A 576260-nucleotide genomic window follows, 5' to 3' on the forward strand; every position below is an offset into this window, starting at 1 on the left:
TTATGTAATTCATGTACTCTGAAGTCTTATGTAATGTAACTGGTTCTATTGTAAAGTGCTCTGACACCTCCGGGTAAAGTACGGGCTATATAAAAATGCATACATAGATAAATAAATACCCAAAGCAGTACCCCCATCTGCTCAATGATGATCTCTAGTGAAACATTCCAAAAACTTAAAGAGGGCTTAGTGCAGGCCCATTGCCTAACTTTTGTTGCTTTTGTTGTCCCTCTTGTTTGCTTACTTCTTGTTCAATAGCTTTTCTTTCTCTTGCGTTTTTACTCCCCCACCCGAAGCAGAGGTTTCTTATCATACTTTTAACTGGATGACTTGTATCCTTCAACTGTTCACGTTCAAGGAACGACTTTTTCGTATCCTTTCAGAACTCTTTGAGAGTGCCTGTGTTTTCTAGCAACCTCCTCATACCCACACCCAGCTCATCTGTTGCTTTCCCCACCACAAGCCTCGCTTATTATTATTTTTTTCTGCCATCTCCAGCCTATCCTCATGCAATGCTCCCTCACCACCTGCCTGTTTCCCCCCTCCCTCTCCCCAGTGCTTAGTTTGTAAAATAAAAAGTGCTAGGGCCCTGTCAGGAGTCCATTTCCGCTGGCAGCGCTCATTGGTGCAGTCAGCACTGCCAATTACAGTTTCAACACAACTACTAACCCTCACACTCCTCCAAGTGTGACAATTCTGACTATATTAAAATAAATTACACAAACAGCGCCACCATGTGACAACCTATCACTGGCTCAAATTAAGCACTGCCTCTCCTGTGACAATCTTTAAACTAAGAAAAATAGTTTCTTTTTAATTCTTTTGTGCAACCTGGAAACTGCTGTAGGGCCACTTCTTTTTTTAAAGGTATTTCTTCTCTGGCCCCTACAGCCAAGCAGAGCCATTGCACCCCTCTCCCACCTCCCATTTCACGTTGCTACCCCTATTCTTGTTGCTGCTCTCCCACATCTCACTTGGCAGTCTTTAGAAAATAAAACAATGCAGAAGTTATATTTTATATCTTTGTATGTCCCAGCAGCTTCCATTTCCAGCCTACAGTTGCTTTTCCCGATGCTCTTTTGTACATTTTAATGTTGTTTTTTTATTTTATTTACCGCTATAAGATTGGCTTCAACTATTTGGGAGCAGTAAATTAATTTTTTTTTTAGCAAAATGGCACACACATCATTACGTAGAAACAGACGTGCGTGGTGATGCATGTGCATGCACCCATCATGTCACCGGCTGCCATCATGAAGCATATGAATGCATGCATTATGATGAATGCACGTTAAAAACATCATGCTTCCTTATTCTTTCTCTTTTTGCCAGTGTTAATCATCAGCAAATAACATTGGCAAAGCTGCTAGGCAACCTCTATTGGCTTTGAAAATTCCTGTTAATTTGACTTTGTCTACGGCCTCTCCATTTCATCTCCAATTGCTGCATCAACTATGTAGATAAGGAGTCATGGAAAGACTAAACATAACATGGCCTCACCAGAACCAGCCTTGCTCTTATTAAACCTAGTATCCTGCTATTCACAGCCCTATGGCCATCACTACCACCACCACACAAATATAAAAAAGTAACACGGCATCCACCACACCCCTCCACCATTCTTAACATTACCCTCCCACCCAAACCCACAATATAAATAAAATGCACCAGGTCTCCTGCCACCCAGCCACAAAACACTCTCATTCCAATTCCATTGCTTCCTGTATAATTATTTAAAAAAAAATAAACTGGCGACCCGTCACATACACCAATCACCATCTGTATTTACCCTTCTTATGTGCCTACATTGAAAACAACTGGTGTCCTTTCACCCAATTATACCCCTCTCACCTTAATCTACACTCCCAGCCCGAAATATATTAAAATAATGCCTGGTTTCCAGCCTCTCACCCCAACCACCCTCTGTGCCTTCTCCTCTCCATATATATACCCGTGCCCTCTGCTGTCCATTGGAGCAGAGAGGAGGTGCTCACGAGCTCTTAAAGAGTCTTATTAGCTTGTTTTTTAATTCCTAAATAACATAGCAACAGTGCAAAACAACTGCCCCCCCCCCATTAATATCATAGCAGTGAATAGCAAGATTTAGAATCCAGTACTCACGCTGAGAGCTCTCCATGCCATATATTAAAGAGAATAGGTCGAAGCTTTGGAAAGGCTACCAAAGCAGGGAAAGAGAAAGCCACATGTCTAGCTCCGGGTATAACATGTGACTGACCAATCCTGCAGTCCTTTCAGAAGCACCAATCTGTAAAAAAAGAGTTTCTGTGTACCCTTAACCTTGGCTCCATTTATAAACAGCAAAGTTTGTTGATCCTAGACCGCAGGCTCTAAAGACAGCTGTAGTCCCCCCATCAGACTTCAGCCTAACCTCCTTGCGAAGCTGCCCCCCCCCTTGCCAACTGACACCTGGGGTGGGCGCTCATCTCATTTGAGATTCTGGGGGTTGTTTGGGTCTGTGACCAGGGTTGGACTGGCCTATAGGGCAATTAGGCAGTGCCCTAAGGCCTGTTCTGACAGGTCAGTGTTTGGATTGGTTTTATGATCTGGAGGGCTGGTTTATACTTTTGATTTCCCTAATATTAACACAAACATTATTTGTAGCAAGCACAAATCCATGAAGCAGACACAGTCGCATCACCGGAGAAGAGTGTCCCCGCGCAGCCGCTGTCGTTGCATCACTGAAGAAGGGTGTCACCACTGCCGCTGTCGCATCGCCGAAGAGCCTCGCATCCCCGGAGAAGAGTGTCACCGTCTATGCAGACACTGTCGCATCACCGGAGAAGCGTGTCACAGGACCTGTCGCGGCTCAGAAGATTCACTGAGTCGCCACATGGCCGTCGGGCGTGCACGCATCGTTGTCGCATCATGAAGAAGACGCCATTTTGTTTCATTGCACCGGATCTTCATAGCATCACGCCGTTGCGGATCGCATCACCACGGAAGCGCAGTAAGAAACCGACGCAGCACCGTCCCCTGCGCAGCAGTAGGGAACCGACGCATCACTGTTCTTGCGTGTAAGGAACAAACGCATCACCTTCCCTGCAACACTTTTGTTGTATAGTGTTAAGCATCCAAAGGTACATTGAGTATAAAGTGTCACATTTAACATCTAAAGAGAACTAAGCTATTTCTACCATTTTTAAAGTACAGTATTGTGGATCTTTGTCGTTTGTGGTCTTGTGTGAAGTATATGTATACTACAACTTGTGTGGTGACCATCTGTAGTGTTGTCACTGGGTTACTGTATGTGTTCACAAATGCTTTACACACTGCCTCTGAGATAAGCCTGCCTGCTCGTGCCAAGCAGTGAGCAGGGGGTTATTTTAGGAGTGTACCCCCTTACCCTGACTAGACACAAGGGTCTCTATTTGGTCAAAGGTACCTACCTCTGCCAACTAGAGACTCCCAAATCTAACAACTGGTATAAGAGAAATCAAGCGCATGTCTTTGTGTCACATCTATAGACAGAAACTGAACATCTAGATATGCAGTTGTTAGCAAGTGCCCAATCCTGTAGCTGGTTTATTTGTAAGTTATTATGTTTTGAGAAAAGAACATTTTCAGTATAAAGCATTGGCTGCACAGTTGATTTATTAAGAGTTAGTTTGTAATTTACTGAGTTCTGAGTCTCTAATCCCACGCCGCCTCCTTGTAGGAGCCTTGGACTGCTCATCCCCTCAGCACCCTGACAGTAAAGTGCGAACAGGGTGTACTTGGTGCTCTGGTTTTGGATCACACAGCAGGTCAGCCCAGGACATCCCAGATAAATAGACCACATCCCCACAATTGTAGCCCAGTGAGCCCATGTTTCTCCTTTGACTCCCAAACTGGTTTCATAATTACCCCTAGTCCCAAACATTAGTCCTAGTATGCCTGTTGTAGCTATTATTTTAAAAACTCTCTGTAGCCGACCAGACATTTCATGGACATTTACCTAGTCTCTAATCTGGGCCTCCTGTTTAAAGTCTTAGAGAGAGACTTGTAGACTTTATTCAAATGGTACAATGAGGAAAATGTTGTACATGATTAAACTCATCTGGCAGGCTTTATATCAAGTTGCAGCGCTAAGACTGTAGCAATCCAATTACTTGATGACACTCTGTATCTTAAACAAAGGTAACTCCTGCATCCAATAATTATCAGCTGACTTAAACACTGTGAACCATACCACTGTCCTGAAAATCAACAAAGAGAGAATAAGTCCAACATTTACATTAATCATTAGGTTGAAATGATACTTCAAAATTTCAACTTTCCCTCCTCTCTAACCTGTGTCAATGTATTCTCTCAGCTATCCTCTTTAATCTTCACATGGCGCTTCCATTATTGGTAGCTGTAAAAGCTAATACTGCTTTTACGCATTTGATACCTAAGCTCTATCGAAAATATATTCCCCTAAAGATATGAGTGGCGGAGTTCTTGAAGATATTCATGGTAATATCACCAACTACAGCTTAACCCACTCAAAACAGACGTCCTCCTTTTATCTCTCCCTAACTGCCCTATCCCGTTAAACCATGCTTCAATTTACGATATTAATCACTGACCCATCAGTCTCGGAGTCAGCCATATCACTTGGCCTCTACTTGGACAAAAACCATGACCTACATGCTCAAATTGATGCAATGGAAACAGGGTACAATTTCAACTCCGACATCCTCACTGAATCAAACTTTTGATCCTGGATCCGGATTTTGAACAAGTTGCCCAAACCTTTGTCTAGACTGGAATATGGAAACTCTCAACTCATTGGAAGTTCCAAATTGCACGAAGCGCGTTACTTAAAGAAATCCTTCCTAGAGCAGTTAAGCCAGCCACAGGCCCAAGACATTTCAACCACATTTCACCTATTTTGATATCCTTGAAGTTGCTCCCTATAGAAGTGAGGATCATTTTTAAACTACCTTGCGTCACACATAAAGTCATGTTCTCGGGAACCCTCGATTAACTAGCCCACAAACGATCAACTTTGGCAGTCAGCATATACACTAGACCAGAAACAACCTTCTCCTTGAAACACCAGAATTTTGGAAGACAAAAAGCGATTCCAGTCTTGAGGTACACGAGGGTGTGAAACTCCAACCAACCAAACATTAAGACAGTCACATCCAAGGATGCCTCTAAAAACCTAAAAACCCTGCTCTATCGGCAATTCTTTCAAATGTGAAGGTTGTTTGTTCTATGGTTCTATGGTCCCTCAATCTAAAAGTCCGTTCAGCATGGCCCCTCAATCTAAAAATGTTTTTGATCACACTGTATACTATTCACCCAGCATCCTTTATTCTTTTTTTTTAAATAAATATGATTCATCTGTTTTACACATTTTACTATAGTATGGAATTATATAATATATTGGGCAGTGTATTATATTCTACATTATACCTTTTATTGGATATTTTACAAAATTTCCCATTTGTGGTTTTAAGTTCACTGCCACCCTTTGGGTCTTGTCCGTGCAGCATACCACTGCTAATAAATAAATACTTATTTTTTTTAACTCTCCTGTACTTTCTTTAGGTGTTCTTCTTCTGTTGTGTGCTCACTTTCTCTTTTGTTCCTACGCCCTCTCATGCCATATAGATGCAGTGGTCTCAAAGACGCACTGTAAGATTAAACATTTCTGTACCTGTGCATTACTGTTGGCCTAATCCTAATCAATTTATGCTAGTATTCTCTTTTATAGATGTCTTCTTTGCAATATTCTCATAAAGCCACTCTCCACCTTTTTCTGTTTTGTTTTCTCTAAGATTACTTGCTATTTTCCCTCTCAGTTGGCCATTAATGTTATTCTCCTAAAGCATTTTTATATTATAAATAATTTCTTTGTAATCTGCATTTTCTGTTCCTCTCATTTACCACCAAATGCATAAGCTGTATTTAATATAGCAATTTTCCTCCATTTTCTATTACTCATCTTCTTTGCTCCATAGGCTTTAAATCTAATATGTGCAGTCAAATGTTTTTGCCTTTAATAATTTTATTTTTATACAGGGGTTATGCTTTAATTCTTCAACAGTTCTATATAAGGCACTCATATGCCGGTTTGGTCTGGTTTGCGCTTAACAAAAATGACAAATTAAATAAAAATAAAGGAATCTGTGCGTTTAACCCAAGTGAATAGGAATGCAGATTTATTTCTTATGATGATAAGTTATTCTGCTTTTTTTCTCCATCCTAAAGGATACTACGAATAGTTCAAGGCACCAAGGGGCCCAACTATCACTTTTTATCTCAATTACCTGAAGCAAATTCTTAAATGCACCTTAAATAGTAGATCAGCCTAAATATTTTTACATACTGCTCATTTTCAGCTGAGGCTAAGTCTCGGTCGTTCTTAAATCCTTTATGGAAATTTATGGGGAAATTAAACCAGTCATACAGGGGCATTCGAATGGGCAGTTCTACTTCAATATAATTTAAGTTACCAACATTCTTGCTTCTGAACAACTGGCTATGACATATTTTGTTATTTAAATGTGCAAGGTCATTTTTGGTTTAGAGAGGATCAGGTACCAAACAAAGGAGGAAGGCCATTCAAGTCAGATGTTTTTGCATTCTTGTTCAGCCAAGTTCCATATGGAACACCTCAGGCTGGAGATGCTTTAGATATTTTGTTTCCTCTTTATGACTAGGCTAGCTCTCTAGTGGCCTCAGATGCTATTCCTGTAGAGTCAGAGTCTTTAGATTTGACATTATACATTTCAGTCACAATTTGATAGTTTACCCTCCTGCCTTTTGCATGGTCCTCATTGCTGCTCCATTAAATTGGACCATTGGCTAGCTGCTTTCTCTATTTATGCACCCACATTCTAGGTTAGGAAAGAAGAAGGGAAAGATAATGCCGAAAAGGATGCACGTGGATCTTCTTTTTGCCATCTATAAGGAATGAACGCCTGGAGTTCCCCCAGTGAACATATGGCATCAACCAATATTGACTTGGAGCTTTTGGCCAAAAGTGTAGACCACACAGACATCAATCAATGTTTGTAAGGACCGCTGACCTTTGCTAGCAATGGAAAGCTCTCCCCAATCCCTTTCTCAGACATGTTGCAGCCATAAAAAATGTCAATTCTTCCACTGTTTCCATTTCTGTTTAATACACTACCTTGTTATTTACAATCTCATTTGTTCTCAAAAGCAGATAGCGTAATTACCAGTTTCATCTGGGCAGGGGAAAACCACAGTTTAGTATGAAATATCTCCTTAGCAGTGAGTTTTAAGAAATCGAGTTTCAAAACAAATCCCCTCATCCAATTCCCTTTCCAAAGCAACCAACACTAACAGGATAAAATATTGTAAGTAAGGAAATCAAAAATAAAACCGTGTCTGTACTGTACACTAAAATACCAGACTATACTCTCAGAGCTCAAACTATCAGATTGTGCCGCAGTCTTTCACTTTATCTTCCAACCCTGGGTTTCAGCTTGGGTCAAATATGGCCTAAATATGGCATAATCTGCAAAGGTTCTCATGACAGACTGCCAACTAGGGACGCTATTGCAGGAGCCTGGTTGCTGGTGGCTCAGCGAAGACCGCAAGGTCCAGGAGCCACTTCGCCTCAGGGAGCCTGGAGGAGGAGCTTGCTCCTTGAAATCAGTGCCAGAAACCCTCTGTCACAGGACGCTATAGCAGGAGCCTGTTTGCTGGTGGTCAGCGAGGACTGCAAGGTCCGGGAGTCACTTTGCCCCAGGGAGCCTGTAGAAGGGGCTTGCTCCTTGAACCCACCGTTGAGACCTGCGGGTGCAGGATGCGCCCTGGCCAAGATGGGCTTGTCTTAGCCCATCATTGCCCGAATGAGGCTAGGCTAACTACCCCTCTTGGCCTTTTGCTCCTCTGCAGTTGTTTCTTCGCTTTGAAGTCCTCCTTGATCCTGAAGGTACCGTGTGACATATCCTCTTAAAAAAAAAATCTGCGGTTCTTCTGATCATAATGGCGGGAAAAAAGGAAGGTCATTCAGTGGTTATTACTGGCCTTCCAGTCCAACCTCGTACAACAATTGATAATTTTTTGATGAGGACCGTTGATGTTATTTCAAATGAGATCAAGTTGGCTGAATGGCAGCTTTCCCTTACAGCCGGGGTCATTGTTCCACCCTCACTACCTATGTGGCTCCACCCTGCTGACTCCCATAGTGACGCCCTGGCTGATGGCTATCCTAGTGTGCCAACTCATCCTGAAGGGATTGGCGGTGGTTGTAGTACTGCAGATGGTCCGATGGAAGGGGAGGGCCTACATAGTGATGCATCAGTCGTGCTTTCACCAGACTCTGTGGCCAAACTACGGAAAAGGTTATCGAAATCCAAGCCAGGAAACCCAAAACCCTTTTTGGCTCCGTAAAAGCAATGTACATCGCCCAGTCCCTCAATGCCAGATTTTGCCCTTTGAGATAGTAGAAGTGGACGTCTCAGCAACTTGCTTGATATGAAATTACAGCCCGTTCTAAATTGCCTCCACACCATTGAGTCTAGCTTGAAAGGTTTGACTGACAACATTAAGAGGGCTCCTGTAGGCCCCACAAGCCCTCCGCAGGAGCAGCTTAGTGCAGATGGAGGGCCAATTTAAACAGTAAATGCCACACAAAACATGCTAAAGGGGCTACGACGGTGTCCAGAGATTTAATGCAACCACAGGAGCTGCCCCAGACCCCAATATCGGGGGCTTAAGTATTCTCCTCCCTCGCCACGAAATAGCAATCAACTAGATGGGAGGCAAGCCAGTTCAGATCCTCTTCCTGTGATTAACCTTCCCCCAGCCTCTTGGCCATACATAGCTATTTTAGATAATGTGCCAAGTTTGCGTGCAGGTGCAACTGAGTCGACAATGGAATTAAAAACAAGGTCTCACTCACACTGGCTGAACACCAAGGTGAGATGCTACTGGGATTTGTACAAAGAAACCCTCCTTTTGCTTCGAGTTGGGGAGGACATAGGACCTTTCGCTAGACAACTTCCTGGATACTACATAATCATTCATTTTTGAAGATCTTTGATTGCAGGGGAAATTCTGGCTTAAACCAGGGCTGATACTGTTAAATCCAGCTTATTACAAAGTCTGCGTCAGGGTTTCTATTAGAGACACCTAGTCCCCATTAACCTTGTTTATAATGGAATCCAAGCTTCTACCCATCCTCCTAATATGTTTCAAACTGCAGAGCATCCAATGGCTGGGAACAGACTTCTGGCATGGAAAACAATGATTAACAGTATGATTGTGACTGTGCCGCTGGTGTGGGTAGCAGGGCCACCGCACCTATGATTATAAGATCCTCAATCTCTACGTTCACCCTCCCAACCCTGGAAATCTGGGACACTTCTGGTCTACACCTAGGTCTCTTAGACCCCCCTGCCGGGTCCTCCATGCGTACCACTATGCACGAGGGACTCTTGGAGAAAACTTTAATGCTGATCTCGACCATAGTTCTCCTACAGTCACGCAAGAATCAACCCCTTGGGGAACCTATGATCTGGATCCTGGCCGCTTTATTCTTGTAGACAGGCAAGAGCTAACTTATGGGGGAGCCAGGGCTCATTTATTAATCCTTCTGCTCATGTAGCCTGCAAGAGAGAGATGTGGGTGCAGCTCCATCTGGTGATGGGTGTACAAAGTTAAGCTTCCTAAGCTGGAATATTGCTGGTTTGGCTTCTAAGCATCACACTAAGGAATGGCATTCTCTAATCAATACCTACGATATTGTCTTCTCTCGGGAACCTAGGGTGGTGAATAATATATCCTTTGATGGGTACTCATACTACAACCTCCCTGCAACCCAGTCCCCTGTGGGCCAGGCAAAGGGGTGCTTGGCAGTCTGGTTTGAAGTGGATGATGGTTGTAAAATACTGGCAATCCTGATGGAGAAGCAATCTGTGCAGGTCTTTGACTGAAGGAGGGGGGGGCTCATACATTCGCGATACTATTGGTCAATTTTTATACCAACGATTTCTCAATCGGGCAAAACCAGAAATTCCAGGATTGCTTTCCTTGATAGGAGCATTAGCTAAGAAGGAAGTATATCAGGGAGGGTTTTTCAACCTACTTCTGGCTGGTGACTTCAATGCTTAAGTGGGCGCTATGCCAGCTCTCTCACTGCTAACTTTTGATCCCTCCTCAGATGAAGTTGCCTAGGGTTGACATGGACTCAAGCGGGCGGTTTCTGTACACCTTTTTGGTAACTCATGACTTAGAGAGTGCTGTCTCAACTGGCTCGTCTACAACCACCCCATCATATATTGGGCGGTCTGGTGGTTAGATTATTGTTTATGTGTTGGTTTCCTAGAACCTGCACCTGTTTATCCGGGGGAGGGAGGGTCCTCACCACCATATATAGCGACCATAATCCATTAGTCCTCCAGATTACAATACCTGCAGAGGTCCTGGGGTCTTCTGGGGGAACGCGTCTGGTATTAACCATGAAAGATGCAGGGCATAGACTGGTTTGGAAATGTACAGATATGAAACGAATAATGAACCAGGTCTCCAATGGGTGTGAGGGTTTGGTGCTTTGCTGTTCTTCGGAGACTGCAGGCCCCAATGCCGTTCTAAGCAGCTTTATAGAACTAACTTCCTGCATAAAAGATAGGCGGACTTCGCCCATAAAGAGAAATGCAACACATAACAAGTCAAGGTTTGATAAAGACTGTAGAGCGGCCAATGAATTATAATAAATCCCTAGGAACCAGTATGCAAGCATTGTGGGTAGGAAAGCCTACACTTTGGAGGTTATAAAAAGGAAGACAGAGCTTAAAGATGAGAAAGGGGAATCTCTTGTAGCTGCCTGCCACAATAAAGATCAACAGGCTTTCTGGAAGGCTGTACGAATAGGTTTTATCATAGGCCCCCCCTAACAAAGTGAGTGCGCATTTTGGCCCTGATGCCTCGATAGATACTTCTCCGTAATGTACCACTCCAGTGCTTCAAGCCCTGAGAGTGGGTTGGCAGATTTCCCTTCACCTCTAAATATATACTTCTTCATAGAGGAATTCTCCAAAGCTATCCATAATAGCTCCCCTAAGAAGGCTCACGGGCTGGATGGGATCACTATCCATATTTTTCTGGAAAACCCCGGTTTTTGGTCACACTACTTACTAACCATATTAACTCTGCTTGTAAAGTAGGGGTTCCGCCTACCTGGCGTGCGTGTATAATTGTACCAATCTTCAAGAAGGGAAATGTACATGACCCAAAATGTTTACGCCCAATTTCACTTCTCGACTCCACCACAAATAACTGGCAGGGTCATTCTGGACCGTCTGCTTCGGATGATAACTGAAATATTCTCTCTCCCACACAATATGGGTTCAGGAAGGGCTTTGGCACCACAGATCAGTGCTTAAATCTACATCTCCTTGTGTCCACATATAAATTTGCATAGGGCAGTTCTATGCAGCTGGCATTCATGGACTTGGCGAGAGCTTCTGCCCTTGCGATGAACAGTCCCCTCAGACCATCCTACATTTTGTCTTTTTTTGCAAGTATTATCTTCCCCTTACTAGACATCATTTATTGCTCCTGCTTCGGAAAAAAAAGGTAAGTAAATGTAGAGTGGCTCTGTTGTTTTTACGAGAGTAAGAAGAAAACGAGGCTTGTTTTATTTACAGTTTTGAAAAGTGCACTACACTTTCGAAAAATCAATGATGTTTTAATGATGATTCTTATGGTTTGAAAAAAACTTATTTATGATTTTAATGGGTTTTAACCTTTTTATATGCAACAGGTAATAGGATCCCCATTTTAAAGAAATACTCTTATTGTAAACCTTCTTTTTAACTTTGGCTAATCTATCGTGAATTCATGGTTTTTAACAATTTTATGTTGTCTTATCTGTAGACACTGGAATCGACATAAAGCTCAACATCTGTTGAAGCTAAGCATGTTGAATAAGTCTAGCAATTCTGAATAGGATACAGTTCAATGCAAAATGCCAATGACCATATTTCAGATAAATACCCAAAATGAGAAAATGGGTGATTGGAACCATGTGGTACGGGCATAACCCTCAATCCCTGCTTTAGTGGTGTTAAAAGTGCAGGAATGTGCTCATGTCTACGAACAGCTGCAGAGTCCAGCCCCCCTTCCCAAGTAATCAGTTTGTTGGGATACCCGGGAGATACTACTACAGGCGGGACCTAAATCAACGCAAAATCTGCACATCGTCCCCAAGTCAGGGCATGATGGTATGAAATTATTAGAATTTGTATATATGAATCCTTATATACTATGAGGAACAGACAGGTGAAACAAATTAAGATGATATGGTCTAGATTTGAAATTGTATCAAAGGAATATACATTTTGAAATTTCCAAGCAAAACATGGCAGTGTAAGTGTTAGTTATGGATAGTTGTATTGTTTTGTATGTTGTAAATGCATTCCATTTTCTAACAAATGCAAATAGTAATAAGTATAAAAAAAATCTTTAAAAAAATATTTGCAAGTACCTTGTTCATACTAAGAGTGCTGCATCATTCCATAGATGCAGTTGAATCCGGCAAATCCGTGCAATACTCCATCCCCTAAGAAAGCCAGTGAAACCCATTAATGTACAAATTGAAGAGGCCTTGTGCTAGAATTTACCCTGTCTCATCCCAAAGAGTGAGCTAAAAAAGACTTCCTTGCTTTTCCAGAACCTAGATTTCCAGTGAACTGCTGCAGCACGGCCAACTTTCAATTTAAGTAACGGCCTGAGAGAATATTTGTTTAGTTCCAAACTTCTTGAGTGTGGTATGCAGGGAAAATGAGTCCACTTGATCAGAGACTGCATTAATCTGCATTGTTCTGCATTTTCCTTACTTTTTCATGATCAAGAATACATATTCCTGCCCCTTCGCACCATGCCCTTCTTCAGAGCCCAACAACACATCTGTGAGTATAAGCAAACCTGAGCCAATTGCTTTGCTACTGAACAAGAACGGTGCTGGCCTGTTCCAGCACTCCACTGTGGGAAACAACCTTTACAATGCAACTTTTACATCGCACGACCATTACAACGCAGTCATTGCATCGCAACATCCCTTACATCGCATGCCATTACAACGCAACCATTACATCGCATGACACTACAACGCATACCATTACAACGCATACCATTACAACGCATGTCATTACAAAGCAGTCATTACAACACATACCATTACAACGCATACCATTGCAACGCATAGTACCCTTACACTATCCAATACTTACCCTACTGTTGCACCCCCTGGAGTTATAATAGTACATTTTACCCCTACACTATCCAACACTTACCCTACGGTTGCACCCCCTGGAGTTATAATAGTAAATTTTACCCCTACACTATCCAACACTTACCCTACGGTTGCACCCCCTGGAGTTATAATAGTAAATTTTACCCCTACACTATCCAACACTTACCCTACTGTTGCACCCCCTGGAGTTAGAATAGTGATTTTTACCCCTATACTATCCAATACTTACCATAAATGCAATGTAATGGTATGCGATGTAATGGAATGTATTGTAAAGGTAGTTTCTTAAAATGCAATATCATGTCATTCGATGTAATGGAATGCGTTGTAAAGGATGTTGCAATGTGAAAACTGTGTTGCAAAGGCATGCATTGTACAAGTATGCGTTGTAATGTCATACAACCCTCCGCTGCCATTTTTTGCTATAGAAATACTGCACACACACATAGATTTCTGGCTTGTGAAAGATTCTGGGGATTAAAAGCTAGTCCTTTCTTCTCGAATGAGGTTTTGAAATTCAGCAACGGTAGAAGCTGTGCTTTAAATGTTAAAGTACTGTCATGAGGTAAGTACATGCACCTCTTTTCTGCTGAAGGAACAGGACCAGATTATAGTACTTTGAAGAGAAGAATGCTGGCAAAGAAAGAAAGCTACTTCGATAAAGCGACTTCCTGCACTTCTGCTACTCCTTTTCAGCAATGTGAGGCGATTTAAACTTCCTTGTTTGGTTGGACCTCTTAATAAATAGCAGGGCCTGTGGTTCTATTTTTAGACAGGATCAGAAGACCAAAAAAATCAAAATTTGCTTTGCTTGCCCTGTTACTATTACTAAGTTATTGTATCTGCCCCATACCCTGTGTAGAGTCTGGCGGATCACAGAAATCCAAGGGGTTCAGTGATGGATAAAGGGGTTCAGTGATGGATAAAGCTTGAAGACAGCTGAAAGGTGGCGGATGTGAGGCATACTTATGTAATCGTGTGCAGTACGGAGACATCAGTAACCATGAGTGAAATTCAGAAAAGTCTGCCTGCACGCCCAAAGCTGTACCCTAACATGGAAACCTAAGAACTGTTAAACATGTTTAACAATCAGTCAATATTTCCAGCACAATTTAGTAACTCTATAGTACTCCTCAAAACCAATTTTATTAGACGCGATACATATCACTGCACAACTAAAGCTTGCCTTTGAGCTTACTCTACAAAATGGATCCTAAAAGAACCCCGTTCGAAAACAGAAGGGCACCATTCGCCCTAGAGAAGACGGTACTCTGCACACGTCTTTAGGATATAAAACCACCACCAGCCTCACCAGATAACATACTCGGATGTTATGCGAGCTGCTGAGTTGAACACGGATACTTGCCATCGGACAGTACCTTTCTCCTGTAAATAAGCGCCGGTACTAGCCCAGTAACATGACTGCAGTAGCGTTGAGCGGCGCCAAGAACATCCTCTCAAAACGCAGGACCAGGCTGTACTGTGCTGTTGGACGCCTTGTGGCTGGTTTTCAAACAGGGCTTCCTCTGATGTCATAGTTAAGGTGTTTATGATGTATTCATTTGTTGTTGTTATAGCAACAAGGCTCTGGCGCTATGACAACTAAAGAATTTGAAAAGTGCCCCATTTCGCCTCAGGAGAACCACGACATCCTCATAATATGAGCGAGATTAGTGGTTTATTCTAATGGCGAGTTTCCTTTATTGTATTTGAAAAAAAAACTTTTATGTAACAAAAACAAGAAAAGGCTCAGCATTACGGGTAGAAATTCGACAACAGTCAGTTACATCACAGCTGTTCATTACAATAGGCATAACAGTTCGATAAAAATATTGTATAAAAAAAATATAATAGCACTGCTATTATAATGAAAAACAGAAGCACTATATTTAAAGGGCAATAAAAAGAAGGGGGGAGAGAGTAAGTGGGCACTGCTGCTTTGGTTACTGTTGGCCGATATTGCAGCACCGCTACAACCCCCCCCCCCATCCCCCCAGTAATGAATGAAGCCCCACGTGCGATATTAAAAAAAAAAAGCGCACCACACCCTTCCAGCCTCCCGGGAAAACACCCGATGCCCGCTAGGCTAGTCCAGCATGGACCATGCAGAGAAGAACTGCTGCATTCCCTCCTGTCCCCATGTGCTCTCCTGCTGGTTCTTGAAGACTGAGATACCAGACGTTCCTTTTGTGAGTGCCCTTGTGCCAGCAGATGTTCTGACACTGTGTAGGCCACCTAAATTCAACATTAGTGAATGTTAACGTTTTGGACACAGGTGGGCTGATGGCTGAAGCTATTGGAGTTCTCCGTAACTTCCTGAAGGAGAAGGGTCAAATGATTCTCCGACATGCGATGAAGAGTTGGTGGTATGGATGGTGGGGTAGTATTGAAGGGGAGGGAATAGCCCCTCTGGGCTATCTGCAAAACCCACCTGTCTGACGTGATGTTGTGCCAGTGGGTGAGGTGATGGCGAATCCTGACGTCCACTGGCAACTGGTGGCCCTGAAAAGTTGGACTAGGAATGTTTGGAGGCAGCTGGAGGAGGGGGGGTTGGTGGACGGACCAGCCCTCTGGCCCCCTGATCCACAATGCTGTATCCCACATCCCCGGTTGTGCAGAGGCTGGGTGGCTTGTGCAGCCCTGTGGCTATGGGCAGCACGTGGCAGGGCACCCCTTCCGTGGCCACGAAAGGGGCGAAAGGCAGACTGCATAGGGCGAGAAGTCACTGCAAGGCCCAGGGACCTGGCCATAGCCCAAGAGTCCTTGAAGTGCTTGAGCACGTTGTCTGCCTTGTTGCCAAACAGGCGACGGCCATCAAAGGGCATGTCCAAAAGGGTAGATTGGACAACCCCCAGAGAAGCCAGAGGTTATCAGCAAGGCATAGCTACAGACATGGAAATCATCCTACCCAGCGAGTCAGCAGTGTCCAGCCCACACCGGTTGGTGAACTTCAAAGCATCTCGACCCTCTGCAAGAGCGCGGGTGAGCACGGCCCAGGCCTCCTCCGGGCACTGTGACAGCACTTGCGCAACCGTGCCCCACACAGAATGTGTGTAACGACCCAAGAGATAGTGGTGTTCACTGACCGCAGCCCTAAGCTGGCGGAAGAAAACATCTTCTTTCCAAATGGTCCAGCTTCTTGGATTCCCTATCTTGAGGAGCTGTAGGGAAAGCACTTACTTTTGAAGATGAGGCTTGGACCACCAAGCTCCCGGGGGTAGAGTGTTGGGAGAAGAAAAGTGGGTCACCCAATGCCAGGCGGTGGCCTCGGGCGATCATCCTATCCACAGTAGCCCCTGTGCTGGACTTGGACCAGGAACCCAGAAGGATGTCAGTGAGGGCCTCATTGAAAGGTAACAAGGTCTCCAAAGAGGCTGCTGCTGGCTGAAGCACCTCAGTTAGGAGGTCAGTCCTGACCGCCACCGTAGGAAGCTCGAGGCCCAAGGCCTCAGCAGCCCTACACAACACCACAGCGTAGGACGCTCCCTCCTCCACAACCACGATAGGGGGAGAAAGCATACCAAGGTCTGGGGAAGTATCCAGGCCACTGGCATCACCCAACTCCTCTATCCAGTCCGGCTCTTTTAGCTGGTCTTCCCGTGGGTCAACAGACCCCTCCCAGTCCTCCTCACCCTCCTCTGGCCGCCACTCAGGGCAATAAGAAACGCCAGGGTAGAATAGCGGTACAAAAGTACCCTCCAGCGTCGACCTATGCCGCTCCGGCTCAGTCTCCAAGTCGAGGGGGAGGCCTGGGGTCAACGCCAGTCGGGGACACAACCGGCATCGGAGGCGTCATCAGAGGAATATGTTTCAGGGGAGGTGTTGTGAGGTCGACCGGCACTGATCCGGATCCAGTCCTGGATTCCTGGGGGCCCTGCAGCGCCGAGGAAGGAGCCATCAGCATCGAAGGCCTAGAGCCCCCCCAGACGAGTCTGTGGGGCCGACATCAACTTGTGACAGGAGTCACAAGGCTTGAAGCCGGTCCGACGATGGTACATCCCTACGTGCACGGGAGTCGATCGACTCGAAAAAGATGTCAACAAAAGTCGAAAAAGTGTTAGTCAAAAAGTGACTAACGGTGCTGCTCTCTCCGGGTCTGAGCTGGCTGGTGCGAAAAAAAGAAAGAACTAACCTCAGCCCACAGGGGCGACCTCTAAGTAGACACTGCAACGTAATTCTGACAACCACGACGCCAATGACGGATGGGGAGTTGACCGACGCCACCTACCGACGCGCAGGGGTACTACATAAAGAAAAAATCTCCAGATCCAGTCTGACGCCTGGAGGTAAGGAATCTATAACTAATAGTCTTTCAGATTTCCTCTTTCTATGTGTGCTGCATTTTGCAGCACGCATAGTAAAACAAAAATGACATTTACGATTATTTTTGTGCCGGAATGTGTCCCTTCCTGCACAAAAACAATTATCCCCTCAACACACACACCCTTGCAACATGAAGCAAGGGTGCCTGCGCAGGAGCATGGCAGCCAATTGTGCCCCAGCATATGGGAAAGCACAGGTATGAGTCGTATTGATGTTAATACGACACATCCCTGTGTTATGAAAATAACACAGCATGGTGCAGCACAATGGCTTGCAGTGCGGTCTCATTTTCTTGTAGATAAGGCCCAAAGTCTGGAATCTTAAGTTGAAAACTGGTAGTTCAGGGGTGAATCGCAATTGGGTGACTAGAGGTGAATTTTACTGCTGACAGGATGGGGAGCCATTGATTGCCACTTAACTGCTGCCAGGTCAGCAGAAAGGAGCTAGGCAATCACTATGGCACAGCTGGGCGGGGGAAGTAGGACCCTCCCAAAAACTTTGGGCAGAAAAGAAGGACGGGTCCTTAACATCACCTTGTTCGGATGAACAGAAAGGAAAAGAGGGTTAGAAGAAAGAGCCTGGAGCTCACTCACTCTTCTGGCAGAGGTGATAGCAACCAGGAAAGCAGTCTTTTAGGTGAGAAGACGTAAAGGGCAGTTGTGAAGTGGCTCAAAGGGAGCACACATCAAATAAGTCAACACAGGATTCAAGTCCCACTGAGGCATTATAGAGGGGACCGGAGGGAACGTGTGTGTAATGCCTCTCAAGAAACGACTAACAGAGGATTTGAAAAGAGAAGGCTGATCTGGATGCCTTACAAAGGGGGAAATGGCCAAGAGATAGCCCTTGATAGTTCCCAGAGCAGAGCCCTGCTGGGCCAGAGAAAGGAGGTACAGAAGAACTTCTGAAAGATGGGCAGAAACAGGATCCACAGCCTACGCTGGGCACCATGCCACAAATGTATTCCACCTGCAGGCGTATACCATCTTAGTGGAGGGACGCCTGGCTGCCAAGTTAACATCACAGACTTCGGCAGGAAGGTCAAAAGCTGTCAACTGTCGCTGCTCAATCTTCACGCATGGAGGTGGAGGCTGGACAGGTTCGGGTGAAGGACCGTCCCCTGCTGCTGCAACGGAAGATCCTCCCGAAGAGGCAGGCGGATCGGAGGACAGATTGCTAGACTGAGTAGTTCGGGATACCATACCAGTCTTGCCCAATCCGGAGCAACAAGAATGACTTGGGACCGGTTGCGCCTGATCTTCTTTATCACTCTGAGCAGAAGTGGTATGGGTGGAAATGCGTACAACAGACCGCAACTCCACTCACAGCGAAAAGTGTCTCTGAACGAGTGCCGCCTTGGAAATTCCAACACACAGAATTGATGACATTGCACGTTCTCTTCGGTGGCGAATAGATCTAACCAAGGCTCTCCCCACTGTAGAAAGAGACCTTGCACCACGTCTGAGGTCAGACGCCATTCGTGATCCAACATCCATCTGCGGCTGAGTTCGTCCGCCCTGGCGTTCAGGGAGCCTGCCAGGTGTTGAACCATCAGAGACATGCCCTGATGTTCCAGCCTTGATCGGAGGCGCAGAGCCTACTGACATAGGGTCCACGACCCCACCCCGCCCTGTTTGTTGCAATACCGCATGGGGGTGGTGTTGTCTGTGAACACCTGCACTACCTGTCCCAGGACAGAAGAAAGAAAGGCTTTCAGAGCAAGTCATATTGCAGATAGCTCCAGAATGTTGATATGGAGCTGGAAATCCGCCGGAGACCAGAGGCCCCTGATCTCCACCTCTCCCATGTGGCCACCCCATCCCAGGAGGGATGCAGCTGTCACCACTGTGAGCTGCGGTTGGGGAAGGGATCTGCCATGGACCCAATCGTGGTTCGTGAGCCACCACTGTAAATGTCGTGCAGTGCCCTCCGAGATCTGGACGTGGTCGGACAGGTTGCCCTGATGCTGTGTCCGCTGGAACTTTAGGTCCCACGGCAGAGCCAGCATATGCCACCTGGCATGATGTATCAGCAAGATGCAAGAGGCCATCAGACCCAGGAGTCGGCGGGTCATCCTGACTGAAACCCGGGATAGAGGCTGAAGGAGTAGTTTCTGTCCTGTAACTCCAGTTCTGTAGTAGGGGTATCTCTGTTATAGTCATAATCTAGTGAATAGTCCCGCCCATGTGCGTGGACCCCGGAGCAATCAAAAATAATCTCTTAAGGTGTCAAAAAATGCAGCACTGCACAGACACTTAAGAGAGAATTAAAGACAGATAATGCAGCCTATAAAACCAGGCTACGCTGTCCAGTACTTCAACTAGAAATTCCACCAAAAATCCACAAACAGCAAAGTCTGTCCAGATTTCCCTTGCCTCAGCAGCAAAACCCCTCTGGAATGATAGAGAGGAAGACCTGGACAGACAAGCCCCATAGGCTGCCATTATGTGGCTCAGAACAGGATACTGTGCCTTTAAGAGAACTTTCCAGAACTTCAAAGTATCCCAGAATGCACTACAGGTCCCTTTTACTTTCAGTTCTTTTTGAAGGCGTAACACTCCAGACCTGTATCATTCCTTACATGAATATCTCTCTCCACCGGGGAGGAGGGCGGGCGCTAATGACTATAACAGAGATACCCCTACTACAGAACTGGAGTTACAGGACAGAAACTACTCCTTCTGTAGTAGGGGATCTCTGTGTATAGTCATAATCTATTGAATAGAATGGCAACTCCCATCCCCACACCAAAGCGGCGGTGGAGAACGAGAATTAACACCACTATTGTGCGAACAGATTTTGCAGCAAAGCCTGCCCAACCTGAGCATCTGCCCTGGCATCAGTGTCAGGCAGTAATGCTTAGCAAAGGTATGGACCGACTTCCAAGTGGCCGCCTTGCAGATTTCTGCAATTGGAACATTACGGAGCAAAGCCGTCGTGGCAGCTTTGCCACTGGTGGAATGAGCCTTAGGTTTACCCCCTAAGGCAGGGGTCTTCAAACTGTGGGGCGCGACCCCCAGGGGGGCCGTGGAACGATGCAAAGGGGGTCGCGCCTTCACAGTGTCACTTCTGCCTCCAGGGCTTCAGCCCCCCTCCTCCCCCATCCTGTCTCTCAGCCCGGGCTGCTGCAGTGCAGCTCGCGCTCCTGGGGCCTCGGCTGGGCAGTGTCTGGAGTCTTATCTCCGGCTGAGTTTTCACAGGTCCTTAAAGACCATTAGCATATTTACATGCCTTTGTTAACTGATTACTAAAGATTCGTTTTTTTATGGTTTCAGTACCCCCTGGGCCCCCACTCTGCCTATTTCTTACATTTGTATTTTTACACTTACTGCTGCAGTGTGAGAATGCATTTAATGAAAAGAAATATAAGGTTGGGTTGCCAAAAGAAACATGCCTGCTATGTGTTGTTTAAAAATCCTGCAGAGACCTGCTCTTGACACTAAATTGAGTTATAAATAAAAAAGTATGTATTAATTAGTGATGTGACTTTTCTGTCTTTATTTTCTTTAACTATCAGTCATGGATCATTGAGGCATCCCTAGAACACAATTAAAAGTGCTTTCTATTTATATTTGCTGTTCTAAGTATTCACAGATAAGTGCAAAAAATACAGCTGTAGGTGACTGCTTATTTCTGGGCCATCAAAATAATGAGCTGGTAACCCTAATCATTAGACTGGAAGTTTGTTGCAGGATCAGCACATTATTTATTTCCTCCTCCCTCGAACCCTGATTAATGCCATTATAGCAATAATTTAACTTATATCTGAAACCCTACGTTTCAAGTTTTTGGGAATGCACCCTGCTTTCAGACTACTCACTTCTCATTCTCGCCTTCACGTTCACGTCACCCTGCACTCCCAACGATCACAATGCACTCACACTGATCACCATGCAGTCATAGCGATCACCATGCACTCACACTGATCACCATGCACTCACACTATTCACCCGCTCACCCTGCACTCACACTATTCACCCGCTCACCTTGCACTCACACTATTCACCCGCTCCCCCTGCACTCACACTGATCACCATGCACTCACACTGATCACCATGCACTCACACTGATCACCATGCACTCACACTGATCACCATGCACTTACACTGATCACCATGCACTTACACTGATCACCATGCACTCACACTGATCACCATGCACTCACACTGATCACCATGCACTCACACCGATCACCATGCACTCACACCAATCACCATGCACTCACACCAATCACCATGCACTCACACCAATCACCATGTACTCACACAATTCACCCGCTCACCCTGCACTCACACTGATCACCATGCACTCACACTAATCACCATGCACTCCCCCCTGCTGCTCCCGGCCATGGCCAGGTGAGCTTCTAATGTGGCAGTGCGTATTCCTGTGGATTGGGAGGCCCTTCACAGAGGTTGACTAGACATCTTTCTGATGTTAATTGCTGTATTTTGGTTATAAACTGGTACTGATGGGGTGAAATCTTTCCTCAGTATTACTTTGTTTAAAACAATTCTAAATAATAAAGCAATGCTACCCCAAAATACGCAGCATCAGAGAACATTATTTACATTTTCTACTCACACAATTTAGTCAAGTCTGTCGCGTAATTTGGTCCTCACCTTCCTCATAACCTAGAGGTTTCGAAATTTTTGTCAGGAGGGGGTCCTTACGCTTGAAAATGTTGACAGGGGGGTCTCTGCATCCAAAAGTTTGAAGACCTCTGCCCTAAGGTCTTATTAGCTTTTTGGTAACACAGCTGTATGCAGGACACAATCCACCTAGAGATGGACTGTTTAGAGGTAGCAAGACCCGTCCTGACTGATCCATAATTGATAAACAATTGGTCTGACCTATGAATATCTTTGGTCTTATCCAGATAAAATGTCAACACCCTTCTAACATCCAGGGAATGTAAAGACCTTTCCGCTGGAGATGAAGGATTCTGAAAAAACGCAGGCAAAGTTATGGTCTGGTTGACATGAAAATCAGAAATAACTTTGGGAAGAAATTTAGGGTGAGTATGCATAACAACCTTAGCAGCATGAAATACAGTATAAGGTTCTTGGCAACACAACGCCTGAATTTCACTCACCCTGCGGGCCGATGTAATGGCCACGAGGAACGCGGCCTTCCAGGACAGGTGCTGTAACGAAGCCTTATGAATAGGTTCAAAAGGCTCCTTCATCAATCTGGACAGCACCACATTCAATTCCCATGAAGGCGAAGAAAGCCGGACAGGAGGGAATACTTTCTTCAAGCCTTCCCAAAAATCTTTGCTCACAGGGATCTGGAAGAAGGAAGTCTGTGAAGGGCATTTCCTGTAGGCAGTCAATGCAGCGATATGCACCTTAATGGAATGAACATTAAAGCCAGACTGCGCCAAATGTAGAAGGTAAGGAAGGATGACGTCTTCCTTGCACTTCATTGGGTCATAGTTCTTGGACTTGCACCAGATACAGAACCTCTTCCACTTGTAAGCATAGGAAGTCCGAGTGGAAGGTCGCTTAGCCTCCTTCAGTATGTCCATGCAATCTTCGGGTAGATTCAAAAGGCCATATTGCACTACCTCAGGAGCCATGCCGCCAAACTCAAATACGAGAGGTTGGGGTGCAACATCTGCCCCCCCGAACTTCGTGAGAAAGTCCGGCCTGCACGGCAGCCGTATGTGCGGAAGGAGAGACCGGTGAAGCAGGTCCGTGAACCACCACTACCTGGGCCATTCTGGGGCAATCAGGATCATCCGCGCCCTGGACTGGGAGAGCTTGATGAGCACCGCCGGAATCAGGGGAATGGGTGGAAAAGCGTACAGAAAGCTGTTCGACCAGTTGATCCATAGCGCATTCCCCAGCGTCCCCTGTTGGTAGTACCTGGAGGCGAAGTCTTGGCATTTGCTGTTTTCGGCGGTGGCGAACAGATCTGCGTCTGGAGCCCCCCACCTTGCGAAGACTTCTCCTAGTACTTCGTCATTTATTACCCATTCGCGGTTTTCCTAAATCAGTCTGCTCAGTGCGTCCGCCTGAACATTCTGCACACCTGGCAGATGGGTAGCCGTTATCGTCAGTCCTCTGGCCAGAAGCCAGTGCCAGATCGCCTGTGCCTCCTGCGACAGAGTGCGCGATCTCGAGCCCCCCTGCTTGTTGAGGTAATACATCGTGGTCGTATTGTCCGTCTGTACAAGCAGAGAGTTGGTCTGGAAGGATGGATGAAAGGCCTTCAGTGCCAAGTGAACAGCTCTGAGTTCCAGGAAATTGATGTGATACGTGGACTCCATCGGGGACCACGTTCCTTGAATCTGTAAGTCTCCGGAGTGCGCCCCCCAGCCGTGGAGAGAAGCATCCGTCACAATAGTTTGAGTGGGAATGTCCTTGTGGAAGTGAACACCTCTGAGGAGATTCTTCGCTGAACACCACCATTTCGGAGACTGAAGAGCAAGCAGAGACAGTCGTATCTTGTCGTCCCAAGACCCTTTCCTCTGATCCCACTGATCCTCCAAGCACTCCTGCAACAGTCTCTTGTGCATTCCTGCGTGTGGCGTTAGGAAGATACAAGAGGCCATCGATCCCAGTAGAGAAGACACCGTCCTCACTGTTGTAGATGGAGTGGTCATAAGAGCCTGAGCCTTCCGAAGGAGTGATAATCATCGCTCCTCCGAAGGAGACACGCTTGCTGACAGCTTATTGATGGAGGCTCCCAAGTACTAAATGCACTGGACCGGAGTCGGGACAGACTTGGACATGTTAATGTGCAACCCCAGCCTGTTCAAGAAAACGCACGTCTTCTGGAAGTGTGCTTGAGCTTCCGAGAAGGAGGAGGCCTTGATCAACCAATCGTCAGGTACGGGTAGACAAACACCTTGTTCTTCCTGAGGTGTGCTGCTACCACTGCCATGCACTTCGAGAATGTTCTTGGCCCAGACTTCAGTTCGAATGGCAGTACTGTGTACTGATAATGATTGGCGCCGACTTGGAATTGCAGGAACTTCCTGTGTTTGTGTGCAATGGGCACATGGAAGTACGCATCTTGTAGGTCTATAGCACATAGCCAGTCTCCCTGTTGCAACTGAGAATAAATCTGATGCAACGACAGCATGCAAAACTTCTCTCTGCGAATCCACTTGTTTGCCTGTCGCAAATCCAGACTGGGCCTGAACTCGTTCTTGTCCTTCTTGCGAACCAGAACAACCGGGAGTACAGACCTCTTCCTCTTTGAGACAGAGGTACGTCTTCTATCGCCCTTTTCCTTAACAGGATATCGGCCTCCACCTGGCGCTCGCGCAGCTGACACTGCGCGCTGACCGGAGGAATTGATGGAGGCGGGCTGGTGAACCGAAGACTGTATCCATTGCAAACAATATTCAGCACCCACTTGTCCTGAGTAATTTTTCTCCACTCTGCCAGAAAAAGTTGAACGCTTCCCCCCACCGGAGTGGGTAACGGATGCAGGAGAAGTAAACGCTCAGGGCCTAGACCCGGCCGGGCCTTTGGTCGCTGCTGCCGACTGTTGGCCGCCTCTGCCTTTCTGGCGCTTCGGGAAAGGTCTTCGGAACTGCTGCTGTTGTTGCTGCTGCTGCTGTCCCGAAGCCTGGCCACGCCCTCTGCCATGTCCACGAACCGTCTCTGGAACGGGGGGTAAGATTTCTTGGTATCCTTGGGCTTTTCCAGACCCACAGCCGTTAGCGTTTCGGCCTCCGCCTCCATGCGGGCCATTTCGTCATCTGCATGTTTTCCAAACAGGGTTTCGCCAGAGAATGGTAAATTGGCAACCCTTTGTTGTGCGTCAGGCTTCAGCGACGTGAGGCGGAGCCAGGTGTGTCTTCGCTGGTTAACTCCATGGCAGTAACCATGCGTCGCCAGGAGGGAAGAATCGGCTGCAGCACTGATGACCTGATTCGCCACCAACATCCCCTCATTCAACACCTCTTGGAAATCTTCTCTCTCGTCACGAGGCAGGTGTTCTACAAACTGCTGAAGGGATTCCCAGAGGGCTCAGTCATACCGCCCTAACAAGGCCGTGGCACTCGCCGCTTTCATGGAAGTAGCCGATGTCCCACAAACCTTCGTCCCGCCAAATCCAGCTATCTAGATTCCTTATCTGGTGGGACTGTGGATGACGGAGTGGTGGCATGCTGCTTCCGAGCCGCCGTCACTATCACTGAGTCTGGCGGAGGGTCCACCCTCAGAAAAGCCGGATCCGAGTCAGGAGCCCGGTATTTCTTCTGGAGTCTAGAGGGGGCCGCATTAGTCACCGTTGGATACTCGTTTTTGTAAATTCCACACCTGATTGAAAACGGTGTGTTGAGACCCCCCAGCGCTTAGTAGCGCCTTAGAATCACCTTCACCCCCTCCCTGTAGCTCCGGTCCCGCTCTCGGCCGAGTACGGACGCCGAGGACCGGGCGCCGGTTTTTGGTGGCCATCTTGGGTCGGGCTGGGTTGGTGAGGCCATTGATAGCACTATAAAAACAGACAGCAATGGCTCCGCGCAGCGTGCGCGAACAGCGGACGCGCCGGACCTGCGCCGGAGTCGTGCCAGAGTCCTGCCCGTCTGCGCCCGTCCGCGCTCGACCGGGCTTAGGGCTTAGGGACTCTGGCACACGTACCTGCTATACTCCATCTGATCTCCTAGCACTGAAGTCTGACAGGTATTGTCTGTCTCCTACCACATGTGCTATCATCAAAAGGAACAATATCCTCCGTATCCCCAACCCTGTGATTTCGAGTCAGTCACCCCCTCTAAAGTTAGCTACCCTTAACACTAGGTCTTTACAGAAACACCATCTAGAAATATTTACCCTCCTACAGGACGAGACCATTGATGTCCTGACACTCACCGAAACCTGGCTGAGTGACACCTCCTCCCCGGATATCATAGCCGCCCTTCCTAGCGGGTATGACATGGTCTGGCACAACCGACCAGAGGGGACCCAAGGTGGTGGTGTAGCAACGATTTTTAAAAGTCAGCTCATGGTAACTAAAATTTTAACTGAGACCATAAATGCTGCGGACCTACTAGGGATAAAAATCACTATGAATAATTCCTGTCTTATCATCCTAACAATATATTGCCCACCTCAAAGCACCTCAACGTTCAATGACTCTTTTCTCCCTATAATATCGGATCTATGTACACGTTATAAAAACATCTTGGTGACCGGTGATTTTAACATCCACTGGGATAAAAGGGACAGAGATTTGTTAGCTCAGAAATTGCAGACCTCTATGACCGCTCTGGGACTGGTACCGCTTGTGGAATCTCCAACTCACACAAAGGGCCATATTCTCGACCTTATTTGGTCCTCTATGCCAAAGGCGGTCATTGCAAATATTACACCTTGTATTTGGTCAGACCACCATCTAATCTCGTACAGCATACCGTATCATAATCCCCAGACCAAACTTCCACTAAAAACTAAAAAAGTGCGGCAGTGGAAAAAAGTCAACGCTGATACCCTGATCAAAGCTTTGTCCAAACACAAACAGATATCCATAACTCCATCAGATGCCATTGACTTAGATTCAAACCACGGTAGGATAATAACTACCCTCAGGCAATCCATTGAGGAGATAGCCCCTGAAAAAACACAAAAAATAAAGGGTGCAGAAAAAGGAGCCCCTTGGTTCACCCAGTGCCTACGAGACCAAAAAAGAAAGCTCCGTTATCTCGAAAGATGCTGGAGGAAATCTAAAAAGGACACCGATAGGGAATTATACAGAACATCGTTTCAATCATATAAAAAGCTCATCATCTCAGCTAAGAAGGACTACTTCGAAACACGCATGAACAACGCCACAAATATCCAGAAAAAGACCTTTCAAATTCTGAAGGAGCTAAGTAAGAAGGAGGAAAAGGTAGATATACTGATTAACTGTGACACCTTTCAGGGATACTTCCTTGAAAAAGTAGCTACCATACTGTCCGATATCAAGAAGGACAACGCGGTTTTACACACCCTGCCACTGTCCCCTTTATACTCCTCAACCCCTATCGTCACTAGGTTTCCTGAAATCGATGCTACCTCCCTTAGACATCTAGGAGCATCCACCAAGTCAGGTTCCCCTGCCAATCCTTGTCCCCCCGATATTTTCCGATTGGCAATCCCGATCTTAGAGGACCAGATCTTAGACCTCTTGAACACCTCATTAGCTACTGGATCATTGCCAGCTACCTTCAAAGAGGCACGCGTCAAACCATTGTTAAAAAAACCTGGGGCAGACCCAACTAGCCTGAAGAATTACAGGCCAATCTCCCAGCTGCCATTCTTATCAAAAGTACTAGAACAACATGTACTGAAATCCCTGTCATCCCTCCTGGAATCTCACCAGCTTCTCCAGGAACGGCAAGCTGGGTTTCGTGCCCACCATAGCACGGAACTAGTAATGCTGTCAGTATTGGATGAGCTCAGATGCATGGCCGACAGTAAAAAGCCAAGCGCCCTGATATTATTAGACCTATCAGCGGCGTTTGATACTGTCGACCATGCACTGCTCCTGGACAGACTAGCCAGGGCCGGGATAAGAGAACAAGCTCTCCAGTGGCTGACAGCCTTCTTATCAGGGAGGACACAGAGGATCCAGGTAGCAGATCAGGTCTCTGAAGTAGGTACCTTAGTTTGTGGAGTCCCGCAAGGGTCCGCGCTATCCCCACTTTTATTCAACCTATACCTACAACCATTGATAGAATCCCTGGCAAACATGGGCTGTAAAGTTTTTAATTATGCCGATGATACTCAGCTATTGCTGAGCATCGACAACACAATTTCGGCTCAATCTTTGGCCCAAGACATACTACGGTTCACAGTGAACTGGATGTCGTCCAACCTATTGAAAATAAATCCAGACAAAACGGAGGTTCTTGTAGTCTCAACTTCTACCTCTCCCTGGAATGATTTGTTCTGGCCACAAGAACTTGGACCTACCCCAAAACCGTGCTCTAATGTAAAGAGCCTTGGAATGAAAATTGACCAGGAACTATCAATGACCAACCAAGTGTCCGCTGTGGTTGGCTCATGCACTAATCTGATCAGGCAGCTACGCAAGCTTGCCCCTTTACTTTCAAGGAGCATGCTTCAAACCATCGTCTCAGCTACGATTGTGTCTAGAATTGATTATGGCAACGCACTATACCTAGGCCTCCCTAAAAATTCCATCAATCGTCTACAGGTCATCTTGAATGACGCAGATCGTCTGATATTTGGAGTACCTAGGAGGACGCATGCCTCTCCCTTACTTTATAGACTGCATTGGCTCCCCATGAAACAAAGAGTCGAATTTAAGAGCATGTGCATCTGCCATAAAGCAATCCATGGTCAGGTGCCAGCCTACATAAAAGATAGGCTCAGAATCTATGAACCTAAGCGCACCCTTAGATCCTCCGATTCCCTCCTGCTATCCTGCCCACGTTTCAAACTGGCAACAAAAGGAGGCAGAGCTTTTTCAGTTCAAGCCCCCACTATCTGGAATAAGCTACCGGAGGCGCTCCGTAGAGAGGTCAACCTCCTTCGGTTTAGGAAAACCCTGAAAACTTTACTCTTCAAGGACGCGTTTACATCTCCATAGTTAGGTTAACATCCTTTATCTTCACTCCGTTTCTTGTTGCTGTACTTTGTCAGTAGCGCTTTGAGACCTGTCGGTGAGTTGGCGCGATACAAAACTCAGTTACAAATTACAAATTACAAATTACCGCCGGGGTGAGGAACAGGTCCATGGCCGGATCCTCCAGGCCTGGCACCAGTGGTAGTAATGGCCGAGACAGATGTTTCTGGTGCAGCCTCTCTAAGATCACAGATGTTTTGGGCGTGGGCACCGTCAACGAGATGCCCAACTTCGCTGCACCCCTCAACAGGACATCCTGGAAGGACACAAGATCGTCAACCGGTGACACCCTTGTCTCCGGCGAACCCGACAACGTCGGTGAATAGTCCCTGGTCTCTGAAGACCCCGTATGCGAATGGGACCTGCGCCTCCTGTGGCGTCCTCTCGACCGCGTGGATGACCTGTTGTGACTCCGCGATCGCTCCCTCCTCCTGGAACGAGAGCGTGACCTCCCAGTTCGTGGAAGCTCCACAGGTGTCCGCGGAGGCGTCTTCCGCGGCCTATCCGGAGGTTTCGGCTTAGGCGTCCGCTTAGGCGGTGTAGGGAGGCAAGGCTGCGACACCGACCTCGGCGGCACAACAGGAGGTACCTCCGGCCGAGGGACGGACTGAGGAGGCGGAAGTAGTGGTGGCCGTGGTGGCGGAAGCGGTGGAAGAGTAGGATTGCTGGGAGGAGCCTCCTTAGGTAGAGGTGGAGGAGGTGGGGGAGTCTTCGGCCGAGGTGGTGTATAAACCACCGAGTACACCGAGCCTGGTGACTTCTTCGTGGGAGGGGACTGCGAACCAGCCCCTCCAGTCGGTGATCGCCGTCCTCCCCCAGATCCAGCGTGACTTCTGGAGCCAGAACTCCTTCTGCGCCGCTTAGGAGAGTTGGAAAGTCTCCGAGACGCTGATCTCTTTCTTCTCGACGCCGAGCCTCGCTTCTCCGGCGTCGAATGTCGCCTCCGCGACTCCGGCATCGAACGCCGCCTCCGCGACGTCGAACGCTTCTTCCTCGACGCCGAACGCCACCTCCGCAACGTCGAACTTTCAGTCCTCGACGACTCCTTCTCGACGCCGACCGCTTTCTCGAGGTCCTTGCCGTCGAGGATCCCCTCGATGCCGACCGTCTTCACGACGGCGACCACTCTTTCTTCGATGTCGATGGCTGGACGCTGACGTGGATGACGACGAACACTCCGTCGACGGTGATCTAGACGGCGGACTACCCAGGCCCTTCGACGGCGATCCTTCACGCCATCTCGACCCGGAGCCCCGGGGAGATGGGGAACACACCGTCGTCATCCCTCTCGACGTCGTCGTCGATGAAATCGACGCCGACGGAGACCGGGACCTTTTGCTAGGCTTCCTGCCTCTGGGGAGCCCCCCAGAGGCCTCAGCAGAGGCAGAGGGAGCCTTCCCAGCCTGCCCAGACCCACCTGCTGCCTGCAGTCGTCTCTCCTCTAGGCCTTGCAGCCTGCTCTTCTTCCTTTCCCTCAGGGTCCTTGCTGAAAAGTTCTGGAAGATATCACATTCTTCAGGGGCATGTGCAGTAGGGAGACAGAGGATGCAGACGTCGTGTGGATCCGACTTGGACTTCTTCCTTCCACATTCTGGGCACTTGTCGAAGAGAGCAGGCATTTTAGAGCCCTAAAAAGCCTGAACAAATACACAGAAGTGAAGAAAAACACCAAGCACACAAACTGAAACACCAAAAGTGCACAAAATTCCAATAAACCCTTGAAAAGGGAGAGCTCAATGCTCCAGGGTCCTGCTAGCAGGAGCCGGAAAAAAGAACTGAAAGTAAAAGGGACCTGCAGTGCATTCTGGGATACTGTGAAGTTCTGGAAAGTTCTCTTAAAGGCACAGTATCCTGTTCTGAGCCACATAATGGCAGCCTATGGGGCTTGTCTGTCCAGGTCTTCCTCTCTATCCTTCCAGAGGGGTTTTGCTGCTGAGGCAAGGGAAATCTGGAAAGACTTTGCCGTTTGTGCATTTTTGGTGGAATTTCTAGTTGAAGTACTGGACAGTGTAGCCTGGTTTTATAGGCTCCATTATCTGTCTTTAATTCTCTCTTAAGTGTCTGTGCAGGGCTGCTACTTTCAACACCTTAAGAGATTATTTTTGATTGCTCCGGGGTCCACACACATGGGCGGGACTATTCACTAGATTATGACTATACACAGAGATCCCCTACTACAGAAAGATCGGAATCATAGCCTGAATATTCCGGATCAGCTGTTCGGGAGGATAGAACCGAAACTGCGCCGAATCTAGAACCGCTCCGATGAAGTGTAGCTTCTGAGAGGGACTTAGGTGCGACTTCGGCACATTGATGGAAAACACCAGCAAATGCAGGAGGTCGGCCGTAGTATGGAGGTGGGAGATGACCGTTTGGGGTGAGCCCGCCTTCAACACCAGTCGTCTAGATAAGGGAAGACTGAGATCCCCGATCTGCGCAGATGAGCTGCAACCACAGCCATCACTTTAGTGAACACCCGAGGGGCACTGGTAAGTTCAAAGTGGAGCACGGTAAACTGAAAGTGCTCGTGGCCTACCATGAACCGCAGGTAATGCCGGTAGTCTGGCAGGACGGAAACATGAAAATAGGCGTCCTGCTAGTCGAACGCTACCATCCAGTCGCTGGATCGAGAGTAGACAAGACCTGAGCCAAAGTCAACATTTTTAACTTCTCCTTCCGGATGAAGCGGTTGACATCCGGAGGTCAAAGATGGGACGCAGACCCCCTTTGTCCTTCTTAGGGACCAGAAAGTAGTGGGAATAACAACCACTCCCTACTTCTGGCCCAGGAACACACTCGATGGCCCGCTTGGCCAAGAGGGCCGTAACTTCCTGCTGGAGAAGTGCCAAGTGTTCCCCCGACATTCGGCGGTACTGAGGTGGCATGGCTGGAGAGATGGACTGAAAGGGAAGGGAGTAACCCTTGTGGATGATCTGCAACACCCACTTGTACGATGTGATAGCGTGCCAGTGGGGGAGGTGATGGCGAATCATGCCACCCACTGGTGTGGAGTGACCCCCAAAAGCTCATATTAGGAAGGTTTGGAGGTAGAAGCAGGGGGGGCAGAGGTGGTCTGACACCCACGCTGATTTCCAGATCCCCTCCTCCGGAAACCGCGTCCACGAAAGGAACGAAAACCAGGAGTGGCTGGGCTTTTGGTGGAAAGACCTAGGGACTTGGACGTGGCCCGGGAGTCCTTAAAACGCTCTAGCGTACTGTCGGCTGTACCGCCAAACAGGCGAGTGCCATCAAAGGGCATGTCCATGAGTGAGCTTTGGACATCTGGCGAGAACCCGGTAGAGCTCAACCAGGCGTGGCGACGGAACGCCACAGTTGTAGAAATTGCCCTACCCAGTGAGTCTGTGGTGTCCAAACCACACCCAATGGCGAACTTAGCCGCACCTTAACCCTCAGCAACAGCTTGGGACAACAGAGCTTGGATCTCTTCAGGACACTGAGGCAACACCTGTGCAACTGTATCCCACACCGTGTGGGAATAGCGGCCTAATAGGCATGCGGTGTTCACTGACCACAGCCCTAAGCTGGCCGAAGAGAACAACCGCTTGCTGAACTGCTGCAGATTTTTAGAGTCCTTATCCAGCGGAGCCGCGGGAAAAGGCACTCTGGGACTTCGAAGCTTGGATGACCAGGCTCTTTGGCGTAGGATGAGTGGTCAGAAAGGCAGGGTCAATTGGGCCGGGCGATGACCCCTGGCGACGTTCTTATCCACATGGGCCCCTATGGCTGGCCGCAACCAAGTGCCCAGTAAGAAGGCAGTGAGGGCGTCATTAACTGGCAGCAGGGGCTTCGACGAAGTGGACGCCGTCTGGAGCACCTCAGTGAGGAGATTAGTTTTTAGGGCCACCGTAGGGAGATCAAGGTTGAGGACCTCAGCTGCCGACGGAGCACCACTGTGTAAGAAGCTCCCTCCTCCATAGTAGGCGGGGAGAGGCAAATGCCCAGTCCTGTTCAGAGTCACACTGATGAGCAAGAGGGTCCTCGGACGCCCTCCCAGTCATCCTCCACCTCCGCCGTATGTGGTACAGACCGCAGCGGCAGGGCAGGGACCGGGGAAGGAACAAACGGCGCCGGGAACGGCACAGGACGGGGCCAAACCGGCGTCGTGTCCCATGCGGATCCCAGGTAAGGGACAACATTGTCCTGGAACCTGGGCAGGGGCGGAACAAATGGCATGCACTGCGGCGCCGGAGGCAGAGCGGTGGGTGGCGCTGGGTCCGAAGCCAGCAGCGCAGGATCCTGTGGTGCCGGAGCCGCCGGCGCAACAGAATCCGGTCATGGGACCACGGGGTCAAAGGGCGCGCCGGCGGGAGCCCGCGGTCTAAACAGGCGGTCCATGTTAGCAAGAAATTCTTGCACCTGTGAGGGGCAGAACACCTGTGCCCCTCATCCACATCTGGGGACCAAGGGGGGACATCGGAGAGCGACAACGCTTCTACGACTTCTTTTTGTGTCGTCTCTTACCCGAATCGAGGGTTAAGACTTGGAGCCAGAGGAGCGACAATGGTGGCCCGCGAGCGTTCTCTGGAGCGGCCCCTGGACGTGAACAGCGCTGGGACGAGTGCTGGACCTCAAGCAGCTTCCGGCGCTGCTCCCTCAAGGCCTTCGGGGCAATGGCCAGACAGTGCATACAGGACCGAGAGTCCTGGTTTCTCTCCAGGCAGTAGAGAGAGACGTTGTGGGGGTCCGCATTTTGCGACGGCAGGCCCCACAAGATTTAAAACCAGGCATCCCTACGTGCACCAGAGTAGACTTACAGGAGCCAAAAGTCACAAAAAGATAGTCAAAAAGTGACTAAGGGGCATGGCTAAGATGGCGGCGTGATCGGTCGCAGGTCCCGGAGGCTCCCTACCCGATCCCGCTACATAGCGCTCTGTTACACAGCCTGATCTCCCTATCATGCCCAAATCGATTGCTGCTGTTGCCGGACTCTTGCTGTGTCGTCCGGTGCCCTGCTTGTTGCCTCTGGTGCCGCGCCGGAGCCTAGGGGAGCCGCTAACCGCCCGCCGCCGCCACATCATGGCGGCCGCTGCAGCCTTGTGAGAGCCGGCGTGCTCCGCCCCTGGAGTCCTGTGGAGCTCCTGCAGCCTCTTGAGACCCGAATCGGAGGGTACCCAGCACACCCGTGCCCGCCTGCAACGTCCCGACTCCAGCCCGAGGGACCCCCCCCGGCTCGGAGACACGCCGAGCGGAGTACCGTGCGCAAGCCGGGAGTCACGAAAATCGACTCCCCGGCTTTTGGGCCTGCACGCAGATTTGAAGGGCTGCCCGCCCCGTGCCTCGCGCCTCTGGACGAGGGCGCGTCTGCCTGCTGCGGCAACTCCCCCCGGCTTGCATCTTGCCGGCCCTGTCCGGGCCCTGCCTATCATCGCCTCCGCCGGGGGACGCCTGGAACCATCCGGGGCGCTACACAGCACTGGGACTGTTGCTGTAACGCTGTTGCTGTAGCGCTGAACCGGTGGCGCTGACCCTGCGGGAGCCGGCGTGCTCTGCCCCCTGGCCCACAGCATCCACGGCCCAGCGGTCCTGAGGCCTGAACCCTGCCGGCGGCGTGTCTCCGGTTCTGCGACCTGCCCGGCACACACCACGCTGCTTCAGCCCTGGGCCCTGGGCCTTGGGCCTACCGGGGTCACCCCGGGGGGTAAGCTGTGACAGACTGCACACCCTTGGCGGCACGACCACTGAGGCACCGGGGGGCGATGTGACGGCGCCTCCTGCTGCAGAGAGCTGAGCGGCCGGAGGGAACAAACGGACCGGGCCGAAGCTGCCGGCCCGCATTTGTGCCACCACAGAATATAGCTCTACACAGGTGAGGAGTGCGGTGGGTGGGTCTCGGGGGGCACACTCGAGCCCCCGGCGCTTGGCCACTACAACCGTCCATTTCCGTCCATCTCATCACGAATTGCTAACCACGAGGGGCACGGACCCACAATTGCCCTGGTCCCCGCCGACGGACGCTGCCGCTGGGCTCGTCGCATCCTCACACTAGGATACCCGCCTCCCATATTGCTCCACGGCCAGGTTCCTCCCTACACAGGTCCTTTGCGCCACTACCTACTCGTTGCGACAAATAGACCTCGCCACACTACCCCGACTTCTAAGAGGCCTACCCACCGAGACCTGCTGGCCACACACCTACGCTCCGCCACAGAGCTCCGATGCCAGGGGAAAGTACGACCCTACAGGCAAGATGGCGGGACAGCGGTCAAAGAAAGGGTCACAAACACTCCCGGAGCTCCTGGCCAAAACACAGTCTAAGCCCGGTAAGGACCCTCCTCCCCCCCCCACTGCAAAGCAGTTGTCTGCACCGACGGAAGACCAATCTCCCATCACTAGAACTTTCTTAGAAACACTTTTTAACTCCCTGAGGGATGACTTCCGATCCCTGAAGCAGGAGGTGGCAGGCGAGGTTCGGGAGCTCCGCCGAGACATGGAGGGCCTAGGGGAACGCGTGGCAACAGTTGAGGAAGCGGATCAATCCAGGAGCTTGGAAATAACACACCTCCAACAGGAAATTGTACGCCTCACTGACCAGCAGCTAGACCTCCAGACCCATACGGAGGATCTCGAGAACCGTTCCCGCCGGAACAACATACGGGTCCGGGGGTCCCTCAAAAATCAGAAGGTTCCGATGTCACAGGCTACCTACAGGCTCTCTTCCGGTCCGTACTGGGCGAAACGGCAGACTTCGAGATACGCATTGACAGAGCCCACAGGATGGGACTGCCCAGGCGGTCCTCTGCGCCTCCACCGGACATACTGGCCTTTCTGCCTGACTTCCCCTTAAAGGAGCGAATCCTCAGGGAGGTGCGACGAGCCCAGCCTCTTCAGTTCCAGGGCCACTCCATAGCCCTCTACCAGGACCTATCTGCTATCACCCTGCAGAAACGCAAGAAATTCCGTAAAGGGACGGACTTCCTTCGACAACATGAAACTCCATACGCTTGGGGCCACCCGTTCCGTCTCATCTTCAAATGGGGCGGAAAATTACACCAGCTGCGCTCGCTTAAAGACACATGCGCCCTCCTGGGCCTTGAGCATGAGGTGGATGAACCGACCCTAAGCCCATCCAGAGGATCCCGCGACGATGGATGGCAAACTGTGCATCGTAGACGTTCATCCCCACGACACCTGAGGCCGGACGCCTCTACTATAACTCAGGAGCGCGCTACGGCAGTGGCAGAGGTGGCCAAGGAAACCTCCTCCTCAGGCTAACAGCGGCCACACCAGGGAGATCACTACTAGCTGATTTCCCCCCTACACGGGGGTTGGGTTTCGGGCGGGGGGCCGGAGTGTCCGCCACGAGCCATGACCCGAATGGAAGACTTCACCACAGCCCTGTGCGACTTGACAGGACTGGGACTGTGCCCACATACTCGTGGGAGTTGGGGTTTTGGGGGGGAGCGGGAGTTGGGGGGAAATGTTAGCAATATCCTTATCTCATGGAGAACAGTTGTGGATACAATGGGGGGGGGGGGAATGGTTGGGGGGGGGAGTTAGGGGGGAACCAGTGTGCCAGGGGGGATTGACTATTAATGGACTGATGAGACTCTATCTCTTTGCCTTACTGTTCATCCTCAGACCACAGTTGTTTCCACGACACCGTGCATCTAGGCCGAGGACACACACACGTTATACCGCGCATAGACCCACCCTCTACGGCGATGGTTAACCCCACATTGAAGATACTGACACTTAACGTCAAAGGCCTAAATAACCCCATTAAAAGGCGGGCGATACTCTCTTATCTGGAACACTCTGGGGCAGACCTGAGCCTACTCCAAAAGACCCACCTGTTGCCCAAAGATTGGCATCGACTTCGCTCACGTGCCTTTCCCCAACAATTTTTCTCTTCCCTTCCCACCAAGAAAGCTGGGGTAGCCATCCTAGTTTCTAGGCACTTTAGGGGGAAGGTGGGGGCCAAGTCAGGGGAAGTTAAGGGCCGTCTCCTCGCACACTCTTTTCAACTTGGAGACCTACACCTCACGATCGGGTCAGTCTACGCTCCCAACACAGGCCAGGAAACCTTTCTGAAGAACGCCCTTTCTGAATCCCTTCAGTCATCTAACTCACTCTTACTTGTCGGGGGGGACCTTAACCTAGTCATGGACACCACCAAAGATAGATCAGGACACCGCTATGGGGACTCAGGCGCTATTTCCGCCGCTGCGGCGGAATGGTTGCGGGGCCGCGACGTGATAGACATATGGCGTGCTGCGCACCCTACCACAGCACAATTCACCTTCTATTCCCATGTCCACCGCACCTATGCCAGACTAGACCACTTCATTGGATCATCTGAGCTGTTGCCTAAGGTGACCAGTGTTGACATTATCCCTGCGGCGCTCTCTGACCATGACGCCGTAGAGCTCACGATCGCTGCCCCTGTCGCCTCCCGCCCTCGCGGCACGTGGAGGCTTCGAGAAACCATGCTGCAACGGCCGGCGATCCATGAGCGCCTGACCACCTGTATCACCGAATACCTGACACACAATGACACTCCGGAAGTGTCACTGCCGTCCTTGTCGGGAGCCCTGAAATCAGTGGTCCGTGGGGAGCTTATTGCTATGGCTGCCGAGGAAGCTAGGGATCGCAAGGAAAAAAGATCCGAACTCACAACCCAGGTCGAGGAACTGGATAGAATCCACAGTCGCACTGGAGCCCCACGTGTCTGACGACAGCTGAAAGCGGCCAGGGCCCAACTGGCCTCCCTTGACACAGATAGGGCGTAATTTGCAGCACTTCGCCTCCGACATACATATTACGTTAGGGGCAACAAAACTGGACGTTTACTGGCCAGCGCCCTTAAAGCCAAAACCCACCGCACAAAAATCACAGACCTCACAGACAGCGCTGGGAACACTCTCACTGAGGACTCCCAGATAGCCAACGAATTCCGGACCTACTATGCCTCCTTGTATAAAGCTGATACACCACCCCTTAAGGAAATGGGCACGTACTTATCCTCGGCGGCCATTACGGAGTTGTCCCAATCCAGCGCGGATGCGCTGGATGCCCCCATTCGATTAGAAGAAGTCACTGCTGCTATATCCCGACTTCGCCCACTGAAGTCCCAGGGCCCAGATGGCTTCTCAGCGGGGTTTTACAAACTGTTCAGCCACCTAGTGGCCCCGGTCCTTACCGAACTCTTCAATTCCTTTGAAGGTCCGGGCTCTATTCCCCCGATATGTTAGCGGCTGAGGTGATCGTCCTGCCCAAACCGGGCAAGAAACCGACTCATTGTTCGCCATTCCGCCCGATTTCCTTACTAAATTTGGATCTCAAGCTTTTCACTGGAGTATTGGCGGCTCGCTTGGGCCCGCTCCTACCCGGAATCCTGGAACCTGACCAATCGGGCTTCGTGCCCAACCGCCAATGTAGTGACAACACTAAAAGAATGCTACATCTAATTGACAAAACACACTTCCAGGACTCCGACGCAGCACTCGTTGCCATCGACGCGGAGAAGGCTTTCGACCGCGTCGACTGGGCGTACCTGCAACAGGTACTGCTCCGCTTCGGACTCGGTGACCGCTTTCGATCCTGGATAGCCAGCTGTTACCACGGGCCACAGGCCCGAGCCCGATTGGGAGGGACGCGCTCGGACACTTTCGACATCCAACGCGGGACGCGACAGGGTTGCCCACTTTCTCCCCTTTTATTTGCCCTTTACATTGAATCCCTTGCGCAGAAGGTCCGAGACAACCCCGACATTACTGGAATCACCTTCGGGGGCGAACCACACACCATCAGTCTCTACGCTGATGACATCATACCTGCTCTTGCCCGTCCCACACACTTGATACCCACCTTTCTACTGGAGTTAGAGACGTTCGGTGTGGTCGCAGGCTTCAAGGTCAACAGGGGAAAGTCCCTCATTTTGCCACTGGGGCGTAACGCCCACCCAAACACCCCAGCTTCTGACTATGGCTGCGACCTCCAGGTCACCTCGGCACTCCTTTACTTAGGGGTCACCCTCACCCACTCGACCACGTCGACAGCGGCTCTCAACTACAAGTCTCTTACCACCCAGATCAAGGCAGACCTCACGCGCTGGTCTAAGCAGCCTCTGTCCCTCCTGGGCAGAGTGGCGGCGGTGAAGATGTCGGCCCTACCCAAAATCCTATACGTCTTTCAGACTCTCCCAGTATTCCCTCCAAAAGGCACCATATCCGATCTCCAAACAGCACTGCACTACTTTATCTGGGAGGGTAAGAAGGCGCGCCTTCACAAACATCTGGTCCACCGGCGCACAGATGAGGGAGGTCTGGGGGTCCCCAACTTGCTACAATACTTCTATGCCACGCAGCTCCGATATCTAGTGGAGTGGTATAGGCCTGAGTCAGAGAAGAGGTGGCTATTCCAGGACAGAGCCATGGCCCGGCGATCCCTGTGGGCAATCCCCTTTCTACCTAACAAGCACAGGCCAGCATACCTCACCAATTCTCCCATTACTCGCACGGTCACCAAGGTTTGGGACGCCGTGGCTGTTAAACGCGGCCTCACCACCTTTCCTTCTCCATTTACCCCACTCCTAGACAACCCAGACTTCCCTCCGGGTAACGACCCCCGGGCCTTCACACAATGGCGGGGTACTGCATGCAGGTGCGCCGGGGATCTCTTTGACCTGCATGGCTTCCTCACTCTCTCAAACATCAAACAAAATTATGATATCACTGACCCACACCTTTTCCAATACTTTCAATTGCGACACTGGCTTACTGACGCTGCGATCATCACCATGGTGGGGCGCCCCATGACTCCTTTCAAGAAATGTCTCCTGACCAGGGACACTGATCGCCATCTGATCTCTGATATATATAAAATGCTTACACCTCCAGCGGAGTTACACAAAACCGCTGGTCAGAAACGTTGGGAAACCGAGCTGGGCAGGACACTATCACCTAATGAATGGGGCCAAGTGTATTATAGAGCATCACACACCACACGCAACACAGCAGGCAAAGAATCAGCGGTGAAATTGGCGACTTACTGGCACCTTACACCAGCCAGGCTTCATAAGAGGAGAAGTGTGGCTCACTGGTTAGAGCAGGCAGACCCTGAAGCAGAGGTCAGACCCGGGACCAGGGTTCGATTCCCGACGCGGCAGGGTGTTGAGCTCATATGTCCACGGACTCGATAATTCTCGCTTCGGTGCCTGACCTAATCATGGGTTCACACTCTGCAACTCTGGGCATTAAGCTTGCTTAATCTCCACAATGGCCCCCCCGCGGCGGGATGCCTGGCTTTCACCTTGGGGATGCCCTGTAGGGGCTATCTCACAGGGAAAAACCAGGACGGGTTCCCAAGGCAAGCGCGGAGATACCCCTTCGGGGGTCAATTCTGGTGCTATATAAGAAATGTAATAATAATAATAATAATAATAAGGGGAACCCATCTAGGAGTGACCTGTGTTGGAGAGGGTGCGGGGAAAAGGGCACTTTGACACACATCCTTTGGGACTGCAGGGAGGTCCGGGGCTATTGGGACTCAGTTTTAGATGACATTGATGCGACCTTTGATACCGAGATCCCTTGATTTCCCGCATACGCCACCCTGGGGCTCCCCAACTCACTTACCTTCCCCTTGAAATCAATCCGTGGCCGCCAGATGGGCATCGCCATGCAAGCTGCCACGCAACATATCCTCTCACTATGGGGGTCCACGTCTAAACCTACTCACACAGGGTGGCTACACAAACTCTGGTTCACCTTGGGCATGGAACAGATTCAGGCCACTTTCTCCCAAACTACAACCATGTTTCAAAAGGTCTGGCAACCACTCATCTCGCTGCTGTCCAAGGAATTTAACGAAATTACATGTCCGAAATATTTACGGCTGTTACGCCTTACGGAACCGGCGACTGGCACCTAATCACTTCAAGGGTCTGCAGGGCAGGTCTCTCTCTGCTCCATAGGCAATGGACCTCTAACATATGGCACACTGGTTGGGGAGGGGGGTGGGGGGCTGGTTGGGGGGGTTTTGTGGGGTTGGTTAGTTCTAAATTGTTGGCCAAAACTGCCTGTCACGTGTCTCATCAGCATCACATCGCTCTTATCGAATGCTCACCTTCTTTGTCATCTTTCCTTTAGCACTAAATGGACACGTGTTTACAGTCTGCGGCTGATTTACCTGTTGCACATACTTTGTATTGCGATGCTGTGCTACGCTTTATTTTGGCTCAATAAAAAACCATTTAAAACTAAAAAGTGACTAAGGTACGAGCTCTAACTGAATCTGCGCTTACTGGCGCGGAAAAAGAAGGAACTGACGTCAGCGTACATGGGTGGTGCCTAAGTAGTCTCCGTAACGTCATCTCGGTGCATACGATGCCAGCGACGAACGCGGAGCCGCACAACGCCACCTACTGACGCGCAGAGGTATTGCTAGTGAAAACTTCCGGATCCAGTCTGTCGCCTGGGGATATTCTAAGGTAAGGAATCTAACACTAACGTGTTTCTTTCAGATGGGTGTTTCTTGCTTGGCCCATTGTTGTTTTCCCTATGTTAGCCTAATTGTGCATGCTGTACGCCGCTTTTATTTTGCACACAATACTACCTAGGGTGCTTGTTTTCTGTGCCATGTTGTATTTCCACGTTTTCAGACGTTATTCTTTTTTCTGGCATTTAGTCTGAACACGCTTGACAAGAGCAAACAACAATGCCACTCGTTATTCTCTCTGGTCAGACACAAGCACCTAGACATAATGAGAGTATGTAACAGCTGGTTGTGAACACATGTCTTGTCATCAAACTGAGGACAGGAATTCTGAAAAAACACACTGAGCGAAGCTCCTAATGCAAGAGTGCTTCGTCAACTGCGATGTAGAACATCTATCTATGTAGGATAAGGTACAGGGTCCACCACTAATCCCATAGATCTTTTATATTACCTACAGGCGGTCGCCAGTAGGTAGTTCTAGTTAGGACCTCGTTTCTATTCAAAAAGCGTTTTTTCTTTTGCCAATAACTTTGGCGCCAGTTGACGAATCTTCGCGAAAATTTCAAAACTAACGGGGTGCTCCGGTCAGCTCCTGTCTTGAATGTTTTGGGCTGATTCATCAAGCGGGGACTGAGAAAAAAGAGGGTCCCAAAACACGTTTCCCCCATGTTAATTTCCATAGGAACTTTAGACAAAGTTACAGCCCGAACTGCTGAACGGAATTACACCAAATTTGGCAAAATGGTAGATCTTGACTCAGAAAGAGCCCTTTTTTTAAATGGTGTAAATCCGTTCAGTAGTTCCAGAGAAATTAGAATTTTTTTTTATATCTGAACACAGAGGAGGATTTGTGACCCCCCACCCCCATCCCCGGGGACCGCCACCTCCACGGGGCTCTGTTTTTCTTTAAACAAAAGTAATGTGTAGGGGGCACGAGCCTCCCTCATCTTTTTGTGACATTTGTAATAAAGCTTAAAACATTGAGAGAACATATTTGAACCAGTGATGCTGTGGTGGTGCTGAGTGATGCTGTGGTTGCGCTGAGTGATGCTGTGGCTGCACTGAGTGATGCTGTGGTTGCGCTGAATGATGCTGTGGTTGTGCTGAGTGATGCTGTGGTGGTGCCGAGTGGTGCCGAGTGGTGCTGTGGTAGTGCTGAGTGATGCTGTGGTGGTGCTGAGTGGTGCTGTGCTGGAGCGGAGTGGTGGTGTGGTGGTGCTGAGTGGTGGTGCTGAGTGGTGCTGTGGCGGTGCTGAGTGGTGCTGTGGTGGTGCTGAATGATGCTGTGGTGGTGCAGAGTGGTGCTGTGGTGGTGCTGAGTGATAATGTGGTGGTGCTGAGTGATGCTGTGGTGGTGCTGAGTGATAATGTGGTGGTGCTGAGTGATAATGTGGTGGTGCTGAGTGATAATGGGGTGGTGCTGAGTGATAATGTGGTGGTGCTGCTGAGTGATGTTGTGGTGGTGCTGTGGTGGTGCTGTGGTGGTGCTGAGTGATAATGTGGTGGTGCTGAGTGATAATGTGGTGGTGCTGAGTGATAATGTGGTGGTGCGGAGTGATAATGTGGTGGTGCTTAGTGATGCTGGGGTAGCGCTGAGTGATGATGTGGTAATGCAGAGGGCAGAAAGGCACAAACAAGAAAATACACTAAGATTACTTGAAAGGAGTGTGGTGAAATTGAAGACTACATTTTTTCTAAAATAAGCCGTCGGAGAAACTTAATAAATAAATCTGTCAAAGCACGCTGCAAATGTGTGCATTCGTTGTGGGAGAAAGTCTACAAAATATATTTTGTGACGTTTTGAATCATTTACGGTCACATTACTAAAAAGTAGTTATTACACACTAAAACCTAATGGATAACATAGCTCTTAAAATTGTTGACAATGCGTGCTAAGAAAAGAACATAAAACCTTGTCTCGTTTTGGTTTTCCCTTTAAAGCAAAAGAATCTCTCGGCATTGCTGTGTGTGTGTGGGGGGGGGGGGGGAGGGAGCGGGTGAGCAGCAGCCTTTGATGTGATGTGCGGAGCAGGGGAGTGAGCGAGTGGGAGGGACAGGGACAGGAATGAAGCCCTCGGTACCTGACAGAGTGAATACGGGTGGGAGATATCTAACATGCCAAGCATAAGTCGTGCATTTTTTGTATTTTTCACGTGTCACATGAATGCTACATGTGTGTCATGTCGTTTCCGGGTTTGGAGCCAACACAGGATATGTTGGAAAAAGATGGAACACTATAACACGAATGTTCAGACGTGTCCACGGGTGAATGCGCAACTCGGAAAAGAGCTGTCTGTTGGTCTTGCTCTCTAATAAGGGGCATTTCAAAAGTTGAATCCTTAATAAGGACAGCAAAACAGGTTTGCAAACAATTGGGAATAATCATCCACCTCCTCAGATTCTCAGACATTGTGGGTTCGAATATTATTTCATCTGGATCTGTTGCTGGGTCAGCACATTTCTCCCATAGCAGGATAATTTCATTTTTCATTTAAGCACCTTTTCAAGTTCCTGGCTTATTGCTTTAATGCTGTCCTTGTTGGTGCCTACTCTGTCGCCCGGTTCATGGATGTCATTGGTGACATCGGATGGGCCAGAGGCCGGAGCTTATCAGGTGAACAGGATTTAGTCACCTACAGGAAGTAGTCGTGCTAATGCGTGTGGTTGTCATAGCCCAGTATGCAAAGCAAAGCCGGCTGGGCATGATGCTGCCTCAACCAAGGGATAAAATAATCGCGTGCACTAAATTGACGACGTAATCCACTACAGGAACATGTATTGGGTGCTACAGAGAGGGAAGTACTGGCTTTCGAGCACTAGTGATAGAGACCTATTGCAGGGAGAATAGAGGTAGATTAAGCCCTTGCTGTGGGATTGTGTCATTGGAAGTCCCCCAGACTGGTCCGACAATGTGGTTTGTTGACAGCTTAAGCCAACACATTTATTCTCTACCAGATGGTCCCTCACTCCGCCAGATATGCGCAGCACTCCCGGGTTGCCCGCTATTGTACGTCTTGAGTGTGAAAAAGGGATTGGAGTGTCAGCACAATTAAAATTAACCGCACTACAGAAAATTGAAAACATAGAGACCGTGTAGTGAGTGTGAAAGTGTGAAAGTGAAAACCTGAATTAATTAACAAGTTTAAACGAGACCCAGAGGAGGCTATCTTAAAAAAAAAAAAGAAAAAATTGGGCAGGCTGGTGGCCTGAGAAGCGTCCGTGAAACAGGAGGCGGGGAGACGAACCCTTTGATGTAGCTCACGGCCTGGCGGCCGTGAAAAAAAGCAATTAGGGGGGAGGAGAAGTGAGGCCAGCGCGCACTGCGCACGCTGGGGAAGCCTGTGGGAGGGAGGCTAAGATTCAGCAGGTAAAGACGTTATGGCACTGTTGATAGGAACCAGCTGCCACTTTGCCCTGGGGGCCAATAGTCCACGGCCAGGATAGCATGGAGATTGAAATTAGGCTGATAATACTGCTAGTAGCCTGGCTTTCATGCTTTTATTAGAGATTTCCCGGAGACCCGGGAGACACCAAACATGAACAAAGTTTGGAAAATAAGGATATGTTCACCGAGGCTTAAAAAAAGTCCATGATTTAAGCGAGAGTGAGGAGGTAGCCAGGACTCGTTTAATCGATAGAATCACTGGTCCAATTATCCCGAGATTTACCTGCTTGGGCAGTTTTTGTTCAAATTTGTTTAAGAATTTCATATAGTGACAGGATGATATGGGGTCGTCTGGGCCTCAACAGAGTATCATGGCATGCCTACATGTGCAGATTCCTTTGCTTTGAAATAAAGGCTTGAGGAGACGCCTCCTCTCTATAGCCAACTCGGAGCAAATGCAGGGTAAGTGTAGAAGATTCTCTTTGCTGCCCCCGAATAAGCGGCACCCTCCATTCTCGGTGTATTTCCATGCTGGTTTTTCCGCTAAGGATGGGGGCAGCCCAGGCGATGCTGCAGTAGTTTAAGTTTCAGTTGGTGCAGGCTAGATACGATCACCGCGGGGGTAAGAGTGGAGTTGAGTCAAAAACAGCTGAATGTTCCCCCCTCCCCCAATAAAACGGCCCCATAGGAGGCGGGAACCCCTTGTCTAGTAAGGGCGATGTAGCATGTTACATAGTGCCACAAGAGAATTGTAGCAGCTGTTGATGACCGCCCAGGCTTGACTTTTTTTGGGCGAACTTTTTTTTGGCGAACTCTTCTGTGTCCTTTAAGAAAGATTTTAGCCGTTGCGGAGTTCACTAGATTTTTAAAGACATTATATGAAGATGGCAATGCTCAGAGGTTTTCAAGATGCAGGTTATTTAGCGATTGGTCCAAGAATTCTTTAAGACTATTACTGCAGCCATCTTTAATAATTGCAAATCACATTGTTTGACATTGTTCAGCTGTGGTGGCTGGTAATTTAGCAGGGAAGGGGCTGATGGGACACACATAAACACTCACAGCCAAAAAAAGCACTAAACAACAAACTTTCTGGCCCTTCTCTAAAACCTCTGGTACAAGTTATCCGCGCCAAATTGTTGCCAACAATTACCTACGGGAGTGAGGTGCAGCGAGGCAGAGACACAACATCACTTGATAGCACGATCACAGCTGCATATAGAATCATCTTCAGTCTTCCCAAGCGAACTTCTCCATCGCAGATCAGGCTGGAGTTTGGCATTCAACGACAGCTCCTGGCAAGACAGGGGGCCTACATTTGCGCCTGGGACAAAGTGAGGAAATCCGCACAAGGAACACTGAACGACTATCTATGGAAGGAGCTAGAGCAGCATCCAACCTCACCAGCAGCCAAGTATCTGGCAAACAGTCTTGTAAACACTGGGTTGGAACAGCTCTGGGCACCTCCACAAATCACACAACGCTCAAATATTTGGTCAAGAAGTCAATCAAACAACTGTCATGGGTTCAAGACAAACCGGACTTCTCAAAAAGAACGCACGCCTGGATGATTCTGAACTTGTATTTGGCAAAAGCTCCTCAGAACTATCTTGGCCTGGGCTACGCCAAAACTACCAAAATGTGCTTCCTAAGGTACCGGTTAGATCTGCTACTCTGCATTCAGCAGTTTCCACACTGGTTAAAAGAGAAAGTAGGCACGCTATGCCGGCTATGTGGCGTTATGCAAGAGGACATGCTACACTTGCTATGCTCCTGTGAGAAACTGCTAGATGAGTGGAAACTCCTGCTGAAGCGCCATTTCATCCGATATGAGACACGCACACGAAGGAGTGCAGTTCTCACCTGTTTTTCATCTCAGGACCCCCAGCTGAGCTGCAGCCTGGTAAAATTGATAAAGGCAGTGGAAAAAAAATAGCCCAGAACCGATTTTTAACCCGCTTTTAAAATAAAAACTATTTCCACTGCCAAAGTACTTTTTGCGTGAAAATGAAAGGACAATACACCTTATTACCAGCACGAAATTGAACAGCAATGTCCATGTTATGTCGGTTTTACAATACATGTCATTTTATATTCTTGTTTTATATATTCTGCTTTTGTACTGCATTAGTTTTAATTAACTGTGCTAATAAAATACTTACTTACTTACTTACACTCACAACCATGCATTCATGCATGCGTACACACACACACACACACACACATCCATTCACAACCCTAATTACTAACTATTCAAACAAACACGCACGCACCCACCAAACATGAATACAAACAAGAGAGGCCAAGAAGCTCATCTCAGTAGGCGGCTGAGCGCTGTGAAAGCAACGGGTCTGAGCGGGGGGCCGTGCCTCTTTCTGCATCACTCGAAGCACACGGAAAAGGAGGGGGTGGGGGAGGGCAATGCTGCGTTTGTTCTCGGAGGGTAGGGGAAGGGCTCCAAATGTGAAGCGGGAGGGGGAATACCCAGAAATACTAGTGACGTACATGAAATTAAGTGTTGTAAAATAAAGAGTGTGCAGTGCACTCTGATGTACATACAGCACTGTGAATTATATCATGAATTGCACGTTAGGTTGCACTGGGCTGTGAAAGTCCACCCATCCAAAGTGGAGAGATACGGAGCCCTGCTACAGTGTGGTGGCAAACTGGGGAATGGAAAGCAACCAACAGAGTTGCACATCGCCAAGCAGAAGTAAAGGCCCATGTGTTAAAGGGCGGTGCTTGACGAGCCGCATAAACAAGGATGTTAATTAGGGGGAGGAGAAGTGAGGCCGAGTGCGCTGGGGAAGCAACAGATGGCTTTGATGTGGAGCTCTTGGAGGCAGGCAGCTCGGACAAAAGCTTGTGCACGAGAGCACATGCACTCGTGCAAATCCGCTTGGGAGAGCTTAGTTTAACTCTTGGTTTCACCGAAATAGACTTGTCCTATTCATTCCTGCGGAATGGAATAGGCCGAGACCTAAAAAGGGAGAGTGCGGCCCGGGAGGATGGGGCCCCGGGGCTATAATTGGCCTGAGGAGGGGGGCCCGCTGCCCCCTCTAATTATGACTTTTTTCAAAAAAAGTCTGGTCATGCCCCGGGGGATGGGGCTCCCAGGGCCCCAAAAACATAAAGAAGGGGGGCCACACAACCCCCCTTGTAAAAAAATATATTTAAAAAAGCTGACATGTAGCCGGAGGCCCCGGCCCCTTTCTCCACCACTCTGCAAACGCACACCCTGACGCGTTGTTGGTTGGAGAATTAATTCCCCTTGAACATGGAGGGTCCCAGGGGGCCGACCGGGTACCTCCACTATGCACCTCTGAGCTGCATTGCAGCGAGGTGTTCGGAGGCAACGCCCCTTTTTACACCACTCTGCAATCACGCCTCTTGGTGGGGCGATGCGGTCGTCTTGTGTCCTGAGGACCTCAGGACACAAGTGAACTTCATCCCCTGAGCAGCAGTGCGCCAGGAGCTGCGATTGGTGTAAAAAGGGGGCATGGCCTCTCATCAATCCAGATGTGTGGCGCTTACTGGAGGTACCTGGTGGGCTATTTGGCCCCCAGGGACCCTCAGGAATGAAGGGGACTTAATACCCCAACTTAGAATGCGCCAGAAGGTGCGTTTGCAGAGTGGTGGAGAAAGGGGGCGTTGCCTTTGTCCACGTCTCAGCAATCCCACTGTGTGGGGCTTACTGGAGTTAAGAGGTAGGCTTGTTGGCCCCTAAAGGACCCCCAGCAGCGAAGGGGACTTCAATCCCCATCCATGAGCGTGCCAGGGAGCGCGTTTACAGAGTGGTGGGCAAAGGGGAGTGTGACAGCTATGAAAACTTAGTAATCCAGGGATGGGGGATGAAGTCCAATTTACTCCAGAGGGACTTTGGGGGCCAAGAAGCCCTACTGGTACCTCCTGTAAGCCCTATGCAGCGGAATTCCTGAGCGCTGTTTGGAGGCCCAGCACCCTTTCTCCACCACTCTGCAAACGTGACTACTAGTTAAAGAAGTGTTTGCAATGTAATAGGTTTCGCATTTACGAGAAATAGAGCTATTGGAGTTGTAAATGCAAAAGTTTTTTACACATTTTTTTGAAGTGGAGTGGATGTACGTTGTGTGTACTGGAATTATGTGGTATGTTGTGTAGTGGAATTAATTGGTATGTTGTGCAGAGAAATTATGTGGTATTTAGTGTATAGGAATTATTCATAGAAGCTCAACTATGAACTCAGTGAGACAAAAAAAGATGGAATCACTGAGGAGCACTTGTGGACCTAGTCAGAAGTATAAGCATGGCCACTGGAATTATGTTACTGTTTGGCTGCACCAACTTTCGCACAATTATACATTTTCTGCATTAGCCACATAATTCATCATCTGCACCCTAATCTGCAGATTTGAACAAAAAAAGCCTTGTTTCTAGCTCAAACAGTACCAAAAATGCAGCGACAAGTGTTACAGCGTGGTGGAAGGCCTTTTGCAAACCTACAATGGTCACCTGTTACTTATTGGTAAATGTGGGTGTTAAATTGGTAGTAATGGTGTGCAAGCCACTCTTGCTTCCCTCTGCGCCTCTCTCTGCATTTCTACATGTTTCTTTCTTTTTCTGCACTTCTCTTGACCTCATTCTGCAAATCTCTTGTACTTTCTACACCTCTCTTCCCTCTTTCTGCAAGTCTGTTGCCTCTTTCTGCACCTCATTTGCTTCTTTCTGCACTTGTTTTGTTTCTTTCTGCACCGGTCTTGCTTCTTTCTGCACCCCTTGCCTCTCCCTGTCCATCCCTCTTCCCTCTTTCCGGACTTCTGTTGCTTCTTTCTGCACTTATCTTGCTTCTTTCTGCACCTCACTTGCCTCTTTCTGCACCTCTATTGCCTCTTTCTGCACCTCTATTGCCTCTTTCAGCACCTCTCTTCCCTCTTTCTGCACCTCTGTTCCTTCCTTCTTCGCCTGTCTCGTCTCTTCCTGCACCCTTTGTGCCTCTTTCAGCACCGGTTGCTTCTTTCTGCACTTCTCTTCCTCTTTCTGCACCCTCCAGTCTCTTTCTGTACCCCTCTTGCCTCTTTGTACACCTCTCCTACCCCTTTCTGCTCCCCTCTTGCCTCTTTTTCCGCCTTTGTTGGCTCTTTCAGTACCTCTTTTGCTTTGTTCTGCACTTCACTTGCCTCTTTCTGTAACCCTCTAGCCTCTTTCTGCATCACTGTTGGTTCTTTCTGCACTGTGCTGGCTTCGTCCTGCACCTCTGTTCCAAATTTCTTCATCCCTTTTTCTGCACCTTTCTTGCCTCAGTCTGCCCAACAGTTCCCTCTTTCTGTACCATTTGCCTGTTTCTGCAGTTCTCTTGCCTCCTTCTGTACCTCACTTGCCTCTTTTTGCACCTGCTGATTCTTTTGCCCTGCTCTTGTTCTTTCTGCAATGCTCTTGCAAATTTCTGCATCCCTTTTACCTGTTTCTGCGCCTCTCTTGTTTCTGTCTACACCTCTGGTACCCCATCTGTACCTCTTTGGCCTGTTTCTGCAACTCTCTTGCCTCTTTCTGGAGTTCTCTTGCCTTCTTCTGCACCTCTGTTGTAGCTTTTTGCACTTCTCTTTCCTCTTTCTGCACCCCTGTTGCTTCATCCTGCACTTTCCATGCTTCTTTCTGCACCCCTGCTGTCCCTTTCTGCACTTGTCTTCCCTCTTTCTGTACCTTTCTTGCCTGTTTCTGCATCTCAGTTGCCTCATTCCGCACTTTTCTTGCTTCTTTCTACACCTCTGTGGCTTCTTTCAGCAATTCTCTTACCTGTTTCAGCACCTCTCTTGCCTCTTTCTGCACCCGTCTTCCCTCTTTCTGTACCACTCTTACCTCTTTTTGTACCTCTGTTGCTTCTTTCTGCACTTCTCTTGCCTCTTTCTACACCCTTCTTGCCTCTTTCAGCACCTCTGCTGCTTCTTTCTGCACTCCTCGTGCCTACTTCTGCACCTATGTTGCTTCTTTCTGCACTTCTCTTGGTTCTTTCTTTACTGCTGTTGCCTCTTGCCTCTTAGAGCACCACTATTTGCACTTCTCTCTCTTTTTTCTGCACCCCTCTTGCCTCTTTGTGCCCTTCTGATGCTTCTTTCTGCACTTCCATTGCTTCTTTCTGCACTTCCATTGCCTCTTTCTGCAGCTGACTTGCCTCTTTCATCCCCTCTGTTGTTTTTGTCTGTCAATCTCTAGCCTCTTTCTGCACCTCACTTGCCTGTTTCAGCACCTCTGTTGCTTTTTTCTGCAGATCTCTTGCATCTTTCAGCACCTCTCTTGCCTCCTTCTGCACCCATCCCCTCTTTCTGTACTGCTGTTGCCTTTTTCTGCACTTCTCTTGCTCTTTCTGCAACCTTTGCACCTTTCAGCACCCCTGTGTCAGGATTATGGGCACTGTTCAGGGCTCTAGGTCAAAATCGGTGGCAAAGCCAATCCGGCGCAAGAAGGTACCAGCAGTTCCACGAGGAAAGAAAAGATTCCTGGTGTCCAATCTGATGTGGAAACTATGTTTACGGGCGCTATGCAATCCACATCAGTATGGCCGCCTGAAGTTCCGTGATCGCTGTCCAGCGCCAGCGGTCTAGTGTTTGGGAGCTCGCGCTGGTGATTCAGCTGAAGGGTTGATTTGAACTTCGGAATGACGCACTTCAACTGAACTCGCACCGCGACGGTTGCGTTATCTGTGAAGTCCGCCGTTTCCAGAATTTGTTTCTTGTCAAGTCCTTTCAGTTGTCAGAGTATTCAGCAGCCATCAGGATAATCTACAGTCAAGCCGCATGTGCTACGTGGGAGCACCAACAGCTACAGGGCAGAGTCAAGTAAGACGTCTTCGAAGCCAGCTTTGAGGCACAGGATTTAGTGCCATCTTCAGGTACTTTTGAGAAAGACAGTTTTGATAAAGACTTGTGTTAGTTATTTTCTTTCGAAGGAACATTCTAAATATAAAGGTTTTTGGACACAGTCAAGAATACTGACATTAACGCCAGGACTTGGTGTGGCGTATCTAGGTCACCATTCTCCTGAGCATCAGCTTATTTACGGGACTTTCATTTTCCACAGTTGAAGTATAACTGGGAACTATCTAAAACTTCCTGGTGATTAAGGTGGCAGCTACATATTGAATTGGTGAGTAGGGGTTCAGGTATATCACCCATTTAGTGGCAGTGAGACTACATAAAACGCCATAGTGAATAAAAGCTAATATATATGTGCTATATGTTTTTCAGACACAGTGCAGTCAGAACTAATAGTAGCAGTCAACCACCCAACATATAAGAGAGAAGCAAATAGCCAGGTCTTCCAGGTAACAATAGTAATTGTAGGATTGTAGTTCATTAAAGTTGTAAAAGAGTTTTACAGAGAAGATTAAGTGCGTGTTTTACTGCAGGTGCCAGTGTTAATCTACTACGTTGGCAGAAGACCAGAGAAGAATATTCTTCAACCAGGCTGTCTCTCTTTTTCTGTCCACTTCCCCTTTCCCTGCTGCTTCAGAGGTGGCTTAGTGGTTTCTGGCCGTCACTGAGGTGGTGGGGCATTGGGAGCATCGTCGGCTTCGATGGACTTGGAGTGAGCCTTCTGACAGATTGAAGTGCCAACTTTCCATCTGAGCCACGATGGCAGAGGGTTTAGATTTGAAAACTCTGGCAGGAATTTTGGACGGACTGCAAAGTCAGTTGACTCAGTCCGTCGAAGATAATAGAACTTTAAGAGAAGAAATAAAAAGGTCCCAACAAGAGAACCATGTAATTAGGTCAAAAATGGAGGAACTCCTAGCAGGAGGGTCTTCGGATTCAAGTAGAAATTCAGCTTCAGAAGCTGCTACTCAGGTAATTCATTCCATTGCGCCAGTGGTTCCATTGGCTAATCCAGAGAGATTTGGGGGGGACCCACACAAGGCCCAGATATTTCTTACGCAGTGTTCGCTGCACTTTCTTTGTCGACCTGTTGTGTTCAAAGATGATAAAGTGAAGGTTGCGTTCATGCTGTCCTACATGAGCGGCGATGCAGCAGCATGGTCGATGCCATTAATTTCAAGAGATGATCCAGCCCTGTACAACTTCGATGTTTTTAAAAGAGAATTTTTGCGAATTTTTGACCGCAGAACTGCAGAGCAGGCCACAGACAATGAACTCTTAGACCTCAAGCAAGGGAACCGGGAGCTAATTGCTTATATTGCTCAATTTAATAAACTAATTGTTGAGACTGAGTGGCCAGAAAGTAAGCGATCCGCCATTTTCTACAGAGGCTTGAGGGACGAGCTAAAAGATGCATTGGCGCAGATACCCAAGAGACCTCGTGAGATATCAGAATTAATAGACCTGGTCTTACAACTGGAACACCGACTTTCAGAAAGAAAGTCAGAGAAGAAAAAAGACTTTCGAACCTATTTTCCACGTCTCGACCGGGCCAAGAGCGAAACTAGTCGATCTGAAAGCAGTACAGGAGAGGAACCTATGCAGATTGGCTCCATCAGGGGACCATTGTCTAAAGAAGAAAAAGAAAAAAGGCGAGCCAACAATTTGTGCTTGTACTGTGGAGTGTCGGGTCATTTCGTAAGAGACTGTTTGAAAAAACCCAAGGTTGGTGTAAGTTTAAAAGCCAAATCCCATCAGTAGAAGGAGTTGTCCTGGTGGGAAAAGAACAAAATTCAACTTCAGAGGTGCAGCAGGTCATAAACACTCTACAGTCGGCAGCTCCACATTTGACCGCTTCCTTCGTTGTAAGATTTGGCACTAAGGAAATTTCGGGGGTATCTGTCATGATTGACTCCGGAGCAACTGGTAACTTTTGTGACTTGTCTTATGCAAAAGAAATGGGCATTCAAGCTGTGAATAAGAGACAACCGGAGGTGGTTAAGGCAGTGGATGGCACCAACCTCACTTCGGGCCCTATCACTAAGGAGACGGAAACTTTGGAGTTGGTGGGATTGCAGGGTCATTGGGAATTTCTGCGTTTCAATCTAATAGATGCTCCACAATTCCAATTAATATTGGGATTGCCCTGGCTCACCGAGCATAATCCAAAAATCAATTGGGAACAGAGATCAGTGGAAATGACCTCAGAACATTGTCGTCGGTTTTGCTTTACCCCTTCTCATCAGAAAATTATGGGTTCACCAGCTTGGGAATTGGCTCAACTCACACATCAGGTATGTGCACTGGAAACCACGGAAATTCCTCCGGAGTATCAGGATTTGGCTAGTGTGTTCGATAAAGGGAATGCCGAAAAACTCCCACCTCATCGCGAGTACGATTGCAAAATTGAACTCGAACCAGGAGCCAGATTGCCGTGCAGTCGAATCTACGCCCTTACCGAAGCAGAGAATAAGTTCTTAAAAAAGTATCTGGATGATTATTTAAAGATTGGTTTTATAAGACCCTCCCAATCACCCGTTTCTTCACCTCTGTTTTTCCGGCCGAAGAAGGATGGTACATTACGCACATGCATAGACTACAGAGCTTTGAATTCGGTGACCGTAAAAAATCGTTATCCTTTACCACTCATCTCGCAGCTACTAGACCAAGTGAAGGGAGCGAAAATATATACCAAATTGGACCTCCGAGGGGCGTACCATCTGGTTAGAGTCGCTGAGGGAGAGGAGTGGAAGACAGCCTTTCGCACTAAGTATGGTCTGTACGAATACCAAGTAATGCCTTTTGGATTAAGTAATGCTCCGGCAGCATTCCAACATTTTGTGAACGACGTTCTGAGGGAATTTTTGGACCGAGTAGCCGTCGTCTACATTGATGACATCCTTATTTTTTCGGACAGCATTGAGGATCATGTTCTCCAGGTGCGAGCAATTTTAAAAAAATTGTTAGAAAACCAGTTGTATGTTAAGCTGGAGAAGTGTTCTTTTCATGTGGAGAAAGTGGAGTTCCTTGGATTCATTTTGTCGGCTGAAGGGGTGGCCATGGACCCTTCCAAGGTACAAGCCATTCAGGATTGGTCATCTCCTAAGAGCGTCAAGGAAATACAGAGTTTCTTAGGCTTCTCCAATTTCTACAGGAGGTTTATTCCAAATTTTTCGGCCAAGGTTCAACCCATTACTCAACTCCTTAAGAAAGGGAAGGAGTTCTTTTGGTCTCCTGAAGCTGAAGAGGCTTTTCAGTTTCTTAAGAGGACGTTTGTCACTGCACCTATTTTGATGCATCCAGACCCTACGCAGGAATTTTTTGTGGAAACAGATGCTTCCGATTTTGCTACGGGGGGAATTTTGTCACAAAGAAACAAGCTTACTGGACAACTCCATCCTGTGGCTTATCGGTCGAGAAAATTGTCTGAAACGGAATTTAATGACACAATTGCTGATAAGGAGTTACTAGCAGTAAAGGAAGCATTTCAGGATTGGCGTCATTATCTGCTTAGGGCCAAACACAAGATAACGGTGTACACAGATCATCGAAATTTGCAATTTTTAAAGTCTGCCAAGACCTTGACTCCTCGTCAATTGAGATGGTCGTTATATTTTTCAGAGTTTGATTTTGTCATAACTTTCAAACCAGGAGTGAAGAACGGTAAAGCTGACGCTTTATCACGAATGAATTGCTCTGAAGAGAAAAGAATTCCTGGCAATGAACCAATCATTCCACAAGAGAGAATAGTTGGAGTTATTCAGTTAGAAGACTTCACCAAGGAGATATTGGAAAAATGTTCACCGCACGAATTGGAAAAATGGGCAGCGGACAATGAGAAAAAATCTATAAGGCACTCTTTACCATACTATGAAGAAGCTTTGTATTTGCCCACCAGGGATTTGCAGGAAAAGGCAATGGCTAGTTGTCATGACGATCCGCTGGCTGGTCACAAGGGAAGTAAGAAGACCTTGTAGTTGTTACAGAGGCATTTTTGGTGGCCAGGTATGGCAGTTCAAGTGGGACAGTATGTCGCAACCTGTGAACTGTGTATAAAAGGAAAGCCCTCTAGACAGTGTCCACAGGGGTTATTACAACCTCTCCCCAATGCTCCAGGTCCTTGGCATACAGTATCATTAGATCTAATTGTAGACTTGCCACTTAGTCAGGGGTACACAGCCATTTTGGTGTTAGTGGACACCTTTTCTAAAATGGGTCATTTTGTTCCTTTGGAAAAGGTTCCATCTGCCCCACAGTTGGTTAAATTATTTAACCAACATGTGGTGCGAGCTCATGGTATTCTTCAGATTCTAATCTCGGACAGAGGTGCTCAATTTGTGTCTCGATTCTGGAGGAATTACATGCACAGTTTGGGCATTGACACTCGATACTCAACCAGTTTCCATCCAGAGACAGATGGACAGACTGAACGAGTTAACCAGGAGTTGGAGCAATACCTGAGGTTATATCTAATGGAGCAAGAAGGCAATTGGTCAGACCTGCTTTGGTCGGCTGAGTTCGCTTATAATAACGCAGTTCATGCCTCTACAGGTTTTATCCCATTCTATTTAAATTATGGCCGTCACCCTAAGATAACTGTGGGGAAACTCATTGAGGAAAATCCAACTGTGGTTGAGTGGATAGCTAACTTGAAAAAATCCTATCAACAGGCTCAGCTAAATCTCACCAAAGCTAAGATTTCATATAAACTGCAGGCAGATAAAAAGAGAAGGGCAGGAGAAAAATTTGAGGTAGGCGATCAGGTTTGGTTATCTACTAGACATCTTAGATTGAAAGGTAACCGAAAGTTTCAACCTAGGTTTATTGGCCCCTTTAAAATACAGAAAAAGATAAACCCGGTGGTAGTCAAATTGCAGCTTCCCCGCAGTCTAAAAGTGCATCCTGCATTTCAACTATCTTTGCTAAAGAAAAATCCTCTTAAGGTTCGACACAAAAATAAACCCACCCCAATCAGAGTAGAGTCAGAAGAGGAATTTGAGGTCAGTAGAATCTTAGATTCTAAAATCTCCAGGAAAAAATTGTTCTATCTAGTGGATTGGAAGGGGTTTGGTCCTGAGGAGAGATCATGGGAGCCTTCCAGTAATGTCCATGCACCTAAGTTAATTAGACAATTTCACCAGATAAATCCCTTGAAGCCAAAATTGGGAGGGTTCCCTTTGGAGGGAGGTACTGTCAGGATTATGGGCACTGTTCAGGGCTCTAGGTCAAAATCAGTGGCAAAGCCAATCCGGCGCAAGAAGGTACCAGCAGTTCCACGAGGAAAGAAAAGATTCCTGGTGTCCAATCTGATGTGGAAACTATGTTTACGGGCGCTATGCAATCCACATCAGTATGGCCGCCTGAAGTTCCGTGATCGCTGTCCAGCGCCAGCGGTCTAGTGTTTGGGAGCTCGCGCTGGTGATTCAGCTGAAGGGTTGATTGGAGCTTCGGAATGACGCACTTCAACTGAACTCGCACCGCGACGGTTGCGTTATCTGTGAAGTCCGCCGTTTCCAGAATTTGTTTCTTGTCAAGTCCTTTCAGTTGTCAGAGTATTCAGCAGCCATCAGGATAATCTACAGTCAAGCCGCATGCGCTACGTGGGAGCACCAACAGCTACAGGGCAGAGTCAAGTAAGACGTCTTCGAAGCCAGCTTTGAGGCACAGGATTTAGTGCCATCTTCAGGTACTTTTGAGAAAGACAGTTTTGATAAAGACTTGTGTTAGTTATTTTCTTTTGAAGGGACATTCTAAATATAAAGGTTTTTGGACACAGTCAAGAATACTGACATTAACGCCAGGACTTGGTGTGGCGTATCTAGGTCACCATTCTCCTGAGCATCAGCTTATTTACGGGACTTTCATTTTCCACAGTTGAAGTATAACTGGGAACTATCTAAAACTTCCTGGTGATTAAGGTGGCAGCTACATATTGAATTGGTGAGTAGGGGTTCAGGTATATCACCCATTTAGTGGCAGTGAGACTACATAAAACGCCATAGTGAATAAAAGCTAATATATATGTGCTATATGTTTTTCAGACACAGTGCAGTCAGAACTAATAGTAGCAGTCAACCACCCAACATATAAGAGAGAAGCAAATAGCCAGGTCTTCCAGGTAACAATAGTAATTGTAGGATTGTAGTTCATTAAAGTTGTAAAAGAGTTTTACAGAGAAGATTAAGTGCGTGTTTTACTGCAGGTGCCAGTGTTAATCTACTACGTTGGCAGAAGACCAGAGAAGAATATTCTTCAACCAGGCTGTCTCTCTTTTTCTGTCCACTTCCCCTTTCCCTGCTGCTTCAGAGGTGGCTTAGTGGTTTCTGGCCGTCACTGAGGTGGTGGGGCATTGGGAGCATCGTCGGCTTCGATGGACTTGGAGTGAGCCTTCTGACAGATTGAAGTGCCAACTTTCCATCTGAGCCACGATGGCAGAGGGTTTAGATTTGAAAACTCTGGCAGGAATTTTGGACGGACTGCAAAGTCAGTTGACTCAGTCCGTCGAAGATAATAGAACTTTAAGAGAAGAAATAAAAAGGTCCCAACAAGAGAACCATGTAATTAGGTCAAAAATGGAGGAACTCCTAGCAGGAGGGTCTTCGGATTCAAGTAGAAATTCAGCTTCAGAAGCTGCTACTCAGGTAATTCATTCCATTGCGCCAGTGGTTCCATTGGCTAATCCAGAGAGATTTGGGGGGGACCCACACAAGGCCCAGATATTTCTTACGCAGTGTTCGCTGCACTTTCTTTGTCGACCTGTTGTGTTCAAAGATGATAAAGTGAAGGTTGCGTTCATGCTGTCCTACATGAGCGGCGATGCAGCAGCATGGTCGATGCCATTAATTTCAAGAGATGATCCAGCCCTGTACAACTTCGATGTTTTTAAAAGAGAATTTTTGCGAATTTTTGACCGCAGAACTGCAGAGCAGGCCACAGACAATGAACTCTTAGACCTCAAGCAAGGGAACCGGGAGCTAATTGCTTATATTGCTCAATTTAATAAACTAATTGTTGAGACTGAGTGGCCAGAAAGTAAGCGATCCGCCATTTTCTACAGAGGCTTGAGGGACGAGCTAAAAGATGCATTGGCGCAGATACCCAAGAGACCTCGTGAGATATCAGAATTAATAGACCTGGTCTTACAACTGGAACACCGACTTTCAGAAAGAAAGTCAGAGAAGAAAAAAGACTTTCGAACCTATTTTCCACGTCTCGACCGGGCCAAGAGCGAAACTAGTCGATCTGAAAGCAGTACAGGAGAGGAACCTATGCAGATTGGCTCCATCAGGGGACCATTGTCTAAAGAAGAAAAAGAAAAAAGGCGAGCCAACAATTTGTGCTTGTACTGTGGAGTGTCGGGTCATTTCGTAAGAGACTGTTTGAAAAAACCCAAGGTTGGTGTAAGTTTAAAAGCCAAATCCCATCAGTAGAAGGAGTTGTCCTGGTGGGAAAAGAACAAAATTCAACTTCAGAGGTGCAGCAGGTCATAAACACTCTACAGTCGGCAGCTCCACATTTGACCGCTTCCTTCGTTGTAAGATTTGGCACTAAGGAAATTTCGGGGGTATCTGTCATGATTGACTCCGGAGCAACTGGTAACTTTTGTGACTTGTCTTATGCAAAAGAAATGGGCATTCAAGCTGTGAATAAGAGACAACCGGAGGTGGTTAAGGCAGTGGATGGCACCAACCTCACTTCGGGCCCTATCACTAAGGAGACGGAAACTTTGGAGTTGGTGGGATTGCAGGGTCATTGGGAATTTCTGCGTTTCAATCTAATAGATGCTCCACAATTCCAATTAATATTGGGATTGCCCTGGCTCACCGAGCATAATCCAAAAATCAATTGGGAACAGAGATCAGTGGAAATGACCTCAGAACATTGTCGTCGGTTTTGCTTTACCCCTTCTCATCAGAAAATTATGGGTTCACCAGCTTGGGAATTGGCTCAACTCACACATCAGGTATGTGCACTGGAAACCACGGAAATTCCTCCGGAGTATCAGGATTTGGCTAGTGTGTTCGATAAAGGGAATGCCGAAAAACTCCCACCTCATCGCGAGTACGATTGCAAAATTGAACTCGAACCAGGAGCCAGATTGCCGTGCAGTCGAATCTACGCCCTTACCGAAGCAGAGAATAAGTTCTTAAAAAAGTATCTGGATGATTATTTAAAGATTGGTTTTATAAGACCCTCCCAATCACCCGTTTCTTCACCTCTGTTTTTCCGGCCGAAGAAGGATGGTACATTACGCACATGCATAGACTACAGAGCTTTGAATTCGGTGACCGTAAAAAATCGTTATCCTTTACCACTCATCTCGCAGCTACTAGACCAAGTGAAGGGAGCGAAAATATATACCAAATTGGACCTCCGAGGGGCGTACCATCTGGTTAGAGTCGCTGAGGGAGAGGAGTGGAAGACAGCCTTTCGCACTAAGTATGGTCTGTACGAATACCAAGTAATGCCTTTTGGATTAAGTAATGCTCCGGCAGCATTCCAACATTTTGTGAACGACGTTCTGAGGGAATTTTTGGACCGAGTAGCCGTCGTCTACATTGATGACATCCTTATTTTTTCGGACAGCATTGAGGATCATGTTCTCCAGGTGCGAGCAATTTTAAAAAAATTGTTAGAAAACCAGTTGTATGTTAAGCTGGAGAAGTGTTCTTTTCATGTGGAGAAAGTGGAGTTCCTTGGATTCATTTTGTCGGCTGAAGGGGTGGCCATGGACCCTTCCAAGGTACAAGCCATTCAGGATTGGTCATCTCCTAAGAGCGTCAAGGAAATACAGAGTTTCTTAGGCTTCTCCAATTTCTACAGGAGGTTTATTCCAAATTTTTCGGCCAAGGTTCAACCCATTACTCAACTCCTTAAGAAAGGGAAGGAGTTCTTTTGGTCTCCTGAAGCTGAAGAGGCTTTTCAGTTTCTTAAGAGGACGTTTGTCACTGCACCTATTTTGATGCATCCAGACCCTACGCAGGAATTTTTTGTGGAAACAGATGCTTCCGATTTTGCTACGGGGGGAATTTTGTCACAAAGAAACAAGCTTACTGGACAACTCCATCCTGTGGCTTATCGGTCGAGAAAATTGTCTGAAACGGAATTTAATGACACAATTGCTGATAAGGAGTTACTAGCAGTAAAGGAAGCATTTCAGGATTGGCGTCATTATCTGCTTAGGGCCAAACACAAGATAACGGTGTACACAGATCATCGAAATTTGCAATTTTTAAAGTCTGCCAAGACCTTGACTCCTCGTCAATTGAGATGGTCGTTATATTTTTCAGAGTTTGATTTTGTCATAACTTTCAAACCAGGAGTGAAGAACGGTAAAGCTGACGCTGTATCACGAATGAATTGCTCTGAAGAGAAAAGAATTCCTGGCAATGAACCAATCATTCCACAAGAGAGAATAGTTGGAGTTATTCAGTTAGAAGACTTCACCAAGGAGATATTGGAAAAATGTTCACCGCAGGAATTGGAAAAATGGGCAGCGGACAATGAGAAAAAATCTATAAGGCACTCTTTACCATACTATGAAGAAGCTTTGTATTTGCCCACCAGGGATTTGCAGGAAAAGGCAATGGCTAGTTGTCATGACGATCCGCTGGCTGGTCACAAGGGAAGTAAGAAGACCTTGTAGTTGTTACAGAGGCATTTTTGGTGGCCAGGTATGGCAGTTCAAGTGGGACAGTATGTCGCAACCTGTGAACTGTGTATAAAAGGAAAGCCCTCTAGACAGTGTCCACAGGGGTTATTACAACCTCTCCCCAATGCTCCAGGTCCTTGGCATACAGTATCATTAGATCTAATTGTAGACTTGCCACTTAGTCAGGGGTACACAGCCATTTTGGTGTTAGTGGACACCTTTTCTAAAATGGGTCATTTTGTTCCTTTGGAAAAGGTTCCATCTGCCCCACAGTTGGTTAAATTATTTAACCAACATGTGGTGCGAGCTCATGGTATTCTTCAGATTCTAATCTCGGACAGAGGTGCTCAATTTGTGTCTCGATTCTGGAGGAATTACATGCACAGTTTGGGCATTGACACTCGATACTCAACCAGTTTCCATCCAGAGACAGATGGACAGACTGAACGAGTTAACCAGGAGTTGGAGCAATACTTGAGGTTATATCTAATGGAGCAAGAAGGCAATTGGTCAGACCTGCTTTGGTCGGCTGAGTTCGCTTATAATAACGCAGTTCATGCCTCTACAGGTTTTATCCCATTCTATTTAAATTATGGCCGTCACCCTAAGATAACTGTGGGGAAACTCATTGAGGAAAATCCAACTGTGGTTGAGTGGATAGCTAACTTGAAAAAATCCTATCAACAGGCTCAGCTAAATCTCACCAAAGCTAAGATTTCATATAAACTGCAGGCAGATAAAAAGAGAAGGGCAGGAGAAAAATTTGAGGTAGGCGATCAGGTTTGGTTATCTACTAGACATCTTAGATTGAAAGGTAACCGAAAGTTTCAACCTAGGTTTATTGGCCCCTTTAAAATACAGAAAAAGATAAACCCGGTGGTAGTCAAATTGCAGCTTCCCCGCAGTCTAAAAGTGCATCCTGCATTTCAACTATCTTTGCTAAAGAAAAATCCTCCTAAGGTTCGACACAAAAATAAACCCACCCCAATCAGAGTAGAGTCAGAAGAGGAATTTGAGGTCAGTAGAATCTTAGATTCTAAAATCTCCAGGAAAAAATTGTTCTATCTAGTGGATTGGAAGGGGTTTGGTCCTGAGGAGAGATCATGGGAGCCTTCCAGTAATGTCCATGCACCTAAGTTAATTAGACAATTTCACCAGATAAATCCCTTGAAGCCAAAATTGGGAGGGTTCCCTTTGGAGGGAGGTACTGTCAGGATTATGGGCACTGTTCAGGGCTCTAGGTCAAAATCAGTGGCAAAGCCAATCCGGCGCAAGAAGGTACCAGCAGTTCCACGAGGAAAGAAAAGATTCCTGGTGTCCAATCTGATGTGGAAACTATGTTTACGGGCGCTATGCAATCCACATCAGTATGGCCGCCTGAAGTTCCGTGATCGCTGTCCAGCGCCAGCGGTCTAGTGTTTGGGAGCTCGCGCTGGTGATTCAGCTGAAGGGTTGATTGGAACTTCGGAATGACGCACTTCAACTGAACTCGCACCGCGACGGTTGCGTTATCTGTGAAGTCCGCCGTTTCCAGAATTTGTTTCTTGTCAAGTCCTTTCAGTTGTCAGAGTATTCAGCAGCCATCAGGATAATCTACAGTCAAGCCGCATGCGCTACGTGGGAGCACCAACAGCTACAGGGCAGAGTCAAGTAAGACGTCTTCGAAGCCAGCTTTGAGGCACAGGATTTAGTGCCATCTTCAGGTACTTTTGAGAAAGACAGTTTTGATAAAGACTTGTGTTAGTTATTTTCTTTTGAAGGGACATTCTAAATATAAAGGTTTTTGGACACAGTCAAGAATACTGACATTAACGCCAGGACTTGGTGTGGCGTATCTAGGTCACCATTCTCCTGAGCATCAGCTTATTTACGGGACTTTCATTTTCCACAGTTGAAGTATAACTGGGAACTATCTAAAACTTCCTGGTGATTAAGGTGGCAGCTACATATTGAATTGGTGAGTAGGGGTTCAGGTATATCACCCATTTAGTGGCAGTGAGACTACATAAAACGCCATAGTGAATAAAAGCTAATATATATGTGCTATATGTTTTTCAGACACAGTGCAGTCAGAACTAATAGTAGCAGTCAACCACCCAACATATAAGAGAGAAGCAAATAGCCAGGTCTTCCAGGTAACAATAGTAATTGTAGGATTGTAGTTCATTAAAGTTGTAAAAGAGTTTTACAGAGAAGATTAAGTGCGCGTTTTACTGCAGGTGCCAGTGTTAATCTACTACGTTGGCAGAAGACCAGAGAAGAATATTCTTCAACCAGGCTGTCTCTCTTTTTCTGTCCACTTCCCCTTTCCCTGCTGCTTCAGAGGTGGCTTAGTGGTTTCTGGCCGTCACTGAGGTGGTGGGGCATTGGGAGCATCGTCGGCTTCGATGGACTTGGAGTGAGCCTTCTGACACCCTGTTACTTCTTTCTGCACCCTCGCGCCTATTTCAGCACCTCTGTTGCTTCTTTCTGCAATCCTCTTCCTTCTTTCTGCATCCCTCGTGACTCCTTCTGCACTTCTGTTGTTTCTTTCTGCACTGCTCTTGCTTCTTTCTGCACTGCTCTTGCTTCTTTCTGCACTGCTCTTGCTTCTTTCTGCACTTCTCTTGCTTCTTTCTACACATCTGTTGCTTCTTTCAGCAATTGTCTTGCCTCTTTCTGCACTTCCCTTCCTTCTGTTTGCACCCCTCCTGCCTCTTTCTGTAGCTCTCTTGCCTCTTTGTGCACCTCTCCTACCTCTTTCTTTACCCACCTGGCCTCTTTTTGCACCTCTATTGGTTCTTTCTGTACCTCACTTGCCTCTTTCTGCACTTATCTTGCTTCTTTTGAACCCTCTTGCTTCTTTCAGCATTTCTCTTTCTCTTGCCTCTTTCTGCACGTCTATTCCTTCTTTCTGCACCCCTCCTGCCTCTTTTAGTACCTCTCTTGCCTCTTTCTGCACTCCTACCTTTTTCTACACCCCTCTTGCCTCTTTTTGCCCCTCTGTTGGTTCTTTCTGCACTACTCTTACTTCTTTCTGCATCTCACTTGCCTCTTACTGCACCCCTTTTCCCGGTTTCTGCACCTTTCCTGCCCGTTTATGCTTTTCTCTTGCCTCTTTCTGCACCTCCGAGTTAGAAGTATTTTTAATCCCCCTGCCCTATTACGTACTAGGGCCTTACAGGGGAGGTCATACCAATCACAGGGGAACCACAACCCATAGTGTACCCTAGTGTGTGTAGGTGTTTTCACTGCATTCTAAGAGTCTTTCAGCATAGCACTGGCTCCGGGCCTGGTTAGTCAGAGTCAGTTACCACCAGTACCAGCCAGTAAAATGTTGGGGGCACAGGATGACTTTGTAACAAGGCCTTTTTCTTCGCCTCTGTGGTACCTTCTGCATAGCTCTTTCTTCTTCCTGCACTTTGTCATCTTTCTGGACTTCTGTTGCCTCTTTCTGCATTTCTCTTGCTTCTTTCTGTGCCTTTCTTCCTCTTTCTTCATATGTCCTACCTCTGTAGGCATAGTTAAAAATTATCATTTAACAAACCTTCGAAATTCACTGGAAAAAAACATAGGTTTCAGTGACATTCTAGTTAGAAACTATCATTTAAAAAACCTTCAAAATTCACTGGAAAAAACATAGGTTTCAGGGACATTATAGTTAGAAATTAGCATTTAAAAAACCTTTGAAATTCACTGAAAACCCCATAGGTTTCAGGGACATTGTAGTTAGAAATTATCATTTAAAAAACCATAGAAATTCACAGAAAAAAACATAGGTTTCTGGGATGTTATAGTTAGTTGGACATTTCACTCATCCAAAACCTGAGAAATTCGGCCGTTCTACTTAGTTGAGCTAACTATAACTCGCGGCCGCAATGCCGTGCTGATGACGTCACATACTACATCATTCATGACATGGTCAGTGACATCACCAATGACATCTCAAATGACATCACTGAAGACATCATCCATATGATAATCTGATGTACCTCAAACCGTAATATAACCTTTGATACACCCGCTCTAAAATACAGACTACCATTTTCAAAACCATAGACACACCAATACCAGTTACTACATACCCACTCACTGATTCCTAGGTCTACACACACGTCCACTCATACAGTCATTCATACATGCAGTCACTTATCAATACAGCACTATCATTTGCACTCATACACCTATACAGACACTAACATCACCATTCATCCATAGTTACTCACACACCTAGTCAATCATGCAAAGAATCATTCACACTCCCATTTACTCACCTATAGTTATACACACACCACCTTACATATTCATACAGATACTAAGACATACTTACTCTCTTTTACAATCACTGATACAAGCTCACAGCCACTCTCACAATCACTCACTCTCGCATAGTCATTTATATACTCCAACACTCACATATACTGCCTTTCACATATATAGTTATTCACACATGCACAACTGAGCCATATATTCACTCACCAACACACCCATATCCACACTCACCCACCCATACAGCCCCTCACAGACGCACTCTTGAACCCATACACCTAGTGAATCACCCCCTCATACATCCATGCAGTGAGTTAAACACCCCCCACCCACCCACACAGACACTCAGGCACCCATATAGATACGCAGACAAGCAATCAATAACCCATATAGACACTCATGTAGCTACTCACCAACCCATGCAACCGGGTACACCCCAACAGAGAGACTGATACAGATATTCACACAGTTTAGTCACTAACCCATGCATTCAGTAGGACACGTTTAATCACTCACTTATACAGTGAGAAACGCACCTACTTAATCATCCATTCAGCCATTTATACATACACTCATTCTTCAATACATCTTGGCACATATATATACACATATATATATATATTTTTTTTTTCACTGAAAAAAACATAGGTTTCTGGGGCGTTATAGTTAGTTGGACATTTCACTCGTACAAAACCATAGAAATTCCCCCGTTATAGTTAGATTAGCTAACTTTAACTTGCGCACCCGCTATGTACTGCTGATGACGTCACATATTACATAACTCATAACATGGTCAGTGACATCACTGATGACATCTCAAATGACATCACTGATGACATGATGACATCATCCTTGTGATAGAGTGGCAGACCTCCTCTCACCCTAATATAACCTTTGATACACACTCAAAAATAAAAACTACCCTTTTCAAAATAATGGCCATACCAATACCAGCTATAACACATATTCAGTAATTCCAAGATCTACACACCCATCCACTCATTCACCAAAAGTCCCTATACAGTCACCCATCATATGTACTCATACACCTACACATCCTGTTACACACCGCCACTCATCCATAGAGATACTCACACACAGTCACACATGCAAACAAAGTATCAAACATCCATTTACTTGCATAGTTATACACACACTACCACACTTATGTCTACAGAAACTTACACATACTTACTCTTTTAAACAATCACTTATAGAAACACCTACTTATTTGTACAGGAACTCTTCCAATCTCTCTCACATATACTCTCTTATATACACCAATACTCACATATACTAGTTTAAAACATATATAGTTACTCATAAAGACACTATTGAGACAGTCATTCACTCACTAACACAACCATACACACTCATCCACCTATACAGTCCTGCACACATGCGGTCTTCAACACATACAAACAGTGAGTCACTCATTCATGCATCTATGTACTAAGTAATACCCCCCACCGAACCATACAGACACTCATACTGATACTCAAAAAACCAACTAATAACCCATATAGACACTCATGTAGCTACTCACCAACCCATGCAGCCACTTATACACAAAGTGATAGACTGATACAGGTATTTACATATTTAAACATTACTCACTAACCCATGTATTCACTAAGATACACTTAAACAGTCAGTTATACAATCAATTTTACAACAAAAAAATCATCCATTTAGACACTTATATACCCATTTATTCTTCCATCGACCTTGAGATATACATATATAAAACATTTAATTTTCATAAAAACATACACTCACTGGATGCAAGTTGAATATGGAGTCTTATAATACTATTCTCTTTACTAGCATACCGGATGTCACTTTACCTTTGCTTTCATTAAATACTGCTGTCTCGGACTGACTAACCAATGCCATTGACATCTGTCTGCCCCCTGTACCCAAACGCAGCTTTACTCATCATCCCCCTGCCCCATGGTTTACAAACGATCTTAAAGTTATTAAGTCTAAATGTAAAGCACTAGAAAGAAGATGGAGGAGATCGTACTCCTTAAATTGTAAAGATGCTTACAAAGCTGCTCTTAAAAGTTATCTTTCAGCGTGTAAAGAGGCACGCATTTTTTACGTTGCTAACACAATAACTAAGGCATCTAATAGTCCTCGGGCTCTATTTTCGGTAGTGAAGAAGTTAGCTGGCTTTGATACTATCCGTCCTCCTCTTGTCCTTGATGAAAATCAATGCAACAACATTGCTGACTTTTTATTCAGAAGGTTGAATTTATTTACAAGTCACTCTCTGCTCCTTCCCCTTCCTTGTGTAGTATGGCTTCTGCATTTGACCCTACATATCACAGTAATTGTAACCAGAAAGCCAAGATTTCTTACTGGCACCCATTTGAAGAGGCGTCTTTCCAAAATTGTTTAAACAGTATTAAATCTGGGTCTCCTCTAGATCCTTTGCCATTTAACATCCTTGGTCAGCTCTCTGCCACATCTAAAGGCATCCTTATCGATCTTCTTAACGCCTCAATGGGCGAGGCCTTGATACCCCCTGAGTGGAAGCGAGCCATGGCCATCCCTTTTTTGAAAAAGGTCAGAGCAGATCCTTCTGTACTATCTAACTTTAGACCTATATCTCTGCTTCCGGCTTTCTCCAAAATTTTTGAGAAACATATCAATACTCAACTGACACAACACATAGATAAAGTTGGCTTTCTTCATTATTCACAATCCGGGTTCAGAGCCAACATTTCAACTGAAACCGCTCTGCTTGGGGTTACTGAGAAACTGCGCCAGCATTTAGATCAAGGGGAAACTGCGGCACTCATTCTATTAGATTTGAGTGCCGTATTTGACACTGTGTCACATAACATCTTGCTTAACGCCCTTAGGTCTCTTGGGCTGGATGGCACTGCCCTATCATGGTTTGCTTCATTCCTTGAGGATCGCACTTTTCAAGTCTTTTCTGCTAAGGCCTCATCTAAGATCTGCGTATCAGTACATGGAGTCCCACAGGGATCCATTTTAAGCCCTCTGCTCTTCAACATCTATGTCAGACCTCTGGCAGAGATTGTGGAAGAGGCGGGTCTTTCCCTATATTCGTATGCGGATGATACGCAGATTGTCTTCTTACTTTCCACCACTAAAGACGCTACGACATCTGCCCTTCAGTGCGGCCTACGGCAAGTGACAGTGTTTTGAAGTTAAATGGGGATAAGACTGAGGTCCTTATCCTGGGCAAGCACAAGGACCTATGGGGCCCTCACCATTGGCTTCAGGAAATGGGTTCCTGTCCCCAACCTGTCACCCATGTCCGTAATCTGGGCATCATTATTGATGATAGTCTCTCTATGAGACAACAGGTGGCGAGTGTTGCTGCCATCTGTTTTACGATCTTGAGGTGGCTTCGTAAGATCATTTGGATGCTTCCTGCCTTAACCCAAAGCACGGTAGTCTAGGCATTCATCACCTCTCCCCTCGATTACGGCAATGTTCTCAATCTCAGTAGCTGCCAAACGGTACTGAGAAAGCTACAGGTAGTTCAGAACTCTGCAGTACGCCTTCTTTGTCAAGTTCCTAGACAGGCTTCCAGCTCGCCGTATTTACGTGACATTCACTGGCTTCCGATTGATCAAAGAATTACATTTCAAACCCTGTGTTACATCTTTAAAATCAAAAAAGGTGTGGCACCAGCGTATCTGCAAGAGCTCATACATCCTTACATTCTTTCTCGTCCCCAGCTCTCTACAGCTCACGGAGACTTCGTGATTCCCAGATTTAAACTTGCACGAATGGGAGGCCGTTCCTTTTCTGGTCTTGGCCCCAAAATCTGGAATTCTCTTCCGGTGTCCTTGAAGAATGACCCGTCCTGTCTCAGCTTTCGAAGAAATCTTAAAACTTGGCTCTTTTAGTAGCAAATGGTTCTTGTCTGCTCCTTTTCTAGCAATTTGTGTGCTAGGCGCCGGGAAACCCTTTATGGGTAGCTGTGCGAGTTACAAAATTAATATAATAATAATAATGTCACCAGTGATGTCAGTTGAGATGTCATCAATGATGTCATGAGTGATGTCACTGACCATGTCATGAGTGATGTAATATGTGACATCATAAGCAGTGCATTGCGGGCACGTGAGTTGTAGTTAGCTGAACTAACTATAACGGGGGAATTTCTATGGTTTTGCACGAGTGATATGTCCAACTAACTATAACGCCCCTGAAACATATGTTTTTTTCAGTGAATTTCTAAGGTTTTTTTAAATGCTAATTTCTAACTATAATGTGCCTGAAACCTATGGTTTTTTCAGTGAATTTCTAAGGTTTTTAATTGCTAATTTCTAACTATAAAGTGCCTGAAACCTATTGTTTTTTCAGTGAATACATATATATTTATTATACTATTTATACATGTAAAAATGTCTGTCCGCCTGTTTGCCTTGGTGGCACAGAAAAATGGGTGGAACTGACGTCAGCATGCCGACGAGGTCCTCTTATGGCTGCGATGATGTCATACAGTGTCGCGAGCGGAGCCGTGCTATTATGACGTCCTCGTGACGTGGGAGAGCTAGGAAAGAATTTCCGTGGAATGCTGGTGCAGGGGATATTCACCTAAGAGTTCAGGCTAGTACTGTGGGGGCAACTGTCTATGTTGCCACTCCAGAAACCAAAACCAGTGATCCGAGGGCAGAGACCCTGCAGATGGCACACGGAGTGGGGTGCCCAGTCGTGTGCACCGGCGGGGCAGCGAAGTGACAAGCACCACAACCCACAAAAAAGGTAATGAGGGCACTGAATAACACACGATCTTCTCTTTGTATCTGGCAGGATACCCTGGAGCCGGCACATGGGTCACACGGTACGGTCATACTGCGGAGGGACGCACACTTGTCGACCTCTCATGGCACTGCTCCACACTTCAGGGAGGACGCTTTCCATTAGCTATGTTTTCTGATGACGTGTCACGCGGGCCCTGTCCAAAAACAGAACTCCTTTAGATCCAAACAGACTCTTCCACTCTCTCAACGGAAGTGAAACCAGGCCAGCGGTCACTTTCACAATACAACAGCCGGGAATGCACTTTGATAAAAAAAAAAAACACATTCCTTCTTCCTAATTAATCAAATAAACGTCTCACTAAAAAACAGGGGCCAGCTTCGATCGGTAAACAGTCATTACAATTACTTTTTTACTTCGCGATACCAATACAACGCACGCATTACCACGCATGCGTTGTACATCGCAAAGTCATTACTACACATATTTTTAGAACGCATGGTCATTTAACACACATGCCTTCACAACAAATTTTGTTGTAAAGGTATGTATGGTAAATGACCATGCGTTCTAAAAAACATGTAGATGATCCACGTCATTGTAGGGAAACAGAGGCTGTTCCGTTTCCTCACAATTACGTGCACCGCCCCTCAGAGACGATGTGAAGCAGGAACCACGAGGAGAGAGGAACCACGAGGAGTGAGACGTAAGGGGGATTGGACATGCGGTGGGGTTTTCTTTTTTAGGGTAGGGCAGTAGTGTTTGGATAGTGTAGGGGGTCATGCTGGGGGTAGTGGTTTAGGGTAGTGCAGTAGTGTAGGGGGTCGTGCTGGGGGTAATATTTTAGGGTTTAGGGTAGTGCAGTGGTGTATGGGTAGTGTAGGGGGGTCATGCTGGTGGTAGTGTTTTAGGGTTTAGGGTAGTGCAGTGGTGTTTGGGTAGAGTAGGGGGTAGTGTTTTAGGGTTTAGGGTAGTGCAGTGGTGTTTGGGTAGTGTTTTAGGTTAGTGCAGTGGTGTTTGGGTAGTGCTGGAGGTGGTGTTTTAGGTTTTGGGTAGTGCAGTAGTGTCTGGGTAGTGTAGGGGTTCATGCTGGGGTAGTGTTTTAGGGTTTAGGGTAGTGCAGTTATGTTTGTGAAGTGTAGGGGGTAGTGCTGGAGGTGGTGTTTTAGGGTTTAGGGTAGTGCAGTGGTGTCTGGGTAGTGAAGGGGTTCATGCTGGGGTAGTGTTTTAGGGTAGTGCAGTGGTGTTTGTGTAGTGTAGGGGGTTGTGCTGAGGGTGGGTTTAGGGTAGTGCAGTGGTGTTTGGGTAGTGTAGGGAGTCGTGCTGGTGGTAGTGTTTTAGGGTTTAGGGTAGTGCAGTTATGTTTGGGTACAGAACGGTGTCGTGCTGGGGGTAGTGTTTTAGGGTTTAGTGTAGTACAGTGGTGTTTGGGTAGTGGTTTACGGTTGTGCGCCCAGCAGCCACAATATCCGTGGACAAAGTGGATCCTGACTCTTTCGAACGCTCCACCAATTGAATAACCACGTCCAAGACCTATCAATTCCTTTCCAGGGATCCCTCATATACTTGGAGAAAAAGGTACATAGTTTCTCATCAATTTCAGGCGTGTGTGCCACCTTCCCCTTCTGTGAGGGCCTGGGGCATTCTCCCCTCATCCTAGTCCTGACCTCCCTTTCAAGGGGTGATGGATTTTCCCCACCACATACTCTGACACTTTGGCGTCAGGGGTTCACTCCGCCGACCTAGGATGGTAAATTTGGGTAGGCTCGAATATGTTCAAGTGAACCCCGTCCCCAACCGGGGACTGAGAGGAGTGGGACTCTGGACGCCAGGGAAGCCCGAGTCCTTATCCTCATTGGAGGAAAAATCGTCCTCCGATACACCCTCTCCCTCTAAGGGAAACCTGCCGTCGGGGTCTACAATAGTGGTGATAGCGTCGCAATTTTCTCCAGGCTCCTCTTCCCCCGGCAGGGTGCATGTTTTAGAGTTTGCGCACTCTTGAGGAAGGCCTCCTTAAGTTTATCAAATCCTTCCAAGTGCCCCACGTTATGCTTAACAGCCCTTTTATTCTCCATCTGGAAGCTACTGGGACCCGCCACCACCAGATCTGGGTCACTGAACACCCCAGGGATACTTTTCGCCAGCTTATCAACCTGATCCCTAAGAGGAGCCAGCGCCCTATGAATAGCCAGAGAGAGGGCTTGGTCCACTGCTGGAGGGAGAAGTTGGGGGCCATTCCTCCTCCACTTCCTGGTAGGAGAAGTAAAAATGGTCTTCTGGAGAAGACATGATAGCAGAGGGTGTGAGCACAGAACAAATGTCCTTAAAATCCTCAAAGCAGCCCCCTCGCCGGTGCTCCAACAGCTGGGCTTTCCCCGAAGCAGTTATAAGAATAGACTGAGGCGCAATACCAATTACCACCACCAGGTGGCACTGGTCACTAACGTGGCAGTGTGGGGAAATCACAGCGTAGCAGTGTCAAAATTAGGCGAGGGTTGGTCGGGAATTAAGCGGACACTAAAGGAGTGACCGGATTCCAAAACGTGGGTAAAGACCAGCAGGAGCGCTCGACGGAGCTGCCTCGCTCGGACCAGACGCGCCTGAGAGGATCTCACCATGCGCACAGTGGGAGAAACTGCGAGGGGGAGAACGCACTTGGGCAAGAGCCTGCTGCGCATGGAATATGAAACAATACCAAGGCAATTATGCTAATAACGTGCACAAGAAACCGCTACACAAACAGCAACAACGTCAGATTAAGCCAAGAACGTAAGGAATGCACTTAACTGACAAGCAGTGAAGAAAGCAGAAGGGAAGTCACAATATTATACACGATGGACTGTGATATGATTGGACTATAGTTGCCTTGGGGAATAACCCCCTAATGGTTCATGGGTTGTGTAGTCTTTTGTTTAATGATTGTTGTGTTATGTTTTCTTTGAACTGCTATGCGAATAAAGTGAGGAAAGATATGCATAATCCTCGCCTCAGTGTTGCCATAGAATTCATGAAACTTTATTTGATCTGATTTAGAAACATAGATCATAAAAGTGTACATAAAAACAGTAAATCCTCTTTCCGAATACAATACAGTGAGACTTAATTAAAACCAGTAGGTAAAAACATGTGTTACAAAGCCCGGTTCAGAGCAACTTCAGGTTAACAGAATCTTAAAGTTCAATGTTTCGCAAGATCAATCTCGTGTACTTCGTGCAAAATATGCAGTAAGGGGTCCAAGTAACACTCTAATACCTGACCAGACTGCACTATATAAAACTGCAGAAAAACTAAAAATAAAAAGTGTTTTGCACACTTCTGTCATTGGGCTATATGTGGGCTACATCTGCGTGATATTTGTGCTACATTTGGGCTCTTTTTTCTCTGGTGGCCATCTTGGGAGACTTATTTGTTATGAAGTTTCCTAATTTACTGCAGTCTCCTCAGTAGGAAATGCTTTCAGTTTTTTACATTGATTCCATCAAGAAGGCATTCAGATGTGTCACATATTTGCCATAAATTCAGAATGTTAGCACTCTAGTTGTTCATTAGATCACTGTAGTAAAGCTACTGCTCACCAGGGAGTTAACTGGAAGTCTACTGCTGGTATTGAAAGTGATTGTTTCAGTCTGCATGTCAGAATGTCTAATGAAATAGAAGAGGATTTGAGATCTCACTTAAAACATGCCCTAAATTTTCTTTCAGCAGCACTAACCATACTTTCTATGACAAAATGAACCCCCTCATTTTGTTCCTTTTTAAATTAAATGTTTTAAGAGTTACCCGTTTATTCCAATCAAGATGGCTTCAGGTGTGCCATAACTTTGTCATAAGTAAGACTGTTAGCGCTCTAGTTGTTCTTTAGAACACTCTGGGAACCTGCAGTAGAACACAAAGGCATCAACTGACAGGCTGCTCCTGTTGAAATATAACAGGAAGATATTTGAGATCACACTTGAAACATTTCCTAATTTTTCTTTCTACAGTACTAACCATTATTTCTATGACAAAATGAACCCCATCATTTTGTTCCTTTTTAAATTAATTGCTTTAAGTGTAACCAGTTTATTCCAATCAAAATGGCTTCAGGTGTGCCATACTTTTGCCATAAGTAAGGCTGTTAGCTCTCTAGTTGTTCTTTAGAACACTCTGGGAAGCTGCAGTAGAACACAAAGGAATCAACAGACAGTCTCTGCCCTTGTTGGATGTACGTGTTTTACTGAGAATGAGGGACTTCATTCTCACATGACTGAGAAAGATAATGTGAATTTACAGAAAATATGCTCTCATTTTAGCTTCTGAAGCACCTTCCAAAAATCTATGGGTCAAGCATGTGAAAATAGTTTTCTCTCAAACATGATTCATGATATCCCAGCAGAAGGTTTTTCACAGGGTAAAATCACCTTAGAACACACCACAATTCCTGAAATTTGTATGGTACCATCAACAAATGAATTCTAATGTAACTAAAGTCGGTTATCACCCTTTATAGTTCTCCTTTTGGTAACCCTCAAAATCTTCGATTCACTACAATGCATTTCAATCGGGTACTATCATGTATATTGGTCCCAAGATGGCTGCCAGCAATTCCAGGATGAAGTGCTGACAGCCAATCAAATCTCACGATGACATGTGTGGTTAGGCTTCGCCCAGATATCAATATTTTTCTTTTTCAAATTTCTCAGGAACTACTGAACAGATTTACACCACTTCTCAAAAATAGTTCTTTCTGAACGAAGGGCTACCCTTTTGCCAAATTTGGTGTAATTCCGCTGAGCAGTTCGGGCTGTAGCCGTGCCTAAAGTTTCCTACGGGAATTAACATGGAGAAAACACATTTTGGGACCCCCCTTCTTTCTCGGCCCCCGCTTGCCGAATCACCTCGAAACTTTCAAGATAGGAGCAGACCTGAGCGCCCCACGAGTTTTGAAAATTTCTCAAAGATTCGTCAATCACCACCAAAGTTATTGGGAATAGAATGTTGCGATTTTCCTATGGTAACTAGGTCCTAACTATAACTACCTACTGGCGACCGCCAGTAGGTAATATAATACATTTAAACTTTACAGAAACACACAGTCACTGGATGATGTCATCCGTGATGTCACTGACAATGTCATGAATTATGTAATATGTGACGTCATCAGCAGTGCATTGCGGGGGCGCGAGTTATAGTTAGCTCAACTAACTATAATGGCCGAATTTCTCAGGTTTTGTACGAGCGAAATGTCCAACTAACTATAACGTCCCTGAAACCTATGTTTTTTCAGTGAATGTCTGTTTTTTTTTAAATGCTAATTTCTAACTATAACGTCCCTGAAACCTATGGTTTTTTCACTGAATATATACACACACACACATATATAGATATATATATATATATATACATACACATGCACATGTATATATATATATATGTATGTATATATATATATGTATGTATATATATATATATATATATATATATATATATATATATATATATATATATATATATAATCATTTGGCTTCAGCAGAAGGGGGGGTTAAGCTAACCTGTCTTATAAACATGACAGGGCTTTTTATGATTATATGGTCCGATAACCATGCTAATTATATTTTTGGTAGGCATTTGCTTTGTAGTTGTGGCGCAAATACTGCATCTTAGAGCACAATAGTTTAACGAAATATTATAAACTTCCTCTGCGTCTCTTGTTCATCTTATTGTGAACAAGTATGAGTGAGAGAACAAAAGGGTGTGTCCGGTTACTGCGGTGTTGTGTCCTGGGGTGCCAACTTGCTGGTTATTCTCGAAAGTTTGGGAGAACAAGTGAGGCACTAAAGCTAGTGGTACTCTGGCTCACAGATACCGAGTTGGTATGGTGACTCTGTCCTTTCATGCTCATGTTCTATGGTCCAAGCATAGTTCTGTTCCCAAGCAGAATCCCTGCAACATGGTGCCGACAATGTTTTGGTCAGGTACTTATTTGCGGGAACCCTGAGTAGTGCTCGGCTTGTCCACAATACCGTTGCACCCTTTGCCAGAGAGGTTTGTGGAGTTAGTGATTAATCCTCCACAGTTTTTAGGGGACACCTAGTTCTGTTGGTTTTTCAAGCTTGAATATTAAATGGTTACAACCTTCTTTGTGTTACACTTTGAAACAAGTATTAATTAGTTATGGCGCAACCTATTGATACTGCCGACCGGCAGTGTATTCTCATTCAGCATAGCATGGAGTACCTAATGCGGGAGCTCCTGTAATTTCAGTTATAGAAGCAGATGCTGCATTCCGCTTTGACGTTTTTTTATTTTTGGGTCACGTTTCCAGCTGTAGATAGATAAGCTATTCATGAATACACTACACCACCTGCACCTGCTGCATATAGACATTATGCACTTGTCGAAATTCCTCGTACAGTCTGGGAACACCATATTTGGTTTAATGGTGCCCTTCCCAGTGTCCCTGGGACAGTTTGAATGGGTCCTCTCAGTAATGAGGGGGCTACTTGGCCGGCGTTAACTGGATATACACCATATCCAGCTTTAGGCAAGCCAGTCAGTCATGCCTTATTCTAAGTCCTCTAGGCAGTGCTGCAGCTGTGTCTCTGTTCCAGTGGTAATTCCCCATTCTTAGACCTCTAGGGACTGCTGCAGCTGCTTCTCTGTTCCCAGCGGTTAATCCTTATACTTAGTCCTCTAAGCTGTGCTATTAGCTGCTTCTCTTGTCTCATTGGTAATTCTTCTTTCTAAATCCTCTAGTAAGTGTTGCTAGCTGCTTCTCTAGTCCCGTCGGTAATTCCACATTCTTAATCCTCTAGCCAGTGCGGCTAGCTGCTTCTCTGGTCTCATCGATAATTTCTCATTCTTAGACTTCTGGGAAGCTCTGCTAGCTGCTACTCTGGTCCCGTCAGTAATTCCTCATTCTAAGTCGTCTAGGCAGTGCTGGAGCGGAGTCTCTGTTCCCAATGGTTATTCCTCAATGCAAGTCCTCCAGACAGTGCTGCAAGCTGCTTCTCAGGTCTCATCAGTAATTCCTCTTTCCAAGTCATCTACACAATGCTGCTGTTTCTGCCTCTTTGGTCCTGTCAGTAATTCCTCCATTCTAAGTCCTCTAGACAGTGCTGCAGCTGTGTCTCTGTTCGAGTGGTAATTCCTCATTCTAAGTCCTCTATAGAGTGCTGCAGCTGTGTCATGGTACCAGTGGTAATTCCTCGTTCTTAGTCCTCTATGCAGTGCTGCTAGCTGCTTCTCTTGTCCCGCCAGTTTGAATGTGTCCTCTCAGTAATGAGGGGGCTACTTGGCCGGCATTATCTGGGTATACACCATATCCAGATTTAGGCAATCCAGTTAGTAATTTCTTATTCTAAATCCTCTAGGCAGTGCTGCAGCTGTCTCTGTTCATGCATCCCCTACACTCCAAACTAATTCACATAGATAAAAGACATTGTCATCTACAATGCCAATAGCTCTAACCGACAAATGCAAGACCTATTGCATCGTAACTGCCTGTTTTTATTTTGTTGAGAAGGTGTTGACTATTTGGTGCTATGTACCTCCTTTATGATTTACGATGTACACCCAGGCACCTCCATTGCATGGTTGCCATGTTCATATATATTTTTTTTTTTTACCCTACGACAGTGTCAGTTAGCTTTCTTTGGGTTTAAAATTTCTCTCCTCCCTATTGCAAGTTTCTGGACTCATTTTCAGGTAGAGGAGGCAGGGTCGCATATGAATCTAGAAAGTATTCAAGCTACATAACTATCTCTAGGGGTAAGTAACCATTTTGTTTTGCGACGTAAATCTTTCTACATTCGCATGTTCTCCATTCCATTATGTAGTAGTTTTCTCTTGTCCTGTGTGAGGATGAGTAGAGAAGGATTTTCTTTTGTTACAAAAAGGTGTTTAAGTACTTTTCGTCCCACCTGTGCTTCCCCGCATGCTTTGATGATGACACAATAATGTCTGATGAAAGGGTGCATGGAGCAATATGTGGCAGCCCTACAGATGTTGTTGATTGATAGATTAGCTATGAAGGCGAGAGCTGCCCACTTCTTCCCTGTGGAAAGTGCACTGGGTCTTTCCTCCAGCGCACCCCAACTGCTGTATAAAATATCTTTGTAGTGTCCGAACTATCCATCTTACTGAAGTTCCCTTTGTGATTTGGTTACTGGAGCGAATGAAATGAAATGGTCTTCTTGATTACCTTATTTTTCCTGTATGTAGTACATCACAACACTCCAGAAGTCAAGGGTGTTCAGAGTGCAAAATGTGGGGGATTTTAGGTGCCGGGAGAAACCTGCCAGTTGTTTTACTTGGTTGATATGGAAATGTAATATCACCTTCGGCAGAAAATTAAGCTTAGTTCTCATAACTATCCTGTCCTTATGGGTTTTAAAATATGGTTACTGCACTGTTGGTGCTTGTAGCTCACTCACTCTGCACAGAGATTTTATGGCTACTTGGAAGGCAGTTTTCAAGGTGAGAAACTTTGCACCGGTCCAAAGGGTGGCTTCATAAGTTGTGCAAATACTAGATTGAGGTTCCATGTGGGTGTGGGCTCCACTTTGCGTGGTGCTAGTCTTTTTACTCCCCCCAGGAGCCTTTTGACTACCTCTTGTATACACAATGGCTGCTAAGTGTATGTTTAGTGTGACACAGGAAAGCCCTTTGTTCAATAGGTCCATCATATTTTAGAGCTCTTGTATCCTCTGTTCAAGTTGTGCCCCATTTTCTCAGGTACTACATTTCAGAAATCTATATTTTTGGAGTAGCTCCTTCCTGTTGCTGGCATTCCTGCTTCTTTCAAAACTTCCATGATAATTTTGGGTAGATGGACATGTCCAAACTTTATTTCCTCAGGAGCCATGCAACCAATATTAGAATTTTGGTTTCCAAGTAGAGCACTTTGCTCCCTGCATGCTCAAAACGTGATAGCAGCGTAATCTTTCCACATGACAGTTCTATTTAAGTCAGAGAACGATGCTTGTCTGGCCCATTGAGGAGCGACAAGGATGAGGGTCATGGTTGCTTGTTTGTACATCTCTAATACAGGGGGAACTAGAGGAAAAGCGTATGCAAATTTGTCTGACCATTCTACTGATGAGGCTTTCCCCAGGGACTGGTAATTTCCGTACTGTAGTATCCCTTTAACTGTGTGCTACTGCCTTCGCTCTAGAATTGTTATGCTCAGTATGTGCATTCTACATTCTCTGTGTGCTGGTTGACCATATCTCCTGAGGTTTACCTACAAGTGGTTGTACAAGCTGTTTCCTTGGTACTGAATAAAGTACTCTTCTTCCAAACCGTGTTTCAGTTTACTTCATAAACTGGCGACGATCGGGATCATATGAAGAAGGACTCATCATATGAAGAAGGACTCATCCGCTATTTAAAAGAAGAAGTACTATTTTCCTTTTTATTATTAAAAAAAAAAGAAACCAAGGATCAGCGTTCACACGTTTACAAAGGTATTTCATTTTTTTTTTTTCTTCTTCTTCTCGTCTATGTGTAATATGATAGCACCAGCGGCTGTAATTTAATATAGTGCTTTGATTGCACCTGCGGCAGTGTACCATAACGTGTGCACCGAAACCGACTGTTTTTTTTATCTACTTAGTGGGCATACCCCCGTACTGCAGTGCGTTGTGACCTTACGCTCCTTGACATTGTCTAATTTTATTTCTCTACGCTGTTGTTTTTTTTTTTCTCAACGTTTTTGGGACTCTAAGACAAGAAATAACAGCTCTAACCTGTTTATTTTTGAAGCCGACCTGACATTCTACCGCGTGCTTCTTGGCGAGCCTTCCACGAGCTTCAGGTTCGCGTCGATGACTGCATTCCAGCTTTGTGTCTGTTCTTCATGACGTATTGCACGCATTAACCCTGCGTTCTCAACACGCAAAGGTCAAAGGCAAAGCGCCGCGCAGCGGCCATCTTTTACAACTATTTTTTTTTGTTTTGTTCTGATTTACTTCGTGTGTGTTTACCTTACACACACTATTTGGAAATACCAAACGGAGGCATTTTCCTCTCCGTTTTAAAGCTGCACAAACGCTCAACTATATTTAAGGAAACTGATTTATTACTTCCTTCACCTTGTTGAGTAAAGAACACGATTGACTTCATCGCAATTACCAAGAAACGAAGTTGACTACGGTGACTACGTTTATTTTATTAATTTATTATTTTCATTTTCCATCCAAACATTTAACCAACCTACCTACATTGTTTTTTTTTTAGTTGTTTTACTCTAGTTTTCAACTGTTTTCACTTGTGCAAGCTTACCATTCATTACCAGAAATGTCTAACAATATTGCTGCTCCCTCTCATTTCCTACCCACTGCTGGGGATCCTAAGGTTGAATGGGACTTGTGGTATCCCACATTTCTGGCCTATGTGGATGTAGTAGAAGAGGACGGATGTTCTGCTAAAAGAAAATTAGCCTTGTTAAAGAATTGTTTGGGTGGCGCAGGTCTTAAGGAATTGGAAAACTTACCTCCCATCGATGGAGCAGGTGATTTTAACATTTTTGAGATCGTTGTAAAACAGTTGGCCACTAGATTTGGTAGGAGAATAAACGTAGTTATGGAAAGGTTCAAATTTTATTCCCGTGCGCAGAAAGACGATGAGTCAATTGAGAATTACGTAGCTGTGTTACGAACTTTGGCTGCCTCCTGTGCATTTGAAACAATTAATTTCGAGCAGGTATTAAGAGACCAGTTGATGATGAAGACCAAAAGCAAAAAAATACAAGAACGGCTGTGGATGGGTACCGAGTCTTCCCTAAATGCTGTCATTAATATAGCTAAAGGGATTGAACAATCGGAACTCTTTGTAACTGAGATCAGAAGTCATGATGTTAAAAGTAAAGTAGTAATCCCAGAGGTTGCTTTAGTAAAGGAGTTCCATAACCAAAGAAAATTTCCCATTCCTCAGACTAGGTATTTTCCTAGAGACAATAGAGCCCCTGGTAAGAAAAATCCTATTATTTGTTATAGGTGCGGTGCGAATGACCACGTTGGCAATTATAAGGGTTGTCCAGCGTGGAATAAAATCTGTGTTAAATGTAAAAAAACGGGGCATTTCAGTAAAATGTGTAGATCCCCACAGAAAGTGAATTTGTTAACTGATCTCGACTATGAAGTCTCTGAAGAAATCCAAGAAATCAACACTCTGCTATGTGTTGGTGATTCTACTTGTCCAGGTTTTCCCAAGGATAAGGTTCTTATCAATGGTATAGAAATCACTATGCTTATAGATTCATGTGCTTGGTACAGCATAATTGGTAGTGACATTTTTAACAGGCATTGGAATTCCTCATGCTTACTACCATCAGATATCTGTCCAGGTGGATACACTGGTCGGAAGATTGATTTGTTAGGATACATGTGGGCAGATATAGGATTTAAAAGTAATAGCATCAAAGGGAAAGTTTATGTAGCATCCAAGGGTGCTTCTCTTTTGAGTTGGCCACACCAACATGAGTTGAAAATCAAATTAGATCCTAATGCTTCCCCACCTGTATATATTGTATCTCCTGTTGAGGATGAATTTACTGGGTTGGTCAAGAACAAATTCCCTGAGATTTTCTCCGATGTCTTGGGTGAATTTGTAAATTTTAAACACAAAATCATCTTGAAAGAAAATGCAACACCAGTCCGACACAGGGTCAGGAATGTCCCATTGGCATATCGAGATAAATTAAAAATTATTCTTTCGGATTTGGTGACTCGTGGCATCATTGAACCAACCGTGTCTTCCCCCTGGGTTTCCCCTGTAGTTTTGTCAATTAAAAGTAATGGGGAACTTCGTCTCTGTGTAGACCTCCGCAGTCTTAACACTGAAATTTGGGTGGACAGACATCCTTTACCTAACATTCATGAGCTAATTTCCACTCTTTCTGGTGCTTGCGTTTTCTCAACCCTAGATTTAGCCAGTGCTTATCACCAGGTTCTCCTCCATGAGGACTCTAAATTTCTTACCACTTTCATAACCCCTGAGGGCATGTTCCAGTTCCGTCGCATGCCATTTGGCTTAGCCAGCGCAGCGTCGGTTTTCCAACGCCTCATGAAAGAGGTTTTGGAGGGTTGTAATAGTGCTATTGCCTTCCAAGACGACATCTTGATATATGGTAAAGATCACGAGGACCATGACAGGAATTTGGACAAAGTACTGATGTCTGTCAAAGCTAAGGGCTTGACTTTGAAGCTTTCTAAGTGCAAATTTAGACAGAGCACTGTGGAGTATTTGGGACACGAAATCTCCGCTCAGGGTATCAAACCAAAACTCAACCACATTTTGAGCATAACTAAGGCGCCTTCCCCTAGCAACAAAGAACAATTGGTGTCTTTTCTAGGTCTCACCGAGTTTTATAGCAAATTTGTTTCAGATTATTCCTCCAAAGTTCATGTTTTGAGACTGTTATTGAAAAAAGATGCAAAATTTGTTTGGAAGGATGAACACCAAACTGCTTTTGAGTTACTTAAAAAGGAGATCATCAATGCCCCTTTCTTGAGACCTTTTGACTTGGGTAGAGAATGCATTGTGTGTGTGGACACAAGCAACGTGGGACTTGGTTCTGTGTTGATGCAAAAGTGTCAAGGTGAGGAATATGTGGTCTCCTATGCCTCCCGTACCCTTCGTGGGGCAGAATTTAACTATTCCACTATAGAGAAGGAACTGTTGGCGTGCACCTGGGCTGTTGAGCACTTCAGGCAATTTATTTGGGGAACAAGATTCCGTTTGCGAACGGACCACAAACCCTTGATAAGCATGTTGACCGCTGGCGGTGGTCGTACTTTGACTGCACGCTTGGCGCGCCTGGCTGCTAAGTTACAAGAGTTTCAATGTGTGGTGGAATATGTCCCTGGTCGTCTAAACGTCCATGCTGACTGTATGTCCAGATTGCCTTGTGTCTCCTTAGTTGCCACGGACTACCTTTGCGATGTGGATGTAGTTTTAACTGTTGATGATGTAAACGATGCCAGATGCAATACCACGTCCAGTGTCATCTCTGAGTCGAATTGGCGGGATGCCATGTCTAAGGATGTTTCCTTGTCCAGTGTGGTGGATTTTCTGAAGCAAGGGTGGCCTGAAGAGAGGAAACTTTCTGGCGATATCCTCTCTTTCAGCAAAATAAAGGAAGAACTCATGTTTGACCAGGGTTTTGTAACCAGGTGTGATAAAATAGTACCTCCTTCCGGTCTACGTGAAAAAATAATTTCTATGGCTCATGAAGGTCACATGGGGATGTCTAATACTAAAAGACGTATCTGTGAGTTCTACTGGTGGCCTGGCGTTGACAGGATGGTAGACAAATGGGTTAGTTCCTGTTCTCCTTGCTCCAGTAGTGATAAATCTGCCAAACCTCTGGCTGCCAAATCTGATGTTTCACCTATTGAGTACTCCATGTCCCCTTGGAAAAAACTTGGAATTGATATTGTTGGCCCTTTGGACTTGTCTGACAATAAATCTGTTTTTATTTTAGTTTTAATTGATTACTTCTCCAAGTGGCCGGAGATCAAGGTTGTGGACAAGACCGGTTCTTCTCAGATTGTTGAATTTCTTGATGAAGTTTTCTGCAGGGAAGGAATTCCAGCTGAGCTGGTTTCAGACAATGGTCCACAATTCATTAGTAGTGAATTTTCATCCTTTCTCGACAGGTGTGGAGTTGTTCATAAAAGGGTGTCAAACTACAACCCTCAAGCCAATGGCCTTACTGAGCGCTTTAACAGGGTCATTAAAGAGTCGTTACAACTTGCTATTAAAAGCAAATTGGATTGGAGGAAGTCCCTTCGTGCTTCTCTTCTTTCATATCGTACTTCCCCTAACTCAGTTACGGGGTTTTCCCCTTTTGAGCTGTTAAAGGGTCGCAAACCTGGTTCCAAACTTCTACCTTGGTGGATGAAAGTAAAGATCCCTCCCTTGCCTAGTGCCGATCCTTCCTTGGTTAGAGACAAGGTGTTGAAATATCAAGAGAAGATGAGATGTAATTCCACTCGCCTTTCTAAACCTGGTATCAAGATTGGTGATTTGGTGCGAGTCAAGTTTGGTAGATCTTGTGGTTCTAGGTGGAACAAATGGTCTGATCCGTGTAAAGTTACTGAGGTCTTTAGTAAGGCTGTCAGAGTGGATGGTGGCAAGGTGTGGAATTTTCGCAGAGTCTCTCTGTGTAGAATACCCAATGTGCTAATGAATTCTCTACCCTCCTCAAATTTTCCTCTTGGCGCTGATTGCCACCCCTCTGATGACTGTCACCCTGCTTTGTTGGATACCTTTTGCAGTGATGTTCAATCTTCCTCGAGAAACAGTGATGTTATTGTTCCCAACATTGTTGTTCCTCCTCCCAATATTTTTGTTCATTCTGAACAGTTTTCCCCTGACAATTCTGTTCCTTCGCATGTTATACAATCTTCTGATGTACCCATAAGAAGAAGTTCTCGCATCAGGTCAACTCCTGTTAAGTTACGTGATTTTGTGCACTAGTTTTCTTTTCTGATTTCTTTTATTTATCTTGTTTTTGGTTATGTTTCTTTTTGTTTTTTTTAAGGGGGGGGGGGGGGGGGTGTGTAGTATCCCTTTAACTGTGTGCTACTGCCTTCGCTCTAGAATTGTTATGCTCAGTATGTGCATTCTACATTCTCTGTGTGCTGGTTGACCATATCTCCTGAGGTTTACCTACAAGTGGTTGTACAAGCTGTTTCCTTGGTACTGAATAAAGTACTCTTCTTCCAAACCGTGTTTCAGTTTACTTCACGTACCTGGACACGAAGCCTTGCATTTTCATTGTCTTGAGTTGTGAACAGGTCCACCTGCACGGTTTTCCACTTTATGACGATCCAGTGAGTGTTTGTGAGTTTGACTCGCGCTCATTGGAAGAGTTGTTTTGCCTGCTCAGTCTGCCTACCCCAGTGTTTTACATTCCCAGTAGATGGAGCGTACTAGTGTTCTGTTCCTTCAGATTGCCCATGACTATATCCCCTGTGCCAGAATGTATAGTATGTGTGATTTAGAACACTCCTCACACCGCTGCCTGTTGAGGTAGAACATAGCAGTAGTGTTTTCTGTTTGTATTCATACCACTTTCCCTTCAACTTGTGATTGGAAAGCACTGAGGCCTAGAAACACTGTTTCGAGTTACAAGAAATGTATAAATCTCACTGCGTCCTCCAGGCTCCACAGGCACCCAATGTTCTGTTTGTTCATGTGTGCCCCCCACCAATGTGGCAAGTGTCTGTTATGGCAAAAGTGTGTGTTGGTTATCTGGCTAGTCTGCCTACTGTGATGTTCCTAATGTTCCAACATTGTATCTTAATGTGTACTTTTTCTGTTGCAACTACTAGATTCTCCCAGCTCCCTTTTGAGTTATCTGTGCAGCCACTCTTGGATTGGTCTCACGTGGACTACGGGATTTAGCATGAGCACTATGCATGTTGCCATCATGCCGATGAGTGTCCCCATCTTCCTCACTGTTAGAGCTTGCCCATTCTGGTAGAAGCAAACCTGACAGAGAACCCAAGGCTGTACAGTTTTTCCATTACCTTGTCCTTAATGTCTCAGATAAATGCCAGGTCATAACAGCATTTCAACCAGGCCAGACACAGGCAGGTGTGAATTCCCCTCACAGTGGCCTGCTAGCACTGTGAGCTGGTAGTTTAGTTCACCTGGTCTACCATGAATCTTAAAAACTTTGTGTCCTTTTTAGGTCTTGCCTTGAAAACACAGCACATGCACTCCTTCGCCTTGGCAAGACTATTGTTGTCGGTTTGGTGCGCGAAGGGAGACAAACCATGTGCGCTCACTGACAGGCGATGTGCACATGCATGGCGTCTGCTCTCTGCTCCCACCACGCGCTTGATTTAGCTTTCCCACGCACTCCCACCGCGCACTTGCCTCCCCGTGCCTGTCCCGCTGCCATGCATTATGCTTTAGCACATATCTTCATGTTAACAACTCGTTTTCTAATCTTAGTCGTTCTCGTTGTCTTCTCTGTTGCTTCTTCCTGTGTCTTCGCAATTTGTGTTCTCCATGTTTCTGTTGGCTCTGCGTTCTCTCCTCAGCCTCGCATGCTGTTTCCTCTCTCGCCTTATCTGCGCACCCTGTCTCTATTGCCTGTCGTTCTGTCTGTATGTCTGACCTTGGCGGGGTGTCTGTGTCCCTCCATCACACCTCTCTAGCGTGGAAAGGCACCAGATTGTGTGCTGTGGGAGGCAGCAGGCTTCTTCCATGGCAGGGGTAACTAGCCCCTCCCCCTTGCCCGAGATGCAGCTTTTACCACATCTCCTGTCCACAGGCAAAAAGAGCACTCAGGAACCAGCACACCTGAAAAATAATAGAGAGACTGAGAGACGGGGGAAGAGGGCACGCAGGAGGGTGGGTGGGGTTAGTGGTTTAGAGGAAAGAGGGAAACTTCTGATAGAGAGCTGGCTCAGAATGAAGAGAGGTCCTCAGTGCTTAGAAGAGGGCCTGGAGGGAGGTGTGCTGTGGAGAGGTGTGCTATGGAGAGAGGTGCTGGAGAGGGGGCCTGGAGAGGAGAGGGGAGCTTTGGAGAGACTTGCTAAAGATGAGAGGCGCTAAGGAGAGAGGAGCTGGGGAGGGGATGGGAGTTGTGGAGAAAGGTGATGGAGAGCAGTGAAGAGAGATACTGGAGCTGTGAAAAGAGGTTACAGAGCAGTGAAGAGAGATGCTGGAGAGGGGAGCTGAGGAGAGGTGCTGGAGAGGAGAGCTGTGGGCAGAGGTGCTACAGCAGCTAACTTCTGTGATGCCCAATCATGAAAATGCCACCCTGGTACAAAAAGATTATCACGGCCATCTTTAACGTGTTAGCACAGGATGTACTTGTGCGGCTACTAAACCAATATCAAGCTGAAGCTATCTGGACCTTATAGAAGGTATATTTAGCCAGGTGAACAATGAAGTGGAATCTATTAAAGGCTAACCAGGTTATGTCCATAAGCTGCCTTCGACTACACCAGAATTCTTTCTTCAGCCGTTTTCACCCTTAGCCCCACCACCACTCGGACTAATCCAACTATTCCCCCTGCAGTACAGCACAGCCATAGCCACTCACTTAACACCACAGCCACAGTCAGATTTTGTACTCTCGCATGCCGCTGACATGGTCGTTGTGCCTCTCCTTTATAGCACTGCTTATATCTCTCTGCTACAGTAACACACTTTTGTTGCAAAAACCAATAAAGAACACTGCAAAAAAAACTATTATTTCAAACACTGCACAGCTCTACAAGCAAATCGGGAACTTCACTACACACCACATACACTGCGTAATATGGATAAAAGACTCATCTACAACGCCAATAGCTCTAACTTAAGTAAATGCGAGTCCTATTGCATTTCCAATGTTTGTTTTCAACGGCATGTGTAGAATCACGTCCTTGAAGTCTATTGCTGTATGTAATTCCCTTCCCTAAGGAGTGGGATGAGTTCTTGACTTGTTGGGATATAGTATGCGCGATAAGGAGAGGTCTGTTTTTAGTACTAGGAAGGAAAGGGAGTACACTGCTCGTTTCCTTTCGGTTATTAGGACTCTTTCTATAGCCTTTTCTATAGGTTGGAGACTTTCTTTCTCAAGTGAATGGAGTCTTGGCTGCTTTGGAGACTAGTTATTTGTTTGCTATTGGGCAGTGGTTTTTAGAGCTCTAACAATAACCGTGACAAACTATATTGAGTATCCAATTGTCAAAGGTGATGTGCCATTCCCTGAAGAATCCTGGGATTTTCGCCCCTACCAGGCTTTACATGGCGAAGTCACTTGCCAGTGTGTCCAGTGCCACTTGGCGCTGTACCTCTTCCATGTGCCTTCCTCGAAAAGACTGCCTTCATGGTCCGATGTACTTTCACTGTGTCGAGGCTTAGCTCTTTTGCACCAAAGCCTAATGCAGGCTGTAACCCCTCTCAGAACACCATTCTCTTTTGTGGAACAGCTCTTTCCCTGAACTGTAGTGAACCCATTGATTTTGCTCTATCATTGTCCTTCTTCATCCTCTGAAGTGACTCGTCCACTGCTGTTCTGAAGAGAGTCTCTCTTGAAGGGCGCGTTTTCTACTGCCATCTGCATCTCCTGTTCTAATCCGGACACCCTTAGCAAGGCGTGCCTCCTCAGCGTGGTGCCGGTGCAGAGCTGTCTGCTCAGGGTGTCTGCTGAGTAAAGGTGTTGGCAATTGCCTTCTCCATTTGAAGCTTTTTCTCCTCCGAGATAATGCTCTGTGAGGTGAAGTAGAAGACTCCCTATCCCCCCCACTGCTAATGGGCGTACTGATTAAGGAGTGTGTTTAAATCGCCCATTCTCCATTAGACTGATGATGAGCGTTTCATCTTTCTGCCAACTATTTTTACCCATTTGCTATCTCGTTTTCGAGCAGTGGACGCAATGACAGAATCGGTAGCCACCAAACCCCTGATGTAGGCGTGATTTTGTGTATGATGCCTGTATTTTCTCTCCACAGGTGAAGTTACTGTCTTCCTGTAGCTGGTTCTTTGAAGGCTTCCCTTCCCTTGTCGAGCACACTTGGGAACATCGGTAGGAACTGGCTTTTCCTCTGCAATGGCAGCAGGGTTTCTAGCAGGAAGCAGGATTCTCCCTGTTCCTCCTCTAGATTGGTGCCATGGGTGTCTGCTATCCTCTTCACAAACACACTGAATACTGATGTCGTCTTGAGGGGTATGCGTTTATACCTTCCTCTGGTCAGTCAGCTTCAACACCCGGTCTGTCAACCGAAGTATCTTCCTTGAACATCCCCTCCTGCAAGGAGCTTTCCTCAAAATAGTTTTTGAAGTTAAAGGTTTCCTCCTGTTGTTCCTCTGCCGGATCCATTGTTGTAGTCCTGTTCTCTCCTTGGGTATGTTTTTGAAGCTTCACTATGACACAATACTCAACTTTTGTTTTTCCCTTTCCTTGGCGGTCTTTTGCTGGAACTCTGTGCACAGCCTTCTGACATGTGGACCTTAGGCAAACACAAGTTGCAGACTTGGAGATTATCCTTCTCCGCAAACTTGTGATGCCAATTAGGGCACAACCCGGCAAATGCTCGATATCCCAAATTAATTGTCCAGGCCAAGCGATTGATGACCTTGTGGTACGCTAGTTAGGGTTGAAAACCACAAGAGATGTCATTATGAACTGGTGTTTCTCTTTGGTATCTTTCAATGTGCAAAGTCTTCATCAGACTGTTCTATAATTTTCCTAAAAAAAAAACCTCCTACCTCTACTGCTTTCAGACCCCATGGCAGAAAAGAAAAATACTTAAGACCGCACCTACGCAATGGAGCTTTCTTGGTGTGCGTCTGATGTCTTCGAGGAAGACCGTAGCACTAGATGGTCTACAACCAGGCCCACTCAAAAAGAAACAAGCATTGAAAATGCAATAGGTCTCGCCTTTGAATAAGTTAAAGCCATTTGCTTTGCTAATGGTATTGTATAGCAAAGCAAATGGCTTTAACTTAAAGAAAGGTGAGACCTAATGTTAGTCAGTGTCTGTCCGTCCGCGTCAGCCAGTCAGCGTGTGTCAGCCAGTCAGCGTGTGTCAGCCAGTCAGCGTGTGTCAGTCAGTGTCAGTCAGTCAGTCAGTCAGTCAGTCAGTCAGTCAGAGTCAGTGTCAGTCAGAGTCAGTCAGAGTCAGTGTCAGTCAGTGTCAGTCAGAGTCAGAGTCAGTCAGAGTCAGTCAGAGTCAGAGTCAGTCAGAGTCAGTGTCAGTCAGAGTCAGTGTCAGTCAGAGTCAGTGTCAGTCAGAGTCAGTGTCAGTCAGAGTCAGTGTCAGTCAGAGTCAGTGTCAGTCAGAGTCAGTGTCAGTCAGTGTCAGTCAGAGTCAGAGTCAGTCAGAGTCAGTCAGAGTCAGAGTCAGTGTCAGTCAGAGTCAGAGTCAGTGTCAGTCAGAGTCAGAGTCAGAGTCAGTGTCAGTCAGAGTCAGTGTCAGTCAGAGTCAGTGTCAGTCAGAGTCAGTGTCAGTCAGAGTCAGTGTCAGTCAGAGTCAGTGTCAGTCAGAGTCAGAGTCAGTGTCAGTCAGAGTCAGTGTCAGTCAGAGTCAGAGTCAGTGTCAGTCAGAGTCAGAGTCAGTGTCAGTCAGAGTCAGAGTCAGTCAGAGTCAGAGTCAGTCAGAGTCAGAGTCAGTCAGAGTCAGAGTCAGTCAGAGTCAGAGTCAGAGTCAGTCAGAGTCAGAGTCAGTCAGAGTCAGAGTCAGTCAGAGTCAGAGTCAGAGTCAGTCAGAGTCAGTCAGAGTCAGAGTCAGTCAGAGTCAGAGTCAGTCAGAGTCAGAGTCAGTCAGAGTCAGAGTCAGTCAGAGTCAGAGTCAGTCAGAGTCAGAGTCAGTCAGAGTCAGAGTCAGTCAGAGTCAGCGTCCGTGAGTGTCAGTCAGAGTCAGTCAGTCAGAGTCCGTGTCAGTCAGAGTCCGTGTCAGTCAGAGTCCGTGTCAGTCAGAGTCCGTGTCAGTCAGAGTCCGTGTCAGTCAGAGTCCGTGTCAGTCAGAGTCCGTGTCAGTCAGAGTCCGTGTCAGTCAGAGTCCGTGTCAGTCAGAGTCCGTGTCAGTCAGAGTCCGTGTCAGTCAGAGTCCGTGTCAGTCAGAGTCCGTGTCAGTCAGAGTCCGTGTCAGTCAGAGTCCGTGTCAGTCAGAGTCCGTGTCAGTCAGAGTCCGTGTCAGTCAGAGTCCGTGTCAGTCAGAGTCCGTGTCAGTCAGAGTCCGTGTCAGTCAGAGTCCGTGTCAGTCAGAGTCCGTGTCAGTCAGAGTCCGTGTCAGTCAGAGTCCGTGTCAGTCAGAGTCCGTGTCAGTCAGAGTCCGTGTCAGTCAGAGTCCGTGTCAGTCAGAGTCCGTGTCAGTCAGAGTCCGTGTCAGTCAGAGTCAGAGTGAGTGTCAGGCAGAGTGAGTGTCAGGCAGAGTGAGTGTCAGGCAGAGTGAGTGTCAGGCAGAGTGAGTGTCAGGCAGAGTGAGTGTCAGGCAGAGTGAGTGTCAGGCAGAGTGAGTGTCAGGCAGAGTGAGTGTCAGGCAGAGTGAGTGTCAGGCAGAGTGAGTGTCAGGCAGAGTGAGTGTCAGGCAGAGTGAGTGTCAGGCAGAGTGAGTGTCAGGCAGAGTGAGTGTCAGGCAGAGTGAGTGTCAGGCAGAGTGAGTGTCAGGCAGAGTGAGTGTCAGGCAGAGTGAGTGTCAGGCAGAGTGAGTGTCAGGCAGAGTGAGTGTCAGGCAGAGTGAGTGTCAGGCAGAGTGAGTGTCAGGCAGAGTGAGTGTCAGGCAGAGTGAGTGTCAGTCAGTGAGTGTCAGTCAGTGAGTGTCAGTCAGTCAGTGAGTGAGTGTCAGTCAGTCAGTCAGTGAGTGTCAGTCAGTCAGTCAGTGAGTGTCAGTCAGTCAGTCAGTGAGTGTCAGTCAGTCAGTGAGTGAGTGTCAGTCAGTCAGTGAGTGAGTGTCAGTCAGTCAGTCAGTGAGTGTCAGTCAGTGAGTGAGTGTCAGTCAGTGAGTGAGTGTCAGTCAGTGAGTGAGTGTCAGTCAGTGAGTGAGTGTCAGTCAGTCAGTGAGTGAGTGTCAGTCAGTCAGTCAGTGAGTGTCAGTCAGTCAGTCAGTGAGTGTCAGTCAGTCAGTCAGTGAGTGTCAGTCAGTCAGTGAGTGTCAGTCAGTGAGTGTCAGTCAGTGAGTGTCAGTCAGTGAGTGTCAGTCAGTGAGTGTCAGTCAGTGAGTGTCAGTCAGTGAGTGTCAGTCAGTCATCAAAGCTTTATTCGACAAATTGTCATAAAAGCGAATCCAATACATATTGAATATCCAATTATAAAAAACTGTTAAAAAGAAAATGATCCCTTAGGTATAAAAACAATCCATAAAAAAGTATAAAAACAGTGATAAAACTCATATACGCCTCTTAGAATCATTACCCTATATACAAGTAATAAAGGATGCAGCATACAATCTGAATTCATTAGAGTGACACAATCACATAAGATATTAACTGTATACATATATAGAAGATTAAGAAAATACAATGGAGTAGTTTCTGTCCTGTAACTCCAGTTCTGTAGTAGGGGTATCTCTGTTATAGTCATAATCTAGTGAATAATCCCGCCCGTGTGCGTGGACCCTGGAGCAATCAAAAATAATCTCTTAAGGTGTCGAAAAATGCAGCACTGCACAGACACGTAAGAGAGAATTAAATCCAGATAATGCAGCCTATAAAACCAGGCTACACTGTCCAGTACTTCAACTAGAAATTCCACCAAAAATCCACAAACAGCAAAGTCTGTCCAGATTTCCCTTGCCTCAGCAGCAAAACCCCTCTGGAATGATAGAGAGGAAGACCTGGACAGACAAGCCCCATTATCTGCCATTATGTGGCTCAGACCAGGATACTGTGCCTTTAAGAGAACTTTCCAGAACTTCATAGTATCCCAGAATGCACTGCAGGTCCTTTTTACTTTCAGTTCTTTTTGAAGGCGTAACACGCCAGACCTGTAGCATTCCTTACATGAATATCTCTCTCCACCGGGGAGGAGGGCGGGCGCTTATGACTAACAGAGATTCCCCTACTACAGAACTGGAGTAACAGGACAGAAATTACTCCTTCTGTAGTAGGGGATCTCTGTGTATAGTCGTAATCTAGTGAATAGAATGGCAAGCCCATCCCCACACCAAAGCGGCGGTGGAGAACGAGAATTAACACCACTATTGTGCGAACAGATTTCGCAGCAAAGCCTGCCCAACCTGAGCGTCTGCCCTGGCATCAGTGTCCAGGCAGTAATGCTTAGCAAAAGTATGGACCGACTTCCAAGTGGCCGCCTTGCAGATTTCTGCAATTGGAACATTACGGAGCAAAACCGTCGTGGCAGCTTTGCCCCAGGTGGAATGAGCCTTAGGTTTACCCCTAAGGTCTTATTAGCTTTTTGGTAACACAGCTGTATGCAGGACACAATCCACCTAGAGATGGACTGTTTAGAGGTAGCAAGACCCGTCCTGACTGATCCATAATTGATAAACAATTGGTCTGACCTACGAATATCTTTGGTCTTATCCAGATAAAATTTCAACACCCTCCTAACATCCAGGGAATGTAAAGACCTTTCCGCTGGAGATGAAGGATTCTTAAAAAACATAGGCAAAGGTATGGTCTGGTTGACATGAAAATCAGAAATAACTCTGGGAAGAAATTTAGGGCGAGTACGCATAACAACCTTAGCAGCATGAAATACAGTATAACGTTCTTGGCAACACAACGCCTGAATTTCACTCACCCTGCGGGCCGATGTAATGGCCACGAGGAACGCCGCCTTCCAGGACAGGTGCTGCAACGAAGCCTTATGAATAGGTTCAAAAGGCTCCTTCATCAATCTGGACAGCACCACATTCAATTCCCATGAAGGCGAAGGAAGCCGGACAGGAGGGAATACTTTCTTCAAGCTTTCCAAAAAATCTTTGACCACAGGGATCTGGAAGAAGGAAGTCTCAAGGGCATTTCCTGTAGGCAGTCAATGCAGCGAGATGAACCTTAATGGAATGAACATAAAGGCCAAACTGCGCCAACCGTAGAAGGTAAGGAAGGATGACGTCTTCCTTGCACGTCGTCGGGTCATAGTTCTTGGACTTGCACCAGATACAGAACCTCTTCCACTTGTAAGCATAGGAAGTCCGAGTGGAAGGTCGCTTAGCCTCCTTCAGTATGTCCATGCAATCTTAGGGTAGATTCAAATGGCCATATTGCACTAGCTCAGGAGCCATGCCGCCAAACTCAAAGACGAGAGGTTGGGGTGCAACATCTGCCCCCCCGAACTTCGCGAGAATGTCCGGCTTGCACGGCAGCCGTATGTGCTGAAGGAGAGACCGGTGAAGCAGGTCCGTGAATCACCACTGCCTGGGCCATTCCGGGGCAATCAGGATCATCCGCGCCCTGGACTGGGACAGCTTGATGAGCACCGCCGGAATAAGGGGAATGGGTGGAAAAGCGTACAGAAAGCTGTTCGACCAGTTGATCCATAGCGCATTCCCCAGCGTCCCCTGCTGGTAGTACCTGGAGGCGAAGTCTCGGCATTTGCTGTTTTCGGCGGTGGCGAGCAGATCTACGCCTGGAGTCCCCCACCTTGCAAATACGTCTCCTAGTACTTTGTTGTTTATGACCCATTCGTGGTTTTCCTGAATCAGTCTGCTCAGTGCGTCCGCCTGAACATTCTGCACACCTGGCAGATGGGTAACCGTTATCGTCAGTCCTCTGGTCAGAAGCCAGTGCCAGATCGCCTGCGCCTCCTGCGACAGAGTGCATGATCTCTAGCCCCCCTGCTTGTTGAGGTAATACATCGTGGTCGTATTGTCCGTCTGTACAAGCAGAGAGTTGGTCTGGAAGAACGGATGAAAGGCCTTCAGTGCCAAGTGAACAGCTCTGAGTTCCAGGAAATTTATGTGATACGTGGACTCCATCGGGGACCACGTTCCTTGAATCTGTAAGTCTCCGGAGTGCGCCTCCCAACCGAGGAGAGAAGCATCCGTCACAATAGTCTGAGTGGGAATGTCCTTGTGGAAGGGAACCCCTCTGAGGAGATTCTCCGCTGAACACCACCACCTCAGAGACTGAAGAGCATGCAGAGACAGTCGTATCTTGTCGTCCCAAGACCCTTTCCTCTGATCCCACTGATCCTCCAAGCACTCCTGCAACGGTCTCATGTGCAGTCGTGCGTGTGGCGTTAGGAAGATACAAGAGGCCATCGATCTCAGTAGAGAAGACACCGTCCTCACTGTTGTAGATGGAGTGGTCATAAGAGCCTGAGCCTTCCGAAGGAGTGATAATCGTCGCTCCTCCGAAGGAGACACGCTTGCTGACAGCGTATTGATGGAGGCTCCCAAGTACTGAATGCACTGGACCGGAGTCGGGACAGACTTGGACATGTTGATGTGCAACCCCATCCTGTTCAAGTGAACGCACGTCTTCTGGAAGTGTGCTTGAGCTTCCGAGAAGGAGGAGGCCTTGATCAACTAATCATCCAGGTACGGGTAGACAAACACCTTGTTCTTCCTGAGGTGTGCTGCTACCACTGACATGCACTTCGAGAATGTTCTTGGCGCAGACTTCAGTCCGAATGGCAGTACTGTGTACTGATAATGATTGGCGCCGACTTGGAATCGCAGGAACTTCCTGTGTTTATGTGCAATGGGCACATGGAAGTACGCATCTTGTAGGTCTATAGCACATAGCCAGTCTCCCTGTTGCAACTGAGGATAAATCTGATGCACCGACAGCATGCAAAACTTCTCTCTGCGAATCCACTTGTTTGCCTGTTGCAAATCCAGACTGGGCCTGAACTCGTTCTTGTCCTTCTTGCTAACCAGGAAGAGCCGGGAGTACAGACCTCTTCCTCTTCCTCTTTGAGACAGAGGTACGTCTTCTATTGCCCTTTTCCTTAACAGGATATCGGCCTCCACCTGGCGCTCGCGCAGCTGACACTGCGCGATGACCGGAGGAATTGATGGAGGCGGGCTGGTGAACCGAAGACTGTATCCATTGCAAACAATATTCAGCACCCACTTGTCCCGAGTAAATTTTCTCCACTCTGCCAGAAAAAGTTGAACGCTCCCCCCCCCACCGGAGTGGGTAACGGATGCAGGGGAAGTAAACGCTCAGGGCCTAGACCCGGCCGGGCCTTAGGTCGCCGCTGCCGACTGTTGGCCGCCTCTGCCTTTCTGGCGCTTCTGGAAAGGTCTTCGGAACTGCTGCTGTTGTTGCTGCTGCTGTCCTGAAGCCTGGCCACGCCCTCTGCCCTGTCCACCGAACCGTCTCTGGAACGGGCGGTAAGAATTCTTGGTATCCTTGGGCTTTTCCAGACCAACAGCCGTGAGCGTTTCAGCCTCCGCCTTCATGCGGGCCATTTCGTCATCTGCATGTTTTCCAAACAGGGTTTCGCCAGAGAATGGTAAATTGGCAAACCTTTGTTGTGCGTCAGGCTTCAACGACGTGAGGCGGAGCCAGGCGTGTCTTCGCTGGTTAACTCCATGGCAGTAACCATGTGCCGCCAGGAGGGAAGAATCGGCTGCTGCACTGATGACTTGATTCGCCACCAACATCCCCTCATTCAACACCTCTTGGAAATCTTCTCTTGTCACGAGGCAGGTGTTCTATAAACTGCTGGAGGGATTCCCAGAGGGCTCGGTCATACCGCCCTAACAAGGCCGTGGCACTCGCCGCTTTCATGGAAGTCGCCGATGTCCCACATATCTTCCTCCCCGCAGAGTCCAGCCATCTAGATTCCTTATCTGGTGGGACTGTGGATGACGGAGTGGTGGCATGCTGCTTCCGAGCCGCCGTCACTATCACCGAGACTGGCGGAGGGTTCACCCTCAGAAAAGCCGGATCCGAGTCAGGAGCCCGGTATTTCTCTCGGAGTCTCGAGGGGGCCGCCTTAGTCACCGCCGGGGTGAGGAACAGGTCCATGGCCGGATCCTCCAGGCCCGGCACCAGTGGTAGTAATGGCCGAGACAGATGTTTCTGGTGCAGCGTCTCGAAGATCACCGATGTTTTGGGCGTGGGCACCGTCAACGAGATGCCCAACTTCGCTGCACCCCTCAACAGGACATCATGGAAGGACACAAGATAGTCAACCGGTGACACCCTTGTCTCCGGCGACCCCGACAACGTCGGTGAATAGTCCCTGGTCTCTGAAGACCCCGTATGCGAACGGGACCTGCGCCTCCTGTGGCGTCGTCTCAACCGCGTGAATGACCTGTTGTGACTCCGCGATCGCTCCCTCCTCCTGGAACGAGATCGCGACCTCCCAGTTTGTGGACGCTCCACAGGTCTCCGCGGAGGCGTCTTCCGTGGCCTATCCAGGGGGTTCGGCTTAGGCGTCCCCTTAGGCTGTGTAGGGAGGCGACGCAGCGACACCGACCTCGGAGGAACAACAGGAGGTACCTCCGGCCGAGGGACGGGCTGAGGAGGCAGAGGTGGTGGTGGTGGCCATGATAGCGGAAGCGGTAGAAGAGGATTGCTGGGAGGAGCCTCCTTAGGTAGAGGTGGAGGAAGTGGGGCCGTCTTCGGCCGAGGTAGTGTATAAACCACCGAGTACACCGAGCCCGGTGACTTCTTCGGGGGAGGGGACTGCGAACCAGCCCCTCCAGTCGGTTATCGCCGTCTCCGACGTCCTCCCCCCGATCCAGCGTGACTTCTGGCGCCGGAACTCCTTCTGCGCCGCTTAGGAGATTTGGAAAGTCTCCAATACGCTGATCTCTTTCTTCTCGACGCCGAGCGCCGCGACTCCGGCGTCGAACGCCGCCTCCGCGACGTCGAACGCTTCTTCCTCGACGCTGAACGCCACCTCCGCGACGTCGAACGTTCAGTCCTCGACGACGAGCGTAGACTCCTTCTCGACGCCGGCCGCTTTCTCGAGGTCCTGCCGCTCTTTCTTCGACGTCGATGGCTCGACGCTGACGTCGACGACGAAGAATCCGTGGACGGTGATCTCGACGGCGGCCTACCCAAGCCCTTCACGCCGTCTCGACCCGGAGCCCCGGGGAGCTGGGGAACACACCGTAGTCAGCCCTCTCAACGTCGTCGTCGATGCAATAGACGCCGACGGAGACCGGGACCTTTTGCTGGGCTTCCTGCCTCTGGGGAGCCCCCCAGAGGCCTCAGCAGGGGCAGAGGGAGCCTTCCCAGCCTGCCCAGACCCACCTGCAGCCTGCAGTCGTCTCTCCTCTAGGCCTTGAAGCCTGCTCTTCAGCCTTTCCCTCAGGGTCCTTGCTGAAAAGTTCTGGCAGATGTCACATTCTTCAGGGGCATGTGCAGCAGGGAGACCGAGGATGCAGACGTCGGGTGGATCAGACTTGGACTTCTTCCTTCCACATTCTGGGCACTTGTCGAAGAGAGCAGGCATTTTAGAGCCCTAAAAAGCCTGAACAAATACACAGAAGTGAAGAAACCACCAAGCACACAAACGGAAACACTTTTAAACACCAAAAGTGCACAAAATTTCAATAAACCCTTGAAAAGGGAGAGCTCAATGCTCCAGGGTCCTGCTAGCAGGAGCCGGAAAAAAGAACTGAAAGTAAAAGGGACCTGCAGTGCATTCTGGGATACTGTGAAGTTCTGGAAAGTTCTCTTAAAGGCACAGTATCCTGTTCTGAGCCACATAATGGCAGCCTATGGGGCTTGTCTGTCCAGGTCTTCCTCTCTATCCTTCCAGAGGGGGTTTGCTGCTGAGGCAATGGAAATCTGGACAGACTTTGCTGTTTGTGGATTTTTGGTGGAATTTCTAGTTGAAGTACTGGACAGTGTAGCCTGGTTTTATAGGCTGCATTATCTGTCTTTAATTCTCTCTTACGTGTCTGTGCAGTGCTGCATTTTTCGACACCTTAAGAGATTATTTTTGATTGCTCCGGGGTCCACGCACATGGGCGGGCCTATTCACTAAATTATGACTATACACAGAGATCCCCTACTACAGAAAGATCGGAATCATAGCCTGAATATTCCGGATCAGCTGTTCCAGGCAAGATGCAGTAAGTCAGCAATCTGTGCATTGCACCGCTCGCATTTCGGGGATTCTCTCAGCTTGTACCTATATAGCCTCTCTGGAGTATAGTAAGATCTGTTCAAAAACTTAAAGTGTAGGAATCTATGACGCCCGTTCAAGGAAATCTTTCTGGTGCTAATACAGCAATACTGCCACATTTCCTCCCGGAGCTTAATTTGCAGATCAAGTTGCCTTGCCAATCTCGGTTTCGCATACTCCATCGTTCTCTCAGAGATGGCGATGCGGTATAAATTAGTTATTAATTTAACGGGGGACTTGGCGTTGATCACGTAATCATATGTCATGAACGTCGGGGTTCCTCCATATCATCCCCCAGGAGATTACGTAGAGCACGTCCCACCCTGTGGAACTGTAAACGAACCAGCAGCGAGAAAGGCGCATCACCTGATACAATCCCCTCCCATGTACGCGCCACCCACAAACAGGTCCCCCATAGTGTGTAGTTTCAACAGATGCATCGCCGATAGCACTCCCTTCTCTCTACACGGCGCCAGCCAGGAGCACCACTCTATCGCCGCATTCGGGGCATATAACAGGGAGCACGCCTGGATATCCATCATGTAGTGCAAGGCGTGTGTGACTGAGTTCAAGAAGTCCAGAATACCCGTACAGCGGTCTCGCTGCCGCACTAATAGTGCAGGCAACGGGGTCGGATCTGCGACAATCGTTTTGATACGTAAGTGGGGGATATCCTTCGGGCCATGTATCCAATAGTAGGCATGAGCACTTTGCGCCGCTCGGTAGTAGAGTTCCAGATCCGGGGCGTTGAGGCCGCCCGCAGCGTACGGACAAATTAAGATATTCCACGCAACCCTAGGTTGCTTCCCCGCCCATGCAAGGTGCACCATTAGCGCCTGCAAGCGCTGGAAAAAGTGAGACGATAAGACCATAGGTACATTACTAAACAAGAATTAGAAGCGCGGAAGTACTATCATTTTCATGAGCGAAATGCACCCCAGGAGCGATAACAGGAGGGCGATCCATTTCTCGACGTTGTCCTCAAATTTAGATATAGCTCTGCCATAGTTTTCCCTGAGAACTATCTCCGAATCCGTATGAAGGCGAATCCCGAGATAGTGCACAGAATCCATCGTCCACTGTAGCGGGTACTCTGGGTCAAATTTCTCCGTGGCAGGCGTCAGAGGAAACATAATAGATTTGTTCCAGTTAACACGGATACCCGAGAGGGAGCTAAACAAAACCAGTTTGCGGAGAACCGGAGAGAGATGCGTCACTGGGTCCCGGACATATAAAAGAGTGTTGTCCGCATACGTGGAAACAATTAAATTGTATGCCGGGAAACGAATACCCCTATGACTGTGGTATTCCCGTAAGGCGCAGGCAAGGGACTCAGCCGCAAGCGCATACAGGATCGGGGAAAGGGGACAGCCTTGCCTCGTCCCCCTGCTAATCCGAATAGGATCTGTGATAAGCGAACCAATACGTACTCTAGCAGTAGGGGAAGTATATAAAACTGTCAAAAGCTGCAGGAACAGCTGTCCTACACCCATCCGACCCAGGACATGGTGAAGGAAAGGCCACTCAGAGTCAAAGGCCTTTTCCATGTCCAAAAAAACGGCCACCGCCACAGCCTCCGCACGTGTATGTTGAAAAGCCGCAAAGACCGTTCGGATATTGTACGTGAGGTTACGAGTGGGAACGAAACCGGCCTGTTCCGGAGCCACCAGAGTGGTGTCCAAAGGTTGAAGACGGTAAGAAAGGAGTTTGGCAAATATCTTTGCGTCCACATTCATAAGGAACAAGGGGCGATACGACGCACAGTCCCCCGGGTCCTTGCCAGGTTCAAGAATCACAACAATTATCGCCTCTCTCATAGTGGGCGGCATTGATCCTAAGTTAGCCATGTCATCAAACAAAGTGAGCGGATGTGGTATCAAGAGGTCTGAGAATGTCTTATAGAAGGCCACAGTGAGGCCATCGCTGCCAGGCGCGCTCCCCCCCCCTTCATCGCAGTAAGCGAAAGGACAACTTCCTCCCGATCGAATGGCCGGGCCAGGAATTCACGGTGTAGATTGGAGAGCCACGGAAGCTCAGTATGGGAAAGATATTCGTTGATGCTTTCCTCCGAGGCTAGACCACGCGCGCATACAGCTGCGAATAATATTCCCGGAAGCGCACGGCTACTTGCGCGTTTGTGAGAGGTTCTTCCGTCGTCTCAGACCTCAATACAGGAATGCTTGTCCTATTCGTGCTGCGCTTAGCGAGCCGCGCGAGAACCAAGCCTGGACGTTCTCCCTCACAATAGGACCGAGCAGTGGCATATTTGCCCAGATGCTGGACCTCAGCATCCGCTTCCTAATTATACTCCTGTAAGACACCAGCAATCGTTTGGGTCAGGGCATCGTCGTTCGTCTGGAGCCGCTGAAGCTCCAAGTCCCTGAGCTTAGATTCTAAGGATTGTAGCCTGCCCCTGATCGATTTCAGTACTTCTGCGTGTTTAGAGATAGTGACACCCCTGACAAAGTGCTTAATCGCCTCCCAGACAGATTGGAAGGAATCAACAGAGCCCACATTAGTCTCAAAAAAAGTAACAATAGCCGTCGTCAGTTCCTCCTTAAAGAGGGCATCCAGCAAAGAAAACGGAGGGAAGCTCCAAGCAAAAGGGGGAATCTGTTGCGTAGGCGTGGTGAGTGCCATCAAAATTGGAGAGTGGTCCGAGTAAGTGCGTGGTAGGATAGTGCAAGACTGTATGCTGGGAAGGAAATGGGATATAACAAATCAGTAATCTATTAGTGTATGAATATTATGCAGGGCCGAATAGTGTGTGTACCCTCCCAGTGTTGGGTGCCTGTGCCTCCAGACGTCAGTCAAGTCCAGATTGGCGAGATGCGCAGTTAGCGTCCGAGCAGAAGCAGATGGCAACCGAGTCGGGCCATCCGACCTGTCTAGCCCCGGGTGTCTCGTCAAGTTAAAATCCCCACCCCCAACAGACCAGCTTCTCTGAGTGTGGTGCAATCTTCGCAGTAAGTGCAGTGTAAAAGTCCTGGTGGACGTAGTTGGGGCCATAAGTGTTCACTACACACATCCATGCCCTTGCCGTAGCAGCTAGTGATCGTGTACCTCCCATCACTATCCATCAACAGAGGGGCCCACCTCAGCGAGGACTTTGGGTTGAACCACGTGAGGACGCCTCTAGCGTGCGTCGTGAACCCAGCCGCGTGGACATTACCCCCAAGGCCCCGGTATCGGAGAATCAGGCTGCCTATGGGGAGGTGAGTTTCTTGCAATACAGCTATGTCGACCCTGTGCCTAGCAAGGTATTGTAAGATCTTGCGTACCTTGCAATGGTCATTTAGACCCTGGACGTTCCATATCATGAATCTTAAAGTATCAGGGGTTTCCTCCCCAAATGTCATCCCGTATGCCAAAGTGTGTATGTGTCATCCACCAAAGTCAAGGTGAACCTTCTCGAACTAATGTGGTCTGTCACTGCCGCACCCATAAACTTCAAAAGCGTATCTAAATAACGCAACGTAACCTGCCTCAGTATATTACAAATGCCATTCCCTCCAAACACTCCCCCCCCACGCCCCCCGCCACAAACACCCACCCACGCCTGCCCTACCCCAACTAGGCCGCGTACACCCTTCCATCCCCCCAATTCCTGTCCCAATCCCCCGGCCCAGCACCATTGCAACAAGGCTCAAAGCCAGAACAACAAGATCAAACATCCCATCCCATCCCATAACGCACATTAGAACTCAGTGATTATCACACAAGGGCAGAGGTAGCCCGCAAATGCAGTCTGCAGTCAACAAGAAGAAATAAGTAACATCGCCACCCGCCGCCCCCGTGTAAAAAGAAAAAAATGATTAGGAGTTGAAAATACATTACAATCAGAACTAGTTACCCCCCACAGCAAAAATAATAGGTCAATGAGTCCCCGCAGCAGCAGCTAGAAACCAAGTTAAGCACAGACCCCTTAGAGAATGTCAAAACACCTATGCCATCGTCCCAAATCTTTTTTCAGTCATTTCCCGATGGACAGTAGAACAGGCCTCACATCGCATAGCAGCCCCCCCTACGCATCTGATCAGTATACATTATAAATCGTGCAGCTTATCTGTACAAGGTCCATTCAGTCCTGATCCTCCAGGGAGCCATCCGCAGCATCACCCTCCCCGTTTCTATGTGATCGGGTCTCTCTCTGCCATTCCTTTAGGGTTTTCTGTAACACCTTGGGATCCGTGAATATCATAGACCTCCCTTGCTGTTAATCCTCAGCTTCGCTGGGTAGAGCATTGCGTAGTCGGCTCCCATCTCCCGTAGCTGACGCTTCATTGGGGCAAACTGCTTTCTGGCCTCCTGCACTTTAGCGGTAAAATCCGGGTACAATGAGAGCACGAGCCTTCATACTGCAAAGGTTGCTTGCCCCTAGCCAACTTCAGAGCCTCGTCGCGGTCACGGTAATTAAGCAGTTTAGCGATTATGGGTCGGGGGGGGGGGGCGGCTTAGGTCGTGGTCCCAGCGAACGGTGAGCCCTCTCGACCACAAACATGGCAGAAAAAGCTGTGCCCCAAGAAGTTTCTTTAGTAGGCTCTCAACAAAAAGTACCATGCTCCCGGTCTGTGTGGTCTCTGGAAGGCCCGTGATGCGGAGGTTGCACTGCCGCGATCGTGCTTCCAAATCCTCGGTTTTATCAAGTAGAGACTGCATAGCTCTGCTGATCTTATTCTCAGTGTCCACGGAGGTCTGCGCCTCCTCCACTTCAGTAATTCGTCTCTCCGACATATCAAGTTGCTCCTCATGTTTGTCCAGCCATTCAGCCATACGGTCCATGCGGTACGTGAGAGCATCAAGTTTGGTTCCCAAAGTGGTCATTCCCCCCTGCAGGTTCTTCTCCATGGCAATGAGCAAGCCACGCAAGTCTTGTTGCTGAGCCTCCTCCGTCGTGTCGCGCTCTGCATTACCGCTGCTGCCCACTTCATTCACCGGTCTGGGAGCCCTGGGGCCAAAAGATATCTTGGGCTCTGTCCTGTCTGAGCGACCCATGTTAGCAAGCAATGCACACTCTCAAGGCGGAAGACAGAACAGGGACCGCCAATAGCTGCAGAACAGGCCCCTACACCAGCACACCCACCGCAAAAGTTAAATTGCACAGGATATAGGCGTCGAAATTCCAAAGATAGAGTCTCACTCCAGGGACTGTAGATAGTGGATTTAGGCTGATCACGGCAGGACAGCTCCAGCACCGCTGAATCTCCCTCTGTAGGGTCTATCCACCCAACGACACTGGCGGATGGGGCACTGCAATCCAAGTAGGCCAATACGGGAGAGTGCAGGAGAGCCCCGTCGTAAAGCGAGCGCCCAATGCCCCTGCTCAAGCTGCCAGCACCGGCCCCCGCAGAAGGAATGCCAGAGATCGCCAAGCCTGGCTGTGGGCACCGCACCAGATCAACAGCGCGTGACGTCGCCCCCAGGGCCACGCCCCGAAGAGGGAACACTGGTCAGGCCACCCCACAGGGCAGGAAAGCTATTCACTAAGCTGGGAGCCTGCCTGCCGTCCAGCACGAGGGGTATAGTCCAAAATGGCGGTAGCAAAGCTTCCACGCCTCCAGCGCCCCCAGCCCTGCAAATCAAGTCTGCATAGGGCGTAGCAGCAGTCGAGGAATTCTCACCCCCCTCTCACTGCTCAGTGCAGCGAGCAATGCAAACGAGCGCCCCAGGGCATCGGGGGGCGCCTTGTGTCCAGTCGCGGAGCTGCGGGACCGACCATGCACACGGCACCTCCAAGACGGATCTGAGAGGGGGGCCCACAGGCAGTCACAACCCCCAGGCAGCGGAGGGAACCAGCCGCAAGTCCCAGCGGCCACAGGAGACTTCACGCTGCACTCTACACACGCGGCTCCAGCGTGCCGCCGAGGTGAGTGGTCCTCTCCGTGGGGGGGGGGGGGATGGGGGTAAAAGGGGTGGGAGGACCCGAGAGTAGAGCCCCCACCACCGCTATCCCGCACCCCCAAGCAACTGCCACCGCTCACCACTGGATCGTCGCGGCACCACCAGGATCGCTCTGTAGCCATGGGCGTCACCAGGTGCAGCAACGCAAGGGAATCCCAGCACCATCCGCGGGGGTCACGCCATCCAGGTCGCTGCTCCACTAGGCCGCAGCGCGGTCCAGGCCTCAACGAGTTTCGTGGCATCCGCTGGGCAAACCACCATGGCAATCGGCAGGACAAAAGTGTCCACCGCCGAGTCCCTCTCCCAGGCGTCACGGAGTAGCAAAAGTGGGGCTCAACTCGCAGGATAAATGGAGGATAGAGGTAAGAGACGGAGGAGCTCTGGAATTAGGCAGCCATCACGGTTGCAGGCTAGCCCCGCCCCTTGATAACAAATAATTGCCTTCAATTTAAACCAGATAGTCATAGTAAACTGTTCAGTAATCAACTTTAAACCATCTTTTTCATAATTTTTGTCTGTGAATCCACATGTGGATCATATTGCAATTTTTTACGTTTCTTATATTCCAACTGTTCCCATCTGGACCTCTTGTAAGAATATGACTGATGCTGTACGTGTCAGTAAGTCAGTGTCAGCTAGAGCAGCTCTGCTGACCTGGGTCTCTGGCCCTAAAGCAGCTCTGCTAACCTGGTTCTCTGGCTCTAAAGCAACTCTGCTGACCTGGTTCTCTGGCTCTAAAGCAGTTCTGCTGACCTGGTTCTCATGCCTTAGAGCGGCTCTGCTGACTTGGTTCTCTGGCTCTAAAGCAGCTCTGCGGACCTGGTTCTTTGGCTCTAAAGCAGATCTGCTGATTTGGTTCTCTGACCCTAAAGCAGCTCTGCTAACCTGGTTCTCTGGCTCTAAGCAGCTCTGCTGACCTGGTTCTTTGGCTCTAAAGGAGATCTGCCGACCTTGTTCTCGAGCAGCTCTGCTGATCTGGTTCTCTTGTCCTAGAGCGGCTCTGCTGATGTGGTTCTCTGCCTCTAGAGCAGCTCTGCTGCCCTGGTTCTCTGGCTCTAAAGTAGCTCTGCTGACCTGGTTCTCTGGCTCTACAGCAGCTCTGCTGGCCTGGTTCTCAGGTTCTAAAGTAGCTCTGCTGACCTGGTTCTCTGGCTCTACAGCAGCTCTGCTGCCCTGGTTTTCTGGCTCTAAAGTAGCTCTGCTGACCTGTTTTTTAGGCTCTACAGCAGCTCAGCTGACCTGGTTTCTCTGGCTCTAGAGCAGCTCTGCCAACCTGGTTCTCTGGCTCGAGAGCAGCTCTGCTGACCTGTTCTATGGCTCTAAAGCAGTTCTGCTGACCTGGCTCTCTGGCTCTAAAGCAGTTCTGCTGACCTGGTTCTATGGCTCTAAATCCGCTCTGCTGACCTGGTTCAATGGCTCTAAATCCGCTCTGCTGCCCTGGTTCTCTGGCTCTAAGGCAGCTCTGCTGACATGGTTCTTAGGCTCTAAAGCAGCTCTGCTGCCCTGGTTCTTAGGCTCTAAAGCAGCTCTGCTGACCTGGTTCTCTGGCTCTAAAGCAGCTCTGCTGCCCTGGTTCTCAGGCTCTAAAGCAGCTCTGCTGCCCTGGTTCTTTGCCTCTAGAGCAGATCTGCTGACCTTGTTCTCTGGCTCTAGAGCAGCTCTGCTGACCTGGTTCTCTGGCTCTACAGCTCTGCTGAACTGGTTCTCTGGCTCTAAAGCAGCTTTGCTGACCTGGTTCTCAGTCTGTAAAGCAGCTCTGCTGACCTGGCTCTCTGGCTATAGAGCAGCTCTGCGACCTGGTTCTTTGGCTCTAAAGGAGCTCTTCTGACCTGGTTCTCTGGCTCTAGAGCAGCTCTGCTGACCTGGTTCTCTGGCTCTAGAGCAGCTCTGCTGACCTGTTCCCTGGCTCTACAACGGCTCTGCTGACCTGGTTCTCTGGCTCTAAAGCAACTCTGCTGATCTGATTCTCTGGCTCTAAAGCAGCTCTGCTGACCTAGTTCTCTGGCTCTAAAGGCTCTGATCAGTCCAACATACTTCTGTAGTCCAACCCCACCTCACACGAAATATACTCGTCAGCTCATCATAATGCGCTAACAAATGCATTAATAGATTGCTTTAAAAAGCTAAACACCAGAGAGATAAGGTGCATTGATGATGCAGCAGAATTCCACATTTTGCAAGGGTGGGGGGCTGAAGCAGGAGAGGCTGTCAGCGGCCATTACAAGCCTGTGGACGGCGCTGCAAATTAGAAAAAAAGAGTGGTTCGAGTCCTTTAAAGGAAAGAGTGTAAATCCGCCCGTAAACGATCCAATCCCAATGGGAGTACCTAAAAGGAGACAGGGTGACAACAAGGAATGATTGGCATGCCTTCAGTCCAATCATTGCACTGCTTTAGGCATAATTTGTGACGCCAAACGACGCGTACGAATGAAAGCTGAAGCAGAGCTGGGACGAGGCTTCTGGAATCTTATCGATTCCAAGAAGCGCATACGCTGCTAACGTCAGGCCGAGACCTAAAAATGTGGAAAAACAGACATTCCAGACCCAACCAGTAGATGGCGGAATAATGAAAGCATTTGATTCTAGAAAGGTTTACACTGTAACACTATACATTGCACACAGATGAGGACGATCCTAATCCAAATAGCATTCTGGCAAACTGGTTAGTGCTAAAGGATAACCACGATTACGTTTCTTGACTGTAGCTTAATTTGGTGGCATCCTGATGCAAGGTCAAGGGTGGTGGAAAACCTCACACCTGTTAAAGAAGAAATAATTTCAGAGATCTTGGGAAAAGTGATCCAGAATCACACATATTTGGGGCCCACAAGTCAATTTAAGCCAGAACAGTTCTGTGGCACAAAAACATCCCGCTATCCTTGCTCATCACAGGTATGAATCCAACTTTAGAATTAATTGTATGCACGTACCCTTTCAAGCATCCCACATAGGTAATTGGATACCTCAGAATCTATTAGATCTTGCTCAGACAAAGCAATCATAACACATACATCATTCCCAAGTTTAACCAGTTTCAGTGAACCAGGATCAAGTTGCATGTCCAGGTCACTCTGATGCGGTCAACTGAGAATGCTGTGACCAACCTTGGGAACGGACACATTAACACCAAGAACTTCAACAAAAGTTGATATTAGCCTAAATTAAACACAATAGCTCAATGTGCCAACGATCACAACTTTGTGGTGTTAGGTCGGGGCTTAACAAATATACCACATCTTGAAAATCCTTGTTATAAACATCATGTGAAATTAATATTGACAATGCCCCAGAGTTCATTGCTACCTCCACAGATTGGACATGAAATTTAACAATATCCTTAGGATGCAGTCTCCTCTGCTTGGTTCTTCACTCTGGGAATGCTGCGGAATGCTGCGGAAGATCTTCATATGAGACGCACCATGACCTAGGCCCTCATCACCAGCCAAATGGACTAAGCCAATGCTTTCTATGTAGGAATCGCTGCACACCTCGTACAGAGACTTCAAACTATACAGAACGCTGTAGCCAGACTCTTCCTCGACGTCCAGCGACACACCCACAAAACACCCCACCACAGGCAAGTCCACTGGCTCCCAGTACAGAAGAAATGCCAATTCAAGCTGCTGCCCATGCACACAAGGCTCTACATAACCAAGTACTGGCCTACATCAACCACCACCTGAACTTCCACCTAATACTGAGAAGATTATGCTCTGCCTCCCGATCACTTGCCCACACACCCGCATCCACTGTAGCATAAGTGGAGGACGCTCATTCTCCAACTTCGCAACAAACACCGGGAACAGCCTAGCCTCCCCATGCAGCTCCAGACCATCACCTCGCTTCCGGAATTCTGAAATGCCCTCAAGACCAGGCTGTACGGATGGGTCTTCCAGGACCTGCAAGCGCCTGGACACGGGGTGATTAGAAGTGCTATAAAAATCCTGATTGATTAGATTTCCTTTCACCAACCCCCAATATGCCGTACTTTAGGTTTCATTAGAATCAGTTACTTCAGAGATCTGTGCTTCCCCACTGCTTGATATGCAGCTCTTACTGAAATACCTCCTTTTAATGCAACTGTTTCAAATAAATTTCAAAGGAGGACATCCTTTATATTTTGTAAATCTCCAAAATCTGAAACCTCATCTGAAAAAAGAATCTACAATTTACTTTTAGTCACTGCTCACAATCTTTCTTTTTAACTCCCACCTGAGGAACTTTTGTGCGTTTTGAAAATTCCTTTTTAGCTGGTCTACAAATCTCAATGAGTGTTCTTTTCTTTTAGCGGTTTCTTAAACCTCAGATAGCAGGGTATCATCTTTTAGCCAAATTGACTCACACGTTTTGTCCAAATGACAAACTATATGCTGGGCCCTTACATGTTTTTCTAGATACTGACTTAAGTTACATATGGCAACTCATTTTCTTAATTCAGTTAAGTAGTCATCTATAGATTATCCTTCATGTTGAATGCAAATGCCAAAATGGTAATTTTAAAAGACAATAATTTGATCAAATAGTGCAAATCAAACGTTTCCATGCATATCCAAATTTCCTCACATTTTAGGATTCCTGCTCTGAAAATGATGATGCATTATTAAAAAATCTCTTGCCCCTCTGGAGCCAAACAGTGCATCAAAAGACAGGTTTTATTTTCACAGAAAAAGGATTATAACACACGAGTGTTGTGGCCAAAACCTTTTCCCCGTTTTAACTCATTTGATAGGGGGCTCACCACGGAAACATAAAAAGAATAGAGGTGCGAAGACACTTATCCCGTCTGTATTTCTTAGCCACCTGTGTAAATACAAAGATTCCAGTAAGCATTTTACAAAATTGAAAAAAAAATCTTTTCACCGAGTAAATAATCACAGTAAAGATGGAACGATGCAAATTAAGACAAAATCATATTTATCAGAACAAATAACATAAGCAGGTGTGCGAATTACCAGGGGGTTATGCTCCTGAACAACAGAATGGTTGGCTAACAACCCGGAACCCATGAGTGCATATCAGAAGATTTGATGAAACCTACACATAAAGTGCTTAACGTCAAGGTTTATAAGGTGTGTAGTTGCACATTAACAAAATGTTTACTTCATTCAGTGTTCCCCTTGTTTGTACAATAACAGGTATGTGGGCCAGCATCAATACTTCAGAAGAATACAACGTATTAAGATTGGGATGAGCAGGTGCACGTGTGACCGAGGGGTACTCTTTCAACAAGACAGCACAAGGTGGTCATGGTCCAAGCATTAAGACATCATCATGCTCCCGTGTGATGATGATTGGTCAGGCCAGGATGAGCTATGAAATTTGGAAAGCAATGCACCATGAAATCTTCACGCTGTTATGCGATGACGCAATAGAAAACGGAGGCCCAACAAGTATCCACCGCTTGAAGACGCAAGGATGTACCAGGCAGCCCAATTCAAAGTTCACAACACCCAAAATTAAGGACATGACCAATTATCCAGCCCCAGAATTAAAGAAGAGAAAAGGCGATAGGCCAGAAGAAGCAGCATTCACATGGTGGCTGTCGAGCAGGAAAAGCTGCAACAATGAAGGGTGGAGGAATGACTAAGGAAAGAAAGCCTGAAACAGTGAGTCTTCTGTATGATGCAGACAAGTCGCCTAAGGCAGAAGAAGGTAGAAAACAAATAGCAACAAACTATGAACAAGCCAGTGCTACTGTTGCTAGGGCAGTATTTAGTTCTCACATCAATTATGTTGGGGTTCTGTTCATGTGATATCTGGAAGACTAATCAGAAGACTTCAAAAAATGCAGCCACAATAATTTTTGGTGATCCAAAATTTGTACATTTGCTGTACTTGCCACACTGGCTTTCAATTCATGCCAGAATGAAGCTCCATACTTTGGTTGTTTACGCATTGGTCTCTTTCATGGGTTGTCCCCACTCACTACAAGGGGTAAATGAATGCAGCTGGTATATTTCAACAAAATATTTATTCTTTATTGGAAGCAACATCTTTCAAACCCACAAGCAATTGTGCAGAAAATACAGATCAACCTTAGGCTCTATCCTATGAAATAAGCTTCAACTTGGTATTAGACTGACTAAATATAAGACACTGTTCATGCCTACCTCAAGACCTAACTTTATCCAACAACTTAAAGATGCTCAACTGTGGGGTCTAAAGTGGGCAAACAGTGCAAAGGACTGCACATCTCTCTATGCAGACAATGTCCTGGTATTCCTGCAGAAGCTGGAGGCCTGGATTCCCCGATTGACACACATGTTGTGGGTCTATGGGTGACGTGTCAGGACTTGGGGTGAATTGGGACAAATCGAGACTGGTCCCCTTGACTACTCCCACCTGCCGGTCACTCATACCAGCACCTCGATCTCCATCAGGTGCAGGACCCGTTAATGTACTTGGGAGATACAGATATCAGCCGACCCTGAAACCTGCTGGGAGAACAATATAGCACTCCTCAAGCACAAAGTCAGGGGCGACATGTCACAATGGAGTTCCCTCCCCATCAATCTCCTGGGTCGCACTGCACTATTTAAATTGATTTCGCTTTCTGAATTGTTGTGTACCCATCAAACGTACCCATATAGAATACCACCTAAGCGGTTCCGTAGATTGCAATCCGAGATTAACGGCTATATTGGGGGTGACTTCCAACCAAGGGTGGCGCGGACGAAGTGTATTCAATTGGCACTCGATGGGAAGTTGGGGGCCGTAGACATACAATTATACTACTGGGCCGCACAGATGATTCTCATAAATGACTGGGTGTTTGGTGACATGGGAGACCCAACCATTAGACTAGAGGTGGCTAATTTCCAAGATTCTGCCCTGTAGTCCTGGCTGTATGGCACAACTATTCCCTCATGGATGTCATCAGTCACAGCTATCCCTGGGGAGTGCTGGCACAGAGCAAAGGAAAAGTATGAGGGAAACACCACTGTGGTTGGGTAAATTGGCTTGTGTGGACTCCACGCCCGCAAGGGTTTCATAAATTGGATAAGATAGGTATCTCAAAGTTAGGGGATGTGTGGGCACAATGGCACACACTTTCGTTTGAACAACTGATCTCAGAATACGATCTAAACTGATCACCATTCTTCCAATAGCTACAGCTGAGACACACCCTGAAACGCGTGGGGAATGGATCCGATCCTCTTCTAGATTACTAACCCATGGAGCCTAAACTCAAGATGGGGCTCATTGGTGGCAGGGGCGTTTCTCAGTTGTACAGGATGCTTGTGAATAACACGCCTCATACCATGGCAGCCCTAAGAGACCAATGGCCACCAACACTGGAAAGTAGGATGTGGAAGATTGGGTGGAAGCTAAAATGGCAGTCAGGCAATTGGTGATTCCAGCATGCATCAGCCTCATCCAATTTAAATTCTTGCACAGGGTTTACTTTACACCCCACAGGTTATAGCAGATGGGTAGGGTCCAAACTTAGAGCCCCAATTGTGAACTGGATACATACCGTGTGGGAACACCCCCTCCTACATAAATACTAGGACAGCATTTTTTAGGGGAGGTGATAGATTTCCCAATAGAGCAAGATCACAATGTAGGATTTTTGAGAGTATACCCCAGGTGCGACGGCCTCAAGGCACAGCAGATACTAGTGGGAATTGGGTGAATACTCGCCAAACAGGTCAAAGCCAAGCACTGGAGGTTCACAGCGCCACCATTGATCGAAGAGTGGCTTATTTGCTATCTTGGAGTTACAAGGGAGGGGCACTGCTTTTTGGTACCACACAGCCACGCTTGAATCGGTCGACTGGTCCAAGAGGATCATTTTTTTTGTGACATTGGGGAGAGGATCCATTTTTTTGTGACATTGGGGAGAGGATGTAGCCTAACGGCTTGGACGGTTGATCTCAAATCTGGGGAACTAGATTCGGGTCTCGGCAATAACGCTCAACATCCTGTGATTCAGGGCATATCACTTAATGTCCCCATGCCTGACAAAAATTAATGTGTCCTTGTGTAAGCAACTGGTGCTTGTGTAAAGTGCTCAGACACCCAATACATTTGACTCAAGTTTACGCTATATAAAACTCTGAAGAAAAAAAAAGTATAGCATTCTTATCAAGAGGTACTCACATGCAGGCTTGTCAAAACCTCCCATCAGCTTAATGGAGGTACCTAAAAAGGGAAGAGCTGCAATTCTGATTCATCGTAATAGAGAATGCTGAATCGGTGATGGCACCTGGTACCAAATATTCTTACCCAAGTGTAAACCGCTTCTTTCCCACTGGGAAGTCCAGGGTTTTTCTTTGGTAAGGGGCCCTTTGAGGAATTCTGTAAAAGATTCTCGTAGACCTCTGGTGAATTTCAGCATGGTAAGACATTGTTCCGTAGGGAGAAAATGCAGAATTTTGAAAGCCAGAAGCTATCGAAAACTGTTTACCGCAAGTGATACACAGTTTGAACTACATGGTTAATGGTTTTGCAGCAGAGAGAGGCAAGAGCTTTAAAATCAAAAATGGCAACAAAATATTCCTCTCCCCAGAACATGAGACGGTCACAACGATTCATCTACCAATCATGGCTATTTCACCATTTCTAATAAAGCCCAGATTAGAATTAGTCCATTTTGTGTACAGAATATCATGATGCAAATAGTATATGTTCCTTTACAGACTGACCAAAATCCATATGGATACTTACTTTATATTTCACTTTATGTGGTACGTACCCCTTTTAATACTGCAACTATATTTTTGAAAAAACAATGAACTTAAGCCAATCAATAGGCAAACATCATCACCAATGTAACTGGAGAGATGGTAAGAATTATGTGTGAGGGCAAAGTGAGGAAACCCTGCCAAAGTGAGAGCAGGCAACTAGCACACACAAAAAACCTACTATAAAAAACTGGATTATCTCAATGTGAAAAATGTGTGTCTTTATTTTTCGGTTGTAAGTCAAACAAAATCTCATCAGAAATTAAACATTTAGCTCACGATATTTACACTTGTCACTCATACTACAAGGCAATATGAAAACAAACTAAACAGACTTGAAATCTGTTGCCTGGTTAGTACCTCGCCCTGTTGTATCCTGCACACACACAATGCAACCTTCCATATTAACAAGGTTACGCTCCCACAGCAATGCCCCTTCAGTACGCTGAAGGAAAAAAAGAGGGGTGTGCTGCTAACAGGTGACCACACACACATGCACTTGGGTACATTGTATACGTACTAAATTCAAAATATGAATTATCTGACCTTTATGTTTATAAAAAACCTTTTAAGAGTGTGTTTCCATGTGTGTTTGGGTGTCCCTGTTTACTCAACAAGACTACTTCTCCAAACATACTGTATAGAATACAAATTGAAAGAGGTACAAAATGCCAATCAACAGAGCAATAAAGAAGTACAATATACATATACAGAGAATAGACATACATCAACATTATAACTCAAATGCCCTATATCCGATTTATTTTATACACAACTGTGCCCCCTGAGTAAACCTGCAAGCAAAGAAGAGGTTGCTCCAGATTTGTCAAATAGCTTACTCTGTTGCTTCACTGATTATATATCACCTTACAGGATGCTGCAGATATTGGTGTGGTACAGTGGAAAGGTTCACCTTGGAGGAAATGGCAGTTCAAGAATCACATCACTTCCACCAAAGCATGTTTGATCACTGAAGAATAACGCTAGCCATGCAGATGCACTGGGTAAGAAGACCAACAATCCAAAATGTATATATCTAGGAAAAAATACTAATTCGTACCACCAGTGGGCACAACCCGATTTTTCAGACCCAATACGACTCCTTCATTGGGAAAGTGTAATCAAACCTTTAATCCCCTCTCCATCGGATTCTCTATGGCATTGCGCCCCCTCACTTAGGATCCAGAACATATTAAATCATTTATGGATCAGTTCATAAAGGATATTGGCCTTACTTTGTAATGGACTACACTTGCCCAAGGAAATACATACACTTAATCACCAATAACCTGCTTCAACAAATTAATTTAAATGGACCACACTGTGTTGTCAAAAGTTCACTCATATCAATTTGTTTTTTCAAAGTTAACAACGGTGTGTCTAGAACTTTAGAACCCCTGCGTTTTTTGGCCGAATGGCAGATCACGGACAAAATCACTTTGCATCTCAAAGGCAACAACAGCTCTCAATTTGAGTCAGCCAAATTGAAAAAGCAGAGATTCTACATTTCCAAAAGAATGGTAAGACCTCTTGCATGCCCAGTTTCATAGGTTTCCCTTTGTTCTATGTTTTACTGAGAATCTCTCATGTGTCTAACAATTGCACATACATTTTGGCATGTTCGATTTATTAAGTCTTCGTATGATCAAGAAATAACAGGTACTTCTTACATCTCTCACCCTTAATTTGAACCAATTAAAAGACCATCATCGTCAAAATATAATTATTCACTATCTCCCAAGAAGTAGAACTACAATGGGAGCCTTAATGAAAGAAAAATGAATTAAAAAAATACGGTCACATTTTGTTTTTAGGCAAAGAACATAAAATGTCCCAGACAGTGGAACAGATATGGTTTCTATAAAACAAATATGGAGCAGAAAGAGTATATAAAAAAAACAACTTAGCATAAAAAACATTTGAATAAAATTAATACTCTGGCACACACCGATTTCAGATGCCGCTCTCTAGGTATGGACACAGAAAGAAGTACAGGTACTAATGTTTAAAACATAAAGGAGTACAAAAATGGTACACAGAAAAATATTTGATAAAAAAAGGGGTGGGAAGAGGAAGCTCCATGAGCAGGGACTAGGCTTTGCCACAAGAGAAAGGAGTCTAGCTAACAGAATCATCCTCAACTTCACACTGATAAAACACACAGTGGAAAAACATGGGGCAGAATGTAGCTTTGGAAGGCCTTTGAGGATTGAAAACAACTAAACAAAATGAAAAACTCTGGAGCATGTGCTAAACACAGGGACCGAGGTACCTTGGTTTCCTTTGAGCCTCAAACTCAAAGGACAGTCGCGAGGGAAATCATTTGTCATTTCAATCCGAGAATGAGTACTATGGATAACGTTAAAATGGGGAGCTGTTACGTTTCTGTGATGCAGTCCAGGCAGGTCTATAAAAATCTCTTACAAGTTTCAGTATCAAAAGCACACCTCAAGCATCTATTCTGTGACAACTGGACCATTCTGGCTTTAGCAAGGGAATCCATCCCCCAAGAAGACAGTGAAATTCCGGACGTTTGTTTTGTGCAGAAATGGAGATGCTACTAGATTTAAAGTTGCATGTCATGTTTCAGCCTGCATGCCAGAGAAGCCACCGTGTGTTTCATTGGGCAAACAAGCCAACGCGAGAATAAAAAGGATTGTTCTTTTAAGGTTTCACCCTTGAACCTATAGTCCCGAGTTGCACTCTGGCTTTTTTGGAACAGGTGATCAATCTTCATTGCAAGGAATTGAAAGCAGAGTTCATCGTCGACTCAACTATTTGAGGATGATGTGATAGCTATCATTGGTCTCAGCTGTGAACAAAAGAAACAAACAGTTAGTAGTCATGACACCCAGGATAACGTAATATACAGTATTTTTCTAAAATGTAAACTATAGAGATGCTTAATTACAAAGAACTGTTTAGGTCAAACCGCCTACGCTTTGTGTACCATAGCTTTTAATATAACATATGACACGGTTTATCACAAAAAGTCTGGGATAAAAGAACTATAAATCAGAAGGAATATGCTACTTACCAGTATGCATCTGTTCTTGGCATGTAGGGCTGCTGACATTCATATCTGTGCATAGATCGCCGCCTAGTGTTGGGTCCGGATGATTGCACATTGTTGTCCTGGAAGAGTCTTCGAAGTATCACGAGATAGGTGGCTCCTCCCCTGGACTACAGTGCGCATGGGCATCCTCTCCATCCTCAGATTGTTTTTAGCCATTGTGGCAGAGATGGAGTGTTGTACAGTAAGAGATGTCCATGCAAGAAAGTGAGAATTAGAATGAATGAATGCTACAGCTGCGACAGGCACCGAGGAGGAGGATGGGCGAGATGAATGTCAGCAGCCCTACATGCCAAGAACAGATGCATACTGGTAAGTAGCATATTCCGTTCGAGGCATGTGGGCTGCTGAATTCATATCTGTGCATAGAATGTATAGCAGTCTATCCCTTAGCGGTGGCTACCTGTGCCAGCTGCAGCAGTCTGAAACAGAGTTTTTAGAACAGCCTGTCCTACAGCAGCTTGCTGTTTGGAATGTACATCTACACAATAGTGTTTTGTGCAAGTATGTATGGTAGTCCATGTGGCTGCTTTACATATTTCCTCTAGAGGAATGTTTCCTAGGAAAGCCATGGATGCCCCCATTTTGCGTGTAGAATGTGCTCTTGGGGGAACTGTTAAAGTGCGTTTTGCCTTAAGATAACATATTTGAATGCACTTAACTATCCATCTGGCTAACCCAGATTTAGAAATGGGGTTGCCTTTGTGTTGTGGTGAAAAAGCAACAAACAACTGTTTTGTCTTCCTGAAATCTTTTGTCCTGTCTATGTACTATAGGAGAGCCCTTTTAACATCTAGTGTGTGCAGAGCCCTTTCAGGTACTGACTGTGGATTTGGGAAGAACACTGGTAGTTCTATTGTTTGATTGATGTGGAAGTGGGATACCACTTTTGGCATGAATTTAGGGTTTGTCCTAAGCACGACCCTATTTGCGTGAATTTGGAAGAATGGCTCTTGAATAGTTAGGGCTTGCAGCTCGCTAACTCTTCTAAGCAAAGTAATCTCTACGAGAAAAGCCACCTTCCGTGTTAAAAATTGTATTTCAGGGGGCGTGGCCAACTGCCAAGCATGGCGGCAGCTTGAAGCGGGAGCTCCCCACGGCATACCGGCCCGCAGTACAATCCGACCATTTATCCGTACCATCGCCCGCCCGAAGTAGCGGTATCGGCTCGGGGACCCGAGCGACGCTTCCTGATCCAGTCCCGGCGGAGATCGGGAGCCGGGAACTGCTCCATCCTGCAGTGACGCACTGTGGCCTACGACTGCCTGGCCGCACCGACCTTGCGTGCCTGGCGAGCCCAGGCGGAAGTGCATCCTGTCCGGCACTGGCGCGGTGACATCGGCCGACCCCTTCAGAGAACGGAAGCGAGGGTTGCTCCGGAGTTGCGCACTGCTGGCGCGAGCCCCCGGGGGGGGGGGCAAGAAGACCTGACACATCGGAGCCGGCTGCCTAGAACCGAGGTCTACAGTGCACGCAGATGGAGGTGCCCCCAAGTCTCAGTCGTGCGCCATGTTGAGAGTAAAGACTATCTAGCGCACACATTGCGAGGTGAGACCGATCGCAACGGGGGCCCTGGCATCCTCCCGCAGTGACAATAATATCCAAGCCCCACTCATGGCTAACGGAGGGGCGGGACTGCACCCCTAGAACCTGGCACAGTGGTCTGCAACAAGGGAAGAACATCCCCGGGAAGCGTCCTGACGGCGCTGGGCACGCCGGGGGACAGTATCGCGGTGGACATCCCGGCGGGAAGCGCTTCCATTAAATGAACAGTGACATCCTAGCGCTGCAACCGTGGGGTGCCCTCCTGCTGCATAGAGGGGGTCTAAACACCAGTAAGATGGGTGAACCTTATCAAGAGGTCGACGCCGCGGAGATCGCAGGGCACCGAGACAAGACACAGTATATTGAACACGAAGAGGCGGGGTGGCCACGCGGCCGGCCGCTCAGGTGCACGCCGGTGAGGAGTTACAGGACTGGAAACGTGGAGGGGAGGCTGGAGTGGCTGCACCGGGATTGACGCACTGCACATTGAAACGGTTGCGGTGGCTGCGACTCCGCCACCGCCTAGAGCCAACCCAGGCCCTGTGTGGAGCAGACTAAGATCCTGGAACCAGTGCGGCACTCACCTGATTGCGTTCCCCCTGACCCACAAAGGAACCACACAGCTCATTGACGTGTGGTGCTAGGGTACCACTAGGAGCAAGCTATAAGTCCACGAGCACCGCGCCATGGCAGGCAAAGGTACTAGGAGTGCCTCGACGCAGGCCAAACTCGACAAATTTGCTTATAGTCAACACGGGCACTCTCAGGTCGGTGGGCGAAACTCCACAGGCGCAGCTCCGGACAAAGAGGGGACGAAAAAGGTGACTTTGGAGGACATTATGAAGACCCTCTCCGAGGTGCAAACAACAGTGGGCTCCATCTCTTCCGAAGTTACTCTGCTGCGGGCGGACTTTAAGAAAATGTCAGAAAGGGTGTCTCAGGTAGAGGTGGTTACAAAATCGCTCATTGAGGACACTTCAGACCTGCGAATAGCGATGGAGCAAATGGAAAAAGTCACTAAGCAACTACAGGAAAAGCTTGACGATCAAGAAGGGCGCTCCCGAAGAAATAACGTACGCATCCTTGGCCTGCCGGAAACGGAAGGAAAAGGTGCAATGGATTTATACGTCGAGGACCTCATAAAAACTAAGCTGCAACCTAAAGGCCTGTCACACTTTTTCTCAGTTGAAAGGGCGCACCGGGTACCTGGCGGGAGACCCAAGCCAGGAGCCACACCGCGACCTGTACTGGCTAGACTCTTTAACTTTAGGGACAGGGACGCAATCCTGCAAGCGGCAAGGGTCTCACCACCTGTCAAGATCCAGAACTCGACTCTGGCCTTCTTTCCGGACTACACGGCGGAGGTGGCCAGGCGCCGGAAGTCATTCACTGAGATAAAAAAGACGCTTCGGGACAGGGGCCTACCATACTCGATGTTGTTCCCCGCCAAATTGCGGATTGTTGCCGATGGGAAAACGTGGTTCTTTGATACGCCGGAGGTGGCACGGGAATGGCTTGACGGATGGAGACAGGTGGGACAGCCCCAGCGCCCACACAGAGAACGCCAGAACCATCGCAACGGCAGGCCAGCGGAGCAGTCGTCCAGTAGTCCTTTGCGCAGAGAAGACGCTGCAGGTCTGGAATCTGATCTTGAAAGGGACCCACTTGACTCAGGACAGCCGGTTCGGATTGGATTAGTACGCTGTATGTGGGACAATACAATTGCAGCATTTGGGAACCTGAAGCTGATGGAGCTGAGTAGGGTGGGCATTGGCCGGTGCCTGTGGGGGGGATCACCAACCCCACGAGCAAGTAAGATAGTTGGGGATGGGATTAAGCACTCTGCCAAGTTGGGGATGCGGGCAGGAATCAGTCCGTGGCGCAGGGGAGCAGGGAGGGGGTGGGGGGAGTTGGAATGTTAATGTTCTTGTTTTCAGTCATCACTAACTTCCTATGGTACATGGTCCTATCAAATGCCACACAGTTCTGGTACCCTAGCACACGACGCTGCGTATGCGTTACACCCCACTGCCAATCATCAGTAACACCGCTCACGCGCCCTAATGACCCAGCAGATACACGATGCACCCGCTGAGGGCGCCCCTGCAGGGGCTGCGGTAGTGCCCCCTCTGCGACTGCTCACATGGAACGTTAGAGGCCTGGGGGACAAGATTAAAAGAGGTTTGGTCATGCAGGCCATTAAATGCCATGGGCCTGACTTAGTGATGCTTCAAGAAACACACCTGGCAGGGAGTACATGTAAAGCACTTGACAGACGTGGGTATGCCATGGCAGTACATGCAGAATTCACTACGGGCTCTAGGGGCACTGGGATACTCCTGAAAAAGAACTCGTCTTTCATGGTAGAATGCCGCAAAACAGACGATCAGGGTCGCTTTGCTGCGCTACATAGCCAATGGGAGGGAAGACCCCTCAGTGTGATATCCGTGTACATCCCCCCGGCACTCCAATCTACGGCATTGCCGGCACTTGAGCAGTTTCTCCTTGACCTCCCAGAGGGTGATATGATCATTGGGGGGGATTTCAATGCAATAGCGGACCCCTCACTAGACACCTTTCCCATACGAGACCGCCCGAGGGGGACTGCCACGCTTCCTGGTTTTCTGGACGCAATGGGCCTCACGGATGTGTGGCGTCAGTTAAACCCGACAGCGACCCAGTACACATATTACTCCGCTGCACATAACAGCCTTTCACGTATAGACTATTTTTTATTTTTAGGGGTGGGACTGGGGTCGGTGGACAAAATGGAAATTCTGCCCAGAGGCATATCTGATCATTCCCCAGTGTCACTCCTTACTACCAAAGAAAGGAAGCGCGCTAGATTATATCCGATATACCCCAACTATTTAAAAGTCCCTGGGATCAGAAAGAAACTCAAACTAGCGACAACACACTACTTTACCAAAAATGAAGGGACAGTGTCCTCACCCTCGGTGCTTTGGGAGGCGTACAAAACAGTCCTACGCGGCGCAGCTATAGCGGCGATAACAGGGCATAAACGGGATTCCAGACGTGAACTCGCAGAATTAGAACTGGCACTTCACAACGCTAACACTCACATGTCAGACCCCACCCCAGAAACATCACACTTACTGCAGCTTCGACAGCAGCAACACCAGGCTCACCTCACAACGACTGTCAGGGGGCATCTGGCAAACACCGCACATAGAATATATGACGTGGGTGACAAAGCTGGGAGGATGCTGGCTTGGTTAGACAGAAGGGGAGGCAGTCAAAGAGGAATACAAAGACTTTACACGCATGATGGGCAGCTACAGACACACCCTGAACAGATAGTGCGCACCTTGGCGCGTCACTATCAGGAGATATACACCCCGGTGCGGACCGTCACTGCACAGGAGGCGGCGGCTTCACTCGAACACATTGCTATCCCCGTGCTTACGCAAGAAGCACAGCAAGAACTAGAAATTGACCTGACGGAAGACTAAATCCAATTGGCTATACAAGCGTGGCAATCCGGCAAGGCACTGGGGCCCAACGGGCTACCCATAGAATGGTATAAGGCAACGGCTTCTGTACTGAGTAAACCCCTGCTAAATATGTATGCTGAGAGTGTGGAGCGGGCGGAACTCCCGCTCGACCAGCGCACGGCCACAATCGTAGCCATTCCTAAACTGAATAAGCCACTGACTGCATGTACCTCATACCGACCCATTTCCTTGCTCAACGTTGATCCTGGCGAAACTCCTGGCCAATCGTTTGACTCAGCACCTACACACTTTGATACACCCCAATCAGTCGGGATTCATGCCCCACAGGAGTACAGCACTGAATCTCAGGAGGGTCCATGGGGTGCTGGCACGTGCACATCTCCTTTCCGAACAAGCAGTGATCCTATCCCTTGACGCCAAAATGGCATTCGACTTAGTAGAATGGGAATATCTGTTTGCAGTCCTTGCTCGTATGGGCTTTGGGCCAAAATATATTGCCTGGGTGCGGTTACTATACACGTCACCGGTGGCACAGGTGGTTGCGAACGGTCACATTTCGCCAACGTTCCCATTGGGACGCGGGACTAGACAAGGGTGCCCGTTGTCGCCCCTACTCTTTGCACTGGTGCTAGAACCACTGGCCATCCTGCTCAGAGCAACGCCACTGTTCGGGAGCATCACTTGGGAGGAGGGCTGGGAGGATAAGATCTCCCTGTATGCAGATGATATGCTTATTTACATGGTTGACCCTAACGACGGGATCCCTGCCCTGTTGCGTCTCTGTGATGAGCACGGGAAATCGTCAGGGTACACCCTGAATTGGTCTAAGTCGATAGTATACGTGCTTAATGGCCCGGCACCACTGTTACAAGACGACTGCCCCCTGACATTGGCGACCACCTCCTTTAATACCTGGGTATTTTCATCACGAATAATGCCGCGGACTTCTATGCCGAAAATGTAATGCCACCCATGGTTCGCCTACGTGCGGACGTTAAACATTGGGCGACCTTGCCACTGACCCTCCTTGGGCGGGCGGCATTATATAAAATGATGGCTCTCCCCAGATTTCTCTATGTGCTGGAAAATACCCCTTACATGGTTTCACCGCGTTACTTCAAACAGGTCGCGGCACTGGTCTCCAACCTACTGTGGAACAATGGTCCGGCTCGAATAGCACATGATAAATTAGTGAAAAGTTGGTATGAAGGGGGGATCGCGCTACCCAATATTCATTGTACTATTGGGCGTCCCAACTTAAGATAATTAATCAATGGATCCACGTCCCACGAGGAGACCCAGCGTACAAGGCGGATTGGTCGCAGTTGGGGACGGACGGTATGCTCTCCGTGTTGTATAATTTGTCACAAGTCAAAAACCTGCTCGGACCGACCCGTCATACGGCGGCCTTGTGGCATGCAGCACAAACTCGGCTGGGTTGGAAGGGGAAAATTACCAAGATGACACCGTTGTGGGACACGAAATCACTGGGAAACTTAAGGGCATGCAAGGGGTTCGCACAATGGGATTGCATAGGAATTTCCACGGTAGGGGACCTTTGGGACAAAGGCGCGGTAATTGCGTTTCCACAGCTCCAGCAACAATATTGTCTGGGCCCCACTGAAACATTTAGATATGTGCAGATACGTCATGCACTGCTACAAGCGATCCCGCCTAACACCACAATACCAGAGTCATCACCACTAGAAGACAGACTGCTGACGGATTTTATGGAACAGAAGGCAACCTCTCTCACATATAAAAAGCTGGTTAACAACCTGGAAGACCCCACACAAAAACTTAGAGAGAAATGGTTGGGGAAATAGGAGAAGTGGATGAATCAGAATGGAACGAGGCACTTGCCTCACCGAGGGAAGTAGGCATCTCAGCTAGATTCAGGTTAGTGCAACTCAAGATTCTACATCGCACTTACTACACCAGAACACTAATTCACAGAATTCAGAGGGCTCCACACCCCTTCTGCCTCAGAGGTTGCGGAGAGGAGGGGACTTTGTTCCACACATTGTGGGAATGCCCCCGGATCCAAGAATTTTGGAAGCAAATTATACGCACTGTCTCCCAGGCCCTTAAACTTTCAGTCCTGCCTGAACCCCGTAAGTGCCTATTGAACATTTGGGACCCTAATGACCTGGACAGATATGGACTGATATGGGCCACGCTGGCCGTGACAGTGGCCAAGCGAGACATTGCACAAAAATGGGGCGCCCCAGAACGGCCTACGGCGGCTAGGTGGATCAGGAATATGGATTTTCTGATGGTGAAGGAAAGGGCGGTTTACGTGCTACGGGCTTGCCCCCGTAAATGGAACAAGGTTTGGGCACCCTGGAACATCTGCAGGGGAGAACCATGTGCACCTTTACCGGAAGACGAAGACTTGGACTCAGAGGAGGAGGAGGAATAAGGGGGGCGGGCCTAGGTGAAGGGCTCCTGTTAATGCCGGGGTGGCGCATGAATGCAGCTATACCATTGACCACATTTCAGTCCTGTGTAGTGGCTAATGACTGGACTTGTGCAGATGATACCTACTGATAAGTGATGACATTAGTTGGGTTTTCTTGTCTCTTAGTTAGTATTTAGTAGAAACAGTAAAACGTACTGAAGGTCGACAGGTCACAGAGTGAATAATGGGTTACTTATGTTGTGATCCACAAACTGCACTGAATGGTCACTAGAGGCACCCATCCGTGTCTCTGTTAGGTCAATACTTGCACCATACCAGAATGTGATTTATCTACCCGTTCCGCTTGACAGTAACTGCAAGAAATGTGATATTGACCTCTGAGTGTGATATTGTGGATATATTTCTGCCTTCATGTTAATAAAGATTTTCAAAAAAAAAAAAATTGTATTTCACACAAGTGTAAAGGTTCAAAAGGTGGTCCCATTAGTCTGGTTAAAACAACATTTAGGTTCCAGACAGGTGAAGGTGGGTGTCTTGGGGGGGATGGGGGATCACTCGTTTGAGCCCCTCCATGAATGCTTTAATTGCAGGCACTCTGAATAGCGGAAGGTGTTGCCTGTTCTGAAGGTAAGCTGCTATGGCAGCTAAGTGTATCCTTATGGATGTATAGGCTAGATTGCAGCGGTGTAGGTGCAAAAGATAGCATATGATATTTTGAGTTGATGCGTCTAGTGGGTTTATGTCATTGTTGTTACAATAAATGACAAAACGTTTCCACTTTGCCACATAGCATGCTCTTGTGGTAGGTCTTCTTGCCTCTTTGATAATGTTCATGCAGTCAGGAGGTAAGTTTAGGTAGCCAAACTATGACTTCAGGAGCCAGATTGCAAGGTTCAGCTGCTGCGGATCTGGGTGCTGAATGTCTCCATGGCTCTGCGTTAAGAGACTGGGTGTTAGTTTTAGTCTTTGATGAAGCACCACGGAAAGTTCTAGGAACGTGGTGTACCACGGTTGCCTCGCCCATGTTGGAGCAACCAGTATTAGCGTCATGGAGTGCTGGTGCAGTTTGCGTGCCACTAGCGATATCAACGGTGCAGGTGGGAAAGCGTAGGCAAATTTGCCTGACCAGTTCATCCATATCGCATTGCCCTGAGACTGCCGGTGTGGGAACCTTGCTGCGAAGTACCAGCATTTTGCGTTTTGTTGCGAACAGGTCTATCTCTGGTTGTCCCCACTGTTGGAAGTATGGTTGAAGCACTGTGGGTGAATCTCCCACTCGTGCACCTGTTGGCTGTGTCTGCTGAGCAGATCCGCTATTTGATTGTCCTTGCCTGGGAGGTGTTCCGCCTTGAGAAAAATGTTTCTTTGAATGGCCCACTTCCACATGCTCTGAGCTAGATGTGACAGCTGTGGAGAGTGTGTTCCTCCCTGTTTCTGTATGTAGTAAATCGCAGTCATGATGTCCGTCCGGATCAACACGGTCTTGTTGCACAGATGTACTTTGAAAGCTTTCATTGCCATAAAAATTGCCATCAGCTCCAGTAGGTTGATGTGCATTTTCTTCTGTTGCGTGGCCCTGCACTGTGTGGTGGAGGACATGGGCTGGGAGAGATTGTTGGGGCCTGAACCTTTGGATTAGCATCTGAATGCTGTTTATTCTGACAGAATTTGGCTGTGCTTTCCCTGCCAGAGTTTCTATAGTCGCTCCCAGGTACTGTTGTACGTGGGCAGGCTGAAGATGGGACTTTGGGTAGTTCAGCGAGAAACCTAAATTGTGCAGGAGGTTAATAGTGTGTGACATGTGGCAGGCACATTGCTGGGCTGATTGTGCTTGTATTAGCCAGTCGTCCAGATATGGATAGACATGAATATGCTGTCTTCTCAGATGTGCAGCTACTATCGCTAGGCACTTGGTGAATACTCTTGGGGCTGTTGTCACCCCGAAAGGAAGGACTTTGAATTGGTAGTGCTGATTTTGTATTGTAAACCGGAGCATTTCCTGTGTGCTGGGTGTACTGGTATATAGAAACATGCGTCTTGAGGTCTAGTATTGCTAGGAAGTCTCCTTGACGCAACAGTGGCAATACCTGCTGTAGAGTGAGCATGTGGAAATGCTCTGATAAAATGTATTGGTTTAGGGGCCTGAGGTCCAAAATTGGCCTGAGACCCGTCCTTCTTGGGGATTAGGAAGTACAGTGAGTCCACCCCTGTACCCTGGTGTTCTAAGGGTACTAGTTCTATGGCCCCTTTTTGTAGCATGCTGATGACTTCTTGCTGCAATAAGTGTAGGTGTTCTGCGGACATAAGACGGTGTCTTGGAGGTATGTTGGGTGGTGTGGAGGTTAATTCTAGGCAATAGCCATGCTGGATAATTTGCCTCACCCACCTGTCTGTAGTTATGTTTTCCCAGACTTGCAGGAACTGCTGTAATCTTCCCCCGACCGGTGTTACATGGTCTGGGGGTAGTGACAAGAAGTCACTGTTTGGTATTGGTAGAGGATCTGGTAGTGTTATTCCCTCGTCCTCTACCCTTGCTGTTATTGCCATGATATCCACCTCTACTGTTTTTGTTGTAGGTGTTTTGTGTGTTCCCTTGTTGTATGAGGTTTGCTGTGTTGAGCCTCCTCTTGCAGCTCCTCTGTTGCCGGAGCGATGAAAGGAGCCGCCTCTGTATTGTTGTGACTGCAAGGCTCCCATAGACTTGCCTGTCTCGGTATCCTTCTTCATTTTGTCTAATATTGTGTCCACATTAGGGCCAAACAAATAATCAGGGTTCACAGGTTGATTGAGTAAAGTGCTCTGAACCTCATTTTTAAACCCAGATATGCGGAGCCAAGCATGTCGCCTAAGCATGACACTGGTATTGATAGCCCTGGCTGCTATGCCTGCCGCATCCAGCGCACACTTGATGGAGGCGTTAGATATTCGCTTTCCCTCTTGGATTAGGAACTCTGCCTGTTCCTTATAAAGGTCAGGTAGATGCTGGAGAATTTGCTCTAGTGTGTCGTAGTGGGCCCTGTTATACCTGGCTAACAGGGCTTGTGTGTTTGAAATTCTCCATATGTTTTTGCCTGAAGCCTCCAAAATTTTAGACTCCTTGTCTGGAGGTGGAGCCTCTCCAGTAGTCTGAGAATTAGCACATTTACGTGCATTGGATACTACCAAATCGTCTAAAGGCAGCTGTCCCTTAATGTATGTAGGGTCCACTGGCGCTGGCCTATATTTCTTCTCTATTCTGGGGTTAATGACTTGTGCCCTGGTTGTTTCCTTAAATATGTCCCCTGCGTGTTTAAGCACCCCCTTTACCATTGCCAATGTTTTGACTGATCTTTCAGAAGTGTTGAAAGTGTCAAAGAGGAAGTCTTCCTCAATGGGGTCTGCATGCATTTCCATGTGGTGGTTGTATGCTGCTCTTTCTATCAATGCATTGAAAGCAGCTGTGTCCTCTGTAGGCGAAGTTTTAACAGGGTATGCAGTATTGTCTTGAATGGGCTGAGAGTCTCCAGGATCTACAGGGTCAGGCCATGGTTGATTTTGGTTGTCCTGGTCATTGTCCACAGGATAATTGTACAGTTCATTATCCTCATATTCCACATCCTCATCTGTGCGTGTGGGAGAGCATGTATAAGTCTCTTGCACATGTGGCCTGATGGGCTCAAAGAGAGTTGGAGATGTCTCTTTTCTTTTTTAGTGGTATTTTATAGGTCTCTGCATAAGTGTCTGGTCTGATTTTCCTTTTTAATAGGGTAACTCTGCCAGTATCGGGGTCAACATACAGTTTTGACTGCTCCTCTGTCGAGGGCTCTTGCTCTTCAGGTGCTTGAGCTCTGCTCCCCGTTATTGCCCTTTTTGTTTGTGTCGGTTCGATTTCCGTTGTCGGTTCGACCGTTCTTGGCTTCATGTGTGTTGGAGGCCCAAATTTTATCGGTCCGAGGGACTTTTGTGCATCAACAGTCTTTTTAGGCTGTATGAACTTCTTCGGTGCCGTAATTGTTATCGACCCGACTGTGCTTGTTTGTTCGATAACCACTTTTTGGCCTTGTGTCGTCTTCGGAGCTTGGTGCTTCGGAGCGATGTTTTGCTGCCTCGGCTCGACCGAACCCTTCGCTTCGATCCTTGCCTTCGGCTCGAGTGTCTTTGTTTGCACCGTCTTTGGCTTGTCGACTTTCTGTTTCGGTTCGACAACCATCTTTTGCTGGAGTGCTTTGTTTGTGTTGTCTGGTGTCGACATCGATCTCGTCGGTTCGACGGACTTTAGCTTAGGCATGTCCCTGGGTGTACTTGCTCTCGGCTCGACAACCATTTTGTGTTTGGTCGACGCCAATGGATCCACACCTTTCGGTCCGAAGACTGTAAAGTCTATCAGTTTCGGTTTAGCTTCCTTTACTTTCGGTTTTGATATTACCAAGGAATGGTAATGGTGCACTGATGGCTCTTGTCTTATATTCTTAGCTGGGCTGAATTGCGGGGCTATAGAATCGATGTTAGGATCTTGGCTAAGGCCTTCCGGCGATGCCTCGACCCGAGCCCCTGGAAGCGTATCAGTTAATGTACTGGGCTCAATACTCACGGTTGGCCCCGTGTCCTCGCCGGAGTCGTCTTCGACGGCTCCGATGCCTGGATCGTCGTCCCCTACCTCGACGATGTCGTCTTCTTCGTCGACGTAGTAGTTGGAGTCATGTTCCGACCCCTGCTCAGACTGCTGGTCTGAGTCCTCAGCTTCGATGACCTCTTCGTCGTCTTCAAAGATGTTTTCCGGGTCAGGCGCTGGCTTCTGCATCGTCTGCCTCGCTGCTCTTCGAATCCGAAGTGTCTTCTTTGATAAAAACTGTGCACAAGCTAAGCAGTCGGCTTCATTGTGCTCCGGAGATAAACACTTGTTACACACAGGGTGTTTATCTATGTGTGGAAATTTCGAGTTACAGTTGAGGCATCTTTTGAATGGACTTCGTTCCATCGACGATCGGTCCCTTGGTGTCAAAAAGGCCATGCGGCCCGATTCGACGTTCTGAGTAGAAAACAACAGAAATAAAGTTGTCAGCACCGATCGAATAACAATACCGACGACCCCGAAGGCCTCTTGGCCTTTTAGAAAAGTTTTTTATCAATTCCAAACTCCGAGTTGGAAATCACATCCGAACCCAATGGCGGAAAAAAACAATCTGAGGATGGAGAGGATGCCCATGCGCACTGTAGTCCAGGGGAGGAGCCACCTATCTCGTGATACTTCGAAGACTCTTCCAGGACAACAATGTGCAATCATCCGGACCCAACACTAGGCGGCGATCTATGCACAGATATGAATTCAGCAGCCCACATGCCTCGAACAGTGAAGTTATTCCAACCCTACATCTACTTTGTGTCCAGAGTCTAATAATTTGATCACATTTCCATCATGTGAACTTTTGAGTCAGTCTAAGACACCAAATTATTGATTAATGGTTAACGTGCCTTGGTTTACTACATAGTTCAAAGCTGAGAAATCAGCTTGTAAAAACTTAGAAAGAAGATGGTGCAGAACCAAAATTCAGCAGGACAAAGAAGCCTAGAAATAAGCTTTGTCTAGATACGATAGTAATAACAGATCCACGTGTAAGCTTTTTATCTCCAACCAAATTGAACAGGTAGGAGATGCACCAAATGTTCTCATTAAAACTATTCATGATTTCACCAGCCCTCAGGACTGTGCACCAACCGACCTGTGCGACTCTTGAGCTACTTTTTTTCCAGGATAAAACCTACCATTGACACCTGCATACCCCGCACAGAATCAGACTACCAGGAGCTGTTGAGACCCCCGAAATAATTACGTTTGAACCATTCTCTCTGGAAGAGGTCCTGCCGGTCTCTGGTTTCAGCTAATTCAGGCTCCCCTTCAGATATCTGCCCTCCCAAAACGATGGAGTCTCTAGCTAGACATCTTGCTCTGGAGATTCAATCTATATTCAACCTCACAATGGAAACGAGCACTATTCCCTGTGATTGGGAAGCAGTGTTGGTTATACCGAAAACAAACCTGGACCCTAACATCCTACCTAACTATCGTCCCATATCATTGCTTCATCTTTTGGGTAAAGTGCTAGAAGGGTTAATTAATAACCAACTAACAGCTTATTTAGAAAATAATAAAATTCTGGACTCTTCACAGTCCGGATTTAGACCAGGCCATAACACTGAAACAGCATTGTTGGCATTTATCAACTCTCTGAAACTCGCTCTGGGCGTAGGAACCCCTTCCACACTAGTGCTGTTGGATCTCTCTTCAGCTTTTAATCCGGTCTCTCATTCTAGACTATTGAAGAGGCTGCATGAGATTGACATTTGAAGGACTGTGCTCAAATGGCTTCATAACTTCTAGGTTGATAGATCCCAAACTATCACTCTGGGCCCCTACACCTCCTGTAAGATGTGTTTGAATATGGGTTTCCACAGAACTCATGCTTGAGCCCCACTCTGTTTAACATATATAAGGCACCCCTTGCTAAGATTGTTGAGCCTTTTGGTTTTGGAATTATATTCTATGCTGATGACACGCAGCTGACTCACTTTTGAAGCTGCTTTAGATTCAACTAAAGATCGTTTTGCGAAACGAATGTTCGCCATCTCTGGGTGGATGACTGACAACTACCTACAACTGGATTATGATAAGAACGGGATCATGCTGTTTGGCAAAGCCAACATTCTGTGGTCAAATGAGTAGTGGCCTTCCACCTAGGATCAGCTTCAACTCGTAAACAATCTGTGAAGAATCTTGGTATAAAAAATTATCAAGCCCTCTCTATGAAAGCCCATATTCTGGATACCACTGGTAGGTGCTTCCATAATATACAATTGCTACGTAATCTTAATCCAATTCTACAGCTCTCTGTGAGAACATCAGTCCAAGCTCTAGTAGTGAGTCGACTAGATTATGGGACCACTCTATTGGCCGCAGCTAATGAGACACTTGGGCCAAGCTCCAAGTGGTACAGAAATGGCAGCCAGACTCATTTTTAATCTTCCCCAGGTACTCAGTCGGCTCCTTCATTGAAATCTCTGCACTGGCTACCAGTGATGAAAAGGAGCATCTTTAAGATGTGCTTTACATATAATGCTATCAGGGGCAATGGCCCCAGCTGTCTCCAAAAGAAAGTTAAACGTTATGTACCCATCAGAATTATAAGATCCATGGACAAATCCTTGTTGTGTGTCCAGATGCGGAAGGAGGTCTTTTTCTTACCTGGCCCGGTCTACTGGAACAACCTCCCAGTGCATAATCATGCCTGTTCGAATTATTGCCAATTTAGGAAAGTAGTGAAAGCCTTCCTCTTCCAATAAATTCTCTTGTGTAGATGCCTTCCTGCTACGGTGTGCAGCACCAAGATGCCCCAGGGCGATTCGAGTGTTTTATTAAATTTAATTAACATAACAATGTAACAGTAATAACTGAACACCTACTGATTAATGTGGACTAGCTATACCAGCTGTTCTATAATATATTTGTGGTGTTCATACTCTGAAAGATAAGGTGATTAATTTATCTCCTGCGATTTCTTTGCTTCAATTGCTGTTGCAACTTCAGACGATGCTCCTTGCCAAGTAACAATCCGGTAACATTGAGCCAATCCAGCTTAGAGATTGGCTGATTTGAACATTTTTAACATGTTGCAACAGAGTGCTTTCAAGGATAGAAAACGTGCACTCATATGTCAAGGAACTTTCTCAATCAACTGAAAAAGCGTGAAAGAAGGTGGGCAGATAAACAGCTGAACTTTATAGAAAGAAAAGAAGCACAGTGCTTTTAGGCCACCTAAGAGTATCTGCAATCAAAGAGGGCCTAATCGGCAGCTCACTGTGAAACTCCAGTACGGTCTTGAGATTTTAATGGAAGGCAGTCCACCCAGTGGGGAAAGATTCCCATTACACAGAACTAACTATGAATAAAAGTAACTAACATTTCCTTGTCCACCATGGGATCTTCATGAACAAAGATTAAAATCCCAAGTTTATTTCCAACTCTTCTAGGAGTAAACACTAGGCAAAGATAGTGTAAAAGGATAAACAGCCAAAGGAAAAATGCCAACTAACCAAACAAGGTTCAAATTGAAGACAGCGTAACTTAGGCATTCTCTCTAAAATTCACGCCTAGGTAATACATCGCACTACTGGTGGACTTATTTCGTCATATTTGACCTGCAGATTTCAGCAACGGGCAGTTTCTGAGGAATACAGTGCTTTTTACCTTTCTCCTCATCAAATGAACCCGAGGTTTTCAACAAATGATTTAATTTACCTTGTGGAAGCACCTTAGAATGCAGAATACAATAAAGCAAGTTATGGCCAGCTCATATGCTGCAATCTGGATACAGCCATAATTAGGAAACAGTTGGGTAGACTCTCTTTCCCACTAATCACACATGAGAGCAATGGTGACCAGGAAGGAAAATGCTACTTACCAGTATGCATCGGTTCTTGGCATGTAGAGCTGCAGAGTTACACACTGTGCATAGATGGCCACCTAGTGTTGGTCCCGGATGTTTGCAGTTTGTTTTGTTGTAGAAAAGTCTTTGGAAGTCACGGGATAGGTGACTCCTCCTTTGGATGATACTGCGCATGGGCATCGGCTTTATTCCCAGATTGTTTTTCGCCATTAGGGAAGTGATGGAGCTGTACAAGTAGTGATGTCCATGTGATTTGTAGCTAATTAAGATAATACTGGAACAGATACAGATAGCCGGGGAGGCGGGTGGGCGTGTGTAACTCTGCAGCTCTACATGCCAAGAACAGATGCATACTGGTAAGTAGCATTTTCCGTTTGAGGCATATGAGCTGCAGATTACACACGGTTATTGATTGTATAGCAGTACCCACACCTAGCGGCCACCACCAGTATCCGTTGCAGTAGTTTGAAACAGAGTTTTTAGTAGAGCCTGGCCCGCAGTGGCTTGTTCTTTAGTTTGCACATCTACACAATAGTGTTCTGTGAATGTGTGCGGTGTAGACCATGTAGCTGCTTTACATATATCATCTAGGGGAATGTTCCCTAAGAATGCCATTAAAGCCCCTATTTTCCTTGTAGAATGGGCTTGTGGAGGAATTGTTAACATACGTTTGGCTTTCTGGTACCATATTTGTATGCATTTAACAATCCACCTAGCTATCCCTGATTTTGATATGGGGTTGCCTTTATGTGGTGGTGAAAAAGACATAAAAAGTTGTTTAGTTTTACGAAAAGTTTGTGTCCTTTCGATGTAGTACAGTAATGCTCTTCTGACGTCTAAGGTGTGTAGAGCTCTTTCTGCGACTGTTTGTGGCTGCGCGAAAAAACGGACAGTTTAACAGATTGATTTAGATGAAATGGTGAAATGACTTTTGGAAGGAATTTAGGATTAGTACTTAGAACGACTTTGTTATGATGCATTTGCAAAAAGGGTTCTTGAATGGTAAATGGTTGTAGTTCACTGACTTTTCTGAGAGAAGTAATAGCTACTAAGAAAGCTACTTTCCAAGTTAGGAATTGTAATTTGCATTTATGTAACGGTTCAAAGGGAGATCCCATTAACCGTGTAAGAATAATGTTTAAGTTCCACACTGGTGAAGGTGGTGTTCTGGGAGGGATTATTCTTTTGAGTCCTTCCATGAAAGCTTTTATAGGAGGTAACCTGAACAGAGATAGATGTTGTCTATTTTGTAAATATGCTGCAATGGCAGCAAGGTGTAGTCTGATAGATGTGTAAGCTAAATTACACTTTTGAAGGTGTAATAGGTATCCTATGATGTGCTGAATAGACACATCTAAAGGATTTATGTGGTTGTTTTGACAGTATCTTACAAATCGCTTCCACTTAGCAGCAAAACATGCTCTCGTAGTGGGACGTCTGGCTGCTTTAATGATGTTCATGCATTCTGGAGGAAGGTTGAGGTAACCAAACTCTATGACTTCAGGAGCCAGATCGCTAGGTTGAGCTGAGCTGGGTCTGGGTGTCTGATCTCTCCATGGTTCTGTGTCAAGAGACGTGGAGATAGGCTTAGTTTTTGGTGTGGTACCACAGATAGTTGCAGCAGTGTGGTGTACCACGGTTGTCTGGCCCAAGTTGGAGTTACTAGAATGAGTGTTAGGGAATGTTGCTGTAGCTTGCGTATCTCTAATGGAAGTAGTGGGAGAGGAGGAAAAGCATACGCAAATTTTCCGGACCAGTTCATCCATATGGCATTGCCTTTGGACAGCGGGTGTGGATATCTGGCGGCGAAGTTAGGGCATTTTGCGTTTCCGTGGGTTGCGAAGAGGTCTATCTGAGGTTGTCCCCACATTTGAAAGAACGGTTGAAGAACTTGTGGATGAAGTTCGTGGATCTGCTGTGTCTATCGACTTTGTACTCCTGGAACGTGTTGGGCAAAGAGGAAGATTTTTAGTGGAATAGCCCATCTCCATATCTGCTGTGCTAACTGAGAGAGCTGCAGAGAGTGTGTTCCCCCTGGTTTGTTTATGTAGTACATGGCTGTCATATTGTCTGTGCGGACTAAGACAGCTTTGCCTGATACTTGTTTTTGGAATGCTTTAGGGCTAGGAAAACAGCTAGTAACTCCAAGTGGTTAATGTGGAGTAACTTTTGTTGCGGTGTCCACCTGCCTTGCATGGTGTGATGCAGTAGGTGAGCTCCCCAGCCGTAGAGCGATGCGTCCGCTGTCAAGATTATCTGAGGAACTGGCTCTAGGAACGGTCGGCCCTTTGAAAGATTTTTGGTGCTCCACCATTGCAGAGAGCGATGAGTCCGACTGTCTACCAACACTATGTCTGTTAATTTACCACGAGCCTGGTTCCATTGGTTTGCTAGGCACTCTTTAAGTGGACGCATTTGTAGTTTTGCGTGAGGTACTATAAATATCCACGATGCCATCATTCCTATGAGCTGCATGAACACTCGAGCTGGAAGCGAGTGTTGCAGTCTGAATTTTGTTAGGACAGTTTGTACACTTGTTATCCTGTTTGGAGAGGCCTATGCTAGTGTTAGTTGGGTGTTTATTGTAACCCCGAGATATTGTTGTATATGTGAAGTTTGCAGATGTGACTTGGTGTGATTTACTGTGAATCCCAAGTCGTGGAGCAGTTGAATAGTAGCGTGAGTGTGTTGTACACACTGGCTGCATGAGCTGGCTTTTATGAGCCAATCGTCTACGTATGGGATGACGTGAATCTGTTGTCTTCTTAAGTGTGCTGCTACTACTGATAAGCATTTGGTAAACACCCTTGGCGCTGTTGTGACTCCGAATGGGAGCACTTTGAACTGGTAGTGCTACCCGTCTAGCACAAATCTGAGATATTTTCTGTGCGCTGTGAGGATGGGAATGTGGAAGTAGGCGTCCTTGAGATCTAGAGTGACAAGGAAGTCGTTTTGTAACAGGAGTGGAAGGACTTGTTGGAGTATGACCATATGAAAATGATCCTACTGTATGTAAATGTATAGAGGTCTGAGGTCTAGGATAGGTCTTAGAGATCCGTCCTTCTTTGGGATTAGAAAATATAGGGAGTATACTCCTTTGTTTTGCTGATGCTTTGGGGCAATTTCTATAGCATTTTTCTGCAGGAGGGATATTACTTCCTGTCTGAGCAGTGTTAAATGTTCTTGTGACATTGGACGCTGCTTGGGTGGTATGTTTGGAGGGGTGGATGTTCGCTCTAGACAGTAACCTGATTGAATTATTTGAAGCACCCACCTTGTCTGATGTGATGTTTTCCCAGGCTGGTAGGTATTGTTGTAGTCTTCCCCCGACAGGAGTGGAATGGGACGGGGGAAGGGAAGGGGAGTCATTGGGCAGGGGTAGAGGCAGAGAGGGAGTTGTTGCTTTTACCTCTGCCTTTGTTATTGTTACCCCTGTAACCTCCCCTTTGGTAGCCCTTACTATATTTGGATTGTGTAGGGGCTTTGTATGAGGTAGAAGGTGTGTCTGAGGAGTATCCACTGGTGGCGCCTCGATAAGATGAGCATCAAAATGAACGTCTGGGAGCCAGCGACTGCAGGGCTCCTGTAGATTTGGCGGTATCTGTATCCTTTTTCATTTTTTCAAGTGATACATCTACATTGGGTACGAATATGTGCTGCTCATCGAAGGGTTGATTAAGTATAGCACTTTGGACTTCAGGTTTGAACCCTGATATGCAAAGCCAGGCATGTCTACGTAATAAAACACTGGTGTTAACTGCCCTGGAGGCGGTGCCTGCTGAATCAAGTGCACACCGAATAGAGGTGTTTGTAATATTTTTCCCTTCTTGAATAAGTTCATTTGCTCTATCTTTGTATTTATCAGGGAGGTGTTGCATTAGTGATTCTATAATTCGTCATAATGTGCCCCGCTATATCTGGCCAATAATTCTTGTGTATTGTAATACGCAACATGTTTGCTGCTTGAGATGCAGTTCTTTTCCCTGATGCGTCAAGTAGCTTAGACTCTTTATCTGGTGGGGCAGCTTCACCTGATGTTTGTGAGTTTGCTCTCTTGTGTGCGTTGGAAACTACAAGTGAGTCTAGTGGTACTGGACCTTTAATATAAGCTGGGTCTGAAGGGGCAGCTTTATACTTTTTCTCTATTCGCAGGTTAATGACCTGAGTTCTGACTGGGTCTCTGAAGACTTCAGGAGCATGCTTAATCACTCCTTTAAGCATTGGTAAAATGGATGAGGACCTTTGTGCATTATCAAAGGTATCCATTAGAAAGTCTTCATCGACAGGGTCTGTATGCATATCAACTCCATGATATTGCGCAGCTCTGTGTATCAACCGATTAAAACCCATAGTGTCTTCTGGTGGGGAAGGCCTTGAGGGGTATATGTCATCTTGGGGGACATTTGGGAAGTCTGGGGTGTTATAATCATCCCACGGGTCAGGTGAGCCTGGAGGAATAGATGGATCATCTATGTTAGCCCCTATAACAGAGCTATCATCCCTATTGTCATCGTCTGGTATGATAAGAGGATGCAGGGGAATGTTGTGGTAGGGGAGCAGGTGGGGATGGTATATGTGGAGGAGGAGGAGAAGGAAGTCTTAAAGGCGAGGTAGACATGTCCTTTCTTCTTTAAAGGAGGAGCTGGCGCTGGTGTATCCAGTGGTCGCTTTTTTGAAGCTAAAGTTAGCTGCCCAGTGATTGGGTCTTTAGCTAGAGTCTTTTGTGCAGGGTCTGGATGAAATAAGTACTCTGCAGGAGGTCGAACTTTTGGTGCGGAGGGAGGCTTCGGCACCGAAGCGGTCTCTTATGGTTTTTTGGCAATGTCCTTAACTGTAGAAGCAGGTGTCTTTTTCGGCTCCGAAGATTTTTTCAGCTCCGATGTTTTTTCCGGCTCCGGTATGTTTTTTGGATCCAATGTTTTTTTCGTTTCCGGTGGTCTTTTTGAATCTGGAGCGGGTTTGCTTGGTTCCGACCTGGGTTTTGGTGCCGAAGGAGTAGCGGTAGGCTTTGGCGCCGGTGGTTTGGATGTCGACAGAGCCGGTGATGTTGTCTTTTTCGGTGCCAGTAGGTGTGTGCCGGCACCATGGGAAGGCCGACTCAAGCCCGAGTCGCCTGAAGGCTTAGTTAGCTTCTTAGCCGGGCCCAAAGGTGGGGCAGTAGAAGCAGTGTGTCGGTGTGCACCCGAGCCCGAGGGCGTGACAGGGGCACTCTTTGGATGTGTCGAGGAAGGATCCGGGTCGGCGGTCTTACTTACGACCCGCTGTGCTGGAGTGATGTCCTCTACATCTGAATCTTCTGCCTCGGAGTTGCTGTGGACGTCGTGTTGTTCTGGGACGTCGACGCCTTCTTCAAAGATGTCCTGTGGAATCTGAGCTGGAGATCGAGCCATTGTTCTCCTAGCTCTTCGGTCTCGGATAGTCTTTTTGGAGCGGAAAGAGGCACAAGCGGAACAGTCTCTGGCCTTGTGCTCCGTGTAGAGGCAAAGGTTACACACTTCATGAAGGTCGGTGTGGGGAAACTTTGACCCACATTGAGGACACTTTTTAAATGGCGCCCTTTCCATGAGCTGGAGTCGAGGCCTAGTTAGGCCCGAAGGCCGTCGACGATGACCGGAATCTTCGTTGTTGAAGAGTAGCGTCGACTGGGAAAGCGTTCGAAACTGATTTTTTGTAAGTTGGTGAGGATTGCCCGCCGAAGAAAATCAGTTCCAACACGGAGCGCTGGAAACACTTCCGAGTCTGGTGGCGGAAAAAAACAATCGGGGGTTGGAGCCGATGCCCATGCGCAGTATCATCCAAAGGAGGAGTCACCTATCCTGTGACTTCCAAAGACTTTTCTACAACAAAACAAACTGCAAACATCCGGGCCCAACACTAGGTGGCCATCTATGCACAGTGTGTAATCTGCAGCTCATAAGCCTCGAACAATATCTTTCCAATAAAAATTAAAAATATAAATCTAAAAAACATTTAATTAATAGAATAATAAAGAAAGCAGTTTGGGAAGGTTTCTTTCTATACTCAGTGTAGCTACCACGGGTACGTTTATAGAATGAACTTGTAGACCCATCACAGCCAGATTTAGGAAGAACGGAACAATTCATCCTAGTGTTATGGCCTTCAGTGCAAAGATTGCCATCTTATTTGTAGCGTGATTATGTGATACAAACACTTCTTCTGGTAACACTTCCTCTGACTCTTCAGAACGTTGAAGTATGCTCCCCATCCTAGCCACAAGGCATCCACCACTACTGTCTGAAACACGACCAGAGGTAGGAACATTACTCTCTTAATCGTGTTCCTCTCCAAATTTCTGCAAAGAAACGATTCTAAAGCTCCCTCTGGAAAAACCAGCATGTCTTCTTAGTTTCTTGAGCACGTACTTCGATAATCTCATGCAGTCCCACAAGCATCCACCACTACTGTCTGAAACAGGACCAGAGGTAGGAACATTACTCTCTTATTCATGTTCCTCTCCAAATTTCTGCAAAGAAACGATTCTAAAGCTCCCTCTGGAATAACCAGCATGTCTTCTCAGTTTCTTGAGCACGGACTTCGATAATCTCATGCAGTCTTGCAGAGACCTTGTATGAAATCTCATCCTCTGCATCTGAATATACAAAAGGTCAGCAAACTGTAGAGGGATCAAATATGACAATACACTGGATGAGGCTTTATAGGAAGTGATTAACGCTTTTGAATAGAATGTTTCTCATTGAAACAAGCTTTCACTCTGTTTTCGTCTTCCTATGCATTAGAACAGTGATTTTGCTTGTCCTGGAGAATCAGCTGAATTCTCAAAGGCAATGTGTATAGCTATACTTTAAACAGTTGTAACTATGTTGACGCTATTTAAAACTTCATAAGGGGAATGTTACTTACCCAGTAAACATCTGTTCTTGGCATGTAGAGCTGTAGATTCACATGCTTTGCATACTCCTGCCATCTAGTGTTGGTACGGATGTTTGCAAGTTGTTTTTCTACGAAGAAGTCTTTCCAGTCTCGAGGTAGGTGACTCCTGCTTTCGATGATAGTGCGCGTGGGCATGGACTCCATTCTTAGATTGTTTTCCCGCAAAGGGTGAGAATGAAGTTAGTAAAGGTAGAATAGAGATGTCCATGCGTATGTATGTAAAGTAAGAACACTGAAACATGTATAGGTACCCGGGGAGGCAGGTGGGTGAATGTGCATCTATAGCTATACATGCCAAGAACATATGCTTCCTGAGTAAGTAACATTAATCGTTTGAGGCATGTGAGTTGTAGATCACATGCTTTGCATAGACTATACAGCAGTAACTCCCAAAGCAGAGGCTACCCTCTAACTGTTGCAGCTGTTTGAAAAAGTGTTTTAAGTACTGCCTGGCCTAGATTAGTTTGTTGCCTTGCTAACACATCTACACAATAGTGTTTGGTGAATGTGTGCGGTGTAGACCATGTTCCTGCCTTACAGATGTCAGCTAGGGGAAGGTTCCCTAAGAAGGACATGGTAGCCCCTATTATGTGGAAGAAATGCGCTCTAGTGGGTATTAGCAATGTACTTTTCACTTTTAAATAACAAGTTTGGATATTTTTCACGATCCATCTTGCAATGCTCGATTTTAAAATGGTATTGCCCTTGTGTGGTGACAAAAAACCCAACAAAGAGCGGTTTTGTTTTACGAAAATCCTTTGTTCTTTCTAAGTAATATACTAGAGCTCGTCTAACATCCAGTGTGTGTAGAGCTTGTTCCGCTACAGAATCAGGCTGAGGAAAGAACATGCTGTAGGAAGCTGGCTCTGTATATACTATACCGAAGAAAGGTATAGTGTGCACAGAGTGTAGTGGAACCCCCAAAGGTAGGCAGACGTAAAGTTGGATAGAACCTTACCTTATTTATTGTACACACTCAGTCAGCAACTGAATTCACACATTCAAAGACTGAACTTCAGACCAATTGTTTTTGTATAAAAATATTCTTGTAGTGATTTTTTTTTCTTTCTATAACCAAGCAAACCTGGCACAGGTAAGCAGTAAGTACTTTACAGTAGTAGTGCAATTGAAATACAGTTTGAATGATAATTGTATATGCACTTTGATTTGATTTACAGTACAGATGCAGAGAAATGCAATACTTAGTAAATGCAGTATATAGACTTGAATAGGCTTTTCAGTAAAATAGGTTTATGTAGGTGGTTGCAGTTTAATTGGAACATAAAACGTGACATAGAACATAAAATTGACGGGCGGTTGTTTAGTGTCAGGTCGGCAGGTCGCTCTGGAATTTTGTTTGGCTGGTTTGGTTCTGGATTTTTGTTCTTCATGGCGTTTTGAAAGGGTTTGGGAATGTGTCTAGTTTCGCCCACATTCCTCTATTGGGGTTCTTCTAGTTTCGCCCACATTCCTCTATTGGGGTTCTTCCATGGTGTGTGTCTGAGTGCAGTGTTGTCCTCTCCTCTGAGAAATGTCACCCAGTTCAGCCACCCTTTGAATGTGACTTTGGAAGTATCTTTCCATTTGGCTAAAACGGTTTTGACTGCCGTCGTCAGGAGGAAGTCTAAGAGGAGTCTGTCCTGTTGGGTGGCTACGTCAGTTGTGATATGGGCAGTGGTAGATGTGGCGAATGTTCGGCCAAGAGTGCAGCCTATGGTTTTGTTGATGAAGTTGAATACCTTCCCCCAGAATTTGCTGACCTTACTGCAGTGATAGATGAGGTGTGCAAGGTCGCCCTTTTCTGTTTTGTAGTTCCAGCATCTATCGTTCTCTCTCAGTCCTATCGATGCTAGACGCGCTGGTGTCCAGTATGTTTGGTATAGTAGCCAGAATGTCGTTTGTGCTAGTAACGGTGATATCATGTTTTTCGATGGGTCTGCCCAAAAGGTTTGTAGTTCCTGTTTAGTGAGTTTGGTACCTAGCTGTGTTTCCCAGTAGATGGTGCTTTTGGTGTTGAGTCTGGTGAATGTGGGGAGAAGGAATTTGTACATGTGTGAGACCTGGTGGCTAGTCTGGTTTATTGTTTCCATATAATGAAAGATTGATGGTTTCTGCTTAGTTAGCTTTGATTTTGTTATGGCTGTTTTGATAGCCAGGAAATTGTATAGAGTGCGTGTTGAGCTTTCAGGTGGTTGAAAGTGTGGGGAGACCCTTCTGCTTCTAGCTGCGCTAGGTAAGAGAAGCCTAGCTTTCTCCATGACTTTATGTCCAGGGGCTTCCCCTGTATTTAATCTTGGGGTTTGCTCACAGTGTTTCCCAGTGTGAGTTTCTAATGCTGTGCTTGAGCTTCTGGTCAACTTTGAGCAGCGCATGTCTTGTGATCTTAAAGATCGGGTTGTTCAAAGTCAAAGTCAAAGTCAAAAGCCAGCTTTATTCGATTACTTAAAATCATAAAAGCAACAAGACAATACAGTTTATACAATTTAAATTTTTTTTTTTACATATCATGTAATTCATATGGTTAAAAGCAATTAAAAAATCAGTCCCAAAGATATACAAGTCCAATCAATAATTTAGAAGTTGGTACAAAAACAATACATTCGCAATGTGATAATAAGAAGAATGATTGATTTAAAAATGTTAACAGAGTCTGCAATATAGTAAGGTCACCCTTCCAAGTCCTTCGGGGATAGCTTCCTGGTTTTCGTACGCATAGCTGCGACCAGAAAGCTAGCAACCCGAAGATTATCCTGGTGCTACCTAGTAACTGTAAATAAAGTAGTGCTGGGCGTACTTGCATAAAACCTGCTTCCCTTAGAATAGGGACCAAGTACAGTTTTCTGCTCTTCTTAAAACGTTCACAAAACATTACAAAGTGTATAAGGGACTGCTCTGAGAAGTTATGGCAGCTACATGGAATTGACTCATCTGGGACCCCCATACAGGGAAGACTCCTAAAGAGTACTGTATAATGTTGAACCTAAATCTAATAAGAAGATGTTGATGGTATGGGCGGCTTAAATTATTAGATAAGGTTCAATCGAGGGCGTAGTCAGGAGGAGGAAATTGGCTCTAGCTCTAGGTTTGGTCAACTCCTCGCTCTCCCGCTTTAGCGATGCCCTCCTCGGGAAGTTATCCTTAATCCATTTCACGTCCCCCTTGCAGATTGTGTTTGGGTGGCTGAAAAGGTTGGGCTTGCCAAGACTTGCCAGAGCGCCCTTTACGTAAGCTAACCACGGGATCTTTGAGACATTATCCAGCGCCATGCAGTCCCTAAGAATGGTGTGGTTAAGTCTAATATCGTTATTCAGCCAGATTTTGGCCCAACACACCAGTGGTGCTAAGAGGAGCTGGTCAGTGATAAAACCTAAACCTAACTCTGAGTGCAAGGAAAAAACTGGAGTGGATTGTGGAACACTTAATAGGGTTCTGAGAAACTGGTTTTCCACGATCTGCAAGTCACCAGTTGAGTAGTAACCCCACAGCGATGCGCCGTAGGTGGCTATGGATAGGCATTTCGTTTTATAGACTTTCAATAATGCCTCCATTGGTCGTGAGCCTAGTCGCTTTGCAAAACTTAGCAAAGCTGAGGTTGAACGAGTTACAGCCAGTGATTTTGCGCACACCTGTGGTTTCCATGAGCCATTCTCCTCAAAAATCACACCCAGATAGGTAAAGACTTGTACCCTTGAGACCTCCTCTCCACAACAAGTAAAAGTTTTTAGCTTTTTCGGCCTTTGCCGCCTCCCAGTCACCATGACATGTGATTTTTTATTATTGATCAGGAGGTCAAGCTTTGCCATAAAATCACCAAACGCGTCCAGAAGTCTTTGTAGCCCCACTCCCGTGCGGGCTAGGAGGACCGCATCGTCCGCATATAGCAGAACAGGCACTGCGGAACCCCCCACGTACGGGATGTCAGGTGTGGACCCCTCCAGGGCTTTATCCAGAGAGTTAATGTATAAAGTGAACAAGAGTGGGGCTAAAATACAGCCCTGCCTGACACCTCTTCTGGATTTAAAAGGTCTGGTGGTGTTGCCATCATGGGTTATTCTGATGGATGCTGATAGGTCTTCATGGAGTGCGGCCAGGAAATCTAAAAGAGGAGGATCAAACCCGATACCAGCCAGTATGGCCCATAACTTGGTCCTGTTGACCAAGTCATTGGGTTGTTCATTTGTGCCTGCTTGTTGGCGGTGAGGAGAGTTAGGGGGATCAGTGTCGTTTAGAATGGCCCTCTCAATAGAGAGACATGTTGGTGTGTTGGGTTGGTTAAGAAATACCCAGTGCATTCCTTGTCTAGCTATAAAGGCTGTCTGGAAGGTTCTTAGGTAAGCCACGTTGAGCCCCCCATGCTTCTTCTCTAGTCTAAGTTTTTGTAGACCTATTCTAGGTTTCTTATCTCTCCATATAAATTTGTTTAGCATTTTTTTCTATCTTTCTGTGGAATTTGTTCGTGAATGGCATGGGTAGCATTCCTGCTAGATAGTTCACAATGGGCGTAATCATCATCTTCACTGTGTCTATCCTGCCCCACCAGGTGATGAACTTGGGTGACCAGGATCGTAGTAGTCCTTTGATCTTATCCAGTGTGGCTTTCGCATTCTGTTCTAGGGTGATTCTCAGGCTTTTTCCAAATTGGATGCCTAGATATTTTACAAACCCGGGTTGCCAGGCCAGCCCTGAGTCTCCTATTATCTCTTTGGTTGTGTGCATGTTGAGAGGGATGCATTCCGATTTGTCTCTATTGAGCTTGTACCCTGAGTGTTTGGCGTACGTTTAGATTGTGTGCATAAGTGCTGGTATGGAATGAGTAGGATTTTCCGTTATTATGAGCAGGTCATCTGCGTAGACTGCGGTGTGGTTAATGGTTACGCCCACTATATTACTGTTAGCTAGAATGTCCCTAATCAGGGGTTCGAGTGACAGAAGGAATAGCAACGGTAATATCGGGCAGCCTTATCTCGTTCCTCTTTCGAGTTTAAAATGAGCCGATGCTGTTCCGTTTATAGCTACCTGTGCTTTTGTACAGTACCATGACTTTCTTTGTGAAGCTATGTCCTAGGTTGTATGCTTGCATGCGCTTCTCTAGGAATCGCCAGGATACTCTTTCGAAAGCCTTTTCTGCATCTAGCGTGATTGCTACCGCTGATTCATATGATTTGGAGTGCTCTATTATCTGGCAGAGGAGTCTAGTGTTATCGGGAGCCATGCGTGTTATGAGGTAGCCTACCTGAGTACTGCCGATTAACTGAGGGAGCACTTTGTTTAGTCTTGTGGCTAGGACTTTGGCGTATAGTTTGCAGTCTAAGTTTGATAGTGATATGGGTCGGTAGTTTTTGGGCCATTGTGGGTCTTTGCCTTCCTTGGGTATTACAACTATGTTGGCTTGTGAGAAATTCGGTTACTTACCCTTCTGTGCCGCAGTAGTCGAAAACTTTCGTCAAGACTGGCAGTAGCTGGTCTTGGAACGTTTTGTAGAAGGGCGCAGAATATCCATCCGGTCCTGGGGCTTTGCTGTCTTTTAGTGACATAATGGCTGTGTTGATCTTGCTAATTTTTATGTTTTGGCCTAGTATCTTAGCTTCCTCTGTCATTATCTTGGGTAGGTTCGTGTTGTCAAGATAAGCTGGGTAGCCCTTCGGGTCTAGGTTGTCGTCCCTTTTGTATAGTTCTTTATAAAATTCCATGAACGTGTGTAGGATGTCTTTGTGCCTGGTGTGTGTTTTATTGTGAGCATCTGTGATTGTGGAGATACAGTGTTGCCTTTGTTTGTGTTTAAGATATGACGCTAGGATTTTCCCCGCCTTGTTTGCTTCGCAGAGGTTGATTTGTTTGTATTTTCTTATCCATAGACAGGCTTGTTCGCTTAGAATCCGGTTGAGTTCGTATTTTTTACCTGTGAGTTCCGCCAGAGCGACTGTGTCCGAAGTCTCTCTAATGTGTTTAGTTTCTAGTTGTTTGATGTCGCTTTCTAGCTGGTCTAGCTGTGCTTTTGTTTCGCTGTCCCTTCTGGCTTTGATTTCTATTAGTGTGTCCCTGATGGTCACCTTAAGGGCATCCCACAGGCATTTTGGGTCTATGCCTGGTGTGTCATTTTCTTTGATGTAGTCTTTGATGGCTTTTTCAATTCTGTTTGTCTACTTGTTTTGTCATGGTAATGTTATTAAGGTGCCATCTGCGGGTGATGTGCTTGTTGTGTTGGCCCGTCAGCTGCAGCTTGATGCAAGAGTGGTCTGAGAATGTTCTTGCAGCAATATCTGTGTGTTCTATCAGGTGTGTGTGGGAGCATGAGATGAGGATATAGTCTATTCTACTATAGGAGTTGTGTGGGTTGGAGTAGAATGTGGAATCTCTGGTGTCTGGTTGTTGCAGGCGCCATGGGTCTTTTAAGTTGAATCTGGTGCATATGTTTTTTAGAGTGTTGTGGGAGGTGGGAGGTTGTGCCTGGGATCCTGTTTGTCTGTCTTGGGTGTGGTCCAGTACTAGGTTGAAGTCGCCTGCCATGACTGTCATTTGGTTCGTTTTTTCCCTCCATTTCTTTAGTCACTCCCTCCCAGAATTTTGTGTTATCGGTGTTAGGTACGTATATGTTTGCTACTAGTATGGTTTCTAGGACTCTTTTTAGCTGTGTGATCAGTATCCTGCTCTCGTTATTGTACTGCTCTTTCTCGATGGTTATGTTGGATTTGCTATTTATCAGGGTGATAACACCTCGTTTTTTGCCTACGGCTGGTGAGCAGGCTGACTGAACTATCCATCTTCCTCTAAGCTTTCTCGCGTCGTCCATGGAGAGTTTTGTTTCCTGTAGTAGGATAACGTCGCCTTTCGTCTTTGCTAGATAGTCTAGTACTTTCTTTCTCTTAATGTCGTGGTTTAGACCTTTGACGTTAAGGGAGACAATTTTTAGGTCAGCCTGTATTGCGTTATTTTTATTCAGGCTCTGTGTTACCAATCGCGGGCCAATTTGGGTCTCTACATGGGATTGCAGTACCGCAAGTTTTTCTGAGCCTCTATGCCCTGCCTTCGTGGGCCAGAGTGGTTACTTGAGGTGATTTCTTTGACCTGAACGACCTGTCTGAAATTTTAGTTTGGACATGGACAGGGACGTGGACATAGACGTGGACGGGACATACTGGGAGCACAGGACACATGTAACAAACATAACAGACAGGAAATCCTGTCCCTTCCCTCTCCTCCTCCACTCCCTCCTTCCCCCAGCTAATAGTTCGTGCTGTAGACGTGCGACAGCAAGGTCCCTCCCGCCCGCTACACCCCCGGGATTGATTATCACGTTGCTCTATTTTGCTTCTACTAAGCGCCACCCCCTCCAAAGGTAGTCCTGACTATCGCAATTGTTGTGATCATTGATCGTTCATGCTTAAAAGTTAACCCCTTCCCTGCTCATGACGAGCTCAGCTCGTCATGAGGCACACTGGAGCTGTGCTTATGACGAGCTGAGCTCGTCATGAATAAAGCCAAATAGCAATTTCCAGCACAGGAGGGGAATTGCCTTAGCAGCCAAGGTGTTAAAGGATATAGGCGGATATATGGCTGGCTACTTCTCTGAATCTTTTTCTTGCTTGAGGTAGGTTTGTCGTGCGCGCCTGCCGTCTCCGGCATTCCCAGGATCTTATGTTCCCTTTTCTTTGTCGGTCTTCAAACTCAGCTGCCTGCTTCCGGAGGTCTATGGTTGCTTTGGCAATGGTGCCTACTGCCTTGCCTGTGAGCTGTGATCTGTCTTCCATATCACTGACTCTTTGTTCTACAGTTGATAGTCTATTATTTGTTGTGTGGATGTCCGCTCTGACTGCTGCCAGTTCCAGTTTTATGGCATACGTAGTTTTCTTAGTGGATTTGGCTAAACCGTGGACTTCAGCCAGCTTTTTAAGTATACTGTCCAGGGTGCTGCTGATGTCCGCCTTTGTTTGAAGGGGGATTCTGGTTGGCCCTCCGGCTTGGTTTTCTTAGGTTGTTGCGCCGGCTTGCCTTTGCTCCTGGCCATTATGTTTCTCCCCAGTCCTCTTTTCTCCTGCAAGAGTTCGTATCTTTTGTTACTGCTCTGTGGTATGGGATGGGATGTCCGCTCTGGTAGGTCGTTCGCGTTTGGTTTTGGACTGGCGCTTCGTTTGGTGCTCGCTTGCTGGGTATTAGTTGCGACTTTTGGTTTGCTGACTCTCTTGTTTGTTTGGTACTTCCGGGTCTTTTTGTCTGCCACGTTGGGCTCCTTTTAGTGGGCGAGAGCCGAGTCTCTCGCAGTTCTTATTCTGTTTGATTGCTTGTAGCCGCTCTTTTTACTCCTCGTCTGCTCTTATAAGCCACCTTTTGCTTTCTTGCACTTTTGGCCCTGGTGCATGGATGGTCAATCTCCTCTACTTGCACCTTTGGGTGATTGTGGTTGGCCCCGTTATCACCTTCCCCCGACCTGCTTCTTGTCTGCTTTTCAATCCGATCCCTGTGGTGGTTAGTGTGAGCGGTTATTGGGGTTGTTCACTCCCCGTGCTTCACTGGAGCCTCGGAGCACCATAGCCCAGTTCCCCTAGCCCAGTGATCGGTCTGCCGAGAGAGTCTGTCGAGAGGGTGAGTAGCTCTGCTCTTAGATTGTGCCGTTATTGCCTATCCATGGGCTTTTGGCTTCTGTTCGCACTGATCTCTGTGAGCATAGTCCGCCGGCCGATCTTGTACTTGTTTTTCGGGGTTTTAATTTCTGTTGTCTCGCCTCCCGGTAGTCGCACTGCACCCTCCATGCTTTAGCTGGCGGCCTTTATGCTTAAGCAGTCAGTCCTCTTGTTGTTCGTTACTGCCGGTCTCCTCTGTGCGCAAGATGTCTGCCCCGCTTTACGCCAATCCTTTACCAATGCGCCACCCGTTCTGTTTTCCCTGCTCCACCCTCGCTTTGTGCAAGATGGCTGCCCCCTTTAGTTAAGGGGTTTCGGTTTCGTTTTTCCACCTGCTGTGGAGAGCTTCGGAGGCTTTTGGAGTTTTTGTTGGAGGCCGTCTTTAGATCCGGGTGGTTAGCGCTCTGGTGTATTGGTGATGAGTGCCGGCCGTGTTGCTGCAAAGCGGTTTTTCTGCCCTTCATTGCGCTAGCTGCCCGGATCCCTTTGTTTTCCTGGTTTGCCCTGCCCTTATGTGCAAGGTGGTACAAAAGGGGGTGGTGATGGACGGAGCATTTGAATCAATCAAACACTCACACCCAGTCAAAAGATCTGGGTTTAATCCACCCAGTTCTTTAGCCCATTTTGCCACCCCAGTTCAGACATGGCTTTATGCAAATCAGTCTGACCCTGTGCCTCATGGGAACAGTCCAGCCCGTACTGCCAAGCCATGTCTTCCCTGGACCGGAAACAAGCTTCCGAGGACCGGTTTCCGGCAGGTTCAGGGGTGCCCCTAAAAGGCAGAGACCAATGGGTGCCTTCCCTGGGGTGGGTACACCCACATATAATGCCAACCTCCAGTGGGAGGGGAGAATGAGCCATTCCATGGTTGGCTGAGTCCGCCATCTTTAGGATGGCGTGGACTGAGAGTTGTGCTTCGCCTTGCTTCCCCCCCCTTAGGGGTGGAGTTGGCAGAGGCGGGCACACCTCTCTTCCTCACCTGTTTTTCCCGCCCGTTCTCCCACCCAAAGTGGGGGTCAGAACCAGTTGGGACCAGTTGCTGAGAGCAGCAAGTGGCCTGGAGAAGCTCACAAAGGCGGCAAGCCTTTCAAGCTTCCTCTTCGTGAATCCTGCCCATTCTGGGGGAGGAGGCTTGGCACCTCGTCTTAGGATGTGCATTGATTCAGGCACCAGAGAGCAGCAGGCTCTCGACCCAGGGGTCCAGAAACATGTCTGGTGGTGGCAGCAGAAAGCCTGGACACTAGTGGTAGGTTAGTTTTCAGGGCGCATCTCTAAGATGCCCCCTGAGTGCATTTTTCATGAAATCCCATACAGGCATCAGTGTGGATTAAATGTGCTGAAAAGTTTGATACCAAACTTCTCAGTTTTTAGTGTAGCCATTATGGTGCTGTGGAGTTCGTAATGACAAACTCACAGCATCATATACTCTTAATGGCAGCACTGCACTTACAATGTCTAAGAATGTACTTACAAACAAATGGACAAATGATATACGATGCCTCCTTTAAATTAGAATACAAGGAATATACATTTACAATTGAGATTATCATATGTTTTTTAAATTAGTGATCACGAAACTCTTAATCAGGTATCTGAATAAAAATGTTTTTATAAATCAGTCGGTTACACTTTCACAACAAGCATTGTTTTTTGTTTATGTTCATGCAGCAATTGTAAATGTATATTCCTTGTATTGTATTTCAAATGAGGCATTGTGTATGATTTGTCCATACTACTACACAATTAATGTTCTGTTTCACTATTGAGCCGAAAAGGGAATTTGTTTGTTGTTCTACACACTTTCCCTTTTTGCTAAGATCAGGGTATCCTCCTCATAGTTACGCATTAAGGATGGACTTAGACACTGTAGGGGCACAGGGCTCATGCACCGGTACCCTCACCACTGGTATAGTGCACCTAGCTAGAGGGGTGACTGACCTATGCCAGGGCAGTGGGTTGTAGGCATGGCACACAGATGTGTGCCATATCGACTCTTCACTTTGTTCAACACCTCAACATGCAGCCTGCAAAGGCAGTGTGTGTGTGTGTAAAGGTACAGGGCCTCCAAGGGTGGCACAATAATTGCTGCAGCCCTCAGAGGTCTTCCCTGGTCACAGTGCCCTGGGTACCAGTGGTACCATTTACCTGGGGCTGACCTGTGGCTAGAGATGCCAATTGGGTTAGTTTTGGGGAAAGAACACAGGCCCTGGGAACCTGATTGGCAGGGACCCAGGGCACATCCACTCAAAATGCATCAGTAGTCTGGCAAAAAGTGTGGGGGGGGGGTTACTGCAACAGAAACCCACTTTTCTACACACGAGTAACTCAAGTGATTGATGTGAAAAGCAGAAACTACTTTAGGAAGAAGTGCGGGATTGGTTTTAAGAACCAGTTTGTCTTTGTGAAGTTGAAAGAAAGGCTCTTGTATAGTTAATGCCTGGAGTTTACCAACTCTCCTTAAGGAAGTGATTGCGATAAGAAAAGCAACCTTCCATGAGAGAAATTGTAGATGACACTTGTGCATTGGTTTAAAGGTGGGCCCATTAGTCTGAAAAGGACTATGTTCAAGTTCCATGCTGGTGCAGGTAGAGCTCTTGGTGGTATTACTCTTTTTAGTCCTTCCATAAAAGCTTTAATCACTGGTACCTTGAATAAAGGTAAGTGTTGGCTGTTTTGGAAGTATGCAGCTCCTGCTGCTAGATGCAATTGAATGGATGTGTAGGCCAATTCAGATTTTTGTAAGTGTCAAAGATAACAGACTATGTTTTGCACTGAAGCATCAAGGGGATTGATATTGTTATTGTTACAGTATATAACAAACCTTTTCCACTTGCTGCATAAAATGCCCTAGTAGTAGGTTTCCTAGCTTGTTTTCGGATAGTCATCGAGTTTGTAAATAACCAAACTCGATGACCTCAGGAGCCAAATAGCCAGGTAGAGTTCCTCGGGATTTGGACGCCTGATTTTTCCATGGTTCTGAGTGAGGAGACCGGAGTTGAGATGCAGCTTTTGATGTGGAACTACAGAGAGTACTAACAGGGTGGTGAACCAAGTTTGGCGTGCCCATGTGGGAGCTATAAGAATCAGTTGGAAGGATATTTGTGTGTGCTTCCCAACTACCAGCGGGAATGAGTGGGAGAGGCGGAAAAGCGTAAGCAAATATCCCTGACCAGTTCATCCATAGAGCATTGCCTTTGGAGAGCTGGTGTGGGAACCTGGAGGTAAAGCTTCGGCATTTTGAGTTTTGAGCTGTGGCGAACAGGTCTATGTGTGGAAATCCTCATTCCTGAAAGTAGGGAAGAAGAACCTGGGGATGAAGTTCCCAGTAGTGGATTTGCTGCCTCTGTGTCACGCCTGCCAGCATTCCGGCCAGTCGGCGCTGCATGACAAAGATGGCCGCCCAGTAACGCGCATGCGCGAGGGAGTCAGGCAAGAGTCTAAAGCCTGACTTCCCCACTACTCTGGGCTTCGCGTTCTAGTGTTCTCGCTTGTTTGCGGCGCGTCACTTTCATAGAGCCCTTTCTCGTCGTTTCACTGTTGTCCTGTTTGGCGTTCTCCGTCTGAATTACCTCCCGTGCCTGTTTCTGCTGCGGTAGCTCCGTGAGTTCTAGCATTGTTGGGAGTACTTAGAGGTGTCTCCTTATTGCCTCCGTCCTCAGTGCTGTTTAGACGGTCCTCAGTCCCCTCAGCCTATTTTGACGGGCCCAATCTTTTCCCTATTTACCTGACCTCCTGAGCCGGCTGTCTTCTCTCCTTTTCCCTTGGGAGAATCTGTGCCCATGTTACGCGGTTCAGTCTATCGGCCGGACACATAGTTCCGTCGATCGGCCGGACTTGCAAGGCGTGTGTTGTGGAGTCCTCCCAGGGGTTTGTGGGAGTCGTGGTCCGCCAGGTAGTTCCTTCCTATATTTTACTGTCTTTTGAACTCTCTGGTATTTACAAAGAAGCTGGCATTCGTCACAGTGCAGGGGCAAGAAGATATGGTAAGGTACATTTGGGTCTACTTCGTTACATCTGCCCAGACATGCGATAGTGCTAACTTTTACATGGCTGTGTTGTAGATAGGCCAGTCAGAAGACCCGCATGTAAAATAAACCTGAGATCCAGTTCGCCCATGTACACTGCAGGGTAAGAAGAGGATAGACACTTCACCCTTTTTGACACATACATGTAGAGACTGGTGGAATAATTTCCTTCTCGTTTTCATAGGCTGACATCAGGCTTTTCCATTTGGTGGCATGGTTCAGTAGACACACTTGTTTCTAATCAACTGGCTGATCCAAGAGACTACTTGTCTTCTTTTAGGTAAGAAGAGACATCTGGGTATCCAGTGCTTGATGATGATTTATTGTTGTTTTGTATTAACCTAACCCATTCCTGCTAGCACCAGCTGTCGCCTTGAGGTAGACCAGTCAGAGGAGTCATGTGTTACAGGGGAGTCTAGTGGTGCGGGCCCCTAATACAGACTGGATCTGTAGGTGCAGCTTCATATTTTTTCTCAATTCAGGGGTTGAGGACACGAGCTCCGACTGGATTTTTAAAAATCTCTGGTGCATGCTTAATAACCCCCTTAAGCATGGGTAGAATTGGAGTGGACCTTTGTGTAGAGTCGAAAGTGTCCATTAAAAAATCTTCCTCCACTGTGTCTGTGTGTAGGTCAACTCCATGGTATTGGGACGCCCTATGGACAAGTTGGTTAAAGCCTATAGTGTCATCTGGGGGGGGGGAAGGCCTAGAGAGATATATATATCATCCTGGGGAACATAAGGGGGTCAGGGGTGTTATAATCAACCCATGGGTTAGGGGAGTGAGGAGGACTGGCGTTCCCTAATGGATCATCCGCACCTCCCCCTGTATCATCAGAATCGGTATCCAAATCATATTCATCACATCCTACTGGGGTACGGGATGGTGTAGGAGAGTGATGTGGAGGAGGAGGAGGAGAAAGGATCCTTGATGGAGAGGTTGCAATGTCTCTCTTTTTAGGAGGAGGAGCCGGTGTAGGCGCCTCTAGTGGTCGCTTCTTGGAGCTAAGAGTCAATTGACCAGTCTTTGGATCTTTCACAAGAGTCTTTTGGGTAAGATCTGGTTGAAAAAGTTCCTCTGTATAAGGCAGATCCTTCAGTGTCGAAGTTTTTGGTTCCGGAGGCTTTTTCGGCACCGACTCGGTAGCTGTTCTAGGTTCTTTTGGCTTGGAACTTTGACCGAAACATGGTGTTTTTTCGGTTCAAAGGTCTTTTTCGGCTGCGAAACATGGGAGTCTGGCCCTTAGGTGGCAGTTTTTTCGTCGGCTCAGAGTGTGCTTTCGGCGTCGATGAGCCGGTGCAAGTCTTCGGCGCAGAGTTCTTGGATGTCGAAGCAGCGGTCGGGGTGGATAATGAAGAAGATGGCTTCTTTTTCGGTGCCGGTAGGTGTGTGTCGGCACCGGGGGTAGGCTGACTCGAGCCCGAGTCGCCTGAAGGCTTAGTAGGCTTCTTTACCGAGCCCGAAGGCGGGGCATGGGAAGCAGTCTCTCTGTGTGCACCCGGGCCAGAAGGTGAGGGTTTGACCGAAGACTTTTTGGAGGGTGTCGAGGAATGGTCAGGGTCAACGTGTGTACTTACGACCCGCTGTGATGGAGTGATGTCCTCAACGTCTGAGTCCTCGGTGTCTGAGTAGCTGAAGCCTTCTTCGGCCCGCTGCTGTTCTGGCACATCGATGCCCTCTTCAAACATGTCGTCGGGGATCGAAGCGGACGAGCGAGCCATGGTACTTCGAGCTCGTTGGTCCCGAATTGTCTTTTTGGAGCGGAAGGAGCCACAAGCCGAACAGTCCCTGGCCTCTTGCTCTGGTGAGAGGCAAAGATTGCACACCTCATGGAGATCGGTGTGGGGAAACTTCGACCCACATTGAGGACACTTCCTGAATTGCGTCCTTTCCATTAGCCAGAAGATAAGGCCTAGGTAGACCGAAGGCCTTCGTTGACGACCGGAATCAAAGACTTCGAAGTTGTCGATAGTCGCGTCGAGAGGGAAACGCGTTCGAGACAATACCGTCGGAAACGGGTGAGGGATTGCGCGGCGAACGGAAACTCTGTTCAAAACCGGAGCGCAGGAAACCCATCCGAACCCGATGGCGGGAAAAAACAATCTGAGGATGGAGCCGATGCCCATGCGCAATGTGATCCAAAGGAGGAGTCACCTATCTCGTGACTTCCCAAAAACTTTTCAGGACAAAAACAAGTGCAAACATCCAGGTCCAACACTAGATGGCGATCTATGAGTCAGTGTGTAATCTACAGCCCATATGCCTCGAACCAACCCAACTCAATGGTACTCATTTTATCGGCATCAGATGGATGAAAAGATAAGTGGACCCGCCGGGATTCGAAGATGTGACCATGAGGTCAAACGCAGGCCCCTGCAGTGGAAGCATTAGTGGAGCCACTAGACCCTGTTATGACTGGTGGGGTTGGGATTGAGTGAGAATGGACTGCTGAAAATTGTGAATCCTGGCTGCATTGGGAGATGCTAGAGCTTTGTGAGCGTTTATTGTGGCTCCCAGATAAGTGTGTGTGCTGGAAGGCTATAGCTGAGACTTTAATGCATGTACTGTAAACCCTAGTTGGTGAAGTAAGTGAATAGTAGCTCGAGTGTGTTGAAGACACATTTGGTAATTGCTGGCTTTGATGAGCCAGTCGTCCAGGTATGGGAAGACATTAATGTGTTGTCTTCTTAGATGTGCTGCGACTACTGCCAGACATTTGGTAAATACTCTGGGAGCAGTGGTGACTCGAAACGGAAGTACTTTGAATTGTTAATGATGCCCCGCTATGATGAATCTGGGGTATTTGCGTGAGCGGGATGAATTGGAATGTGGAAATAATGTGTGTTTTAAGTCTAGAGTGGACATAAAATCGCCCTGCTGTAAAAATGGAAGCACTTCGTGTTACCATGTGAAAATGCTCTGATAGTATGCAGAGGTTTAGTTCTCTGAAAACTAGAATAGATCTGAGGGAGCCATCCTCTTTGGGTATGAGAAAGTACAGGGAGTACACACCTGTTCCTTTATTTTGTAACGGCACAGGTTCTATGGCTCCTTTGGACAGGAGAGTCTGGACCTCTTGCTGAAGTAGATGTAAATGTTCTGGTGACATTTTGTGAAAACGTTGCGGAATGTTTGGAGGATTGGTGGTAAGCTCCAGGCAATAACCATGTTGGATAATTCCTAGCACCCATTTGTCTGTAGTTATGGATTGCCAGATGGGGAAGAATTGCAAAAGATGTCCCCCGACAGGTGTTAGATGATCGGGGGAAGTGTAGGTAAGTCACTGTTTGCTAGGAGAGGGCGAGGTACGTTGTGTAGAACCTGTACCTCTAACCTTGCCATTGTTACCTCTGTACCCTCCTCTAAAGAAGCCTCTGGAAGAGGAAGATTGATTGTTGCATTTGTAGGGTGCAGCAGTAGTGTCTGAAGATATGACTTTGGACAGCCACGATAGAAGGAGCAACCAAAGGAGCCTGATTAGAAAGACTGTAAGGCTCCCGTACATTTGGCTACTTCCGTATCCTTTTTCATCTTTTCTAAGGACAGATCTACTACAGGTTCAAAGAGATGTTCTTTATCGAATGGTATATTTAAAATGGATTGCTGAACTTCAGGTTTGAATCCAGAGATCCTTAACCATGCATGCCTCCTTAATAGCACACTAGTATTGACTGCTCTAGCTGCAGTGTCAGCAGAGTCAAAGCACACTGAATTGATACATTTGAGATGAGCTTTCCCTCTTGGACTAGGTATTGAGCTTTAGCCTTCTGCTCATCTGGTAGAAAATGGAGCTATTGCTCCATCTCGTCCCAGTGTGCCAGATCATACCTGGCTAAAAGGGCCTGTGTGTTGGTGATACGCCAGTGACTTGCTGCTCGTGTGGCTACCCTTTTACTAGATTGTACTCTTTGTCTGGAGGAGGTGCGTCCCCTGACGTTTGTGAATTAGCCCGTTTACGGGCATTAGAAACGACTAATGAGTCCAGTGGTAACTGCCCTTTAATAAAAGCTGGATCTGATGGTGCAAGCTTGTACTTTTTGTCTATCCTGGGGTGAGAATGCGAGCTCGAACAGGATCTTTAAATATATATGGCCTGAATGTCTCATCATGCCTTTGAGCATGGGGAGTGTGAGTGGACCTTTGTGTGCCACTAAGGGTATCAAATAAGAAGTCCTCTTCTAGGGATTCTTTATGCAATTGTACCCCATGATACTCTGCAGCTCTAGATAGTAATTCTGTGCACCCTACATTGTCGTCCGTAGGGGGAAGGCTTTGTAGGGTAAAGGTCTGGGTCATTATCTGTGGGCGAGTCGGTGTTTTAGAACTTCCAGGGATCTGCTGGCAAAGGATCATCCCCACCATTCCCATCATCAGGTTGTTGAGGAGAGCTAGTTGGTGTAATTAGCAAGTGATGTAACTGTGGGGTAGGAGGTGATGGAGGAGGAGGTGGAGGGTGGTACCAACATGCTTCCTCTTCAAAGGAATATGATAAGTGTCCTCAGTTTCTGGTTTATGTTTGTGAGGCAATTTGGTAGAAAGATGTCCTGTCTGAGGATCAACACAGAGTTCTCGTTGTTTTCCGTGCTTAAGGTTTAGGTTCAGAAGCTGGTTTTGATTTTTGGCGTCAAATGTTTCAGCTCCGAAGCGGTTTTTGCTTTCGAGCCTGAAGGTTTTGGTTCGGTGCTCGACTTTGGCAGACTCCATCCCGAGCTGGAAGGCTATGGTGCAGGTTTCAGTGCAGAGCCAGAAGGCGGAGCATTGGAAACCTCTTGTAGGCTGACCATGGCCCAAAGGCTGAGGTGGGACAGGAGCCTTTTGCTTGGGCTGAACAGATGTTTGGGGGAAGGGGCGTTTGGTACTCACGATACCATGACCTTGCAGCACGTCTTCTTCCATGTATGAGTCTGATCCCGAAATAGATGCAGGTTCTTCCTGTACTTCTTCGGCCCCTTGCACCTCGTAATCTTCCTGCTCTGAAGATGTCTGGCATGGATTTAATGTTTTGGCTCTGCATTTCACGACGTTGAGCCAGACGATCGCGGTGCGTTTTCTTTGAATGGAAAGATTTACACGTGTTGCAGCTCTGTTTGTTTTGCCCTGGAGATGAGCACAAGGTGCACACTTCGTGTCAGTCAGTGCAAGGGTACTCCAAGTGGCACTGAAGACAGAATTTGAATGGAGTCCGTTCCTTACTGCGAGTTGGACTGATGCAGTGAGGCCAGACGACCTTCCACGGGTTTTCCAAATGAAATAGAAGTTTTTGTCGACCGAGTCGAAACATAGAGAAGTGGGAAATGAGTAGGTGGATTGCGCACCCAGGGGAACCCGAAGAACAGTTTAGAACCGGAGAACAGCAATACACTTCTGAACTTGAAGGCAGAAAAAACAATCTACCAATGGAGTCGATGCCCATGCTCACTATCACCAAAAGGAGGAGTCACCTGCCTCGTGAATATAAAGACTTCTTCGAAGAAAAACAACTTGGAAACATCCAGACCTAACACTAGGTGTCAGGAGTATGCAAAGCATGTGATCTACAGTTCACATGCCTCGAACATGTATTTAAGGAGCTTTAAATACAACTGCAGGTCGCCTAGTGCCATTGCAGATGTAGGGAGCAGGCTCTGTATATACTATACAAAAAAAAGGTATAGTGTACACAGAGTCTAGTGGGTCCCCAAAGGTATGGCAGAGGTTAAAGCAGAGAATACCTTACTCTCAATTCAGTGTTAGCTGGGCTGAGGAGTTAGGCTATTCAGAGGGTAGTGTGAATGCACTTGTACCAATTCATGCAAGCCAGGAACACACACACTCAATGACTAACTCCAAACCAATGTTTTGCAAAAATACTACTTTAATTACTTTTATTTTTGGAACAAAGTTGTCCTGAGTTACAGGAAAGTAGACTTTTGCGGTAGGTAATATTTTCACAACGGCAGTGAAATACCTTTTGGTCTTGGAAATGCTTTGGTATAGTTAATCCGAAACAATAACATTTATTACTTGAAAAAGATAGACAGTTGTATGCAATAGATACAATGCAATGCAATCCTAAGGAAGGAAAACTGAGTTATACATCAGGAGGTAAGTACACAACATACTTTTCCAGTATTTGGGTTTTTTAGACTGGCCCTGGGCAAGGGTCAGTTTAAGGCAGGCACTGCACCGCCAGCAGCACTGGGGGGCCGGATGCAGAGTTTGCCAATCCCAAGGCTAGACTGGAGGCACCCGGAAAGGTGCGGGGTTCAGTACCTACATTATGGTGATCCATACTGGCAATGATGTTTGCGCTCGCTGTCGGTGGAGGACAATGAGGATGAATGGGAGTCAGTGGGTTGCCAACGCCAGTACCGTCTCAGTCGTCATCAGCAAATCACTGTAGGTCGAAGGGAGGCACCGCCAGCCGAGCAGTTGGGGTCGTGGAAATTAAGATGCACAGGAGATGGAGGAGTTCTGCTAATATTGGCCCATCTCGGAGAGGCCACCATCCAGCTGCGATGCTTTCTTCTGGCAGGGCAGAGTCGCGTCGACACAAGTGCCGGTCCTCTACGGTTTTGGGTTTCTGTTTGCAGGCGTGAGTTGCGCTGACATGAGTGTCGTTCCTCAACGACCTAGCGCCTCCAGCCCAAAGGGAGGTTCTTGAAGATTGTTCGGTGGAAGGTCCCTAGGGTTTCTTGGAAGCCTGGAAGGGTTTTTTGGAAGGACAGATAGTCCAGTTGTCGAACTGGCTACAAGCAGCGAGGTTCTTGCTGGGTTCTTTCTGCAGCAGTTCAGTTCCTGGTCCGGCAGCGGTCTTCCTCAGTCTTCTTTTTTTGGTCCGTCAAATCTAAGGGACATGGTTCAGGGGAGCAGTAGCCAATGGCCGTCCCCTAGGGTGACCACACCCTTTGGGGGCCCCCTCCCTTTGGGGAGAGGGGCACATCCCTGTTCCTATTGGGCCAAATTCTCCAATTCAAGATAGAGAATTTCTAAGAGAAGGATTCCCCATAGCTCTTGTGGAACCTAGGGGTGTGCCAGGTTGAGCTGGATACTCCTACTCTGCTTACAAATGTTCCCGCCTGTCATGCTGCCAAACATGGGGTGTGGACAGGGGAGGGGGCTTCTCCACTAGTTGGAGCTGCCTAAATCAACACATGACAAGGTGAGAGACTTTGAGGCTTACTGCCAAGTGTTGCTGTTCCTGCCAGGAGGAGGTGTGAAGTACCTCCAGTCAGAACAAGCTTTGTTCCTGACCTCAGAGAGCACACAGGCTCTCACCCCATGAGATCAGAACCTGTCTGGTGGTGGCTGGCTTATGGGGACCAGTCAGCCAATACACCAAAAGTTGGTTGCGTTTCAAGGGACATCTCTAAGATGCCCTCTGAGTGTTTTTTATAATGAATCCAACACTGGCATCAGTGTGGGTTTATTACCCTGAGACGTTTGGTACCAAACTTCCAAGTTTTCAGTAAAGCACTCATGGTGCTGGGGAGTTCGTAATGACAGCCTCCTAGCCCTTGTACTCAAAATGCTTCACTGCACTTACAATGTCTGTGAATGGCATGGACGCTGTAGGTGCATATTGCTCATGTAGCTATGCCCTCACCTGAGATCTGGTGCACTCTGCTTTATGGCTGTAAGGCCTGCCAGAGGGTTAACTTACCCAAGCCACAGGCAGCGTTGGCGGGCATAGCAAACAGGGAGGTGTGTCATGTCGACTCTTCAGTTTGGTCTGCACCAAAACATGCAGGCTGCAGTGGCGGTGTTAAGGTTAGGGGTCTCTGAGGATGGCATACTACATGCAGAGGCCCTCTCTGGTCAAAAAGTCCTTGGTAACATGGGTACCTTTTACAAGAGACTTTTTTATAGCACAAACTAGACCCAAAGATATCCATTATCAGATCGCTTTTCTTGAGCACAAGTTTTTGTTAGGCACGGGGCGATGAAGTGCTTTGCCCAGAATCACAGGATGTTGAGCGTCATTGCCGAGACTCGAAACAAGTTTCCTTCGAGGTCGACCGCTCTAGCTGTATGGCTTCATCCTCTCCCCACTTACATGTGGCCCAGAGTTGGGCCAATTGTGGGAACAAAGGTATCGTTCCAATTTGAGTATATGTAATGCCGAAGCAAGCACATGGAAACAAAGGTAGAGTTTGGGGAAAGAACACAGGTGTTTGGGCCCGGTTAGCAGGGTCCCAGTACACACACCGTCAAGTTGGCATCAGATATCCGGTAAAAAGTTACGGCGTAACCATGCAAAACGGGGCCCTTTTCCATAGTAGAGAACATGGAGGAGCAGGGGGTGAATGCTAAACGGAAGAAAATGTAGAAAATGTAAATGGAACAGATCCTGATGGTCAAAGGTAAGATAACTGGAAGGAGGCAATCATCTAGGTTAAGGGAGCTTTGGATTAAGGTCCAGTTGGGGATAGGCTTCCTATCCAGGATGAGGAAAGTTGGAAGCATTTCAACTATTTTCTGTAAATTCCCCAATTTAGTGTTAAGATCTTTTAGAGGTTCGTAACAAGAAACTTCAAGGTTCTACCTTTGTGTCTTTTTCTTTTGTTCTTTCTTCTGACTGGAATCATGTTCGATTCAAGTCAGAGAGGTGGCGGCTGGAAGTTGCAGTTAAATGCACGTAGGGGGATTACAGACATGACAAGTTACTACTTTGTTCGTTTTTTTTTTCTGTTAGAGACTATTAAACTGAGTGAGCAAACTCCAGGCCTCGACTGTACAACATATAACAGAAAGGGAGGAACCCCACTATTATGAAAATAGGGACAGGGTAAGAATAGTTATAACCTCCAAAAAAGTCCCTACACACTAATACTCAAATATTGGTAAAAACAGGGCATACATAACAATTTAACAAATGATCACCATGAGACTAATAATATTAATATTAAGAGGTCCAACCAACAACAAGTAATAATAATAATAATAATAATAAAAATAATTGCCAATAAGGAAAATTTCAAAACACAATTTATTACATAAATTGAATTATAAAAACAGTACATATTTAACTTATGTTTTCTCAAAATTGTGACTTGTAAAAAACTGCTTACTTGTGTCATTGTGATATGTTTTTAACCTGATGTACTGTTTATAATTCAATTGATGTAATAAATTGTGTTTTTACATTTTCCTTATTGGGAATTATTTTTATTTTTATTATTACTTGTTGTTGGTTTGCCCCCTTAATATTAATATTATTAGTCTCATGGTGATCATTTGTGAAATTGTTATGTATGCCCTGTTTTTACCGATATTTGAGTATTACTGTGTAGGGACTTTTTTTTAGAGGTTATAACTCGATTGTACAACAGCCATGTACATTCTTTCCGGGCAAACTGATCCTCTGGACAAAGTGGCATTCCATTCCTGATGAAAGTAATGACGCCCTTCCATGTAAGTCAGCTTTCTACGCTCTGATTCAGGGGGAACAGCTCCATAGTCTTGACTCCAAGAGGGCCCGCTGTTTCCACATCGATCAAACCAGAAACAATCCATTGAATACTAATCAATGTGTGGGCTTCTCTGGGGAGAAAAAGGGAAAAGCAGTCCAAAAAAGAACCATTTTCTGACGAGCAGTTCTATGCATTAGGATCTGCTATGGGCTAGCCAAGGAACAAGCCACAGAAGGCTTGCATGCTCATTGCACCAGAGCAAAGTTTGCTACCACTGAGCTGGCATGCGGCGTGCCAATCTTGGCCATCTGCCAGGCTGCTACATGAGCGTCCCTCCACATGTTCACAAAGCATTAATGCCTTGATAGTCAGGTCTGGCGTGAAGGGTGCGTCACATGATCTGTCCTCCAGAATTTCATGGTCTAAGCCATTCCACAAGCCCACCACCTGGGGCGGCACGGCTTTGGTATCTTCACAAGGTGAGAAATCTGCAATTAAAAGTTTCTATCAGAGGAACAAGATACTTATCTTTGGTAACGTATTTTCTGGTACGGACCATCTAACCACAGATTCCTCACCGAAACTCCCTCCTCACCATTCTGTGAAATTGACTCACATGGTCCATTAATAAGATCCCCACCTACTGACACGTTCTGATTTCTATGGGCTCTGTAACTGATGGCGCAGACAGAGATCAGAAAGAAACATGTCAGTGTAAGGACGTCATGTAGATATAGTGGCCCAGACATAACATCCGTTGCGGGACTTATCAGACACGGAACCACAAGATGCTACCTATCTACTTGTAAGGCAATTGCAATGAAAATTGTCCTGCTCCAGTCTGGCACCAGGGGGTATTTGTAAAATGAGGAATCTTCATTAACAAGTGTCCATCAGAAACATTTGTTTCAAAGGAACAATAGATGAAAGTTGGTTTATAACAAAGGCAGGAGACACAAGTTTGAGATTTTACAGAGGGCAGTAAACCTAGAGTTGAATAAAAAATGGATCCAATCAGAAAGAGCTTCTGTTTAATGATGCTATATAGTCTGTGCCAGAGGAAGGAGGACATTTCGAAAGATGAATATTGGTCCCTATCTGGAGTTGGAAGTGGTAAAAAAGGGTTCTATGGTGGAAAGCATATGAAAAAGATGAAACATTTGGAAAGAATGGAAAGGAAGCCAAAGGGAAAAACAGACAGTATGGCTTTTATGCCAAAAGAAAGAAAGATGTTCTTTGTGACATACATGGAAAGCTGGAGTCAGAGTTTGATAAAGATGATTTTGGTGGCATACAAAATAAAAATGATTTTCAGGAATTTGATGAGTATGTTTTAGACCTCCAACAGGATGATATTAGTAATGATACTCTGGTACATGATTAACCATATCCTTCAGCAAAAAAATGTGTTAAAGGATCCTCTGGGCGAGAAAACGTTTACACCTTATGGCATGAGGTGCTTGAGAAGTGCACTGGTGGCCATTGCAGCATGTTGAAAAAGTTACAAAAGAATGGAGCAGGAAGTCTCTAGAAAGGGAAGTGAGGAATGTTAGGAGGGCTGCGTGCTCAAGGACCACGATAACTCATCTTCAATCCAGAGCGGATACCTTTTCTCGTTAAGTTGGGAAAAGACCATTGGAAAGGTCTGGAACAGTCACTGAAACAAGATCCACAAAGGCTTTTGGAAGCTTTGAGTACTTTGCAGCAAATAATGGATATGAGCAGGAGAAGTGCACATTTCAGAGGCAAGAGTCAGACACCAATTGGCTTCCTGGGAAATGCAAACACTGAGCTCATAGCTGAGAGGCAGCACTATATGAAAACTAAAAACTGGGTGCTATGGCTGGCAGGTAAATGGTGAAGATGCATAGGGTCTTCTATTTTACAAGAATGCCTGGTTAGGAGTTTAGGGAAATAGGTTTTAATATTTAAGATGCTGGACAAAGCAACAAGTAATATGAGAAAAGTACTTGGTGGAAGTGTTTTTGGTAGGGCCTTGCAGGATGCAACTGATTACCAGCTGTGGAGCATCCATGTTTCAATTATACGATCAGTCCAGGGGATTAGGAAGAGGTCTTCAAGTCATAACGGGCTTCTTTCCCTTAACGAGAAGAGTAGAGAGAAGCATGGGTTTGTGTGGAAGAGCACAAGTTGGCAGAGGTTACCAAGATGAGTGTACTGGTCTATTTCGAGTTTTCCTTCCAGAAGGTAATTTGAAAACTTTTTACAAGAAATGGCAAGGGCTCACACGGAATCAGTGGGTGTTGCAAACTATTTTAGGTTCATAACAGATTTTGTGTTAGTCCCACAGGAGGAAAATCAAACCAGGGAATTAATGTTACGTCAAGAACATAGATTTGGCAGATACTAAATTCAAGCAAATGTTGGAGAAAAGGGATCAATTTTTCAAGTAGGAGAGGAGTACAGGAAATTTGTACTTTTTTGGGTGACAAAAATCACATGTTGGCGCCTCGTAACAAATTTCAGGGAATTAAACTCATTTTTAGTTCAAATGCATTTCAAAAGTTCATCTACTGAGAGATGTTATAAGAGGGCGGTTGGCTAGTTAAATTAGACTTAAAGGAAGTCTATTTCATGGTACTTCTGGAGCAAGAGTCATTTTCTGCTTTTCAGATGGAAAGGTCACTCGTACCAGTTTTGGTGTGTGCCTTTCGGTCTTTTGTCAGCACCCTTGTGTTTACAGAAGTCGAGACCAGTAAGAGATTTTAAAGAAAGAAAAGCTAGTTTCATTTTTATTTTGAAAATAGTTTGATAATGTTGCAAAGTCAAGAAGAATTGGTGGATTATCTGCAAATGGTTAGATGTCTTCTCAAAAGTCTGAGTTTCAGTCAATTAGTAAAAACTGGTGGTGAGCTCTTCAAGGGTATATGAATTTCTGTTCTTTTCAGGTTGACAAGGTTCATGTGAGGCTAATGTTGCCAGGAAGGAAGATAAACTTCATAATGCTAGGGATTCGATATGTCCTGACCAAAAGAGGGATCTCTTTGAGGGATTTGGCCAGAGCGATATAATGGGCCTGCTTCCATCATCAATTAAGGCAATTTTTTACCCAGACCATTGCATTATGGGGCATGCTGGCCTAGCTCTTGCAGCCTGCAGTCTTTCCGTCCGAGCCCTTGCAGGTGCAGAGCGCTGGTGAGATTATTTATCGATATTTTATATGGGTCTCTTTGAATTAGTAACTCAGTAATTAGAAACTGGTATCTCGTACGCCTATCTGAAGAAGTGAGATTTCGTGGACTAGCTAAGTGTCTCTTACTGGGTGCCTCAGCTGGCGGAAGAGAAGTAAAGTGCCTTTTATTGGATGTGTTCTTTGTAGGAGGCACAGATTTCCTCATTCAATGGACCCTTTTTACCTCTGTCTGAAGAACACAGTTGTTGCTCGACGCAATGTGATCAACATAAAAAATATATATATCTGGATTGGTAAAGAACGTTTATAACGTAACTTTTAGTACGCAGGGAATCACAACGCGATTATTACAACGGCCGTGTTGTGATTCCGCATACCATTACTCCGCAAGTCGAAAGGCAGAGGGGGGGAAGTGGGGGGGGGGAGGTGTCGGATTTAAAATCTAACACCTTCCCTAGTGTCCGCACAGACTAGAGTTGGAATAGTAAATTATACTATTCCAACATCCAGCGCCCCCCTCGGCAAGTCGTTGTTACAACTTGCGGTATAATGGTATGCGGAATCACAACGCAGTCGTTACAACGACCGCGTTGTGATTCCCTGCATACTAAAAGACTGCGGAATAAGGAGGCATATTCATCCGTATTATTGCAGTGAGGGGCTTTGGCTGTGCTCTCCTATTGGTAGGCATTAGCACGTTTTGAATGAGCAGAAGTTTTGTGCTTCCAAAGAAAATAGTGCTTCCAGTGCACTGCATGAGTATTTTGTTGATGTATTCAGCTGCCTGAGCAGTGTGGGACTTTTGGGAGAAAACACATGGCGTTGTAAAGCCTTTAATGTTTTAGACAACTACATCATTTACTGTGTCTTTGGCAGATGCACAGATGGGAGGAATGCAGTCACGAGGAATGTAGTGCAGTCCCAGCACTTTTCCCTTCCATCAATAACTTTGGAGTACAGTTTTGGGTTTAAAATAAGTATCGGCTATACTAAACTACAAGGATTTTTAGGTCTGGCTTTACCGTGTATCTGTTATTTGACCTTATGTCATAACACAAAAGAGCTTTTAGAGCACTACTGAAAGGGGGGAATTGGCTCTACCCACATGCTGGTTCCCCCACGTATGGGGCTCGAAGGAAGCAAATTTGTTTGCTTTCACTAAGAAGACGTATTGCTCTTTTTGACTTACACTTGATACAGCAGGGCTGAGTTAATCATGGGGGCAAGACAATTATCATGGCCATAGGACAGGTCGGTTTATTATGCAATGCTGTGATAAAGGCCTTAGGCTTCACATTTATTGTGAAAAGCAAATGTTAAAAAGTCAATAGACATTTAAGATCAGCTAGTTATTACTCTACTTTAAAGCTCAAGATGGATATTATGTCACATGGAATCTCACAGATTACCCTAGCAGGCAAGAATTTTATTGTTGGTTACTCTGTGTGATACGCCATGGATATTACAGGGTTTTCTCAGTGAGAGTACCTGTTAGGCCCTCTTAGGCAATTAGCCAACTGTAATTTTGTACATCGTTTTAATTTTAAGACTGTGTCTGATGGGTGCTTTGTGTAAAAGTTTACACTCAATAAAGCATGCCTGAACAGGCGCATCGTTGCAGTTTCTACTCTCTTCGCAAAAAGGGCGGTTGCGCAGTGCTGACTTTCTCGATTTTTATCACTTTGTATTATTGAATGTTTTTATCACTTTGAAATCGATAAATGCATTTTTTTTAATAAAAAATAAATAAAGCAGGCCTGAGTTGATTAGAGTGACCAGCTCGAGGCCTGATTGGTGCACTGGGAAATGTTCCGTCCAATGCGATAGATATGGTCTGCTTATTATGAAAAGTCATGACAAAGTCGGTTGGTCTAGTTTATTTAGTGTGCATAGCATTTGTTAAAGCCAATAAGCATTTAACACTGGTTATCACACTGGGTAACAAGCTATCGACAGGGTTTTTGTTACATGCCATCTCACAGATTTCTGTAGTAGGCAAACGTTTTGTTGACTGCCACCCACTCTGACAAACCCTGTGATGATTCTTGTGAAGGCCTGTTAAGAGGAGTTGTACATTGTTTGCAAGAAGCATTATTTTTATTTTTTATTTTACAAATTTGCAATTCTATAACCTTTTGCATTTAGTTTGGAAGTTTGCGTGCACTTGAATAGGCCGATGTAAAGTAAAGGGTATATGCTACATCTGTTCACTGGGAAGTCATGCCTGATTTAATGGGTTTGATCAATTTATTATGAGACATTAAGAATTGAAGTAGGCCTGACCATGATCACCTGGGAGTTGTAGGACTTCTTCAACCTCTGTGGAATTTGAAGAATAGGTGACTGGAATAGAAGTCCTAAATAATTTCACCTACTAGTTGAAGAGAGAAGCCTCCCCTAGATATCTTTTCTCCCTAGAGACATTGTTCCAGATAAATGGTTAACTTGGGAAACTATGAGACAAAAGAAAGCCAATTTCCTGAACATGCTACATACTAAGAACCACAACATATAGTATTTAGTGGAAACCTGTAAAGTTGAAACAAAGCTATCATGCATATTGGCATACAAGGAATGATCACGGACATAGGTCAAAGACTTGCACACTGCAATCCTGTGCCTAAGCATTTATAATAGTCATCATGGTTATGTTTTAATACAGCACAGCAGCACACTGGTCACGGATTTGTGCCAACTTTACCACTCTCAGTCCTGCTAGTTTTCAAAAAGAACCAGGCTTAACACCACCTTTACATTAAACCGATTGAGAAGATAACAAGGTTGGTGTCATTCACAGTAACTGTGAAAGAGATTAGCTGTTATAGGGTCCATATATATTAAAGATTCAATTTACTTCTTTCTTACCTTTCATTGTGTCAAGAACAAAACACGTTTCATCCTGAAAATTCTGTATCATCTGAAATATTTAAAAAAAATTGCTTTAAATGCATGGCAGTGAGAATGGTTATTAATGTATCTGCAAGAAACAAAAACATGTGAAAGGGAATAATTTTCCTGGATTATTTCCAAGAATATCAGTATTAACAGGACAACACACACAATCAATTTTGCAAAATTTGGTTTTAAACATCTGAATGTGCATTTGTCCATTTTTGGGAATATATGGAAAATGCTACTTACCAGTATGCATCTGTTCTTGGCATGTAGAGCTGCAGAGTTACACACTGTGCATAGATTGCCACCTAGCGTTGGTCCCGGATGTTTGCAGTTTTTTGTCCTGAAAAGTCATTGGAAGTTACGAGATAGGTGGCTCCTCCTTTGGACAATAGTGCGTATGGGCATCGGCTCCATCCTTAGATTGGTTTTCGCTAGCAGGGAAATGATGTAATTTTGTAAGAAACAAAAGGATGCTTAAGATAATACTGGAACAGATAAAGGTAGCCGGGTGGGCGTGTGTAACTCTGCAGCTCTACATGCCAAGGACAGATGCATACTGGTAAGTAGCATTTTCCGTTCAAGGCATATGAGCTGCAGATTACACACAGTTCATAGATTGTATAGCAGTACCCACTCTTAGCGGTGACCACCAGTATCTGTTGCAGTAGTTTGAAACAGTGTTTTAAGTACAGCCTGGCCCACAGTAGCTTGTTGTTTAGTTTGCACATCTACACAATAGTGTTTTGTGAATGTGTGCGGTGTAGACCACGTAGCTGCTTTGCAGATGTCATCTAAGGGAATGTTCCCTAAAAATGCCATTGAAGCCCCTATCTTTCTAGTAGAATGGGCTTTAGGAGGAACAGATAATGTACGTTTAGCTTTGTGGTAGCAAATTTGTATACATTTGACAATCCACCTAGCTATCCCAGATTTTGATATGGGGTTGCCTTTGTGTGGTGGTGAGAAAGACACAAAAAAATCGGTTTAGTTTTACGAAAAGGTTGTGCTCTTTCAATGTAGTAAAGCAATGCTCTTTTGATATCTAAGGTATGAAGATCTCTTTCTGCGACCGTTTGTGGCTGTGAGACGAATAAGGGCAGCTCTACAGATTGATTGAGATGGAAGGGTGAAATGACTTTTGGAAGGAATTTAGGATTGGTACAGGGAACAACCTTATTATGATGCATTTGCAGAAAAGGTTCCTGAATGGTCAATGTTTGTAGCTCACTAACTCTTCTTAGAGATGTAATAGCTACTAGGAAAGCAACTTTCCAAGTTAGGAATTGCAGTTCACATTTATGTAAAGGTTCAAAGGAGGGTCCCATTAACCATGTGAGAACAATGTTTAAATTCCACACATGTGAAGGTGGTGTTTTGGGAGGAATTATTCTTTTGAGGCCCTCCATAAAAGCTTTTATGGCAGGTACTCTAAAAAATTATAGATGTTGTCTATTTTGTAGATATGCTGCAATGGCAGCAAGATGCAGTCTAATAGATGTGTACGCTAAGTTACATCTTTGAAGGTGTAGTAAGTTTCCTATGATGTGTCGAATAGACACATCTAGAGGATTGATGTCGTTGTTATGGCAGTATATTACAAAATGTTTCCACTTGGCTGCATAACATGCTCTAGTGGTAGGACGTCTAGCTTTTTTTAATGACGTTTTTACAGTCAGGAGAAAGGTTAAGATAACCGAACTCTAGGACCTCAGGAGCCAGATTGAGTTGAGCTGGGTCTGGGTGTCTGATCTCTCCATGGTTCTGGGTTAGGAAGTGTGGAGACAGGTATAGCTTTTAGTGCAGTACCACAGAAAGTTGCAGCAGTGTGGTGTATCACGGTTGTCTGGCCCAAGTTGGAGCAACTAGAATGAGAGTGAGGGAATGTTGCTGAAGTTTGCGCACCACTAATGGAAGCAGTGGGAGAGGTGGAAAAGCGTACGCAAATTTGTCGGACCAGTTTATCCATATCGCATTGCCTTTGGACAGCGGGTGTGGATACCTGGCGGCGAAGCTTGGGCATTTGGCGTTTTCGCGAGTGGAAAAGAGGTCTATCTGAGGTTGTCCCCACATCTGAAAGAACGGTTGAAGAACTTGTAGATGAAGTTCCCACTCGTGGATCTGTTGTGTCTGACGGCTTAACAGATCGGCTATGGTGTTTTGTACTCCTGGAACATGTTGGGCTAAGAGGAAGATGTTGAGAGGTATAGCCCATCTCCATATCTGCTGCGCTAATGCACAAGTTACTTACCTTCGGTAACGATATATCTGTAAGAAACAGTAGTTAGTGTTAGATTCCTTACCGTAGAATATCCCCAGGCGTCAGACTGGATCCGGAAAATTTAGCGTAGCAGTACCCCTGAGCGTCGGTAGGCGTCGTCTGCGGCTCCGAGTCCGTCGTTGGCATCGTTGGCGCCGGGATGACGTCGTCTGAGTACTTAGACGCCGCCAACGCGCGCTGATGTCAGTTCTTATACATAGCTGTTCTGCGCCAGGAACGCAGAGCCATGATAAAGACCAACACTGGTGCCATGAAACTAGGGTCCTGAAAGGGGATGACCGTAACCATAGATATCGGTTTGCAGAACGGGGAGGATGTCCAGGCAGTAGTGTCTTGCGAACGTGTGCAGCGAGGGCCACGTAGCTGCCTGAAAGATGTCCTGCAAGGGGACTCCCCGACCCAGGGCAGTAGTAGCCGCCGTGGCCCGAGTAGAATGGGCCCTCAGCCCAACAGGAGGCTCCTTTTTAGCCAAAGAGTAGCATACATTGATGCACAACACGACCCACTGAGAGATGGTCCGCTTGTGCACCGCCGACCTTTCTTAGCGCCCACGTAACCAACAAAGAGTTGGTCATCCACCCGGAACTGGCGTGTGTGATCCAGATAGAATGAGCGTGCATGTTTTGGGTCCAGACGGTGGAGCCTCTCTTCCTCTTTCGAGGGATGTGGAGGCGGAAAGAAGGTCGGCAAGATGATGGACTACCCGATGTGGAAGGCTGTGACTACCTTGGGCAGGAAAGAGGGTTGCGTCCGCAACACAACTTTGTCCGGATGAACCGAAAGGAAAGGAGGTTTAGAGGAAAGAGCCTGGAGCTCACTCACCCTCCTGGCAGAGGTGTTGGCAACCAGGAATGCAGTCTTGAGAGTAAGGAGACGAAGAGGACAGTTACGAAGTAGCTCTAAAGGAGCGCACATCAGATAAGTCAGAACAAGGTTCAAGTCCCACTGAGGCATCACGAAAGGAACAGGAGGAAACATATGAGTGATGCCCTTCAAAAACCTATTTACAACTGGGGACTTGAACAAAGCGGGCTGATCAGGGAGCTTAAGAAGGCAGAAATGGCAGAGAGGTAGCCCTTTAGAGTGCCCAGAGCAGAGCCCTGCTTGGCAAGAGAAAGAAGAAAGAGGAGAACCTCTGAAAGAGGGGCAGAAAGGGGATCCATAGCCTTTGATTTGCACCATGCCACAAATTTGTTCCACCTGCAGGCGTATACCGATTTTGTGGAGGGACGCCTGGCTGCCAGAATAACATCACAGACTTCAGGAGGCAAGTCAAATGGCTTCAACTGCCGCCACTCAATCTCCACGCATGTAAGTGGAGACTGGACAGGTTCGGGTGGAGGACCGTCTGCTGCCGAGACAGAAGGTCCTCCTGAAGAGGCAGACTAATCGGGGGATCGACAGACATGCTGAGTAGCTCGGGATACCAGTATCTTCGTGCCCAGTCCGGAGCCACAAGGATGACTTGGGCCCGGTCGCGTCTGATCTTCTTCAGCACTCTGGGCAGAAGTGGTATAGGCGGAAAGGCGTACAACAGACCGCAACTCCACTCGTGACGAAAAGCATCTCCGAGCGAGTGCCGCCTTGGAAATTCCAACGCGCAGAACTGATAACATTGTGCGTTCTCTTCTGTGGCGAATAGATCTAACCAAGGCTCTCCCCACTGCTGAAAGAGGCCTTGCACCACGTCCGAGTTCAGACGCCATTAGTGATCCATCATACACCGACGGCTGAGTTCCTCCGCCCTGGCTTTCAGGGACCCTGCCAGGTGTTGAACCACCAGGGTCACGCCCTGATGTTCCAGCCACTGCCAGAGGTGCAGAGCCTCCTGGCATAGGGTCCACGACCCTGCCCTGTTTGTTGCAGTACCACATGGCGGTGGAGTTGTCCGTGAACACCTGCACTTCACTCCCCCGGACAGAGGGGAGGAATGCCTTCAGTGCAAGCCGGATCGCCCGCAGCTCCAGAAGGTTGATGTGGAGCCGGGACTCCGCCGGAGACCAGAGGCCTCTGATCTCCGCCTCTCCCATGTGGCCCTCCCAAGCCCTGGAGGGACGCGTCCGTCACAACTACATGCTCCGGTTGGGGTAGGGAGAGGGATCTGCCGCTGACCCAATCGCGGTCCGTGAGCCACCACTGCAACTGTCTAGCAGTGCCCTCCGAGATCAAGACATGGTCAGGCAAGTTGCCCTGATGCTGGCCCACTGAAACTTCAGGTCCCACTACAGAGCCCGCATCCGCCACCTGGCGTGATGCACCAGAAGGATGCAGCGTCAACCTGACCGAGACTCGGGATAACGGCTGAAAGATCGGAATCAGAGCCTGAATATCCCGAACCGCTGTTCTGGAGGATAAACGCGAAACTGCGCCGAGTCTAGAACCGCTCCGATGAAGAGGAGCTTCTGAGAGGGACACAGGTGTGACTTTGGCACATTGATGGAGAACCCCAGCAGGTGCAGGAGGTCGGCCGTAGTCTGGAGTTGGCTGACAACTGTCTGGAGCGAGCCTGCCTTCAACAACCAGTCGTCGAGGTAGGGGAAGACTGAAACCCCTAACCTGCACAGATGAGCTGCGACCACCACCATCACTTTTGTGAACACCCGTGGGGCGCTGGTAAGGCCAAAGGGGAGCACGGTAAACTGAAAGTGCTCATGGCTTACTATGAACCACAGGTAACGCTGATGGGCCGGCAGGACGGGGATGTGAAAATAAGCGTCCTGCAAGTCCAATGCTACCATCCAGTCTCCCGGGTCCAGGGCAACTAAGACCTGAGCCAGTGTCAGCATCTTGAACTTCTCCTTCCGGAGGAAGCCGTTGACGTTCCGCAGGTCCAAGATAGGGCCCTTTGCCCTTCTTGGGAACCTGAAAGTAGTGGGAGTAACAACCACAAGCTACTTCTGGCCCAGGAACGCGCTCAATGGCCCCCTTGGCCAAGAGGGCCGTAACTTCCTCTCGCAGAAGATTCATGAGACCCCAGACACGCGGTGGTACTGCGGTGGCATGGCTGGGGGGGTCGCCTCGAAGGGGAGGGAGTAGCCCCTTCGGACGATTTGCAGCACCCACCTGTCCGATGTGACAGTGCGCCAGTGGAGGTGGTGATGGAAAACCCTGCCCCCCACTGGCGTCACATGGGCCTGAAAGCTCGGACTAGGAGGGTTTTGAGGCGGATGCTGCAGGAGCAGGTGTGGACTGGCCTTGCCTTTGTCCCCGACCGCCGCCACTGCAGTTTCCATGTCCGCCACCGCGCTGGATGGTAGTCTGCAGTCCGTGGCTGGCAGGACATGTGGGGGTGCCCCTTCCTTGGCCACGAAAGGAGCGAAAAGCAGCCATTTGCTGGTGCGGGCCGAGAGGCCCAAGGACTTGGCCGTAGCCCTGGAGTCCTTAAAGCGCATGGTCTGCTTTGTCACCAAAGAGGCGACGGCCATCAAACGGCATGTTCATAAGGGTATTTTGGACATCTGCCGAAAAGTTGGCGGACCTCAACCAGGCGTAGCGACGAATTACCACCGTCGTTGCCATCGCTCTGCCTAGTGAGTCCGGGGTATCCAGCCCACACCAGATGGAGTACCGTGTCACCTCGACCCTCCGCAAGGGCTTGGGTGAGTTTAGTCTGGACCTCCACCGGACATTGTGGCAGCACGTCCGTGACCGTGTCCCACAGAAAGTGGGTGTAACGGCCCAAGAGGCACGCGGTGTTGACTGACCGCAGCCCTAAACTCAGGGATGAGAATACCTTTTTCCTGTATTGCTCGTACCTCTTGGCTTCCCGATCGGGGTAAGCCGTTGGGAATGCGGTCTAGAGGCCTGGATGACCAGGCTCTCGAGGGTGGGGTGGGTGGACAGGAAGCAAGGGTCGCCTGGAGCCGGGCGGTGGCATCTGGCCACGTTCCTATCTACAGGCTGACCTGTAGCGGGCTTGGACCAAGTGCCCAGAAGAATGTCAGACAAGGCCTCATTAAATGGCAGCAGAGGCTCGGCCGAGCTTGCCTGAGGTTTATTGACCTCAGTGAGGAGGTTAGTCCTCACGGCCGCGACGGGGAGCTTCAGGCCCAAGGCCTTGGCCGCCCGCTTCAGCACCACACTGTTAGCAGCCCCCTCCTCCGTCGCCACACTAGGAGGGGAGACAAAGCCAGTGTCCGGCGAGGTGTCCAGACCACTGACGTCCCCTAGCTCACCTGTCCAGTCCTGATAAGACTGGGTCCTCCCAATCCGCCTCGCCACCCATCACCTGAGACTCAGGATCAAAGGATGGGGCCGGGTCACAGAAGTAGAAATCTCCCATCGGTGTCAAGAAGAAGTTCCCGAATCGAGGGAGGGATCGGGGACGGCGCCGCCTTGCGAGGTCGTAAAATCGACCGGCGACGACCCAGATCGACCGGCGACGACCCGGATCCGGACCCGGATCCTGTGGGGGCCTGCGGCGCCGGGATCGAAGTCACGGCGGCGTCGGGACCGAAGCACCCGGCAGCGTCGGGGCCAAAGCACCCGGCAGCGTCGGGGCCAAAGCACCCGGCAGCGTCGGGGCCAAAGCACCCGGCAGCGTCGGGGCCAAAGCACCCGGCAGCGTCGGGGCCAAAGCACCCGGCAGCGTCGGGGCCAAAGCACCCGGCAGCGTCGGGGCCAAAGCACCCGGCAGCGTCGGGGCCAAAGCACCCGGCAGCGTCGGGGCCAAAGCACCCGGCAGCGTCGGGGCCAAAGCACCCGGCAGCGTCGGGGCCAAAGCACCCGGCAGCGTCGGGGCCAAAGCACCCGGCAGCGTCGGGGCCAAAGCACCCGGCAGCGTCGGGGCCAAAGCACCCGGCAGCGTCGGGGCCAAAGCACCCGGCAGCGTCGGGGCCAAAGCACCCGGCAGCGTCGGGGCCAAAGCACCCGGCAGCGTCGGGGCCAAAGCACCCGGCAGCGTCGGGGCCAAAGCACCCCGCAGCGTCGGGGCCAAAGCACCCCGCAGCGTCGAGGCCAAAGCGCTCGACCCGCTGGGGCCCCTTAGTCGGGCCGCTGGGCCCAAAGTCGCCGCGGAGCCAGACAGAGGAGTGAGCGGCCTCATGGCCGTGAGGAAGGCCTCAATCTCCTCCGGCGTCGCGTTCTGCCCACGGACCGACAGGTATGAAGCAGGCCGCGACGCCCGCAGCTCCATCGGAGCCGCGTGGGCGGTGTCGCCCCAAACCCCCGGCCGCATCACGCGAGCGTCGGGGGGGAGTCGGAAGAGCGATGACGTCTCTTCGACTTCTTGTGCTTACCTGAGGACTTCAAGCCCGAAGACAGAGGACGACTCCCGGAGCTATGGTGTCTCTGACCCTGCGACCGGTCCCTCGACATCCTTGCGGACCGGGACCTCGAGCGGCGCGGGCCGACTGCCAGAGCTCGAGTCGCTTGCAGGACCGCTCCCACCTAGCTTTAGACAACAGGGCCCGGCAGTTGGAGTAGGACTTGTCGTCGTGGTTGAGGCCCAGGCAATGAAGACACCGGCGTTGGGGGTCTGTAATCGACAGTCCGTCGCAGTCGGCGCAGGGCTTAAACCTGGGCCTCCCTACCGGCACCATCGCAGTCGATAGACTTCGAAAAGGATCAAAAATGATCGAAAAAGTTTAGGCAAAAATTGACTACGGGGTACCACTTTTTTCGGATCTGCGCTAGATGGCGTGGAAAAAAGAAGAACGGACGTCAGCGCGTGAGGGCGGCGTCTAAATACTCCGGCGACATCATTCCGGCGCCAACGACGCCGACGACTGACGCGGAGCCGCAGACTATGCCTACCGACGTGCTGGGGTACTGCTACGCAAAAGTTTCTGGATCCAGTCTGACTCCTGGGGATATTCTAAGGTAAGGAATCTAATACTAACCTGTTTCTTTCAGATAATGCTGGTTTATATTCTACAGGGAGATGTTGGATTTTATCCCAATGCGCCCTGTCGAACAAGTTACTTACCTTCGGTAACAATGTATTTGTAGATTCCTTACCTATAGAATTACCCCCAGGCGTCAGACTGGATCCAGAGATTTTTCGTTTAGCAGTACCCCTGCATATCGGTAGGTGGCGTCCGTCGACTCCACGTCAGTCGTTGGCGTCATGTTTGCCGGGATCTGTTTCAGCTTAGCTTTCAGTGTCGAGCCCTGGGCGGGGTGTAGGTAGAGGATGATCAGTGCCTACCATGGCAATCTACCAGTGGTGTCTTAGATGCCAAAGAATTGGTCAAAAACAAATATTTCTTGGGAGGTGGAAAAGGGGCAGGTGTACTCACAGTATGCGGGCCCGAAAGAAAATTGTGTATCTGAAGTCCAGAGTGGAGGTCGGAATCAGAGATGAAGTCCGATTCAGAGTCAAGAATGGAGAAGGCCACTTCCTCCGCTGCAGAGGCCTCATGAAGTTCTTCTTGTTACTGTTCAACATCTTGACCGATGTCCGGTATCTCTTCGGTCTCTTTGTGCTGCATTCTCCGCAACGGGCCCTACAGTCCCATAATGTCTTTTTCTATCAAACGCTTCACAGTCTGCTTCCTAATGGTCCGGAGACAGAAATAAGTTGCAAACCTGATGGAGGTCGGTTCTCGGGTACTTTGTGTGGGGCAGAAAACAAATGGAGTTTGTTCCCTTAACAGTACATTCTCGGTCGAAGTTGGCTAAAACAAAGAGTAGGCCCGAAAGGGCGAGGCGGAGCAGGATGAATAGACGGTCAGAATTTCTCAGATTTTCCAGACACAAGGATAGAAATCACGACCTAAACAATAAAGACGAGGGTGGAAATTAACAATGAACCGAAAGGAGACAGTCTCTAACCAGAGTGCCACAAAACAAGTCCGAACTCAACGCCAGAAAGAAAACAATCTAACAATGGAGTTGATGCCCATGCGCATTATCACCGAGAGGAGGAGTATCTTTGTCTTGTGACTAGAAAGACTTCTTTTTTCTTTGAAAACCTTTATTTAACATTTGCAATCAAATACAGACACTGGCCTACAACCCCCAGGGCTGGCCGCTAGGCATTTCAGTACCTTATTACAATCCAACGTCAGACCCATCCTCCCTGGGGAGCATAGGAACTCCATCCACAAAGCACATCGGTTGCAAAAGCAGTTCAACTCGGAAACAGGATAAGAGGTTTTCATTTTACATATAAAAAGTTGAAAGGATCAGGTGTCGTAAGGTGTCTCGGATCACAAAAGGGGGCGAGCAAAAGAACGTGTCCAAAGTAAGTTCGCTATCATGTAGGTCAGCGGCGTTAAGACATACGACATCAGGATAAGTAGCACACTATTATTCGTCTACGCCATCATTATTGTTCGCCCCACAGCACCAGAACCTCAGAAAACTCAAGGTACAGATGTAGAAACAAGGATGTAAGGAAAGCCGAACCCACTACACTAACCCGGAAAAGGCAAAAGAAAGAAAAGGCAAGGGAAGAGAAGGAAGAAAAGAGGCCATAGAACAAAAATAAAAACGAAACACCCACCCCCACACCCTGCACCCCTGCTGATGACTACGGCCACCCCCCTCGCAGCGTGCCTGTCGCCCAGTAACCAGAACCCGAAATATAGTAGAAAGGGAAAGAAAAGAAAAGGCAAAGAACCCCACACAATGAGGGAAATCGGAGGAGGGCATAGTTCTACGGGCTCCCGGTCTCCCTCCCCCGTCGTAGCCAGCCCCACCCCGGACTCCGTTAGGTCAATAATAAACAATCCAGTTAAACATAGTGCCACAATGAGAGACTCGGAGAAGAACCTCAACCCTGGCCCCGATCAAATTCACTGAAGTCATCAATTAAGGAAAGCACTTCCCACAAAGTACTGTCAAAGTCTACCGAACAGGAGTACACAGATAAGAAAATAACGGCAGGGCCCGATGTAGTTGGCTGGTACCAATGTTGACCCTCCCCGCCTCCGAAGCCAATTTTTACCCCATCCGCCATCTTGAAAGACCGACAGGGGAGGGGAGTCGACACGGTCCAAAACAGCAAAGGATAGAAAGTGGAAGGATCCAAAATGGAGACGACATGTAAATGTTCCGGGGGATACACAATCGGGGGTTCTAACGGTTCCGTGGGGTGACCAGGCACAGTACAGTCAGCTAGATCTACTTCAATAGGGGCAAACACTGCTTCAATCGCCGGGTCAAGATACACCTCCGAGACATCCATTGAAAAGCGGGCTGGCTGCCGGGTCGCGGGCGGTCGAGTCAGGATCCGGTCTCATGCTTGTGAGTCCGTCCGTCGCAGACAACAAACTGCAAATCTGGACTTCAATAGTTCCCTTAAGTGCCATGAGTGCCTCCAGCACCGTACGCAGTGACGGGCCATTTCAAGCCTGGTCCGCTAGATTCGTTTCGTCCTCCAACATGGTGGACCCCACGGAGAGGCGCCTTCTCCGGGGCAAAATTAGGCGGAGCAGGAGGAAGCCATGAGGGACTGACGGTTAGCGAGCAGTAGTACGCAGCGAGGCACCGACCCGGGGAAACGGCGATATGAATGCCGGACCCCCGGTCAGGTGCCCCCGCGACACAGCACCGTGCGTCACTCGTCACCTCACCTTCTGTAGGGCACCATGCAGCTGATGGTGGCAAAACAATCAAAAAAGTCTGAGTGTTCCAGAGACCGGACCCAACCACCTTCAGCAGTCAGTTGTTATTCAACTCGGACCCGGCAGAGCCAGCACTCGAGACCCCGGCTTCTCTGCTGGGTTAGGCCTCAATGCGACCATCGACGTAGCTCCGCTCCACAACGGCGGAGAAACTCCGGGATTGCACCACTGGAGTGCGGGTCGGATCACACACACAGATCCGGTGCAGGTACTCAGGATAAGCAACAGGATGATAGAGCAAAGGACGGAGGTCAGCGGAGCCGGGAGACTATGCGGCCATCTTGATTGGTGTCGTAGCTCCTCCCCTAGAAAGACTTCTTTGAAGAAAAACAACTTGCACACATCCGGGCCCAACACCAGATGGTGGAAGTATGTAGAGCATGTGTATCTACAGCCAAACATGCCTCGAACAAAGAGTTTCTGAAGGTAAGTAACTTGTTCTTCTGATAGAGACTTATAGGTGCAGATTCCTCATCTTCTGAATAGACACCAAAGCAGTATCTATTGGGAGGTGGGTCTGTGGATGGGTTTAAACAAGAAAGTCCTGTGCAAAATGCCCCGCTCTGCAGACTTGACTATCCTGACAATAGGGCTTCATGAACATATGCAGGGATGTCAACCTAGCTGGCAAGCAAATGCCTTGGACAGGTACTCTGCATGCAAACGCAGTGGCAGCAGCTTTGCTCCTGGTGGAGTGAGCATGTAGTCCTTCAGGTGGCAGCTTCCTAACCAAAGAATGGCAGATCTTAATGAAAAGCACGATCCAGCCAGAGATCGTTCTCTTCTGGAAAGCATAGCCTTTTTTCTCTCCAGAGAATCCCACAAAGTGCTGATAGTTCACCAGGTGTTCTTTGGTACAATCAATGTAAATATGCAAAAGCTCAATGCTATTTTGAGATCAAGATGAGCAGTGTCTTCTCCTTACATGACTGAGGAGGAACAATGAATGTCCACAAGGTGATGCTAAGTGACCTGGAACAGTGTCACAACTTTAGTCAAGAAAGATCCGCAAAACCAGATTTGTCTGGGAAGAAGGTGGTGTGTGGCAGGTTGACACAAAGAGCTTGAAGCTCACTCTCACACCGCGCTGATGTTATGGCAACGTAGAACACCGTCTTGAGGGTGAGGAGCGACAGAAACAGCTGTGAAGTGTCAGAAATGGAGTGCAGATGACAAATATGAGGAGTTAGTCAAAGTACCACTGTGGCATGACAAAGGGAGAGCGGGGAAACCAATGGTGCAAACCTTTCAAAAAGCGCATAACAAGTGGAGACTTAAACTAAGAGGGCTGATCCAGTGACTTAAAAAAGGCAGAAGGAGCCAAAAGATACCCTTTAACCTTATGCAGAGCAAGGCCTTACCGGGCTGGCAACAAAATGTCAGATAACTGTGCCTGGAGGGTTTCTAGCTGCAGAGTATCAAACAAAGCTACAAATATATCCCAACAACAGTTTTTGTCAAGGGGCACCTGGCTGCCAAGATTACATCAACCACCCCCAGAGGAAGGGTCTAAGATAATCAGCTGTCGCTGCCCAGACTCCAAGCATGAAGGTGGATATTGCGAATGCCCAGGAACAGAACCCTGCCTAGCTGCTGTGACAGCTAATCCACTCAGAGGGGCAGCCTGTTTGGAGGACAGATGCTCATAACCAGGAGTTCTGGAGATCAAACTCTTTGTTCCTAGTCCAGGGCCAATAAGATTACTAGGGTCCGGTCAGTCTTTTTGAGAACTCAGAGCAGGAGTGGTACCAGTGAAAAGGCATACAAGAGTCCAGAGTTCCACTCTAGGCAGAACAAGGCTCTTGTGTGAGAGACAAATTGGAAACTCCAATGCGCAGAAATGCGGATATGGACAAACGGATCGAGCCAAGTTCCCCCTCCCAAAATCTTGCAACAGACCTCAGGCCGCGCCTGGCCATAACTGCAACTTTTGAAACATTAGGTGCCGATGGCTGAGCTTGTTCACTTGACTCCACCGCAGATAGTAACCACCAATACAGATATTTTGCAGTCTCCTCTGAAATATTAATGTGTTCAGAGATGCATCTTGATGTTGGACCCATGTAGTCTTCAGATCCCACTGCAGAGCCTGCATATGCTACCTGGGGTGCGTGACCTGCAGGAGGCCATCAGACCCAGCAAACTCAAGAATTGACCTCACTGAAATCCAGAGCCAAGAACAAAAGATTGGGATCATAGCCTTAAAGTTCAGGACTCTTTTTCCTCAGGGGAAAGACACGAAACCGAACCTTGTTCAGATTGGCTCTGATGAAAGGGAGCCAGGTAGCGTTCGATATTTGATATTTATTGATTTGTAAAGCGCTGAATCACCCGTGAGGGTATCTCGGCGCTTCGGACAGAGGAACATCAGACCTGGAGGGAGGAATTAGAGGAGGTGGGTTTTTAGCATTTTTCTAAATTGAGCCAAATTCTGTCCTGAGCGTAACGGAGAAGGCAGACTATTCCAGAATAGGGGGGCAAGATCAGAAAAGGATTTGCCACCACTACAAGCTTTTTTGATTCTGGGGATGGTTAGCAAATGCTCGTTACTGGACCTGAGATTACGTGTCGGTGCATAGAAGGAGAGCTTGTTAGTGAGATACTTGGGGCCCTTGCCATTACGAGCCTTGTAAATAATACAGCCTATTTTGAACTTTACCCTTTTCTTTATGGGGAGCCAGTGGAGTTGATTGAGGAGTGGTCCGGAGGGTGTTCTGGAAGGGGCGTTGTTGGTGAGTCGGGCAGCAGTATTCTGTACCACCTGGAGTTTATTAATGGCGCTTTCGTTGGCCGAAAACAGCCGGGCATTGCAGTAATCAAGTCTACTCAATATTAGGGCCTGTATTAGGTTTTTTTTTAGTGGAGGAAGGTAAGTGTGGAAAAATCCTACGCAGGAGGCCCATAATATAGTAGCAGGAACCTGCAATAGTGTTGGCATGTGTGTTATGTGTGAGTCTGTGATCAATATTGACACCCAAGTTCTTAACCACTTCGTTGGGAGTGGGGGCACTTCCCAGCTCTTCAGGCCACCAAGTAGGTGACCAGTGAGTGGTAGCTCCTCCAAACAACATGATCTCTGATTTGCCCCCGTTAAGTTGTAGATAGTGTTATGCATCCCAGCAGCGATAGATTTCATACCCTCGGAGAACAAATCGATGTTGGGTGTGTTTTTGTAAAATGTTAGAAGGAGCTGGGTGTCGTCAGCGTATGAGACTAGAGTGAATCCCAAAGATCTCATGAGTCTGGCCCGAGGGGTTACATATATATTGAAAAGAGTTGGGCTTAGGCAGGATCCCTGCGGGACTCCCTTGCTTACTTTGGTAGTGGCAGATGTAAAGGATCCCATGGTGACTCTTTGTGTTCTATCTGTAAAAAATGTTGGCAATCCAACTCAGCGCTTGCCCCTGAATGCCTAGGTCTTGGAGCCTTTCCAGAAGGATGTGATAGTGTCAAATGCTGCTGACAGGTCAAGCAGCACCAAAAGTGCTGCTTGTCCCTTGTCAGCAGCAATGCGTATATTATCGGTGACCTTAATAAGGGCGGACTCGGTGTTATGTTTAGCCCAAAATCCTGATTGGGAGATATCTAGTAATTGATGAGTTTCCAGATAATTAGACAGGTGTCTATTAATGTGTTTCTCAATGAGTTTTGACTGTAAGGGTAGAACAACTGATGGGCCAACAAGATGGATATATTGAAATAGGAGTCTTACAAGCCCGACACCATCCTGTCTCAAGGGTCAAGGGGAGAAAATACATGGGCCAGCATGAGCATTTTGAATTTTTCCTTCCAGAGGAAGGCGTTGAGAGTGCATGTCTAAAATCGAATAAAGGCGCCTCTGTCCTTCTTGGGCACCAGAAAATAGTAGGAATAACAACCACGTCCTATTTCTGGCAAGGGCACTCTCTCACTAGCCCCTTTGACCAAAAGAGCATGCACCTCCTCTCGCAAAATGTACAGGTGGTTCTCTGTCAGTCACTGGGGATGAACAGTGGAAGGTACTGCGTTGTGAAAGAAAGGGGTGTGAAAGGAAGGGTAGGGCTAATGTGATTGGCAAATTGAGGCAGATAAGCCCAGTGAGTGTGACATTGCCCTGCACTCATTGAACCACTCAAGAGAATTGAGTCTGTCTTGTCCCCAGTCTGGTGAATCCAATGGAATGACATGTTCAGCAGACTGCTGACATTTACTGACCGAAGCACCAAACTGGGGGGACGAGAAGACATCTCGAATGTCTCCACCTGTTTTGACTCACTATTCAAGGTAAAGTCTGATAAGTGTTGGGGTCAGTTTTGCCGGCGGACACCTGCACCACCAAGCTTTCAAGTGAATGTTGCAGAGACAGAAATGCAGAACCGCTCAAGGCAGGGCGGTTACACCGCACAATTTTTAGTCACCGAAGATCTTAGAGTTGTGATTCAACCCCAGGCATCACAAGCAAATTTGATGAGGATCGGCCTTCGATGGTTGTTTATGTCAGTCCTTGGGGGGGGGGGGGGGGGGGGGGGGGGGGAGAGAAGATGTCCTTTGAACACTGAAAAAGTGAATTTTGATTGAGGTACGGGTCTTAAAGAGATGAGAGGTAGCTCCAGACCGCATCTGGTGGTGCGGAAATAAAGAAAATGATGCTAGGGAGTAGCGCCTATATAGGGTCTGTACGTCATTTTCAGAGTGGAGCCGTCTACGGATGCAAAGAGGTATTGCTAAAAAGTTTCCATATCCAGTTTGACGCTTCAGGAATATTCAGGAATATTCAAAAGGTGAGGGATATGCAACTAGAGGTTTATCAGAAATTTGTATGTGTATACAGCCAGAAAAGGTATGGGCCCCATACACAACCCCTTCAGATTATCTTCGACACACAAGGAAATCAAAGTCTGCCAAAGTATGCCCTAATAAATAGAAGGAACCCAGTTTACAGTCCATGGAAGCCAAGTGCATCCCCTTTTTTTCTACAACATATTTGTCACCATCCAGATCCCAACTTAAACACTGGTGGCTAAAAGCAAAGGGCAATATTTAACCCTGAATGGGAGATTATTCATTTACAGAGAGTGGAAGAGCAAGACAAAAAGCAAGAGTTAAGCTCCTTATCACAGCATAATTCTGTTCCAGTTAGTCCTCACACATATAAAACTTGGTTATGCTGAAATTCAAGATCCAGCACTTACAAAATTAGGGGACAGTTCGCTGACAAAAAGTCAGTTCATAAAAAAGCAAACGAAAAGCAGTCAGCTCATCATCACTCAGTTTTACGACTAATGCTCGCATATGCTTCTATGCAACCCTTACCTCATCACTAATTAGTACATGTATGCCCGTTGGCCCTTGTTTGTAGATCTGGTTGATCTGCCGAGGTGAAATGCTGAAGAGTTGAGCAATTTTTTCAGTAAGTTCCACAGACGTCAGCTCTTCCATGTATATTGCATGGTACACTGCACAAATAAGAGATTATATTGTTGATCGAAATTAGGTGATGAACACTAACAATACATATGTTTATTTGCAACCAAAAAAACAATAGAGCACAGACAAGATCTACTGTAACTCAATTTTCACAAACATTAAAAAGGTAGCTTGCATGATTGACAATTCATGATTCTCAAAAGTACATCTGTAATTCCTAAAGGCTCACGCCCCATTTCTTTAGAAGCCACATTTCTACCTCTTTGGGAATGTAAGGCTTTGGGAAATCTGAATTGGTTATATATGTTTAACAATAAAGAAATTAGCCCAGCTCTAGAGAAACAATGGTTTTGCTTTGGATTCCAATTCTATACTGAAAAAAGTTCATTTAGATAATCTAATATTAGCCTAAGCATAGTTGTACTCTGCTAAAAGTTTGTCAAAGACCTCTTTTAAATTTACTAACATACATACTAGTCAGTAAGGAATTAACAGCCATTTACATTACTTTGTTTTTGTTAGCTGTACTAAATTTAAAACAGAAGGTAGTGTAAAAAAACAAGTTCGGATGAAAATATGCAAACAAAAACTAGCACCCAATCAGGGGTTGAAAGTAAACTTTGTAACATGGTACACGTAAACAAATATGTAAATAGTGCTTCAGGTACTTTAATTTTGAATGGCGAGATGAGGTATGATTATACAGACTATGAATAAAACAATTATTGAATAAAGTCCTGAACAGTTGATTTTCTCGTCGGGGAATTGCCCTATAAGCTTAGGTACCCAACGTGGATAAATTCAGATACAAAAAAATACCAGAAATGCACATTTCAAACAGAAAACATACTTTAAAAAAACCCAGAATAAAACATTGCCTAGCTAAATACATGTACTGTGTTTTAAGTCAGAATTAAAAATAAATGCTATTAAGATGATACAATTTCATTATATTATCGTTTTCAAAATAATTTTTTCAAAAAAGGTCTACAGGCAGCAGTCTTGCTAAAGAACTATGGGATGCACACCACAAGGTTGCCCTCTATCGCCACTTTTTATCCGCTCTCATGCTAGAACCACTGGCGTGTGTGATAAGACAGCGTCATAGGGAATCAGGACTAAACTTCAAGCATCGCCTTGTTAGTATAGCCCTGTATGCGGACAATGTGGCGCTTTTCATCCGAGAACCGCACAGATATGTGTACCCTGTTCTGCAGGAATATATTCGTTTTTGCCTGTTTTCTTGTCTCACGATCAACTGGGCCAAGTCAGTGATAATACCCTTGACCGCGAATACTACCCCGCCACCTATGGAATATCCGTTTGTATGGTCAACTGAACCAATGAAATATCTGGGGGTGTGGGTGCATCGTGACCCGGAGGTCGTTCTAAGAGAAAATTATGAAAAGGCCTGCACAATGCTTGAGCACCAGGTGGATAGATGGTGGCCTCTCCTGCGTTCCCTGGTAGATCGCATTGTCATCATTGTCACAATCAGTGACAGAGGAGGCTGGCCCAACGCATTCGCTTAGGGAGGCTAGTCTCGACTGCATGCAGGACCTATACCCAGATGTGAACTTCATTACATCTGAGGAACTTGCATACATCACTAACCAGACTCCTCTCTTTCAATTCAGTCTACACCGTATGAAGCTCGCAGTCAAGACGCACTACACGTCTTTTCCTGTGGAACCGCCCCCGCCTACATTCCCTACAGCTTTCATAGGTTGCCCTTACTCGGCGCATGCTGGCCACCAAACTATACAAAGCAGTGCGAAATGAAACAGTGAGGGAGGTGGATAGAAGTCTAGCTCGATGAAATGATGAAGTCTAGCTCGATGGAAGGATAAACTAAATCCTCTACTGATACTAATGGAAACATCTGCAAACTGACCGGCCAACACACTCCCAATGGTAATTTACGAATTATTCATTTTAAATACATTTATCAAATATATCACATGCCTCTCAAACTACACAAACTTGGTCTCCGAGACACGAGTAATTGTAAGAGGTGTGATTCGAAAACTTAAGAGGGACCCTGAAATCTCAAAGGGGAGGAAGAGAGCAGGGGTAAGGAGTAGTTTCTGTCCTGTAACTCCAGTTCTGTAGTAGGGGTATCTCTGTTATAGTCATAATCTAGTGAATAGTCCCGCCCATGTGCGCGGACCCCGGAGCAATCAAAAATAATCTCTTAAGCTGTCAAAACATGCAGACCTGCATAGACACTTGAGAGAATTTAAAGACAGATAATGCAGCCTATATCCACAGGCTACACTGTCCAATACTTCAACTAGAAATTTCACCAAAACCCACAAACAGCACAGCCTGTCCAGGGTTTTCCACAGAGAAAACCTTGCCTTTAACAGCAAAACTCTCTGGAATGATAGAGAGGAAGGAGTGGACAGACAAGCCCCATAGGCTGCCATTATGTGGCTCAAAACAGGATACTGTGCCTTTAAGAGAACTTTCCAGAAGCCTCACAGTATCCCAGAATGCAGTGCAGGTCCCTTTCACCTTCAGTTCTTTTTGAAGGCGTAACACGCCAGACCTGTAGCATTTCTTACATGAATATCTCTCTCCACCGTGGAGGAGGGCGAGCGCTTATGACTATAACAGAGATACCCCTACTACAGAACTGGAGTTACAGGACAGAAACTACTCCTTCTGTAGTAGGGGATCTCTGTGTATAGTCATAATCTAGTGAATAGAATGGCAAGCCCATCCCCACACCAAAGCGGCGGTGGAGAACCGAGAAATATCACCACCACTGTGCGAACCGATTTCGCAGCGAAGCCTGCCCAACCTGAGCATCTGCCTTGGCATCAGTGTCCAGACAGTAATGCTTAACAAAGGTATGGACCGACTTCCAAGTGGCGGCCTTGCAGATTTCTGCAATTGGAACATTAAGTAGCAAAGCAGTCGTGGCAGCTTTGCCCCTGGTGGAATGAGCCTTAGGTTTACCTCCTAAGGTCGTATTAGCCTTTTGGTAACACAATTGTATACAGGACACAATCCACCAAGAGATGGACTGTTTTGAGGTAGCAAGACCGGTCCTGACTGATCCATAATTGACAAACAATTGATCTGAACCACGAATATCTCTGGTTTTATCCAGATAAAATTCCAACACCCTCCTAACATCCAGGGAATGTAGGGACCTTTCCGCTGGAGATGCAGGATTCTGAACAAACGTAGGCAAAGTTATTGCCTGGTTGACATGAAAATCAGAAATAACCTTTGGAAGAAATTTAGGTTGAGTATGCGTAACAACCTTAGCAGCATGAAATACAGTATAAGGTTCTTGGCAACACAACGCCTGAATATCACTCCCCCTGCGGACCGATGTGATGGCCACGAGGAACGCCGCCTTCCAGGACAGGTGCTGCAACGAAGCCTTATGAATAGGTTCAAAAGGCTCCTTCATGAATCTGGACAGCACCACATTCAATCCCCATGAAGGCGAAGGAAGCTAGACCGGAGGGAATGCTTTCTTCCAGCCTTCCAAAAAGTCTTTGATCACAGGGATCTGGAAGAAGGAAGTCTAAAGGGCATTTGCTGTAGACAGTCAGCGCAGCAAGATGAACCGTAATGGATTGGACATTAAGGCCCGACTGCGCCAGGTGTAGAAGATACGGAAGGATGACATCTTCCTTACACGTCGTCAGGTCATGGTCCTTGGACTTGCACCAGATGCAAAACCTCTTCCACTTGTAAGCATAAGAAGTCCTAGTGGAAGGTTGCTTAGCCTCCTTCAGTATGTCCATACAAACTTCTGGTAGATGCAAATGGCCATATTGCACTCAGGAGCCATGCAGCCAAACTCAAAGACAAGAGGTTGGGGTGCAACATCTGCCCCCTGAACTTTGTGAGAAGGTCCGGCCTGCAAGGCCGCCGTATGTGAGGACGGAGAAACCGGTGAAGCAGGTCCGTGAACCACCACTGCCTGGGCCAGTCCGGGGACATCAGGATCATCCGCGCCCTGGACTGGGACAGCTTGATGAACAGCGCCGGAATCAGGGGAAAGGGTGGAAAAGCGTACAGAAAGCTGTTCGACCAGTTAATCCAGAACGCATTCCCCAGCTTCCCCGCAGGTAGTACCTGGAGGCGAAGTCTCGGCATTTGCCGAAGACTTCTCCCAGTACTTCGTCGTTTATGACCCATTCGTGGTTTTCCTGAATCAGTCTGCTCAGCACGTCTGCCTGAACATTCTGCACACCTGGCAGATGGGTAGCCGTTATCATCAGTCCTCTGGCTAGAAACCAGCGCCAGATCGCCCGCGCCTCCTGCGACAGAGTGCGCGATCTTGAACCCCCCCTGCTTGTTGAGGTAATACATTGTGGTCGTATTGTCCGTCTGTACAAGCAGAGAGTTGGTCTGGAAGGACGGAAGAAACGCCTTCAGTGCCAAGTGAACAGTTCTGAGTTCCCGGAAAATGATCTGATACGTGGACTCCATCAGGGACCACGTTCCTTGAATCTGCAAGTCTCCGGAAAGCGCCCCCCAGGGAGACGCATCCGTCACGATAGTCTGTGTGGAAATGTTCTTGTGAAAGGGAACCCCTCTGAGAAGAGTCTCCGCTGAACACTACCACTTCAGAGACTGAAGAGCACGCAGAGACAGTCGTATCTTGTCGCCCCAAGACCCTTTCCTCTAATCCCACTGATCCTCCACACACTCCTTGCAAAGGTCTCATGAGCAGCCGTGCGTGTGGCGTGAGGAAGATACAAGAGGCCATCGACCCCAGTAGAGAAGACACCGTCCTCACTGTTGTAGATGGAGCGGTCACAAGAGCCTGAGCCTTCCTAAGGAGTGATAATCGTCTCTTCTCCGAAGGAGACACGCTTGCTGACAGCGTATCGGTGGAGGCTCCCAAGTACTGTATGCGCTGGACCGGAATCGGGACAGACTTGGACATGTTGATGTGCAACCCCAGCTTGTTCAAGAGAACGCACGTCCTCTGGAAGTGTGCCTGAGCTTCCGAGAAGGAGGAGGCCTTGATCAACCAATCGTCCAGGTACGGGTAGAGAAAACACCTAGTTTTTCCTCAGGCGTGCAGCTACCACTGCCATGCACTTCGAGAATGTTCTGGGCGCAGACTTCAGCCCGACTGGCAGTACTGTGTACTGATAATGATGGGCGTCGACTTGGAATCGCAGGAACTTCCTGTGTTTGTGTGCAATGAGCACATGGAAGTACACCTCCTGTAGATCTATGGCACAGAGCCACTCTCCCTGTTGCAGCTGAGTACAAACCTGATGCAACGACAGCATGCAAAATTCCTCTCTGCGAATCCACTTGTTTGCTTGTCGCAAATCCAGAATGGGCCTGAACTCGTTCTTGTCCTTCTTGCGAACCAGAACGAACCGGGAGTACAGACCTCTTCCCCTTTGAGACAGAGGTACGCCCTCTATCGCCCTTTTCCTTAACAGGATATTGGCCTCTGCTTGGAGCTCGCGCAGCTGAAACCGCGAGCTGACCGGAGGAATTGCTGGAGGAGGGCCGATGAACCGAAGACTGACTTAGACCCGGCCGGCCTTTGTTCGCCGAGGAGCAACAAGCTCTCCCGCGTATGCGCACAATATACTTGTAAAGCAATAAATGGCGGCCCGGGACCACAGGCAAATCCTGGAGGAAAAAACACCGCTAGAAAGGGCAGAAGGCATCAAGCCGTTCTCCACGCCCCAAACCTACAGCCGTCCAAAAGTCTCCGATTCAGACTTCATGCGAGCCACTCACTACTCTCATGGCAGCCCAAGGGTTGCCCAAAGAACGGGAGAGCAGAAGCACACTGCTGAGCCGCAGGCTGCAGAGACGTCAGACAAATAAAGGTATGGCAACGTAGGACAAACCCACAATACCTGGGGGTCGGCAGGAGAGAAAACTCCTCTCCGACTCCGATGCCTAGATCCGAAACTATCAGGCCCATTAGACCATCTCTTGTAAGGCTTTCCTCCTGTCTCTCGGCAGGGGAACCATAAATCGGTGAAGAAAACACCCCCACAGAGGGATCTTACCACAATGGTCAAGCAACAGCGGGCCACAGCATGATGTCTACATGCCGCCACCCCTGCGACCAAGTCAGGAGCACGGTCGGAGCCAGAACCTCCTGTCAGGTGGTAGTGGACGAAAGTTAAGTCCCGCCAACCAGTTAAGAGTCGGAGAGAGACTCCCCGTACTCATGGAAGACGCATACCTGGCATCAAGGCACGGGGGTTGCAGACTGAGGGGCCAAAGGCCCCTGGGGTGGTGGGCGGGAGAGGGAACCGAGAGAATTCCGAAACATCCCCGGTAGTCTCACCAGTGGTGGTTGAGCAGGAGGCAACCCAGTCGATGAGTAGGTATGCAAATACTCAAAACTAAGCAAAAGGACCAACGTCCCTCGCTTACACGTGGTGAGTAGCCACAAACTCCCCATCAGAAGGGTTCCTCGACGCTGATCAACTGCTCTGCATCGTGAGTGGACGGTGCCAGGAACACAAAGAAGAGAGGCACACCACGGAGCGAGGCCTGGAACAAGACCCAGGCGTCAAGAGCCGGCAGAATTCTGCGGCTGTAACCCATGACGTCGACCTCACTACGACGTCACCATCACTAAGACAGTGACTGTCTCTACGACAACCAACACTCAGACGTCAAAATGTCACTAAGGTGTCAAACACAGAGACGCCGAGCCATCCCTAACGGTGACGTCCGGACCCAACGGAAGAAAGCGGAGCCCAAGCGACCAACACCCCAAAAGGAGCATCACTGCTCCATGACGTCGAGCCTCACGTCCCAAGACGTCGAGCCTCACGTCCCAAGACGTCGAGCCTCACGTCCCAAGACGTCGAGCATCCCTGCTCCATGACGTCGAGCATCCCTGCTCCATGACGTCGAGCATCCCTGCTCCATGACGTCGAGCATCCCTGCTCCATGACGTCGAGCATCCCTGCTCCATGACGTCGAGCATCCCTGCTCCATGACGTCGAGCATCCCTGCTCCATGACGTCGAGCATCCCTGCTCCATGACGTCGAGCATCCCTGCTCCATGACGTCGAGCATCCCTGCTCCATGACGTCGAGCATCCCTGCTCCATGACGTCGAGCATCCCTGCTCCATGACGTCGAGCATCACTGCTCCAGGACGTCGAGCATCACTGCTCCAGGACGTCGAGCATCACTGCTCCAGGACGTCGAGCATCACTGCTCCAGGACGTCGAGCATCACTGCTCCAGGACGTCGAGCATCACTGCTCCAGGACGTCGAGCATCACTGCTCCAGGACGTCGAGCATCACTGCTCCAGGACGTCGAGCATCACTGCTCCAGGACGTCGAGCATCACTGCTCCAGGACGTCGAGCATCACTGCTCCATGACGTCGAGCATCACTGCTCCATGACGTCGAGCATCACTGCTCCATGACGTCGAGCATCACTGCTCCATGACGTCGAGCATCACTGCTCCATGACGTCGAGCATCACTGCTCCATGACGTCGAGCATCACTGCTCCATGACGTCGAGCATCACTGCTCCATGACGTCGAGCATCACTGCTCCATGACGTCGAGCATCACTGCTCCATGACGTCGAGCATCACTGCTCCATGACGTCGAGCATCACTGCTCCATGACGTCGCGCATCACTGCTCCATGACGTCGAGGCACCCCATGACGTCGAGGCACCCCATGACGTCGAGGCACCCCATGACGTCGAGGCACCCCATGACGTCGAGGCACCCCATGACGTCGAGGCACCCCATGACGTCGAGGCACCCCATGACGTCGAGGCACCCCATGACGTCGAGGCACTCCATGACGTCGAGGCACTCCATGACGTCGAGGCACTCCATGACGTCGAGGCACTCCATGACGTCGAGGCACTCCATGACGTCGAGGCACTCCATGACGTCGAGGCACTCCATGACGTCGAGGCACTCCATGACGTCGAGGCACTCCATGACGTCGAGGCACTCCATGACGTCGAGGCACTCCATGACGTCGAGGCACTCCATGACGTCGAGGCACTCCATGACGTCGAGGCACTCCATGACGTCGAGGCACTCCATGACGTCAAGGCACTCCATGACGTCGAGGCACTCCATGACGTCGAGGCACTCCATGACGTCGAGGCACTCCATGACGTCGAGGCACTCCATGACGTCGAGGCACTCCATGACGTCGAGGCCCTCCATGACATCGAGGCCCTCCATGACTGCCCGACGCAGACCGGAACCGCGTCATAACTCAGACGTGCCCTTACTGGGGAGAACCCCAGAGATCACAGCATGGGACTCGGTGGAGGCCCTACCCTCTCCTAAACCAGAGGCTGAAGATGCCTTCAAACTCCTCTGCTTGAAACCTGGGAGCCGAAGCCTCCTAGAAAAGAAGGTACAGAGAAGACAGGTGTCAAAAGACACAGGCAAGCACAGAGTACAAACCCTGTGAGCTTCAGCTTTGGTCTTTAGTTCAGCTGCAGACAAAGCACTTGCCAGGCTAGAAATAGTCTAAAGACAAGAAGACTGCAGAAATTCTGCCAAAAAAACACAGCACAATGTAGATAAAGGCCAAAGACGTCGAGTGAAGCTACAAAAAAACAAAATTATCACAAAAATAGTATAGAAAAAACTCAAAAAAGAAGAGCTAATGCTCCAGGGTCCTGCTAGCAGGAGCCGGAAAAAAGAACTGAAGGTGAAAGGGACCTGCACTGCATTCTGGGATACTGTGAGGCTTCTGGAAAGTTCTCTTAAAGGCACAGTATCCTGTTTTGAGCCACATAATGGCAGCCTATGGGGCTTGTCTGTCCACTCCTTCCTCTCTATCATTCCAGAGAGTTTTGCTGTTAAAGGCAAGGTTTTCTCGATGGAAAACCCTGGACAGGCTGTGCTGTTTGTGGTTTTTGGTGGAATTTCTAGTTGAAGTATTGGACAGTGTAGCCTGTGGATATAGGCTGCATTATCTGTCTTCAAATTCTCTCCTAAGTGTCTATGCAGGTCTGCATGTTTTGACATCTTAAGAGATTATTTTTGATTGCTCCGGGGTCCGCGCACATGGGCGGGACTATTCACTAGATTATGACTATTCACAGAGATCCCCTACTACAGAAACACAGGTTACAAAACAGAGTCTTCCTCCATAGAATTAAACTCTAGTGGGTAATTACTCCACATATAATAATTTGTTGTCTCGCAGATTATGAAACATTACACCATGTTGTCAATTCACATTTATTAGTATCAAAAAGTTAAATACAGGTAAACACTAAAAAACACATTAAAAATACTTTTTTTACATGCAGTATAAACTGTACAAAAACAGTGGCCCTTAAAAGAAACACTAAACAACATGCACAATGTTACATACCTGACATGGACCTGAAAGAAATAATTAACAATAATAAACACCTAACAAAGACATATATATATCAAATGTGATAAACAACAATACAGATACACAGACTAAACTATGAAAAAACCTACGAGCGTTTTGGAACGCAAAACAAACATATACACTGCTCCTTCTTCAGGGCGAAAAGACAGTAGCAGGAGTTTCGAGGGCCTTCTGTATACAACTGGAGCAACGACCAGATATGTGGTATCATAAGCTCACAAGCCGTTAATTCTAGAGAAAAATGCCATAGTTGTCCTTGGATTCAAGAAGGGAAGTATCAAAAAAACATCCACATAGAAGTCAGATAATCTGATGACCAAGGTGGCTGGGCATAGAATACAGCTTTAAGGAGCCCAAATTCAAACAGGTAGGACGGGAGAGGAAGGCGATAATCTCTGCCTCAATATGCAGCTAGAAATGCGGAGTCCTAATAGCCATGGACGAACCATAAATAAAATGAAAGTCCGGAAAAGTGATCTTTCGTGTCGAGTGATAGATGAAGCTTCCTGATAGCGTTCTGCAAGCAGATGCAAAATGTTCGTAGCGGTCTCACCGATCCTGCCGTGGTAGATCACATGCCTCTCAAACTACACGAACTTGGCCTCCGAGACACGAGTAATTGTAAGAGGTGCGACCAACCAGATGCCGACTTCTGGCACCTAGCTTGGAGCTGCAGGCTTGTATTCCAATACTGAGAAGATGTATTGACGCGTATACATGCTATGTCGAATATTTCTTCGCAATGTACACCTCTGATATGCTTGCTCTGTTATGTGCCCCAGATAAAAGTTACATTAGAGAAATAGGTGAGAATCACTCTTATTGGCAAAGAGGCGCATAGCATTAACATGGGAGAACGTTTTGGCAACCCGCGCTGACAGGTGGATCAAAGATATGGTGTACTGCAGGGAAAACCTTGAATTGTATGCAGAAGAACTGTTGACAAATGGTAATTGGGTATCAGGTGTTTCGTCCTGAGTATGGGTACCGATATGGGCTATCAAGGGTCAGGTGCAGCTATACCGCGAGAAGTTCGTGATTTTCTTCTTTTTATTACTGCATGGCGGCAATGATGATGGTCTATTTTGAAAATTCAATAAAAAGAAGAAAAAATAATAACTTTGGGACATTGCCACTCTCAGATAGAGGCTGATCTCCACCAACTCCCAATTCAATTGAATCATTTTTATATAAATTCCAATTTTCATGTGCAAAACTGCCACACCGGTAACGTTGAGAAGCAGATTACTTTTTCGGAGTCTGTTAGCAACACATTTCTTAATCCTCTTACTCTTGTGCTTATTTATAAAATTGATACAAGCAGTGCTCTGATTTGCTCTAAACTCATGCACAAAATATTTTGACTGATCAGCCCCTTAGCTATATCAGTAGTGGCATTGAGAGAGGAGTCCATACCTACCCATTTCTGTTCCTCAAACTCGTGCCTATTAGTCTTTATTAGAACCTGATGTTCATAATCTGTATGTTCGATATCACAAGTTACAGGTAAAGATATAAGAGCGCCAATACTGTTTGAATAAAACTTTACTCCCTCTGCTGGCCAGGGGACGAAGTGCACGGTCCCTAGTGAACACAGTTTTGGCAGCTCGCGGAGGCACCCTCTGATGTGGAGTATCCCTGTTGCTGGGGTGGCGGGCAGGGGGGCTGGTTTCGCTGGCTTGTGAACATGGGGTGGTGACTGGGGGTACACTGTTTTGGAGTGCAGGTCTTGGCACAGAGCAAAGGAGAAATTTGTCTATCGCCCTCACTCTGTCTATTTGTCGCCCTCACTATATCTATCTATTGCCCTCACTCTATGCATTTTTAATACAACAACCATTCCGATTTTGAGAGGAGTAAACACCTCAATGCCCATTAGATTCCCCATGTTGGACTAATGTTCTGATTTGTTACCTTTGCCTCAAATTGTAAAGCACTCTGATATCCTTTGGGATCAAGTTTGTGCTTTATAAAACTTGATAAATAAAAATAAATAAATAAATGTTTGTTTTTTTAGTTAATTTTGACTGGCAAGCGATAACTCCATGATATTCCCATGCTTATCTGGGCAGGTCTGACAACAAGGGTGAAAAGCTAAAGACTGTCACTGAAGTAAGTGTTCTCATGCACTGCATTTACAATGATGCACTGGAGCTAACTGAGTGCTGGGGTGTGAGGCTGTGTGCTCCAACCCTCTTTTTGTTTGAGAAGGCTCACATGAGCTAATGAGCTGGAAAGCTCTGACAGATGCACATGTGCCTAGTAACTGGTACAGAGTCCTGATTTGACTTTGGGCTGCATTTCCAGAACCCCCAAAATAATGTGTTGCTCTCTCCTGAAGAAGGACAACTAGCCTGAAACATGTTGTAGAGCTGCGCAGCACTGGATGCACAAAAAAGAGTGAAAACTAAAGATTTTCCCTAAAGTAAATGTTATAATGCACTGCAATATGTATAATGTATGGAGCGAACTGAGCGCTGGGATGTGAGGCAGTGTGTTCCCATCCTCTTTGTTTTAAGAAGTCTAGCAGGTTGTTTAGGAATGTAATAAAGATTCTAATGATGGCACATTATGATTAAATGTCAGTAACTGTTTCCTCTCCATCATGAGATTTTCAATAATATTTAAAAACACAAGAGATTGCCCAAGAAAACAACATGCTCTAGAAAATTCAGTAGCTAAAAGTTTCACAAATTTTTTAGGGCATATTTGAATCGCCAAATTCAGCACACATTTTAGTGAAGGAGAAAAGTGGAAGCCACATTCAGAAAAAAATGTGTTTAGTGGATATTCTAACTGTGGATTCCTCACCTCTTGAATCTCCTCCAGGTGACAAACTTAATCTGGAAAAATAAAAAAAACTCATGCACCTGTAAGTGGCATTTCGGCTTCAACAAGACTTGGGTGGTCCACAAGATGCAATGTCACAGAGTCACATTTGGCACCACTCCTAAGTACTGACATCAGCCCACCCCCTCCCCATTAGGCGAATAAGAGATTAACAAAAGTGACCGAAAGGTAGTGCACAAAACTTATGTGGAACCTTATTAAGTATACAACGATTCTCAGAACAGAGAGAAGGCAGGCGGGACAGTGAGTTGTCTGCAGGTAGATAAATAATCCACCAGAAACAATGTTACTGAAAGTAACGTTCTCCTAATGGCTACAAGTGACTGCAGATTCCTCAACTCTTGACTTAATAGCAAAAGTAATAACTCCAGGATGAGAGACTTATGAAATGCAAGAACAGTGCCATTCAGACCCATACAAAAAATCATCTTCAGAAGTCCAAGCTGGGGATAAAACTCTGACAAGAAAGGAAGATATTTTGTGCCGTTATCCAACACATGCACTTGTTAGTAATTCACAAAGAGAGAAATTAATGCATACTATCCAACAGAAAACATTATGAAGTTCTACAAAACAACTAAAGATATCCACAACAAACAGGATGAAATCTGTATCATGCGAGTTCTAAGAAAACCTATTATTCCAACTTCTAATTGTAATAGAAACCTATTTTGCAATCAAGTTTTTGTTCTCTTTTGTTGGAGAAAAGAGGCTGGACAACGGCCAGAAGCGGAACATTACATGTTGATAGAATGTCACAAGTCAGGCAATGCCTTGTACCATGCCAATGAACTGCAACATCTCTAACTTCCTTGTGATAGAGCTCACAAGAATCCTTACTATCAACAAGACCACAATAGCACAACATCGTGAAAATAAGATAAAATACCAAGCAAAAACCGCCCAGAAAAAAAGCTCCGTGTTTCAGGAGCCTAAAACCAATTGACCAACTAACAGGGTGAAACAGCCCTCCGCATAGGAACAGGACGAGGAAACGCAAGAATATGCAGGTAGATTGAGCATTTACCAGAAAGATCGTGACTGAAGGTAAGAAAGGAAATGGTTTCTTACCTGTAATCCTAGTTCTCCCTCAGGGGAATCTCCATTGAAGTCATAAGAGCTGAATAGTCCAACCCATGTGCGTGGCTCCAAGAGCACTTTCCCAAAGTATATCTTCTTAAAGGTTGAATGTTGGAACCAAGTATGCATTTACAACGCGATTTTAAAAAATGTGGTTTTAACAACAAATGCGTCTGCACCACACAAGTCGTTACAATAACTTACGCGTTAGGGAAAGTGCTGGACTTCGAATAGTATAATTTACTAATACAACTCCAGTCTAACACACACTAGGGAGGGTGTTGGACTTTAAGTCCAACAACAGTCCAACAACGGGTTCTCTAAAGCAAGTTGTTGTAAACACTTGCATGTAAAGGAGTGCGTGGTAAACACTATTTCCCATTCTTAAGTGTAGATGTTTGCCTTTCTTCAGGGAGGCCTGTAGAAACACTTACAAGAAGAACATTATGTAGCCCATAAGAAGGCAACATTGGGCCAAATTCTGCCAATTGCACTTAAAAAAGGGTATAGAAACCCATACACATCTATATTTAAAGCCACTACTTTTGAATAACAGCTTAAATCTCTTTCGCAAACCCTTTTGGTAAAATTAGAAAGATAAAGGATAGGTGGACAATGTAGCCCTATAGGCTGTTGATATGCGAGTGTAAAAACAGCATCTATGCCTTTAAGGTCCTAGAGAACACCAGTATCCCATCATGACCAGCAGGCGGCAGTTGCTTCAGTTCTTTTAAACGAGATGTGGCAGTGATAGATAGGTCCCGTAATCATCGCCTCGTTTCTACTGGGGAGGTTGGAGGATTTCTTATGACTTCAATGGAAATTCCCCTGAGAGAGAACTGGGATTACAGGTAAGAAACCATTCCTTTTCTCTCAGGGGATCTCCATTGATAGTGATAAGCACTGAATAGAGTAGCAAGCATCCCCACCAAGGGCGGTGAAAAAGACAGAGGAATGACCAAATCAAGCAAATACATTTCTCAGGAAGGCCTGTCCTACTTGAGCATCTGCTCTATCATCCGAGTCCAAGCAGTGTTTGGTAAACGTGTGTGAACAGATCTCCTTGTAGCTGCTTTGCACATTTCAGCAATAGGGGCATTTCTCATCTAAGCGGCAGTAGATGCTTTGCCCCTAAGAAGAATGGGCTTTAGGTCTAGCGGATAAAGTCTTACTGGCTTTTTGGTAGCATAAAAGGTTGCAAGGTACTACCCATTGGAAGATGGATTGTTTGGAAGTGGCTAGACCAGTACGGACCAGGCCATAATTTATAAACAATTGACCCTATCTACGTAATTCTAGAGTTTTGTCTAGATAAAACTTTAAGGCTTGTCTAATGTCAAGGGAATTGAGAGCTCATTCAGCCGCAGTGGAAGGATGCTGAAAGAGGTTTGGTAAGTAAATTTTCTGAATGATGTGACAATCTGACCGACTTTTGGAAGGAATTCCGGGTGAGTCCTCACAATTGACTTACTGGAGCGAAACAGTGTAAGGTTCTTGAGAACACAATGCCTGGATGCCACTAACCCGATGTGCTGATGTGTTTACTACGAGGAAAGCAGTCTTCCATGAGAGATGTTGTAAGGATGATTTGTAAAAGGTTTCAAAAGAGTCCTGCATGAGGTGTGACAGAACTATGTTGAGCTTCCAGGTAGAAGGACGCCTAATAGGAAACCTTTTTCAACCCTTTTAAAAAGTCTTTGATAGCGGGGATTTTGAAAAAGAAATTTGTAAAGGATATTTTCTGTAGGCAATAAGAGCTGCCAAATGAAACTTCATGGAAGAGAATTCTTATTAGAACACCAAATGCAAAAGCTCTCCATTTGAAGGAATAGACTGAAAGTTGAGGTCTGTTGAGCCTCCTTAAGATTGTTCATGCAGTTTTACAGAAGGTTCAAGGGTCCATACTGAACTAGTTCATGAGCTATGCTGCTAAATTCAAGGAGGAGAGGTTGGGGTGAACCATCTGGCCTCCGAATTTTGTTAGATCCGGTCTGCAAGTCAGCTTGAGATGTGGATGCTCCGACTGGTAAAGGTCTGTGAACCACCATGGACATGGTCACTCTGGAGCAATAAGGATCATTCTGGCTCTCGAGTAAGACAGTTTGATGAGGATCGACAGGATCAGGGGAATTTATTTGAAAAGTTTTATAAGCGCGAACAAGACCCAGATCGGGTATCAGAGCGCTGTACAAAAAAGACAATTAGCGTTGCCCTGAGGAGACAGTAAAAGTACAATACAAAAAAGGTAGCATAGGAGGAACCAGGTGAAGGCCCTACTAGACTAGGCTGTGCAGTTTAAGCAGCTCCCTATGCCCCAAGAATGAAACAGTACATTTCGTATAGAGTACATATTTCAAAACATATAGAGAAAATGATTGTCAGGCATACTTTACAATACACAAAGTAGAAATGATTGTCAAGCACTTGAAGGAAGTGATTATCACATGGCATAGAAGCTATTGCTGCTGAGGTTCTTCCAAGAATAGCCATTAGACTTGTTTCTTGAATGAAGTCGTTGAGGGGCTGGTTCCGATTTCTGTTGGTAGGGCATTCCAGATTCTTGGAGCCATCCCTGAAAAGGTGCGATTGTAAGTCCGTTTTTTGTTGAATTTGGGTGGTTTCAGGAGTAAGGTACTGGAGCTTCTTAAGTTTTGACTGGAAACAGAGAGCTAGAGTTTCTTTGCCAGATAGACGGGGATATTGCAGTGTATAACGTTATGTGTCAGATAGGCTATCTTGAAGCAGATCCTTGCTTCAATGGTAAACCAGTTAAGTTGAATTAGGTCAGGTGTAATATGATCATGTTTTCAGGAGCTTGTGATTAGTATGGCAGAAGCGTTCAGATTAGCTCTTAGCGGAACTAACCTTGCTTTAGGAAGCCTTGCTAGGGTTACCAAGCCAAATTCTACTCGCGAGATAACAAGGGATTGGACTGCTGGTTTGATTTTCCTAAGTGTTGAACTGATGATTGGCACCCTCAGTAGTGGCACTGATGTGTCCTTGCCTGTTTAGATATTTGTCCAGGGTGACACTTAAAGAGCGAGCAGAGTTCACCACGTGCGGGGAGCAGTTGAGTGCAGAGATATTTTTTATCCAATTTTGCATTGGGGTCTCTTGGTTGCCGGGTGTAATCAGGAGAAATTCTGTTTTGAGGAAGTTTAGAAACCGATAGGTATGTGTTAGCCATTCTTGAGTTTTTTGGAGCACTCTATTTTGAGTTTTAATGTCATCTGGAGAGAAAATCTTCAAATACAGTTGGGTATCGTCCGTTTACATATGGTATTGAATGATTGACCCGTTCAGAATAGCAGTTAGCGGTTCCATGAAGAGATTGAAGAGCGTGGGCGAGAGTGCAAATCCCTAAGGTACCCAATAATGACCTGGGTGCTTGCAGCCAAAGATTGGTTGACTTTGATTCTCTGTGTTCGCTTGTGCAGGAAGGAGGAGAACCAGTTTAAGACAGGGCCAGATAGCCCCTTCCTACATTGCAGAAGGTTAATCAAGTTATCATGTTTAATAGTGTCAAAAGTAGAGGACAAGTCCAGAAGAATTAGAAGACAAGGCGTATCTTGGTCCAGAGCTCTCAAGGCATCATCAACAATGTGCTTTGGGGCTGTTTCTGTACTATGACCTGGTATAAAGCCGGACTGATGTCGGTCTAGCGGCTGAAATTTCTCAATGTGTTTGCATAGCTGTGTGAACGCATTTCACGAGAAACTTCGCTAAAGACATTATGCTGGTTATTGGCCGGTAGTTATTGGGGTCTGTTAGGTCTGCATTGGGCTTCTTGGGGATAGGTGTGACTTGCCCCATTTTAAGGCAGTCGGGAATCCTCCCCTGTAAGAGAGATTGTTGGATGATCTTGGACCAGAGAGGCAAAATTGCCGGGTTGAGGTCTTTGAGCAGCATAGCGGTGAGTGGATCACTGAAAGATTGGAGGATTTAAGAGATGCCGATGAATGTGATACCTCCTCCAAGTCCGGGAGTATGAAGGTGTTCCAACAGGCATTGTTTTTGGATGTGTACTCTGTGGGGTAAGGCAGAGCACTCATTGCTGCAGGTACTGTCAAACCCAGGGAGCTCACCAATAGCAGGTTAGCGGCGGCACGTTGCAGTTCCTGATCAATACTCCTAGACTTTTCAGAAAGGTGCACTGAGAAGTTTTTTTACTGGGACCAATGGATTAGCCTGTTTGAGATTATATCAAACAGTTTTTAGGATGGTTTTAAGCGCTGTTAATCTGAGCTTTGAAATTATCTGATTTAGCAATGAGAATGTGTTTGTTATAAGAGCTTCTCTTCTTCCTTAAATGTTTGAGACTAGAAGTGGAGGGGACATTTCTCCAATGTCTCTCAGAGAGCCTTAACTTGCGTCTTTCATCATTAAGGGCACCAGTGAACCAAGGTTTGGATTGTTTGCAAGGAATCCTTTTGAGTTGCTTTGGGGTGCAGAGTATAGAATGTTTGTCATGGCATTGATGTAGTGATCTGTCAAATCTTCTTCCAAATTATTCATCTTAGTGGGAGGTTCTAGAAGATTCTTGCTCAAGTTGGTGAGGTTAGGGATGTTGAGGTCTCTCATGTTACGAGACAGTTGCTTGCTTTTGAGCAGTTGACCTTGTCTGAGCTAAACCTTTTCCTGGATGTGAAAGTAGATTTGGTGATGATCTGACCAATCGCATGGTACTATGTCTTCCAGTTGAATGATGTGATCTCTAGCTATGATAAGGTTGAGGGTAGCACCCTTGGAGTGGGTCTGTTGCAAGCATGTATATAGTTGAGGTCGGAAGGTGATCCTGTCCTCCCAATTGCCTGTGAGTTGGTTCCACTGACCCTCAAGACATTCCTGAAGAGGACGAATGTGGAGATGGGCATTCAGCATTTGGAAGATACATGAAGCCCTCGAACCAAGCAGATGAGAAGCTATCATGAGAAAGTGACACTTCCGACAGACTGATAACAGTTTTTCCTCTGCAGGCCACACTCTTGCCTGACTGGTGTTCATGGAGGCCCCTAAACAATGCAGTGTCTGAACAGGAGTAGACATTGACTTGCTGAGATGGATATGTAACCCTGATCTTTGAAGGACACAACTAGTTCACTGGTAATGGAGACAGGCTTCCTGAGGAGTTAACGCCTTGATGAGCCAGCTACCACTGCCATACACTCTGAGGAAGTTCTGGGGATTGACTTGATATATTGTAATCAACATAAGAGTGTCAAACAAACTCAAACAACTAGTAAAGGATGAAACACAAAACCAGTTAGCGAAAGTAGACAGGGTAGAAAATTATACCAGCTAAGAGTTCTGAAATTTAGAAAACAGGTAGGGTGCACGTGCTTAGTGTAGAAAAAGGACCCTCAGGCACCAACTGTAAAAGTCGGTAGCCAGTTGTCTTCATTGGGTCCCCAAGAGTAGAAAAAGAAACTCAGATGGTGATTAGAAACGTGATTTAAAAAGAGTGTGGGCTACTCATCAGACAATAATTTTATTGAGAAGGTAGCTCTAACTCTAATAAAAACAGTGAAAAACAATGGACTAGTGATTGGTTGGGTTAGCTTGAACCAATAAGTCCTCACAAAGGTGACAAATAAACAAAGATGGTCAACATGTTTCTGCTAAGGAGCCCAAGGTCAGCTCAGCATTCGTCAGGACCAAAAACACTCATTCATACTCCTTGGTGGGCACTCACTAAGGTGTCCAAACCTAAGGTGTAGAAAAGGAGAAACTAATACAACCTGGTGACTGTAAGGGTTCCTAAGATGGATGAATCTCCATGGGGTCTCGCCTCATTAAGGGAGACTAAAATTCTGAAAAATAAAAGACACAAACAAATCTGTTTTGCTTCTAATTGTACTAAACTTAATAGAGTTCAGTTTATCTAAGCCAACGTGCACAATATTTACCAGTTAATAAAATGACCACAGAAATTTGTACTGTAGAAAATACAGAGTACAGTGCCCAAGAGAAGGCCGTCTCATGTTATGAGTTCCCAGACAAGTATTTACTCGTTATTTAACCAATATCAGAGAAAACACGCAAATAATATTATATCTGCATGTTTTAAGGGTAGATACTTTATTAATGAAAGTGCTCGTCAAAAACGACCTAAGGTCGGGATTGTGAAATTGCAAAAACGCCCTTTAAAAAAAAAAAATGATTGACTTGATATACCACATTGTGGTAGTATTGTCTGTTAAGACCTGAACTGACTGACGCAAAGGGGAGGGAGGAAGGCCTTGAGAGCCAAACGTATCGCTCGCAATTCCAAATGACTGATGTGCAACAATCTTTCCTCTGGAGACCAAAGACCTTTGACCCCCAAATGAGCTTCCCACCTTAGAGTAGAGGCATCCGTTATCACTGTGGAACCAGAGGAGGAGGGTGAGGGGGAAAAGGCTTCCCTTGAGACAGGTCAGGTTGCCAGACACACCACACCATTGCAGATCCGCTCCACTGTCTCTAAAGATCCCAACTAACTATGGGGAAATTACGGCCCAATTAGCATGCAGTGCTCACAGACAGCAATGCAAGGCTGGGGCAGAAAGCGTTTTCTTTTCCCGGCTGTCCAACATCTTGGATTCCGTGTGCGAGGAAGCAGCAGGAACAGTCATGGGAAGTAGAGGCTTGGACTACTAAGATCTCTGGGGTGCGGTGTGTAGTGAGGACGTTTGAACAGCAAATGTGACAAGATAAGAACAAAATGTAAAGACCTGTTTACAGGAAGCGAGCACTTGTGGCAGAATGCAAGGAGCGATGGTGAACAGAAGATGTTCCACGGGAGGGACAAAAACATGCTGGACAGCCTAAAACAAATGAAGCCAGCACACAGAAAGGACGCAAATGTGACGTACAAACCACCAAGTTAATAGTAAGCAACAGGCTGAATGCTTTCACAGGGAAACTTTCAGAATGTCCCAAGATGTGTTTGCAAACCAGACCTTTATTCAGTCTGGTAGGCTTCGACCTAAACATGAATACTAAACAATGCAACATGTAAAGTTTTACACTGAGACAACAAAAACACTTTTTAAAAATTACCTGCTACATTTCCGTTAAACTGGAGCGATTTGGAGAGCACTAACAGCTCATGAAGTTATGCACCTCCTTTCAAATAACTCTACATTAAAAATACAATTATTGAGACCTGAATATGAATCTGCTTTCTGAATGAAACAGATGCAAGCATGAAACAGTGGTTGTTATATATGGAATTAATGAACAATCATCAATATCAATTATTTCACAACTATCATGCTTAGTAATAAATGAAAACCATGAGGTTAATAAAGCATTTGGAATCCTGTGGATGACTCAATGTTGGTCTATTTCAATTAGATGAATTTGATCATCTCCTGTAGCCAGTCTTTTTTCCTGGGGTGCAGTTTTTCAACCAGCATACCACTACCATTTGTAAAGGAATAAGGCAACTCCTATAAAATGCCTGAGCATTTTGGAATGTTTTTTTTTTTTTCAAAACCTTTATTGCACTTTGCATAGCACACAGCCGAATGCCTACAACCCAGAGGGCCGGCCGCTATTGGAGGATCATTGCAGATAAAGATCTTCAGCAAAAAGGACAGTCATAACACAGTAATAGTAAAGTTCTTGACATAGAGTGCTGAATAAATAAAAGTGCCAGTTGAGCAATTGTTCAATGCAAGAATTGAGGTTTTGATGGAGTTTTTGTTTCGTTTTTTGAAAAATAACAAACTCATAACAACAACAGTTAGGAATGACAGTGTGGTCAGACACGAATCAGTGCTTTCTAGGTCTCTAGTGTCTCTTTGGAGCATGGGAGCCCGAACGTCCTCCCCATTATGTACATGCCTCTATTCTCCCCAACCGCCCCTATCCCCTTTGACTCCTCTGTCTAGGCTCTAAGAGGCGACCTCCTACAGCAGCCCAGTCCCTCCCCACACTCCCCCCCCCCCCGCCCAGGTTTAGCCCTCCTCGCTCTCCTCGTCAGATTCATCCAAATCATCCTCTCGCAAGGGTTCGCAGATGTCCCCCCTGTACTCATTCCACCTCAGCCATATCCTATTCCATTTCCCGGGGCAGGCTCGGTTGATGTACACTGCTCGCTCGGTCAACATCACTCGATCCATGTTCAAGCACCACTGGGACTTGGTTGGGAGTTCCGCTGCCCCCCAGCGCTGTGCTATGTCGCGTTTCGCTACCATTAGCCCCACTGTGACCCATAGTTGCTCGTATCGGGTCAAGTCAGTAGGTTCCCATATATTTAGCAAGCACCTCCGTGGGTCAGGTAGTATGGAGTGATCTAATGCCTGTGAGAGTGTGCGGAGTATTTGCCTCCAGTATTCTTGGATCTTAGGGCAGTCCCATACGGTATGGAAAAACGTGCCCTCCTCCCCACACCCGCGCAGACAATAGGGATGGGGTGCCCTTTGTATACGATGCAACATCGTCCTCGTATAGTAAACCCTGTGCAGGATCTTAAATTGCACCAGTCGCATGCGTGCCGAGATGCCTATTTCTTTAGGAGACCCAAGAGCTGCGTTCCATTCATGTTCATCCATGTCGTTAACCTCCCCTTCCCACTTCTCCTTCAGGTGTGATGTTGGTTCAGGGCTGTTGTTGAGGAGCTTACGGTAAGTGAGGGATGTTGCCCGTTCTAACATGCAATCTGTGAGTAGGCGATCTTCTAAGGGTGAGGACTCTGGGAGCAGTGTGTCTGCTGGAATGGCTGCAAGCAGTGCGTGGCGTACCTGAATGTACCTATAGAGCTCCCTATCGTTGAGCTCATAGAGTTCTTTTAGCCGGGCAAAGGGGATCACTTCATTCCTCTCCCATAGGTCCCCCACCACGGAGATGCCTATTGTGTCCCATTGCGTGAATCCTCTGGTGTTCCTCAGGTTGCCCAGTGCGCGAGAGTCCCACAGCGGAGTCATCCCTGTTATTCTCCCCTTCCAGCCTAGAGCTGCCGTAGCTGCGTGCCATATCTGTACCGTTAATTTGGTGGGGCCGACCAGCGTACGTACCTTGCGGTGATCATACAGTGGACCCAACATACTATCAGCTCCCAGCTGTTCCCTATCTGCGTGAAATGCTGGCTCGGTGTATGGTGCGTGCACCCATTGATTAATATGCCTCAATTGTGCAGCCCAATAGTACAATTTCAGATTCGGTAGCGCGATGCCCCCACTATACCAGTCTCTGTGTAGCTTGGATTGTGCCACTCGCGCCGGGAGGTTGCCCCACAGTAGGTTAGAAACTAGAGCCGCTACTTTCTGGAAGAATTTGGGTGGCACAGGATAGGGCGAGTTGTCGAGGACGTACAAGAATCGTGGTAGTGCCATCATCTTGTAAAGCGCTGCCCTGCCGAGGAGTGTTAGCGGCAGGCCGGACCAAAACTCCACATCCCGCTTGAGTCTATCCAGGGGCGGTTTCAGATTCTTATCCATGAATTCGACCGGGTCCTTAGTGACGTGTATGCCTAAGTATTTGAAGGATGATTCCGCCAGACGGAGCGGGCAAGTATCGTCGAGGTCTGGGGCCGGACCCTGGAGGACATACATCTCTGACTTGGACCAATTTAGCGTGTAGCCGGAAATCCTGCCGTACGTGTCGCAAATGCTTAACAGGGCCGGTATTCCCTCCTCGGGGTCTGTTAGATATAGCAGCATGTCGTCTGCGTAGAGGGACAGACGGTCTTCCCAACCCCCGGTCCCTGGTATACCCTTGAGGAGGGGGGAGGCTCGTATAAGAGTCGCAAGTGGTTCCAAGGAGATGGCAAACAACAGGGGCGACAAAGGGCACCCCTGCCGCGTACCCCGGCCCAGCGGGAAAGTGCGGGAAATGTGGCCGTTCGCCACCACATGAGCCATCGGGGCTGCGTATAGCAGTTTAACCCACGCTAGAAAGCGAGGTCCGAACCCCATATGCGTCAGTGTTTCGAACAGGTACTCCCACTCCACCAGGTCAAATGCCATTTTGGCGTCAAGCGCCAGGACTACTGCCGGCGTGGTGATGGTGTCAGCTCTGGCCAGGATACCATGCAGTCGCCGCAAGTTCAAAGCTGTGTTCCTGTGCGGCATGAATCCGGACTGATCCGGGTGTATAATCGAGGACAGATGGGGCAGGATCCTCTGTGCCAAAAGCTTGGCCAAGATTTTTACTTCCGCGTTCAGTAGTGAAATTGGCCGGTAGGAGGAGCAGTCCTCCGTGGGTTTGCCCGGCTTAGGGATTGGTATTATAGTGGCCTCACGCTGGTCTAGTGGAAGGGATCCCTTCTCAAGGCAGTCCTTGTACATCCCCAGCAGATGCGTGCTAAGGGTGTCTGGCATCACTTGATACCATTCTACGGGTATCCCATTTGGTCCCAATGCCTTGCCCGGGTTCAGTGCCTTAATGGCCAGCTGAATTTCGTCGGCTGTGATGTCTGCCTCCAGTTCGGTCGATGCCTCCGGTGAGAGGGTCCGAACCTCAATCGGTGCCAAGAGTGCCCTGGCACTCTCCGGTGTAATTGTACGAGCCGGGGTGTACACTCGCTCAAAGTGGGACGCAAGTAGTTCTGTGATGTGCCTGGGATCGGTGTGTGTCACTCCCTGTTCATCTCTCAAACGTTGGACCCCCCTGGAGCTACCCTCACGTCTATCGAGCCACGCCAGCATTTTCCCCGCTTTGTCCCCCACTTCATAGATCCTGTTCTGAGTGTCGGTTAAAAGACCCTTGACCACCAACCGCAGGTGATCATTGTACAGCTGTTGCTGGAGAGTGAGTGCGTGTAGGGCAGCTGGAGAAGGGTGAGACTCATGCGCCGCTGTTCGCTCCCGCAACGTAATCTCCAGGTCGGCTAGTTCCTGAGATTGTTGTTTCTTATGTCCGGTTATAGTGTTAATGGCCTGTCCCCGCAGAACTGTTTTATAGGCCTCCCAGAGCGTTGCCGGAGAGCGTACTGAGTGGGTATTTTCGAGAAAGTAGTGTTGCGTGGCGCGTTTGAGTGCTTTACGAACCTGTGGGATTTTAAAATATGATGCGTGCATGGGGTAAATGCGCTTACGTGCTCTCGTCTGTAGGGAGAGCGTCAGTGTGAGCGGTGAGTGGTCCGAAATACCACGAGGGTGAATCTCTAGAGTATCTACATGACAAAGGGCCTCCCCCAGTGACAGGAAATAATCGATGCGGGATAGGCTGCCATGTACCGCGGAGTGAAACGTGTATCGTTTTGTGCCCGGGTGCAGGTGTCTCCAAACGTCTGTCATGCCCATGGCCGTGGTAAATCGCCTAAAGTATGTCTCCCCCCCTGTCTGGTTGGGTGAGGGGTGCTTATCCAGTTGGGGGTCTATGACCGCGTTAAAGTCCCCCCCGAGTATGGTCTCACCCTCGGGGAGAGTTAAGAGGAAATCCCCTAGCCTTGGGAGGTGGACCGAGTGTAAAGCCGGTGGCACATACACCGATACCAGATTAAAGAGTTTCCCCTCCCACTGTCCCTGCACGGCCGCAAAGCAGCCCTGATCATCCGTTTTAATTGATAGGGGCATGAAGCGTGAGTTCTTCTGTATTAGAATACCCGACCCCCTAGAGCCGGACGTGAAAGCCGAGTGTGCCCACATTTTGTAGCCTCGCCTATCCAAGGCCTTCGTGGCCCCCCCCACCAGGTGTGTCTCTTGCAACAGGGCCACAGTAGGTCGCAAGCGCTTAATAGCCGTCCAATACCAATCCCGCTTAACCTTGTCCCCCAAACCTCTCACATTCCAGGACAGCAAGGTCATCGGTGGGCATTGTGCGTCGGAGTGGGCCACCCCCTCTGCTGGTATGGGATTGTTAGCCATCGGGCGGGACTAGGGACATGGTGCAGTGCCCCCGAGACGTAACCGGGTTAGCGGCTGCGTCGTTGCGCAGCAAAGCGTTTGGAGGCATCATGGGGGCATAATGTCACTGTTCAGTCCAATCAGTGTGTTCCGATCCCCATACGTACTGAAACATTGTCTTTGATCCATAATGCACATTCCTAACATTAACAATCCTGAACAAACCCCCCTCCCTGCCCCCCTGCTTAACGGACCTCCAACTGCCCGCCACCCCAACTTAGCAGAGTGCTTTACCCATCCCAAAACCAGAGTACTTGCTTGTAGGGGGGAGAGTGTCTCCCCAGGCAGGCGGCTTCCCTGAAGGCGTTTGGGGCAGCCATGCCGGCGTCTACGTGTAGCTGTGGAAAGTATAGGTTAGTTCGGCGTTCGGCGATTGCTCAGTGTCCAGAGTCCAAGGTCGGGTTCATTCTTTCTCGCCTCCTCCTTCAAACCCATGGGATGGTGAGTGGTCCGGTCCCTCCGCTCGACCCGATGTTTGCGAGTCCGCTCCGCTACCTCCTCCACGGTCTCGATCCGGTCTGTGTGTTTTGCGCTGTCGTCCAACGGTGTGCCAACCCTCCAGCCAGTCCCGGGCTGCTCCAGGGGAGTCGAAGATCCACACTTTCTTGTCTGCCACCACCCGTAGTTTAGCCGGGAAGATCATTGAGTACGGCAGTTCCTTATCTCTCAAGGACTTTTTGACTTCCAAGAACGTTTTCCTTCTCCTAGATACCTCAGCCGTATAGTCCGGGAAGAAAGCAATCTTCGAGTTCTGGATCTGGATGGTCGGTGCCACCCTAGCGGCCTGGAGAATGGCATCCCGATCCCGGAAATTGAACAACCGAGCCAGTATCGGTCGCGGTGTGGCCCCCGACTTGGGCTTGCCTCCTGGTACGCGGTGCGCCCTCTCGACGGAGAAGAAATTGGAGAGTCCCTTGGGCTTAAGCCGAGTCTTGACCAGGTCCTCCACGTAGAGGTCCATAGCCCCCGTGTCCTCTGATTCTGGCACACCTAAAATTCGGACATTATTGCGCCGGGAGCGCCCTTCCTGGTCGTCCAGTTTGTCCCTCAGCAGTCTGTTATCGGTTTGCAGCCGTTCCACTGCTATTTGCAATTCGGATACATCCTCAACCAGCGACTTAGTGACCACCTCGACTTGCTTGACCCTCTCGTTCATTTTTTGGAGATCCGCCCTTATCAAGGTGACTTCCGTTGCTGTGGCACCCACCGTCGTTTGAACTTGGGCCAGCGCTGCCAGGACGTCATCAAGCGTGGCCTTCTTCGCCCCCTCGGTTTCAGCCGCCTTTCCGGCGGCCTTGCGTTGATCTTGGGGCGGTGATTGCCTCTCAAATGCGAATTTGTCCAGTTTGGCCTGGGTTGAGTTGTTTCTAGGGCCCCTATGGGACATGGCGCTGCCGTGGATCTAACTGCCTGGTGTAGAAAATGACCGTGTGTGGATTCACAGGGCCTCTTCCTTGCGCTCCGGCGGTAGTGTGCGCGCAGGTAGAAGGTCACCGTAGTGGGTGGTGGCGTCTCCTCTCTGTCACGCAGTGGTGCAACGCTCTCCTAGTGAATGTGCACAGGCCAGGCGCTGAGCCTCCTCCTAGCGCTGGATTGAAAGGGAAGTGTGGCGGTGCGCTGTAAGTTGCGTCACCCACCGCTGCGTTACGGATCTCTTCAGTGCCCCCTTGATGTGGGTGTTGCCCAGACTCTTGCCCCACTGGTGACCCCTGGTGATTTCGGTGAGAGGGCTGCAGTGTCTTTAACCCTCGCCCGCTGTGGCCGCCGTGTAGCGTTGCCGGTGATTAGGTGGTTTTGGCGGCCGCGGCCGGGGTCCAGCGTCTGCAGTCGTTCCGGCCGGGTAATGGCGGCACTGGGTTGGCCCTGCGCAGCTCCCGTCTCGCTGCTGGAAGCTGCGTGCGAGACCGGGGAGCGCAGCCGGGTTGTCGCGGTGGGCGTCTGTGTGCCTGGCTGGACGGGAGGGTAGCTTTGCGGTGCTGTCGGGGTGACGCGCTCGGGAGGCCGGCGCTTCCTTCCACTCACCCCCGCTTGCTGGACATTTCCGGCCGGATCCGATGACACTGATAGTCCGCGGCTCCTCTGTTGCAGCCAGGCCCAGCTCCTCCTCCGCCTCTCGAGGGTATGACTTTGCCCGTTCTGGCCGCCGCCGCTCTCATGGACTGTCGCGCTGCTCGCCACACGGACACCGGGTCTGGTCCGCCCCTGTCCGCCAGTAATGGTCAGGATATTACTACGGATTAACGCGGAAAGCCGCCTCTGCCTAGGAGCCTCCCTAAGCTGCGGCCGCCATCGGTGGTTGCTAGCCACGCCCCCCCATTTTGGAATGTTTTGCCAATCCTGTCAACATCACCGAGCTTCCATGGCTACTTGAAGCACTTGGCCTCAATCAGGTTGGATGGTGTTCTAGTACTTCTGACAAGCCAAGTGCACATAGTTTGCTTACAGACAAAATGTAAAGGTAGATTTGTTCAGCTTGTTCGGGGAGTGATAAACTTATGCAAAATTCTAGGCTGAAGCAATCACAACTATAAGAGATCAGATTTATCAGTACATATTAATATTAGAAGTCTTTATCTGGAATTTTAGACTTTGGTATATCGCCCCAGTTAGTCTTGATAACAACTTCTACTTCTGAGTCGGCTCAGGAGCAATTTAAGTTACGCTGGCTTAATCTAGTATAATTTTGCATTATTCTTGTCAAGTGAAATTCACAAAATGTCCTTAATACTCCATCTCGCACAAGTACAAGCTGTTAGCAGTAAAAATGTATTGAACAAAAGAATGCAAACGGTTGCTGTTCACAGTGCTTCTGCTTTTTGGACAATTTATTTGCATGCAATCCATTCTTACTTTTGAAGTTGATGCATTTTGCACACCAATACATTGCCAAATGCCAGTTTTGAATTTTACGTAATTATGTTTATGTTCATTTTTTCAAGAATTTCACAAAATTAGGCAGAAGCAAATTACACAAATTTCGCACACCCCTACTACTGAGCAAGTTTAAACTGCACCTTTACAGATATTCATGACTTACATGCCTAAACCCTGTATACGCATGGTTGCATCAAGTAATTTAAAAGTCTTAAGCAGAGTCCGGAAATTCTCCAGTAGACCGAACAATGCATGTCTAAACTTGTATTAGGTAAATATTTTAAGTACATTCAATATTTTCCCTATTTTACCTTCTATAATTTTTCAAATTTATTATCATAAATGAAATCTCTCTATATTTGAATATTCTCCTATTTATTTATTGCTTTGTACCATTTCTTCTGTCACTAGTCTACCTAGAATATCTATATGTAGAAGTAAGGTTGAGTAGGTCAGGTTTAGCACACACCACTTTGTCTCTTCCAATTCCATTCTACCGTCTCCAAAATATTAATCACTTTGAGACTTTCCATCATATTAACCAGAAAAATGTGACTTGAAAGAATGAGTTACTTTCTGCAATGTAATTCCTGATTCATTTAATGACATCAATAGATTTCTTATTTGAATCTCTTACACACCCCGGACCACATCCAGTATTTTCTCTTAGCCATCATTCACCCCTGGTGTCATATGAAACTGATCAGAGATGCTAAATATATCCTGGGATTCCAGGGGAAATTACATGTTGCCCATCATATCATACACTACATGCACCAGTGATATCAATTCAGTCCATTTTCAAGACTTTCATAGTTAAAGGCAAAGACAGAGCAAAAATTCTACAAAAAACATGAGCATCTGCAAATGGGGAAGCTGAGAGGACAAAAGCAAATCAGCGGCACTCATTCATCTGAAAGTGTTTTCAGGTAATTGTTACTAAAATGGATATAAGTTTCTAGAAATTCCTTACTTGAACAATACCAAATAAACCCAAAATTAGGCAGTTTGAGGATATATCCTTCTTTACATAAGACAAGATTGCAGCACCTCACTATTGAATTGAGACTCATCACAACTCCCCATCTCTCTAGTGCCCACAGAACCCAATCACACTTTTCAGGCGGAAGGATATTGGTATTACCATCAGCAAAGCCCTCTGCTCGAATACTGTTTGAGGCGACACCTTGTACTCCTCTCTTACCTGTGGATGAAGTTTCTCTGCAAGGTACTTGGTTAGTGGATGCAGGACAAGGTACTGTTGCCTGATGCCTGGGGGCTCCCTTGAAAAGGGTAAACTGGTGCTTAATATCTTTATAAAGGTTCAGCCTGGTAAAGACTGGAACCTTCCGTGGCACCCCATTCTAAGATGGCAACTGCCAATTTATATTACTAAGTTTTCCAATGAAATCATGGTAGTTATTCTTCCTTTTTCTTGCAGGAGAGTATTTCACTCATGAAAATTTTGTACGCTATGTGTTTAAAAGCAACGAAGATTGTTTGGGCTCATCGTCCCCTTTCAATTTGGATCCCTTGCTCACTTTGCCACTGGATTCAAGCTAGCCTGGCTGATGTAATGTAATGTAATATGTAATATGCTGTTTTGTAGCGTGCTCAATTACTACCGGAGTATCCTGGCGCGGAAGACCGCTGGGGAACCCGTCCTGGCTTTCCCTGTGAGATGGTCCCTTTCTGGGTATCTCCAAGGTGAAACCAGGCATCCCCGGGTCTGTGGGGGGCCGTTGTAGAGATGAGGCAAGCTTAATGCCCAGAGTTGCCGAGTGTGATCCCTGGTTAGAGTAGGCACCGAGGCGAGAATTATCGAGTACGTTGACCCTGGTCCACGACCCTGCCGCGTCGGGAATTGAGCCCTGGTCCCGGGCCGTTCTCTGCTTCCGGGTCTGCCTCCTCTAACCAGTGAGCCACACCACTCCACTACCAGTGAGCCACACCACTCCGCTGATGAGGGGTGTTACCCAGAAACCGGTCCCATGATGTTTGTTTCCGGTCCAGGGAAGACCTGGCTTGGCAGTTTGAGTTGGACTGTTCCCAGGGTCCAGACTGATTAACATATAGCTGGGTCTGAACTGGGGTGGCGAACTGAGCTATAAAACAATGTTGGATTCAACCCAGATCTGGGACTGGGGGTGAGCATCTGAAAAGTTTCAGCACTCCGTCCATTATCTCCTCGTGTTAACAATTAACTGTTATCACAGTACTGGACATATAATGAAGCATGAAATCCCATATCAGAGTTGGATCGTCTTGACTCCTCAGATGAATAATCCCTCATGCAATATCACTGACAAAGTGAGCGGTCATTGGTGGCATAAAAATTGGATTCTGGAACTCCCATTTTCTGAAATATACAAAAAACCTATGAATAAAGATGCCACTTGCGGCAGGAAACTCTGCTTAGAAAGTCTGTTCTCTTATTTGCCTACACCTTGAGATGAGCTGCTCACAAACCAGTTTCTCCATCAATGAACAATTCACAGAGCTCTAAATGCTCCATACTCCAAGGAAGAGAGCCCAACTGACCAGCTTGCTTAGAAACAGCCTCATCAGGCCGATTCATCAGCGGCGGCTCCTCTGCAATGGTGGTGGAGCATCGCCAATCTGCACAAAGCCATAAAACAAAAAATAAAATGATAAAACAACACCAACTCATGTAGTGTCTTTTACAATTATACGCTATCCAGTTAGTCAATTTTGGGCATCTGGACTACAGCTATAATCAGTCCATAAAGCCATATACTGTGCATGAGGCATTTTCTCAGCCCTTTAGTTCTGCCACATGTGTGCCATTCCTCCGTTATATTCAATCCTTCGTCTATGAATCATTTATTCCACTTCACTTCCATCTTTCGGAGAGTACTCATGAGGTTACCGCCTCTCGACGGAATATCAGAAGGGTTGTATTGAGATTTATGTGTAAACAAAATTGAGGTTGTTTGTTGTGATTTTTGAAACCCTTTCTTTTCGTTTCTGTTTTATCTAATACTGTAAATTGTTGTTTTATAAAAATCCTTTTATGTCTTATGGTTCTGTCTCACATGGGACACTTTGTAATGTGTATATGTTTTTTGACAATATATATTAAATAAAATCATATAGATCTCCAGGTATGGCATTATTGTGTAAGTGCTATCATTGTGGAGCTCTCCTTGACTACGTACAACTACAGTTTCATTTATGCAATTGTGCTCTTGTTAATTCAAGTATACAGATATCTTTCCAATAAGAACAGCTGTTGTGTGTAGAACGAGGGGTAGTTGAAGTGGCATCACGCGTTCTTTGACCTTCAATTTCACTCACACGCAGATTTTTACAAATACACACATATACTCTCTAAAAACACACACTCACTCACAAGCACTAACACAGCATACATTTTAAAGCTTTTTTTTTTTTTAGGTGGAGCCTAGCAGCACGCATGCACTGCTCTGCGAGGCATGGTGTATTCAGTACATGGGCTTCAAGGCAACCCATCACTTATCATTGGTTGTTCTGGGTGCCTCTCTAAATTCCTTACATTTGAATGGTAAATCGTGCCCATCTGACCTCCTTTTGGTCGGTCGTTCCCTTCCATAGCAACTGGCCCCGTTACAGGGCTCATTTTCCTTGTGTCCAGTTCTGTTAGTTTCAGGCACTATTTTGTCCGATTGTCTGACTCCTCTTCAGGACATGTTGCAAACACATGCAGCTGACCAGTGTTAATACTTTCCCCTCCCACCCACTGTCAGTTTCTCCATGTGCTCTCCCCTTCGCACCACCCCCTACCCCATCATGGTTATTAAATAATGTTTTTCTATTTAGTTTAGTGGTTGGGCTTTTTTAGAAGCATTTGCAGCAGTGTTTTCAAACTAAATTTGGTGAGCATTGGTGCACATTACATGTTGGTTAAGTGGTTTGTGTGTTGCAAAGAACACATAGCTTGGCGACAATGGCGTCTTGGACATATTCTTCTAAAAGGTGAGCTGCTTTCCACCAGTGCAGGCTTTCCTTCCACCGCTGTACCCAGCTTAGGCTCATGAACTTCTATCGCCCCTTTCACAGAATGACTCCACACCCTCATGCTTTGCTTTAAGGTTATCCCTAAGCCCGGTTTTAAATATGCAAAAGGCTCAGTGTTGTGATAGGATGTGATTCATCAGTGCAAGCGCAAAACTAAAGCATAAGAAGCACTGAATTGTATGAATTGGTTGCCTTAGGACATACTTAGCTTGCCAGTGCTTCATTTGTAAATCAATAAGTGCTGGGGCTCTCGTCGGGAGACCACTGCAACTTGCACCACACATTGCCCCTGCCAGCTGGCAATGACAGTACAAACACAGCTACTAACCATCACACGCAGCTGTAGTTGTGCTAATTTTTTTTTGTTTGAATATATTTTATTAGTTTTACAAAACATGAATATAACATCGGTTGCTGACTCAAGCCAGGACAATGCATTTGATCTCCACAAATCTATATTGCAATCACATGGTATCATTGTACTTTAGATCAGCTGTAGTTGTGCTAATACCCAAATTAGCCAAACAACGCCACCATGTGGCAGACTGTCATAAGCCTTGGTGCGGCAAACCACCAGCTCAAATTAAGCACTGGCTTTCACTAATGATCTACATGGGGAAGAGGTCACTGAAGATCGAGCTGAGCAGTCACAAAGTTAGAAAGTTAGAATGTTAGAAATGGGAGTTTATTCGACAGCTTCCGTTTACCCAAACTTTCGTTTTTAGTATAAATTATAATCCACTCGCTCGGAGCTCCGTTGCACCGAGCGAGTGACTGTACACTGTACAGCCCAGTGTACAGACTTGTTACTGTACACGAGGCTGTAAATCTGGTTCTTCATCTAGTCACAAATGTGGCAGCAATAGGAAATCAGATTTGTGCCAGATATCTGATCTGTTTGCTTTTACTTTTGAAACACTGCAACTAGCAAGGGGTGCAGCGTTTTAACTTTATTGGAATGGGGCTGTTTTTAGGTCTCACATAGCGAACACAGCGCATGCGTTGCATCGCCTTGGCAAGACTATTGTTGTCGGTTTGGTGCTGGAAGGGAGACAAACCAGGTGCACGCAAGGACAGGCGATTTGCACGCGCATGGCGTCTCCTCTCTGGCAACTCCTCTGAAGGGGACAGGGGATTGCACGCATACAGACAGGAGATGTGCACTCCATACGCGTGCACATCTTCTGTCCCCGCGTTACATGCAGGACATCATTACATCGTTATCTTGAAAATGTACAGTGTACGCCTGAATGTACCTTTCTTTAGGTGGTTCTTAAACTTACCAAATATTATCCACATAGCTGTGCAACAGGACAGAATATCCGAACAACGTGCATATTCCGCCCTAAGTGCGCTGGGGATGCCCAGACGTGGGTCCCAGGCACTCCACACCACTGGATTCAAGCTAGCCGGGCTGATGAGAGGTGTTACCTCGAAACCGGTCCGGTCCTCGGATGCTTGATTCCGTTCTGGGAAGGACATGGCTTTTGTAGTTCGGACTGGACTGTTTCCATGGGGCACAGGGTCAGAGCTGATTTGCATATCGCCATTGTCTAACCCAGGGTGGTGTGGAGTGCAAAAAAACGATGGATTTGGGCCCAGATCTTTGGACTGGGGTGAGTGTGTGACATTGATCCACATTCGGTCCATCACCTGTTGTGTTTGCATATTCCGCCCTAAGTGCGCTGGGGATGCCCAGACGTGGGTCCCAGGCACTCCACACCACTGGATTCAAGCTAGCCGGGCTGATGAGAGGTGTTACCTCGAAACCGGTCCGGTTCTCGGATGCTGGATTCCGTTCTGGGAAGGACATGGCTTTTGTAGTTCGGACTGGACTGTTCCCATGGGGCACAGGGTCAGAGCTGATTTGCATATCGCCATTGTCTAACCCAGGGTGGTGTGGAGTGCAAAAAAACGATGGATTTGGGCCCAGATCTTTGGACTGGGGTGAGTGTGTGACATTGATCCACATTCGGTCCATCACCTGTTGTGTTTGCATATTCCGCCCTAAGTGCGCTGGGGATGCCCAGACGTGGGTCCCAGGCACTCCACACCACTGGATTCAAGCTAGCTGGGCTGATGAGAGGTGTTACCTCGAAACCGGTCCGGTCTTCGGATGCTTGATTCCGTTCTGGGAAGGACATGGCTTTTGTAGTTCGGACTGGACTGTTCCCATGGGGCACAGGGTCAGAGCTGATTTGCATATCGCCATTGTCTAACCCAGGGTGGTGTGGAGTGCAAAAAAACGATGGATTTGGGCCCAGATCTTTGGACTGGGGTGAGTGTGTGACATTGATCCACATTCGGTCCATCACCTGTTGTGTTTGCATATTCCGCCCTAAGTGCGCTGGGGATGCCCAGACGTGGGTCCCAGGCACTCCACACCACTGGATTCAAGCTAGCCGGGCTGATGAGAGGTGTTACCTCGAAACCGGTCCGGTCCTCGGATGCTTGATTCCGTTCTGGGAAGGACATGGCTTTTGTAGTTCGGACTGGACTGTTCCCATGGGGCACAGGGTCAGAGCTGATTTGCATATCGCCATTGTCTAACCCAGGGTGGTGTGGAGTGCAAAAAAACGATGGATTTGAGCCCAGATCTTTGGACTGGGGTGAGTGTGTGACATTGATCCACATTCGGTCCATCACCTGTTGTGTTTGCATATTCCGCCCTAAGTGCGCTGGGGATGCCCAGACGTGGGTCCCAGGCACTCCACACCACTGGATTCAAGCTAGCCGGGCTGATGAGGTGTTACCTCGAAACCGGTCCGGTCCTCGGATGCTTGATTCCGTTCTGGGAAGGACATGGCTTTTGTAGTTCGGACTGGACTGTTCCCATGGGGCACAGGGTCAGAGCTGATTTGCATATCGCCATTGTCTAACCCAGGGTGGTGTGGAGTGCAAAAAAACGATGGATTTGGGCCCAGATCTTTGGCCTGGGGTGAGTGTGTGACATTGATCCACATTCGGTCCATCACCTGTTGTGTTTGCATATTCTGTCCCATGGCAGTATCATTTACAATGCCAATACCTCAAACTCTCACAAATGCGAGACCTATTACATTGCAAATGCTAGTTCAGTGCTTACAGCTGGGGACATGTCCTCCAACTGCAGCTAGGAGCTATTTGAGACTTTGGCTTCCGTTTCAGCTTGCTGCTGCAGTGCTCACATTACCTACTTCAGTTGCCTGCATCTGACAGAAGCCCAAGCGGGTCACTCTTTCTCTATTTGCGGCTCACAGAACTTGATGTTAAGACAGCACATAATATATATATATTTTTTAGCAGAGTGGCACGCTCCGCTTTTTTAAAAGCAACGAAGCACATCACGTAGACCCCCTTCCCTGCTTCTTTTTACTCCCCCACCCCGTACTGAAATATTCACACATTGTCCTGGTTCCTAAAAGATGTGCTAACAGCAGATAGTGTGCAGCAGGAATTCTCGCGAGCTGCTGTTGAAGTCTCCGTCACTAGCGCCTGGAAGGCTCCAGCTTCACCCAGAACACTTCGAGTGGCATAATCAGGGCCCAGGAGTGACTCGTGCTAGTACCGAGCCTCTGCTGCCTCGTTTGGCAGTGTCGCACAAGTTACTACTTGTGTAATAATATATCTGTAAGAGACATTAGTTAGTGATAGATTCCTTACCTTAGAATATCCCCAGGCGTCAGACTGGATCCGGAAATTTTTGCGTAGCAATACCCCTGCGCGTCAGTAGGCGTCGTCTGCGACTCCGCGTCCGTGGTCGGCGTCGTTAGCGCCGGAATGACGTCGTCTGAGTACTTAGACGCCGCCCATGCGCGCTGACGTCAGTTCTGATACGCAGCTTTTCCGCGTCGGATACGCAGAGCCATGATAGAACCAACACGGGTGCCATGAAACTAGGGCCCTGAAAGGGGATGACCTTAACCCTAGATATCGGTTCCCAGAACGGGGAGGATGGGTGGGTCGGTAAGGAATCTATCACTAACTAATGTCGCTTACAGATATATCGTTACACAAGTAGTAACTTGTGCATCTGAAAGAGACACGTTAGTGATAGATTCCTTACCTTAGAATAGATACCCCAGCAATACCAACCCCGGTGGTGGGTCTGCGAACCAATAATCACACCAGAAAGTCCTGGAGGACGGAACGGCCAAAGAAGCCATCCCTCTGGACTTGACTGTCCAGGCAGTAGTGTCTTGCGAACGTGTGCAGCGAGGCTCACGTAGCTGCCTGGCAAATGTCCTGTAAGGGGACTCCTCGGCCCAGGGCAGTTGTTGACGTGGATCGAGTGGAATGAGCCCGCAATCCAGCAGGGGGCTCCTTTTTGGCCATGGAGTAACATTCCTGAATACACAAGATGATCCACCGCGAAATGGTCCTCTTGTGTACCGCCTTTCCCTTCTTCGCGCCCACGTAACCAACAAAGAGTTGGTCATCCACCAGGAACTGGCGTGTGCGATCTAGTTAATAAGAGAGCGCACGTTTTGGGTCCCGACGGTGGAGCCTCTTCCTCTTTCGAGGGATGCGGAGTCAGAAAGAAGGTGGGCAACGTAATAGACTGCCCGATGTGGAAGGCCGTGACAACCTTGGGCAGAAAGGAAGGTCTTGTCCTCAACACAACCTTGACCGGATGAACAGAGAGGAAAGGTGGAGTAGAAGAAAGAGCCTGAAGCTCACTCACTCTCTTGGCAGAGGTGATGGCAACCACACCGGATGGAATGCCGTGCTGCATCCCGGCCCTCCACCAGGGCTTTGCCGAGTCTATCTCGTACCTCCAACAGGCAGTGTGCCAGCACGTCCGCGACCGTGTCCCACAGAGAGTGGGTGTAGCGGCCTAAGAGGCATGCGGTATTAACGGACCGCAATCCCAAACTTAGGGAGGAGAATATCTTTTTTCCGTAATTCTCGTACCTCTTAGATTCCCGGTCGGGGGGAGCCGACTGGAATGCGGTCTGGGAATTGGAGGCCTGGATAACCAGGCTCTCAGGGGTGGGATGGGTAGACAAAAAGCAAGGGTCACCCGGAGCCGGGAGGTGGCGTCTGGCCACGTTCCTATCCACAGGCTGTCCTGTGGCGGGCCTGGACCAAGTGCCCAAAAGAACATCTGGCAAGGTCTCATTAAACTGCAGCAGAGGCTCGGGCGAGCTGGACTGCGGTTTAAGGACCTCAGTGAGGAGGTTAGTTCTCCCGGCCGCGACAGGGAGCTCAAGGTCCAGGGCCTTGGCCGCCCTCATTAGCACCACGCTATAAGCAGCCCCTTCCTCCGTAGCCACGCTAAGAGGGGAGACAAAGCCAGTGTCGGGCGAATTGTCCAGCACACTGGCCTCCCCAAGCTCTCCTGTCCAGGCCACAGAAGACTGACACTCACGTGCCAGAGGGTCCTCAGACCCCTCCCAATCGTCCTCATCACCCACAGCCTGGTACTCAGGCTCAAAGGATGGGGCCCGGTCATTGAAATAAAAATCTCCCAGCGGCGTCGAGAGCGGCGCCGGACCCGAAACGAGGACAGGACCAGGGGCGACGTCGTCCAGGGACGGCGCCGGGGACGACACCCATGGGGCCGGCGTCGGAGAGGTCGTTAGGTCGACCGGCGACGACCCGGATCCGGACCCAGTGGGACCCTGCGGCGTCGGGACCGAAGTCGCCGACGGCGCCGAGGCCGAAGCCCTGGACAGCGTCGGTGCCGAAGCACCCGGCCCGCGTGGGGACCTAGTCGGAACCGCTTGGCCCGAAGGCGCCGCGGAACCCGACAGAGGAGCGAGCGATCTCATGGCCATGAGGAAGTCAGCAATCTCCCCCAGCGTCGCGTCCTGCCCAGGGACCGGCGGGTGTGGGGCAGGACGCGACACCGCGTGGGCGATGTCGCCGGAACCCCCGGCTGCGGCGCGCGAGGTTTGGGGGGGGAGTCAGCAGAGCAATGGTGCCTCTTCGACTTCTTGTGCCTCTTACCTGAGGACTTCGAGCCCGAAGACAGATGACGACTACCGGAACTGTGGGGGCTCCGGCCCCGCGACCGGTCCCTCGCCCTCCTTTCGGACCGGGACCTTGAGCGGCGCGGGGCAGACTGCCGAAGCTCGAGTCGCTTACGGGACCGCTCCAGTCTAGCCTTAGACGTCAGGGCCCGGCAGTCGGAGCAGGACTGGTTGTTGTGGTCCAGGCCCAAACAGTGCAGGCACCGGCGATGGGGGTCAGTAACCGACATTAGTCGGTTGCAGTCGGTGCAGGGCTTGAACCCGGGAATCCCTACCGGCACAGTCAGAGTCGATAGACTTCTAAAAATGGATCAAAAAGGATCTCAAAAGGTTAGTCAAAAAGTGACTTGGGTACAACTTTTTCCAGATCTGCGCTAGCTGGCGCGAAAAAAAGAAGAACTAACGTCAGCACGCGGAGGCGGCGTCTAAGTACTACGACAACGTGATCACGGCGCCCACGACGCCGACGACTGACGCGGAACTGCAGACGACACCTACCGACGCGCAAGGGTACTGCTACGCAAAAATTTCCGGATCCAGTCTGACGCCTGGGGATATTCTAAGGTAAGGAATCTATCACTAATGTGTCTCTTTCAGATGTATGAATATAATACCTCTTTACCAGGGTCACATATCGCTTAGATGCCTTGCGAATAATTATGCTCTAGAACATAGTTTAACGGTCCTACAAATGTATGTGTTTAAAACCTAAAAGCATACAACACTTGAAAATATTGTGGTTACATGTTTGTGCATACAGGGAAGTGTAGCACTTCGAAGCCTTGCGAATAATTATTTTCTAGAACATAGTTTAAAGGCCCTACAAACGCATGTGTTTAAATCCTAAAAGTATACAACACTTGAAAACATGTTGATTACATATTTTTGAGCATACCGGAGAAGTGTAGCGCTTAGAAGCCTTGCGAATAATTATTCTCTAGAACATAGTTTAAAAGTGCTACAAAGGTATGTGTTTAAAACCTAAAAGCATACAACACGTGAAAACATTGTGGTTACATGTTTGTGCATACCGGGAAGTGTAGCGCTTCGAAGCCTTGCAAATAATTATTCTCTAGAACATAGTTTAAAGGTCCTACAAACGCATCTGTTCAAATCCTAAAAGTATACAACACATGAAAACATGTTGATTACATATTTTTGTGCATACCGGAGAAGTGTAATGCTTAGAAGTCTTGTGAACAACGTACTCAAGGCGTTGAGCGCTTCGAAACCGTATGAATACCGAATGTACACACATTTGGAGTATAGGTCTTGGATATCTGACTGGTGAATACATCATGTGGATACAGACGAGAATAGTGCCCAGCAGCGAGGCAACACAGTAAACGTAAAGCAAAGGAATATATCACTTGTAAGTCTAGTATATTAGACGTATATTTGAGGAGAATAGTGCTTGGAAGCCTTGCATAGACACAATGTGTACATATGGAGCACAGTATAATAGCAGGAAGATTTGTAAACACAGTGTGCATATATCGGAGGAGGGCAGCCTATGAAAACTTTGTAAATACATTGTAAATAGCTGAGGATTAAACTGCTTAGAAGCCTTTCGAACGCTGACATGTGACGTGTGTATTTGAGGAGTAAAGCGCCTCGATGCTCCATGAATATATTACGTATATACACGAGGGGTGTCTTTAGGAGCGATAACCGTTGACCCACCATGTAAAAGCTGTGATGGAATAGCGCCTAGACATGGGTCTCAGAGCTGTAGGGAGGTTGTGGCCAGCCGCGCATTCGTGGTGCCCGACACAGGCGGAGTTCATGGAAACTGCAGTGTGACTGCTCTTATCCCTGTATCTCTGGCACTTCCTGCCCTGAATGTTTGCTCAATTTGAAACTTCCCAGTGAAATAAGTCTCTCCCCGCTGGCGCAGCGAAGGACCTGCTTCTATCCGCACTCAGTGGGAGGGTGGGCCGTAGAGGGGGCAGCAGCGCCCGCTTGGCATCAACAGGACTGTCAGAACGAAGGGGGGACAGGGTCAGATTCAGGTGTTTTTTTTTTTTTATATCAGATATATATAGCGCAAGCTCGACCCGAAGGTATTGGAGCGCTTTACATGAGACAGAGAGTAGGGAGAGGCTGGCTCTATGAAAAGTGACGGGCCTAACCGGAATACGGCGCAGTTACATAAGGAGATAGACTTATAAGGTAGAAAGGGCGTGGAAGAAAAATAAAAAGGAGGTGGTATAAAGCAGAGGGATGGTTAATGTAGAAAACAGCCGGGAAAGTGGATGGCACAAACTATTCGGGACATCTCATGGCAGTGGTGCGCGTAACAGACACCAATAGGCCATGAGCGGAGCAATGAGCCCGCCTTTAGCCAATTGCGTGCTGTCTTTGATAAAAAGACGCACGCAAAGGCCAATAGCGTGGCCCAAAAGGAAAAGCACACGCACGAGCGTGTGCGATTCCTAGGTCTGTTTTCAAACCCCCATGAGGTCTCTCGCTGCGCGAGCAGTGCTGCGCTGCAACACTAGGCGCGAGGCCTAAAAACCAGTAAACTTTTTTATATTAATTCTTTTTTAAATAAGGCCTTCATGACTGCCATGACCAATGTCAAGAATAGTAATGCAGGAATGAACTGAATGGCAGAACAGTGAATTTTCAAAGTGGCGACCCCTACAGTGAATCATACCAATATTCTTTGCAAGCTAACCGAAAATGCGGAAATGGGCATCTTGGAGATGTAGTGATATTATCAAATATGGTCCCTGTTAAGGCAAAAAATCTTGGGGCAAAGTCAACATGAAACCACAGCTGGTTGGTCTTTAGTGTGCAAATCGCTGTGGGTAGACTTTAAACCAGTTCTTTAACATTACAATAGTTTGAGCTATCGTTTGGGTCAAGTAGAAAAGCTCATCATGTTGACAGTGTACCAAGTTTTACTAGTCCCAAACGATAGCTCAAACTATTGCAATGTGTAAGTACTCGTTAAAACTCTGCCAACAGGGATCTGCACACAAAACACACATCAGCGATAGATGGTATTGTCCATGAATGTCAATATACCAAAATGCCTGGGGTAGCAGAAGTGACATAAGACGCCCTTTGACCTTCAATTTCCCTCACCCATACACATGCCCTCTCCCTCTCTCACATAAACACACGCTCACTTGCAAAAACACACACAACATACATTTAAAAGCTTCTTTTTTTTTTACGTACCTCAGCTGTCAGGGAAGGTTACATTCCAACTAATTGTACTCCATTATTTATTTACACTAATAAGGAATAGTGAAACATTCTTCCCTATTATTGTAATAAAGAAATTGACAGAAAACAAAGAGCAGAGCCTTAACCGTAGTCCATAAGGACGAGCTGCCACTAACTTCCTGCCATTCATTTTGGCACCTTTAAAGGCAGGAGTCGCAAAGGCAGTGCCAGGAGTTGCAAGGAGCAAGTTGGAGGTTGCAGCTGCGACACCTAAATGTAATCCCTTTTTTGCCACAGTCCCACTCAATTCAATACCTTAAACTAAACAAATCCAATGTCTTCTGGGGAAACGACATCAATGGCTGGGTAACTTGGGTCTCTAACTCTTCTGTTGAGCTGATGGATGCTTAATTATCCTGAAATTGAAACGGCCTGATCAGGCAAATTCAACAGTGGCTTTAGTCAGATCAATCTATAACTTAGAACACTGCTAGAATCCTGCAATCAAATGGCATTACTGATAGAGGCTATCTGACCCCCAAGAATTTGTCGTTTTCCTGGTTTGAGAAGATTTATGTTTAAGGAAAGATGCAATTAAATGGCAAGAGAAAGAAGGCAGATCTAAAAAGCACTGTTAAAAATGCTTGAAAAGTGAATCCCTCTGGAACTCTGGAGAGATTGCCAGACAAAAATCAAAGAACACATGGAATAGTTCACCAGTTCATAATGCAATACCGCACATTTTCTCAATGATCTTGTCCATGGAACAACTAAGTAAGAGTCCCAAATCTCCTAATCAATCCTAAATGCCGTTGAAAAGTCACATTTTCATCAAATAATCTGGGCAGGAATGTCAATTTTGCCACAGGCATTAAAACGTTGTTCTGCTTGTGGTCTTAGCTTGGTTTAACAGACAGAACAATTTCACTGATGTATTGGAGCAAAATAACATAACACAGGGCAAGTTCTTATGCACTTTTCTCAACAGAAAAGCTGTAAGACTAGGCTCGGTCGAATAGTTAATTCATTTTTTTGATTGGGTAAAACAACCTTTTCTGACCTCGCAATCTTTAGTCAGCTGCATCTTGAAATTCCTTTTTTCTTAAAAAAATGCTGTTTTTCCACTTCCAAGCAAGTCACCTGCAGTTCACAGCCCAGGGGCAGAAATGCTCAGAACACCACATATCTTTTGCGGAAAGTAAAGAATGGTGCATGCTTCGCCTGTAGAGTGGGACGCAAGAGGAGGAATCAAGCCTTCTTAGTTACAACAACTGGAACTGACAAACAAAGTTTCTTTTACTTGCAGATTTTAAGAACACAGAAGGTCAGGGTGGAAATGACAGACAACACAAGGTAGTTCCCAGCAAATGATTATGGTAGCCCTTCTATAGTGCATCCAGAGTATTGTGATATTCATCTGAAGATACCTCGAAAGTAGAGGCACAACTTGCAGTGAGTGTCCTTTTATAACTGATGATTCACGTCTTCATAGGACGCATTACTAATCACAGTTCACACTAGCTCCTGTTAACTACCGGACTGCCATGCAGGACACAATATATAAAGCATTGAGCCTATCGGCAGAGCTGGAACCCTTCAGATCTGGCCAACAAAAAGTGAATGGGCCTCAATGTTAATTTCTGGCACTTAAAGGCTAAGTACCGGATGTCGAAAATAAGAGAGAAAACTGGACAGTGTCACTTGTCATTATCTGGCTTCTGGTCTCTGTTAATGACATTTATATGCCTTAGAAGTATAGGCAAGAAGAAACACAAAGTCAGGCAAACAGAAGGGAAAAAAAGGCAAAGGTCGCATGGAGGTACATATCAACAACCCTGAGCCTGGAATAGATGTTTCTACAACAGCTGAAAGCATAAATACCAACTGCATAAATTTTTTTTTAAAAAAATACCTGGCCGTTCTTTTCCAAATAATGACAACATACTCTATTTATTAAACCGAGGTTTTATACAGACCACACGGTAGCTAGAAGGCCACACTTTACTATTTCACAAGAGAAAGCTAAAAATGATGCCTACATGAGCTAAACTTATTTATTTAAATCGGAGAGTTTAACAAAAATAGTGTGCATGACAAACTACAACCAAATAAATGTCATCTTTTAAAGCAAAAGTTGATGTTGTGAATACATACCCACATGAGCAAACAGGATATACTAGTCTTCCTCTTATAATTTTGGGATTTCCCCAAAAGACTGCAAGCATGTTAAAACAAGAGACATCATTTTGAAAAGCAACAGACACAGCTAACTCACCAAAAAAGGTACTGCTTGACGGCTCCCCATTCTCATGTTTCTGCTGCTGCTGTTGCTCCCGCACGGGCTGGGACTCTTGGCAAACATAAATGGTAAGACGTGGCCTCACCACCCTAGAGAGAAAAGATGGTTGGTCACCTACTATCATAAGCATTGACAAACAATTACTTTCTGTGTTGCAAATTCAACTAATGCACGTTCTGACCCTTGGAACAGTTGATTTACCATCTAAAGCAAACATGAAAATCCTAAATATATATATTTTTTCTTTTTTTAAATGATCATGTTTGAAGGGCACAGTAACATCATCAAAGAGAATAGTGAAAGTAGACCGTGACTTAGCTAACAAGTTCTGCACATAATAACATCCTGTCACGAGGGATCCTGCCCTGCCGCAGGGACATTCTTTGGATATGTAGGGTTAAAGAGGCAAAAGGTAATTTTACAGACTTAATGAGTTTGGCAAGTAGCCTGTCTAAAAGCGAAGGTCTAGGATAACTAATTAAGTGAAGAAAGACTCTGAGCAAGACAGAGGATACCAGAAAAAAGAAGGACCGACAGGAAGCGGACGCCAAGAGGAGCAAAGGTGAAAGAGCAATAAGAAACAGAGATGCGATGCAGTCAGAGACTGTAGGGTTTTTCTAGAGTGCAAAGATGAGGCAGAGAAAGCGTCAGAAGCACGTCACCTACGTCACTAGGAGTGTTAAGAGTTTCAGTGGAAGTTAAAAAATGGTGATCAGCGAGGATGCTGAAGAATGGGCAAAACAAGAGAAGCCTGAGTTTTGAATAAAAGTTTGGGAATAAGCCCGATTAAAGTACGAGACAGACGCTGCCCAACAGCTGTGCAGAGGAGTGAAACAAGTCATCTAGGTGCCCAATAATGCAAGCGTAGCCATAGTTTGGAGTTTTCATGTACTAGGAGAATGTGGACTATTCTGCAAGACACATCGTACTCCAAGATTGCAAATAAATGAGGCTTCCTATTTGGGGGTCATGAAACGCAACATTTTTGTACAAATATGCCGTTAACAAAATCTATGTGCTAATACCAGAAATGGGACACTCACTGATCCTAACCTAAAAATGTTTTCTTTTTTTTAAAAAAGTGTTTAAGAATTAAATTCTTGTAACTGGCTGAGCGGAGGACTAAACAGATGAAATACTTTCATTAATGGCTGAACTTTACCATTTATTTGCCCTCTTTCCAGGTCTAGATGTTAGAAATGTTAATTTTAGAAAGTGCTTTGCTGCAAAAAGCGAAGGGCTAGCAGCATTGGAGGCCTACCTTCAGGATATATATTTGTATACGGTGTCATTGTTTGCCTAATGCTCTTGATAATATAGCACAAACTAAGAAATGTGGTTCATCACCTCCGGCCAATTGTAAAGGTACGATTTCTAGACTAATAAGCTCCACTGAAACTCTGTTCGAACAACTACTTCACCAACTTAGGTATGCACATTAGGTAAGGTTGCCTTTGAAACGTTAACATTTCATGCACTGACCATGTCAAAAGCATTAAAACTGCATTTAGAGCTACGCACCGGCCTTTCAAAGCGTTGAACAGCCGTATTCCATCAGCAGGCCCACAGATCTGGATGACATCATCTCTGGTTAACTTTAGTAAATCTGCTCCTGTATTGAATTAAAGCAACTTTTTAAACTAAATACAAACACATGGCACACTTATCGATGTCACAAAGCCGCAGATGAAAGAGGAATAATCAGATGATAAATAACAGAAGGTACTGCCAAATAAAATGATTTTAAATCACAAGTTATTAACTCTTCATGTCGAGGTTTATAGAAAAACATTACATTGGACAAGCAGAGAAAGTGACATGCTTTCACAAGGACGTCCACCCTTCTAAAGATTCACAGAAAAATAATTTTTCAGCCTGGCACCCACACAGGCATTTGGATAATTTATCCACTTAAACAATGGATTGTCATCAAGAAAATCATGTAGGAAAACTTGTATCTATGTTTTATGACTTGGTGCATCCATGGAGAAAAATGTATTTCACAATGACACTCTCCGGAAAGATACTTTCTGTGCTTTGGAGGCGCTGTAATGTGGACAAACAGTTCCTTAAGTACACTGATGCCAAATGTTGGTCTTTCTGCAGCACTGGTATAACACCTTGTAATATAAGACTGACTGCTGCTGTTCTGCAATACTTGATGACTGGATGCAAATCCAGGATTTCAAAGTTTGTTCTTTGGGATGAGAGAAAATACTGAAAACATTTCTGATATTGTTCTATGGATTGCACTTTCTCTCCTTCATCCTTTTCTAAGCACCTGCAACACTTTCACTAACAGTGGACTGTACACATAAGACAATTACTGTTATGCTTGGTGGTTTTGATCAGATTGCAGTGTGCAATGTAGAGCCTTACTATTCATAGGCCAGCAACGCTCAGAGGCTATTTAGGTTTACTTGTCTCCTGTCAGTGAAATAAACCCTCAAAACCTCCCGTCAGGTCTGGCTTGTCTCGGGGAGAAAATAGATTGCCATTTGGAAGCTTTGTTCCTTCCCACTTCCTCTAGCATGAAATGGCCATTGCATCTGCTATGTTATCCTTACTAACTTGAGGCCGATGAAGAAAGCAGCCGATACTGAAACCGCTGCAGGCCATGCCCCTGTTGAGTATATTTGAATATCCACTGGCCTCCTTTGAGCTGGGGCATGTGCCTTTTCTTTGCAAAGCACCCACTGCCTTTGCAAGTTAAACCTTTTTAGGTCTCGTGCCTAGCAGTGCAGTGCGAGACTTTTTGTAGGAGGTTTGAAAACAACCCTAGGAATCGCACAATCTCGTGTGTGGGCTTTTCCTTTTGGGCCACGTTATTGGCTTTTGTGTGCGTCTTTATATAAAAGACAGCACGCAATGGCCAAAGGCGGGCGCATTGCTCCGCCCAAGGCCTATTGGTGTCTATTACGCGCACCGCTGCCATGTGATTTCAATTATTGTGCCCAGACATGGGCGTGATAATTGAAACCACATTGTTCGTGTGGCGCGCGTGCACCACTCGCAGCCTTGTACTTTTTTGGATCCATTTCACAGGGAAGCAGCTAAATGAAAGAAGGAAAGAGGTGGGCTGCTTCCGCGCACCACTCGTAGGCTTATTTATTATTGAAGCTGGCTTGATAGGATTGTGTGTTAAATCAGTGATGTATTTAATCAAAGTGCTGGTTGGCGCCCGTTTGTGTTAAATAGCTCAAATAAAAGTATGCGGGAGAAAGTCTGTCATCCTTCTCTGTAGACTGAGCTCTGGGTCATGTGAACCTGAACGCCAGTCTGTACCTGAGTGGGTATTAACATATCCAATCAACGTACTTAATGAGCCTAGTAGCTCTTAATGAGCGCGCAAATAGATTTGCGGGTTGCGACAAGGTGATGCATAATAATTCCTCTCCTCGCATCAGCTCTCAGTTCGCATGGTTTTAGAAGATCCTGTGTAGGGAGTCACACTTACGGGTTGAATAGTTACTCCTGAATAGTTACTCCTGGTGCTTGTTAAAATCACTGGTCTGTGAATATCTACCTACTTAAGGTAGTGTCAACAAACGACAAATGCAAATCGTGGTCTGAAAAAGCAATTTTAACTGCTTTGTTAAGCATGCGTCCAGCCTGAAAAGACACTTCATATACTTTAACAAACACGGAGAATAATAAAAGGCATATTCCTTTTAGTCTTGGTAAACAAAACCCGTGCTCGGTTCGCTTGTTGATCTAGTTATCTAAACATACCTTGTTTTATATGTCCATACCCAGACCTATGGAACCTGCAGCGGGTTAGGGAGAATACTTACTGGGTAGTATCGTCCCATGTCCAATATTGCATGGTTCTGATGTCAGCCTAAAATGCCCACAGCGAAGATCCAGTGTTTGCAAATGTCACAAAGACCTCAAGATGGCACAGGAGAAACGTAGGACACAGTGACTAAATAAACCTATTTTTAATTCCAAAAGTGTTTTTTTTCCATTACTGTGTGTGTGTGTTTTTTAATAGTTTCATGTGAAACACACACTGATGAAATCAACACTTACTATTGGTCTAATAGTTGCTAACCATGGGATAGAAGACAGCAACTGTATTAGATGGCCTATATATACTGGGCTCGTATCTCGCTGGCACTCTGTGTGACCTTGCTCAGGAGACAGCAAATGGATGGGGACTCGCACAATATTATCTACCTGCCACAGATAATCTAGGTATTCATTCATCTGTACACAATGTTAGGACTCCAGCTGCAAATGCATCCTTTTCAAGTCTCGTCTACAGACAGCTTTAAGCTGTGTATTGACAAAAAGACCTATCGTAAACAACAGTATAGTTTACAGTGAGATTTGGGCCAGCCCACTGATTACCACTGGCTGACGACAAACTAATATGCATGCTTCTTACAGAGGGCTTCCATTCCATGAGAATTATGTCTTTACCATTCATTTTATTAGAGGGTGTGTATCCTTTCACTGCTCACATTCATTCATTCAGGGAATTACTTTTTTTCTATTAACGCTGCATGACAGTGAATGAATGCATTGGATTGTTCTATCTTCTTTGGGGCTTCTCCCCCAGGTCTGTTGTTTCCCACAAACTCCTGCCATTTTTTCCATGAATTTTGTCCTCTTCCCGACTTAAGCACCTCCGTTGTTCGCCCTCCCCAAACTCACAACTGCTCATCCTATTTCTCCCCACCCACTCCTCCGTTGTGCTGCTGTCCCTCCTATCACAGTCCTAAAAAAATATAAATACACTTTTAAGAGGGGTGTCTTTTCTTATATTTAACTTTGTTTTTATTTACTGCCACAAGATTGGTGTCCTCCGTCTTAAACTGCTAGTTATCAATGTTCTGGCATCGATAAAGTACATTTATGTGTTATATGTTTAAATAGTGTGTGCAAGTAGAACAAGCATTTGCATTGCAATAGGTCTCGCATTTGCGAGAGTTTAAGCTATTGGCATTGTTAAATGCCTTTTATTTAAGTTTTAAAAATCAACACATAAATAAAAGGAATCGTCATTTACAATGCCAATAGCTCTAACTCTTGTAAATGCGAGACCTGTTGCATTGCAAATGCTTGTTTCATTTGGTTCAGCATTTCATCAGTTGGTTTTTAGTTTCACAAATGTTCACCTTCCAATAATATATTTATGACACAAGTTTTAACCCTGAAGTACACAGCCAGGCATATCTTCTAATGATCGACAAGGTACTAAGCTAAAAGCATAATGTAGCTGCACAATGATGATCTAAAATTAACCATTCTTCGTAGATCATCTTCCTTTCCTGGTCCTAAGAAGCAACTCTCTTTGTATGTCTTTCAAGAAGGTGTTGCATTAATTGGTGAGGTCTACATGGCTAAGGAGAAAAGCAGAATTTGCAATTCTCCTTTCTGTAGAGACGGATACATCAAATTTCCGACCCGGTGCCTCCTATCTTTTACACTCCTTGTCAAGTGAGGGAAGGGACTGGTTGGTTCAGCACCCTCTTTCTTGCCGTGACGACCCATTATAAAATGTGGAGCTATACGAGGATAGTTGTATACAGACTCTCTTGGAGAAGCCTTACATTTTTGCTCCACTTTATATGGGACTGCCTTAGATGTTGCATGATTTATGAATGGTACTTTCACTATAGAACAAGATGTGTCAGCATAATCACAAACTGCCTTTCCTTTAGCAAAGACTGAGTGTCTTCAATGGACAACAATACTCTTCGTTACCCTCTCTTCATCGTACAATAGAACGACTCATATTTCGGATACCTTCAATATCACACTGTGATCTATAGACAATTCCTCAGGAGAGGACGGACTAGTGAGGCATTGTCTCTGCCACATAATCTGGTGACTATATAGTGATATATATTTTCAGATCACCCATTTAAATCTGCATCTCAATGCTCCTTTCCTGAGTACTCCGGTTCCCCAGGCTCACATCTACACGGGGGGCTAGTGACACCTCCATAATAGGAAAATATTCCGGAGTTTATTCACATTCACTACTTTCACCTCTCGTAACTTTATTGCTTCTCTAAAATCTTTCTTCTTTTCCTCCAAATGTTTTTTAAAATGGTATTCAGGGGATCATGGATGTGGGTGCATGTATTCTAATGTTTATGTAAATCAGAGAGACTCATGACAGAGAAAAGGTAGTAGATAAAACTGCTTTACACAAACTCAGAATGTGTATAGAGAAAAATATCACATGTACATCAAACCTGAGAAATTTGTGAAGAGCCTTGCAAAAGCTGCAAATCTGTTTCGCTGTAACCATAGCTGAGCATCCTGAGGAGTTGCTGTTGGCAGGAGGTTCTGAAAGAAGCCAAACATGTTGTAGATGGATGGAATTAATCTTAGAATGATTGCCCTTAAAGCTCAAAAACCACATTAAAGGAACTCAAAAACATAGACAAGATTCATTGATATCACATATCACTGTTCATCACAAGTGAGCTAGAAAAGTGCTAGTTGTTTATGCATTTTCTTTCCCACAGTTAGCATAGCTAATTCACCTCAGTCTAGAACATTACAAAAAACAAATGCTGATGCTACAGAACATTTTAAAAGTAATACATGCTTTTGAAAGTACCAGGCCTTAGAAAGTACAAACATAGACAAAAAGGTATTCGTAAAAGGTGCCTGTGTAAAAAAAATACTCATTTCAACAAGCGTGCAAAATCATAAATTCACATGACTTAAAATATATGCTGCAGTAACACACAATGTACAATAGCATACACCAGGCAAAGATATCCAAGAAAATTCATTTAAATAGAGAGGATGTAATCAGGCTAAACTATCCTTACAAAAAAAGTGCATCTGTGCAAAGAACAGGTTATTAAAAATTAAATGCGACTGCCCATTGTTAAGATATGGATAAAAGAAAGAAGAATATATTTAAGCCATTTTAACATTTTTCATGCACAGTGATCCTGAAATGTATATCGTTAGCACATACCTGCATCGTACTCATGCTAGCATTCACATCTATAATTGGAGCTGCCGGCTCCGGCTGATGGTTGGGAGAGCCATTCCTAATTTAAAAGATAAAATGGTTCCGAATCACAAAAATGGTTTGCCAAGCCTCTCTGTGACTTCTGCGCTATTAATAACTTTACGTGCTAGTGAACAATGCAGAAAAATGGCAGCTCAAGGCCTCATGGTCAGTAGAAGTTTTCATCTAACTAAATGACGAGAGTTCAAGAAAGAAAATATGTAAAGCATTTTATCCACTGCAACCCAAACACATAAGAATTGGATATCATCCAACGCTCTGTAGAAACCAGGCTGTGGACAAAGGTTGAATGGTGTAGAAGAGGTTCTAGATCACATAGAAACAGAGAACCCCAAAAGGTGGAAATGATGGGGACAATTGAAGAGTGCAAACAGAACAACACAGAAGACATAGGAGCAGACTGGGTGAAGATAAAGTGGCAGCCTGAAGCAACATAGTAGGAGCAGAGGCACAGGGAGATGGGAAATTAAAGAAGAACCTAATGATTACATTGCAGACTGCTTACACTTTAACAGAAAGCAAACGTTTGGTGGCAAAATGTACCTGAAAGGGAGATAGTACCCTAAAGTATTGTATTCATGGAACTGGCCAGGGACATTAACAGAAGCAAGTTCAATGGATTGCTTCCCTTTCTCCGGTGCACACCTCAGAAAGTGAGAATTTGTTTGTGGGAGCAGTCATGCAGGCCAGTATGTATTTAGATACCCCTCCAAACAGCAAGTTTGAGAATTCACCACATGTGGCTCACAATCAAAGCTACTTTTAAGATATTACACATAAAGCATTTGACTGAGTCCGATCAGTTGTAGAAATGACCATGCATTGTCTACCCTACCACACCCAACTATAAATACACCTGCACAGATAACATGTTTAAAAATACACATCTTTTTAAATAATGGAATATTAGACCAGAAAATGTGAACATTGTATATTGGAATATGTTAAGGGAAAAGTTATTAATGCAAGCAAAAAATTGTTTCAGTTTCAATTCTTGCATTTTGGCTAAAGCACATCATCATCACAGTCTCACCCCAAGATGAAGATCCTGTTGTAGTCCTGGGGCTCTGCAGGCGTCTGCTTCCATTCTCGGAGTGGCTTGACAGTCTCAGCTTCACTGTGTAGAGGGAGAAAATAGACTAAGCACATGATGCTGGGGCACAACTAGACAATGCTCAATTTTCTCCCCTAAACTGTTTATGTTTGTTATAAATTTCAGATAGGCCCTAAGTTTCAGTCATTCAAGTATACTGTTTTTTGTGAACATTACAAATGCAGAAATGAAATCAGGAAATCAAGAAATGAAATGCCATTTCTACAACTGAAAGTCACATCTATCACCCAATATCAATTAGAGACAAAGACAAGCAAGGTAGACACACAGAAAAGGTTTATTAAATAAAAGCAGAGTAAGTTCCTGGGATAAGAAGTACTTCATGCAATATTATTTGTCCCAACTACTCTTGCAGCCCTTGCAAAGTACCAAACAAGTTGACTTAGAGTCAAGTTAGGTTTTGAAATGGTTCCCAAAAGAACCAAACTCTCTGCTTAGTCTAAGGCTGGTATAATGGAGAAAACGTGAAAGCAATTGTAGGAAGCTGGACCTCTATATAGTGCACCAAAATGAGATACACTGTGCAGAGAGTCCAAGCAAATCCCAAAGTAATCACCGAGCAACAAATGACACCCTGGTGCTCTCTTTTGTGGTAGTGTGGGTGAGCAGTTCGGAATATCAGAGGGTAGTGCTAAGCATTTATTTCACACACAAAGGCAGATACACACAATAAATCCAAGGCCAATTTATAAAAGTAACACGTGCTTTTATATAAATTTGAGGTACCAAGATCATTGGAATCGGGTAAGTACTTTTCGAGTTATACATTTTTACAGTTTTCAGAAACAGACATGGTGCATTTTCTGGACGGGCAATGTCATCTAAGGAGGAAAAACATGTATTGCATTTGGGCACTTGTCAGCGACTTGCGGGACTGATCTTCTGGACTTAAGGTGAGTGTGGGGCAAGGTCAAAGACCACACCAACAGGTCACCTCGGGGTCCTCTGGGGCATCCAGGTGCAGAGGTTTGTCACGGCGTCGGGTGTCCCATTCACTTCAATCGGAGAATAGTCCGATTACAAAGTGGAAGCAAGCAGGGACTGGGGATTCAGTGCGGGTGAACCCACAGGAGGGCTTGATCCTTGAGATCCTCGGCACACAGGGACACCCTTGGTCCATTTCTCCTCTGGCTGTGGGGCTCGGGTGCAGTGGTGTCTTTTGGGGCTTGATTCCAGTGCAGGAGTCAGTTGCGGTTGGAGGGGGCCTGAAGAAAGAGGTTGCAGGCAGCGACTGGAAATCCGGTCTCGGCACTCCCAAGCATGGGCTTAGCTCTTGTTAGTTTGTGGACCCCATTGGCACAGTCTCCTCCCTTGGACACAGGCTCTAGAGCACTAGTGTATAGGTGCTTTGAGTTGTAGGGATGCTTCGGTCACGGACTCATGTCTTTGTCTGTGTGTTGCAGAAGAGGGGCAAACAGGATAGCAGGGCCACTCTCAAAGTGAGTCTCTGTGGTGCTGAAGTCTCTCGACGGTTGCTCGGTCTTGGAGTCTCGATAAGACACTAACAGGCTTTGGTTGCTGCAAGGGGCCCGGTACCCTGGGTATTGGTGCTATCGTCTCTGGGTGGTCCCGGCATCTTCTTACTAGGTGGGGAGATAAATCTGACCTTATGGAGCACAGAAACCTCTTCCTAGGTGGCTGCTGTGCCGGTGAAACTGGGGCTACGGACGGCCGAACGGGGACCGGACTTTGCTGTTTGGTGCCTGCAAGCTCCAGGGGATTAGCTCCTCTACTTCATGGGAGATTGCTGGAAATTTGAAAAGGGCTGGCAGTCCACCGGGGTTCTTGGCAGATGCATAGCCTCTCAACGAGTCTGTTTGTCACGGTTGTCGGGACAGTTGCAGCTAGGCAGGGTTTGGTGGCAGAAAGTCAGCATCTGGTCTTGGTTCCCTATTCTTTGCTCTTCTTTGTCCTCTTTTTTGTCTGTCGAATCTGGGTTCCTGGTCTCAGGTGTGTCACCTAAATTCTCAGTTTAGGGGCATTAAGTGGAGTGTAAGGTAGTAGCCAATGGGCTACTTAGCTTTGGGGTCCCTACACCCCCTATATGTCCACTTCCTGTGGGGAGTGGGCAAAACCCTGACCTAGCGTATCTAATTTCACAAAAGACCAAATGGAGGAATTCTGCTTTTTGTGTTCCCTTCAGGTAGCCCACCATAGGGGTGTAACTATCCTGATAGTGAGCACACCTCCTGACGGGCTAAGTTTCTCACGTCTCCTGGTGCCAAATGGGCCCTGGGTGGCATTTCCCCTGTCTGGGGTTAGCCGGGGTCACATATTAAATGTGACAGAGCCTTTGAAGCCTCCTGCCTTGATATGCTGATTACTATCCATCCTGCTTGGAGGAGGTGACAACACCTTCGGTCAGAGCAGGCATTGTTTTGGACCTCAAAAAGCATGAGATTTCAATTCCAGGGGGTCAGAAACGCACCTGTGGTGGCAGGATGGTCAATACCAGTCAGTCCGCACACTAAACGTTGGTAAATTTTCAGGGAGCACCTTTGAAGTGCCCTCTGGGAGCATGTCATAATCTAGTACTGGCATCAGTTCAGATTTATTGAGATGGGGTGTTTGATACCAAACACCATAGGTTTCAGTGAAGCCATCATATAGTTGTGGCACTCGTAATGACCAGTGCCCAGTACATGTACTCAAGTTAGATTTCCTGTTCACTTGTACTACCTAGCAATTGAACTAGACAGCACAGGGGCATATCTGCTCATGCAGATATGACCAAACATGAAATATAAAGCACCCTGCTTTAGGGCTGTAAGGCCCGCTGTAGGGGTGACTTACATATATTTCATACAGTGTCTGGGGACATGGTAGAAAGGGTGTCTGTCAGGTCACATTTTCACTTTTGTCTTCATCATTTCAGGCAGCTTGCAATGGTAGTCTGCAGAAGTTTGGTGGTGGGTCCCTTAGGGTGGCACAACACACGCAGCGGCTCTTACGTACTCTCTTTAGGACCTATGCCCTATGTACCAGAGGTGCCATTCATTAGTGACTTACAGGGGTGCTAAAGAGAGTGCCAATTGTGGAACAATTGCACAGTTACCTTGTTTTTGGGAAAGAACACTGGCACTGAGGACCTGCCCAAAATCACGCATTGGCGCCAAAGGGAGAAATTGACGGATGTAGGGCATAACAGAGAGACTCTGATACGTTTGCACTGGCTCTAAAGGGTAGGCAGGTAAAGTGAGTAGGAAAATGACTAAGTAAAGCACATAGTGTTACAGTCTTGAAGTTTTGTTTTGTCTGGCATTAAAACATGACCTTCTCTCCCCTCTGTATATTCATTTAAGTGACCAAACGTATTGAGTCAGCTCAGGAGATTTGGATTGTTGGCTCAAAGTAGGAAGCCATAGTTGTGCCACGCTATCACCACAGAAAAAAGCAATCTAGATAAGCTTACTTTCTCGTGGAACTCTGCTCAGCTGACTTCCATAGATCACATAGTTTAACTGCCACACAGACCATGAGGACAGGGACATCTCTAACGTTCGATAGAGTAAGAAGATGGCTCATGCCAGTACCCTGAATTGTCAGTCTCAAAAACAGGAAACACAGTCATTCTCAACTCTTGAAAATCGAAGAATAAATAACCATCTGTTAAGTTCCATACCAGACACAAATCGACAGTGCTTGGCATCTGATGCCCGACAAACCGAGGGCCAAACCAGAACCACCTAGAAATTCAGGTGAGGTGTTTGAAGAGCAGGGTATTTTCTGAACTTTTATTCTACCTCACGGTCCAGCCAAGAAATAGTCTTGATGCTGCAGATGCAGGAAGCTGAAGATGTCGAGGATGCTGAAGAGATGCGGTGAGTGTTCCTGGGGCCTCCATGGTATCCACGAGCATAAAGGGTCGTGTCCGGCCTCAGGTCTCAATCTCCCACGATGCAGCAGAGGAGTTCAGTGCAGGTCCACGCGCCACTGGGTAACTGGTCTCCCGTTTACAGATTTTGCAATGGTTACTTAGATTGCTCAGTCGATTACAGGAGGTGGGGGTGGGGGACTTGGCACGGACCTGGTTGAGGAGTTTTCTATCTGGTCGGACACAGAGTTAGTATGGGCGCGTTTCGTTGAACACCTGTGGAGCTTACCAAGGGGGTGCCACAGGGCTTGCGTCTGAGCCCAACACTTTTTAACATATATGTGGCCCCCTAGCAGGCCTCATAAGATCTTATGGATTCATCCCCGTGTGGTACGCTGATGACACCCAGCTTCTCTTCCCCTTCCAGACACGGACTATGGCCATTAAACTGTCCTTCTCAGAGGGTATGAGTGCTGTATCTCAATGGATGGCCTCGAATTTCCTGCAGTGTAATGTAGGGAAAACTGAGGTAATGCTCTTCGGGGAGGCCACACTGTTGTGGACCCGGGACTGGTGGCCACTAGATCTGGGCCCCGTCCCCAGCCCCAAGCAGGTAGTAAAAAACCTGGGTGTCCGGTTGGACCAAGGTTTGTCCTTAAACGAACATGTAAATCAAACAGCTGGGTCCTGTTTTCATGTAATTGGATTACTCAGAAGAGTGTTTCCGTTACTTCCAGACTCTTCTAGAGAAAGACCCTCGTTCAGGCCCTGGTGCTTAGTCTCCTGGACTATGGTAACGGGTTATTGATATCAGCAAACAACAGTTTACTTAGTAGGCTCCAGGTGGTTCAAAACACCGCCGCAAGGTTAGTTTTGAATGCCCCGCCTAGATCCCCCTCACGCCCCCTACTAGGAAAGCTTCATTGGCTATCAAGTCAAATTCAAAACTTGTTGTATTATCCATAAGGGTATACACAGCTTGGGCCCCATGTATTTGGCGGAGAAGTTTGTTCCCTACAATCCTACACGTGCCCTCCGCTCCAGTAATCAATCTCTACGTCAAATCCCCCCTATTAGAAGGGCGAGACAGGGGGGGGGGGATTGGAGGGGAGGGGTGCTCTTTCTTACTTAGGCCCTTGCCTCTGTTACCCTCAGGCTTTGTACTAATCATCTAGCATTTAGGAAATTGCTGAAAACTTTGTTTCAAATGTAGCTCCTTCATTAGACCTTGGAGCATTGCTTTCTACCTGCTGGGTGAATTGAGCCCAGAGATACTCCTTTGGGAGTCGATTCTAGCGCTGTACAAGCCTGTAAATAAATAAATAAATGACAAGTTGGCAGTTTTAATGCCGTCCAACAAGGCTGCAGTGGCAGGCCTAGACTCACGTTCTCACCTTTGTCACTGAAGCAGTGGCACAATTAAGTGCTGGAATCCACTTGTGACATTTAACTTACTAGCCCTGGGTACCTTTTATACCACATACTAGGGACTTAAAGTTAAGTGCACTACAGAGTTGAAAAACCAGCAGCATCAGTCCAAAAATGTTGGGGGACGGGGCTGGGGTTGTTCAGGGGATGGCAATAAGAAAAGAAAAAAAGGGAGGTACTTATCGGCTTTTAAACTCTATTGAAGTGCTAAAGCCCCCACTCCAGAAAAGTTACATTCCTAATGTGGTACAGAGGGGTTTGAAAAGCAAATTTCGGTAGATGGAGTTGTCTAGCAGAAAATCTCACCAGGAGTTTCAACCATTTGGCCGATTTCCTTTCTTTGTGGGTTTGTGAGAAGGTGAACTCGGGAGTCCCGTTCTTACCTGCATATAGGGACCATATCAGTAGACCCAGGGGTTTCCGCGACACCCGATCATCGAGAGGTGTAGTCCGGAAGATTAAAAGCAACGCAAAACCACGAAACACGCCCACCTCTTCTGTCTCTCCGCAGCGGGACTACAATCCGAGACCGGAAGAGGGAGGAGTTGAACCAGGAAGTCATTGCCAGGATCTAATGAAAAGAGAGCGGCACGAATAGGAGGAGTCTTGGACCAACTACGGAGTGAAACCAAGCGGGAAAACAGACAAAGGAGCGAGAAGATGGCGACTGCAGGAGAGAAGACTAGGACAGATCGAGGAATGACAACGCCACTAGAGCAGCTAAAGACCCCGACGAGCGGTGAAGTGAGGAGTGGTGGTGCCCACCGGAGGAGGCAGGAGAGCGGCCACAACTCAGGAGAGTTGCGGCGGAGCCGGTGAGTGACTGCATCACAGGGACAGGGAGGGAAGGTTAGAGGGAGGTAAACATAGTAACGGGCACGGGTAGAATAAGTACGGACTCACACACCCTAAAATCGCGGGCATGTGACACATCTTTATGCCTTTTGCGTGTTTTCACACATCCTGACTCTGGTCGTCTCAATGAAATCCTCTTTATACCATGGTAGCATTAATCCTGATTAAGTTCCATCTAAGTTCGCTCTTCCCTTCACCTACCACGTACCCCGACACTCCCTGAAAGGGGTTGGCAAGAGTTGTCGACTACCGAAACAAACAAGCACTTCTTGGTGTGGTGATGGCTAAGATTTAACGGACTTCCCCATCAGATTAATTGACGGCTCTCCTTTCTCCTCTCTATGAGACTCCGGGGTGACACCAACGAGATGGAAAGCCGGGACTAACCATCTCTACTTCCCAACCAAGCTCCGCGAGGACGGAATCAAGAGAAGAGAGAGAAGAAACACCGGTTATAACATATGATACTCCTGCCACTGAAATTAAAAAAATCACTTTTGCAAAGTATATTCAGCCTTCTCGTCTGTTTATCGACCTGCCCTCCCACAAATGGTGTCAGAAGTGGGATCCAAAGGAGACATGGAGGCTGCCTTAGCTAAAATGGCGGAAAACCAGGAACACCTGGGAAAAGTAATGGAACACTTCCTAACAGTGGTTGAAGAGTTTTTGGGTAAACCCCAACAAGTGCTCACAGGACAGAGCCAGACACATGGAGCGGCTATGGATAAGATTACAGAGGCCATTGGTCATCAGAGGACCCACCACTCTTCCCTCTGTAGTCTTACAACCATACGTGTGTGGTGATGATCCGGACTATTTTTTCAACAACTTTGAAAGGATGGCTACCGCAGCTTCATGGCCAGCCGATAAATGGGGTCAGTACCTGGGACATCTCCTGTCCGGTGACTTGCAGGCAGCCTCTCAGGCCACCACGGTTCAAGGGGTGGTTTCCTATGCCGATATAAAGCGGTGTATCATGGAGCGGTTGGGTGTAGATGAGACCTACCGACTGAAGTTACGACAAATAAAAGAGGGACCACACGAGACACCTCTAGCCCTCTACTTCAGGGTAAAAGACTTGGCCGATCGTTTGTTAAAACCAGCTACGACTGATAAAGATGGAATCGTGGCCAAAATATATCTGGAACAATATTTATCCTCACTTCATCTACCCATTCAGAGATGGGTGCGACAACAGGCTCATCTAACCCTCAAAACTGCAGTGGAAATAGCCAGTGCATACAGCAGAGCCCAGGAGATCCAAAAAGGGTGGGAGGAACCGACTGGGAAGTCTGGGGGTACGGGGATACACCGGCCATCCCGTCCACTTTGGGTGAAAAAACCTGAACCCGTAACCATCATACCCAGAACTCCGATCATTCGCCCCCTTCGATGGGACCCCAAGGCTTCCAGTGTGGAGGGATGGGACATATTGCTCGGTTTTGTCCCAAGAAGGAAGAACCGCAACTACTATTGTTCTCCCCCGGAGAAAAAACTACCGCCCTACCGTTGTAGAGTGGCAGTAAATGGACACGCGGTTACAGCGTTGGCTGACACCAGCTGCCTACACAGCGTGGTTAGGCCCAAAGACCATGGATCCAGAATCGGTCCAGTCGATGGGACTGTCGCCATACGTTGCGATGATTGTGATACTAAACCATACCCCATGCCACAAGTGAAGCTACACCTCCATGACTCAGGAGCTACTCTGACTGTGGGACTCATACCCAGTTTACCCGAACAAGCCATTCTGGGAAACAATTACCCTAACTTGTCTCAGTTGTTACAAGGTACCACCGACAAGGAAGAAGAATGATCGTCCACAGCGCCTTTTTCCTAAAAAACCCAAGAAAAGCAGAAAACAAAGGAGGGCCGAAAAAGGGAAAAACACGTTGGTTTTACCTGTCCTACAAGATGAGAATCCTTGGGAAACCGATAGAAGTTTCTGTGCTGCCCAACGAGAAGACCCTGTACTCCAAGAAGCATGGAATAAGGCCCTAGAGGACGAAGACACCCACCATGTAGGTCCGTACTTCTTCAATAGAAATGGGTTATTATATAGAAAAGGGAACCCCACACAAAAACCCCAGCTATTGATACCAGGCCCATTCAGAGAGAAAGTGTTATATCTGGCTCACAGCCACCTATTGGGGGAGCACTTTGGTACAGAGAAAACCGAAAAACAGACTGTGGAGCGGGTTTATTGGCCCGGCATATATCAGCACGTGAAAAAGTACTGTAGGCAATGCCCCGATATGCCAAAGAAATAACAGGTATCCTCCTCCCTGAACACCCCTTCAACCGCTTCCCACCATAGGTGAGCCATTCAGTTGAATAAGAATGGACATTATTCGGTCCTTTGTTACCTTCCCAAAGTGGGTGTCATTATCTTCTTGTTATGATCGATTATGCCACCTGCTTTCCGGAAGCTATTCCCTTGTGTTGACCGGATGCACCTAATATAGCCAAGGCTATGATTACCGTTTTCTCACGGGTTGGATTCCCAAAGGAGATTTTAACAGATCAGGGGACTCCTTTTGTATCTCAACTAATGAAGCAGGTTTGTGTGCAGCTAGGGGTTAAACAGAGAAGGACTGCAGCATACCATCCCAAGACCGATGGGTTAGTCGAGCGATACAATGCCACCCTCAAAGCCACGCTCAAGAAGCTCCTAACTAGGAAATGGGAAGACATTTTACCCTTGGCATTATTTGCCATCAGGTGCAAAGAACAAAAAAGTACAGGGTATTCCCCTTTCGAGTTACTATATGGTCATCAACCTAGTACATTTCTATACATGGCCCAAGAGAAATGGTAATCAGAACCAAATGACTCAAAACCTCTGGTAGAGTATGTCTCTAATCTACGTACCCACCTGGGAAAAATCAGGGCTATAGTTAGGAATAACTTGAAGGAAGGACAGATGGCACAAAAGAAGCAATACGATAAAGGGGCAAAAGCAAGATCCTTCGATGTAGGCGACTCGGTGCTGCTAATGTTGGCTTTATCAGATCATAAGTTGCTAGGGCAGTGGCAGGGTCCTTATACTATAGTTCAGAAGGTAACTCCTGTGACCTACCGTGTCTAGGCAGACCCAACCAGGCATACCTCCCAGGTCTATCATGTCAATCTGTTGAAGAAATGGGAGGGCCCCTTCCCGGCGCTTGTGAGTGTAGCGGAAACACAGCTTCCCTTATTCCACCAGTGTGTAGACCCAGATCTTCCTTCAGAATTGCGATGTAATCTATCAGCAATTCTCAATCTCCTTTGAGATATCTTCTCCACTTCCCCAGGTAGAACCACACTCTTTGAGCATACCATAAAAACTCCCCTTGGGAAAAGGTTACGACTTAGACATTACCATATCCCTGAGGCTTGCAGTCAAACCATTAGAGATGAAGTACCAAAGATGGTAGAGATGAATATAATCAAACCCTCTGTAAGTGAGTGGAACTCATCCATTTGTCCTAGTACAGAAGCTTTTTATTTTATTTTAGTGTTTTATGGAGCGTGAACTTGACCCGTGAGGCTATCAGAGTGCTTTAAATGATATACAGAGGTGCACAAACAAAGTCTAAAGTGTAGAAATACACAAACTATACAAAAGGTTGGCAAGGGGCAGAGGTGTTGAGAACATAGGGGAAAAGGGGGTATACAAATGTATGATTGCAATCATAGTTAAAGTCAGTAAACAAAGGCCTCACATATTCTCTGCGGGGAGAGTTGCTGATCTGGGGAAGAAGCAATAGTCTTAGATTCATCAGGGACTGTGTGGTGGTTGAGGGCAGGCATTAGACGAGGAATTTACCCATGAGGAAGGTTTTGGCCTTCTTCTTGAAACGTGCTAGAGAAGGGATTCTTCTGATGGCGGGTGGGAAAGAGTTCCAAATTCTTGGTGCTGCCCCGGTGAACGTCCTGTTGTAGGTTCTTTTTTTTCAGAAAAAAGGCGGGTTGGAGTAAAGGTTTCTGGCGGACCACGAGTTCCTGCTTCCTCCAGATATCACTAGTTTCTGTGCCAGATAAGCAGGGGAGTTTGAGTATAGAGCCTTGTGTGTAATGCATGCCAGTTTCAACTGAATGACAAGTTACTTACCTTCGGTAATGATATATCTGTAAGAAATAGAAACAATTTAACCAGTGCACATCCCTGCTCGTAACTTTTATCCAATTGTTTTTCAATACAATCAGTTCAGTACTTCAATTCTTTTCCAGTCCACACAAGTATTAGATCGTACAGAGTCCATTGGTTCTCAACGTTCTTATTTATTGATTATTTTCTTGCCACATTGTCACAGCCGACGCGCGTTTCGCCCTCCACGGGCTTTTTCAAGGCAAAAAATAGTATGGTGAGTGGCGTATTTTCATATAACTCAATAAAAACCGTAAAAGTCCTTTGTCATTGGTCCTTAAAAGCCTATGTTAATGACAGTGAAAATTGTTCCTGTGGATTCTTGTACTTCTCTATTCATTTGTCACTCAGTGGTCTGTGATTTAGTAAAGGACAGCAGGAGCCATGATAAGTTCCATCGCCATCGCGAAACCGGTCGCGTCTCAGCAAGGCGTCTCTCTTCCGCGTTCGTCTAGCAGGAATTTACCCATGAGGAAGGTTTTGGCCTTCTTCTTGAAACGTGCTAGAGAAGGGATTCTTCTGATGGCGGGTGGGAAAGAGTTCCAAATTCTTGGTGCTGCCCCAGTGAACGTCCTGTTGTAGGTTCTTTTTTTTCAGAAAAAAGGCGGGTTGGAGTAAAGGTTTCTGGCGGATCGCGAGTTCCTGCTTCCTCCAGATATCACTAGTTTCTGTGCCAGATAAGCAGGGGAGTTTGAGTATAGAGCCTTGTGTGTAATGCATGCCAGTTTCAACTGAATGACAAGTTACTTACCTTCGGTAATGATATATCTGTAAGAAACATTAGTTAACGTTAGATTCCTTACCTTAGAATATCCCCATGCGTCAAACTGGATCCGGAAAGTTTTCGTCAGCAGTACCCCTGCGTGTTGGTAGGCATCGTCTGCGGCTCCGCATCCGTCGTCGGCGTCGTGATAGCCGGGATGACGTCGCTGGAGTACTTAAGACGCCGCCCTTGCGTGCCGACGTCAGTTCTATACATAGCTTTCTGCTCCAGGAATGCAGAGCCATGCAAGAACGACACTGGTGCCATGAAACTAGGGCCCTGAAAGGGATGTCCATAACCCTAGATATCTGTTCCCAGAACGGGGAGGATGGGTGGGGCGGTAAGGAACCCAACACTAGCTAATGTTTCTTACAGATATATTTTTACCGAAGGTAAGTAACTTGTGCATCTGAAAGAAACACGTTAGTGTTGGATTCCTTACCTTAGAACAGATACCCCAGCAATACCAACCCCGGTCGTGGGTCTGAGAACCAAAATCACACCAGAAAGTCCTGGAGCAGTCAAACGGCCAAAGAAGCCGTCTCTCTGTATTTGGCTGTCCAGGCAGTAATGCTTGGTGAACGTGTGCAGCGAGGCCCACGTAGCTGCCTGACAAATGTCCTGCAAAGGAACTCCCCGTCCCAAGGCAGTAGTAGACGCCGTGGCCCGAGTGGAATGGGAGCTCAGCCCCTCAGGAGGATCCTTTTTAGCCAAGGAATAACAGATCTTGATGCACAAAACGACCCACCGAGAAATGGTCCGTTTGTGCACCACCCGTCCCTTCTTAGCGTCCACATAGCCAACAAAAAGTTGGTCATCCACCCGGAACTGCTGTGTGCAGTTTAGGTAAAAGGAAAGCGCACGTTTTGGGTCCAGGTGGTGGAGCCTCTCTTCCTCTTTCGAAGGATGCGGAGGCGGACAGAAGGTGGGCAAGGTAATGGTCTGGCCGACGTGAAAGGCAGTAACCACCTTGGGTGGTGGCCTTGGCCGCCTTGATAAAGCACCACAGCATAAGTAGCTCCCTCCTCCATAGCCACGGAAGGAGGAGAGAGAAAACCACTGTCAGGCGAAGTGTCTAGACCTCTGGCCTCCCCTAGCTCATCTGCCCAGTCCCGACTTAACTGGCACAGCTGTGCCAGAGGGTCCTCAGACCCCTCCCAGTCCTCCCCTTCATCCGTGTCCTGATAAACAGGCAGAAATGACAGAGCCGGGGCATAGGTGAACAACTCACCAGTCGGAGCCGGTCCAATGCCGAACCCGGGCCAGGGATGAAACCGGGCCCGCCGTAGCCAGAGGACTGTGCGGTGGCGGCTCAGCGGGGTTTGACGCCTGCGGAGGGATTTTGAGGTCAACCGGTGTCGACCGGGATCCAGGCCTAGATCCCACAGGGTCCTACGGCGCCAGGACCGAAGTCACTGGCGGCGCCGAAGCCGCCGCCAACACAGGGCTAGGAACCCCCCCAGTCGGATACGTGGCGCGCCGTAGGGTCTCGACGACGGAAAGAGAGTCCTCATGGCCACAAGGAAGTCTTGAATCTGCTCCGGAGTCGCATTGAGCCCAGGGACCGGAGGCTGTGGGGCTGGATGCGACTGCTCAAGCTCTGCCAAAGCCGAGAGGGCGGCGCCACCTGAACCCTCAGCAGAGTAGCACGATCGGAGATGGGAGGTCGAAGAACTATGGTGTTTCTTCAACTTCTTTTTGCCATGCCTCGACTTTCCCCGAGTGCAAGGACTTGGATCCAGACGATCGGCGATGACTGCGACTCCGCGACCGGTACCTCTACTTCCTCCTCGACCAGAACCTCGAGCGGCGCGGAGCAGACTGCCGGAGCTCGAGGAGCTTACGGGAACGCTCCTGCCTCGCCTTCTACATCAAGGCCAGGCAGTCAGGACACGACTTGTCATCGTGGTCGGCCCCCAAACAATAGAGACACCGGCGGTGGGGGTCGGTTACCGACATTAGTCGGTGACGAATATATGACGTTATCCCGCAGACAAACAACCCGCATACCATCAGTCCGCAAAAATAATCCCGCATGTACTATTAGGCCGCAAATTAAAAGAACAAAAACTTTTAGAACGAATATGCCTTTAGCACGCATGCCTTTACAACGTAAAGGCATGCATGTTAAAGGAATACTCATTGTAAAAGTTGTAAAGGTAAGTAAAAGTACACTACCCTACCCTACACTACCCTACACTCTAATGTAGTACCCCTGCACCACCCACCCTTGACACACAGTCCTTTTTCTACATTTACACTACCCAGCACTACCATAAAGCACTTTACTTCCCTACACAAACACTACAACAGTACATTAATACACTACCCCCAGCATGACCCTACACAAACACTACAATACTACACTAAACCACTACACCCCAGCATGACCCTACACTACACAAACACTACAACACTACCCTAAACCCTAAACCACTACACCCCAGCATGACCCTACACTACAACACTACCCAAACCCTAAACCACTACACCCCAGCATGACCCTACACTACAACACTACCCAAACCCTAAACCACTACACCCCAGCATGACCCTACACTACACAAACACTACCCTAAACCACTACACCCCAGCATGCCCCTACACTACACAAACACTACAACACTACCTAAACCCTAAACCACTACACCCCAGCATGACCCTACACTACACAAACACTACAACCCTACCCTAAACCCTAAAACACTACCCCCAGCATGACCCTACACTACAACACTACCCTAAACCCTAAACCACTACACCCCAGCATGACCCTACACTACACAAACACTACAACACTACCTAAACCCTAAACCACTACACCCCAGCATGACCCTACACTACACAAACACTACAACCCTACCCTAAACCCTAAAACACTACCCCCAGCATGACCCTACACTACAACACTACCCTAAACCCTAAACCACTACACCCCAGCATGACCCTACACTACACAAACACTACAACACTACCCTAAACTCTAAAACACTACCCCCAGCATGACCCTACACTACAACACTACCCAAACCCTAAACCACTACACCCCAGCATGACCCTACACTACACAAACACTACAACACTACCCTAAACCCTAAACCACTACACCCCAGCATGACCATACACTACACAAACACTTCAACACTACCTAAACCCCTACACCCCAGCATGACCCTACACTACACAAACACTACAACCCTACCCTAAACCCTAAAACACTACCCCCAGCATGGCCCTACACTACACAAACACTACAACACTACCCAAACCCTAAACCACTACACCCCAGCATGACCCTACACTACACAAACACTACAACACTACCCTAAACCCTAAACCACTACACCCCAGCATGACCCTACACTACACAAACACTACAACACTACCCTAAACCCTAAAACACTACACCCCAGCATGACCCTACACTACACAAACACTACAACACTACCCTAAACCCTAAAACACTACACCCCAGCATGACCCTACACTACACAAACACTAAAACACTACCCTAAACCCTAAAACACTACCCCCAGCATGACCCTACACTACAACACTACCCAAACCCTAAACCACTACACCCAGCCTGACCCAATACTACAACACTACCCAAAACCCTAAAACACTACCCTCAGCATGACCCTACACTACACAAACACTACAACACTACCCTGAACGCTAAAACACTACCCCCAGCATGACCCTACACTACACAAACACTACAACACTACCCTAACCCCTATTACACTTCCCCAGCAGGACCCTACACTAAAGAACCACCATAACTCTACTCTACACTACACTAACACAACACTACACTACACAATCACTACCCCAGCATGACTCCCACCCTTAAAAATTAACCCAAACCCCCTTACCTCTCTGGTCATTGTCATCGTTTACAACGCAAATGCATTTACCATACATGCCTTTACAACGTATTTCGTTGTAAAGGCATGCGTGATAAAAGCACATGCGTTGTAAAAAAATGCGGGATAATGGTATGCAGGATGAATGACATTGTGGATTAATAGTATGCGGCCTGAAAGTCCGCGGGAAAAAAAATGCGGGATAAAGGTTGATTACCGTCGGTGACAGACGTCACACGGCTTGAACCCTGGCATCCATCCCGGCACAAGGAGTCGAGTCGACTCGAAAAAGATAGACAAAAATGTCCAAAAAGTTAGCCAAAAAATGACTAAGGGTACGCTCTTCCCGGATCTGCGCTTGCTGGAGCGAAAAAAAAAAAAAAAAAAAAAGAACTGACGTCAGCACCCAAGGGCGGCGTCAAAGTACTTCAGAGAAGTCATCCCGGCGATCACGACGATGGTCGCGGAGCTGCAGACTACGCCTACCGATGTGCAGGCGTACTGCTGAAGAAAACTTTCCGGGTCCAGTCTGACGCCTGGGGATATTCTAAGGTAAGGAATCTAACACTAACATGTTTCTTTCAGATTCTGGCCTCTAGAGGAAGCCAGTTGAGCGCTTTCATATGTGAGAGATGTGGTTGTATTTCCTGGTGCCGGTGAGTAGTCTGGTGGCCGCGTTGAGGCAAGCTTTTAAAGGTGCTAGGGAGATCTTGGGTAAACCAGTAAGGGTGGAACATCCATATTCCAGTGTAGAGATGACTAGTGCTTGAACTGCCATTTTAAAGTCAGGAGAATCGATGAAATGTTTCCGCTTCCATAGGTAGCTCAGGTGGAATCTAGCTGCTTTAGCCATCGAGTTAATGTGGTCTCACATGTTCAGGTTACAGTCGAGGATTATGCCCAGGGATTTGGCTGAGTCCACAATGGTCGGCGGGCAGTTTAGGGCTGTGATGGCCTTGATCCACATCTGAATCTCTGGGTTGGCTTTTGAAGGGGAGATTAGGAGAAATTCAGTTTTCTTTGCGTTGAGTTCGAGTTGGTTAGCGGCTAGTAAGTAAAGATTAAAGAGGGTGGGGGGCGCTAGAGGGCGCACGACAGAATGGCCGCCCTTTGGTGAGGCTCCTGTAGCCTGGAAAGCGATCCGGCATTTATCCTGGTTAACCGGCTTGTGTACTGGCTGGAACTACGCTGAGTTATAGATAAAAGCTGTCCCCAGCATCGGTGAAATTCTGGCGAGGCTCGGACGCTGTGAGCTCCCGCGGCGAGGCACTAAATTCTCGCCGGGCTAAACATCGGACGGCCGAGGTGAGGTGCGGGCGGCAGCCGTACCTAGGCAAGACCGCGCGCCCTGGGAAAAAGACAACCGTTGATCCGATCCGCCGCCCACGGAGCACCGTGAGACCAGGTGGAGGTAAGGCAGTAAGCTGAAGCAGCGGGGAGGCAAACGAAGTGCCCAAACGGGACCCTCGGCCACGCACTAGCCGACTGTACGCTTGAGACTGCAAGTAATGGCAGCCTAAGACATGGCACGTCGTAACGGTAACTGGTGGCCCTATGCACTGAGCATTACAGCGGCTACAGGAGGCCATCACAGAGTGAACGGTGGCGCACTCAGCGAACCCTGGCAGAGAGGAATAGGCAAGCAGTGGCGGCTCGCCCTATGTAGACATACGATGCAGGCCAGCGGGGTAGTGCTGAACATATGGTGGGGAATTGCAGTGCCTGGTGTCACCTCAAGTTTGATCCTGGGATATAATAGTCACAGCGCAGGAAAACACGAGGGTGATCGACAGGAGCGTGGACACTGGCACCTGCATGCTTTGCATGGCCCTGCTGCTTGGAAGAGTGGGCGAGTTGATATCTGGCTATACAGCGCGGTGGGCCTAGGAAAACAGAGGCCGCATCCCTTGCCATTAGTAGTACATTATTAAGGGCCAAAAGTGAGGTGAGCTCGGAGTCCATGCTTGCGGACTAATTTAGAGCGCAGAACACCCCCCGCGAAGAGATCCGGCAGTAGCTACGGTTGGAGGTCGTGTGGACGCAGACGAGAGACCCGAGTCCTCAACCAATGAGATGAATGTCCAGCAGATCCTACAAGAAATGCGGCAAGGATTCGCCACATTGGTGGATAAAGTGGACAAAATGTCGTCGAGAATGGACGCAATTGTGCACAAAATGGACCAACATGAGGAAAGAATAGTGGAGACGGAACGGCGCATCTCTGAAAATGATGACTAACTGCGGGGCATACAGCTCAACTAACGCGGATGGACAACTTACTTCGGGTCATCACGGCAAAGAACGAGGATTTGGAGGCCTGAAGTAGACGCAATAATATACGCGTCACAGGGGTGCCGGAGTCCACGAACACTGGGCGTATGAAGGACTATATCGAAAAAATGCTTTTGACGACCATTGGGGCGGAAGCGTTCTCCTCACAGTTCATAGTTGAGCGTGCCCACCGGTCTCTTGGACCGCCGCCGAAACCAGGGACCCCACCTAGACCCATCATCGCTCGTTTACTAAATTATCGTGATCGAGATGTGGCCTTGCGAGCAGCTCGTGCCAAACAAACCCTGACCTACGACGGAGTTTCTTTTTCCATATACCCGGACTTCACCTCGATGGTCCAAGAGGAAAGGCGCAAATTCATAGCGGTCAAAAACAAACTCCGCCCAGCACAAATTGATTATGCTTTGTTATACCCGGCCCGGCTCCGGGTGACCCACCAGGGGAAACAGCGCTTCTTCACCAATCCGCAGCAGGTGGAGGATTACCTACACACGCTGAAGAAAACGCAACATAGACGGAGCGAACGGGACCCTGCAAGCCGAGACAACCCACGAGAGACTGATGAAGAATCCTGAGAAGCCCCCTGCTACAGGCTAGAGGTAGTATTACGGACCCTTGCTTAAAACTGAAGGCACTCTAAAGATGGTGGGGACACTAGATGAACAAACAGCCGAATGGTACTGAGAGTTCCGGTGGTAATGTAATCCAGGCCCCACTTTCCCTCCTTAGACGCAGCACAGTGGTCACCCAGATCGGAGGGCTGAGTGGGGTGGGGAGGGGGGGGGGGTACCCAGGGGGAGGGGGAGGTGGATGTGTGACCAGCTAGAGCTGTCCCCCAACGGGTGTACCCCTGTCTTAGACATTGTTGAATTAATGACAGATATGTTCTTGGGAATTTGGGGAGGGGGGGTGGTATACTATACTGGCAAGTTGTGGCTGCTTCAGTGGGTGGAGGGAAGGAGGTGTGATGTGCGGGGGTGGGACTGTTTGGATGTACGTTTGAGTGTGGATTGGTTGCCACTACGTAATATTGTTTTCCTCCGGGAGGGGAGGGAGGGAGGGAGGATATGGGATACTGCAGGGTACGATGCGGTTTGGAGACACACATTAGGGTTCCATGTTGGAATAGTACATACCAGGGAAATGCTGCAGATTCACAGATGCATTGGCGAGAAGGTCACTACATTGGTGTTAGGGGCAATGGCTTTTTGTTGCGAGACACTGGACAACGCCTAGTGCTGGTAAGGTTCACAACTGATCTTTTATATGCCCGTTATTTGACATGGCTGTAACTGACCTACACCTCTTCACATGGAACGTGAGAGGCCTAGGCGACCCGCGTAAGAGACGACAAACATTGTCTTATCTGGACAAACACGCCATTCACATAGCGTTTCTGCAGGAGACACATTTCAGACCCCAACCAAATAACACTTTTGCTGGTAAGTGGGCGGAACATAGACTGTTTTCTTCTTATATGACTTATGCCAGAGGTACAGCTATCCTAGTTAAGAGGGGCACACCATTTACACCGGCAGGCGAGAAACACCAAACACAAGGGAGGTTCTGCATTATGTGGGGGCGATTGGGGTATACATCAATCACGTTTGTGTGCGGTTATGGACCCAACATAGATGACCCACGTTTCTTCACTGAACTCTGGGCTAATGTAATTGACACGGGGACTGACCATGTTATCTGGGGTAGGGACTTTAATGTGTCACTGGACACCGCGCTTGACAGGTCACATCCGAGCTCGCATCACTACACTCGCAGAGTATAATCTGATAGATGCCTGGCGACACCTTCACCCAATTACTTGTGAAGGTACGCATTTTACTGCACATGTGGCATCCTGGGCGCGTTTAGACTACATGCTTCTCTCTCAGAGTTTGGGCCCGGCAAACTCGGGAGTGAAGCATCTGGCTAGGACATACTCTGATCACGCACCTGTACAACTGACCCTGAGTGCGGAAGACTTTGGACCGCCGAGAACACGCTGGCGCTTACAACCAACCATGCTCATAGACAGAGTATTCCAAGAGGAGCTCAGAGAAGAAATACTAGATTTCTTCGAGCGTAATAAAGGTACAGTGGAACAGGTCGAAACCATTTGGGAGGCCTTCAAGGTCACGCTTAAGAGGGATTTTCATTGCTAAGGGATCTGGAGTTTTAAAAAGCATACAAAACAGATTGGCCACATTAGAGAGAGAGCTTAAGGAGCTAGAAAGGACTCTGGCCAATGGCCCGGATGGGGCAACTCAATCACGCATGCGGGATGTGCTCACAGAATACACAGACGAAGCTTGTAGAGAAACCACGTTCAGAGGGCGGTATTGGTCGGCTCGTCGGTATGGCGAAGGGGAACGACCGGGTAGGGCACTGGCTGCAACAATTGCGTTGGCGAGGCATTCAAATGTGGTTTTGGAAATTGGGGGACTGGATGGACTGGTCTACAGAGATACGGCGCACATCTTAAATGCCTTCACAGCACACTATGCCAAACTCTATTGCTCCACAAGAACTGGGCCTCTTCCTTTGACCGAATATCTGGAAGATGTGTCTCTGGGATGGCTCAGCGATACACAACGTTTCCTGAGCGCCCCGTTCGAGCTGGATGAAGAAAGGGAAGCTATAATGCACATGCAATCGGGCAAAGCCACTGGACTGGATGCTATCCCAGTTGAATTTTACAAAACGTATATAGATTTCATGGCCCCGATTCTGCGAGAAGTCTATGAGGATGCTCTAGAAGTGGGGCTTCTACCCCCTCCCATGAGGGTAGCTCTTATCACGTCCTTACTCAAGCCGGGAAAATCCCCCGCTAGTTGTGACTCCTACAGACCCCTATCCTTACGTAACTGCGATATTAAAATTCTGGCGAAACTTATACCCACGCGACTTAATCTAATTATGGAAGGTCTGATATTACCTGACCAGTCTGGCTTTGTTCCTGGTAGGACGACATCCCATAATCTGCGTACCTTCTTTACTGTCCTGAATAATGTTTCAGAAGAGCTGCCTATGGCGGCGATATTTTTGGACGCAACCAAAGCGTTCGACTCCCTGGAGTGGGACTACGTGTTCGGGGTGATGTCTCGAATGGGGTTTCCGCCCATATTCCTATCCTGGATTAAACTGTTGTACACTTTGCCTGTGGCTAAGGTACTCATCAATGGGAAGACGTCCCAGGAGTTCCCAGTGACAAAGGGAACACGGCAGGGGTGCCCATTGTCGCCCCTATTATTTGCTATCGCTGTAGAACCATTGGCGGCGAAGTTGTGACAACATCATAACGATAAAGCGTTGCACTGTAATCAGCGACAAATTTTGATATCCCTATATGCAGATGAGATCACGCTATACATAAGAGACCCACAGCAAAACATGAACTCTGTCCTTAGAGAGTTCATAGTCTTTGGCAAACTGTCAGGCGTAACCATAAATTGGAGTAAATCATGTTTTTTTCCCCTCACAGCAGCGACCACGAAGTTCCCTCTAGATTACCCTAGGACTTGGTGCGAGGATGAGTTCAAATATTTGGGGATACATGTATCCAAAGACAAGGAGGAGTTAATGAGACTCAATTATGGCACGACTATAGTATGCATTACTGACAAGGTAACGCGCTGGATCACCCTGCCACTGTCACTAGCAGGCAGAGCACCCTTGATAAAAATGGTCATTCTACCGCAATTACTGTATTTATTCCTAAATATTCCCTTTTACCCTGGACAGTACTTTTTTCAGCAATTTCAATCCGAACTTGTCCGGTTGGTATGGGGTGGGAAAAGTCCGAGACTCGCATGGGATACCCTAACTAGGCCCGACACACAAGGGGGATTTGGCATCCCAGATTTCGAATTGCATTATTATAGTGCACAGGCGCACTATGCTTATTTTTGGGTGCAACAACCGCGATACATGCCTCAGGTGGCTGCGGAGCACTGGCTGGCTCTGCCGATTCCGATCGAGGGCGCGTTTTATATTCGGCCCCAAGGCAGAGATAAGACACCTACAACAGTGATGGCTACGACAAATGTTTGGCGCCAGTTGGTTAGGATGCTACAGGCACCCATGCTGTACTCACCACTATTACCCCTAGTATATCATCCGGATATGCCTCTACTACAAGAGTCCACTTTTCATCAGCTTGCTAGGCGTATTCATGTTCAAACATGGGGCGACCTATATGTTGACTGTACATTTCGCTCTTTGGAACATATGTTTCGGGATGCTCACTGCTCTCCTCTTGACACCTTTCTTTATATCCGGCTCCGTCAGGGCATTAGATCATTAACAGGTGTATTTCCTACTGAACCCCCAATCTGTATGCCGCTGCAGCGAATTCTTCAGGGAAACACCGTCAAGAAGTTAGTCTCCACAATATATAAAACAGTACACACACAGCAAGACCTCCCAACTCCTATAGCTAAGGCGAAATGGGACCAGGAACTGGGGGTAGAGTTGACAGAAAGACAGTGGAACTTCTGCTCACAACAGACTGAACGAATTTCAGCCAGCAGCAGGCTTCGGATAATACATTATAAGTATTTACATAGATTATACTACACACCTGCCCGCATGCACAGGTACGGATTGCGAGACTCGGATGCATGCGATAGATGTCATGCCCCAGGGGCTGATTTTCTGCATCTAGCGTGGGCATGCGAGGCAGTGCAGAAATACTGGCAGGAGGTCTTCAAGGCCTTGGCCACAATGATTAACACCACAGTGGACCCCTCCCCAGTTATGGCACTTCTAGGATATGTGTAACCCCTTCAGGCTGTACACCGCAAATTTGTTGCGCTAGCGCTGTTATTAGCTAAAAGGAAAGTGGCGTGTCGAAGGGGTAGGGGGAGGGCGCCCAAATTCAAAGATTGGATAAATTACCTCATACATTGCCAAGAGCAGCTGGAGACATATGCTGAACTACTACCATTGGAGTCCAGACATAAGGATGTATGGGCCCCCCTAAAATGTTATTTAGTAACCCGAGACAACTCGGTCAGCCAAGAGGAATCAGCTATATGAGGCGTGTATTGGTTACAGTTTGCTCCGAGCCTCATAACACGCAAGGGATAGTATAGCCGTGAGCGAGGGGCATGTCAGAAAGAGAGTCCAATATGACATCTAGTGTTCATACTCAACGTGCTAGTGCTAGCCTGATTTAAGCCTCCTACTCTAATTTGATATAGGAAGGATGTGCCAATACCTCTGTGTTTCGATGATGTTCCACACTGACACGAAGCTTATTGTATTTTTTCCTTCCAAGGGAAAATTATGAGAGGCCAGCAGGATATGTATACAAATGAAAGTGAGGGTAGATTAATGACTGTACTGATGATGTTCTCTGTTGTAGAGGGCTGATAGGCGTGACTGGAATATATGAAATGTATTGTTGTTCTCTATAGGCTGACTGCAACTTACCAAATGCCCGCCATTGAGTATTGATGTATGCTAATGACCGACAACTGTGACGATGTATGTACCTACCGTGTTCATTGCCCTAAAAACAAACTCAATAAATAAAGTTTTTTAAAAAAGATTAAAGAGGGTGGGAGACAGGGTTGAACCTTGGGGGACTCCAACCGTGAACGGGGTGGGAGCTGATAGGTTGCCGTTAATGAGGAATCTCTGAGATCGGTTATGGAGGAAGGACCTGAACCATTCTAGGACCACACCATCCAGACCATCCTGAGATTGAGGCGTTCGAGTAGTTTATCATGGTTGACAGTATCAAAGGCGGAGGATAGATCTAAGAGGATTAGAAGGCAGGTTTTGCCTTGGTATAGGGCTTGGAGGGCATCGTCCACGATGTGGAGCATAGTAGTTTCAGTGATATGTACCAGTCTGAATCCAGATTGGAAGTCATCAAGTAGGTGGAAGTTGTTGATGTGCTGACTTAGTTGCTGTTGTACACATTTCTCCAATACTTTGGCTAATAGCGGGATATTGGCGATAGGTCTGAAATTGTTTGGGGAAGCTGGGTCCAGTGATATTTTTTTTGTTAAAATAGGGAGGACTTGGCTATAGCTTTCAAGGGGTCCGGAATAGAGCCCTGCTGGAGAGAGCTGTTTATTATTGCAGTGCAGTAAGGAACAATGGATTGGGAGGCAGCAGTGAGGCAGTTGGAAGGTAGTGGGTCATTAAAGTGGTTATTAGGGTTTAGGGTAGAGATGATTTTGGAGATGAGTCTTCGTAATAATATTCAAAGTCAGTCCAGAGGGCTTGGTTGGTTTTTAGGTGAGGCCAGAGGGGGTGGTGAGGAAAAAGGGGGCAGGTCCGGAAGGGGTTGAGAGTAGGTGGCCGTACTGAGTTCAATTCCTAATGCCGTGATTTTATCAGCGAAGAAAGAGGAGAATTCCTCTGACGATATTAGAGATTTGGGGGATTCTTTCAGTGTTTTAGCCAGCTTATTAGATTAGTGTTTGACCAGGTCAAAGAGCTTACAGGGTCTATTCTTGAAGTTCCCCAATTCCGATCTGAAATATTCTTTTTTTGAATTGAGGATGTGCTTGTTGTAGGAGTTTCTCGCCTGGCGGAGAAGTTTTAGATGCGTAGCAGAGGTGGGTGTCTCCAGTTTCTTTCAGATTTCCGTAGGGATCTCCTCTCCATGTTGAGGGAAACAGTGAACCAGGGGTTCCCGTCTTCGATTTGTGTTCTTTTTAGTTTTAGAGGGGCAAGGTCGTCCAGAATGACGGACATAGATGACGAGTAATGCTCATGGCTCGGTACGCTTCTGTATTGACTTTAGAGAAGTAAAAAAAATCTCAGAGTTCGACACATACCCCCTTCCTAGAGTGGACGAAATGGTAGAAAGAATAGGCCAGGCCAAAAAAATCAGTACCCTGGATTTGTGTAAAGGGTACTGGCAGATTCCCTTGAGAGAACAAGATAGGGAGAAGACAGCATTCTCAACTCCGGATCAGTTTAAGGTGTTACCCTTCGGATTACACGGGCCCCAGCCACGTTTCAGAGAGCCATAAATGTGTTATTACGACCCCATGAGAGATACGCAGGGGCATATAACAATGACATTATCATCTATAGCGACACCTGGGAACAACATCTATTACATCTCTCCCAAGTAATACAGACCTTAGGACGACATGGTCTCAAAATAAACCCGGCCAAAAGCCACCTAGAAGCCCAGACCGTTCGCTATCTTGGATATGTGTTAGGGGAAGGTGTTATAAAACTCCAAAACAGTAAACGTTCTGCTATCTCCCAAATACCCCTACCACGGTCAACGAAAGACCTCCGTGCTTTCCTGGGTTTACTCGGTTACTACAGACGCTTTATTCCCAGGTTCTCACAACTAGCAGTTCCTCTCACCAATTTACTCCAGAAGAAGGTTAAAACGGAAGAGATATTGAGACATCCCCCTCCTGACATAGTCCATGCTTTTGAGTCCCTAAAAACATCTCTTACATCTGATACTGCACTAGTCAGTCCTGACTATTCTCTTCCCTTCATCCTTCAGACATCGCATCTGATAATGGACTTGGGGCGGTATATTATACATCAGCCATAAGCTGTTCCGAAGAGAAAAAAATTACGCCACCATAGGAAAAGAAGCCCTAGCCATTAAGTGGGCAATAGAGATTTTGCTATATTACCTGGAAGGTCGTGAATTTAAGTTATACACCGATCACGCCCCTCTAGAATGCCTAGCAAGGAATAAGGGCAACAATAAAAGAGTCCTTAGATGGTTTCGATCTTTACAACCATACCGGTTTCAAACCAGACATCGGAAAGGAAATCGAACAAGGAAATGTGGACTACCTGTCTAGATTTCCCCAAGACCAAAACCCTAGTAGAAAGACAGCAAGGGAAAGGGGATGTGAGAAGGTGAACTCGGGAGTCCTGTTCTTACCTGCATATAGGGACCATATAAGTAGACCCAGGGGTTTCCTCGACACCCGATCATCGAGAGGTGTAGTCCGGAAGACTAAAATCAGCCCAAAACCACGAAACACGCCCACCGCTTCTGTCTCTCAGCAGCGGGACTACAATCAGAGACCGGAAGCGGGAGGTGTTGAACCAGGCAGTCATTGCCAGGATCCAATGAAAAGAGAGCAGCACGAAGAGAGGAGGAGTCTCGGACCAACTACGGAGTGAAACCAAGCGGGAAAACGGACCAAGGAGCGGGAAGGAGAGAAGACGGCGGACTGCAGGAGATAAGACTAGGACTAATCGAGGAACGATGACGCCAATAGAGCAGACAAAAACCCGGATGAGCGGTGGAGTGATGGGTGGTGGTGCCCACCGGAGGAGGCTGAAGAGCGGCCCCAACTCAGGAGAGTTGCGGCGGAGCCAGTGAGTGACTACGTCACAGGGAGGGAAGGTTATAGGGAAGTGGGAAGGTAAACATAGTAACTGGCACGGGTAGAATAAGTATGGACTCACACGCCCTAAAATCCCTGGCATGTGAAACATTCTCTTTATGCCTTTTGCATGTTTTCACACATCCTGACGCTTTTTGTCTAACCTGAATCCTCTTTATACCGTGGTAGCATTAATCGTGATTAAGTTCTATCTACGTTCGCTCTTCCCTTCATCTACCAGGTACTCCGACACTCCCTTACAAGGGGTTGGCAAGAGTTGTCGACTCCCCAAACAAACAAGTACTTCTTGGTGTGGTGATGGCTAAGATATAATGGACTTCCCCATCATATTAATGGACAGCTCTCCTTTCTCCTCTCTATGAGACTCCGGGGTGACACCAACGAGACGGAAAGCCGAGACCAACCATCTCTACTTCCCAACCAAGCTCCGCGAGGACGGAATCAAGAGAAGAGAGAGAAGAAACACCGGTTATAACATCGGATACCCCTGTCACTGAAATAAAAACACACTTTTGGAAAGTATATTCAGCCTCCTCGTCTGTTTATCGACCTGCCCTTCCACAAATGGTGTCAGAAGTGGGATCTAAAGGAGACATGGAGGCTGCCTTAGCTAAAATGGCGGAAAACCAGGAACACCTGGGAAAAGTAATGGAACGCTTCCTAACAGTGGTTGAAGAGTTTTTGGGTAAACTCCAACAAGTGCTCACAGGACAGAGCCAGACACATGGATAAGATTACAGAGGCCATTGGTCATCAGAGGACCCACCACTCTTTCCTCTGTAGTCTTACAACCATACGTGTGTGGTGAAGATCCTGACTATTTTTTCAACAACTTTGAAAGGATGGCTACCGCAGATTCATGGCCAGCCGATAAATGGGGTCAGCACCTGGGACATCTCCTGTCCGGACTTGCAAGCAGCCTATCAGGCCACCATGGTTCAAGGGGTGGTTTCCTATGCCGATATAAAGCAGTGCATCATGGAGCGGTTGGGTGTAGATGATGAGACCTACCGACTGAAGTTACGACATATAAAAGAGGGAGCATAAGAGACACCTCTAGCCCTCTACTTCAGGGTAAAAGACATGGCCGATTGCTTGTTAAAACCAGCTACGACTGATAAAGATGGGATCATGGCCAAAATATATCTGGAACAATATTTATCCTGCCTTCATCCACCCATTCAGAGATGGGTGCAACAGCCTCATCTAACCCTCAAAACTGCTGTGGAAATAGCCAGTGCATACAGCAGAGCCCAGGAGATCCAAAAAGGGTGGGAGGAACAGACTGGGAAGTCTGGGGGTACGGGGATACACCGACCATCCCGTCCACTTCTGGTGAAAAAACTTGAACCCGTAACCATCATACCCATAACTCCGATCATTAGCCCCCTTCTATGGGACCCCAAGGCTTCCAGTGTGGAGGGATGGGACATATTGCTCGGTTTTGTCCCCAGAAGGAAGAACCCATGGAAATAGGGGTGGCCCGCAACTACTATTGTTCCACCCCGGAGAAAAAAATACCGCCCTACCATTGTAGAGTGGCAGTAAATGGACATGCGGTTACAGCGTTGGCTGATACCAGCTGCCTACACAGCGTGGTTAGACCCAAAGACCACAGATCCAGAATCGGTCCGGTCGCTGGGACTGTCGCCATACGTTGCGATCATGGTGATACTAAACCATACCCCACGGCACAAGTGAAGATACACCTCCATGACTCAGGAACTACGCTGACTGTGGGACTCATACCCAGTTTACCCGAACAAGCCATTCTTGGAAATGATTACCCTAACTTGTCTCAGTTGTTACAAGGTACCACCAACAAGGAAGAAGAATGGTCGACCATGGCGCCTTTCTCCCAAGAAGCGGACAAGGACTGGCCACCGTCATAACCCAAGAAAAGCAGAAAACAAAGGAGGGCCGAAAAAGGGAAAACCCCGTTGGTTTTACCTGTCCTACAAGATGAGAATCCTTGGGAAACCGATAGAAGTTTCCGTGCTGCCCAACGAGAAGACCCTGTATTCCAAGAAGCATGGAATAAGGCCCTAGAGGACGAAGACACCCACCATGTAGGTCCGTACTTCTTCAATAGAAATGGGTTATTATATAGAAAAGGGAACCCCACACAAAAACCCCAGCTATTGATACCAGGCCCATTCAGAGAGAAAGTGTTATATCTGGCTCACAGCCACCAATTGGGTGAGCACTTTGGTACAGAGAAAACCGAAAAACAGATTGTGGAGCGGTTTTATTGGCCCGGCATATATCAGCACTTGAAAAAGTACTGTAGGGAATGCCCGATATGCCAAAGAAATAACAGGTATCCTCCTCCCCAAACACCCCTTCAACCGCTTCCCATCGTAGGTGAGCCATTCAGTCGAATAGGAATGGACATAATCGGTCCTTTGTTACCTTCCTAAAGTGGGTGTCATTATCTTCTTGTTATGATCGATTATGCCACCTGCTTTCCGGAAGCTATTTCCTTGTGTCGACCGGATGCACCTAATATAGGCAAGGCCATGATTACCGTTTTCTCACGGGTTGGATTCCCAAAGGAGATATTAACAGATCAGGGGACTCCTTTTGTATCCCAACTAATGAAGCAGGTTTGTGTGAAGCTAGGGGTTAAACAGATAAGGACTGCAGCATACCATCCCCAGACCGATGGGTTAGTCGAGCGATACAATGCCACCTTCAAAGCCACCCTCAAGAAGCTCCTAACCCAAGAATTTAGGAAATGGGAAGACATATTACCCTTGGCATTATTTGCCATCAGGTGCAAAGAACAAAAAAGTACAGGGTATTCCCCTTTCGAGTTACTATATGGTCATCAACCTAGTACATTTCTATATATGGCCCAAGAGAAATGGTAATCAGAACCAAATCACTCAAAACCTCTGGTAGAGTATGTCTCTTATCTACATACCCACCTGGGACAAATCAGGGCTATAGTTCGGAATAACTTCGAGGAAGCACAGATGGCACTAAAGGGGCAAAAGCAAGATCCTTTGATGTAGTCGACTCAGTGCTGCTAATGTTGGCTTTATGAGATCATGGGTTGCTAGGACAGTGGCAGGGTCCTTATACTATAGTTCAGAAAGTAACTCCTGTGACCTACAGTGTCTAGGCAGACCCAGCCAGGCATACCTCCCAGGTCTATAAAGTCAATCTGTTGACGAAATGGGAGGGCCCCTTGCCGGCGCTTGTGAGTGTAGCGTAAACACAGATTCCCTTATTGCACCAGTGTATAGACTCAGATCTTCCTTCAGAATTGCGAGGTCATCTATCAGCAATTCTCAAACTCCTTCGGGATATCTTCTCCACTTCTCCAGGTAGAACCACACTCTGAGCATACCATTAAAAACCCCCGGGGAAAAGGTTACGACTTAGACCTTACCGTATCCCTGAGGCTCGCCGCCAAACCATTAGAGAGGAAGTACAAAAGATGGTAGAGATGAATATAATCGAACCCTCTGAAAGTGAGTGGATATCATCCATTGTCCTGGTACAGAAGCTTACTTAATTATTTATTTTAGTGTTTAATGGAGCGTGAACTTGACCCGTGAGGGTATCAGAGTGCTTTACATGATATACAGAGTTGCACAAACAAAGTCTAAAGTGCAGAAATACACAAAACTATACAAAAGGTTGACAAGGGGCAGGGGTGTTAAGAACATAGGGGAAAAGGGGTATACAAATGTATGATTGCAATCATAGTTAAAGTCAGTAAAAACAAAGGCCCCACATATTCTCTGCGGGGAGAGTTGGTGATCTGGGGAAGAAGCAATAGTCTTAGATTCATCAGGGACTGTGTGGTGGTTGAGGGCAGGCATTAGACGAGGAATTTACCCATGAGGAAGGTTCTGGCCTCCTTCTTGAAACGTGTTAGAGAAGGGATTCTTCTGATGGCGCGTGGGAAAGAGTTCCAAATTCTTGGTGCGGCCCCGGTGAACGCCTTATTGTAAATTCTTTTTTTTCAGAAAAAAGGCGGGTTGGAGTAAAGGTTCCTGGCGGACCGCGAGTTTCTGCTTCCTCCAGATATCACTAATTTCTGTGCCAGATAAGCAGGGGAGTTTGAGTATAGAGCCTTGAGTGTAATGCATGCCAGTTTCAACTGAATGACAAGTTACTTGCCTTCGGTAATGATATATCTGTAAGAAACATTAGTTAATGTTAGATTCCTTACCTTAGAATATACCCAGACGTCAGACTGGATCCGGAAAGTTTTCTTCAGCAGTACCCCTGAGTGTTGGTAGGCGTCTTCTGCGGCTCCGCATCCGTCGTCATGATCGCCGGGATGACGTCACTGGAGTACTTAGACTCCGCCCTTGCGCGCCGACGTCAGTTCTGTACATAGCTTTCCACGCCAGGAATGCAGATCCATGCAAGAACGACACTGGTGCCATGAAACTAGGGCCCTGAAAGGGATGTCCTTAACCCTAGATATCGGTTACCAGAACGGGGAGGATGGGTGGGGCGGTAAGGAATGTAACACTAACTAATGTTTCTTACAGATATATTGTTACCAAAGGGAAGTAACTTGTGCATCTGAAAGAAACACGTTTGTGTTGGATTCCTTACCTTAGAACAGATACCCCAACAATCCCAACCCCGGTGGTGGGTCTGCGAACCAAAATCACACCAGAAAGTCCTGGAGCAGTGAACGGCCAAAGAAGCAGTCTCTCCGTATTTGGCTGTCCAGGCAGGAATGCTTGGCGAACGTGTGCAGCGAGGCCCAAGTAGCTGCCTGACAAATGTCCTGCAAAGGGACTCCCCGTCCCAGGGCAGTAGTAGCCGCCGTGGCCAGAGTGGAATGGGAGCTCAGCCCCTCAGGAGGATCCTTTTTAGCCAAGGAATAACAGATCTTGATGCACAAAACGACCCACTGAGAGATGGTCCGTTTGTGCACCACCTGTCCCTTCTTAGCGTCCACGTAGCCAACATAAAGTTGGTCGTCCACCCGGAACTGTTGTGTGCAGTTTAGGTAAAAGGAAAGCGCACGTTTTGGGTCCAGGTCGTGGAGCCTCTCTTCCTCTTTCGAAGAATGTGGAGGCGGAAAGAAGGTGGGCAAGGTAGTGGTCTGGCCGATGTGAAAGGCAGTAACCACCTTGGGTGGTGGCCTTGGCCGACTTGCGCAGCACCACAGCATAAGTAGCTCCCTCCTCCATAGCCACGGAAGGAGGAGAGAGAAAACCACTCTCAGGCGAATTGTCTAGACCTCTGGCCTCCCCTAGCTCATCTGCCCAGTCCCGACTTAACTGGCACAGCTGTGCCAGAGGGTCCTCAGACCTCTCCCAGTCCTCCCCTTCATCCGTGTCCTGATAAACAGGCAGAAATGACGGAGCCGGGGCATAGGTGAACAACTCACCAGTCGGCGCCGGTCCAATGCCGAACCCGGGCCAGGGATGAAACCGGGCCCGCCGTTGCCAGAGGACGGCGCCGGTGGCGGCTCAGCACGGGTTGGCGCCGGCGGAGAAATCGTGAGGTCAACCGGTGTCGACCGGGATCTAGGCCTAGATCCCACAGGGTCCTGCGGCGCCGGGACCGAAGTCACTGGCGGCGCCGAGGCAGAAGCCGCCGCCAACACTGGGCTAGGACCCCCCCCAGTCGGATACGTGGCGCCCGAAGGCGCGTCGTCTGGTATCGACGACAGAAAGAGAGTCTACATGGCCACTAGGAAGTCTTGAATCTGCTCAAGAGTCGCATTGAGCCCAGGGACCGGCGAGTGTGGGGCTGGATGCGACTGCTCAAGCTCCGCCAAAGCTGCGAGGGCGGTGCCACCTGAACCCTCGGCAGAGTCGCGCGATGGGAGGTCAAAGAACTATGGTGTTTCTTCGACTTCTTTTTGCCATGCCTCGACTTACCAGAGTGCAAGGACTTGTAACCAGACGATCGGCGATGACTGCGGCTCCGCGACCGGTCCCTCGACTTCCTCCTCGACCAGGACCTTGAGCGGAGCAGACTGCCGGAGCTCGAGGAGCTTACGGGAACGCTCCTGCCTAGCCTTCGACATCAAGGCCCGGCAGTCAGGACACGACTTGTCATCGTGGTCGGCCCCCATACAGTAGAGACACCGGCGGTGGGGGTTGGTTACCGACATCAGTCGGTGACAGGCGTCGCACAGCTTGAACCCTGGCATCCATCCCGGCACAAGGAGTCGAGTCGACTCGAAAAAGATAGACAAAAATGTCCAAACGGTTAGCCAAAAAATGACTAAGGGTACGCTCTTCCCGGACCTGCACTTGCTGGAGCAAAAAAAAAAAAAGAACTGACGTCAGCACGCAAGGGCGGCGTCTTAGTACTCCAGAGCCGTCATCCCGGCGATCACAACGAGGGTCGCAGAGCCGCAGACGACGCCTACCGATGTGCAGGCGTACTGCTGAAGAAAACTTTACGGATCCAGTCTGACGCCTGGGGATATTCTACGGTAAGGAATCTAACACTAACGTGTTTCTTTCAGATTCTAGCCTCTAGAGGGAGCCAGTTGAGCGCTTTCATATGTGGAGAGAGGTGGTTGTATTTCCTGGTGCCGATGAGTAGTCTGGTGGCCGCATTGAGGCAAGCTTTTAAAGGTGCTAGGGAGATCTTGGGTAGACCAGTAAGGGTGGAACATCCATATTCCAGTCTAGAGAGGACTAGTGCTTGAACTGCCATTTTTAAGTCAGGAGCATCGATGAAAGGTTTCCGCTTCCATAGGTAGCTCAGGTGGAATCTAGCTGCTTTAGCCATCGAGTTAATATGGTCTCACATGTTCAGATAACAGTCTAGGATTATGCCCAGGGATTTGGCAGATTCCACAATGGTTGGCGGGCAGTTTAGGGCTGTGATGGCCTTGATCCACATCTGAATCTCTGGGTTGGCTTTTGAAGGGGAAATTAGGAGAAATTCTGTTTTCTTTGCGCTGAGTCTGAGTTGGTTAGCGGCTAGCCATTGGACAGTCAGTATCAGGGTCTCGTTAAGGGAGAGGATCTCCTCGAGCGAAGGAATATTGATGTATATTTGGGTATCGTCCGCATACATATGGTAAGAGATGTTGGCTGTACGAAGAACTTGGGTGAGTGGTTCTAAGTAAAGATTAAAGAGGGTGGGGGACAGGGTTGAACCATGGGGGACTTCAACCGTGAACGGGGTGGGAGCTGATAGGTTGCCGTTAATGAGGAATCTCTGAGATCGGTTATGGAGGAAGGACCTGAACCATTCTAGGACCACACCATCCAGACCCATCCTGAGATTGAGTCGTTCGACTAGTTTATCATGGTTGACCGTATCAAAGGCGGACGATAGATCTAAGAGGATTAGAAAGCAGGTTTTGCCTGAGTCTAGGGCTTGGAGGGTATCATCCACGAAGTGGAGCATAGTGGTTTCAGTGCTATGCCCCGGTCTGAATCCAGATTAGAAGTCATCAAGTAGGTGGAAGTTGTTGATGTGCTGACTTAGTTGCTGTTGTACACATTTCTCCAATACTTTGGCTAACAGCGGGATATTGGAGATAGGTCTGAAATTGTCGGGGAGGCTGGGTCCAGGGATATATATTTTTTTTAAATAGGGAGGACTTGGCCAGTTTTCAAGGGGTCCGGAATCGAGCTGTTGATTATTGCAGTGCAGTAAGGAACAATGGATTGGGAGGCAGCAGTGAGGCAGTTGGAAGGAAGTGTGTCATTAAAGTGGTTATTTGGGTTTAGGGTAGAGATGAGTCTTCGTAATAATATTCGAAGTCAATCCAGCGGGCTTGGTTTTTAGGTGAGGCCAGAGGGGGTGGTGCGGTAAAAGGGGGCAGGTTCGGAAGGGGTTGAAAGTAGGTGGCAGTACTGAGTTCAATTCCTAATGCCGTGATTTTATCAGCTAAGAAAGAGGAGAATTCCACTGACGATATTAGAGATTTGGGGGATTCTTTCGGTGTTTTAGCCAGTTTATTAGATTAGTGTTTGACCAGGTCTAAGAGCTTACAGGGTCTATTCTTGTCATTCCCCAATTCCGATCTGAAATATTCTTTTTTTTAATTGAGGATGTGCTTGTTGTAGGAGTTTCTCGCCTGGCGGAGAAGTTTTAGATGCGTAGCAGAGGGGGGGTTGTCTACAGTTTCTTTTTGATTGCCGTAGGGATCTCCTCTTCATGTTGAGGGAACCAGTGAACCAGGGGTTCCTGTCTTCGATTTGTGTTCTTTTTAGTTTTAGATGGGCTAGGTCGTCCAGAACGACTGATATAGATGACGAGTAATGCTCATGGCTCGGTACGCTTCAGTATTGACTTTAGAGAAGTCAATAAAATCTCGTAGTTTGACACATACCCCCTTCCTAGAGTGGACGAAATGGTCGAAAGAATAGGCCAGGCCAAATAAATCAGTGTAAAGGGTACTGGCAGATTCCCTTGAGAGAACAGGATAGGGAGAAGACAGCATTCTCAACTCCGGATCAGTTTAAGGTGTTACCCTTCGGATTACACGGGGCCCCAGCCACGTTTCAGAGAGCCATAAATGCGTTATTACGACCCAATGAGAGATACGCAGGGGCATATAACAATGACATTATCATATATAGCGACACCTGGGAACAACATCTATTACATCTCTCCCAAGTAATACAGACCTTAGGACGACATGGTCTCAAAATAAACCCGGTCAAAAGCCGCCTAGAAGCCCAGACCGTTCGCTATCTTGGATATTTGTCAGGGGGAGGTGTTATCAGACCCCAAAACAGTACGCGTTTTGCTATCTCCCAAATACCCCTACCACGGTCAAATAAAGACCTCCGTGCTTTCCTGGGTTTACTCGGTTACAACAGACGCTTTATTCCCAGGTTCTCACAACTAGCAGCTCCTCTCACCAATTTACTCCAGAAGAAGGTTAAAACGGAAGAGATATTGAGACATCCCCCCTCCTGACATAGTCCATGCTTTTGAGTCCCTAAATACATCTCTTACATCTGATACTGTACTAGTCAGTCCTGACTATTCTCTTCCCTTCATCCTTTAGACAGACGCATCAGATCAGGGACTAGGGGCGGTATATTATACATCAGCCATAAGCTGTTCCCAAAAGAAAAAAATTACGCTACCATAGAAAAAGAAGCCCTAGCCATTAAGTGGGCAATAGAGACTTTGCGTTATTACCTGGAAGGTCGTGAATTTAAGTTATACACCGATCACGCCCCCCTAGAATGCCTAGTAAGGAATAAGGGCAACAATGAAAGAGTCCTTAGATGGTTTCTATCTTTACAACCATACCGGTTCCAAACCAGACATCGGAAGGGAATCGAACAAGGAAATGTGGACTACCTGTCTAGGTTTCCCCAAGACCAAAACCCTAGAAGAAAGACAGCAAGGGAAAGGGGATGTGAGAAGGTGAACTCGGGAGTCCCGTTCTTACCTGCATATAGGGACCATATCAGTAGACCCAGGGGTTTCCTCGACACCCGATCATCGAGAGGTGTAGTCCGGAAGACTAAAATCAGCCCAAAACCACGAAACACGCCCACCTCTTCGGTCTCTCCGCAGCGGAACTACAATCAGAGACCGGAAGCGGGAGGTGTTGAACCAGGCAGTCATTGCCAGGATCTAATGAAAAGAGAGTGGCACGAAGAGAGGAGGAGTCTTGGACGAACTACGGAGTGAAACTAAGCGGGAAGATGGACGAAGGAGCGGGAAGGAGAGAAGACGGCGGACTGCAGGAGAGAAGGCTAGGACTAAATCGAGGAACGACGACGCCACTAGAGCAGACAAAAACCCGGATGAGCGGTGGAGTGAGGAGTGGTGGTGCCCACCGGAGGAGGCTGAAGAGCGGCCGCAACTCAGGAGAGTTGCGGTGGAGCCGGTGAGTGACTACGTCACAGTGAGGGAAGGTTACAGGGAAGTGGGAGGTAAACATAGTAACGGGTAGAATAAGTATGGACTCACACCCCCTAAAATCCCTGGCATGTGAAACATCCTCTTTATGCCTTTTGCATGTTTTCACACATCCTGACGCTTGTTTTTTAAACTGAATCCTCTTTATACCGTGGTAGCATTAATCCTGATTAAGTTCTATCTACGTTCGCTCTTCCCTTCATCTACCAGGTACTCCGACACTCCCTGACAAGGGGTTGGCAAGAGTTGTCGACTCCCCAAACAAACAAGTACTTCTCGGTGTGGTGATGGCTAAGATATAATTGACTTCCCCATCATATTAATTAATTTTTTTTTTTTTTTTTTTTTTGGTGCAAGACTTTTATTTCACATTGTCACAGAGTTAATATACACTCACTTCGCCTACAACCTGACGAGGCCGGCACTGCTTTTGTTGGTGTCATCAAACATAGCTCTGTACATACACGGCCCATCAGCCGACAACCGGCGGTCCGGCGGCGTGTCAATGCTTTGACTTTCAAGTGTGCAATCAGACAATGTGTTACGCTGGTACGGTGACGCTTATGGTCTTACATTTTGTTTTTGTTTTTTTAAAGTTGCAACCTCCGTAACCTAGAGGAACACTTCAACACAACCCCCAAAACACATAAAGCACTGCATCACAGCATTCTCCCCCCTCCATCACTTCATCGAGCAATCCCCCTTTCTAACATTCGGTCAGTGTCAATTCAGCTCTGTCTGCGGTTCCCGGCCTGCCTCGATCGTTGCCACGTATTGTCTAAAGGGGGCCCAATAGTCTCTGGGGCGCGAGCCCGCTGGCAGCTCCTCTTCGTATGTGGCTAGTGTGTCACAGCAATACCCCAAGTCCTCCAACCAGCTTTTCACCCTGGGTTTTAGTTTACTGCTCCAATGCAATGATACTCTCCTTTTCGCCATGAGCAGGGCGATCACGCACAGTCTCCGCCACTGCGCTTTCAGCTGCGGCACCAGCCCTAGCAGACATACCTTGGCCGTGCATGGCAGCGTCGCCCCCAGCATGTTGTTGATGGTCTGTATCACCTGCACCCAATACTGTGCTACCAAGTTACAGTGCCATGCTAAGTGCATAAAGTCAGCATCGTCCTGCCCACACCATACGCAGTTGGAGTCATCCCTCAAGCCGTACCTGTGCAACCTGTGAGGTGTGTGATACACTTGATGCAAGTATTTATAGTGAATGAGTCTCAGATTGCCATTTGGTGTCAGCATTCCCGTCAATACACAGGATGTCTCCCACTCCACGTCCGTGAGGGTATCCTCTAGCGCAGCGCACCATCTTTCCCGGGCCCGTGCAGTGGTACTCCCAATGTGTGTCTTCGCGCTGCTGTAGAGTCTAGAAACCAAGTGTGAGGGAGAGGTAAGAACCATTTGCAGAGGGGCCAGTGTCTGTGGCTCGTCCGGGAATGTCGGGTAATACTCCTTCACCGCCCTTTGTAGTCTATAGTAGTTGAAGCTAAAGAGCAGTGTCGGGTTTTTAATGTAGTTCAGCTCGTGTAGCGTTACGAACTTCCCGTCCTTGTATAGATCGCCCCATCTATCTATGCCAGCTTGCTTTAACAGGTCCATACCGACTTGCTCTTGAGTTACAGATATGGCTGGATGGTGAGCTAGTGGGAGTGCGGGTGCGTAAAGTGGCGTGTTGTGCGCTGTCTTGCCTAGTAATTTCCATGCTTCAATTGTGGCATTTACCGGATTGATATCATGTGCATGTAATCGTGGTCTGCTGTGGGGCAGAATGCTTGTCAGCGGGATCGGATCTGCGTCACCCTTTTCCACCGCCACGTGTGTTAGGAAGGGTATCTCATGGAACCAGTAGTGCGCGAATTGCGCCTGGGCGCAGAGATAATAAAGGTAAATATCTGGAACCTTAAATCCACCTTGAGCGTATGGCAGTGTCATTGTTTGTAGATCTATCCTGGCCTGTTTACCCGCCCATATTAATGACAGCATGAGTGATTTTATATTACGGAACACCTCTGCGGGGGGTTTAATAGGTATGTTGTTGAACAGGTACAAAAATTTAGGTAGCAGTACCATTTTCACTATAGAGAGTCTATCAGCCAAGGACAGTGGCAGCCCAACCCATCTTTTAATTTGATCTTCCAGCGAGGATATGGCTCTCCCGTAATTAGTGCGGATAACCAATTCCGGGTCCCTGTGAAACCATACTCCTAGATATCTAGTCGGCTCGTCTTGCCACTCCAGAGGATAGTCCAGTGCGGTAGGCTTGGTACCGTCAGTTAGCGCCAGCACTAGGGATTTGGACCAATTAATTTGCAGCCCTGAATATTGGCCATATTTAATATATTCCCGCAGTAGCGGGTTGAGATGTTGGGCAGGGTTTTTAACATATAGGACCATGTCATCAGCGTATAAAGATATGTGTATGGGTCGCGTCGGGAGCTGAATGGCCGAATTATGATAATGCTGTCTGATCTTACACGCCAATGGCTCGAGTACAAGGGCAAATAACATTGGAGAGAGCGGACACCCCTGTCTGGTGCCGCGTTCAATGTTAATTGGGTCAGAGAGGTGTTTATTGATCCGAATTCGCGCTGTGAGATTCGTGTATAGCATGGTAATCCAGCCTGTAAACAGTGGCGGGAATCCCATTCGTATCAGTACTGCGTGAAGGAAAGGCCAGTCAATGGTATCAAAAGCTTTGGCCGCATCCAGTAGGACCGCCACCGCCTTTATGTCCGGGGCCAGGTAGTGTGCTAGTGCAAACAAGGTTCGGGTATTATGCGTGGTTGATCTGTCCGGGATGAACCCAGACTGGTCAGGCCTAATCAACAGCGGCATGAGTGGTTTCAGTCTGTCCGCCAGTATGCTCGCTAGTATTTTAGTGTCCACATTTATTAGCGAGAGAGGGCGATAAGAGTCGCATTGTTCCTCGTCCTTTCCAGGCTTCAACACAGCAATTAGGAGCGCCTCTCTCATTGAAGCCGGTAGTGTCTGCGCTTCGTGTGAGGCTTCATAGAGTCTCACTAGATGGGGCGCGAGGATGTCCGCGTATGCTTTGTAAAATTCGATCACAAAACCGTCCGGCCCGGGGCTTTGCCATTGGGGAGTCGTCGAATGGTGTCTACAACCTCCTGTGTTGTGATAGGGCGTGCCAAGTATTCCCTGTGTCCGTCAGCCAACCATGCTATTTCTACGTCCGCCATATAGGCCAGCAGGTCCTCTTGCGGTATGACTGGTCGTGCCCCATATGTGCCCATGAACTCCCCCATGATATTCTGTATGTTGTGTGTGCGTTCGCCAGTCGTAGTTTGTATTACCTCAACGTGCTGTGGTGCCCTGCCCTTACAGATTTTCTCAGCCAGTGCCCTGCCAGGTCTTCCCCCCTCACCATATCTCCTGGCTGTCGTCCGTTTGAAGATATATTTCAGTTCATCTGCAGCAAATTTGTGGTGTTCTGATAAGAGGGCCCTGATGTCTCCCAACAGAGCAGCATCCCCCGTTTGCGTGTATCGCTGTTCCAGCGCTTGTATTTCCTCCTCCCGCCTCTGTAATTGGTGTCGTATGTCCCTCAGTATGCCAGAAGTTGTGCTGATGCACACACCTCGGATAGTTGCTTTGAATGCTTCCCACAGGAGGCAAGGGTCCTCCGTTGTAGGTGAGTTTAGTTCAAAGTAGTCTGTGATCGCTTTCAGGACTGTGTCAGCATATAATGGATCTCTCAGTGCTTGTGCGTTAAATCTCCTTACATATGGCGGTGGGACATAGTGAGGGATGTGTAGCTTTAAGAGCACAGGGCTATGGTCTGATAGTGTTCTGGGGAGGTGCTTGACGTCTTTCACCCATGTCAATGTGTCCTGAGTGCCTAGCCAGAAGGACCAGCTGTTATTAGCCGCATTAATGTGTGTCGCCTTATGGTCCCCAGGGTGTGCTATCCTCCACACGTCAACCAGGCGCAAGTCAGACATCTCTTCTAGCAGCATCGCCCCCGCCTTTACATGTGGTTCCAGGGTATGCAGTGTTCTGTCAAGCCTATCTTTAAGCGTGACATTGAAGTCCCCCCCCCCCCACAGTACATTGTCTGCTCTAACATCTGCTAGCGTGTGCCACAAGTTTTTGTAGAAAGTGGAGTCATCTATATTCGGGCCATATACATTTACTAATGCAATCTGCTGTTGTCTCACCTTTCCCACCACCACCACGTACCTGCCCTCCGTGTCTTTGCGTGTGTCCGTGATCTGAAAGTGGGTCCCCTTCTTTATCAGAATACTAACGCCCCTCGAAAAGGTTGAATAGTTGGAGCTAGTGATCGACTCTGCCCACCTACTCCCCAGCTTCGACGTGTTATTGGGCGCCATGTGTGTTTCTTGTAGGAAGGCCACATCTACATTATTTCTATCTAAGTACGCAAACATGTGTCGTATCTTTTTCGGATTCCCCAGGCCTCGAATGTTCCACGTGATAAAGTTCAGCGTACTAGGACGTGTCATTTCTGAGTGTCTGGCTGCTGAGTCTGTGCGTTAGTGTTTGGTAGAGCGTCCGATATGTGGTTTTGCAGCTCCGGGCTGCGTGTGTGCCATAGTCCACCGACAGGGAGTGTAGTCATAACAACATCATTACAAGCAATGGATGAAGTCGCAATGCCTCTCAGACACAGTGCATATATTCGAACATTCCCCAACTCCCCTTTCCTCCCCCCTCCCACTTCAGCACCCAAACTTTGCCAAAGCCATCCCCATATAAACTTCAAAACAATTTCGAAACTTGAGTTGGGGTACACCCGCATGGGGGTGTCGCCAAGAGCACACGTCTCCATAGTGGATATGGACGGGTGCAGAATTCAGTTGCATATGTAACAGAGTTTGTCCCTTACTATCCCACCTTGTGACACTTTTGGATGAGTTAGCACCACCTCCATAAACGGTCTAACTATGTTCTGGATAGTGTTAGGTAGTGCGCTCCAGTGCACCCACGGTGTCCCACCAGCGGAGGGTCCTACTCAGTACAGGAGTGCGGTCCCCGCAGTTCAAAGGCTATGCATCCCAAGTATTGCTAGCCACATGTTACGTACAGTTATCTTGCATCTTGTAGTGCAATATCTACTCACTGTTCAACATTCCTGCTGGTACTCGTCACACCCAAGGGAGATCGCCGTTCACTTATTGCAGCACAAAACAATCCACTGCACGCCATGCGCAGCCAGTTAAAACTCAAACATCCAAATCGCTCGCGTTAGCCCGCCAGAAAGGCCATCAGTCGTTGTCGCTCATTCTGTCTCCCCTTTCCCGCTCTTTGCGGCGTTTGCCTAGTTTCTTGACATATTCTTGTGCGGCTTGCACCGTTGGGAGGATTACCGGTTTGCCCTCTGTAAGAATTTTGAGTTTCGCGGGGTAGAGCATTGCATACCCGACTCCCATGTCTCGGAGTTTTTGTTTGACTGACGCAAATTCCTTCCGTGCCATTTGCACCGCCATGGTGTGGTCGGGGTAGAACTCCAGTGTATTTCCCCGATACGTGACTGTGCCTTTTTCTCGTGCGAGTTCGAGTATGGTGTCTCTGTCTCGGTAGTTGAGGATGCGGGCGATGATCATCCTGGGAGTGGCCCCTGGCTTCGGGGTGGGCGCCAAGGAGCGGTGTGCGCGCTCGATCAGGAAGACCTCTGAGAAGCTCTCCGCACCAAATATGTCTTTCAGCATTGCCTCCACGTACGACTCCATCTTGCCAGTGTTGGTCGTCTCCGGCAGGCCCGAAATGCGCACGTTATTGCGGCGAGACCTGGCTTCTTGATCTTCCACCTTCGCTTTCAGGGTTTCCAGTGTCTTTTCCATGGCGCCGCACGTTTTCGATGTGTCCCTTGAGACATCCTCGACCGTTGAGATCCGTTGTTCTGCTTCCACCAGTCGTTCCTCGTGGTTCTCCAGTTTCGCCGTCATTGCGTCCACTCTCAGGACGACCGCCTCCATCTTGGTGTTCATCTCCTGCAGGCTCTGCTGGATGGCACGTAGTACCGATTCCATGTTGGCACCGCCTTCCAGGTCTTGATCCCCTTCCGCGTCTGTGGCGGGCGCGGTTTTTTGCGTTTGTTTCCTGGATTCAAAGGGTAGTTTTGATTGACTTTTATCCGGCTTCCCCATGCCGCTGGAGGCCACAGTTGGACTACTGATGCGCTGCGTTGGACTGGCTGCGGCCGGGGGCACTACTGTTGTTCGTTTACGCCTTGGTGGATTGCCTTGCGCCCCTATAGCCGCAGATTTATTCATTGGGCCACTCTCTATTCATGCTGCCACCAGGAGTCGTGCCTGTGATCGTCGCGGTAGCCTGGCTTCCCACGCTATGTATGTTCATGTGCACCCTGTTGCGCCGAGCCGGGGACTGTAGCGCCGTTTCTGTGCCGTCTGTGTCGCCCTTACTGGTGGGAGAGGTGCTGGGCAGCCCTGCGAGGTGCTGTTCCGTGTAGATCTCAACTCGCACTGAGGGGCCGAGCGTCGGGGCTGTGTCCCTGCGTTGTCGTCTCGCCGCCTACCCGGCAGTGTGTACCGTTGGGAGGTATCCGTTGCGCAGTGTGTGCACTGTAGCGCTCGCCCCTCAATGGCGTATGTTGTCGCCCCAGGAGGAGTGTCCCATCCGCCGTCTCCCCTCCAGTCGTCCCCTCCAGCCGACTTTCGCACATCTGAGCCGCTGCCAGCTTCTCGAGTACTTACTCAGGGTCACTGTGGGCTGGCAGCACCGTTCGCGGTCCCTCCGCTTGTGCGTGTCACCGCGGCCGCCATTTTGCGGTTCGTGGAACGCATCCCCTTCGCCGGTCCGGCACCGCTTGTGGGGGCATCCAAGGCTTCGTCCCAGGCAGCGTTGTGTCTCCGCTTCAGCAGAGTGGTGTTGTTGCCACGCACAGTGCGTTGTTAGAGGCTGCTAGCACTTGTACGACTCGGTGCCCTGAGTCGCGGTCGCCGCCATCTTGGATCGCCATTCATTCTCACTCTGATAATCGCCGTTTTCTCCCTATGGTTCCTCGCCACAGCGCTGCAGTTTCAGCGTTTCATCACCACCACCTTCCGATTGCCATATCTCCGTTCGTGGCGGGTGAAGATGCAGTTTTGGGGGTATTGGGACCGCTTTTCCCGCACCCGTCCGGCGGAGCTGACTTACACGCCAGCCATTCCGCAGTGCGCCCTCTAGCGCCCCCCTCCCCATCATATTAATTGGCGGCTATCCTTTCTTCTCTTTATGAGCCTCCGGGGTGACACCAACGAGACGGAGGAGCCAGGACCAACCATCTCCACTTCCAAACCAAGCTCCGCGAGAACGGAATCAAGAGAAGAGAGAGAAGAAACACCAGTAATAACAACTGATAACCCTGTAACTGAAATAAAAAAACACACTTTTAGAAAGTATATTCAGCCTCCTCGTCTGTTTATCCGACCTGCCCTCCCACATGGTTATTAAGAATAGTTACCCATTTATAATACCCGTTTTGCACCTGGGAATCTTACTGTAGTCATAAAATGCAGAACAATACTACCTACTTGCGGGATCCCAGAACACTACATTGACACCTTCGCATTTATGAGCCCATACATGAGGCTTCACTGTAGCATCATGAACATTATCTTTATTTTAGTTACCATTTCTATGGCACACGGAGAAAGCGTACATCAGAACCTTTCCACTCTCTAACCCTTCACCATTTTCTTTTAAAACAGAGTACTAATAAGAACACCTCCCTCTTTTTATACCATGGTAGTGAGAGTGTCTTACTTACCGCAAAACAGACAATTTAGCTGTTGGCAGATTTTCACAATCCTACTACACCAATAGATGCCTCCTCTTCCCATGTAAAGTATGGGGCAATGTATCTAAGTTTATGTCAGCAGGATAAAAGACTAGTACATGTTTTGTCGACTGTGGTCTGATTTGGGCATTGTTTGTACTTCAAAACAGTCATGCTTTGTTACCAGTTAGCCAATGTAGTGTTGCCAGGCAAGCCAAAAGCTAAGTCCACCCTAGACAAAGCTGCTACTGCTGTTTGGATAAGAAACGCATTTTGTAATGAAATCTATAAGGCAGCTACATACACATCCATTCTTCCTTTCTTGAAGCACTGTTCCTTTCATGAAGAGATGCCAAAATAGACTTCATAGCAACATAGTAAGGAAGGCAGGTCTGAGGAAATTATTTGGTTAGCTATCTTAAACGGTTAGTTCCTGCCATTTTTACCATCCCGAGTCTTGAAACCACAGTTGGTTTGGAACATGCTTTTTATACTCAACTATTCATAATGATTAAAAAAGACCCTATGTTTCAAACTAGTCGTGCTTCGTGGGAATCTTCATAGAGGTCATAAACACTACTCCACCACTCTGACTTCAGCTTTGTATGTTAAAATGATAGGTCATATGCGATCCATATGAACATGTCAAAATGAACAGTGTGTGAAGCGCCTCTCAGTACAAGGCATGAGGTGATATGGAAGCAGCAGGGTTCTTTAAAGCAGGAGTGTGTGTTCAACTTTCCTCAGAGTACTGCCTATGTGGCCACAATATCCCTTCATTTTTGCATGTTATCCCTAAGCAAACATGTTAGCAATCTTGTTGCAATGTAGTTTAATGTACTTTTTCTAAACCAGGAAATGAAAACAATTCAGAAAATGTAGCTTTGTTTAGACTGCTATTTATATTAGCCTGCATTTAAAAATGCCAGTTGTACACTATTTAGATTTAGGTTTATATTATAGAAATGTTCTGGGATCACTACAGGCAAGCAGGCAGGCAGGAATATTCTACTGCCTATGATTCCAGAAAAATCTACAATACAGTACTAGCTTAATTCTGGTTGAAATAATCAAGTGACAATTTCTCATGCCTCTGAAGCCCAATGTTGACTCGTTAATGCCAGTATTCGACCTGCACTTATTGGAGAATTTCTCTCAAAGTTCCCACACATCAGAACTGGTTACACTTTGCAGTAGTCAATGGACAGAAGGAAAAAGCACAGGAACACTGAACAAACCTTTCAAGGTTGTGCCTCAGTATATGTACCTCATTTTCTGTATCGGCATAAAAAGCACCACATTTATAAAACATATAAAAAAGCCTATTTCAGGGCAAAGGAAGCAAGTCGTCCTCAATTTCATAAAAAGATAGTTGCACAACGAAAAGCAAAGAATACATTCTTGGCTTATTGGACAATCACAATTATAAAAGTGGGCATTTATTTAAAAGATAGAGTATTATTTTACTGTACTAATGTCTTTTTGAGTTTAGGCTGGTAGTAGTTCAAGTCAGTTTTTTTAAATTGCATAAATCGTTCTACAATGTGCATCTTCAGCACAAGCTCAGTTGTGGACATTTGTGTTAACTCCTTTAACTAAGGTACCAGTAAGAAATTAATAGCACGTTTAAAGTAGTTATATGTGGATAAGCAGGTCAAATTGCTAAGACTTACCCTTCTCCAAGGGAGAAACTGCTGTGCGTACTGTTAAAGCCAGGTGAGGGTGCATTATTGACATAGGTTATTTCTGGCCACGGAGAGCACTAAAAAGGAAAATAAGCTATAACACCCGCAAATCATACATGCCTAACTACAGAAGATCTGCAGAAACAACACAGCAGTATGCTACTTACTTTTTAACCTGCAACAATAGTAATAATCCTCTCAACTAGATTCATTGATCACAATAAATGTTTTCAGGCATGTGGGAAAACGTACCAGCAACTGAAAATAAACAAATTCCCTACATTTTACCAGAACTGAACAGAATACCACCTTTTGAGTGTGTCATGTTATGGAGTGGAGAACTGATTTGAAAAGTCTAAATAGATAATTTGTAGGCTTTCCAGAAGAAATGCAGAAAGGCAGACTGCCACTACGTGTCATGAACAGATCTAATAAATCACATTTTCCATCCCAATTGAAACTTCAGCCTTCTTTAAAAACCAAATTGAGATAATGCTTACCTACAGAGACAACGAAACATAAGGAATGTTATATTTTACGTCTGCTCTTCCTTACATTCCAGTGTACTCAACGCCTCATACTTTGCAATGAGAGAAAGATTCAGAGATACATTAATAGGCATGGGAAATGTGATTTACAAATAATAGTATTTGTGGTGCTTCTACAGGAACACAATCAACCCATATCATAGCCTTAAAAATGCAACTAGTTCTTCATACGGGTGTTTCCTCCTCAGTCTAATCTTTGCCCACCGAGTGACAGCAGAGGACATTAGCAGATGATTCAAGGCAGGTTGAATGTCAACACATTAACTCTATTCTATACTTAATGAGTAAGATGATCCATCAATGAAGTTGTTCCTCAAAAGTAAGTGCACACTACTGTGAGGTATAGGTGGGTTTGGATGGGTGCTTGACCTTTATAAGGCACATCTTTGGTGCAGACAGCACATTGATGCTGACATAACTTTGCCACATTAGCTTTAAACTGGGATATTCCAGACAGTCCACTTTATTTGTATTTGAAGGGAGTAGTGAAATTACCCATTTCTCAGACTTACAAGTGCAAGCATTAAAGGGGTGCACCCACATTCTCATGAGCCACATCTTAATTTATAAAGGTTAAGCAGTAGAATATTGGGGCCACATACAAGAGTCTTTGGAAGACCATGAAAGAGTCTGCAAATGGCCAAAAAGCCCCTGAAGTGTCTAACCTACCAGAAGTGCCCTACCAAGGTAGCATGACAAGGTGTTGTGCACTATAAGTTATACCACACTCCTGGACTGGTTCAAATAATGGTGCAGGGTAAACATAAGACAGTTGTTTGTGTGTGTGGAGCAGAACGAGCAGATAAAGATTTGGAATTGAGCAAGAGAAGGAAGAGTGACCAGATGGGTCCTTAGAGTGATGTGCTTAATCTATTTCTCAATAAAGTAAGTTTGGAAGAATTTCTTGGAGTCTCTGCAGCTTAATTACAAGAACCGGCAACTAACGAAACATGGGTAAATAAAGTCAAAAGGTAGAGGAAAAATGTTAAGCATTAAAAGCATATTCTCTTCTGAAACAGCACAGAATTCAAACGGTTTTCCACACACTGCTTCTGTTTAACAGTGGAGTGAAGCACTCTGAGAACACAAGGCTCCATAATCCACACCCACACCACACATTGATGAATACAGGTCCAATTCTCTTAGCATAGCACCATCTGCCAAAAAAGTCTCTTTTCAAATATTTAGCTAATGTAGTTAATTGTTGATTCTTAGGGAAGAATAACTTGAAGGCTAGGAATCAATTAACTCAGAACAAAGATTATCTCAACACATATGTTTCAAAGAATGCTACTCAATAGTAATTTGAACAAATGAAAGGTTGTGCTTTTCCTTCTTTTGATGCCATTTTTATGTATTACATTCTGGAGCCATTCCTAACCACAATGCAATTAGCAGACTAACATAAATAAACCCCAGCATGAGCGCTTGATGCCTTTTAAGGCCTGGAGCTCAAACAGCTTTTCCATAGAGCAGTCACAGGTCTCCCATGCAGGCGTGGCGCATACAAATGAATGCACATTACAAATAATTCACTGTCAACAAAGCTTTTCACACCTAAATGACTGCAGAATAAGTATTTCAAATACTTTTCCTTTCTTTCCTTCACCTCCGTGGCACTAGGTCAAGACGTGGCAAAGTAATAGCGTTGAGGCATTGATTGTACTGAAATGGAAAACTAAAGGATCTTGGGCAAAAATTGTGCCTGGGGTTTGTATGCACTGAATGTAGATTCTACGAGTTCTGACTTCTTTAGACAGCACAAGATTTCTACACCTTAAAATGGCATTCAAGACATCAACCCGGTCTTTTAGCTAAACAGTGCTCTTGGCAGCATTTAAATAATTGTAACTATGTAAAGGTGCAATCACTGCCTAGACTGAAAATACATAGAGGTGCTTTTAGAATTCATGTCTCCTTTTGTTTACGTACTGCGCTGTTCAACTATGTTGAAATTAGTTACTGGTACTTCACTATACAACTGAAGCAATGTGTCCTGAATGGGCGTGTGCTTGCAGAGCTTGAGGGCCCTCTAATCAACTTTTAGAACCATCATTAAATATTCAAATAATCACCATCCAGATGCACTGGATGCAAATTTGAAGAATATCCTTGGAAGAAATTCATGGCCTTCATTGAGTAAACCACCTGTAGATTAAGCCATAAATACATAAAACAACTGAACCACATGCTGACTACATGTCCTATTTCTATACTGCCAACCAAAACCCAGCACTCAAACACTGAAGCTCTGTTAATTGACGACAGTCAGCAGTAACCAGCCATTACTGACTATTAAATAACAATTGAAAGCACTTCTATTTTAAACATTCTAAAATCATGCACATGCTCACAATGTAATTAGAACATGCTAAGAGTCAGAACAAACAGACCACGCAATTTATTTGGTTGACAAAATTTAGCAATGAGCAGATATACAATACCAACTATATTTTACAAACTATCTTGGCTACTACAAACGACGGGCACACCAGAATTTATAACGGTGCCATAACTGGCTATTTGGCAGTACACTTTCACCACACTATCACATCTACAAAGTGCCAAGTAATAGGACCTGGTGTCATAACGGACCTTCACTGCTCTAAAAAAAAAAAAAAAGAGCCTCCTTGATCAGTTTTAAGCATAGCCACAGGACGAGACAGTCATTTAAAAAAGTCCTACATCTCTCATTCATTAACAATCCAAGATAGCATGCTACCTCAGTGAGTATGGTGGTCTCATACGAAGGCTGATATTTCTCTTTCTCCAGTGGCGTTCGCTTCTCCATTTTTTCACGATCTGTCTTCTGCTTTCGGTCTGCTCCTTTGGGCTGCAAGAAATGCAGTTCTGTTTGAGAAGCACCCTTATAAAAACGTATTACTAAGTACTTTAGAGAGTCTTCAGACAGTCAAAACAACTTTATTTGAAAATCAGACATTAATAAAAGTACATTATAATACAGACATGTTTAATTTTTTTAAAAAGAAGTAGAAAAAGCACAGAATTTCGACAATATACATCTGATTTTAAAAACGCACCCACCCTAAAACTAACATCCTTGACGTTCGACTAGTGTAGGTAATGTAATTCAACTCTATATTTGTTGATTTTCTATTGCCGTAAAAGGGCCTAAATAAGTGTCTAGTATGACCTATATATAAACCGCCAAAGAAATAAAATGCAATTAGGATTGATCAGAGGTTTCGTCACAAGGACAAACACAGATACTAGACCTACTTACTATTTTGCCTTGAAGGGAAGCACAAAATATCTAAATATAAATAATAAAGCCTTCTCCCATTGACCAACAGGTTTCAATAGCTGCAGTTATTTGTAAAGAGCTGCCCTGTGGATTTGCGAAGTTCCAATTCTTCCCTTGTTGAACGCCTTACCAGAAACACTTCTTTAATGTGTAATTTGTCCTCTTTACATAGTAAGAACGGATTCTCAAAAAGTGAACCCTTATAAGCAATGCTTACCATAAACTAACTAGGACAATTTCATCAAGTGATACAAACAAGATAGACAACCACAAAGTTATTGAGCCCAAATTAATCAAATCCTCCATGCACGGGAGAGGGGGCTGAAAGGAGACATCTATAAAATTGTTTTACTTCTGCTTCTAATGCAGTGTTATTTCCCTGCCCCATATGTCACCATAGGTGCACACTGAGTTTTGCAGGTTTCTAATAATGGTGTGATTGGTTTGCTAGTCAAGGATCAAGATAGATTAAAAAAAGAGCACCTTTGGCTTGGATAAACTTTAGGCAACAGTAGGAAATGTTGGCTGCCTACATCTCAGGTGAACCAAAGACCACCCCGAGATAAGGGAACCTAATAACCCTTTCCAATCTATCTTTAGCAGTCGTAAGAGTGCTTATAGACAAACGTTTGGAGCCACAAGCCATTGTGTGCGATTTAGAAAATAGTTGTTAAGTTCAGGTCAGTCATTAACTGGGAAAAAGGCTCTTGGGATGCGGGTCAGTGAAACTGCGTCATCCGTGCACAAGAGGACAGGAGTGAGGTTGCATTGATCAATGGTACATCAAAGCTAGCAGTGGTCAACGGCAAATTAAGTTTGTTAACATACAAGATAAATAGAAGGGGTGCTAGGGTACATCCCTGACACATTGTAATATAAATGTATTAGATAATTCACCTCTCGGGCAATATCTCACCCTAGCTGAAAGATCTTCATGAACCACTGATATACAGTGAACCAAAGTACGATCTAATCCTAAACCACACAAAAAGTTGCCACAATCTCACACAGTCAACATTTTTAAAAGCTCAGGTTAAAGCCATAAAGACTAGGCACAGTGGACAGCCCTTGGTGATAGTTTATTTGCCAACTAAAAGATGGAGATTTAAGCACTGATCCACTATAGCCAGCAATTTCCTAAAACCATATTGGCACATGCTTATTTGCCAACTAAAAGATGGAGATTTAAGCACTGATCCACTATAGCCAGCAATTTCCTAAAACCATATTGGCACATGCTAAGGACGTTGTTATCCTGTGCCCACTTCCGCATCCTTTTAAAAAGTATCCTCCCTAAAATGTTAACTATAAATCAATGAGAGAGATAGGCCTGTAACATTTGGTTTCAGTTCTATTTCCATTTTTACAAATCAGTCACATAACTGATGTCGCCCAAGTGCGGGCTACATGTGTTTCAAGAAAGCAGATAAAAACATTGGTCAAGAGCGGAACCCACAAATCCGTATTAGATGTCATTAGGTCCATAAGCACTGCACCTGGACCAGCGGATTTAACCAAGGGACTCTGGAGAATAGCTGCAGTTATTTCCATTATGTTGACGGTGAGCTTCGAGCTTGAATTAGAGTAACTACTAAAATCAATAGGGATATAACTTCTTGTGAATGGACAAATAACTGCAAAATGAGCAGCCCACTGATCTCCATCAATGTGACGTTTGCACTAATGGAACTTACTGTGAGCCAGAATGTCTCAAAATTTGTTCATCCTAGTTGCTGATATCAAAGGTTTTCAATTATCGGAACTGATACCAGCCGTCGTCCTTTTTAAAGCGAATTTGCAAAGCTTGCTGGAACAGAAACCTCTTTGGAATCCTTACGATTAGAGGATAACACTTCCATAGGAATTTGTTTACAAAAGAGCAGGATAAGTCGGACACTATAGAGTAGAATCATTGTGCTTGCACACAGACTTTAATAAAGCAAATATAATATTAAAGCACATATAATATTATTAACTACTTCTGTAAAAGTGTGGTGAGTTGGTTACCGTTGTCCGCCTCGGATAAGCGGATCCAAAATCGATTACAATAGGTCTTTAACAAGGTGGCAAGTAACAAACTAGGGTTAGGAAGGTTCCATGAAAGGACAAGTTCATTATGATGAGACTGGGGACGAACAATTTTCTTGGATGGCTGGTGAGCGATTATTAGAGGCAGACAGTCAATAAATTGCAATCCCCAAAATTTGCATCTAAGGAATGCACTCCCATTGAAATAAATGGACAATGCGGAGACACAAACGTATATACTCTATAGTGTGTGTGCACAGCCTCTTCCATGGAACGAGGGCATCCTATTATCACCACTATTCTCAATTTCAAGAATGTTAATCATAACTCAGGCGAAGATGTAGCTTCCAAGCTCTTTAGCCCTACAGTCTAAATTGCTCATTGGAGGGAAAGCTGTAGACATGGTATCCTATTGGCCAATGCCAAGAGTACTCATATAAAATTCTTCAGTAAAGTCCCCGCAGAGAGTTATTTTAAACACCTGCATGTCTGATCTATTGTTGAACTTGAAGTTGTCTACAATGCTTTAGAGCATGGCAAAATACACATTAAAAGGATTACCAAAATCATGGTTATAAAAGTCAATTAAATAAAAGTGGAAGTTCAAAGAACTGTTTAATAAAATAATTTTTATTTATGCAGAATTTGTCTCTACAACAGTATTTCCAGGTGAATTTAATCCATCTAAAGAGCCTACCTTTAGCCAGCCTGGAATTAGAGGGTGTGGCTGGGATGGAACAACAGGTAAATGCATTGCATAACAAGGGAGATAATGCCCATGCTTCCTAGAATAAAATAATGTAATTAATAACCAGGGATACCCAAACAGACTAGGCTATTTTTTGAATGCATCTTGCCTGCATTTCAGCTCTTGTTGTTAATGGAATGCAGAATTTCTTTCGCTGTATCAACTTTGCCTAATCGTATGCACACGGAGAAGTCAACGTTTCCCCATTTAAAGAACATTTCATAGATGGTAGTGTAAGGGATTCCTCATGTAAAGAATCATTGGTAAGTGGCTGTATGAGTCAATCGACTGCTGCTACATTTTGAACGGCTTCATAACGATTATGCAAAGGCAGGTCATATCCTAGTAGGGTGAGCTGACGTTGCATGAAAAAGTGTGCAAGGGACGTTTAAAACAAATAATCCTTCCCATGTTTCTATCAAATCAGTTGCAAAAGGCTAACAAGTTACGCACAAAAGCAGGATTTCTAAGATTTACAATACAATCACCATTTAGACTTCTTTCTGGAGGGGCCCACTCTATCCATGCTTCTAGCTATGAGGATCTGATTTCGGTCAAACGTTAAATCCCCTATTCTGAGATAACCAATGCAAGGCTTTGTGTATCAGTTGTTCTCCTCCCGCCCTCAAAATCCCCAGTCAAGTTTAAGTGGGGAAATATCTGACAAAACGAAAACATGGAGAATTGCAGAGGCGCAAATTCAAGCTGTCCAGGTTTCAAGCTTTCTCTGCTTTCTAGTGTGCTGTCTGTTAGGGATCGCTAATATATGGCCTGACCATTGATTTAGGGACAGGTCTTAAAGTCCTAATAGCCTTATCAATTGAGCCCAAAGCTTGCCATTTGTGCAACCGGCAGTAGCTTAATACGTTCATAACTAAAACCATTAAGATAGGGTACTACAATAGCAGGACTCCGCTTTGGGATCTCCCTGAGAGTCCCGCTTGGTTGAGAGACAGTCTAGCGATACCGATTAAGGAAGCTGGGTTGGCTGTTTGGGGTGATTTGTTCACAGAAGGGGAGCTGCTCTCGTGGGATTGTCTTAGAAACACCATTGGCTCCAACTTTGCTAGATTTAAGTATATGCAAATAGCTAGTTGGTCCCACGCATATGTTTCTCAGACAACGCGTGGAAATAAATTCCCCCTAGGAGGTCACAGCCAATTAATATCATCCTTAGTCGATAAACCTCCAGCTAAAAAGGAAATCTCATCATGGTATAACCGGATTATGGAAGAAAGGGATGGCGCTTTCTCATTACCAGAAGACCTTTGGTCATCTACAATAATGGGGTGTAATCTGCAAGTGCTCTGGAGCCTATCCTGTGGAATGTTGTGGGACGTAGTGAAACCATTGTGGCTCCGTAGAAATCACATCTTTACCATCCACAGGGCCTACTACTCTCCATTAAGGCTTTCGAAATTTACCCAGGGGAGCCCGGTAGCATGCCCTAAATGTGGTAGCTGCTTCGAACTGTCACATGTTTTTTGAGTGCCCCGTTTTGTCAACTTTTTGGGAGGACATAAAAAGAACTCTGTCTTTATCTTTGAACTTGAACATAGTCCTCGATCTCCCACTGATTATCTATCTTTGGTATTTTGGAGGGTCTCCAAAGTTCAGAGAAGAAGCTAGTTTTTTACTCTATCTTGCTTGCCAGGAGGGAGATATGCAGAAGATGGAAAGACTCTTTGCCCCCTACAATCGAAGATTGGTACACCTCTATCTTAATTGTCTCCAGATTAGACCTGGGTAGGTCTGGTAATTCAAACAAAAAGGCGTTTTGGCATCTATTAAATTTGGCGCATTGAATGTCTGGGTTTTTTTTTTCCCCGTGTCCAATGATTAAGCCACTTACACCCAACCCAGGGCCCGATATCATTGTGGAAATATCCACTCCTTTCTTGATTGGTTTTTGTCTGGTGAAATAGAGTTGGTTTGAGAAGGAGGAGCTGAGGGTTAAGTATCAAGGGTTAAAGTTGAGCCCTACCAGCTAATTATCAGCTGAGACAGCATCCCGCTCGTATACCACTCGACTTCATCATGGAAACAAAACCATTGTGGCAAATGAGGACAAAAAAAAAATACGTTCATAAACGGGCTTTAAGCAATACTATGGATGTAGGGCACAACTGAGTTTCAGCAGTGTCACAAGACAGGTTTAACAGTGAGGCAGTTGGTAAGGTGCCGGAGGGCTGGGAAAGTTCCCTCATCAGTGTGCTATTCAGTAGGCCATTTGACAACGGCGATTTAAATATAACCTAAAAGCTAAAAAAGAGGCAACAATTGGGCCCTTAGCAACATACTAAAACTGTTACAGCACTCCTCCCGGAGGGCTGATTCGGCACTAGTTTGTGTAGGTTCCCAAACAGTCACACTTTTATGGACCCCCCCCACTGCAGCCCATGTTCCCATTTTTAGGTTGAGCTTAAGGGTACGGCTTCTTGTATACTTTGGTGTACATCTCTGTGGGCTTAAAGCCATCTCCCTGGTTCACATTTGTGTGTTTCAATGTCCTATAAAAATCTGGTTGCTAGTGGTCAGTCTTACCTCTTTGGCCCTCCCTTTTCATCCCAGAAGCAGGGATTACGTGTAATATCATTAAGCTTTGTTGTTTTTATCTGTTCATGGAGGGACTCTCATTTTTCCACCTCGAGTCACACTAAGGGGGCACAGGCCCCGGAGTTGCTTTTATTTCATTGCAGCATTCGTAGGCTCGGCTCAAAATGGAGGGCAATTAATTACTGAGGTTTGAACTCTACCCCTTTAATTTCTTCGTTGCGGCCATAACCGGAAAAGACCAGCTGCTGTGCACGGGAAGGGTGGGGGTAACAGGTCATGCCTGCGGCTGAAAAACATAACATAAAAAAACTGGGAGTGCCGTATTAGCTTCCCCCATAATGGTCTCTCTTCGTATCCGCTCATTACATAATTATTTCGGGGCTAGCACCTGGATCCCAGTAACCAGCTTTACTTTAAGGCTGATGCAGCCATTCTATCCCCCAATGTTAATTTCCCCCTTTGTTCTGTTGCCTTTAGGTCCTCCCTCCCCATGCTGTCTTCTTCCACCCCCACTCCTGTTGTTTCACGGAATCAGCGTGGTGACACCTGTGGTTCCAGGTATACTCTAAACAAAACCCAATATGCCATCTCTGCCCTAACACCCAATCCTTCTATTTACTGGGTCCAATCTCCTGAGGCCCGACCAACTGTTGCGTTTTACTGTTCTTTGTGTTAGGCTCGAAGAGACAACTGTATTTAGTCAACCTTATGTCACACCCCTCCTTATGAGCTGCCTGTTGAACCGGAAGTGTGTGACAGGCATGCTGCAGGAAAACAAGCATGGTGGCACCAGGCAGCAAGAGGTGAGAGTGCAGGGACAGGTAGATGTGTGATGCAAGGTCCATGAGGAAACCTGTAATTGTAGCATGGGAGAAGAAAGTTACATAGTTATATCAATATGGCTAGACGTTACGTCATTAATACTCATTGCACAGCAGTTGAACAACACTTTCTTGTTTGACCCTCTGCTGGTCACTGGTAAGGACAGCTGCCCGAAGAATTAGAAAAGGAAATACCTCTGCAGGCTGCAGAGGCTTAGAGGCTGGACCATCACCAAGGTAAAGTTAGACTACGTCAGAAACGTTATCCGCTTTTGTGAATGAAGGACAAGGAGTCCCAACTTTGCAAGCAAATGTATCATTTTGTACACCCCTGCTGTGTACCACTGTCACCAACTCCTGATGTTGCTCAATTCTGTCACCCAGTTCACGCCTCATACTGCTCCGTCATATCCCCCTTTCGGCTACTGAACTCACTTGTTCGCGACCCCCCCGTACCCCCCCCACGCAGGTCCTCCCCTTTCCCGTATCAGTAACTACATTCTTTGTGGATCTCTTTACACTTCACATTTGTCTATATTAACTGCCGCTTGATCCCTTCTTTCCAGTTGCTGTACTCTCTTTATTTTTTATTGCCTATCCACTCCACTGATCCAACCCCCATTCAATCATCATTAAAATAAAAGTCATGGACCCTCGCTATACCTCTAATCAGAGCCACGTAAGTAACTGAGAAGTTGGCATTACGTATTGAGAGTGCTAAATCTATGTTAAAAAGTTTCTTTTTTAAACATAGGCGATAACGGGAGGAAACAAAATGCAATTTTACATGACTAGTCATATTTATAGCATCTGTCTATCTACCCTTCGATACTCCTCTTACTTTCATCTACCAGTATTATGCCACAACCAGCACTATACCAGGGTTAACCATTGTCACACCATGGATGCCCAAAGTACGTCAAGAATAACAATTATGCCAGAGTGTGCATTACACTGTGGAGGGCACCATTGTAGCTCCCCGTGATATGCCTGGAATTAACATCATTATGCCATTGCAACCCTTATTCCAGGGAAAGGAACAATGTGCCACACGCAAACTTCACTCAAATTTCAGATGATCAAACACGGTCAACTTTTCCAAAAATTCGGAATAATACGTCTGTATTGCAAGCTTAAAGTACTCCTATGAAAAATGTTCTGAAACAAGACTTAAATCAAGTCTATAATAAGCTTTGGAAAAAGCTCATGGGTCTGGCCTTGGCAAGCGAAAAACATTTTTTTTGCAAACCTATGCAATAAGCAAAAAAATAAAAAACATAAAAATAAGAGTGGTGCAGTAGCCCAGGCACACCAGCCCTCTTACCTATGTACACTCCTTTTCAGTAGGCGGCGAGCATGAGATAAGGCCAAAGTCTTGTCAATGACATTGCAAGATCGGCAATGGATGGAGTGGGCTGACCAACTACCCCATGCTGTAGTGGGGGAAAACCAAACGTGAATTGTACTTGAACAGATCATAGGCTCATTAGGGCGGACCGGAAGAACTTGAATGTATATGTGTACTGATTTTTATTAGGAATTGTTCGAAAATATGGCAGTGAAACAACTAAGGTTGTCTCTAGCTCAAAAACACAACTAGTGTTTGTTTATTAAACGATGTCCAACACCTCCTCGTCATTTTGAGTGCTGAATATTCTTGACACCCACTGGTGCCGCCGCAGCATCATCTTTTAGTTTGGAAGTGTAAATGTAATTCCAATAGTTGCACTGTCTTGATGGTCCGTGGGACCACTATCGTGGTTTGCAATTGCTTGTTTCGCTGCCTACTTGAAGGACAGACCTGTTCAGTGTTGAATGGTGTGATGTGTAAAGGTGTTGCCCTGCGCTGAAAGACTGCAAATGGAGAACAAATTGTGATAGTGCTATATATTGACAGTGGGGATCATGAGACTCGCTTCTCGATATGTGCTACACTAAGCTGGAGAAAACATGGCACAACACTTCTTGGATAAACAGGTTTTGCTCTCTTGTGAGCTATGTATTTATATTGAGCATTTGGTGCTAAATAAAATTGTATTTGGGTTCGTTCAGTTGCAGTTAAGTGAAGATGTACAGTATTTTATAATCCTTTTATAGTCCTTTACTACTGAACATTTATTTTCTTCTCTACCCTACAGTGGGTGTCTGATGTTGGATTAGTTAACAGTAGAATTGCTCACAACTAAGTGCAATTGAGTTAGTAAATTTAAAGAGAGGTGTTCCTGTTTTCTAACACTGCGGTGTGTTTTTCTGTTGAACCAAAAGACAAAGTCGATGTCAACAGGAAACCTATTTCGCAAGCTCTGAACGAGGTGCTGAGCCAACTGAGCTATCCTGTTAGAAACCTCATAAAGGCAAGGCTACCTGTGCTGCTTGTGTTAGACACCTGCTTCACTTGAACTCCTTTGTAAGACAGATATGACAAAGTGATTTTCCACTAGGTCCTTGTGTTCACGTGAAAAGCACAGGGAAACAAAGCCCTCCACAGCAGTGCAAGCATCCTTACCCTGCTCACCAGTGAGCACCTAGGACACGCAAAGGTTTCAGACTCCTGCATTCTTTGCTCTGCCCTCCTTGCGATGATCACAAACAAGTGTGCACCAGTTTACCTATTTGATGGCAACTGACGTGGGCTTGACAATTCCACATTGAGACTGGTGTGATTTTACAAAGGTCAGCTCCTCAGCTGTGAACTGCTGGTGGAAAGAAGTCTGTGCCAGCCTGAGTCCGATTCAATGTAGTTATCTGTAGCTTGGCTTCCTGCCAAAAAGCCATGATCAATGAGCAAGCATAACACCAAAACCTACTGACGACTACACGAGACACTGAGTTTCACAGCAGTGGTTTCCAGATCTCAAGGCGCAGGTAGGGTCAGTGGGGTGAGAGAAAGTAGAATTATGTTTGGGTTAAGGACTATGGGCTCAAAGCCAGGTCTTGATGAAATCATGACATTTTACGTGGCCGCATAGCAGCACTGACACTGGGTTATTGTTTAAGTAATAATTACAATACTGCCATAGCGCGATAACAAGCACACACACGCTACCTTAGCCATAAGAAATAAAGCTTTTCAAAATGGTTCTATAACATACGCTTATCATTAAAGGCTTTCTTCTCCTTTATCCCGTCATTTCCGCCCAGCCCTGGCTTGGTGAGTCTCCTCTTCCTGGCTATTCTTTGCAGTGTGACTTTTACCTTCAAGCCAGTCGAACCCCCGTACACTGCCCTTCCATATCACCACTTGAGGTCAGACGACCGGAAGTCTCGGATCTTCTTCCCAGGCTTGGTGCCAGCCATGCTTCTTCAGAATGGAAGCAAAATTATCATGCGGCGCATCCCTAGTGCCCAAAAATGCTGCAGGCTTCTGCGTGGTATGATGCAGAGATACACATGTATTCGATGTATTCATTTCTTAATACAGCACAGTATACCAAAGTGCAGCTCCAGCAGAGTGACCAGGTGTCTCTGATTTTTGACAATTCAGAATGGGACGTTGCCAATTTCGTAATTTTTTTCATATGCAACACTTAAAGCCCTCTTATGCCGTTACTAGGCGCTGTAATTAACAGGTGATACTATCGCCCACTTTACCGGTAGTAAGTTTACGGACTGACAGACTTCTCAGTTGGCCTTTTTCCGAATGCTGACTTGTCACAGCCAACCAGTACACGTCAGCAGCAATTGTCTTGTTACATTTCCAAACTGGCAGCGGAGGAGCAAACTGTCTAACATGACAACCCTAACAAAAAAGTATCAACCTTTGAGCTGTGATCTGATGGGTTAGGAGGAGCGGGGTAGTAGTGGTGCACACTCTAGTCCATGAATCACTTTGTTGTTCCCATTGCAAAGTAAGATCAGGACAATTGCTTGCATTTACATATGTTTGCACCCAGTCGGACAGAGCACAACTGATGACTGTAATGTTCTAATTCAACGTAAAATGCTTCACAATTAATGCTGCTGGCCTTGCTTGCAAAGGGCCCTGCCAAGTGTAATCTCTGAAGCATTTGAAGGGCCTGTCCATTTACCCACCCCACTCTCTTTCCAAAACCCACCTCCGTCCGTCCATCTGTTTCCCATGTAGTTGTATAATATGCAAATATAGATATGTACCTAAAGGGTTTTAAAGATAGGTGACATGCATGCACTATATTTGCTAGATAATATACATTTGAATACACGAATCAACAATGGAACTAAACACAGTCGTACACAAGCAGGCACGCACAAATGTACAGACGTCGAGTCGTGTTTTGTGCATTCTGGCACCAGCACTACAACCTTTTCAGGCTTTGACATCAGCATATTCTGATGCTGCTGTATGCTGAAGTTGGCATATCTTGACGACAGCATATCTTGACTTCGCCATATTTTGACATCAGCATAACTTGACATCAGTGTATATTGGTGTCTACACATCCTGATATGGCTATCTATTTTGCAGCTCTTACCCCTATTTATCCACCTTACCACATAATTCCACTACACAAATCCACCACACAAAATTCCACAACTAACAATTCCAATCCAACCCAAATAATTCCACGACACGCCACATGCATGGGTAAAATACATGGGTAAATTCATTTACAATGCCAATAGCTCTAAATCTTGCAAATGCTAGACCTATTTTCATTGACAATGCTTGTATATGTTTAACTGGATGTTTGATAGGGGGCTAAGCTAGTCATCCCCTAAAACATCTAGGTGTGTCGAATGATTCACAGAGTCCACAGTGAAAGCTATTTCCTTTGAGATAACCTCTACTGCACGTTCTAAAGAACTGCCAAAAGTGGAATTTTCAAGCCTGTTGGTGGTGGATTGATATTACTAATTGCTTTCCTCTTGCACAATATGAAGTAAATCAGCATACTCTAGATATTAAGAAAGATCGTAGATTAAAGAGGGGTGGCCCAGCTAGCCCGAGCAGTAGGAAACCGCAAGCACATTTTTAACACAATGTGTCAGGTGATGGGATGAGTTACACTCCGTCCCCCTCCTGCACAGCAAAAGTATCTCTTGGACTTATTTTCCCTCTAGCAACATTGACAAACAATAACTATTGCACGCTTGTTCGTACCTCTGCATTCTACTGCAACAGAAATCCAGCTTTACCATCAAGTGAGCTGAAAATAACAGCACTCATAAACTTGTAAGTCTCTTGAGGTGTCGCTGACAACCATATACCACACCAGGCTCCTCAGACAAGCACCTTCCTGTTCAGAGGCTAGCACCAATTTCAACGCTGAAATGCAACCCTCTTCTACTCCAGTCACAAATTCACATTCTAAAGACGACTAATAACTTCAAAGCTCCTATACGTACAAGTTACTTACCTTCGGTAACAGTGTATCTGGTAGAGACAATTCTAGCCGCCAATTCCTTCACGCAGAATTATCCTCAGGCGTGAGACTGAACCCGGAAACTTTTTTTTTCCCACAGCATCCCTGCTCGCTGAGGGGACGGCACCACGTGACTCCGCCCCGACGTCCTCCGCGTTTGTGACGTCAGCGAGGACACCAGTCCCACCCCGGCACGCCTAAGTCCGTTTTCTTCGGAAAACTTTCCGGGCCACAACGCGGAGCCGTCACAAACAAAACTGAGAATACTGGAAAATGTGCGAAAACCCAGCAATACAGAAGGGAAAGAAACAAATGGAGAAGAACAGCACCATCCAGAATAGAGCCAGGTACTGAGGCACCAAGAGCTGGAATGCAAGAACCCCAAGGACCGTCAAAGACAGAAATGCAAATAACAAAGGTAAGAAGAATAAGAAGCACTAGCGAACCCCACACTGGACATCGGGGTGCAGGGACGCAGAAGTACTTATAAAAGGCAAGAATGAAGCAACAACAAGGCGAGCCACCCCGAAGGAGGGAGTACGAAAAGGCACTCGCAGAAGACCCCCACCCGGAGGCAGGCGAGTGCAGAATACCAAGAGGGCCTTTGCGGAACGGGGAGGAAGGGCGGGCCGGGAAGGAATCTGCGGCTACAATCGTCTCTACCAGATACACCATTACCAAAGGTAAGCAACTCGCACATCTGATAGGGACTTCTAGCCGCAGATTCCTTCACATAGAATAGATACCCTAGCCATACCCAAGGGGAAGGAGGGTCTGCGAGAGGACCTCCCCATCCCAGGCGAATCCAGACCCTGACAGGGGAAAAAAAATCACTCCCCAGGGAGTGTGTCCCTACGACAATCGGCGGCCCGCTGTCACCAAACAGTCGAAGGAAGGCCATACGAAAAGAGACCATCAGCCAATGTACCATGGTCCTCCGCCGGAAACCCCAGGCACAGGCAAGGCGAAAGGAGACTAGTAGCTATTGTACCCGGGACCTCCATCGGAAGCCCAGGGACAGACAGTACAAAAAGAGGTCAACAGCCGATGTACAAGTGACCACCACCAGAAGCCCCAGGTACAGGCCATACCAAAGGAGGCCAACAGCCGATGTCCGGGGACCTCCAGTGGAGGCCCCCGGTAGAGGCAAAACGAAGGGAGAGGAGTTCAGCAGCCCACACACCAGGGACCTCCACCATAACCACCAGGTACAGGCATCACGAAAAGAGACCATTAGTCAATGCATCAAGGACCTCCAAAAGGAAGCCCTCCAGGGACAGGCAATAGGAAAAGAGAACAGCAGTCAATGTACCAAGGACCCCCACCGGAAGCCTCAGGTACCAAGAACACACAAAGGAGGCCAAGGGAGAAGAGCAACCCAGAGACCCAAAGGAAAAGAGACAAACGAAGGTAAGAGCTCTCCACTGGGAACACACCCTGTGCAGAGGGCAGCCGGACTCCTCCAACTAGAAGTTAACCGCCAAACCGAACAGCGCCTCAGTAAGAAAGCGGGTGAAAAGTTAAAACAGTCTCATAAGCTGGCAGAAGCAGGGGCACCAGGCCTCACTCCATGGCCCCTGGTCGCAACGGAAAAACCAGCAGACGCCACCTGATGCTTAACCAGGAACCGCCCAGGAAACAAGAAAAGAACAAGGAGGGCGAACAAAGTCGACAGCACAGGAAATAACCCTTCTGGACACCAGACAGGGACTAGGCCAACAGCAAACGAGAGGCAGAACACCGCCCCACGCCATAGCCGTCTAAGAAACGCACCGGCGGTATACAGCAACACCAAGAAGGGAAAAGAAACCTGCAAGGGGAAGGCCACCCTTCCCAGCATAAGACAGGCTATCCAATAGCTACAAATACCCCACGTAGGGTAGGACACGGCCCAAGAAGTATTGGAACCACTCTTAGGGAAGAAATCCTGCATCAAAGAGCAAAGTAGAAACCCAAAGGCAAAAACACAGAAGGCTTAGTAAGCAGCCAAAAAAGAACACTCTTGCCACCGGGGGCTGAACCGGAACTAAGGAGGTAGGCCAACGCAGGGCCCGGAGTGCACCGTATCCCTCACAGAAAGTGCAACGTGCACCCCACCCGGGTTCCAAAAGCAGTGGGATAACACCTCCCACGAAGACTCGAAGGATCAGCAAATCACCCACTGAGGAGGATGAGGACAAGGCTCCACCAGAAGACGCTGGATGTCCGAGTCTGCCAGAGTATAAAAACAGCAGGGCCCCGTCAAAGGGAAGGTCGACCAGACGCTCCCAAAGAGTTTCAGGAAAAACAGATCCACAGAAGTAGCCATAGCGCGGCCAGTAGCATCAGTGACGTCCAAAGCTGCGCGAAGAATAAAATAAGTCAACTCTTTACCAGTAAACACAAGGGCCCGCAGATCAGCACAGGCACACTCATGAGAGACACAAGAAAGAAAGGACTCCACTGAACCACACAAAGAGTTAAGGGCTCTCAAGGCAGGACTGGAAGAAGCGAAGACACTACGCCCCCATGAATCCAACCACCAGGCCTCCCCAGACGGAGGGGACAACACCACAGGCAAATACGGTAGAGCGCCTTGAGTAGAAGGGTGGAAAGAAAAACAGACCGGGTCATAAGGAGCAGACCGATGGCGTTGCGGGATCGCCTGTGGCAGGGAACCTCCAGGCCACCATAAGAGAATCCTGGAGTGACGCCTCAAACGGAAGGAAGCACTCCCGGCCACCAGAGCCCTGGTGGAAAACCCCCAAGAGATGGCCTGGAGAAAATGGAGTGACAGGTTCACCCATCCTCTGAATACCAGCAGCCATGGAAATAGCCCGAACAAAGGCAATACTGGCCTCAGAAAGGCGCCACGGAGGGGAAAGCAATTTCTCCATGTTAGACGATCGTAGATGGAGCCGCCCTTCCCCAATTCCAGGGGGGTGCGGCCAGCCCCGACCCAGTGGAGAATCCACCAAGGAATGAGGGACCCACAGGGCCTCAGAAGGAGAAAATGCTGGTGGAGAAGCCAGCCGCGAGCCCAGGAATGAAGGATTTGAGGATATTGGCTGCAAGGACAGCGAAGAGCCACCTCTAGAAGATGCAGGCGAAGAAGCAACTACACTGCACTCTTCCTCCGGGAGGGAGCCTATTGACAGGTGACAGACCTCCGGAGACGAAGGGACCGCAAGAGGCGAATCCAGAGCCAGGCGCGACTCCGTCGAGGTCATCAACTGCGCCAGAGCAGCATCATGTAGCTCCAGAGGGGCCACCTGCGGCATCAGCTCTGCCTCAGACGGAGCACCACAAGGAGCACCGTAGGGATTTGCGGCGAGGCAGGGACGCTAGGCGCCGAAGAAGGGAGCTCCGAAGGACCACACTCCGATGGCACCACTCTCCCATGACCTGGCGCCGATCTAGTCAGCGCCGGAGCCGCTGGCGACTCGGAAGTCCCCGCATGAGGCAATGGATCCGCAGACGTCTCAGGGGTGGAGAAAGGGCCAAAGAAGCCTGCAGAGACACAGCGTAGTCTGTCATTTGGGCCCTAGTCACCTCCACGCCGGGAAACGGCGGATAGGGAGGCGACAGGCCGGGTCGCATGTCCAGGAGGGAGCATGCGCCCACCGCGAAAGGAGGACAAGGCCTCAGAGATAAACTGAAGGACCTACCAGCCGGTGAGCCACGCCCTTGGGGCCGTGGCGAAAGACTATGTCGCAGACGAAATCGGCGGTTCCTTCCTTCTGAGGCAGGGACGGACGCAGTGAGGACACCGACCTGGAGAAGCGTGCCGACAGCAACTTCATCCAGCGCTCCCGCCGCGACTGAGGCTGGAGGTGCCGCCTGCGTCGCAGCCCTCAGAGTCCCGGTGCCCACTCAGGCACCACACGCAAACTGGGTGAGGGTCCGTCGCAGACATGGGACGCACACAAGAGGGACACATCCCGAAGCCCAAAGGCATTTGCACACTGTTCCAAATGTAAAAAAGGGATAGACAGGCCAGAGTTCAACCGGAAAGAGAAAAAACTGAAGTAGGTGCGCCGGGGTGGGACTTGTGTCCTCGCTAACCTCACAAACGTGGAGGATGTCAGGGTGGAGTCACGTGGTGCCGTGGATAACTCTACGTGAAGGAATCTGCGGCTAGTAGTCTCTCTCTTAGATACAATGTTTCGTTCTTGGAGACATCGAACGGACAATCTTTATTTACAGCATAGAAATCACATTACTGTCAGATCCGGCTCCAGTGCCTAACTGAAAAAGGACGAATTTAAAACAAGCCTACTAGAATATTCAATTCCATATTCTAATTTCTACCTACAAAGAAATAAAGAGCAGCCCAAGGTACAAGCTACAAAAAAAAGATTATAATTTCAGGAAACGCCAATATTATCAGCTCATCCATTTTGGATTCCACAGTAGTCATTACATTTTTAGAATCTTGTGTCTTTTTGTCCCCACAGAGAAACATTAATGACTGATGAAATGGGTCCCAGGTTTGAACTTTTATTAACCATGGAAATGTCTTAAGGAGTGCACCATGAATTACCATAAATAGCTTGGTTACTCGGTATCAAACAACCACATTCTGCACCCCTAAAATAATTTTATAAAAACTGCTAATGCACGGCATCAACTACTTACATCACATACTTCTGATGCACTTCAGCTTACAAAAATAACTTTACACTTTGTAAATAAAAGGACTGAAAACATTTACAAAAAGCAGGACATTGATTGTCAAAAGGTTTAAATAGATCTTTAAGGAAAAGTTTAAAAATTTAAACCAAATTAAAAAAAGTGAAGAAAAACATTAAATTGAAAAATATGAACAAAAGAAAATAAAAACCTCGTAAAGAAGCTACAACTAAAGTGATGACAATTAATTTCTAAGCTAGGATACACAGAAAAAGAGATAATAGTTGCATGATATTAGGTGCAGAAAAGAATTACAATGGCGAAAGACACAGGAAATTTATTTTAAAAATACAAGAAAAAGTACAACGAAAATCTAAGAGAAACTAGAATGGCAGCTACTTCATTGCATATTTTCTATTAATTTTGTAGTCCCCTGCTGCTGTAGCAATGCAGAGTTCTCTTTACTGGCACAGCAGAACAGAGCAAGTAAGGTGTACAACCTAACCGTGATAAGAGCCCAAACCATTGGAGCCCCACAAATTCAATTGACCAAAAAATACAAAAATCTAACATTTACAAAAGAAATACATTATCTTCAGTAAACTGCTTACCAAATCAAGATGACTTGTCCTCAAGAGAAACTTGTATCAAATGCTGAACAAAGCAAATCAAACGTTTCACAAGCCTTGTTTTCGGGTCCTGGGGTAGTTAACTTTCAGTGGGCAGCATTTGTATGGGACACTACCTTTTACCACTGAACTTAAGGCTCTCAAGTACTATTGCCCTTAAACAGGACAGTTAGTCTATTTATACACGGGCCTCTCAAAGCCGGAGAAATTATTAATTTGAAAATACGGGAAGACAGTGAGCAGGAATGTGATAAGCGAGTGAAGGCAGACACAAGGGGTAGTGTAATCACTAACTAAAAGGAAAGGGAAACAAACATAGGCTTTATGACTTCAGATCTATGGATTTTGTCCAATATCTTATATCTTGGGAGGTACTAGACGTGAAATCTGTAAGAAGTATCTATCACAGTATCATACGCATAGATTTAACAATCCATTTCATATCTACATAATCGATGTATGAAGAATATTAACTTTAATGCCGTCTGCAGCACCGTACCAGTGCTTTCATAGAAGAGGAACTGCATTACTTGCAGACGATTACTGGCAAGGAATTTACTCAAACGTAAGTGTTAAAGTCTGGCCTGCTGTAAACATCTAAAGCAGAAAATACAATTTGTAGCGTCATGCACTGGCACACTCCAGCTTATAAGTTGTTTTTGTGAAGAATGGTGGTGTTTGGACAGGTGAACAAAGTATGAAAGCCTGGTCTGCAGCTAACACCTAAAGCAAGAGCCCCGTTTTTGACACCTATTCACAACAGAACCATCTTTACGGTTGCTGGAACATAAATGCTTATAGATATTTGGCAATACATGTGTAATGGGAACCTCCACTTAACTTTTCAATCAAACACATTGATGGTATATTCTTCCCTATTCAAACAGACTAGCTCTTGAACTCATGGTAGGCAAAGATGAGAAACAATCATCTGGAATTCAGGAAGGCCGTAAAATGAAATTATTGCAAAACATATAATACCTTTACAGCAAACATTGGTGAGTCAGAGCTGGAACTAGAGTAACGCATACATGAATATAAAGTAAACCACACAAAGACGATATGTACCTACATATGAGACTTCATCTCTTACTTGCTCAAATACAGCTATAAGTTGGTGCGACATGATAGGAGCATAACCTCGATCCTCATACACGACACCAAAACTCTTCACACACAAGCCACACTACAACCAAGTATAACCGAGTAGTGTTCTACCCTCCACTAAGACATGTAAGGAGCAGCTTTTACTTCTTGCTTTTAATTATTTCAAATTGGCTTGAATTCTATTGTATCAATCAAAAGTTATTTTCTGTTAGGCTTGGATAGCATTTGCTAATTATACGCTTAAAAACCTTGTGAGAAAACGGCAAAAGCCATTGTCACATTTCTAGCTCAGTGTGTGTGTGTATAGCAAGTGGGCTAATCCCATTCTTAAAATCTCTGCTAGAAAAATATATTTGATGTGGGAAAGTTCAGAAAATTAATGGATTTGTGGAGCAGCTCTCCTAAAGAAAGGGAACTACCCAAGATTAATAAGTACTGTTTGCGTAACTCACTCTCTAAAAACAAAAAAAGCTTCTCAGTGACAGAATTGTATGTAGTTACCATGAGGAGCACTGGGCATTTTAACAGCCTTCATTATCAAAATTTAAAACACTGTATCTGTGTTTATTTGTTATTAAATCAATTTTATTGCAGTTCAATTGTTTGTGGTTTCCAAAAATGTATATTCTTCGAAATATGCCCATTAACCTCCTAATCAACGGTTAGTAAAGTGTAGCGTCCTCAATACATATTGCGTGCAGCATGCACTCTTCATCAGGAAGATGAATCCAAGTAATGTATGCAGCACCCTCAGCTTGCAAGAGATTGGGTCTGACCAACAAGAGTACTGTGGAACCTCATCAGGGATAAAAGGTGATAAACAAATACTACAACAATACATTAGAATAGATACTCTGCTCATTTCATTATTGTGTTTTCCTACACTTTCTGGGAATATTTGTATTTAACAACACCGCAAGTGCAATTACTATGCACTTATTAACCACCAATTCTAAGACTGGCCTGAAATTACCAAACCAGACTCTCAAGAGTCTAGCAATATATTAATAAATGCAGAAAAATACCAGTTTTGAAAGGCAAAGGGTAATTCAAGGAATAATTCTGAGTTACAAAGAGAAAACAGCAAATTCAAGTAGAACATACAGAAGAAAGTACCCCACTCACATGAATAAGGAGAAACCCAAAAAGGTTGTTTCTTCATCAGACAATTCAACTTGATTTTCAAGAGGACTCTTTGTAGACAAGGATAACTATGTGTGTTCTGGACAACGCACAAAATATACTGTACAAAAACTAACTTAAAAATACCACAATCTGTGTACTAAAAAAATGTTACTTTGTTGTGTTTTTCATTTTGGAGAACTCTGACAGAACTTAATGTAAAATTTCAAAAGTGACTTTAATAATTTGGATACTATTGAATATATTGGTCTGTTTTTCTGTATGACGATTGTAAAGCAGCTAAAGGAAATATGCTCAGCATCTAGATATCTAGTGATCTTCAACGCAACGGATTAATGAGACACAACACAGTTGTCTGTTGTGGAACTAATAGGGACCTCTGACATGACCTGAATTTGTCTTTTCAATAATCTACAGCAACCCCCCCACCCAAAAAGCAACACACATATATGGTTGCCACATTTATAGGTTGGTGGATGTCCCGTGAACTGAGCACGCAGCTCCCCTGCTCTATTTAGAAAAAAGGGAATTGTCAGGTTTTTGTGTGTCTGTACGCCTGGAGGGTGATTTGCTGGAAAAGCAGGCAAGAGTGTTGGCGCCGGGTACGCTGAGAACCACGGATAGGAGGCGACGTCTCAAGTGGTCCCAGGTGAACCCGGAATCGTTTTAGGATAAAGTATATGAATCCTGCGCTCCAGAATTAGAATTATGTGTGTCCACTGATTTACCTGCCGGGGGCGCCCTAAAGGCCTTTGAGGGGATTGTTCTCAAGGTGGGGGTCTTACTGACTGTCCCAGAACATAGTACACGGCCTAGGGATCCTAAATGGTTTGACCAACTTGCACTAAAGCGGCCAGAGACTTAAAGGCAGCCCTGAAAGAAAGTCCGAGAAACCATCCTCTGATCAGGGCTCTCCGTTTAAGCTATAAATAAAATCACTGGCAAAACGTAAAACCGAACTAAAGGATGCAACATGGAGAGAACACCTAGACCCAAGTACACTAGGCAGTAGCACGAGATTTTGGGGATTAATTAATAGACCCTTGTTTGAAAGAGAGGGGGCAGAGGATATAGGTAGTAACATAACTGCAGACGAATGGGTGTCCCATTTCGGGTCCATATTCAAGTGACCCACAACCCAAAAATCTACCCCAGCTGAAGCCCAAAACAAAACATTGACCCCTTTTTCGCAGCCTGAGGTTGAGAAAGGTATTTCTGGGATAACGTGCAACAAGGCCCCAGGTCCGGACGGTAATCCGCCGGACCTTTTTAAATCAAACCCACCTTTGTGGGCCCCTGTTCTCACAGCCGTGCTTAATGCTGCGGTAAGGGAAGGTTGCCCGAAGTCATGGGGCACCTCAACAATTGTTCCGGTATTCGAAAGGGTGACCCATAACTGTACTTCCTGTTACAGACCGATCTCCCTCATTCATTCCGTGGTTAAGGTTGTGGGCGGAGCTGTTTCGAATAGACTGACAGCATGGGCAGAACACAACAGGGTTACCTCCGATATTCAATATGGGTTCCGCCCTGGGCACTCCACTTTGGCACAATGCCTTAACCTGTATATGATCCTTGGGAGGTGCACAATGGCTCGACAGGGCACGATCTACATGGCGTTCATGGACCTTTCCTCCGCTTTTCATTGTGTTAATCCGGAGGTCCATGAGGGCCATGGGGGTGGAGGCTAGCCTGGTTGACTTCCTGAGGTACCTGCACAAGGATACTAAGGCAAACATAAGATTTGCCCAGGATCATAGGGTATCTAGGAATTTTTATTGCGAAAGGGGAGTACGCCAGGGGTGTATTATGGCCCAGTTTCTTTTTAATTTGTACATTAATGATCTTGATCACATTTTGGTAGAAACTGGGGCCGACTTTCCATATGTGGGGCATAGGGGTCTGCCAGTCCTGCTTTATGCGGATGATGCAGTCCTCCTTGCCAGAACCCCAAAAGGCTTGCAGTCTTTACTCAATACCTTTCGTAGCTTCATGGCTGAACATGACCTAGCCATAAATAATTCCAAATCTTATATAATGCAGGTCGGGTCACGTCCAAAGAAGCAGTACTCTTTCATTGTGAATGATGAGAAAGTGCCCATAACGTCAACTTTTTCATACCTGGACGTCCTTTTTGATGATCGTCTAAATTGGGGTGCTTCGCCTCAGAGAAAAAGGGGGGAGTTTATGAGAGCGAACACAGCTATTTTCAACGTTGCCGCAAAGATGGGCAAGCGCCCAGTTGCAGCAATGTTGAAAATATACCAGGCAAAAAGTGTGGCAATTGCCAGCTACGGCAGTGAGCTATGGGGGCATGCAGCACCTGAGGGTATTCAGGTGGCAGAGAACAACTTTTTAAAACAGCTTCTGGGGGTACCTAAAGGATCCTCAAACTTAGTAGTTCATGATGAAATGGGGCTACCATTTATTTGTGACACGCTGGCACTGCGCCCGTTGCTCTTCTGGCTTAATTGCTGGTTGAGTAAAGAATATGTTTTAAACCACCAGTTACTGAAAGAAGCCTTGTGTCTGGACCATTTGCTAAATATTCCATAGCTAAAATATATAAAAGTTGCTTTGCGGAGCTGGGGTGTCCGGACCTTTTTTTAAGACCTGATTTTATTACCGCTGCGGATGTGGAGTTCGGAAAGAAGTCTTTCATTCTACTAAAAAAATGTAACAGAGATGGGGTAGATCTGTGCAAACCCAGCGTCCGCAAATTCGTGATGCTTAAAACCATGCCATTTATTGAGCCATATCTCCTGTGGCCCTTGTCGGCTCAGGAGCGGTTTATTTTAACTAGGTTTCGAATGGATTATTTCCATCTTTTACTTGCAGTACCAAAGGGAAGCCATAGAGGCCAGGTGTTACCATCCTGTGGCTGCGACAGTGTGTCTTCTTAGGACTTGGTGCACTTCATGTTTTTTTGCCGCCTCTATGATGCTCCCCGGAGGTTCTTTTTAAAGCCACTTTTACAAAAGTTAAATTTTATTCAGGTCCGTCCTGCCCTTTGCTTCTTACAAATGTTGAGCCCAGAATGCACCTTATTTGTAGTTGGTTTTTTGAACTCCTCCTTGAAAATCAGAAATCGTCTGGAGTATTAACATGTCTTTATACTGTAAGCTGTCATCCCAATAGCTATCCCCGAGAGCCTCGAGGCACCCTATGGATGATTAGTTTTTTATATCACCCCACTTCCATATAAATGTTTACTTATGTACTGTGCTTAGGAAATATGTATAAGTGCTCCCATGAATTTTAATAATTGTATTGGATGCAATGTAACTTTTATGGTTTTATGATTTCTAAAACCGAATAAAGTATTTTGAGACTGAGTGTCTGCTGTGCCCACCAGTGGAAACCTTTGATAAGAGATCTACCACTATAGGTCAGACAGTCAATGACAGTCATCCTGCTAGCAGAAAATTCCAAGCGTATCAGGACTACAGGGTTTTTGTTTAAAAGAAATAGATGCCCCCTTCGGTGGTTTACTTCTGCAAAACAAAAAGAACATTTCGAGTTTTGCAAAAAGGTTTCCACCATACCTGTGAATGCGCTTTTGGCAAAACAATCCCGACTGCATTGGTGAGAAAATCCAAGTATGGCAATGTTCTCTGCCAACCTGGTGAACCATCCTCCATATCTCTAAATGACCGTTCATTTTCCATGTCTTGGTTAGATTATGATTCCCACAACCTGAAGGCCAGAATATTCCACTGAGTACATCCATGGTTCCAATGGAACTGTGGATAAAATATAAAATGATGCTGTACAACAAATACTACCACCATAAAAGTCTGAATGTCGCAAGAGCACGAGGCACATGCTTGTCATGCGGAATTTCTCAGTGCTAGCTTGTTCTCGTATTTACTTGTTCTGATATCTGAGTCCTATTCCTGATGGCTCCTTTGTTCAACACATCTAAAAACCTAGCCGTTACCCTCTCTTTCAGTAGTGCTTTTTAGGTCTCGCGACCTATCAATGCGCGCAAGCGCATTGAGCGGAGCGAGAATTCATGTCGGCAAAACCCTCGTCAAACCACGGTCTTTCAGCCGCGGTTTTCTTTAAGTTCACGTGAATCACGTGATTAAACAAGCACGCGCATCGGCAGCATTTCTCCTGCACAAGGCTCGCAAAAGGCTCTCCTCCCTCCCCACATCAAAGCCATCAATCACCCTCCCACAGGCTTCCCCAGTGCTGCCCCGCCCCCTGCTTCACGGCCAGGCCATCTGTTCCCTGCCAGACACGCGCATCAGCAGCATTTCTCCTGAATCATCCTCCCACAGGCTTCCAGAGCGCTGCCCCGCCCCCTGCTTCACGGCCAGGCCATCTGTTACCTGCCAGACCTCTCACACCTCCGTCACAGCATGTCGCCTTCTCTTCTCTCTGCTCTCCCCTCAGGCCCCGTGACATACTTCAAAGGCTCATCACTTCACACGGCCGCAGGCCGTGCTACCAGAGCACTTCAGTTGGTGCGCAGCCCCCCACCCAGCACTGCCTTGTTACTCTCGGCAGCCATGACTCCCTAAACACTTTTTATATTTAATTAGCAGCAGCAGCATTTCATATAATGTGTTTCCAGCCTGAGATATTCGTCGCTTTTTGATCCTCGCACATTTTCCCTTTCAGTTTGAAGGCTCGAGGTCTCCTTCACGCTTCACTACTCACAGCGTATTTATTTTATATTAGAGACTCGTGCTGCTCTTCGTGCTGCTCTTCGCGCTCCACTGCACGCAGAATATTTACATTTGGTTGGCAGGCTCGTGTTTGTTGGCATGTTCGTGTTTGTCAGCGCCCTGCCTTTTAGCTGATGCATTTTCACACGAAATGGCTTGTATGTCATGGGACACGCGCCTTTTGATTCCCATTTTTTTTCTACCATGAGCCCAGAGGAGGTTAAAATATTCCCCTTTCCCTCTCTGTGTGCTGCCTTAATACACTGTGGCAAGAGAGGGTCTGGATTTTACATGCGGCTTTCTTTGTAATGCGATCCAAATACATTATGCTTTGTTTCATTTGCAGCATGCACTGGCGAGCCATAGGCATGCTGCAGCTCTCGAGTTATGTAACTGCTGCTTTCAAGCTTGTGAACAGAAGCAGCTCGGTTGCAAGGTAAATAATAATTCAACTCCCCACACACACACCCCCCAACACACACAACCCCCGACAAACACAACCCCCCCACACACCCAACCCCCCCCACACGAAATCCCACACACAAGCAACACCACACACACGCAACACCACTCACCCACGCAACGCCACTCACCCAAGCAACGCCACTCACCCAAGCAACGCCACTCACCCAAGCAACGCCACTCACTCACATCCACGCAGTGCCACTTTCACCCACACAGCACCACTTTCAGACACGCAACGCCACTCATCCACGCAACGCCACTCATCCACGCAACGCCACTCATCCACGCAACGCCACTCATCCACGCAACGCCACTCATCCACGCAACGCCACTCATCCACGCAACGCCACTCATCCACGCAACGCCACTCATCCACGCAACGCCACTCACCCACACAACGCCACTCACTCAAGCAAATCCACTCACACCCACGCAGTGCCACTTTTACCCACACAGCACCACTTTCAGACACACAACGCCACTCATACCCACGCAAGTCCACTCTCACACACGCAACGCCACACTCACCCACGCAACGCCACTCACCCACGCAACGCCACTCACCCACGCAACGCCACTCACCCACGCAACAACACTCACCCACGCAACGCCACTCACCCACGCAACACCACTCACTCAAAGCCACTCACACCCACGCAGTGCCACTTTCACCCACACTGTGCAGTGCACAATAGGTCTCGCAGTAGGAAAGTTGGAGCTATTGGTTTTGTAAATGACAAAGCCCTTTATGTTTTTAAAATGAAAACAAAAATAAAAGGCATTGTTATTTGCAATTGTAATAGCTTCAACTTTCCTACTGCGAGACCTATTGGCAACGCCAGTGCTTGTTATGATTGGATTTCTGTTTGTACCTTCCAGCTTTTAAGCCAGTGAAACTCTTAGGGTTGCCAGAGTATTTTACAAGCGTTTATAATAAACTGTACCAAATTTGGATGTTCTTTATTTACAACAAAATATTACTATACCCTTTGAAAGCCATTTACGTACTACTCATTTCATCAGATTTCTTCCATAAGGTTTAATAATAAAGAAATAACTCAAACTGGTAGCCCAATAAAGAAACAGAAAGCACCAATGAACAAAGTTGGAAAACTGTACATTTCCATATTTATTTAACTGATAGACGCGTACTCATAACTTGAGCTCTGTCGTGATTTAGCTATTAAAGCTGCCAAATAATATGTAACAGTACATCCAATACTGTTCACTATAATCTTTATTCGGTTGTTTTGTTTTAAACCATCAAAGTATACAAAAAGATCCATCAATTTGCAGTCTAAAACAAGAGAATATATTCCAAAGGCTACATTTAAAATGTACAATAAAAATAGCAGGAATAAAAACATTAAAACAATATTTAAAAAGGCGAGCTTCCAGTTGACAATAACCAACATATCACAGTAGCAAGAATTCATTTCTGGTACTACTAACCAATGAGGCCTAGGATAAAAACTTCTGTTGATTAGTCCAAAAGGAGAATTAAAAGCGACTAACTGCAAAAACTATTGGCCCAGAAGTACCGGTTTTTAAGATTCTATATGCAACCTGATACTGCCTAGCTCCAAGGTTTAAACAGATAGGTCTTACCCTCCTCCTGTGAATTAGTTGGTATTTGACACAAATAAGAGTATTTGTTCTTCAGTCTCTTTTACTCTAGCGCAGGCAGGGCATAGATCTAATGATAACCCAGCAGCCTGATTGCTGTGAAACCTTAGGAGTAGGTTGCCATATCTGAATCTAACATATAGGCTTTTAGCAAGTGAGTGGAGGTGTGATTTGATCCAGGAATGGTTTGAATCTGGGGTTAAACTTAACATTTAAGAATTGTGTTGTTAAATCGCTATTTGTGAATCTAGTGACATAGAGCTCCCCCACAACCGCCCAATACCTGGCTTTCAATCTCAGTAAATTCCCTCAGATTGGCCTCTCTGGGAGTTCCTATAGTTCTGACATATCCATCGATTTACACCATCCTGCAATATGCTTGAACCACAGTTATTTTTTAGCACCACTGATATTCAAAACCTCCCTCATAGAAGTGAGTAGTAGTCAGAGAGCTGGGGTGTTGTCCACATGTATAGCCAATAAATTTGGGGTTTCAGCGAGGCTATGTCACCTATTCTTTTCATCCCTATTAACAGAACATGAGAATCAGTGGGGTGGTGGGGTAGTGGTGGGTACCGAGATAAGTGATCTGACAAAAATATTTTCGCATTTCGTTAGTTTGTTTATATTAATATGGCCCCATATCTCTGCTCCATATAGAGCTCCACTCTGGGCTTTTGCACAGTAAACTTCTAATGCTGGGGTTAACGATTGAGTATATGACTGGTTATGGTATCTCAGTATTGATTTGGACCTATGGAATAGAATGAGATAACTCCTGTCTAATTGTTGTTCCCAGCCAAGTGAGTCACTTCATCTTATCCCAAGGTAGTCAAAATTAAATATTAGCATTATACCACAAATGTATGATGACAGATGTTGTTATTTTAAGAAATGTCATCCTGCTTTTTAATTCCCCATGCTGTACATCTGCTCAGCTGTTGGGCTACAATTCATGAAAAATAAGCACAGAGAGTCAAGGCCTGGAATCAACTGCCATCCGACTTAAGGCAACTTAAGTCCGAAATTCTTTTTAGAAAGTCCCTCAAAACATGGATATTCAGAGCCACCGACAGCCTATGCTTATCTTTAATTTAAGGCTCCAGCGAGCAAGACTTAGCGCCAGGATGCTCCTTCCGGAGCGACAGTTCGCGCTTTATAAATGCCCACTTACATTACATTACATTACTTAAAAGAAGCAAAATTTTCTGTATTTATCAACTTTTAAAAATAAATGCAGATATAAAACACATTGCTTTCTGTATGTATTTATTTGTAAAAATCCATAAAAACGGAAAACAGGGAGCCTTAATTATATCCTATATGCATTCCATACAGAAAGCAATCCTTTTTTTGCTATTGTCTATCAGCATCGATAAAGCCAATAGAACAGGCTTTAATGTGATAAACAGCATTTGGGCATTCATAGCATGCAAAAAGCATTTGTGAATGCTTCGGTTTACATGCAAATCAAGCGAGACTCACAGGCTCTGCCAATGCTCATTAAGGATTCTTTCCACCGACTAACAACGTTTTAAACATATTTTGCACTATTTGTAAGGTACAGATTCTCCCCTCACTGAGCCAGAAGACATTAGGCACCTCATTGAGCCGTCAACACTTGTTTATGAGATGTGACCAATTCCATACTGTCTAACGCAGTGGTTCTTAACCTGTGGTACGGGGACCTCTGGGGGTCCACAAAGCTTACTCAGGGGGTGGACAGCTGCTTAGAAAATTAGATCAAATTAACAGATTCAAACAAGCATTTGCAATGCAATAGGCTTCGCATTTACGAAACTCTCGTAAATGCGAGACCTATTGCATCGCAAATACTTATTTGTCATAGCGCCCATGCAGCGCTTTCACTTTAGTGTCGTCCGCGCCCCTTTCCTTAGATGAGCCACGTCAAAAGAAATTGGTGCGGCCAACATTAAAGTGAAAGCACTGCACCGGGTGCTTTTACAAAAAAAAAAAATGCATTTGTTTGTCAAGATGACAAATAATTTTTTTTTGTAAAAGCGCCCCATGTCGAGCTTTCACTTTAATGTCGACAACGGGCATTTCTTTAGACGCAGCTCATGAAAGAAGGGTGCCTGGCTGATTGTCACATGGGGCGCTTAAAAAAAAAAAGTATAAATAAAGAAAGGAGCACGGCCGCTCTATTCAAAGCGGACCGCGCTAGAAAAATAAGAAAGAAGGGCACAGGGCCGCTCTATTGAAAGTGGACTGCCCTGGAAAAACAAATATAGAAAGTCGTGCCGCCGTTGCACGAAAGCCCGTCGTGTCTGGAGTAGTACAAAATAATGAAAGAAAATAGTTCTTACAGACCAAATAAATATACTGTGTAACCACACAAGTAAAAGTTCCACTCCTTATGGGAGGTTCCAAATATAGACAAGGCGTTACTAAGGAGGGCCTAACAAGCCTATTAATTAATCAGAAGCAACCATTTAGAAACAACAGTTACAGGAGACAATTGAAAAGATGGGAGGATAGTGGGCGGAGCCCCAAGTCCATACCGGAGTACAGCATGCCGTGCAGAGCAGCATATAGGCTGCCCAGGCTCGACCTAAAAAAAGAGTACATAAGTAAAGCAGCAAAGTGTAAAGTTGAACTATTTAAAAGTTCTATACATGTGAAGAAAATGTAAATGGGGGCTAAAATTAAATTAGTGAGAGCAGTGCAAGTGCATCAAATAGTTTATAGTATTGACAGTGTAATGCTTAAATTGAATTTACAAAAGCTCCAAACTTCCCTTTAAAATTTAGCCTTTTTCATATTTGTTTGTGAATTAAATAATTACACAAATGATGAAATACTAAGTTTGATGAATGTTCGTAGTCTGTTTTTTGTGTGCATTGTTTTGTGGTTCAAATTATCAAAAATGCTTAGACTGGAGTCCTCGCTTTCCAGTAATGGTCTGGTGGGTACCCCGGATTCAAATAATGATTCAGTTGGGGTCCCCACGCTCTATTAATTATTAAGTGGGGGTCCACAGACGTCAAGAAGTTAAGAACCACTGGTCTAACCTTTACGCCAAAGCTCTTAGATTGGAGTGATAAAAGTGAAGTTAGATTTTGTACATACACCAATGATAGACATGCATACTTTTAAAATCATTGGGATATTTGCTTGTAAGAAACATAGATCACATTATCATAATTAAAACAAGTTGTTCTATTTTGGATGGGAAACTAGTTCGGTAAGTAAGAGAAGCCCATAACTGTATCAACATGTAAAGATGAAGGCATTTCTACAATGGAGACCACATGATTAATAACAACTAATGGAAACCAGGGAGGAACAGGGAATATCCATTTGCAGATTGGTAGAATATAAAGGTTGCTAAATGTTACTGGCCAAGTTTATTAAAAGAATTAGCCTAACAAGATCAGGCTTTATTCCATGTTGAAAGATTGCAACTTCAAGCAATTTCATCTTTCAGGCATTTAAACCACACACTGGTGCACTTTAAGCACTCTGAGCAAATTTTCTACAGATTCCACAAACATACAGCAGGCATCTGAAGTAGCAAGAATCGAATGCTTTCATAAACAAGGTGCAGCAAAAAACGGTTAGGAGTAAGAACACCAGAGTAAAATAAAGAGCGAACAATGTACAGGAAAGGTACAATAGGGGAACCGAAAACAAGAGAAGAACAGAATTGTTTGGTTTGGCAGCCTGTGAAATGATCACGTTACTATCAATGAATGAAAAAGTTCAGTCCAACGTGACTAGTACTTCATTTATGTGAGGACATATGGTCTATACCTTGAATTAAGTAAAGTCTTTTTGAGGCTTTAGAAGATTAAACATATTTTACCTGCCTTTTCCTTCATGAAAATGCTGTATATCTGGAGTGGTATCCTCCTCAAAAATTAATCTTTTAGGTGCTATGCTCGATTTTGAAACATTAGCCTCCTGAATTTACAATGCTGGCATGTGCATCAGTTAGAAAACCTGTTTTGTTGCCCATCAGCTTCAAGCACATTTTTCAACCAAACACTGATCTTCGGCTCGATGCTGCCCATTGGTTGGAGGTGACTCCATGGGCAGAGTCAAGTTGGCAGTGCATGGTCAACATTCAAGACCAATTTCTTTAGATATTTGTAAATCAAGAGGCTGTCTGCGTTGAGACGGCACCTTTGCCTGTATTTCTAGGTTCTACCAGTTTTGTAAACACTTGGGTTTTTGAATCCAAAATGGAGGCTTATTGACTAATTGATAGTAGGCATTGGTTGTGGTTTGTCAGGACAAAGAACCCACAGACAAGTTCAGATTTATTACACAGGTCCTCTTCTTCATCTAAGATTTTAATAAAGCCTGTACTTGATCTTTACTTTGGGTTTACTGAAATTTGTATTTCGATCATCTGAAAAGCTCCTTTATTGGTTTAATAAGAAACTGCAATAGTTTTCCTGGCACCTTAGGACTTCATTAGGAACTCCCCACCTGTTTTCAACTACTCCAATACTAACATTCCAGTAACTACAAATTCAAGAATAGGCCACCCCACTTCCAGAATTCAGACCCTGAATTCTCCTCAATGCTCCCTGGTTGATGTCTTTGGAAACCTATGTAAAATATGGATCGCCGGGGAGACCTCCTTGTGGTGTTGGGCCACTCGAACTCAGGCCGTTGACGTCGGGTGCAGTATGGTGCAGCTGCGCAGATTTGGCCAGAGCCAGAATCTGTTGGTGAGCAAATCCAGTGCTCACAGGAGACAAAGTCTTGGTTTGGGAAGGCAGGACAGGTCCGCCAGGATCTTGGGGGCTGCTGGCTGCAGGACACACTGAGGCTGGGACAGGCCGGTAGAGCTAAGGCCAAGTCAGTTGGTGTCCTCCTCCTCTTCTTTCAGCATAACTTCTTTGGCCCTTCTTCTCTCTTCTTGTCTGAGGAGAAAAGGTTTGAGGTTGCCCCTAAAATGCTGGATTTAGGGGAGTTAAAGGTTGGCACCAATGGGTCCCTTCCTTGGGGTGGATACAACCCCTATTATGCCACCCTCCAGTGGGAGGGGAGAGTAAGCCTCACTCAGGTTGGCTAGCCCCCACCCCCCCATCTGGAAGATGGCAGGGACAGAGTTGTGCTTCACCTCGCCTCCCCCACCTGAGGGATATGTTTGGCAATGGTGGGCACACGTCTCCTCCTAACTTGGTTTTCCCACTGATTCTCCCGCCCATAGTGGGGGTCAGAACCGGTAGAGGCTAGTTGCTAGGAGCAGCAAATGGCTGGGGTAGCTCACAAAGGTGGAAAGCCTTTGAAACTTCCCTTTCGTGGACCCTGCCCATCCTGGGGCGGTGGTGGAGGGTGGTGGTGTGGATGGGAGGGAGGGAGGGAGGCTTGGCACCTCATCCCAGGATGAGCGGCAGGCTTTCGACCAAGGGATCCAGAAAAATGTTTGTTGGTGGCAGCAGGCGAGCAGCCACTCAGCCAGGACACTAGACTTAGGTAGTTTTTCAGGGGGCATCTGTAAGATGCCCTCTGAGTGCATTTTTCATTAAATCCCACACAGGCATCAGTGTGGGTTTAATGTGCTAAGAAGTTAAATATCAACCGTCCCAGTTTTCAGTAAAGCCATTATGGTGCTATAGAGTTCGTAATGACAAACTCCCAGCACCGTATACTCTATATGGCATTACTACACTTACAATGTCTAAGAATTCACTTAGACACTGCAGGGTACAGGGCTCATGCACCTGTACCACCTGTACCCTCACCACTGGTATACTGCACCCAGCTAGAGGGGTGGCTTACTTATGCGAGGGCAGTGGATTGTAGGCATGGCACACAGGGATGTGTGCCATGTCGACTCTTCACTTTGTTCTGCACCAAAACATGTAGCCTGCAACTGCAGGGTGTGTGTGTGTAGAGGTACAGGGCTTCGAAGGGTTACACAATAAGTGCTGCAGCCCTTAGAAGCCTTCCCTGGGCTCAGTGCCCTTGGTACCTATGGTACCCTTTTACAAGGGACTTAAATGCGGCCAGAGAGTTGCCAATTGGGTTTCGCAACAGTACAGTTTAGGGAAAGAACATAGGCACTGGATACCTGGTTGGCAGGAGCCCAGGGCACACTCAGTCAAAGTACATCATAAATTTGACAAAAAGTTGGGGCAACCATGCAAAAAGGGGCACTTTCCTACACGCAGCTGAACATAAACTTAGGTGGAGTAAGTAGCATGCACCTGAATCAAATGCCTGAAGAACCAATGGCTAAATAGTTGAGATTTTTGTCAGATGTATGCCCTCAGATTCCTTTTCACAACTGCCATTTTCCGATACTTCGGTTTTCCATTCGGCCTTGACAATGCCAACAGGCCAAGAACGTATTTTCTTTTGATGCAAAATTTCAGAAAAAGTAGCTACTGAAAATCTTCGACATTATGGGAGATTTCTGTTGCATCCTTTGAATGGCTAAAAGAAGTGAGGTCATTGGAAATGGCAGAGGGATAGCCACCCTTAACTGGGCAGCAATCCAATTACATTTTTGGCAGTATCATGCCAACAGGATCATTCTTTACCACATGGGGAAAAAAATTCAGCTGACCATTGGCAAAAACACCTTCTCCCATACTGACAATGAGGACAAGGAATGCAGGAGGCTAGAGGGGCCTTTAGCACACAAGTGCCCTTCTCTAGCTACCTTATAAAATGTTGTAAAGGTATTCCATTTCCATATTTGGCAGGTGATCTTGGCATATGTTGGGCACTCTGCCCAGCACCCAATTTTCCTAAGACACCCTATATGTTCATATAGATTAGACAAAATGTAGTTGCCCAGACAAAGCAGAAACAGTGGCAGAAATAGTTAATCCTTGAATTATGAAGTAGCCTTTTCAGGTCCTCTGTAGCTTCGCAGAATAAAAAAATAAATAAAATTAAATATTTCTTTTTTCTACCGACTTTTTTTTCCTTATTCAAGAGATACTCTCCTACCCTCTACAACAGGGTGTGTTCCTCTCCACACCCACATTCCCAGCAGCCAACCATGGCATTTCAGTGTTCCTTTTGGGGACACCATTTTCTCTCCCAGTGAGTGGTTCAATTTGTGCTCATGGTGCTCCTGTGCAGCCTGTTCATCCACACGTACTAGATTGGCAGCATTATAGAATATGTGCATTTTTAGTTCGATCTTAGGTTCTTTATTAAAATCAGGGAGCATGCAAGGGTCCACCGATATGCAGCATCCTGCAGCACTTTCCTCTATATAGATGGAGTTACTCTTAAGAAACCCTTCTAATATGTGCATGCCGTTTTACAAGCATACTACCAGTTTTATTTACTATATGTTATTAAAAACGACCCCAATGTATTTATAGTACAAAGGGGGGAGGGGGGGGGGGGGGGTGTTTACATAACTTAGAAACTCAACTGAGGTTATTTGTGGGTTTCCTTTGGTCTTGCCTTCCCATGGTTCTCGGTAAACCCACAAATGTACAACATTGTTTTAACATCGACCCGAAGATCCCACCACCACCCACACAAGGAGGAGATTGCGCACTCACCATGCTACTATTCTTCAATCATGCACATGGAATCAATTCTGCTCGACATGTCCACCATTCAACTCACATACTTCTAGAAGCACTAAAATGCCTTACAACAGCACCAAGTTGGATGCAATGCAAACACGCCACGGCTCAAGACCTCATGCACTGCAAAGACTCTTTCGATATATTTGGCCTTCCTCCCTTGGGCTTCTCCCCCAAACCCACGTCCTCCATCAAAAGCTTAAGAGTTTGGTTGGATAAAACCTTTGCCACGGAGGTCTAAGCTTAATCAGTTTTTGGCTCCTGCTTTGGACTCTTGAGAAGTCTCAAACCGATCCTGGGCCTTTTGAATCCATTCATCTGGAAAGTCATCATGTAGGGGGGTTCTTTTCCTGGCTGGACTATTGTAACATGTTGTACCTAGGAGCCAATAAATCCATTAATAAAAGACTCCAGTTGCCCAAAATGTGGCTGCCAGGCTGCTTTTCTCCCCAAGTTCTTTTCTGCCTCTGGTGTTCTTCACAAGTTACACTGGCTCCCTGTGGATAAGAGCATTCTTTTTAAGACTCTTTGTATCACCCATAAGATTTTTTACTTCCAGGTGGCCCCGATACGGAGCCATCTAATTTCATTTAATCGGCCCACACATTCTCTACGCTCCGTCAACCACTGTTCCCCGAGTCAGAGAAGGGGCTGATCCTTTGGAGCCCAGGACCCTTCTCTCTGGAACGCACTTGCTCCCTCCATCAGAAACATTCAAAACCATCAATTTTTCAGTAAATCTCTCAAGACATGGCTTTTCTTCATCTAGCTCATCTAGATCCTTTGGGATGTTGGCGGTTGCAGTTGTGTGTTTTATAGGCCTAGCGCTGGGAAGCCCCATTGTTGGGGCAGGTATACGCTCTACAAATTCTATAACATAAGACACTAGAAGACAAACATCACTGGATGTGGGTTAATAGGGGAATAGGATCCGAAGTTATTTAATTGCCTCAAATTGTAAAGCGCTCTGATATCCTTCGGGATCAAGTTCGCGCTATATAAAACTTTATAAATAAAATCATACTTCAGTCTTGTGTTATAAGGCCACATCCCATAACAGAACAAAAAGCGGGCCCTAAATGACAGTCATTAGAAAAATATTAAAAATATTGCATTGTGAGCTTTCATTTCCAAAAATGCACTGTAAGATGAGAACATCTACAGAACAGAGATACCATCGTAAACATGAAGAAAAAACAAAGTAAAAACAATTTGTAAGACAGAAAACACCACCATTCCGACACTCACTGACTCTTCAACATCCCCTACCTTAAAGACTTTGACTTGGCAGCTGGCAGAATGAAGGTGCTCCGTGTACTCCCCGTTCTCGTCATCCTTGAAGGTATCTATCTGGATCCGGAAGGGCACCCCTTTTTCTCCCCCATGCTTTCTCATTGTGAATTCAGTGCTAATGCAGTGCACCTAAAAAAGCATATTAATTATGTTGGCACTATTCGGTAGTTCATCATCATCATCATAATAAATCTTTATTCAGTTATACATTTTTTGATAAACAATTTTTTATTGATTTCACAAAAAGCACCAGCCAATCATCAAGACACCATGATAACATAGGAACATATGCAATGTTCTGGACAACCCATATGACAAGGAAGTACAAATTCAAAGAGACAAATTTGTGATTATCCCCGGCGGGGCTAAACCATGCCCCCCAGCCCCTTCCCCCAGACCCTACGGTACGTCTTGGGGCAGCCACGTGCCTCGTACATTGTCTTCTCCTGCGTGGCGCACCAGTCGACTCCGGCTCGCCATTTCTCAACGGTGTGGTGGGGGGGGGGGGGGGGGGGGGGTGACCCGGCATTACCAAGCAGTCGCTATGTATCTTTTAGCAACCACCATTGCCGTGGTATAAAACGTTTTTGCATTTCTGGACCCATCTGTGATGCCTAAGATCGCATGTTTCGGGTCGTGCGGGATATCCCACCCTAGTATCTGGGTGAGTTCCTCCTCAATGTCCCCCCAGAATTGCGCCAAGCGGGTTCGTGTCCGCATCTAGCACAGGCGGGGTCGACTGGAGTCCTGCGCGAGGCTGGCGGGCTGGGGTCAAGCAGGCGGCGTGAAAGAAATAAAGCTGTACCATGCACAGTTTAGCGGAGGCGGTAACAGTCATGGGGGCCATAAGGGTGTCCCGCCAGTCCTCCTCCTCCAAGGTGCCCACCCAATCCACCCATTGAGCCCGCAGCCGATCTAAGGATGTTGGGGTGTTGTTAATCAGTGTCCGGTAAATGCGAGAGATGCCCCCCTCCCAAGATCCCCCAGCATGATTTGCCCTTCCGGAGGGCTATGTTCCGGAAGCTGTGTACCAGTCGTGAGGTGCGCATGAACGCTTGGCGCAGCTGTAAGTATCTATAAAACTGTGAGTGGTGTGGAGAATATCGAGTTTGAAGGTCTTGAAAGTAGCGCATATGATCACCCACCCATACGTCGTCCAGTTGAGAAATACCTATAAGGTCCCTGGACCGAAAGCCCTGCAGCCCTTTGACTTCCCTGAGCCAAGTGCCCTGCCACAAGGGTGTACATTGGGTCAATGTTTGAGTCCATTTTGTGTGGCACAACGCAGCCTGCCAGGCCAGTAGCACAGAACCCGTCACTTCAGGCAGACGGGACGAAATGGGCTCCTCATACAGCATCGACTGGACATTGGACAATCCCAGTACACTGAGCTCCAGCCTATATGCCAGATCGGACCAGCCTCCATTAAACCAGTCGTGCAGAGAGAGCAGACGTGTGGCCAGGCAGTATAAATATAAATGGGTCATCCCTAGGCCCCCGTCAAAGGAAGGGATCCTGCAGACACTCAGAGCCAAACGGGCCCTCCCCTTCCCCCAGAGGCATTTAGAAGCCATGCTGTCAAGCTCCCAGAACCCAGTCCTCGGGAAGTTGAGGGGGGTATTTTGAAGCATGTAGAGGAATCTGGGGAGAATCATCATTTTGAAAAGTGCGACTCTCCCCCATGGGAGTCAGAGGCAGTGTTTGCCATTTCAGAAGGTCCGCCTTAGCCCTTTCCACCAGAGGAGTAACAATAAGAGCCCAGCTGAGTTCAGGGAGTAAAGTCAATTCAGTTCTAAATTTATCCATAAAAAGAACATTATATATGCATGTCAAAGTGTAAGATAATATACACACAGTATCAGTAAAACCCATAAAAAAGATAGTAGAAAGTCCCTAAAGATACCAGCGCTCTAATAGAATTTTCCATTTTAGATAGCAATCCCTCTATCAGTACTTTTATCCTGTTTGGAAAACGAATTTCTACATCTACTTGATAAACCAGAAAATACCAGACTCCACAGGCAACAATTTTACAATCTAAACGAGGTAATTTATCTGGTTCTGCTTTCCCTGCTTCAAACAACTTCAATGTATTTTAACGAGTCAGACATTGCAAGTTGATTCATACCTCCTTTTCACCAAATTTGCACCTGAAATAGAATGGTGCCCTCCGGGAACTTAGAGAGGCAGATACTTAGCATCGTAAAGATTCGTCTTCCCTGACAAAGTAGGGTTATTATCTATGAAAGTAATAGTAACAGTTGTGCTTGGGTGAATGCTAACTAGGCTATCAACACACAATAGGGAACATAATCTGGGTGTCCTTCTTCTCTCTTTTTTTAAACCCCATGGGGAGGACAACTAAAACTAATGCCATTATAATCGAGTCAATTCATGTGTTTTTGTGTGAACTTTGATGTAGAGTCAATTTTTATGCCATACAAGATAATAGGCCTTTACAATTCCATTCTCCATACAAGATGGTTTGTTTATATGATAGATAGAGTATTTTGGAAACTAAAGTATACTACTGGATTGAGTTACTCTAGATTGAAGATTAGAATACTAATCTCATATATATCTATCTTAGGTCATCAATAAGGATCCAGCCTTACGACAGACAACGAAAATAATAGTCTTGACAAAGGTGGCACCCAATAATACGTACAACCACCGAAACGCGTCGACGCAAGTTCATGTACAATTCATGCTTTTCCTCCCCGATGTATATAAGATTGTGAGGTTATAACACCAGGGTTTGTTGAAACTTTTTACTGTGAATGTACGCTTTGTAATTTTCAAGTTTTATGTTTTACAATTTAGTTCTGTCTGTCCTATATCTTTGTGCAGGTCACAAAATTATTCAACATTTTAACTTGTCATTTAACATTATGCTTTAGTGTATTGTATGCCCTTTTTTTAATATGTTTCAATAAACTGTCATGTATTTTAAATTTTGCTTAAATTCTTAACTTTCGTGTGTAAGTTTCACTGTGTTATAGCTAACTTTTAGCTTTTCTTGTACACAACCCAAGGGAATTAATTCGTTTTGACCTAAAGATTTAGAGACAAACAAGATACATTGGTTTTCAAATCCATCAATAGTGGCAACAGAATTAACCCCTTCCATGCGGCCGCTATTCTGCGCCTGTGCGGCAGAATCACGAGTGGGCGTGTTTACGACGGCCCCCAGCCATCATCAGCACACAAGCACCGTAGTGCATGACGGCTGGTGGCCGTCATCAGCATTCAAGGGGTTAATCAAGTCAAGAATGTTTTGATCTCAACGCAGCAGGTACCAGCAAATATGACATTTTCGTTGGATAAGTGCTGAAAAAACATTAGAGCACGACAAGTATGCTTGAGGTGCCGGGGTTTCAGTAACGGGATAATGACGAATTTTAGGCACCTGATCAAGAGATAAACAATCAGAGAGGATCTGCCTATTCAGCTGAGCTCCCTTCCCGGTCCAGCTCTTAATCCAGCATAGCAATGGTCTAAGAGCGATTATGTCTCCTATATATTTTATTCCAAGCTCGTCACAGACAGAGAAAGCCAGTGTACTTTTAGGACTTGCAAAAAGCCTCTTAAAAACATGTTTTTATCAGTCTGAATGTTAGCAACCTTCGCGTATACCCAAATATTACTACCATACAAAGCCTTAGAGACACATCTGTCTTGGTAAATCTTGATTAATGTGCTGAGGGCACTAGAACCCAACCCCTGGGCGAAACTAACCACTGGCCTTAAGAAGCTCACACTTCCTCCTCTCAATCATGGGCTTTCACTTGCACATTGAACACCCCGAGGTACGAGAAAACGGGAACTTGAACTAAGATATTGTTCCCCACCTTGAAGGTTTTAGAGCTGGTAGTCTGTGGCCTGACTACCATGACATAGGATTTTGACAAATTTACTGCGAGAGCCAAACTGACCATAAAGGCAACAAACAAATTGAATAATGACTGTAGGAACACATTGGTCTGTGCCATGCAAACGTCATTGGCGTTCAATAGAACCAGGAGCGGTCTAGATCCTACCTATGGACAATCCACATGCACTAAGAAAAGGGCTTTTTTTCCTGACCACTAATATATAGGGTGAACAAGAAAGGAGCAAGAATACACCATGGGCTGACTCCCCTGCATGTTCTAAATGGTTGAGTGCAATACATTCCCTGGGATTCCCACACCAAGGCAGAGGTGTAGGCATGCAAATCAGATAATAGAAACACAATGTCTGGGTACACCCCCATCGCAAGAAGCAAACCCCACAACTTCCTTTGGTTAACGTTGTCAAAGGCTGAGGTGAGGTCCATGAATTCGGTTTGCTTGTGAACGCATTTGCAAACTACTCCAACTGCTGGACTGGAGGGGCTCAGCAAAGCATCAGAGAACCTACATCAGAAAATAAATGCCTAAGTCGCATTACCTAGAGCCAAATCCAGGTACAACTGAAGAAGTCATAAGATCTGCAAGAATTTGACAATTTAAGATTTCTTGGGCTTTTAGTTCAAATTCTGTACACGAGAAATAATGTACCTATCTGGGAAAAAGTGAGGAAATTCAAACCAATGTAATCAGGAATGGTTTTCTTTGTTAAGCTGTTAATATGAAACTAGATTCAAGAAAGACTAGGAATCTATAATTCAGAGCTCCTTTCTGATCGATGGTTCCTTCATTCAGCAAAGCAAATATTTTCACCTCAAGGACTGGGGGGTACCAGACATCACACTCTGAAGGAAGTTGGATGGTCTAGGGAAGCGAAAAGGGTGGCAAGGGCGTGGTTTTGGGTGACCAGCTAAATGACAAAATTGGAGACACTCCCAACCACTGGGAGAAAGTGTTGTTTGGGCGGAGAAGTCAGCAAGATTTAGAAGCAGCACAGCCTGCACAGGATGTTGGGGACTGCATCTGCTACTGTGTATGTTGTTCCCTAGATTAATCCCTGAAAGGAAAAGTGTGGCATATAAATGGTCTGAGTAGGCTGGCAAAGTACTTCTAATATTGCTGGAGTAACTGCTGTTTTGGGGGCCAACAACTCCCACTCGATGTTATCGTACTCACGATCAGCCCACTACCCCACCCTCCTGAAAATCCAGTTTTGTAAACTGCACTCCTTTGTAGCATACCTTTCTTTTATTGAATCTATTTAATCCTAATAGCACCACACAGCACTGCGCTGCTTTGTAGTTATGTTTGTGCCAGTATAGGCCTGCTTACGTATACTCATACAGAAGCACACGCCTTGTCAGACCAGTGGGGTCAACAATGCTTTCAGATCACTCAGTAGGTACACCCTCTCCAGTAATTACAGGGATAAAAGGGGGATTCACCAATGCTTTTACACCTCCCAGCAGGTACAATGCCTCCAGACCTCATGTGACAGCCACATCTCCATACCTGGATAAACACAGAAGTCCGCTTTGCTGGGTCCCAAAGGAATTCCACTGTGTTAAGTTGTGTTGGATTTGACCTAGGATCAATGATTCCCACAGACATTGGAATATCTGAAATACAGCACAAAAAAATGTTTATCAAAAAGACAGCATAAGTGAGCGATGTATTTGGGGTCATCTTTTTAGGACCAATGTTTGTGTCCATTGTAAGATCGCTGTCCACCAAATTGAGTGTTAAGTTTTTGGCACAGAATAGTGAAGTATTAGCATGGGACCTAGCCTTTGGTAAAGTTTAGACTCTACGGTGCTAAATAACCCATTCTTAGACCATATATAGTTGCAATTTTGGTCTGCTAAACCTATGACAAAACTGATTTTTAAAAAAATGTTTGGTGCCAGTATTTGCCTCTTTAGAAACCTCGTTTTCACCATATACTTACTATGATGAGGAGATGCTTCAACCTCACATCCTCCCAAATTTTACAATAATACAGACTTCAACGCCTGCCCTCCTGTAACTGCAAATTTGCAGATCCTCAGAGTCTGTTGATTCTGCATAGAGCAAACTGGAAAAAAGAATACCCTTGTTGAACAGGTAACTTACCTTTGGTAATGCTCTTTCTGATGGATACGTTATTGAACCACAAAGTCCTACCTTGTGACTATTCACCCAGACGTTAGATTGGATCTGGAAACTCAAAAGAAGCACTCCTGCATGCCTTGAGGTGGTGTTGTACAGCAAGTGATAAGTTGGGTTGCATCTAAGGTAGCGCTAACATCAGTTGCCTTCTAAGACGTGTTTTCACCCCACGATGTCGGCCCAGCTGCAAATTGGCTTCACCAGTATTCAGATCTCTAGTTTGGGATTTTTTTGATATGGAAAAGAGTCCATGCCACGGAAAGGGGAGATGGGAGGGTCAGTGAGGAATCTGTGGTTAGACAGTGTGTCCACAGTAAGAGTATTACTGAAGGTAAGTAAGTAACTTGTTCTTCTGATGGACACTGAAGCAGGTTCACATAGGAAATATGGCAAACCTGCCAGGGGGACCCAAAATAGCGGCCTCTGTGGATCCTTGGTGCCATAAGGCGCATGACAGCGAAGTGGCTGGGAGCCGGGAGCCAAATAAGCGCAGCATGGCCTCCCCTAAAAGTCACAATCTGCTATGATGTTGCATACAGACCCAGAAATTTGGGTTGCATTGGGACCAGATGCATAATCGGCTCATCAGGACTTCAGGAGTTAAACAGAGTGGCATGCTGCTATGCTAATCTCATCCAGAGATGTTCAAACAAATAGGACACATTGAACAATCAACACTTTCCGCAAATGATTAATAGACTAGTGATTACGGAGGAAGGTATCTTGTCAAACGTTACAAGTCATAGGAAACAGGGAAAAAGTTTATCTAAAACAATGTTATCATAACTGTGGAAATGAACACTACACTTCAGCTTGACTGTGCTCTCTGGAACCTGTGGGGAAAAGATGTGCGTGGGGTACGGGTGGCAGAGGTAGGAGGTCGAGTCTGAAACAGGAGTGACAGAGATGGCATCCATCTTGTTCAAATTGGAAATGCATATAGAGATGTGGCCTAACTAAAATGCTTCAATTTTTATGGAAATTACTTCACTTCTATACTTCATATGAAATTAGTTTCAATTTCATATATAGACTGAATTCATATAGTTGCAAGATAATATGTAAAATTGCATATTATACATTATTATTAATGCACACAAATATAATCTTTAAAACTATCCCACACGTTGGAGTCTTTCTATTTTGGCGACGTTGATTTTTTGCCGTGTAGTCACGTAAAAGTTACAAGTTCATCTGAGTGCAATCTTCGAAAGCCTCAGAGTTTTGTTTGGAGCCCAGGCACCACAAGCATACCTTGTGGGGAATCCGTCACAGACATCTGTTTGCAACACTCCCTGAAAGGTTTAAGCCTTGTTTTTTGGAAAGTGACATATTTCCCTTTCACACAGGTAAAAAGAAAAATGTTGGAAAATAACTCGTCAGACGAAAGAAGTTGAGCTTTGGATCTACATGCGAATGCGCAGAAAAAAGAAACAAATGATAGAGATAGAGTTTATATGTGGCCACGCTCTCCACTGCCGGAGCTGAATGAAGTCAGCGCAGAGCCGCATGACATCACTACCCGTTTGACGGAGTACTACTTTCGACTTTCCAGTTCCAGTCTGATGCCTGGTAGAATATTCACAAGGTGAAAAATCTAGTTAGAAGTATCCCTCCGAAAAATGTGGTTTCTTTTCCAAATTTCGAACCACGATCGCAGACCTTAGGATTGTTTGCAAAAGGTTAGGATATAAAATTCATTTAATCAGTCTGCAACAAAAATCTCAAAAACAACTGAACAGATTTACGCCCAAACTCAAAGTAAGTAACCACTGAGAGTAAAGTTCTAGTTTCATGCCACATCTGCTTTTAATTCAGTTCAGCGGTTTTTGTTGTAGCAGACTAGATAAATTCCAAAGGGCACTTCCTATAGGAGCTAAAACGTTAAGTGCAACTATTTCATGACCCCACTTCTTTCTAACTCTTGAACTCTCCCCGCACACATCTGCATGAAACAAGACATGCCAGAACTTGGTTAATTGCGCTAATTATCTGACAAATTTCATGCACATTGGTCGAACAGTGCCAAAGTTATTAGGAAGGCAAGAATAAACACCTTTCCAATGAAAAGCAAAACTAAGCCATAACTACATCGTGGTTATCGTGGACTGATTAGATAAAATATATCTCTGCCACTTCCCAGTCTTTAACATCTTACATGCTAGTAAGAAGCACTTAAAATTCAAAGAATGTAAAATATCCGTGTTGTGGCTTGGGGGAACCCGACATAGTTAATCATTAGTCTAGCTATTATGAGAGATTATTTAGAGAAGAGGTTACAGTACCGAAAATGGGAGAATAATTTATTTGTTGTAATGAACAGGTAGAAGAATGAAAACTGTGATACAATAATAGAAGTAGTTTAAAACACGCAGCTACATCAAGTGTCAGCATGAGTTTTAACCTTGCAATGGGAAATGAAGGAGACCAATTTCACTGGGGTGCCGGGACAAAAGAAAAACAAGTTTACAAACCAATGAAGACTGAGGAAAAATAATCCTGCCATCCTACATACTATGGATTGAAATTTGCTAGTATTGTAAACCTTTTTATTTTATCTAGTAACCCCACCACTGTGGATAAATCAGTTTAATTTCAGAGCCATTTGTCATGCAGTTTTTAAATACCTTCTGCAGAGTAGAAATGCATATATTTGTTTTAAGAGGAACACCTTCTTTACATTTGTTCTGATTCTGCGCAAAGCGGCACAGATGCAGGCATTGTTTATGGCCAATGACGTCTGTTGTACTGCTCCCAATTACCACAATGTGATGCACAAACATTGACTTCGCTGTGAGAACCATACTATACAGAATTCCCATTTCATTGCCAGTGGCAAGAACTAGACTCTTTCTGTACAGTTCAACCTTTTATTCTGCTCTACGGACAATCCTCTGTATCTGTCCCAAGCATACTTGAATGTTTTTTTTTGTATTGAACACATTTTATTGGTTTTACAAAATAAGGACACATCAATTGGCTTCAATGAGATAGTGCATACATCGTAGAGTTATAGCATATTAACAGTCAAAGGGCATTATTGCATCTATATTCAAAAGATTCAATCCAATAAACTCCCTATCATTATTCACCATCGAAAAACATCCACCCTTCCAGACTCACTAGCGTGTTATCGTAACCGGTTGACAGCAACCAAGAATCAATGTGGTTCATGATTTCTAGAATATAACTTACAATCTTGCTAATCACGTTCTAGGAAGGTTCCTATGGGGTCTGCTATTGATTGGGTCCGTAAAACATGCCCCATGACTAACAGCTCTTTAAAGCAATGAATATTCGGCAGAGACAAACTGTTCGAACAGTGCATCCTATTCCAGAGAAATCGGATTTTAACTCAGTCCTTTATTTTCTTCTCTTTTTATCTCCATACATTCAGCCCTCCTCCATCCTTCACTATGCCATGTTAGCGCCGCCGGGGGCTGTGCAGACTTCCAACGCATTGTAATTGCCAGTTTCACCAATATTATTACCAGATAGGCAAACCTAGCCAGTGTTCCCTGTGACTTCCACTTTTTACATAGTCCCAGTATGCAGTATTCCACTGTATCTTTCCCTATACCCAGTGTCACCTTAGTAATGAGTTTGTAAACAGCATACTTGATTGGTAAACCCCACTTTTGTCACTCTTTAGCATTCAAGTAGTACAGAGCGCTGCTGTACGCCCACTGACTACAGCCAAAACATTTTACATCCCACATCTACCTATTAAGAACACAATTTAAACTGGAGTTAACTGCTAAACTTAAAACAAGCTTGATAATAAATGAATCCCACAACATTAAAAATACGTGCTCATTTCTCTCAAACAAACAGGAGGCTCTGTTCCCACTGGTGCTTAAGAAGTCAACACAACGGTTCTGGGTCTCTTTGAACAAGTTCCATAAATAGCAAATGCAGTAACATCTTCTGATGGCAGCCAACAATTGCACTGTCCACTAATAAACCTCCATGCTATCTACATTCAATGACTAGTCAAAGGAGCACAAGTGCTCAGAGACATTAAAACAAGTTTAGTGGTCTTAAGAGTTACGAAAAGATACAGTCATAGTGGGTATAGAAGACGTACCTATATCAAGTATTCTGTCTCCAGGTCGGTTCCATCTCCAACCTTCAAGCTGCTGATGTTCCGTGTACTGCAAGCGTCTGTCATGGAACACAACCCTGAATATACTCTAGTGAAAAGTAAGAGAACAGCAATATAATTAGAAGTACAAAACCAAGAAATGCTTCAATTTCTCTTCCCCCTCCCAGCCCACCTCTCTTTAAGTTAAATGTTTGCTACTGAAACAGAACTGGGTTCATTCAGAACGTGATACAGTTGTCCAGTTTTTAAGAGCCCTGCAGAGTACTGAAATAGACCTACATGCACCCACCACACTTTGAAATTATGTTATGGTACTGAAAACAATGCAACTGTCAACATGTTATCGAACAGTGAAAATCGCTTGCTTATTTTTAACTCTTTCTACTCTTAGGACAATGAAACACTCCCCGCAAAAGAGCACACCTTATTGTGAACCTAGAAATTGAGCATTAGTAGTCTAAAGCATGAGGCCAGGGTAGAAGCAGTGTGTCCATCTTAAATGCAATATGGATACACTTTATAGTCTTCCACGCTGTTGATTACTCAATTTTATTAAATTACACTTTTTTTCTGCTATTCCCCTTCTTAAAGGGTCTGGATAAGTGTAATGCAGATGTGTGAATAAGGCTCAGAAGTAGAGCGGTGAGTACGATTGTCTGATCTGAACCAGCTGGTCAATCATTCAATCAATCAATCAGAGTACTTGTAAAGTGCACTACTTAACCGTGAGGGTCTCAAGGCGCTATGGGGAGAGGGAGGGGGGGGGGGGGGGGGGAGGGGGTGTTGCTACTGCTCGAAGAGCCAGTTCTTGAGGAGTCTTCTGAAGGCGAGTAGGTCTTGGGTCTGCCGTATGTTGGTAGGGAGGGTGTTCCAGGTCTTGGTGGCGAGGTAGGAGAAGGATCTGCCGCCGGAGGTCGTTCGTTGGATGCGGGGGACAGCGGCGAGGTAGGAGAAGGAACTGCCGCCGGAGGTCGTTCGTTGGATGCGGGGGACAGCGGCGAGGAAAGGCGGGCGGAGCGGAGCTGGCGGGTGGGGGTGTAGAAGAGGAGTCTGCTGTTTAGGTAGGCTGGTCCGGCGTTGTGGAGTGCTCCGTGTGCATGGGTGAGGAGCTTGAAGGTGATCCTCTTGTAGACGGGGAGACGAGGGCCTGTGTCACCGTTCTTCTTGTTTCGGTCGGGATCCACTTGTAGATCCGGCGGAGCATGCAGAGGGTGTTGTAGCAGGAGGAGGAGACGGCGTTGACCTGCTTAGACATGGAGAGGGAGGAGTCGAGGATGAATCCTAGGTTGCGTGCATGGTCAGTGGGTGTTGGTGCTGTTCCCAGTGTGGTCGGCCACCAGGAGTCATCCCAGGCAAGGGGGTGGGTCCGAGGATGAGGACCTCCGTCTTGTCAGAGTTCAGCTTCAGACGGCTGTTCCTCATCCAGTCGGCGACGGCCTTCATTCCCTCGTGAAGGTTGGTTTTGGCAGTGTGTGGGTCCTTGGTGAGAGAGAGGATGAGCTGGGTGTCGTCAGCATAGGAGATGATGTTGAGGTTGTGATGGCGGGCCACTTGTGCGAGGGGGGCCATGTAGATGTTGAACAGCGTCGGGCTGAGAGATGAGCCCTGGGGGACGCCGCAGATGATGTCGGTGGTTTCGGATCGGAAGGGTGGGAGGCGGACGCTCTGGGTTCTGCCGGAGAGGAAGGACGTGGTCCATTCAAAGGGCCTTCTCTTGGATTCCGGCTTCTAGGAGGCGTGTCTTTAGAGTGTGATGGCAGACCGTGTCGAAGGCGGCTGACCGGTCCAGGAGAATGAGGGCTGATGTTTTGCCGTTGTCTAGTTGGTGCCTGATGTCGTCTGTGGCGGCGATGAGGGCTGTCTCGGTGCTGTGGTTTTGTCTGAATCCGGACTGGGACGGGTCCAAGATGTTGTTGTCTTCCACGTGGCGGGCTAATTGCATGTTGACGATTTTCTCGATGACCTTTGCCGGGAACGGGCTCAGGGAGATGGGCCGGAAGTTCTGGAGGTCCGCCTTGGGATTTCGGTGTGCTTCCAGCTTTCCGGGAATGTCGCTGTTTCGAAGGAGATGTTGATAACCTTCCGCAGTTGGGGTGCGATGGCTGCGTCTGCTTTGTTAATTACGTGGTGTGGGCACGGGTCTGACGGAGATCCTGAGTGGATGGAGTTCATGACCTTGCGTGTCTCGTCGTCGTGGACTTTGGACCAGGAGGTCAGGCGGTTGGCGCTGTTAGTGTTCACTGGGGAGGTGGAGTCTGGCGTAGTCGGGGTGGTCCTGGTGTTGAAGCTGTCGTGGATGTCAGCGATCTTGCGGTGGAAGAAGATGGCTAGTGAGTCGCACAGTTCTTGTGAGGGCGGGATGTCGTTGGCGTTGGCGCTAGGGTTGGAGAGTTCCTTTACGATGCTGAAGAGCTCCTTGCTGTCGTGTGCGTTGTTATCCAAGCGGTCTTTGAAGGAGGATCTCTTGGCTAATCTGATGAGGTGGTGATGTCTGCGGGTGGCGTCCTTGTGGGCTGCGTGGTTGTCCGGTGTGCGTTCGTGGAGCCATATCTTCTCCAGTTTCCGGCATGCGCGTTTGGAGGTCTGAAGCTAGTCGGTGAACCAGGTGGCTCTCTTGCTGGCGTGGCTGTTGGAGGGTTTCTTGAGCGGGGCGAGGGTGTTGGCGTAGTCGTCGATCCACTGTCTGAGGTTGCAGGCTGCGGCGTCTGGGTTGGTGGGGTCGGCGGGTGGGTTCTGGGCGAGGGTGGTGATCAGCTGGTCTTCGGTGACTTTGCTCCAGAAGCGGCGAGTCAGCTGTTGGGTGCGGTGGTGCGTGGTTGGTTTCTTGAAGGCGAAATGGATGCAGCGGTGGTCGGTCCAGTGGAGTTCGGTGGAGTGGTCAAAGGCGACGTGGGTGCCTGTGTGAGAAGTTTGAGTCCAGCGTGTGGCCGGCAGCGTGGGTGGGTGCGGTGACGAGTTGTCTGAGGCCAAGGTTGGCGAGGTTGTTGATCAGGGTGGCGGAGTTGGCGTGGTTGTTGTTCTCGAGGTGGAAGTTCAGGTCCCCGAGGAGGATGTAGTCCGTGGAGGAGAGTGCGTGGGTGCTGGCGAGCTCGGCGATGGAGTCGCTGAACTGAGCCCGGGGTCCAGGGGGGTCTGTAGAGGAGTGTTCCTCCGACGGTGGTGTTGGGGTCACAGGTATTGCGTGAGGATGCATTATCTTGTTAGCTGGTGCAGACATTTCTACTCGGCACAGTAATTGGGGCATGGAAGGTCTCTGCAATACTTGGGTTTGTGATCACCCAGAAATCCTGGAGCAAAACAAGCAGATTTCAAGAACTTCTGCCAAACGCCTCCATGCAACCAAGAACATAGAGCAGCCATCTATCTTGTTTAAAGTCAAGCCAGGAGTTCTTGGACTAGGCTTTTCAGAATTATGAGCGCACTAAAGCTTGGCCTTCAGCCCAATGACTACATTTGCTAGGCAAAGAAGCAAGTCACAATTTTACTACATAGCTCTGGAAAGCATGCTTATGACCTTAACCTGCTAGTTTTGAAAAAAGGAACACTGTACCGACCCACTCCTAAATATTGGGTTTGGGGCTGGGGAATGTGAAGGCACAAGCAATTCCAATCAATTCACGACGGATAACAAGAAAATGGATGCCAAAATCTTTTGGACCAGTTCCCATCCGCTAGCAGGAAAAGAACGTCCAAGGACACACAACTGACTCTAGCATAGAACTCTGGTGGAGGCTTATGCAGTTTCAGAATTGCAGGGCTGGAGCTTGCACTTGTACATAAATGATTTTATTTTCTCTCTTTCCAAATTTCAATTAATTAACAGAATATATTTTAATCAATAGATTTTGTATCCTACCTTGACTAATTTTCCAGTTATTTCGGGCAGTTCGCCTATTTTCCTATTGTCTAGCATCCGGATTTCATAGGATTGCCCTGTGGAATGCACATCACATGGAAAAACGTTATATTAATAATTCATACAAGACAGTCATCATTAACAAGTGGCGTTTTGCCACAATGCAGATTAATTTATAGGACTGAACAAGCACCGGCACAGACAATAATCCTGGTGTTAGCTGGCAGCCTTTTGGTTTGCTAGTCCTTGCTTTGTTTTGTCATGGTTTGTACAAAAAGTGACTGTTGGGGAATCTACCAAGCCCTCGTCAATATTAAATAAATAAATTAAAAATTGCAGTGGATAAATGGAAAAACCTTTTTTGGTCTGCAAAACAAAAACAAAATTCTCAAAGCAGTCCCTAGTACTCATGTGTGTGGATGTGCTCATTGTGAAAGGGAAGAATGCCCTCACTTGCAATTATGTTTAAGTCAGCCTATGTCTGAAGTGGGCTGCCCCATGCTGTATTCTATAGGGGTTAGAAGAAAAATGTCAAGGCCTCAATAACAGACCAAATGGATGAGGAGGGCTGGCTGAATCGGCTCACACTTGTATTACATATATACTTTAAGAAAAATCTAAAACTATTGGCTAATTGCAGACCAAAAAAAAAAAAAGTACACATTTATATAATTAACTTCAAAATAAAGAAAATCAGGAGTCCGGTGTACAGCTGGGTTGCAGAACTATCCGTTACAAATCACTGCTTAACTGAAGTAAGGTTACGTTTCAATTCTATTAAGGATACTGAGGTGAGCATTATGCTTTCAATCGTCGCTTTAATATTTAAAGCCAATAAAACATCAAAAAAACTAGTTTTTCCGTGAACATCAGGGAAACAACAAAGTTCATAAGTCCTTTCACAGTTTCTGCAACCAGGCACCGATCTAGTCCTCTGTTGCGGTTCCTTTTCCCCTCTTTCTTTGTGCGAATCTCGCAATCCATTCATCTCACGCATCTTGTTTCGAGCCATCATTCCATGCAAAGACATATATTATCAGTGACCACTTCACCACCTTTGAAATCGAGAATAATCAATGTAGAGAATTTCACTGCATACAGTAAACAACACCTCCATAAAAGTAAAACCAACATTACAATGGCCTTTCCGAACCTCTCAGGTACAAAGCACCAATTCAATAACTCCAATGCAAAACCAAATTACTCACTCCAGAATGGGGAGGGTTGCATTGTGTCGAGCGCCGGGTGGGATAATCCTCGCCTCCGAGTCCTTAATAGAATTGAAACTTACCTTTACTTCTGCTAGGTAAATGTTCATTCTGTGTCTGGACCGGAGGTGACAATTCGGCTAGTTCAAATTGAACAAAATCCACCACCGGCTTCAAACAGAATCCCTTGAAGGAAGAGTCTGAAGACCAGTCAGCAGCACGCATACGGTCCTCAAGAAGTGCACCTAAACGAAAAGGTTTTGAAGCCATTGCTCCCCTAGTCAGAAGTGCCCCAAACTTCTTGGTATCTATTCCAGCTTTTTGCATCACCCAACAGACCCACTGGGCTATGGTTGAGGAATACACCGCCTTATAGGGCATTCTCAGAGCAATGAGGAGTTGTCTCTTCCCCGGGTAGTCGCACCTAGTCAGTCATTTGCTCATAAGCCTTTAGGCATTACAACACACATGGAGCTTGGGAGACTGTAAAAGCTGTATAGGAAATTGTTAGAGTATTAGACTTATTACGCCTACTGACTGCAAAAAAACACCCAGTTGGGGGAAAACACACGGGTCGTTGGGTCCAAAGCTCGAACATCTGACACTCTTCTACAAGATTGACAAGCAAAGCAACATGGGCAACTTTGATGACCGCTGTTTCCAAGATAAAAATAGATTCCGTTGCCATGACCAGAAAACATTGGAGCACAATATTCACGTCCTAAAGGGTTGTGTAACGCGGCTCTGAAGGGAGAGGGAGCCGAATCCCCCAAAGCAGACAGTTTATAAAGGGGTGCTGACCCACCGGAGCCCCGTCTACAAGGGCATGTCATGCTGAAATTGTCAAGCGAATATTATTTGACCGATACACTAGACCCTCCTCCTCGAGGCTGGACAGGAAATTCAGTATCTGCACTACATCAGCGCCCAAGGATCCACTCCCCGTCGCACACACCAGCGTACCCACTTAGACCAGGATAAATTGTAACATTTGGTAGTACCATCAGACCAGGCTTTGGAGAGGAGAAACTCAGCGTGGCACGAAAGGCCAGGAACATACAGAATTGCCCGTAATCCGCTACGCCATCAGTGATAGCGAGCCCTCCTCCACCAACCAATGTGGTTTGAGATCCGGGCTCATCAGAATGCGAGGAAATTGGGAGAGTCGGATTGGAGAATCCAAGAAAAGATCCAGAAGAACTGGAAAACACACTTGAGACCTGTGGACCTGAGCAGAAGCCTGAGTGATCATCGAAAAGGGAGGAAAAGTATAGCCCTTCTCAAGGCCCCAATCCTGGAGGAAGCATCAGTCGCCTTCACCTGGGGATCCGGTCTTCACTTGAACAACGGTGGCAACTGATGATCGAGGCGGGATGCGAATAGATCGATCGAGAATGAACCCAATTTGTTAGCTAATCAGTGAAAGACCTGAGGATCCAGTTTCCATATGCTGGAATCCTTGAGGTGCAGAGAATGTGAGTCCTCTACCTGGTTTCCCCAATCTGGCAAGTATTCCGCTGTGACGGAGACCCGATTCTCTAGACAGAAATTCCAGAATTCCTTCGCCATCTCTGCAAATGTGCAAGATCTGGTGCCCCTCAAGTGATTGATATATAACACCGCTGACACATTGTCCATTTCTTCAGAGGACCGACGACTGGACCATGTCCTTGGTCCAACACAGAACAGCGAATATCCCTGCCAGCAGCTCTAAACAGTTTATTTGTAAACTCGGTTTGTGTGGTGACCAACTGCTGCCTGTGGAGAACTCTCCATACCTTGCTCTCTGGCCTAACCTGCTGTCTGACTCTGTGACCAAATTGACAGCCGAACCGAAGATTGCTCTCCCGTTCCACGCCCCCATGTGCATGACCCACCATTCTATTTTCTCTCTGGCTTTGCCCGACAGTGTAACGGGTTGCGCATACGTATGGCCCTTCTTTAGGTGGCGTGCCTTGAGACCCTGCACGTTCCGATAATGCAGGAGTCCTGGAAAGATCGCATGGATCGACGAAGAAAGGAGACCCACCAAACGAGCAAGCTGCCTGATGGATGTGCGAGACTTGGGCAGCTTTTGGTGGAGCTGGTGCCGGATTTTTGCCATTTTCCAAGAGGGAAGGCTAAAAGAAGCCAAAGTGAAGTCAATGACGAAGCCTAGGAAGGTCGCCTTCTGGTACATTGATTACGAAACCCCGGTCCTGCAAGAGATTATTCGCCGCCTGGAGGGGTGACACCAGTTTTGTGGGGCACTGGGTCAACAGGAGAATGTCATCCAGGTAGACAAAGTGCCAGATTCCCTGTGCCCATACGAATTCTAATGTGGGCTCGAATACCTTCGTAAAGCACCATGCTGCTGACGACAGGCTAAAGGGAAGAGTCATGAACTCGAAAGTTTGGAAAAACTGGAACTGTTGGTAAGCATCGTTCGGATCTAGGCACACCAGCCAATCATCCAGTATCAAGACATCTCAGAGGAGGTGAATGCCCTCCATTTTGAAGTAGCGGTATATCAGCCACTCGTTGAAATCTTGGAGGCTGATCACCGGTCTGCGACCCCAGTCAGATTTGTCGACCAGAAAGAGGTTGCCGAGGAAAACAATGAGAGGAGTTTCTGAATGCCAGATGGCCCCTTTGTGAAGGGGGCCTGAATCTCATTGTTTAGGAGTGCTGCGTTGTGGGAGGAGAAACAAATTGGGCGAGGGCAGGAGACTTGACGAGGGGAACCGCAAAACTTCGATATGGAACCCCTGCACTGCTTGCAAGACTCAAGCGTCCGAAATAATGGCCGGCCATGCTGGGAGGAACTGAGCCAAACGCCCGCTACCCTTATAAGAGTGGACGGAAAAGCACTTAGCTTTGCGGCATTGCCATTTTCTCCCTTGAATCATCCATGGCCACAAAAGCGCTGTCCTCTGGTAAAGTAGAAGTTGGTAAAGACTGGGTTGGTTTGATATTGTCCTCGCCCTAATCTTTCCCCTTTCAGGGGAGGATAAAAGCAGCTGACCGAGCAGCCCTTGCCTCGGCCGGCCCCAGACAAAACATGAGGGGTAAATACTCTCTTGACATTGGACTGCGCCTTGTCAAGCAACATAAATGTTCCACAAATTTACCCAATGCCTTAACAAAGGGGGCCCCAAATGAATTCCCCCTGCGTGACAGCGTAAGGAGCACTTACGCGTCCCTGCGAGCGTATAGGGAATCTGAAAGAGAAAACTTAACACTGATGTGGCACAAGAAAACTCCCAACCACTATTTTCGGCAATAACTAAGCTCAGAGACCACAGAACAATAATAACAAGCGGAGCAGGCTAACATTAACCCACACCACCACATTAACCCACACCACCACAGTGAATTCAGGAGAAACAAAAAAACACCTCTTAACTGGCTGCTGAGCAGCGAAGAGAGGGATGGAACAGCAACAGAGGACTTTATCGGTGCCTGGTTCCATAAACTCTGAAAGGACCAATTAACTTTGTTGTTTCCATTGTGTTCATGGGAAAAGAATTTTTTTTGATGTTTTAATGGATGTGTTTCTTGGTTTTAAATATTAAAGCGAATAAGGAAAGCATAATCAAGCCTCCGTTCCGGACATAGAATTTATGGAGAGCAGCTTTGGTACTTCACATGCTGGGTGCAAATCTCTCGGTTCTGAATTACACACGTAGAGCAAAGGCCTAAATTTGTACAGAATGACTAGATTTTGAGCTTACTTTTTAGAATAAAAGAGCAGTTTAAGAAAGCCATGTAGAGAAATAGAGTGCTATGAAATAAAAGTATGTAAGGCTTTTCATATTAAGAAGTCACAATTGCGAAAATAAATACCATTATATTTGCATTCAACTTCTGTGAGAAATATTCAATTCGGAAATTCACTTAATTCAATTAGTGACATCAGTCCTGACTAGCCAAGAGCAATGCTCATCCGCCACAGCAAGGTCACCAAAGGTGGCATTTGGAACATTCAAAAACCCGCCATTTTTTATCCAGCAATTTCTAACCCGCTCAACAAAACCCACAAAAGCAACAGCTCTATAGTGCTGTAAAAGAGATGGGGATGGTGGCATTTTTCTTACCCAAGAACGGCATGAACAAAGTAAAAGGGTAGAACACATCATACAAATAACAATTCAAATTAGGGAAAAGAATACTAAAAAAAAAAAAAAGATACCAAACACTAATAGTGTTATCTTTTTAGTGGCTTTTCGGTTAACAATGCGCTATTCATAAACTAACCCACAATTGCAATCCACGCTATTGCCAAGATGGGTGCAAACAAAATACTGAGCTCAAAAAAAGGGATCAGAAAAGCCTGCCAAACCACAGATAGCCCAGCATAGCTTCAACACAACATGGTAGTCTGCTTGGGTATAGCCACTTACCATCAATACAAACAACACTTCTCTCAAGGAATTGCAGCAGAAATGTGTGGAGTTGCCCCACTCTCCCTGATAAAACTGGAAACAAACAAAAACTCTGCAAGAAGAATGTGAACAAAGAGCGCAAATCATTTCCAAGAGAGACTAGGCACATTCCAGCTGCAGCAGCGGTGTGACTGTACCTTCCCATCAGGCCTAGAAAGAAGCGTTACAGCTATTGTTGAAATACAGTTTCTTTAACCTAAGAACTGAGCACCTAACATTCTTTTCTATTGTGCCCAGCTTCAAACATTAGCAGCCAGACCACAAAACAACAAGTAGGACCCAAATTGATGTGAACACTCCATTCACTCCTTCAATTAGATTTGTATGGCCCAGTCCTATGCCAGGGACTTTAGTCATTTACCTGACAGAACAAATAAATCTGATCCCCAGGATAGATTAACCAACCGCAAAGTCCCCTGCGAGATTCAATAATACCTAGCAAAATGTTATATTTATAGTCACAAATTACAACTGTCAAAAGCCCCACTCTAATTCCAGTTAACTAAGTTGGAATGTCAATTACTACTTTTTGGGACCAATAATTAAATAAATTAATACATAATGATCACCATTTGTGGGAAAAAGTCACCCATTTCCCAAGAATCTCATCATTTATTTGAGATTATACCCAATAAATAATGTAGAGGTAGAGTCTGGAACACACAAGAGCCGGTCCCAACTTTCACACCTATTAAGTATTAATTTGTCCCCATTCCATTACAATCCGCCTCCAAAGTTTTGAAACTTGCAGTAACAAACAGTATGTGCACAAAAGTAGAACATGTAACCAATACAGAGTAAGACTTGTTTAACCTAATGTAAAAATACAGTAATGACCATGAATCCAATGTAATGTAACAGAATGATCGCAATGCGATATGTCTTGAAAATGTCTGTCAACATGCAAATATAAAATATAATAAAAAAGATTTTTAAAAAAATCAAAGTACTTTATTTCCCCTGCATACTTTATTGACCTGATCATGAACACCATAGCAGCAACTGATCTACAGAATCCTTTCAGAGGTATACATTTATCAGATCCCACCAAAGAGGAGGATAAATATCACCAAGAATACAAGACAATGTGACAAATTCCAGAGCATAAATGTACACAACAATCTGCAGTAACCTCATGTACTGCATGTTTTTATTTAGGTTCTTGGTTATGATCACATACTCTAGACTAAGGAGCAGCAAGGAAAAGAACAATTGTTACTTACCTGTAAACAGGTGGTTCTCCGGTATTGGTGTCTTTCATAGATTCACATGCTTGAATATTCCCCGTCGTCGGAGTGGGAGTCCCACGGTAAATAAAATAGCAATAAATACTAAATATATAATAATATATAATAAATATATATAAACATAATAAGGAAAAACCCAAAAATGCATACAAGAAGCATAGGGTACCTAACCAAAAAGTTCTCCATAGGAATGCATGGGAATATAACAGTTGCAATGCAGCCTATCCTTGTCATTATGTTAGTCCAAACTGCAGCCAATCAGGCGCCAGCAGCCCTCTAGAACCTTCTCCTCAGAGCTCAAGCCCTCAGATTTTCGTAGCACAAGAGTGACCAAAGAGTCTATGAGGAGAAGAGAGCCTCTGAGGAGAGGATGGGAGGGTCGCATGTGAATCTATGAAAGACACCAATACTGGAGAACCACCTGTTTACAGGTAAGTAACAATTGTTCTTCTCCAGTATTGGGGTGTCTTTCATAGATTCACATGCTTGAATATAGAATAGTTAGCAGTCCGTATCCCAACACAAAGTTTCCAGAATGCAATGTATAAACAAAAGGTTGGAATCAACGGGTGTAATGACCCATGTCATAGAAGTTATACAACTATATGTGTACATAGAGAAGACATGCATAAAACTGGAAACTATTAGGAGGAGGGTAGAATAGAGGCTCACCTTATTGAAAAAGATTACGGAGCACAGCTTGTCCCACTGCGGTATCTCCTTCAGCCATGGCACCCAGATTGTAGTGCTTTGTGAACGTGTGCCTGCTGGACCACGTGGCTGCTCTGCAAATCTGATGCAATGGAACTCCGGCAAAGAGTGCAGTCGAAGAGGCCATAGATCTGGTAGAGTGGGCCCGTACTGCAGTCTGTAAAGGCTTTCCCGCTTTCTGATGGCAGAAAGCAATCGCCGAAGCCACCCAGCGGGCTACCGTAGGTTTGGTGACTGGCCGCCCTTTTTGAAAGCGGCCATAGGCCACAAAGAGCTGATCCGACTTTCGGAACTGGGCTGTTCTGCTGATGTAAAACCTTAAACATCTTCTAATGTCCAAAGAGTGCAAGCGTTGTTCCGCAGGAGATTGCGGGTTGGCAAAGAAAGACTTCAGTATAACAGGCTCATTAATATGGAAGTCTGAAGGCACTTTTGGAAGAAAAGTAGGGTTAGTGCGTAAAAGCACAGAATCCGGTTTAAACTGTAGAAATGGTGGTTTGATCGTGAATGCATGCATATCACTCACTCGACGTGAAGACGTCAAAGCAAGTAAAAGCGCGACCTTCCAGGTGACATACTTGAGGTCTGCTTTGTGGATTGGTTCAAAAGGTGCAGTCATTAATTGTGATAGGACAATGTTGAGGCGCCACTGGGGAGGGGGACGCCGAACTGGAGGAAAAGTCCGAAGAAGTCCCTTGAAAAATTGACGTATTAACCTGGATGAACATAGGGAGGCGGAGCCATCATGGCGGAAGCGTGATATTGCCGCCAGAAAAACTCTTAAAGTAGCATGTGACAAACCCGACTGAGCCAGTTGGAAAAAGAAAGGGAGGAGCTCAGCGGGCGTGGCACGCAAAGGATGTACTCCGGCGTCTGCACACCAGTGGCAAAAGCGTTTCCATTTCAACTTATAGGTCTTTATAGTTGATGGAGCCCTGGCCTGAGCAAGGATGTTACGACACTCCTGAGGGATGGTTAGATGTGCAAATTCACAGTGTTCAGGTTCCAGGCTGATAAGCTCAGAGAAGAGGGGTCTGGATGGTAGATTTGACCCCTGTTCATGGAAAGAAGATCCATTCGAGGATGAAGAAGAATGGGTTTGCATTGAGACAGGAGTAGCAGCTCCGAGAACCACGCCTGTCGCGGCCACCTGGGAGCAATCAGAAGGATGTGGCAGGGTTCTCTCCGAATCTTCCAAAGTACTCGTGGCACTAGAGGGATCGGAGGAAAGGCGTAGGCGAAGAGATTCGACCAATCCATCAAAAGGGCATTGCCTTGGGATCCTTTGTGGGGATGCCAGCTTGCGTAAGCGGGGCATTTGCGGTTCTCTGGAGCTGCAAAGAGGTCGATTTCCGGGAATCCCCAACGACGAAAGACCATATCGAGTGTTGGCTGGTGGAGTTCCCACTCGTGGTTGGATGATCTGGATCTGCTTAGGGAATCCGCCAGAAGGTTGGACAACCCCGGAAGATGAACTGCGGTGATTGTGATCTGATGATTGATGGACCAGTCCCAAATCGCCTCTGCCAGGCGGGATAACACCGGAGACCTTGTTCCGCCCTGCTTGTTTATGTAATGCATGCAGGTTGTGTTGTCCGTCTGTATGAGAACCGACTCCCCTTGCAGCACTGGTTGAAATGATTTCAGGGCCAAAAAGATAGCCATGAGCTCCAATTTGTTGATGTGCCAGGTCTTTTGATGCAAAGTCCATTTCCCCTTGACGGAAAGGTCTTGGAGGTGAGCTCCCCAACCCTCCAGGGATGCATCCGTCGTTAAAGTTAGATCCGGGGTGTTGAACAGAAAGGACGTGCCTGCCGCTAGCTGATGTGGTTGTGCCCACCATCTGAGCGCTTTCTTCATGGGGACGGTGATGGTAACTTGATTGTTGAAGGAACCGGTGACTTGACGCCACTGTTTGTCTAGAGCCTGTTGGATAGGTCGCGCTCGTAGTCGGCAATGAGGGACAAGAGCGATGCACGACGAAGCCATCCCTAGAAAGGACTTCAACAAACGGACTGAAGCGCACCTCTTTGCCAGAAGTAGCGACACTAATCGGAGAATCCTTTGCTGACGTTCCCGGGAGACAAACGCCTTTGCTAGTTTGGTGTCCAGCGTTGCTCATAGGAAATCCTTGCAAGTTGTTGGCTGCAATTGAGATTTCTCCAGATTGATGGACAGACCCAAGGAGCGGAATACTGTCTGACAAATGGAAGTATGGTGTTGGAGTTGTGAGCGGGATTGCGATTTCAGGAGGCAGTCGTCGAGATATGGGAATATCTGGATGCCTTGGAGACGAAGAAAGGCCATGACCGGAGCCAACATTTTTGTAAAGACTCGGGGGGCCGACCGGAGGCCAAATGGAAGGACCTTGAATTGGAAATGAAGGTGCCCCACCTTGAAGCGCAGGAACTTTCGATGACCTGCGAGTATTGGGACATGGAAGTAGGCGTCTCGGAGATCGATGGTCGTCATGAAATCTCCGACAGAGTAAACGCAAGATTTCTGTAAGCGTTAGCATACGGAAGGTCTGATCCTTGAGATAGTGATTGAGTGCTCTCAAGTCCAATATGGGTCTCCATTCTCCGTTCTTCTTGACGATAAGGAAAAAACGGGAATAAAACCCCTTCCCTCTCTGAGACTTTGGTACTACTTCCACCGCACCTTTTTGAATGAGAAGGCGAACTTGATGAAAAAAGTTCCTTGAGGTGCGGAGGTGGTGGTCCGGAAGGTGGCGTTGGAGGAGGTACCTCGACAAATTCCAATGCATGGCCTTTTTTCACAATGTCGAGTACCCAACGGTCCGTAGTAATGGAGGACCATTGAGAACCAAACAGAGAGATTTGACCTCCAATTTTCCGTTCGACAGACAAGTCATTGACGTTTGTTGGATTGTCCCCTGAAAGTGGACTTTCCTCTGTAATTTCTGGCAGGTTGCTGACGGGAAGACTGTTGACGGTTACCGGTGAAACGTTGGTTACCTTGGTTAAAGGACCGATATTGACTGCTTCCTCCACGAAAAGTGGATGTAGTGCCACGTCCTCGAGCACCCCGAAAGGGCTGCTTCTTAAATTGAAGGGTACCCAAAGCACGTGCAGTGTCCGTGTCCTTTTTTATGGATTGTAGCGCTTCATCAATATGCGCTCCAAATAATGACTCGCCGTCATATGGCATATCCAGGATTCTTGTCTGAACTTCCTGTCGAAACGAAGTTGAGCGTAGCCAACCTTGTCGACGCAGGACGGCCGCTCCAGCGAGTTGGCGAAAACCAGTGCAGGCCACATGCACTGCACAATCAATGAGTTCCTCTGCAGTTCTTTCTCCTTCTTGCAGAATTTTCTGTGCTTCTGCCTTGGAAGCATCCGGGAGTAACGCCACATAGGCGGACATATCAGCCCAAGCCTGACGGTCATAACGACCTAAGATAGCCATAGCGTTAGCTACTCGAACCGTTGTAGAGGACATGGAGGAAAATTTACGCCCAATAGCATCTAGGCGACGGCCCTCTCGGTCTGGAGGAGCGGTGATTGTAGACGCTGGATTCTTCGAACCTCTTTGAGTTGCCTGCGTGACGACAGAATCGGGCTTAGGTTGACCTGTAAGGCATGCTGGAGATCCCACCAGCGCCTTATATTTCTTTTCCAACCTCGGCAGTTGTGCTGGTAAAGAGTTAGGCGTTTTCATTAATTTCACCCCTTCAGTCCAGATGAAGTCTATAATCGGGACTGTGTGTATCTGTTTTAATGGTTGGTTCTTGAAATCATATAGGAAGCAATCTTCCTCTCTGTGGGCTCGTGGTAATTTGAACCGTTGCGCCGCCCTGTCCATTAATTGGTGGAAGCCTGCAATATCCACTGGAGGAGAATCCCCTGGCGGCACCTGAGAAGGGGATGGTGTCTGAGCACGATAGTCATCCCACTCCGCTAAATGTTCTTCACCATCCTCATCCACATCAGAAACTTCTCCATCCTCACGCTCTGGAGGATTCTCGTCATCATCATCATCTGGATAAATGGTTGTGTGAACTCGAACTGATGTACTCCTGTGAACAGTAACAGGCGGCGCCGGTTGTGAAGGAGCCAGTGCCGGCTCCGTAACTGGGTTCAACACCGATGGGGCAGCGGTAACCTGTGGAGATGGTGGGAATCGTCGATTGTAATCTTCCAACGTACTTTGGAGGTTCGATATCATTGATATAGGCAACATCGCAGCTGGTACTTGAGGGTGAGTCGCTTGATGTTGGCCATACTGATCCTCTTCATCGTTACTGAAGTCTTGGCACTTTATGTTCAAGTCCGAAAGACTTTGAGCTTGGTCATCAGACTCTTGATCTGAATCAGTAGCAAACAAAGGAGATGGAGGATTAATCATTTCTCCTTCTGTAAAAGTCCCGAACTGGACAGATTTGCTGGACTGTAGAGGCAATAAAGGCATTGAAGCAAATGAAGAGGCTGGCGTGGAAACTGTGTCCTGCGTACGCGTCGACGGCATGACATCAGTCGTCTTCTGCGAGGGAACTGGCTTGGATGGCGTCGCCGACGAGGAGACCGTCGACGGAGTAATCTTCATGGGCATCGTCGTCGCTGTCGTCGACGGAACCTTCACTTTCAAGGTCTTCGTCGACGGAGCCGTCGTCGACGGAGCGGTCGACGACGGAGCGGTCGTCGACGGAGCGGTCGTCGACGGAGCGGTCGTCGACGGAGCGGTCGTCGACGGAGCGGTCGTCGACGGAGCGGTCGTCGACGGAGCGGTCGTCGATGGGACAGATGGAACAGGTCCTCTCGTCGACGGGACAGACGTCGACGGTATCGAGGGCGTAGACGAACCCAGAGTCTTCGATCCTTTCGTCGACGACGACCGGGTCGTCGACGAGTGAACTCTCTTCGTCGACGAAGATGAAATTGGTATTAAAGAAGAAACAGTCTTAGAACTGAGAACCACTCTCATCGACGATGAAGACGTCGACGCCGAAGCCGACGACGATCCAGAGGCCAGCGTCGTCGTGACTGTCGTCGTCGATTTTGATCCAGAGACAGCCATTCTCGTCGACGGAGCTGAAACTACCGTCGTCGACGGAAAATCCGTTTTCTTCACAGAAAAACTGGAATTTGAAGCAGAAGGAGCCTGAGAGCTATGTCTCGTGGGCCCAGACATGGTAGGTAATGGTGAAGACACCGCAGGGGTCAAAGCGAGGGATAGTTTCCTCTTTTTAAGAAATGGGGAAGGCACCTCCTGCACACTACCACGCTTAGAAGCTGCTTTAGAACGGCCTGAAACAAGACTTTCAGCATCAGAAAGTATATTGTCATGAAATAATCTCAGCTTTCCACAGGAGGAACAAGCTCTGAAGAGAGACTTCTTACTTGAAGACATTGTGGAGAAACTGGAAACACTTGAAGAGAAGAAAACTGAGCAGAGCTCAGGGAGACTCCCTTACACACGACGTGCGGTAGAAAATCTGAGGACTTGAGCTCTGAGGAGAAGGTTCTAGAGGGCTGCTGGCGCCTGATTGGCAGCAGTTTGGACTAACATAATGACAAGGATAGGCTGCATTGCAACTGTTATATTCCCATGCATTCCTATGGAGAACTTTTTGGTTAGGTACCCTATGCTTCTTGTATGCATTTTTGGGTTTTTCCTTATTATGTTTATATATATTTATTATATATTATTATATATTTAGTATTTATTGCTATTTTATTTACCGTGGGACTCCCACTCCGACGACGGGGAATATTCAAGCATGTGAATCTATGAAAGACACCCCAATACTGGAGAACATGTCATTCACAAATATGCAACATAAAAATGGCTGAAGTTACAGAAGGAGATGTCATATTAGAGTATTAGGGAAGATATGCAAATGGTAGGCAAACTGGAAAATGCCAAATTCTGAATGTCTAACTAACTTTACAGTGATGTCCTCTGCCCTACACAATGAAAAGAGAATTTTCGGAGAGTCAGGCAAGCAATCCTGGGTTATATGGATTACACAACAACTTCTTAGCTCTTGGCACAAAGTGGATATATACAGATTCGGATCTGTGACCACACAGATCTTGCCTAATATTCATGCAAGGGTAAATTAGCTCGACAAAAGATCGCACTAAAACAGTGAAACGTGATCACCATATTACACTAAGATTTTTCGTTCTTCGCCACCATGTTAGATCGGTTTCCTTATCAAGGAGGCTTTAAGAATGCATCAACATGTATGGTCACCAGAAGGATTTGACAACGTAATCATTACAAATTCTCCAATTATCTGTCCATCTTGTTCTGCTGCACCACATCCCTCAGTGGCCTTCCCAGCCATTCCTAGTCTATATGGTTTGTTTTGGGCTCATGTTTTGTAAAGTATTCTTAGGTTAAACTACCTGCCTACTCTATTTCTATAAACATTTGTTCGCTGCTTTGGGTGTTTGGAAAAACGTCTTATTAAGTAGGCACAGAAAAAAGGGTTGAACAACATTTAACAACAGGAAACATTTCAAGAAATAGATTTCAGTGCAGAATACTACATTAAAGAGGAACTTGTGGGGGCGTGGCTTGGAGGCCAATGGAGCTGGCTGCGCGAGCGCCGAGCTCCGTGCTGATCCCCCTTATAATCCTGTATTAAACGGGCCCTTGAGACCTCCCTGGGGCGCCATGAGTTGCTGGAGGAGGGTGGTCCTGCCCGGGAGCCTGCCCGGTGGAAAGGAGGGCGTGCTGCGGGGCTCTGGGACCTTTCACGGGCCCGTGATCAGCGAGAAGGAAGCGTAAAAATGGCAGCGGGCCGGCGATGAGAGCCCGGGCCTTTGTCTGAGGGACGACGGAGTCATCAGAGGATTGGGACGAGTGCGGCTGGAGGTCTGAGCGTGGGGGCCTGGCGAGGAGCACCGGGAGGCCGCGCGCACAGCGGAAAGCCGGCGGCCGGAGGCAAGGCGAGTCCGGCGGACCGGAGGTGTTGAGGCAGCCCCCCGCAATAAGGAATGGTTTGGAGGCGGAGAGCGAACGGAGAAGCCCTTCCGTCCTCCCACCTGCCCTGGTGAGTGCGGTCTGCCCCACGGCCCTTTGCGGTGCATTCGAGAGGCCGTGGGGCGGCTGTAGCTTGCGGGCGGAAGCAGAGGCGGGGGGGGGGGCGCGCGGATTGTACTGGGGCCTCATTATGGCAGAGGACGGCGCATCCACCTGGCGGAGGGCATAAAGCAGGCCCTGATTCTTATGCAGACGCCTTCTGAAGGGGGAACCCCAGCTGTGCAGGATATCATGCACGGAGGTGTGCAGCAGAACAAGGAGGGAGATTAGTGCCACAGCCCTGGGAGAGGAGATTGACGGGGGAAAGTTACTGCAGCTGCCATACAAGTCACGGACGTCGGAGGGTGGAAGAAGAGCCCATACTGGTGGCGATTTTTTTCTCTTATTTTTGTAATGATGGTGCCTGGGCTGATGGGAACAAGATCGGACTTGACACCGGGAGGGGAACGGGCACGGAGCAGTACAGCGTGAAGCACAACAGACACTCTGATACTCCCGGGGAGAAGGGACCCGTGGCTGAGCTCCTCTCCCCTCCCACTGGCGTTGCAGTCGCCGGGAGCTGCTGCCTGCAATTGAGGTTTGAAGTCTGGGAAATCCTGGATTCGCCGGATGCTGATACCCATCGGCTGGGGTCAAGAACGGTTAACTCCTGCGCCGAAACCTTGGGACTGTAGGAGGTGGTGGTACCTGCTGGGTGAGGCGCCCGACTCGGGTGGGACAACGGTGGGAGTCGCTACCGGTCCGGGGACTTGGAAGACAACGAAGAGCGTACTGGCACACCGGTATCACTTAGTGCTATTGAACATGGGGAAACCAAAAGGGAAGACGGGCGGAACGGCCCAGCCACCGGAGGGCGAGTTGCAGTCGGAGGTTGACTCAGAGGGGCGGAGGAGGCCCAAGACCCCCAATTGCAAAGGCAGTTTGATCGTATACTAGCAGCAATGGCGGATTCGCGTACGGCTCTGCAGCAGGATATTGCGCAGGTGGCAACGGGGCTAGGTCTATTGCGGGCAGACCATTTCAACCTGGTGGACAGAATGAAGCAGGTGGAAGGGACATTGCAGGAGGTGAAACCGGCCCAAAAGGTATTGGAGAGCAAGGTGGCGGATGCGCTGGAGCGCATCCAAGTGCTGGAGAAGAGAGCGGAGGATGACGAAAGTCGCAATAGACGGAACAATATTTGCGTGGTGGGCTTACCAGAAAAAGTGGAGGGGTCAGATACGGTGCAGTACCTGGAGCAGTGGCTGAAAACAGTGGTGGCTGCAGAGGGTCTATCTCCCTTCTTCACATTAGAGTGTGCACACAGGGTGCCAGCCAAACCACCCCTACCAGGACGACCTCCACGCCCAGTGGTAGCTAGACTCTTGCATTATAAAGATCGGGATATACTGATACAGAAGGCACGGACTGATGGGCCGTATCAGGTGGATAATGGCAGAGTGATCATATTCCCCAACTATACTCTGGAGATCCAGCGCCGTTGCACTTCATTCTTGTCAGTGAAAAGAGAACTGAGGTCGGAGGGGATTCAGTACTCGTTGCTATTCCCGGCAAAATTGAAGATCATGCTAGATTGTGGAACGCACTTTTATGAAACTCCGGCAGGCGCTTGGGAGTGGCTGGAACTGTATAGAGCTGGGGCAGATCGGTCGGAGCAGCGAGTGCAGGAGCTCTCAGAGGGACTGCCTCAGCGTAAATCGCAGCGCCTTCGGCATAGGTGGCTGAAAGTGCAAAAACCGTCGCAGGCCCAAACAGAGTTGGGAAAACGGGATGCATTGGAGGCAGTGACAGCGTTAGCTAGCAGTCAGACATTGCAGTCCCCGGAGAGAACAGATACGGAGAGGGACAAAACACAATCTGAAACTGAAATGTCGGAGGTTGGGAGTGTTCGGATGCCGCAGGTCACCCCAGCTACAGCCGATGGATTACTAGATGAGTGACAGTTCGAATATTGGATGTTGGGACTAGTGGATGGCTGTACGGGTTGTGAGTGGACCGCGTGATATGCCGTGGTAGAGTAATAGTAGTGAATGGTGGACAAAAAGGGTATTTTGAGAGGTTGGCCAAGGGCGGGGAGATACCTCGATGATTGATGCTTCAATACATTGTCCACTGGTGCACGGGGGGAGGCAGAGTGGGTTTGTTGGGGGATCAAAGCGGAGTTAAGATGTGAGCAGTAGCGGTCACCCGTTGGCACTAGGCCCCCCCCCCCCGGCTGCCCCTAAGGCATGCCTGCAGTGGCTACTGCTGGGCTTAGGTGCGAGGTGTGTGTTAGTATGGTTTGGACGGGGACTAACCGTTTTGTTTTAGGACCTGTTCTTGGGTGGGGTGGGGGGATGAGGGAGTTGGGGACTGACCTGGGTTCTGGGGCTCACCGGTGTGTTCAATAATGACAATGGACAGGAGAAATGGCTGAATTGTGATAATGGGGACAGTACATGATTTACGATGTATTACTTGGAATGTGCGGGGGCTACACACTATGACAAGGCGCCACAGGGTCCATGCATACCTGGTCAGGAGGGGGGTGCACTTAGCATTGCTCCAGGAAACGCACCTTACTAAATCAGAGGGTTTAGCACTGCAGCGTAGATGGAGGGGACAGGTTTTTAGCACATCTTATTCAGTGTTTGCGAGGGGAGCATTGATTTGGATCAGAGCAGGGGTCCCTTTTCAGATGCTTCAACAAACTATAGACAGCGAGGGCAGATTTGTAGCAGTTGAGGGGCGCCTGTGCGGCAGGGAAGTAACTTCATGTAGTGTTTATGCGCCTAATGTGGAGCAGGTGCAACTTTTGGAACGACAGTCCGGTACGCTGGCGCAGTTCGTGGCGGGCCCACTACTGTTGGGAGGCGACTTTAATTCAATAGCGGATGCGCTCTTGGATAGGTCTCACCCCCCTTACGAGAGTCTCCAGTACATAGATTGTCCAAATATAGGCTTGCCTGGAAGGATAGATGGCATCTGGTAGACCTGTGGAGGTCACAACACCCACAAGACAGAGATTACTCCTATTTCTCAGCACTACACAAGCTTCATGTTCGGTTCGATGCTATACTGTGTTCCTCACAGGTCGCTGCTTCCGTGACTAACTCTGAGTATCTTACTAGAACCATGTCCGACCACACCCCGTTGCTGCTCACCTTGCACTGGACGAGGGAAAAGGCTGACATTTCAACATGGCGATTGCGCCCATAGACATTAGAGGACCCTGTGTTCCGCAGAGAGGTGGAAGAGGGGATAACGCACTACTTCGCTGAGAATGCGGGGACTGCTACTACCAGGGCGGTGGAGTGGGACGCCTTTAAGGTGGTAATAAGGGGGATATGTATAAGCAAATATACTCGAGTAAGGAAAACCCTGCTGCAGGACGTCGAAACTGCAGATGGACGATTGAGGTTAGCGGAAAAGGCTAGGACGGAGCATCCGGAGCGCCAGAAGGAGGTAATGGAGGCCAAGGAAGCACTGGCCGCGGATGTAGAGAGGCTACACTGCTTCGATTACAGAAAGTATATCAAGAAGGCTCACGCAGAGGGCGATAAGTTGGGAACGCTATTGGCGTGGTTGGCAAATCCTGTAACGCGGGGCTCCCCAATCCTGGCCCTGGAAGTTGGAGACGGTAATATAGTCTATACCCAAAGGGGAATTATGCATGAGTTCCGGAAGTATTATGAGAGGTTTTATGGGGTCAGTGGAGAAGTGTGGCTCAATGGTTAGATCGGCAGACCCTGATGCAGAGGTCTGGCCCGGGACGAGGGTTCAATTCCCCGCCTCGGCGGGTCTTGGGCTCAAAATTCCACGGACCTGATAATTCTCGCTTCAGTGCCTATTCCAATCCTGGAGGAATTAAATTGTATTCCATGTGTAAAAACAGTAGTCGATTATTATTATTTCTTGTGTGGCATATGCCACCTTTCATGTGCTAGTAGGTATTGGAAATTTGCCTGGGTGTTTTATTCACATATATTATTTGCCCTGACCCAGGAAATTGATTCTTATCAGGGGGTCCTTGCTGTTCTACATATCGCCTCACAGGGAAAGCCAGGATGGGTTCCACAGCGGTATTCGTACAAGCGCCTTGAGACCCTTGCGGGTGAGTAGTGCGCTATACAAGCATCAATTTACATTACATTTACAGCACATTAACAGTAGGTGAGATTGATATAGAGTCCTTCCTGGAGGACTTGCTACTCCCACAACTAGATGAGGAACAGGCGAAACATTTGGGTCGGTGCATCACACTTGAAGAAATTAGAAGCGCCGTTAAACAGATGGCACAGAATAAGACCCCGCGAGTAGAAGGATTGCCGGTAGAATTGGGACAGCTACCGGGGACGATGCGCGAGGCCCTCATTGTCCCATTACCGAAACCGGGACGAGATAACACAGACACAGCAGCGTATCGCCCATTGTCAATGCTGACCATGGACAAAAAAATCCTTAGTCGGATCGTGGCGTCGCGCCTGTTGCAGCATATGACTAACCTGGTGCACGAGGATCAGGCTGGGTTTATCCCTACCAGGAACACTACCACTAATATCAGGAGATTGTTCATGGTCTTGGGAGAAGCTTCCGTAGGCTCACCCATGGCGGCAGTACTATCGGTAGACATAGAAAAGGCCTCGACAGCCTAGAATGGAAATACCTGTATAAAACTATGAGTGGCTTTGGGTTGGGCAAGGGGTTTGTGAGATGGACGACGGTGCTATATACCTCAGTGACGGCAAGAGTGAAGGTTGGGCAAATGGTATCCCCCCAATATGCGGTGGCCCGTGGGACGCGACAGGGGTGCCCGCTCTCCCCACCGTTCGTTATTTGCATTGTTATGTTATTATAAGCTTGTAGAGCGCTATATCACCCGGGGTATCTCAGCGCTGTCAGCGGATACACAACATCAGTGGGTACAGAAGCCAGATCACATTGGCGATAGGGCGATAGAGCCGTTGGCAGCGCGGGCTCGATTGGGGCAGTGGTATGAGGGACTAGAGTTCAGAGGAGCACAGCAATAAATCTCATTATACGCGGATGACTTGTTGTTTCTGGCAAACATGGGTGACGCATTGGCGGGGGCTGCACAGCTGTTATCGGACTTCGGGAAGATATCGGGATTGAGAGTTAACTGGTCTAAAACATGCTTGTTCCCAGTGCAACTGGGAAGGATAGCGCCGGCGTTGCCCAGGACGGTGCGGTGGGAACCGTCTTGCCTAGCGTACCTCGGAGTCCATATATATCATGGCAACAGTGATATCCTAGAAGGGAATATAGGGAGGTGCGTAAGATCCTTAAAGGGAAGAAATGACTTTTTGGAGTACCCTTCCACTCTCAGTGATGGGGAGGATTGCCTTACTGAAGATGGTGGCACTGCCTCGGTTACTGTATTTTTTCAGAACATTGCCTAAATGGGTGCCTTGCTCAGTGTTCGCAAACCTGAAGTCCATGATAGTGGGGTTTATTTGGGGGTCAGGGAGGCGCAGAGTGGCCATCAAGACATTGATGAGGCCAAAAGCGGAAGGTGGACTGGCTGTTCCTGATTTTGAACTGTATTACATAGCGGAGCAACTACAGGTTCTTACACAGGCGGTAGCCATGGAGTTCAGGGTCCCTGAATCAGCAAGAGGTAGGGGGATCCCGAGGCATGTTCTGTCTTTTACAGTGATGCAGCAGCGCTTAGACCTTAGTGATCTTACCTGGGAAGAGAAGACACTGAGGCTGTGTTGAACAGGAGCCAGAGAAGGGCGGGCGTGCAACACCCTTATGCGCCAGAAATACCGCTAGGGATGCTCACTGCGTTACCTCATGGAGGTGACTGGACCTCGTTATGGGAATGGGAGCAGGCGGGGATCCAAGTAGTGGGGGATTTATACGAGGATGGGGCCCTGTTGCCTTGCCAGACTCATCCTCGACATCCCACGGTCCAGCCACATCTCCGGACATCTGAGAGACCTTCACTGGCTCCCCATCAACAAGAGAATCACCTTCCGCCTCCTCACCCACGCACACAAAGCCCTACACGACCAAGGCCCGAGCTACCTCAACAGCCGAGTCAACTTCTACGCTCCCAAACGCCACCTCCGATCAGCCAACCACGCCCTCGCCGCCGTCCCCCGCATCCGAAGAGCGACTACAGGAGGAAGGTCCTTCTCCTACCTGGCCGCCAAGACCTGGAACTCCCTCCCGTCCGACCTGCGCCTAACCCAAGACCACCTCTCCTTCAGGAAGAAGCTGAAGACCTGGCTGTTCGAGCAGTAGCGGCACCCCCCCTCCCCAGCGCCTTGAGACCCTACGGGTATGTAGCGCGCTTTATAAGTGTCACTGATTGATTGATTGACCAGGCACTGCAGGAAAGGTTAGATCTCCCCAGAGGAGGCTTTCTGGTACATGCGGCCCTAGTGCGGGCACTTCAGAAGCATTGGAAGTAGGGTTTAATAGAGCCTAAAACAACGATGGCATGTCAGGGGGAAGTTTCTAGTTGTTAAGTTATTTCAGATAATATGCAAGCATTGATGATGTACCACAACGAGTGGGGATTAGAGGCGCATAGTACCATGCTATTATAATACAACAAGACAATGGATAAGAATATGAACCAGTGCAATATAACTGTGTATTTGTATTCAAGGATTGTTGTGGTAAGGGGGGGAGGACTGTTTGGTAAACGGAAGGAAGACTATGTGTCTATATGTAAAAATATGTTTACAAAAAAAAAACAATTAAAGAGGAACTTTTATCAAGTGGAAAGGGGAGAACTTTGCAACGACAACTGAAAACAATTAACAAACTATTCAACTACTATTGAAGAACAGCATTTCAGGGATATTTTCAAACACCAGCCCCTAAATGAAATAAAATATGAGATTGAGGTTTACAATCAAATACAAGCAAAACCTGTTTGTTTTTTTTGTTAAGCTGGTGCCTCGGTGGGAGACTAAGAATCAGCGTGGCAAGTAATTTGCAATAATTAAAGGCAATGTAGTTTACCTTGATTTAGATATGTTAATGTCTCGTCATGAAGTTTGACAGCAGGAGACGTGGCAGCACACAGTACATACTGAAAAGGAAGGATCTTATTCTCCGTGTCCGAAGGCAAACTGGACTCCTCCTGCTTGAAGATTGGCAATGCGAGGACATCGCTGGAACAAAAAATAAAGTGTTCATCTGCACTATGAATACAAAACTTCAAAAGACGCAGCTGCGTCACCAACTAACCACAACTTACAGCTAGCATGATTTCATCCAAAACAGAAAAAAACAATGATTACAGCATCATTCACTGTGTTCACATGATCTAGGTTTTCAGTTATGGCAGATTCTATGGATGTAGAACAACTAATTGAAACTTATACTGTGGATTTCAAGGATTCTCACAGATCCTTTGACACTAGCCACACACAGAACAGGTCAATTGAACACAGAGAAATGTTAATCAGTAATACATAAAACCATTTATCAATGCGGAACATAACTAAAAGAAACTCTGCTTCTCATTTTATCAAACACAGACTGTACATGTTGGAAAGCCTGTTCAATTAGTCCTCTAGTTCCACCAGTACACCAGAGTCCCATTTTTGTGGTCTAACTTCACTTTTTGGAGTTCAAACATTGTCTTTTCTCCATCTATACACTTTCAGTTTAATGTACTTCAAATCCTTTTTGGAACTGTTAAATTATTAGTTTTGTATCACTGAAAACATTCACTGAAAACAGGCAAAACACTCCACTTTCACAGGCCTTACTTTAGGTGCGCTTGATAAAGGGATTTTCCAGTTGGCAGTACAAATGTTGAAAAAAAGCTGTGGTACAAAATAAACTTAAATAAGCCTAGTACAGTATGCAAAATGGCACAAAAAGTGAATGGGAAGGGAAAAAAACACGCCTTAAAAAGTCTCACCATCAAAATAAAATACCTGGATGGAAAATCATTCAAAGATAACTGCCATATCAAATCACTGACATGAGTAAATGTGTGCAAAGTAGAAGAGGAACACTGGGGAGGGCAGCAACAAGTGGTACAGAGTATGCTGCAGAAAGGTCAGCAGCAGTCTTGCAATGCAGGGAAACGAGTAACAGTTGCAGAAAGTGGGTACAGAGTTCTACAGCACAGTGATTTGGGTGATGCGAACAAAGGACAATGAATTGGCAGAAACTACACATTATTCTACCTAGTGGCGGCCGCTACTCAATGAGGGTGGCGGGAGTGTGTGGGGGCGGGAGTTATGGGGAAACAAAAACTTACCTGCATGCCTATTGGTTTGCTTCAGCTACTAGACAGCTACTAGACAGCAGGAAGCACACAGGCTTCCCGACTTGCCTAGCCAATCACAACGTTGACTTACAGCAGTGTTGTGGTTGGTCTGAGTACCGTTGTTCATGCACAGGCTCCCACTCTGAGCACCGTTCACCACCCAAGCTGTGCATTACAGCCGGTGTAGAACATGCAAAGTGGGCATGACTGTTTGATCGGCTCAAGAAGGCCGGCCAAACCGTCATGCACACTTTAAAGTATGCTCATCACTCCTCCCCCTGGTCCCTGCTCTGGCCAGCCCTGCCCCTCTAGACCATTAATAGTAATGGGATGACCCAGCATTTCTCAGAACCTGGGAAATCTAATAGTATGCAACAACAATTGGTGCTGTGTGGAGTTATATTTCTTTAACAAGAACATGAATTCATTCACAGATACTTTATGTAGGTCTGGTAACATCACACCTGGTTACGTAACAAGGCATGATTGAGTTACCAGACCTACATAAAGTATCTGTGAATGAATTCATGTTCTAGTTAACTCCCCACAGAACCGACTGTTGTTGCATACCTCCCATCACCTAATCAGGAAACTGACAGCTAAAATGATAACATTCAGGAAGTCCTTCAACGAGCCATCACAGACTACATCTCGACGAACACCGACACAGTACTGTCCAAATCCATCTTATGGGAGGCTCTTACACGTACACTTCGAGGCGCCGACATAAGTTTTTGGACAGGCGAAAAACGTAAACGCTGCGCCCAAATACTAGACCTGGAGGATCGTTAGCGATCTTTTGAGCAACAAGTAGTAACTGGGACCGCCCCGGAATCATGACGTCTCCTCCAAATCCAGCAACAAATACACCAACCCTTACCAAGGAGGTCCAAGAGACCTGGTTGGCCATACAACACAGGATTTATCAGTGGGGAAACCAGTCCAGCAAAATGCTGCACCAGCTATGGCAGGCCAAGTAGGCCCCTATCCCCATTCAGGCACTGAAAAATGATGAGGGAGAACTATGCACTTCCCCAGAAACTGTGGCCCAAGCCGTCGCCGCATATTATGCCTCCCTATATCAACAAAGAGAATACATATCTGAGACCCTTATTGGCGAATTCATATCAGATATACCCCCAGCAGAATTTTGGATCAAATACTAGATACATTAGACGCCCCTATAACCTTAGACGAGCTCAGGGCGGCACGGACCAACACATACCCCGGTAGAACACCTGACCCCAATGGATTCCTGGTGAATTTTTGAGGCCACACATGACCACATTGGGCCCACATCTCGCCGCTCTTCAACACATTCTACCCTCAGATTGGCGCCATGCCGAATTCGTAGTATTTTTAAATCCCAGCCGCCCCCAAAGATCCTGCTTCAAATCGCCCCATTTCTTTGCTCAATTTTGAGCCTAAGCTGCTTGTCAAAGTCCTAGCTGATTGCCTTTGCTCGTGCATTCAAGATCTCATCCATCCTGATCAATCTGGCTTAATGCCACAGCGATCCACGAGACATAACATCAGACAGGTCCACAATGCTCTCGCCAAGGACCAAGAACTTGGTCGGCCCGCGGCCTTTCTGTTGGCCGATATTGACAAGGCATTGGACTGCTCTAGCTAGACTGATCTTTTTAAATTTCTTCACGCCATCAACTTCGGACCTCAATTGCTAGCATTTATCCAACTGCTATAAACGGACCTCTCGGCCTAGGTGCGAGTGGCGGGCATCCGTCGACCCCCTTTTCCATCCACCGGGACATGGCTTTGGCCATAGAGCCTCTAGCCATTTGGGTGGGTCAGGATCCACTGATTCGCAGGTTTTAATGGTCGTGTGAATGCTCCAACAGAATCACACTATATGCAGACAATGTCTTCTTTTTTATGACAGACACTTGGTTCTCAGGCCCCCTATCCTTCAGATCTTGTGTGTATTTGGAGAGACCTCTGGAGTAAGCGCCAATCCGTCCAAGTCTATACTTTACCCGGTGTGCAGTGACCAGAAACACCAAACTTGGGCCACGCAGTTATCCCACACTATAGTACTTGGGGGTATTCATGCCCTACGACTTCATGGACCCACAATATCACCCCACTGCTCCCAGCTGTTCTAAATGAAACCACAATTTGGTCACAGTTACCCTATCATTATATGGTCGATCAACCATTTTTAAAATGGTTTCTCTTCCCCGCTTATTATACCGCCTACAGAACTTTCCCTAGAACGGCCAATACTCATGGTTTACTCAACTGAATGCACTCCTTAACAAGTTACTATGGCAGGGTGGGGCAATTCGGGTGGCTTTAAACACATGCACACAGTCGACCTATTGCGGCGGTATCATAGCAGCGTATATATATGCACACTACACCACATCTCATCTCTTAATCATTAATGAGTGGTGGTATAGCTCACAATCTGAGCCAGCCTATGCAGTGGAACGGCTGGCAATGGAGGGCACTTCCTTGCAAAAATTCCTCTATAGTCGGATAAGTCTTGACACCCTCCCCCCAACAAGTAAAACAGTTATACAATTATGGCGACACACAGTGAAAACCATGGGCTGGATGAGACGGGTGACACAAACGACCCCGCTATGGCAGGGCACATCTATACACTCAGTCTCCGCACTGGTGAGCTTTGACAAATGGGACCTCCTTGGAATTTCCACATTGGTTGACATTATGCAAGGCTGCACCCTTAAATCCTTTCAACAACTACAAGCAGAGTTTCAGCTACACAAATCACAGTTCTACAAATATTTACAATGAGACACGCCCTAAACCCCCAAATCTGCCAACTAGAGGAATTACCTGAATTCCAACCTCTGGAGGGCCGCCTATTAATGGGAGACTTAGGTGGGCATAAGATTAGACTGATCTATCAGACTTTGATTACCCACACACGAAATACACTACATAAGACCAGATCTGCCTGGGGAAATCGATCTACCGACCATGACCGATGACGACTGGACCGAGGCCTTGGCTAGCCCCCGGAATGTGGTGGTTTCTTTGCAATACCGCCTTATTTAATTTAAATATCTACATTGCACATATTATACTAGATCCCGCCTGTATAAAATGGGTGTTATTCAGTCCCCCCATGCCTCGGCTGCGCGAGGGCCGATGGCACATTTTTGCATACGGTGTGGAGGTGCGACGTGTTGAAATCTTTTTGGTAGAAGGTCGCGTCCTGTCTTAGCCGTGTCATAACTTGGACCATTCCACACGATCCCAGATTGCTGCTACTACACAGCATCGAAGACATAGGTGGAAACCGCTACACACAACATCTGTTGTTCCTGGGCCAAACACTGGCCAAAAGGGACATAGGCCAGAAGTGGAAGGCGATTAATCCACCAAGTTTGGGGGCTGGAAGAAAGCCATGGATAGATGTATGGGTGCTAAGATTGTAGTCTTCCAAGCTTGGGCTGCCCACAGAAGCACAGAAAGATCTTGACTGGCTGGGCGTCATATCGAGGTATTGATTTACCCCCTCTACGACACCACGACCCTCCATAATGTTCCTAGTAACATGTATGACATATTAATATGTCAGAGACTGACAACCTTGAATGTGGATCGAATAGCATTTCACTACACAGGGCGGCGGGCAATCAGTAGTGTTCGGTGCGATCTATTAGTTGATTGGCCTGATGTTTTATAGACCAAATTGTTGCGGACCAAATTGTTGCGGAATTTAACAACATGGTACTTTCAATATCGCTTGTTAATTGTAATATATGTCGGGCAACGCCCGTTTAGTACCTATAAAAACGAATAAAATGTGTTAAGAATAAAAGATGATAACATTGATTATTATCATTTTAGTTTTACTTTTCAAACTGCTCGCAGCTCAGTAGGTTGATGCTCCTCTGCCACCGTTGATTCTACCATTCGTCACTTTTAAATGATTTAATAATTAAGTAATGTATTGACTGGTTCAATAGTTAAATGAAAAGATTGGTGGCTGCCAACAATCTCTGTTTTGGAGTGTTGACAGACAGTGGCAGCCAATCAGCATGCAGCTCGTGCACAGGAAGGTACGCGTACGTACGCGCACCCCGCGATTTTTTCTGAAAAAAAAATTGGGCCTTGGGGGTCCTTGTGGGACCCCCTGAGCAGGCCTACGGGGTCAGGGTGCTTCTACCCTGCCCCCTTTTTGAGTTCTACACGTTTGTTTTTCTGCTTTCTTGTGCCTCAGTCTACCGAGGCACAAGATGGCTGCCAACAATTTCTGTTTTGGAGTGTTCACAGACAGTGGCAGCCAATCAGCATGCAGCTCCTGCACGGAAAGGTACGCACACGTATGCGTACCGTGCACGTTTATAGATAAATATATATATATTAATTTTCTTTCGATTTTCTCAGGAACTACTGGAGGGATTTACACCATTTAAGCAAAAGCGTGATCTGCGAATCAGACTACCATTTTGCCAAATTTCTTGTAATTCCGTTCAGCCTTTCGGGCTGTAGCCGTGTCTAATCGTCCTATGGAAAATAACATGTGGAAAACACGTTTTGGGACCCCCCTTTTTTTCTCAGCCCCCATTGACGAATCCCCCCAAACCTTTCAGGAAAGGAGCGGAGCAGAGCAGGCCATATTCTTTGAGAAATTTGCGAAGATTCATCAACCGGCTCCAAAGTTATTCCCAATAGAATGTTGCGGATTTCCTATGGAAACTAGGTCCTAACTATAACTACCTACTGGCGACCATAAAAAAAAAATGTGTGTGTGTGTGTATATATATATATATATATATATATATATATATATATATATATATATATAGAGTATAATATATATATAGTATAATTGTCAATCCCAGTGATTTGGACTCACATGATGTTGAATTTCTGGAGGTGATCTCCTCTGGGACTATTGAACAAGATGATTTTCTGTTGGATGGTGTTACTAATGTTAATGCTAATCCAGGTAGTCATTTTAAGGTTAAGTCTAGGTTCCTCCCCCACATTGTATGTGAAGCAGTAGAAGTTTTCGAAAGGGGTGTGCTCAGCGATATTAAAAAACTGAGAACTAAGCGAGTGCCCAACATCATGAGAAACCTCTCCTTTGAACAGAAGCAGGCCATTGATGACCTCAAGGGTGACAATCAAATTGTAATTCGCAATGCAGATAAAGGGGGGAATGTTGCGGTGCTTGATAAAAACAAGTATCTGGCTGAGGGCTTAAGGCAGTTAGGAGACACATCTTGTTACAAACCATGTACCCAATCTGATATAAGAACTGCAAAGAACACCTTTGATGATTTACTGCAAGATTATAGAGACAGAGGGTTACTGGAGTGGGAAGAATATAAATTCTTACGGTGTGAGCACCCAAAAATTCCCATTCTGTACCTCTTCCCAAAACTCCACAAAAATGCTGTTGATCCCCCTGGAAGACCCATTGTGTCCTCAATGGGCTCCTTATTGGAGAATACGTCTCAATATATTGATTACTATCTACGGCCATTTGTCATCTCCCTCCCAGCTTACTTAAAAGATACCACCCACTTTCTAAAAATCATTGAAGGTATACATTGGGAACCTTCCTTCACGCTGGTTACTTTGGACGTAAGCAGCCTGTACACATGCATACGGCATGATTTGGGACTGTCAGCAGTAGAGCACTTCCTAAAATCCAGATCTATTTCGTATCTTTGCCATTCCAAAATGTTAATCAAACTTATTGAATTTTGTTTGACAAACAATTTCTTTATTTTTGATGACAAGATGTACCGACAGTCACAGGGCACGGCTATGGGCACCTGTTTTGCCCCCAGTTATGCCAACCTTTTCATGGGTTCGTGGGAGGAGCAGGTGTCCAGCCAATTAGCCGAATTTAATACCGAAGTTGTCCTGTGGCTTAGGTACATCAATGACATCTTTATGATTTGGAATGGAAGCATTGAGTCTGCCAGAGCATTCGTATTTTTGTTGAATAAGAATACACTGAACCTGGTTTTCACAGAACATATCCATAAGACCACAATTGAATTTCTTGATATCCAGGTTGAAATTCAAGGAGATAATGTGACCACCAGTCTCTTTCGCAAACAGACTGCGGGCAATAGCCTTTTGAATGCAAGAAGTGCACACCCTCGAAGCCTTGTAGACAGCATACCCTATGGGGAACGGCTACGGGCCAAGAGAAATTGTAGTACAGAAGTTGCATATGAATTGGAGAAAAAAGTAATGTGCCATCGGTTCAAAGAACGGGGTTACAAAAATAAAACCATTGTACAGGCCTGTAATAGGGTGGATGCCACCATCAGAAATGAGTTACTTAATCCTAATAAAATCATGGAAGAGGAACATAAAGTAAGGTTTATTACAACTTACTCAGGACAGGCTCATGAGATTAGGAAGATCTTTAATACACACTGGCATGTTCTCCTGACTGATCATCACCTGAAACCCCACCTGAACCCCAACCCCCAGATCACCTTCAGAAAATGTAGATCACTCAAAGATGATCTTAGCCAAAATGCTGTTGTGGGCAAAATTGAACCCAAAGACAATCCGGGTTTTATATGTTGTAGGTCATGCAAAGCATGTCGCAATAGTGTGAACTGCAAAGAGCTGACAGTCCCTTCATCAGGGAGTGTTTTTACGATCAAGAAATCACTCATGTCATACGATGTACTGCGTGTACTTACTCATCTGTCCCTGTGACAGGTGGTATGTGGGCAGTACAACTTTGAAAGCTAAAGAAAGGGTCCTACAACATTTAAGAGCGATCAAAAATCACAACCCACAGTATCTTGTGGCTCGCCATTTCTTTGATCACCATTTCCAAAATGAGAATTTGTTGAGGATGGTGGTCATAGAGAAGGTGAATCTGGGGGTCTGTGGAGGAAACAGGAAACTTGCTCTATGTAAATTGGAGTCGAGGAACATTATTGACTTTGAATGCATGCCTCCAAATGGATTGAACATAAATGAAGAATTAGCTGTACATCTTGCTTAATGGTAAATTGAAATGTAATGCAATTATGATTATTGTCCGCAGTTGGACCTCCGCAGGTCTTTCTTTTAAAAGTTTTTTATGTATTTTATCTTTCATAGGTACATTGATGAAATGGTGTGACTAGGAATATGGAGTTAATCATAATTGATTGTTGAAGATCAAGTGGCTGCCCAAACCATACAGGCAATTGGTTTCCACAAACTCCCTTGTTGGAGAGCTGTTTATGATGATGATCATGCTGGGAGTTATACTATTTTGCCCACTGGGGCATGGACTTTTTGAATAATTTGTACATACTCTTTAAATTCTGTGGGGTTTACATGCGGGCATTGGTGCGGATTATTATGGCACTATATGTTAACAACAGCCCACTTGGGCGTGGCTTACCTGGATTGTCCTGGCCCACTGGGGTGGACCTATCGAATTGATTGACAGTTAGCGTGTGTCGTCAGCTTGGACAATTAAAACTTTATTGTGCTTGTACACGAAGTGCAACATTAACTTAAGTTATTTAACTCTACAGCTCTCCTATTCGCTCTAGAGTATAGCACATACATAGAAATACCTAAGCATGGGAGTGGGGATCATTTATAACCCGTGGAAGCAATGTAACAAATGTATTTATATTTTGGTGCATTATAACCGACTTTATAAACAACAGAAGTTGGAATGTCTTGGGCATACAAAAAGTACTGTTAATCTGGATTGAATGCATATATGCCAATTGTCTGTATGTTTATTTGCTTCCTAAACATGTCCGCCATATATGGTACTTATTTTGCACATATGGGTGATAGTCCGTTTTCTATGTCATTTGAAAGAGTAAAAGGACAATTGTTTGGTCTCCACTTGTAAACGTGATCACGCGTTGTTTTCCTGCTGATTAAAATTACGTGCACAGCAATTTCTGAGTGTCGGAGACGTCTATTCGGGTGAATGGAGTACTTTTGTGGATAGATTATATATATATATACACACACACATATACATACATACATATATACACACATTTTTTTTATGATCGCCAGAAGGTATATTCAGTCTAGATTTCCATAGGAAGAGTGATTTTGACTTGACTATATCTTTGACGCCGGTTGACAAATCTTTACGAAATTTGGGGTACAGTGGAGGGGGTTGAATAAATATGTTTTTCCAATGTTAATTCTCAGAGATTTTAGTTGAGACTACAACCCAAACTGCTTGACAAAATTATACCAAATTTCAGAGTCCCACATAAAATGCTTAAAAGAAACTAAAAAAGAGGCAGAGTAGAAATACCCAGGCCCTTTGGCTCTGGTCATGGGTACCCCATCAGGGCCAAACAGAACCTACCTTTTTTTGTTGTCGTGAAAACACGATGGAGCCGCGAATCCGCAGCAAAAATGTAAAATAAACAAGAACAGTCTGTGCTAGGGCTAGGTCCCTGGGGAATATTTTCAAAAATGAAGGGGAAACACGGGGCCCCTCTCCAGGGTTTATTTAGCATTGATGGGAGGACTGCCCGAGACACCGAGACCATGACCTTCCCGGGGCTAAAATAATAATTATGGGGGGGGGGGGCCCCCTCCAAGGACCACCCCTGCCACTCCCCGTCCTAAAAAAACAAATTACAAAAAATGGAAGAGGGGCTGCGTGCCTCCCACCTCCAGACCACATAGGGCTTGGGGATCACCACCTAACTGGGGCCGGCCCTGAAAAGTAAAGGATGGGGGGGGGGGGTATGAAGCCCTCCTCCTGGAGCCTTACATGGCCCTGGGGATCGCCCCCCCTAGGGCCAGCTCATGCTATATCCCGGAGTGCCCACCCCAGGACATAGCGGTTTGCTTTCGCTTGGCGGAAGCTGACAGTGTCCACAAAGTGAGAGCAAACATTCCGGTTCCAGCGAGCGGGAGCTGTCAAAGTGTTCCTGCCCGCTAAAAGCAGAGGTTTCACCTCTTTCCCTGCCTGCAGACATAAGATCAGAAAAAGACAACAAAAAACACTTTTTCAGTGGCGAAATGCCAGGTTCTATCCCAGCCATTGAGCTTCGGATCGGTTTCGTCCTAGAATGGGCATACAGCGAATCGCCACCCAGCCCGGACTGAATTCTATCACTGCATCGCTCATATCTCTAAGTTAAGATCCCTTGTTACAGCCGCAACCCTACTCCCATAAGATCCGCCAATTGCAGTCACTTACAGGCTCCATCTGAGCCTCCATGCGCTCCGTTACCCCGCCCGTATTATACGAGGCACTATAAAATTCAGGCTTATATTATACCCATCCTGATCATGATCCTAGTATTGTTTTAAAAGGATCGAAACGTCGTTGACTTGTTTAAACAGTATGCACATTAATCCAATGTGATAAAACAAGTGCATTAACTGTTTTTTCTAAGCTAGCCCCAGTTATCTGTATTTTCCACAAGCTACCTTTGTCTTGCCTGAAATGTTTTCGTCCAAATTTAATTGTTTTGGGTTTGTGTAGGATGCAGGATTGTGTCCCACTGGATTGATGCGCTCTTATTTCTTTTTGCTTTTATAATTCATTAAATTGATTGTCCGGCCATATTGTCTGACTTGATTGTGGTTACATTTCATATTGCGTGCACTAGACTAGGAATTTGGTTTTAAAATACATTTTTAAACTGCATCGTTTGTGATCTAATGTCTTCGGTGTGTTATTCCTTAATGAAAGGGGTTTGTGGTTCCACTAACTCCCCCACAAGCTGCCTACACAAAAGAATAAACGTCTTCCATACTCATCCTCACTCCACCAAATCCAACAGCATAAAATAAGTTGTCCCTACATGAAATTGTTACTAGGAATAATTAATGATTTTCAGTTCACCTCTTAAATCAACGCAGATGACAAGCAGACACTTTTTAAATTGAAATGCCCCAAGGATATTAGAAACTCCGAAATCTTAAATTACCACCAGGTCGCTGATTAGTGATGCCAAGGAACCACCTCAAACTGAACGCATCCAAAGCTGAAAGTCTCACCTCTGGTGGCTGGAAACCTTATGACCATCACTACGCCTATCCTGAGGATCTGAGACAGTAACCAAAAATTTCCCAAGTGAATTAAGTAGCAAAATCAAGCTTTCTTACCATGAAAATGATGCAACACATTTTCAAGAAACTACAATTCCTCCACAAGTTACAAGCGAAAATCTCTTGTGCTATCAAAACGTTTTTACGCTAATGGCCTATAGCACAGGTGCCCTTTATCAACCATGAGTGATTACTGAGAATTCATAACATTGCTGCCGGACTAGTCCCATGTGTAAAGCCACAAGCGCATAGCTCTCCTGCCTTGAGGGCCCTATATTGTTACCAGTTGCCAGGATATCTATCCACAAAACAGCACATGACGAAGGACCACTTTTCACCAGGAAGAAAAATCACAAAAAACACACCAAGAGGGCTCTCAACTAAATTGCCACCCGACTCAAAATCCCAGCAAACAAGAACAAGCCGTTTGAAATCTTTATTTCAACCAATAAGATCATAAAAGCTATACACACACATCACAATCACATGAAATTTATACAATACATCAAAACAATGATTTTAAAAATTGGTCTTTACGATATAAGTCAAATTAACCTCAATGACAGCTAAAACCAGTTACCAGCTAAAGTTTGTTAAAACGGAATTAAAAATCCGCGTCCAGCTTGAGGAAGCGTGAATGTGCGTGCCACATTGCCGTTGAATACTTCGCCATTGCAAACACTATCTGTGGAGAAAGATCAGTCTTCAGGATTCTGTACTCAGGTGAAAAATTTCTAAAGCCCATGTTTTTAAGGAGGGGAATAAGCCAGTATTTCCTGATTTTTTGGTAGGGTTCGCAAAAAAATACCACATGTGAGTCATTTTCTTGGGGATGCGCGCATGCCGGGCATCGCTCAGTGGTCGGGGGCGAAGACCAGGAACTTGTAAATGACCTTAGAGGTAGAGTACCCTGCCGCCACTGCAGAAAGAGCTTCCTGGTTAGCGCTGGAGTCATACCATCCAAAACACATTCGAAAGAATAGTAGTCTTTGTTTTGGATGAATAAGTTTGTCAGAGAGCCCACCCGCGTCTCATTCACGGCAGCAATAAGCTTTAGGTCGTAATAAGCTTTTGATAGTTCTTTCCGTGAGATCCTGGTACTTGCATTTACCAGATCAGTCCAGAGTTCTGATAAGCCAAGGGTCTCAAGTGACCTTTTTAGGTCTCGCGACCTATCAATGCGCGCAAGCGCATTGAGCGGAGCGAGAAATCAGGTCTCGAAAATCCTCGTGAAACCAAGGGCTTCTTGCGCTGCGGTTTTCATTGAGTTCACGTGAATCACGTGACCAAACAAGCACGCGCTTTCACGGCCGCAGAGCACATCAAAGGGCTTCGCCCAGCGTGCGCTCTGCGGCTTCTCCTCCCCTAATTGAATCATGGCCGGCCGCAGGCCGGCCGTACTTTCAGTTTCCCGGCAACGCTTGTTTATTCACGCCCCCCCACCAGGCTCTCCCACCCCCATACAGCTTCCCTCCTAATCCGCCTGCCTCCCCGCATTCGGAATCCTGCCCCAGGCTCTCCCGCCCCCATCCGGCTTCCGTCACAAGACGCCTCGTGCATTGCATTTGCACCCGGCCCCCGATAGTTGCTCGGCTGCTCACTGAAGCGAGAATGTATCAGGTTTTCTATAATATTTTCTTCTTAAGCTTGAAGAGCGTGGATATAGTGCACCTGACAAAATGTTGCTGTTGTCGAAACGTGCATGCTTGTGTTTGCATTGCCTGCATTTGAGTGACACATAAGAAAAACGTCTGATAACCCTTTTCCTTGTCCAGCTTGTATCCTTTAGCTGACCAAGATGGCTTGTGGACATAACAGATTAAGCAATGTCGCTTCATTGCATTCGCTTCTGTGTGCCTCTTTGGTCCCTGTTACTGTATTTCTAAATAAATAGTCTCAGAATAGTTTACTTGTATACATTTTCTCGTAGAATCTTGTAATTGGTACATTTAGGACACTTTACAACATGGCTTAAACAGTACTCACCTAAAACATCCTCCTAAGGCAATCCATATGCCCCATAAGCCTCATTACACCCCCCTCTGGTTCCCTAGTGCTTGGACGCCCCAGGGCAGCATTCGCGCTGTAGAAATGCATTTTCATTCATTCATTCATATGTATATTACTGTGAGGTATAGCGTCACATTTGCCTCGAACGTTTTAGTGCATTCATCTTCCAATCCGGTTGTAACACTTTGCCTCTTCATGCATGTCCGTTCATGCAGCACCTCCCGCAGCCTCATCACTCATGCAAAACGCGTTTCTATCAGCACAAATGGTCTTTAGAGCAATTGTTTGAAGTGTCATTTTTGGACAAATTGCTTTCATGCGCGTGATGATGAACAGAGCAATGGCCGCGCACGAAAGCGCGAGGGCAAAGTATACTATTGAAATTAATTGCCACGTCCACGCACTTGAATAAAAACCATGGCGTCCGCTCAGGCTGGGCATCTGGAGCCGCTCCTTATGTGTCATGAACTCCACGCAGTCGATTTATCTCATTTGTCGTTTTCTAGGCCAGGTTTTAAGGGGTTTGAGCACGGGGCGCTAGTGCCAATAACCACCATACAACGCTACTCGATCACATACTGCGTGGTACGCATTTTATTCACGTTTCACATTGTTGGGTGACACGCGGTTTTGACATCCCTGCAGTAATCAAAGGGACATTTTTTTCCAGTCCATTTTGACTTCAGTGCGGGTGGTTTTCTGGTAGCAGGCACTCTGTTTGTTTGCTTTGACATTGAGTTCGTGTTGCTAACAGTTTGTGATTGCTGTTTGAGATTGACTAACACGTCTGCATTCACCCGGATGGAGCTCCCGTCGTGCACTTGGCGCCATCAGAGGGCTCTCCAGGTGCCACGAACGTGTGGCTTTTTTGCTTCTCACCCCTGAGCAGCAACATTGTACTGCGGTTATTTGCCGTCATTTAGCTCGCGTGCTCTCAAGGCACAGTGCGCACATTGCACTGAAAAGTACACTAATGTCAACGCCTATTATTTCAACGCGGACGATGTGGTTTAGGACGGAAAACCAGAATGCTATTGGACGCGATTTAAGGAAGATGAATGTTGAGAAAATGGATATTAGAAATTCTAGACGGGAAATTAACAACAAATACCATGAAAGAGAATATTTCTCCGTCTGCAAAAGGTCTAAGCAGACAGATGTGACGGTGCCTAGGTGGAATGGTGTGTCTCCTGGAGCTTGAAGTGCACTGTCCGTGTTTTCACCAGTATTACCGTGTGGTTGCATTTCCGCAGCTGTTCAAATACATGCGCGTACAAATGATCTGAGCTGGACCCCTTTGTTGTGGTGATCGGGTACAGCATGCAGTCTTGTGTAACTAGTGATGATGTAAGGTTTTGTCTCGGAGTCCTGTCCTGGCATTATTCAGCTGGTTTCAGTTTCTTACAGCGTTACCTGCCTCTAATCACATATGCAGCTCAAACCCTGTTGCTCTATTCTGGTCACTCATGTAGTGGCAGGGTCGGATTGGGATTGAAAATCGGCCCAGGCACACACAAAAAAAAAAAAATAAAAAAAAAAAAAAAATCGGCCACATTTGCATAATGCCTTTCCTCAAAGAAGGGGGTAAAAAAAAATGCACGCATTCATTTGCACTGGAGAAACACACCTGAAAACAAGTGAGGCCCCTTCTATTCAGGCCCCCTGCCCCCGCTCAATATGTGCACACATTAATGGGCCGGCCCAGCGAGACAAAGGGAGTGCGACACCTCTTCCTGTTGCTAAACGGGGGTAATGAGCGCCCATCTGCCACTAGAAAGGCCACTCAGACACCCACTGGGCCGCTGGCGATATTCCAACAAGAACAAGCACTGGCGTTGCCAATAGGTCTCGCAGTAGGAAAGTTGGAGCTATTGGTTTTGTAAATGACAAAGCCCTTTATGTTTTTAAAATGAAAACAAAAATAAAAGGCATTGTTATTTGCAATTGTAATAGCTCCAACTTTCCTACTGCGAGACCGATTGGCAACGCCAGTGCTTGTTATATAGGTTAGCCATAGGTTAAAATTAGCATTTGGTACATTTAAGAACTCCTGAAGCTCAGTTCTGTATTTGATGAGATCATTGCTGCTCCAGAGTCGTCGCCAAAAGGTTAATGGCTTGAGTCCCAATTCGTCTGCGATTGGCCTGATATCCAGATCGAGTCTCAAAGGAAGCAGCGGCGTCCTTGAGAGGAGAGCTACCATCTGCCTGATAAATTTATTTTCTGTGTACATCAGTTTTTGAGCAGTGGTGTGACCCCATAGTTCAACCCCGCATGTGACTGCCCCCCGGGCCTGTGATTTATAAATTTGAATGACTGGACCCCAATGGGCGGTATGTAGAGTTCTTCGCCATCCTTGAGATACCACCCACTAGCTGCACAAATTTCATGTTGGCTTTAATCTTGTGCGTTTCCCAGGTCATTTTCTCGTTTAGAGTTACCCCCAGGTACTCAAACGTGGAAACCCTCTCTAAGCGGACTGAGACAAGCATGGGGTTAGGGCGTGTTGAGGGAGTGGAGTTTAAGATCATATATTTTGTTTTTAAGGCGTTGATCTAGAGTCCTCTTTCCGTGCAGAATTCCAGAAATCCATCCAGTACCCTTTGGATTCCCATGGGGGATTGCGACAGCAGCAGGGTGTCATTTCAAACATAATGGCAGGCACCCTGCTGCCATCCAATTTAGGGGTATCAATGTCACCAATCCTGGACAGGTGGGTGATTACCCCGTTCACAAAGAGGCAGAACAGGGTCGGTGCAGGCACACAGCCCTGTCACACCCCTCTGTCAACGGGAATCCGTCTGTGAGGTCCCCGTTCCTGCCATACCTGACACGTGCAAAGTTATTCCGATGCAATTTAATTAGGATAAATAGGATATCTGCTGGGTCACCTGTATTTGCCAAGATGCTCCATAATTTTGATCTTGGCACCAAATCGAAGGCGGCTCGCAAGTCCACAAACACAGTGTACAAGCTGCCGCCCTCGATTAGTGCAGTCCTCCAATAAATGAGATTTAGACGGAATATTTTGTCAGTTGTAGATATCCCCCTTCTAAAACCTGCCTGATATGGGCTCAGAATATCGCATTCCTCCAGCCAGCTCTGGAGCCGATCTAATATAAGCCTCCCAAAAAGCTTCTGGGACACGTCTATGAGGCTGATGGGCCTGTAATTGGCTGGGAGCAAAGGCGAGCCCTTCTTAAATATAGGAACAACCTCTGCTCCCAGCCAAGTGCAAGGCACGTCCATGCCCCTCAGAACTGCATTGAATAATACCAATAGGTAGGGGGCCCATACATCAGGCTCCTGTTTAAACAGGTCACCTGGAAGACCATCCAACCCCGGCGATTTGCCCAGTGGTAGGCCCGCAATTGCTGCTCTGACCTCCTTTTCTGTGAAGAGGTCCCCCTCTAAATGATTTGTGAAAAATGGGGATGGATGACATTTGGCCCCATTTTCCTCTGTGTAGAGGGACTGAAAGTGTTCCTGCCATACGCTTGGTGCGATATTGGGTTCTATTGCAGGTGCTAGGTCTTCGGACCCCATGTTAACGATATGCCAGAACTTACGGGAGTCCCTAGTGGCTAAGGAACTAGAAAGTTCCTCCCATTTATTCTGGTCCCATTCCATCTTAGCACTATTGATCATTTTCTTGTATGCCCGTCTTCTAGTCTGTATCTCTAATCTGCTTTTGCCCTCTTTAATAGAAGAGAGAAGATCCCCCTTTGCCTTGCGACATGTGGCATTGTACCATGTGGAGCGGTGGTAGTCAGCACCTCTGGTATGAGCCTTGGAAAAAAGATCTATCGCCAAGATCCTAACAAGTTCCTGATGTACCAGCCACAATAATTTGTGGGTTTCCCGGGAGCTTGGTTCCACACTGAGGAGACCGACTTTTTATAGTATTGGAATTATTCTCGTGTAAAGGCTGGATAGTTTTTCCCTACTGGTAGCCAATTTTTCCCACCTTACTCTCTTTCTATTGTTCTCGAGAAGGAGGCCTGGATTTGGATTTACCGCCACCATAGCATGGTCCCTACCCTCCTTGCCAGGGACGGCGTAGTCCAATTCTAGGGCGTTATGGTCACTGTCTGTTCTGACTAGCACCTTAAAATCAATGATATGCTGCCACAAAGACAGTTGGACTAGGACGTAGTCTATTCTTGACTCCCTGCCCGCTCTGTTAAAAGTATATTTGCTGGGGTTGTCAGATTTAGTGCGGCCGTTGCACGCCCTAAGTCCATATTTGAGTGTTAGGGCGGTAATCTGTAAAGCAAGTGGGGTCCATGCTCTAGGGGGAGGAGCTACAGTTGGGGGAACTAACCATCTAGCATCCTCTTCTAGTGAGGACCCATCCAGGAGACCAGGCAAAGGGCTCAAAGTGCGAGTTGAAATCCCCTCCCACCACGATTGGGATCCCCGTGGGTAGTTCATTAAGGAAAGCTGAGAGTTCCTCAATCGTAGTCGATTCTCGCGCTATGTTTACTGGTCTGGAGTAAACATTTATCAAGAGGAGTCTACGGGAATTTGTCCAATCGAGCTGCACAGCTAATATGTCTTCTGTAATCAGCGGGAGTCGTGTGGCCTGGCATCCGAAGTGAGTTGCCACCCATACTGCAAGGCCACCAGAAGGACGTCCCCTACCCCCCAATTTTGCAGGAATGTAAAATGTTGCAAAACCAAGGGGAGACTACTCTTCCCTCGCCCAGGTTTCTTGGAAAAGACATATGTCTTTAGAGTCAATGAAGGATATCCAGTCCAGTTGATCCCACTCATTTCCCAGGCCTGCCACATTCCATGAAATAATTTTCAGGAAGGGCGGCCTGGGGTTTGCGGATAGTGTTGAAGAGGGAGCGTGGTCGTTTAAATTACCCGTGAGCGTTGTTGGTGTGGTCGAAACTCCTCGTGCTTCTCCTGGTTCCCTGTTACCATTGGGGTGCTTAATGATGGTTTTATTTGCCTCCCTACTATGGTTCATTTCTTCATTCTGGCTGGTCTCTGTCATTACTTCATTTATAGAACTACAGGGTGTGGTGGTTCCCTCGAGACCCTCTCTATGGCAATGGTGGTACTCCTTGCCATGGGGCCTTACCTGTCAATCGACCATTTCTAATTCGCTATACCTATTGAATGTGGGAAAGTATGTTGGGTGGAGGACTCTAGGACGATATTCTCCTCTGTTTCTTCCACCCCAGCCACCTCCCCTACCATGATCGGTTTCCCAACCCTCCTCCTCCGAGATTGGTGTGAAGATCGCTTGTTGTTGGATACTGGGGTAGTTGAAATTTGCTCTCCCACTGTGGTCCCACCCGCCCCCCTTCTCTGGGAAGCTACCCGATCTCTCAGCGTCCCTTTCGTAGTTCGATGGGGGATAGAAGGAAAGGGGTAATGACTTGATGTTGCTCCCTTGGTCGTCCGGGTGCCATCCACAGATATAGGAGGCGGTCCTGGGATCTCTAAAATTAATCAGGTCACAATCTCCATGGATGGTTTTCTTTGAACTGCCTACCCATGGAGCCCTTCTGACGATCAGGACCTCAGTAGTTATACCTTGCGGTAAAGGTCTATACATGGATAGCCAACTAACCACCTTATTCTTCAGGGAAGCTGTTGATTCCTTGAAGGTGGTTTTCAACTCAGGAACCCCTGCTAGAATTACTGTATAGGGGCTCGCCTCCGGAGGTAAGTACAGAGCTCTAAACTTCTTGGTATTCCCAGGTGCCTCAACTGTTGGTGGTGTTGATTTGTGTGACTCGTTTGGAGCTTGGGTATTATCCTTAGTATGGTTGGGGTTAGTGTGGGGGGGGGGGGATGCGGTAGTTGTTGCTTTGTGGGTGGATTGGGATTGTCTGCCTTGGCCTTAGGTTGATTGGTCGTGCTTGAGGGGGGGGGGGGATTGATTTGGCCTTTTGCACCACAGGGACTACCCTATTATCCTTTTGTGAGTTTGTTAGGAGATCCCTTTTATCCTTTGTCTGTGTGCCCCCTCTGCCACCCCCACTGTCTGCTTTTAGACTGTCAGCTAACTGGACAGTCGATTTTTCTATGGATACGAGCCTAGCTTCCATCTTAATTAACCGTGCTTTTAGAGGGCTTAGTAGGGATCTCATAAGAGCACCTATGTCTGCTAGCATAATATCCTCACTAGATGTATCGAGGAGGTGCGTGTTGTTGTGCTCTATTGCCTCTACAAGCAATACGTCAGAAGATATTATCTCGGTTGCGTCGGTGGGCCTATTTTTTGTACTGATTGAGCCAGGTCTATTAACCTCGGGGATAGGATTTAGCTTGGGAGTTTTTGTCTTCCTTTTCCCTTTATTTTGAACTTCTATTTTCTTTTTAGGAATAGCTCTTTCCCTTGCCCCCTGCAATAGGTTATTAGCTATACCTTTGTCAATGATTACATCTGGAACGAGGGCTGCAGTGGTAGGTGGGATGGGGTGTGGTTGAATCGGTGGCAAGTTTAACATGCTCATGTCAACATATTCGCTGAGGTACTTTGCAATACTAAATGAGGTCGAATTTAATGTATCTGGGTTCACAGGAGAATTGACAACACCAGATGTCTCATTATTAGGCTCAATGTTATCAATGTTTGGTGTATGATCGACTCTGTTGGCAGGGGACTTGGCATGTGCGAGAGGGCCCATGGAAGATCTCCTTGCCCAATCTAATTCTTGTGAAATACGCCTCTCTAGGACCGTGATTTCATCGATCAATTGTGAGCCGGCCTTAGCAAAATAGTTTTCCAGCGTACCTTTAGTAGCTCCCACTGCTGCCAAGCTGCTTTTACTCCGTGTTTTTCTTGTGGTCATCCTGATGCAGAGTTTGGTCAAATCTTTGCAGGAAGGTGAGCCAGATACACAATAGAGCCAAAGCAAGGGGGGTGGCCCTGTCCCGGTATCTCCCGGCCTCAAACGGCCCACCCTTTGCCCGGGCTTAGCCCGGCACACGCCCGCGCGCGTCCCCTCGTTCGCGGTGGATGGCGTGTTAATATAGGAGTAGGAGGGGGCAGGGAAGAGACACCAGGTGCGCTGCGTTGTTGATGCGCGGTGATCCCTGGGTCTCGCAGTCCCGGCCCCTGTCAGCGTGTTGTTGTAGTTCCCAGAGTTGGATGTAGGTCCCAAAATGCAGGCTCCGTAGTAGATCAGGAGATTGCCCAGAGTCTATCGTCACAGAAAACAGCTGCGAGCGGCTCCCGCTAAGCGGGGGCCGCGAGCCGTAAATAGCCGGGAGCAGGGGGCGGGAAGAGACAACAGGTGCGCTGCGTTGTTGATGCGCGGTGATCCCTGGGTCTCGCATTCCCGGCCCCTGTCAGCGTGTTGTTGTAGTTCCCAGAGTTGGCTGTAGGTCCCAAAATGCAGGCTCCGTAGTAGATCAGGAGAATGCCCAGAGTCTATCGTCACAGAAAACGGCTGCGATGCAATAGGTCTCGCAGTTACGAGAGTTTCAGCTATTGACACTGTAAATAACAATGCCTTTTATTTACGTTATTAAAACAAATCTAAAAGACATTATTATTTGCAATGTCAATAGCTCAAACTCGCGTAAATGCGAGACCTATTGCATTGCAAATGCTTGTTTCTCTTCTCTCTGCTCCAGTTAAAGCGATTTCTCAGAGAAGCTCACTGCCAAAGCCCGTATTAATTCGAGGGCATGTGTGAAGCTCGGCCTTCCTCTCTGCAGTTTCAAACATGCACTGGTACCAGCAAGCAAGCACTGGCAAGTTTGTTGTTCCATGAAAGCAGCTGAAATGCAGAGGATTCTGATTAAGAGCCTAGAGCCTTTAGTTAACAGATGATATAATACACAAATTAACGGCTCTCTTCAGTTGATAGAACTGGCCTTTTAAAACACAGAGCACGTCACAAACTTTGAGAAGGAACAACATTTAAGACAAGTCACTACCAATGTTCAAATCATTATGATTTTAAAACGTTCAATTTCAGCACGTGTGATTAAGGGAGAGTGGAGATGAATAATGTTCTTTTGGCATCCCCTCAGTATACATATAATAATTATGTTAGAGGATGCACGAGTAGAATTTTGATACCCAAATTAAGAATTACTCAGATTCTTCTTGTAACTTCTCAAAGCTCCCTCTTGCTTTGAGGCTAGCAGGTTACCACTTTGATTGGACCTTGTGAGGATTGGAGGAGACAATGGATGCTTACTGATGCTCTGAACATTAGTAAAGTAAGATAGGTCTTCAGGTAAGAAGCAAGCCAAGTTCTTTGGGGAGCCAGGAAAAGCAGGGATGTAGTCACTAAGGTTCAAAGTTTGCTTGGGGAGAGAAATTTAATGGCATAGGAGCATATAAACGTTAGTGTAAAGTGCTCTTTGGATTTTCATTATTTTGTATAGGTGAAATAAGCGAAGTGAGCACAAAATCAAATGATCAAACACCAGAGGAGGAGAAGGCTACCCTCTTCCAGTGGACAGAGAGGCCCATCAAAGAGTATGTCAAAAGCAGCAACATGCACCCTACCAGGTTTCCACCAAGGCCCGATATACATCAATTAAAATTCCTGCTCTACGTCCATATATACTATGGATAAGCTATCTAGCAAGATCCCTCCAAGCACGTCATATATAGGACTTCATATTTCACCATTAGGCTGAATGAGATAACATGCATCCCTGGGTGGAGTTTAGGTCAGGTAAAACCTTAACTTCCCAGCTTTTTGGGCTGGTGGCACGGTCCACTGTGCCACTGGGGAAGGGACTAGGTTAGGGGGCCAAAGGAGGGGCCTTAGTGGGACATAGAGCTGGGCCCCCCCCCGCCTGCAGTACTGCCTGATTTTGGGAAATCCTGTACACTTTGAAGCTTTAGTCTTTTATTACAGTCCCCAACATCTGCCTAATATTGTTTTTCTGCTACTATGGGGTTAAGGCTTGGGTTGTCTGGTTAAATTACGTCTGACTAAATTTGCAAACTTTGTTGATGGAACAGGTCTGAGTTATTTGGGGGAAACCGTACTGCTGCTAGGGCATGTTCTGAAGTAGTTAGGAATGATGAAAAACGTTGGATGGAAGACAGTACAGTTCAATAGAGGCGGCTGTGGGCAGATAGGGAAGGAAGTAGCTTTAAAATAGAATTACCATTGGGGAATAAGATATAGAAGGGGACAGAAAATGTAAGGCCACTATAGGGTTTATTTAAGAGAGGGAGTGTGTGTGGTTGTCTGAGTTTTTATGGAAGACAAAGGGTAAAGTGTTGAGTTATAGTTTGCTTTATTCTTGAGCACTAAACTTTGGGATTACCCAATACACTTTTCCATATACCTGTACTTGTGGTAATTTTTTGTATAAAAAAATAGAACTCTTTAATATAGATCGCATGAGGGAATGAAATAAAACAGAGAAAATCAACCGGAGCCCCCGGTCTGTAGGATTTAGAAATGCCAGGCCCAACCATCGCAAACCAAGACATCATATCCAAAAACAGAAAAAAGTGGATAAGATACGATGGAAAGGAAAAGCATCTTTCAAAAACAGGTGTCGAGACAGGTGGAAATAACGGTTTGACGTTAGGGCTGCAGATTTCAACTTAAGCAATCACAAGATTAATTCACTTTTTTTTTACCAAGAGTAAAATGCATGACCAACCAACAGACTAGGGCAAATTATGCAACGGCGACCCCATAAACCACTTAACAACACTACAGAAGCACGACTTTTAGGCCTGTAACTGTCAGGATTATTAGGGACAGGCCACATAACATCAAATGCAGGCTTTAGAAGGACAAAACCAAAATTCTATGAGGCAGGGTTTTAACTTTGCTCCTACTCAGCAACATTTGTCTACTCTGACAACTGAGAATCCACAAAAAAGTTCATATGGACTTGAAAATGTGCCATGCATGCTCAGGCTGGGGAAGAAAGGATGTAGTGCAAACCTCACCCTACAAGAGAACACAAAAAGACTCCATGAGGCTAGAAATTTCACAACGGATGCCTTTGAGGCCTTAAATGAATGTACACTTTAATTGTTCACTTCTCACAGAAAAGTGATTTGCCCGGTCCTTCAAAATGTAGCTGTTCACGTCATATTCATGCATGTGCAACCAGAGGCGCACTTCCACTCTAAGGTGTCTTTGCTAGTCACCCTGTCTACACTGCAGCTTCAATCAAGCTGCAAAAAACATGCAACAGCTGAAGAACTAAAGCGTAAACAAAAATCAATCACATTTTTTAGGCCTGGTACATACTGCCATTTACAACTCCTCCTGGCCACAGGTCTAAGTTTTCCTAGTTCAATTCCAAAAGACAGCTCACTTGCGCTTGGCCCAGCACACTTCATGCGCAGCCTCAGAAAGGAAGTGGTGTGTCACCGACACAATACTACAGGTATCACAACGAGAAAGTGCCAAAGTGAAATTTGCGTCATTCACACTTCCAAATGAGTGCAGCAACGTGCTGAGAAACTAGCATATATTTTTAGAAACCGCACAACCTGAAGCCAGCCACTGACATTTAGAGCCCATCGAAAATCCCATGGTGGTTAGTGCCAGTTCCAGCACCCTCTCGAAAGTGGTTTGTATAATCCTTTACAACGCAGCAATATTCCGTTCAGCCGGCTCGGAGAGGTACGCAGCGACAACGCGGCCATGAGGTGGTTTCTCTGTGCCTGATCAGATCTAAACTAGGAAAGTGAAAGCGCGCCATGCGCGCGTTATGTTCAAATGACGCGAGCCGTACACATCGCCTGTCCGGGCGCGTGTACATCTGCTGTCCCCCTTCCGCCGAAAAAGTCAACGACATTAGATCTCGCCAAGGCGAGCAGCACATGCGCTGTGTCACTAGGCAAGACCTAAAAAACTAGGGGTGGTCAAAGTGTTTCATTCCACCGCTGAATATCGGTCACATCGTATTACTCTTTAAAGCAGAGTTACGGCCAAATTCTGCAATAGTGCATGGTAGACATTCTCACGCGAGGCTTCAGAGAATGCGAGCGGGATTTGGTGTCCCCTAACGTGATTTTATAACACAAATGGTCACAGTCAGATAGCTGCCGCCTGAGTGCATTTTTCTACTCAAGTGGCAGGAAATTCAACTCAAACTGGTGCACGCTCTTGCGCAAAGCTGCTGTTAGCAAATTAGAGCTGCTCATGCTACTGGTGCGAAATTCCAGCAAAAGTAGCAGATTTTCCGGCCGTTGGGAGGAACTCTGTGGAATCGTGCAGAGTTTTTATGCAGCTCCACAGAATTCCAGTGTGAAGCTCCACAAGTTCCACCCACCCTAGAAAAAAACCCACGGGTGGAACATTTCTCTCTGTCCAAGCAGTCAAACTATGGAATTTGTTACCCCCAAACATGGACAACCATCTCAGCTTCAAACGTTTAGTCAAGAGATGACTTCTCCACATGACTACAATACTCACAACACAATGTACAGCAATAGTATGTACAAGACATTAAAGCTATACATTTACTATTGTTTCATTTATATTATATATTTTAAACTCTACTTTATTGGTGCTGGAAATTCGCCCATTACCCAGAATTCTTGCTTTTTTGCTGAGCCCCATTTTGGCTGGCTCCGGCACCCTGTGCACTTGAACCCTCATAACCAGTTGTAAAGTACTTATGCAGCCCCTTCAAACCTGGTAAAATTGGCATACACCAGATTAGTTTATTAGGTCGAGCCTGGGCAGCGCATGCACAGCAAGGCATGCTGTATTCTGTATGGGCTATCGGCGTATTTGGACATGCTACCGCTTTTGGTTGGTTAGTTGGGCTGCTTTTTAAAATTCCTTTTATCAGGTTGGTTAATACTGTGCATCAGTCCAGTCTTTCGGTGCTTGGTTTTCACCCAGCGGACATCACCAATTGATTATTTTGGTTAGTCAGCTCTGGCCACCTCTTGAATCCTCGCTCACACACCCTTACCCACTCCCATCACATGCAAAAGCAGCGTCCATCCAGGTCAATTATCTGGAGGGAGAACATTAAGGCCTTTTTCTACAAGCCACTGGCCTGCTGAAGAACATCATGTGATTCCAGAAGTAAGATCAAGATTAAACAAGCATTTGAAATGCAACAGGTCTCGCATTACTGAACGTGTGACCTATTGGCGTTGCAAATAATAATACAACCCCAATAGCTCAAACTTTCAGTAAATTAGAGACCTATTGCACTGCAAATGCTTGTTTAATTTGCCCATAAGTTCCTAGTATATGATACCAGGTGTACCCAGGGCCGGTTAATTAAATGCTACTAGAGAACTGAAGCACTAAATGCATCATGCACTGCAGTGGCACTACAAGGTACAAATGCAACCTGTCAAAATAACCTGTTTCTGACAGGCCTAATCCTTCCTTGAAAATATTAGTATGTCACCTTTAAGTTGGCCTTATTGCACGCTGTAAGGTGCATGGTATTTAAAAAGTAGGACATGGAAAATGTTAATGTTAAAGAATTTTTTTTTTTCAGTTACTAGCACCTCAAAGCAATTTTCAGGGTAGCTGGGTTGGCTATTCCATAGGAAAGCATTGGGATACAATATTACGTTTGATTGAAAGTTTTCTCTGGCTAGGAAACAACTACAAATTAGATTTTTGTACTTTTTTAAATAAGCCCAATTGATCGTGAAGTCGGGTTTGTGATGAATATTTTGGAACTGGACTTTTAGAAAGTTCATGTTTGCCCTGCCTGAAGTCACTGGAAGCTAAATTTGCTCTCTCACATCTGCCAGCCAGGAATTCGCATTTCTATAGGTATGAATGCGGTATGAACTTGCTCCCAGTACTTGGACTTTAAAAGGGTCTGAGCTATCTCTAGCAGATGTATCTAACACCCAGGCCTGCACTCTTCATTTATGTCCACCCAGCAAGACCAACCTCCATCACAGTGGGCCTCTTGTTGACATCACAGAATCGGATCCTGTTGAAAGGTTGAATGACCTGCTGGGGTTTTTCATAGGACACGTTGGGCACATTTCAAAGAGGCTTCCCCTGTCACATGCTAATGTTCGCTTATATTTGGACAGGACCCTTCTTTTTTACCCCCAGCCAGACAGGCCCCAATCACAGCCGGCCTTAATTTGATATTACAAAGTCAAAGTCTGTTGGACAGGTCTACTGGGTTTATAAATAATATTTGGGGTGCACGTCAAAGAAGGGAAACAGAATGCCAAAGTAATTTGTGTGTATTAACAGCCTGGTTTTTGAAAACTCAGCATTGTTCTACCATACCTCGGTCTTTGAGGTTATTATAGGTACAGAGACTGTTCAAAATATTTTATATCAGTGTGATATGTTATAATGTTGTCGTTGATGCCCCATTTGTATAAACACTTGCTTATAACCCTTGCTTAGTATTGTAACAGTAAACTATTAAAAAAATGGCAATAAAAACTAGGTACAGGGGCTGGTTCAAACTGCTTATGGTGTTAAATGTGGGATTACCATAGCACACTCCTCACACACTTTTCCAATCCTCAGAGCCCAGGTTTAGTGTGGCAGAAGACTTTGACCATCTTGAAAATGCCCAAAGTGGGTAGAGGTAGCTCCGGAAATCTTTACCCCATTGGTTAAGGTGTTTCCAGAGGTCATATCCTCAACCCACTAGCTCGTGCCAGGTATAAATGTGGCATCTCCAGGCACCCACATTAGAACACTCCTGGATCTTTGGAAGATCTAAAGAGGACTGATGCTGCTGAGGCTTGATAAGAGCCTAGAAGTCTGGACCTGCACCCCTCTTGAACACAGAACAAAGAAATAGAATCCAAGGGTCATGCAGCTAACCTCCAGTTAAAGCTGGTTGTGTACCTGTAGCTTTAAGAAGGGTTTTACTACAACGGCCCATCTCACCAGTCTTAACTGGACCTGAACCTGGACAGGACCCTGCTGTCTGACACGCATCGTCTTGTCATCAACGATGTCATTTCAAACGCTGCAGTTAAGTTATAGCACATGTCATGAGTGATGTAATAGGTGGGGTAATTAGTTGTCCATGGCGAGGGCACAAGTTATAGTTGCCTTACAGTGTGTGTTATAGTTACCTAGAGGGAGAACTATAACTAGTGGTGTTTTATTTTTGTTTAAAACATTACCTAGTCACTGAATCTTTCACCTAACCATAACGTCACTTCAACCTTTGTTTTTTTTCCCCAGCGAATTTCTAGGGCTTTTAACGTAATATAATATTGTATTACCATACGTAAAGTCAACTTACCACCTTGTAGGGTTTTTGGATCTGCGCTGCACAATGGTTGGCTGCAGAGCATGTCCTCCATCCGAACCTCCGAAGACAGCCAACCCCCACCCCTGCAGCACACATACTTTGGATGTGAGCCTTCTCCCAATTGTTTATACTTCAGCCCCAATCGATGGGGCCCTCGGGACTCAAAGAGGCTTGAACAGGGTGGCAGCTTGTCCCCCTCCTCTTCCCCTGGCCGCCATTTTAAATATTTACATTTTTAAATCCGCACTCACAGATTTAGAAACAAGCATTTGCAATGCAATAGGTCTCGCATTTACGCGAGTTTAAGCTATTGGCATTGTAAATGATAATGCCTTTTATTTATTTTTTCTAAACAAAAACAAAAATGAAAGCCATTGTTATTTGCAATGCCAATAGCTCAAACCCGCGTAAATGCGAGACCTATTGCATTACAAATGCTTGTTATACTCCAGCAGAGCCCAAGAAGAAGCAAAAGAGGGAGACGATAAAGGAAAAAATTGAATCTGTCTGAAGAAGGAGACGAATCCTGGGAAGGAGAGCCTCTTCTACGATGATGATTATATACCTCAGACAGAAACTTAACCATGTCTTGTAAATCTCTCTGTGAAAGCAGAGGTGAGCTTGGACCTCTATTCCTCACGCGATGCAGATACTTCTCTGAGGAGGGAGAAGTATGGTGAGACTTTCTCTAATACCTGCCCATTTTTGAAGCCAGCCCCATCAAGCTAGAGAAAAAGACACACTGACTGAAAGAGAAAGCTCCCCTTATATACACCTCGGGGCCTTAATTGAGCCGACCCAAAATTGCACAAGTAAAAATAATAAGAAATAAAAAAGGGAGAACTTCTCACGTACTGCTAAACAGGATGAGCCAGCAGCACCGCCAGCGCTATGCAAAACAGCTGGGCTGTAATCAATAGAATGCCGCGCACACCGCTTGGCAGGGCGTGAGGAAGACAGATCACACAAGGCCTGTCTAACTATGCAGAGACTGTCTCTCGGTCTACGGAGCACCTCACCGTGTGTTAGACGGGCAGGTTTATGTTGATTAAATGTTAACATTCTGGTACTATCAGACAGAAAGCAGGTCATACATGTAGTCCAAGAGAAAAATTGAAGAATTTTAGGTAAGAAGCAAACATTTCCTACGTGTCATGAAACAGAAGGCATTGAAAGCTAAAGAGGTAAGCACAAGCATTGTGTGATGCCCACGAGCATGTACCAGCTCCACTGGTATACAGAGCATGCACTACAATAGGACATGAAGACAGACACTGGTGTCATGCAGCCGACAGTGAGCAGTATCTATCCCCAAGTTTAGTTGCAGGTTACAATGATGATAAAGGGAGTGACACTGTATGGTCTCAGCTGCTTACTGTACGTGAGATGCCTCCTGTTGTGACACCAGGTTCCAGTGTTGTGGGTAAATCCTCCATTACGGGAGGAGCCAATGAAGGTGGTGGAGGTGAGCATGATGCCAGAGGAGGGTTAACAGGAAAAGAAATGCTGGATGAGCCGGGGTTATGCTGCGCTCCATTTTGCAGAGGAGGGGGAATGAGATCATCAAGTGTAGGCAAAGTCAAAGGTGAAGTGGCCAGTTCTGGCCAGGTACCAGAGGTAGCGGAGGAGTGCTCTAGATGCCGTCTTGCTCCCAGGCAGCATTAACCTGGTAGAGTGGGACTACTATAACCTCAGGCAGAGCTGTGGCGGGAGTGGCATCCTGCAGTAGATAAGGTGTTATATGCAGAGGGGTAACACATTCCTAACCGGCTATTCAGTGTTCGAGAAAATGATGTTAACAGGAGGTAGTTAGTATAGCTTCTCAGTGGCTCCTGACTTGTATTGATTACATTAGCTAAATCCTTCCTACATCTTATACTGGGGTCCCTGAAGTGCAGCCACTCTATGATTATAAGAAGTACTGTTGGGGTTTACAGCAGAGCACAAGTACTTCAATCAGTCATTCACTTAGCATGTCCTCATCTAGCAAATAAGACAATAGAATATAGTGAGCGAGAACATTTGTAGAAGCTAGCCTGAAAATATAAGCGTGTCGAACATATTTAGTTAGGACAGTAAAGGAGCGAGCATCAATTTATATTTCCACAATCACCTGCAGCTTTACAAAAAAAAAAAACTGCTAGCAAAGAAAACAAGGGATGGCTTCAGGAGACAGCAGTGCATGGGGGAATAATGAATGCTGATTTACAATGTGCGCGCGCTGTGCCCGCTAGACCCAATGCCACCAGATATCTTGAGGCAAGGAGGTAAAAAAAAAAACACATCAAGACCCGCAGTACTTTTATCACTCTCCCTAACACAAGGGACGGTTCCACAATCCTGGAATCGTGCTATAGTTTGACCACAGTTAAAAAAGCCCCAGCTAGATCAATCGTTAACTAGGGAACTACCGACCTATCTCACTCCTGCCATTACTAGGTAAAATAACCAAAAAAATCAGGAAATGAGGATAGTCGGATACTGCAGGCCACTCAAATGGGCTTTTGACCTAAACATAGCACTGATCAGTTCTGTTGGTGGTGACAGGGGAATTGAAGGGAATCCTAGACCAGGGAGGCACAGTATCTGTTCTGCTCCTGGAGCTCAGCGCCACCTTTGAGACGGAGAATCATAAGACAATGATACACAGGCTAAAGGAAGCCGGGATCACAGGATCTGCACTAAAATGGATAACCTCATTCCTAGAAAACAGATCCTTCCAGCTAATGGAAGTTGAGCATTACTCCGATATCCTCCAACTGTCTTGTGGAGTCCCACAGCTCGACACTATTCAATCCATTTATGCAACCACTAGCAGAAATAGTGCAGTAATTGGGATTGTCAATAGTGTCATACACGGATGACATCCAGCTGATACTGTCTGTGACGGAGGGCCCCCAATCGAGGCACCCCAACCTGGCACCTTGCATGGTGAAAGTAACAGAATGGACGAACAATGGATGCCTAAAACTGAACGGAGGCAAAACAGAGCTCATGTTCCTGTGCAATAAGGAGGTCCCAAGAAACACGAATGATTGGCCTCCAGAACTGGGAGAACCCCCGATCCCAAAGACAGAGGTAAAGAATTTGGGAATTTGTCTGGACAAAAATCTGTCCATGAAGACTCAAGCTAGAAAAATATCAGGGTCATGCTTCGGAGCACTGCGAATGCTACGATCCTACCGCTCATTCCTGAAACCACACGGAGAACGGTAGTACAGGCCCTAGTACTATCACGTCTGGACTATGGCAACTCCTTGTATCTTGGCGCACCCAAATAGATCATAAACAGATTACAAGTGGCACAAAACGCAGCAGCCAGGATACTACTCCACATCCCCAGACAGCAGTCAGCAAGGGCTGTTCTGAGGACACTACACTGGCTCCCAATAAAGGCCAGAATAGAGTTCAAATCACCCTGCATCACTCAGAGCCATGAATGATAATGGTCTGATGTTAATTTAAAAAACTTGCCACACACTACATCACAGGTGGACACCTAAGATCCTCCACAGATCTACTTATGAAACAGACCAGGATAAAGAGAGCCAGATGGGGAGGAAGATCCTTCTCGTATTTGGCCCCGAGACTATGAACTCCCTGCCCAGGGAAATTCGCATGATAACTGATGAATTGGCATTCAGAAAAAAACTCAAAACGTGGCTCTTCCCGTAATCCTCTAGGCTATCTTAGTCAACTTCTCTCAGCACTGGGAAGCCCTTGGGCAGCTATGCGCTCTATGATCCATAAAACAAACAGAGTGACTGCATGAGAGTGGTTGTATAAGAGTGGCCGTATGAGAGGCTATGTGGGTGAGTCAGTGTGTGAGTGATTCTGTGGATGAAGTCATCTGAGATTTCATCAGTGATGTCACTGACTGTCATGAGTGATGTAATATGTGAGGTCATAAGCAGTGTATTGAGGGGGTGAAAGTTACTGATACCTCAGATAACTATAACCAGTGAATTTCAATTATTTTGTACGAGTGAAATGTGAGCCTAACTAGAACGTCGCTGTAACCTTGGTTTTCTTCTGTGAATTTCTACTTTTGAAAAAAACACTCTATTTCCTAACTAAAACGTCCCAGTAACCATTGGGGTCTTTTTTCAATTAATTTTTTAAGGATTATTTTTAAAATAGCGATAACTTGTTGTTATATGTTTTTTAATTTACTTCTATTTGAAAGTAGTATTCTATATTTGCGTGTGCACTTTCATTACAGGTCAAAATTATGTTAACTGTACAAGAGCAGTCGGTGGGGCTAGTCCCAGAAAGTGCCTGTATGGTGGGGTATATTTAAGGTTATTATGCAAGTGTTTGTATTTATATGACATTTGTTTTGTACAATGTATGTTGCTTTTATGATTCTAGAGATCGAAATAAAGGTTTTTCAAATCAAAAGTTATGCTTTACGATATATGCATATTATAGCATACATCTAACATATGTGTGCATATAGGTTTTGATTCTTTCCACAATACACAACATGTAGGTATGATAATTGGGAAGGTACCAGTCAATGTATAACCATTTATTTAGAAATAAAAAAAACAATTACCAAATAAAAAAACTATGATATATATCTTTAGTTAGTACACATATACTCAACATGACAATCTATTTATATAGATGACATCTATGTACTTCTCTTTATGTACATGAACTTTTGCCTCCTTTAATACAGTTGCATTAATATAAAAAAGAAAAACTGACAATTATCACACAGTCTATATATTTATGCACAACACAAATGCCTGGCCATATAAATACTGCTACATGTATATACATATAGGTGTATATATAGCAGGGTTGAACCTTGTACACAGAATGTAATAAGAATAATGTGTTTATACAAGTTTACATTTCGCTATATACTTAGATGTGCGGGAATGTCTTAATACATGTATATGTTATTTTTAGGTCTCGGCTGGCGAAAGCAGCGCGCATGCGCTGCACTCGTCATACGAGGGCTTCTTGGAATCAATACAGATTCCAAAGCTCTCGGAGGCGGAGTTGAAGCCCCGCCCATCTTTTTAATTGGGTAGCGTCATCTTGCATGCAAAACCCCGTCTTCTGATTGTAAAGGAGGCTTCTTAGTCCCTCCTTGTTGCAGCCTTGTCTCCCTTTGGCCCCACCCACCGTGATTGGATCTCCCACTTGTCCTTCATTAGCTGGGATGCACTATGTTTTTCGCACAACACCGACAACTTGATTTTTTTATGGTTTCACTATTGCATTAACTTGCGTTTGAGCGCCCTCTAGTGTGCCTTTTGCCCTCCTTCTTACTCCCAGTAAAGTAGATATGAACGTGATCCATTCTTATTACCTTCTTCATTTTAGCTTAAACATGTTTGACATTTGTATTAATTTGTAGTGTTGTTTCACTCAAGCCCTCCAATATAATAATGTATATTTGTTGTCTATTCTTTTTCGATGTTTTTGAAACGTTTGGTCCTTTTGCCCCGATGTTACATTTTTAATGTATTCACATAGCACCTCCATGCATCCCAGACCAGCTGCTGGTACTGACGTCACCTCAGCATCCTCCTGCACCCATTACTACACCACAGGTGCAGAGAAGACATTCGAGCAGCCATTCCTGGGACCACAAGAGTGAACTTGTGCCACCTCAGGAGCAGGGGCGGCAGAGATGAGCCTTAAAGAGACAACATCCGCTATTCAACGCCTACAGATACCCGTGCTGTCCTGGGAACACCAAGAGATGGCAGCGGCGTGAGTGTGTGACAGCGGACACGTGGGAAAGGACTACACCTGCCACTGGGCCTCTCGAAGAGAAAGATGTGGGTGACCATGAAAGGCGCTGGGCACACTGTATCACTGGAAGAGCCTGTCCAAGCCAGGAGATAAAAACTTTCTCTGTAGTTTCCAGATGAGAGAGAAAACAATAAAGTCTTGATGGAATGTTGGTCCATGTGCAGTTGTAAGAAAGCATCAAGGCATTTCTGAATACAAGCTCTGGAGGCTGGCACTCGGAATGTCTTGGTGCAACCACGTAACCATCTGCTTACCGAGTGGTGAATGGCTGAGTACCCCAAACTGGAACACCGGAAGCCTGCACCAGCATCAGTGATCCGTCACTGGCCCTGCACACCTCCCCAGGAGGTTGTCGAGTCCGCCTCCACCTCTCAATGTGGAGCCGTCAGTGCAGAGACCGAGCAGGAGTTACAACATTCTCTGGGAAAGATGTCATCCTCACCGGAAGTCCCAAATCCGCCAGGTCAAAGAGTGAAGCCCAGTGAGGTCACAGGGACTTGTGTGAGTGCGCCTCGCGAGTGATAGTGCACTTTACAAATACATATAACATATGTCAGTGCTTCATTTGTAAACAAGCATTGAAAATGCAATAGGTCTCGCCTTTTATCAAGTTAAAGCCATTTGCTTTGCTAATGGTATTGAATAGCAAAGCAAATGGCTTTAACTTAAAGGCGAGACCTATTGAATTTTTAATGCTTGCTTACTTATATAATGATTTTTTCCCCCAATATTTCTCCCTTTCAACCTCTGCCTGTACTTCCACTACCGGAATCATCCCAAACATATCCGACTACTACAGACTCCCATATATTCTCTCCAAACTCTTTTTGCCTTTATCCAATTCATCCAAATAATAAGTGTACGCTCACTACTCCCCATAGCAACTCGCATCTTCTCTTTACTAATATAATTCAATAAAACAATCCCTTTTAAAACAATATAGTAAATGCATGAGATTTCAGGAGCACAAACACACTACACCACAACTAATCCAAAAGGAAACAAAAAAAGCACTTTTACTAATCCACTATCCTTTTACCTCTAAACTTGGTTTCCGAAGTAGTGTTACTCGCAACAAAGCACCTGAACACCTCATCAGGGGTAGTAAGCTCTATAGAAATACAATTTACGATTACAATCTCATGAGATCGATTGTTAACTAGAAAGTATCTTGCCCAGACAGTGCTCAGTGGGTTGTATAAGGGTTGCAGTATAACTGGTTTTCTGATTTGGGTTGGAATACTAAGTCCTTGCTGTCAAGTAGGCTAGAAAACTGCTTCTAGTAAAAAATATTTAGGAAATGGAGACGTCCACTGGAATACTAAATACCTCCTTAGTTCTGTCAGACACTTGACTTCTAAAATGTTACATCCCATTTTGATTTCTGTGGTTGAATCTGTGGTTTGAATCAGTTGCTCAAAAACAGCACAAGTCCCTACTTAGATAAATTCAAATTACAGTACACCAGTCACACAAAATCTCCTTGCTCGTTGTGTCCCTCACACAAGGTGAAATAACATTAATTGTTAAAGTACATGCTGCCTATCCTTTAGAAATGTTTTACTCGTGAGTGGAGTTGATCTTGTAGATGTCAATATTGGGCCCTTTCATACACATAAACATGCTGCTAGACCAGCAAACTATGTATCTTATTATAAGCTGGAAATTAACAAGGACTTATTTGATTCTAGAGCAGCTATTGCCTGCAAGCCGGAAGCAATATGTCTTGTAGAGTTTTTTTAATGCTGTCTCTAAGCACTGTGTTAGAGAAACAAGCTCCTCTAGCTCCTTACTTAGACTTGAGCACACTGACTATCTCTCAGTAATTCTATTTCAATTTTTCAAACTTTGGCAGTATTAGGTTTATTTTGGATGTTATTGATATTTCTAAGGAGGAGTTTCCCATGAGACATTTGGGGCACTTGCTGCTTCCTTGAAGTTTTATAGGCATTGCCTTGTGTGTTTCATTCCCTCCTATTCTCTTCTGATCCCCACTTAGTGATTCAGTTTCAGACAGTTCCTTACTCTCCCGCTGCTTCTCTTTGTAAGAGAGAAGCAATGGGAGAGAAAGGAAATGTGGGTCTGTGTTCCAAAAAGGCACGAGACACGAATTGTTCTTTTTAGATTTTAAAAAAATCCATAGAGTGTCTGGCTCCATTCCAGGTCACAGACATGCATGTCCATGACCCAGTGAGGAGCTCTGACCCAAAAAAATCCAAACAGCTCTCATCCCCTCAGTAGGGCACGGTAGGGTAGACAGACAGACAGACACACACACACACACACAGACACACGCACACTCCCCCCACACTCCCCCCCCTTTAGTCTCATAAAACAGCTAATCCTCGCACAGATTTGCTCAAACACATTCTGCCCTTGGGAGAAGTGAGATCAGCACCTAATTCCGAGACTGGGCACAGAAATACCTTTGAGCCGAGGGGCATCTGACACCTAGGGAAAAGTACAATCCCAGAAGTATCTTAACACTAGACATTATTAACAGTCCTAGATGGAGATCCTTGCATGCATGCTACACTTTTTTTTTTACGTTAAAGCCCTACACTGGTCAAATAATGTTGTAAAAATAAAAAAGGATTTACTTACGTTTCTGTGATGGAAAGTTATGAAATTTGTGTGGAACAGCAAAAGTGCCGCCTTCCAGTGTTAACTGAAAGGGGCCAGTCAAATAAGTTATCCTGTGAAATAAATAGTGTCAACGTGGCTTTCACAAGGTCACAATTTTGGCCAATTTTTGTCTCATCAAATAATCCCACCCATACTTGTGGGGGTATCCTTTTTATTCAGAGAAATGCGGTTAACAGAAAAGCTAGGAGATAAGATTACTGTGTTGGGATTCGTGAAAGCCACGTTACTGTAGACTGTCCCTGTATCTTAAGATTTAAGAGATGTCTGGGGCTGGAAGGTTTCCCTGGAGACAGACAATCCTGCGCCCAAATGTCAGACATCACTGTTGAATACCACGCATGAAAACAATTCCCTGGTGTCAAGTGAGTAGATCCCTGCTCAAACCCCTGGAAACCCGACTTATGCCTGAAAACCCCAAAATCAAAAGATCTATGCAAACCTGGTGTTGGTCTATGATGAACATGTTTCTAAATGAGACAGAGTGGAGAGCGAGAAGATGTCTTCAAAAACGGTTCAAATCATGAAGCCGATACGGTGTGGGCCTGCCCAGTGATAGGGAGGTACTGGATGGCAGTAATGAGAACACTTTCCCAAGTAACAGACGTCGCGATGTTGCCTGAGCCAAAATATTGCTTATTAAACATCTGAGAACCAACAGATCTGAACGTGACGATGCAGGGGTGGGTAACCATGGGAGTAACAGTGGCCAAGCGGAACATTGCGCAGAAATGGGGCTCAGGGACTAGCCCGACCCTGACCCAGTGGTGTGCAGATATGGGCCTGGCAATGGTGGCGGAGAAATCTGTTTTTGTATACAGGAGAATTCCTAAAAGTGGGAATGAGTTTGAGGTAAATGGAACTCTTATTGGGGAGGCATTTGCGACCCGCCGCTTCCGGAGGACAGCGATTCAAACGAGAGCGGCTAGACGCCTTTTCTTCCAGAAGACCGGACTACCACGCTGTGGATTGGGAGAGTTCTTGGTTCGGATACAGTGGAAAACGTCCCACATAGCTGCAGTTGTGAATATCTTTGTGTACGTTTTTTTCTGATCTGTATCTATGTCATGCATATATTAATGTACCACATTGGCTTACTCAATCAAATAAAAAGTTTTTTTTAAAAATAAAATAAAAAAATCATGAAGCCACCTGTCACCGAACAAGTACGTTCCACAGAATCACTGCTCAACCACAGCATTTTTTTGCTGAAGCACATTCACTTCATTATACATTATTTCTAGAATTTTGTAATTGAAAAAATATTGGACATTAAATATCATTTTTGTGACTCCCTCCCTGAGTTCAGCCCGATTGAAGCAAAGGTCTTCATGGGCGATCTTGGAGATAAAAAAGTTTCACGCATCTATCAGACAATGGTCATCCATTGCTCCTCCACCCTCCTCCCACTGAAGGCGGCCTGGGAGGTCGACATCGGTCAGCTAGATGAGGATGATTGGCGAGAGGCATTGGAATCCCCAAGGGGCGCGGCTATTGCAATACGATTTCGACTCATACAATTCAAAATTTTACATAGGGCCTACTATACTCGTGAGCGTCTATGGAAGGCAGGACTGATTGAGTCCCCAGATTGTCTGCGGTGTGGGGTGGAGAGGGGTACGTTGCTCCACACGCTGTGGTCGTGCCCTAGGTTGATTGGCTTCTGGAGGGGTGTGTGGGGCTGCCTGTCGGAGGTGCTGGGCTGGACCCTCCCTCGTACCCACCGTCTGGGTCTGCTACATATTCTAGAAGGGGTTGGAGGCAATATATACAAGAGGCACCTACTCCTCCTGGGGCTGGTGGTGGCCAAGAGGGACCTAGCCCGAGCATGGAAGGATGTGAGACCCCCCCCCCCCCCCCTGTGTGCGTGGAAGGCTGGCATAGACTTCTGCATGGGTCTGGAACGGCCAATCTTTGAAGCTGGGGGTTGCCCCCGTAAGCACTTTAAGATATGGAAAAGGTGGGCGGACTACAGGGGCTTGACGCTGGACCCCCCGGCAGAACCAGAGGAAGATCTTTAGCCGCATGTGGCCTGATAACCCCGTTCCCCCACACATACACTTGCCACATTAGGAATCTACATCGACACTGTATACACACACATGCATGGGATTAGGGTGGGATCCAGGGGAGGGGTCGGGGAGTTGGGTGAGTGGGTAACTGGAAAGATAAAGATGGGGATGATATTTCTTGTATCCTTGTGTTGCAAAGATTTCTTGACTGGATTCTCAGTCCTATTTTCCTGATTGTATCAGTATGTTTAGTGGTGCCATCCTGATTGTAGGGGGCCACTCTTTTACATGTGCTCATCTTTATCAATAAACTTGTTGTGAAAAAATATCATTTTTGTACTTGGGGCCCGATCACGACCTTTTGGCGGAGTGGTGGCGTGTCGGTGAAAACCGCTGCACCAAAGCTCCGATGACTGTTTCTGCCGCCTACTCGCCACATTACAACTTTTTAGTAGTCTGGCAGGCGAGTGGCATGGAGGCCCAATGGTGGTGCCGCTTTTAAAGGCTGCGGTGCTTTTGAAAAAGGCATCGCACTGGGATCGCACTATAAGGTTCTCACATGGCATGGAGTCAAAAGTCCTTGCTGTGAAGGAACATGCACACAGTGGGGCACATGTTATGCCCTCATGTATGCATCCACATGTGGTTGAGGCACAGGAAGGCCCTGTAGGGCTCCCTTTGTTTACTCTCCTCCAAGGTTTACATGGAGGAAGGACCTCCATGTAAATCCTGGAGGAGAGGAAACTCATAATATGCTTGGCTGGACCACGGCAATCCCGCCAAGTATATTGCGGCCTCTGACCACCACTCCAACATTTCTTTGATTAGCGTTCTCCATTTGAGAAATACAATGAAATATTAATTTATAAATAAAAAGTCTACAAATTGATCTTTATATCTTCATACGAAATGAGATATTGGTGTGTGGTTTGCACCCACACAGAACATTGAATGCTCTGGAAAGTTAGTTGAATGAATGCACAAAGAGGTATAAATGCTTTACCAACAGATTGCGGATTCTTAATAAAAAGATTTTTGAAAAAGGTCCAAAGATTCAGCACAGGGGTGCAAACATCAGGCAACAAAATAGATAAATCTCTACAGCTGCTACTGGTGGAACAAAAGAGGAAAGTATTATTTTTTAACTCACATTGAGGGGGAAATCACTATGAGAAACAGGAAAATATGGGGCCACCTAACAACAGTGTGTCAAAGAGATAGTGAGATATACAGAAAACCCCTACAACTCTCACCTATGGCCAAGGTCAATGGAGAATAAGACTGATTATTTAAGTGCAAGTAGTCTTAAACAACAATAAAAGGGTTTGTGCCAAGACAGAATTAAGAACGGTTTAATAGGACTATAAGCAAGACGTAAAAAATTTAGCACAGCCTCTCACTTGCAATATCTAAACAAGCATTTGGCAAAGGCAATCGGTTTCACATATGTGAGAGCTATTGGCTTTACCAAGGTCTTTTAGCCATGTTGTACAGCAGTATGGAGAGGAGTAGAGTACAGTGGACTTGAGTAGCATGGTGTGCAGTGGATTAGAGTGGACTTGCACAGACTAGAATGCAGTGGAATGGATTTGAGTGGCGCAGAGAAGATTGCAGCGATGCAGAGTAGAGTGCAGATGCGGAGTGTAGAGTGGTACGGAGTCGAGTGGTGCAGTGGTAGAGTGCAGTGGCGTACGGTGGTGCAAAGTAGAGTAGAGTGGCATACAGTGCAATGGCATAAAGTGGTTCAGAGTAAAGACTAGTGGTGTAGAGTATGATGCAGTGGCGTAGAGTGGTTCAGAATAGAGTGCAGTGGTGTAGAATGGGGTAGAGGTCAATGGCTTAGTGTACAGTGCAGAATACAGTGGAGCAGCTTACTGTGGCACAGAGTATAGTGGTGAAGAGTAGAGTGGGGTCAAGTGAAGTGGTGTAGAGTGGTGCAGAAAAGAGCGCAGTGACGTAGATAAGAGTGGCTTAGAGTGCAGTGATAGCATAAACAGGTGAGGAGAGGCGTAGAGTGCAGTGGCGTAAAGTGGAGTGGAGCAGGCTGCAGTAGCGTAGTGTAGAGTGCAGTGGGGTAAAGTGCAGGGATATAGAGTGGTGCAGAGTACAGTAGTGCAGAGTAGAGTATAATGCGTAGAGTCAGTGGTGCAGAGTGAAGTGGCATAGAGTACAGGGTAGGGAGTGGGAGGAAAAAGAAGCAACATGGAAGAGTGTAAAAGAAGCAACTGGAAGGGGGCTGTGGGAGGTAAAAGGAGAAACTGGAAGGAGGGCGGTGGGAGGTAAAAGAAGCAAGTGGATAGGTAAAAGAAGCAACTGGAATGGGGAGCAGGTGGGTGATAAAAAGCAACTGGAAGGGGCGACGGTGGGAGGTGAAAATAAACTGGAAGGGGGATGGGTGGGAGGTGAAAGAAGCAACTGGAAGGGGGCGGGCAGGAGATAAAAGAAGCAAAAATGGAAGAGGAGACGGGTGGAAGGAGGGACGGTGGGAGGTAAAAGAAGCAACTGGAAGGGGGCGGGCAGGAGATAAAAGAAGCAAAATGGAAGAGGAGACGGGTGGGAGGTAAAAGAAGCTGACTGGAAGTGGGGACGGACTAGAGGTAAAAGAACCAAAATGGAAGGGGGGGGCGGGAGGAAAAAGAAACAAAATGGAAGGAGGGAGTAGACGAAAAAGAAGCAAAATGGAAGGGGCATGAGGAAAAAAGCAGAATGGAAAGGGGGCAGGAGGTAAAAGAAGAAAAGTGGAAGTGGGGTGGGCGGAATGTAAAAGAAGCAAAACGGAAGGGGGCGGGAGGAAGGAAAATTGGAAGCGGGGACGGGCGTGAGGTAAAAGAAGCTTAATGGAAGGGTGTAAAAAAAGCAAAATGGAAGGGGGCAGGAGGCAAAAAAAGCAAAATGGAAGGGGGCGGGAGGTAAAAAAGCAAAAAAGCAAAATGGAAGGGGTGGAATGTAAAAGAAGCAAAATGGAAGGGGGCAGGAGGCAAAAGCAGCAAAGGGGAAGGGGAAGGGGACGGGCAGGGGTTAAAAGCAGCAAAATGGAAGAGGGAGGGCAGGAGGGAAAAGCAGCCAAAATTAATAATCATTACACTCTCAAATGTAAAACAAGTATATGCCACAAAATCCACTAATATGTATAATATACACATAGAATTTAGAAGCTGTAGTGTATTGTGTGACAGGGGAGTAGAATTCCTATAGCCCTTATCCCAAGACATATTGTTTGGGGTCAAGGACAACACTTTTTTTGTCCTTGGGAATAGTAGGCCCAACCCCCTGCAGCACAAACCCTTTGGCTGCCAGTTTACATTACCACATTATGGTTCAGGGAAGGGTATCGTCTACAGTTAAGGTAATATTTGGGTCCATATGTTAATGCTGTTCGAAAGTATTTATGGTTCATTAATACAAGGCCTTTCTTATTAGGGTGAATGCTCCAAGGAAATGTAAGCTCGGACTGCACTATTGGCAGTGGTTCCAGTATAAAACAGGTCACACGCATTTGCAAAGTTTAAAAATATGAGGCTGCATATAATGCTCGCAGATGTTCTCTAATTAGAAGCAAATATCTGCGGACTTTTGAAAGAAAAATTGAGGATCCTTTGTTTTCAAAATAAAATGTTTAGAATGGAAATGCAAATAGAAAAATAAATGTTTCATTAAACTACTGTAAAATTGTAGGTAACATTTCTTTGAAGCATCATTTAATAAAATGTGTTTATGCATACTAGTATTTCCCAAATATATTCACAATAGAAAATCAGTGCAACCAATTTCAACACGATAATGGTAAACACGAAAATAAATAAATGGTAAACACGAAAATAAATAAACATTGGCAAAGTCAATGGTCTAATATATTTGGTCAGCCTTTCAGTTGTGTCAATGAGAGTCTAGTTTTGATATGGTTATTGTGAGTCTTTGTGTGAGCTGCCGGGCACTCTCCATTATAACAAACACTGGAAAAAAAGCTATAATATTTTTGGGTCTCGAAAAGCACACATTGCCACAGTAGTCCCTGGAACTGAATGTGTGCCGATACGCTCCTTGGGCTCGAGCAGAAGCCAGTCGATGAATGAACGGATAGATAGAGATAGAATTTTAATAAAACAAAAAGGTCTTGGTTAACTTAAGTCCTAATTAGGGGCCCAATTCTTTGAAGAAATTACAAAAATTGCACTCATGGTATATGTCCTTGCATTGGTGCAGCTTTACAGCTTTCATGAATTCACAAGAATTCACAGAATTAGGCAAGGAAATCTTACTCCTACAAAAATGTTGTGAACTGCTTTTTAGCACGAGCAAATATACAAGTATAGATTTGTTCATGTGAAAATCTGTTGAACGTTTAAAAGTTCACTCTCCCTCCAACCACTTTGTTCCAGACACTAGAAGAAGTTTTACTTCCGTCACTGTCAAGAGTACATTTCCAAACTTTCTCAGTATGAGAAAAGACTAGAGAAGAGCTGGCAAAAACGCCTAAAATATGCAATTTAGTAAGCTTGCACAAACTCCAAAGGGCATTCCATTCCTGGAACTATTGTTTAATGCTACATCCAGACCAAGTATGTAGATCTGTGCAATGGTGGCAAAATAAGGAAAAATGCTACAATTCAACCCCTACTACAGTACGAGACCTGGCATAATCAGAACGGCTAATATCAGAGCTTTTATATAATGAGAGTGATACCATAATTTGTCGCTGCACTACGTGGCACCAAAAGCGACAAGTGGATTTTTTTACAGGACAAGTAGATTTATAAAGCAATCTGTTCCATGGACAATTGGATATTCTATTAAATTCCAAACCCCTGGTGTGAGATAGTGTAATACTATCCATAACAGTAGAGATCAAAATGGTATGACCCTTGTGCTTTCCTAAGGGGAGATATACAGCTACCTTTCTTTCCCCTTATTCCTTTCTGAGTTTTGCAGAACAGCCATGCAGACCTTAAACGGTTCCGATATACCACATTAACTCTTCCTTTTTTCATTTAATGCATCAAACAAGTATTTCTACTTATCAACTTCGCTCATTTCGACACATTTTAATCAGGGCGCCACTTTCCATCTTACGTTTACAACATATGGCCCACTCAAATCGTTTGTGACAACTAAAGAACATGTGCTAGAACATGCTGCATTTCTAATCGCCAAAGATACCGAGAAATAACCTACAGCAAAAATTTGCAGAAGATACCCGAAAAAGAAATATGGGCAATTAACCATTTGAAGCAGCACACCCTGTCAAATATTTTAATTAAGTGGGGAGTGTTTCATTGCACATCAATCAATAAGGATTCGTAAAGTGTGGCTAATCACCCCATAGGGCATCCAGACGCTCACAGGTCCCAGAGGCTCATTCAAACAGCCAGGTTTTGAGGGCCCTTCGGAATTCCGGAAGTGAGGTGATGGTCTTAGTAAGGATGACTTTGTGTCACAACCTACGGGTGTTTTTCGCTGACCCAACCCCCCCCCCCCAAGTAAGACTCTCGTGGGGAGACGCTTCGCCATCGCTGCAAGGGCCACGAGGAGGAACTACACGGACCAGATGCCCCGTTGCCAGCAGGGGCAGAACTGCAGGTCGCTGCCCCTCCCGCTTGCCTCACCTGTGCTTCGAAAACTGCTCGCGCCTCCCGCTTTGCGGGAGAAGCTTCGCCATCGCTGTAGGGGCCACGAGGAGGAACTACACGCAACAGACGCCCCAGGAGCCAGCAGGGGCTGAGCTACAGTTCGCTGCCACCGCTTGCCTCACCTGTGCTTCAAAAACTGCTTGCGAGTCCCGCTTCGCGGGAGACGCTTCGCCATCGCTGCAGGGGCCACGAGGAGTAATTACACGCACCAGACGCCCCGGAAGCCAACAGGGGCTGAGCTACAGGTCGCTGCCCCTCCCGCTTGCCTCACCTGTGCTTCAAAAACTGCTCGCACCTCCCGCTTTGCGGGAGACGCCCTTGCTATCGCTGCAGGGGCCACGAGGAGGACCTACACGCACCAGACGCCCCAGGAGCCAGCAGGGGCTGAGCTACAGGTCGCTGCCCCTCCCACCTGCCTCACCTGGATGGATTTAAACCGCTAGTTCCGGACGCGCGCAGGCTCGCGCCGGACAAAGGGCAGGCCGTCTGTGGCCGTCAGGGGCTGAAGGAGGCTGGGCTGGGTCACCCCCCTTTTTTGTCGTTGCTTCAGAAAGGTACTATTGATTCTGAACGAGTGCGTTTTAGCACGCAGACTTGAATAATGAGGAAAAGGAAATGTATGGAGGGAGGGCCTAAGTGTGTTGGTGAAGGGGAAGAAGCCAAGGCAGTCAAAGAAAGTAGTAAAGCATGCAGGGGATAATTGTGTCATGGACCGCATTGATGAACTTATCGAGGAATGTGAAGTCCTACTTACCTCCGAGCACCTCCCTAACCGGAAGCCAGAAAGGGTTATCAGGGGCCCTGAAGAAGTATCAAGGGGGGGGGGGGGCAGTAAACAAGGCCCAATAGTGGTTCCTGACATGTTTCATGGGAAAACAAAGTGGCCGAGGTCAAGATGTAGGGGAAGGTGATGGCAGGGATAGCGAGATTACTAACATTGACATAGAGCACAGAGTTATTTGTCCCCCTGTGATTAATCCAATCATACTTTGTAAAAATAGGTTCTCTGCCCTAGCAAATATCGATAGCAGTGGTTCTGTAATTGAAGGTCAAACAACCCAGCACAGCACATGTGATGTATTATATGGAACTAGCGAACCAGTACTGGGTGGCCTTTCTGATTCTCCTGTTTCTTTTGTTCCTATTAAGGATACTGAGGAAGATAGTGCAGCTCTAACCATTGTGGTCAAACAATTATGCAAACTTGTTGAGGCCATGCAAGTTAAGATTGAAAGCCTTACTACCACATACTGGACTGTGGTCCATGCCCTACTTGTTTGGTAAATAAATCACCGAGTGGTACACCTCTAGAACAGGAAAATGTGGCAGCACAACGCACTGTGTCTAACAAAAGTAGTGATAGCCTTACGAGACAGGTTGGTGCCTTGTATAGCGAAGTAGCTGGAGTAAAGAAAGGGTTATCACAAGTACCCAACATGATCGTTGCTAAGCATCCTAATGTAAAACTAGGGGCCAATCCTAGCATGTCTAAGCAGACTAATAGCAAAACCGTTATGGTAGATAGAGGTGATCTACAGCACCATGCCAATTTGAATGAAATGTCGAAAATCTATATGGTGAATGTCCTGAAGTTAGGCCCTGGAAAGGATCTAGAAACAAGTGACTCCCTAACAAATAAGGCTATTCATTGGATCAGGCATACTAGGGGTTGCAGATCTGTGATAAGGGATAACAGTGCCAGGGCTCAAAGGCTAACATATCAAGGGGGCAAAACTGACTGCATTGAACTGATTTTTAAACAGGCGAATATGGCACAAAATTTGATATTACTAGAATTCAGAAGTTGCTCCCCTGATTATTCAGTTATTCAAATGAGATCCCCCCCCCCCTCTCCAACAGTGGCTGGATGAAATGGGGAACGGAGTACCTGGAAGAGAACAGGGTTGCTCGGGCTCGGAGTTTAATGATTGACTACTAGACAAATGTGACCATTTAGGCCTCACGGTTTGTGCTGTAGAGGAAAGTCCAAGTCTGTACTCGGACCCTAATCCAGACAGTTCCTGCACACCGGTAATCTCGTGGCCAACGGAGGACCACGTTAACCCCATTTCAGCTTGTGCCCCAAAAAGCCTAAACTTAAATATGAACGCTAACTTTCTTGATGGTTTTGAAAAATGTGGTTCAATCTTGTCATGGAACATCTTAGGGTTGAATGCAAAGATTCAAAGTCCAGAATGGGCTTTGTTTATTAATCTGTTTAATATCTGTCTATTTCAAGAAACTTGGCTACTTGGAGCATAGCACTTCCCGGGGATTTTAAATTATAGTGTACACGCAGAAAAGAGTGCAAGAGGGCGACCTTCCCGGGGTTTAGCAATGTGGATTAGGCAGGATCTGGAAGTTGATGTAAAGGTGCTCCCTTCAAATCACTGGGAAATACAGATTGCTACCCTTAAGTTTAGACAGGCTAAATCTGTAGATATCTACAATATTTATGCGAGGAGTACAGGTGGGAAGAAATCAGGGACTACTGCCGCCCTACAAGATCTTATAGAAAGATACTCTGCGCAATCCTATATAATTGTAGCTGGTGATTTTAATACGACTTTTGAGCCGTTGTTAAGTGGCGATTGGAACCCCGCAGATGAAGAAGATAAGCAGTGGGGAGTTCCCAAAGTAGAGCTGGCGTCCGTTAAGAGGTGGACTGAGCTGGCAATTCAGATTAATACAATTTGCTTGAACAAAGGATTAAGGGCAACCAATGGCAGGACTTTGCAGGATAAGCTGGGTGCTGTTACTTTCAATAGTGGTCCACGGGAAAGTAGAATTGACTACATACATACTAATGAGTCTTGAAATGTGGAACGACCTAGAGGACATGATGGTTGTTGATCGCTTGGAGAACGATCACAATCCTCTATGTCTGCTCTTGACGTACTGGAAAGCACCTGTGGCTGCCAGGGGATTGAACGATGTGCCATCCCCAAGTATAGTTCTTGCGAATGATATGCGCCATGTAAAATGGGTCAAATTGGTTGAATGCCAGGAAAACATTGATTTTATTTCAAGCAAGCTAGAGCAAGCAACTATGGAGCAGAGTTTTCATGTCAGTAGTGGTGGTATAGACTTAGACATAGAAATTGGTACCAAGATACATGAAACATTTTTTAACCAATTGAAAGGTTTATTTGTTAGACCGTGCAAGGGAAACAAGGCCCAAACTAACCACTTGCCACGTTGGTATTCCAAGGAATGTAGAAATGCACGCCATGATCTGGGCCAGGCTATAAAATCTGGATCTGGCGAGACTGTACGCCTCGCTAGGGCAGCCTACAAATGTGTAATATCCAAATCAAAGCGTGCTTGGGACGAGAAGAGGTGGCAAGAGCTCAAGGAAGCTAGTGCTGCAAAGAATTCTAAATGCTTCTGGAATATACTTAAATGGGGATGTGAGGACCAACCTGAAAAGTCGTAAAATTGGGTAGCCCAAGACGAGTGGGTGTCCTATTTTAAGCCCCAATACACAAAAAGCATGGAACTAAATTTAAATTCTAGACCAGAGGTTATACATACTCCCTTCTTGGTAGATGCATTTAATATTAGGGATGTAGACTCTGTAGTAACTGGGAGGGCGGCAGGCATAGAGGGCGTTCCAGCAGATACCTTTTTGCACGATAGAGACTCTTGGGGGAGGTACACTCATTTTGGCTAACATCATAGCAAAAGGAGCACTCCTACCCGAATCATGGAATGGTGCGGAAATAATACCAGTTTTCAAGAAGGGGGACTAGTCACTCCCTGGTAATTACCGCCCAATCAGTCTGATCGATACCATGTAAAAGATCTTTGGTAGACTGGTTTTAAATAAAGTGCAGGAATGGGAGCGTGAATGGAACATCTTATCACACCTCCATGCAGGATTTAGAGCCTGTATTAGTACGGTCGACCAAGTACTACATTTTGCAATGCTCTATTGGAAGACTGTTCAACTGGGTGGGGGTAGTTTATATGCTGCCTTTATTGACTTAAGGGCAGCTTTCAATCTTGTTCCACGCTCGAACTTGTGGTTCGTTTTAAATGATATGGGTATGCCTTCTGCCCTTCTTTCACTAATTATGAAACTCCATGAGCATAATTTTGCCCAAATCAGATGGGGTCCTCCTGGAAGTGTTACCAGCCAATTCCCAGTGGAAAGAGGGGTACAACAAGGCTGTGTGCTAGCCCCAACCTTGTTTTCACTTTATATTAATGACGTGGCTAAAGTACGGACTGAAGCTAATGTTGATGCTCTGATTCTAGCAGGTGCGAAAGTAGCTATTTTAATGTTTGCTGACGATTGTCTAATTATTTCCAAGACCCCATGTGGATTGCAAAAAGCACTAGGCATTTTTGAAGATTTCTGCACTAACCGAGGGCTGGAAGTAAAGGTCTTAAAATCTAAATTCATGTCTTTTAATCAGTATAAATCATATATGGGCAATATATTTATGAATAAATTACCCCTCGAGCAAGTTAAGGCATTTAGCTACCTGGGTGTTAGTATCCAGCATGATTAGCGATGGAACCAACAGACAGATCTGGCTACGCTTAAGCATCGCCAACTGGCTGGGGCATTGAGCAAAGAGCATGTTAAGTCACTAACAAAACCAGTGGCTCCTGCTCTGTGCGTTTATAATACAATGGTGGTTAGCGCAGCCGTTTATGGCGTAGAGATCTGGGGATTCGAGAACCTGAGTAAGATGACTGCGTCGGAAAATATGTTTCTACGCAATCTTGTTAATCTACCCCAGAGTACCCCTATGTGTCCTGTTTTTTATGATTTGGGTATGAGACCAATTGAACTTATTGCTAACTTGCAACCACTATTATACTGGAGGCGCTTATGGTCAACTCCCGAATTAGGAATATTTGCCGCAGGACTTTTGGACATAATCAAAAATGATAGCCATTTTGATAGCCATTTAATTTTGTGAAAGGTATCTGGTATTGGTAGGATTCTTACTGAGTTAGGATTGCAGGAATTATGGGAAGATCCACTCTACGCTAGGTTCCCATCAAAAAAGGTTCTAAAGGGTATTTACTGGGGGAATGGTAGCTTCGAAGGCTTTTAGAACTACTGACCCACTTTCACTCACAGGGGTCTTCCTGGATTTCAAAGATGAGATTATTTTAGAAACTTTCTGGGATGACATAGCAAAGCCACTAGATAGAAAGCTCTACTTCAAACTCAGAATTGGAGGTTCACCTGTTAGAGCATTCACATCTAGATGGTCAAATGGTGGAAATGCTTCATATCCCTGTTGCCCGGCCACCTTGGAATCAATGAGGCATATGCTATTTGAGTGCCCTGCGTACTCTGCTCCACGCAGAGCTTGGTTGCGCCCAATATGTAAAATATTAGGGACCAGGAGTAGCGTGGTAGCTACTAGAATTATTCGCACAAGCGCTAATCCTCCTGTATATATTGCAGTGGCAAAGCTCTTAGGATCGTCCTGGGCTATTAGGAGCAATGTGATGAAGGGGTAACTAGGCCATACGTCCTTTCATGGTAATCTTTTGTATATAGTGTATTATAACTATTATGATTATGAATGTTATGTCCTTTTAAATAATTGAGATGAATTGTATTTTAGATATCATGAATTTCATGTTTTTGTAACTTTTGAGATGAATTTTATGTATTTTATGTTTTTATGACAATTGTCGAATAAAGCTTGCTTGACTTGACTTGAATTAAGTGGTATGTGCTAATAACGCTTGCTGGATAAGAAACAGAAAAATACAGCTAGTGATTGCTTAAAATAAAATTGAAAAAGAGGAAAGAAACACTTCATCAACAAATCAAACGTGACAAAAACATACTGATAGGCAAGTCACTTACAAGAGAGCACAACACGTGTTTACTGTATTCAGCAATGTAGCTGCTGGAATCAAAAACGATAACAAAGATAGATAGCAGGTTGGCTTTCTCAGCCTGACCATGTTATCAGTGCGTTATGAACTATTCTCATTTTAGCCACTTGACATGATAAAAAGTATTTGAGAAGCTCCGATAACAGAAGTCTTTCCTTCACATTGATGAATACTCCACTAAAAGTTCGCAAAAAAATAAAAAGCTTATAAAACTGTAACAACCTAAAGTTCCACAAAATGTATTATTGGCAAAATACAAAAACATATTGTTGTTTTGGCCAAAACAGAGTACAGTGACAAGAAATACAAGTCCCTTTTAAGAAGTTAGAACTAGGTGAACTTTTGAAGAAAACTACGTGCATCTTTTTGATATTCTTTAAGGAATAAGGTGAAAAAAACATTTATTTTTAGTTCTTAACACTATTTGTAAATAGCAGACTTTCCAAGATGGGCGATGGAGCACTTTACACAAACGCAGAATATAAATTAAAGAATTAGTAACAAGCGGTACAGGAGGTCAAATTAGCCTTTAGGATTAATCCCTAAATATAAATGTTTGTAGGTGAACATGTTGTTGCTGAGTTTATAGTACCAAAGCCCAGAATTACACAGCTTTACAGAAGGCTTGATTGATTGTTTTAGATTTTCTGGCATTCAGGATTTCAAGGAGTAGGCGCAATTTACCTTTAATTTCATTCAGACCTCATACAGTGCACAAATTGCATTTCAGATAACTGGGTAGGCTCTTCACAAGTTGATAATGTGTGTTTATAGAAAACATGTTATCACACAAAATAGAGGATTCCCTTCCCAACAACACAGCATTAACAACAAGCATTGGCATAGCCAATAGGTCTCGCCCTTGGGACCTTATAAGTGTTTAGTTATCCAGCACACTATCCTTGGGGCAGCAACATCAACTGTTGCATGGCTAAACACATATACGGTCCCAAAGGCGAGACCTATTGGCTATGCTATTAATCTGCACAGGTTTCTTTTGCCCAATTATGCCCCTCGTTAAATTCTCCCCCAAAAATACTTTTTTCGTGGCTACATTCTTCCTCAAAAACAAATGTTTTCCAGCAAAATTAGTGGTACCAAACTGAGGATATTTTGTTAATTGTGTTAAAAAGACAACAAACGTCAGACGCAAAGTTTTTCAACCTCTAAATCCATTTGTACTGCTCTACTTGGGGGTGTGCTAAAGTGCGCAGGAACACGCTTCTGCACACTTCATGAAATAGTTTACTTAATAAAGGGAAAGTGAAAGTATTAGATCCATGCTTGGTGGTACTGGCAGAAATAATGGGAGCCTGTATAGTGTAGATATTTTTATTAAAAACAAAAAGGTTACAGCTAATGCCAGACCCAAAAAGGCGCTAGATGAAGAAACAATAGCACAAATACCAAAGAAACAAGAGGGCGGAGGATATAACACAAGCATTTGCAATGCAGTAGGTCTCGCATTAGGAAAGTTTTAGCTATTTGTATTGTAAATGACAATTTTTTATTAATGTGTTGGTTTTGAAAATAGCAAAATGAATAGCTTTGTCATTTACAATGCCATTAGTTATAACTTTCGCAAAGGTGACACTTATAGCATTTGTAATGCAATATGTGTTGTATTTACGTGACTTGATATTACAAATAACAATGGCCTTTTTCATAATTAATACTTAAATAAAAGTTATTGTAATTTATAATGGCAATAGCTTAAAGTTTTGTAAATAACTTTTGTGAAGATTATGTTCAGAGTATTTTATTGTGACGAAAATCCAAGAGTGAAATAATAACATCTTTTTGGGACATTTGTAATAAAGTTTGAAACATTGAGAGAACATATTTGAACCAGTTGTTGTTGAATGGTTGCACAGATTGATGCTGTGGCGGCGACGAGTGATGCTGTGGCGGCGACGAGTGATGCTGTGGCGGCGACGAGTGATGCTGAAGTAGCGCATAGTGATGCTGTGGTAGCGCATAGTGATGCTGTGGTAGCGCATAGTGATGCTGTGGTGCCCCTGAGTGATGCTGTGGTGCCCCTGAGTGATGCTGTGGTGCCCCTGAGTGATGCTGTGGTGCCCCTGAGTGATGCTGTGGTGCCCCTGAGTGATGCTGTGGTGCCCCTGAGTGATGCTGTGGTGCCCCTGGGTGATGCTGTGGTGCCCCTGAGTGATGCTGTGGTGCCCCTGAGTGATGCTGTGGTGATGCGATAGATAGAGGGAGGGAGGGAGGGCGATAGATAAGAGGGAGGGCGATAGATAAGAGGGAGGGCGATAGATAAGAGAGAGGGAGGGCGATAGAGGAAGGGAGTGAGGGCGATAGAGGGAGGGAGGGAGGGCGAAAGATAGAGGGAGGGAGGGCGATAGAGGAAGGGAGGGAGGGCGATAGAGGAAGGGAGTGAGGGCGATAGATAGAGTGAGGGTGATAGAGGGAGGGCGATAGAGGGAGGGAGGGCGATAGAGGAAGGGAGGGAGGGTGATAGATAGAGTGAGGGCGATAGAGGGAGGGAGGGCGATAGAGGAAGGGAGGGAGGGCGATAGAGGAAGGGAGGGAGGGAGGGCGATAGATGGAGGGAGGAGGGGCGATAGATAGAGGGAGGGAGGGCGATAGAGGAAGGGAGGGAGGGAGGGCGATAGAGGAAGGGAGGGAGGGAGGGCGATAGAGGAAGGGAGGGAGGGCGAAAGAGGAAGGGAGGGAGGGCGATAGAGTGAGGGCGATAGAGGGAGGGAGGGCGATAGATAGAGTGAGGGTGATAGAGGGAGGGAGGGCGATAGAGGAAGGGAGGGAGGGCGATAGAGGAAGGGAGGGAGGGAGGGCGATAGAGGAAGGGAGGGAGGGCGATAGAGGAAGGGAGGGAGGGCGAAAGATAGAGGGAGGGAGGGCGATAGATAGAGTGAGGGTGATAGAGGGAGGGCGATAGAGGAGGGAGGGTGATAGAGGGAGGGCGATAGAGGAAGGGAGGGAGGGCGATAGAGGAAGGGAGGGAGGGCGATAGAGGAAGGGAGGGAGGGAGATAGATAGAACGAGGGAGATAGATAGAACGAGGGAGGGAGATAGATAGAACGAGGGAGATAGAGGGAGGGAGGGAGATAGAACGAGGGAGATAGAGGGAGGGAGATAGATAGAACGAGGGAGGGAGGGAGATAGAACGAGGGAGATAGATAGAGGGAGATAGATAGAACGAGGGAGGGAGATAGATAGAGGGAGGGAGGGAGATAGATAGAGGGAGGGAGGGAGATAGATAGAACGAGGGAGATAGATAGAACGAGGGAGGGAGATAGATAGAACGAGGGAGATAGATAGAACGAGGGAGGGAGATAGATAGAACGAGGGAGGGAGATAGATAGAACGAGGGAGATAGATAGAACGAGGGAGATAGATAGAACGAGGGAGATAGATAGAACGAGTGAGGGAGATAGATAGAACGAGGGAGATAGATAGAACGAGTGAGGGAGATAGATAGAACGAGGGAGATAGATAGAACGAGTGAGGGAGATAGATAGAACGAGGGAGATAGAGGGAGGGAGGGAGATAGATAGAACGAGGGAGGGAGATAGATAGAGGGAGGGAGATAGATAGAACGAGGGAGGGAGATAGATAGAGGGAGGGAGGGAGATAGATAGAACGAGGGAGGGAGATAGATAGAGGGAGGGAGGGAGATAGATAGAACGAGGGAGATAGAGGGAGGGAGGGAGATAGATAGAACGAGGGAGATAGAGGGAGGGAGGGAGATAGATAGAACGAGGGAGATAGAGGGAGGGAGGGAGATAGATAGAACGAGGGAGGGAGATAGATAGATAGAACGAGGGAGATAGAGGGAGGGAGGGAGATAGATAGAACGAGGGAGATAGAGGGAGGGAGGGAGATAGATAGAACGAGGGAGATAGAGGGAGGGAGGGAGATAGATAGAACGAGGGAGATAGAGGGAGGGAGGGAGATAGATAGAACGAGGGAGATAGAGGGAGGGAGGGAGATAGATAGAACGAGGGAGATAGAGGGAGGGAGGGAGATAGATAGAACGAGGGAGATAGAGGGAGGGAGGGAGATAGATAGAACGAGGGAGATAGAGGGAGGGAGGGAGATAGATAGAACGAGGGAGATAGAGGGAGATAGATAGAACGAGGGAGATAGAGGGAGATAGATAGAACGAGGGAGATAGAGGGAGATAGATAGAACGAGGGAGATAGAGGGAGATAGATAGAACGAGGGAGATAGAGGGAGATAGATAGAACGAGGGAGGGAGGGAGATAGATAGAACGAGGGCGATAGAACGAGGGCGATAGAACGAGGGCGATAGAACGAGGGCGATAGAACGAGGGCGATAGAACGAGGGCGATAGAACGAGGGCGATAGAATGAGGGCGATAGAACGAGGGCGATAGAATGAGGGCGATAGAATGAGGGCGATAGAGCGAGGGCGATAGAGCGAGGGCGATAGAGCGAGGGCGATAGAGCGAGGGCGATAGAGCGAGGGCGATAGAGCGAGGGCGATAGAGCGAGGGCGATAGAGCGAGGGCGATAGAGCGAGGGCGATAGAGCGAGGGCGATAGAGCGAGGGCGATAGAGCGAGGGCGATAGAGCGAGGGCGATAGAGTGAGGGCGATAGATAGATAGAGTGAGGGCGATAGATAGAGTGAGGGCGATAGATAGATAGAGTGAGGGCGATAGAGAAGAGAAGTGTGGAGAAGTGTGGCTCACTGGTTAGAGGAGGCAGACCTGGAAGCAGAGGTCAGCCCGGGACCAGGGTTCAATTCCCGGCTCGGTGTGGTCTTGAGTCCTAAAATGTCCATGGACTCGACAATTCTCGCTCCGGTGCCTACTCGATTCATGGGTTCACACTCTGCGACTCTGGACAATAGCTTGCTTAATCTCCACAACGGCCCCTCGCCTGGCTTTCACCTTGCGGTACCCTGCCGGAGTTATCTCACAGGGGAATACCAGGACGGGTTCCCTAAGCAAGCGCTTAGAAACCGCTCAGTGATTTGCGCTATATAAATTCCTGTACATTTACATTTAGATAGAGTGAGGGCGATAGATAGAGTGAGGGCGATAGATAAATAGAGAGATCGCGTGAGGGCGAGAGATAGAGTGAGGGTGATAGACAGATAGATAGATAGATGGTTGTGTGTGGTTGTGTGTGTGGTTGTGTGTGTGGGGTTGTGTGTGTGGGTTTGTGTGTGTGGGTTTGTGTGTGTGGGGTTTGTGTGTGTGGGGTTTGTGTGTGTGGGGTTTGGGGTTGTGTGTGGTTGTGTTTGGGGTTGTGTGTGTGGTTGGGGGGTTGTGTGTGTGGTTGTGTGCGCGCTTGTGTGTGTCAGGAGTGTGTGTGGGGTGTGTGTGTGTGGGGGGGTTGTGTGTGGGGAGTGTGTGTGTGGGGGGGTTGTGTGGGGGGGGTTGTGTGTGGGGTGTGTGTGTGGGGTGTGTGTGTGGGGGGGGTTGTGTGTGTGTGGGGCGGTTGTGTGTGTGTGGGGGGGGGTGCTTGTGTGGGGTTGTATGTGTGTGGGGTTGTGTGTGGGTGGGGTTGTGTGTGGGTGGGGTTGTGTGTGGGTGGGGAGGGTTGTGTGTGTGGGGGGGTAGTTAGATTTCATGAAGTCTTTGGCGTGGCAATCAATGCACGCTGTCTGTGACAATTTAAATAACTTTTGTCCTCTTTGAGCTGGAAACATACTTTTTATTTAAATCTACTAATTATGTAACAGATGATAGATTAGGTGGTAGTATGGCGAAATTGTATTTTGGCAGAAGCACAGCAGCTTCACAATTGTGTTTTCGGCGGCTCTGCTTGGAACCAGATTTTTCATGCTGGAGTACAGTGGTCACAAAAATATGAAAATGTCATTATAAAAGGAAAAGTTTGGGAAATACAATCCTTTTAAGGAAGGAAAACCCAGAGATCCGACATCAACAAGCAAGCACAAAAATAATTGTCACGAAAAAACTTACGTTCTTTAAGTACGATTTCTAGAAAGACTGTAATATGCAAAAGGAACACTAGAGGGTAATGTTGGCCAAAAAAAGCCTTTTCGATAACTATCTAATTTGCGACATGTTAGACTAAAGACAAATTCATATAAAACTAATACAAACCACCAAGAGCATGAATTGTTAGGTCTCACATTTTTAGTTACACAAGAGTTACACAGGATTAATATATATTTAGCATTACCAATGTGTTAAAACGAAAGAAAGCGCTTTTGCCAGTGTTAACCTTTACGTGACGTAAGGCGAAATGAATACCGCACGTTTTTATGTATTTGATTAGCCTTGTGGGCGATATATAGTTGTGTGAATTTTCCGAAGGAGTGATAAGTTGGTAACCGTGTATTGTACCTCTTTACTGGATGGCGTTGCTTAGAACAAATTGTTGATACAGCAGAATGAATAAGGTCCCCAGTGACCGGGAGATAATAAAAAACAAGCTCTCTGCATTGCGTGGAGAGGCGGGGGAGGTAATCCCTTGAAGTCTGATGCTCCTTTGAAGTCTGATGCCGAGGCTCACAAGCTAACAAATGGTGTGCTATGTGCACGTGCTCGCACACATCCACTGTAGGCAATCCGCCTAGAAACGCCTTTGGGTGCATTTTTTAAAGCCCCTACATAATATCTCGTCAACAAGCATTGCTAAAGCAATGCCTTAGGCGAGACCTAATAAAAATGGTATGTGGGATTCCTCTGCCAGCCTGCTGTCTATCCTTATGTTTGAAAATACAGATTACTTAAAGGAGGAATATATAATCCTGAACAGTCAAAATGTTTGACGGACTCCACATAAAAAAACAGCGATGCTCTGCCTTAAAACGCTGAGGCCACCGAAGCACGGAGGAGACTGGAAACACATTATTGGGCCAGAATTGTGGCTGTCGGACACCCACGCCAGCTCATAGCGTGCTCACACAGCTGGCCTGCTGGCACGCACAGAGGCGACCAGAAGGGTTCCAGCCCCCAGCAATGGCAACATGGTCAGTTAGCTTACGGACCTGCAGCCCTCCAAAGATATACCGAACTGAAGTGTTCTTTGATTAAATGTGATTAAAGCACAGAGCATGCAGCAAAATAACGAGATTAGCAGAAGCTCAAGAACACCCCAGTGCTGAACTTCAGGACCATGTGTGGTGGACGGAGACCCATTTAATAAAAGCCGACCGTTCTTCATAAAGTGAAATAAAAGTGAAGTATGCAAGCTCTGGCAGCACACCAGGTCAAAAGACTGTAGGCACGTCTCTTGTGGTCACTCTGAAACAAGCAAATTAACTGCACTGCCAGCAAAATCAAGTGTCCAGGTGCAATAAAAGAAATAAATGCTGCTGCAGATCTTGGCCGTTGCTCTGTTTAGTAGGTGTTTGATGCACTCGCCACAAAAAAAGCCTCTTCCATCTTTTGACTCAATGAGCCACCTCTGACCTTGCCCGCGTGTTTCCCTTTAAAGCAAGTCTCAAGTGCAGTTGGAGTGGTGACAGGAGACTGGCTTTTATAGGCCTTTCTAGAGCTCTTTACAGATCTGATATGTGAAACGACCTTGAAGTAGCGGGGCTCGGTGGAGACACTGATGGCCGATAAATATCGCAGCGCGCCCTCATGGAATAGATTGTGGCATTCTCATCGTAATATTTAACTCCCTTGGCTCGCACCGAGATACGCAGAGCGAGTGGAGTGTTAGTGGCACTTGGTCTCTTCACGAACGATTTTCTGAAGCAGGGTTTGCGCCCCATCTTTGTCAGTGTGGTCCTGTCCAGGTTCACGCCCTGCTGTGTTTAACGGCACGGTCGATATTTTCAGCAAGCAAGAGTCTTAATAACAAGGTTGACCAATAAAAGAATAGTCGAAAATCGTCCTAGACACTTGGGGCACTAGTGATCTATCTTGCTTGTGAAAACAAGAGCTTTTCCAAAATAGCATGCCTGGGATGTAGAGCTCAGGCGTTTAAATACACATACCCAATTAAAATAACTCCAATGCCTTTACACGAAGAGACCCACCTGGATATTTTAAGACAGCCGCTTACGTCTGATGTAAAGCCTCGGCTTCCCGAATTGATGGCAGTGCAGGAAACGCCCGGCTTGTCCATGTAGACAGATATAAAGCTTCGAGTTAAGAGAAAGCAGGCAGGCATTGCAGAGCACACCGCCATCTGTTTCCAATTAACGTGCCAGCAAAACAGGCAAATGTAAACAAGCGCGGGCGCTATAATTGAAAACAGATGGCGCAGCTGCTCGCTCCCGCAAGGTAAAGCACATGCACGAATGCCCATTGGAAACAGTACAGTACATGCACGAGTTTCCCAAAAAGTCCAGACTGATTCCAAGATGTCACTCCTACGCAGCGCTTGCGAGCTGCCTAGGCGAGACTTAAAAATAGATACAAAGGCCTGACTGAGAAGGAATAGGCTAGTATAGGACTGGTTCGAAGAGCTGTTAACAAAAGTGACACCCGCATGTCTACCTCCGTTGCAAGTTGCTCTCAGATACCACCTGCATCCCCCAAAAAAGAACCTCACCACACACAAACACAAGTATTTAATGCTTATTATTTAATGCTTATTAAGAGCTGCTGTCACCCGAAAGGTGACAGCTTTACCCCACCAGTTTTTGATACTGGTTTGCGATTATTCACCCCAGGCGATCAGGACATCTGGATGGGCGATCCTTTCAACACCTACAGTTCAAGGAATCATTGAGAATATGGACAACCTTATATTAACTCTGTTGTTCTGAAAACAATCCACAAGGAGATTGTGATGAGAGAGGGGTTTTAAAGAGACAGTCACGAATGTCTAGGTTTAATCAAATCATCAAATATATATATACACACGTCTTAGATCTAGACAAAAAAAACCAAGCATTTGCAATGCAATAGGTCTCGCATTAGGAAAGTTTGAGCTATTGGTCTTGTAAATGACAATGTTTTTATTTATGTGTTGGTTTTGAAAATAGCTAAATCAATAGTTTTGTCATTTACAATGCCAATAGTTATAACTTTCGCGAATGTGACAACTATAACCTGGGGTTGCGCTGAGTGATGCTGTGGTGGTGCTGAGTGGTGCTGCTGAGTGATGCTGTGGTAGTGGTGCTGTGGTGGTGCTGCTGAGTGGTGCTGCGGAGTGGTGCGGAGTGATAATGTGGTAGTGCTGAGTGATAATGTGGTAGTGCTGAGTGATAATGTGGTAGTGCTGAGTGATAATGTGGTAGTGCTGAGTGATAATGTGGTAGTGCTGAGTGATAATGTGGTAGTGCTGAGTGATAATGTGGTAGTGCTGAGTGATAATGTGGTGGTGCCGAGTGGTGCTGTGGTGGTGCCGAGTGGTGCTGTGGTGGTGGTGCTGAGGTGATGTGGTGGTGCTGAGTGATAATGTGTTAGCGCTGAGTGGTGCTGCTGAGTGATAATGTGGTAGCGCTGAGTGGTGCTGCCGAGTGATGCTGGGGTGGTGCCGAGTGATGCTGGGGTGGTGCCGAGTGATGCTGGGGTGGTGCCGAGTGATGCTGGGGTGGTGCCGAGTGATGCTGGGGTGGTGCCGAGTGATGCTGGGGTGGTGCCGAGTGATGCTGGGGTGGTGCCGAGTGATGCTGGGGTGGTGCCGAGTGATGCTGGGCTGGTGCCGAGTGATGCTGGGCTGGTGCCGAGTGATGCTGGGCTGGTGCCGAGTGATGCTGGGCTGGTGCCGAGTGATGCTGGGCTGGTGCCGAGTGATGCTGGGCTGGTGCCGAGTGATGCTGGGCTGGTGCCGAGTGATGCTGGGCTGGTGCCGAGTGATGCTGGGCTGGTGCCGAGTGATGCTGGGCTGGTGCCGAGTGATGCTGGGCTGGTGCCGAGTGATGCTGGGGTGGTGCCGAGTGATGCTGGGGTGGTGCCGAGTGATGCTGGGGTGGTGCCGAGTGATGCTGGGGTGGTGCCGAGTGGTGCTGTGGTGGTGCAGAGTGGTGCAGAGTGGTGCAGAGTGGTGCTGTGGTGGTGCAGAGTGGTGCTGTGGTGGTGCCGAGTGGTGCTGGGGTGGCGCCGAGTGGTGCTGGGGTGGCGCCGAGTGGTGCTGGGGTGGCGCCGAGTGGTGCTGGGGTGGCGCCGAGTGGTGCTGGGGTGGCGCCGAGTGGTGCTGGGGTGGCGCCGAGTGGTGCTGGGGTGGCGCCGAGTGGTGCTGTGGTGGCGCCGAGTGGTGCTGGGGTGGCGCCGAGTGGTGCCGAGTGGTGCTGAGTGGTGCTGAGTGGTGCAGAGTGGTGCTGTGGTGATGCAGAGTGGTGCTGTGGTGATGCAGAGTGGTGCTGTGGTGATGCAGAGTGGTGCTGTGGTGGTGCCGAGTGGTGCTGAGTGATAATGTGGTGGTGCTGAGGTGGTGCTGAGTGATAATGTGGTGGTGCTGAGTGGTGCTGTGGTGGAGCTGAGTGATAATGTGGTGGTGCCGAGTGATGCTGGGGTGGTGCCGAGTGGTGATGTGGTGGCGCCGAGTGGTGCTGTGGTGGTGCAGAGTGGTGCTGTGGTGGTGCAGAGTGGTGCTGTGGTGGTGCCGAGTGGTGCTGTGGTGGTGCCGAGTGGTGCTGTGGTGGTGCCGAGTGGTGCTGCCGAGTGGTGCTGTGGTGGTGCCGAGTGTTGCTGTGGTGGTGCAGAGTGGTGCTGTGGTGGTGCAGAGTGGTGCTGTGGTGGTGCAGAGTGGTGCTGTGGTGGTGCAGAGTGGTGCTGTGGTGGTGCAGAGTGGTGCTGTGGTGGTGCCGAGTGGTGCTGTGGTGGTGCCGAGTGGTGCTGTGGTGGTGCCGAGTGGTGCTGTGGTGGTGCCGAGTGTTGCTGTGGTGGTGCCGAGTGTTGCTGTGGTGGTGCCGAGTGGTGCTGTGGTGGTGCCGAGTGGTGCTGTGGTGGTGCCGAGTGGTGCTGGGGTGGCGCCGAGTGGTGCTGGGGTGGCGCCGAGTGGTGCTGGGGTGGCGCCGAGTGGTGCTGGGGTGGCGCCAAGTGGTGCTGGGGTGGCGCCAAGTGGTGCTGGGGTGGCGCCGAGTGGTGCTGGGGTGGCGCTGAGTGATGCCGAGAGGTGCTGAGTGGTGCTGTGGTGGTGCTGAGTGATAATGTGGTGGTGCTGAGTGATGCTGGGGTGGCGCTGAGTGATAATGTGGTGGTGCTTAGTGATAATGTGGTGGTGCTTAGTGATAATGTGGTGGTGCTTAGTGATAATGTGGTGGTGCTGAGTGATAATGTGGTGGTGCTGAGTGATAATGTGGTGGTGCTGAGTGATAATGTGGTGGTGCTGAGTGATAATGTGGTGGTGTTTAGTGATAATATGGTGGTGCTGAGTGATGCTGGGGTAGCGCTGAGTGATGATGTGGTGATGCAGAGGGCAGAAAGGCACAAAGAACGAGTCTAACAGAGGGCAGAAAAACGAGTCTAACGGGGAGCAGAAGGGCACAAAAAACGAGTCTAACAGAGGGCAGAAAGGCACAAAAACCGAGTCTAACAGAGGGCACAAAGGCACAAAAAACGAGTCTAACAGAGGGCATAAGGGCATAAAGGCAGACAAGGGAAAAACGAGTCTAACAGAGGGCAGAAAGGCACAAAAAATGCTTGTTCTATCTGCAGCACCCGTGCCTCAATTTGGAGTGGGATTAGGGCCAGTGCTTAATTTGAGCCGGTGATTGCTACTGGTACTTATTTCTGAGGACCTTCACATATTTTTCTCCATCGGATATTTTTCAAGAGCAAGACAGTGCTTTAAATGGGCCGGTCCTCACAGGTAGCCTGACATGTGTACCGGCAATTTTTCGCTGCCAATGAGAGTAGCAGTAGTAATAACCGGTAGGCTCCGTGGTACTAGTGAGGCTGTGAGTGCAGAAGCTGTCAGAACGCTACTCTGACAGCCAAAGTGCCGCTCTAGACATGTGCCGACTTACTGACCTACTGAGGAGACGCTCATTTACATTATGTTAGTGTGTTCAGTTTCTGGCAAGCTCAGTATCATGCTGTGAGTGATAAGAGTCCAATCAGACCCTGCACTGTAAATCACAGGTGTGAAGTTGTGCGCACACTGGAATTCCTGGCAGTCGGCTCAGAGTAAGAAAGAAGAAAGCTGTGGGAGGTAAGAATTAAAAACAATGTTTTTAATCCTGCTGTGAGCCTTTTGTGTGAATGAATGTCTGCTTTAGAGTGTGGGAGAGCGGAAGCGAGAGCATTGGGACTTTCTCTGAAGGTATTTTAAAGAAAGTGTGAGGAATGCTTTGTGTGTGCTTGTCTGCTAGTCCTTGTGCCTGTGTCTACGCATGCTCATGGGCAAGGTAATGTATGAATGATGTGCTTAATACAAACAAAAACAAGTCAAGGGCCCATGATAGCGCTTAGACGCAGTGTACATCTGACTGAGGAGGCAAGCTAGTCCAGATGCATTAGGGGCGAATTTATACATTCCGTTCTGCTTGACTCACGCAGAATATGAGCATCAGCTGAGAGGCCACTATTTGAATGGGCATAATGACAAAGCTATTTAACTGCCTTCAGGACACCTCTATTTGGAGGGTTGCAGCTAAGTACTGTAACAATTCCCGCATCTCAATGAAAGTCATTTTCCTGACGGTGGGAGGACGGCACGCAGCCAGCCCTGCTAGGGTTCAAACTCACACTCTGCATCCTGCTAGGACGTTTCTCCAGCAGATGAGTTACCTCCTACCACCATCATGCACAAGTTACGAGGGGCCAGCTGGGCTATAGCGCACACACGGGTCACAACGACCTTGAGGCGCTTTCACACGAAGTTCAAAAAAGTTCCATCTTGAAAGAGTGAGAGATGTTAAAATTAAAGCAAGTCAAGGGTCCATGATAGCGCTAAGACGCGGTGATCATCTGACTGAGGAGGCAAGCTAGTCCTGATGCATTAGGGGCGAATATTCAGTTCTGCTTGACTTCCGCAGAATAGGAGCATCGGCTGAGAGCCCACTTTTGAATGGGCAAAATAACAAAGCTGTATTTAACTGCCTTCAGGACACCTATTTGGAGGGTTGCAGCTAAGTACTGTAACAATTCCCTAGTTGGGACCAGTTAACAGCTGTGGGAGTGTAATATTGGAGGGCGGGGCGAAAGAAAGAAAACAAACTGCACAGAGAGTTGGGTTTAAACAGAGGGTAAGTACAGAAAAGTGTGCAAAGAGAGGGAGCAGCGAATAAATTGAAGCAAGATAAAGAATACACAGCGAATTGTGCATGTATGGAAAGATGAGAAAGTAAACATCAGAAAGTCTGCAGAGAGAGATTGTGGAACGGATGGAAGCAGCGAGAACTGTGCACAGAGAGGTGGCTGAAGACAAGAAACAGAACTGGGCATGCATAAGGAAGATAAGGGGTGAACACATTTAAACTTTGCCTACAGAGAGAGCACAGGAAGTGGGAATGAAAACACTGATGCAAAAAAGGGAAAAGAGAAGGTAACCAGAGAACTCGACTGCGATAGAAACAAGAGACAGGAAGGGCAATTGGTGAAACAAGCTCTTGGCATTGCTGTGGGGAGGGGGGAGGAGAAATGCGACACGGCCGCCAGGCCGTGAAAACTGCGAAATGAAAGCCTTTGATGCAGCAGGGGGCTGAGCGGATCCCTTTCAAGTGAAGCTGCTGGTGGCACCACGCTGGGGAAGCAACAGATGGCTGGCTTTCAGGTGCACGCGCTTGCTTTTCACGAGCACAGCATCAAATCGCCAATGGTTAAGCTCTCGTTAAGCCCCAATATCTCTCGCAAGCTCAATGCGCACGCGCATTGACAGGCTCGACCTAAAAAGACACTTTAATGCGTACAGGTCATTCAGTAAAGGAACTGAAAGGCCCAGAATCGGACATAAAATCTCACATGGGTGCTAAACACCAATCAAGGTAAAGCATCTGTTCTTTGGATAATGTTAATTGATAGGAAGTTTGATATTTGTTAGTTTGAATCACAGATGTACCTTGGGTTGGACAAAGCACATTATGGGTTAGAACAGTTATTTGAAGTGCTGCCTCAGAACAATTGTGGCGACTGATTTACTGTGGAGTTTTCAGTAAGAAATGTGTTCATTTTGGAGACTCTAAAATAACTGTGCGACTGAGTCTACACCATCTAAGTTATATTTATTTGAATACAATTGTAAAGCTATGAATCGATAGAATACCAAATACTTGGAAATTAAATCAGTAAAATAAGAAGCTTTGATGTCTTTGAATGTGATAATTAAATTGTGAGGAACAGTTGTACTCAGCTATTGGTGCAAAAAGGAGAAGTCTCATCATGTTTGGATGTCCACGAATGAAGTGGTGTACGCTGGTATACATTATCATAACACATGAAGGAGCTCGTGAGCACTGTGGAGGGTAAAGTTTTGTTATCACCTGCTAGTTTTTAAGTGGTGACGACTTTAAAGTTTTAAAGAGATTTAGATGTCTAGGCCGAATATGTATTCTAAGTTTTTAATAACTTCAAGTTCAGATGAAGTTCCTACAAAAGCAGTTTGGGGAACAAAACACCTGTCTCGGTATATGTGCTGTTTAGCTCCGAAAGCATCTTACTTTGGTTGATGTTTGATTGTTGTATTTCTGTGGTACATATTAAATATTTATGAGAAGACACTTTGTTCGCCTAACGTTAGTAAACGACAATCTTCTCCACACCAGGGGACACAAAATATGTGTTTGCTAACGTGCACGCTTCCATTTTTATGTGCTGAATTTTATTCAAATTGTTTGGGACATTAGGAGCGAAATCTAATCAAACATGAAAGCAGAGTAGGAGTGAAAATCCAGGTTTGTGAAAATACTTTCGGAGTTAATCCATCCTACCTTGATATTAATTGCTTGTGTTGTGTACCAACACCCCCCTCTCCTCCCCCCCACACACACACCCCCTCTGGCTTATGATGGGGGTTGGGGACAGTCGGCTGCCTGATGCCGTTTTGCAGGCATGCCACTTCTGAGATGTCAGTCCCTGACAGTGGGGTTTCTCTGCGCTAAGGCAGGAGGAAAGAGGCAGGGACACACACAGACAACTGAGGGCAGGAGGAAAGAGGCAGGGACACACACACAGACAACTGAGGGCAGGAGGGAAGAGACAGGGATCCACACACAGACAACTGAGGGCAGGAGGGAAGAGACAGGGATCCATACACAGACAACTGAGGGCAGGAGGGAAGAGGCAGGGATCGCTGCCTACGTAGGCGAGACCTATAAACTAAAATGAAATTCAGTTTTATGTCAGTCAGAATTATGGTGGCCTCCAGCCGCTCATTGCTACCTTATTGTTGACTAATGAGCAGAGAGGGTGAAGCGCTGGTGTAAAAAGTGTGAAGGCAATGGTAAAATGAGCCAAAGCAACCGGCAGACAGGTCAGATATTTTATTTTGCAGTCTGTGTCAGAATATCTATCAAGACCTACACATTGTACTGGACATGTGAACTCACAAACACAAACAACGTTCAAAGGTTACACAAGGAGTCCATTGGAGTGGTGCTACGAGGTGAGCATGATAAGCCCAGAGCGATCGCTGTCAATGCTAAGCACAGGTGAGAACATCCTTCATGGTTCAAGAGTATATGAATGCAACTGTGAGCTTCTTTGTATGTGTGCTGGATGTACTGAACCCAAGTTATAGGTTTGTAATGCATAAATGTCAGTGGCAAGCAAAAACTTCACTGTCTGCAGGCTAAGGGATGAGAGGTCTGGGTGAGGGGTCGGGGGTCTGTCGTGTGAGGATTATCAATCGAAATGCTTTGTTCCTGATACTGGTTAGAGGGCATTTATTCTCTCACCCTGCCTCTGAGTACCCCTGTAATCATGCCGCTCAGCTGACTTGTGTGCTAACTAAAACTAACACAGGTATTTAGATAAGTATCATAACAGATTTTTTTTTTTTAAATCGACAAAAGAGCCGCTTTCACTTTCATCCGTCTGAAAGCTTTCTTGTCTTTATGGGGCCAACATGGTCCCATAAAGATAAGAAACCTTTTACGACGAAAGTAAATCAACTGAGCCCGTCCAAGTGGGCTGTCTGGAAAAAACAGAAAAGTCTACGTCAGGGAATGCTCTTTCCCAATGGCTGGCCACAGTTTAGCATAAACGGTGATGCCAGCCAATGGGAAAGAGGGGCGGGGCTTAAAGCCCGATACGCAAAGCCCTTCCAAATCATAAAATCTCACCAGCGAGACTGCGCATGCGCAGCCTACGCAGGCGAGATCTATAAACTAAAGGAAATTCTGTTTTACGTCAGCCGGAATTATGGTGGCCTCCAGCCACTCATTGCTACCTTATTGTTGACTAATGAGCAGAGAGGGTGTAGCGCTGGTGTAAGAAGTATGAAGGCAATGGTAAAATGAGCCAAAGCAACCGGCTGACGGGTCGGATATTTTATTTTGCAGTCTGTGTCAGAATATCTATCAAGAACTACACATTGTACTGGACATGTGAACTCAAAAACACAATCAACGTTCAAAGGTTACACAAGGAGTCCATTGGAGTGGTGCTACGAGATGACCATGATAAGCCCAGAGCGATCGCTGTCAATGCTGAGCGCAAGTGAGAACATCCTTCATGGTCCAAGAGTATATGAATGCAACTGTGAGCTACTTTGTATGTGTGCTGGATGTACTGAACCTAAGTTATAGGTTTGTAATGTATAAATGTCAGTGGCAAGCACGAACTTCACTGTCTGCAGGCTGGATGCAGCGCTCCTCATGTTACACCAGTCCAAAGTGCTGCATTTCTCTAATATACACCATTAGCCCATTGTCAGAATTCTATTGAAGTGAATCTGTTGGATGCAAGCCATAATGGATCAGAGGGTCTCACTCAGATGAGCAGCAATAATGGTGTGAAGGCTGTGGAAGATTTTTCCAGCATGGAGTCTCAGAATGTCCCACTGGACCATGAATGCCTAGATGACCATTAAGGTCAAGCTATAGGCACACTGGTAAGGTCAGGTGTTAGTGACACAACAGTCAGCCCCTGCAGTGATATATGTGGGACTGAAGAACTGCAGGGACGTGCCAGGTCATGGGCACTAGGGGCATACTGTACAACGTTAAGCTAAGCCGCATGGACGGTCACCCCTGTAAATACAAAATGTGATGTGATTACATGTTAAGTGTTGTGTGCTGTATATGTTAAAAATACCAATAAAGAATTTTTTTTTAAAAAGAATAAATAAATCAGATAACTTGGTCAAATGAATCAGGATTAAAATCAACAAATACATTCAACAAAAGGAACTTCGGCTCCAGATTGGCACCTCGCCTCAAAATCCCACCATACAAGAGAAACAAGCATTACATAGCTAATAGGTCTCGCTTTTGGGACTTTATAAGTATTCAGTTATACAGCACAATATCCTTGGTGTAACAAAATCAACTGTTGCATGGCGAAACACTTATACGGTCCCAAAGGCGAGGCCTATTGGCTATGTCAAAGCTTGTTATGATTTACAACAGCAAAGTGAGAGTGTGATCGGTGTAGGGATTACTTTAAAATCAAGCTTAAATTGATATAGCTTGTGTGACTGGCAGAACGCCTGAAACAATGTGGTAATTAGTAGGTTGAATTAGGATTTATGGAAAATGCAAACAATGCAGCTTATTAAACGCTACTTATGCAGTACATTGTCGCATTATTGTCTACCTATCATGACATTCTAATAAACTGAACAGAACCCAGTAGATTAGAAAATGCATTGGTTAATTAACCCGTTGCCAGCGCTGAAAATATTCTGCGCTAGTGCGGAACGTTCCATTGTGCGAATGAGATTGGAACTTTCAGCGGACGTGCGCAGCACTAGCGAGGTAGTGCACGCGACGACCGCTGAACGTTCCCCGCACGTAAGGGGTTAATAAAACACTGGCAATTCAGAAAATACTATTTGCGATCAGTGAATGTTTTTGTTTGCTTGGAAACATTGCAATTTCTTTTGTCACACAAGTGTATGCAACCCCTCAAAATAAATGTCAGTCTTCACACAAGAAGTACCCCTAACATTCTGTACATATTTATTATGTGAGTGTATTGTTAGGAATCAATATAAGATTCAATATATTAAGCCTTAAATACAGGCCCCAATCAAATCAAATACAGTTTAAAAAATACGAACAGGCTTACTACACATACAAAGTCTGAATACCATGCGTGCCAGGAACACGTCGAAGTGGGTATCTGTAGGCACGAAATGACACTGTTGAAACGAACATTTGGAGTAAACAAGGCTTGGAGAGGACTTGGAACATGTGTTGTATTGTTTTTATTTTTCATTATCGCCAAGTTCCATACATGTTTATTTCACAGTGTAGCCGTAACAAATACACAATCTTACACATATACACAAACAGGCGCAGAACAGAGAGCCATTTATTCACGCAACCCCTTAAAAACACTTGTATATAAAGACGAGCGCAGACACACAAACAAAAATACATTTAGGCCATGCAAACGCAGGCACACATACAGGTAACTACACACATATTGAAAAGAAACACACACAAACACACACACACAAACATCCTTTCAAACACACTAATATGCATTGATGAGTGCGGTGCGCATACAAATAAACACAACGCGTTCACTCGGGCAAACACACACAAATGAATAGGCGCACACACACACCACACCACAGACAAATACACACGTGCATGTGAATAGGCACAGACACATATACACACATCCTTACAAACATACTAATATGCATAGATGAGTGCCCACACAAACACAATGCACACACTCGGGAAACATATCAATGAAGAGGCACACACACAAACACGCACCTGCGAGTGAATAGGCGCACACGCACCACACATACACACACAGACATGAATAGGCACAAACACATACACACATCCGTACAAACACACTAATATGTATAAATGCGTGCCCACACAGAAACACAATGCAAACACACACAAATGAAGAGGCACACACACGAATGAAGAAACCCATTCATAACGTTAATTCGTATTACAACAATTAATTATTCAAGTACATTCCTCCCTCCCCTTTTAGTATTTAATTTGGCTGCACCCAGCATTAAGTCAGACTTGTCTTTAACATGCGTTGCTTACTTGAGGAGATTAAGGAGCTGCTGCCTTTAAAAGTCCACTCACTTCATTTATATGAAGCAGAGGTCGGGGAAGCAGTCCACAAATCTGAGGCTAGTGCTTTCACAAGGCCCTGGGCCCTTCCTGTCCCTAAGCTTGCGCTCTGGATTCTTTCCGTTGTCATTCATTCAAAAATGTGCCTGCTGTCTCGGCTGTCACAGGAGCTTTATTTCAGCAACCTGACCTGCAAGCCCCTTCAAAACACTGCATCTTTCACTGGCAAACACCGGCGCTCCAACAACTCCTGCCTGCACCGGGGCTTGTGGCTGCTGTGCGAGGCGCCTAGCAATGACTGCGGTATGAACTAAAGCGCAGGACTCGCAACTTATTTACAAAGCACTCGGTAGGAGTGAGTTGAGTAAAGGTGTGACTGGCGACCAGCATGCACGGCCTGCATTACTTTTTAAGCAGCGCTGGCAATGCCTGCTAATGTATGGACAAGCCGTAAACAATAATATAGGACTTCCGCCTGAGAAGGGTGTTTATCATTATGGATGGGCTAAAACTAGCAGGCGCTGTAACACTCTGCACGTGTGACATACATGCGGCCTGTATTTTTCACTTTCAGGAGCGTTGCAAAAGTCCTGGCTCCGGAGGCATGGGGCAGAGCGCACAAATTTCTTTGAAGGCGGAGGAACACAACCAGTTACAACTTTTAGACTCAGCAGCTCAAGCGCGGCCGCGCGAAAGCTAAACAAAAAAAGCACACAAGTGGTGCGCGCGCCACAGCAAGCCATCTGTTTTGAATTATTGCTCACGCGTCTGGACACGATAATTCAAAACAGATGGCGCCCATGCGGGAAACCGCAAGCATTAGGCCATAAGCGAAGCAAAGGCGCGACATGCACCCGCCTTTGCCCAATTGCGTGCTGTCTTTGTTAGAAAGTCGCACACAAAAACCAAAAGCCTGTGACAAAAACAAAAGCACACGCACGAGCGTGTGGTCAGATTTTAGAAGCCCTTTCATAAAGTCTTACAGTGCAACGCATGCACGCTGCGCTAGGCTCGACCTAAAAACATAGGTGGCACATCTTTCTCTGTTCAAGAAACCACACTATGAAATTCATTACCCCAAAAATAAGATACACAGGAAACTATCTTTTTTTTCAGGAGACTACCCAAGAGTTGTCTCTTTCCTACATAATCACCATACTCCAACACAAATCACAAATGTACACTATATCCTTCGGTAGATAAACATTTAATTTGATAATATGTATCTTGATATATGTATTTCTTGATGTAAATATGTACTTATGTATCTAATGTATTACTTTACTCCTACTGTAAAAAATAAGTTAAAAAAAACTTTGCCTCTGATGTACTACCCTACATTTTACCTTATACCTCTCTAAATATATCCTTGATCTCCACTCTCTGACTCATCCCAACCCCCATTCTTCTACTATGATTTCCAAATGAACCCTTCTAAATTCTTCCTTCACCTATTCCTCCTTTGACTCATCACAAAACTCATTTTATTACTAAGATCTCCCTAAACGATTTCTAGAGATTCTTCCCTCCATCTCTCCTTATACTCATCCCAAACCTCATCTTACTTCTATGATTTCCTATTAAACACTTTCTAGACTCTTCCCTCTTCAATCACACCATTCCACCCATTATCCTTTTCAATCCATCTAACAGAGAGTCACATGTCCACCACTCAAATGAACTCAATTTTCACAATACTAATTCACCATTAATCCTTTTTGGGTTCCAGAGTAGCATGCTACTCGCCGAAAAGCGGGCGCTTTAACGCCTTGTCAAGGGTAGTAAGCACTATATAAATGAAATTACAAAACAATACAATATATAACACGTACTTGTGCAAGTACAAGGCACCTTTAATGAATCACAACCACTTGCACTGCCTTGATTCAGGTGTAAAAGCAACTTAAACAAGATAAAAGCTTTGTAAATTAACCCAATTGCAACTATTGGTTTGCCAGTCTCTCCCTTCCTCATTGCTCTTAACGCCAACTTTCCAAGAAAGATCGTCAATCAGAAAAGAGAAGTATATAATTGAATGGCACAAAACAGACAACTACGCGCTATATAATATTTCACCACAGACACAGATGAGCTAATGGCATGGGAAAATGTTTTTACGTTAGCAGTTATGTACGCAAAAGAGGTACGGATACCAAAGAAAATTGGCACATTTGGTAAACTCATACCTCATGCTGTAGGCTCCAGCTCCCAACTCTTGGCCAATCCCGGAGAGGCTGGCATCGAAGTCCTGTACCAATCCTGACTCGATGACTTCATCTGCAAGCGGTAGTTTGAGAGCCCAGGCCATTTTAATTCACTAGTTCGGTCCACCAGCCCCAAAAATAAACCCCTAAAAAAATCCTGATGATTAGAAATTGTTTACATAGACTATCCTTTTGATAATAGCCCGGAAAAAAATCATACTGCAAAGTTAAAAACGTGTGTAAAGAAAAATTAAAGCTGTCACTTCACTGCTTCAGTTCGTCACTGGCTGAATCCTCATACTTGTTGCTTGATATAGCACTGCAAATTAATGGCGATATAAACTACTAAAATGATACTTAGTGAAAGGTAACGATTATTTTATTGGGAAGCAAGTGGTGGACTGGTAATGCTCGTACGCCAGCTTTGCAAACCCTGTTCTGAGCAATAAGGCGCTCAATAAACATCAATGTGGAGGAGCGGGGTGTACAGGGAGGAACGGGGGCTTTGCAACAGGCATACCTGCCCAGCCACCAGAATGAGCCGGGAGGCTCCCGACCCTGGGCCTTACCTCCCCCCTCCCAACAGGGGCATGTAAAAACCACAGAGCACCTCTGCTGTCTCTGCGGGCTCTACGAGACTTCCATGTATGTAGGACTCTAACCCGACTCCAATGAGCGAAGGCTGAGAGCAGCGACCGGAAAGCTGGTTTATGCAGATTGGCAGAGTGAAGGACGGCACTGGCGGGTCTTGCTGTCTGCACTTCTTCGCGAAGCCTGTGATTGGTTACAGGTATAACCCCGCCCCGGAAAAGGCGGCTTAAGCAGCCGGAAGAAACAGTCCCAGTTGCAGCGCCGGAAACAGCCGTTCTACCGGCCCGGAAGAAGGGTCCAGTGGTACATTTGCGATCTCTTTAGAGTTAACCGTGTCTATGCGTGCCGGGACTGGGCTGAGGTGCAGTGCCGACGTAGGCTGATCACCGAGGAGGGCGGAGGGCCGCACCACTCCTGCTGCGAGTCAACAGCCGGTGACAGAAAGCAAGATCCCGACGTTCATACCTCACGGCGTGCGTTTGCATACCCGGAAGTACCAGTATTTTTATACTTCCTCCCTCCAAGGCGGAGGGGAGCATAGGAATGCGGGCAAATATTCGAGGATAGTATAAATAACTGTTCTACCACCGTGGATCAAAAATGTAAGAAAGTGTGTTTTCGGGTGTCTTTTAGTGCGGTATCCGCGAAACGGAGTACCTAATATGTATGTATGCATGCTTTAGTGTGCTTACACGCAGCGCTCCTAAGTGCATAGAAGAGGGGCGGGCGAGGAATTAATAGGGACTTTTCTGTGTTAACAGTGGGTTTACGTGTTGTAGTGTGGCGGGGGTAGACACCGCGGCTTCAGCCAAAAGACTTCACGTTGACTAATGTGGTGGTCGAAGAACTGACCATGCCCGGCTCCCTGGGCTATGTATTCTCTATCCTGGCGGTAGCCAGATGTCTCCACTGTTCTTACGCCAGCGGGAGGATACACCCCCCCACCCCCAGCAACATATAACATGGGGTTGCCCAACATCCGCCAACACCACGTTCCTCTTTTACCAGGAGATTAAAAAAAATCTCACTACTTAATATAACATATGTTTCACCCCTCTCTCCTACTTTCTACTGTGGAATGGATACGACTACTCAACGAATGCAGCACCGCCATCAGTCCCAGGAGCGGATGGTAGATGCCTTCAAAAATTTCAAAGGTTGTATGCGTGATATAGCACAGTGGATGAACTTTAATAAACTAAAACTTAACCCTGGGAAGACAGAGGTTTTGCTTTTCGGCAAGGGTCCAATGCCAGATTCAGCTTTATAGTGTGTAGTAATTACAAAAGGTTCCTTTTAGTGAAGAAAGTAGAGTTTATTTCCGAGCCCAGAACACAGTAAGCCATTCAAAGGAATACATCAAGGATAACATGGAATACAAAGAACACAACCATAACCCCTTAAGCGCTGCCGTCGGCCAATGTCCGACGGCAACGCTACCTCCCCGGTGCTGCAGTCGGCCATTGCCCAACGGCATTCCTCCCGCGCTCGGAAACGCCCGCACCGCGGCGGAATTACCGCCGCCGTTAACGGGTTAAACATTCCAAGCTAAAGAATTACCTACTACATGGTGGCCATCAGAAATGGGTACACCACCACCCCCTGCCACATTCATCCGAAATTTAGGGGTGAGATGGGAAGCAGACCTCTCTCTTTCAGCCCAAATACAGCAGGTCTCTGCAACTTGCTTTAGTAAATTAAAAAATCTCTGGAAAGTTTTACATTTCTTACCGGAAGACTGCCGCAAATCAGGAGTACATGCCACAGTTACTGTAGAAAAGTAGGATCTGCTTACTGTGGTTACCCCCACTTTTTGCTGTGTTTCACTGATTTATCGACTTTCGTCTGGCTGGGGCCCTTCTAACCAGGACCCCAGCCTAGCTGCTTCCCCTCTAAATTGATTGCATGTACATTAGATACACTCCAGATTGGTTACTGGGTTACCCTTGTGAGTCCCTAGTATATGGTACCAAGGGCATAGGTACTCCAGAGGCCTACCAGGGGCTGAAGCATGTATTATGCCACCCCTGGGAAGCCTTCCAAATTGGCACCACAGGTCTGCTCTTCCAGCCTGGGTAAGGTGGTGTACCACTTACTTTGATATAGTGTGTGTATATATATATATATATATATATATATATATATATGAGACACATATAAATCTATTAGTCACTCCTATGGCAGGCCTTGACCATCCTGAAGGCAGAGTGCTTGGTTTTGTGTGAGAGGGTGCCCAAGCATGTGCTGAGTCCCTCGGCAGCTTTCAGAATCCCTTTATAGCTGTTCTATGATACAGCCATACCATATACTCTTAAGTGCATTATAATCTCACGTTTAATGCCAACTTTGAAATGGCTGCATCAAAACTTGTCTTGTTTGGTGTCAAACACTTTGGAATACCCCCCCCCCCGCCAATTCTGGCGGCAGGGGTAGCATTCCACCCTTCTAGAGTGTGAAGACATGTACACACTGGTAAACCTGGTAGCAGTTAAACAGAGCCCCAGAATCACAAAGGGGATGCTGCTGCCACAGACACAAGTCTGACCTCCTGCTGCTGGACGAAACTCTGGCAGGGGAGGCCTGGACAATAGGTTTCCTGTCCAGGGAGGTGCCAGCACCTCCCCAGACAGGCTTAAGTGTATTGGGGCAGGGTGGGTTGCATTCAGTGAATGCTTTCCAGACTGTGCCTGGGGCACACAAGGTGTCCCCGTGCATTTCCCAGTTCAAACCAGTTCCTGGGGCACTCAGCCCCGGCTCTGGTGCGAAACTGGACAAAGGGGAAGGGGTTTAACCACTCCCTCCCCAGGTCCTCCCATAGGTGGAACCCTAGAGTTAGTTCAACCCCTAAACTTAGTATAAGTATAGGACCCCAGTCCATAGGACTTTAGATTACCCTGGACGAAACTCTGAAACATAAATCTTGGACCTTCGACATTCCATTTCAACTGGAAGACTGAAGAAATCTCCCCGGGGGTCAAGGAGTTGACCCCCTTGTTCAAACAGGCACCAAAGAAGCATCTTGCTGGTCTGCATTTTCGAGGCTCCTGCCGGATCCCGAAGAATCTGCGACACAGGACACAGACTTCCAGACATCTCCGAGGCCGACACGAGTCCCCAGCAAAGCTGAGACCTGTAGCCGTCACTAGAGACGTGGGACCGGAACTCCTGGACATCCAGCACATTTGCCAGTGCATAGACTTCCCGAGCTTTCCCAATGTTGTGCATTAGGCTACTTGTAGTCCAAGCCCTGAGCACCTTTTGCACCGAAGCTTAGAGGCCTACACTCCTCGAGGGTTCCATGGGCCCACATCCTGCCTTTCTGCTCGAGGCCCCTTCGCGATCCCTGGTCCGTCGACTGGTGGGTCCCTACGAAGGAATCTTCTTTGTTTCTTGGGCTTTCCTGGTTGCTCCAGACGTGCTCTGACTCCCCTACAAAGGGTGAGCCCTCAGACCTTGCTGGTCTGCATCAAATCCAATCTTGCCACCTTGCGTGGGTTGCTGTTGCCAAGGCTTGTTGGGTCCCATCTGGATACCGACGTTGCAGCACTCTAAATCCGACGTGGGACAGCTCGAATCCAGCTCCTGGTTGTCGTCGACTCCTCCTGGACCTCATGGCTGAAGAGTCAAGCTCCACCGACATCACCGGAAAACACCCAACATCGGCTGGCATCTTCTTGTCGCCTTCCTGGTCACTGGCTAGCATGGGCGTCCATAGAAATGTTTCCAAGGGGGGCCAAAATGTTAACGTCATCACCATCCTCCGCCATGATGTGTGCCAGGTGGGGCACAAGAAACACTGGTGTGCAGAACTGAGATAGACTCAATTAAATGCCAGCAATCCAGGACATGTGACTGACCCTGCCACAGGCCAACAAACACCGCCTGTAGGGAAAACGCGAAACATTCTGACAAGCTGCTTTATCTCTGTCTGCTAGGTGTGCAGATTTCCGGGTCCTCAATCCAACACCAATCAAGGCTGTCTTCAGCACGATTCGAGTTTTATCAGAATACTTTAAAACAGCCTATGATTAAAGCACCAGATTGAATATACTGTATGCACAGTGTATGTTAGGGATTATTTATTGCACACATATTTACCAATATTGGCTTCTTGGTGCTAGAATTCATGATAACTTTTATCCAAAGTTAAAGCACAACATCAAAGTTAGTAATAAATAATGCAGCAATCACACACGCTAGTGATGCGCCAATGGGTGATCCCTTTACTAGAATTCCCCGGGCATTGCTAAATTTTACACGCATTCAATTAATTTAAAGAAAATAAAATGTATAGGTCCAAATGTTGGCTACATTTTTTAAAAGAAACTTACAGTCCCTCTACGTGTAGTCAATATCAAACTGACATCGTGCGCACGTTTAGGGATACAATAATGGCCCCCTTATGCGGAAGCCCGGCACGGTAAATGTGTGGCACATGCGGCGCCCGCAGTGACAGTACTTCACAGGTCCAGGGATGCTGAGTCTTACACAATGATCGAAGTGGGGGAAATAAAGTAGGGGAACAGTGGGCGGAGAATCAGAGGGCAGGAATAACCCAAGTATTGGATCTGTGGGTGGAGCCAGAGGTATGGCCAGAATGCGCAGACATACCAATTTTTAGTATTTGTTTGGCATTTCACTGCCCAGTTTAATCAACCAATGGATACACATGATTATTTAAGGTTATAATAAGCTAGCTTGACGTCCGGGGGCAGAGTCAGCACAAGTGGCGCAGGATCCCAGACACGCGGCTCTGAGCCTCCCCGATGATAGCTACAAACTCCGCATTAGGGGGCTATTAAGACTTGAGTGGCTCAAAAATTGACCCTCACTACTTCCATTGAACTCCACATACTAAGTGTGAGTAGAATATCTATGTTTGTCTGTCCTTTTCTGTCCTGACGAAAGCCCCGTAGACTCCCTTGAGCCAAAGGGGGCTGAAACATGTCGACACCCTTGTAAATTTGCACTTCTGGATCCCATAATTCGATCTAGGACAAGTACCCACTGGTTTTATCATAAGATCTCCACCATCTCATTAAAATCTCCTTAGGTGTTGGTCTTATTTTTAACAGTTTTTTTGAATTTTTCTTTGCACTAATTTTTTTCTCTGGACACTGCAACCTAGACCAGAGGAGCCTCTGGATGAGGCAGGCACCCACACTCTCTATGGTATCCAATGATAACTGCCAACGAACCACAATGTAGGGGCGGAGGAACGATATATACCGCTAAACCTATTCACATTGGGTCTTTAGAGGTTACCATAGTTTTTCCAACCAATGGTCTGGATTTGTTACAAGTGTCAATTTTTTCACTTGATTAACTATAATAAGTTATTGACATTAAAATATATATTCATAAAGTGGGATATGCTTCTAATCACAGAATGTACCAAATACGATAAAATGTGAAAACACAAGCACTTTGTCTCCGAGCCATGGAGTTTCTGTCATCAGCACTTCAACCTTTTTCAACAGCAGCAGTTCAAACATGAATGGCAAAATATCCTAGTTTACAAATGTTTTCTCTAAAATTATGGCTCTGCCATATTTGCCTCATCATGCAAGATCTGCTGCATGATCTGACAATTTAAACTAATAAATTGTTTGTAGCTCAAACATATCAAAAGTTAATATAAAATATGACTTGTTGCTGCGGAATGGATGGCCTATTGTAAAGGTTGACTGGTCACCTTTCTCACTGCTGCGTTTGTATGTTACACTGGTACTAATAAGGCAAAATCTTTCCAGAGACTGTTAGCAAGTGTACACACGTCAAAATAATAAAATATCTGAAAATATACTGCATTACGCTGCAGCCTTTTTTTTTTCTTAACCCCTTGCCCGCGGCCGGAATTCCGCTCCTGTGCGGCACATTCCGATCGCGGGCGTGGTCATGACGGCCGGGAGCCGTCATCAACACACGAGCACTGTGTGCCATGACGGCTCCCGGACGGTTAATGCATAATTTAGTCAACACTACGGCATAATGTTGTCATCCTTTGCTGCATAATTAATTCCAGTGGCCCCACAGCAGGCAGCACATGTTAAAAGTGCTTGTGAATATGGCAGGGAGACTGTGAAGTTTGCGAACTTCGTTTGATGTGTGCAAATCCTGCATTGCCAATCCCTGGTGAATTGCAGCTACTGCTGCTGAAACAAGGCCAATGGAGGTACCTTTGGGTGAGGCAGACTGGCCTCAAGGGCAAGGCCAGCCATAGCACTGGTGGTGTCCTGTGCATTAATGTTTATTAGTGCCCCCCAATGACCACCTCTGCCATGGATTCCCTCACTACCACCCTTTAACCGTGCGCCACAAGTCTCCATAACCACTCTCTCTCAGATGCATTTAAATTGATTTACAGTGCCACTCATACCATTGTAGGGTGTCAGAGCACTTACATCACACACATTACACAGAGACCATCAATATGTGTGTAAATCACTGTATAGAAAATGTTACATAAAACTAAGGACTACAAGGTGTAGGAGTCACATGACAACCATACTAGTAGCCCGTATAGTTTTATAGTGATTGGTCTGGAGAAACACAATACCCAGAATTTAAAACGTAATACCATGGTTGGGGGGTTCTACTTAATAATCAGAATTTATTTCTGTCCAAAAGAACACTTTTTGGGACATTAGGATAATCAAAGAGTGGGAGGGGGGGGGCATAACGTTATAATTTATACCTTGCAGTTTGCATGCAGCTCTTAGATGACAGTTAATAGCTCACTGTTCTAAGTTAGGATTTTTATCTTATAAACTGCAAGTAACAAAAGGATCTCTGACAAAAGCAGTAGCACACTGATCTATTTACATTATGTGCACTTTGTGATCTGCATGGCGCATGTTCTTTGCAGCCGGTACATTAAACATTTGAGCTACCTTTCTATGAGTCAAAACTTCCACTAGACAAAATGCTGATCTCTCTCTAGGAAGAACGTTAATCACCAGAGGTATCATGACATTTTTATTGTTGCCGAAAATTGCTGGAAGGCAGGAAGGAGGCAGCAAGCGATTTTAAAACCATAATATACTTGCAAACATGATGCCTTCACCTAAAGTCAGCACCCGGTGCGGTCACACTGGTTGCACCGCCCTAGAGCTGGCCCTTCCCAAGGGTCCTGTGACCTCAGTGACTGTTGTTCTAGGGTGTGCTGCTTCATAGCCCTGCCCGCAAGACTGGAGGTGAACTTCAGTATGGATAGTGGTGGACAAGCCTAGAAGGTTAACCTACACTTGTCATGCTAGGGTCCACCTGCTGGTGCGAAGACACCAGGGCTTCTAATTTGTTGCGAAGCCTTCTCAGGTCTAGCATGTGATTGTGCTCTCTCAGGAGAGTGATCTGGTGGACTGGTTTTTAAGTTTGAACCTGGTTTCCAGTTCCAAATTCAGCAGCTCTGACCATAGTGCCACATCCTCTCCCCCACTGAATACCATACTGCCCCAATGAGGAGAACTCCCACTGTTTTCAACTACAACCCAATTGTTGCCCGCTATGAACACCTGGATGCGCAATTTAAATTACGTACTAGACAAGAGCAATATGCGGCCTACAAAAAAAGGAACAACATCCTGGAAGAAGCAAACAAATATAGGGAATGCAAAATTTGGCAAACCATGGGAAATGTAAGCAGGAACAACATGGTTACCTTAATGCTTTTACACTCACTATTCAGAAATCAGTGAGTGCTTTTGCCTGCAAAGTTAAGGACACGACTACAGGGCCCTGAATGGACCCATTTCAATGGCCATTGCTTATATCTTTACAAAACGTAAGCAGTATGGTAAAAAAGACCACATCCCTGAACGCTGAGCCGCAGCACACGTTTTGTTTTCCAATCCACACATTTTGGTACCTCCAGGATTGGTGGACTAGTTCCAATTCCAGGGAAAACAAAGACAAGAAAACAAAAATAGCGCTTCACTGGCAAACTCTGTAAAAGTGGCGATAATGTGTTTCAGTATGAATAAAATCAGTTTGGACAGTTTGCTGCCACTGCACTTTGGAATTAAAATGTCAGAAAAATACTACATTTCCAGCAAAAGCGTCTTTTTTTTGGATCCATTTCACAGGGAAGCAAATAAAAGAAAGGAGAGGAAAGAGAGTGAGAACCCTGTCTTGAAGTCACGGTTTTCATGGGCGTCCGCAGGGAGGGCAAGGAGGGTCGCTGCAGGGGGGGGGGGGGGGGGGGGGGGGCAAGCCCCCCGCCTTGCCCACCCCCCCTGCGGATGCCCATGCTGGCTAGTGACCCAGACTGTCCCCTCTGCTTTCAGGTTCTTCAGATCTCAGATCCACCCTTGGATCCATCCGGACACTCTTCTCCGGGACGCCTGCAGCACTTCTTTGCAGCTCTCCATTGAAAACGAAGACGAAACCCGACACGAAAAGACACCTATGCACCCGGCTTCCCTGGGTGAGGTAACACAAGTACTTCGGTGCTCCCGTGGGATTTTGACTCTCGAAGTGTCCAGTACTGAAAGGGGTTTTACCGTAGTCCACTCCTAAGTGTTCTTATTCTTTGAAATTCTAACTTTAACTTCCTCCATGGAAGTCAATGGTGATTCGCGGCTGTGTTTAGACACTTTACGCGTCCCCGTGGGTCTCCTGCGACCCTACATTGGGTGGTTCCTGGTTGTCCCAGCATTTCTACTGGCCCTAGGCCATGTCTCTATGTTGAAAGTGGTACTTATACCACTTTCTTAGTATATGGTTTGTGAGGCCCCTAGGGCAAAACGTATACTGTGCTGGTTTACTGTGTTCTGATTAAGTAATTGTATTGTACTTTTGCCTCTAGCCTCATAAAGAGACTAGAGGGGTGTGTTTAGAATAAATACATATCTTTTTATATATACCGGGTGTGGTTCTCCTTTCATTTGGTCATTCATGAGATTATAGAGTGGTAAAACAAGCTGTTTTACATTCTTTCAAGACTTAGCCTGAATGCTGCTTTCCACAGCTACCACTAGGATATCTTTCTATAAAGGTTTTCTAAACCTGCCATCAATAAGGGTCATTTGGACTGGTGCAAGGTGCCCACTAGAATAGTGGACATCATATGCCATGCCAACTTTTCACAGTTACATCTAGGTTAGATTACGCAAATGGCCTTTATGTGGGCATTCCCAAATACGCTATTTGCCGCCTCCAGATGATACAGAATGCGGCGGTGAGACTGGTCTGATGTATACCATTCCGACACATGTCTGTCCGCATCTGCAGGAGCTCCACTGGCTCCCAGTGGAGAAACAAATTAAATTTAATGCCTTGACTTTGGAGTATCGGGCCCTTAATGGAAAATGCTGTGGTTATCTGAAGGAAAGTCTGTGTCTCTATAAGCAAAATCTTGCGTTGTGATCAAATTCATATAATCTGTTGTGCACCCCACGTTTTGTGAAAACACGCCTGGGCGGCAGAACTTCCTGGGTCCCTGCGACAGGCTAAGTCAGAAACCTGTTTTAGAAAGGCCTTGAAGACGTGGCTCTTTAAGTCTGACTAATATGGGTTGTTCCAATGGTGCCCGTTTCTGGACGCAAATTACCTACTGCTTCAGCGCCGGGACACCCCTGCCTGGGGTAGCTGTCGCACTTTATAAGCTTCAGTATTATTATTAGTCACACACAAAGTAAAAAATTGATTCTTGTATAGCGCACTACTCACCCGCACGGGTCTCAAGGCACTTGTACGAATACCGCTGTGGATCCCATCCTGGCTTTCCCTGTGTCATTCCCAAAGTCCTTGTACTTCTGAGACGTTTAGGGTTGGAGTTTGCAGGCAATACTGTCCTTGGCCACCCGTGGTCTAGGAGTCAGACAAGGATCTTCTCAGGCTTGATGTGCTGGCAGTTCTTGGGCTCTTGCTCGGTGCCGCCGGGGCTGTGTCCGTGATGTCTAGAGAGGGTACAGGTACAGTGTTAATCAGTTTTCCAGATTGTATGGCCTGGTTCTGGCTGTCATTGTCAAGGGGGTTACCTGCCACGGCGTCTTCGTGCCAGTCGGAAAATCTGGGTACAGTTGTGGGCCTCCGAGGTACTCTCTTCAACTGGGACACATTCTGTGTGACACACTCATGGCGCCTCTTATCTATTACTTTTGTGCCTTTGATGTCTGTGACAGTTCATGGATCAAGTTTGAAGAGTAGTCTGAACTTTCTGCCTGGGTGGCGGACTCACTAAAATGTGATCACTCACCTTAATGGGACTTTCCTTAGCCCGCTGCTTTGGGGAAGCGCATTCATTGTTGCAGGTTCTTCTGGAGCCCAAATGATTCGGGTGGTTGGTCACTTCCTCCCACGCAGGGTGATTGGGAACAGTATCCACTATGGACCTTCCAAAACACACTTTGCTTGTGGTGACACCTGTTGTGGAGTGGGGTGTAAGTCTGTATTTCCTTAGGAATTGGTGCAAGGCAAATCCAGTGCTGGTACCTTCGTCCACCGCAATCTGCATTACTTTGGTGAGAGTTCTCATCAGACACTACCTCCCATTGGCTTGGGGCCACTGAGGGGTTGTGCGGCAGTGCTTGATGTTATGAGAACTCTGGTTGTGTGCAAACTCAGAGCCATTGTAGGGGGACCATTGTCTGTGCAGATTTCTCTGAACAGGCCATGAGTAGCTATGAGCTTCTCCAGCTTCGGGGTGACTACTGAGGCGGAGGTCGTCGCCACAATTTCTACATCAGGATAGCGTAAATAGTCATCCATTACAACCAGCATGTGTGTTCCAACATTAAGGTTGCTGAGATCTGCACTCACCCTGTGCCATGGGGCACTTGGGCCAGCTTTGGTGATGACTGGTGCAGGGCGGTCAAGTGGGCTTGTTGCAAGACAGACGGGGCTACTGCTTCCACTTTCTGGTCCAGACCCGGGAACCAGACTTTGCTCCTTAGCTTGTTCTTAGACTTCACAATGCCTTTGTGTGGTCCATGTGCCAGGGGTGCTGCTTTCTATGCCTGACGTCAGTGGTGTAATATGGGCCCCCGCAGAGCAGGGGTGCCCAGAGCTGCAGGGGGCCCCCCCAGAACTGTACTCTGCCCTGAGACCTCCTGATTAAATCTGGAAAGGGGACCCCTCCATATACCTTGGATGGGGCGACCTCACGTTTTGCTACGCCACTGCCAGACTTTTGGGCAATACCAACCTCTGACCTTTCAACTGACCCCCTTCACCAGTAACCAACAGCTCCTGGCAGATGTGGTATAATGCTGTGAAGATTGACTGGGCTGGCTCTGGTCGGGTTTTGGAGTGGCCGCCAGTCACGGGTGGCGGCTGCCTTGATGGCGATTTGTAAGCAATCCTCGTGTAGGGTGGCTTCTACTACTTCCGCCAGGGACATCATGAGTGGTTTGGATCGGTCCACAATCATCCAAACATATTCTTTTAGTTTCTGCAGCTTTGGCTTTCTCGAGGAGCGTGGCTGGTCGAGCATGCCTAGACAAAAAATCAGCCGGGTGCCATGTAAGTATGCCACGGTGATCTGGAACACCTGAGGTCTTGACGAGGACCCTTCGAAGAGCAGGATCTGTGGCTTGTGATTTGTGTTGACGGTGAAGGGATGACCGTACAAGTAGATGTAGAAATGTCTGCAGCCCTACAGGATGGCAATCGCTTTGTACTCTATTTGAGAATAACGCTGCTCCATGGGCGTCTGCGGCTGGCATAAGCCACCAGGGCCCATTCTCCCCCCCCCCCCCTCTGGGATTGGGCCAGCATGGCTCCTAAGCCATCAGGGCTAGCATCTACCACTAGTTGTGATTGTCTCTGCGGGTTGAAGTAAACTGGCATGCTATCGGCTGACAGTGTGGCCTTGGTCTGTCGGAACGCATATTCCTGCTCGGGTCCCCACACCCAAGGACTGGAAGACTTGGTGAGTTCTCTGAGCGGGCCAGTGATGTCAGACAGGTTTTTCAGGAAACACCCGCAGTATGTCACATTGCCCAGAAAACTGTGGACTCCTGACACTGATAAAGGGGCTGGGGCTTCCAGTATGTCTTTTACTTTGTCAGGGTCAAGACCGATGCCTTTATCCGAGAAGCTCCACCCGAAGAAGCTGATTTCTTCTCACGGTGTAGTGTGAGCCCTGTTCTTGGAGCCGTGTGAAAACTGTGGGGGCGGGTCAGCTGTTCGCCCAGCATGGGAGCATGAACGAGGATGTCGTCACTCACATTGAGCACCCCAGGCAGGCCATGGAGGATGTTCTTCACAATGTTCTAAAAAACTTCGGCTGCACTGGGAATGCCGAAGTTGAACCTGGTTTATCTCCAGAGGTCAGCATGTGTTGAGAAGGTGGTAATGGAACAGGAGTCAGGGTGCAACAGGATTTGGTGGCAGCCCGACCTGAGGTCCATATTGGTATACAATTTGGAGCCGGACAGCTCACCAATGGTGTCATCTATGGTTGGGGTAAGATGACGTTCACGCTTGATTGCCAAGTTCGGGACCTTCATAGCCACACAAATGCATACTGCATATGGCTGTTGGGCTTTTTTTGCCAAAATAATAGGGGAAACCCACGGTGGGGCCTCTTACCCGCTCAATGATGCCTTCTTTCTCCAGGAGCTTCAGTTCGGTCTCCACCTTGGGCTGGAGGTAGAAGGGAGTCCTTTGATATCTGAGGGCCACAGGGCCAACAGATTCGTCAATGTGTAGTTGAATGGCCATTCCTACCAGGCAGCCTATCCCGTAGAACAGAGGTGCGAAGTCATGCAATAGGCAGTCCAGATCATGCGCGTGCATGCCAACGGTGAATTGTATGAGGTTGAGATCCTGGGCAGTGCGACAGCTAAGAAGGAATCCCAACCCTTCCTGTGTATACTTTTGCCCTCCAGCGGGTGGAGTCATGGGACAGGTCTGCTTGGAATATGCCATGAAACTGCAGTGGTGAGCTGTTGCCAAAGGCGTACACTTGCACTTTAGTATTACATAGCGCCGGTCAGTCTGGCAGGCTGTGGTAGATATCCGGGACCATGAGTTTGATTTAGTTACAGGTATCTATGAGAGCAGAAACATTGTGGTCTTGCACTTCAATACAGCACATAGGGGGCATCTGGTGACTAGCTTTGAGAGCATTCAGCGCGTTCTCACTACATGGACAACTGCTGCACTGTTGTCGTCAGATAGGTTGTCTGGGTGTGGTTCCACTGTGCGGACCACTTTCTGTGGGCCTTTGGGTCATCGCCTTAGAGGTGAGTGACAGCTTTTGGAGATGCGGTTAGGTTTGCAACATACGCTGCAGGTTTTGCCAGTAGCTGGACAGGTTCCGGCGTGAGGTTATGGGCCACCACACTATCCACAGGCGCTGGACTGCAGTCCTTGCTTGGCAGGGCCTGGTGAAGGTTAGCAAATACCGGTTTCTCCATCCGCTCTCCTTTTGAGACATCATTAACAGGCTCTTCTTTGACAGGGGTAGACGTGTCAGGGTCTCTGTGGGCCACCTGAGCTTTGGGAAATGCCTTGGAGCGACCCAGCATCAGGTTGCCTCTCATTGACACATTAGGCTTCTGTAGGATTCGGTCCAAAGTTTGGCGGATGCGCACAATTGGATGAATTAGGCCCGGACTTCATTTTCTTCATCTGGAAGAGTCCATGTACTGGCAAGTTCTCTTAGCAGACTGTGGAAGACATCCACCGGTTCCTAATGTTGCTGCCAAGCCTCGTGCAAGAGAAACTTTTCGTAGTCTGGGTTAGCAAAAGGCTCAAAGTGCGCAGTGATGGCCTCTCTCAGGGTGGCGTAATTTCGTGGGGGACCTGCCTTGACAACAGTCTTCATAATTTTATAGATGTCAGCTTCTCCTAGATGTAGGAGCATGGGATGGCTGCGGGGATCTCAACAGCTTCAAAGTAGTTTTCCAAATGTTCCACCCATGCCTTTCAGCAAGCAGCCTGAGAGGGTTGCGCTCCAGTAATCGTGAAGGTTTCCAATGAAGGGATTGAAGCTATGTGATTGCAGGGCTAGAGCACAGCAGAGGTGCCTAGGGACAAGAGGAGTTTACAGCCAGGGGCCTGAGACACATGGTTTCCTCTCGTAATCTATTTGCATCTGTTTCTGAATTTTGATCTAATTTCCAATTTCTTTAGGATGTTTTTAACTGAAATCTTCCTATTTCAATGTTCAGATCGTAGGGGCATATGTATCAACATCTGTGTTTGCGATTCTCAAATAGCGATTTTTTGGGAATCCGTATTTGAGAATTGCAAAACGGGATGTATTCAAAAAATCGCAAATATTTAGCGATTTCTTAGTATTCCTTAATTGCGATTAGCAAATTGCGAAATCGCAAATAAGGAATACCTTCCCATTCATTTCTATGGGCCAGGAGGCCCATAGAAATGAATGGGAAATCATTCTCAATTTGCGATTTGTAATTTGAGAATCGCAAATTGAGAATAATTTCAAGGGTGTCATAAGGACACCCTGATGCACCCCTGAAATGAGCATGTGTGCGCATATAGCGCACATACATGCCCCAAGGGCATGTATGTGCGCCACATGGTACTTTGAAACATGCCAGAAAGTGCATTATTGACAGAAATCGCAAATTACCACCAACTTGAAGTTGGTGGTAATTTGCCATTTCTTAAGGAGAAATCGCACAACTTGGGTACTTATTACATAGCATTTGAAGAATCGCAATTTGCAATTCAGTAAATGCTTACCAAAATTAAGGAATCGCAAATTTTGCGATTCCTTAATATTGTGATGCGATTTTCCTAATATATCGCGGTTTGCAAAATGTTAGTCACAAACGCTGCTTTTTTGCGAATCACGGCGTTTGCGACTAAAAATCCGTTTCATACATATGCCCTTAGTGGCTTGTTATCAAAGCTTTTAGGGAATCTTTGGAACCTTTATCCGTGGTTGGATCTTTAATTGCTAGACTATTTCAGAGCGTTTTGGGGGCAAACCCTGGGAGAAATGCTTTCCATCGGAGTTCCACAAGAGGGATAGCCACTTCCTGGGTGGAATTGCGGGGAGTATAGATTCAGGGCATTCTGCAAGGCTGCAACTTGTATTTTAAAACACAGTTTTGTAGACAATTATCGCCATAATTCTGGTTCAGACTGTTATTTAAAACTTGGTACTGCCATGTTGAATTCAGCAGTATAAGCAATGGTAGTGTACACTTTAATTGGTTTATTTTGTTTTCTTATTAAAAGTTGGTGTGTTGCATTTTTAAGGCTGCATTTTTTAAATGATTTTTCTTTGTGGTCAAAGGACTTCAGCTTTGGTATATTTGTAATGACGAGGATGAGGGACATAGGTGTAATGCCCCAGTTATTTACTGGTAATCATTACAATTAGTCCATCTCGTCCATGTCACATTCATTACAACCCACCCACCCTCTCTTCTTTCAGTACATTGACAAAGTCGCTTGGATATATACAGGAGAAGCTGTGAGTGCCAGCCCCCTTTATGGAACCCAGGTGGGGTAGGTGGTGTGGTCTTCAGGATTCCCCTGTTTTGTTCCTGTTGTGAGGCAACATTACCTCACTTGTAATTACTCTTATAAGGACGAGATGGACTAAGGGTAAAGAAGATTACGGGTAAGTAACTGGAGCATTCCCGTCTATTCTTTTGGACAGTGCGTTGGTTGTATGTCAGAAAATACAGCCATCAATTGCTCCTTGATGTGTCTGATAAAACAAGTTGCACTCTGAGTGGTAGTTTTTCAGCCTTTTAATCGCCCCAGTGAAATTTGCCAAGTAACACTCCACACAACAACGAGAGAGAAACGGAGACAATGCGGATTCAGCCCAGAGCCAGCTAAGTGACCATAGCTAATACACACGCTCCAAAAGATGTTTAATAAGTGTCTTTACTTCAGGTTCCTGTCATGTGTAGTAGAGAGATGCGATATCTTTGGGGATTCCTGAGGCGGAAGTCGGACACCCGACTAGAGAACTTGTTAAACCTGTGAGAATTTTTTTCTTTCTTTTGCTTTTAACAATATTTTGCTCATTGGGCTTACCTCGATCGCGCACCTGATTCTCTAGTGCAGCCGAATAGGTGCTGCTGTGGTTCCACCTGGCCTGACCATACCAGCATAAAATGAGCTCACCTGCCCGGCCGCGCATCGGACGCGCCGCCGGCGCGCCAAATGCAGGATTCCTGAGGCGGAGGCCGGGAACCCGACTAGAGAAATTGTTTTAACTGTGAGAATTTTTTTCTTTCTTTTGCTTTTAACAATATTTTTCTCATTGGGCTTACCTCGCTCGCGCACCTCCCGATTCTCCAGTGCAGCCGATTAGGTGCTGTTTGGAGACGGGAAAGGACCAGCTTGTACAAACCTGGAGCCGCCATCTTGGGGGTGATTTCGGGTTGGCGGGCTAGCTGCTGTGGTTCCACCTGACCTGACCATACCAGCATAAAATGAGCTCACCTGCCCGGCTGCGCAGCGGACGCGCCGCCGGCGCGCCAATTGCGAGCCCGTCTGCGCCAGACCAAGCCGAGAGGCGGGAGATGCTGTCCAACCGACCCTGAGGCTCTATCCTCTTTGCGCTGTACCTACACAGGAGCCGCTCTGCGCAAGATAAGATCTATCGCATCCAGTAAGCATGGGTCTGCAAGTTGTTGTTATACCCTATTCCCTGCTATGGTGGAGGGCCCTGTATCTTGTATATCATGTCAATTTCAGTGCTCCCAGTTTGGCTCTTTCAAAATGGACCTCACAACAGATTCCACTCAAAACCACAATAGCCCAAACTATATCCTGTGTAATGTTAGATGCCTCACGAAATACGCTATAGAGATTTGGGATCTGATCTCCACCCTCTCCCCTGACCTATGTTTCTTAACCGAAACCTGGCTAACCCCTACTAATCTTCCTGCTATTAATCTTGCAATACCAGCTGACTATCAATTCATTCATCTAGACAGAAGGGGATCGCCTTTAAAAATCATCTTAAAGTTCAATGGCTCTCCTCCACCTGCAATAACTCAATGGAACTAGGAATTTTTAAAGTGACCATGTCTCCGTCTGTGTCCTGGGACGGAGCATTGCTTTACCGGCCACTCGGACCCAAAACAAACTTTTCCAACTCCCTGACGGAATTCATTGCCATGCAGGTCTTGGCTTCTAGTAATTTTGTCCTTCTGGGAGATTTTAATTTCTACGGAGAAGACGTGATGAACCCAGAAGTAATGAAACTCATTTCTAACTTGAGCGACATTGGACTATCACAGAAGGTGCGTGGTCCTACTCACTGCGCAGGCCACACTCTTGACCTCATTTTTACTAACTCAGAACGACTGAGAGCATTCCCTCCGCTTCCCCTCATTTGGACAGATCACTGCATGATCCAATTCTCTCTTATGTCCCAACCTGGGCTAACCCATATGGGCCATCAGAAGCTCTTAAAATGCAGCAAGAACAGGCCATGGAAAAAAATAATGCTGGATGCCTTTAACACCATCACTGCTGATGGTTTTCCCCTCCTGTGCTGGCCCCGTTTTATTCCCATTGTTCATGACGAGCTCAGCTCGTCATGAGTGTACGAGAGGTGTACCTCATGACGAACTGAGCTCGTCATGAGCATCGAAGGGGTTAACAAGACATTTCCCCAATTCATGGTGGAACCTGTGCAACTTGGCCAAGACCCCACAGCCATGTTAGCCAGCTTTAATTCTGCCTTAGAAAAAACTGTTGATGTTGTCATCCCCCATAAAAATAGTAATCCTGCTACTCAGCGGCCCTTTGCCCCTCGGTATTCAGGTGATCTGAAAAAACAAAAAGTCCTCCTGCAAAGCCCTAGAGAGACGCCGGAGGAGTACAAAAAGCGGCAGATAAGTTAGCCTACAAATCGTCATTATCGCACTATCATCAACTAATGAAAAGTGCCAGATGCTCATATTTTCGTAACCAAATTGAACAATCTAGAAATTCTGCTAAAGCATTATTTGGCATCGTCAAGGAGTTTTCCTCCCCTCAGCATGTAAACAATCACCACCAGAATCCCAATCATTATGTGACTCCATAGCGAATTTTTCCCAAGAAAAAATTTCTATAATCTATGCTAATTTCCCTGTCCCGCACATCAAAAACTCTAGACGCACTGAGACTCTGGACAATTCTTCTATTTCTACCACTTGTCACCTTAATCAGTTTGAGACCATATCACTTGCAGACACAAACAACTTACTGCTAGCAGCAAAATCAGGTTCACCGGCTGACCTATGCCCCCCCAGCATAATGGTTCTTCTCTCTCCGTGTGCTCCTATAATTCGAAAAATTCTTAACTCTTCCATTCTTACCGTCCTTATCCCGAGCACCTGGAAAGAAGCCTATGTCTGCCCCATCCTAAAGAAACCATCCGCAGATCCCCAGGTGCTCAGCAATTACAGACCCATTTCCCTGTTGCCCCTGCTTGGCAAAATGTTGGAAACAGTAATAAATAAACAAATTAGCCAGTATTTAGAATCTAACGACATTCTTGAACATTCTCAGTCGGGCTTCCACCCAGGCTTTAGCACAGAAACAGCCATTTTGGCAGTAACTGTTTCATTGAGACTAACCCTCGATGCCGGAGGATCCACGATCCTGATCCTCCTAGATCTCTGCGGCATTCAATACTATTTCCCATCGACGGCCAGCGGAGAGACTGCTTGAATGTGTCATCGGGGGTATGGCACTGCAGTGGCTGAGAAACATTTTAACTGATAGATGGCAAACCACCACCCTGGGTCAGTTTGTATCTAAAAAAAAATCTTGCTAGACAAGGGGGTGCCTCAGGGTTCGTGCCTGAGTCCCACCCTCTTTAACATGTATGTGGCACCCCGGCCAAGATTGTCCAACCATTCGGCTTTGAGATAGTCTTGTATGCCGATGATACACAGCTGCTGTTTCCAATCGGTTCAAATTCCTCTGATGAGAAACTGTGTTTCTGGGGTGGAATGTTAACAATCTCGGACTGGATGATGGAGCGCTGTCTCCAGCTCAACCCGGGGAAAACGTAGCTTATGATTTTGAGCAGAGCCGCCCACACCTGGTCTTCTGATTGGTGGCCTCCTCAACTGGGTGAAGCCCCCATTCCTTCATCCTCAGTAAAGAGTTTGGGATTCCAGTGGGATGCTAAACTCGCCATGAAAGATAATGTTAAGAACATCGCTGGGGCGTGCTACTATAGCCTGCGCCTACTACGCAGAATACTCCCCTATCTGCCATTAGAACACCTCAGAACAGTATTCCAGGCAATGGTTGTTAGTCGGCTCGACTACGGGAACGCCCTATTGGCTGAAGGAGGGGTAACTACTTTAACTAAACTTCAGGTGATACAGAATTCTGCCGCAAGGATGGTTCTAAACCGCCCCCCAGGATCTCCATCCCTGGCCCTTCTTAAAGAACTGCACTGGCTTCCTGTGAAAAAAAGATCTTTCTTTAAGGTCTGCTGTCTTTCTTTCAAAGCACTAAGGGTTGGGGCCCCTGCTACCTGCAAAACAAACTCTTCAAGCAGATATCCTAATGCAACTTAAGATCTAATGCATTGGCCCTCTTGAAGGTTCCTCGTATCCGGTTAAGTCGCACAGGTGGTAGAGCTTTCTCATATATCTCTCCCAAATACTGGAACTCATTACCAGAGGCCCTGCGAAAATCCACTTCCTTTTTGTCTTTTAGGAAACAACTAAAAACCTTCCTATTCTAATCCGGTTTACCCGAGTAACTCCAACCCGGTCTTGTTTCATGGTATCCCCTTGGTAAGCGCTGAGATGCCCCCGGGTGAGTCATGCGCTATATAAGAACTCATAACATAACACAACATATAACACTGGCACTACCCAACTCTCTTGTAATCGGGCAATCTCATTAAGCTCGGCCACCATGTGTTAGTAAGACAGGTGAGTATGCTGGCAACCTCACACCCCCCTCTGGGATGATTCCCCACTATATGATTTGTTCTATATTTCAGTTTTCTTGGGAAAGGGCGGGCATAGTTTCTCAACCTGATTGGGGGGTTGGTGTGGGCAGCGGGAGGGAGGTGTTTGGTAAATTAAGATCTAGACGTTGGAGTAAGGTTTACACTGCCTGCTATTGTGAGGTAGCAACACTTATCAAAAAAGGGACTCTGTGACAGTCCGCTAAGGTAGTCAGCAACCCTGAGGGACGATATGTACCAGTGCTAAGTACACTATACAACCAACACATCATAATTGCCGATATATACGGGCCTAATGTTGACGATCCCGCCTTCTTCCAGCAGGTTTAGCATCAGATTCAATCACTGGGAGACACTGAGGTGATATGGGGTAGTGTCTACAATACAGTGCTCTCACGTGATAGTGACAAATTTGGAATATTGTGCACACATCACCCACAAGCTGCGGGGATATTGCGGGGCCTCATGAATGATTATAGGCTGGTCGATACATGGAGGGCCTTCCATCCAGACGTTAGGGAGGGCACATGTGTTACATAACACCACAGGGATTGGTCACGGCTGGACTTCTGACTTCTGTCCCCGGTTATGCACTCCTGGGCCCAGACAATATCTCACTGTGCGCGCACTCTATCTGATCACTCCCCTGTCGTACTTACCCTACAGATACCACGCCCATATAGGCAACCCTTTACATGGAGACTATAACATAACGCTCTTCTAGACCCGGCGTTCCGTGAAGAGATTCGCACACATATCGAAGAATACTATGCACATAACACTGGGTCGGTAGACACTGAGGGCACACTGTGGGATGCTTTTAAGATGGTGATCTGGGGTAACTGTATTGCCAGACAGACTAGAGTGCTACGGGATATACGGGGCACTCTCAGTAGGCTAGAGACAGAACTGCATGACCTGGAAAATCAATACTACACAATGACTCTGAGATTTTAGGGGTCATTCGTAAAAAACTGACGGAATACCAGGAGGAAGCGTACAGGAAAGTCCAGTTCTTACATCAACATGCGACTGCGCGCCGATACGGGGAGGGAGACAGGCCGGGTAAGACATTTGCGAACCTTATGCGACTGCCTCGGGGGTCTACATTCATCAGAGCACTTGACACCCCCACCACCGGCCTGATCCATTTTATTTTATTTTTATTTTATGTAGTTTATAAAGCGCGCAGCTACCCCCGAAGGGGTGTCCCGGCGCTGAAATCCAGGGTTAACCAAGTGGGAGGGGGAGTGAAGAAAGAGGAACAGAGGGGGACTAGAGTCCGGAGAAGAGCCAGGTCTTAAGTTTGGCTCGAAAGATGGTTTCGGACGGGCAGAATCTAAGCTCCAGTGGAAGGGAGTTCCAAAGTCTGGCAGCAATGACACTGAAGCCTCTGCCACCGGTTCTGGACAATCTAAAACGGGGTGAGATCAGGAGGCGGAGGTCATTGGATCTCAGGGATCTGGTGGAGCGGGAAATCGAGACCCTTTTTTTCAAGTAAGTAGGTCCGATGTTGTTGACGGCTCGATGTGTGAGGGTGAGGACCTTAAACTGAATGCGACTAGCCACAGGGAGCCAATGAAGTTCCCTCCGGTAGGCAGAAACAGATTGCCGGTACGGGATATTACCGATCAGTCTGGCTGCAGCATTCTGGACAATCTGCAGCCGGCCTATCAGGTACTGAGGGGCTCCAGCGTAGAGACTATTGGCATAGTCCAGGTGGGACGTGATGAGAGCCTGGGTGACTGTGCGGCGGGAATCCAAGGGGAGGTAGGGGAGGATCTTTTTTATCATGCGTAATTTCATAAAGCATGCGGAGGTAACCTTATTGATCTGTGTTTTGCATGACAAGGAGTCATCAAATTGGAAACCAAGGTTTCGCGCCGAGTGGACAGGGGACGGGGCAGGATCAAGCGCTGTGGGCCACCACCAAGCGGAGGGGATCGAGGTTTTCTGATTAAAAAACAGAACCTCTGTTTTATCTGCGTTCAATCTAAGATGGTTCGCAGTCATCCAACCACTGATGTTATTAAGGCATTGGCGAAAGTTGAGGAATGCGGAGTCCGAGTGGTCCCGAAAGGAGAACACCAACTGTGTGTCGTCGGCGTAAGAGACCACCCTGACTCCGTAGGACTCCACGACGTCAGCCAGGGGGGCCAGGTAGACGTTGAAAAACAGGGGGCTGAGGGCAGAGCCCTGTGGCACCCCGCATGACAGGGGTTTTTTCTCTGACTTAAAAGGCCGTAACAGGACCTTTTGACTTCTGGCTGAGAGGAAGGACTCGATCCAGCAGAGGGCAGTGCCACCGATGCCTATCTGCTTAAGACGGTCAAGGAGGATGGGGTGAGAGACCGTGTCGAATGCAGCGGACAGGTCGAGGAGAACCAGCATGGCCTCCTCGCCCCTGTCCACGCACTCTCGGATGGTCTCAGAGACTTCCAGCAGGGCCGTCTCGGTACTGAATCCGGCTCTGAAACCGGATTGAGATCCATGAAGCAGAGAGTGGTCTTCTAAATAGTCCGTGAGTTGGAGCTGCACGGCTTTTTCCAGTACCTTAGCGGGTTTAGGAAGAAGGGAGATGGGGCGGTAGTTAGAGAAGACAGCGGGGTCAGCGTCTGCCTTCTTCAAAATAGGGATCACCAGTGCCTCCTTCCAGGAGGTAGGGAAGAAGCCATGGTGGAGAGAGGCATTCCAGACTGATAGAAAAGGGCAGGCAAGTGAAGGCGCCAGTTCTCCCATGATTTTAGCAGGGACCGGATCAGTAGGGGCACCGGATTTACAGCACATGAGTAGTCTGATAGCCTCCTCCTGGTTGAGTTTGTTAAATGTGATGAAGGACGGAGACTCTGGGGGCCTAGTAAGAGAAGACGGGATGACAGACTCTGGGGGGAAGGAAACACAGAGTTTGGTAATCTTTTCCAGAAAAAAGTCTGATAGTCCCTCGCAAAGGGCCTGACAGGCAGTGTTCTGGGGGGCCCTAGCAGGAGGGTTAATAAAGTTTTTAACGATGCTGAAGAGCGTTTTAGATGAGTTTTTGGCTTTATTAATTTGAGCGGCAAAGTGATCTTTCATCGCGCATTTTTTAAGTTTAAGGAATTGTTTTAAGGCCGTTTTGTAAAGGTGTTTGGCTTCAGGGTCGTAGTTAAGTCTCCACTTGCGTTCGAGAGCCTTACATCTACTTTTCTCCTCCCGGAGGGGGGTGGAGAACCAGGGAGCAGAGGGTCGCGACCTAGTGGAGGAGATGGTTATCTGGGGGGCAATAGAATCAATTGCTTTAAGGAGAGTGGAATTCAACCTAGAGACATTTTCGTCGATGTCCGGGGAGAGGTACTCCGACTGATAGTGGAATAGTGGGTCCAGGGTAGCGCAAGTGACCTTGTGCCACTTTCTACCCAGTTCCTTCCTAGGGGCCGTTGGGGCAGCTTTGCGTCCCAAGGTGAGAGAGAATGGAATGAGATAGTGATCAGTCCAGGTAAGAGGGAGAGGCTGAAGGACAGTGATAAGCGGAAAATTGGCGAATATAAGGTCCAGAGTGTGGCCAGCCACATGGGTGGGACCCACAACCAGTTGTTTAAGGTTGAGGCTCTCCATGGTGTCCACCAGATTGGTGGCCTTAACGCAGAGCGGGTTATCAATATGGAGGTTAAAATCGCCCAAGACAATGAACTTTTGGTATTTAATAGATAGATCAGCCAATAAGTGAACCAGGGAGGTTAGGGAGGGGGCGGTGACGGGAGGGGGATAATAAACAAGTGTGCCAGCTAAAATAACTGACGCGGAGTCAGAGACCGAGAAGTACATGGCTTCTATTGTACCTATATCGGCAAGTTTAGTGAGGGTCAGCTGAAAAGAGGATTTAAATATGATGGCTAGACCGCCTCCAGACTTACCTCCTGGCCGATTCAGGCATTTGATGTCGTAGCCTGGGGGGATAGCCAGATAGATATCCGGCGAGGAAGAGTCAGTGATCCAAGACTCAGTTAGGAAGAGCATGTCCCATTCCTCAGATGAGATGGACATCCAGATGTCATTGGCGTGACGGGGAAGAGACCGGCAGTTGAGCAGACCTGCTCGCAGGATGTACTGACTAGAGGAGGATAGTTGCGGAGGTGGGCAAGGGGAGAGACGGGGCTTGTAGGGCGGGAGTGAAAAGTTGCATTGGGAACAGAGGTAATGAGCGGTTTCCAGGTGATTAGGTATGCAGCGAGGGTTGGACGTGCATGGGCGCGTATTAAGTGAATGAAGTTGAGCAGAAGTCCAGCAGGTGCGGGCAGGGCTATTGGAAGAGGCAGGGGGACTGGCCCTGGGCCCGGTCCAGGCCCGGACGGGCCCAGACGGGCTTGCCTTTGGCGCGCCTTCGGCGCGCTGACGGCGCGCCCGCTGCGCCCGTCCGCTGCGCTTCCTGGCGAGGCACATCTTTTATGTCCGAGTGAGAGGGGACATGGGGGTGTGGCCAGCTGAGGTGGGCGTGTCCGCCGTGGCGCCTCGCCCTCAGTGATGGCGATCAGGTAGCGTTCGTTGCAGCGCTAGGAGCGCTGTTCTAGTGCAGAGGGAAGTGTGGATTAAGAGCAGAGTATCACACAACAAAGTTTTTAAAAGCAAGCAATTCACTCCCGGCTTCCGCCTCAGGAGACTCCCAGATTTAAAGTGACGCGCTTTCCAGCTGCGCGCACTTTATACTGTCAGGGGGGGGCGTGGCCAGCTGAGGTGGGCGTGTCCGCCGTGGCGCCTCGCCCTCAGTGATGGCGATCAGGTAGCGTTCGTTGCAGCGCTAGGAGCGCTGTTCTAGTGCAGAGGGAAGTGTGGATTAAGAGCAGAGTATCACACAACAAAGTTTTTAAAAGCAAGCAATTCACTCCCGGCTTCCGCCTCAGGAGACTCCCAGATTTAAAGTGACGCGCTTTCCAGCTGCGCGCACTTTATACTGTCAGGGGGGGGCGTGGCCAGCTGAGGTGGGTGTGTCCGCCGTGGCGCCTCGCCCTCAGTGATGGCGATCAGGTAGCGTTCGTTGCAGCCATTCACCGCCCGACATCCTTGCCACCATGCAAGACTTTTACGCACGTCTTTACACATCCCAGGTCACCCCAACTGCCTCTGATCTAGAGGATTACTTTGACTCCATTGCTCTAGTCTGGTTTAGCAATGCCCATCGAGAATATCTAGATGCTCTGTACACAGTAGAAGTCGTGAGGCGAGTTATCGGCAGCATGCGGGCAGACAAGGCGCCTGGGCCAGACGCCCTGACCACCCAATTTTATAAAAAATACTCTGATCTGCTTGTTCCCAGGCTCCTGGCGGTATATAAGGAGGCACCTGAGTTGAGGACACTTCCAGACTCAATGTGAGAGGCCATCATCATTACGCTTCTGAAACCGGATAAAGATCCTAAATATGTGGGTCATATAGGCCACTCTCACTGATAAATATGCATGTGAAAATTCTCGCCAAGTTGCTTGCCACCAAGCTTCAGCCACCAATGCCACTGATCGTCGTACCGGACCAGTCTGGCTTTGTGTCCGGTAGAACAGCAACACATAATCTCAGAACATTCTTTGGACTAATACACTATCTTGACCATCAGGGGCTCGCGCTAGATGCCCTTTTAGACACCTCTAAGGCGTTTGATTCCCTTGAATGGGGTTTCTTATTCCCACTGCTCAAGAGGATAGGCCTGAGCCCATTCTTTATGCAACAACTACAATTCCTATACACTCGCCCCACGGCTCGCATTAGGATTAATGGTCTCCTTTCAGAACCAATAGCTATCACCAGAGGCACCAGAGAAGGTTGCCCCCTGTCGCCCTTACTTTTTGCTATCGGGATGGAGCCGCTGGTGGCTCGCCTGCGTCAGCATCACACAAGTAAGGCCATTGGATTTACATCTCGGGCACTTACTGTGTCCATGAACACGGACGATATCACGCTGTACATGGTCGATCCTACAGAGAATCTGGCGCCAATGACAAGATAAAAAGATGGAAGACCCTACCTCTTTCCTTGGCCGGCCGCATAGCGGTGGCAAATATGATCATATTGCCAAAACTATTATACCTCCTTGTCAACCTCCCCATTCCCTTGCCAATGCATTTCTTTGGCCGTCTCCGCTCGCTTATGATTGAGTTGGTGTGGGCAGGTAGGCAGCCAAGGATAGCCTGGGAAGTACTGACTTTACCACAGGAGCAAGGGGGCATGGCTGCTCCAGACTTTACACTATATGCATACTGTGCACAGGCCCCATTTTTGCACTTTTGGGCTCATCCCATACCCTACCAACCTCATGTGGCAATTGCGCTAGATAAGGTGGCACCATTACCATTATCAACTGTGCTATTACAAACATTCAAGAGACCTCGAGATGAAATTGATACGGTACAGACCATGAGGTGGGCATGGGTCGGCTTACATAGGTAGCAGGACTAGATATAGTATATGCTCCCCCCATGTCTATACTCCAAAACCCACTATCCCTTCCTCTCCTAGATCGCAGGGCACGTGAGTGCCCCACAGCACATGCTTTACTAGTAGGGGGAGACCTCTACCTGTCCAACGCATTCCTCATGCTACAACAAATGTGTGACCCAGAAACGCCCACTGCCATCTACACACTATTATACTATCAGCTCTGAGCTTCATGTAGGAGCAGATTCACCACATTTCCGGACCAGCCACAAACTTTACCAGCTCTAGAGAACCTGTTGACAGTGAGAGCTCTGGACATAAACTCATTTCCCGACTTTACAAAATCACACAACAGATGTCCCTAATAGTTACCCCTGCTGCACATGGAGCATGGAAGATGGAGCTCGACACAACTATCACAGATCAGCAGTGGGCCCTGGGATGCAAGCAGCTGGAGCGATTGACAACCAACTACAGGCTTAGGCACATACACTTCAAGTACTTACATCGCCTATACTGCACACCTGTCCAATTACATGAAATGGGGAGTCAAAACAATGCCGATTGCTGGAAATGCGGGGCCCCTGATGTGACTTTCTTACATTTAGCATGGCAATGCCAGCCACTTGCAAATTTCTGGTTGACAGTACTAGACCATATAAATGATATAACGGTACTGCTTATTCCTTGCACACCACATGACAATCTACTTGGGGTGCTTAAAACCATATGGCCTACCGCAAACTGCCAGAAATACTACTAGTAATGGCAAAGAGACAGGTAGCATTACGATGAGGAGCCCCTAAACCACCCAGTGTACGTGATTGGATAACAAGTGTTACATACTGTAGGACACAGCTGGCAAATTATTGGGAACTAATGCCGTCCAGATCACGTCCGAAGGACATCTGGGATTCCTATGTGAACTGGCTCGCCTCTGCTTTTTTAGATGATTAGAACGAACTCCTGATGTAACTAGTGAAAATGTTAAGCAACAAATGTTACATATTTGCTATACCTGAGTTGTATATTATGTAATTTTCTGCCACACCACCTATCCATTATCTGTTGGTATCTTCAAAATGGCTAGAAGAATGTCGACAAATGGTAAGAAGTGATGGCATATTGTTGAATTCTGAAACTCAATTCAATTCAATTCAAATAATCTTTATTTCGATCATGAGAGATCATAAAAGATGTACAAGTAAATGCCACCATTAAAATCATTATGGAATAAGCTATATGTTTTAAAATACCCAAATCATGATTACAAACTAATTAAAATAATTAAATTTTTGGTTTAAGAACCAGAAGTTCATACAGCGTTAGAGTCCCTTATAATTCTTGCACGTAATCTCCACATTGCCGTCAGAAATTTCGCCATTACGAACACAGTTGGAGCTGTTAAGTCTGTTTTGAGCACTCTGTAGGCTGGGGCATAAGTTTGGAAGCCCAGGTTCCTTAGATAGGGTACCAGCCAATAGCTCCTAATTCTGCTATAAGCTCTGCAAAACAGGACCACGTGAAGGTCACTTTCCAATTTATAGTTACATGCTGGGCAGTTCCCCGAGTCCAGGTTACTGTCCCAAGATTTGGTAAGGGACCTTCAGGGGAAGAGAACCGTACCTCCATTGCATAAAGATCTTCCTTACAAACACTGGCGTCATACCGTCTAAGACGTACTCAAAACTGTAGGAGTCTTTTGCCTTGATAAATGTATCGGTTAAGGAGCCTTCCCGGATAGAACTCAGAGATTTCTGGAGCATAAAGCTGTAAAACAATTTGGAAAGTTCTTTTCTCGGGAGCTTTGCGGACATTGCTTCCGGATTGGACCATAGCTCTGGGACTCAGAGGGTCGTACACATGTCCCTGATGTACTTTAGCCATTCTGAAACTATGACTGTGTCAAATGCACTGCTGTTTTTGTTCGGTAACTTATTGTTCCTGATTTTGAAAATGTCAATAAAAATAATTTAAAACCCTGGAAAAAAAAGAAACAGTTGCAATTAGTTATTGGAAAGAAATAGACAGTTGTATGCAATAGGTAGAAAACAATGCAATCCTATTGAAGGAAAACCGTGTTAGACATTAGGTAAGTACATGACTTACTCTTCCAGTCTTTGAGGGTTTAGACTACCACTGGGCAAGGTTCAGCTTAAGGTAGGTACTGCATCACCAGCGACACTGGGACGTCCGGGCGCAGGGCTCACCAAGCCCAGTGTTAGTCAGTGGAGACGGGGACCTGGAGAGGTGCGGGATTCAGTATCTACCGCACAGCAGTTGATACCAGCAATGATATTTACCCTCATGATCAGCAGAGGGCAATGAAGATGAATAGGATTCAGTTGACCGCCAACTTATTTACCGTCGCAGTCGTCTTCAGAAAGTTACTGTAGATCTAATGGAGGCACCGACAACCCAGCAGTCGCTGTCCTAAAGATGTGCAGGGGATGGAGGAGTTCTGCCGTCATCGGACCGTAGTGAAGAGGCAACGGTCGCGCAGGAGGAGCTTGACGGAGCCACTAGTAGGAGGTTACGGGCTCTTGGAAACTGAGCTGTGAGCAGCCTGGGCCGTTGGGCCGAGAGGATCCCTCTAGGTCGTGGAAGCCGTCCATCTGCGATGCTTTCTTCTGGCAGGGCAGAGTCGTGCCGACACCTCTGTTGGCCCTCCACCACAGTGGTCTTGGAGTTCTTTTGCAGCTGTGAGTCGCATCAACACAAGTGCCGGTCCTCAACTGGTGTGTTCCAGTACTGGCGGGCACTGTGGACTAGAGCCTCTGGCCCAAAGGGAGGTTCTTGTTGAACCAATGAAGGCTGAAAGGTCTCTGGGGCTTCTTGGAGGCCTTGCAGGGTTTCTGGTAGGATAGCAGGTCCAGTTGTCGAATCACTTACAGGTGGCAGGGTTTTTGCCCAGTGCTGTGTGGTGCAGCGGTTCAGTTCCTAGGCCGACAGCGGTCTTCCTTCTTCTTCTTTGGTCCATCAAATCTGAGGATCAAGGTTCAGGGGTGCCCCTACATACTGAGTTTAGGAGTGTTACAGGTACGGGCAGATGGTAGTCAATGGGCTACTTGCCTTTAGGATGACTACACCCTTAGAATGTCCCCTCCCTTTGGGAAGGGTGCATGACCCTAACCTGATTGGTTTGAATCCTTCCATTCAAGGTGGACTATTTCCTAAGGACGTGGTCACCTTGGTCCAGGGCACCTTAGTGGTGGTCCTGGCAAAGAGGGGACACACCTCTTCTGCTTAGTAATTTTTCCGCAGACCTTGCCGCCAACAGTGGGGCTTGGTCAAAGGATCGGGCATCTCCACGAGCTGGAGAGGCCCTGGCTAGCATATCAAAGGGCTGGAAGCTTTTGAGGCTCACTGCCTTGAATGCTGTTCCTGCTTGGGGGTTAGTGTGTAGCACTCCACCCCAAGCAGCCTTTGTCTCTGACCCACGAGGGCACATGGGCTCCAAACTCAGGAGGTCGGAAACATGTCTGTGTGTGCCAGGTTGGTGCATACCAGTCAGCTGGACACAAGGGAGTTGGTTGTTTTTCAGGAGGCATCTCTACGGTGCTCTATGAGTACATTTTGTAATAAATTCAACCCTGACATCCATGTGGGTTTATTATGATGAGCAGTTTGATACCATTTTGCCATTGTGCAACATTCCGTCCATCATCTTGTGTATTTTGCTGTTCACCCTATGTGGGAAGGGTATGCCCTGACGTGGGTCCCGTGCTCACTAAGCCACTGGAGTCAAGCTATCCTGGCTGAAGACGGCTGATAGCCAGAAACCAGTCCTAGGATGCTTGATTCCGGTCCGGGAAAGACATGGCTTGGTAGTTCGGTCTGGACTGTTCCCATGAGGCACAAGGTCAAGACTGATTTGCATATGGCCATGTCTGAACTGGGGTGGCTTGGTGAGCAAAATAACGATGGATTAAACCCAGATCTGTTACTGGGGGTGAATGTTTTGCCATTATGCAACATTCCGTCCATCATCTTGTGTATTTTGCTTTCTTCTGGCAGGGCAGAGTCGTGCCAACACCACTGTTGGCCCTCCACCACAGTGGTCTTGGAGTTCTTTTGCAGCAGTGAGTCGCATCAACACAAGTGCCGGTCCTCAACTGGTGTGTTCCAGTACTGACGGGAACTGTGGACTAGGCCTCTGGCCCAAAGGGAGGTTCTTGTTGAACCAATGAAGGCTGAAAGGTCTCTGGGGTTTCTTGGAGGCCTTGCAGGGTTTCTGGTAGGATAGCAGGTCCAGTTGTCGAATCACTTAAGGTGGCAGGGTTTTTGCCCAGTGCTGTGTGGTGCAGCGGTTCAGTTTCTAGGCAGACAGCGGTCTTCCTTCTTCTTCTTTGGTCTATCAAATCTGAGGATCAAGGTTCAGGGGTGCCCCTACATACTGAGTTTAGGAGTATTACAGGTACGGGCAGATGGTAGTCAATGGGCTACTTGCCTTTAGGGTGACTACACCCTTAGAATGTCCCCTCCCTTAGGGAAGGGTGCATCACCCTAACCTGATTGGTTTGAATCCTTCCATTCAAGGTGGATTCAAGGTAGACTATTTCCTAAGGACATGGTCACCTTGGTCCAGGGCACCTTAGTGGTGGTCCTGGCAAAGAGGGGACACACCTCTTCTGCTTAGTAATTTTTCCGCAGACCTTGCCGCCAACAGTGGGGCTTGGTCAAAGGAGCGGGCATCTCCACGAGCTGGAGAGGCCCTGGCTAGCATATCAAAGGGCTGGAAGCTTTTGAGGCTCACTGCCTTGAATGCTGTTCCTGCTTGGGGGTTAGTGTGTAGCACTCCACCCCAAGCAGCCTTTGTCTCTGACCCAAGAGGGCACATGGGCTCCAAACTCAGGAGGTCGGAAACATGTCTGTGTGTGCCAGGTTGGTGCATACCAGTCAGCTGGACACAAGGGAGTTGGTTGTTTTTCAGGAGGCATCTCTACGGTGCTCTATGAGTACATTTTGTAATAAATTCAACCCTGGCATCCGTGTGGGTTTATTATGCTGAGCAGTTTGATACCATTTTTCCATTGTGCAACATTCCGTCCATCATCTTGTGTATTTTGCTGTTCACCCTATGTGGGAAGGGTATGCCCAGACGTGGGTCCCGTGCTCACTAAGTCACTGGAGTCAAGCTATCCTGGCTGAAGATGGCTGATAGCCAGAAACCGGTCCTAGGATGCTTGATTCCGGTCCGGGAAAGACATGGCTTGGTAGTTCAGTCTGGACTGTTCCCATGAGGCACAGGGTCAAGACTGATTTGCATATGGCCATGTCTGAACTGGGGTGGTTTGGTGAGCAAAATAACGATGGATTAAACCCAGACCTGTGACTCGGGGTGAATGTTTTGCCATTGTGCAACATTCCGTCCATCATCTTGTGTATTTTGCTTTCTTCTGGCAGGGCAAAGTCGTGCCAACACCACTGTTGGCCCTCCACCACAGTGGTCTTGGAGTTCTTTTGCAGCAGTGAGTCGCATCAACACAAGTGCCGGTCCTCAACTGGTGTGTTCCAGTACTGGCGGGCACTGTGGACTAGGCCTCTGGCCCAAAGGGAGGTTCTTGTTGAACCAATGAAGGCTGAAAGGTCTCTGGGGCTTCTTGGAGGCCTTGCAGGGTTTCTGGTAGGATAACAGGTCCAGTTGTCGAATCACTTACAGGTGGCAGGGTTTTTGCCCAGTGCTGTGTGGTGCAGCGGTTCAGTTCCTAGGCCGACAGCGGTCTTCCTTCTTCTTCTTCATTGGTCCATCAAATCTGAGGATCAAGGTTCAGGGGTGCCCCTACATACTGAGTTTAGGAGTGTTACAGGTACGGGCAGATGGTAGTCAATGGGCTACTTGCCTTTAGGGTGACTACACCCTTAGAATGTCCCCTCCCTTTGGGAAGGGTGCATCACCCTAACCTGATTGGTTTGAATCCTTCCATTCAAGGTAGACTATTTCCTAAGGACGTGGCCACCTTGGTCCAGGGCACCTTAGTGGTGGTCCTGGCAAAGAGGGGACACACCTTCTGCTTAGTAATTTTTCCGCAGACCTTGCCGCCAACAGTGGGGCTTGGTCAAAGGAGCGGGCATCTCCACGAGCTGGAGAGGCCCTGGCTAGCATATCAAAGAGCTGGAAGCTTTTGAGGTTCACTGCCTTGAATGCTGTTCCTGCTTGGGTGTTAGTGTGTAGCACTCCACCCCAAGCAGCCTTTGTCTCTGACCCACAAGGGCACATGGGCTTCAAACTCAGGAGGTCGGAAACATGTCTGTGTGTGCCAGGTTGGTGCACACCAGTCAGCTGGGCACAAGGGAGTTGGTCGTTTTTCAGGAGGCATCTCGACGGTGCTCTCTGAGTACATTTTGTAATAAATCCAACCCTGGCATCTGTGTGGGTTTATTATGCTGAGCAGTTTGATACCAAACTTCTTAGCATTCAGTAAAGCCATCATGGACATGTTGAGTTTGTCGTCACAACCTCCCAGCCCATATACTCAATAGGGCTGCACTGCACTTACAATGTTGGTGAATGACAAAGACGTTGTAGGGGCACATTGCTCATGCAGCTGTGCCCTCACCTGTGCTGTAGTGCGTCCTTCCTTTGGGCTGTAAGGTCTGATAGAGGGCTGACCTACCTATGCCACAGACAGTGGTTGGTGGGCATGGCACAAGGATTTGTGCCATGTCGACTCTTAAGTTTTGTCTACACCAAAACATACAGTCTGCAATGGCAGTGTGTATGTATTTGGTGAGGGGTCTCTGATGGTGGCACAATACATGCTTCAGCCTTTAGAGACCCTCTCTTGTCACAAGGCCCTTGGTACCACTGATACCTTTTGCAAGGGACTTGCATGAGAGCCAGAGGCGTGCCACTTGTGGAAACAAAGGTACCGTTTGGGGAAAAACACAGGCACTGGGAACCTGATTTGCAGGGACCCAGCTCACACTCGGTCAAAGTACATCAGATAGGTAAAAAACATGGGGGGTAACCATGCTAAAAGGAGCACTTTCGTACATTTACTCTTCAGATGTTTTCATTTAGTGGTGTGATTTTCTTGTTTGAGTACTTTCCGATTTGTGTATTGCAATAGTAGGTTTAAGCTGTGCCTCGACTCCAAAGAAAAATTTTCTCCTTCAAACCCGTTCTGAAAAGTTGTCACCCTTATAATATACAAACTCAAGGAGATGATGGATGGAGCGCTGAAACTTTTTAGACACTCAACACTAGTCACTATTAGATCTAGGTTGAATCCATCATTGTTCTTTAGCTCACTTCGATATGCCAGTTCGGACCCAGCCATATTCAAATCAGCCTTGATCCTGTTTCTCATGGGAACAGTCTAGCCTGATCTGCCAAGCCAGGTCTTTACTGGGCCAGAAACAAGCATCCTGGGACCAGTTTCGGGTCTGAACCGGGGAGGCGAAGTGATCTAAAGAACGATGATGGATTCAACCCAGATCTAATAGTGACTGGGGTTTAATGTCTGAGAAGCTTCAGCGCTCCTGTCCATGATCTCCTTGTGTTTACCCGTGTAATATGCGCCATGATGTCTGAGGCATGTGCAATTTATTTTGTGGTCTTCGTTTGTCAACATTTTTCTTTCCCCTGAACTTAGGTGGTGAGCCAGATGGTCTTAGTTTCTTAATTTTTTGCTTTGCTTTTGCTGCATCACTTTCTGTGTCAGACTGTACATGATTTGACGTGAACTTAGGCCATAAAAGGTGTAATTTTCCCACAGTGGAATCTGGTGCAAATACATGTGCCCATCGAAATTAGCAAATCACTTGCTTAAGTGGGTGTTCTGCAGATGTGTCAAGGAACTGTCTTTGTTTTCCTTTTTGTTTTATAATCTCTTTATTCAGTTTTAACATTTTCCCCAGAGATCAGCACGAATTCACAAACAAATTAAAAATACAAAATATGAGGTTTAGGAGGAAGCATACAAAAAGTTACATAAAATGATTATAGAACAGCGAAAAAGAAACATTTTAAGCAGAAAAAACATATCAAGCAAAAACATTAATCTGGGCTCACAATGAGAACAATTGAGCTGCAACCACAGTGAATACATCAACCCTCCAACTCAGCTTATGAACCTGAATTATTACATTTCCTATTGATCCTTCCATCTTGCTAGGAGGGCCCATATACCCCGCCCTAATAATTTCGATTTTTCCCCTTCCTCTCGTAGATAGCTCTTTCCATTGTGTATATTGAGAGTAAACGCGAAAGCCATTGATGAAAAGTGGGGGGTGAAGGGGCAAGCCAGGCAGAAGCGATACTCATCCGTAATACAACCATAACCATAAAAAGAAATTGATTAGGCATATCCTTCTGTTCACTACTGCTTACTCCCAGCAAAAGCAAGGCGGGGGTTAATGTAACTTTTGGCAGATCTAAAACTCTTGTAATGGATTCTAACAGACACTAAAGGCGTGGGCAGCTACCGGCCTTAGGATAGACCTGACACCGCTCCACTGTCTACAGGCTCTGGTTCCTAAGCCTAAAAAGAGGAATTTCTCCTACAAGCTACTACAGCTCTTGTTGGTCCTGGCGTGGCGTAGGGTGGCCATTACCTGGATGGGGCGGCGCCCCCCGGAAATCTCCGCTTGGCTAAGGGATGTCCGCGAGTGGTCTCTGGCGGAGGAGACCCATATGCAGTGCGCGCATAGGGATGTGAAGCTGCAAGACGACCTGTTGGCCTGGAGGGTCATGTGTAGTGCGGGACTGGCCCTGAGTGACTCAGAGGGAACTAGTGAGGAACTGTTCACGCCGGAGGGGGTCGGGAATGATGGGGAGGGGGAGGGGATAGGGGTCTGTTAGACTTGATTGATCTTTTTGCTGATTTCGCCTGCTTCCTCATGTTCATATGCTTCATCTCCTGATTTATTATGCTGCTTTCTTTTCCCATGACCACTGCCTCCCCGATGATGCCTGTACCCTTAAGTGCTATAATGAGGTCATCGATCTGTATGCAATAGTTTTTAATTGATGCCATTTGTGGGGGGGGGGAGGGGGGTATGTTTTTACACTTGTTGTATAACTCAAAAATAAAGTTAAAAAAAAAAGGCACGGGCAGGATGCAAATGTGCACGAGATCTGCTGCCGATGCACCACACCGCGGACAGGTAATCCCTGATAGACCACACCACTGCGCTATTCTCGCCAGGGTATAATATAACGCAAAGACAGTTTTGAGATATTGCGCTTGAAGCCCGGCAGAGCACAGAACCGTCTGAGCTAATTCTAGAGATTCTGCAAGCTTCTCTGGTGCGGCCCGCACACATTCCACCCATTTATTCTCGTGCTTAACTAGGTCATCCTGCTTTAATGCTATCAGTTCTACTTACAATAGCCTAATGGTGCCCTTGGTACTGCCCCTAATAATATATATATAATTGTATTTCTACCAAACCCACTAAACCCCCCCAGCTTTTTACCAAAAAAGCTACACAACTGTAAGTATTCAAAAAAATTGCCCCTTTCCAGCCCAAACTCCAGCTGAATATCCCCAAACTGATGAAACCCTTAATTCATTATTAGGGCCCCAGCCATCCGAACTTCCTTCATTGCCCAGACTACCTTGACCTAATCTGAAAACATTTCCGGAAGGGTGGGGTTTTTGTAAAATTGGGTGTAGTGATTGAGTCTCCCCAAACCAATCTTTCTCTTTAGTGCCACCCAGATCTTAAAGGCGGCTACAAGAGTCTGAAATGTCTTTTTCGGTCGAGGACCGGAAATGCTGGCTTGCCAGCTTCCGGTAGGAGTCGTATGTTGTGTAGTAAGGCTTCAGAACCCGCCTCCCTGCACTGTCTCTCCCCATTGGCTGGCTTCCTAAAAGGAGGCCAGCCATTGGAGGAGAGATCAGTCACTCCAATGTAGCCCCGTCCTTTTCGGATTTGGGGGCGTGATTTTTTGCGTTCTTTAGACAGTGACGTTGTCCGTCACTCAGAACAGCAAAACACGCCCCCAAATGCGAAAATGACCATGCTTTCTCCGAGGCATTTCTGCTTTGCCTCGGAGAAAGACGGTGGTGGTTTCCAGAGCTGCTCTGAGCTGCTCTGCTCGTCCCCCCTTCCCTCCGCTTTCCTTCGTCCAGCTCTGTCCTTCCCTCCGCACGCAGCTCCGTCCCCCTCCCCCTCCCCCATCCCTCCGCCCGCAGCCCTTCTTCGTCCCGGTCCCGCTCCCCCCCTCCCTCCGCCCGCAGCTCCTTCGTCCTGCTCTGCCCCCCCCCACTCTGCCCGCAGCTCCGTCGTCCTGCTCTGCCCCCCCCCTTCCCTCCGCCCGCAGCTCCGTCGTCCTGCTCTGCCCCCCTTCCCTCCGCCCGCAGCTCCGTCGTCCTGCTCTGCCCCCCCTTCCCTCCGCCCGCAGCTCCGTCGTCCTGCTCTGCCCCCCTTCCCTCCGCCCGCAGCTCCGTCGTCCTGCTCTGCCCCCCCCTTCCCTCCGCCCGCAGCTCCGTCGTCCTGCTCTGCCCCCCCTTCCCTCCGCCCGCAGCTCCGTCGTCCTGCTCTGCCCCCCCTTCCCTCCGCCCGCAGCTCCGTCGTCCTGCTCTGCCCCCCCTTCCCTCCCCCCGCAGCTCCGTCGTCCTGCTCTGCCCCCCTTCCCTCCGCCCGCAGCTCCGTCGTCCTGCTCTGCCCCCCCTTCCCTCCGCCCGCAGCTCCGTCGTCCTGCTCTGCCCCCCCCTTGGAGTAATGTCATGCTAGCTGCTCTCAACTAAACACGTTCAAGAAAGTAGTTGCCAACACTGAGAAGTGTCCACTAAAAATGTTGAGTGAGTCGTCCTAGGGCGCCTACATATTTACTGCACAATTTTCGTAGAAGCCCCAGCACGAAGGTCCTGTCCAGATTTTTATATGTGGGGATGATAGTGGCCAAGCGGCTGGTTAGTAAGAGATGGAAAGCGCCTGACCCTCCTCATGTGCAAGCTTGGCGCCACTCTATGCTTGCGTGGGCCATAGCGGAAAGTTTAGCAATTAGGCATGAGGAGACGCTAGGACTACGCAGTGTCCCCATTGCCAACCCCTGGCTGTGCTTGCTCCCCTGCCCCCTGGCTGTGCTTGCTCCCCTGCCCCCTGGCTGTGCTTGCTCCCCTGCCCCCTGGCTGTGCTTGCCCCCCTGCTGTGCTTGCTCCTCTGCCCCCTGGCTGTGCTTGCTCCCCTGCCCCCCTGGCTGTGCTGGCTCCCCTGCCCCCCTGGCTGTGCTGGCTCCCCTGCCCCCCTGGCTGTGCTGGCTCCCCTGCCCCCCTGGCTGTGCTGGCTCCCCTGCCCCCCTGGCTGTGCTGGCTCCCCTGCCCCCCTGGCTGTGCTGGCTCCCCTGCCTCCCTGGCTGTGCTTGCTCCCCTGGCTGTGCTTGCTCCCCTGGCTGTGCTGGCTCCCCTGCCCCCCCTGGCTGTGCTGGCTCCCCTGCCCCCCTGGCTGTGCTGGCTCCCCTGCCCCCCTGGCTGTGCTTGCTCCCCTGCCCCCTGGCTGTGTTTGCTCCCCTGCCCCCTGGCTGTGCTTGCTCCCCCCGGCCCTGCTTGCTCCCCCCGGCCCTGCTTGCTCCCCCCGGCCCTGTGTGGGGGCTCTGTGTGTGTGGGTGGGGGGCTCTGTGTGTGTGGGTGGGGGGCTCTGTGTGTGGGTGGGGGGCTCTGTGTGTGGGGGGGCTGTGTGTGGGGGGTGCCTCTGTGTGTGGGGGTGGCTCTGTGTGTGTGTAAATGCAATAGGTAATGCATTTGCGAGCGATTAAGCTATTGGCAATGTAAATGACAATGCCATTTATTTATGATTTAAAAAAAAAAGTCATGAGCAATGCCAATAGCTCTACCTTTAATAATGCCGAGACCATTGCATTGTAAATGCTTGTTTATAGTAGCTGGGCTCTGTAAATTTCCATAAACAATTCTCGGCCTGCTCCACCAAATGCAGCTTATAAACATTGGGGAGCTTTGTTTCCCCTTCCAGATCCCCGGAAGATGTACCAAACAATATACCATTGTATTGGAGAGCGGCAGCCCAATAATAACTTCGAAAATCAGGAACTGAAAACCCCCCTCTCTCCTGTGGTAAGGACATAAACCGGAGAGCCCTCCTAGTTTTCCTGTGTGGTCAAATAAATCGATTAACTATACCTTGCAAAATAACGAACCAATGTTTTTGAAATTCCAACGGAATTGCCCTGAACAAATACAGAATTTTTGGCAAAAACCTCTTCTTTACCACATTACATTGTCCAACAAGTGATAAATAAAGATTATTTAGTCTATCAAAATCAGCTCTCTTCTTCCTGAGTACTGGCTCAATGTTCTTGGCTACCAAGTTCTCTAAATCAGGCATAATCATAATTCCCAAGTATACTGCTGAATCTGTAACACGAGGATCTTCAATATTAGCAAGCTGATTCTTTATAACTTGGGTTTTGGTTCTGTTTAGAGCAAAACCCTGAATATCTGCTAAAATCTTGCGCTATTAACTCCACCACTGTCAATGCCGAGGACGGATCGGCCGTAACAGTGGCCAGATCGTTGCCGTAGGCTAAAACTTTAGATTCAGCGCCCTGACAAACAATTGGGAGGATTCAATTGTTGGCCTCAAATAGCCGTAATAAAGAATCCATATATGTAGCAAATAGCAGGGGTGAAGATGGGATGCCTGCCGGGTCCCCCGCTGAATAATAAAAGGCAAAGTATGGCCACCGTTTAGAGCTTAGACGAGCTGTGGGTGCCGAATAAAGTACTTGGATGTCATTAATAAAACCCTCCCCCAAACCATCTAATCGATTCCCATAGAAAATCCTAGGAGACCCTATCGCATGCATTCTCAGCATCTAATAACAAGGCGAACCATAGGGTCTCCTGAGATTTCTGTTGCATCGAAGAGTGTTATCACTCGCCGTACCTGCTGCGTGGTCCCACGGCCCATTATAAACCCATGTTGGCAGGGGTGAATAGTTTTCCTTAAAATATTGTTTAGCCTTGTGGCGATGGCTTTCGAAAAGATTTTAACATCGCTATTCAATAATGTTATGGGGCGGTATGAACCTGGCTCCCTAGGTGGCTTATCTTTTTTTTAAGAAAACTATAACGTCTGCTCCAGCCCAAAACTCAGGTGCGCCCCCCCCCCCCTTTGAACCAGCAGAATAACCTTGATGAGGTCCGGCCCAATAATATCTGAATATTTTGTAGAACTCTAACGGAATCTGGTCAGGGCCAGCCGCCTTACCAGATGGTAGATCTTGCAAAGCCCTCGTTATCTTTTCTTGAGTCAACACCTTCTCGAGTTTCTCCCTATCCACAGGATCAACCTTATGTTCAGATATTCTATCTAAATACTTTTGTATTTCCAACGGCGTCTCAAATGATTCTTTACTGTATAAGTATTGGTAAAAAAGCGTAAACGTCTCTCGAATCCCTAAAGAGTCTGTTATAACCCTCTTATTAACATCATAGATTTCAGAGATCTCGCCAGCTGCCGTTTTTTTGTCTAACTCTTACGGCCAGAGTATGCCCCACCTTCTCATTATATTTGTGGCAATGCTCTCTTTTTGCCAAATAGATTTCAGCCGCTTTAGCAGCAATATGTTCACCAACCTCAGCCTTGTTTATAGCTAGCTGAAGTATTATTTCTTCAGTCGGCCCTCCCGTATTAATAGCAGAAGCCAGTGCCTCTTCCAGCTTAGTTAACTTATCTTTCATCCCCTCCTCCCACTGTAGCTCCTTCTTCTGGTGATGCAAACTATAACTAGTGGTTTCCCCTCTGACCCCGGCTTTAAAAGCGTCCCAGACTATTCCCGCATTTGTACTCCCACAATTAAAGTCCCAAAATTCTTTGATCCACCCCTTCATGTGTAAAACATAATCTGGATCATATAGCAACCTCTGTTCAAAAGTCCATTCCCGGGATTGCTTGTCCCCCCCCCAGAAAAGCTAACTAAGAAGGAATGGATTGTGGTCCGAAAGTATCCAAGGGTTCCTCTCAATACGAGAGTTGGAGATAAACTGGTGAGAAACAAAAAAATTGTCTAATCGGGAAATAGCCTTATGTGGTGCAGAGAAAAATGTACTACCTAGATCTGTAGGTTTCATGTGTGCCCATACGTCTGTTAAACCATTATTGATGGCTAGGTTTGTTAACCCTTTCGATGCTCATGACGAGCTCAGCTCGTCATGATGCACAGTTGAGCTGTGCTGATGACGAGCTGAGCTCGTCATAAAAAAGTAAAATAGCAATTTCCAGCACAGGAGGGGAAAACACCTAGCAGCCAAGGTGTTAAAGCAACACCAACCCTTCTTTTCCTACCAGAATATTTGCTTCCTGGAATGCCCCACTGAACCCTCAGACCATTAATATTAAAGTCCCCGCAAATAATCATTGGGATGGGCCACATTGCTAGATTAGAATCTAGAAATTCTTGCATTTCTGGGTTATCACATGTTGATCCATAAAGAGAACATAATGTAAATGTATTGCCATTTAACGAGCATTCAATCAACACCCAGTGACCCCATTGGTCAGTGGACTTTCTTACAACCTTTACATCGCTCCTCCGGGTAATAATTGCCACCCCTCTTGTGCGCGAGCCCTGTGTCATATGCACCATAAGTTTATATCCTAATTGTTCCAAAATGCAAGCTCTGCTACCTTCCATATGTGTCTCTTGAACACAAATAAAATCTATGTGTAAAGATTTAAGCCAAATTGCCACCTTATGCCTCTTATTTTGATCGTTTAACTGTCGCAATCCGTAAACTCATGGTTTCAAATTCCCCTTTTCCTTGCAAAGAACCCACATCCTCCTGCCCTCATTAAATCTCTCAGTGCTTAAATTTATACTCCTCACCCTCACTCGACCACCGTTTTTGCAACCAAATACAAACAGTTTGCCTCCAAATACTTAGCTCCCTCCTAGCCCTCACAGTTCATGCTAACTCATATTGTGCTGATCCCAAACCAAGCCCCACCATAATAATAATCCATATTTGTAAAGCGCGAACAATCACCCGTAAGGGTCTCTAGGCGCTGGGGGCCGTTGGGAAGATTAAGCAAGCTTTTGCCCAGAGTCACATGGTGCTGGGCTAATCTGCTGCCGGCACCAGGGATCGAACCGTGATCCCCAGATTCCGGAGTCAGTCGCCCTGGCCGCAGCGCCACACCTCTTCCACCATGGAAATGCCCCCCTCTACACCCCTTACAGGCAACTAGGTCAATCATGACCTAATTATGGCAGCTGAACTTCCATCTCAGGCAGCGCCAAACCCCCACCCCCCCCGGAAATCCCCAGAGACCAATTAATAAATAACCTCAGTGGACTGATCCTTGATATTAGTCCAACCCAGTGGACCTTAACCCCTAAGAATTAAACAATTAGCAGACCACGGCGGCTGAAGAAATAATACTTCATACCGAACTTCATCTTTCAAAAAATAAATTGTGACCCCGTAGAACATTAATCAGCAGCTGTTGCCCCACCGATATAGTATTAGCTGTGGCCCTCTGCCCTCGCATTTCATTTAGCTCCGTAAGAAATTCCTGTGCCTTAACCTCAGAAAAAAACATTCTGACCCTCCACTTATGGATAACTTTAAGCCAAGCGGGAAAAAGCAGAAAAGCTTCACAACCCACCCCTGAAAAGGGGTTATCATCTGTCGAAGTCTCCATCTCCGCTCGACCGTTGTATGGCAGAAGTCTGGCCGAGCGAAGGTGTGCCCCTCAAACGATCGCTTTGAGTCAGGTCTGGCCCGATCTATTATAGCCTGCCTTAACAAAAAGTTGCCAACAAAGATCAGAATGGCTCTTGGTCGCTCCCCTTGGCTTTTCGCCTGAGCTCTCCTAAACATTGGGAAATGATGAGCCCGCTGTATTTCTATCTCCCAGTTCCAGTGGGCAAGATCCGGAAAAGCGCCCTTCAACAGTGTGATAACGAAGGCCATAATGTTCTCTCCCGCCACGTTTTCTTCCAAGCCAAGCAAACGTACGTTGTTGCAGCGCTGCCGATTCTCAAATTCCTCAAGCTTCCAGCATACATCTAGCGTTTTTTTTTTTCCTGCGTGGCCTTGAATGATTGTAATTTATCGACCTCCACCTCCATAGCAGCAGTTTGTTCTTCCACATGGGTGACTCGTTCTGACATATCAGTGCATGCATTATTCATTTTACGATTAGCCCCCTGCAGTTTCTTGGTGGCAAGTAGCGATCTTTAGCTTTCCTGTCTCGCCTCCCCCTGCATCTGTTTGAGGGTGAATATAGTAACTACAGTGTTGGAGGGGGAGGGACACTGCCACTTTGTACCACATTTCCTGAATCGGGCCCGCTACCAATGCACGCTGTCAGTGTAGATGCGGAATAGTCCCATTCAAGTTTCCGAGTAGCTGAGTCTGAAGATCTCACTTTAGTTTTGGCCCTCCACTTTGAGTTCATAGATCGGCTGCTGTGCGTCTTCTGTGTGGCAGATGACTCTCCTGAAGCAGTCTCCTGTTACGATTCCAACTCACTGATCTCTGATGTATGTGAGTCATCGTTTAGCAAGAAGAATTTATCTCCTTCTGTGGAGAGCAGGGGAGCACTTGACCAAGGAGCTATTACGCCACCTCTTTGTTTTCCATGAAGTGTTCCAAGCAAGCTTGCATAAGATCCCTCTGGTGCAACTTTTTCTCTGTTGAAACCAAGGTATCTTGGAAATTCCGTTCAATCTTTCTTTACCTGTTTTCACAGTACCGACGGTCCCATATAAGCTACTAAAGACTGGACGTTTGTGTGTAATATTGCTGATCACAACTGTTCTGGTTGCTGGTTTTGTTATGTCGTAGGCATCTACGCTGCAGTCCGAGAGCTTTTACTGTTGCAGGGTCGCAAATGTTACAAAAGAAATCTGCATAATGCAATGCCACTGCTTTTTAGGGCTCGCCTGTTGTGCGCAGCACAGCTGGCAAGCTCTATAGGGGCTTATCCAGTCTTTATCCACACCACCACTGGCTGGCGATTCCTTGCAGTGCATGAAGCGCGTGCACAATGCCACCAGCCGCCTGCCTGCCTGCCTCGCATTCCCACATCAAAGGCAGCCCTCCCAGCGCATTTCTCACCCCCTAATTATTCAAGGCCGGAGGCCGTATCTACTTTTAAAACGTGTTTAACTTGTTTCTAGAACACTTCTGTCCCAATTGATTCACCAACTGCTCTGTTAGGATGTTACACGGATCTCTGACATGCAGTGTGCGGCCCTAACTGAAGTAGTGTAAACCCCGGCGCACAATAGCCAACTTTAATTCTATCAAACATTGTCCAGGTTGTTGTGTCTGTGTCTTTCTGTGCTGAGGTAATTTGTTGCGTGCTTTCTTGTGACTCTCACTGAGCAAATACGTGTCTCCGTCCACTTTTTAAAATTGTATTTCCATACATCCCTAGGGTGAGTTTGTTGAGCTAATCCGCAAGAACATTTTTTGTTTACACTGTTTACTTTAATTGGCTTGGCTAGAAATCAATCCAGCTCCAGCAGTTTTTTTTCTTCACACTCGGCATTTACGTTTATTTTTTTGGGGAGAAACACATGGTTATTGGTGTGTCTAGGCTCTAAAACAAACGTGGTCCGCTGAAGGCATTTTTTTAAAACACAAAGGCATTCACTTTTCCTTTTAATTTTCAATGGGGAGAGCTGATACCGAGAACCCGTCCACACTCTGTTAATACTGAACAGGAAGGTATTAGAGACTAGATGCAGCTTTCCATTGTCACCGCTAGCTTCAGCCTCCCCTTTTGCGCTCTTCCTCCCTCAGATTCATTTGCTCCAGAGCCAAAACACCGGCCAGGAAAGCAGACCACCACTTCCTGGAGAAGTCCTGGCTCCAGCATTCAGAGTCCCCTCCCACCGAAGCTAGTTCTCCCTCCCATTGTTTGACTGGCTTTGGGCTTCTCCAGAGCGCCCTTCCTGCAGCTCCAATGAAGGTAGGCATGGTATAAGCAGCTGCCTTAAAGTCACAACAATGCACTGCAAAAAAGGGCGCACATAGAGCCAGGAACACATATACTCCAGCCTGACCGGAGGAACCATGTGCTGCACGCAAACACACTGTGTAGAGCGCCTCGCCAGCCGCCCAATAATCATTACCAGCAGTGCAGCGCGTGAGTCAGAGTTGAGGGGTTGGTGTGTTGTATTTTATTGTTATCGTTGATTTGGAGTGAGTTGTTCGGCACTCTTCTTAAGGGCAGCTTCTAAGTCACAGGTATGCTTAGCTGACTAGAGAGTCGGCTTTTTGTGGCAGGTGATATCTGTATGTTTAAACTATTCTGTGTTTTTAGTCGGTTTTCACATGATGTTTACTTCTTTTTCTATGTTTTCTATGTACCTGAGCTCGAGTGGAAGCTATTGAAGGATTTTACAAAAGCAACACTTATATAATAGAAGGGCACGTTCATTTTGCTTTAGGCACGGGGAAATTAAGTGACTTGCCCAGAATCTCAGGTTTTGAACAGACGCAAGGACTAAAGCCTGGTTCCACAGTTCCAAAAAACGGCAGCTGTAGCCCTTCCTACAACTGCTCAATACGTCAGTTGCAGCATCTCACCCTCACATTATCCAGTGCAGCATCTCACCCTCCCATTATCCAGTACATGATCTCACCCTCACGTTACTCTTTCTACGTGTTCTTCACCCATCACCTATGTTCCTTCCCCCTCCCGTGCCCTCATATGGTTTTACAAAATGCCGTCTCTGATTCCTTACAACCCCCACATTGTTATTGCTCTCTCCTCCCGCTCCACAGTTTTGTTTTTCTATACCAGTCAAACTCAAACCAGCAAGCAAAATCTTTTTTATTTAAAACTGCCTGTGTGTAGGTGCATGCATGCTTGGTGCTTGCGCCTACAAATTACAAAGCCGACTGCTTGTACCCTTTTTCCTGTTATAAAAAAAAAAAGCAGCGCTGTACAAAATCGGGATGCTGTACGACAGGGCTTACAATCTTAGCAACGTCAATTGGGGCAAGGGCGAGATATATTGACTTTGCCAAGAGCGGTTTTTGTACTAATATCCCCTTCTCTGACATCTCAGACATGCCCAATAATCCCTATAAAATCTCTCACTTATCAGCAAATCTCATGTTGAGGCGATTACTATTAGGTCTTCTCTCTGGGACTTTGCTTATCACACATGTTGGTGTTACAGAGAGAGCCTTCAGTGTCTCTGTTTCACTTTACAGTTGTTTTCACTTCACCCTGTGATGTTTTTTCACATGTTCATACTGGGGACCCAAATGTTTGGGTTATGCTTTACAAGGGTTTCACTACGCTCTGATTAGTTGTTTTTTTTAAATAATTAACAGACGTTTTTACTATCTCATGTGTTTTATTTAACATGTTCACATTGGGGATTTTGGGAATTCCACTTTAAAAAGGTTTACTACACCATAAGGTCTTAATACTCCTTATGATGTGTTTAACCTACTTGTTTTTGTGCAACTGCGGATTCCAGTCCTTACATTTTACATTTTAGAGGTTTTGTTTCGCACCCACCACTGTCAACAAAATGCGTCTGTCTTCTATTTCTGCAAATCGCAATGCCGAGAGCATTTCCCAGCCGGCCGACTTACTGCTTCCTTCCTTTCCATTTCTTTTCACGGTTTCTTTCATTCGCCCATCTCTCACTTTTTAATTAGTGCTCTGTTTTCTTCATTATTTTTCTTTATTTTAATATTTCCCTTTAAATTACCTTTCTTCTCTCTGATCCTCATTGTAACCTCTATTCGCTCTGTGTGTCGTCCCTTTCGCAGGCATCCCACCCCCTCCCTCTCCAGCGCCTGCCTTCTCTCTGCCCACGCATCACTCTCTCACGTTCCATTATTCTCCAGCTGCCTCAGTCTGCCTCGTCTTCCTCATCCTCCCTATGACAGTCCTTCTCTCACTTCAGGGCTTACTTCTTCTTTCCCTGTACTCCACAGTTTCCTTCTCTCAATGCGTAATTCTTTTTCTTCCTTCTTTTTTCCCTTTAAATTACCTTTCTTACGACTCTGAAACAACGCACAAGGAACAGTCGCACGGGCAATTGTTTAACTCACAATCACCACAAGAAGCCTTCCATCCGTTTCTAAAAAACACGAAAGACCCAAAACTGTAGCAAATGCAGACATACCGAATTTGTGTACTAAACTCACCAACAAACATTGACATGCGTATAAAACAATACAAGACAACACTGAAGGATTAACGAAGAAAGTTAATCCACCCGAAAACTAACTGACAATCAGAAACATTATAACTAAACGTGCGACACTGGTTATAGCAGTGTATATTGAACTAAATGCAGAAAAACAGCCTACACTTTAACTGTAATAATACTAAGAAAATAGAGACTAATTTATTTTATATGTGCACATAAACCCAGCTGCTCATTTTATCGACCGCAGAAACATGAGAGGCTGCGTCGGCCCTAAGGGTCTCCAGCGTGTTAACTGCATATCACAGGTAGATCGGTCGTCAGCGCTTTAACCCTCTGAGCTAGCTTTATTAATCCAGCTATCAGCAAACAACAAATTGCACATTCATGAACTGTACATATATTGTGGGAGTAACCCAACATCATTTCTTGGCCTTTCATCATGTATAATTTACGTGTAATCTGGGGTCATTTGAGCACGAACACTAGTACAGATGAGTGGAAATAAATAAAAAAGCCCTCTGCTTGCATGCTACTTTCGCGGCTCCTTTGATGTGCGTCCATTTGCCACCAGCCACTTAGCCAATTTGTGTGCAGGCGCCGCCTCTGCTGGCGCGCGCCGCCTCTGCTGCCAGGCTTCAGCACACCAGGCTGCACACCCCTCACCCCCCAGTCACTTCATCCGCGCCCACTTCACACGCGCTCTGCAGGTCATAAACAGGACCATCTGCTCCACTCCCAGCACTGCATGACCATCTTCAAAGCAAGCTTGTAACCCGAGCTGCCCTCAGACGTTCCAAGACACACACTTTTAATGCTTCTGAGGTCGATAACATGAGCCCCGTTGCATTGACACACACTGCCCTCACACACACACAAGTTACTGTCACACACACACCCTCAACCCCTCACCCACCCTCACCCTCACTCACCCTCAACACCTCACCCTCACTCACCCTCAACCCCTCACCCTCAACCCCTCACTCATTCTCACTCTCACTCATCCTCACTCACCCTCAACCCCTCACCCTCACTCACCCTCACTCACCCTCACCCTCACTCACCCTCAACCCCTCCCCCTCACTCACCCTCAACCCCTCACCCTCACTCACCCTCACTCACCCTCACCCTCACTCACCCTCAACCCCTCACCCTCACTCACCCTCAACCCCTCACCCTCACTCACCCTCAACCCCTCACCCTCAACCCCTCACCCTCAACCCCTCACCCTCACTCACCCTCGACCCCTCCCCCTCAACCCCTCACCCTCCCTCACTCACCCTCACTCACCCTCACCCCCTCACCCTCACTCACCCTCACTCACCCTCACCCTCACTCACCCTCAACCCCTCACCCTCACCCTCACTCACCCTCAACCCCTCACCCTCAACCCCTCAACCCCTCACCCTCAACCCCTCACCCTCACTCACCCTCACTCACCCTCACCCTCACTCACCCTCAACCCCTCACCCTCACTCACCCTCAACCCCTCACCCTCACCCTCACCCTCACCCTCACTCACCCTCACTCACCCTCAACCCCTCACCCTCACTCACCCTCAACCCCTCAACCCCTCACCCTCAACCCCTCACCCTCAACCCCTCACCCTCAACCCCTCACTCACCCTCACTCTCACTCACCCTCAACCCCTCACCCTCACTCACCCTCACTCACCCTCACCCCCTCACTCACCCTCACTCACCCTCACTCACCCTCACCCTCACTCACCCTCAACCCCTCCCCCTCACTCACCCTCAACCCCTCACCCTCACTCACCCTCACTCACCCTCACCCTCACTCACCCTCAACCCCTCACTCACCCTCAACCCCTCACCCTCACTCACCCTCAACCCCTCACCCTCACTCACCCTCAACCCCTCACCCTCACTCACCCTCAACCCCTCACCCTCACTCACCCTCAACCCCTTACCCTCCCTCACCCTCAACCCCTCACCCTCACTCACCCTCAACCCCTCACCCTCAACCCCTCTCCCTCACTCACCATCTACCACTCACCCTCAACCCCTCACCCTCACTCACCCTCACCCTCAGTCACCCTCACCCACCCTCACTCACCCTCACTCACCCTCAACCCCCCACCCTCACTCACCCTCACTCACCCTCACCCTCACTCACCCTCACTCACCTTAAACCCCTCACCCTCACTCACCCTCACCCTCACTCACCCTCACTCACCTTAAACCCCTCACCCTCACTCACCCTCAACCCCTCACTCATCCTCACTCACCCTCAACCCCTCACCCTCACTCACCCTCACCCACCCTCAACCCCTCACCCTCACTCACCCTCAAACCCTCACCCTCACTCACCCTCACTCACCCTCAACCCCTCACCCTCACTCACCCTCACCCACCCTCAACACCTCATCCTCACTCACCCTCACACTCACTCCCCCTCAACCACTCACACTCACTCACCCTCACTCACCCTCAACCCCTCACCCTCAATCCCTCACCCTCACTCACCCTCACCCTCACTCACCCTCACTCACCCTCAACCCCTCACCCTCAACCCCTCACCCTCAACCCCTCACTCATCCTCACTCACCCTCAACCCCTCACCCTCACTCACCCTCAACCCCTCACCCCCTCACCCTCACCCCCTCACCCTCACCTCCTCACCCTCCACCCTCACTCACCCTCAACCCCTCACCCTCACTCTCCCTCACCCTCACTCACCCTCAACACCTCACTCACCCTCAACACCTCACCCTCAACCTCAACCCCTCACCCTCACTCACCCTCACTCACCCTCACCCTCACTCACCCTCACCCTCCCTCACCCTCACTCACCCTCACCCTCACTCACCCTCACCCTCCCTCACCCTCACTCACCCTCAACCCCTCACCCTCACTCACCCTCAACCCCTCACCCTCACTCACCCTCACTCACCCTCAACCCCTCACCCTCACTCACCCTCAACCCCTCACCCTCACTCACCCTCACTCACCCTCAACCCCTCACCCTCACTCACCCTCACTCACCCTCAACCCCTCACCCTCACTCACCCTCACCCTCACTCACCCTCAACCACTCACCCTCAACCACTCACCCTCAACCACTCACCCTCAACCACTCACCCTCAACCACTCACCCTCAACCACTCACCCTCACTCACCCTCACTCACCCTCACTCACCCTCACCCACCCTCACCCTCCCTCACCCTCACCCTCCCTCACCCTCACCCTCACCCTCACTCACCCTCACCCTCACTCACCCTCACCCTCCCTCACCCTCACTCACCCTCAACCCCTCACCCTCACTCACACTCAACCCCTCACCCTCACTCACCCTCACTCACCCTCAACCCCTCACCCTCACTCACCCTCAACCCCTCACCCTCACACAGTGCAATAGGTCTCAGACCATTTCAGTTACAGCTTTAAGAAATGTTTATGGCTTTTTTTATTTGTAATTCTTTAGCATTGGCTACAGGAAACAAAAATGCTAAACATTTACAAAAAAACCCATAAACAATTCTAAAAGCACTAACTCTAATGGTGCGAGACCTATTGCATTTCCAATGCTTGTTCACTAAGCTATCCTGTGAGACTGAGTTTTCTCCGTCATTCGGATCTTATTTGACCAGCCCCTTCTGGTTTTTGTGTTAACAGTCAACCTACTTGTTGCCATCATTTTTGCGAACCCATCCGACTTGTAACTCTCAGTTTAATCACTCAGTGAGTTCCATGTCTACATCAAAAAGATGTTGCAGGATGGCCTAAACTTCTCAGGTGCACTGAATTTCTTTGGGCAGAAGCTGTATGCAGGTCTCTTTAAGTCTAGCCTCACCCTTCTGCGAAGAGACAGTTTCTCTGCATAATCGTGTGCAGTGTTGACCTAAGTGCCAGAACAGAGGAAAGAACGCAGATGAAGGAGCTTTCCATAAACAATTGTGGGTTCATTGTAATTTTACCTTTTGCTAAAAATATTCCTCTCCAGCGAGGATGTGACTGCCATTGAGATTTTATTCTGACAGAAGCTAATTCTCATGAACTTCTTACTCCAAAGGTATAGGTTAGGAACTTTGTCGATTAATTGTTTCACCACACAGCGGCAATGCTTACAGAACTCTCCTACTTCTTGTAAATGTATCAAACAATGAAACATTCTGTTTTTTAACGTACACAAAATGTTATTGCTCCGTTTATTTAAATAACCTGCCAAACCATCATGAAACAGGCAAGACATGGTTACAGTGAAGGCTCTGATTGATTTAGTGCTCAAATATGTTCACTTTTCCATCAGGTGTCAGTATGGTCCTGCTGGTGAATACGCACACCAGCCTTCTTATACTTTGGAATTCAAACCAACTACTTTAGATTTGAAGAACGCAGAAAACAACATAGAAATCACCAGGTACTTTAAAACGAAAAGATGAAATGGGAGTAGCATTGTTGTCCAAAGATGGGGGCACTCAATGTGGGAACACAGAGCACCTTTGTTATAAACATATGTACCTGCTTATTTAAATGAGGGACTTTATAGAGTTGTAACAGAATGTTGCTCCTGGTGAATTTCTAGATTTGTTAATTCAGAAGAAACAAATACTCTCCCAGGTCCTGCCTCCCTGAACGAAGGCAATTCCCAACTGATGCACCGGGACCTACATTGTAGAATTGATACATATCAGGATTTGTTCCGCTTTTCTGCTGAATTATTTGGGGTTCTCCCTCCTCTGACCCCTGACGCCCCCCCCCCCCAAATTTTTTTTAGAGCTGCGCTTTCTTGCTGGAAAAGAAAAACCTCTATTCTGTGGGTGTTCAACAAAGGTCTCGACCAGAACTCTGAGTGTTAGGCCTGTGATCTTGTTTTTTTAGGTGTTAATTGAGGACACATTTGCGTAAAATAATTTAAATTGGACTCTTTAACCTAGTGGTTATTTTGAAAATCAAGCATGGATGTTGCCTTGAGCTGCGTGGAAAATCAACTGATCTTTGAGCAAGAGGCGACAAATTGCATGATGCTTTCACACATTCCTGTTTACTCATTACATTTTAGGATGTTATTTAGCTGTATTCACTGCAACAACTATATTTGAAATGGTGTTCTTACTACCACCTTGACAGGCTTTAGTGGCACCAATAAGTGTGAGGAAAGGATACCTTTGCTGGAATTATGCAGTTATTCTTTTGGGGGTCTGCCATTCAGAGATGTGTGGTCAGAGCCTGTCATTTCGGTCGTAATTATCAATGGTTCAGATTACTACAAACATTTCCAACCATAATTTTCTTGCTTTTTAATTGAGTGTCCTTGAGTTGGAGGACTTCACCTACATATGGATATTTAGCCCTGTCTGCCAAATGACTCAAGCTGCAGTTCACAGATGCGGTGCATCAAGGTCCAAATTTGTCTGAGCTGAATTCCTCTTCCATGTCAGATTTTTCCATGTGGGACTGTTATTTACTTGTGGTGGCATCAAGACTGAATTTCCTATGGTTGGTCCTTGTCTGCAATAGCACATATCTAGGTTATTCACCCACCCTAATTACCGGTGTTTCAGATTAATCCATGGATTTCTGTCCATCACTTTTATGGCATCATATTGAGGCACATTTCATATTACCTCAAGTACAGGTCATAGCAGCTGCGACATTGGCTTCCTTCTTGGGACCCCTAGCCTTACAGGTAGTAAGGCAGTGTCCGAAACAGAAGTTAAACAATGTTCTGGTGAGCCCTGTTTACTTTGTGCCCCTCACTTGTATGGTGTGTGTATCCAAGTAAAAATGTACCTGGATGTTTCCTGCTGCCACTGAGCATGTGAAGAGTAAGAGAAAGAGAGGGAAAATAAAAAGATGACATCACAGAGGGTTTGACAAAAAGACAGGGGAGGCGCGTTTGAGAGAGAGGAATTTAAAATACATCAAAGAGAGGTGACGGTTGTTAGAATATAGATAGGAGTTGTGGTATAGTCAAGTGTTTATATGCGTTGGCTTGCACCTCATTTGGCTATGCCATATTGCATGTTCTTGGATGACATGCCTAGGTTCTATTGAAACCTTATGATGCCTTCAGAAGTAGGTAAGCTGTTGAAACTTGATGTGCACTCCTGGGCTCATTTCCTGTATAGCTTATATGTTACAAATGAAAGAATGATGAATCAGACAGGTAATACTTCATAGTAGAAATGTTTATTCGCAGCACAGAATAAACGGGCAGACCACCATCTGGCCAAGCACCAACTGACAACTAAAGGATTCCATATAGAACTTAGACATAGGGAACATACAAAAGTTCCAAACAAGAAGCATAGAAAACAGACTAAGCTGATAAAGCTATTTACAACATATCTCCCTCCCTTAAAACAATAAAAAGAAACAGAAAATAAAGAAAACAATTAATGAATGTAATCATTTAAGTAGACAGGTGGACGGCGAGAACGAGAACTTCTCAAACTGATCCCAGAAGGAACAGCATAGTTGCGAACACCATTATGAGTAGGAACAGCATCACCAGAACAGGAAGATGTAGAAATAGAGGCAGCATCACCGGAGTAGGAAGGTGTAGAAGCATCACCACTACCCACCTCTCCCCTGTTCACAGTAGACTGAGAACAAGAATTCAAATCACTCTGGGTAGACAACATATAGCCATTGTTGAAGGAATCAGAGATAGGTGGAGTACCCTTCACGGAAATGGGAGGAGTACCTTTCACAGATACATCAGAATGTCTCCGATACAGAGCCACCCTTCTAAAATTCCACTTTTCCCCATTATCAAGAAGAACAAATTGAGGAAAAACCCGCTTAACACAAAAAGGACCTCTAAATTTCGAAAGTCCCTTAGGAAACCTGCCGGGCTTCACTTTGACTAAATCACCAACAGAAATTGGTAAAGAAACACTATCAAAAGAAGATTTGACAGAAGAAACTTTGTCCTGATTCCTCAACCAAGAGGGTGTTAATTTAGACACGGGAGAACGACCACGCATCAACTCAAAAGGAGATTTACTCTCATGCTTGTGGGGAGTTGAGCGATAGGCCCACACAAGCTCCTGAACCTTATCATTAGAAAAACAACCAAATTCGATAGACATCTGAATAATGCCTTTCACCAACCTATTAACCCTCTCACACATTCCATTGCTTTGTGGGTTATATAGACTAGTTTGGTGATGGTCAATTCCACACTCTTTCAAAAACAAAACCATTTTAGCAGACGTCAACTGTGTACCGTTGTCAGTAATTAAAACAGAAACAACCCCTCATCAAGAAAAACACTTTTCAGAAAACTGATTGTGGTATCAGTGGTAATTTCCTTAACGAAACGAACAGTGAGCCACTTGGAAAAACAATCGATAATAACAATAGCAAAACGCTGATTAAAAGGTAACTCATTTATTGGCCCAATGAAGTCCAGACAAATGGTGTGCCACGGCAGATTCTCAAAAGAAATACTACCAACATTCTGAGACCCTACCACTTTCAAACGCTTCTCACTTTCCTTACAAAAACTGTAACGCACAACACCCTCCACTGCATCAGCATCGATGGATGGCCACCAAAAATTCTCCTTCACGTTGGGTGAGAGTCTGGCCCAAATGACCTATGTGAGCTAAATCAAGTATTTTCCTTCTCAAAGAACAAGGAGGAATAAACCTATCACCCCTCATTAAGACATTGTTGCTGGAAAGAGACAACTCGTCCAAAATTCTAATAAAAGGTCTCACAGAGGGTTCAACAGTACTCTCTCTTCTAGACCCCTTGATGATAAGGTCTATCACTTGCTTTAAGACAGCATCACACTCCATCCCTTTGGACCACTCATCACAAGTAAAAGAACCAGCACAAAGAAAGAGAACATCCTCAGTAAAAGCAATAGCACAATCATCTTGAGACTGCACCAATGAATTTTCACCAACCAAAGGTTGAAAGGGAAGACTGGAAAGATAATCAGCTTGGATATTTTTCCAACCTTGAACAAACTGCACATCAAACTGAAAGTCCTGTAGACGCGACGCCAATCTGGCCAATCTAGGTGAACCCTTCCCAGTACCACCAGGAGACAAAATATTAACCAAAGGTTTATGGTCAGAGCGCAACACAAACTAGGTACCCCATAAATACGTCCTAAATAATAGATGCCCCACACAGCAGCAAGTGCTTCACGTTCAATCACAGAATAATTACATTCTGAGACCGCTAAAGGTCTAGAAGCAAAGGCAATGGTCTTTTCTTCGCTTCCATGCCGCTGAAGAATAACAGCACCCAAACCGATACCACTGGCATCGACCATTAAAACAGAAGATCGATTAGTATCAAAAGGTGTGAGAACATTAGCAGAAGCCAGTTCACCTTTGATCAACTTAAAACAAGACTCTTGCTCACTGGTCCATGAAAAATTTCACACCTTTTTTCAGTAAACACCTCAAAGAAGCAGTCTTAGAGGAAAAATCTCCCACAAATATGGAGTAAAACTCAATTAGGCCCATAAAGGACCGAAATTGATCCTTATCAACCGGACAGGGAGCTAGCTCAATTGCCTCCAATAAATTTCTTTTAGGTTTAACCCCATCAGCCGAAAGAGAAAAACCCAAATACTCAATCTCATTAACCAAAAATGCGCATTTTTCCTTCCGTAAAGTAAGGCCAGCCTCATCGATCTTGTGCAACACACATTGAAGAACATTATTATGTTCCTCCATAGAGTCACCAAAAATCAATATATCATCCTGAAAATAGATAACCTTGTCAATCCCTTTGAATACCTCAGAGACCATTCTCTGAAAGACACTAGCAGCTGAAATGAGTCAGAAGGGTAACCTAGTAAACTGAAAAGTCCCCTCACCAGTAATAAAGGCAGTCAGGTGTTTAGACCCCTCATCAAGCCGGATCTGGTGATATGCATGTTTGAGGTCAAGTTTGCTAAAGAATTTAGCCCCCTTTAAGGTAGAGGCAAGTTCTCCAATATTAGGTAATGGAAAAACATCAGCAATCACACATATATTCAATCACCTATGGTCAGCACAGAATCTGATCTTGTTGTCAGGTTTTTGGGAAATGACAACTGGAGAAATCCACAGGGATGCCTCCACAGGCTCAATAATCCCGCCCTGAAGCATTTCCTCCAAAACAGCTTTGACTTCACTCCTTCCAGCCAACGGCACCCTTCTTGCTTTATGTTGAACAGGGATGCTACCTACCTTCAGTAAAATTTTATGGACATAACCTTGTAATTCCCGCAACTGTTCTCTGAAAATATGCTTGAAATTCAATAGAATATCATTCAAAGTAAGATCATCCACAACCATAACAGGTTCCTCTGCTCTGGGATTTACCACAATATGAAGGTCATACTGATGGATACGACCTAAAATGGCTGGGCCATTAACAGAAATATAAACTTTACCCGAGTGGATCTATTCTTAAAAAGAATTTCGCCCTCAAAATACCCAAGTAGGTCTATTTTTTCACACCTGATAACCAGAGGGAAAAATATCTCTATCAGCAAGAGTTTTTTGACCCCAGAGGTGCTTCATCAATGACATGGGAATAATGGTCCATTTAGAACCAGTGTCAACCATAAGGCTAATTGGCTTGTTATCAATCATAAAATCAGCCTTAGGGATTCTTTCCCATTTGTCCTGACGTGCACAAACAGCATCCTGTATAACAAGCAGTTTGTTAACATCACGATTCAATTCAGCATACTCATTTACGACAGTAACTCTAGAATTCCCTCTGTTTTTGCACATTTTAGCAAAGTGGCCTAGTTTGCCACACTTTAAGCACTCTTTATTATTAGCAAAACAAAATTTCGCATCTGAAGAATGAGTATTGCTACCACACCTCGAACAAATCTTAGATTGTGATTTGTTGTATTGTTGACTCAATTTTTTTTTTTTAAAACATACCCTTTTTTTCTAACTAAAGCAACAGCACCACCTTCACTATCACTGTTATCACTAGAAACAACAGCCTTATGAGAAACCTCAGCAACTTTAAGCTCTAAACCACTCTTTTGCATTTCTTTCATGCATTTTTCACTTTCTTTTACAATCTTTTCAAGTTCAATTGCAACCTTTAAAGTAGGGTTGTTGGCAGACCAAAGACGTTCTTGTATCTTGCGATTGTTACACTGAACAATCAGTTGGTCACGAATCTGTTCATCGGTCATCTGTCCAAAATTTCATTTGACAGAGAGTTCTCGCAAACGCGCAACAAAGTCATCGATTGATTCATCTTTGCGCTGCTTGTTTTTATCAAATTTGAAACGTTGTAAAACATGGTTTTCTTCTTTTGCAAATCTAGTCTCAAGTCTAGCGATGGCCTTCTTGAACGCATCTAAAGGAGATTGAGAGCCAGAAGGTAAAACTTGAGGTAAATATTTAAAAACTTGTTGACCTTCTTTACCTAAAGTTGTCATCAAGGGCGCCTTTTTCCTTTTAGGAGAAAAATCCTCCCCATCTAATGCCTCAATATAATTGTAGAACATAACTATCCAATCTTCCCAGGCAGTAGAGAGATTTCCAGGTTCACTGAGGAACTGAGGTGGGAGTGCCACATTAACCTGTTGTGACATAACTAAACTTTAAAGGAAAACTAAAAGACCAGAAAATAAAACAGAATATATTAAAGTCAGAGACAAAATATAAAAATATTCTGAATAAAGTCTTGGGTCTTACTTAAATTTCCAATGTTGAACAAAAATAGAAAATTGGGAGCATTTCTCCGCACCAACCGTTGTTCAGAATGAAGATCCAAGTCTAATGTTTTCTCCTTAAAAAGCGCTACTGCAAGCAGGCGGAAATAGGCGAAGGAGTCATAGATTTGCTGAAGAGCTGGAAGAATGAGATGGCCGCAGAGGTCTGACGCACGACGTCACAAAGGTGAAGTGTCAAACGTGAAACGACGTACTTGACGTTAACGTGGACGCGCTAAGAACCAGATAGCGCGAGACAGCACTCACGTTGTCACAGCAACAGTTCACAAATTTGGTTACGTAGGCAAACAGTGACGAAGCGGTAACCTAGCAACACGGGTGCTGCGTTCATAAGAAAACGCCTGAACTGTGTGAAAATCTCCAATCGCTCACCTTCTCAGAAGTGGAGAAGTGTGGCTCACTGGTTAGAGGAGGCAGACCTGGAAGCAGAGGTCAGCCCGGGACCAAGATTCAATTCCCGGCTCGGCGGGGTCTTGAGTCCTAAAATGTCCATGGACTCGACAATTCTCGCTATGGTGCCTACTTGATTCATGGGTTCACACTCTACGACTCTGGGCAATAGCTTGCTTAATCTCCACAACGGCCCCTCGCGGCGGGATGCCTGGCTTTCACCTTGCTGATACCCTGCCGGGGTTATCTCACAGGGGAATACCAGGACGGGTTCCCTAAGCAAGCACTTAGAAACCGCTCGGTGATTTGCGCGATATAAATTCCTGTACATTTACATTTACATTTTAGGTAGACGATGATAAACCTTGAAATAAACAAGGTCTTAGTACACTCACTGCACACAGAGTTCTTTTTGTAGTGATTGCTCCGTTTTAATCTGTAATCAGTCAAATTCTTTGCCGCTGCGCCGCCGATCATCTATTGGCCAGATACACAACCAAGTCCTTGTCGCCAAAATGTTACAAATGAAAGAATGATGAATCAGACAGGAAATCCTTCGCAGTAGAAAGGTTTATTCGCAGCACAGAATAAACGGGCAGACCACCATCTGGCCAAGCACCAACTGACAACTAAAGGATTCCATATAGAACTTAGACATAGGGAACATACAAAAGTTCCAAACAAGAAGCATAGAAAACAGACTAAGCTGATAAAGCTATTTACAACATTATACATATTCAATGAATAAATACTCATTGAACAACCTGCTGGTGTTTTCCTGATTTGCCACGCTTCAGGTGTGAAAGAGTGAAAGGTGAGAGCACTAGGTGATCGACACATAGGTGACAGAGAGACAGCTAAGAGTCAGACAGAGGAGAGCACCAGTGAAAGGAGATGTCAATATGAGAGATGTGATACAGACAGAAACAGATGAGACTGGTGAGAGAAAAATTATGAAGAGACAACTGGTGATAGACAAGTGAGAGGCAGAGGGTGGTAGGTGAGACTCGTTAGAAAGATTCAGCTCCGAGAACGATCGGTAAAAGAATAGTAATAAAGAAGCAGCTACTAGAAAGTGGGGATACAAGTGAAAGTTGTGAGACTGGTAGGAATGAGAGTTCAGAGAGGAGAGGCACAGGGTTGATAAGACAGTTGAGAGAGGGGCTAGAAACAATGATGAGTGACAGCTCAGAGAGAAGGAAAGATAGGTGTGAGAGAGCACGATTAATAGTTAAAAGACCAGTGGGGAAGGAATTCTGTATGGCTCGGTCTCTGTTTTATCAATACCTTCAGCTCCGCCATGGGCTGTCCCCCAGTCTGAGGGATCTGTAGGATCTCCCCAACTTTAGCCCGTTGGAGGCGAAGGTCTTCATGGGTGATCTGGAAACCAAGAAGATCTCCTGGATTTACCAATCCCTAGTTACACACTGTTCGCCCGCACTTCTGAAACTTCGGGGGGATTGGGAGCAAGACGTGGGTGCTCTAGAGGAGGAGGATTGGAGGGAGGCACTGGCTGCCCCACGAGGAGCTGCCATTGCGATGCGTCTCCGCCTCATTCAATTTAAGTACCTACACAGGGTATATTTCACCCGAACTCGCTTGTGGAGGGCGGGATTGATTGCCTCTCCGGAGTGTCTTCGGTGAGGAAGGGAGGAGGGCACATTTCTGCATACTGTCAGGCAGTGTTTATCGCTTGACCGATTCTGGAGGGGGGTGTTTAATTGCCTGTCTGAGGTCCTGGGGTGGGAACTCCCGCGCACACCACAGTTGGCCTTGCTGCACGTAATTAAGGGTATTGGGAGCAATGTTTACAAAATACACCTTATGCAATTGGGTCTTACTCTGGCGAAACAGGACATAACTAGTGCATGGAAGGATCCACGGGCCCCTCGGTGGCACTGGACTTTTGCATGGGGCTGGAACAGCCACTTTTTTTGCCAGGGGCTGTCCGCGTAAACACTACAAAATATGGAAAAATAAAATAAAATAATATAATAATAAAGGGGTTTATAAAGCGCCTGGTGACGCCTCCCGGCGTATCCCCGCGCTGTGGAGAAGGGTCAGAGTGCAGTAGGAGGGGGAGGACCTAAAGGGCAAAAAGGTAGGTTTTTAACAGTTTTCTGAAAATGGCTTCATTGTTCGCTAGCCTAATATTGGTGGGAAGGGAGTTCCATTTGCAGGCTGCCAGAGAACGGAAAGAGCGACCTCCCATTCTAGATTTTTTTATACGGGGGATCTTTAGAAGGCCCGGTCCCATCGAGCGAAGGGCTCTGTTCGGCTCGTAAGGAACGGCTAGGTCAGACAGGTAGGACGGTGCTTTATGAGTGATGATTCTATAGCACATGAGGAGTGCTTTGAATAGAATTCTCTTCTTTATAGGCAGCCAGTGAAGTGCTGCCAGGGTTGGTTTGGAAGCAACTCTTCTGGGTAGTCTCAGCACTAGCCGTGCTGCAGAGTTTTGAAGCACCTGTAGTCTCCTGACATTTTTTTCAGAGGTTCCCAGAAGAAGCACGTTGCCATAGTCCATACGGGAGGATACTAGGGCCTGAGTCATGGTACGCCTGGCTTCCAAGGGGAGGAGGTCCAGGGTGCGGTTGAGAGTTTTCATGACTCCAAAGCACTTCCCTACAATGTTATTTACATGGCTGTCAAATGAAAGTTTAGTGTCCACCCAGACACCTAGATTCTTTGCTTCCCTGCCAGGAGTGGGTAACGGTCCCAGACAGGGTGGACACCAGTCTTTGGTCCAGCTAGTGTCCTTACCTCCTATTATTAACACCTCAGTTTTGGAGCCGTTAAGTTTGAGGCAGTGTTGGGTCATCCAATCTGCAAGATCGCTCATACAGGTTTTGAAATTTTCAGCAGCCAAGGAGGGATCTTGGGACAGGGAGATCAGCAATTGCGTATTGTCGGCGTAAGAGACTAGCTCTACGCCGTACGATTGGACCACCCCTGCCAGCGGGGCCATATATAGATTGAACAGGGTGGGACTCAGGGCAGAGCCCTGAGGTACCCCCTGTTCAAGAGCTATGCTATCAGAGAGAAAATTGCCTCTCTGAACCTGAAAGCACCGGTTGGTTAGAAAAGCTTTCAGCCAACCCAATGCCTCCCGGGTGACCCCAGCTTTGTTTAGACACTGTAGCAAGATGGAGTGTGCTACAGTGTCAAATGCGGCACTTAGGTCAAGCATAATGAGTGCCATGGTCTTACCCTCATCTGCTCCTTCCCGTAAGGTTTTGGTCGCTCTCAGGAGCGCTGTCTCTGTAGAGTAGCCTGACCTGAAACCAGACTGAGAGCTATGTAGAGCATTTTGAGATTCGAGGTGAGCCATGAGTTGAGTGTTGGCTATTTTCTCTGCAACTTTAGCAAGATAGGGTAGCAGAGATATCGGTCGTAAATTTTCTAGGGTGTCCTGGCTCACATTGGGTTTTTTCTTTATAGGAAGTACGATTGCTTTCTTCCAGTCTTCAGGCAGACAGGCTGTGGAAAAGGAAACTTGGAGCACGTGTCTGAAGTACGGCTCCAAGACAGCTAGACTGGCTACTAGTACTTTGGGAGGTGCAGGATCCCGAGGGGAGCCTGATTTAATGCCCCGGCAGGTTTTTAAGAGGATTTCCGGCGGTGGGACAGTGAAATTACGTAGGCATGATTCTGTGGGAGCAGCATCATCCCTCTCAGCAAAGTCTTGGCCAGATTTTATGTTAGCAGAGAAGTTGGCATATATGTCAGTGATCTTGCCTGAAAAATACTTAGCGATTTTGTTGCAAGTATCCACCGACTCAGTGTGGGATGAGTTGTTAGAGGTAATTACAGAGATCTCTTTAAAGATCTTAAATAGCTCTTTCGAGGAGCTCTCTGCTTCCATGATGCGAAAGTTATAGTGGGATGCTTTGGAGACTCGATTCATTTTGTTATAGTCTTTTTGAGCTTTTTTGTAGAGGGTTTTAATTTTTGGGCAAAAATTGGTGCGCCATGTCCGCTCAAGTTTTTTACAGGCAGATTTGGCTAGGCGTAGTTCCTGGGTAAACCACGGGTTCGTTTTCCTGGCCCTTTTAGCGTTGGCTAGCGTACGAATCGGGGCAGTGCTGTCTAAAGCGGTTATAATGCATTTTTGTAGCTGATTATAGGCTGTCTCACAGTCAGACCCTCCTGGAGGTCCAGCATTATCAAGTAGTTTTATGAAGGTGTCAAGGGAGAAATTTTTTCATTTTCTACGTTGATAGCGTTGAGCACTATCAGTATTGATTTCGGTGTCAGCAATCTGTATTTGCATTGGAATTACGAAATGATCAGACCAGGGTACCGGTAGTGGAGACAGAGGGTGTACTCCAGTCTAGTTCCCAAATATGGGGTCCAGCAAATGTCCTAGTTGGTGAGATGGGTCTTGGTTCTTAAGTTCAAGCTGTAAGGAGAGCAGTTCAGGCTTTATGTCCGAGGCCTCGTTATCAAGGGGGTCATCAAAGTGAACATTCATGTCTCCCAGCACTAGCAATCTTGTTTTTCTTAGTGCTAAATGTGTCGTGGCCTCCATAAGGCTGGATGTGAAATCGTGAAGCCTTCCAGGGGGTCGATATACAAGGACACCCGAGAGGGAGTATTTCGGCCCTATTATGATGGTGAAGGAACCGGCTTCACTATGATCTATCGAGAGAGGAGATAGGGAGCATTCTAAGGGTGCTTTGGTTGCAATAGCAATTCCCCCACCTCTGCCATCCTTCCTATCGAGTCTGGAGAGGGAATAGCCGGGTGGCATGGCCTCTATAACATAGGGGTCAGAATGTTCGCCTAACCAGGTCTCGGTAAGAAACAAGATATTGAGATCCTCATCCTCAAGTAGAGTGGGTGCAATGTTTCCTAAGGGATCTGCAATTCAGCAGTGCCGCTTTTAGCAGCCCTTTCGTGTTGGAAGGAGTAAGGGTTTTTTCAGGAGTAAAGGGACATATGGTGCAGCTGTGTATCGATAATGCCTCCATAGAATGTTTACATGGAAGGGTAGTGATAGGACATAGATCCAGCAGTTCTTGTCTGTCATACCTTATATCGTGGGGCTTATAAGTGCCAGGGTTTGTGGCCCCACGCCCCGTCCGGACGCGGACGGGCGCAGACGGGCTTGACTTTGGCTCGACTTCAGCGCGCTGCACGTGTCGCTGACCGAAACACATTTATAGGGGAGGTAGGGGCCGCTAGAGCGCTGACCTGTCAGCCCTGAGCCCGGAAGTGCTAGGCTCCTCCTCACCCTCCGCTTCAAACGCCCATGAATGGACGCGGCGGACCGGGGCGGGAGTGGGCGGAATGCGTGGTCCCCCAAGCTCTGAAATCAGCCTGGAGGTGAGGTGCAGTTACAAAATTACAAAAAGTGACACACAAAGAAACGTTTTTAAAAATTAGCCTTAGCTCGCTAAATTAAAAACAGAACGCTATTACTGCAGCGCAAGCAGTGTGACCGCCTGGGTTAGAAGCGCTAAGTAGATAGAGCCTGCCTCTGCCACCGGCAAGACTCTTCTCCACAGCGCGAGTGCGTTTTCCTGACCTTTAAATAGTATAACACTCACAGCGTCGTTAGAGCGCTGACCTGTCAGCCCTGAGCCCGGTAGTGCTAGGCTCCTCCTCACCCTCCGCTTCAAACGCCCATAAATGGACGCGGCGGACTGGGGCGGGAGTGGGCGGATTGCGTGGTCCCCCATGCTCTGAAATCAGCCTGGAGGTGAGGTGCAGTTACAAAATTACAAAAAGTGACACACAAAGAAACGTTTTTAAAAATTTGCCTTAGCTCGCTAAATTAAAAACAGAACGCTATTACAGCAGCGCAAGCAGTGTGACCGCCTGGGTTAGAAGCGCTAAGTAGATAGAGCCCGCCTCTGCCACCGGCAAGACTCTTGATGGGCGCACTACAGGGGATTGTGGCTGGAGCCCCTTGTTGCCTTGGAGGACCCTCCTGTGGAATAACTTCAGGCCCTCATGGTCTTGTGCTGGTGTATTGCGGGGTTGGAGCAGGGGATGTGTGAGCCTGGGCGTATATATATTTGTTTTATGCATAAGAAGCGCGAGCTGAACCAGATGGACAATGTGTGACTCGGGGGGGGGGGGGGTTGTGCTTCGGATATCATCCTTGGATATGTACCTAAGTAAGAATGTTGCAAAGCTGAATGCATTCCTGTGTCTGTAAAGTGATGCTGCAGCGGTATCTTCGGAAGAGAGCCCTGCAAGGTATACGCAATCTGACAATAAAATATGTTTAAAAAAAAAAAAAAAAGAAGGGAGTGGTGATAAAGTGCCAGTGCTTAGTGGAGACAGAGTGTTTGTACAGCCTATCTCGGATTCCCTGTATCCAATTTTGGGGTTGTGTTGGGAGGGAACTTTTGGGCTACGGTTTATTTTAAATCTTCGTATTACTGTTTGAAGACCCCCTGGTCCGCCACACTGTGGTGATTATGCACTGTTTGAGTGGAAAAGGCACGTCTAGGCAAGTCGCTCCTCATTGGCAGCTGCACATACCCCCATTGGTTAGCGGTCTAGCGCTCAACTGGGCTACGCTATTTAACCACATTTTAAGTATTTAGGGTTGTGTTGGGAGGGAACTTTTGGCTTCAGTTTATTTTGAATCTGCATCTTACTGCACAATCGCTGTGTTTGGAATGGGAATGACATTGTGACACTGTTCTGATTCCTGGGCAAGGCAGGCACTGAGTGAGGAGAGACTGGAGTCTGGACCTGGATGTCTTCCCAGGCAGGTGCACCGTAAGTAATGGTAACCATTACTTAGCACTGAATCGATATGGATTTACTTTACCAGCCCACATGAGATTCACATCTTGCTCAAGAGGAATGGCGATACCAAGCACAAAACACAAACCACTTCGCGATGGGCCGCGCCTGGCATGACCCCGCGGGCAGATATGTGACTTTAACAGGGACATAGGAGGGCCGAACTATCAACTTAATGCTCAATTTATATACCACAGAAACTTTACTCAGAGACTCTTCCCGAGCTTAACAAAACACCACTTGTTTTGCCACAAGGACTCCTAATACTGGGTGGTGACATGAACGCTATAATTTCCCTGGAGACAGACAGAAGTACAAGGCCAGATACAGCCATCGGACCAGGTCTACTGCGAGCATTTGCGGTGGCAATGGGGGTAACAGACCTATGGAGAGCTCATAACCCAAGCACTAGGCAATACACACATATCTCAGCTGCACATGCCAACAGGTCTCGCCTGGACTATATATTTACACACAGTATACATGCTGGCCTGTTCAAGGATGCAAAACACAAAGCCAGAGGCTTATCGGCACTCACTGGTTGAGGTGGTGCCTCAGGACCCAATTAGAGATTACAACCGCACGCCTGGTGTACAGTCCTGGCAATTCAGGGACAATGAGTTAGTTGATAATTTCAGGGGGGAAATGGAATAATACTTCAAAGAGAATATGTGGACTGTCAATTCTCATTGTACTCTGTGGGAAGCATACAAGGCAGTGGCTAGGGAACATGGCCAGGCACTCATTGTGGCCAAGGAAAAGAAAGGCGAGCCAGACACGAGAAGTTGGAGCAGGAGATAGCAGACCTTGAGGAGCAAATAGGGCGAGAGGACACACTAGACCCCACCCTATGGCAGAAACTGCAGCTCCGGGAATATGAACTCAGAGAGCTGGAAGGGAACGCAGCCAGATCTCACGCAATAGCCATTCAAAGACGACTGTACAATGTGAGAGACGAGGCAAATAAAATAACAGAGTGGCTAGAGAAGAGAGATAAAGATCGCAACTGGATCCTAGAAATACAGAAACCTGACGGCTCCATAAGCAAATCAAGCGTGGAAATAGCTAAAGCCTTCGCAATGTACTACAAGGACCTATACCAGTTGGTCACAGCCAGGAAGCAGAACACAGCGCAGATCTCTTGAAGTATATCCGACTAACAGAACTCTTAATGGAAGATAGGGATGATCTAGACAGGGATCTGACAGTGGAAGAAAAGCAGGAGCCATACGAGACTTACAGTTTTGGAAAGTGGCAGGCCCAAATGGACTTCCTGCTGAATTGTACAAATGTGTAGCAGAGAAAGTGGTGCAACCGATGGTAAACATGTTCCAATCTACACTAGAAGGTGGAAATCTGCCAAAAGATCGAAGAATGGCTACCAGAGCAGTAATCCCTAAAAAAGGGCAAACCCCTAGAACAATAATGCAGCTCATACAGACCCATCTCATTACTTAACTTTGAAGTGAAGGTACTGGCAAAGGCCCTAGCAGATAGGATACAGCTGATATTCTTGACAATAATCCACCCGATCAGTTGGGATCCATACCACATAGAAGCACCAGGCTTAAGCTTCCGGGGGTATTTGGAGTCATGCACGAAACAGCACGTAGACCGGCAGAGGCCACTGCAGTATTGGTGCTGGATGCCTGCACGGCAATTGACAGTATTGAGTGGCCATACCTATTCGATGGAATGATTAGATGGGGTTTAGGACCATGATTTCGGGAATGGGTCACCCTTTTGTACAGCGACCCACTAGTAAGGGTAAATGGGGCGTTGTCCAGACCATTTAAGTTGCACAGGGGGGCACGTCAAGAGTGTCCACATTCCCCTTTGATTTTTGCGATGGCAATACAACCGCTTGCAGCGTGGGTGTGCAACAACCCATTGGTTTATGGTATTGACATTTTGGGTGGATGGGAGGAACGCAGCTCCCTGTACATGGATGATGTGCTACTGTACACTCGCAAACTGCAGCAGACGCTACATAGACTTATCCATATATTTCAGCTTTTCGGCAGTAAATCCGGTTACCAGATAAATTGGGATAAATCAGTAGTGTAGAACTCCTGCCTCTTACAACTGTCTGTGTAGCCTTGGAGCAATAGGAGGAATTCAAATATCTCATAGGCATCCATATAGTCAAGTCTGAGGATGACTTCATGGCCCTTAATCTGAATTTGCAGTTGGCAAGATTACGTAATGATGTGATCCACTGGCGGCGGCTCCCATTCTCATTAATGGGAGGGGTGGTGCTATTCAAAATGATGGCACTCCACCGCCTACTGTATGTGCTGCAAAATACTCCATACCAAATCCTCAGCACATTCTGCAAGGCAATTGATGGAGAACTTCGGAGCCTACTTTGGGAAGGGGGTACTCCACGCATTGCACTGAGAAAATTACAACAAGGAGTTTACGGGGGCGAGCTAGCAGTCCCCGACATTAGAAGCTATTGCCTGGTGTCCCAAACTTAATAATATCAACAACTGGGTTTCCTCAACTTTATTGGAGCCGGCATACCGGGGAGACCGGCATGCTATGGGTAACCGTGGCTACCTTACTGCAAGACGGTGAGGCGAGCCAAGTGGGAGACCACAAAACGATTGGGGTGGGAGACAAAATTGACCAACAGACCCCACTTTTGGAAAGTGACATGCTGAGGGAGGTAAGGCAGCTCAGGCTTCCACAAATGGAACCTCATAGGCGTAGAGCGGCTTGGGGACATATGGCAAAAGGGAACCATGCTCAAGTCTGAAGAGTTACAAAAAGAATACCAACTAGTGGAGTCGGAGAGATTTTGTTATCTCCAATTAAGACGTCCTAAGGTGCCACATATCAAAAGGGGATATAATGCCAGAATACTCCCTACTGGAGGACAGGCTATTGCTTGACCCGATAACAGACAAAGCAGTGTCCCTCACCTACCGCAAAATCATGAATAATTCCCCTGACTTCCTAGTCCCCTTGAGGGAAGCATGGGAATCAGACCATGGGCTCCTGGAAGACAAGAACTGGAGGGAAGCCATTCTGAGCCCCAGAGAAATTGCCATAAGGTTAATATGGGGAAGTTAAAAAGGGAGGCTCACAAATACAAGAGGGACCAGGTAACAAGATGCTGTAATGTACAATTGTATGTTATGTGTAATTCTCGCTGCTTTATAACCTGGCCTATTTAAAGTTATGTGGTCCCTGAATCTGACTCAAAGGTATAACTTGCCCCATACACATTGCGAGCTATACTTTAGACTTTCACTTTACAAACTCTTCTCTCTGGTTAGTGAGGATCCCCTTACATGGAAAGACCACTATTTAATCTAATTTTGTATCGCTGTGACTGACAGGTCAAAGCAGGCGACAATAGCAGAGAAAAAATATTACAGAATTTGGACTAATATCACAGCAGAGAAATTTTCTGGGGCTGTGTTGCCTGGGTCCCACAAATCTAACATTAATGTTCCTCTAGACAACTACAATCGTGCCTTAGCGGCAACATTGTATAAACTTGCACCCTATAAAATTTCTAAACTGCATCATCTAGGCCTAATACCACCTGATTCACCAATGACATATGCCTGCTGAAGGCAGGGTGTAGGAAATTGGAAACACGATGGCAAGGTTCAAAGACTTCGAATGGCAAAGTAACTTTTAAACCTTCTCTCACTGAATACCATGCTCTCATCAGAAAGTCCAGGCCCAGTTTTATCTGCAATCAAATAAATAATGTGGGGGGGGCGTGGCCGACTGCCGAGCATGGCGGCAGCTTGAAGCGGGAGCTCCTCCAGGCAAAACGGCCCGCGTTACCTATCCGGACATTAATCCGACTTCTTGCCCGCTCGAAGGAGCGACATCGGATCGGGGACCCGAGCGGCGCTACTTGCTCCAACCCCGGTGGATCTCTGAAACCGGGAACTGCTCCGTCCTGTGACGGCGATCCGAGGCCTGCACCTGCCCAACAGCACCGGCCTGTAGTAGCAGTGGAACCCGGGCGGAAGTCGACCATCCCCGGCCCGGGCGCTGAGACGCTGACCGATCGCTGCAGCCTTCTTACCGCGAGAGGTGCGGGACGACGCCGCTTCTCCGACGCACCCCCCCTGTGTGGTCCGAGGGAGCAGTCCAGGCCGGGGCTACCACAAGCTATGTCTGGAGGCACAAAGCATATCGGCGAGGACCGAAAAATATCCCTGGACTCCGGCAGGCGCCATATTGGAGGCAACGAGCGACCAGACCTGCCGCTCCTGCACCAGGGTAAGGAGATACAAGCCGGGGCTCCTGCCACCTCCCCGCACTGCTGACAGTACGAGACTCGCCCCACTTCGGCGGAGGGGCACGTCCCGGCCCCAACATCCTGACGCAGAGGCGGCTTTATGTGAGAGAAGCCACGGTGACCCGCGTGGGGCCCTGTTGGTCTACACGATCCTGCGTGGGCGATGCTACCATAGTGCACAGAAGAGATCAGGCGCACTGCACAGGGGGCCCCCCGAAAAGAACCCACTAAAGCGACGCTACAAAGCCGCGGTTGGCAGCGCTATAATACACGCTGGATACCGAAACAGTCCCGCCACAGACCACATTTGCGGTCCTCAGAGACCGACGTCCTGACCGTCGCGACCACTAGATGCGCTGCATCTCGGCCCTGGGAGGAACACAGTGAACCCCTTGAACCGGGTGGAGCACACACAGGACGACCCAACAACAAGGGGAATCCCGCGGCTCACAGACCAAGAACTACCCAGTATCCAAGTGCGCATCGCTCCTCCATCACCGCGACAACATGGCTGGAAAAGGTACTCGGAGCACGACGACACAGGCGAAGCTTGACTAATTCGCATACGGCCAACATAGCCAATCACAGAATGGTGGCCGCCATTCAGCTGGCGCGACCCCGGAACCGAGTGGCACTCCGAAGGTGACCTTAGAAGATGTTATGAAAACTCTCAACGAGGTCCGGACGACAGTGGGTTCCATCTCCACCGAGGTTACCCTGCTACGGGCAGACTTCCAGAAAATGACGGAGAGAGTGTCACAAGTGGAGGTAGTCACAAAATCACTCATCGAAGATACCTCGGACCTACAAGTGGCGATGGAGCGCATGGAAAGACTCACTAAGCAGTTACAAGAGAAGCTCGACGATCAGGAGGGGCGTTCCAGGAGAAACAACGTCCGCATCCTTGGCCTGCCAGAGACGGAGGGTAAAGCTGCGATGGACTTATACGTCGAGGACCTAATCAAAAACCAGCTAAAACCTAAAGGCCTCTCGCACTTCTTTTCTGTTGAAAGAGCGCACCGAGTTCCTGGAGGAGCGGCCAAGCCGGGTGCCACTCCACGACCTGTGCTGGCCAGGCTCTTCAATTTTAGAGACAGAGACGCGATTCTTCAGGCGGCGAGAGTCTCCCCACCTGTGCGGATACAGAACTCAACCTTAGCATTCTTTCCTGACTACACAGCAGAAGTGGCTAGGCGCAGAAAATCGTTCACGGAAGTGAAAAAGGCCCTGCGAGACAAAGGCCTGCCATACTCCATGCTCTTCCCCGCCAAGTTGCGCATAGTGGCCGAAGGAAAAACTTGGTTCTTTGACACGCCAGAGGTGGCTAGAGAATGGCTGGATGGCTGGAGGCAGGTGGGCCAACCCCAGCGACCGCACAGAGACCGACAGCGCCAGCGCAGCGGAAAATCGACGGGTCACCCATCAAGAGACCCCCCGAATGAAGAAGGTGTGACAACGCTGGATTCGGATCTTGAGAGGGACCCACTTGACTCTGGACAACCTGTTAGGGGCTGATCAAACTGGGCTGTGTGAGAAACTGCAGGTTTACAGCCCTTGGGGACTTGACGTTGATGGAGCTGAGTAGGGCGGGCATCGGCCGGTGCCTGTAGGGGTCTCACCAACCCCACGAGCAAGTAAGATGGACAGGGAGGGACTAAAGCACTCTGCCAAGTTGGGGATGCGGGCGGGTTTTCGTCCGTGGTGCAGGGGAGCAGGGAGGGGGTTGGGAGGGGGAGTTGTACTGTTATGGTTATGGTTATTGTTCTCAGTCATCACCACTTCAATGGGGATCGCGGTCACACTGCAGACCGTACACTCCTGGTACCCTAGCACGAGTCATCGCATAGGTATTGCGCTCCACTTCCACATATCAGCAACGCTACTCATGAACCCGAATGGCCCAACAGGCTCGAGACACGCCCGCTGAAGGCGGCACACCAATGGTACTGATTTCCCCCTTAAAACTGCTCTCGTGGAATGTTAGAGGCCTAGGGGATAAAATAAAAAGGGGGTTGGTCCTTCAAACAGTCAAACGTCACGGGCCTGATTTGGTGATGTTGCAAGAAACACACCTGGCTGGGTCTACCTGCAAAGCGCTTGATAGACGTGGGTATGCCATGGCGATACATGCGGAGTTCACAACAGGGTCAAGGGGAACTGGGATACTCCTTAAGAAAAACTCCTCTTTTATGGTTGATAGCCGTAGAACGGACGATCAGGGTCGGTTTGCGGCGCTGTGTGGCCAGTGGGAAGGGAGACCTCTCAACGTGGTATCCGTATACATCCCCCCAGCACTACATTCAACGGCGCTACCGGCGCTGGGTCAATTTCTTGTTGACCTTCCGGAGGGCGACATGATCATTGGGGGGGACTTTAATGCCATAACAGACCCACTGTTAGACACCTTTCCCGTGCGGGAGCGCCAGAGAGGGACCTCCACGCTTCCTAGTTTTCTAACCGCACTCGGCCTCACAGATGTTTGGCGTCAATTGAATCCCACAGCAACACAATACACACACTACTCCTCTACATACAACAGTCTCTCCCGTATTGACTACCTCTTCTTTTTGGGAGTGGGACTGGGATCAGTAGACAAATTAGAGATCCTGCCCAGAGGTATATCTGATCAATCCCCAGTGTCCCTCCACCTCACAAATAAAGAGAAGAAACGCGCAAGGCTCTATCCGATATACCCCCAACTATTTGCAAGTCCCTGGTATCAGGGAGAAACTCAAACTGGCAACGACACACTACTTTACAGAAAATGTAGGATCGGTATCCTCTCCTTCAATACTCTGGGAGGCATATAAAACAGTCTTGCGCGGCGCAGCTATAGCGGCTATCACGGGACACAAGAGAGACTCCAGAAGTGAACTCGCCCAACTAGAACTGGCGTTACACACCGCAAACACCGCCCACATGTCGGACCCCACCCCTGACACCACACATGAGCTACACCTCAAACAGCAGCAACACCTGGCCCATCTCACGACGGTTACCAAAGGACACTTGGCGAACACCGCACACAGGGTATATGATGTAGGGGATAAGGCCGGGAAAATGTTGGCCTGGTTGGACAGAAGGGGGGGTTGCAACAGAGGTATTCAGAGATTGTGTACACAGGACGGCCAACTACTGACGCACCCTGAACAAATCGTAGACACCTTGGCACGCCACTATCAGGGAATTTACACACCAGACCGGACGGTCACAGACCGGGAGGCGTTAGCGTCGCTCGACCACATTACCGTCCCCGCGCTTTCGCAAGAAGCGCAACAGGAACTGGACACTGACTTAACAGACACCGAAGTCCAATTAGCAATACAGTCGTTGCAATCTGGCAAGGCGCTGGGTCCTAACGGAATACCCGTGGAATGGTATAAAACATCGGCCTCCTTGCTGAGCAAGCCCCTGCTAGATATGTATAAAGAAAGTTTAGACAAAGCTAAACTCCCTCTGGACCAACGCACGGCCACGATAGTAGCCATTCCTAAGCCAGACAAACCGCCGACACTATGTACCTCATACCGACCCATCTCCCTGCTTAATGTAGAAGCAAAGATCCTGGCTAAACTCCTGGCTAGTCGCCTGACCAATCACCTACACACCCTAATACACCCCGACCAATCAGGTTTCATGCCGCATAGAAGCACTGCTCTGAATCTGCGGAGGGTGCACGGGGTCATGGCACGAGCACATCTCCTTTCAGAACAAGCTGTCATCTTATCCCTGGATGCCAAAATGGCTTTTGACCTGGTCGAATGGGAATATCTATTTGCGGTCCTTGCACGTATGGGCTTCGGCCCGAAATATATAGCATGGGTACGGTTGCTGTATGAGTCACCGTTGGCGCAAGTAGTGGCCAACGGCCACATCTCACGGCCTTTTCCCCTGGGACGCGGCACCAGACAAGGATGCCCGCTCTCGCCCCTACTCTTCGCGTTGGTATTGGAGCCATTGGCTATCCTGCTCAGAGCAACGCCGCTGTTTCGGGGCATCACATGGGATGGCGGATGGGAAGATAAGGTCTCCCTGTATGCAGACGATATGCTGATCTACATGACCAATCCGAATGAGGGTATTCCTGCCCTATTGACACTATGCGATGAACACGGAAAAGCATCAGGTTACACCCTGAATTGGTCAAAATCTATAATATTCGTACTCAAGGGCCCGGAGCCGCTCCTACAAACTGACTGCCCCCTGCAATTGGCATCTGACTCATTTAAATACCTGGGCATTCACATCACCACTACTGCAGCGGACTTTTACACCGCGAACTTGGTGCCACCTTTGGCACGGCTACGCGCGGACGTTAAATACTGGGCCACCCTACCACTAACCCTACTGGGGCGGGCAGCATTATATAAAATGATGGCTCTCCCTCGATTTCTCTATGTGTTAGAAAATACCCCTCATGTGGTGGTTCCGCGCTACTTCCAACAAGTCGCTGCATTGGTATCTGCTCTGTTATGGGGCAATGGCCCAGCCCGTATAGCACAGGACAAACTAGTGAAAAGCTGGTATGAGGGAGGGATTGCGCTACCCAATCTCCAATTGTATTATTGGGCCTCCCAACTGAAGGTCATTAATCATTGGATCCACATCTCGCGGGATGACCCCGCATACAAGGCAGACTGGTCGCAGTTAGGGACAGACGGCATGCTCTCCGTATTATATAATCACTCACAGGTTCGGAAGTTGTTTGGACCGACGTTCCATACGACGACTTTATGGCATGCAGCACAATCTCGACTGGGGTGGAAAGAGAAAATCACCAGAATGACACCGTTATGGGACGCTAAATCATTGGGAAACTTAAGATCCAGCAAGGGCTTTACACACTGGGATCAGATAGGGATTTCGGTAGTAGGCGACCTTTGGGATAAGGGCTCGGTGGTTCCCTTCTCGCAGCTACAGCAACAGTATGGTATGGGACCCAATGAGACATACAGATATGTGCAAATCCGGCATGCCCTTCTGCGCGCAATTCCACCTGACACCACGCTCCCGGAATCATCCCCACTAGAGGACAGGTTACTAACAGACTTTATGGAGCAGAAGGCAACATCTCTCACATACAAAAAACTGGTTAATAACCTGGCAGACCCCACGCAGAGGCTTAGGGAGAGGTGGGTCGGGGAACTAGGAGACATGGATGACACAGAATGGAATGAGGCGCTTGCGTCACCAAAAGAAGTGGGCATCTCGGCTAGGTTCAGGCTGGTCCAACTCAAGATCCTCCACCGCACCTACTACACCAGAACACTTCTACACAAGATACACCGGGCACCACACCCCTTCTGTCTAAGAGGATGCGGGGAGGAGGGAACTTTACTGCACACCATATGGGATTGTCCTTTGATACAGGAATTTTGGCGACAAATTATGCGCACAATTTCCCAAACAGCTGAGGTGTCGCTCCTGCCTGACCCCCGCAAGTGCCTGCTGAACATTTGGGATCCCACTGACCTGGGTAGATATGGACAACTGTGGGTCACGTTGGCTGTGACGGTGGCCAAAAGAGACATTGCACAAAAGTGGGGTGCTCAAGATTTACCTACAGTGGCTGGCTGGATTAGGAATATGGACCTTCTGATGGTGAAAGAAAGGGCGGTATACGTAATGCGGGCCTGTCCCCGTAAATGGAATAAGGTCTGGATACCGTGGAATAAATATAGGGGTGTGCGGCCCTACCTGAGGATGAAGACCTAGACTCAGAGGAGGATGAGGATTAGGAAGTGAGGGCGGGAATATGTTACTCTGGTTTGTAAAGGGATGGAGCGTGAACACAACATTACCTCTGAACATTGTACGGGATGTATACAATGGATGACAACTGTTTATGAAAGGGTACGACAATTTATTGAAGTGATGGCATTAGTTAGGTTATTTTTCTTATTTTGTAGAATTAGTTATCTCTTTGTTAGTCGCAATTACTGGCAACCAACTGCTGTACTATACGAGGGCATACTGCGAAATGGGGGAGGGTATGGAATATTGCTCAGTGAGATTCTATGCGAAATAGTCGCGATTACTTTTTCCTTGTCCTTATTGTGAGAAAGAACTCAGACAACGGACTGTACTGTGCTTTATACATCTCTGGGGAAAACTTTGTGATAAATGTGCAGCAGATGAGAGACAATGATGATGTGAATAACTTCCTTGCCTACTTGACAATAAAGTTTAAAAAAAAAAAAATAATGTGGGTAACTCTTCCAAAGAATTGTACAAAGTGCTTAAGGATTTTGTTCACCCTCATATTTGTAGTTTTGAAATACCTGCCTCTTAACAATTGTGCAACTCGTTAGCAGATTTCTTAGGAACAAGTTGAGGCGATGTATAGGAAATACCAATTAATCAGGATCTGTCTACCTCCAAATGTTGCTTTATAACACTCCTTCCAAACACTGGGATAGATTTACTCCTCTCACAGAGCAAGTCTCAACAGCCTTGCAGAGAACCAAATCAGGCTCTCCGATGGATGTATGTCCCCCGAGGACTGTAACCTCTCAATTATTGGAACACCACCAGCGGTTCTGCCTTTGCTCAATCTTTCTCTTGAATCGGCCATGGTACCTTTGGCATTGAATACTGCTTTGGTGGTTCCCAAACAAAAAACCTCAATGTAGACCCCAATCATTTGAGTAAATATTGCCCTGTTTCTCCTCTTCCTATATTAGGGAAGAAATTTGGATGTCATGTCGACAAACACCTTATGGGATTCTGGATTATGCAATTTGTGACCCCTCTGAATCGGGATTCCGGGCAGCCCATAGTACTGAGACAGCATTGGTAGCAGTTACTGACTCCTTTTGGCTCTCTTTGGACACTGGTGCCCCTGCTATACTGGTTCTATTAGATTTCTCAGTGGCGTTTAACACCATTTTCCATGCAGTTCTGATTAGCAGACTGTATGAGATCGGTATCAGAGGTGCTTTCCTGCAGTAGTTAGATGATTTTCTAGAAGATTGGCCCCAAATTACCACTCTGGCCTCTTTCAAATCTTGACAGGTACCTCTCACCGAGGCTGTGCCCCAAGAATCATTGGTGAGCCCAATGTTGATTAACATATACGTTGCTCCTTTGGCGCAGATTGTTAAAAAGTATGGTTACGGAATAATGTAATATGCCAATGATACGCAGTTGATCTTCTCTATGCAATGTGACATTGAGAGTACTAAGCATTGCTTCCAAAATTGAATGAGAGATATTGCTTCTTGGATGTCCATGAACTGTCTTCAATTGAATAATGAAAAGACGGAAGTTCTTGCTGTTTGGCAGGGTGCAACATCTATAGTCTTCGGACTAGTGACCTGCAAAATTAGGTACCGCCCAATGCCCCAAGTAATCAGCAAAAAACATAGTGGTAAAATTGATTAACTGCCTATGAAAAACCATGTAGCCACTACGAGACGGATTTGTGTTGCGACCATGCATATCCGAAAGAAAGTCTTTCCTTGACTCCTGGCTTTCTCTAGGAAAACGCTGGTCCAGGCGCTGAGGATCAGTCGCCTGGATTACAGCAATGCCTTGCTCATGGCAGCCAACAACATCCTTTTAACAAAACTTGACGTCATTCTAAATACTGCTGCTCGACTGGTCTGTAACCTCTTGGCAGGCTTTCCTTCGCTCCCTATCCTCAGGTCCCTCCACTGGCTACCAGTCAGAAAGCTAATCTTTTTAGGTCTCGCCTGGCGAAAGCAGCGTATGCGCTGCTCCCGCCATGGAGAGAACCTTTTGTAATCAATTCCCCCAGTGGGCTTACATGCACGCGTCTGCATGGGCAAAGATGGCTGCTCTCGCCATCTGCCCGAAGCTGAGCAGACAGCATGCGCGTGTCCGTACGGACTGTGGACAGTCAGACGCCATTTTGTTCTAAATATCGCTTTCACCAAGCTGCCGCGCTCACCTCCCCGCCCCTTACGCGTTCACCGCGCTGCCATGCTCATTCTGCCACCCCTCGCGCGTTCACCACGTGGCCACGCTCACTTCCCCCCGCCCCTCTCTACTGCAGCAGGACTCGCCGTGCATGCGGCAAATCTATACTTCCGAAAATCACAGTTTTGCTATGCACGTGGTTCTCGGTCTCCCTTTAAAATATTCCCGATGGTGCTATTTAAGGTAAGAGCTCCTGTCTGAAACTGATGGTGCTTTGCTAATTTTGCAAGCTGTGAAACACTTCAGAGCAGTGTCAGCCAGTGCTGGTGCATTGTTTCTAGGGCGACCACACTCCGGCACACACCGCTCCAAGGCGCTAGTATTAATTACAAGGGAAGATAATGAACACAACATACCAATGCAATTAAAATAAGAACAAATTACATGATAGATGCAATTAAAAACACTTCTGTGCACAGGCCAAAAGCGAGCAAATCTATACTTCCGAAAATGGCCACGGCCGCACAATTTCATTATTCCAACGGCCCTGCCTTTAAGGAGAGAGAGCATCTGAAAGAGAGCACGATCAATTAATCAATTGATTGATTGGTCACAATCTGTTTCAATTCCGGGGCCTAGAATTGATTGACAGTTTTGCTATGCACGTGGTTCTAGTTCTCCCTTTAAAATATTCCAGATGGTAAAATTTAAAGTAAGATTGGACCTCATCTCTGGTCCTGTCTGAAACTGATGGTGCTTTGCTAATTTTGCGAGCTGTGAAACACTTCAGAGCAGTGCCAGCCAGTGCTCGTGCCTTGTTTCTAGGGCGACCACACTCCTGCACACAGGTCCAAGGCGCTAGGATTAATTACAAGGGAAGATAATGAACACAACATACCAACGCAATTAAAATAAGAACAAAGGACGTGGCGGATGCAATTAAAAACACTTCTGTGCACAGGCCAAAAGCAAAAAGTGGCATCCGTCCGATCTGCCTTTTCTTGTTGATTTAATGTGTTTAATTCTGTGCTGTACACAACTTGAAAACCAGTTTCAGGGCAAAGCCAGCGCGATTAAAGTGCATGTAATACTCACCAGAGAGAGGGTTTTTTTGTACACAACTCGAGTTTTAGGGATTTAATCTGTGGCTCTTTCTCATGAGTGGAAAGATTTGCACACGTTAATAACGAAGCCTCTCAAAGCTCTAACCGCATTTTTTGCGAAATAGAAAAATAGGGAGTATATGCGGAATCCTATCTATGCACAGCTCACATCCGACTTTCTGCAGAGCTCAGGGGCGGCCATCTTTCGTTTTTATCGTGTTTACTATTTGCATACATCTGTGTCTTGCTGCCTCCGAGCCTCCACAACTTACCTTTGGCTCTGTAATATTGTTAAAGGCTAATACTCTTGTGGGATCAATAGGTCTGATTTTAAAAACATAATTATGTTTGTGTGTCAGTTTTAAACCGCATTTAATTCAACCAAACTGGTGAATCGGAAAAACATTCATTCGAAGTGGAGATAAGAAATGGTGCATGGCTAAACACTTATAAGGACCCAAAGGCGAGACCTATTAGCTATTCCAATGCTTGTTTAGCACATGCTGTCTTGTCCACAAAGCTCTACTAGGAATATCTCTGCAGTATCTAAAGGACAGATTATTTTACTACCGTCCTTTACGCACGCTTAGATCTTGTAACTATTCCTCTGATTCGTGACTCAAGATATGGAGGCAGAGCTTTCTCTTACAATGCTCAGAGGGCATGGAATCAACTTCCTGATCTTTGCAGCTGTGTGGATTTCACCCGGTTTAGGAGACTAATAAATATGTGGTTATTTTAGTGAGTGATTGGATGCATTACTTGAACAGGCGTAGCGCCGATATACACCTCCGGGTGTGATTTTGTTGCTCTCTATAAATAGGTATAACATAGCAGTTTAGAGTGAGAGAAAAAAAGTGGTGATGACTAGACAGACCAGTTAGAAAAACCAGCTAATGGAGAGGCGGCAAGAAGGAAAGGTAACAAATATGGAAGTGATATTAGGACGGGTCAGAGACACAAAAAGAGACAGTACAGATGAGAGTGAAGATACGTCAGATATTACAAGGAGATCAACGACAATGGTTCAAAGGTCATTTCATGTCAGTTGCTATGATGTAATTAGGGGTAAAATAACCTGTGATGTCACTTCCGCTACCCCTTGCATCTTGGTGAATCGACATCCATGTAATACAGCAAGCTGGGCGAGTTTCCTCATGTCAATAAAAGTGTTAGATAATACGCACAAAAAGAACTGTTTCTTGCTAGTACTTAAAATACATCGCCACTTGCAAGGTGGAATGGACTTGTGGTCTCTCGAGGTCTGTGAATCTCTTATTAAAGCCGTGTTTATTTCATTTTTCTCTCACCTCACAGACATTTGAAGACACTAAAGCCTCACCTGCCTGCCCTTTTTAGGTCTCGTCTCCACTAGCGCATGCGCTAGCGCGAAGCGAGAGCTTATGTAGGCACTTCAGAAATGCTCCGAAAAAGCGGATTAGACACAGTGCATGTGCAACAGGCTTGCGCTCACTGTTTGGCAGCCTGCGGCCACAGACAACAGGCAAGCACTTTGATCTATATCACTCCCCTCTCCCACTCCCTCCTGCACCGATCTGTTTGCAGCTGCTCGTTTGCTGCTATTTTCAATCCACTTCGTCTCCAGGACGGTCTTCACCTAGCGCTTTGTATTTGGTGCTAGAGGCCTGTATATGTATTGCTCCAATGCTCTCCTTTATCCTACCTTTCCTTCTGGTTGTCTTTACTGGTGCACTCATGCACAGAAGGCCTCATCAATCAACGCCACGAGCCACACTATTGTTCCAATTCGTGATGTGCTCTGACACCCTCGGATAAAGTCAGCGCTATTTAAAAAGGCATCAATTAACATAAATAAAATTGCGCGTCCCTTCGCCCTGAGACTCCGACCCTCCTTCCTTTCTTGCACAAACCTCGTGCTCCCAACACCTGACCCCCCATCCCTTTGCCTCCATTGAGCCTCCCGCGGTCCTGGAAAATTCCCATTTAAAGGCCTCCCCTTGAGCCCATCCCTCTTGTGCCTCCTCTCCTGCCATGCGACCATTGCCTACGCAACGTTTGTTCTTGTGTTTTCTTGTATTTGAACAGCAAGGTCGCCTCTGAGTGCTAGCAGGTAGTCAGCCATTTTCAACAGTAAGCTTAAATACAGCAGGCTGCTAAGCGGAAGAATTAACCAGTGCCCAAGGTGGTTTCAATGTATTTTAGGGCTTTAATGGAATTACAATTTACCCTGTCCCTGCACTCATTTGTTTATGCATTCAAACCCCACTCAGTGCTCTCCCCTCTAGTGACCGCCGTATATTCAGTTGAGGTGCTAGAGTCGATGGAATAGATGCTTCAATGAATACGTGTTTTAATGAATGACCTGTGAGTCAGTCGCTTGCTGCTGACGTTTGTTTGTGTGACTTCCAGTCAATAAGTATAATTCCCAGCACGGCCAAATCAGCATTTCATCCTTTCAGAGTTGATAAACTGAGTGCCACCAAATTTGATAAAAGTAAAATCAGTTTGCGTGGGAGAGCACCAGTGGTGTAGCTAGGCCTTTTGCCGCCCGTGGCGGTCCCAGCCCTTGCCGCCCCATGGCGGCGTAAGGGAGGGGGTGTTGTTCGATCAATTCCTGCTTTTGCCGTCTCGTGCGGCTGCAGGTAAGAGCGGGATGGGGAGGCCGCCGCCTCACAAAACCCGCGCCGTCCGGGGCGGACTGCCCCCCCCTCCTTTCCCCTTGCTATGCCACTGGAGAACACCTCTTTCACACACGCATGCAACTCACAGAAGCTGGCTTGTTCGATACATCACACGCAAAAAGAAAAATTGGGCAGCTTTCAAAAAAATATCCAGGACTGAGATTACTTCCCATGCAGGATTGGACTGGCCTACTGGACAACCGGACAGTTCCAGAAGGGCTGGTCTGACAGGTCGGTGTTTTGGCTGTTTGTAGGCCTGTTTTATGGTCTCATGGCCAAGTTATTACTGTTGAGTTACCTACTATTACCACAAACATTGCCTGCAATAAGCTGCATGCAGTCTTCATTACCTTGCGGAGCACCCACCCATTATAGGGCTTATTTACAAGCCACTTTGCGCCTTTGGTACGTCATTTTGTTTTATGTTAAAAGTGACGCCCCATCAGCGCAAGGGACTTTTAAATAAACCCCTATGTGTTTACAAATTCAGAACTGCCCCAATTTGCAAATGTGGGGCACATTTTAAGTGTTCGATTCGCTAATGGTGGCCACTTCTATTTTGATGCCCAGTATGTTTTGTCACTGTCCTCGTCTAATGGGCCTTGAACAGTGACCACAGCTCCAGATCTAAGGTCCCCGTGAGGCTCCAGGCAACACTCCCCCCACCCGAAGCTGCAGATCATTTGTCCCAGGAGGCGGAGCACAGCTCCAATTTCACCTCCCCCCAGGCCACAGGCAGCTTCATATTTCAATCTCCTCAACGGCAAACAGCGCCAGACTGCACGACTATCTGAGTCAGTAGACAGCTCGAGCTCTGCGAGCAACGGGACTTGGAGGCTGCTCGCGGCCAGATCTTGTGTACTGGGGATGACGCTGGCAGGTCCGGGGCGAGTGGACGCACGAGGCAGCAGGCAGCTTTCCACCTTCAGGCAATGAGGAGATGCTGGCCATTCAAGATCGCGAGCTCCCTCCCTGACGCCACATACATCTCAGAATTCCCAAGCCCTGGGAGATCCAATGGAACCTGAGGCCACACACAGCTCATATCCCGGGGCACTGGAAGGGTGCGTCCAACTCCAGTGATGAGGGCACCAATGCCCTCTGTATGAGTGCGCCAGTAAATGGGCTGTCATTTCCACACGCCCGAGTTCTCCCGATACTACAGTTACTGGTAACACCAGTGCTTTAAATGGGCCGGTACTGTCGGGTACAGAGTACCAGCACTTTTTTATTTTTAGGAGGAGAGTACCAGCTCTTCTCACGAGAAATACAATACCTTTAATTGGAGAGTACTGGTACTTATCAGAAACAACAGGTACTCTGGTAGAGAGTACGTGCACTTCTATTGTTTCATTTCAAGCCCTGGATAACACCAGGGATGGGCAAAATCCAACCTATATGAGTTGGACTCTGAGAGTCCGCTAAGAAATGAGGAATTACTGGTGAATCAGTAATTCTGAGTCTTATTCTGTTAATTCCTCATTTTTAGTTCGAGGCTGCGGCAGGGCATATGCTGCATACACTCATGCTTGCCGAGACACTATTGTTTACAATAAAGGGCATAGGGCCCTCCCATTGCTTATTATTTGTTGGCTTCAATCTTCTTTGTAGCCTCCTTATTGGCTCACTCAGGCCAAGCGTCACTTCCGTTCCTTTGTGTGGAGCACAGACCCAGCACAAAATGATTCAGCTTAATTAGTGCCAATCCGCTGCTCTTGACATGATTGCGGTACTATTTCTTATTCCACCTCTCACTCCCCCATCTGGTTCTACCTCACTCCTCCCTGCATCTTCCTCGTTTTGTTTTCCCTTTACCCGCTTCCTCCTGCTCTATGTTATTGCTTTTGCTGCTCATTCCCCCTGGAGCCTGTGTTGCTTCCCCCTCTGCTTTTTCGGTCTTGTCTATTCCATCCCGTAGGGATGGTGGGCAAGATTTATAGTAAGGCTTCCGAAAAGTCTACCCAACTGCGGATCGCGTACAGTTCATGTGAGCCAGGCGCGTGCACAGGAATTCGCTCTCACTACCCCTCCCACAAAGCAAGACAAGACAAGAACATCAAAGCGACCGCGTCCGCTCTGATTCCATTTACCACCAGCCACTTCACACGCTCCGCAGGTCATAAACAGGAACATCTGCTCGCGAATCGGAATGCTGGCATGGTTGCCCAGCCCCCCTTCCAGCGCTGCTTTTCCTCTGCCATTCTATGGTTTCCAATACGTCTTACTAAAACCTAGTTATCTATGCTGAAGGTTTGTTTTTTTAGGGGACTTGTTTGCATGTTTTGACGTGGCTGAGTGGGAAACAAATTGTTTCTCTTTTATTGCAGAAGCAACCTTTCACATATGTGTTTCTGCTATCCACCTGAGTTGGAAATTACGTAAAACATGCTACTTCTGAGAAGGGCGGTGGCTAGGCTTCGACTCTAGATTTCTTCTCCATGGTTTCTTACAACATTTAACAGTTTAACAGTAGCATTCTACCGCCCTCACTCTACCACTCTACTGCCCTCACTCTACCACTGTATCGCCCTCACTCTACCGCCCTCACTCTACCGCCCTCACTCTACCACTCTACCACCCTCACTCTACCGCCCTGACTCTACCGCCCATACTCTACCACTCTACTGCCCTCACTCTACCACTCTACTTCCCTCACTCTACCACCCTCACTCTACCGCTCTACCGTCCTCACTCTACCACTCTACCGCCCTCACTCTACCACTCTACTGCCCTCACTCTACCGCCCTCACTCTACCACTCAACTGCCCTCACTCTACCGCCCTCACTCTACCGCCCTCACTCTAACACTCTACCACTCTACCGCCCTCACTCTACCGCCCACACTCTACCACTCTACCGCCCTTACTCTTCCACTCTACCGCCCTCACGCCCTCACTCTACCACCCAAACTCTACCACTCTACTGCCATCACGCCTCACTCTACCGCCCTCACTCTACCAACCTCACTCTACCACTCTACTGCCCTCACTTTACCGCCCTCACTCTATCGCCCTCACTCTACCACCCCCACGCCCTCACTCTACCACCCTCACTCTACCGCCCTCAGGCCCTCACTCTACAGCCCTCACGCCCTCACTCTACCGCCCTCCCTCTACCACCCTCACTCTACCACTCCACTGCCCTCACTCTACCGCCCTCACTCTACCACTCTACCGCCCTCACTCTACCACTCTACCGCCCTCACTCTACCACTCTACCGCCCTCACTCTACCACTCTACCACCCTCACTCTACCGTCCTCACTCTACCACTCTACCCCCTCACGCCCTCACTCTACCGCCCTCACTCTACCACTCTACCGCCCTCACTGTACTACTCTACTGCCCTCAGTCTACCACTCTACCGCCCTCACTCTTCCGCCCTCACTCTACTACTCTACCGCTCTCACTCTACCACTCTACCGCCCTCACTCTACCGCCCTCACTCTACCACTCTACCGCCCTCACTCTACCACTCTACCGCCCTCACTCTACCACTCCACCGCCCTCCCTCTACCACTCTACCGCCCTCACTCTACAGCCCTCACTCTACCACCCCCATGCCCTCACTCTACCGCCCCCACGCCCTCACTCTACCATCCTCACTCTACCGCCCTCAGGCCCTCACTCTACCACTCTACCGCCCTCACACCCTCACTCTACCGCCCTCACTCTACCACTCTACCGCCCTCACTCTATCGCCCTCACTCTACTGCCCCCATGCCCTCACTCTACCACCCTCACTCTACCATTCTACCACCCTCACTCTACCGCCCTGACTCTACCGCCCATACTCTACCACTCTACCGCCATCACTCTACCACTCTACTGCCCTCACTCTACCGCTCTACTGCCCTCACTCTACCACCCTCACTCTACCGCTCTACCGTCCTCACTCTACCACTCTACCGCCCTCATTCTACCACTCTACTGCCCTCACTCTACCTCCCTCACTCTACCGCCCTCACTCTACCACTCAACTGCCCTCACTCTACCGCCCTCACTCTACCGCCCTCACTCTAACACTCTACCACTCTACCGCCCTCACTCTACCGCCCACACTCTACCGCCCTCACTCTACCACTCTACCACCCTCACTCTACCGCCCTGACTCTACCGCCCATACTCTACCACTCTACCGCCCTCACTCTACCACTCTACTGCCCTCACTCTACCGCTCTACTGCCCTCACTCTACCACCCTCACTCTACCGCTCTACCGTCCTCACTCTACCACTCTACCGCCCTCACTCTACCACTCTACTGCCCTCACTCTACCGCCCTCACTCTACCACTCAACTGCCCTCACTCTACCGCCCTCACTCTACCGCCCTCACTCTAACACTCTACCACTCTACCGCCCTCACTCTACCGCCCACACTCTACCACTCTACCGCCCTCACTCTACCACTCTACCGCCCTCACTCTACCGCCCTTACTCTACCACTCTACCGCCCTCACGCCCTCACTCTACCACCCAAACTCTACCACTCTACTGCCATCACGCCTCACTCTACCGCCCTCACTCTACCACCCTCACTCTACCGCCCTCACTCTACCACTCTACCGCCCTCACTCTACCGCCCTCACTCTATCGCCCTCACTCTACCACCCCCACGCCCTCACTCTACCACCCTCACTCTACCGCCCTCAGGCCCTCACTCTACCGCTCTCACGCCCTCACTCTACCGCCCTCCCTCTACCACCCTCACTCTACCACTCCACCGCCCTCACTCTACCACTCTACCGCCCTCACTCTACCACTCTACCGCCCTCACTCTACCACTCTACCACCCTCACTCTACCGTCCTCACTCTACCACTCTACCCCCCTCACGCCCTCACTCTACCGCCCTCACTCTACCACTCTACCGCCCTCACTGTACTACTCTACCGCCCTCAGTCTACCACTCTACCGCCCTCACTCTACCGCCCTCACTCTACTACTCTACCGCTCTCACTCTACCACTCTACCGCCGTCACTCTACCACCCTCACTCTACCTCTCTACCGCCCTCACTCTACCACTCTACCGCCCTCACTCTACCACTCCACCGCCCTCCCTCTACCACTCTACCGCCCTCACTCTACAGCCCTCACTCTACCACCCCCATGCCCTCACTCTACCGCCCCCACGCCCTCACTCTACCATCCTCACTCTACCGCCCTCAGGCCCTCACTCTACCGCCCTCACTCTACCACTCTACCGCCCTCACACCCTCACTCTACCGCCCTCACTCTACCACTCTACCGCCCTCACTCTATCGCCCTCACTCTACTGCCCCCACGCCCTCACTCTACCACCCTCACTCTACCGCCCTCACTCTACCACTCTACTGCCCTCACACCCTCACTCTACCGCCCTCACTCTACCACTCTATCACCCACACTCTACCACTCTACTGCCCTCACGCCCTCACTCTACCGCCCTCCCTCTACCACTGTACCGCCCCCCCTCTACCACTCTACCACCCTCACTCTACCGCCCTCACTCTACCACTCTACCGCCCTCACTCTACCACTCTACCACCCTCACTCTACCACCCTCACTCTACCACTCTACCGCCCTCACGCCCTCACTCTACCGCCCTCACTCTACCACTCTACCGCCCTCACTCTACCACTCTACCGCCCTCACTCTACTATTCTACCACCCTCACTCTACCACTCTGCCGCCCTCACTCTACCACCCTCACTCTACCACTCTACCGCCCTCACTCTACCACTCTACCGCCCTCACTCTACCACTCTACCGCCTTCAATCTACCACCCTCACTCCCTCACTCTACCACTCTACCGCCCTCACTCTACCGCCCTCACTCTACCACTCTACCGCCCTCACTCTACCACTCTACCGCCCTCCCTCTACCGCTCTACCGCCCTCACTCTACCGCCCTCCCTCACTCTACCGCCCTCCCTCACTCTACCGCCCTCACTCACTCTATCGCCCTCACTCACTCTATCGCCCTCACTCACTCTATCGCCCTCACTCACTCTATCGCCCTCACTCTATCTATCTATCTAACTATATATCTATTTATCTATCTATCTATCGCCCTCCCTCACTCTATCTATCTATCTATCATCCTCCCTCACTCTGTCTATCTATTGCCCACCCTCACTCTATCTATCGCCCTCCCTCTATCTATCGCCCTCACTCTATCGCCCTCCCTCCCTTTATCGCCCTCCGTCCCTCTATCTATTGCCCTCCCTCTATCTATCTATCTATCTATCTATCTATCTATCTATCTATCTATCTATCTATCTATCTATCTATCTATCTATCGCCCTCCCCCTCTATCTATCTATCGCCCTCCCTCTATCTGTCGCACTCACTCTATCCATCGCATCACCACAGCATCACTCAGCACCAACAACATCACTCAGGGGCACAACAACATCCCTATGCGCTACCACAGCATCACTGAACGCCACAGCATCACTCGTCTCCACCACAACATCATTCAGCGCCACCACAGCATCAATTCGTGCAACCATTCAGCAACTGTTTCAAATATGTTCTCTCAATGTTTCAAGCTTTATTACAATTGTCACAAAAATATGTTAATATTTCACTTCTGTTCTTGGATTTTCGTCACAATAAAATACACTGAACACAATCTTCACAAAAGTTATTTACAAAAGTTTAAGCTATTGCCATTATAAATTACAATACCTTTTATTTAAGTATTAATTATTTAAAAAAATTAAAAGCCATTGTTATTTGTAATATCAATACATCTAAGTCACATAAATACAACACATATTGCATTACAAATGGTATAGGTGTCACATTTGCGAAAGTTAAAACTTCTGGAATTGTAAATGACAAAGCTATTAATTTAGCTATTTTCAAAACCAACTCATAAATACAAAATTTGTCATTTACAATACCAATAGCTCAAACTTTCCTAATGCAAGACGTATTGCATTGCAAATGCTTGTTCTGTGAGTGCAACACTCATTGAGCAGGTGCAGTAAGGATTATTGGGGTAAGACGAGTGCATAAAACAATCTCCATTGCCTTTTTTGCCAAAATAAACAGCTCTTGGTTTTGACAACATATGGAACCAGGTTCCACACCCTGCTCAGCAAAAACACTATTATCCTCTATTCCTACAGTTTATCCCAAATCAGTGTATGCGTTGCATTTTTGGAAAGACACATGAGATAAACGTATACAGATATTACATCTAAACGGGCATCAACTGGACCAACCATGTTTACAGGCAGGTCGCTCCCCCTCTCCGCACAGCTTCACCAATAGGTCTGTGTGTCCCTGCTGCCTTTCACCTCCGCTGCCGCTGGTTGGAGGCCCCTCCGCCTCGGTATTTCCGGTACTGCCTCAATTTTGAACTGCCTCATTGTTTTGCCTCATTTTATTTTTTGACTCCTGCCTGTGTATTTTTGTTGTTTCCCTCGTCGCCCCTCCTTTTCTGTGCCCCTTTTGCCTCTGTTTCCCCGCTCGCCGTTCCCGCCGCTGCGTCCCCTGCGTCCCCACCCCCTGCTGCCCATTCGCGGACCGCTCCCACCTCCCAGCTGCTCCTCCCTCTCACCTTCCCTTATATGGCGGCCGCTGCGTGGTGAAGAGAGCGACCCTTGACCTTATTTACAAGCAGGTCACTCCGCCTCACCGTACAGCTCAACCAGTAAGTCTGTATGCCCCTGCTGCCTTTCACCACCGCTGCCGCAGGTTCGAGGCCCCTCCGCCTCTGTAGTTCCGGTACTGCCTCAATTTTGCACTGCCTTGTCTCATTGATATCTACCTCCTTTGATTGATTGCTGCCGTGTACTTTTGTTTCACTCATCTTTCCTCCCCTTTTCTGCGCTCTGCCTCATTGTTCTGCCTCATTTTATTTTTTGACTCCTGCCTGTGTATTTTTGTTGTTTCCCTTGTCTCCCCTCTTTTTCTGTGCCCCTTTTGCCTCTGTTTCCCTGCTTGCCGTTCCCACCGCTGCGTCCTCTGCAGCCCCCCCTGCTGCCCATTCGCCACCCCGCTCCCGCCTCCCAGCTTCTCCTCCCTCCCACCTCCCCTTATATTGCCGCGCGCAACCGGCACGCCTAAGGCAAGCCTGTCTGCGCCCGTCCGTGCCTGGACTGCGCTCAGCGCCAAAACCCCTGACCTCAGCAGATGCCACAATGCCCGTCTCCACTACAATGCCAGCACCCTCCACGCACTCAACACCAGACGTTCACGCACCTGCTGCCTGGCCACCCCTAAGCGCACCGAAGGACCCTTCTCCTGCCGGAACTGCAGCTTCACCAGCATCCGACCCAGCAACCCACCCACCAGGAAAGAACCCAACTACCTCAGATGCATTCTCTTCAACACCCCCTCCACCCGCAAACACGCCAGGAACTCTGGGACCTACTAAACTCAACCTCCCCAGATGTCGCCTTCCTGACGGAGAACTGGCTGAACCCCTCCTCGGCACCCGACATCGCCATAGCTATCCCAGACGGCTACAAGATCTCCTGCAGGGACCGCACCAACGGAGTAGGAGGAGGAATCGCTGTCATCCACAGGAACAGTCTCAGAGTCTCGACCAACACCGACGACACCCTCAGCAGCGCCGAACACCTGCACTTCCAGATCTACACCGATCCCAACACCACCCTTAGAGGAACCCTCGTCTACAGACCCCCCAGACCCCGACCACAGTTCAGCGACTCCATCACCGACTTCATCGGCACACACGCCCTCGCCTTCAGACGACATCCTCCTCGGGGACCTGAGCTTCCACCTCGAGAACAACAACAACACCAACTCCACCAGCCTGATCGACAACCTCGGACTCAGACAACTCTTCACAACACCAACCCACTCCGGCGGCCACACGCTCGGCCCCATCTTCTCCGCAAGCTCCCACGTCTCCTTCAACCACACCACCGAACTCCACTGGACCAACCATCGCTGCATCCACTTCACCTTCCGGAAACCACACCACGCACCACCGCATCCAACAGATCCCCCGCCGTTGCTAGAGCAAAGTCACCGAAGACCAGCAAACCACCACGCTCGCCCGGAGCCCACCCGCCGACCCCACCGATCCCGACACCGCCGCCAGCAACCTCAGACAGTGGATCGCCGACTGCGCCAACAACGTTGCCCCGATCAAGAAACCCTCCAACAGTTACACCAGCAAGAAATCCAGCTGGTTCACCGAAGCCCTCCAGGCCTCCAAGCAAACCTGCCATAAGCTAGAGAAGAAATGGCACCGTGAACAAATGACGGACAGCTACGCAGCCCACAAGAACGTCACCCGCAGACACCATCACCTCATCCAATCCGCCAAAAGGGTCTCCTTCAAAGACCGCCTAGACAACAACGCACACAACAGCAAAGAGCTCTTTGATTGATTGATTGATTCAACATCGTGAAGGAACTCTCCAACCCCAGCTCCAACACCAACGACATCCCTCCTTCGCAAGACCTGTGCAACTCCCTTGCCACCTTCTTCAATTGCAAGATCGCAGACATCCATGACAGCTTCAATGCCACACCCGCCCCGAAAACCTCTGAGGCCTCCGCCCCCACGACCACCATCCGCACTGGCCCCCTGCTCTCCTGGACCCACATAAATGACGACGACACCATCAAAATCATGAACAACATCCACTCTGGATCTCCGTCAGACCCATGCCCACACCACATCTTCAACAAAGGTAGCACCACCATCGCACCCCATCTCCGGAAAGCCATCGACATCTCCTTCGAGACAGTGACCTTCCCGGAGAGCTGGAGGCACGCCGAGATCAACACCTTACTCAAAAAACCCAAAGCTGACCCGAAGGACCTCAAGAACTTCCGGCCCATCTCCCTGCTCCAGTTCCCGGCGAAGGTCATCGAGAAGACCGTCAACAAACAACTGACCCGTTACCTCGAGGAGAACAACATCCTGGACCCGTCCCAGTGCGGGTTCCGCAGCAAACACTGCACCGAAACTGCTCCATCGCCGCCACCGATGACATCAGGGCCATGCTAGACAACGGAGAAACCACAGCCCTCATCCTCCTGGACTTGTCAGACGACTTTGACGCGGTCTGCCACCGCACCCTACGCACACGCCTCCATGACGCTGGGATCCAATTGAAGGCTCTGGACTAGACCACCTCCTTCCTCTCTAGCAGAACCCAGAGCATCCGCTTCCCCCATTTTCTGCTCCAAAGCCACCAAGATCATCTGCGGCATACCCCAGGGCTCATCCCTCAGCCCAACACTGTTTAACATCTACATGGCACCACGTCGCCCGACTGCATGACCTCAACATCAGCTCCTACGCTGACGACACCCAGCTGATCCTCTACCTCACCAAGAACCCCCACACCGCCAAAACCAACCTCCACGAAGGAATGAAAGCCGTCGCTGAGTGGATGACGGACAACCGACTGGAACTAAACTTGGACAAGACAGAAGTCCTCATCCTCTGATCCACCCCCTCTGCCTGGGATGACTCCTGGTGGCCGACCGCACTGGGAATAGCTCCAACACCCACCAACCACACACGCAACCTAGGGTTCATCCTCGACTCCCCCTTCTCCATGACAAAGCAGGTCAACGCCGTCTCATCCTCCTGCTTCAACACCCTCTGCATGCTCCGCAAGATCTACAGGTGGATCCCCACTGACACGAACAGAAATTCCACCCAGGCCCTCGTCAGCAGTAGATTGGACTACGGAAACGCCCTCTACCCAGGAGCTTCAACGCATTCAGAATGCCTCTGCACGCCTGATCCTTGGCACCCCTCGCCGCAGCCACATCACACCCCACCTGAGAGACCTGCACTGGCTCCCCATCAACAAGAGTATCACCTTCAAGCTCCTCACCCATGCACACAAGGCACTCCACAACACCGGACCAGCATACCTCAACAGACGACTCAGCTTCTACACCCCCAACCGCCACCTTCGCTCCGCCGACCTCGCCCTCGCCACAGTCACTCCGCATCCGAAGAGTGACCTTCGGCGGCAGATCATTCTCCCACCTCGCCGCTAAGACCTGGAACACCCTCCCTATCCCCCTACGGCAGACCGAAGACCTGCTGACCTTCAGAAGACTCCTCAAGACCTGGCTTTTCGAGCAGTAGCAGCATTTCCCCCCGCCCCCCTACCCCCAGCGCCTTGAGACCCTCACAGGTAAGCAGTGCGCTTTACAAATGCTCTGATTGATTGATTGAACTGGATAGGGATTATCCTTAAACTCTAACTGGGAATAGGCTCTCGTGGACCAATGTTGGGCACCCTTGGCTTAATGATACACAGCTAATATACATGCGTACATCTCTTGCTTTTAACATTTTAAACATTAGATAAATGCAATAGATATGGATAAGTATCTCCATACATTTCTATTCACATATAATTTATATATAGTTACTTAAACACAAAGAAATGCAGACAGACGTGAATTTTCAACCCTTTATATTTCATAAGTGTCTGTATCTATCTGTCTGTCTGTCTCATGATATTGTTTCATTACCCACAAGTGCGCCTCATGTTGTCAGTCATCCAATTGATTAAGAAAAAATCTAACTTTTGAAGAACTTTATTCGTTGATCCCCAAGCATAAACATTGAATAGCATTCTTTAGTATGGCAAAAAACATATTTTTAATATGTGTACAAGCCCAGGATGACAGCAGTAAGAGGAGTGGCAGCTGCTCAAAAGGGTTGCAAAAGGGACTGCAAATAGAGGTAGGTGCCCTTGCTCTAGGTGAAGTTCGATGCTCTTTCTGGTCACGAGTCCTATCCTGAAACACAGAACATTACAACAGGGAGTAAAATAGTGAAACAGCGGTGGAATTTGGCGTATATTAGGCACTTTTGGTAACTGGGTTTCTTCCAGAAGTTTCTCCATTATTGAGGGTGCAAGTTTCGTTGTGTTGTTTTGTCATACAGTGGTTTAGAAGTGCTTTCACGCTGGTATAACAGGTTTGTTGTAAACGATCCTTACTTTGTGAAAGAGATAACTCGGCTCGTGTTTAGCAAGCCATTGAACAGACACCCAGAATCGACTAGCACCTCCTCTCCACTGAATACCCATGTCGTTTTTTCTCCGTGCTACAGTCTCCTTTCTATCATAAAAGCTCGCCTTAAAAACATCTCCTACAGCTTGAATACTGCAAAGATAGGCATCTTTCACCCCTGCACAGCCTGCCGGCCAGTTCGAGCAATCTTTTGCACAACACTTCCATCAAGAAATGTAATTGTCTATGCCTATCATTCTCACCCAGAATTGTGGATATGACCACCCAAACCAATATGTCCTTATGAACTGGTTGTTTTCTCCGTTCATTTAATGGGTACCATTTTTTTTTAAATGCAGATATTATAACGGAACAGCCATTTTGTTTGGATACATAATGGGACAGCACTGGTTTTGGGATGTTAGACTCTTTGCTGCCTCAATGAGATGAAGGATTGATTGCACGCCTGTCTTTTGGGTCAGTATTTACATTCTGTTTATTTCTTCCACAATTCATTTCTCACATATATTTACAGCTGAATCCCTAATCATGATGCCTTGCAAGAGTCAACCTTGTTGCCTCGACTCCATATTTGAGTAGTAGACACAATGTGTACGATCAAGCAACGGAGCTGGCGCTACCTAAAGGATAAAAACTTGACAGTAGGGACTGAGAGATCAGCAGCTGGGTGTCATTCGCATATAATGACACCCTATCAGGCTACCTGCCGATTGATCATTTGGCGGTTAAAAATGTATATTAAAAAGCACGGGGTACAGGTAGAACCCACAGGCACCCCACTGGTGGACTCCACTGACTGGAACGCAACTATCGCCTACCTCCACCTACAAGGTTCTCCCAGTCAGACAATATTCAACCATTCCAGAGGACCAGCCAGTGCATGACTAACAGTGCTGCCTTTAGCATTCCACAAAAAAGGGCAATAATTGAACAAACAATTTTTACCATCTTTTTATGTTTAGCATTGACTTTTACTAACTGAGCTCAAAATCCAGACTAGCTTTGTGTCTAGCTTATATTTATTATCCAAATGTTGGTTAGCCCCAAATAATGTCTGTGCCCACTTCAGCACTTGAGGGAATATAGGTTAAAGTAGTATAAGGGTATTTTTGTGTAAACTACAAAATCAGATGATTAGCGTGCCCCCACCCGCCACTCATGTACCCATTGACCATAGGTGTAGCTACGTGAGTGTTCAAAGAAAAGGGGGGCACAAAAGCTGTAGCCACACTTCGGGCATAAAGTACTCCGAATAGTGATTGTATTGTATTGTATTGTAATTATTTACATAGCGCTTTCTACCCCTTACAAGGTGTCGAATCGCTTTCTCGGTGAGCAGCACGCTACTCCTGATCCCATAAACAAGTAGTGGTGAATTAGTATAGGAAAATATGAAACTAATTTGAGTGGTGGATATGTTAGTCAGTGATTTGGATTAAGATGGATAGTGAAGGGATAGAGAAGGAAAAAAGGTTTGCATTTACATATCGCTTGCTACCCCTGATGGGGTGTTGAAGTGCGTTTTCGGCGAGTAGCACTCTACTTTGGAACCCATACTGTGTGATAGCTGTAGCAAGTGAATATACGTTTTTTTGTTAAGCTTATACTATGCCGTGTGAACATATCCTCGTGGAGCTGACAAAAGAACTTAAAACATACAATAACAACCACTTACTTGCGTAAAACAGGCTCCAAAAAACAAAACAACAAATTAGACCAACCACAGTCTTCGGTACTTGCAAACATACAATATGGACTCCCAGCCTGCTCTTATGCATAGTGGTGGGGATTCAAAAGGCACGGACAGAAACAACCTGGGTTTGCCTGTTTCTTGAAACAACAGCGGCTAGGAGAGGGCCTTGAGCTGCAGCCAACAGTTCATAAGCTGTGCCCGGGACAAGCCGCGTTGAGAGAAGAAATGCAGCAAGCCACCAGACAAAGGTCAGGGCAAAAGCCGACATACTAGTACTTTGTCAGATTGACCAGGTAGCTTTTTGTTTAGGTGAAAACAGAAAGATAGCTCCATGAATGTTGTGTATCAGGGTAAATAAACCCTTGTGGAACCAGTTTTTCTTGAAAAAGTAGAATACGAGAGCACCCAGCTCTGTGGACTACGGCGGAGACTGTAAGTCTGGGGAGTATTTGTGTTCATTTCAGAATCTAAATAGGTCACAAGAAAATGAAAATGCTCCTGTTCTGACATCTGGCTACCAGCCTAAACACAGAATGCTTGCCGCTTTGCCATGCTGGGCCTCCCCACTCTGCAAATCATTGGCTCACTGCATGCTGTCCATTCGCTAGTGCCTAGATGCAATTACGTTTTCCATGGTGTACTATACAAATGTAATATATAAGTAAATACTCTTATGATATTTGGCCGCTGAATTTGAAAAATAGAAGTAACAAAATAAATGCTTGGAATAACAATTCGTAAATATTGAATATCTTTAAAATATGTATACTGACATAACTGATATAATTTAAATAATGTTATTTAAATAGCAATGATTATTGAAGCCATTAACCCTTTTTTCGGACTGTTTGGGATAGTTTGTGCTTAGGCCTCAAAAATATTTTGTCCACATAAGCTATCCATGCCAAATTTGCATCCTAATTTCAGCTGTCATTTCCCACAAATCCTAATCAAGTCATCGAGCATTAAGCTATTAATGATGCCATAAATAGACGTAATTCTTGGTGCATTTGGTTCGGACAGTTTCACCATATGCTCACGTTTGACAAACCCTGCGGGCCCTCTGCCTTTCGTTGTAAAAAGTTCCAAATTGATAAGTATTTAAAAAACTCGTTTTTGACTAAGACAACCTTTTATTTTAAGGTCTTCGAAGGCCATTACCTCATCAGAGGAGTAGAAAGCCCCCAGTTTATTAACTCCTGCTTTGAACCAAGTTGAAAAGTAATAATCCCCAAATATGTCGGACAGCTTCTCGTTATTTCTAGTGTGAGTATAGTAATTCAATCTACCAATCTCTAATAATTTGCGGACTGCAGTGAAAGCCTTATAGGTCCCCATAAGGGTCTTGAACCTCACTCTCTTAAAATATCCATATTCTAGTTGTCGCCTCAAACATCCCCAAGCTTCTGGGCCGATTAGAAGCTCAAACGGGGAAGGAAGTTCCGTTGTTCGTGCTTGTGGGTGGTCCTGCAGCAGTATGGGGCATATCTGCATGATGGTGGCCCAATAATATAGTTTTAGATTTGGGAGCGCCCATCCACCACTCTCCCTGGGGAGTGATAAATACTTTAAAGACCATCTAGGCTGGGAGTAAGCCCATCAAAACTGTGAAAAAAGATTATCACAATTTTTTATCATTAAGTTTGTAAATTCGAGGGGGATAGCTCTAAAAAATATAAAATCTTTGGGAAAAAATCATTCTTAAAACATTCCACCAAGCCAATAGAGAGAGATGTAGAGTATTTAGCCGATGCAATGGCTTCTTCATCTCTGAGTCTAAAGGGGCTAGAGTTTCCTCAACAACCGTATTAGTATTGGCCAGAATATTAACCCCTAGATCTCTAGCCTTACTAACCATTCTGTGGTCTGTCCATTTGATTTTCTCATTCGACATTATCTGAGTTTTTTCCTTGTTTAATGTATAGCCCGAGACCTCCCCAAAATTTAGAGCCTCATGTTCTATTGCCTCAATTGCCTTTGAGGGATCTGGTGTCACGAACGCTAAATCATCAGCACTAGCAATCATTTTGGTGTCAAATCCGTGTCTATGTATTTGTATTAAGGCAATCCCCTGGTTCATTTCTAACTTCTTGGTGAAAGGATCAATGTAAATTGCAAAAACAAACAGGGAACAGGGGCAGCCTTGGCGGGTCTCCCATGTAATTGCAAATTGTTCTGTCTGCACCACAATTATCACAACCCTAGCTACGGGATTTATATATAAGGCTTTAATAGCCTGAATAAAACCGGGCCCTCGCCCATTCTACCTGTGTAGCATTAAACAATGTAATAGATCTACTTAAATGATCAGGTGTGCTTTTTTATAGGAATGAATCCAAGTTGCCATCTTGAGACTAGTCTTTCAATAACTACTGATAGTCGGGATGCTAGAGTAAATTTTGGAGTCTCCGTTAATTAAGGTTATTGGGGAGGTTTGTCCTTTTTGGGGAAATTAATGATTTTTGCCAGTGACCAAAAAGGAGGGCCAAGCCATTAAAAGTTTGTTCCAGCAGGGTTTTAAATATATCTTTAATCTGATCGATAAATACGTTATAAAATTCCACTGGAATAAGATCTGTGCCCACAGCTTTGCCATCCGCTAAACTAGTTATAGTGGTGGCAATCTCCTCGCAAGAAGGGGAACCTTCTAAAAACTCGCGAGTCCCCGGACTCAAACTTGATATCAAAATTGGATCTAAAAAATTATTGATAGCTTTTTATCTAGTTGCTACTGTACTGGCGCCTTACTCAGTGTACAAGGCTTGGTAAAACTGATGGGAAGCTGTTATAATTTTATCCGGCTCAGAGGTTACCCCGACAGCCGGGTCTCTGATGGAATGTATCCCATTATTTGTAGTCTGCTGTCTAGTTCTCAAGGCTAACTGGTGGCCAATTTGCTCGCTAAATTCATAAACATTTTTGCGAACAGCGGCCCACTTGGAAGCAGCTTTTTCTGCTAAAATTTCGCCGATTGTTACTTTAAAAGCTGCAGCCTCCATGTGCCCTGGCTCGATTTCCCTCTTTTGCTGAACTGCCCCAATACGTATTTCTTCTCCATTTGCTAATTTCTTTTGGAGCTTTTGTCTCTGCTGTTTTTCCCTTTTATTTTTCCTCAGTGAAAACTGGAGTGTTTCCCCTGTATACACGCCTTTAGGGCATCCCAGACCACCCCGATTTGAGTAGAACCATTATTTCTTTCCAAGAAATCCCGAATCCAGCCTTTCATATAGTGACAATATTCCTTGTTTAATAATAAGGCCCTCTCAAAGCTCCAGGCCGAGATTTCTTTGCTGAAAGGTGTTCCCTTGACCCCTAAGCTTTTTAAAACATTTTGTTTTTAATTTTTCAAAAACTTTTATTGAAAATCTTGCACATCAAGTTACAATGCACACGGGCGGACTCCTAAGACTAAGGGGTTATGATCTGACATAAATCGGGGGATAAGCTCGATATTAACAGCCTGAATCAATGAGGCGGAAACTAAAAAGTAGTCTAGGCAGGCATGGGATTGATGAGAGGTGGAATAATAAGTATAACAACACAGCAAAAGACTAGTGGTGGTCTGTATCAAACACTGAAGACTGAGCAAAGAGACAGAAAGAAACTATGTGTCAGATCTTCTATGTGTATGAGTGAGAGGAAATGAATCCCATCAGCCCACCCATGTGGCGGAGCCTCGTCATCTGGGATTGTAACAGGTCAAAGAATAGATAAGGAGACATACCTGATGATATTGTGTGTTTCTCTCCAATTCTCCAAGACCTCCAGCGACGGATCCGACCCAGAATGTTATGTGTTGGTGTGATGGTGTGGGAAAATAAGATTGCAGTGAGAAAAAAGATTAAACAAAAAACAAAAGTGCTACTTAAAATTGGCTACCATGACATAATGAGAAACTTTAATGGGAATAAATCATGGTGTCAAGATTAAAACAAAGTGTATGACACTGTAATCTTATTTACAGGTGTGTCTCCTTATCTATTCTTTGACCTGTTACAATCCCAGATGACGAGGCTCCGCCACATGGGTGGGCTGATGGGATTCATTTCCTCTCACTCATACACATAGAAGATCTGACACATAGTTTCTTTCTGTCTCTTTGCTCAGTCTTCAGTGTTTGATACAGACCACCACTAGTCTTTTGCTGTGTTGTTATACGTTAACTGGCGGTACAGACTGTTGGGTGGTCTCTAAATATTCTTCCCCTTGGACCCTTCCCAACTTATTGTGTTATATATGGAATAATAAGTATACCACAAGTGGTTCGGTCCCAGATGAGACCAAACATCAATAAGCCAGTGAACATGGAATAGACTCCTCATAGCCTGTAAGACTTTAGGTTTTCGACGAGTATAAAGCCGTCGGTTATCCATGTCCCAATCGCAGGGTAGGTCAATATTCAAGTCCCCGCCTATTATGATGGGGAGAGGCCAGTGAGTCAACTCCCCGGAAAGCTAATTAATTACCCCGGGGTCATCTGCTGTGCTACCATATATCAAGCATAAGGTGAAAGAAGGCTTAAACGAGGGCCTGCACTCTGTTAACACCCATCTCCCATGGAGGTCTACCTGAGATTGAATGATTTGGAAAAGGCTGCTGCGACGGGCTAGAATAGATACCCGTCTGACACGAGCACTCTGTGAGGTCCCTCCAATCAAAGTATATTGCAGTGTGTTTAAAAGACCAGCCTGTGTCCCTTCAATGTGTGTTTCTTGGAGGCAGACACGATCTGCCCCCAACAATTGTAAACCCTGGGAAACCTTCTGCCTCTTTCGCATATCATTTAGCCCACAGACATCAAGAGTGACAGTTTTAAAATGCACTACATTTGACATAATAGTTTATCTAGTTTTTCATTGCACTGTGACAGATAAAAATACCAGAAGCAGCAAAGAAGAAAAAAAGAGAAGGAAGAAGAAAACGAGAGAGAGAACAAACAAAAGTGAACGAACCCCCATAAGCAAAAAACCACGAGCCACAAACCAGAGGCTCACAATAAACCAATACCAAAGCACTCTACAAAAACAACAAAGCATCATTTTTGGACATTTACAACCATGCTTCATAGTGTGGGACCATGGAACTGCCTTCTTCGCCTCCCACACCTCCCTGTCCCCCTGAACCCCTCTGCACCCTCCCACCCTACCCCCCGCCCCAAAAAGCTGAGTAATCAGGACTTGCCTGAGTGATGGATGCCAAAGATAGGACCCTCCCACCCGATCCTACCATGTTAGCCAAAAACACAATTTAAACAACAGGCCAAACACTGCCAAAATTAATTTGAGTGATTACTGTTTATACCACCATCCCCTCTCTTTCCCCCCAAAGAATAATATCAACTGCTGTTTTCAAAGCAAAAAACTAACTGTGCCCATATTTTGCCTTGATTTCATTAAGATATTCCTGAGCCTTGATTTCTGACGTAAAGCTGCGAGTAGAGCCATTTAAATTTATTTTAAGCTTAGCCGGATTCATTAAAAAAACTTAGCGCCCAGCTGTTGAAAAGGAACAAACAACTGGCGGAGACGTTCAGACGAGCATATTCATAAACCAATTGTCTTAGCAAAAAGATGCAGAAGAACACTAAAAAGACTCTGGGTTTCTCTGCTTTGTTAGGTTGATGCTTTTTCATTGTGAAAGGGAAGTGATGAGCCCTTTGTATCTCTGAGTCCCAGATCCAGTTGGGATGATCAGGGAATGCCCCTTTCAAAAGCTTCACGATAAATCGTTGAGGGCCGTCTCCTTCCACTCCTTCGGGTATCCCCAGAAGTTGGAGCTTATTCCGGCACCTCCTGTTCTCCTGGTCTTCCAGCTTCCACATGACATCCCTCATGCAAGCGCCTTGGGAGATACTTCGTGTTTTCAAAGAGGTAACTTCGACTTCCAGGCTCTCAGTACGGTTTTCAATCATCATGAAGCGTTCCGCAATATCTGAGCACGTCTTGTTCAGTTTTCTTATCCCCCCTGTAGCTTTTGGGCTGCACCCTTTGCTTATCTATTGTCCGTCCGAGCTTATTCTTGAAATTGTTAATTGACAGCAGGACGGCCAACACAGAGGGTTCTTCTCCTAACTCTGTGCCTTCCCTGGCTCTGTCCAATCCCGAAGCCATGGGTGGTTCCTCTCTGTTAGGAAAGGTAAGCTGCAAGCCAGAGTAATCCCACTTCAATTGACTGTGACTTTCATGCCGTTTCCCTTTCCGTTTGTTAGCAGTGGTCCTCTGACGCTGCAAGGTGCCTACCTTGTTCGTGTTGCGGCTGCAGTTTGAGTCTGACTGTGTATCATCGCTTGAAGAAGAGTTCCGGCCAACCGAGGAATCCGATCCATCGGTGATGGAAAAGAAGTGTTCCCCTGCCAGCTCTGGGGAAGAAGTCGGGTGCAAATACTGCCCTACGGCTATGTACCCTTTTTAATGACTGCAGCAGTATGAATACTTTCTACCTGTTCTGGTTCTGCTGGGGGCCTCCCAACTTGGGCCAAAGGGTCAGTTGTTACACCTTCTGCAGAAGCATTCAAGCTGTTTGTTCCCTTGGGATCACCCGAAGCTGGAGGGGTTGTGATAATGTCGGGCTGGGCTACCTGATTGTCCAGTTCAGAACATAGGGGTGGTTCTTGGCCAGCCTCCGGGATAGGGTGAGGGGGCGCACATCAGGTGGCAGCCCAGGACCACAAGCTCTGTAGTTGCTTCAGGGGCTTCATGGGCTACCCCCGCATTATCTAGATGAACCGTTCTCCTCCCCTTGGAGCTCAAAGTACAGGAGGGGGGAAACAAGTTTGCGATGGAGGGTTGAGCGCCCACCCCTTCTTTAAGCACGTTCCTCCCGGTCGCCTGCAGAGCTGCTTTCTTGCTACCTCCTTCATTGTAATTTTTACCTATGGCGCTATTTTCAGAGTCCAGCTCCGATGCAGCCGTTCCAGTGGCTTCAGTGCTCGCAGGCAAAATTCTCTTCTTGGTTCCCCTCACACCTCTGGCTGTCATTTTGCACCTCTGCGTTGTACTTTTCTATATAGCCTGGAAGCCGCAGAGTAAAGAAGGGAAATTGCGGCAGCATTCAAGAAGCAGTCCAGTGAGAGCGGGCTGCTGCCCCTTGGCTCAGATCCGAATCTGCAGGAAAAGCGTGAAGAACAGCAGCTTTCTGATCAGAGACCAGACTCCAGAGCACATAGCTGATGGCTGAGTAACCGAGAAATACGGTGTGGGCGACGGGAAGCACATTGAACTACTCGGGCACCAACCTGCTGGAATTCAATACCAGTGCGTATGCAATGCAATTTATTTTTACATAACTGTTTCTTCAACACCTCTTTAGGGATACTAAGTGCTGTGTAAATGCAGTTAAAATTAAAAGTAAAAAAAAAAAGAATAGTGTTTGGTCATCGGGTGGGTGCATCACCTCGAGTCCACCAGTCCCCATTGTGACTGCCAACCTGCAAATCTACAAGGCACCCTGATCACCAGAGAGTGTCCTAATGGCCAATGAGGCCTAGCTAAGGTGGGGTCAGCAACGCAGTAGTAGTCCCCCCAATAAGGACAGATTGCATTAGATAAGGTGCTAAAACCCGGGACAGTTTCTCAAGAAAGCCAACCTGGTCTACACTCGGGGCGTAGACACCACCACCAGGTCTCACCCAGACAGTCTCCCAGTCACCAACAGATAGCATCCCACCGGATCCACAAGTTCCCCAGTTCTCTGAAAGGGGACCAAGGGGTGCACCATATATGAACCCCTCTTGAAAATGCTGAATATGTGGTGTAAATGATCTTGCCTGGCCAGCGCCTGTGAAGCACCTACCCTTCCTTAACAGTGAGATGTGTTTCTTGTAGTAGGGCTATATGGACCTCCTCCTCTTAAGGCAAGAGCCCTAAACCGTTTGGGCATGTTGGTTATCCCCTGGATATTCCAGGATAGGAACTTATATTTCAGGGAGGTCTCCATAATGTAGTGGTTATCCCCTCCCTACACAGCCTTTTACTAATAATGCCTCTACTGTGAATCTTGCCCTTCATGATCCAGGACGTATGGGATACTCCCCCCAAGAACACAGCGTAACAAAAATAACAACAACTATCCCAATGCCCCAACCCCTGGACAAGAAGGCGACATCCCTTCATCCAAACTAGTATTCCAACTGTAACCATGCGCATGCGCACCATACGTGAAACTTTCAATGAGGAGTGTATCAATATCAACGCCTCCTGGCCGTATTCCTCACCACCTAGCATCATGTGGTCAGTATCCCACACTGCAGAGGGCTCCAAATTCTCTTCCAGGGTTCCTGCCGGGTCACCCAATTGGCCTCTACTACCCTGAAGCTGTTTCCAGTCGATCCGAATGTACACGCAGTCCAATTCGATCATCAGCTGCTCAGGGTGTCAATATAGGTAAAATTGTATCTGAGCCCCTCAAAGAGATCGATCCTTGATCACATTCAGAGTCTAGATTGCAGTCTTCCTTCATTGTCGATACACCACTTCCACCGTTCGTGCTGGACCTCCACCCTTTAGGGGATCACTTTGTTGATGCTTCATGCCCGTTGCCTCAGCTTATTCTGAACCGATCTACATCTCAGTGGAGCCAGGTTACTGTCAGAGGGTGGGAACTGATCCATCCATTACCAAACGTTATGTGTTGTTCTGAAAAACTGAACCCCTGCTGAGGTGAACACTCGCAACCTGGCAGTAACCAACATTGCATACTGCACTCCCATCTGGCAGAGGCACTGTTTAGCTTCCAGGAATGTGGACCTTTGTTTTTGGACCTCTCTAGTGAAGTGCGGGAAAATCATGACCCTACAGTTCTACACTTTCAGGTCTCCATGCAATCTGACCTGTTGCAGTATGTGGTACTGGTCTTTATAGGGAAGTAGTTTGGTCACCAGAGGGTGAGGTGGTGGCGCCGGGACCTGGTGTTCCCTCTCCAAGGCAAAGAAGGGTAGAGCCCATCTTGTGCCACGCCTTCCCTCAGCAATTTTCACAAGAAGAGCAACATGTCTGGCCCTTCAGCACATTCGGGCAGGCGTATCACATGAAAACTATTTCTCTGGGTCCTATTTCCAACATCCTCTGCTCTATATCCCAATGTCCTGACCCTACTCTCCATTGAAGCAAGGCGTTCTCTCAGGCTCTCCGTGTCTGGGGCAGGATCCATCAGCGTTCGTTCTCTGTTCATGACCAGTTCTGCTAGACACCTTTGGTCATCCCTCAGGATCTCCATGTCAGCCACAATCATGTCTATTTTTGACTCCAATACTTCCTGGGAGTCAGTTATTGCCTGTGATATAGCATTTAAGGTGACCCCTTTAGTAGTACCTGAATTGGTGGCTGTTGATTAATCGCCACCCCTTAATTTCACTGGCCACTAACGAGGACGGCGCCCTGGGGTCCACTTTCCTTTCTTTGGAGGTCTTACCTATGGTAGTTTTTAACGGGTATTGCAGTCAGTCAGGAACCTGATAGTGTCCTAAATCAAACTATATATGAGGAATGGGGGTGGGGGGGTCCCCACTAGTCCAGTTATGGTCAGCAGATTCACCACTGGGAGTAGGCCGCTGGGCACACCTCATCTGTTTGCACACCCTTCGGGGTTTCGCAGTGCGGTATCAGTGGAAATCAGAGCAGATCAGGGCTCTCAGGATTCCTGGATGAGTCTATTCTTTGTAGCTGCCACCAAGTCCATATAGCAGATGACGCCCAACTCATCCTTCCACTCACCAACGACCCCACCACCACCAGAACCAACTTCCACAGATGCATAACAGACGTCACTGACTGGATGAAAAACAACTTCCTGTACCGGAACACAGACAAGAAGGAAGCACTGACCTCTGGCAACAGCAGCAACACATGGAACGAGTCCTGGTGGTCATTAGACCTAGAACCCACACCCATTCTCTCCAACCACACCAGAAACCTCGGAATCATCATTTACAAAAAGCTTACAATGAAATCACAGATCAATGCCGTCTCCTCTACCTGCTTCCTCACTCTGCACATGGTACGTAAGATCTTCAAAGGGTTACCCCTACACACGAGATGCACCAAAACACAAGCCCTCATCACCAGCGGACTGGACAACGACAATTCCCTCTATGTAGAAATTGCTACACACAGAGAATTCAGACCATACAGAATGCCACAGCCAGACTCATCCTCTGCCTTCCCCGATGAATCCACATCACACCCCCCTCAGTAAACTCCACTGACTCTCCATACAGAAGAGATACCAATTCAAGGTGCATACCCATGCACACATGGTTGTACACAACCAAGGAGCTTCCTACATTAACCAGCGCCTGAACTTCCACCAAGAAGACTATGCTCCACCTTCCTTTCACTTGCCCATAATCCCTGCATCTACCAAAGCAGAAGTGGAGGAAGCTCCCACATCGCAGCAAAGACCTGGAACAGCCTCCCCATGCATCTCCGGAACATCATCTCACTTCCAGAATTCTGAATGGCGCTCAAGACCGGCTGTTTGAATAAGCCTCTGGGACCTGCAAGAGTCTAAATGCCCTATCAGGTGATTTGCCGTGCTTTATAAATCCTGATTGATTGTTTGATAGTGTGGTAGGCCTTCGCTGATCACAGTTCTCCAGCAGAGAGTCAGTGCTTAATGTCCTTTATTCACATCCCTACTTCCTATCTCTCACGGGGCCTCCTCGCTCCCTGTCCAATATGCTCCTCTCGAAGAGTGGGGTCTGCCTCTGCCATACACAATTCCTGGTCAGGGGGTCATCGTTCTCCTCACTGCTGCTCATCGTTCCCCTCATCGCTGCTCGAGATCAGCAACGGATGTATCCGGGCCCGCATGTGCCCCCCCCCAATCGTCAACAGCACCCTATCCACGGGATCCTGGTGAGGGTTCTGGGCCCCACGGCAGTGTCCGCTGGCAGGGAGGGTCGCTTAGTGCAGAGAAGGCTCCCCTGGGCCCAATCGGTATCCCCACTGTATTTTTGGGCCGTCTGCTTTTCCTTGCCGCTCTTTTTTGGGTTTCTGCTGCCCAGGGGTGACACCTGCTCAACTTTCTCAGGGGGTCACCATTACCCCCACTGCTGCTTGAGATCAGCAGGCTATTTATCGGGGTCCTGCATGTGGCCTCACACCCCCACTCCCCAGCAGCACTTTACTCTCGGGTGTCTCGCTGAGAGTTCTCGGCCACACGCATATATCCGCTTGCAGGGGGGTCTTTCTGGTGTAGGTAAGGCTGCCCTGGGGCCTTGGTCTTTTTCGTTGCCCCCCACGACTCACAACGAGTAATCCTCTGTGTTTTCGGGCCATCCGCCTCTCCTCACTGCCCTCCTTGGGTTTCCACTGCCCAGGTGTGCCACCCACACATCTTGGTTAGGGGGCTGCCATTCCCCCCACCTCTGCTCGAGATCAGCAGCCGATCTATTGTGCGTGGGCTCACACCCCCACTCGCCAGCAGCACCCTACTCCCAGGTGTCTTGTTGAGGACTCTGGACAGCATGCATGCTTCTGATCATAGGGAGGGGACTCCTCGGAACAGGTAAGGGGCCTAGTCTCTCTCATCACCCCTGCAACTCACCACAATAGTCGCACTGTGTTACTATGGGCCGGCCGCCTCTCACTGCTGCTTTTCCCTGGGTGCAGCTGCCCAGGAGGGCCACCTCTTTCACTTTCTGGCACCTGCACACTCTCTCAGCAGCCCTGCTCAGATGACATTTTGTCAGCGTGGCCTCAGAACTGATGGCTACAACTGCAAAGTCCCACTCAGGGACAGCTGGGGCTGCAAAGTTGCTGCCTCCTCACTCCTGGGGCAAAGGGGTACTTCCCTAAGCTCATGTGAGGCCCCCTTGGATCAAGAACGATACAGGATATTGCTGGATGGGGCCCTGGCTGGGAGGTTCGATTTCCTCGTCTTACTCCATTGGTGCGTGGCTATGCCCCCTGGAGGCAGAAAGACTATTGCAGGTATTTTGAGGGGTGGGGTTAGGCCCAATGCCTATGCAGGTCGCCCACACATTTCTCCACAAAAAATTTACCCTGGTGTCTAGTGGGCTTCCCCCGCGGGGGCAGATTGGAGGTATCAACCTCCAATATGCCCTTGGGGCGGCAGAAAGATACCTGGACCTGGGGGTGGTGGAACATAGTCCATTGTCAAGGCGGGCTGCTACCCCTTCAAATATAATCCCTGGTGGTCTAGTGGGTTTTCTGCCCCCGTTGGGTGCAGATTGGAGAAAAATACCTCCTAACTGCTCCTGATGGGGGGCAGAAAGATTCCTGGGGGTTATACAGGAGGGTGGGGGCTAGCTCTGATGCCTGGGCGGGCAGCCCCCACACATTCTACCTTTAAAAATGAATCCCTGGCATCTAGTGGGCTTTCTGCCCCCCTGGAGGCAGATTAAAGTTAAGAACCTCTAATCTTATCCTGGGGGAAGAAAGACTTTTGGGCCCAGGGGAGGGGGATGGAGCACTGCATCCCCACTCCAAATATAGTCACTGGTGGTCTAGTAGACATTCTGCCCCCCACAGGGGAGCAGAAAAATGATGGGGTTAGTTAAAAAGGGTGGGGGCTAGACTCGATGCCAGGGTGGGCAGCCCCCGCCCATTTATGCCCCTATTAAAAAATCCCTGGTTATTAGTGGGCTTTCTGCGCCCCTCTCCCAGTGGGCAGATTGGAAGTTAAAACCTCTAATCTGCCCATGGGGGGCAGAAAGACTTTTGGGCCTGGAGGAGGGGTGAAGAACTAGCCCATTGCTGGGGATGGTGCTCCCCCTCCAAATATAGTCCCTGCTAGTCTAGAGGGCTTTCTGCGCCCACCAGGGGCAGATTGGGGGAAGACACCTCCAATCTGATCCCGATGGGGGAGACAAACTGCTGCAATAATGAAAAAGGGTGGGGGCTAGACGGAATCTCTGGGTGGGCCACCCCAACCCATTTAAGCCCCTATTAAAAATCCCTTGTGTCTAGTGGACTTTCAGCCCCTAACCCAGGGGTCAGACTGGAGGTTGGAATCTCCTAATCTGTCCCGGGAGGGCAAAAAGACTTTTGGGGAGGGGGGAGCACTATCCAATTGTGAGGGGGCAGCTCCCTGTCCCTAGTGTCTAGTGGATTGGATCCCTGCTTTGGGATCTTCCTCCTCCGGCGATCCCTAAGCAGAGATTCTCCCCTTTACAATGTTACCTCTCCTGTGTGCTTCGGTGCTCAAGGGGCTGAGGTATGTTCCTGAGCACCAAAGTAGCGATAGTTAAATGAGCCCATTGGCTCATTTCACTTTTACTTTCTCTAAAAGGACGTTAGTGCGCCATGCCCGCCGAACTTCATTTCAGAGAGAAAATAAAGGGCTATTTTAAATTAAAGGAAATCCCTCTGGTGCTCACCTGTCCACAGCATCTGTCCTCAGCACACAAGGAAGTGGCTAAAAACATTGCACAACCAAAAATAACAAATGTAAACTCAAGGAAGAAACATAGATAAAGGCCTTTATCAGATTGAGACAACTAACTATAATACTTTTTAATGCTAGGGTATTATTGGGGGTGCCTGTCTAAAACATATATTGTTTGAGGAATTCACTGTGAGCAACACTTTACATTTAGAAGTGGTATGTTCAGTTTTCAAGGATTCTAAATCTAGGCATACTTTATTTTAAGACTTAATCTAAAGGTCAATGTTGTGCTAGAGGCACTCTTGTGGTCTGACACCCTGTGATGACCTTTGACAACCATTATTTTAACTGACTTTAGTGTGTTATTTTATCCTAGCCTTAATGTACAACGTCCTGCATATGCCTGTTTCTCTTAAAAGTTTCTTTCTTGTAATCTTGCAGTCTTTCAGTGGGAGCTGTCACAGAGTAGGACAACCTTGCCAAGAACAGAAGGTGTGGGATGTGCATTTGAAAACATGAGAGGGAGAAAGAGGTGTGGAATGTACTTTTTGGTCTCGAAGTACAGTGTTGTGGGCAGTGATGCACACATGTGCTTGGTATTGTACATTGAGAGATAAAGTATGTGATGCTATAGGACATTGAGAGATGAAGTATGTGATGCTATGAGGCAGTGGTGCACAAATGTGCATTGTGTTGTACATTGGTAGAATTATGAAGTTCTTACTATTTGCTTTGACATGGCCTCATGTCATCCTGAATTCTGACTTTGCTTTGCTTGAGTTGTTCTGCGTGCACAGCAGCGCTTGCAAGTTGTTTTGGTTAATCATGTTCAAGGATTGTTTTTGTGAGCAATTGTTCAATGTACCCGGAAGGCTTTGTGAGCTTCGTCAAGATAAAGGCTGGAACATGCGAGATTGGAGAAGGGAACGTGGGAACTCCATCCAGCCAGGGAATACTTGCTTGGAGGCTGGCCAGTTCTGGTAAGATTCCTCTGCCGTGTGGGGGAGGTCTCTCTCGAACCTTCTAGTGTGTTTTGAGATTATAAAGCTGAGGGTTGATGAAATGGGAGTTTGGAATCCAAAAGGGGACGGACGCGTCTACTTCGGAGCATGGAACCCTGTTTGCTGAGCTCTTGACCACGGCTGTTTAATTCCACCATTCAGGAGTGGGCTAAGATGCAGTGTTTGCACCAGGTGATGTATTGAGTTTTGACTAGTGCCATTGTGATACGTGGTACCAGTGGCTGTGGTCATTTGAGGTGCTTGAGTTTTGATTATTGCCATTGTGATGTTTGGCCAGTGGCTTTGATCATTTGAGGTGTTTTTGTCAAGGCTTTCACCTGGCAAGGGTGAAAGAAGGAACTCCTTGGGATCCGAACGATGCTCAAATGTGTCCACCTCTTGATACCCCCAATTCAGATGTGTGAAACAGAATTTTAGGGTGATCAACCAAGGGAAGGGATAGGAAGGGAACAGCTGGGAAGAATGAGAAACCTGAAAGAAGAGAGAGACGTCCAGTATATTTGCTTGTGTCTTATTTCACTTTATTTGCTGCTTGTTTATTCTGCTATGAAATATGCCTGGATCCAGCCTGGCACCTGGGGAATATTCTAAAGTGAGCAATCTATGGTTAGAAGTACCCATCAGAATTTTTTTTACAGCAGCTTTACAGAACAGGGAATACCATGCATAATTCCAGCGAGTAATTCCGGGTCTGCGCAGTTATTCCTCATTCAGGGGGTTTACCTCATAATTGCACGAATTCCACACACAGATTATGTCCAGTGTCAGTAATTTTGTCCGCCTGAAATATCCACGTTGAATTCCACACAACCACTGGGGCATACGTATAAACATAAATACGAAAATCATCAGATGCTTTCCTTTCAATGTTTTGTTTCACATGTATAAACTGCAGTAGTCCTGCAGATGTCACAGGTGGCTCCTGCAGCCTCAGACAGGCAAGCTGCTGTAGCTCATTTGGACTTGTCTCTCATCCTGTAATCCCTGGTCATTCTAGTCACATGCTACACTGTTTCCCCCTGTTTGGCATGCTCCAAATTCATTTGCTCCTGTTGTCATCTTTCGTGCTCAGATGACTCCTCATCAATAAAAGGGGCAGAGACGTGTTTGAGGAGATACTTCTGGCAGGCGGCTTTGGGCTTAGGTTTAGTGACGTGGGGAGCTATGGGGCAACATATGTTTGAAAAATGTCAGCTGTGGTGGAATCTTGTGGATATTTATACGCAGACCATCTGCTTCTCACTTGCCTCCCAGGAGTAGGAGGTAGCGACACCTGGTGAGGGAGGTATTAACATTTCTTCTTTCGATTGTGTGATTGGTTTATATGGTCTGGCTTCACAGTGCAACTGTCGCCAGACAATTCTGTTATTATCACCAGGAGATGAGCTTTTTCTCCGCCCACGTGTTGGGAGCCAGGAGTACATGTGGTAATTGGTTAGAAGTTATGTGCTTCCCCAAAAAAGTGCTTACCCTCCAACCAGCTGTGATCATTTTGGTTATTAATCCAACTAACTTAGCTTGAATTTTCAGGGTAACACACATTGGATTGCTATTAACCCGTTGAATGCTGATGACGGAACCGCTCCGTCATCAGCTACGGGTGACCTGTGCTGATGACGGAGCGGTTCCGTCATGGCCCGCTCGGCGCGCCTGCGCGGCGCGAATTTCGCGCCTGCGCTGACGTTCTATTGAGCGGGGCGGGTCATGACGGAACCGCTCCGTCACAAGCACAGGTCAACCGACGCTGGTGACGGAGCTGTTCCGTCACCAGCATGCGGCCTCCCCGCCCCCTTAGCACTGCGGCGGAATAGCCGCCGCAGTGAAGGGGTTAAAGTATCTTAGATAACTAGGTAATTTATGGAGCATTTCTTTTAGCTCACTTCGCCACCCCAGTTCAGACCCGGCCACATGCAAATCAGTCCTGACTCTATTCCTCATGGGCTTTTCAGGGCCAACCCTTTCCCGAACACTGGTTCTTTTTGTTATCAAATCCTTTTTTCTAATTTCTCACTTAGATGGGCCATGGAGAAAGGGGACGTGGCCTCTGACCAGCTCGTAGACATCCTGCTGTGTAGGACTTACAGAAAGTACCATAAGGGCTTCTTGGTCCCAACATCCCTCAGCATCCAAGAGGACTTATTTTCCAACCAGTAGAGTGCCAGGAGACGCATTTGCAGAGTAGTGGAGAAAGGTGGCGTTGGGTCCACTTCACTGCTGAAGGTCCTTGGGGGCCAACTATCATTCCTGTCACCTCCAGTAAATCCCACTCTGCAAATGCGCCTCCGTGTGCACTACTGGTTGGGGAAAGAAGTCCACTTTAGTGCTGAGGCCCTCAGGAGGCAAGGGGACTTCACCCCCCAACCAGCAGCCCACCAGGGGTGTGAAAGATGGCATGGCCTCCAAAGACCTCTAGGCAATCCCACTGTGTGGGACTTACTGGGGGTTACAGGAGGTCTTGTTGGCCCCCAAGGACCTCCAGCAGCCAAGGGGACTTCATTTATTCCACAATACTGGGGGCACTGGTCCCATCCAGGGCACCCAGTTATTCATGTTGGGGACCACAGGGGAAGCTTGAGGCTCCCCGCTTCCCGCGGGAGCCGGCATTGCTTTTGGACAGAGGGAGCTAATTTACATGCAGCTCCCTCTGTCCAAAAGCAATTCTGCTCCACTTCATGCAAGCGAGAGCATTTTTTCTGCTCTCGTGTGCATGAAACGGAGCAGAGTTAGCAATGGCTTGGTGGGAGCGAGAAGCTCCCTCCAAGCTATAGCAAACAGCTGCTTCCTGAGGATGGGCACCTTGGGAGTTAGCAGGAGCCGGCATGGTGGTCCAGAGGACGTGGCGGTCCCTGGGGCATGGGGAGCTGCGCACCCCCATACAATTTAATGAGAGCCTCAGGGAGGTGACAGTCCCTGGGGCTGCGGGGAGGCAGTGCAGGCCCCCGCATTATTTTACATATGCCCTGGGGAGGTGGCGGTCCCCAGGGCTGCAGGGGGGAGCTAAGTAGGCCCTTGCAATATTTTACATAAATCCCAGGGAGGTGCCAGTCCCAGGGGCTACATGTGCCCGCCTTATTTTACACATTCCCAGGGGAGGTGGTGGTCCCCGGGGCTGCGGGCATGCTCAGTGGGCTTGCCAGCGTACATAATAAGTCCCCCAGGAGGTGGCGGTCCCTTGGGCGTCCCCTCCTATTTCAATTATATGCCCCTGGGAACTGGCCCATCCAGGTTATTTAAAGGGAAGCTCGGAGCCTGCACTTACTTTATAAAACAAATTGCTGTTAATTCGCGAATATCATAATTTTGCAGCAATTAATATTTATTTTTATGCTTTTTTTGGCATGCTGCGATATCCCTATCCTGTCGCCCATTTTGGTTTTTTTCTTTCTTTTTTTTACTCCTGGACTCAGTGAAGCAGAGTCCCAATATGGCTGCCAACACTTCAACACTTCCTGGTTGAAGCGTTGGCAGCCAATCAGAGCTGTGCATTTTCCTGCACAAGCTCGTCTTTTTTCGCAAAGACTTTGCAGCCAGATATATATATATATATATATATATATATATATATACGTTTTTCTTCTTAAAATCTTCTGAATGGATTTGCACCAAATAACAAAAAGCACAATCTGTGTACAAACATCTATGTTTCTGCCAAGTTTGGTGTCATTCTGTCGAGCTGTTCGGGCTGTAGGTTCAACTTTGAGTCCTATGAGAATTAAAATAGAAAAACACACCTTTTTTTAGCCCCCATTTTCTCGCCCCAGCTTAACGCATCACGCTGAAAATTCCTTGTGCGAAGATTCGGCCACCGGTGCCAAAGATATAGACAAATCAAAAAAACGCTTTTCCGATGGAAACTAGGTACTATAGACACACAAATATATATATATATATATATATATATATATATATATATATATATATATATATATATATATATATATATATATATATATATATATGTCAAAAGTTCCAAAGTGACGGTGCTCTCGGTCAGCAAATCCACACAACACCTCGCAAGACTCCAAGGGTGTTTATTTAAACCAACAACATGTTTCGGCTGCGGACAGCCTTGATCACGTTAGTTTCAAAGTGCACAGTTTCCGGCAAATAATACCACATTTCATCATCATAGAAACAGGACTTGGTTACCAAAAAATAAAAAACAGGGGATATAAAACATACGAAATAAACTGAAAAGTAATCTTACGTAGGGCACTTAATTTTACCATCATTACTTAATCATGAGGTTTTCACATTCATATTTCATTTTAAAGAAATGTATTGATATTCCTTTCATTAATACATTCTTACTCTTCATCCGCTAATCAATACCAATCAATACTAAGTTCATATTATTCACAATAGTGTCCTGAATGGGCCTACATTTCTTTGAATGACTGGTCTGCCTACATTAATAGACAATTCATTTGAGGTTTTCTTTTACCAACAATTAGGATAAGTCTTGCCAAACTCATTTTTCTTCTATTCATCCTTATATTCCAATGTTACTCTCTCTAAAGGATGTTGCAATCATTAGTGAAGAGTGGGAAGTGGTATGGGTCAATCCTTCATCCTACATGTACCCATAATTTTTCTTCAGAATTGAGACCTACTGGATGTTTGGTCTGTAAGGTTATAATATATTGTACTTTCTCTGTATTTTTTCTCACATGGACAAACAAGGCAATATACCACATGATCCGAATTGGAATTCAGTAGTTTGGAGATATTCTCTTGTTTCTTACTAAATTTGAAGCTTTACCTGTCAAGCAAGGAAAAAATCCTATCACTGGTTTTGTTTAGGGCCTGAGTAATGACTGTGGACCAGTTCTCCATCTATATGAAATTTGCAGGGATTTAGTTAGGACCCCTACTATTATTGAATCTCATCTTAAAATATTCCAATTTCGTCTCATCATTTGAAATTATTTTGATGCACTATTAGAGACATTTGTCAGTAATCTCATTGATTCTTGTGTACCCTTTCCCTTTTGTTTGTATGTTTCTCTTTTCTAACAATAGTTGTTGTCTTGTTTTTTGTTGTATCTTCTCCCTAGCTTCTCTAAGGACCTTTGATGAATACCCCGGTTTTCTGAATTGGTTTGTAGTTTCTTTTTGCGCTTGCAAATGCTCATAGGAGGTGGAACGGCTTTGTTTAATACGCAGCAATTCGCCATAAGGAATACTTTGAATTAAACTGCATGGATGATGACTGCTTGCATGTAATATGGAATTCCTTGTTGTTGGTTTTCTTTAGAGGGTACTTTCTAAACTATTTGCCTTTACAAAACTGTTACTTCTAGGAATGGGACACTTGTCTGGCTGATGCTGCTTGTGAATTTGAGGTTCAGAGTGTTGTTGTTCAGTTTCATGATGTACTCTTCTATCTAATTATGTGTGCCCTTCCAAACTATAACTAGGTTGTCGATTGAACTAATCCATAATACTAGGGATTCCATCCACTGCTCATTTTCTCCAGCCCAGGCCACGTGCTTCTCCCACCAGCCAACAAAATGGTTTGCGTAACTGGGGACGAAGCACGTGCCCATGGCAGTACCCTGTTTCTGTTGATACAATTATCCTGCAGACAGAAACATTTTATTATACAAGCAGAACTTTATGAATTCTAAAAGCAGTGTTATGATCATACCATTAAAGTCGTATTTTAAGAAAACCTTCCACCACCTTAAGTCCATCTTCATAAGAAATACATGGGTACATTTAGTGATATCAAGAGTCACCAACAAGAAGCCTTCTTCCCATCATATTCCTTCAATAAACTGCTGGACATCTTTGGTATCCTTGGTAAATGAGCTCAAGCTCCACACAAAAGGTGAAAGAAATGAATCAAGATATATTGACAGATTCTCCAGGAGGCTGCCAATGGATGAGATGATAGGACATCCCAGTGGACTGGTGGCGTCCTTATGTACCTTAGGAATATGATAGAAAGTCAGGGTTACCGGATATTCACAATAAAGATAATCAGTAATGAATGAAAATCACCAATACTTTGTGAATAAACTTTTTGTGATACTAGCGGATAACATTCTTGGTCCCCTAGTTGTCTCAAAGCTTCTTTCTCATATGCTTCTTTTGTTAGTAGCACTACATTGCCACCTTTATCTGAAGGTTTATTTTCTATTGACGTATTGTCTCTTAATTTCCTTATTGCTTCCCTCTGTAAGTGTGTCAGGTTCTTTTTGCTTGTATTGTAATCTTTCTGCGCTTCTCCTCTCAAATTCAATAGATCTTTACAGACAGCATCATTGAAGCTGTCAATCGCATCATGTGGCATTTGTGGAATATACTGCCATTTGGTTCTGAATTCACTCTTTCCACTCACTTGCAAGATATCTCTATTGTTTATGAAACATCCTTCGCGATCTCATCTTTGTTGTACGGATTTTCTTAATGTAGTTCTTGGAGCATAACAGTGCTTCTAGGTCTTCACCAGTTAAAATATCACTGGCTTAGATGTTTAACTTTTTCTTTTCATTTGTCTTTTGATATATTGAACGAAGAAGAAGCGACCAAAGAGAGTTCATGTGTTTCCTTCTTCCTTACGGGAAATCTTGCCTAACTGTTCGTGAGACCACCCTCATATACTCGCAGCACCTGCCATGTGAGGAGGGGCAGCACCTGAGTGGCTTCAACTATATGAAGTGATAGTTTTGTACCAGTGAAATCTGAGCCTAACTATAACGTCCCTATAACCTTTGTTTTTTTCAGGGAATGTCTAAGGTTTCTTTAATTCTACTTCTAAATAGCGGAGAATGGGGGTGGGGCCTCCCATAAGCTCTCAGTAATCCCACTGTATGAGACTTACTTGAGGTAACAAGAGGGATCCTTGGCCCCCAAGAAGATTCAGCAGCCAAGGGGACTTCTTCCCCCAACAAGTAGTGCACCATGAGGTGCATTTGGGAAGTGGTGGAGAAGAGGGGCGTGGTCTACAGTGAACTCTCAGAAATCCAGCTGTGTGGGACTTAATGGAGGTAACAGAAGGGACTGTTGGTCCACAAGGACCCTCTGCATCCATGGGGACTTCATCCCGAAAACCAGTAGTATGCCAAGAGGCGTGTTTGTATAGTAGTGGAGAAAGGTGGCGGGCCTCAGACTAGCTCTCAGCAATCCCACTGTGTATGACTTACTGGAAGTAACAGGAGGGGTTCTTGGCCCACAAGGACCCTCAGCATCAAAGTGAACTTCATCCCCCAATCAGAAGTGTGCCAGTAGGCACGTTTGCAGATTGGTGGAAAACGTGGGTGGGACCTCAGGTGAGCTCTCAGCAATCCCACTGTGTCGGACTTACTGGAGGCAAAGGGAGGAGTTGTTGGCCCCAAGGACCCTCAGCATCAAAAGGAACTTCATCCCACAACCAGTAGTGTGACAGGAGGCCCCTTTGCAGAGTGGTTGAGAAGAAGAGCAGCCTCCGACGACTTCGACCGGGGCTGGCCTATTTTTAAAATGTATTTTTTATTAGGATAGGGGTGTTGCGTGGCACCTCTTCCCCTTGGGTAGAAGACCAAACATTGACCAAACCAAATGCCCAGTTGCTTGACCTTAGGCTTTGGTGGTGGAGACCAAATGGCAGGCTGATTGCCCAGGTTGAGCACCTCAGTATTACCTGCATTTAACTTAAGGCTGCTTAGGTCCATCTACTGCGCAACCTCTAATAGACAGGCCGTCAGGGAGGTAGCCCCACTGGCCGAGTTCTGAGATGAGGTGACAATCAACTGCGTGTCATCAGCATATGATAGAACATCAAAGTTGTGACATTCAATGACATCAGCTAAGGGGCGCATATAAAGGTTGAATAGGGTGGGGCTCAAGGAGAAGCCCTAAGGCACCCCCTGTGCCAGTGGGAGCAACTTAGATCAAAAAGGCTACTGGAAAACTTGAAAGGTACAGCCCTGCAAGAAGGATGCCAGCCATTTTAGGGTCCGTGGCCGACCCCGTAGCTTCACAGCCGCTCCAATAAGCTGCTGTGAGATACAGTGTCAAAGGCAGCACTCAAGTCAAGTAGCAAAAGTGCTGCAGGGTCTCCTTTATCCATAACCTGGCACAAGGACTCTGATGGAGAAGCAGGGAAGACTATGTACTATACCGTGGGCGAAAGCCCGTCTGAGTTCTGTGCAAAAGATTCCTTTCCTCAATGAAACCTAGGATCTGCTGATTAACATGTTTCTCTGCCCTGCCACTTTCAACAGAAAAGGAAGCATGGAAATTGGCCTATAATTCTCCGGTTTGGAGGGATCTAGAGAAGGATTTTTAAGCAATTGAACCACCATAGCATGCTTCCAAATCAGAGGCACCTGGACCACCATGAAACAATTGTTCAAATGATCTCTGAAAGCAGGGAGAAGCTCATCCATTCCATGCTCTAGAATACCGGAAGAAGCTGGCACAAGAGGAGAGCCAGACTTGATAGATGACATACAGGCAGGTAGCTCTGAAAGCATTATAAATGTAAACTGCAAATGTTTGTCAGGATCTGTAGAAGGCTCACCCAGCAGTCAAACATTGGGCATTTCTGAAGGCCTTTGGGAAGGAAGAGTACATACCAACTACTTTATCATAAAAGTATCTGGTAAGAGTGTTACGGCCAACTTCCGAAGGGGCGGCGGCAGCCAAAACATGATCCATCGCAAGGTTTTAACAATTGCAAAAATCTCTTGAAAAGAGTCATGTGCCAACTTAAAGTTGTTTGCATAGAATGCCCGATGCACATGCCTAATATGACTATTGTAAGATTTCAAGGCTAAACTGTAAGTCTCCTTACTTGCCTGATCAACATTTTACGCATATGAGCTCACAGCATTTGCAATTTCTTTTAAGCATGGCTAGTTCCTTGTTGACCGAGTCTGCTGAGGGTTTGGTTCAACGTACTGTCCTCTCAATTATGGGTGCAATATAATCCAGAGCCCTGGAAATCCAGTCACCCACTTGCATATTAGCAGTGGTGACACAATAGTCAAATTTGGAACGAGTTGCAGCCAAGACATTAGTGAAATTACTGGTAGTTATCTTGGCCCGTTTCCTAGATCTAACCGTCTAACCAGCGATAGAGTTAGAGGAGGCTTTGTGCAGGGGAACCAGAAAAGGAATGGCGAGGTGGTCAGACCATAGGGGAGGCAGGGGAGTTTCAACCACAAGTTCAGTTAGAAAAAATAGGGTTGAGCATATGTCCACCCTTATGCCTAGCTGTGACAGTTGAAGCCCTGCTAAATAAGTTCATAGTGCAGAAGCCATTGGGCAAGAGGAATCATCGAAGTGAAGGTTAAGGTCCACTATCACACTAAAATTCGAGAGTGCAGTACCAAAGAAAGTAAAACATCAGCTAGGGAAGAGATTAAATTTGAAGCTGGTCCAGGCAGCCGATAAATCAAAGCCCCAGAAAAGACAAAATTACTTAAGCAGGCCAAAGGAAAAAGAGCAGCCTCGCAGCCGGCTACAGTCTATTTAGAAAAGATACATGAAAAAGATTGCTTAAATATAACAGAAATGCCAACAGCCCTTTCGCCTTGCCTATCCGATCTAGCTATTACATAGCCTGCAGGGACAGCTGTCAGGGTTCACATTTTCAGAAAGGAAAATGCTACTTACCAGATTGCATCTGTTCATGGCATTTAGAGCTGCCGATCCACACACTATGCATAGATCGCCATCTGGTGTTTGGCCCAGATGTTTGCACTTGTTTTTGTCTTGGAGAAGTCTTTGTAGTCACAAGATAGGTGAATCATCCTTTGGATGATAGTGCGCATGGGCATCGGCTCCATCTTCAGATTGTTTTTCACCAGCAGGGAAATGATGGAGTTTTGTAAGAAACAGAAAAGATGCCCATGTATGCTGTATCTAAATAAGATAATACTGAAACAGATAAAGGTAGCTGGGGAGGCAGGTGGGCGTGTGTGGATCTTCAGCTCTACATGCCAAGAACAGATGCATACTGGTAAGTAGCATTTTCCGTTTGAGGCATATGAGCTGCAGATCACACACTATGCATAGATTGTATAGCAGTACCCATCCTTAGCGGCGACCACCCGTATCTGTTGCAGTAGTTTGAAATAGTGTTTTGAGTACAGCTTGGCCTACAGTAGCTTGTTGTCTTGTTTGCACATCTACACAATAGTGCTTTGTGAATGTGTGCGGTGTAGACCATGTAGCTGCTTTGCCGATGTCATCTAAGGGAATGTTCCTTAAGAATGCCATTGAAGCCCCTATTTTGCGGGGAGAGTGGACTTTAGCAGGAATAGATAATGTACGTTTTACTTTGTGATAGCACATTTGTATGCATTTGACAATCCACCTTGCAATTCCAGATTTTGATATGGGGTTGCCTTTATACAGTGGTGAGAAGGACATAAAACGTTTTTTGTTTTACGAAAAGGTTTTGTTCTTTCTATGTAATAAAGGAGTGCTCTTTTTACATCTAGAGTATGTAGAGCTCTTTCTGCGACTGTTTGTGGTTGCGAGAAGAAAACTGGCAACTCCACAGACTGATTGAGGTGAAAGGGAGAAATAACCTTAGAATTTTGGATTGGTTTTGAGAACCACTTTGTAATGATGGAGTTGTAAAAATGGTTCTTGAATAGTGAGTGCTTGTATCTGACTAACTCTTCTAAGAGAAGTAATGGCCACAAGGAAAGCGACCTTCCATGTAAGAAATTGTAACTCACTTTTATGCAGAGGTTCGAATGGAGGGCCCATTAGTCTTGTGAGAACAATGTTCAAATTCCATACCGGTGAGGGTGGTTCCCTGGGAGGAATTATTCTTTTGAGACCTTCCATAAATGCTTTGATGGCAGGTACTCTGAATAGCGATAAGTGCTGCCTATTTTATAAGTAGGCTGCTATGGCAGCAAGGTGTAACCTAATAGATGTGTATGCTAGGTTAGACCTTTGAAGATGTAATAGATAGCATATGATGTGTTGAATAGACACAACTAGTGGATTGATATTGTTGTTGTTACAGTATATTACAAATCTTTTCCACTTGGCTGCGTAGCAGCTCTAGTGGTGGGACGTCTAGTTTCTTTGATAACGTTCATACAGTCAGGGGGAAGGTTAAGGTAACCAAACTTTAAGACCTCAGGAGACAGATCGCTAGGTTGAGCTGTGCCGGTTCCGGGTGTCTGATCTCTCCACGGTTCTGGGTTAAGAGGTGTGGGGATAGTTGTAGTTTTTGGTGCGGGAGTACTGATAGTTCCAGCAATGTTGTGTACCACGGTTGTCTGGCCTATGTTGGAGCAACTAGGATAAGTGTCAGTGAGTGTTGCTGCAGTTTGCGCACCACCAGTGGAATGAGAGGGAGAGGCGGAAAAGCGTACACAAATCTGCCTGACCAATTCACCCATATCGCATCGCCTTTGGACAATGGGTGTGGATATCTGGCGGCGAAGCTTGGGCATTTGGCGTTTTCATGTGTGGTGAAGAGATCTATGTCTGGTTGTCCCCACATGTGGAAAAATGGTTGAAAAACTTGCAGATGAAGTTCCCACTTGTGAATCTGTTGCGTTTGACGACTTAACAGATCTGCTACATTGTTCTGGACTCCGGGAACATGTTGGGCTAGGAGAAAAATGTTCTGGGGAATAGCCCAACTCCATATGTTTTGTGCTAGTTGGGAGAGTTGTAGGGAGTGTGTTCCGTCTTGTTTCTGTATGTAGTACATTGCTGTCATGTTGTCGGTGCGAACTAGGACAGCTTTGCCTGATGTTTGTTTCTGGAATGCCTTTAGGGCCAGGAATATGGCTAGTAACTCCAGGTGGTTGATGGGAAGTAACTTTTGTTGAAGAGTCCACCTGCCCTGCATGGTGTCATGCAATAGATGAGCTCCCCAGCCGGAGAGACATGCGTCCGCTGTCATGACTATCTGTGGAACTGGCTCTATGAACGGACGCCCTTTGGAAAGGTTTTTAGTGTTCCACCACTGCAGAGAGCGATGACTGCATCTGTCTACCAACACCAGATCTGTTAGCTGACCTTAAGCCTGGTTCCATTGGCGGAAGTAAAAGGCACTTTTGTAGAGGACGCATCTGGAGTCTTGCATGAGGCACTATGAATATGCAAGAGGCCATCATCCCTATGAGCTGCATGAACACTCGAGCTGGAAGAGAGTTTTGAGGCTGAAATTTAGTTATGAGAGTTTGCATGCTTGCTATCCTGGCTGGGCTGGGATAAGCTAATCCTTTTGAGGTGTCTATTGTGGCACCTAGGTATTGTTGTATGTTGGACGGTTGTAGATGAGACTTTGCGTGATTTACTGTGAAACCCAAATTGTTGAGTAGTTGAATAGTGGCGTGAGTGTGATGTACACACTGACTGTATGAGCTGGCTTTTATTAGCCAGTTGTCCAGATACGGGAAGACGTGAATGTGTTGTCTTCTGAGATGAGCTGCAACTACCGCCAGACACTTGGTAAATACTTGGTGTGCTGTGGTGACTCCGAATGGGTGTACTTTGAATTGGTAGTGTTGACCGTCCACTACAAACCTGAGGTATTTCCTGTGAGATGTGTGAATGGGAATATGAAAGTAGGCGTCCTTGAGATCTAGAGTGGCAAGGAAGTCGCCTTGTGAAAGAAAAGGAAGAACCTGCTAAAGTGTGACCATGTGGAAATGGTCTGATTGCATGTACAAGTTTAGGGGTCTGAGGTCTAGAATAGGCTGTTTGGATGGTATGTTGGGGGTAGAGGTAAGTTCCAGACAGAAACCTGATTGAACGATTTGTCTCACCCACCTGTCTGTGGTAATGTTGTTCCAGACAGGAAGGAACTGCTGTATTCTTCACCCGACCGGAGTGGAATGGTCTGGGGGGAGCAGAGGGAAGTCATTGGGTAGGGGTGGCGGCAGATCGGGTATTGTTGGTCTTGCCTCTACTTTTGTTATTATTGCCTCTGTAGCTTCCTCTCTTGTAACCTCTGGTGAATGTAGACTGGGTGGGAGCCTTGTAAGAGGTGGAGGGGTTTTCAGAGTAGTAGCCTCTGGAGCTGCCTTTGTAGAAGGAGCGACAAAAAGAACGTCTGGGAGCTTGCGATTGCAATGCTCCCATTGATTTGGCTGTGTCTGTGTCTTTTTTCATTTTCTCAAGTGATGAATCGACATTAGGCCCAAATAAGTGTTCTTGATTGAATGGTTAGTTTAATATAGAAGTTTGTACTTCAGGTTTAAACCCAGAAATGCATGGCCAAGCATGTCTACGCAGAAGGACACTTGTGTTGATGGATCTGGAGGTGATATCTGCTGTGTCCTGAGCAAACCGAATGGAGGTTAGTGATGATTTTTACCTCCTGTATAAGTCATTGGCCCTGTTTTTATATCTGTCTTGGAGGTTCTGTAATAGGTTTTCTAGCTCATCGTAATGTGCCCTATCGTACCTGGCTAACAGAGCTTGAGTGTTGGCGATACGCCATATGTTAGCTGCTTGGGACGCTGTTCTTTTGCCAGAGGCATCCAAGAGTTTGGACTCTTTATCAGGGGGTGGAGCGTCCCCTGATGTCTGAAAATTGGCCCTTTTCCTAGCATTGGCGACTACTAGGGAACCTAAAGGTACAGGGCCCTTAATGTAGGCTGGGTCCGCAGGGGCAGCTTTGTATTTTTTCTTGATCCTGGGGTTAATAACTCTAGCCCTCACGGGATCTTTAAACACTTCAGGTGCATGCTTGATAGAAGTGGTTTTTTGTGAGGTATCAAAAGTGTCCATTAGGAAATCCTGAAATCCTCTTCCACAGGGTCTGTATATAAGTTAACCCCATGGTATTGGGCAGCTCTATAAAGTAACTGATTAAAGCCTGTTGCATACTCTGGAGTGGAAGGTCTAGAGGGGTATACGTCCTCCTGTGGAACATTAGGGACATCTGGAGTGTTGTAATTGTCCCAGGGGTCAGGGGAAGAAGGTGGACTAGGGTCCCCTAGTGGCTCATCTGCATCCCGCCCTGTGTCATTAGAGCTATCATGATTGTCCCTTCATGGAAGGGATGGTGTAGGAAAATGGTGTGGTGGGGAGGTGGAGGAGAAGGTGGAGGAGGAGGTGGAGGAGGTGACGAAGAAGGTATCCTGAGGGGAGATGTGGCAATGTCCCGCTTTTTAGTTGGTGGAGCCGGTGGAGGGTATCCAATGGTCTCTTGTTTGAACTTAGAGTGAGCTGGCCAGTTTTAGGGTCTTTAGAAGAGTTTTTTGTTTAGGATTTGGTGTAAAAAGCTCTTCTGATGGTGGCTGGTCTTTTGACGCCGACTTTTTCGGTTCGGCCACCTTACGCGGCACCGACTCCGGAACGGTTTTGTGGTCTTTTGGCTTGGAACCGTGATGCTTTACAGTCTCTGTGCTTGTCTGTGGAACCGGTTGTTTTTTCAGTTCTGAAGTTTTTTTCGGCTCCGAAGGGTGTGATTTCAAACTTTTAGGCTTTTTGCTCGGGTCCGAGTGTTTTTTCGGAGTCGAAGGGTCGGTGTTTGTTGTTTTTGGTGCTGAGTGCTTGGATGTGGAGGCAGCGCTTGGCACGGAGGAGGAGCGCGGTTTCTTTTTCGGTGCCGGTGACCGTATTTTGGTACTGATGGCAGACTGACTCAAGCCCGAGTCGCCTGAAGACTTGATAGGCTTCTTTGCCGAGCCCGAGGGCGGGGCATGGAAAGCAGTCTCTCGGTGTGCACCTGGGCCCGAAGGTGAAGGTGTGACTGAAGCTTTTTTTGATGGTGTATGGAGGAGGTAGACGTCTTTGCTGCGCTGGAGTGAGGTCTTCGATGTTGGAGTCCTCGACTTCGGAGGCGCTGTGTTCTTCGACCCGCTCCTGTTCTGGAATGTCGACGCCCTCTTGGAAGATGTCGTCGGGAATGGACATCGATGAGCGAGCCATTGTTCTTCGAGCCCGACGATCCCGAATGGTTTTCTTGGAGCGGAAAGAGGCACAAGCTGCACAGTCTCTGGCCTCATGCCCCGGTGAAAGGCAGAGGTTACACACCTCATGCAGATTGGTGTAGGGAAACTTCGACCCACACTGAGGACACTTCTTGAATGGTGCCTTCCATGAGCCAGATGCTAAGGCCCAGGTAGGCCCGAAGGCCCTCGTCGACGATTGGAATCGAGGACTTCGACATTGGAGAGATGCCCAACGACTGTGGTTCGCGATCGAAAACAATACCGTAGAAAGGGTGAAGGATTGCATGTCGAAAGTTGAATCGGTAACGGCACCGAACTGGAGTGCGATAAACACATCCGAGCCCGATGGCAGAAAAAACAATCTGAAGATGGAGCCGAGGCCTATGCGCACTATCATCCAAAGGAGGAGTCACCTATCTCGTGACTTCCAAAGACTTCTCCAAGACAAAAACAAGTGCAAACATCCGGGCCCTACACCAGATGGCGATCTATGCATAGTGTGTGATCTGCAGCTCACATGCCTCGAACACAAAAGTTTTCATCAGGCAAATTGAACTTGGGAGATAATCAGAGATTAAGTCACCAATTTCGCACTTGTGCTTCACCATGGAGCAGCATTTCATAGAATAATAAATATATTTAAGAGAAACCTATGAAGTCCCACTCACCTTTAGGCCAGAGGTTAGAACATCACAAGACGTCGCACTCAACTCTAGACTCAGGGATATAATGCACAAGGGTGCGAAGCCACAGTGTTCACACACTAGAACTACACCAGCCCGATCCAGAACCTGGCAACCAGCTTGGGGAAACAAAGGAGCTAGCTTCCTAAGTTCCGTAGATGTATACTGATGGAAAGGGCACGACCACGCACTCTGAGTTCCTGGCGCCGTCCAGGCGCGGACGGCCACAGACAAGCTTGCCTTAGGTGTTGGTGGTCCCAGGGGCCCCTAGATTAAATTATTTCAGCCCCAGGGAGGTTGCAGTCCGCAGGGCTACAGGGGGGCCGCACCCCCCTTTATTTTGAATAAATTGCCCTGTAGGTGATGGTCCCCAGAGCTGTGTGTGTTGGGCGGTGCGCGGGCCCCTGCATTATTTTAGTATGATTTACTCTGGGGAGGTGGCGGGCCGCCGGTGGCCCTGTATACATATTGTTGATGCCCCGCATTTTATTTGAACATAATTTGCCCGGGGGAGGTGGCGGTCCCGGGATGCAGGGGGTGGGTGCTCGGGCCCGCCCCAAATTATTTTAGTATGATTTGCTCCAGGGAAGAGGTGGGCCAGCCCACATACATATTGTTAAGTGACCGGGAACGTGGTGGTCTCCGGGGCTGCAGGGGGTCGTACGGGCCTTGCATTAGTTTATAAACATTTGGCCTGGGGAGGTGGTGGTCCTAAGGGCACTGGGGTACCCCCGCATACATAAAAAACAATGCACCAGGGAGGGGACAGTCCCCAGGGCTTTCATAAGCTCTAGGAAGGGAGCCTTGTGGGCCCTTCTCTTGTTTCACTGCCATGCCCCCAGGACCTGGCCCCCCAGAGGTAATTAAAAACAAGAGTGGGATCGCCTGCTTGTTTTTTTCTGTTTTTACCACAAATTCAAAAATATCACGATTTTGCTGTATTTTATTAAAGCGTTTTTGGCCCCCAGGATCAACGTTATGGGGTCCGGGTATTCCTACCCTATCCCCCTTTTGATTCTTTAAATTTGGTTTTGGGATTCGGCTGAGGCGAGTCCTAAGAAGGCTGCCAACAGTTCCTGGTTGAAATGTTGGCAGCTAATCAGAGCTCTGTGTTTCTCTGCACAAGCTCATTATTTTTCAAGAAACCTACACAGAGAACACAAGATGGGGAAATGTAAGGCTCCTGTTGCCCTATCAGGAAAGAAAAATAAAAGCTTGAAACTTACTCCTAAAGTTTGGGTGACCAAAGTCCAGTCCCTGACTACTCTTGAGGATATAGATTCCGTTATTGAGGAGGTTGAGATACTACTAAGAGGGAGAAATGGACCAAACCGTGGCTTCAAAAGATCGCATGTGACAGTGACCCCTATATTTCTGAGACTTGGGACCCCCATGCCCCACCCTTGTAATGTCACCCAACTCCCAACTCCGACAGTGGAGGTATTTGGGTTGCATGAAGATGGGCGGCAGCCTTAGATCCACCAACAGAAATTCTAGACATCGCCTGCCATATAGATGAGTGCCCAAACAGCCGCACTCCAAGAGAACCTGGGGGAGGAGGGTGGTGAGTTAAATGAACGAGTCTCTCAATGTATTGATGAGGCTATAAAAACGAGTAACCCTGTAAAGACTTAGCTATTGTTCTTACGCTTGCTAAGAATCTTCAGGCCGTGATTACTGATTTAAGATTACAATTAGTATTGTTAACAGCTGAGCTGGGCAAACTGAAGTCTCCCATGTTCCTAACTGTAACAAAATCGCAAATAAATGCCCCTGTCTATTATATACTGCCCTTATTGAAGAAAGAAATGAACAGAAAAATAATTGCAGCTTAGGACATCAACCAGTTTTGCGACACTGCCGTCTCCCCACTAGTGGGCAGCATCCAGCGACAGTTGTTTCTGGACCTGGCCCATGTGACCCTAAGATAAAGGGTATTAAGCATGAGATGGCCCCTTCCCAGAGACTACCCCCAGCAAAAACTATGATGAATAAGATAGCGCTCCAGGACCACATAGGGACCGCTTATAGGAATTCAGGGATTGTCTACATGTCAAGAGTATTCAATTTAGCTATGAGAACTCTTAATTAATAAGTGCATACATTACATCAGGTCGGTGCGTAATTGCAACTCAATTATTCGATTGGATATTATACACGCCATGCAGGAAAAAGACCCCCCCGGCCACATTGGGACCCTGGAGTTACATTAGCTTGAAACTTGCTTTTAACTCCCTGGTAGAAGGCCAAGTGGGTCTGGAACTACACAGAGAAGCCCCACCTAACTTTGGTATCCAGTTCAAACTTAATGCACTTTCTGGCCCTGATGTACATACATTAACTGCGTCTGTAATGGCGACTCCAACTGTAGACTTGGGCACATCTATGGTGGACTGACTACTTAATGAGTCCCCGTTAGGTCTAGAAAGAGTGAATGAATATATGGAACCTCATTGGTGTCCATTGATTCTTGTTGTTTACCAGTCAATAGCTTTTTACAACTACCTGTTGCACCAGAGAGCCCTAAAAGTGTTTTTCAAATTCCCATTACACTTGAATGGACCGTGGGCCCACTTAAATACCCAATGGATTTCTGTTGTTCACCAGTCAATAGCTTTTTCCTACTACCTGTTACATCCCAAAGCCCTAATGGTCTTTCTCAAATTCCCATTACACTTACATGCCCCATGGGTTCATCCCTTGTGGTTCCTAAATCAGTTAATGTAATATCCTGGAATGTGGTAGGCTTAAGATATAAACGTAACCATCCAGCTTGGGGCATTTTCATCGATCAATTCAACATATGGCTATTTCACAGGAGACCTGGAGTGTTGACCTGGTCTTTAGATCAGGCTATTTTAACTTTTTTGTCCCTACCTCCCACTCAGGGAAGGCATGCCTTCATGGTAGCCTGCTTGTCTGGGTGTACATCTTTGAATGTCAAATGCCACCCAATGTTTAAACTGCCATTTTACCACTTCCTATCCCATCAAACCTAATAAGATCAATGCTCCCACTGATGGCCTGCACTGTATCCTGATAAATGCTCGATCTATGCCCAAACACCAGTTTGCTATTTGGGACTTAGTACACACTCAAACCCCAGATATATGTTTCATTACAGAAACCTGGCTAAAGTCCCACACGACGCCCGCAATTGCTTTGGGAGTCCCTGAAGGCTACAAATTCCATAATTCCGACCGCCCTGACAAAATAGGTGGTGGCGTAGCCATTATCTACAAAGGCTATCTGAAATTGGACATGTTATATATAAAATGTTGTCCACAACTGGAAATCATAATTTTTAGAATCTCTTTCCCCAACAGAAAGACCAATAAGGGGAACACTCCTTTACCGACCCCCTGGATCATGTTCGGGTTTTTCTTTTTCCCTCTTGGAAATACTTGCCCCACACATACGAGCAAAAGAAGATTTCCTACTCTTAGGCGACTTCAACATCCATGCTGATCTACCAGAACTCCCAGACACCAAAAGCTTGTTAGCAGATTTGCTTACTTTGGGTCTAATATTAAAAAACAAGGGACCCACACACGAGGGAGGACATTGTATTGACCTGATCTTCTCGAACTGTGGAAATATACTTTGCAATGACACGATCCATTTGGACTGGACTGACCATTTTTTAATAGATTTCAATATATTAAAAATTAATAAATCTTCCAGTACGAAACCTCTATCTCCAATAATGCGCCGACAATGGCATAAATTAACCATTGAGGCACTACAAAAAGCCTGGGAGAAGCCCGACCTCAGAGATACAGACGAAGTGGAATATACACTTAACAAATTCCATGACTCACTCACAGAGGCCATAGATAAAATTGCCCCACTGAAATCATTTAGGCAGTTTCCTGTGGCCAAACAGGAAAAATGGTACACGGAGGCACTCAGAACCGAGAAGCAGGAATGTAGGAGAATAGAGAAGAGGTGGAGGAGAGTCCACTCTGAGGAAAATAGGAAGGCTCATCGTATAGCGCAAGCAAACTATTATAAAAACATCAAAGCCGCCCGCAAGAATATCTTGGCCCAACAACTCACCGAAGCAGGAAATTCACCTAGGGAGCTATACAGGATTCTTGAAACCTTTGTTAAGCCCATGGCATGTATCAGTCCGGACGACTTCTCACAGACTCTGTGTGATGAGGTCTCTCTCTATTTTGAGAATAAAATTGACTCCATCTATGGAAAAATATTAACATCCCAAAAGCAAAAAGGTATCCTAAAAGTTCCCTCCTCAATTAATAACATCAATTCCTCGTTGACTGCCTTTCCTCAAATTAATAGTAAAGATCTCCAACTATTGATTACCCATGTAAAAACTGGGTCCCCTGATGATCTCCTCCCCGCCAAAATCATAGCCCCATTTAGTACTCTGCTGGGACCTTACATTCAAGATGTTATAAACCAGTCTTTAATGAAGGGACACGTGCCAACTGATTGGAAGAGAGCGGTGGTGAACCCCATCCGTAAGAACGCTGCCCTCCCCTGGACGGAGCTTGCCAACCTCCGGCCCATCTCCCTCTTGCCATACCGTAGCAAACTAGCCGAGAAACATGTCAATACGCACCTGTCCAATTACATCGAGGCAGCGGGCGGCCTAGACCACTCTCAATCTGGTTTTAGGCCAAATCATAGCACAGAGTCGGCCCTCCTTTCAGTGACTGATAACATCAGGATGTCACTTGATGGGGGGGGGGCTCAGTGATTCTGGTGCTATTAGATTTGTCCGCGGCCTTCGACACGGTGTTGCATGGAATACTTCTCGGCCGCCTGAGGGAGATGGGAATAGGAGGGACCGCCATGTCATGGCTGGAAAGCTTTCTCACGGGCCGCCAACAGGGTGTCAAGTTGGGCTCCCACAAATCCATCTGTAGGGAGCTCACTAAGGGAGTGCCACAGGGCTCGTGTTTGAGCCCCACGCTCTTTAACGTGTATGCGGCCCCCTTGGCGGACATAATAAGATCTCATGGGTTCACTCCAATATCTTACGCCGATGACACCCAGTTGCTGTTCCCCTTCCAAACCCCTACGCCGACAATAATGCAGTCCTTTGCAGACGGGATGAGAGCTGTAGCGGATTGGATGGCCCAGAACTTCCTCCAATGCAACGTGACTAAAACCGAAGTCATGTTGTTTGGAGGGGCCACTCTACTATGGTCCCCAGATTGGTGGCCCCTGGAGTTGGGACCGGTTCCCGCCCGAAAGCAGACCATTAAAAATCTGGGAGTGCGTCTGGACCAAGCATTGATACTGAAAGATCACGTCAACCAAGTCACTGGAACTTGCTTCCGGGTAATTGGGTTGCTTCGACGTATCTTTCCCTTCCTGCCTGACACCCACAGGAAGACGTTGGTACAGACATTAGTCATCAACAGGATGGACTACTGCAACGGACTTCTCATTTCGGCCAATCAGGAACAAATGGATAAACTGCAAGTGATACAAAATACTGCAGCAAGACTCATCGTGAACGCCCAACCACGCACCCCATCACGTCCCCTTCTATCTCATCTCCACTGGCTTCCAGTGAGACAACGTGTCAATTTTAAAACATGTTGTATAATGCACAAGTGCATTTATGGATCAGGACCTAAATATCTAAAAGATATATTTGTACTGTACACACCCGGCCGCGTCTTGCGTTCCAGTAATTCCCAGATGCTGCAGGTGCCAAAAGTGAAGAGAGCCAGACAAGGTGGTCGGGCTCTCTCTCTCAAAGGCCCAGTTCTGTGGAATTCTCTGCCTGCACAGCTGAGACATACCACCAATCTTCTTTCTTTTCGAAAGAAATTAAAAACATATCTTTTTACTCAGGCCTAGTAATTCCCCTACCATACTGCAGTATCGTCCTTGTCTGTCTACACAACACCACAACGGAAGCAAAAGCGCGGAGATACCCCTTCGGGGCTGATTCAGGCGCTCTACAAATACATAAATAAAATAAATAAAACATCTCTTCACACGACTACCAGGGACTCATGTCAGGGGACGATTCTCGTAAACTATATAGATATAATGTTTACAACCCAGGTCTAAGATGGGGTGGAGCAACACCAACTATCCAACATCTGGCCACTCACAGGAGAGGATTTGACACCCATGATAATGTAATTATTGCTGGTGATTTTAATACAACATTCAAACCTTTTGACAATGATACCAATATCATCTTTGAAAATGAGGATGAGGCCTGGGGTTTTCCATCATTAACTGCCCCCACCCCTTTAAAACGGTGGACAGATGTAGCACTTCAGCTATTGACACTCACATTAACATTGGGGTTGAGGACCTGTAATGGACATACTCCCTATGATGCCACTGCCCTTCGTACGTTCAATCGTCCAGGTAATTTAAGCAGGATCGATTATGCATTGATTGCTCTTCCCCTCAGGAGCCTTGGTATAGATTCAAACGTTATTCATGTGGTAGATAGCGATCACAAAGCCCTGATTTGGACACTGAATAATATATTTGGGCATTTTGTAAGTATTCCCTTTTCAAATAGAGTGGATTTCCATTGGGGCGTGGGGGAGTATCCCTCCCCGCCCGCAGCTCCCTCGGCGTCTTTGAACTTAAGTAAACTGAATCAGTTTACTTAAGTTCAAAGAGGCCGAGGGAGAACTGACAATCATGTCAGTCAGCATGACGTCGGACTGCCCACCCCCTTCAGAGACTGAAGGGGTGGGCGGTCTGGCATCATGTTGACTGACATAATTGTCATGTCACCAAGGCAGCAACACAAGTGCGCATGAGTGGGGACGGAGGGCGAATTTTCGCACCGTGCCCACTCATGCGTACTTGTATTTTCCTTTGTTTGCGTGCTGGGGGAGAAGATTAGCCGTGCCTTAAGCCTCGCCTGGCGCTGCTGGCAGCGCCAGGATTGGCTGGGAGAGGCTGCCGGTGAAGGCGCCAAGTGTAGCAGCAGAGTCAAAAATGTGCTAGCATTCCCGCCAAGAATTTTCAATTCTATTAAGGACACGGAGGCGAGGATTATGCTTCTCTTATCTTTACTGCAAAAACACAGCAGCCAATGAAAATGCCTTTTTTCTTTATAAACAGTATAAACAACTACATTGCCCATGATGCCCACATATTAGCCACGCCTCCATTGTCCATAAGAACCCCTCTGCGTGGTCCCATCATCCTCTTTCTTTGCAGAGAACGCAAGTCCAAAATTAAACAAGAATAAATCCAACATCTCCTCCAACGTGGAAGAATAACCAGTCTTCAAGCAGAAGTGCGAGCCATCGAACGTCTTCTATTCAGACTTCTTGTCTGATCCTGAAATAAAGGAAATAAGACAACCGTAAACACTGTATAGCCAAACGTCATAACATTGAACATGGGCGGGCAAGCTTTTACTGTAAACAAAAGCCGGGTGGGATAATCCTCGCCTCCATGTCCTTAATAGAATTGAAAATTCTTGGCGACAATGCTAGCAAATTTTTGATTCTATTACAGGACCGGAGGCTTCAGATTATGCGAGTTTAACACTCATTAAAAACCATAGTAGTAATATCACCCACCAGCGTATAATAAAACGTTTTAAAAGTTGACTCAGAGGACCAATCTGCACAACGCATAATGTCCTGAATGTTCGAACCCAACATGTAAGACTTTGACGCCATAGCGCCTCTTATAGAATGAGCACCAAACATTTGGATGTCAATAGCAGCCTCTTGCATTATAAAACGAAGCCATCTGGCAATAGTGGCAGCAGTTACTGGTTTAAAAGGTTTCTGCAGTGCAATTAACAATTGAGAACAACCTTGCGGTCATAAGACCTTTGTACATTCCTCATACGTCTTTGAAACACTGTATAGCCAAACGTCATAACATTGAACATGGGCGGGCAAGCTTTTACTGTAAACAAAAGCCGGGTGGGATAATCCTCGCCTCCATGTCCTTAATAGAATTGAAAATTCTTGGCGACAATGCTAGCAAATTTTTGATTCTATTACAGGACCGGAGGCTTCAGATTATGCGAGTTTAACACTCATTAAAAACCATAGTAGTAATATCACCCACCAGCGTATAATAAAACATTTTAAAAGTTGACTCAGAGGACCAATCTGCACAACGCATAATGTCCTGAATGTTCGAACCCAACATGTAAGACTTTGACGCCATAGCGCCTCTTATAGAATGAGCACCAAACATTTGGATGTCAATAGCAGCCTCTTGCATTATAAAACGAAGCCATCTGGCAATAGTGGCAGCAGTTACTGGTTTAAAAGGTTTCTGCAGTGCAATTAACAATTGAGAACAACCTTGCGGTCGTAAGACCTTTGTACATTCCTCATACGTCTTTAAACATTGTACCACACATAGTTTTTCATTTTCTGGGAATGCATTATAATCAATATGACGAGACAATGTTTTGGTACGGCCAGTAATATTGAAAGAAACCCCCTCAGGGGTAAATACTCTACCTGTAACGTCGAGTGCTCTCACATCCGAAGACCGTCTGCACGACGACAGGCACAGCAACATAGCCAACTTGGCCGAGAGCTGCTTCCTGGATAGGAGGGTATTAACCGGCCAACGGTTAAACAGGGAAGTAACTAAGGAAACGTCCTACAGACCTGTATACTAAGGTCTAGGCGGGTTGGCAACCCTTATACCTTTAAGGAGTTTGCAAACAACCGGATGCATGCCCACCGGTTTGCCATCCACTAGGGCATGCCCCGCCAGAATGGCAGACCGAAAGTTATTGACCGATCGGTAAGCTAGACCATTTGCCGCTTTGACTGACAAGAAATTCTACACGTGGGGTAAATCTGCCCCCACGGGATCCAGATGTTCCAAGCACCAATTCACCCAACTTTTCCAGGCCGAGGAATAACGCTTCCTGGTGGAGGGTGCCCAGGCTTGTCTGATAAATTCAGAAGCCTTGTCCGAAACTCCTGGCAGGTGCCACTGTTCCCTGAAAGCCTCCATGCCATCAGCGAGAGGCTCCCCTCCAGCACCATGGGGTGCCGCTCCTGAAGAGGGCCCAGCAACAACGAGTTCGATTCTGGGAGCAATTTGGGGAGATCGCAGCTCCACTGCAACAACTTCGGAAACCATGGCTGAGACGTCCACCACGGTGTCACCAGGACTATCTCTGACTGTTGTCTGATCACCTGTGTCATCACTCTGGGGATCAGCAAGAACGCAGGAAACGCATATTGGATCGCACCCAACCAATTCTGGAGAAAAGCATTGGTTGCCTGTGCCATTGGATCCGGCCTCCAGCTGAAAAACTGGGGAATCTGGCACGTGAGTCTGGAGGCGAAGAGATCCATCTGGAAGGGGCCCCAAATTGCCTGAACCCACTGAAAGACCTTGGTAAGCAACTTCCAGTTGCTGTAGTCTCTGAGGTGTCTGGAGTTCCAATCCACCACCTGATTGGCCTGACCCGGGATGTACTCCGCCATCACCGACATCCGATGAGTATGGCAGTAATGCCAAAAGTCCTTGGCTATTTCTACCAGAAGAGACAACATTGTGCCGCCCAACTTATTGATATGCCTCACCTCGGACACATTGTCCAAGCGGAGGAAGATGCAACAAGAGGTCTGCCTCAGGGACAGCGTCCGAATCGCGAAAGACCCGGCGAGAAGTTCTAAGCAATTTATATGCAAGGATAGCTCTTGCTGAGACCATCTGCCGCCCGTGGAGATGTCCCCGCAGCGTGCGCCCCAGCCCCAACGCCTGGCGTCTGACTCGATAACCACGTCCGGTTGAGAGCCGAACATTGCCCTGCCGTTCCAGGTATTGACATGACCTAGCCAGTGGTGGCTAGGTCAAGTCCCGGCCCGGGAATATTGCCTGAATGGATGAGGCCAAAATCCCTACCACTCTGGCGATGGCCCGGAGCGTGACCGTCTGTCTGCTCAACAGCGCCAGGATCTCCTTCTTGAGGTCTTTCAATTTCGCTTTGTGAAGGCACAACTGAGCCGACCTCGAATCGATCGTTAACCCGAGGAAATCTATCAACTGTGTCGGGGTGACCACTGACTTCTTCGGGTTGATTACAAACCCTAAGCTCTGAAGCAGCGTTGTCGTGAGACTGAGATGCTGCAGGAGCATGGTCTGACTCTGTGCCATAATCAGGATGTCATCTAAATAAATCATGAGATGTATCCCTCGCTCCCGTAGATGAGCGACCACTGGTTTCATCACCTTGGTGAAACACCAAGGAGCTGAGGAAAGCCTGAAAGGAAGAGCCAAATATTCGTACCACCGGCCGTTCCACCTGAACTGGAGGAACCTGCGATGCGGCGGGAAGATTGGGATAGAAAGGTAAGCGTCCTTGAGGTCCAGCCTGACCAGCCAATCTCCTTCCTGCAAGAAATCCGCTAGAAGATGGATTCCTTCCATCTTGAAATGATTGTACGTTAGAAATTGATTGAAATCTTTGAGGTTCAGAACAAGTCTGTTCCCACCCCCTTTCTTCTGCACAATAAAGATGTTGCTGCAGAAGCTGTGAGGCCCCTCGTTGCACGGTGCTATCGCATGCTTCTGCAGGAATTCTGCAATCTCCTCGTCTATAAAACTGCGATCTTGTAGGGAAAAATGGAGATCTGCTGGGTGACTTGACTGAAACGGACGAGAGTAAAACTCTAACTGAAAACCCTGCACGGTTTGCAACACCCAGGCATCCTGAGTTAGGTCCTGCCACTGTCGCAGACAGTGTTGAGTACGACCCCCCAAAGGAAGAAGAGAAAGGTCTACAACACTCACCTGTGGATTGTTGGGCCTTGAAGTTCGCCCAGTTGTTGCCGGACTGGAAACGCCCTCTGTTAAACCTCCTGCGGGATGGATAGAAGGTACCTCCGCGTGTGGAGTCCCAGTCGTTTCTCCCGCGGTCAAAGTCGCCTCTCTGGGAACCTTGGTGAAATCCACGGCCTGACGAGTGGCCCCCGCCTCACCAGGCCCGATTAAAAACACCCTGGTTGAAGACTCGTTTTATCCCAGTTTGCGCTTTATCCAGGGTAGTAAACGTACTGACGTACTTTGAAACATCTTTGACGAAGCTCTCCCCAAAGAGCTGTCCAGCTGCTAGGCGTCCGGGTTCGGCGTCCGCCAGCTCCGTAAGATTGCTGTCCATTCTAATCAGGAGTGACTTGCGTCTCTCCCATGATATCGCACAATTGGCGTTGCCAATGAGGCATATGGCCCGTTGAGTCCAACCCGCCAGGATATCCGGGTCTATCGGGGTAGAGTTCTCTTTGGCCGCCAAGGCCATCGCTAGTATCTTGGCCAAAGGGACAACAACGTCCAGCATTTTATCTTGGCATCCCAGCCAGGCGCGGTCGATGCCACATTTGGGATCCTTTGAGAAATTCTTTAGGAATGTTAGAAGGCTGGCATCAATTTCGGGCATCTCCGCCACTTTGTCCGGCAGCTCGGGCGCGGACATTCGAACTTCAGGCCATTACGCACTTCCCTGGGGAAACTTTTCCTCAGGTTCTCATGGAGGTAGGCAGAAACCGCGGGGGGAGGTATCCAGTCCGATGACCGTGGGTGCATAATCTCAGAAGGGTCGAAGGTGAACGGGGTGTTCAGAGGTTCTGCCATTGACAGAAGAGTAGTCTTCGCCTTCTTTGGTGGAGGAGGCTCCTCTGAGGTGTCGGTGTCCATGTTGGTAGTGGTGGTATCTGTGTCGGTGTGGGCCTTAAGCTTAGCTTTGGCCCCTGCATAGGAATGATCATCCGCCCCACTGGCGGGCAACTCGGAAAGAGCCTGTGCACGTGGCCATTGCTTGGGGTTGGATGTGACCTGACCAGAAGTAGAAGCCTCTGACTTCCTCTTTTGCGGCTTTTTGTTGTAGCCGTGTCTCCTGGCGAAGCCCTCTAGCTGCTTCCTGAAAGGGCGCAGGGCCGCTGCTAGGGCTTGCTGAACAGTTTGCGGGACTGTGGTCTCCATCGCCCTGTTAACAGAGGACTGGACCGAGGCGTCCAATGCCTCCAAGAGATTGTCCTCTAAAACAGCCTCCTGCTGTCCGTCACACGCCTCCTCCTCATCATTATACTCATCTGGGTATTGGACCCACTCATCCATATTCAAAGGGTGGAGTGAAACAATTATAATATATTTATAAAATGCAATCGAATTGCTGACAGTCTCTTTCACAGCCACCAGGTGGGGTAATGGGGGGGTCAGCCCACCAGCACACAACACTCTGCACCTATAAACCCCCTCAGCAAAGCTGTAGTCCAGAGGGTCAGAGACCCAGGCCAACCAAGATGTATCAAGAGCGTGTGCTCACTCCCTTCTGGCCAGAATTTTACAACCTTCGATTTTACAGGCAGAGCGATAACCATCAGAAATTCGTGTTTGAATGAAGGGGAATTCGCGCTGCAAACGCGCCACCCAAGACGCGACTGAAAAGCAGCCCATATGCAGCCCAATTGAGCGTGATTGGGGAGCGCGTTGCTTTCGAGAGCCACCCGGTGCTTGCGGCGTCACAGGACGATGAGGGAAGCCCTTGCGCCTGCGCGAGGTGCGCGCGCCTAACGGGGGAAATAAACAAACCGGGAACAAGGCTCCGTGAGGAGAAAGGTATCGATCTGCCCCGGCCAACGACAGTAAATCAAGCTCGCCCTGTAGCGGCGCGAGTGATATGTGACACACAGAAAGAAAAGAAAGCGAGGAATGCAGAATGATGCGGGCTGATGTGACGCGCTCACGACGGAGCTCCCGCCCCTAATGCACCATTCCCTCACAATAGACCCAGTAAATACAGTACAGTAAGTGAAACAGAGAGCAATCACTCAGTAAAATACCAAATAACATGCAATAAAGCAGAGGGAGGGAACAAAAGTGCACTTATCTCTTGCTGTGAGCAGCAAAGAAAGAGGATGATGGGACCACGCAGAGGGTTCTTATGGACTATGGAGGTGTGGCTAATATGTGGGCATCATGGGCAATGTAGTTGTTTATACTGTTTGTAAAGAAAATATGCATTTTCATTGGCTGCTATGTTTTTGCAGTAAAGATAAGAGAAGCATAATCTGAAGCCTCCGGTCCTGTAATAGAATTGGCCCGGACCGGCTGAGGTAAGTTTTCCTTTTTATTTATTCTATTTATCCCTGCCAGGCTGCCACTTACCCCCGCGCGAACCCCCGCCCCCGCGACTGCCATGCATTACTTACCTTTAACTTGCGCTGCGTGCGGAGGGTTTTCATTTGACATTTTAATTTGGCGACCTCCAACCTGCCAAGGGTTTTCTGTATCTGTTTTGGGGGCCTGGCACTCTGGCCAAAAGGCTTGTTGCGCTATAGCTGTCTGCCTCTGCCTTGTATTCACGGTACAGTTGACCCCCCTCCCTGCGCTTTCAGGGAGAGGCCCGTAAGGTCGGCATGAACGGTTCGAAAATAGTTTTTTAAGTAGGGAAACTGTTTTTGTAAGTATAAAAAAGCCAATAGATCACGCCCACTTAAACCACTGATTTCTAACCTCTGGGGAGTATCGTTTAAGGGTGAATTGCGAAAATTTCTGCTTGAACAATCGCCCATGCCTGATTTATTTGGGGGTTTGTATAAGCACTGAGCATTGCCTAATGTGGTTACCGCAGTTAGCTGGTGTTTCACATGGAGATTAGTTCTACTCATGGGCGTAGGAAGTGTGGGGGACGCGGGGGACATATCCCCCCCAGATTTTGGAGTGGGGGGGACACGGGGGAAAAGGGTGGGGGGGACGAGGGGACAAAAGAATTTCCTCTCTCCCTTCTGTTATTCGCAGGGCCATTAGCACGCGAAAGCACTCCCTAATGGCCCTGTACTTGACCTGTGACCTCACCTGCCTGCAGTCAAAGAGGCCACCCGCCCTCTGCCCTTTGTTATTCTGCAGTAAGGCTTGGCCAGTCTTGGAAGGGCTTAGAAGGAAAAAAAAACTCTTCTCTTTTCCGTCATGCCCAGAGAAGGCAAGGATAGTGTCCGCCTCTCCTGCTCTGCTTCTGGCAGCTTCCCCCCCCTCTCTCTCTTTTTATTCCTCCATCTCTTTCTGTCTCTGTCTCGCTTATCCTTAAGTGCTGATTTCAAAAGACAGCTGTTACATGCTCTCTCTTGCCTCTCCTTTTCTTTATTTGTTCCCCCGTGAAATGGATCCAAAAACGAGCAGAACACTTTGGCTGGAAATGTCCTCATTTTCTGACAGGGTTCTATTCCAAAGTACAACCTCGGGACGGAGAGAAAAAAGTGTCAACATAAGAAAAATAATTAAATAACCGAATAAAGCAATACAGAGTGGTCAGCAGACAGGCCAGATTGTTATTTACACCCATGCACCTTAGCGCTGCTTTACAGAGTTTTTCAGTAAAGCGCTGCTTTCTTTTTATCTTCTTTCTTTGAACAACATTGTTTTCCCAGGGTGGGGAAAAGCACCATTCATAAAGGGACTGCAATGCCTGGTTGAGGGGCGAAGTGAAAAACGTTTAATATGAGCGTTTTCAACTGTTTTAATTAGTTTAGCCTATAAAATGTGTACCACAGCTCTGTGTTGAGGGATTTGGCCTTTTTAAACCAAACTGCTTACATTTTGTAAGGTTATAAGCATTGGACATTGAAACGGGTCCCTTCCTTGTCCTGTAGTCATGTCCTGAACTTTTCAGGCAAAATCACTTACTGATTTCTGAATAATGAGTTTAAAACCATTAAGGTAACCATGTTGTTCCTGCTTACATTTCACATGCTTTGCTCATGTAAATGTAAATGTACAGGAATTTATATAGCGCAAATCACCGAGCGGTTTCTAAGCGCTTGCTTAGGGAACCCGTCCTGGTATTCCCCTGTGAGATAACCCCGGCAGGCTATCCGCAAGGTGAAAGCCAGGCATCCCGCCACGAGGGGCCGTTGTGGAGATTAAGCAAGCTATTGCCCAGAGTCGCAGAGTGTGAACCTGTGAATCGAGTAGGCACCGGAGCGAGAATTGTCGGGTCCATGGACATTTTTACGACTCAAGACCCTGCCGAGCCGGGAAATGAACCCTGGTCCCTGCTTCCAGGTCTGCCTCCTCTAACCAGTGAGCCACACTTCTCCACATGCTTTGCTCATCCTTGCATTCAGTGTTTGCTTTTTACAGGGTGATGTTACTTTTTTTCAAACAGCATTCTACTCTTGTCCAATGCATAATTTGGATTGAGTCTCAGCACAATTAGGTTGTAGATGAAGGCAGTGCCAGTTTCTCCCAGTAGGGCAGTATGGTGTTCAGTAAGTGAGAGGATGTGGCACTCTGGCCAGAGCTGCCAAATTTGGAACTGGAGCACAATTTTCATCCTTTATGACCAGTCCACCAGACCATACTCCTGACAGAGCTCATTCCGATGCTACACCTTAGAAGACCCGATAGACCTTAGAAGCCCTGGTGTCTTAGCACCAGCAGGTGGAACCTAACGGTGGCAAGGGTGAGTTAACTTTGAAGGCCTGTCCACTACAATCCATGCAGTTCACCTCCAGTCTTGCGAGCAGGCATACGAAGAAGCACACACTAGAGCGACAGTGACTCTGTCTCTGACGGCAGTCCACCTCGTCCATTGGTACCTCCTTTGGACTTTTTCAGCACTAGTAGTGCAACTTACCAAGGGTTGGTAATGTTGCATTTGCATGCACATTAAACTTAGGGGGTGATTATAATGGTGGTAGGACTGCCACATCACCGCGTCATTGACAGTCCCACCACCATTGATGACTGCATTACTGCCCGCCATATTACAATGGCGGGCGGTTCCCTGGCAGTCAGAGAGACCAATCGCCACGCACACTTCTCCCTTCCATAGGGAAGGGAGATGGCTGGGATCCTTGTGTCTTGCAGAAAGGAGAGAAAAGGGTGTATCTGCTCTTCAGGAAGGATATACAATGCAGAAAGGGCAGGAATAGCCACTCTGGCATTTCCTTTGTGGGCTGCAAGCTAATGATGCTTAATTTAAGTTGGTGTCTGCAGGTGAGGCGTAACTGTATTCTTTGTTAGAGACCGGTACATTATTTAAACCATTAGACGGTAAAACCGAACTAGAGAAAGGCATTAAGAGTTGTTGGCAGAAGGAGGAAGGGAAGTATGGAAAACAGAGAAAAGGAGAAAGCAAAGATGAGAAAGAACCTGGAAGAGTGAGATAATGTGGAGGGAGAGTATGTTGGTGGATAAAGGAGGCAGGAGATGAAATCAGATAGACAGCCTTGGTATTCAACAACCAAGTTCTGCCACGGATTCCCTCACTACCACCCTTTAAAAGTGCTGCTCAGGTCTCCATAACCACTCTCTCAGATGCATTTAATTAGTTATATAGCGCCACTCATACCAGTGCAGGGTGTCAGCACTTTACATCATTCACACTACACAGAGGCAGTCAATCATAGGTGTGTAAATCTGTGTATAGGAAATGTTAAATAAACCTACAGGGTGTAGGAGTCACATGTCATCCATACTTGTAGACAGTATTGTTTAAGAGTGCTTGGTCTGGATGTTGGAAAGTGAGTTAATAGTAGGGGCAAATATATATCTGTCCCCGGCAAATAGGACACTACCTCAATATATCGCTCCGTACCGCTCGTCGGAAATTATTCTCATGCTCAAACCTTGGTAGCTTGGCTGTGAGCAGGTATGTAAAGCATTTAAAAACACCAATTCAGTAAATAATTAAGACACAACACACAATAAAAATCCAACACCAATTTATAAAAATACAAAATATTTTTCTCTTTAAAATGAAAAAAATCCAATGTAGGGAACCGGGAATATGACTTTTTAAATATTTAGCACGATATAACACATAGAAACGTATATCCCCTTTTGGTACATCTGGTCACGCTGGACCTGCTTAAAGTCAAAGTTTCAGGCCGACCATGATGAAGCCCTGTGGGGCTACTCCTTGCGGTAGGTCTCGGTCAAAGTTTTTACCTTCTGACTTAGTAACTTTTCTGGAGCTTTTCTTCAAGGGGTCCGTCAAAGCTCTCAGCCAGCCCTGATTCGGTGAGGGTTCGCCGGCTTGCCTTACAACGAACTCCCCATCAAACTCATGGCAGTCCAACCTCCGGAGCTTTCCAGCGGTACAAGCTAGGGATGCAGGCTGACACACAGTTGATGGTGGGTGGCTTGGCTCTCATGGTTGGCCCTGGTCACCTTTTCTAAGTTCGGAATTAGAAATGTTTGCAGAGCTTTTTCTTGCAGGGTCCCTCAATGCTTTTCACTAGGCCGGATTCGGTGAGGGTTCACCAGCCTGGGTTTTCGCCTACGCCCGATCAAACTCTGGAAGTCGGACCCCTGGAGCTTTTCAGCGGGAGGAACCTGGATGGCAGGCCAACTCATGGTTGATGGTTGTCGGCTTGGCTGGCCACAGTGAGTCGGTCCACTTATGGAGCTTTTTACCAAAGTTGCTCCAAACTTCTCCAAACCTCTGGAACTTTTTCTTGAAGTTTTCCAAAGGGTCTCAAAGTGTCCAAAACTTACTCCAAGGGTCTGGAATCTCCAAGATGGTCCTCGAAATGGACTTTAGTTACCACAATCCACTTAGACAAAACCCTTTCAAATTCACTGGTAGTTCTCCAGGCTGGGGATTCTTGGTGGTCCAGGTGTGCTCTGTTAACAATCAGCTTGCAGGGAGTCCACTCTTTAGTCCTTTTGAAGCAAGGTAGTCCATAGGACTGTAATTCCAGATTGTACAACAGGCACAATCTTCAGTCCAGTGCCTGGTTGGTTCAAATCAAACTCCTCAGCAGTGACCCTTCATCTCCCATGTTTGAAGCAGCATCATCTGAGAGGCTTTGTCCCTTTCAGATACTTATTCCAAGTTGTCTGGGTCAAGAAGGAAGACACTCCTGTCCAATTAGGTGCAGGGCAATGCTCCAGGGTATGACCACATCCTCTAAAGTATGACATTATTTTCCCAAAGAGAGCACATTTTCTCCAAAATTCATCATGGCCGATTTTCCAGCAGAGGGAGTAGAACTAACTAAACCAGCCTACAGGATGGCTTCATCTACTTAGGTCCACTCCCCTTACATCTGGGAATTCCTCCTTAATCCCCCCATCCGGCTGTAGGAGAGGTGTAAATGAAAGTGATTTTTCCAGCTTGTCTCCTTTTCTTGAAGAACATTGTTTACTACCCCTCCCCCTGGCTCTGGCATTCATATGCCCAGAAACCTCTACTCCCAGATAGGCCTCCTAACTCTAGGGGTAGTTTATCACCTCTTCAAACAGCCAGTCCAGTCCACTTACCTCTGACAAATCAAGGCAGGGTACTAGAGGGCTGAATTGTGGCTTGCAGACAAGAAAGTCTTATAACTTCTTGTCTGTACATTTTAGAATAAATTCAACAATACCACATTGTTGCATTTATCATTAACATTCTTCCGAGTCCTTTAATCCTAGTTGTATGGCTTTCCTTTCTCCAGTTATTAATTAATAACCTCTTGCAATGTTAACCTATGGGCTGGGGATCTGCAATGGAAAAATTAACTGGCCAATTTCACCAATACCAGGTCCTATATAAGGATCCTCCTTATACCTACAGAACCCCCACCCCTAGAATACATAGGAATGACTTTAGGGGTTCTGATTATATAAAAATATTGCAGATCCTCACTTCACAGTGCTCCTAGCACAAAAGGCGATTTTGGGAAGCACTATACTACAATGTAGGCAGTGAAATGTGCAATTTCACTAAACCCAGGGCATTTAACACTCATTTTATAAGGGTCCTCCTTCTAGATACCTGACCTCTAACCCCTGGGACACCTAGGGGAACCCCTGGGGATACCTAGTATGCCCCATTGTAGTTTATCAATTTGTAAGTGCCCCAAACCCAAAAGTCAGGATTGGGCTCAATTTGCATTTTAAAAGCAGTCCTCCAACACGGGCCAGCTTTTAAACTGACCTCAGGCTACAGCAATGCACACATGCAAGTGCAGGAAGGGCTGCTGGCCTCTAAACCACTATGCCCTAATATATACTAGGGACTTAAAGGTCGTTTCAATCCTCATACCCTATTATGTACTAGGGCCGTATAGGAGAGGTCATTTCAATCATGGAGGTACCCTAACCCATAGTGCAACCTATTGTATGTAGGTGTTTTTACTGTATTTGTAAGTGTCTCTTTCAACATAGCACTGGACCTGGGCCTGGTTAGTCAGAGGGGCCCGGGTCAGTCAGAGTGAGGTACCACCAGTACAAGTCAGCAAAAAGAAGGGGAGTGCCAGGGCACAGATGGCTTTGCAACACTAGAGAAGCACAAACCCAGAATTTAAACATAACACCATGATTGGGGGTTCTCTTTAATAATCAGAATTGATTTCCATCCTAATGAGCCCATTTTTCAAGCTTAGGATAGTGAAAGACTGGGGAAAAATCATAACGTTCTAATCTATACCTTGCAGTTTTCATGCAGCTCTTTGATGACGGTTAATAGATCACTGTTCAATGTTAGGATTTTACTTACTTATAAACTGCAAATAGCAAAAGAATATCTCAGATAAAAGCGTAACTTGCTGACCTATTTACATTATATGCATTTTGTGATCTGTATGGTACACGTTCTTCGCAGCAGGCATATTACCCCACTGTGGCTACCTTACTATGAGTCAAAACTTCCACTAGACAAACCTCCGATCTCTCTCAATAAAGAACATTAAACACCAGAGTTATCTTCACATTTCTATTGTTACCTGGAAATTGCTGGAGACCAGGAGCAGCAGGTACTTTTCAAACCATAATGCACTTGCAAACACGACGCCCACCCGGAGTCAGCGACCTTTTTTGCTTGGTGCATGAAGATGCAAGATTCATATACCTGTTTTTTTAACATTTAGTCTGATTACTATGTGAATGTAAATAACAATAAAGCATAATGCAAACTGTGACTACATGCCTGCTTTTCTCAATATTTCACTTCAAAACTATGCGACTGTATTTTTTAACGGGCGGTGATTTGTATAGGGTCAAAGGAAAGTCCACAAGGTTGTTCCTGTCCCCCCCAGAATTTTAATGTCTCCTACGCCCCTGGTTCTACTGCAGAGGGAGCCGCCATTTATCCGGACCAATTTTTGTATTCAGCATGTGGGGCAGGTGCAGACTATGCAGAGTGAGGCATTAGTGAGCGAGGATATTGCTGGCGGTCCAAGCCTCACAGCTCTCTCTGCCCTGATTTACAGAGCGATAAGTAACTTTTACCAGCGTCCTTGAAGCCAAGGGCGGGCCGGGCCCACACAGGCTTCAGAGGCGCCGCCTGGGAGGGACCCACTTCTTTTGTCATTAAAGACAGCTCCCTGGTTAATGCATCACCTGCAGTGGTGTGGTGCAACTTGAAGGTCACGCGGTGGGATCCTAACAGGAGAATTGCTGGGGAAGTCACTCAGTGTTACAAGGATGAATGAGCAGCAGGGCACACCAAGTGATGAATGAAGTCAGTTGTATCATTCATCGGCAATACATACTGCATGAGATGTACTTGCTTTTCAATAGCAATGTTCCAGTCCTAGAGTGTTTACTCCACCAGTGCACCCTGTTTATGGTATGGAAGACTTCATGGCTCGCTCAGGTATCACCATTGTTACAGACCCAGGGGTGCGATGGCCTCAGTGTTGTACTGAAAGTTGGTGTGATGCTTCCATGGTGCGATGAAACAAGCGAATTCAGCGGTTACCAGGGTACATTAAAACAGGGCGGTGCATGTTAGCAGGGGTAATAACACAGACCCCCGCAGCCCCTGCGGTGCAGATATTGGCAGGAAGCTTTCCTCCATCTCTGCTGACCTAGAGCCCCAGGGGGCCAGCATTGGGCTTGTCTGTACACACCAGCATCTGTAAATCATGTCCAGATATTATTTTGCTGTTTTACAGATGCAGTCTAATTTTATATGTTTTACTTATTTCTATTGAGTAGAGGTGTTCGTTTTCCTCGTTGCATTACTGTCCGCACTTCATCTCAGTAAATGGAATGTTTACTTGTATGTATGCTTCGTTAACTCTAATCAGGCTGCATGGGGCTGACTCTGGGCCTTTCTTGTGTATTCATTTTGTTCAATTTCTTTCTTCTGAGTTGTTGTATTGACATAAGATCTGGCACAGTGGCACTAGTAAAGCTGCCATCTGCAGAGGGGCTGGGTCAGTCCAAAGTAAACTTCAGAACCCCAGCTTTTGCTGCCCTTTGTTGCAAGCATCTTCAGTGGCGCCATTGCGACTCAATGCGACCCCCATGCTGGCATAAGCTTTCTTTTCAGTGTTTCTTACAGTTCAGCGATAACTTTACGCCCCACCACTTTCAAATGTCACCAGCCGCCCCTGGGATTTAATGCCTTCTAACAATGGGTTTAAAGTGAAATGGCCCATTGTTGCAGTCAAGCCTGTTTTATTAGCTAAGATGAAGAGGGCCTTGGATAGCGCTATTTTGTATCTTCCTTGCTCTGTTTGTGCACAACAGTCTAACTAAGATGTCCCTGCTTTGGCCCATGAAAATGTGTATGATTCTTTGAGGGCGTGGTTTACTTGGCAGTCCATTAATAGATATAGGAAAATTAAACACAATCAAACATTGTTTAACAAGGACTGTAGTACAGCAAAATTCACCCTTTGTCAAGCCCTGTTGGGTGGTGAGGGAGGCCACATTAGAACCTGAAGGAAAATGTATAGCGTAACTCAGTTTAAGGCACAGCAAGTTTGGCATACTAATGTTTAGGATGACATATATGAGGCTGCAACCCAAAAAGGTACTAGAAATATTTGGCAGCTTGTAGCCAACAAGGGGCATAGTGCCACTGAACCCCTAGCTGATAATGTTCATCCTGATCTGTGGCACAAGCATTTTTCAGACCTCTATACAAATACCCAGCTAGGCATCCTGGATAATAGGGTTTTCCTTGGAACAAATATATTAGTAACCATAAACCAGACACCCAAACATGATCTAACAATTGAATTTAAAGATACCTTGCGGGTCATAAAGGCCGTGGCTGCAATGCTGCGATGCAAGTCAATCATTTTGTTGTGTTGTTTCTGGCACATCAATTAGTGAGGCAGGATTCACACTGGAAATCCATGCAAAAGGCGGTGAAAGTAGGGAAGACCCCTGAAATGGATAGCACACCTTCATACCTGCTTTCCTAGTCACAATATGCCATTGCATCCCTTATAGTGGCATGACACAAACTGACATTGAGGCAACCTGCAGCGATAATATCCACATATAACAGTCAATATTCCATCAGCGTCTTTGATCCCTGAAATAGTAGTTTGTATTAAGAATAAACGGGTCCGTTGTACTTTGCATGTTTTTTTATAAAGCCACGTAAAAATTACTTGACTTAAACATTTTATAAGATTAAGTTGCATTCCCCAAGCAAGATTATTTATTTTGTACTAGCTTATTATTAGTAGCCAGATGCTCGTGTAGATCTGTGCATGTGCTACCGAAGAGGAATGTAATGGTTTTGCACAAACACTGGCTTCCCCAATTGCAAAGTTTTTAAAGCTTTATTTTCATAGGTTAAGAAGGCTGTACTGCTGAGGGGCATTGCCCCTTATCACAAGGGTAATTATTCAAAGATTTGGCATTCCAGCATCACATTATCACTTATTTAAAAAGTATAAGAGTGTTCTGGGAGAACACATGGAAAAAGTGGTCCCACCAGTGAAGTTATTCCATGCGCAGAGAACAAATGTCGCTCACAGATGGCTTTTTAAAAGGGGCATCACAACAAACCTGTGGAGGCTCTCTTCCTGATTGAGTGCTCCTCATTGTTGCCTGTACCTTTGTAAAGATTACAACATTTTATACTGCCACAGTTAGGTAACCTGTTGCTGAAAACTTGACCAAGATGTGATAGCGCTTGGTAAGGTAGCGGGAGTGAAACTGGAAAGAAAGTATATAAAGGTGGCGAGGTAGCTACAAACTTCTTTATGTATGATTTAGTCACCCGCATACACACAGACAAGTAGGTGTGAATCAAAGGAATGCAATTTGTTTTATGGTACTAAAGATCCATTGAATTCCCCATCCAGCCTAGACTGACATATTTAGTTTGATTGGCAGTTACATTTGAACAATACTTTTTTAGGTCGAGCCTAGCCAGCGTGTGCACTGCTCTTCGAGTCATGCTGTATTGGAGTATGGACTTGAAGCCCCACCCACTCTCCGCCCATATTTGTCATTGGCTTGTTTCATTGTCCTTCGTAAATGCTGGCTTCTGATTCATTAATAGGCTTGTTAGTCTACCCTTAGTACCGCTGTGTCTTCATTTGTAACCTCCCATGAGGACTGGCCCTTTTACTTTGGTTGTTACACAGTACGCATTATTTACTCTTTGAGCTTTATTTTCTTTATTGGTTTCTCCTATTGCAGGCACTACATGCTTTCCTGCAACATTCAGCGCATTCAGTGCGCCATGCGGGCTTTCATGGGGCGCTTTTACAAAAAAAAACATTGGTTTGTCAAGTTGACAAACAAATGCTTTTTTGGTAAAAGCACCCCATACCGCGCTTTCACTTTAACAGCAGCCGTGGACCTTTCTTTAGACACAGCTCTTCTAAAGAAAGTTCATTGCCTCTATTAACATGAAGGCGCAGCATAGAGTGCTTGTAACCAACAAGCATTTGCAATGCAATAGGTCTCACATTTTAGACTTTGACTTATTGGTATTGTAAATGACAATGCCTTTTATTATTACAGGTTTTTTAAACACAAATAAAAGTCATTGCCACTTACAATACCAAAAGCTCCAAATCTCGCAACTGCGAGACCTATTGCATTGCAAATACTTGTTCATAACTTGAGTCCTAGGCAATCCGAGGCCTATTCTGCCTGTCACTATGGTTGCTTGGACAGAACACTATCCTATTTTTGAGGAAATGTTGTTATTTGTTTTTGTTCTAGTGATCAAAAAATCAATTTTGCTACAGAGATACTTGGCTTAGATCTAGAAAAAAAAACAATTTGCCCTCTCCAGAAAAGTAAATGGTTGCTTAGTTGTTTCCATAGCAGATAAAAGATTTCAGGATACGGGTTAAAGACATAAAAGACTGCGGTTTAAATACCACATATTTAAGTGATGCTCTCCTATGTTCTCTAGGTTCCATCAATTATGTAGATACCCCACCCTCACTCAATGTGACAAGATAAAACGCACAGGGGAACCAAACTAATATTTTTTCTACTTCAGTAAAGGAACACAACAATCCCCAAAGTTTTGGGACTATAATAGCATAGAAGAGTGTCCATGGATGTGTACTATGTATTTGCACAAGGTAGGTCTCCTCTAAAGATATTTCACAAAATAGTCTATACATGAAAAGTTAAGAATTGGAAACCTCTACTGACACATATGTACTTATCTTCATTATATTTTGGTAGTAAATATTCTTTTCCCAAATTCTTTTTTATTAAGCAGTTATTTGAGAACAGTAGGAAGTAGTGAGCATTGAACAAAGAAAACATTATAGGCCACACGCAGGAGGCCCGTACATCACTAGATATCATCAAGTTAAGTAGTCCCTAGCCTCTGAGCCCTACCGACTGGATTGCGTAGCAACTTGTCGTTAGTTCTGTTACGTATCTTGGGAGCCCGACCCATAACCCGTCCCTCCTCTCTGCCTTCTACACTGACTCCCCTGTACTGTATCCTCGGTCACCAAATCTTTTGAAACTTGCAGGGACAACCACGGGCCCGGGAGGTTTTGCGCTCTGCTAGCTCACACCAATCTAAATCTTCTTCCCAGTCTCTCACAGTGGGAGGCCTGAACGCACCCCAGAGTCTTGCCATGTTGTGCTTTACCACCCCCACTGCTGTGTTCAGCCAGGTATGCATACTTTTGGGCCATTTCTCCTCCCCAGCTATGCCCAACAACAGCCACTTGGCCTCTAGTGGGATTGTCAGTCCTGTGTCTTTCTTCATCACCTCTATCACTCCGTTCCAGAAGCCCTGAATTACTGGACAGACCCAGAGTGTGGGGTAAAAGGTGCCCACACTGCCTCAGCCCCATGCCTCAGCTGATTCGCTGCGTCCATTTTATGTAGCCTGGACCTGGATAGGTACGACCTGTGCAACACACAGAGTTGTATCAGGCAAAATCACGCACGTATAGCGATCTCTCTAGGGCATTGCAGAGCTTCGGTCCATTCGTCATCTTCCAGGGGGCCCAGGTCTACTGTCCAGGTCTCTCTCGACTGGGTAAGGACATCTCGGAAATTGTTCATAATCTTTCTATAAATTAACGAAACCGCCTTGGTGGGCATAGGATCTAAAAGTAGTCGGTCCTCCATAGGGGAGTAGTCCGGAAGCTGTTCCCCCTCAGGCATGTGGCATTTTAGCGTGTGCTGCAATTTCATGTAGCGAAAGACCTCCCCCTGGCCCAGGTTGCCTTCAGCCTGCAACTCTTTGAACAACAGCAATGCACCCCCTCTCCCTAGCTTGTTTAATTCTATTGTGTGCTATCTTGTGTGGTTACGCAATTTCTTCACTTCCCCCAGACTGTCACTGTCCCACAATGAGGTTTCCGCCACTAGTTTGTCTTTCCACCCCAAGTGTCGGTCAGTCGCCTCCCAGGCTTGTACTACTGTCTGGGTATGGACAGGGAGCGATCCTTTCTTTACCCTCCCGTAGAGATGTGCCGGGTAGCCCCCTCCACCTATAGCCAGATGATCGATACGCTGGGTTTTCTCTCCCCAAAAAACCCAGTCGTTCACCACAACCAACTGAAAAGCCCAAAAGTAAGTTTGAGGGTCGGTAGCAAATATTCTTAACACAATTTTATGGCAGAACAATATTTTCATACTCAAGATTGTGACATAATCCCCCTACACACTACCAAACTGCTGGGAACGCACCTTTTCAGTTAGAAAATAAAGCTGTCAAGACTAAGCAGTTGAAGTCATTGTGCAGTAATTAATCTTTTTTACACTGTGGCAACTTTCAGGGTCGGATTCACAAAGGTAAACTTAGACTTTTGTGTATGTTCATGATTGTTTGCTATACACAAAGTGATTTATGTGTAGTATCAATATGATTGTGGAGTCTCCGCACATAAAAACAGAGGCCTTTAGATGTGCGCAGACTCCGCACTCGTAAAGATACTCCTCATAAATCCCGTAGTAAATAGAGAACAATCGTAAACGAACACTAAAGTGTACATTTACCTTTGTGAATCAGGCCCTTTGTAAATATTCCCTTTGTAGTGATATGGTTTAGTATTACCCAATCCAATCATACATATTTTTTAAATGTAGGAAGTATGAAAGACAGAGGGCCAAGGTAAAGTTGGAGCCGAAGTCCAAGTTTAGACCTAAAGTCTTACTTTAGACCTGAAGTCTAAGTTTAGACTTAAGGTCTATACTATGTGCCTGATTCACAAAGGTAAACATACACTTTTGTATAAGTTTACGATCGTTTGCTATTTAACCCCTTGCATGCTTGTGACGGAACCGTTCCGTCACAAGCCTCGGGTGAGCTGTGCTTGTGACGGAACGGTTCTGTCACGGCCCGCTTGGCACGCCTGCGCGGCGCTGATTTCGCGCCTGCACGGCGCGTTCCATTGAGCGGGCGCGTTCGTGATGGAACCGTTCCGTCACAAGCACAGCTCACCCGCGAGCCGTGACGGAGCGGTTCCGTCACAAGCACGTGACCGCCGCGCGGCCGCCCTACCCCCTTAGCGCTTCGGCAGAATAGCCACCGCAGCGAAGGGGTTAAAAAGGGATTTACGAGTAGTACCTTTATGAGTGCAGAGTCTGCGCACATTAAAAGATCTATCAGGCCCCTAGGCTTCAAGTCTAAGTTTACCTTTGTGAATCGGGCCCTCTGTCTCTTTTTCATGGATTCCAACCAGTGACGAGCATATTACACCTACAGCATCAAGCCTGTGCATGGTCTAATTAGTTTTCATGCCAGCGCAGTGTTTGAAAGTACTTCAATTCCATATGTAGAAAGTTGTGGTTCCTTTAAATGTAAACTCATTATTTACCTGCCAGCTATGGAAATGTAACAACTTCAGACATATTATAAGCTAAGACTAATAATTTATGAATATCCTATGTGCCCATAGTTTTTGAAAAAGTACTATTCACATGGTATCTGCCCTACAGGTAAAAGTGACAAACTGGGACTTGCCAATAATACTGATTGTCTAAGCTGGGTACCTGTTAAAGGTTTTGCATGAGATGAATATCTCCCAGATATTGTGAAACTTTTCAAATAAATGATTTAGTCAACTGAT

General features: G+C 46.7%; 1 protein-coding gene across 1 annotated transcript; it reads right to left on the minus strand.

Moving 5' to 3' along the window:
* Positions 1 to 113756: 113756 nt before the first annotated feature.
* On the minus strand, positions 113757 to 425527 carry TFCP2 (transcription factor CP2). The gene is made up of 16 exons (XM_086965818.1): positions 424724 to 425527; positions 354084 to 354235; positions 332502 to 332578; positions 328628 to 328733; positions 323905 to 324011; positions 318479 to 318631; positions 283383 to 283493; positions 280101 to 280189; positions 235238 to 235321; positions 234148 to 234223; positions 233408 to 233501; positions 228720 to 228810; positions 227175 to 227287; positions 183635 to 183777; positions 167462 to 167513; positions 113757 to 116370 (listed from the first exon to the last, which is right to left on the minus strand). Exons 1-16 carry the CDS (start codon positions 424843 to 424845, stop codon positions 116333 to 116335), a joined length of 1608 nt encoding a protein of 535 aa, XP_086821944.1. The 5' UTR covers positions 424846 to 425527; the 3' UTR covers positions 113757 to 116332.
* Between the last annotated feature and the right edge of the window lie 150733 nt (positions 425528 to 576260).

This window comes from Lissotriton vulgaris, chromosome 1_1 (genome assembly GCF_964263255.1).
Source record: "Lissotriton vulgaris chromosome 1_1, aLisVul1.2, whole genome shotgun sequence".
Classification (NCBI taxonomy): domain Eukaryota; kingdom Metazoa; phylum Chordata; class Amphibia; order Caudata; family Salamandridae; genus Lissotriton; species Lissotriton vulgaris.

What these genes read in the sequence shown, in the direction of transcription:
- TFCP2 (XM_086965818.1), bottom strand. Translation starts at nt 424,845, where the DNA reads ATGGCCTGGGCTCTCAAACTACCGCTTGCAGATGAAGTCATCGAGTCA. An exon ending in AGACAGAATACTTGATATAG is followed by an intron (nt 324,012 to 328,627) that starts GTACGTCTTCTA and finishes GCTGTATTTCAG; the next exon opens with ATATTCCAATGTCTGTGGGA. An exon ending in AGTTTCTCCCTTGGAGAAGG is followed by an intron (nt 235,322 to 280,100) that starts GTAAGTCTTAGC and finishes CCCTCTACACAG; the next exon opens with TGAAGCTGAGACTGTCAAGC.